The sequence below is a fragment of the Corvus hawaiiensis genome, chromosome 1 (assembly GCF_020740725.1).
Source record: "Corvus hawaiiensis isolate bCorHaw1 chromosome 1, bCorHaw1.pri.cur, whole genome shotgun sequence".
NCBI classification, from domain to species: Eukaryota; Metazoa; Chordata; class Aves; order Passeriformes; family Corvidae; genus Corvus; species Corvus hawaiiensis.
The window spans coordinates 88605353-89102369 of NC_063213.1; the positions used below are offsets into that span (position 1 = coordinate 88605353).

The following is a 497017-nucleotide window of genomic DNA, read 5'->3' on the forward strand; positions in this document are numbered from 1 at the left end:
TGGAGTGGCATCTTCAGTACCAGAATGGACATCTGTAATACAGCTTGAAGTCTGTTTGACACCCTTTTCAAGCTTCGGTCTGCAGCTTACATGTATTAGAAATTACATCACTTTCTAGAGCTGCATGCAAATCAAGCAAGCTATTGAGAAGGACATATCAATCCAAGTGCTGCATACATGGGGAACCCTTCAGTTTGGTGCTGATGATTCAAACTCTAAAAGGCACAAGGAGGAGAAGTGTGCAGGAATGATTTTGAGTTACATTCACAGTCCTTGCCCTCAGGGTTAGGGTTAGGGTTGTGGCATTTCTTCATGTGTTTAAGGATCTAGTCCCCACTTTGGTTCTTGCCTTGAGACTTGAAACTACTGAACTTCTTAGGAAAAAAGATAACAGGATTAAAGATCTATAACAACAGTAGCAAAAACCTGCAGCAGGCCTAAAATCCATTGCATTTCAAATCATTGGAGAGTCCCTATAGAACAGCAGAATTTCTTTCCACTAAGCAAATCAGAATTTGACTGAGGTTGAGATCACAGCAAGTCCACTTCTAGACAACCTACTCAACTGAAAAAATAAAGGGGGAGATGCTAAAGCGTACCACTTGTATATTTACTTGGAGACTTATTCATTGTAAATACATGAGTTTAAAACACAGAATCATAATCATAGGATGGTTTAGGTTGGAAGGGACCTTGAAACAACACCCTTTGCACTAGACCAGGTTGCGCAGAGCCCCTGGCCTTGAACACTTAGAGGGATGGGGCAGCAACAACTTCTCTGTAACTGCATCATAGAAAGCCACCAAATTTGTCAGACACTATTTGCCCTAAGTGAAGCCATGCTAACTGTCACCTATCACCTCCTGATTTTCCATGTGCCTCAGCATAGTTTCCAGGAGGATCTGCTCCATGATCTTGCCAGGCCCCAGGGTGAAACTAACCAGCCTGTAGCTCCCTCTTTTAAAATGAGGGGTTTTTCTCCTTTCCTAGTCAGTGGGAACATCACCAAATTGCCATGACTTCTCAAATATAGTGCGTAGTGCCTTAGCCCCTTCTTTCACCGCTTTCCTCAGGATCCATGAATTTATTTCACCAGGTCCCCTGTGCACCTTCAGGTTCCTTAGATGGTCTTAAACCAATTTTTTTCCTACATCAGGGAGTTAATTCTCCCTGTCCCTGCCTTTGCCTTTGGAAAGTAGGACAGTGTGGCTGGAGCACTTGCCAGTGAAGACCAAGATAAAAAAGTCATGGAGTACTTCAGCCTCCTCCATGTCCTAGGAAACCAAGTCTCCCATTTCCTTCCAGAGAGGGCCCACATCTTCCCTAGTCTTCATTTTATCACGATGGAAGCATGATAGAAGCATTTCTTCTTGCCTTTGATATCCCTGACCAGATTTAATTCTATCAGTGCTTTAGCTTAACTAACCTGATTCCCGACTGCTCAGCCAATTTCTGTGTAAGCAGACCTTGTAGGCTTCCTTTTTGAGGTGGATCAGCTTCAAGAGCTCCTTGTTCCTCCTGGCATTTTTGCCTGACTTTCTTTTCATTGGGATGCATTGCTCAGGAGCTTGGAGAATATTTGATGCCTTTAAGTCACTGAACTATGTCCAATTTAATACAACTTTCTCTCTAAGGGAACCAGTAAACTGTGCAGCTGGTATGTTTCCATAAATATTCATGAATTGCTAAGAAAGCTAATAGGATCAATAAGAGTACAGCCTAAAAGTCTACATCACTCTTGGTAAGTAAGGATCCAATTCTGTTGACAGCCAAGTCAAGACAACAGTTTGTCATTGCCTCCCAAAGAGTCAGGGCAGAGAACGAAATTGCACAGGACTGCTCTGCAGCCTATGTTGTGGTCTGCAAGGAGCAGTCAGCTTGAGAATAACTTAGGAGCTACCAAAAATAAATAGGCCTAGTGAGAAAAAGTATCTTGCCATCTAAAAACTATAACAAAAATAATTTTACTAAACTGCAGAAGGAAAACACAAGTATAGGTTTGAGGAAAAGATTCATGTTCCCCCAATCCTTTTATTGCTGGCTGTTTCCTTTTCACTCCACCAGACCTTTGAACTGAAATGGCTGCATGCACAGTTCTCTACACTGTGCTTTACCTTCTGTGTCTCAGTCTTCACCACTGCTGACCAAGGGCTCCCACTGCTTCCCCTTGTCATTCCCTCTGTTTCTGTCATATCACAGGAATATTCTCTAGACCATGGAAGAAGAGACTCCTCCAGCTGTATTGACCAAGGACACCCCATTGGGCTCACCATCCCTCCAGTGATGAGTGTGCCAGGGTTTGCTGCCAGTAGAACACTGTCCGTATCCAGAGTCCTGATGTGGAACAGCCCATTCCAGGGACCACAGAATACTCTCCAGGCATTTGAGTTTGGCTCTCTCCAGTCCTAATGGGGTACACCAAGGCAGGAGGTGGCCATGTGCTGCCTTGTGCCTCCTGCAGTCAGCTGTAGATGGTTCTTTGGCTGATCAAACCCACTTCAGAGCCTCCACCAGTCAGAGGGGCCAGATAAGGCACGTGGAGAGGAGCATGAGGAGAGAAGGCACCACACACCGGGGCCAGGGCAGCCCTGAGGGGCTACAGCCCACATACAGTGAGTCTAGGGCAGCCCCTTTCCCTAATATTCTGTCTAAACCTTCCCTGGCACAACTCGAGGCCATTTCCTCTTGTCATATCACTTGTTATTTGGGGTAAGATACTTACATTCCCCCTGGACACAACCAAAGTGATGCTGCTGGGATACAGATGATGTCTTTAAGAAAGCATAGATCTGCATAACTTGAGGGCTGTTCCCCTCATAAAAGCTGCCCTGCACAAGCAAGATGATCTCATCATCAGTGATGGCCCAATCCTCCTGCTCCTGCAAAGGAAATACCCCCTTGCAGTGGCAGAGTGCGGAATTTGTAATGCATGTTTAATGAAACTGCTGTAGTGTTCTCAGGACAGAGAAGTCTTGCACAGAGAAGGCCGTAAGTTTGTAATGCAAATTTGTATTATTACATAGTCTAGTGTGTAGAAATAAAAGGTGGAGTTTGTAAAGGATATTTATTCAAACTGTTGTGACCTTACAGGTTCGGTGTTTTTTAAGTAAGGGGCACGGAGTACTGGAGGTGAAATTGCTTTTCTGGACTCGAGCTCCCTAAGAGTAGGGAGCAAGAAGCAGCTGACAGAAACCATTATGCACTGATTCCAGCCTCCAGCACCACTTGTTGCCTCACAGAGGGAATTAAGAGGGAACTGAACATAACACACAGTAAAAACAAGAGGAATTAAGACTAGAAAGGGAGGAGGAAAGGTACTGGACTGAAACTGAGCCTGGGGAAGGAAGAAGAAAGATGTTTCAGTAAATGTTTAATTGTTTATCTTCTTGGTTTATTTCAGTACCCAAATCAGTAAATTGAAGTTTGTTAATTTGCATTAAGTGAAAGTCCTGAAATAAAGACTAGCTCACCCGAATCAGTGGTGCTCATACCTCTGCACAATTCCTGTAGTCCTGGGCTACAGGAAAAAGTGGAGAGATAACTTTCTCCCACTCCAGATTTCAAGGAGTTAGCTCTGTTTCTCTTGTTTTTCTTTCAGCTCACAGGATTGGAAGGGTACATTTCTAACTTCAATTTCAGTTTTGTAGGATTTCATTTTTGGGTTTGAATTGAATGGTCAAAGAGAAAAACAACCACATAAGCCACTTTTCGTGCAGCTCTGGTGTAGAGGGCATGTTTTTCATTCCTGTAGAAACCCAGCTATATTTTGCAGTCTAAAGTTATAACACTAAATTTTCTCTTTGCCCTTTCATTCAGATTGTTTTTGAAGTTGGTTTTAATACAGTTGAAGAAACATTGTTTTACTTCTTATGTCAAAAACTCACAAGAGCAAGAACAATTGGAAGAAAGGCATCCAAACAGATATCATAAGTCTCTCTCAGTGAAGTGTTAAAACAGTGGTGGGGCAAAAATGCTGCTTATATAAAGGAAACGAGACCATAACATTGAGAGAGCACCACAATTAAAAGTCCTGAAGGAACATAAGAACATAATAGGTAAATCAGTTAACAAAAATCTGTTCCGCGTAGAATTTGACTGCTGTAGTTAGAGGATAACAAGTGATATACTGAAAAACATACAGTCTTTGGGTTTAGGGAGATAAGCAAACCTTCTTGTGATAGCAAATAAACTGGTTAAAGTGTAAGAGACTCGCTCTCTTCTGTTGAGTTACTGTGTCAAAAATAAACTAATAAGAGAGAGTCAAACCTCCCTTACTTAGACTAATGAAAAGTTTCTGATCACCATCAGGGGATCAGGCCTGACACATTTCAGCAGGATGTATTAGGAAGCATTTATGCACAACCAAATGAAGAAGCATGACCTCATACTCTGAACTGTTCCTAAGACAGACCTTGAATAGTCTGTTCCAGTACTGGAAAGCTGAGTAAATGGGCTTCCACTGAAAAAACCCCCTGTTTAACTGGGTGAGGGCAGCAGCTTGAGAGGAATTCCTTGAGAAGAAGGAAATCAAAGGCTTGCTTCTTTGCCAAGACCTGCTCGCCAAAACAGATTGACCCTTTGGCCTTGTTTGCCAGTACTGACAGAGATGGTGAAATGTTTTTTCTGTCCTTCCTTAGGCAAGCTCTCGGCAAAACTGGTGAAGATTAATCTCTTTAAAAATCTACTCTTTTCATGTCCTTTCTATGAGGCATATGAATATTATCTTGCTAATGGGTTTTAAATGCATCTCAGTAGGATATTAAACGCGGATTTGCATGGACAATTTTAGTGGTTCTGAAATGACATTTAATCTCAAGTAACCACTCAGAATTCAGTGTCAGGGTCTGTGTGCATGTACATGGATCCCAGCAGCATCTTGGACTAGTCTCATTTAATAGTACTTTTAATTCCTTTGGGCTGTCTTTTTTTTTTTTTTCCTTTTTAATTGTCTTGTTTTGTTCATTGAAACAGATGCATACCATTTTCCTCCTAAATATTTTTGTTTATCGTATGTGCAGTAAAAAGGTCACTTTTCCCATTTCCTCTCCCTGGGCCCAACACCAAAGAGATGTATCTAGACAGGACATGTACCTAATCTTCTAGCTCTAATACCAGTGGGAGGGAGGTCTCGAGACCCTCTGGCCAACATCCACTGATTTTAAGTGACTCCAGAGTGAACAGTCTTCTGACTGACAAGCTGTTCCACTTGTCAAAATACAGTACCTTCATAACATCTTTAGTGGACACAGAGAAAGATAATTTTGTAATAACAGAGGCCAAGAGCTAAAAATTAATTATTATTTCTAGGTGGTCTTGTTGGTAAGAAAACAGCAGGTCTTTGAAGGACTCAGTGCTTTTGTAAAATCCCAGCTAACTCCTCAGAAGCCAACAGCTGCTTCCAGAACTCCAGTCTGTGCCCATTCCCAAGCAGAATAGGTATATCTCTTCTCTTAGGTGGTCCTCTAATTGTGGTAGAACTGGTGACACTCATAACTGAAGTCAATCTGGAAAAATGTATAAATTTCCAGCAATGGGATGCTATGGAGTGACAGCACAAATCTCAACTCTGTGACCTGCCTATGTGTAGCTTGAGAGCAAAGAAAATTATTTTTCTTCCATTGACCTTCACATAAGGCTGTCTTTGGCTCTTTAATCTTTGTGCCCCACTGGTAGTCCATAAAAACACACGTACTGGAATTTGTAATGAAAAAACCCTTCATTTAGAGAGCTTTCACTGCATTTCAAGATTCTGAATTGGATTATGTTTCCCAAGGTCGAGTCCAGAAAATGGGTGGACTGTGGAGCTTTTGTCCTCAGTAATGTCACAAACTTATAAACTTTAAAATTTGGCATACTAAGATGGGCTTCATTTCATTTTTTTGAACAAACACTGAGTGTAGTTGAAATATGGATCTGTATCACAGAAGCTTACCCACTGCAATGCAAGTGTAAGATTTAATGTGGTAGGAACCTAGTTTTGCTGTCTTGGATAAGAACAGGTACAGGGAGGAGAGGAGATACATTCCAAACAAACCTTGCAATGTTTGTTGGAGAGAAGAAATTAAACTGCAAATGGAGCCTACAAAAAGGTTAAACAATAGCAAAAAAAAAAAGGAAAGAAAAGATGAGGAGGGAAAGGTTGAAAATTATGGTAGAGAACTCCAAAACAGAAAACACATGTATCTTTATGTTCTGAAGGCAAGTCCATCACAAAGAATTTCTCAGACTTTCTCCTGATCACAGTAGAGCAGGAGTGACATCTGCCCCAAATTCTGATGGGAAACCACTGTGGGTCATTGTAATAAAATATTATTTAATCCCATTCATAAACTGATTGAAGTCTCTCTGAAGGTCGTTGTTCTTTGTTAATACCACTCCCACTGAAAAACTATTCCAGAACTTAATATCCTTTATAAATTGCTTTCATAGCTAGTTTACACCTATACCTCTTGTGCCAACATCACTTTCCTGACTACATCACAGTTTACTCTTCCTGCTGCTTCCCACTGAATGTATTGAGAGTATCCTCATCTCTTCTCAACCTCCTGTTAGCCAGTGATAACATAATTTTAAGTCTTGTCTGTAAGTAGGAGTGTCCACTCCTCTGACTAGCCTTCTATGTCTTCTCTAGTTTGTTTGGACTATATCTTTCCCAAGTGCAGTAAAAAAATCAACATACACTACTCACAAGGGTCACAGATGTTCTGTATGTGACCAGTGGAAAAACATGTCTGGGTACAACTTAAAATTCTGTCCCAGAATCAGAATGATTTAGTAAGTACAGACGTAGCTTCTATTTAATAAATTCTTACCGTATGGCAGAAATTCTTGTTCATGACCTTGTATTATATCCCCTTTTTATCACTGCAAGTTCTTCTGGGTCATCTTAGCTCTTCTCTGTTTCAATCTCCTCTGTATTGACAGTAACTTACAGCTTCATTTCAATTCATTAAGTATATATATAATGCATATGCTACTTACTGTGAATGGAGATGTGTCCCAGAATTAATCCTTGAAGGTCTTCTTTATGGCTTGGGGATAGATTATATCTTGGAAGTGTAATATGATTATTCGCATAATACAAAGCACGGTCAATAATACTTGGAATGCCCTCACAGGGGGAGGGGGAAGGAGGGAAGACTGACGTTTTGAATATTGTATTTAGTATGTGCCACTTATAGGGAGTTAATACACAACATATTGCCCATAAACCTACCATAAAGGTTGTGTACTCTGATTATTGCAGAGACAAGCTCACATGTCAGAAACTGTCTGGCCCTACGAGCCTCGTACTGCATGCTGACCATTTAGACTTCAGGGAAACAATACACAGACAGCTATACAGCTCCCAGGTGCCTTCTGCTTCCCAGGCATGTGTGGGCTGATTTGCTTTCTACTGTACAAGCCGTGTAGCCATTTTCCCCATCTTGTTGAAACAAATAAGCCTGTAGTACAACCCCACTGAGTTTCTCCATCTTTGCTAAGCTTTGAATTCAGCAACACGCTCATCACGCAGAGGCACACAATAGCTGCACACCTGCAGCTTTATTTAAAGTTTCGACTCCCTGCATGAAATGTTGAACACTTTATTCAGTTTGTTTTGGTAAATTGGTGTAATCTGAATAGACTGAAAAATATATTGACTAAGGTTAAAAGGAAAAAGTAGCATATGTTCCTAACTGTGCCTTTATATTAGTCAAAGATTCTTATTTGTTAGTTGAGAAAATGCCCTTTGTTGTTGAGCTGCTACAGTAGGAAGCAGATGGCTGTTTAAATCCCAGAATTCCCACCAGAAAATGTGAACAGATGTCTGTAAGCAGAAATAGAAAAAAAAAATTCTTTCTGTAAGTCCATACACTGGGAACAGAGCTATTTATGAGATTTTACAAAAATCTGTCTGCTTCCAGAAGCCAATAAAACATTTTGTCTCCTTTTATCTTTTCTCCTTCTTCCCCCTCACTTTAAAAGTACACACCTGTAACATGGATGGGGCTTTGGTAGAGTAGCCCAACTTTTATGAGTATAGATATAGTCCTAGTAACACACCTGGCAACTTTCTGCGTCTGTCTTCCTCAAAAGGATAGCTTTTTTTTCCAGATTTGTTGACATTACAAGTACAAAAGCTGTCATTTACACAAGAGCTGTACTACAGAGCAAGGCTCAATGCAAAATAGACCTAATTTCAGAAAGCCTAGCCATTAAAAAGGAGCAGAGATGAAGGTGGACAGGGTTGAATGTTCAGCAGAGGTTTTGTGAACACAGCCTAAATCCTGTGTCTCTTTCAAATGTTCATTTTCCTTCCTTGTTTTTCAGAGTTTTGTATCTATTATCCTAGAAAGGAAGACTGCTTACTCTTAATGGCACCATTTCACCTCTAACAGTACATAAAATTTAATGCACAAACATGCAGCAAAAGATTGACAGCTGCCCAAAGGCACCATTTAGTGTCCTGGATGTGTAACAGAAGTTCAGAGTTTTGAGAGGGGAAAAAAAACAAATGCAAAGTATATATATGATACCCCTTGGAGATTACAGAATATAAAACCAGCTTAAACTCAGTTCTTGTGCCCTTAAGGATTCCTCTCTGATTTTCTCCTACAGTTGACTTTCAGCCCTTAGAACAAAAGGAACCACATCTGAGGTTTCTCATGAAGTTGCTGAGAAATAAAGTATTTTTAAGACAGTTGAGGCAACACGGGGGAAACAGTCCTATATTCACATATGGAACAAGGAATTTCCAGCCATCAGAATGTGCTCTTGGGGTTACTGTGAACTCACTGGTTAGTAGTGGTCAGAAAAGCAAATCAATGCTAGGAATTACTAAGAAAGGACTAAATAACAAAATGGATACAATCATTCTCAAATTGTGTATGATCGTGGCTGAACACCATATACGACACTGGCCTTCCTTTTCCTTCCAGAGAGGGTTCAGAGAAGGATTTAAAATATGCAATGGCTTCTAAAAGAAAAAACAAACAAGCAAACAAATCCCAACAAAGTAGGACATGGCAGATGTCTTTAAAATCTGTGTATAATGATAGGAATAGATAGACAGGAATTGATTGCTCCCTGCTCTTACCAATGTGAGGGCTGCAGGCCTTCAATAAAGTTACCAGTTGCATAATTTAGGATATTCAGAAGGTAGTGAAGATAGAGAATACACAGCTGGTAGTGAAGACATAGAATGTACTATGATACGTGATAAATTAAAATTTTACACCAAAGGTGAGAAAATGACTGGGTAAGTTCATGGGTAAATCCTCTGAGACAGTGGATTTATACCAGACAGACATTTATACCCATGACTATAAATGCATAGAACCCCTATGGTAAAAATTCTAGACTAGACTAGACTAGACTAGACTGGAATAGACTGTTTCACTTGGAAGGGACCTACAGTGATCATCTAATCCAACTGCCTAACCAGCTGAGGGCTGACCAGAAGTCAAAGCATATTATTAAAGGCATTGTCTGAATGTCTCTTAAACACTGACAGGCTTGAGGCATCAATCACCTTTCTAGGAAGCCTTTTCCAGTGTTAGATCTCCTGGTTGGTAGAGAAATGCTTTATAGTGTCCAGTCTAAGCCTCTCTTGGCACAGCTTTGAATCATTCCCATGCGTCCTCCACTGGGAACCCAGGAAGAAGAGCTCAGCATCTCCCTCTCCTCTGCCCCTCCTCAGATTGCTGCAGAGAGCAAGAGATTGCCCCTCAGACTCCTTTTCTCCAAGCCAAACAAGACCAAAGGTCATAGGTGCTCCACATAGGACATCCCTTCCAGGCCTTTCATCACCTTTTTTACCCTCCTCTGGATGCATTCATGGACTTTCACATCCTTCTTAAATCGTGGGGCCCAGAAAGGGACGAGCATCAGGCTCAGTTTGAGTGAGCAGTGTGTGTGTCCTGGCAGCCCAGAGCCCAAACACCACCCTGGGCTGCATCAAACATAGCATGACCAGCCAGTCAAAAGATGTGATTATCCTGCTGCATTCAGTGTTGCTGTTTGTAAAACCCTTGAAGGCTGAGTTTGTTCTGCTCTTGTTCTCTGACATTTTAGCAGTGTCAGAAACAGGATGCTGGACCAAACAAATCTTTGGTCTAGCTCAGGCTGGCTCTCTGCTATGCTGTGCAGAGGTTCCCACAGCCTAGGCAGATACCTAATGCTACACAGATGGACCGTAGAAAAGGAGTTTCTGTTCTTCCATGCTGTGAGGAACTACAGACATCTCTCTAATGCTAGAGAAAGGAAAAGAGAATCAGAGCGATGGTAAACATAAAAGGTGTATGTAAATCATATAATTTTTGCTAGGGAAATTCTGAAGGTTATTGCGTTCCAAATGTATCCTATTGGGACTCACAAATATGGCTTTTAAATACACACATTCCATGTAGCATGCATGAGAACTTTAGACAGCAACTGCACGATTTCAGAGATAAAAGAAGAAATAGATGTGAAAACGGAGTTATTTCCAAAAGCACAGCTACAAACAGCCACCTGATTAGATGGAGTATCTTGACATTTTTTATTAAAACTGGGGGAAATGTTGCAAAAAGAATATGTATCAAGCAAAATCATGTTTAAAAGTAACTAATGTTTCAAGAAAAGAGCATGCAAAGAAGCATTCTCTTCTTATTAACTACTAAGCTAACGTATCAGCATGTTTGGCAAAGCTGATAGTCTCAGTGGAAACCACTGTCATTGGCAAACCCTCAAAAGATTATTATTATTTCAAGAATTTTAGCTTTGTGCTCTTAGTATCAGTCTTAGTTTGTGATGAAAAGCTGAAGCTGTGAGTTACACAGATTAAGATGTTTTTATCTGTATGATTAAATGAAGATAATGAATTCATAAATCCATGCCAGTGGTAATCACAAATCCATGATTCAGCTTAGAGCTATGAATTTCAGTGGGGTATGCTTTTTAAACAAAGTTTTATCACATATGCCCACAGTTCCAGAGTAGGTCTATTCCTGAAAAAAAAAAAAAAACAAACTAGGAGGCACAGTCAAAACGTCCTGTTAATTCCGATTAACCCATAATCAATTTTCTATGCAACTCATCTGGTCTACTGGGGGTTTTTTCAACTATAAGCACTTCTAGGTTTTGACTTTGATTAAAAAGTACTTATTTACTACTAATTTCTGCAGAAACTATGTTCCTTATTTCTTGCTAGGGAAAAGAAACACTGAAATCCCTAAAATGAAGGGGGTTTTCTGCACCTTTCCATGCCATTTCCCCCCAAGAATCTTTCAGTACTTATAGACAGTTATTGGCAGCAGAGTTAACTTGACATAAACCCATCATTTCTTTTACTCCACAATCAAGAGACGCCAGGGTAATATTTATCAGGATGCACTAATTTCAAGCAGACTTAGCCTTTAACACTTCTTCATGCAATTTCTTTGTTAAGCAAACTAACCATATGGAAAAGTAGATGCTGGATCTGTGAGTGGGAGGGAATTACCCAGGCTTTCTAATACTGAAAAAACCAACAGAATTGTTTACTAAATTGAAACTACTTTCTAAGGAGTTTCTGACAACTACCACATGTTTTTGTCAAAGGATCTATGTGACAGTCACAGGATTATAAGTAGTTCTTTATTACTAATTAGCCATGTGGTTGGCTTTGAGATCTTTCAGCAAGAGCTATTGCTCTCAGAATGTGGGTTACTGTACAGAATGGAAGTCTTCAGGGTTCATTCACACAAGGAAGAGATGTCATAGTAGGAACATATATCAAGTCATGGAAGCCACAAAAGGGAAAGGAAACAGGCAGTAATTTCAGCAAATCTAGCACTCGTAATAAGTAGATGGTCTACAAAGCTTTCAATTTTAATGCTTCTGTAAAACTGAAACCAATAAAATCACAGCTGTGCTGGTCCATAATCTGACCCTTCTTTCCAGGCCACGGGCAGAACTGCTGTTTAGAACCCCAGAATTAAGATTTCTGTCTTTTCCATAAATGGTGGAACAGGTCTTCTGTAGCCACCCAATGAACACTCAGTGAGAAAACAGAAAAAATATTAAGCTGTTCACATTGATGAAATTAATTTCTAAAAAATATCCCAACAAACAAACAAATTAACACCATCATGCTTGAAGGAGCTATCCTGTTTGTTCAACAATGCAGCATTGTTCACCTTTATGCAGAGTGCAAAATGTCTGGGAATTTGCTTTCTGTTGAACCGAAAACAGAAAGTTCAGTTATTCTTAGCCAGATTTTTACAGGATTAGCATAAAGCAGAGAATTTCCATAGAATTTGTGGTCTGAATGTCATTAGAGAAAGCATCCAAGCTAGTTGAAGGCTCATACTTGTTCCAGAGTTATAGATCAGAAAGACAGCTTGAAATCTGAAGCACCAGTCCTTCAAATTTCTATTCCTTCCTCCTGCCCTGACAATCAAGTAAATGCAATATACTCCTCTCCACCCTCCTCCCATTCATTCCTCCCTATCCCCAATCTTTTCTGCCCAGCCTTTATTTTCACTTGGATAAAAACAGGAGTTTTCCTCCAGAGCGTACCTGACAGGAGTCATACAAGTCAGCAGTTTGCTTCACAAACACAGATGCTGGGCATCAACACATGCCAAACACTACTTTGCCCTACATGGAAGAAGGACCTGTACACTGTGTGCACTTGCAGGAATTGAGACAGTAGTTTGACCTTCTTTTCTTTCTGAAGATGCAGAAATGAGGCGAAGAAGATGTTTTTGAGACAGAGAACATACTGAAAAGGGGGTCCTGGCTACTTAGAGAGGCATGAAAGGAGTTTCCTTACCTTCTCCTCCTTCCTGAAAAGAGCTACACAGAAAGTAAAACAGAAGTAGTCAGCTGTTTCTTTCAGGATGTACCTGTGTTACTTTTAGAATGCAGTGTTTGTTGAAAGAGATGCCTTATCTAAGATGTAAAGTCAGGTGAGCTGGAAAACCTGTATGAAACATCTTTTTACTCTTGGCTTATGTCCCAGCTGCATTCACCTCCAGACAGTTTATGCTGATAGGGGCAGTAATTTCTTCATCCATCAAACTGCTTCTCTAACACAGCACGAGGACTTCCTCATTCTAACTTGAGCCTCCCAGAAGTGAGTCCCTGTGGGCTGCACATTCAGTGTTTCCCACAATAGCAAAGTGGCAAGTCAAATTTGTGGAAAAGTTAAAGAATGGGGCAGGCCACAAATTTTTTCAATGAAAACAATTTTCAAAATCTAGACTTGGTTAGGTTTGTTTGGGTATTTTGGGGGTTTTTTTTAACCACTGTGAGAGACTTTGTCATAGGACATTTAGTGCCTAGTGATCAGATTATTTTAAAAGAGCAAGTATAACATGCAGTGTCCAGTCCTTTCTCTCTTTTTTTTTCATAATACAGTGTCCATCACATACAGCAATTCACACCACTTAAGAAACTGGTCCACTGGCACTAAGTGTTTAATTTCTGCCACTGCTGTAATTTCCTGATGCCTTTCTCCCTGAATTGCTAGTTGGTTTACCATCTGCTTCCATGTGTGCAAATCTGCATCTCACTGACAATCTTTTACAGGTTTGTCAAACTGCCTGGAGTTCTGTGGGTATCACCAGAACACAATATTAAAGGGGCTGTCAAAAGAGCATTAAATATGTGACATAAACATAGTATACAAGATAATTTTTAAGCAGGCTTTTTTTTTAGGTCGCTATTGTATAGACCAAGTCAGACTTCAAATAACAGAATTTGAGAGTTCCTTTTGCATCTAAGACTGGAGTGAACAAGAAATACTGTAAGAAAAAAAATAAAAATCACATTTTAATTCTTCTTTAAAAGAAATTACAGGTATGATCCCAGCCTTCAGAAGCATAACGCTTGTATAAACAAAGCTGTTTCATAGAGGCAAAGGAAGACTTTTGTTGTGATGATATAATGCCAGAGCAAGTTTTTTACAACATAACTCTGGAGACCTGGACCAAACAGAACTGAAACATAAAACTGTCCCACAGATGATCATCAGAGGAGTTCTATGGAGCTGTTCCATATGGCTTTAGAGCAGCCACTTGCATGCTCTAGAGTTTGCTTGTGCTCAGTTTGATTTGCGTTTGAATTCAATATTCAAGATAACAGTTTGAAGTAAAAATAGTTCTCTGCATCCTACATGAGTGGAAGTCAGTCACATTCACACCTCTGGGCCGAGGCTGGAGGTGGGTAATAGTGGGTCATGTGCATGGGAAGTAACAGTCTGTCTGGAGATGGAATATAGTTGTTTGTTCTTAGTTCAGACAGTGTCTTATTTAAAGTACATGTGGGGCACACTGGGATTGAGGAAGTAATGTAAAGTGTACATACAGCTGCAGCAAGCAATAAAACAAGGTGAATCAGGGCTATCCTGGGTGGCAGTGTTGCATTTCATAGTGGTTTTCTCACTACTTCACATCCATACATAAAAAAATACTGAGTCATCTAAAAATTAAACTGGATCTTATCTTTCAGGCATAGTAAGTGCTCAGTTTATTCTCTTAGATGATGCTCTGCCAGCTATCTGCCTCTTGCTACATCTTTGCTGCTTTAAAAGTATTTTCCATTTGTGCAATATTGCATATTGGATGAAATGTGTGAATGACAGGAAAAAAATAAGGGATACTGAAAACCTTACGATAAGTTTTGCTCGTGAAGAAATAAAATGTAAAATTAACGAAGGTAGCGGAAAGAGAATATGGAATGATCTGCCCATATATTCTGGCTCATGCATTATTTTCACTTTTTTTTTGCTTTGAAATCACTCCAGTAACCAGAACAGCCTAAGCATTGGATACACAATAAATATTACACTTGGTTCTTCTTTAGCTTTACCATTACTTTTTATCCCAATCCTGCACAGCACTACAGCACACATATCACCACCTCAAACTCCTGTGCCTGAAATCAAGCTATAAACTGGCTATACTTTGCTGCTGTAGTGTGTTAATATTCTGGTTGCTAAGGTGATGCACTTATCGAGTTAACTCTTTACGAGTAGTTTGCCTGCATAACACAACAATATGAGCCAGCGCAGAGCACTGTACAATGACAGCTAGATAACTCCTGATTTTTCAAGCTGAGTCCTTTAAAATTATTATAGACATTCCCAACCTACACTGCATTTTGCAGCACAGCTTATAGATATGCCTGGTGTTCTATAGTACCACCAAAATAAAACAACTAAAAAATTCCCTCATACTCCAGAAAACAGAATTTGTTGCTGCTTCCTTTTCTCTCTCAAAATGACAGCAATATTATAGCATTCTGGACACTGCTTTAAAGGGAGAGAGAAACCAACATGGACACTTTTCTATGTTCACTGGGTGTCTATTCATAGCTGAATGATGTTAAAGCCTCAGTAAAGAACGCACAAATTTTGGATGCCTGAGTCAGAATAAAGATGAAGGGACAGGAGACAGCCTTTTGGGGAAAACATTCTGTTTGCCTTCTCCTGCCCCCGTCTATCTGCACTTGTATCTTTACTCAGCCAGAAACATCTCAGTGAGCACCCATCCTTGCAATTTGGGAAAAGCATTTAGTGACGCTATCATCTTCCTACTTTGTACTTCTAGTCACCTACAAGTGACATTGTGTTTCTCTAATAGGCCATTATGCTGTCTTCTTGAAAGCATTTGTTTGATACAACTCCTTACAAAAGTACTAGAACTCACATTTATTTCTATCTTTCTAAAACGTATTTCAGATGTTTAATGTTTTTTCTCTTTTCTCATTTTTTTTTCTTCTTTTTTCTTTTAATGATGCTACTTTCAAATGAAAGCAACTCTCTCTCTGTAACTTCAGATCTGCTCTCCCATATTATGGTTGATCCTTCATAACAGTCAGGAAGGCTGTGGTTAAGCAATTCGGTGTTAAGACTCTCCACTGTCCCTGCATTACCACGCAAAAAGCTCTGATTTAGGAAAAAAAATCCCCTATCTCTCACTATCCCCAGACATATCTAGTTAATTCCCACTGAATGAAGGGAAAGAAGTGCTAGGGGTCTGCTTTGAGAGCTGACAGCCTTTCAAGAACGGCTGGTAACCAGATTCAAACAACCAGTAAGGACCAGTAACAACCAGAGACAAGCTGGAAGAGAACAGTTCAGTCCCTTCCTTAAATTGTAAGCAATTACAATTTTTAAAAATAATTTTTCTTATTCAATTATTGTCATTAAAAATCAAAAGTGAAATCAAAACTCATCTGTCTTCTGGACACAACAGTTGCACATCCATGTTGAAAGCAGAGAGACCTTTCATTTTATAACTTTATTTCATAGGCATTCTGCTTGGAAATAGCCTGAAGATCAGCCAGAGGAGTTAGGTGATGCAGACTGGAAACTGCAGACCACTCGAAGCATGTGACAGAGAGCAATCATCAAGGTGAACAGTTATAGATGCAAATGAGCTCTAATACTGAAAGATGTGAACAGCCAAAGTTCTGAGCTATCTGCATACACAAAAGTCACTCTGTGCCAGCACTAGGTGATATTGACGAACTAAAAAGTTGAGGGGAAATGGGATTGTTTACTCTTCTGCCCCTCCATTTTAACATTCAACCTACAAGTGATTTTTGAAGGCAGATATATCCAAAGCCTTCTTGTGTGTGTAGTGAGGAGACTATTGAACAAGAAACTACTCCCAGGTCTTCCCTGATGGTCTAAGACCTTACGAATAGCACACAGACAGCATCTGTAGGACATATTTGCATAGCCTTTTAACTCATGTACTTAGATCAAGCAACTCCTGGAAGATATGAATATCCCTTCCCTCCAGCCAGCACACTCCTGCTCTCCTGAAGGAAAAGAGAGAAGCAGAAATGTCAGGCAGATGTTCCTGACCCCTAGAAGAATTCCATGCTGTGAAAACAGACATGAGAAGTAGAATACATTTGTTCCTCCATAAGATCAGGCCTTTCTTGATAGATTTTGATGTTAGGGTCAAGTCAGCATCTTTATGCCCAAGTTGCAGGTTGAGTGATCTTTCTTTGGAAGTTTTCTATTTCTTGGCAATCACCATTTCCAACAGTGAGTCAGTTCCATAATAATATCTCTTTGTGGCAGTCACCCCACACAGCTCCCCAAAATCCAGACAAAGATCAAGCATGGAGCATGTCCATGTGCCTTGCCACTGCTGATAGTCTCCTACCCCAAGCAGAGCTACTTTTCCAATGCTTATGCCAGCCCTGTAATTGTATTTTTTTCTTTCTTTTACTCCTTTGAATACTCTATCCTTTGAATATTTCTTAGGATGGGATTCCTGCGCTCTAAGGCCCCTTGAAAGAAAAGGAAGAAATCCAGGGTCACTTTCCTGGACTACAGTGGTGGATTTCTGTCTCTGCCCAGCACTCTGCAGTATTTATTACATCTTCTGGCTTTCTTATGCTTTGCTCTAAAGTAACGAGAGTTTCTTGATCAGCAAGAGCACTGATCAGATCAGTGAAAGTCTGCTTACATGCTTCATCAGTGAAACAGAGCTAGGCTACAGCAGGCTTGTACTGCACATCGTCACCATATCCACTGAGGATTAAGATGATCATAGCAGTGACCAAGGCCATGGAAAGGATTTTGTCCCAATCATGCTTTTCCTGCTGACACACTATCTATGGCAGCCATTTCCTTAGTTGGGTTAATGAAACCCTCTTTTGTTTGTGTTTTCTCATTTAAGATGACAACTGCTATAAAAAAAGATAACCTCTCTGACCTCAGCCATTATGTCTCGCCGTGGTTTTCCATCGCTGAATCTGTTAATTGAAACTACAGAGTCAGAAGAGCAGCACTCTACATAGTTTAGTTCCTAATCATGTGAAACCTGAATCCCAGTGAGAAATTTATGTGTAACACTAATTATGACTGACATTCCCTGTTAGGGTGGGAGATAAAAATCACATCACAGTGTAGCTGGAATGGTCTTGCAACCTCTCTACAGCTGGCTTAATGTTTCTATACAAATACCTTGACCTTTAGAAAAGAGAGAGGGGAGGAAAAGCAGGAGATGTTTTTAGCGTTAAATGATTCCCATTTGTAACTCTATGAACGGCACATTTGGTCCAATTTCCAGTCTCTGGCATTTCTAAACTGCCATGTTACAAATAGGCAGGAGGCTATAAACTTTCTCCCTAGAGGGAAGGCAGGCAATCAAGTCAGTACTCCAGCCAGCAGGTCTGTGATGCTGCGGTGTCAGAAACCCAGCACCTGCAGACAGTGTGGTAGCAGTTCCATGAGGTTACAGCACAGGGTAAATACAGCAACAAGGAACTAGCGAGGTATCTGCATAGATGATGTCTCTGCAAAGGCATAAAGGTGCTGGAGAATTGGGATTCAGTTCCTTTTACTGACTCTGCATTGCTCTTAATTCACATGGGTACTGGAGAAGGTGGTTCCAAGACTAGTATTTATTTCTCTCATTCTTAAATGCTATAAAGGGTCTGGGAAGAGAGAGGGAAAAAAGGGAAATAATCCATTTGGAAAGAAAATGGAGTCTTTGAATGAAAGTCACACAGAGTTGGTCATCCTACAAGCCTTGCCTTTTTTCCAGCATCACTAGGAGGTATTGTTCATATGCTGAATGTAAGGAGTAGTCACCAGTCACCAGCCAGCAACTTTATAATGTAAATAACTATCTCAAGTGGGAGATTTGTTTAGGAATCTGATCTGACAGTTTTCCACAGGTTTAAATTTACTCCTGTTCCACCATAGCTTCACTATGATCCAAGAAGTGTTGAAAATTGACTAACAAACAGGTCCGCACAAAGTAAAGACATTAGTGTTGTGGGGTGGCAGGGAGAGAAATTCATTCTGGGCCCTTATGTCATCTCCTAAAAAGACCAGGAGACTGTTAACTGGTGTTTTCACACAAGAGAGAAAACAGGAAAGGACAAGGTTGAACAAAATCAAGAAATAAAGACCTCATATTTCAGACAGGAGCTCTTAAGTTCCTTCTGCTTGTTTGCATGTTTTTCTGTAATTGTCAACTCAAATACATTGCTTGTTTTGTTTTCATAATCTTAGCTTCACTGGTTTCCATGTACTAGAACTAGTTGAGGGAACAAATTAAATATATTGAGCAAAAGATATAAATTTCTTGCCTTAAATGCTATTGAAGAAAAAACATTGGGGTTAAATTGGGGTTCTCATCAAGTTCAAATGAAATTTTTTGTTTACATGGGTTTTGCCATATTGTTTCTAATAAGAACAGGAAATAACATATTCAGACTTTTCAGCACCTGATAGTGATGAAAAGAGAGTAGAGAGTTTATTAGAGAGTAGCCTTGATAAAATTTGCACTCTAGCTCCCATTTGGCACCTTACAGTACACAAAACCTACAGCAGTGCCTTTATCATGAATTTTGGGACTAGAACAGGTACAAGACAGTCACACCCAGCAAACAGGGGAGTGTAAAAGAACCATCCTGTGGATGGACAGCTCTGTAACTTTAGTGATGCTCAGCAGGTACGCACTGTATGTGACAAGGTTTGCTTTTTGAAATGTTCACATTTGTTGCTGCTCCTAGCAGCACCCACTGCTTCAAGACAACTGTGGAATCTACCCTTTTATCACCCCCGTCTTCATGCCAGTCATAAGCAGGATCTGAATTGAGTCTCACATTTGTAACAAATTATTTACTGGCAGCAAGAGTGAAAAATGGGAAGTTTGGCAGATTTACAATTCTGTTAGTCACACAAATATTTTCAGATGTTTAACATTTACAGGAGTGGATGGGATTGTGCATTAGGTTTCTCTATCTGTGAACATAGTTTGTAATCTTGAAATTGCAAGCTGTGTGGACATATGCTTTAATTGGATTTCCTGAACATTTAATCTGAGGAATCATGACAGCAGCAGGAGTTTACATTTCTGCATATAACCTAAGGTATGCCCTATGCATCATCACATGTGTCTGTCCCCAGTGCTAAGAACTCATAGCAAAGCAAATGAGTTCAGTCTGGCATATTTGGAAACAGGCAGAGCTACAGAGAACTGGGGCGATGGGGGAATAGACACCACATGAGGGGACCCATACATGACACCTCACCTTAAAAGCCATTGTTAGTACAGGGGTGCCAACAAAAGGAAATATAGGAAATATATCAAGTCTTGCCAGTTCAACTAGCAGGTGAGTTGTAGGAAAATGGGTTGTGTGGTGGAAGGGTGTCCTGGCTTCAGCCACAACAAAGGGGAATACCCACACATGACAAGATGTTTTGCTACAACTCTGGCAGCAGCCTTAAATTTTAGTTCTAGTTCTGTAAGGCAAAACCACAATCTCTCTGCTTTCTGATTTGAAGAACAGGTGGCAAACAGTCATGTCCAAGGGAGCAGTATGAAACTTGTATCCATAGATGATGCTCTGAGGGGAAAAGACTTATTAAATCAAGGGTCAGAGAAACAAAAAGAACTTAGATTAATAGTCTCAATTTAGTGACGTTCCTGGGAAACAGGACATTCACTTACACCCTGAAGAGCAATCAGGAATTTTTTTCAGAAGTTTTTATAATGGCTTCAAAGTAGTTTTAATTGGGAAAACTGATTGCATCACCTCTGCACCACTTCTACCGATTGAAGAGCCCCAGAGGCAGAAAAGTTAGAGTCTCCCTCTCTGGACTGTGTGCATGCCAGCCAGCAGCACAGCACTGCCCCTGGCTAGTGCAAGCTCCTGGAGCACAGTGGGATGGCCATACACCCACTGCTGAGCACACATAGCTGGCTCCAGGCCTGGAGGAGCTCCTACAAGATGCCCAGATCTTAAAGCACATAGCACAGGAGTGCTGGTACAGCTGGTAACTCTCCCAGCCATGGTCGAGAGCCTGGAGTAACGTTTCAGTGGGAAAGTGGTACAGAACCCAAAGGGAAACATGGCATAACTGAGACTGTGTGCAGTGTAGGTGCTCCCAGCCCTTCCTGCAGAAGGAAAGTAGCTTCCATGGTGGCCAGCAAGCCAAGTTCAATGAGAATAACCTACAGAAGTGATTTGTCAGGTGTCAGCAAGAGGCTGATGTCATCATTCTCACAGGAGCTGAAGACCCCAATAACAGCAAGGTGCAGTGGGGCTGCAGATATCTGACTCCCATCTGCTGCCCAGCCAGCCTTCCCAGTGCCTGGGTTGTAGGAAGGGCTTTAGGCAGTCACTTGTCTTCCTTGTTAGATGGAGAATAAATGCCTACAACACACCACCATCCAAATATGGTATGCAGGGTGCACCCTCAAGTGCAACACTCCAGCTGCCATTTTCAAGAGCAACTCTTGTTTCTCTCTTGTGCTGGGAAAGACAGCTCCATTTCTGTACTCCACTGGACTGGCCACTGCAGGCAGGAACAATGAGCTGACAGATACCTGCAAGATGCCTCTTCTGTAAGTATACTACCTCTCTCCAGCACCACACTATGTTCACATCAGTAGCAATTGGAAACTAAGACAAAGTTTGTTTGTTTCCTTCCTGACCTTGCTTTCCTGACTGAAATATGTGAAATCTGCTCCCTGTTCCTTTGAGGCTGCTGGAAGTTTCCAGGAATGAGTGATTTCTCTGACACAGATCTTGCTAGAAGGAGTCCTAGACAAGCATACATAATGTCTAAAGGCTAGCAAACTATTCCCAGTAAAATATCAAGAGGCAACATTTACAGCTTATGAGAAAAATGAATGTTTCAGAGCCTAGGATGAGCATGCTTTCCATGCACAAATTGGCATTAACAACTCTCAGTTGTAATACTAATGTGTTTATTTAAAACATATATTGAAATGCATGAAAAAGTAGTATTTCAAAAAGTAATCATCAAGAAGAGTTGCATCATTTGTCCACTACAGAAAAGGCGGGGAAAGGAAGAAGATGGCTGAAATCAGCTGTAAGCAAAAAAAACCAGCAAAAACTATATAAAACTTTTCTATAGTGCCCATCAGCATAGGGTCTATGGTTCTTTAAGAAAATGGGTCATCCTTCTTTGATTGCTTTAACTCCAAAGTACTCCTTGGCTCCTCAGTTTTTGCTAAGGCAATTAGATTTTCTGAATTCGTTCTTCTTTCTCCATTGTGGGTGAAGTTTAAACACTAAAATTTTGCCTAAAGCTTTTTATATGACAAAGACAGTCTCATAAACCTGCTTGAACTTAGGCCCAGCTGAGAGTTTCAATTCAATATAGAATTATTTGGAATTTGTACTAGAAAAAGGAAAGCAAGGCTTTCAGAGGAAGCCAGTGCAGAAGTTCACTTTTTAAGAAAACCAGAAGCAGTATATCTATACATGTGTAAAATCATTCTCTATCCCCCCTAGACACAGATATGTAGTAGAATTGTTTTAAAAAAGGTTCAGTGTGAACTGTTACTGATGCCTTCATCAAAAAGCAAAATAAAAATGAAGAAGTAATTCCACAGTTATTCCAACGGGGAAGGAAGAGGTGAAGGGAACAGAGGGAATGCTTTGACAAATGACAGTCAGCAGGCATCCATCTATTTGGCTAAAGCAGCACAGTGTGCCAGAAGCACCACTAGTACACTTTGCATTGTAGTGCCTCTTTTTGACTTTTACTTCAGATGATTTTCCTCAAAACTGGTATGAAAGAGTTTCTTTCCTTGTCTAGTGGTCCCAGAAGACTTTAAACCATCTGACTGGCATAAGCTATCTCCACAAAAGAGAAAATAAATACCTGAAAGACTCTGAAAATGCACTCCTTTGGAAATTTGCTTCCTTCAGAATATTGTTAGCCCTGCTCACACCCTCTTCTGTAAGGAAAAGTTGGACATACTGGAATTTATGCCTGCAGGCACCATGCTCAGACCAAAGGTCTTTATGTTAGGATGAAGTACTATGTGTACTTGGGATGCGTTGGGAACAATATCCACAGCAGGTGGCAGAAAAATGCCTCCTTGGAAGACAAGACAGAAGGCACTAATTACTTTCAGTATAAAGATTAAAATACAGACATTTGCATGGTGTTACACATCACTAGTCAACTCCTCCATATCATTAGTCCTTCCACTGACTTCAAAGCAGAACAAATTTCTTTCATGGAGAAGCATACTTTCATTAGTTCCATAGTGAGAAGGACTAATCCCTCCTCCCCCCTCCCATCCTGTCACTGCCATTCCCCACTGAACAGGAAACTAAATCTCAAATCAGCTTTTCCTTTTTCTTGCACAGGTGCTCAAGAAAGCCCTCAAAGAGTAGCTGTTTAGGAAACAGTGGGAAAGAGCAGACTTTGAAAACATGGAAGAACCCAACTGTGAGCATCTTTCTTGATGGAACCTGGGCTGTTATTTACAACAAGGAAATTAAAATAATCCTGCAAAATAAAATGCTCCTTTTCAGTACCTCACCTCTCAGTCACATGGGGAACTTAAATAACTCTGCGTGTGCTACAGTATAATTAACAACTCCATCACACTTAGTACACAACTTCTGCATTTGGCTCAGAGGCTTGTTTCAAGGATAAAGTCTACAGCGTTCCAAACCTGGTGACCCAAAAAGCAAGCACTGAGCAAAACAGTAATTTGGTATCTGCATGCATCCGTACATGAGGCCACTTAAAATGATTTTACTAAGTTTGACAAACAGCAAGATTGGTTCCTGAATCATATTTTCTCTTTTCCTTCTCACTTTAGCCCATTAGGAAATCCATTTTTCTTCTCAGCCAATACAGGGCAGGAGGAGGAAATGAAATATAAAAGCAACAGTCTCGTACTTCCTCAAAAGCATTCGGAAGAATAAGGTCTGGGATGCAGGAAAATAGGTAGCTTGTTAAGGCTGTCCAAAGCAGCAACAAAAACAATCTTCCCCATCTGTACTCTTAAATACAGCATTTAACAATTGAAACAACTTCCTGGTACTTTTGGACTGACCTGGCAATTACAGTATTTCTTTCATTAAAACTTTATCTTTTAGAGGCAGGCTAGCTCAGTTCCAGTGTCACCACCTCTGCTTCTACAAAATGCTGAAGATCATTTCACATTAAATGCTTACTCCATTGAAATGACACCCCCAAGTCATAAGCAAACAGGAGAAACAGGAACTGGAAACAGCATGGAAAGGAAAAAGATTGTATTTGCAGAAGACAGGCAACATAACCCGGCTTGTACACACACTCCAGGTTTGAGAGCAGTTTCTCCTGAAAATGTATTTGGATATATTTTAGACTTGAAATTACAGCTTTAGCTACTTACTTTGTATAGCTATGACAGCCTCTAAGACAGTTCTTAAATATTAATGAAAGAAATAGCTATTTCAGCACTCAGGCTTCCCACCTAAATGCTCACAGCAAGGTCTCCTAGGCAGATTTCTACAGAATTTAGCCAACCTATACCTCTGATCAGTAATCGATTTGATACTGAAAGGACCATTGATAATCAGATGTTAAGCAGAAAGTAATTTGACAGGAAATGCACATTAGATCAGGAACAAAGGGACATGTGGAGATATGAAAGAATCAGTATTTGCACTTGAAATAGGCTAGTTCAGACCAAATATTTAGTTGTGGTTTTGCTTGGACCTAAGATAAAGCTTTAAAAGTCAAGTTCAGAAAAGTTCACTTAGCTTATAATAATATTTCTCTTTTTTCTCTTAACTTCTTGAAATACAGGCACATATAAATGTATTTGACCAAATCTGCCCCAGGTTTTACTCACAGAGAGATCAGTTAAAGGTTCACCATCTGTCGGTATTTTTTGCTGACAATTGCCTCAATACAGTAATTGCACATAGACAGAAGTATACTGAACTTATTTATTTTACTTTTCCCAAGTACAGTAAGTTGTCATGGTATAACTTGGGGCCACAGGGATGTGAGGCCATGTGAGGGATAAGTGAGGGAAGATTACAGTTAAAGGCTTACTGCTTTAAGTACAATACTACTTTTCTTAAGAGTAAAGATTTAGTAGATTTTCAGGCTTTAGCAGCTAGCAGTATGATCTACACAAGGGAATATTTCTATCATTTACCAGTATTTCTAAGTATTAGGGGAAGGAAATATTATGAATACTTTATTTAGCTCTTGCAAGACTAGATTTTAGTAATAAAACAGATACTAACACAGGAATGGTACGGCTTTAATATACATCATAATGTAGTCTGCTATTAAAAGTTTGGTTTTCCTTTTTTCCCCACTCCCCAGCTTAAAAAACCCAAAAGGAACATAGAAGGAAACCAATAATGGTGTTTTTCTCTACTGAGAAAAGTATAATAAAGTTACATTCTCCTTTATATATCAAGACTTTAGACAGGACTGGAAGTGCTCCAGGCCAGCTCTGACAGGTATGGTAAACACAATTTCAGACTTCATATGTAAACAGAAAGCAGAATAATTTGTTCTTAAAGAAATAATGCAAAAGAATGCAGACATGATGGACTGATATGAACATTGAAGGAATAATTCATTTGTTTATTGCTGACTATCAGATAATTTTAATTATTTGGAGTAATATTTTTGAAGGCTGCGAGGTGGGAGGTTTTAGCAAGCTCACCTTTTTGGTGTCTTCCTCCTGTTCTCCTACTGCTAAAATACCCCACAAAATTGTTCATGCAGCAGGAATATGTAGTACACATCCAAGTTCCCATAGCTGGCTCAAGTATCTAACTCATCTCAATAGCTGACAGTATTTTTGTAGAAGGCCCCATGTGGGAGAGCCTTCCCCATCTCCATTTACTTTTGATAGTGCTTTAGAAGAAAACAGTTCAGGAAGACAGCTCATCCTCTGCAAATAGCCACTCCATGGTGAGAAATGCAGCAGCACAAACTAAATAGCAGTGGATGAGGAAATAAGAACCAGAGAATAACTGCTTTCATGGTTTATCTTCTGCTACCTCATTCCTGCTTGGAATAGGGTAAAGACATCTCTTTCTTCTACAGCTATCTAACTTAGTGGAGCTTGGTGCAAATTTAACCATAGATTTCATATTCATTCATACCACACCACATTCATAATTCATATGCAATTATAATAAAAACATGAATTATAGCATACAGATTAATATATTATGTGCTATATATTATAATAATTCAGACAATAACCATATATTTCCTCTTAGTTTCATATTAATTCAAAACTGAATATTTATATCTGGGATTTTTAATAAAAAAATACTATTCTGAGAACCCAGATACCCACATATGTTTAGGTACTTAATTCCTCTTGAAAGTGGTGTGGGATTTAAGCATTTTCGTATTTCAGGGGCTCTTGAAAACAGTCATTATTCAATGAACCCCTACAGACTTCAGGAAGGGCAGATACAAAGAAAGCAAATATTCAGGACTCCTTCCAGTAGGAGATACAGTTTCCATGAGAATCAGGCATGGAGAAAAATTGTTAGTCTGGATAATAATCATACTATATCTAAAATACCACAGCTACCCAAAATTATGAGCTAAGAAGTGATTCTTTCCTTCTAACAGCATTCCACATTTCACTGCTGTTCAGAGTTGCTAGAATAACTCTGTTCTCCATATTTATTCTGGGTTTATTTTCCTAGGTTATCTGTCAGGGACCTAGCACACAGAAATTCCCTCCTTTGCAGCAGTGACCTACTGAGGAGCTATTTTCATAGAATCATAAAGGCATTTACATTCATGCACACCTCTTTTCTACAGAGCACAATTGATAACAAAGGATCCAGAGGATAGAACCTGTGGGTGATACCAGTGTCAGCTCTCTCCACCAAGGCACACCAGTTCCCCAAGCCAAGCATTTCCAAGATCAGTAGTTATCGCAGTAGGAGCCAGTGCACATACTTACAGCCAGAGAAAAGCTCAATTATTTTCCAGAATCCATCTAACTGCATAGCAAATAAGTTTCACAGGGTGGTATTTCACAACTATTATGTCAACAGGGAGACTTAATTCCCACTGCACACCAAGCAGCTTCAAGAGTCTGAGAGGGAAACATATGAGAAGCCTAATTTTTAGCCACATGGATCAGCAGTTCTTCACAACAGGAGCAGAGTGACAGTTTACAACTTTCAGCTCAGTCACTGAAGCAAGACCTCTTTTACCTAAATTCACCATAGGATTCAGAGTCCAAACATGTTCAATGTCTGCAGCTGAGCATCAGCCATCCCCCATCAGCAGCATCGATACCTGGGCTTTCTACACCCTCTGCAGATCTAGTACAAAGAAGGGAATGCAGAACAGGTAGCCCACTGAAAGCAGAGGTTCTCATATACCTGAGGCAATGTTGGAGACTGCACCTTGACTCTAGCCCAAACCCAGGAGGTGCCCAGCAAAAAGATTCCAGTGGTAATATAGAGGGAGAAAAAAAATCCACGCAGAATTTGAATGCCCAAATTCTTCAGGGAAGAAAAAAGGGGGCTTACCCAATATAGCTTTGTGCAGCAAACTAGCAGGGAAAGGCAACCAAGGTCGAGTTTTTTGCCCTGGGAGCGATAACAAAGGGCAGTTTCAACCATGTCTGGGTGTTTTTGCTACCTATCCACAAGCAGCACTCCCTACATCAGCCTGAGCCAGTAAAAACTGTGCTGCAATTCTTATTACTCATCTGAGTGATCTAAGTATGTAAGTATATGATGATTTTCACTCTTTCATGCACAAAATTAATATGTGAAGATTCCAAGCTCGTTTTCCCATAAATAGCCCATTTCCTACAAATCAATGCTCTTTCAGGTAATTTGGAAACTTTAAACATTTTCTGGCAGTGGAGAAAATTTAATCTAGATCTTTCCATATTCTGGGTCAGGCGTCTAGTTGCTGGTTTCCAGTCTGGTCCTGGTCCACTGAAGTACTTTGTATTAGGTGATTTCACCCACATGCTACCTTTACTCTGCTTCTATTGCTCCCCTCAAACCTGGAAACCCTTATACAGATACAGCTAATTTTATTTGTATTACACAACTGAAAGTTTAACTCAATATCAGAACTCCTCTAGCAGAGGACAGCAGAGTGAGAGACAAGCATTACCCCGAAGTCAGGCAAATTAAACTGCTATCTCCATTGTACAGGCTAAGCAGCAGAGGAGAAGATTAGGCAAGTTGCCAGAGGTCAAACGAGAAAACATCTGTGATAGCGTGAGGAGCTGAGATGCCTTGAACCCTATTCAAAGCTGCAGAACATCACTTTCCTTTAGCCTGTAACTAAAAGAACAGGGAAAGCTTTACTTCTGTGAGCCTGGAAGGCAGAGTTGTTCCTCAGGTGTTACCAACTTTGTGAGTAGTTTTGTTCATCTGCCTGGTGACATTTCCCACTGCTGCTGCATGCAAGGTCTCACACTGCAGCGGGGGAGAAGAGATTGCTGCTTGCAAAGCCAGGAAATATGAAACCTTAAGGAATCACCAGAAGAGCTGACAGGCAGGCAGAGCATCCTAAACAACTTCAACTCATCCCTTAATCAATTGAATTTCTTTCCAGCTCATTGAGCCCCGTAGGCTTTCAAATCCCAGAATACAGACCAAGTATTAAAAACTACCTTTTGGTCTGCATTTGTAACTGTACGATTCAAGGTCAATTCCAAATAGGAGATCTTCACACAAATCTTCAAGATGATGACAAAAAAAAAGCTGGGAAGAAAATTAACCTCAGATGAAAGCTAGTAATAATCTTGACTCCTGACTCCTGATGCTCTCCATGGCAAAAGAGGGCTATTATTCCCTCCCTTCCCCTCAAAAGTGGAAATCCAAGCAAAAGCAAAAATATAAGAAATGGGTTTTTCTGAGACAACACTGCCACCTATTGTCACTGCTGTGGTTTCTCACTTTTTAATTAAGCCTTTTACAGTCAAATACAATCAAATATCTGGTCAAAACTAAACCTTTCCCCTTCTTCCTCAATCAAAAACTGTTTGAATCAACCCCAGCTCTCATCTTCTGCTGAAGATACATCCTCAGAAACAACTCAGAATTTTGTTTCTGGCCTTCCTGGCTACCACAAACAAAATAGAGACTAAACTCATTTCCCAGTCCATGTCCTGCAATTTAGACTACTCTTCTTTTTCATTTGGTGACTCCTGTCCTTTCCAATTTCTAGCTTGTACAGTGAACAAATAACAGTTTCCTCTTACAATCCAACTCCAATGTTTTTGCCAATATCCTTATACATACACACATCTTATGTTCAGATCACAAGTTTTAGGATAGGCCCAGAAAATACCCAAGGGCACCAAATGGGCCCATATACAGCCACTCTCAGTAAAACTGTGCATCATTGCACTCCCATAGACTGGCTTCCTTAGCAAAGCTGACAAGAAGGCTCATGCAGCAAATGCCTAGCGTCTTTCTGCTCTGAAAATATTTGTGCGTTTGACACTAACCGTGCTGTAATTACACCTCCCCTGATGAGGGAGAAATTCAGAGTCTTTGCCAGGAGTTTGGGAGGCGAACGGACATTCAGCCTTCACTGCTTTCAGATAGTTGTTTATTAAGTCTTATCAGAGAAATAGAGCCACTTAACATGACCCAGACATAGCACAGAGCAGAGAATGCAGGAGAAAGCCCCCTTATCAAGATTTACACAGTCTTTTAAAGGTAAATCAACCAATGGTCACTAAAAACGTACATTATTTTTACTTTTCTACCAATGTATAAGAATTCATCTAGTCAAGTAGACAGGAACTGTGGAATTCTCTATCCAATCATCCCAAACTACTTCTACTGCAGATTATGGAGTAGTAGAAGAAGAAGAAAGTCTGGAGAACAACAACAATCCTCCATTTTGAAGTTTTTTTGCTTTTATCTATTTACTATATTAACAAACCCAAATCTTCTAAATTTTTCACTCTGTGACAATCTTACATAGTATTCTATCACCTAGTTCACACCAGTGTAGATTCTAATACTTCCCAGAGGGTAGGCAATTTTCTCCAAGGACGAAGGCCAAAACCAGTGTTGTCCAGGGTGGTAGAACCCTTCAAAACAGGCAGAGAAATTGTTGCAGTGGGGATCCTGCAACACGCATATATCAAACCAGGAGTCCCGTGGAAAGGAAATATATACGGACAGACAGATTCTTGCTAGATGTTTCAGAGATGTTTATTTCTCCAGCCGCATGGCCGGAGCTCTGCCCAGGAACTGTTCCAGTCACGGGACCAAGGGTCCTTCTGCCCGCGCAGGGAACACAAACCAACCAATGGGAACGAGGCTGAGCAGGGGCAGGGAAACCCCGTGTCTGTGCCCTCAGGGCCCCTCTCCCAGGGCTACACGGCAGGGGAGGGACCCCAACACCTCACCCGTTTTATTTTAATAAAAGGAGAATGAAAACAACTGGATAAACATAACAAGAACCGTTTCAAGACAAAACAAGCCACCCTCCTGAGTCTTTAAATGTCCAAACAGATTCTCTGGAACATCTTAGGGCTGACAGAAGGGAGACAGAACTCTGAGCATGCTTTGTGGGGAAACTGAGGCAGGAGAGGGTTTAACTTCTTCCCTCCCCCTTTTCATCCCCCACTCGGCATTGGAAAGGGATTTTTGGGGAAACAATTGGCAAAAGCATGGTTTTGTGAGGGAAACCATGGATGAAAAAACGGATTGGGAATACACTGGGAGTAATAGGACATAGGGTAAAAGGGAAAGGTGGGATTAGGAAAGGGAAACTGTAGGGGGGGCTTACAATGGAGATACTGTCTAACATGACTACGATTTTTTGCATATATACTGCCTTTTACAGGAACACCATCAGGCCCAGTGACCTGCGATGCTTGTAACCCTTTTCTCCCTAGTACAATATTAAATTCCACCACCTCTCCATCTCCCAAGCTTGGGATGCATTTTTCAGGATTATTCTTTTTAATAGCAGTTCTATGCACGAATATGTCTTGCTGGTTGTCACACCTTGTTATAAAACCATAATTTTGCTTAACATTATACCATTTTACTATCCCTAAGATCTTAGTTACTATGATCTTTTCCTTTTTCCGACTGGCTGCTGTTTTCTGTCTCGCTGCGTCTTTGCTCTCTCTTTCGGTCGCTCCCGTGTTGGAATTGTCGGGGCTGCTGGTGCCTGCGCGCTCTTCCCGGGGTCGCGTTCGGGGCTGCGCGGGCCGGGCCGGGCCGTGCCGCTCAGTTCTCCGTGCGTCGCCTCCTCTGGTCGCAGCTTCGCTGCCGCTGTCGGGCGCTGCACCCACGTCTCGGCCGGGCCCCCGAGCGACGACTCCCCCGCGCCCCGCTCCAGCGCACGTCTCGGCTGGGCGCGGCTCCGTTCCACCGCCACCGCCGCCAGCCGCCGCCCGCGCGCCGCCCCTCTCGGCCGGGCGTTCACGGGGCTCGCTCCACCACGCGCTGCACAGGGCCGGGCAGGCACCACCGGGTCCCGCCGCTCCCGCCGCGCCTCGCTCCGCCACCGACACTGCGGCTCGCGTGGCTCCGCCCGCGCGCGGGAACTGCCTCGCTGCTGCTCGCAGAGCGCTCGGTGCACGTGGCCTGGGCCGCACGGTCCCTGCGCCAGGCTTCCCTTCGCCAGGACACAGCTGACATTGCTCAACACTCTCGGTAACTAAATAATATTCACGAAAATATTCTTCCATCGGCATATATTTTGACTCCAGTATTAACTGTGTCCAAACGGTTTTCCAAAAGCCCTTCGTAAGAATTAAATCCCAAGAAACATAGAAAAAGTTCTTAAACAACCATGCCAGGAAGTGTTTCAGTTCTTTCTGAGCTTGAATCAAGCTAAAATTCACAAATCGTTGTTCAAGAATCATTTTAAGTTTAAGATAAATGTCCATATGCAGCTCTGAGAGCCAAGAGTCTTCCCACGGTTCCTCCATAGTTTAGATATGGAATAGCAAAGCAAAACCAAGAAGAGGAATCCAAAGTTTCCAGGGTTTACTCACACAAATCAGTCGCTTAGGGATCGGGGATCGTTCTGCTCTCAAATCTCCACCATTTGTTGCAGTGGGGATCCTGCAACACGCATATATCAAACCAGGAGTCCCGTGGAAAAGAAATATATACGGACAGACAGATTCTTGCTAGCTGTTTCAGAGATGTTTATTTCTCCAGCCGCATGGCCGGAGCTCTGCCCAGGAACTGTTCCAGTCACGGGACCAAGGGTCCTTCTGCCCGCGCAGGGAACACAAACCAACCAATGGGAACGAGGCTGAGCAGGGGCAGGGAAACCCCGTGTCTGTGCCCTCAGGGCCCCTCTCCCAGGGCTACACGGCAGGGGAGGGACCCCAACAAGAAATATTCTCTGCACTCTGGGGTCCTACATGCATTAACTTAAATTTATACTTGAGTAATTCCAAATTGAAGGGAAAATATTAATATTTCTATGTGTAAGCAATGAATAGGCAAAAAGCAGTGAAGTGTCAGGTACCTAATATAATTTCTGGAACCATTTCTTGCTTTCTTCTGTTACTTTTGGTGCCACTACATGGAGTGGTGCTTAGAGATGGTAAAATAATCACAAATAAGTTTGGACACAAATGGAAGTATTTCTATATTAAAAGTGAGTTTAATATGATTGCTGCCGCAACTAGAAGAAATAAGTAGCAAATCCCAGCACTCAGCTAGAATTTGCCTTTGCAAAGATAAAATGTTCCTTGCCACAATACTAGAAACCTTGCAGAATCATTTTAATCTTTGCAATGTGTTACATGTGGAAAAATCCCTCTAATACATGAATGAAAAATTTCAGCATTTGATATCACAAAAGATGAACTGAGAGAACATGCATATTTTGAAAGGAAAAAGAGGAAAATTTACTTGATTTTCTTTTTAAATTGTGGATACTTTAGAGATCCGGTGGAGATGGAGGTGCTATGTTTAGCACCAGAAATTGTGCAAGAACAGCAAAAGCAAGCAGAATACATTTGCTTTTTAATGTATTTTCAAGTAGTCCTGGAGAAGGATAGCAGTGATGAGCAGGACTGTAGTCCCTGGCTCGGTGCAGTCCAGTGCGCCCTTGGAGACCTTCTCCAGGTGATCACGAGTTGTGGTCAGAGCTCACCAGATGCTTCAGGTTATCTGGAGGGGGAAGGCCCAGGTGCTTCTGCCTTCTGCTACTCTTCTAGAATTAAAACGATTTAATTTTTTCCTGACCCATTCTTGGTTGCTTACAATCAAGGTGATGATTACTTCTCCAGCTGGATCTAGCCCCATCTTTTCCTTACAGGTGCTGAAAGTATCTCCTCTCCCACTTTCAGTCCTTTAGGAGCACACAGGGTTTCTAAGTGTTATCCTTCCCCTCCCATTAAAAAACAGACCCTGTTTGGTTTATACACTTTAATTCTTTCAGAAGAATATTAACAATATTCCTCACAGCAAATTTGTTAGAAGCATTATTAGAAGAGCAGTTTTGAAGGGTGTGATCATTTCTTGCAAGTTGTTTTTCTAATGTGTTTTATGTAAAAAAAGTTCAGAGCCGAAAGAAGTTGTTCACAACAGGGGATCGTTCAAGCATGAAAACTCATTTGAAAAATAATTACTTCAAGTTCAGTCAGTCCTATATATTCACCAGAAGCCGTTGGATCCTCCAAGTTAACAAAATAATATATAAACAAATAAATCAGGTGGGAGAGGGAGCAATAAAAATGTAAGTATTTTAACAAAGACCCAATAGCAAAGTGTGGTAGGGAGCTGTTTCTGCACAATTGAATATAATGATATTGTAATATGGGATCTGGGGAATATTTTCCTCAGGTTCTGTGAGCGTAAGTGGCTTTAACTGTACTCTAAAGAAGAAAACACCCTATCAACAAGATACACAGCGCAGTGCTGCTCTGTGTATACATACTCTTTGGCAGGGGAAAATAATTTGGCTTCAATTCTTCACTTTTTCTGGATGACTTCTTTCAAGAGAAAAGGATATTGCAATTTAGAAGACTCTTGTGGCAGATCTCAGGCTGAATCTTGGTGGTTATAGGCAACATTTATTGCATGGAAAAAAAGCATTTGGTACAAGCAGAATGCACCGTATGGTTAAATTGTAAAGTCTCTGTAAACACAAGACACTTGGGGCTCTTTTTCTTTATTATAATCACTTCTGTTTATTTCTTCTCTCTTTTAAGTCTGAATTCACACCCTTTGACATGGCTGAGCTTTCAGGGCTAGCAATCAAATGCACAGCCCTGGCAAATAAACAGGAGCATGTGGGATGGAAGGACACAGGGCTGTGAGTGGACTAGAATGACTAGATGGCCTGTGCCCATCACTGAACAGCACCTGGAGCAAGCACAGTCGAGGACATGGTCAATTCTCTGTACCTGGCAATAACTAAAACACCAAGGACACCTATTTTCATTGTATTTTTTCTCTTAAGCTTTCTTCAGTGTTTTTTGTCCCTTTTTGTATTGTTTGTTCAGGATTTGCTACAATTCCCTCCCAGATATCACAACCTATTTTTCCTAATTATTCCTTCCATTTACCTTTTTTTTTCTAGCCTTTCCTACAAGATCAAATTCTCCTGCTGTCCTCTGATTGACTGTGAGTCCAGCAAGCAACCTAACTATATACCTATATTTCTAAGTAAATCCATTCTCTTCTAACAGGGTAACTAATATTAAGCACAGTCTCATGTAATTAACTGGGCAGGGGTTATTTTTAGTGGAGCATTGACCCCCAGGATCTCATTTCATAATCTTTTTTTCCGTCCCATCAGGATGATGGGAACTGGCAATAGTACATGCATATTCTGTGCTACAGATAACATGGAGGACTGATATTTGCTACCTCTTATTGCCTTTATCTCAGTCTTAAGAGTTTTTAATCTCAGAACTCGGGTAGCCCCATGAAAATCTGAGTGAAAATAGATTGCATCTGATGAATCATATTGTCACCAGCATTTCCACACGCAGGCTGCGGAAACTAATGCTATTTTAATATTTAATAATGCCCTCTTGTGGAGATTCTAATACTAGATTTTTTTTATTTTAAGACTCAGTCAAAATCAGCTGTTCTCACAGGGATGTTTTTTTCCCTAGAGACGCAGCCAAAACTCCCTGCAGCAGCTCTGCCTGGCTTTCTCTCACACACTCCAGGGAACACCTTGTACCTCAGGTAATGTAAAAGGGAAGAGATGGGGACACCACTGCTGATGGGTTGTGGGTTTGGCAAGGCCGCGTGGCATAAAGATCAGTTATTTCTCATCTGTGGTGCATGGACCTAAGTGGCTTAAGCTACCCAAGTCTGCCTTGCCAGTCTGTAAACTGTGCATCTTCTGAAAAAAGAAAGAGAAAATTCTGCTGGGATCGCAGCCTACCTCAGACTCATGGCCTTTCCACTGAGTAAACTGGAATTTGGGACAAGTGTACAAACCATACCACAGTCAGACATAAGTGAAATGTCCTTATCACAAATTTAGGTTTTTCTCTCTAAGGTCCCATGGGATAAAAGGGTCCTCCCTTCTTTTCCACCAGCAGTGTAAGAGATAGAGCTGTAACACTACTACGAGCTATTTAGATTTTATTATTGTACCTTAGACTTTCAAAATTTGCAGTTTCAGAATCCTTGAATATTACCCAACACAATGCATGAATGTATATATATAAAAAATCAGCGTTATGCTAAAATTGAAAGTACAGGAAGAGAAAATCTAAGTGTTCCAATCTTCCACTGCAATTCTACCTTTACTGCATAGTGGGAATTTTCACATTTGAAAACCACTAATAATGGGACAGAAATGCAAGCTGCTACACTTTGTATTAGCTGAATATTTTATATTTGCTGAAAATCCACTCTTATGGTTTTAAGGCTTTTTTCAGAATGAGTGACAGAGTTATTTTCCTATTTTTTCTTTGAGAAATATGACATCACCTCTTCAGATCCTTTATTAAGAAACTAAAAGACTTCATTCTGTCCTTTAAGTAATTGAACTTGTAAAATGTGTTTCCACTCTTGATAGCCTTGTTAACCGTGACTGGCTTATTTTGATTAAATTGTCTGTGCCTAATAAAGTTAAGAAATAGATGACATTTTTAGAAGCAAACCATATGTCAGAAATTGGTTATACTTCCATTTTAGTTTTCCATTAGAGTTTTCAACTTTTTTTGCTCAATTTGAAAAAGCAAATCGCTAATCGAAAGAACACTGATGTCTTCAGAGTCCTATTGACTTATTCACAACACCTAGCTCCCAAGGTGATTTTAATGACTGTGTTTTTCTCATCTTGGATTTTGGGGGTTTTTTTGTTTAGCCTAGAAGCCAGCAGACATATTGCCAGGGGAGAGAAGTATTATTTGCTTTTAAAATCCTGCAAAGGGTATTTAATAAAAACGGAAATTAAAAAGTGTCACTCAGGCTAGTAGATCACAACAAGTATTTTTACAAACATCATTGAACCTCAAAGCTGCAATTTGTCCCTGAAACTGAGTACCTCTGAGTGTTTTTGTATCATACCCTGCTTTCCATTTTTTTTGCCTTTGACTACAGCAGCAAAGAAGTTTTTTCTTGCTAAAAAAAACAATATATAATTTAATTCAGCCTTAAAAATAGAGGTCAATGCCTTTGTCCTTCTACCCTGACAATAAAAATTACCACTGGCCTTTAAACAATATTATAACAAACTCAGATTGGTGGTAACTAAAACAAAATTCTTAGAGGAATTACCAAGGCCACCAGGGTTTTTCAGGGTTAGCATGGTAGTTTCCTTGTACTGTTCTGTGTAAATCCTTAGCAATCTGCTGTCAGCGTCTGAGAGCCATGGCTCCAGCCCAGTGCATATTTACTATGTAAGTGCCTTTTCTTGCTTTATTTTTTACATTCAAAGCCAGAGATATGATGGCTACAAGGCATCAGTGAAAAGATGCCAGAGCTACCACCCCCATTTGCCTTTTTCCTTCTCCTTTACAGATTTCTTGTACTTCTGAGTTTTTTAAAGATCACCTTCCATCTGCAGATTACTTTAATGACTGCATGCGCTACTCTGCTAAAGTGTAAAATATGTTTGAGATGTTTCCAAATTAATTTGTAAATATTTTTAAAGCAAGCTTTAAAGCTTGGATCTGTAATAGGCTTCAATTTCTTCAGATTTCAAGTGTATGGAAATATGGGATGGTAGTTTGTCCACATACAGAGACAAACAACTCTGAAATCTGTTTAAAGCTCGGATCCTATCTAACTACTTATGAATTAAGGAGTTTCCATCCATTTCAGTGATGAATACTCACAGTATGCTTTCAAATACACTTTTTAAATTAACAGTAATCAAAGTCTAAGTTTCTGTGTCTTAAGGAATCTTAAAGGACTATTAAGGACTCCTTGAAGTAAATGCAATTGCAATATATATTTGACATTCATTATGTCTTTTCACATGTATTTCTGGATACATCCCACCTAAAAATTAACAATATATTTTCTTATTAAATGATGTATTGATTTTATCAATTCATTTACTTCATTTTGATTATTCATTAATTTCCTTATGTCATTTTAAAGACAGAGTCACCTTGATATGGTTTTTTTTTTCATGTTCTTCAGTTTCAGTCCCATTAATTTGTCCCATACACTACCCAAATAATAATATTACAATCACTTCAGTTATGGATATGGCTTTATTTACCTCATTTTCAGCTTCAAACTTGGTGCTGCAGGTGGCACTCTACACCTAGTAAAGAAATCAGTCACCTCGAACGCAGTAAGGCCTCACTAGTTCCCTTTCTTCCAAGCACAGTAGCTGCATAAAGCCTGTGTTTGATCCGTTAAGTAGAAAACAATGATTCTTATCTAAAAAAGAAGTTATCACAACCATCTTGCATGCACTGCTACTCTGTGCACTTTACTGATCTGAAGTAGCATGAAAATCAGCCCTTGGTGTTGTACACCTGTTTTCTCTAGATTAAGAAAGCTGTAGCTTCCATACTTAGGACTTGAAGCTTTGAGGGCACCTAAATATTCATGTATATCCAGTTCTTTAAAATATTCTTCCATGTGTTTGGAAGGCAGAGGCACATGCCATGTCTTCCCATACTTCCTGAGCTCCAGAAAGAGCATATGCTTCCTTTTTTTTTTCCATTTTGTAAGTATTTTAGCTGTTATATTATAATCACTTCAGTGGAGACATTCTCATACATATCTGGAAAGAGCCTTACATCAGTGGGACCCCATTTCCCACTGATATCTTGGCATTTTTATGAAACCAAGCATGAAAAGCCTATCAAAAACAACAAAATTGGGAAAGAAGGTTTTTCCATAGCTTTGCTTTTTTGCTATTCTCAAAAATTAATATTTGATTCATAATGGAGTCCATCTGAAGCTCCAAGTTACCATTCTATAGGTAAAATGAAATCTGAGAAAATAAAAATCAAGATAAAAGAGCTGTCATTTATATAACCTATGATTCAGAATACAGGTGGATTTTAAAAAGTCACACAGAAAATAAGCAGTAAGTGTCTTTATATGGTTACAAGACCTCCAGGAAGCACAGCTACCTGATGACACAAACTCAGATGCTGAATAAGAACATTGGTTGGGAATTAAGAAGTTTATAAGCTACACCCAAAGGCATGAAGTCCCTTTTCCCTTTCTGAAAGAAGCACTTCTCAATGAAAAACAGCTATACAACTAACAATGCCTAACAGTAAATATGTTCTAGGGACAGGATGTAAAGGCTTTTGCAGCTAGTAATTTGATATGATGAAAACATCATCAAACACATAACCTGATTTGGACAGTACTAAAAAAATGCCAGGGAGATGATCTCTCTGAATTTACAGAAAGAGCAATGGGCTCAAGAGTGTCAGTGTGGAAGAATTTCCCAGATTAAACATGCAGTCTTTGCATGACAACTTTAAAGAATAGCATCAGGTAACACTTTTCTTGTGATTTTCAGAAAAAAGAAAAGCCATCAGCATCATTTAGCTTTCCTTCATAGCCATTATTTTACTCTGGGGAAGCCCAGAATCTTACCAGCACTCCAAAGGTCCTAATAAGCAATAATTGCCCCATCATTAAGGACTGGTAAGGCCCAAGCCAAAGACACGTATTGGAAGAAACTCATGGGTCTTCTCCAAGTGTAAACTCCCGTGCCCTCATTGCACCATCCCCAAACTGTGTTCCTCCTTAGAGATATTCAAAAGCCACCTGGACATGGGCCTATGCTCCTGAGCAAGCGGGTTTGACCAGGTGACTGCCAAAGGTCCCTTTCAATCTCAGCTGTTCTGTGGGTTTGTGAAACCAGCAGGCAGGCAGACTGATTTCTACCCCATTTCTGCTTCACTCACAAAGACAGTGAATGAAATCCTGTAACAAGGTCTCTATCATCACACGAGCTGTCTCCAAGATGGCTGGTTTACCTCCCCTCAACAGTTGGAGTTTTACCTATGACAATAATATCCACATACCCATACCACAGGCTCCATCCTTTGTTCATCCTCTGTTCATTTCTGCGGCCAAAATATTCCAGCCCTTTCCCACATTCCTGTAGCCTGCTTGCCGAATCTCACCATGTTCATACTCTCCTCATAAATAAGGCCAGAAGAATTTGTGAGGGCCAGCAGGAACACATTTCCAGATATTTTCTACCAAAGATAACCAGGTTTAGCTTTCTAGAAAACACATCTGCCAAACCAGGCCATTTTTATATGGAGCCTTTTTCCACTGCTGATCACATCAATCCAATAACAAACTTCCTTGAGCACCCACAGTCCTTGCTATGTAATTTTTTTCTAGGGAAAACTATCTAGCTTTTCCATGTTTCCATACTAAAGTCATATCACCTAAACCTTTTCCATCACCAGGCCAGCTCACGCACTCCAAAATCTTGGGTATAAGCAGCCAGACTATTAACTACAAGAGGGTTTTTTTACTTTAACTTATTTCAGCAGAAGCAGAAGTGTTGCCTCAGCAGCCAGCAGGGCTGATGATTTCACCAGTAACCTCCTTTGACAGCAAGCCCTCTCTCAGCTCCTGGTCCTTAAAATTGCTGCTGGTTTTCCTGAGCTGGTCTTGGACCTGACTTTTTATTTCACCTGCTTGTGCTCAGTGGGGTCCTGGTGAAGCTTGTAGCTCTTCTGTTCTCTGACTGCCCCTGCTCAAGGGCTGTATTTTGTGGGTGAGACTCCTGTTTGTGTTGTGGTCATCCTCAGCTCCCAACTTGTTCTTCCTCATGGAGTGCCCTTGCTCTTACTGCTGGCTGATGCATCCCATTGTATATCACAGTATCCCAGACCAGTTTGGGTTGGAAGGAACCTTCAAGATCATCTAGTCCCAAACCCCCTGTCACATTCCACTAGACCAGGTTGCTCCAAGCCCCGTCAAACATGACCTTGAACATTCCAGAGATAAGGCATCCAGAACATCTCTAGGCAACATGTGCTTGTGCCTCACAATCATATGAATGAAGAATTTATTCCTAACATCTAATTGAAACCTTCTCTCTTTCAGTTTACAACCTTTCTCCCTTGTTCTATCACTATGTGCCCATGTAAAAATTCCCTTTTTTACAAGTCCTCTTTAAGTACTGGAAGGCTGCTGTCATCCTTTTTTCCACATATCTCACTTACATGTGGGATTGTGAGTACAGGGATTTTCTGAGAGAGTTTGCCTCATGTACAGGACAGAGACAGAAAGGAATTATGGAAGCTGGCATCGCAGGTGGGATCTTCAGTGTGTGAGTTAGTCCATGGTAGGTCAACCTCGATGTGAGGCAAGTTCTTTGATAGGCTCTTCACCCAAACTCATCATGACATGTACTCTAAGCATGAGGCTCGTGGTTGGCTCCCATCCTACAAGCACTGTGCGGGACGCACGCTGCGCCCCTTCACTGTGGGTGCTGAGGGGATTCTTTGAGCCCTGTGCTCAAAGAGACTTTCTGAGAGGCCCACTCCCCAGAGAGCAGCATAACGCTAATTACTCTTCCTCTGTGAGACTCTGGGATTTACATGTCTGCAGAAGAGCCAAAGGCCAGACATCTGCCACTGCTTTTTCACATAACACAAGGAAACTAGGAGGTTTGCCTGTGGAAAGGCAGGGGATAAAATGTTAGGTGCAAACTGCAAATACCATGAGATATCCCACTTGGCTGGCAGCAGGGCTGTGGGAGGCTGCAACTAAGAACATAAATGTGCAGTGCATGGGGCAGGAACTGGCTTATCATTTGATCATAACACTTATTTCTGGAAGATGTCAGTCAAAGAAAATATTACAATGTTGTTTTTTATATTACTTTAATTGGAAAAGGTTGAGATGTGGAGCTGCTTGCTCCCACCCATGAAGAACAAAGATTTAAGAAGACAAAGGGGGGAGACTTAAAAGACAGGGAAAGCATAAGAATGTAAAAACTGAGCTTACATCAATATTTTAAAGTATGGAAAAAGGTAGTAAAGCAAATACTAGTTTTCTTCATTACATTCCTGGTGGTTTATGACTGTTAAGCTTAAGTTAATTAACATACCTAAGCAAAGATGTAATGTAAATACATTGTTAGAACTTTAAGTAACACATAGAAATTACAAACAAGAAAGTTGCTAATGTTTTTGTAGCTAAGTTTATTTTACCCAAAACATTTACATATTTATTACAACCTTATACTCTGAGATCAGTGAATTCTCATGCCTACTGACCACCTAGAAATGACATGAAAGAATTAATTTTCTGTCAGTGGCAATCTGGAACACCAAATTTATTAGGTAATGTTAGTGCCTGCATTTTTAGTACCTTCTACCCTACAGTAATTAATTGCAACACTAACTTGACCTAATAGCACAATTGCAAATGCTAGTCTGGATATTCCACACATTTTTTCTTTCAGGATTCAAATACTTGTGGTTTTTCTTCTGAATGTTCTGGAACAAACATTTGTGGCATGTCTAGACCAGCACTTAGTGTTGAATTCAGTTAACTCAAGTTAATTAGTAATCAATTAACTGAAGGTAAAATAGGACCAAAACCTCTATTCTGAGGATATTGCAATCCATCAGACAAGTCCTGCAGCCTGACTCTGCATGATCTTCATAATTTCTATTTAAGTGTAAGGTTCATTGAAAAACATTTGCATATGAAAGTTGGTAATTAGAAGTTATTTGCATAGCAGTCCAGCAGCCATCTGTGAGTGAAAAGTGTCTCTGAGGGGTAACTTTCTGCAGCTATAATGATCTCCAGGGTATAAAACTAGAGCATGACAGAGATGTACGTGGGGCACAGCTGTATGGGAGCACATGGTATGGGATACAGATGCCAGCGGTGATGTTTGGTGTCCTGGCTGGAGGCTGTGCTTCCCCAGCTGCGTGGTATGGGAGCATCCGGCAGGCTCGGCAGACACGGGGGTAACATCGCCCACTGTCAGATGGTTGCTGTTGGAGGCAGCTAGCCATAAACAAGGTTCAAAGATCTCACTGGAAACAGATCTCAGTACTTGTGCTGCCAGTCTTTGTTTAATCAAGACCAGCTGAAATTGTTCTCCAGAATTTGCGGTCTCTGAGCAAGACCCCCAGCAGAGCAGCACATGCATTACCGTAACTGCACTGGCTTTTTTTCCTTTTGTAACGCTGTATTCTTTTCTGGTGTTTTGTCACATGTTCTTCAGTGGGTCCTCTGGCATTCAGGACAGAAAAACAGTATTATTTTTCAACAGAGAAGTGACTGTACTGTGGTGGTATTTTTGTGTGTGATTACCAAGTGTGCTGAGACACCAGCTTCTTGTTTTCTCTCTTACTCTAAAAATGAGGTGAGCTAATCCTATTGACAAGGTCTGCCTGATGATCTCGTGAAAACTGCTAATTCAAGGGCTGTGTTCCCTTTAAGGGTAGTGGCCCTGTTTACATAATATACACAGAAACGTACACGAACATAATAGTTCTGCAGACCTAGCACTATAAAAGGATTTTTTTTTCAAGATTGCCAGTGGTCATTTCAGCAGAAGTGGAATAACTAGGCTGGTGTGAGTCTCCTCAATAACACTACAGCTATATATACAGATCTATCTACTTATGCTGCTGCAATTATCTTGTTTAAAAACCAAATGGTCACATGAAAGCATTCCTGTGCATAAAAATTCCATCTTTAGAGCTTAGAGACAGCCTGATTTATTTTAATCATGAAAATCTGTTCTCCAATCACTTTCACAGCTCCCTAACTAAATCAATGTTTACCAGGAGAGATAGAGAGATGCATCCAGTACTGGAAAAATTCTATGCGTTTCCATGTTTAAGCTACATACCACAGTTAGATTTTTATCCTTTGGTAGCCTAAACATGATACAGCCACTAAAATAAGTATGTACAGCTCATTTTGCATCAGCTCTTTAGTGGCAAGCTTCAGCCGGGCATCAGCTTTAGTGTTAAGTGGTAACACCGTGGTTCCTCACACTTCAGCTATTTGCCAAATCTCATTATATTATTTGCTAATTCATTCAGCTTTGCCTTTCTCTCCACAAGGAGAGAGCTGTGGCTGTCTTCCTGCTTATTTCCTGATCCACAGGATCATTGAACTGCTTTTCAAAATAACTGCTAGAGGTGCAATAGCAGTTTGTAATAGCCAAGGTTGTCAAGCCTGAGGTTAAGCTCAGAGGACTATATTTAGGCACTTCAACAGGTGGCCTGATGCACAGAAGTGCTGAGCCTGCAAGCTCCTGCTCAGCTACTTAAATACTGAAATCCATAGACCAGCTGAGAGAGGTCAGGACTCCTGAACATCCAGACATGCACTAAGTGCCTGAATACGTTCACAGGAACATAGTGCAGAGTGTTTCCTTTTAACTTGGCTTAGTGTATATTTTGAGCTAGTAACAGTTTTATCTGGGTAATCATTATTTTCTTCATTGTTGCAGAAAAGCTGATGCCTGACATTTGCCATCAATTCTCTCATACAAGCGTTGAGTTAGTTCGGTGGCCAGATCTTACTGTTAATACCCAAGGGACACAAGTTTATTTCACTTTTCCTTTAGAAAGTAAACGAATAGTAAAATTCAATGTTGGTTTCTTATCAGGCAGTGTTTCATGGTCAAAAGATAAATGATACCTTAGTTTCCCTTTGTGCAAAATAATTACTGCCCTGTAGGGATGGTTTACAGATCATTGCTCAGTTTCCTGACGGATTATGAAGTGTGAGCATCTTTCTGCTCACAGTGGGCTGAACACAAGTATGTGGAACGTCACAGAACAAAATTGTCTCCAGCCACACTAATTCTGATGATCAAAACCAATAATCTTTACCTTTTCAAAACCTTCCTATAGATGTGATAAAATAGTCCATTTAAACTGCTGTTACCACTGACACTTCCGCGTGAAATATTTCCGTGTAGCCAAAATGGTGTATTTTAATGACATAGGCATTCTTCAAAAAACAATAATCGAGATTCTCACGGAATTCCTGAGTGTTGAATGAATCTGATTTTAGTCTGGTATTGTTTTTCATGTGAATGTTATATATAAAAATGCTTTTTGATACATAATACAGCTGTTGAAAGTTTAGTGATCTTTTGGCATGTGTCAATTTAAGCCATTATACCTTGCAGACAGTTCGTAACTCCTAGACAAAAGCTAAATACTACTTTATCCAAAGTTCTTAGATGTGGCCATTGCTTGGATCAGAAACTCCCTTGTTTGGTCTAGAGGCAGATCTGAATGGGGACCGATCCAGTGCAAAACGGTTCTGCCCAGATTCTGAAATCAAATGAACAACAGACTTTGCCTGTTGTGAATAATTAAACAAATGAGCCTAATGTTCCCGCCTGTGTTGATTTTGGCTTATTAATTGTGTTTGTGATCCCGTGACTCATATTTCACTGCAAAGAGTAACTCCTCACTGGCAGTGTGTAGGGCTGCCTCCTGCTTTGTTCTCCACCACTGAGCAAACACACCATTTCTACTGTATTTAGTTTAACACCCCTATATAAGCAGGCTCAGGATTAGACCTTCTGTTTATAAGGCTAAGTTTAAAACAAGTTTGTTTTCTCTGCTTAATCCAGATTAATAAGAGATTTGCATTCTGTGTCATTCTTCATTAGCAATAAAGCCAATTAGGATATATTGCTTGCTGTATGACTGTACAATACTACAACAATACCCTCTGTTCTTGAGCTCAGCTGTAAGGACATTCTTTATAATTAATTGCCATGGATCTTCTAATTGTTTTAATATGATGCCTCTGCTTTGTCATCCTTCTGAATTCAGTTGACAGATTGGCTCCTGGCTTTCAGAGTTATCAGCTGCATTTAACCTTACTTTACTTTCAGAAACAGCAGATAGAGCAAGTGCAAAAACTCATTAATCATAAATCATAATTGCCAGTTTCAGAGGAAGAAATTATATCCATATGTTGTTATTATTCTTGATGTTGCATCACTTTAACATGAATATTTAAGCTTTTGTTCTTTGCTTTGCTTGCATTTGTAACAAGGTAACTCTCATCAGAATTTTGGAAGGTCCTATTTTTCTGGTGGGGGCTGAACTCTGCTGTCATGGAATATGCCTGCAGATCTCCTCTGAACATGGAGCAGAGATTACGCCCTAAAAAAGGAACACAAATCTATTATCTCCTCAACACGACAAAATCATATTCAAGTTTGTTCTCTTTTGGAAGAAATATGACCACATCAAGGAAAAGTATTCCAAACTGGTTTTGACTATTAACACCCAAAAGATGGACTACCTATTAAATTGAATACCACAGAACAAAACAGTGGTTCATGTTGCAGGTATGAAAGTCAGTCTCACAATCAAGAAGGAAACAAACTGTGTATTATCAGGAGTTTATAATTTTTTACCCCACAGATCTTTTGAAGTACTGTTCTTCATGGGTTTTGACAGTTGTTTTCATTTTTGCTGCATAGCCAGTTCAAGTAAAGATGAGGACAGAAAGGCAGGAAGGATGTCTGTGATAGCTCAACAAATTTTTTAATCAAAGAAAATCAGTATTAAATAAATACCAAGATTCAGTGCCAAGAGCAAAAAAGAATGTCACTGTCCTGAATTCCAGAGTCCATGATCAGTCACTTGGTTGATCCAAAACTTTCCTCTGATGCAACATTCATAATAAATTCATATTAAATCTGTGCATTGGTATGTACTTCTTCATCTGGGTATATCCGAGCATGGCACAACCGGAGCAGCGTGAGGCACTGGGAGTGCAGATATTGGGGTAGTTGTTATAGCTAATGCAGTACTGAAAATGAGTTGCTTCATGTTGACTGATACACTGAGCCCATCAGCCTAATTCCTGTATCCCACTGGGAATCAGGACTCTCATCGCCTTTACTGAAGTCCTGGCTGAACTTCACTGCAGCCTCCGTATCTTTCTCTCCAACAGGGAAGCTGTCTGTGATCCTCCTCAGCCATCTGTGCTCCATCCACAGTCTTACATATGACTTATTCTAGCTGCAGGTTCATTAACTTTCAGTATCCACAGTCTCACACGCACCCCCCTGGGGGCTTGAAGGGAAAGGTAGGACAAGGTCATTTTCTGAATCTTGATTACAGGGGTTTGTAGGAGGTCTCCAAGCTGCTGTGCTTGAACACAGTGGCCTTGAGCAAAAATTCCATTCACTACTCCTTATCTCAGCAGAGATCTACAGGTTATTTGCTCTATTCAGCAGTTAAGGGGACAAAATCCCACAAACTAAAGAAAGTAAATCTAAAAGCTTTTCATACAGATAACATTGAGAAGTACCTTTCTACAGTAGAAAGAATAACAAGAGGAGAGGGCAGCATGCTGACACAAATGAGTTTCGAACCAGAGGACATTTTCAATACTAATACTAAAATATTTTATAAAATTAATGTTTCATGATAAGAAAATGCTCTCTGTCCTCCTAAATCATTGTGTGTCATTTCTGCTCCTTGCCTCAGATGCTGGCAGATGGCAGATATGGGGTGAGGACTAGACTACCAGAATTACACATTGTGGGTTTGGTTTGGGAGTGATTTCCTAAGATGGAAGGGGGGAAACAGTGTCACGTTAAACTACAGGGTGTAGTGCCTTCTGACTTAACAGTTCAAGTGGTAAGCAGGATATGCTGGTACCCAGAGTTTTAGGAATAGCACAAAGTAAACAAAATAAACAGCTCCTTCAGGGAGTTCCTTCTTTTGATTAAAAATGCTGATAAAAACTGAATAATATTTTCAAAAAGTGAAATCTTTGTCTGCATATATGAAGTGCTCACAGGAGATGTTGCTATCACTCTTTCTTTTTAGGGGATGAATTTTGGCATCCTATAAACATTTGGCTGATCCTACTGATGCCTTAAGAGGCCTCCTAGACACAGAGACTAGACAGAAGTAAGGAAATAAAAGTAGGTATGTATTTGAAAGGCCTTCAAAGGTATGCCTGGGGAGCCAGAGGCTTTTGCGAAGATGGGCCCCAAGATGGAGGACAGGTCACGAGTTCTTCACACTTTTATAGGTTTGGTTCATTTGCATATCAGGGTTAATTCTCCAATTAAAGCTTCAGTTTAATGATGCAATTCCCCTCAGCTTACCCCCCTTAGAGGCTCTTTGGTTTACACATTTTGGGCCTAGGACAGTCTGAATGTCCCTGGAGAGCAGGCCTGGAGAGGCTTTGTTATGTCTACCTGGCATGAGAGAGCAGAAGTTAACAGGCTACAAGAAACTTCAGAGTTACACACTAGGCAGTACGGAATTTGAAAAATATAAAAGTTAAAACCTAAGGCATCAACAAACTTTGCTTCTTTGTTTTACTCAGAGCCTGACTAGTCCACCAGGATAAAAATCTTCTCATATGACTAGAATAGTTCCAAGTTTTGGGCTCAGAGCACATCAAGGGCTTTCTAACACATAGTCCCTGTCCAAGGCACGTGCCCAACATGCAGACTGAGGAGTGAAGAGTCTGTTGGAGAAGAGCCTGGTGGTTGTGATTATCTGGTACTGCCAACGCATCTAAGGAAATGGTTAGAGAGGTGTAACTGTTTTCCCTCTTAACCAAATACAGTACTAGGAGACAGACAAGCAACATCTCTGCAGGTTCGTTGGATTTTTTCTTAGAAGTCCAAAAGACTGAACTGAAAAGTAATATCCAGAAAGGCAAACTCCTTAGCTGGCTGGTATCAAGTGGCACGGGTCCAAGGATTAAGCCTGCAGGCTTTAACCAGCAGAACAGGTTTCTATCCGTCTAGAATACCTAGGGATCCCTTCATGTCCCTTCAAGGAAAGGAAAAACAACATTTACCGAGTTGCAAGTCACAACTTCAGGCTACAGCCTGAGGTATAAGATATTTCAGAGTAGCAAAACAGAAAACAGCTCACTGGCCCAGAGGCAACAGGGTTCTTGTGCCATTCAGCCTTCAAGCAGGGTATTTTAAATAAGAGTTCTAGTAGGGAATTATTTTGCAAGTCTTCAAAAAGCTAGTGTTCAAAATGGCCACCTGCAACTCAAGAAAGATGTTTAATTGCTCCCATAAGTATGGGATATGCAGGAGTTCTCTGTTTGCCTATGCATACAAATATTTATAATCAAATTTATAAGCAGATTGATGTACACAAGAGAGATGAGGTAAGACAAGGCATTACAACAAATTATTCAGAAAACTTAAAATACGCAATGTGTTTCTGCTATACATTGGAAGAAGCAGTATGCATCTGCTACAAAGTCTTACTATGTTCTATAGTAACTGTGCCCATTCCAGGAAAATAGCATTACTTTACTCAGAAACTCCTGCTCTATGTACACCAGGGGCTGGAAAGCCAAAAATTTAATAAATAAAACTATTTGGATGCATAAAGAATAGGATAAAAACTAATACAGAAAACATTACAATGGCTTTATAGTTTTTTTTACTCTTACAATTCTCTGTCCAATTTTCAATTTTCCACTCCCCAAAATACAAGCCAAGCATACAGCATGCTCAGGGATAGACTAAAAAATAGCACAGGAATGTAAAATTTTCATTTGAAGAAAGGAATAAAATATTGGACATGTTTATTTTACAAAGGAATTGAATTTTAAAAAAAGGTGAAAAACTATTTAAAACAATGAAAGCTGTAAAAGGAAAAGTATCAGTATCTATGCAGCTGTCTGATAGTGCAAGCTTTAAAGAAAATTGAAAATAGGGGAATTCCAAAATGATGAAGAGGAAGGATTTAAAAAAATCCTGTGGAACTTATTAATGTGAAACCGACATGAGGTCAAGTATATGCCTGCATTCAAGAAAGGAGGGATTGTTTATACTTATAGGAACATATGAACCTAGAAAAGTGTATGAAAGAAGAATATTTGAAACCAAAACTGTTGTGGAATATACAGAATCATCTGCTGAATAGTGTTTATCATTAAAAGGGTATGTACAAATTATCTTGCAGTTTCTTATGATGAAGTCTCCTGCTCTTCCTCCTGGGGGAGGTGACATTGGTCACTAAGATTAATATTCTCCTGTTTTAACTGTCCCCAGAAATTTGTTTATGATCTAGTGTTTACAAAACCAGTCACAAGTAATTTTGCATTGAGGATGTTTATATCAGCATAGGACCCTTTACGTCAAAATAAATAATTCTGGGTTATCTACAGTCACTTCACTTGTTTATAAAAGTTGATATGAACACTCCCCTGTGTTTTCATCAAACCACAAATATTTATTCTTGGTCCAATCCTGGAACACACTTGTTGGATGTGTGCGCATTAACTGGGGAAAATATATTTTAACTAGTATCTTAATTAGCAGCTAACTAACCTAAGGTGTAAATGTCTGACTATGAAGACAAGTTTTAAAGCTACAGAAGCTCATTTTATTGACAAAAGGACTGATAAACTGTCAAGCACACCAAGCATTTGTGGTTTTGTTTTTGTTTTTTTCCATAAACACTTTCCCTGTAAAATCTGTTTCTTTTAACCTTCCCAGTTTCTGGATCAAATTGCATCAAATGAGCATCCCCAATACAAAGTGGAAACCCAAAATGTAAAATTATGACCCTTTTTTTTTCTCTTCCGAAGTTAATTTATACAAGTCAACATGGCAAAACCCAGCATTCTTTTATAAGATATGAAGTAATGTGATAACAATTAATCACTGGGTTAATGCTGATGGTAAAAGACAAATTAAAGCTAATTTCAGATGCTCAGATTTCAAACTGAAATGTACTGTTTTACTCAAGGTGAGGGTATTCTTATCGTAGAGAACACTTTTAAAAGTGAACTGGGTCTTGACAGTTTTTCAGTAGTTCTCAGTTATGGTCATGTGCCAGCAAATGGCCACCACATTCCTGGCTGCTGTCTGTTACATGTCTGCAATGCTTTTGTCTGGCACTTGTTCCTACAGAGCTGAAAATGTAAAAAAGGCCACCACAGCTATAGCATGTCTGTAAGCAGGTTACTTTATCCCCGTTTCCTTCTTCTCCTTAGTTCTCTAATGATAGAGGCTTTCTGTACAAATGTGTGTGAAACACAAGCTTTTCTGCTTTGGAAAAAAAAAAAAAAATTAAAAGAGCAATAACACAAATTACACCTGAAAATATAATTTACTTGCTAAGTAAAGTAATCCATGGCACTGTCTTCTCATTTTCCAAGAAAGACTGATTAGCTGAATTTTATGGTAAGATCTTATACTAGCAAGATAATATTATATTTGATAAAAACAATGTCACCTTATTTCAGAATTCATACATCAAAGAATAAGAAGCACCTTAGCAGCCATTCTCACTGCTTCATGTGGGTTTTTTTCAGTTCGTGTGCTCTTTTCTAATGGAGAAAAATGACTATGCTTTATTCTTTATCCCACTGAAAAGAAACAATCAACATCCATTGCTGAGCCAAAAAAAATTATGTTTTCAGCTAACTACTGGGCAGGAAATTACTGAAATTTTTGGGGATCCTTAAAGAATTTGCCATACTAGGACAGAAAACAATAGGAATTGGTCCCCTGTCAGGCCATCCCCGTTGTAACACCTCTCTTTATAAGTTGTTGCACAGATCTGGTGGGTGCTTGGGCTCCTTGGACTCCGTTTGGGCCATGAACCTGAAACTGTATCCAAAGGCAAGCCTCCCCGCAACTTTCTATCCTCTCCCTCGTCGGGGCTGCTGACAGCCACAGCGCCTGGAGCTTCAGCTCCCCTGGGCAGAGCTGAGCTCCAGAGGAGCAGCTTTAAAGCCTGGAGCCTTCGGCTGCTCCCCACTGCTGCCGCACACTGCAGATGCTGGCTGGGCTGAAGAGAGCGGTCACTGCGACAGTGGATGTTTTCAGTGATCCAGTCATATGACACCCAGTTCAGGTTCCATTGCAATCAGTTAAAACAAACAAAAAAATCATATTAGCGTTGTATCCTTGACCTGTCAGCTCCCCAGTTTCCCCATCTGCAGGGTGGCAATAAGCAGGCTACCTTTAATGGTAGCAGAGCGCTTTGAGATCCTTGGATGACGAAGGCCAAAATCCACAGTATTTTTTTTGGTCTTGCGATAGACTGGATTTCACTTACACACCACTGTTTGAGAAGTGTGTCAGGTTATTTGCCTGTCCATGCTAACAATGAGAATGAATCACTCTCCACATTTCACTAAGAGAACGGAGCGTTGTTTACAGATTATAGTGTGGATAAGGCAGAAATACTGTTCCCATCACTACAGTAAAGGATCCGTCAGCACTTTCATTATCATACTTTAATTCCAGTGGTTTGCAAGCCCATTTTGATTACCATTACCAAATAGACTGCTAGTTTTCAGCTTTATTTATGTTAAGTGAATAAATCGTGGAAGTTAAAATCGCTTTTTTTCTCCCATAAATAAAATTGGCTTGAAGTTCAAACAACAAAATTAGGGGAGCAATTCAATTTGTCCAAAAGAAAGAGATAAAGTCAAAAGACTGGCCACTTCACATACTTAGACTTCAGTCTCACAATCATGCATCTAGATCTGTATTGACATGATGATATACCAGAAAAAATAATATTCCTGTGGAGCTCTTCCAATTTCCCCAATACCTAGTATCATTTTTTAAAAACTGCTTAAATACACATTTACATTGTTTCTGGGTGGTCTTTGGGTTAAAGAATATGCTTTCAATAACTTTCCCTCAAATAGATATTTTTTATTTTTAATAAAAAAGAGGAAATTAAACACAAAAAACCCCATGTTATTTTAACATTGAGGTTTCAGCAATAATGAAATTCAAATTTAAGCTTGACACACCATCTTAACTCATTCAACAATGTATTTCTAAGAAATGCCAATAACAGGATGAGTTAAGATGAATAAAACAGCCCTAAACGAAAACTCCTAAGTTATGTTTCATTCCTGAGAAATAAGTGCACATGAAGGATTTTCCCCTTATGATTTTGTGAAAAAAAAACCCGCCAGAAAACAAAAAACTTGGGAGCTTGAAACTGAACTTTATAGTGTGCAAGCTTTGTTTTCATGGAAAGGGCATGCAAGGTGGAGTCAGGGACCCCAAGGTCAGCAAGTACCACAGCCCTTCTCAGCTGCATCCTCCAGGAATGGGGCTGTCCATGATACCACTGAAGGCACAAGGAACACAGCCTGGACTTCGCTGATGATTCCTCAGAGCTCCTGAGTGCTGATTTTGTTCAGCATGCAAATGCTCTCTCTCTGTCTGAGAAGGCCTTACTTTCCATGATGAGGAATAGCTTGAGGCAACCACTTAGGCTGTTCTTGTCATGTCTCTGTCTTTCCAGGTGCAATGCCCACGGTGCCTCATGTCACAGATACTTCTAACAAGCAGTATCTGTTTGTTTGCATTTGAGGTCTTCATTTGTGTTAAGGTCTTTTAAAAGTCATCTCACATTCATTTGAAAGCTGTAGCAGAACAGTGAGAAGGAAAGTCAGATTGCTTGCCTTGGTTTAGCTGCTGCGTTGAATAAATAAAACCTGCAGAGAGGAGAGAGGAGAGGGCACTTTCCTTCAGTCTGCACAGCAGGCAGTGTGTGAGGAAAGGAGTTTCCAAAGGTACAGCTTTGCAGCAGAAGCATAAACTGGTGACTGGAAGAGGAGGGAGCAAACTGTGTACAGCCCTGGCTCAGGCTGGTGGAAAGAGACTGCAGGTTCAGAAGGCCTCTGAAGAATATGTAGAAAGGTGGGAAACCATTCAAATGTGGAATTTAGGTGTGTATCTCTCCCTCTACATTCACAGACCTTGTAATGTTATTCTGTTTTATCCAGCAGATTTGTTTTCTCTTTCTATCTGTATAAATTGAATTAAAATTCAAGTAAAACCCAGATTTTAAAATTCATAGGTTTATAGTGGTTTGGGAGTGTTTGCAATTAATAAAAAGATGCACCTCAAAGCTCTAGCTAACTCAGGGCCCTTTCATGGTTGTACTGCTCTATTTTTCTTCCTTCCTGGTCATAAAATTTATCTCCACTGGCCACCTTATATTTGGAAATCTAGTTGAAGATCATAATATACAAGGTGTAATTCTTCCTTACGGGATTTAGAGTCTGTGGCTAGATGTTGAGCCTCAGAGTTATCCGATCTCTGTTAGCTCCAAGGATTGCACCCATCCTTTGTTTTCATTTTCCAGTATTGGAGGAAAGATAAGCTGATGCTGTCACATAGATTCTACACAAAATCTTGGCTTCCATGATTAATTTAAAACTGCCCTCTAAGTATTAATGCCTGTGCAATGAAGCAAGTGCCATATATTAATTTAGAAAAAATCAGGATTAATCCAATGAATAGCAAGGATGGCAATCTTATGCCACCTCATATTAACGATTGATTAACAGCAAATGTAGACATTTGCTTTGCAAAAATGGAAGTTGAGTGGCAATTTAGTAAATTATGATTCAGAAAACCAAAATACCCTGTTTAATCTTCGCTTCACATGGCGACAAAAATACAGAACATAAATAAGCAGACATATACAGCAGTACTGTTTTCTCTAGAAACTTCCTTCCTGTTACTAAGGGAGATGTGAAAATAGATTTCTTTGTAAAATAGGAAATTTAATTTAATTAGATGCAAAAATCGCAATGAGGACTTCACCACATACAACTTCTCTTTTCTGAAAATATGTGTAACTGCTGGCAAAGCTGAATCATGACAAGTTAGTCTCACAAATAACAGAAAGAGAAGGACAGAACACATGTGGACAGAAATCCCCTTTCACCTCAGTTCTGACAAATACTCCCGAGCCAGTAATCCTTTTGGGAGGAAACTGTTGCTTCATGAAAACACTATGATCTACAGGTCATACTTTCTTGCCTAAGACACACTTCTGTGGTAAATCCCCCAGTTCTCACAGTGCTACAGATCTTGCCCCACAGCCCAGTCTGTGAAGGATGCAAGGTTATGAACCACGGCTTTAAAGCACGGTGCATCCCCTTGGGCCGATGCTCAGCCTTTTCAAATGCAGCCATTCCCCCAGGACAGCGAGACCCTTCATTCTCTGTATTTCACCTGTGACTTATTTCATGGCTCTTTTCCTGCACCCCAGGCCCCCAAGAGTGAAGACCAGGGTGTGCATCCTGAATGCCCAGCAATGAGGTTGCAGACAGGGTGACAGAGCGCAGATTCACCTCGAGGAGCACAAAGTGCTCTGGGGCTTGGCATTTTGTCCCCACTTTCCCCTGAAAGAAGGAAAGAGCAGCCCTAAGGCAAGAAAGAGCCAAGATGCAAAGACAGGCAGTCTCCTGTGTGGGGTGGGAAGTCTGCCCAGGCCCTATGCTCTAGAGTGCATAACTCTAATGGCAGAAAGGATTTTGTACAAATACTGAAAAACGATCTTGCGTCGAATACCGAGGTTTCAGGTCAATTTCTAAAACTTTTTTTTTTTTTTTTTTTTTGTTAAGCAGGTATTATTTAAAGCTTCTGTTTGGAACGGGGTAAATACTACACTGAAGATTTGGGACATCTGGGATGTTTGTGACAGCGAGACCCAGCTCAGTGCACGCACCCTTTTGCCGGGAGCCAAGGGTGGTGCAGAGGGCGCGGCTGGCGGGCCCGCTCGCCCGCTCTCCCTCACTCCCTCTCCGTGCCTGTGTCTCTCCCCCGGGCCGGGCGGCGGAGGCGGGGGCTATCCCGGCCGTTCCCCGTTCCCGCGCCGGGCGCGGGGAGGTCTCCTCGGGTCGGGGGAGGAGGGGCGGCGCCGCGCGGCCACGCGGGGGCGCTGCCGGTCCTGCGCGCGGCGCTGGCGGGTGCCCGTGCCGGCCGCGGCATTCCCGCTGCCCGCTCGGCGCGCAGCGGCCGGGAATGGGGGAGCTGCTGCTGCTGCCGCCGCTGCTCTGCCCGCGTCCCGCGGCTCCGGCGCCGCCTCCTCCTCTCTCGGCCTGAAGCGCGCTCGCACTCGTGGATCCCGGCGGGGAAGGGGCCATGGGCCGCCTCCCCGAGGCGCGGCGGCTGTGAGGCGGCCGGCGCTCGCTCGGGGAGCCGGGGGGAGAGGCTGCCGGCCAGCCTGCGCCGGGGAAGGGAGTGCCGCTCGCAGCCGGCGGCGGGCGCGCAGGCAGCACCTCGGTGCCGGTGACTTCGGGGTGCCGCTCCCCGCCCGCGCCCGGCCGCGGCGGTGGATGGATGCGCCATGGCCACGCTGGTATGCCGGGTGCAGCTGCTGGATGACACCGACCCCTTCAACAGCACCAACTTCCCCGAGCCCACCCGGCCGCCGCTGTACACCTTCCGGGAGGACATCCCGCTCGCCACCCAGCTGGCCGGGGTGCACCGCCTCCTCTGCGCCCCGCAGAAGGTACCGGGGGAGGGCAGGGGGCTGTGAGGGCGGGGGGGCGCCGGGCGAAGGGCAGAGGCCTCCCCGCAAGAGCCCGGCAGCGGGGAGCAGAGGCCGGCGGGCGGCCCCCGGCCCCTGCGGGGCGGCAGCCCGGGCTCCGCGCCCGGCGGCGGGGCTGCCCCGCCGGCTCCCGTGCCCCCGCCAGCGCTATTCCTCGTCCCGGCAGTATCGGCGTGTCCGTAAGTCCTGGGGAGAGGCCCCGGGAGACGGCGGAGGGGTTTCGTCTGCTGCTCTCCTGTGTTCCCAAACGCCCTCAAGGGCAGCTACAGTCTCTGCTTTAGCTGTAGCTGCCTCACGCTTTCCCCAGGAGAAGAAAATCCTCATCAAACCAAAGCCCAAGTTGGGTATCAAGTACTCGGTGCCTGTCCTTCGCTAGCGTTGTCTGGGTACCTGGGGATACTGCGGGTAAGGTGGTGTGTCGGGCCAGGCGGGCTGCGCCGAGCACGGCCGAGCCGGCAGGACCCGGGCTTTGCCGTGGTGAGGTTTAATGAGCCAGGCACTTCCAGCCGGGGCTTTGGTAAAAATAGCAGTGTCTGCTGCCCTTGAAACAATCGGTGCTGTTAGTCCCTCTTGCGAAGAACTGCGGCATGGCCCTTGTCTTACCTATCTCTTCTTGCATGCTTCTTCTAATACACGTGCTGGCATCTGTAGCTCTGTCCTTGAAGTTAGGCACCCGAGCTTTAGCCTTGAATTTTTAGTTTTCAAAGCAATGCCATTGATTGACATAATAATAATGTCCTTTCATTATTATCTCGTATCTGCACATTAGTTCTGCAGAGTGCACCAAAGAAGAAAGGAAAAAATGCCCACTTTTTTTTTTTTTTTCCTACAAAGTAAAAGTTGTAAAACTTTTATTTGCTCTGTGATGAAGTGGGAGGAAAATACTCTCTTAACATCACTTGTTGTATTATGCTCATGGGAGCCTGCGGGAAGATGACAAAGGGCTGTGTGTCCCCTTAGATTTAAGGATATCCAAAACCCCATAAAAGTATTTCAGAGAAAAGCTCATGTAGCAGACAGAAGTTTTGCATTTGTAGAACGGCTTCCTTGCATAATAGTTTCCAAGGATACAGCATCCAGTGAACAGAGCTCTGCCTAAAGCACAAAAACTTTGGAAGCTCTTGGTGTGCTGGGTCAATTCTGTTTTCATGGGCTCAGTTGTCCCCAATTCAGAGAGTGGTCCCATTGTTTTCAAGGGAGGCTTTTTTTTTGGAGTTAGAGCTAATTAAAAGAAAGGCAGGATGGATTCTGACACCTGATGAAGTAAATAGATAGTTTAAAATCTGGATTTAGCGTTAATTCAACCTCATTTTCACTGCCTTATGTTTTGCTTTGCTTTGAATACTTTCCTGGCAATTTTTTATAACTTTATATACTAACACCACCACCACCTTGGTTTAGTGTTTTAGGAGCCGTCCAAAATCCATGACCACTTTTATATGCTTAACTCCTGCCCAGTCTTTCTGCATGCAGCGTTTCTCAAGTTTAATTAATGTTTGGAAAGTGGACTTGCAAACTTTGGGTGAGAGATGGCCTGTGTTCCTAGAGGTGGTGTAAAGCCGGCTATTGAAAGATAGCTGCTCTGCTAGAGTCAAGTCCTGGCCCAGTGATTTGTTAATCTGAGGTTCTGGCTCTCCCAAATATTTTGTTTCTGTTGTGAGGGTGTAGGCAGGCTCATTGAAATCTGCTTACATGGTTACAGTTACCTTTGTGTTTGCAGAGCCACTGCCTCTTTCTAGAGCTCCTTAACTATGTTTCTTGGCTATCTCTTGGCTTGTACAAGGTAAAAAAAAACCTGAAGTGTTGATTAGACTTGTTTACCTTTATTCATTATAAGGAAAGCATATTTCCTTGTTTGCACTTGCAATTAGGGCAGCATTTCTGTGTTTGGCATTACATCTTTGTGCCCATAATTCTGTAGAATAAACTGATCTGTGTTGCTTTCTTCTGTTTTCTTTTTGGGAGGTGGGCATATTCTTTCTGCAGCTTTTCCTCAAGACTGTATTCACTGGTCAGTAGAAGTACACCACATTAGTTGACTAATGAGAAGAATTTTGCTCCATTTCACCCAGAGATCAGGGCAAACTCTGTGATCCCAGAGGAATGCAGCTGTCAAAGCAGAGCATAGGTTGAAATTCAGGTGTCGGTTCACATTGACACATCAGAGGTTTGATTGATTTATTACTTTGAAAATTAGTGAGCTAATGGATTGATGGCCCATTTAGTATCATCACGGTGACCAGTGCAAAATATCTTGAAGCAGACCTAGGAGTTTCTAGCTCAAATGGCGTCCCTGCCCATGGCAGGAGAGTTCGAACTTTAAGGTCTCTTCCAACCCAAGCATTTCTATGATAGTGATGAAATGCATAGGAACATCAATGTCTAAATAATTTCTGAAGTCTTATAAACTGTTGGCCTTTTTGCTAGCAGGTTTGAATGATCAGTTCTAGGTTTTTATCCAGCAAGTTTTAAGTTGCCATCTCTTGACTTAGATGAACATTCACTTACTCTCTGAACAGAGCTGCCAACTTGTTGCCTTCACATCACTGGATGATTTGCACATCTTGTAGATGATGTGCTGCTGTGGGATGTACTTGAGAGGATGAAGTCAGTAGCAGGAATCCAGCTCACTTCAGTGGGGTCAGATTTCGCCATTGCTGTCTTGAAATTGGTAATGACGACAGTGTGGTGACGGTGGTATTTTTGTAGTTAGTAAAACAGCTTGTATATTGCAAATCATTGTAAGTTAAACATTACAGACAATTATTAAGAAAACCATTTAAAAAGTAAACGAAAAATGCTTTGACATTAAGACCTGTCGTAGTATGTCATTAGTAGCTTTTTTGCAACCAACAGATGTTCTAGCTTGACTCCAAAGGGCAGGATTTCTTCAATCTAGTTCTTTGAAAGTACAGCTCAATTTCACATGTTGTTTTTACTGCTTTTTTTCTTTAAACTTACAATTTTACTTGAGTCTAGATCTACAAATTGTCTTCTGAGCAGCAATGTTTTTAGATCCTTATGGAGGTTCACAAGGAAGTTAAGAAACTGAGTTCCAAGCATAATGTCTGGGATGGTCTTTAACCACCCTGAATAATGTGGAGCACCTAAGCTGGTTGATAGGGAAAACTGCTAAGAAGAGTGTCTGCAATCTTTCTTTCACTTGGAATTGGGTGCCGAATTGTATCCTTCTCCCTCATCTTTTTTTCCCTGCTTCTCTCTGTGCACATACCTTTCTCTACTGCAGCTTGCTGTTCATTGGGTTGTGCTCAGTTCTGTCTGGTGTGCACACTGAGCCTCATGGGGCAGGGCACTGCCATCAGGAATGCTTGTTTCAGCCATCCTCCATGGTTGTGAGTGATTTGGTTCTAGATGATAACACACCATCCTAGTTGACGATGCAATGAAGTACCATAAATTCTGTTACAGTATTTTTAGCCACATCTACAAATTCTTGCTGAGTAACTACGCCACGTTGCAGAGCTTTTGTGGGTTGGCTATGTAGATTTGGCTGCCTAAGGTGCCATTTTGAATTTGGCTTTTATTGTTTATGAGGATTTTAGGTCACTCTTACTGTTTGTTGTATGAAGTAGAACTGGATCTAGTTTGGACTCTGATTTCAGATGTCCCTTTTGCCCATTTCTGTGAACCTTGGGAAAATTAAAACTGGGTCTAAATTTGTGGTTCAGGCCCAGTGCCAATAATGCTCTTTGAATCTAATTTGGTACATTGGGTTTGTTGGTTTTGAATTGCTTTGAGTTACTTGATACTTATGACTTGCTGACATAGGGTCGCTCAGGAGAGCAGCTATATATACATGGCCGATGTCAAGTGGTGTGCTTTTTTTAGAAATCTTCTTCATTATAACTTATTCACATAATTACAGCATGCAAAGTATGTTGCCATAGTCTGTTTTCACATGCCACAGTAGTCTTCAGTGTTGGGGCAGCTCTGTAAGAAATACATCTTTACAATAATATAAGACATCACGCTGCCTAATTTATCAAGAAAACGTAATTTATATACTTTGTGTGACAATGGAAAGCAACGAAAAAAGCCCTTTCCATGCATTTGGTGTACTGGTGGTGATGATGGAGAGTTATAGTGTCATAAGGATAATTGTTTTGACCTCTTGTTCCCTCTGAGAAAACTGGAGACAACTACTGTGTTTAAATCTGTTCAAGAGTTTGTAGTTAGGAACAGTGTAATTCAGAAAACAGTGGTATAAGCAAATAAATCCGGTGAGCACTAGAGGGATTGAAGAGTTTCATTCATAAAGAAGCCATCCACATTTCCGTCTTCAGCTGCTGTGATTTAGCCCTGCATTAAAGTCAGGGCTCACTCTGAGGCATGGTGTGATGTAAACTGATAGCAGGGGTTGTTCCACTGGTTGTGTCCTGGCATGGAGCTCAGCTCTGGCATTGAACTCTGTGCCAGGCTATATCCTGGCAGCGGTGTCAGGTTTTCTGAGAGCAGTAAACCTACCAGCTGGCTCCTCTTCCCTGGGTTTCCTTGGCATTAAGTAATAATGTAGAAGCTAGACATAAAAAGAAGAAAGTATGGTTTGGATCCTGATCCTGATGGAGGTACTGGTAAATAGAGCATCTGTTCTCCGGAGAGAGCATTTTTGGGTTAGTCCATTATGTCATTAATAGGACCTGAAGAATAGAAGATGGAAACTAGGGAAAATGAACCCACACTTAGGGGAAACTGGCTGATATCTTCTGCAAGTGTCGCTGCTGAGGACTGGGAAATATTTTAGTTGAGCGCTGTCAAGACACATAGGTCTTTCGTGTTCTCCCTGAGGCAGGTGGACATCAGCCTTTTTTCATCCTTTGAGAGAAGAGGGAATTTAACACAATGGTTGTTTCCAACAGGTTTCCAAAGTATTCCTACCCTAGTCAAGTATTTCTGGAGCTGACAAATTCCTGTGCTTCAAGAGATTGACCCTGTAGCAGTCACGTGTGCTTGAATTTTATAGGCAATTATTTATGAGGGCAGAGGAGGGTAGGATACTGCTCTGTCTCCTGACTTGACAGCACAAGCTGCATCAGAGTCCTGTGTGAAGCACACTTTTTTGGGGGAGTATAAACACCCGCCCTAAAGCACAACTGTGAAAAGCTTCTCAGTCTCCAGCAGCGTACTGTCTTCTGCCGTGTGGGCCTTCAAAGGAGAAGAAATACCTGTAGAACAGATACAAAGTAATTGTCAAATGCTGGGCTTTACCTCTGGCAGTTTAAGGTAAGATGCCTTTGAAGTTCTTGCAAGGTTCTTCTGACAAGTTACGGTTTGGACAAGTTGTAGTTCAGTTCAGTTGTTTGATCTAGGCTTAAAAGCTGTCTTGTAAAAGCAAGAGCACAGATCTATCCCAGAGATTCCTGACTTTGACACCTCTCTTGCAAGTCACTCAGTTTGGCTGATCACAGCTCAAGTGTCTTCGTGGAGCTCCATGTCAAGAATAATAGTGAGTGTGCTGGTAGTTCTCAGGATTCCACTTAATTTTTAAATCAGTGGTTGGTCAGATGCAGCCTCTGGAAACTCACATCACCCTGTGTTTCCTGGAGGTTCTTAATCAAAGAAAGGTGATAATTAGGAAGAAGTCCAACCTTGGTGTTATCCTATGACAAATCTCGTACTTGCAAGTTTTGCAAATTTTGATGTTTTCTCTCAAAAGCAGTGTATAGATACCTTATTTCATCCAAATTCTTCTTGTGTGAAAATTACTAGTGGATTTACTGAGCAAGAAACTTAAGATGACTGCAGTTCATATCTATGTTGGTGAAGGAATAGTCAGAGATGTGGGACTTGGCATATTGCAATCTCCTCTTCTTCCTGTGTAGTTCTAAATAAGAACAAAAGTTCTCACAATGTTTAAGAAGAGTTTTCCTAGTGTGTCCACAGCCATCCTACCTCTCCAGTATTAGGGTGTAAATGACAGTCCCTTTTCCTTCTGTCTGATCTCACTCACTGGGTTGTGACGATGAGCGTTACAACCTTTGTGCAAATATATGCAAGGCAGCTGTGCTGTAACTCACCCATCCATCACATTATCACTTATGACAACCCTGCTTGGTTTTGCAGTCCACTTCTCTGTCTGGAATTCAGCCAGGACAGGTTGGTACCTCTACTCTTTCAAAAGGTGTTTTGTATTTTTCAGTGACCCCAAGTGGTCTGGGCTGGGGCTATACAGCTCCTTTGGTAAGTGCTGTTTCAGTAGGCTGTACTCATGTGCTAAGATATTACTTCATTACCAGCTCAGAGGAAAGAGTGCCAGCTACTTAAACGTCTGTCATCACTTTCCACACAACCTGGATTGTGTTATATTAACTTTATATTGTATTACAGTTATTAATAAGACAGCAAGGAATGTTGTTACATATTTTTAGCAGTGGAGCAAGTTGGAACAATAGTAAGCAGTGAGCTTTCTAGTAGGCCCAGCTACCTAGAAACATCTGCAACCATCTGGCATATGGAACTGTTGAAGTAAAGGTGAGCAAAATTTGAAAGTTCACTGTCCATGTAATCAGCTTAACACGTATGTACAACAAAAATACATTGCAGTTTCCAATTCCAAACAGTTAAAAGGAAGCAATTCTGTCATTCCCAGCATTTTAAGGATGCTTTAAAATAATAAAAAGAAATGTAAAAAAAAAAGGCTTAGAGACCTTTTCCTTTACTTTCAGTATGACTACTTGACTTTGGAAGTCACACTTCTCAACTGACCCTCTATCTATTTTGTGAGGAGGACATTTATTTATTTTATTCCAGAAAGACCTGCAAAATTGCTAATTTTGGTCCTTCATGCCTAGTTGCTATCGTTAAACATGGGCAATGTATTATTATTAATCTTTTGGTCATATCGGTCATCATTTTACATGGTAGTGATCGTTAGGCTGAACAGAAAGGATGGGGTGACTGAAAAAGCAGCTTTGTCTTCTTTTAGTTGTAGTTCTAGTGGGGCTTTTATGACAAAGCACATATACTTCTAAAAATGAAACTTGGACAGTGTTGTCTTGTGTTTACTAACAGTTAAACTCTTGATATTAGGATGATAAGAAGAAGCTGCGTAAATAAACAAGTTGTAATACAAAGTTAAGTCAGGTATGTGTGATTACATGCTGTAGCGGGGGATTGTGTACAGCTTGAAGCTTTGTGTTCATCAGCTGCAGAAGTAGTAAGCTGTATCTCGTGCAGTTGTATTGCTTTAACTGTAGTGATACAGATAAACCAATACACTTTTCCTCTTGTACACAGCATGCGTGATTATATTGGAATAAAATGCACTTACAGATAGCTTCTATTTCCCTATTTAGGAAAGAAAGAAAGTTTACCTTCATCTTGGTTTCTGTGTTGTCTTTTCTTTTAGAGGCTACAGACTGCGCCAGTTAAAAATACAATTTTAAGTAACTTTGATATTGGTTAAAAAATAAAAATGAGGGCTCTTTCAGTGCTGTTCCTTGAAGCTAGTTGCTTCAGATTTACTAATGAGCCCTTCAGTCTTTGTAAGTGAAATTGAGAAAATAAGTGTTTTCTTTAGACTTGTAAATATACTATTGCAGCCACAAGTAGCAGCATCAGAGGTAAAGCAGCTGCTCCGGCTGCTGGTGAGATGCCTGTTGATTTTGTGTTTAGGCTTTTTTTGATGGTTGTGTTATCGGCAAGGAGAAGATGAAGTCCCTGGACTCTGTCTGGTGGGGTTTCTCTGCATGTTCAGTGTGAACCACCTGGTATTATTTGGGGGCTGGCAAAGAAGGCATTTGCAGCTCTTATAGCTGTGCCAGCCAGGTTGCTTATCTAAGGGGTCATATGCCAGGTAAAGGCATAGTTGAAAAAGCACATTGTGTCTGCTTTCTTACTTCGTTACTGCAAGGCTTGCAAGGAAAGAAAAGTGGAGTATGCAATCAGGAAACCAACAGGAATCTCATCTGTGTTAGTGAAATGCCAAATGGGGACTTGTGCCTGTTTTTTGTCAGTGTGGAATAAAAGTTCTGAGTTTTCTCCAACTGCTGGTGATGAACCCATTCTAGCTATGGGGCAGACATAAATAGACTTCTAGTACTTGGAAAGACTTGGCATTTTATGGGAAGTGAAGAATTTGAAAAAACTACATATCTATGCTCTGTTTATTACCATTCTGCAGCATCTGGCCCTGGAGCGTGACCTTTGACTCCACACACAAAGGGTTGTTATTTTCCCCTTCAGCTCTAGCATTGTGAAGGACTTGGCTTGTGAAAATCTTGAGTCCTTTGCCCTCTTTATAGGAGGCCTTGGTGTCTCTGTTAGGGAAGACCCTTCCAGGTTTGCCAGGCAGAGAATTAAGGATACCTGTTTCAGATTCCTGAAATTGTGAGGTTTGCCTGTGCTGCCCTGCCTCATAGGCAGGAAGGACCCCTTTGTCTGACTATTGTGTATAAATAGTAAGTGAATCTGCAGGATTTTCTTTGTGTTTCGGTTTGGGGTTTTTTATTTTTTTTCAGGTTGGTCACTTTCAAAAGGGTGCAAGGACTGGGAAGCTTGATAGTGATGAGTGCCAAGGAGATGCAGATTCATGTATGTCTGGGTGAAACTGTGCTGGTCCTAAGGCTTTCTGAATTTCTGAAGTCCCCCTCATGAGGCACACTTCATCAAACTCCTTCCTTTAGGCATCTTTATAGGAAATTTTAATGTGATTTGAAAACGGGTGTCTTTAAAAAAAACTTTGTTCCTGAGGAAGAAAAGGTGCTGCTAAATTACAGTTTGTGCTTTTCAGTCTCTACACGTGTTCTTTTAGTGTTTTCATCATTCTTTTTCAAGTACTCTACCATGGTACTAATTGATTCAAACTTCAGTTATAAATGCAAGCGGCCTGTAATGCCAGTGACTACAAGTAAGGCAGGCAGGCTTCATTCACAAGTGGAAAAGCAGTGTATAAGTGAAACATGGTATTTTATTTCAGACAGACATGACTGATTTATCCTGCATTAGCATTCAAAATTATTAATGTATTGCAGTGATCGTTGCTGGTCACAGTTAAAGGACTCTCGTCTTACTGTGAATTTTTTTGTTCTGGTTTGATTATAATACATGAGGTGGTTTTTTCTGTGACTATAGAAGGTAGAAAGAAATGCATCTCCTCCGGGTTTGGTATCCACAGTTTTGTTTGCCTGTGAGCTGATCATTCCTGTAGTGTCTTACATACAGCTTTCATTTTATACTACAATATTCCTCATTATTTTTGCTTGGTTTTGTCCCCTTTATTTTTGCACAGAAGTGAGCTCGAAATACTGGAAGTAATGCACTTAGATTTATTATACTTGCCTTGTAGACAGTAAAGTGTTCTTGTTTAGATGCTGATTTCAATTGTTGTTTTTTTTAGCCTAATTAAAAAGTCAATTGTCTGCAGTAGTGTTTCAGCTACTGTATGGTGGGTTTACTGGATGTTACTCTGCCTTACGTGTGCATTACTGTAGTTACACTTCTTCTGGACTGAGCTTTGGGAAGAAAAAAGTAATTTTTCTGACAAAGCTGAGAGTTGTGGGGGAAAGTGGTGGAAGAAAATCCTCATCTTTCAGAAGTTAAAGAAGTATACTTTCTGAGACTTAAGATGGGTTTCTCAGTTTGGATGCTGCTGAATTATGCCTTTACGTTTTCTGTCTTCTTAATGGATCTTTTTTTTTTTTTTGCTTAGTTTTGAAATGTGGATGAAAAAGCCACCAGTTATGAATGTGAATTTATGTTAAGCCTAGGGTTTGCCCATATCATTGAGTTTCTGAACTTATTATTCAGAGACTCTGAATTTGGTTTTTTTCGTGCCTTCATTTCAGTTTGCTAAAGAGATGTGATCAACACTCAAAAATGTGCCCTTTGGAGAAATGACCACCTTTAGTAAGTTTGAAACCTGGAAGCTTGTTATAATGGAGAGAATTATCTCAATATACAGAATTCTTTCTTTGCTAGTTAGATGTGCCCATAATTTATATGGCATTTAGCTTGAAAATCCTCAGAATAGGCGCATGTTCCTTGTAGTCTTTTTCTCTCTCTCATCAAGGGGTTTGAAGGAAGTATTTCCTAATGGTCGTTTGTATAAAGATGATACTGTTTAGGCTACTTTTCAGAGGCTGTATCAAAAAAGATTAATGGTCCTGGGAAGGTGGTAATGGAACACAGCCGTACTCTTCCTCACATCGTTGATTAGTATTCAGCCACAGTTTTAGTGTATGAAAGCCTTGACTGTTCGATGACTCATTTAACTATATCCTAGAGAATAAGTGATTGCATTGTGGTGTCACCTTTTTTTTGTTGTGATAGCCTCAAAGCATTAGATCCTATAGGTCTGAAGTCTGATGCTGTCTGTTACGCAGCAAGGTTCTTTTTTCAAAAATTTTTTTAAAGTCTGTATAGTTGGATGGGAAGAGCCTGAAAATGTGACTCCTGAAGATTAAAAACCCAGCAAGAGTGTTACATTTTTAAATAATAGTTTGCACTTGAATGTGTGAAAGTATTTTGGCTTGAAAATTTAAAATATTTTTCTTTGGTGTTAGGAAAGACAGATATTTAGAAGCATCCTTGCAAATTTTGTAACTGCCTCCTCAGCACAAGAGTTCAGGAGAGCACAGGATGAGGACAGAGTTGTCTCCTTGTTGACAGCATTCTTAGGCAGGATTGAAAGGGGCTGCTCAGCGTTGGCAAAGCTAAAGGCATCTGAACAGCTGCCAATGAAGGTAGAAGGATATTGATTTTCAAGGTTGCCAGAATGTTGTCTGTCTTTCATAAGCGCTAAATCACATTGCAAGGAATTGGGGTAAAACTGTCATTTGTTTTAATGTTTTGCTTTGTGGTCTATTAACAGCGATGGGCGAGATGGGAGTGTGTGCTTTGCCAGTAAGGGATTGGCTACCATGAAGCAGCTGCCTTTCTGGTGCTGCTTCTCCCAACATTGACTCCAGTTTGCCACCACGTTCTCTCAACATGTTTCAACATGTAATTGCATTGGCCTATATACAGCAACGTGGCTGTCTTGGACTTTAATCCTTGCCATTGTAAGAGTGCTGATTGAATTGCAGGCTAAAAATAGGCTGTACTCAGACATGCTGTGTGCTATCAGTTGCACTCTGCTTTGGCAGTCTGTTGGTAACATGACATAATTAAAAGTTGACAAAGGCCATAGGCAGAATGCTGTCCCATGATTTCTAGGATTTAATGCTTGAAGAAGGTATTTTCTTAACTTGATGAATTTGGCTCGCATGGTTACAGCTCAAATAAATGACCTACTATGCTATTCTTCGATAGTTCTGGTAGGCTGTTGAAAGAATGTCCTTGCTTTAAACCCATTCTTTAGATTGATGTTGCTTCTGTGGGAAAGCCACTGGTGATAGACCATAGCATTTGGAAATCATTACAGCTAGGTGTGATTTGAGTGACAAAAAGGAGATTAGAAATATTTTTCAGTGCAGTGTAAGTTGAGCTATATTTACTTCCTTTATGTTATTACGGTTTGTCATTGATATTCCAACAAATATTTCAGAAAGATATATGCAGCTGACAAGAGGGAAATAGCTTACTATCTTGTGAGTATTCATCAGCTAGTGTTATTTTAAGAAGTTTCAAGGGAGATTGATTAAAATTATGCTTTCATGTTCTTCATCCACCAAATTAGATTTTTTGAAGTAAAAACAGTAATCTAAATGTCTGAGATAATTAAGCACCAATTCATAAAATATGGCTTGAAGAAATACTTAAAAGGAAAAAGAACCCAACCTTTTTTCCTCAATGAATTCCTCTGAAGGAGCTAGCATGGGATGAAGATACTCAGTCTCTGCATTGAGTTGTTAATATCAGGGAAGGGAAAATAAGCTACAAATAATTACTGTAAAAAGATTACTTTCTTGGACATTTGTGTGTCTACGTAGATGCAATCAAAGTAATATTAATCCTGCCTTGTTTTCTCATGTTGATTCTTTGTCCATTTCTTCAAAATAAGTCAAGACTGAAGTGTGTTCTGTAGGTGACTCATAGGAGGTTATTATTGAAGCCATGCCCCGTGGTACTTTTTAACCAGCTGGATGTTTGACAGTTTAAATAAAGTGACTGATTTCATGCTGTATTTCCATGTGGCTACTAATAGGTTGTATGGTTCAAGTTATTTCTGAAGGCAGGTTTCTGAGACAACCAAAGACTGATGGAGTAGGGTGAGGGTGCATGATAAGAAAGACAAGAAAGTCTATAAAGCTTTCCTGGCCCAGAAACAAGACTACAATCATGAGCAAGTTGCTAGCCAAATTTAGTATCTCTTATAGACTGTACTTCGTCACTTGTAACTTTGTGAATGGGTGTTATGTCAAGATACTTTGTAGGAGAATCTGTTCTAGCAAACCAAACCCCTTGTTTATTTTTGGATATCTCTTAAATATTGATGGGATTTGTTGTGAGAAGTTCTAATTAGCTGCTTGAGCAAGTCTGAGTGATTTGGCTTGAATGTTCTTACTGTAGCCTATAACAGCATAGTTGTGTGAATTTGACTCACGTTTGCTGTTGCAGTGGAACCTGTTTTGGCTTGACTGTAAAGCTGGGCAGTGACCTGAGTGGTGCTCATATTAGTGTCTGCCTTTATGAGCTACTAATGGAAACGGAAAACCCTATTTACCTAATCAGATGCTATTGAAGCTAATGACTGTGTTTAGTTTGTTTTTCTTGTGGAGAAGGGAGGTGAGTGCAAATCCCCAACCACAGAATGTTTATACAAACACAGGAGGTGTTTGGGCAATTACAAAGGCCTGTGTAGCAAAGCAGGCTATATGGTTTGTGCCGTGTCCCATTCTTCCTACCCATCCCCTTTCTGCTTTTCAGTATTGCATCCTGTGCTCTATCAGAAGGCACAAGCTCAGCTTAAAACTGATGTGGGTTTGTGAGTCGCTGTGAGTCAGCCTCCTCAAGGAGACAGATTTTGGCTGTTGATTGTAACTACTTTATTACACTTGATGGGTGACACCATGGTGATGGGCATTTTGTGCGTGGGACAACTGTCTTGAGTAACCAGGGACTGCTCCTTTCTTGCGCTATTACTCCTCACAGGTAATAGAGGAAGAAAAGTGTGTTCTTTTTCAAGAAAAGGGCTATTTAAAACCCATAAATAGCATTGTAAATGCTTGATTCTCAGAATCAATTTCTGGACAGCCATCTATGAAAGGGGTGTGGGTGTAACCTCCAGTGCTAACAAAAGGATAATCAAGTAATGAAATTACGTTTAAACCGTGCAGTACAACCTAATATTAAAAGCCTTGTGTATTCCCATCCATATTCCTGAGTTATGGTTGAGAAACACTTACTGTTAGTTGCAGAGGTGCTTGCAGTGTGTCACATAAAGATGATTTGTTAATTTTTTGAGGTCCCTGAGTGAAGAGCTTCTGTTTGAAGTAGAGAAGAGTTGAAGCTTTGAAGCCCATCAGTATAGAAGGGCAGAACTGGTAGAGCTACTGTGCTAGACCAAAAGGCAGAACCAAACAAAACCCTTGTAATACAGACAAAGCCTACCTCACCCTCAGATGTAAATCTGTGTTTGTATAGATGTATAAAATTAATAATGCAAAACACATTTTCTTTCCTGTATCTAGTCTTGGAAAATAGCCATTTCATCTTCCCAGAGACTCAAGAGGTTTTGGAGCATGGACCATTGTCTCTCTGGGTGCAGGAGCAGGTGGGTTGATAGAGGAGAGCAGTGCCTGAGATTCCAGGAGAAGCATTTCAACTGTTTATCTCCTAATGGCAAAATTGGCATGAAGCTTAAATACCAACATTACTGCTGCAGATTCTAGAGTTTATGTTTTGTTTATGTAGTTTTCCTTTGAGTGTTATATTACAACCTTAGCATAGTCTTTTAAAGTCATACAGAACAAAGTACTAAGCTGATGAGCAGTCTTTTATTGGCACCTTGTTTTGTTCTGGTTCAGAATAAAGAAGGTTTGTACTTAATCTATTATTTTATGATTTGGAGGCAGGGGAATAATTTTGCTGTCTTTAAATTCTTCTTTGGAAGTCTATCCAACTTCCCTGAACTAACTTCTTTATTTCAGCCAACTCCCGAGAAAACTTTCACAACTCATTTCACAAATGAGTTGGTATCCAGCTGTTCTATTTGTCTGGAGGAAAAATTATATTTACATCATGGTCTCATCAGTGTCAGAGCAGCAAGTGTCTAAAGTTACTGTGAGGAAAACTGGCTTTTTACTGTATATTAGGTGAAACATATTTAAGCCATGGTTTTAATATACTAGTCCAATGTACTAAAAACTCCCAGTTAGTCCAATAAAACTGTATCTATCTAGATGGACCTTTTTGTCTCAAGTGTAAACCTAATGTGTTTGAAAGGAGTTAGTTGAATGCTTATTGGAAAAGTTTTTGGGATGAAAAGCTTTACAGAATTTGTCAGGGTAGTCATGTCAGTACCTGCTTAAGCAGTTGATTTTTGAACAGGGCTCTCACCAACGTTCAGTTTCCTTTGCCTGAAGGGATCTATATCTCCATTCCTCACCTCTAAGGAGAGGGCTGTCACTGTTAAATGTGGACCATTCCACATCTGTATTAAAAATAGAAATCCAACATACAGGACAATGTTGATGTTTGACAATATGACCCATGCTTCAAGCTGGAGTCGCCCTAGTTTTGGAATATTGAATTCCATCATTCACACAAGGAAGGTGTTAATGAGACTTCTCTTTGGGATGTACTTCTTTTAATGGGCTTAAGAGTCTTCTAACTGTCATGTTTCCTGTGAGGATGTTACTGATATTTGAAATTACATTAATGAGTAAGACCTTGCTTTAAAAAGCAGTATATATTTTTGCTATTCAATTCAAGTCATTTAAATTAAAGAAAGTAAAGAAGGAACATATAAATGGGAACCTAAGTAAAGAGATCATATTAAATTAAACTTTTGATTTGAGATCAAGATTTTTTGACCTACCTTCAGTTTTTGGGAGAGACCGTAGAAAATGAATGATGGGAAGATATTTGTTTGCAAAATACTTGCTGTTGAATGAACCCATCATGTTGGCATATGCAGTGACATATGTAGACTCTCTAGGTACATAAGGTTCTCTCAGTGCAAATATATTTTGGTTAATTTTAGTCTTATTTAACAGATTGTAACAAGACAGTTGTCAAAAGGTGGGGATATTTTTTCCATGCTCTTGATACACAGTGTTGGCTAAAACTTTGACTCCAGATCTTATAATGATTACTTTTGGTATTTTCCTGTGTGTCTCCATAGCACAGTGGTGAATGACTGGTACTTGAAAGCCATTTTCCTACTTGCTTAGCTATCTCCACTGAGGTTTTCTAGATATGGGTCAGAGGAGACATTTTTCTTGCAAGTTTGAATCATCATGAATTGCATGTGGTGGCATAGTGGGCCATGAGTATGGCCTTAATATGCAGCTCAGCTGGATTGTCAAACGGTATTTTTCCGAGAGCTCTTTATAGTGAAATAATGGCCTAAACAGTAAGTTTCTGTGGTAACACTATCCTTGTGTAAATTACAGTAATTGTTTTACTATTCAAACCCAGGGTACCTTTTTCAAATATATTGTAGATATAATTTGAGTGAATGATGAATGAACATTTAGTGCCTGTATGCATGTTTTTTTCTGCTTTTTCTTGTGATTATGTACTTCTGTTGTCTCTTACCTCTTTGTTAGTGGCTTTTGATCATGCTGTCAAATTATTCAGTGTTCATGTTATAAGAATAAGCAGCTTCTGGTTTATGCTTGTCTATTGAACCTGGTAGTTCTGCTTTTTCTTTTTCCTGGAAAAAGTAAATACCCCTATTTGGTATTGCAATGATTGTTTTGTTGCAGGCCATCATTTAGGCTTATAATAACAGTCATCCAACAACTGCTATAGGCTTTACATGAAATTTGTTGCATTTTTTGTATTGTTTTAGGTTTGCAAACAAATGAAATGCTACCAAAGAACACAGAAGTATGTGAAGCTGGACATGTTTAAGGGTAACTCAGCGGAGTGGTTTGTCAACCAAAAACCCTCCCAGCAGAAAATCAGCCATAGCTAGTAATGAATATAGATTCATTTCTCTTCACATCCTGTTGAGATTTCAGCAACCACTATGTCTATTCAGGCCAAAGCAGGGTCAACTTGTCATCATGACACCGTTGTTTAGCAATCAGGGCTGATCTTTCTGGGGTGGAAATTGCTGAATGACTTGATTGCACCCTTTGAAAGATGATCATGGTGTTTCAAAAAGGTCTATGGCTGGGGAGAATAATCTCTTGAATGTTTTATGTGAAATGTACCACTGTTCTCAATTGACTTGTGTCACCTGGAGCTAAATTCCAACCAAGGCTGTAGTGGGAGGGAAGTATGGGTACCTGGGTTAGCCTTTGGCATGTTATGCATTTATATACTGCTGTTCTCTTATATGCATTTCTGCAATAGGACCCTCTGTGCTGTGTAAGCCTTGTTGTTGTTTTATGGAATCAGTTTTCTGGTTTGGTGTCTCACCAGACAGTGTGACTGAGAGCTGTTTCTGTCACACATGCGTGAATGGTTGCCTTTGCTTAGCAGGGAACCCTACTACCCCCACAGCTCACAAGGCCATTAAGGTATACAAATATCTTTGCATTTTAGACCATCTCAGTGCTGAAAAAGTACTGACGAAAAAGTTACTGCATATGCCCAACAGCTGAGATCTTTAATCCACTGTTTGTAAAGCTAATGAGGGGAGCCTAATGCTGGGGCTGAGAGATCCAACATAAGCTTAAATTGCAAAGCTTCACGTGCAGGATTTCTGTCTATCATGTATTTTCAGCATTCTTGGCTTTTGTTTTCAGTGATGGACTTTGAGCTGTGACTCCCCTCCAGCATAAGGACAAAGTTACCACTTATGTAATAATTGCAAAATATAGTAGAAATTGACTGCAGATCTATACCCGAGGCTGTTTACAATCCCCCACCCCAATTATTTAATAAGTGGTTTCTAAAGCAGGACTGTTTATTCACTAGTAATCAATATTTTCATATGGTTCTGAAAGGGCAGTCAGGACAAATGAATTGCGTCTATTAACTTTTCTATTAGTGCATAGGCCTTGCAGTTACTCATCCAGTTACTCATCAGTGCAATTTCTAGTTATAAACATAATGCAATTTCATATCATAAACACTATGTCTAATTGGAAAAGGTGAGAGAAAAAGAGAAATCTCATAGGTTTAATTCTCTTATTAGAAGTGTTTTGTGCTCCAATGAATGTGAAATCAAAAAATTTTTGTTAGTGCAGCTGAAGACACAGCTTTGTACTTTTGGTCTTATAAAAAATATACATCAGTTAAATATTATCTTTTCTCTTTGTGTTCAGGAAAAACAGCTAATTGAGACAAGACTGCCTTCAGAGCTCTAGCTCTGAAGATACTCTAAGCAAATCCTTCTAAATTGTGTTGGCAGAGCTTTCTGCTTTGCTCTGAGATTCAGGAGGTATTGAAGATGATTCCATGGAGATTTATGGAAGATCTGTGCTTATGGTGTAAATGAGAAGTTGGTGTAGAACCATGAGTATGATAGAGACATGACTCCTGTTTCACTGACAACGCTTTTTTGTTTGCTCCTAAAAATCAGAACCTTCATCTCTTCCTGCTTGATATTTCTCAATACATTTTTGTGGCCATCTAAGAAATCTGTGTGCAAAATCTGTGTCTTCCTACAGGTGGCCATGTAGAGTTCCAGTATCTTCTTTGGGAATTGCACTTGTATAACTATGAGAAGTAGGAGGTGCTGCTGCCAGAAAAATCCAACAAGAGTACATTAAATAAACCTGCAAACCTCGTCTTGTATAGTGCTTCCCAAGATGACAGCTGACATATTTCCTGTTTAAAAAAAGCATGCGGTATTAATTTTTCTTCCCAGCATTGCTTGTTTTAGAATTCTTCTGCCCCTGTCTCAGGCAAAAAAGACAAAACTGCAAAGAGAAGTAGGGTTTTTTTCTTAGATGGTGAGCCTTTCCTCAGGTTTGAAATAGAAGTAGGAACTCTGAGGCCTGAATGTCAGAGCACTCTCTGATAGCTTAACTGGGTCATGTTAACATGACAAACAATTTGAGAGGGAAGGTGGCTGATAACTGGGCTACCGAGACAATGTTAGCAAAGGTGGGGAGAAATGGCAGCAGTTACTGCCTGCGAGACATCCAAAAGTTACCTATCAATAAGGAAAAGCAGAGAGAGACATGAATTTTGGCTACTGAAATAAATGATCATCTAGGGTTCTTCATCTTACTACCTAAAAGATAGGTCTGCACATCATTAAAGCTACAAGACTGTCCAAAGTTTACAGAGATGAAAACCAGCCCTCATTTCTACCTACTTCACATAATTACAAATGGAGATTATGTATTTTTTAATTAGATTCTTTCTGTCAAATTTTGCTTGCCATAGTATGCCAAACAAGGATATAGATATGCAAAACACTTCTAAGAGGCAAGGACTAGGAAGATTTAATTGCTGCTCACTCTTTCAAATAATCCCAAATCCATCTGGTGCAGTCTGCACCTATAGCCTATGGATATATTTATAATAATCTCATAAGCAACTTGTTGGAAAGAACATATTCATGCCTGTCATGAAGAAAAAATAAGTTTGGACTATTAAATCTCTGAGACATCTGGAAGGGCCATGAATTTCCTGGTGGAAAACCTTCTCAGTGAAACATCTGGGGCTTATTTCTCTGTCTAAAACCAAATAACCTGAAAACTGTTTGAAGCATGAATTTAAACATAATAACTAGCAGGATGTTTGCTCTACCAGCAAAGAGCAGTGAAATGCTTCAGAAAAAAAGGACACAAAAAGCAAAACCTGGAATGCCTCTGCTGCAGAAATGAAAGTAAAATTTTCAAAATAAAGGAAGAGTAGGAAGGTCTTGTGTGCACAGTTGCTTTTTGCACTGAGCTGACACTTAGTGAAAATGTTTTCTGATTTTTTTTTGGGTTTTTTTGGCTTGTTTTGTTTTTTATGCAGGGGAAAACTGTATATTTAATTTCTTACTTTGAACCTTCTTCATGCATGATAATAAGGTTCATTCCTCTCCTGTTTTAGGATGATTGAGTCAGCTATTCCTGGCCAAGCTGAGCAACCATAGCTGTTGTTTTCTTTTTAGTTGGGCTTCACAATGGCTTTTGGATCATCAAAAACTTCCTGCTACTTAGGTTGTCAGCAGTTTTTCAATCTGTAGATCTTTGTTTGTTGGCTTCTGTTTTGTTTGGGTTTTTTTCCTTTGGACCACTGCCAGAATGGGCTTGAATGCTTGAATGTTGCCTCTTGCCTTTTTTTTTTTTTTTTTTTTTTTTTAATTTATTTTTTGCTCTGGAGGCGAAAGGTCATCCAGAGGCACTTCAAGCAGGAGAAGAGTGAGTATCCATAGCCACAGGAATGCCCCTGGGTGCCCAGGGTTTCCATGGCCATGCACCAACCAACTACAACAGCAAAGCACCTGTGGTGAATTTCAAAACTGTCTCCTCTTTCACGGACTGCCTTTTGAATGCATCCCCAATACTCAGTCCTTGTTTTGCACCTTATAAATAGAGAAAGACTAGTGTTTCAAGAGAGGACAGTGTGTGCACTGAAATAATAATGGGTAAACTGTCTGGGTGGTCAAGTCCAGAGAGTGGTGGTGAATGGAGTTACAAACCAGAAGACAGCCAGTTACAAGTGATGTTCCTTGGGGCTCATTATTTGGGCCAGTCCTGCTTAATATCTTTATTGATGATCTGCATGAGTGGTCAAGTATACCCTAAGTAAGTTTGAAGACAGCACCAAAGTGGGCAGGAGTGTTGATCTGCTGGAGGGTAGGAAGGTTCTGTAGAGGGGTCTGGACAGTCTGAATCGCGGGGCCAAGGCCAACTGCATGTGGTTTAACAAGGCCAAGTGCCAAGTCCTGCCCTTGAGTCACAACAACTCCAGGCAGCACTACAGGCTGGGGACAGAGTGGCTGGAAAACTGTCCAGTGGAAAAGGACCTGTGGGTGCTGGTTGGCAGCAGCTTAGCATGAGCCAGTGTTCCTCCCCAGGGGCCAGGAATGCCGATGGCACCTGGCTTGTATCAGGAATAGTGTGGCCAGCAGGACCAGGGCAGTGATTGTCGCCCTGTACTCGGCTCTGGTGAGGGCACACCTCGAGTGCTGTGTCCAGTTCTGGGCCCCTCACTGCAAGAAAGACATTGAGGGGCTGGAGCGTGTCCAGAGAAGGGCAATGGAGCTGGTGAAGGGTCAGGAGCACAAGTCCTGTGAGGAGCAGCTGAGGGACCTGGGGTTGTTTAGTCTGGAGGAAAGGAGGCTCAGGGGGGACCTATCACTCTCTACAACTACCTGAAAGGAGGCTGTAGTGTGAGGTGGGAATCAGTCTCTTCTCCCAGGTAACAGGACAAGAGAAAATGGCCACAAGTTGCATCAGGGGGGTTTAGATTGGATATTAAGAAAAATTTCTTTATGGAGAGGGTGGTCAGGTACTGGAACAGGCCGCCAAGGGAAGTGGTAGAGTCATGATTCCTGGAGGTATTTAAAAGATGTGTAAATGTGGCACTTGGAGACATGGTTTAGGGGTTCATTTGGCAGTGCTACAGTTAATGGTTAGGCTTGATTATCTTAAAGGTCTTTTCTAACCTTAATGATTTTATGATTCTATGAAAGCCAAACAAAAGGACTGGGCCTTCTTGCTTGTTGAAAGAACCAGTTTCTTATTTCACTTACAAGCTCTTGGAGAAGATGACATCATCCCTGCAGAGCTGATAAAGTTACACCGGTGTATACATTGTGAATGTAGAATGGCACCAAAGGCTTTGATGCTTTGCAAACTGCAGTTGTTTATATGTTATTTTTTTTTAGTTTTATAGGGGTTATGCCTCTGTCCTTTAGCTGTGTAGTCTAAGGGGGCAGCTTAACCAAGCCACACTGCTCTTCCCACTGTAAAAGTTGCGTTCAAATTAACTGGCAAACAAAAGCACCATGAATAAAACAGGGCTTTGTGCTTCGTGTTTCAGAGTTTTTGATTGTAGCTAGCTCCCACTAGAGCATGTGAGCTATGTGAGACATTTGCATGTAGTGAATGAAACTGGAAGGATGAGCAGCAACAGCTCCAAGGTAAGGCTCTGTTATGTTATTACGGTAAAATAGCGGTTAAGCTCACACTGAAAATAAATTAGTTCTTGTTTTAATTTGCAGTAAAATCAATTCCAAAGAGAGAGACTAATGGCTGGGGTTTCTTTTCTTGAATGTGTTATTTACTTGTTTTTGTGTTTTATGGCTGTGCTGTTTTCTTTTAAGTCAGTGAAGAGTGTGGTAATTATAGAGGGAATATATGAAGTGAGTGACAGGTATGCCTTCATACTAGTTGCTCAAAATGAATGCTGTTTTTATCAGAGGGAAGAGTTTTCCATTTTATTCGAGCCAGATACTTTGTAATGAAGTTAAAGCGGCTTTATGGAAGGGAAACCTATTTTATTCATCATCATTACTAGTTAACATGATGCTTTTTTTAGTGTAAGGTAGTATATAATTAATTCTCATGTCAGAAGAAAGCATATACTTTTGTTTTGAGACTTTTGAGTCTCAAAACAAGTACCAAAAGGCCATGTTTGGAAAGAGGGGATGAGCTTGTGATGAATGCCTTGATCTAAGTCTTGGGAGAACATTTGCTCTTTCTGAATGTGCCAGAAGCTTGCTGTGTGACTGTGGGTTAACTACCTTAGGGTTGCCTCTGCTGTGGGAAGTGTGATTCTTCCCACTGTTTCAAATTTGCTCCTAGCTTTGTTCCAAACTTCAAGTATTGGGCATGTTTTTCCATGTGAAAACATTAAAACTCTTTTCAACTTTTAGTATTAAAGGTGTCTACATGCAGCCATGCTCCTTTCATAAACCACATTCACATTCTCATTTAACTCAAAACCATTAATCAGTGTAATCAGTGTGCTTATTGAGGATTATTTTTTTATTTATCCTTTTTTTTCTTTTTTTTTTTTTTTAAGAGAAGTTCTGCATCACAAAGTTGGGAAGTCCCTAGTATTGTAAGGTGCAAGTATGGTGTTCCTGCACCTTCTGGGAAATATTAAACCGGATAATCCATACAGCCTCAAGGCATATTCTGTAATAGGGTATTCCAAGTTACTTTGTTACAGGCAGCTGCAAGGAGCATCTGAACTCAACCACGAGGGTGTGAAGGCTTATCTGTGGTTCAAAATGTTACATTAATTAATTTGGGAATGGAGAGCTGTGTGTAGTCTAGGCCAGCTTGTACGAGCACACCCCTCAGGACCAGATCTGCACAATAGCCCTGGGCTTCTCTAAAATAATTTTGACAGCTTGATCTTCAAAATAGCATCTTCCCCTTCCTCGCCAATTCTCAGCTATCTAAAGGAGAGGTCTTCCATGATGCATGGGTTTGGTGGCAAGTCTGCATCAAACACTTCCAAACAGCTGGTCCTGGGCTGTTTTGACAGCTTGATGCCCAGTTGCATTGCCAGGAAACCCAGCTATTTGTTGTGAGGTAGATTGCCAAAATGATCTATGTTACAATTGCTGAATGGGGGCTGGAGTACACACATGAGACTGCTCTGAAGCTGACAAGTTCCAGCTTGGCTGATGATGACATGTAATTAAAGGTGCCATGTGCATATGTAGGTCTGTAGGTGTCTGTGACCATTTCCAGTACCTTTTTTGCAGGCAGATCCACTTCTAATCAATTAGATAGACTTCTGTAAGTCCAGTCAAGTACTGCAGAAAGCCATGTGCAGTCTTAGTGGGTTTGACCCATTTTGCCTATCAGAACTGCTCTTGATGCTTTATTTTGGTCATTCAGACTTAATTGTTTGGGTTTTTTTTACATGTTGGCAGCAAGCACTGAAAACAAGAGCCCCAAGTGGGTTGGTTCATAGGAACTTTCATGCTTATAGCAAGTACAGGTACTTGGTATTTCTTTTGTGCATAGAAGAAAGTGATAGCTAATGTCATTGATCTACAGTAGCTAATGCCAGGTGGTTTAGAGGGATTACTGAAGTGATGCAGTGCCAAACCGGCACATGCAGGCACGTTCCACAGCAGAGTGGGGTATTACAGCATATGGGGGATGGGTTCTGAGATGAGGAAATCCCAGGGAAGTGCCAAGACCTGCCAGGAGCTGGCCACTTGCGTGAGACATGGTGGGATGTGTCCTATGACTAGAATGGATGGATACAGGCTCCTTATGAAGGACAGTAAGGGACACAAGGAGGGGGTGTTACCCTTCAGTCAATGACCAGCTGGAGTGCATGGAGCTCTGGCTAGGGGTGGGTGAGGACACAACGCAGAGTTTGTGGGTCAGGATTAAAGGGAGGACATTGTGGTGAGGGTCTGCTACAGGCTGCCTAAGCGGGAAGACCAAGTAGGTGAGGCCCCCTATAGACAGACAGGAGAATTCTCACGTTCACAATCCCTGGTCTTCAAGGGGGAATTCAACCATCCCATTACCTGTTGGAGGGACAGCACAGCGTGGCAGAAGCACTCCAGGAGGTTCCTAGAATGTGTTGATGATAACTTCTTTCTCCGAGTGATAGAGGAGCTATTGAGGAGAAGTGCTATGATGAGCTTTGTTCTTGCCAACAAGAAGGGACTGGTGGGGAATGTGAAGCTCAAGGGCAGCCTCGGCTCCAGTGGCCAGGAATTGATGGAGTCCAAGGTCCCTGGGGCAGCCAGAGGGATGTACAGCAAGCTTTCTGCCCTAGACTTCAGGAGAGCAGACTTTGGCCTCTTCAAGGACCTGCTTAGTAGACTACCATGGAATGAAGCCTTGGAGGAAAGAGGGGCCCAGAAATGGTGGTTAATATTCAAGGTTCACTTTCTTCAAGCTCAGGAGTGATGCACCCCAAAAAAAGGATGTCAGGCAAAAACACCAGGAGGTCTTCATGGATGAACAAGGAGCATCTGAACAAATTCAAACTCAAGAAAGAAGCATACAGAAGGTGGAAGCAAGGATGGGTAGCCTGGGAGGAATACAGGGAAATTGTCCAAGCAGCCAGGAATTGGGTTAGGAAAGCTAAAGCCCTGACAGAATTAAATCTGGCTGGGAACATCAAGGACAACGAAAGCTTCAGGAGGTACATCAGTGATGAAAGGAAGATTAGGGAAAATGTTGGCCTTCTACGGCAGGAAACAGGAGACCTGGAGTCCCAAGATATGGAAAAAACTGAGGTATTCAATGACTTTCTTACCTTGGTCTTAAATGGCAAGTGCTCCAGCCATACCACCCAAGGTGCACAAGGCAAAGGCAGGTACGGAGATGTAGTGGTTTGGTCCAAGATACTCATTACTGTTTACCTTCTGTAAGATAAGAATTAGGAGAAACACAAAGCAGGCACCAAACTTGAAAGAATATAGAGAAATTTATTAACAGACCTAAAAGAAGGGAAAAAAAAATCATACCACACCTTCAGAACTCTTCACCTCCCCCCACCTTCCTCTCTTCTCCCACTGACAATGTAAAAAGACAACCCTTGAGATGTTCAGTCTGTTTACCACTTCCATAATAACCTTGTTCAGTCCATTTAGAAAGAGGAGTCTCTCTTGCCCATGCTATGAACACATTATCACAACAAGACAGCCGCCCACTTCCAAATAACTTTGTTCAGTCCATTTAGGAAGAGGAGTCTCTCTGCTCACATGTGAGTCCCTTCCCTCGACTTGCAGCTTTTCCCACAACTGCTTTTGAGGGTCCACTCTTGAAGTTTTTTGGGGTACAATTTTAAGGTTGAGCCATTCAGAAACAAAAGTTCTCTTCACCCATCTCTGGGAGCATTTCATCTCTAAGAATAGAGGCCCTTCTCCTTCCCTGGGAGCAAAGGGTCTTCCTCATCTTCATCTTTAGGACTATCTCTGGGAGCATCTCTAGGAACTGAGGTTTTCTCCTTTCCCATTTGGAGCCAAAGTCCTCATCGCTTCCATCTCTCCCTGTCCAAACTTCTCATGAAATTACAGCTGTGTCAGCATCTGCCTATCTCAGCGCAGGTGCTTTTGCTAACAAGTTGAACTGAACACTCCACCCCCCATATCTTCATGAAATTACAACAGGTACTCTGATACATCATAGCTTTACAACAGACTCAGCTTTAAGCATCTCCTCTTTCTCTTCCCTCAAGTTTTCAGCTCTTCACAGCACTAAAAGGGTTAATCTCACCTAGGCCTTGCAGCTGGAATGAAGCTTATCGCAGTGGAGAGGGGGAGCTGAGCCGCTCCGGCTGCCCACAGCAAGGCTATGGGGGGGTTCCACAGGTGGAACAGGGCCCATTGGCTCCAGGATGGCCGTGGCCCAGCCCGGCCTGGCTGAGCAGGGTCTGGGCCGTGCCCACTGGCCCCCACACGGGCCCGCAGCCACCTGTCCCAGCACCGGAAATGAGAGAGAGCTCTGCTTGGGGTTTGTCTATTCTTAAGTGTGGATCACAGAGGCGGTCACAATTTTAAGTGGCTTAGAGAATTGTCCATATTCAAACTGACCATCTGATAGGTTCTGTCAAGTCACAGAGGAAGCTGGAAGCACTCCTTTGCGAGAACATCACTTCCGAGACTATGCTTGCTAACCCATGACAAGAGAGAATAAAGAACTGCATATTGTAGGAGATCAGGTTTGAGACCATCTAAAGAACCGGAAGGTGCACAAATCCATGGGATCTGATGAGACACATCCATGAGTCCTGATGGAACTGGTGATGAAGTTGCTAAACCACTATCCATTGTATCTGAGAAGCTGTGGCATTCTGGTGAAATTTTCACTGTTTGAAAAACAGGAAACATAACTCAGGGAACTACATACCCGTCAGTCTTACTTTCGTGCCCAGCAAGATCATGGAGCAGATCCTCCTGGAAGTTATGTGGAGGCACATGGAAAATCAGGAGGGCATTGATGACAGCTGATGTGGCTTCACTAGGGGCAAATGGTGCCTGACAAATTCGGTAGCCCTCTGCGATGGGGTTCCAGTGTTGGTGGGTGAGGGAAGAGCAGCAGGTGTCATTGTGCAAAGTATTCAGCAAAGTCACATACTACATCCTATTCTCTAAACTGGAGAGACACGGATTTGATGGACAGGCCACTTAGTGGATAAGGAATCAGCTGGGTGGTCTTGCTCAAAGAGTTGCAGTCAGTGATTCAGTGCCCAAGTTGAGACCAGTGATGAGTGGTATTCCTCAGATATTAGTAATGGGACCAGCACTGTTCAACATCTTTGTCAGTGGCACGGACAGTGGGACCGAGTGCACCCTGAGCAAGTTTGCTGATGATACTCAGCTATGTCATGTGGAGAGAAGGAATGCCATCCAGAGGGACCCTGACAGGCTCTGCTTCTGTGAGATGCCACCTGGAGTACTGTGTCCAGCTCTGGGTCCCCCAGCATAAGAAGGACATGGATGTGTTGGAGAGAGTCCAAAGGTGGGCCACAAAGATGCTCAGAGGGCTGGAGCACCTCTCCTTTGTAGACAGGTTACAAAGTGGGGTTGTTCAGGCTGGGGAAGAGAGGCCTGCAGGGAGACCTTATAGCACCTTCCAGTACCTAAATAGGGTGTAAGAGAACTGGAGAGGGACTTTCTACAAGGTCCTGTAGTGATAGGACAAGGGAGAATGCCTTTAAACTGAAAGAGGGTAAGTTTAGATTGGATATTAGGAAGGAATTCCTTACAGTGAAGGTGGTGAGGCAGTGGGACAGGCTGCCCAGAGAAATTCTGGATATGTTATCCCTGGAAGTGTTCAAGGCCAGGTTGGATGGGGCTTTGGGCAGCCTCGTGCAGTGGAAGTTGACCCTGCCCATGGCAGGGGGATGGAACTAGATGATGTTTAAGGTCCTTTTCAATGCAAACCGTCCTGTGATTCTATAACCTATACTGAGTACCTACTGAGATCCTAATGAACCTATTTATCTAATAGGTATAGCATGGCTGATGTCTTGAAACAGACATGTTTTATTTGTTCTTAAGTACAAAAAATTAGTCTTCCAATTCCTAGAAATATTTAACTGCATTTGATTTCTAAGCTTTGAACTCTAATTATGAGCTTTATTGGTCCTTTATGTACTCTTTTGAATGCTCACTCTTAAACAGTTTTGCATTTCTTTCAGGCTAAAAGCATAATTAACTTGCTTTGTGTTAGTGGTCTTGAGTATCATGATCCTCTCTTGCTATTTCCTCAAAGTATTCCGGTCTTTTTTTTTTCCTATTAGGGCATCACCTAGTCCTCCGTGGTACCATTTAGAGTCTGTCCACTATAAAGGAAAATAGATCAGGAGTTTCTTATTAAAGCCTTTTGTTTCTACTTATTTTCTTGATGAACTTTGAAACAGGGTGATCAGAGTGTAAGAAAGGAGTGAGTTTCGTTGAGATATGGCTCAATGTCGTGTTGCATTCATTCTTTCCCCACAAACTTACTATTTTACTTTAACTGCATTGAAGAGTGTGCAGGTTTTTTTTTTTTAGTGTTATTCAGATTTTATCCTAATGAATTTAGAGGGGGTTTTTTTGTTTGCCTGTTCTAGTCCAGACAACTCTTTTAAAGCTGAGAGTTGAAACTTCTTGGCAGCTAATCAAACAAGGAAGAAATGACAGATTAAAAAAAAAAAAAAAAAGAAGCACAAGTGCCAAATAAATTCTGCTTAAGGGTAGAAAATATGACTTGAGAGCCTTTGTGCTTTTATAAAATCTTGCAGTTAAGAAGAGGGTCTCCAGGGTACATGTATTTTCACCATTTCTTCAGTGTTCTTGTACTGAGTTTCATTCTCATAAACTTTAATCTTGCTCTTTTAATGATATCCCAATTGATGTTTGGTTTAGAAACCACAAAGCTTTTAAGAGGCAGTCTAAGTATTAGGAAGAGTTGATGACTGTACTCATTATAATATTGTTAATAGATCAGATCTTTCATTTAAACCTCCAAGGTTCAGGCTATGTCTGAAAAATGATTCTGTTGACAAATGTATGATGTTCTCTTTGACAGTGCTTCCATACTTTATTTTCTTTTGTATTTCATGCAAACCCGTTGTGTGAATATGTTTAATGTATTTTCTTCTATCTAAACCTATGGGTTTGTGCTAGTTTTTGTTGTTATTGTTTTTGGGTTTTTTAGCTTTTGGACACCTGATCAGAAGCCTCTAGTCAAAGTTTGATTATAACAAGACAGTTTATCCTGGGCTTCTTAAATCTTTTCCTGGCTTAGTCTTTGACTCTCATTAGCTGCCCATCTCTTTTGGCCCTCAAAGGTTTGTGAATTTTACTAGAACTGCTGTTGTTTTGGAACCGTTACCTACTCTTTCTCTGAAGCTGTCTTCTTTTCCCCAGGATCTTCCTGCTCTAGGTTTTCAAATGGCCTGGTATTTTGTCCTTACTTTCTCATTTTTCCTTAGTTTTGATTTTTTTGTAGAGAAGTGCTCATGGATGCAAATAACCTCTTCTATCAAATACTGATTTTAAGTACGTCCTACCATAGGACTGACTTTTCAGCTGCGCTGTTTTTAAACGAGTGCTGATGTGGGTCATGTAGATGGAAATGCCATCTGCACACTATGTTATTGTTTGGTATCTTTCTCTTTGTGGTATATTGTCTAGTAGATGTTCAGCCACTTAGGCAATGAAACCACCACAGCCAAAGATGGGTGATTGCTTACTGTGTGCTTTCCTGCATGTCTGTAAATTGTGTGGGTGGTTCTGACGTAGTCCAGTATTTTAGTTTTGTGATAGTGAGCAACTTGTGGTGTCCCAAATGCAATTAGAATAGCAATGGTGCAATCCTTGGAACAACCTGTTTAATTGCTCAGACAAGGTGGAGGATACCAGTAGAAAGCTTTTTCTCTGAGTTATGAGTTAAGAATAAAAGGCTGCAAGCTATATGTTCATTCTGCTACATGGCTTCAAAAATCCTTTGTGTTGGTGTTCAGTTTTCAGTTTAATAAGAGATGTACAAAAGACAGATGGAGTTGTCGTGAAGTAGTTACCATTTTTACCTTCCTGGACTACTGCTTACCTTTAAAAGAATGACTTCTGAGTTTTTAACTCAGTGCTTCTCCTACACACAGATACACACACTCTGAACAAAAGATTCCTCAGATTATAAACTCCATTGAAGCTAATACTCTCCCTCCTCCTCCTCTCACTTTTCTTGACCTATCTCCTTCCTTGAGATTATTTCCATTTCCTTCGATACCTTCACAGTAATTCCAGCCAAATGTTAATGAGAGCTTGTCAGCTGTAGGCATCCCCTGTGTATCAGCCAAAAAGCTGTATATACTTTCAAATAAAGAATCCTGTTTTTATGGCCTCTCTCCTTTCTGTTCAGCTGAAGATGTCCTTAACCGTGAAGGTGAGGAGAGCTAGCTCTTGGTCTTCTTAGTTAGGAAAAGCTGAATACAGATGGGGAAAGGGATTTGAAAAATCTAGATGCCAAAAAGTTTGAATAGATGCAGAGGTAAAGTTATGCTCATGCTGTAGGTTTGTTATATTTACTATGAGAAAAATGGTTTTTTTGAGTTAAAGAGATGAAGCTTTTTTTGGTCTAAATCTGACTTTGCTGAATTCTGTTGCTTGAATTTGGCTTGCATGTCCTCTCAAATTTAAATAACTTAAAATGATAGAATTAGGTGTGTTAGTTCCCCATCCCACATGCTGTTTTCAGTATTTTTATGCAGAAATGCAATTATTTTTAATTTTTTTTCTGTTTGTTTTTTTTTTAGTTAATATTAAACATTGCAGTAACACTAAATGAATTTGGCTTTCTTGTTTCATGGCTATTGACATTTTGAGCAATCATACGCTTTCTAACAATGGCTGTGTGGCTGCTGTTGGAAGCCATAGTGTCACACTTGGATGCAGATACTGTAATAAATTCTAAATTGCTCCCTGGGGAGCACTGTGTTAAAGGGAATTGCAAAGCAAAAGGTCTGAGAGTCAGTGACAAAACTGCCCAAGATTAGCAACAGGTAGGCATCCACTCATTATGTGTTCCCTGTGGTGTGTTGGCTGTGTTTGAGACCCCTGAAATAGCAGTTTCAGAATTTTGAACTCTGAACTTCCTTTTGTTATTCTTAAGCCAAACCCATAATATTAATATAACAGCTTTTTGTGTTTGTTTTCAATGTCTTTGTTATTTCAGCAGAATATTTTTATTGGCAGTGTATTTTTCCAGTGGCTCTTGAGGATCTAATGTGGCATTTTTGTTTCACTTCACACACTGTATTACCTGACCCCAGGAGTATTTTGTGGCGTCTACCAGACCAGAGATAAAAGCTGCAGTTTCAGACTAGGAGTGCAGACTGTTCAAAATACCACCATTTCCATATCTGAGTAGCAGTTCCTTTCAAAGTGATTGTGCTCCTACATCCCTACGCCCAGTTGTGCAAACCTTTGGATTATCCTTTGTGTGGAGGCATGGCTTGGTCAATGTGAGTGCGCATTAGCTCTGCAAAGCAAATGTAGTTTCTGAAGTAGTTTGACAATGGCAATTACTGTGCTAAAAATAAATCACATGTGCATTAGCATTAATAACTACTCCTACAAGATATGCTAATCACTCCTAAAGGGCTGAAAAATTTGGGAATGCTGTTGTACATGCTGGATTACTTCTTATAATGTAAAGTTTAAGATCTAGGAAGTTATTAGGGGTCTTTCCACCAACCTCTAAATGAGTATGGAAGAGCGAGTTTGCTAGAGTTCGGAAACCTGCTGAGCTGTGAGCATGGATGACTGAAGGTTGCACGGTTGCCATCACCAAAAATGACCTTCTGTATAGCCCCTGTGCCTGACCTTCTTTTAAAACTCTGACCTCATGGAAGTATTGGTTTAATTGCAATTTTAAAGGATAGGTTTTTGGGTTTTTTTAAGAAAATACTTTGATTTACAAAATCAGCTTTATAAAGGAGAAAGGTATGGGGGAAGGAGTATAGCTTTGTTTCAAGTAGTTGCAGTGGAGTTACTTGGCACACAGGGCTTTTAGATCAAGATGTGATGGTGTGTGGGGTTGCTGTAGTACTTGAGTAGTTTTTAGTGTTCACTGCTAATTTTGGGCACTAACATGTGGCTTACATACAGATTATTTGCTTTTCTTTCACCTCATTGATGTCAAGCTTTTCACCCAAGATGAGTTGTGTGCCATCAGTCCTGGCCTAGATGCTTTGTTCTTTCTCCATCATATTGCCCAAAATGATGATGACATGACACAGACCAGGTAGCACCTACTCACATGAGAAGGGAGAGACTGAAGCCCTTATCAAGAGAGCAGTTGGTTGTTACTCTAAAGCCAGATGAATAATTATGCTGGGTTTGCTGTGATCTGTGGGATGCAACTAGACCATTAATATTTTCATTAGTCCATGATAACTAACAGTGACAGTAACACTGTTTCATTTTAAAGGGCCACCAAAGGGCCACTGGCCATGTGCCGGTACAGAAAACCTGTATCTGCTGATCTGCAATAAAATTTGAAAAGCATTAAAATATGGCACATTCTGAAAATAATGTGATCATTCTCAGTGTGAAGCTTGGCCTTGGAAGAAACAGTATTAGATATTAATTTCCACCAATCAGTTTGTACTACTTTGCTTAGAAATAAAAAATACTTTTGGGCTGGTGAGTAGGAAGAGCTGCTTTTTCTTCTTTTTCCTGAGGAATAATTGGTTTTCTTAAAGAAGGATACAACAATGCAAAAGGAAAACTGAGACTTGTTGGCCTTGGTAACAGGATTCCCATTGTGTTGAAAACAGCTGAACCAGAAGGGGGAATGTTTAAGAACTGCATAGCTTAAGTGTGTGAATGTGTCAGACTTGTGATGTGTAAAGCCAAACAAGGCTTTGGATTTAGAAAGGGAAAACTGAGTGTAAAGAAACTTTGCTTTTCATCAACCCTACTCTGCAGAGCATGCTGTAGGTGAATAAGGAGCACACCACCACTAATAAGAACAATTGTAACCCAATCATGTTTAGATGAAAGATGAGCTAAGACATTTGAGTAAGATAAGGGTTTTCAGAGACAGTGCCAAAAGCTAGAGTTGAAGAGGGATTTTTATTTCTTCAGCTTGATACTGGATTACTCTAATCTCTCCCTCTCTCACTCCCTTTCTCTTTGATTCTGGAAACAACCAAATGAACAAAATAATCTGTCCAGTGAGTCTAGCTCAAATTACTGGAAATCTGGTGAGAGCTGGCTGTGGTTCCAGCTAGAGACTGCAAAGTTGAGTGGTTTTGGTGATTTATACTAACACCAGTAAACAAGAGTATCCTCTCATCTCATACTGTAGGGCCCTTTGTCCTGTGAATATAATCCTTGGTTACTGTCTGAACTTCAATTTTGAAGGGTGCTTACTTTTATTTAAATACAAGGTAATATAAAGAGGATACTTGGCTATTCTTGGCACACACTGGCTGCCGACTTGGTAACACTTTCTTTGCATTTATCATAGATTAGTTTGGGTTAGAAGAGATCTTAAAGATCATCTAGTTCCAACCCCTTGCCATAGGCAGCAACACCACCCACTAGATTAGGTTGCTTAAGGCCATCCGACCTGCCTTGAACATTTTGATGGATGGCACATCTACAGCTTCTCTGTCAGAGTGCCTCACTACTCTGAGTGAAGAATTCCTTCCTAATATCTAATTTAAATCTGTCCTCATTTAGTTTAAAACTCTTCCCCCTTGTCCTTTCATGATCCACTCATAAAAAAAGTTGCTCTCCCTTTTATTTACAACCACTCTTTAATACTGGGAGGCCTCAGTGAGGTCTCCCTGAAGCCTTCTCTTCTCCAAGGTGAACAACTCCAGCTCTCTCAGCCTGTCTTCATAGGAGAAGTGCTTCAGCCCTCTGACCATCTTCATGGCCTTCCTCTGGAATCCTGCGATAGGTCCACATCTCTCTTAGGCTGAGTACCCCAGAACTAGATGCAGTACTCCAAGCTGGGGTCTGAGATAGGCACAGGTAGAGAATCACCTCACTTGACCTGCTGGTCATGCCATTTAGAGAGATCTGTTCAAAATATGTTCTTCTGAATGGATTCTCAGGGCAGGGAGTTGGGAGGTGAGAAAAGAGCATTTCTCATGATTGTTTGAAAAAATACAACTCTGTGGTCTTTGAATAAACAGGGAAGAGGAGAATGGCTTGTGGGTCTGCTGTGCCTTTTTGAAAAGACAGGAGGGTGCATCCGCCATTTCCCCCCACTTAACCTCTGCCAACCTACTGCTGCCATGGGACAGAGACATTAAACCCGAGGAAAGCCCACTTTGGATGTATACTAATTTATCAAAGCCTTCTGGAGGAAGAGAAAGCAGATTTGTAGGAGTTTCTCTTGGCACAGTAAAATGTGTGTTGCCTTTGCATTGAATTATGTACCCAGTGGGCTTCTTGAGTGAGGAGACTGGTGTGTGCGTGGAGCCTTGCAAGGGTGCGTGAGGAGGAGCACACTGCAGTCCTCAGTGCGTGGACATGGCAGTTGCTCTGTTCTTCTCTCCTCACATGCCTCACCCTTGGTTTCTTGGTATTTCTCTTGGATTGTAAGAAGCTAAAGGCAGTAGATGAAAACAATGATTGAATGCACTTTTTTTTTTTTTTTTTTTTAAATTTACTGTTATTTCTCTTACTTCAGTTAGTTTCTGGAAGTGGCAGCAGTCATTTATTGGCATCAGCTAACTGGCTGATCATCACCTTTTCATGCTGCTCTTCTTTTTTCCCCTGCTGTTCTTTGCTCCTTTTGGTGATGTACTTCAACTGTGAAATTCAAAGAAAATATGAGCTTTCCTGTTGCACGGCAACAAGGATTTCTTTATGAAGAAAAATGGATGCTACCTCTTTCTGTTGGTCAGTGCTTGAGAAGAAAAATCATCACCGGTGTACTACTATCGATCTATTTGGAGTCTTCTTAAGCTTGATAGTCTTGTAATATGAATTATTTTGGCCCCACAGGTCGAGGGACTAGCCACTACTAGCCAGATTTGGTTACTTGAGACAGAAGATGATAAACTGAGCTTCTGCCCTATGTTGTTAATTTACTGGTAGCTTATAAGGAGCACTTGCATGAGTGGGTTGCTTAGCTTTCTCCAACCTGTATGTATTCACTTTGCAGATGGGTGTGTTGCTGCTGAGGGCTCTCCATGTGCTGGTGAGGTGGGAGTGACCCTTGAGTCAGGGCCAGGATCAAGCTCTGCAGCTCTGACCTGGTTATGCTTGTTCCTGGTTATAATTGAAGCCAGGACACCCGTATCCTTTTGTGTGGTACAGTTTCACTCTGTAATGGGGGAAATGGCAAAAGGTGAAGGAGTAGGAAGCTCTGCTTTTAAATATTCTCATATTTAAACTTTTTATCAAATGTTTGTTTGCTTTTGCATAATGAATTGTGCTCAACTTCTCTAAGTGAAACTTTAACAAGTGTAGATATAAATATATGTCTAAATATTGTTTGTAACCTTATGGTCTTTTAATGTACTTCCTCGTCAGCTGTTTTGGATGTGTCTGAATGTGTCTGTCAAATTCAGGCAATTGTTGCTTTTTTTTAAAACTGCAGGGAAAAATATCTAAAATGCATGCATAATATATATCCATATATATATGGAACTGTTGGGATGGTGGTGTTTAGGTTTGTGTGCATGGTGCTTTCACGGTTTTCCATTTGTGCCAGTTTTGGTTGCAGCATAGGTACTGTAGTAGTGTATGTGTGGTGTGGATCAGTTACCACTGTGTGGATACCAGCTACAATCTGAAAAAGTTAAAACATCCCTCTGTTCTTCTAGAGCTTTTATTACAGAAAGAGTGGTTTAATTTAGTTGCTCTACTTGCATTTCAGGTTGTTGTACACAAGCGTCTGGTTGTCTCACTGTTTCTGGTCAGTTATGGAAAATCCATGAGTAGCTAGTGAGGTCAGTGCTGCTTAAGAAGCTTTTTCCAGGTTCTTATCTTGTCCAAACAGACAGCTATAAATCAGTGAATCAGCACCTAAGCAACTACTACTTCTTGATACTGATCTTGTCATGACAGAGCACAGATCTTAACATTTCAGTATGAAACTGAAGATAACTAGCACATCAGTTACATTTTTAATGAGGAAGACCTGCATGAAGACAGCCTTATTCTCATGGCTTCCTTCATGTAAACCCAGTGGATAGGTCTGACTATGCACAGCTGGTGATTCTGACTAAAGCACTTTTTTTGTTGACTGTTACATATGTTTTTGTTTCTTCTCTTTTGTGAATGAGACTACTCCTAGGTAGTCCCACTCTTTGTAGAGACGAGAGATTTCAAAAATTTCCATAGGGATTCAAAAATATATCATGGATGTTTTCCAAAGAAACTGTTCATTTGAGAAGATAAGAATGTAATTGAAATGAACACATAGGTTTTTTGTATGGCTTTGTGATATCATTTAATGCTTATGCTTTAATCAAAAAACTTAAAATCTTGCAGAAGATTGGTGATGGAGTAACCCTCTGTTTGACTCAGAGAAGTAGCATTGTTTTTGTCCCATTTGATGGTGCGTATTTCTGTTTATGGTTCCATGATACCTGTAGTATTCTTTTAATGTGACTATAGGGAAGTATGGAAAATTGCTGTAAGGCCTACAGGATGAGTTCCATTTGAATGACTTGTATCGACCTTTTGGCTCTTCTTGGCAATACCGTAAAGTGTGATGCAAAAAATGATAAACAATTTGAAGGGATGGGTTAGAGATTTTTAGAACAAACAGCTTTGTAAGATTTTGAAAAGGTGTTGGTGAATCTCACCTTTTGGTAGTAGTGTAAATGAATTATGCAGTTTAATAACAACAAAATGCAAATCAGAATTTTGGGACTAGTAAGGAATACTGAACGGTTAAAGAAAATTATGAAGAAAAAGGTTAAATAAATAAAATAATTTCTAAAAAGCTGAATATCAGTCTCATTCATGATGATGTAAAACAGCTCAGTTAAATGTTTTTTTAAAGATTGTTTGTATGAATTCTGCCTTTTGATTTTCCTAAGAGAAGATGGTTTTTAATAAGGATTTCAATATGAATTATGATCAGTGGGAGAAGCATGTAATGAATGAACTAGATGGGGCTATTTGTGACAGTCTCCAGAGAGGAGAAGTGATGTGTAGCAGATAAACGTTGGGATTAACGTTGAGCAGAGGGGAGGGACCAACATCCTGAATTGTTACTAATAAGCACTAATGAGAGAACATCAGCTGTCCTTTGTGTTGAAAAATGCAGGCAATTTACTAATTAAAAATAATTAATGAAGTGGCTTCTCTTTTTGTATTCTGCCTGTAAAATATGTGTGCAAGTGAAACGTGGAGGCAGAGTAGCAAAGTGATCCTATATAAGGAAGATTTTAAGAGTTGATTGCCTTAATACTTACCTTAACTTTAAAAGTGTTGTTTTGATCGCTTCCATCTTTGTGTGTACACACGAAAGGGAAGAAAAAAACCCCAACTTTTTGGCAAGACTCAGCATTAAGTAGTGGAAATAAAAGATACTACCATTTCTCTCATTACCATAACTCTTATTAACAAATACAGCATGCAATGTACAGTGCCTTAAAGCACAAATGAATACCATGTTCAGCTGAAACTATGAAAATGAGATGAACATCGGTACAATGTACTATTCTTATTTTTTTTGTCCATAAAGGACTTCCTGTTCTCATAGTACTTTTTGTACACTAAAGTCACAAGATATAAGTAAAGCACAACTTCTTTTCCTTAATTATGCAGTATAAATGGAAATTGTGGGCAAATATCCTAATCTCCATAGAGACAGCACAACATTTATCTAATTAGTAGTTTGCCTTTTGGCATTACTTTGAATAAATTAGCATTTCATTACATACCCTGAACTACTTCAAAAAAGTTTCCCAGAGTAGTATTTAGTCCTTCTTCTCTAAAGAGTGTATTTTGAATTAGTATAGGTTAATAATATCCTTTATAACTGGAAAGAGACAGAGTAGCAATACTGTTGTATTTTTAATATTAGAGGGTTGCGCTTGCAGGTTCTTTGCTTTCTTTAATCCCCAGGAATCAGAGTAAAATCTTATGTCACCTTATTTAATGGCTTACTCCTTCACCAGGGAAAAATCCAAAAAAGAAAAGCAAAAAAACCGGAACAAGTTTGAAAAACAGCTTGACCTCCTCTCTCTACCCTTTTTCCAGAGGCTGAACTTTCCTTTCAAGGTGCAAACAGTACAAAGCATAGTGGTGTGGACTAATCCAAAAGTCGCACTCTAGTTATAAACGAGCTTTTCTACATTATTTCCAATGCAGCTAATCCAGAATACACTATTTGTCTTCTTTTATTGTATGTGAATCAGTGGCAGGAAACTGGGTGACTAAGTTTAGGTATTGACTGCCAGATAAGATGAGCAGCTGCTTATTATGCTTATCCTGAGCAGGTCCTGGGAGTCAAAACTTTGATGGGAAATTAAAAGAGGTAATTCATCAAGGATAGATTTTAATTGATTTTCTTTCTAAGTGTTAAAAAGAGCAGAAAGAAAAATCCACGGAAGTGATAAAGAGTGGTAATTTCCTTTCCTTGAGTCACTGGCTGTTTCAGACCCCTGCTTACCCCTTCAGAGAGTCACTGGCTGCCACCTGTGGCAGAAGATTGGCATGAAGTATGGTGTTAGATGCTCGACTCTTCTCAAAGTTGCCTTTGCAGCAGGGATGTTGGTTACACCAACATTGCCATGGTTGCTTTTTGGTAGACAGAGGCATGCAATGAACCTGTCAGTTTGTTTTTGCGAAATCCGGAGAAATGGAATGTCTTCATTTTGGGTTCTTTGATCATGACACTTGGCCTGCCGTCAGGAGACAGGGTACGTGTGTCTTGGAGAGGGAAAGGGACTTCACACAGGAGTTAGCAGGTCTCACTCACTGAGAGAGCTTTAAACAAGATTTGAAGGGGTGAGGGGATAAAATCATGATCACTGAAGACAGACCTGGAGGCACAAGGCCACTGTTTGAGAGACAGTGTGTTAGTGAGGTCCTTTGGTCTGCTGTCTCGTTAGTGGAAGGGGGTGGAGATCCATGCAGCGCCAAGGGTTATTGATGTGCTAGAAACTGCAGAAGCACCTGCGAATGCTCATGCAGGAATTGGAGCTTCTTCCCCTGAAAAGGCAGCAGGATTGATCGCCCAAATGAAATGCATCTACACATATGCATGCAGCATAGGCAGCAAACAGGAGGAACTGGAACCCATAGTGCAGCAGGAAAACTATGACATAGGGGGTTGGAGGTAGGTGATGTTTAAGGTCCCTTCCAACCAAACCATGCTATGATTCTATGACAAGAGGAAATGACCTCAAGTTGATCCTGCAGAGGTTTGGATTGGATGTTAGGAAAAATTTCTTCACTGAAAGGGTGTCCAGGTGTTGGAACAGGCTCCCCAGGGAAGTGGTGGAATCACCATCCCTGCAGTGTTCAAAAGGCATGTGGATGTGGCATGGAGGAACATGCTTTGGTGGTTAACATGGTGGCACTGGGTTAACAGTGAGACTTGATGATCACAGAGGTCTTTTCCAGCCTTAATGATTCTCTGTTCTGTTTGGCTGTCAGACTGGATTTTGTGTCTAGTAGCACAACATGTCTGGATGTTACAACATTTGTGAACTTGGGACCAGTCACAAAAGGACCCCCAGTGCAGTGCTGCACATGAAGGTCCCAGAAGTGTGTTCAACTGGACTCACTGATGTCTTTTTTTATGCTTCTGGGCTGGATTCTCTGAGCAGATGGTCACTTACCTCCCTAGTGGTGAGTCAGGACAACCCTGTACATTCACCTGCCCCTTGGTAAATGTTGTCTTGTTCCCCTGCCCTGGGAAGGCTTTTTTACTCATTCTTTGTTATTTGACACTGAGTTATGTCATGGTGAGAGAAGAGCTCATGTTCCTTTCTAGCTCTTCTCCCAGCTTCTTTAGTTATCCCTCTCGATCCAGTAATTATTTTGTATTCCTGGTCAATGGGTTAGCCAGAGTTTTGGAATGATTCTTCCTAGATCTTCTACTGTGATGAGCACCCTGCAAATAAAACCCCAGAAAATTTCTTTTCTAACTTTCATCAAATCTGGCTCTTTGTAACAACAGCTGGAACAATTATTGGAAAACTTGAAGATGAGAGAATACAGGAGAGAAAAAAAGATAGTTTATTAATTGTTACCTCCCATCCTCTTAAGCATCATTGCAGGCAGGTTTCTGCACTCAGGTCTGGTCCTTGGTTACCTCAGTATCTCTGTAGGAAGCTGGCACAGGTTTCCAGTCCTCCCCCACCCAGTGCCCAGGAATGTTCCCCTGCACCCTCCGGGGCCAGTTAGTGCCTGGTCCTAAAAGCAGAATACCAGAAAAATCTGTGACTTGGTTGACTGTTCTCGCCCTCACTGCAGGACCCCAATGCTTGTCTGCCATGTTTTGCATTGTCCCTTGGCTGTATCTGTCCTCATAGGAGCCATTCAGTAGCTCACAAAACAGCTCCTTCTTCCTTCTATCTTCATCCAGAGGCTCAGAAACTCTACTTAATGACTGTACTGTAAGAATGGAGAGCAGTCATTTATATCCTAGATACACGTTGAAATTAACTTCTCTTTCTGTATTGCATTTTAAAGGCACTGTGCTAAACCCCTCTCATCTTCTTCTGTATGTTCAAATAAATTTCTCTGTTTTTTAGTTGTGTTGATACTCTTGTGAGCAAGTATGGTCTAGGGAACATGGATCTGGGATTGCATAAATTGCCAAACAGTACTCTTTTTTCTTATCTGCTCCCAACATAAAGTTTGTTTTAGGGAGATGTTGTCTGGGGACCTGGAAAATGGGAAGGCAACGTCAGAGGTATGTTAGAGAGAATGACTGCTCTAATCTAACACTCTGAATTTTGTTCTACAGCTTGATGACTGCACCCTGCAATTGTCTCATAATGGTACCTATCTGGATCTAGAATCCACCCTAGCAGAACAAAGAGATGAATTAGAAGGCTTCCAGGAGGATGCTGGGTAAGTAAAGGTTTACTAAACATTTTTAAACAAGCATGTGGTTAACTTCATATGTTCAGGTCAGCATAAGAACAGAAAAGATAAGAATCTTTCCTTTCTATGCCCGTATGTCTGCCCCTTTGTATGATTAAGAGTTTTATGACTTCTCTCTCTACGTTCACTCTTACAGTTTCTTTAAAAGATGACGACATACTGTTAAGAAATCTATGAATATGAATATCTTGATTAGTCTAATAAGATTTTATAGTTCTTTGAAACTTGATAAATGAGGATGGTTTGTTCAGAGAACACTGAGATCTTTCTCATGATAATAGTCATGTAGAGGCTTATATTGGGATGATGTTCCTCAAGTTATAAACTCAATTTATTTTGCCTTGATATTTAAGTTCTCCATTTATATTTTTGAAGTAAAGACCTTTATTGATTTCTTTTTTTACTCCTGGAATTGATTAAGCCAGCCCAAGGGATGGAGGTGCATGTTGTTTTTTGAATATTCTCCTCTCTTGCTTTTTTTCTCTCACTCAGTTCTTGCTGGCACACATGGATTGCTATGACACAGCTTTCCATAGTCACTTCTTAAGAGAACTGAAAGTGAAAGCAGAAGTTAGCATCAGTGTGTGTTTGTGTCAATGCACATAGACAACTTCCTTTTTGAAGAAATTTCCTTTTCTGGACCTTTCAGGCAATTGTCTTAGTTAAGATGTAAAATGAACAGAAAAACTAGATCTATTTTTGTCTTTTTGGTTACTATACTGGCCTGGATAGTTGCGATTATTTTATGGGTGCGTTTTGGCATGGACTTCACATGTGAGAAATGCAGCTGTGTCAGAAGGAAATTCATAGAATCACAGAACATGCTGAGTTAGAAGAGAACACATCAGGATCATCGAGTCCAACTCCTGCCCCTGCGCAGGACACCCCAAAAGTCACACCATGTGCCTGAGAGCAGTGTCCAAACGCTTCTGGAACTCTGTCAGGTTGGTGCTGTGACCACTGCCCTGGGGAACCTGTATCAGTGCCCAAACACCCTCTGGGTGAAGAACTTCTACCTAATAATTAACTGAATTTTGAATTGGTCAGAGTTTGTTAACAGTAGGAGATGCAGCCCTTGTGCTTATACTCCTTCTCCACTTTTTCTGATCGCTGTCTTGCCTTTGATGAATATGTCTTACAAATTTAAACTCTGCCTCTGAAGATGATTTTATGTGGAGAAGAATTTTAAATAATATGTTTGTTCCAGATACTCACGTGTGTGCATTTGTGTATGTCTTATTCACGCATACGGATTTGGGGCATGTTTTGCAACCATTGCAAGATAAAAACTGTTCTATTAGAAGCCACTTAAAAGAGAGATCTTCAATAGACAGAGTAGCCAATACAAGCTGAACTGAGCTTCCTTTCCTATGCAATAGGAGTGTTGAGTGTAGAAGCTGATATGGTCTTCAGTTTTATGCAGAGGTGATAAAAATCACTGCAAAGAACAGCAAGTTCCTATTTCCAGGTAATTTTATGATGAGTTGAAAACAAGTAATATGAAGGAAATTTTTTTTTGTTTTTGTAGCAATATGTTTTGAGTTTGTCACTTTTTTTCCCTTCCATTGGTGTCTCAATGATAATTTTGGTAATTTTAACTTTGCTAGTTTTGATACCCCACAGTAGCAATTTGGTACTGCCAAGCAATTTGGCAAGTGAGAGACCACTTGGTGCTTTTCCTGCCAGACTTTGCTCTTGAAATGGCAATATCCACCTAGTTTTATTTTCATGCTCCTTTTGGGCATGTAAAATCAATGATACGAATTGTTCCTGAAATATGATTCTAATTTTCTCAGTGGTGGCTGTCCTAGGAAAAAAACCAAACCAAAAAACGTGGAACTGCTGCTCCATGGAACTGGAGTTTTGTACTGGCGAGGATTCAGATGGATTTCTGCATCTTATTTTTGTCCATATTTTGTGAGAGAAGAGAATATAAACAAGAACAACCAGAACTTTGGAAGTGTGTGGGATAAGCTCCTCTGTAGGACTTAGCATTGTTACTTCAGGGTAAATGCAACTTACATGATGTTATTCAGAAAAACTGAATATTCTACACATAGGGTATCAAATGAGGTCAGTAATGCTGTCCTCAGTCCTGTCTTTCTAGCAACTTAAACTCCAGTTTTGCATCTTGGAGTTCTGAGACCAAAGCACTGAGCTGGAGCGCTTCTGAGCTGGAGCGCTCCTGAGCTGGAGCGCTCCTGAGCTGGAGCGCTCCTGAGCTGGAGTGCTCCTGAGCTGGAGCGCTCCTGAGCTGGAGCTTCTGGCTGCAGACCTTGGGAGCTTAGCAGCAGCCCGCTGTCTGGGAGGGACTGCCTGCAGAAACCATTTAGTCTCTCTCTTTTTCTGTCTGGGTCATTTCAAGGTCCTGCTCTTAATCTTCAAAGCTTTTAATTTTCTGAGATTAGGCTACCTCAGGACCTGCCTTTCTGCCATGCCAAAGCTGCTGTGCTCATCAGGGTCACTGAAGCTTGCTGAACTCTGAGTGAAAGCTTTAGTAGGTGGATATTTTTAAAATTTTAGAATCTCAGCTGTGGAAACTCCTATTCAAAGTGACTAGAATGTCCTGTAATCTGGCTGTTTTCAGCATCTTTTTGCCAAAAGTTCCTGTTCGTCCCGGGAAAGATGATGAAGATTTTTTTTTTTAACACTGTTGAAAGGAGACTTGTAAATAAAACAAAACAAGCAGAAAGCAAAGTCTTGAAAGTTTTGGTTGTTTTGAGAGGCTGTAGGAATTTGTTTTTTCTCTGAGGGATTGGATGAGCATAGTGGAAAACATGAAGGACTTTTTTCAAGAGGAAAGAAGAGAATGGTGGCAGTTGCTGGAGGTTTATAATGTGTATCTGTAAATAACCTGTATAAGAAACATATGTACTTGTGCAATTTCAAATGAATGCTCTTCTGTTACTGAATGTGGTAGTTGCTGTCCACTCCAGCAGAATCAAAACTTTTGTCTAGGGAAGGAGAAAAGCCAACACGTATCCTCGTACTCTGGAGGGCTAACTGAGCAAAACATGTATGTGGATTGGACTGCTTTCCTGTCTACACAATTTTACCTGCTGCCATTTGCACCCTTGGGAATAGCTGTGGGATTCAGGAGAATCAGATTGCTTTTGTATGGGGGCTGGTTTTGGAAGAGCCAGGATGAACATCTGGCCAAGTAATGAGGCTGGTCCTGCAGAAGGTGTTGCAGCCAGCAAAAGGGTCAGTAGGAGCATGTAGGAAAATGACATTTCTTTTCAAGTCTGGAATGTGTTCATGGCTCACTTGCTTGTTGGGTTGCTTAGCTGTTTTGGTTTTTTTCTCTTGCTTCCAACACAAATTACTTAGTGGATGCTTAATTGTGTAGGGTGGTGATGTGGAGGTTTTTTAGGTGGGCTGGCTGCTTTAAGGTGTCAGTGACAGGTGAAGCTCCTTTCCTTGGCTTCCTTGAGATTTCACAGAGCAAGCAAGAATTGTCAAGCAGCTGATCTGTTTAAATTACCATATAATTGCTCAAGCTCTCTTTATGGATGTATCTTAACAGGCCTTCATGGTAGCCCACAAGGTAACACAATCCTAAAATGCAGAGCATGAGTTTCTTTAGACATTATGCTGTGAGAAATTAAAATTTCTTCAGGGAATATGTTTTCAAGACTTTTGTTCAGCAGGGATTGTTTTAAAGTACTTCTGACAAATGGCTTCAGTGCTAATGTTTCTGCATTCCTTCTAGACACCCTATCTCAAGACATTTTGTCTGGGTGAGCCCCATGACAGACCTTTTCCCTCTTGATGGTGCTGTTCATTCTGGGCTTGATTCAGAATCTGTTGGAGGCAATGGAGTCTGGCAGGGATCTCTGCCATTCTTTTCCTGCTTATGTACTGTATTTTTTCCCACTTAGACTTTGCAAATAGCACAATTGTGAGAATGAAAACTTTCTGTCACTTGTTTACATAAGGAAGTTGGGGATGCATTTGAAAGTTAATTTAGTTTTTGTCTTACAAAAATGTTGTGGGTCATTTCTTACAGCAGTACTGAAAACTAGTAGATTCTATGCTGATTTTGTATGAGTTTAAACAGAATGTATTTGTGTTTGTTCACAGGTGGAAAATGCTCTCAACTTCTGATAGCTTTCTCTCTGTGTTTTGTCTTGATGTCATTTCTGTGTTTCTCTGTTCCAACAACAAGAAAAATAAGGGAAGTGCCAGTGAAAGATTGTCATTGTGTTGCTCCAAACAGGAGATTGTGACTGCTTATTGACATTATTTACTCATGTTGTGAAGAATATATTAGTCCACCCAAATATTTTGCTTTCTGTGACATTTAGCTATTAGGTCTGATGAAATGCTGAATCTGAAAAATGTAATTGATGGTCACAATAAAAAGCATGCAACAAAGCAAGAAAAGACCCCAACAAAAACACAAGAAAAACAGCTCCCTAGAAACATTAAACCAAAAAACCTGGGCTGAGAGATTATGGTAATTTTTGGAAGGTGTAAGAATTTCTACAGGGTAGCAGTATTCCAGTCTAAAATGTATCAGATTGAGATGTTGAACCACATTTTGAAGTGGATGTTTAGCTAAAACCTTACTCTTGCAGAATAAATGGTGATACAGATTAAGATGTCACATTCCTAAAGAAATAATTGGTTTTTATGGATGAGTAAGTTGATGCTGTTCTTAATTACCTCACAAAGATTGAGTGCAATAACTATTACTACCTATATTTTCAAAACTTTATGCGGCTTTTGAGCTTCATAATCCTGTTACAATGTCTTTGTTTCTATGTAAAAAAATAATTAGGTAAAATATTGAAATTAATCTTTAGGTGGAACTGTAGTAATTCATTTTCATAGTTATCATGCAATAACCATTGACAGCAAAATGAAATAAAATTACTGGTCCCATATGGTTTCCCTGTACAGAAAATTGGCAAGTCATCTCTGAGCATTCCTGCTTCCACAGCATGTAATCAAAATAATTACACAAATGTGCATGTATTTTGTAGGCCTGACAAATGAGACATGCGACTCTGAGGGATGTGCTCTGAAGGCAGGATGGAGGCAATTAACAGTTGAAAGTTCCACCATGGAAATTATTCACCAGTTAAGAGAAAAGGATTTCTTGTCAGTGGATCTCCTTGACACAGTATCTGGTGAAGAAATGATTGTCAAATTAAGGTTCCTACTAATAGTAAAATGCTACTACTTTTTTAGTTAAAAAATGAATACTGATTTGTGAACATAAAATGTGTTTAGAAAACAAGCATCTGCAAAATAATAGCAAACTTGAATAAATTTTACTGCAGGCCATGGCTTGTTTTCTTACATAGTTTCAGCTTTAAAGCTGGCTTGATGGTGCAGAAGTAAATCTCTTCTGCATATATTGAGGTCAGAGACTGCAAGCCACTTTGATTGCGCCAAAAGACACAAAATGCAAGGTCGAAGTGAGCTTTTGGAAAGAACCTGTGGTGCCCTGTTTTGGTGTGTGCTGTTTAGGAGGGACCTGGACTGTGACAGTAAGCACAGAAATTACAGCAATCACAACTTATTGTGTGTAGTAGATTTCTGGGGATGTCAGAGGAGGGTGCAGTCTGTGCACCTTACAGCTTCATTCCAGTCTACATGGAGAACCTTCGGCCAAGTAGCCTACAAAAGAAAAGTTGCAATACTGGATAAGACTGACCTTTCACTGATGTGCCAAACATGTCCTTCAAAGGGAAGCAGAGCTGGTTTTGCTCTTCTCCAAATGCCCCAGTCTTGGAAACTGTACTGCACTCCTTTCTACTGAGAAGGAACCAGCATCCAAAGTAGTGGCTCCCTTGGCTTGGACAAGGAGTCTTCATGAGCTCTTTACGCTGTGTGTGGTTTTGGTTTGGGGTGAGCAGGAACCTGGGATTGGTAGACTTGACTGGGGCGGGTTGTGGGCAGCTCTTGGCATTGGCACTTAAGAAATGTGAAGGGGCACAGTGCTCTTAATCCATGTGCCTGAGAGTAGTGTCCAAAGCACATGGCAGCTTTTGGGGTGTAAGACAGCACCTCACATACCAAGTTCTGAAGTGTTCTGTGGTCTGGTTTTGTCCTATGGGGGGTTTTTAGTGGGTGGGCATTTTTTTGGTGATGGCGTTTAAGTGCTGGGGTTTTTTAAGAGCTTGGCTCATGATTTTACAGCTTTTGTTTGTCAATACTACAGCAGCTGTGTCTCTTTCTCTCCCACTTTGCCCCAGAGTTTAGTCAGCTGTAAAGGGAAAAATCTACGTCTGTACCAAGGTACCTGTGGAAACATTTGAAGATCTGCTGTTTTTGAATTTAGTGATTACTGCTGGCAAATGAATGCAATAAGAGTGTTTTTATTCAAAAATAATTTCCATTGTAAAATGTATTGCAAAAATACTCTTGTGCTTAGCTCTCTCCCAGCCCGTTACATACCAAATAAAGTGCCAAACCAAAAAGCGTCTGAATAATTCTTACAGTTTTTCCTAGGACAACGTTTTTTAAAGATAGCCTAATTTGGCATTCAGGTTTACATGTGAAAATAGCTGAGAAGTCCAATATTTTATGGTGGAAACTTAAATAAAAACAGCTTATGGAAACAGCTGATGCCAGATGTTCTATTTAAAACCATTTAATTTTATTAACATTGAAGCTGCTTAATAGCTGTGTTTGCACTCTGCCCTCCTCCTCGATGACGAGGCTGTAAGTTAAGTGAGCGGCTCTCGAGGCTTGGAAATGTGTTTCCCTTCAATTTGTGAGCAGGAAATCCCTTCCTCTCTCCATAAACAGATCATCTGCGGGGCTTCAGGTAGGGCTGCCAGAAAGCGCTGCAGGGCTGCTCTGAACTCAACTCCTGTTGCGAGCAGAACCACTGATTCGAGAATCCAAACCTGGAACAACACCAGCACCGTGGGCACTCACTGCCTGCCGGGGCAAAGCAGTGTAGTATTGCCCAGAGCATGTGGGCAGCCGAGGGAGCTTGTGCAGGGTAATTAATAAAAGCTGTGAATTAGCTACACTTCCTATTCCATGGCAACCATTCCCGTGTGTGCTCCTACCCGGTAGTAAATGCAGAGGTTTGTGTAAGCAAGCTCACACTCTGTTTTATCCCATGGGAATCCATTTGTCTGTGTGCGTGGTGTGTGGTGTGTGTTTGTTTGGTTTACCCCTGACTAAACTAAGGTGGTAATCTGCTTCTGATAAAAATAAGTGTCTCCAATTTAACCTCCAGTTGTGAGCTAACAGCTTAAACTGTTGCAAATCTGTGACTAGCCCAGGATCTCCAGTAATGAAGCCATGAAAATTAGTGAATACTGCCAGGGCTAAGACCACAGAAGTACAGCAAAACACTAGTTGATTTCACATTTACTGCTCAGTAAATGTGCTCAGTAATTGTGCTCGCTAGCAAAAGCATTGATGGCCCAGCAATAAATATAAAGCCCATTTCCGAAGTGGAATTAATATGGAGAAATAAGTGGCCTGAGAGCAGTGTTTTATATTTAAGAATTTGTATGTCAAGTTGGGAAGAAGCCCTTGCCAAATGTGATGCTCATGGAAAACTTCCAAAAGCAGAAAGAGACACAAAGCAGTATGTTGATCAGTGCAAAGTAGACTTTATGTACCTACATACACATAAGCATGTTCTACTGCAAGGTAGGACAGCTTTAAAACAGTTCTTGCTGAGTCTGGTTAAAATGGTCACATTCTGAGAAAGCATAAATGGCCAATTAAGTGAGTAGGACGTTGCTTTGAAATGTGTTGTGCCGTTTCGAATAATCTCATCTTCACTTTGTTATCTTTTTAGTATCATCAATTAAATTGGAAAACCATAAAAGATAGGGGTTTTTCCCTTAAGGTAGTAGAGAATGATTTCTAGTAAAAGAGAAATGTTTATGAAAATTTCTTAAAACTGTTTTTTACAAGCTAAGTCATATTTTGCTTTTTTTAATTATAAAAAAATTTAGCTGCCCCTTATGGAACTGCAAGTCAGAGTAAGGTCAGGTAGAAGGGGCCTTTGTGAGAAAGAAGATTACTATGCAGGTGCAGTTTGTTTCTGCTCTGCAACTATGGAACTTCTAATGAAGTTGGTCACAAAATCAGCGAATGGGTCAGGTTGGAAGGAACCACAGTGGGACTTCTGGTCCAACCTCCCTGCTCCCTGTTCAATCCCAGAGCACATGGCACAGGATTGTGTCCCAATGGTTCTTGAATATCTTCAAGGAAGGAGATACCACAACTTGTCTGGGCAACCTGTTCCAGTGCTCAGTCACCCACACAGTAAAGAAATTCTCTTTTATGTCCAGGTGGAGCTTCCTGTGCATCAGTTTCTGCCCATTGCCTCTTGTCCTTTTGCTCGGCACCACTGAGAAAAGCCTGGATCCATTCTCTTGACACCCTCCCTTCAGATACTCACAGACATTGATGAGATCCCATCTTGGTTGTCTTCTCTTGAGGCTGAACAGGCCCAGCACCCTCAGCCTTTTCCCATGAGAGATGCTCCAGCCCCTTAATCATCTTGGTAGCCCTTTGTTCTACGTGTTCCAGGAGCTGTGTATCTCTTGTCCTGAGGAGCCCAGAACTGGACACAGCACTCCAGATGTGACCTTGCCAGTCCTGAGTAGAGGAGCAGGATCACCTCCCTCGTTATGCTGACAATGCTCTTCCTGATGCACCCAGACCACCTGAAGTGGTCTGGAACCAAAACTGACGGTCCCACAGTGTTTCTGGGAGCACTGGAGGGACCGTTTGCCTGAAGACATGGAAACATCAAATGACCCATCTGCTGGAGATTAATTTATTTTACTTTCCTCCTTGCCCTTGTCCTGTAGGTTTCCAGTTCTTATAACATTTTTTCCCCAAAAATCCAGATATTTCAAGGCATCTGTTTCTCCAAGGGTGAAAAGGTTTTAAATGAAAATGTTCATGTAATGTGGACTTCGAAGTACAGGTGATAGCAAAACCACATGACCAGAAATCACCCGATGTAAAGATTCCTGGGAGGAATGTGCATCCAGAGCTTGAGAGTTACTGACAGCAGTGGGAAATATATAACCTAAGAATTGGAAAGCATTGGTCAAGTGATGTGTCATCTCTGAGGAAGAACATGATGCAGGGTTGACAAGAAGTGTGGAAACAATACTTTTGGTTTTGTGTTTTACCAAGAAACAATATTATTGTTAAAAGAGCTCTTCTAATGCAATTCTCCTCACCATTTTTCAACTCATAAAGTTTGAGTTTTCTTAATACAAAAATATAAGATGGAGATTTAACTGATCATGCTAAATGACAGGATAATCATCCCACTGAAAACAATTACATATGTGTTGAGCTTTTAGGTTGGGAAGGGACATAGTTTTGTTCATGAATGACAACTCTTTAAAAATGGTCTTTTTCTGACTGTGAAGGCAGCAGTCGACCCTCAAATATTCGAGGGGCTGTTGGAAGGTTTTTGTTTTAATGTGTGGAAATGGAGCCATTAACAACTGAGAAAGAGCCAGCATGATGATTCAGAAAGTAGGGAGAGGAAGTGGGGAGGGGATTCTCACTTTCCAGCTTCTGAAGTTTGCTTGCACATACTACTACTATCCAAACTACTAAAAAGGACAAATGGAACCAATGTTTTCTGCATTTTGAACTCATTGCATTTTAGAGAGTGTAAAAGTGATTCGTTATCTTTTGGCAAAAATCATTGCCTTGTGGTGAGGTATGCAGAAGACTCCACCTTTTACCGACATGTACTCGGAATACATTAGTAATAAATAATTTAGTGCTATTCATGTGGCTTATAATGCATACTTGGTAAATATCTTGATTGTTTCACTCGACACTTGTGAATTTCTTATTTTTTTCCCCCTTCTCCTTCTATCTCATATTGTTTCCATTTAAAAAGAGGGGGGGGAAAAAAAAATAAAAATGACAACCCAGCCTAGTGAATATACTTGTGAAGATTTCGGGGGGCATAAAAACCCAGCCCCTCGTAGTGACAGTCTGTGGGTACTTATTTGTGCAATTGTACAGACATTGGTGTGTCAGCCAGGATGCTCTTCCACTCACTGGCATGCAGATGTAACTTTTTTGGGGTGGTTTATAGGGTTTTAGTAGGGAATGAGGCAGTTATTTGTTAAAATCATGTTGACAAACACAGAATGTAATATTGGAATAATCTGCAGAGAAGAAAACATGTACGAATCTCAGCATACTTTATTCTTTTGTATACCGTTGCTTGCGCTAATAATTGGCAAGATTTTGCCTGCCCAGTTTTTGCTTCGGTAATCTGCTGGGATTATTTCTAGTTGGATCAGTAAAGTTTTAATTGTGTTTATAATTAATTTTTTTAATGCAGAGTGAACAGACGTGAATAGTTGCTATCTGTTTACTTATTTTTGTCCACTTCTGTCAAATGATTATTACTTTAGTAAATGTGTCATGATCCAGGAATGCTCTGAATAAAACGCTTCTGCTAAGTAATCAGATGACTTACAAGTGTATTGCAAGAACAGGATGCAGACACATTCTGACTTCACAATAATTTTTTAGATGGAAAGAATGAGGTAAGAAAGAAAAGCCCACTGACTTCCTATGAGGATGAGTGTGTTTGTCTCCAACAGCCTGTCATGTACCAGAATAGGTTGCTAGTGCTGTCGTCCATTTGAAGAGTATTAGCATGTAAAAGACTTCTTTTTAATTATTGATATTATTTCCTGAGTTCCTCTGCTTCCATTATTCAATGGCAATAACATGAGTTTGAACATGACAGTTGGATCTTTGGATAATAATCACCGAAGAACTTCAAAAGGTTATTTGTTTGGATAAGATTTTTTGAGTGACTTTCAGGGAGATTCTTAATTCCTCTCTCCGTGCACATGTGCACTCTCTCACTTCCAAAAGACTTGGCTTTTATACAACGTTTTTTTTAAAGGGTCAGAATTTTTTTTTTCAGTCTCTTGAATCTGCAGTTGAATGGAGAAGCATATCATAGTGAAACAGCAGTCAAACCGTATCTTAACAGCTTTGAAATCAAAGCCTAGAATTATGCTGTCTGATTAATAGCAGGTTAAAAAACACTTTCTTTATTGTGTGTGTGCTGGCTTGCAGATCTTTTTCAGGGAAAACCTGATAGACTCAAGTGCTTGAACTCTGGCAAAAATTTCATCCTTTATGCATTCAACAAGGAACAGTTTGTTTTCCATTGCTGCTGTGGAGCACCTTAAGCTATGAAGCAAATGACTGTGAGGCAATACCCCATTGCAGAAGCATTTTCCACTCCCTAAAATGTATGTGCAATGAAGATGGAAATGCACAGGTTCTGAAATGAAAAAGCAAAAGCCATTTGCAATAGTAATGCACTCTAGAGCAGGTCTGTTGCCATGTGTTTGCTTTTGGTGGCATACTGTAGTCTAGGTATCTTTTGTGGGAGTCAGAGATTCTTTCTTGAGCTCAGGAATTGCTGAATGCTGTTCTCATTAAGCTACTTCTGTTGGAAAACATGGATACGATTATTGGAAATGGTTAGTGGTCCACGAAGAAACCTGAGTGGTATGAGAGGCTGTAACAAAATGTGAAACATGTGTTGTGCATGTGTACTTTGAAAGCAGCATCTGCCTTAGATAGGTTTTCATAATGGTTAGATTGTTACATCAGGCAGAATTAGGAGAGAATTGTTATAGGGTAAGTTGTCAGGTTAGGCTGATGTTAAATGCTGTTCAAGTCTGGAAATAGTTTCAGTGTTACCAGGTTGAGGTTAGTTTTCATCCAACCTTTGCCCTCTTTGGGATAATGGGCTACAGCCCATGGTGTTAATTTAGCTTGATTCAGTAGCTTGTTGTGTTTGCTTTGGTAGTGGTTCTGAAGGATTATGAAAAAAAATGGTTATTCCAAGAGGGGCTTGGTGTCAGGTAAATGTATGCCTGGCTCATCTGATACACACTGGTTCAGAGTTGGCCTTGCTGTGAGTGATTGACTGATACTGCACCTCATAGCAGTGTGAAAAACCAAATATGGGGGGAGCTGGAGGCTGGGGGAGCAGCAAGCCTTCCCATCTAATAACAACTGATTAATAAAAATACAAGGTACCTATACTGTTTGCCAGTATATGATTCTATTTTCCTTTATTTTCTTTGATTTTGTGAAACTTAGGAGGGCAAACCTTATGTAACCTGTAGTATTTTATGTAGTTTCACAAGTTACGTGCAGGCTGCAGCTCTGAACCACTTGCCCTTTACAGCACTCCTCTAAAGCAGGATGAGGAGGGGCATCAGCTGTGCTGTTAGCTTGATGCAGTGGGAAAGGTAAGGTCCATCCTCTAGACCCCCATTCTTACAATCCCTTTGCTGCTGTTGCCAGTTTGAATTGAAACTTCTAGTATTCATTTTCTACCACATCTAGGCCATCTTTCCAGAATCTCAGCTGGGATCTGAGGGAAAGGATACTCATTAGTTTAAATATCCAAACTCCTATGTGCACAAACAAACTATGTAGTTTTCAAAGGTTTTGCATAGTTGTCCTTTCTAGCACAGCAGATTATTTTTCTCTCCAAGTTATCCTCAAGAATTATCCCTGTCTACAGCTGACTGATAACACTAATCCTAATGGATGAAATCCCTGCTTGGGATAGAGTAAAATGAGAGTCATGGGAATATGCTACTTGAAAACTGCTCTGAGGGTAGGATATGATTGCCTAGTATAATCTATTAGTTTATTTAAAAAACCCAAAAAAACAGAGTCACCCTAAGAAGATGTATCACTCTTAGTTGCTGTGTTGCCATGTAAATGTGTGTAGTACTTCATGAAAGATTCAGATCCAAGTTTTCCTTTATCTGGTAATGTTTTTTTATGTCCTTTAAATATTTCAGAAATAGAAGAGTGTACAGACTCTGGCTAAGAGCAGAGCTTAGACACTCATCTACATTGACTGAAAAGATCCAAATTGTTTGTGAGCTAAAATCGTGGCTTCTAACAGCATTCGACTCGGCTTCTGCTTATGATGGCCTTTTGATGATTCAGATGTCTGTTACAGATTTTATTTTTGAGCAATTACAATGACGAATAGTAAGTTTGCTTGTCTGTGCTACTACAGAGAGTTATTAAAACCATTGTAATTTATTTGCTGCTGTGCTGTAAAACTGTAGCTTTTTCCATGATTGTCAAGTATTGTGTAGAAAGCAGAACAGGAGGAAGCCAGAAGGATACAGCATGGCCTTTTGTAGAATTAACACCTTTAGTCTAATGAAGTTTCTTTATTGAATCATTAAGCAATCAGTAAGAAAGTTTGAAAAGGGATTTTCTAGTTTGGTTTTAAATGATAAAATAATGTGTTTTCAGAAGCAGGAGATTGTTTTAAAAAAGGCTAAATTTATTGAATTGAATAATTCAATAATTTATTCAATAGGTTGAATAAGGCATTCGGAAGAATATTAGGAAGTCTGCATAGTTGCTGTCCTGAAAGAAAGAAAACAGTGAAATAGAAAATGTATGTTAATTGATGCATTCTCCTATTTTACAAAGATGAGCTTTGTCAAGGAAATGACTGTGGTCAGTCTTGCCAATGAATCTTAATTGGATATTTACATAAAAATCCCATTTTTGATACCAGCAGGTCTTTAGCATAGGTCTGAGGAAGAAGGATGTCATGTCTTAATAAAACACTCTCTTGAAATTTCCTTTCAAAGTTTCCTTGAAACATGAAGAAGAAAGCTGTCTTTTGGTTTCTTTTAATGTGTGGTTTGTTTGTTTGTTTTGAGCTTAAATTATTATTATTTTATTTATTAATACTTTTTCTCCTCTGTACTCCTAACGACATTCTTGGTATTTTCCTTCTGGTCAAGGGATTGCTTAGCTCAGACAAAAGCTTTACTTCAAAATAAGTAACTGTTTAAGACAGCCAACTGAGGTACTATTTTCAAAATGTCATTTAAATCAAGACTTGGAAATGTATAATTGAGTGAAACGATTTGTAATGTGGTGCATAAACAGTGACAAAATAATGCTTTTATATTCCGTAAGACAGGCACTCAGTGAGCTGTTGGCATGTGTTTACTTACTTTCATTTATTAGAGAAGTTGAATATAGAAGAAGTTTTGTGTCTTGGTAACTCCAAAGACTAGAAGTTAATCTTACAGCAGTAACGATTCTGATCTCAACATAGAACAACTGTGTCAACAGAATATGTGAAATTTGCCTACTCTACTACTGCTAAGTTGTAACTATTAAATTAACTCTATTAACTACTTGGATTTTTTTTTAAATAAATAGTAGCCAGTTGTACTCACTGAAACTTTTTTAAAAAAAGTTGTATCAATAAAAATACAAGCCTTAGTTAAGGGTAGATGACAAACTTTGTTACATGTCCAGGTTTTGTTCTTAATAAATGAATCATGTTTGTTGGAAATACTCTCTTCTGCGGTGTATTTTTGAACCTACTTTGTTTTTAATGCAAATGGCCTGTCTTTCCCATGGCACCCCCCTTCCCTACCCTGGTATCATGACAAGCTTACCTACAGGCATGCTTTTTAATACTATTTGGCCAGTAGTTCATGAGTCTGGGAAATCATGGATGGATTTCAAGTTGCCCTTTTTTTTCAGCATTTATTATTGTAACATACTTTCCAGGAAATTGATATGTGTAGAATCAGGGATGTAGTAATTTTCAGTGGTGATCTTAATTTTGCAAAAGTGCTACTCATATTGCATGATAGGAGTATTCAGCAGGAAATTGCGTAATTTCTAGTATTTTACATGTGACTGGTCTTATTACAATTAGCTGCTGTGTGGTAAATCTAGTTAATATGCCTAAACCCCACAAAATGCCTCTGTAGTGATGATCATGGTGTGGTCTGGGTAGAAAGGGGAGAATGCACCATCATAAGTGAGTCTTCATCTTTGTAAATTCTGGGGCTTGAATCATGTTGATTTTGGTAGACTGGAAAAATTGCCAATGCAACCAGTGGGAGATAAAAATAAAAATTAATGTTTGTATGTGAGACTTTTCTGTGGTATACAGTTGCAACGATGGTGAAGAACAGAACCTGTAGAAGACAGCTTGCTCTAAGTTTTGCTTTAAGTTTTCAGGGGTCTTTGTTAAGGAGGTGAGGTGGAGGAGGAAGTAGCATCACTGTTGAAGCTTGGACAACCACCAAAAATAGGCCCTGTTTATACTGAGAAACATCATGCATTAGATTTTTAGAAAAAGAGGGGAAAACTGTATAAAGTTGTAATGGGCCTGAATCTCTACAGGCCTTAAAATCATTCTCCTTGTGTTCATTTACTCTCTGATGGCTGAGCACTATTTGCTGTCTGTTCTTCCAGCAAATCATCACAGACCTGTAGATTTCAGCAGAGAGCTGGTGAAGCCATTGTACTCCACAGACTGCTGAAACACTAGATACTGCCATGATAATAATGTCCATTATTTGTTACATTAGCAGTTTCTTTTAGTTTAGTTTTTCTTGATGGGAAGAATAGTATGTCTGATTACGTAGACTTACTTTGCTAACTCTGGGTTATTCTTTTACAATTCTGGAAGAAACAACCTTTACTCAATTCTTCAGTTTTCTGATTTTGTTACCTTGGAGGATTTGTATGTCAAGTGTATCAACAAGTCCATCAAGGAAGGGAGATCAAGAGAAACAGTTTCTGTACAGAATCAGATGTTTGGAAGGGTGAGAGGTTAGGTCAAAGATTCCTCACTAATTTGGCAAATTAAATATTCCAGAGGAGTCAGCAGTCCTGTGGGGAGGGGCAGCTGTCAAAAATCTGAGATTTTTGAATATGAGCCCAGGCAAAGACTGTGTCCAGCCAGAACAACAGGAGAAGTTTAGGTGGGCAGAGTCAGTCCTAAACCTGAAGCTGCTCCAGGAAATTTCACAGTCCACACTACAGCCTGCTTTTGTGGGGGCAATAGCATTTGCTGCTTGGCGCTTCAAGTTTTTAAGAGAAGGGAGACACTTTGCCCACTCTGTCCTAATGATGTCCAAGTAGACCTATTAAAGAGAAATTTCAATTAAAGGTTTTTGGCTTTGCTTTTTTTAAAAAAAAAATCTATGTTTAGTGTTTTGGGTTTTTTTGATCTATAGAGAAATGTTGCAGTTCTGAAACTGGAACTAAGTCCTCTATTAGCAGGTACACAGGTGCATGTTAACCACTTCTTTTTCAGGTCCTTACTTTTCTTGGTTTTCCCATATGTTTTCCTTGGGGCAATATTTTTCTGAAAATACCTGTCACTACTTCTGTTACCTTGCTTCCCCTGCAAATCTTTCAGAGAAATAATATAAAACTTTTGGCTTTTTTTTTTTCATGAAAAGAATTAAAAAATATTTTTGTTCTGCAAAATAACTGTGGGCAGGAAAACAATAAGGTAGGGAAGAACTTTTGTTGTTACTAGAAAAATGTTTCAAGTTACAGCCAGTAGAAGATTCTGCTGGATGTCTGTGTGAAGGGTTTAGCCCTGAAGCCTCTCAGCAGAGTTGCAAAGTATATAATTGAGAAAGGTTGTGCTAGTTTGTGCTCTAACTTGCATGTAGAAGTGGGTCTAGGATTCACATGACACAAACTAAGCTGCATTTGATGGTGCTCTAAAAACAGTTTGCCTTCATGCATGTTTTCCCACAATAAATTCACTGAATCACAGAATGGCTGAGGTTGGAAGGGACCTCTGGAGGTCATCTGGGCCACCTAGAGCCACTTGTCCAGGAATTGCATTTTTAGTTTCAGAGAAATGAGGGAGAATATGCTGTTGTACAAGCAGAAAAGACATTTGGCTTTCCTTACCCTCCCACCTTCCATCAGGTGAGCACATTTGGGTGCAGAGGAAAGGTGTTGTCTGCGCCCTCATGTCAGTTTGCAGGTGTAGCACCTAGAAATCAAGAACAGTGCTCTTGTCCAGGTTGAAAAAAATGCAACTAATAGTAACTTGACTGAAAAACAAATGAGGTATGTAGCAGCTAATTAAAATAGGCACTCCATTTAAGACCTATATGGAGCTGAGAGCCAGAGTGAAGAAGGACTCAGTTTTGCCTTTTTGCATGAAAAACACAGCTACCTTTGTGCTTTAAAAACCCATTAGGCTACATGAGCAGATCTGTGAAAGTGTCAACAATCTCTTGTTTAACCTTGGATTTTCTTTTACTGCTTTATTATACATAGCATTAAAGCATTTCTGTGAAAACTAAAATGCGCAGTCATCGCTTGATACTTCTCTAATACAGTTTTCATTGTGGTGGGCTGTCCTGGGCAACTGTCCAGATGCCCACCCAGCTGCCCTCTCACTCTCTCTCCCCAGCAGAAGGGAGGGGAAATAAGGTAAAAAAACTTGTTGATTGAGATAAAGATGGAGAGATCACTTAACCATTACTATCATAGACAAAACAGTCTTGACGAAGAAAATTAATTCATTGCAAATTAAAATGGAAGTGGATTATGAGAAACAAAGACAAAATTTCTAGTATCTTCCCTTCCCTCCTACCCTTTTTTTCTTAGGCTCAATTTGACTTGTTTCTTTCCAGTTCCTCTTCTTCCTCACTACACCTTTACATACTTTTCTTCTCTTTTTAGGAGGGGCAAGAAGCACAGCATAATTCTGAGGACCCAGCTGTCAGTCAGAGTCCATGCCTGCATTGGTAAGTAAAGTTCCACAGGTCTGAAGGAGACCAAATAAAGAGAATTCCAACAAGCAAATCTGGAGTGTATGAATCAGACTTGGCTGTGTTCTAAATTGACGATAATGGCCAATAAATTGATTTTATTATTTTGTTTGTTGCATGCTGAAATTAGGTTGTATTAGCTACACTACCCTTAAAGCATGTTAAACATCCCAAGGAAGTATAGTATTGACAGTGAAGTCAGATGGTTGGGTGATGCTTTGAAGAATCTTCAATTATCTGTCTTGTAACAGCCTTTGTGTGCGCTCAAAAAAGACTGTGTTCTGAATTGGGAATGAGATCTGAAGAATTGTTGGCTGACAGCTAACTACTATATTTTAATAGCATATAAAGTTTATTACTTCACATCTTGCAGATCTTGGTTGCATATTTGTCATTATCACAGTGCCAGTGTCTTAAAAACTCTGGTTAAAACAATGCTGTCACAAGGAAAAGTCTAATGAAAGTCATAAAGTGCGTGTCAGAAGAGCTTTAAGGTTGCATGAATGGAGGCTGATGTTCTGGGATGGCGTTAATATGCTCTCCAGCATTCTACAGAGCAGAACGTTTCACTGAGTGCCAGTGGCAAAGCTAATGCTTATGTCCTGCTGATACTATGAGAGACTTTATGGGAGGCTGGTTTAAAAAAAAAAATTAAATCCTGTGTGTATGTGCCACAGTTGGTTTCAGCTTCTTCATAGTAGATTCAACACTAATAAATTTAACTTGTTGTTGGTCTTGCTTCAGGAGATCATAGCTTGAAATATAGGTATCTTCCTTAAAAGGAGGAGGAGGAAGTCAAAGTTTTGTGTCATTTCTAGTGACATTGCTTTTGGAGGATTCAGCTTTTAAATACAGCTGAATGTTTTCCCCTGCCCCCAGGATATGTTATGAAATGGCATTTCTGAGAATTTCAACTGAGTATAAGCAACCTACAGAATTCCTCAAATACCTCTCATTGAGAACAATCTCTAGGCTGCCTTGTGCAGGAACAGTTTCTCCTCTACTACCATTGACTTGAGGAAGAACAGCAGAGCAAGCCTACGTGTTAAGTGTTACAGAAGGAACAGAGATGATGCAAAGCCTAAACTGATTTTATAAATGTCAGTGAAATTAGGAACAGCTTGGAGAAGATTGTTCTTGTTAGGTCTGGAAGTATATTTGGCAAAACAGACCAGTGCAGGAAGACAAGATTTGATAAGTTTCCCGGATTGAGGTTTTATAAAAAGAATTTTCATGTAATTTTTTTTTCTCCAGAGTGCAGCCATCGAGGAACTGGGGCACATAAGGTTCTGAGCTTCAACGTGTGGTTGCATTGTTGTTATCTGTTTTCATTCAAGCTTACTGTGGGCAATTAGGTGTATTACTGTGCATGTATCTTAATCGTTCCTGTATGAAAGTGTAGTCCCTTGTCAGGTGCTGTTGCTCTCTGGCAGCAGTGATGCATTCAGCAGTGAGTACAGAGGAAGTCAGGCTGCAAAACTTGAGTCCAGATTTCAAACTCCTAGAAAAGAGGTGTGTTTGGATATGGGCTTTTGGCTTGGTTCATTATAGGCAGGAAAGCCAAATGCAAGTTCTGGTTCTAATTTCCATTCCCCCTGCTGAAGTTTAGATTTTTGGGGTAAGTTTTTGTTTCAGCCCATAGCTTGATGTAATGTAGTTTCTTTTCTCTTATTTTCTTTTTTATTTTTGCATATCAGGCTTGTCTTATTTTTTGGTATGGGATAGTTTGAAAGACTCGGGGGATATTCTGTGTTTCTTACTCCTGGTGCTGTTTGTAGAGCTGTGCCTGGCAGTTAAACCTGTCACAGAATAAGAGGGTTATTTCACTGGCACAGTGGGTGTGTGCACATCAGCTGCCTTCTCTTTTGAAATGCAAGCATTAGGTTTAGAGGTTAAAAGATGTGTTACATATTTGGAGTAGAAGTCAGGAGCTAGAGGAATCCGAGATGGTGTTATGTGGAGGAAAACTGTCATGCTTCAGGTATTTTCTTTCAGTCTTCACATTATCCGTGGAAAGCATTGTGGTTAGCAATGTTACTGACTCTGCAAAGTCCCCAACAGGTAGCTAGGGCTGCTTTCTGAGAAGGTGTGGTTTGTTATGTAGTGACCTTTCTGCAGAGCCTCCAGTCATCTTTGTATTCAGCATTCTACTTTGCTCTTAAAAGCTGATAGGTGTAAAGAACTAGCTTTCCTGACATAAACTCTCCCATTTTGAAGTTGCATCAATTCTTTTATCCTTCTTCCTAACTCGCTGTACTTTTAAATTGTGGGAAATAACAAAAGCATTTATGTTCAGATATCCAGATAAAGTTTTCCATCTTTAGTGACTTCAAATCTCTGGAGAATTCATTGGGCTTCAGTGTCAGAGGATGTATTGACTACAGGCCAGTATTTTCTGAGACTTGGGAAGACTTAGCAAGTCCCATGTCAAGTGGGGTAGGGTTTTTTTGGTTTTAAGCAGAGCAGGGAAGGAATATTACTTAATGACTTGAGTGCAGTAGTTGTGGTACTTTCTACCCTGTTAAATACGAGTCCTTCTTAAGTACCTTAATTTAATGCATTAATACTTTCTTTTTTTTTTTTAACTCTTAATGTGAGTTCTTTTCTTATGTTCATTCTAAGGACTTTCAGCATGAGGGAACTATTTTTCTTTTAAATATTACTCTATTTCTTTTCCCATTTTGCTTTCATCCTGATTAAATTATCAGGATTAATTAATAGCTAATACATTTAAGTGGTTTTAATACAAACTTCAATATTTAGAATGTTTCTTTATATCAAAAGAGCATTGCTGAAACCAGTTCTGTTCAGAGAACATAAATAATTGAAAATTATAGATGTATTTTTGTACTTGTTGATGTCCAAAGACCTTAGTGAAGGAATCACAGAATCATAGAATAGTTAAGTTTGGAAGAAACCTTAAAAATCATCTAGTTCTAACCCCCTGCCATGGGCAGTGGTGCCACCCACTAGAACAGGTTGCTCAGGGCCTCATCCAAGCTGGCCTTCAACACTTCAGCAATGAGGCATCTACAGCTTCTCTGGGCAACCTGTTCCAGTGCCTCACCACCCCCACAGTAAAGAATTTCCTCCTAAAATCTAATTTAAATCTGCCCTCTCTCAGTTTAAAACCATTGCCACTTGTCCTATCACTAGCTGCCCATATAAAAAATTGCTCTTCTTCTTTTCTAAAAGCCCCCTTTGATTACTGTAAGGTCTCCTTGAAGCCTTGTCTTCTCCAGGCTGAACAGCCCCAACTCTCTCAGTCTTCACAGAAGAGGTAACCAGAGGGCTGGAGCATCTTCATGCCCTCTAGACCTGTTCTGCCAGGTCCATGTCCTTCCTGTGAGTGCAGCACTCCAGGGTGGGTCTCACAAGGGCAGAGCAGAGGGGCAGAATCCACTCCCTCACCCTTCTGGCCACACATTTGATGCAGCCCAGAACATGGCTGGCCTTCCAGGCTCTGAGTGCTCCTTAAATCAGATAGTGTCTACTGTAGGGTTTTTCCCACAAGCTTTCAAATTTGACCTTTTATTCAAATCACATTTATTATGAGTTACTACCCTTGTGGGAAAAGTCTTTTTAGTATTTTTGGCAGCCATATGATTTTGTATTTAGTTGTGTCTTAACATTATTTTAGTTTGTATATATTTAACAATTACAGGGCTCAGCTGAAGCCATGATAATGTCTAATGTAAATGAGAATGTAACTATAGTGTTGTTCAGAGGGGTAAGAACCCTTAAAAACAGGCAGAGAAATATTCTCGGCACTCTGGGTTCCTAGAAGAGTGAACACCAACTGTCAAAAGTGTCAAGAGTGTCAAAAGTTTTAGCCCCTGAAACTAAAAAGAAGGTTTTAGTCAGAGCAACATTATGACAGTGAAATTTTGAAGATCTTTACCAGCTCCAGTTTTCCTGCAGAAGGACTTGGTTTAACCATTAGGTCCTTGGTTGGCCAGCTCTGTTTGTGGCTCCTGCTTCATTTGTTTGTGCATTGCTTCATAGTTTTTTTCTCAAAATCTGATGTGATCTCTGAAAAAAAAAGAAAAGGCACCATTTGCTCTTACATATCTGGGTGCTGTATTTAGCCTAAGTGAGCCCCATGTCCTCTTCTAAAATGCTTATGCCTGTGATGTTAAATCAGGAGTGTTGCAATCAATGCTGAGAATGATGTTTGGACAGAGATCCATGACAATGACTTAGAAAGATTCTGCCAAAAGAAGTTTGATATAAGCTTCAGTTGTTAATAGAGTGTAATACAAGAAGAATGCAAATAACAAAAGTTGATGTGATTCTGAGTGCATGTATTGACCTGGGATTACTTGGAGTACTGTGGCTTGTAAGGCCAGCAAATCTTGCAAGGAGTATTTTAAATTTTACTACCTTTTTATGTCAGCTTATTATTAAAAAAACCCCAAAATCCCCAAACCAAATAAACCAACAAAACCAACCAAAGCACACCCCCAGGACCCCCAGTTGGTTATTTAAAATGCTTTTGCGCTATAAAATTACTTTTTTTTGTATGGTTATATCTCTCTCCTATATTTGTGCAGTCTTTCTTTCATCTGTCAGTAGATTAAAAATAATTTGCATAGATGTTTGTGTATATTACATTTCATAGCTTGATCCAGTGAGGGCCCTAAACAGAGTGCAAGTGTATTATTGCAAGAGTCTTGCTAAATGTATAATATAGCTTCAGTATTAGTTGTTATAACCATTTTATAATCTAGTTCTGTTGGCTCTTGCACATGAGCAGATGCAAAGTTACCTCTGCAGTGGATTATTCCCAACTCTGGGACACAAGGGCTGCCGTGCCGCACAGCGGCTCTTTCTAGCCCCTATTATCAGGGCATCTGTGTTAGCCAGCAGTGTTAGCACCAATAACCCAGCCTTTCCACAGAGCTCTTGGGATTATCTTTTTGATATCCCCTTGTCTTGATATCATTTACGAAATGTAGCCATAAATATCTTCTTGAGCCTGTATTGTTCTGGGATACCTGAGGGAAGCTGTAAGCTGGTTGTAACCATGGGGCTAGTAGAAGCCAGCTGTTTTTATTTGTCCTGTAATAGCTGAACTATGCAGCTAGTCCTTTTTTCCATGTATGGTTTTCCCTTCTGTTATCCATTATGTGGACTTGTTGCATGTGTTAGAGCAGATATGATTAGATTCTGCAACTATTTCTGCATCTATTGAACCTTCTGGTAGGACTTGCACCTCAAGCATGTGGAGGGACAAGTTCCTCCCAAGTGGAATCACAGTGCTTTCACAAAGACAAAACCCTGTGTTGAGTCTGTTACTGTACCTGGCCCTTTGTTGCAGAGAACTTGAGATACATGGACTGAAGGGGGGAAAAACGTGGTTTTTCTTCTTAAGAGTGTAGCATCGAGGTGTTGAAAAGTCAGTGCTGTTATGGTTAAAGAAATGTGAAACCATGTTGCATTTCATTCTTCGAGAGTAAAGTTAAACTTGTGCCTACAGCCCATGTTCTTGGTACTGTCTCACTTGAGATGCTTCTCCCTGCAAGTATCATTACCCCATTTCATTCTGGCACGTGTGCATTTGCTGTGTGCTGAGTGCTTGAGTTGGTTTTTCATGGCCGTGGACAATGTGAAGTTCCTCTAGTTCATGCTGTAGAACCTTGTAGCTTTGTTTTGTTCTTTTAAAGGAAATAACTGATGGATTTTAAAATAAACAGCTTTCTTTTGATAAGAGAGTTTCTGAACACACTAAGAAAAGGAGTCTTATTAAAAATCTTCCCTAAAGGAAGCTTAACTGTGGGACTGTGAGCTCTTCATTTGGGCAAGTAGTGATACATTCCAGAGAAAGAGAGGAACTTCGGGTTGTTTGAAGGACATTTTACAGTTTTATGTTCAGTGCTAGGCATTCCTAATAGAAAACATTTTCAGTTTGAGAGAGGGAACATGTGGAGAGCATTAGCAGTTTAGTAAAACGTGCAACCAATTTGGATTTAATTTAAAGGGAACAAAAGAGGTGCCTTGAGAATTTGTCGGAAGCGCTGTGGTTTTGCCTTCTTTGCACTGATGGTAAAAGGAGAGAGAGAGAGGTGAGTTGAAATTGCTTTATCGAATATCTTCTTAGCATAATTGGGACCAAAAAGACTGTGATTAATGGATTTAACGGTGCTACACAGGGATCTTGCATGCATTATGGATTTGTAATCGTGATATGCTTCCTATGACTCTTGCTGTAACTTCGTAAAAGTCCTGACTTAAATGAAGATAATAAACAACGTGCTTATTAGATGTAAACTGACATCACACAAATTGAAGAAACCTGAGAAGGAATGCCAGAACTCGGGGGGAGTTTTTTAAGGGTTAGGCTTTTTTTAATAGAATAATTTAAGTTCTAGTTAAGACAGTGCACACAGTACTTACTAGGGCCTGCATCCAGATGTGATTGGAAATATCTGGTTCAGCTCTCTTTGAGTGAAATGTGAAATAGCTGCAAAGGCTGTGATAAAAATACCTTTTTCAGCTTTTAAGATTATTTAAATTTTCTTTCCTGAGAATGTGGAACACAGATGCTCTTAAGTAAAATCCCCTGGTTCCCAGATCAGATTACTTTGTGAAAAATCTATCCATATAAATAACTTGTGGTTTTGCTTTAAAAATGTACACCTCTTTAAATTGAAATGTTAGATTTCTGTTGTACTCCTTGTGCATGTGTTTAGTCAGCCTCCTTTGTGGGGATGAACCACGGTACTTTCCCATAACCTGTGATTTACCTTCTGTTATCTCACTGAGAAAGAAATGGCCAGTCCTGTAGGATCTCAGAAGTTGTTTGAGACAAAGGTAGATTTCCAAGGCTTGTCCCTGAATTTTTAATTTAAAGTGTGGTACTTAAAGTAGACTTTGTAGCAAGAGGAACCAAGAGTCTGTAGAGCAGGTAAAGCCTCCATTAGCAGTGGCATTTTCACATTAAAGTGGTAGATTCTTGCATTAGATGGGCATGTTCCAGATTTGGAAGGACATCTGTGGGGCATATTAGTGGGATGCTTTTCTTGTCTTGGGAAGCATTGTTTTCAAATGTGAAAGCTTGGCTGACTCAACTCACACTGGGAAGAGCTGCAGAAATCAAGTGAAATGTATTTGAATTGGGTATCCTCTTTCTGACCTTTTTTTTTCCTTACAACTTTCCTCTTTTTTTTTTTTTTTTTTTTTGCCACATGTAAAAATCTGCAAGGAAGATGGAATCTACTTTTGACTCTGAATACACAGCGAGATTTAAAACAAGTCTTATTTCTAAACAAAACAGAAACAACAACAAAAATTCCTCAATCATCTTCAATGGCACCATAAAGGAAACCATCTCCTCATAAAGCCAGGGAGGAAAATTAGTATGATACTTTGCTTCCCATGCCCCAACAGAAGTCCATTTATATGTTTCTTTCAGGCTTTTTTTCCTGAAGTAATTATAAAGTACCATATTATTGATTCATGGATTTTTTTTAAGTGCATTTTTTTCCTGCAATCTAAAAACATCTTTTTGAAGATTAAAAAAAAATCTGTTAAAAAAATGAAACAGTTTATAGATGCTTCTAATGGACTCCTCAGAAAATAACTGATAACAACAGTTGTATCTACATCAATGAGGTCAGTGCTGTTGATAGCACATCAGTAGTTGTTGACAGTTTTCATATAGTTTCCCTTTTTAGCCATTTGCACTTCGCACATATTTTATAGATATTAGTATTGACAGACAAAGCAGTTCTTCCTCTTATGATCAGTGTTCAGAGTGTTGAACTCATTTTGCTGTAGACTGAAGTACAGCATGTTCAAGTCCTTAATTAGGGGAAAAAAAGTTAAGTTCATATTAAGTATCTTCAAATAAATTAGCATTACACTTGGAAAAGAACAGAATAATTTGTTTCCTGCCTCCATGTAAACCTGCTTTATACAGAAGATACAAACCACACAAGTGAATTGGATTTGAATTAGTTCTCTTGAAGCAGTCCAACACTCTGTCATGTTTTAAGCTTTACCCTTCAGAACTTAAAACACTAAAACAAAGTTAAGGACCTAAACTGTGGAAGAGAAATTAGAAGCTGTTACTTAAAAGCTGTGGGTTTGGAGTAAGAAGTGTGGAGGAAGGTATTTCTACATGATGTTGTTCTCAGCCCAGCCTCTGATTTAGCTTTGTTTGTAAGGAAGGCAGAGGGTTGCCAATTTTGCAGAAGTGGAATTAGGCTAAATATAGTCCTGTCCCCTCTGAGATGTTCTAAGATGCATGGCCTGTACATGTAGTGTAATAAAAGGGAAGAAGGGGTGTTAGTTCATAAGACAGGGAATCATGCTAGTATGGAAAGGAAGCTTCCCTTCTCTTCAAAATTAATCATTACATGTAAGCTTTTGATACCTTATGATGGTTTATTTCGTATTAGCTTAAAAAAGAAAATGTGTGTCATTGAAAAGCAAGGTCAGGAGATGCATGTTTGAACATTGTCAGACTGATTATCTTTAAAAATGGTGTAAGCAAAATGTGCAAACTCGTGGTAGTGATGCTTCAAACAAATGCCACTTGCCATCTTTTTGTGAACTTGCTGCTAGTCCGGCTATATGGGTATCATATTTCAGGCCAGGGCTATGTTGTTTCAGTCCTTGTACTTACTGAAGGCAAGGTTTTGTTACCATTGGAAGATCTCACTGTGGAAGATCATATAAAATACATGTGGTTTCATAATGCTGTTTGACTGATTTTTCATATGACTTAATAACTTTTTTCCCCACAATGATATGTAATGATAAATGCACTATCTCATAATTCAGCAGTAAAGAAATAGTTGCTCTCTGTTGCTGATTTTCATTATGGCATTCAAATAGTGTGTACTGTTCTTTCCTTGCCTTCAGCTATTCTATTCCTCTTTCATTTATATTCTTTTCATCTTTTTCATGTGCAGCTGCTTTTATTTCTGTAGAAATTACGATGATTTAATTTGTAAATTGTGTACTTCTCAATTTATTTCTTTCATGAAAGAAATACTTCAAAGACTGAAGAGCTTTATTTAAATAGGTGGCAGAGCACCCTGATGTAATATATGTTGCTTTCTCTAAGACTGTCAAGTGAGATATACACAAAATGGACCCAGTTTCAAGAACAAAGTGTTTACTATCATGCAAAATATTGTGACAGTACCTCTGGAAGCATTTAGATGAAATTCTCATCTTGGGCTCAGAACATGCCATGGTCAGATGTGGTCATGAGTGGTGGAAGAACCACCACTCATTTTCATTATGCTTTTGTACTTATCTGAGCTTGATGAAATTGAGGAAATCATGATATCTCTGTCTGAAAAGGTGAAGAGATGGCAATATTTAATTGGAAATATTATGTAATGCGAAAAACTTGCTTTATTTCACAACTCTTTGTGTCTTCAAGTGTTTTTAATTATGAGCTGTCCTTTTCTGGGTGTGGGGGTTTTGTTTGGAGGGGAGGGGAAGAGTTTGTTTGGTTTTGGTGTTATTTTTTGGTTGGCTGGTTGGTTGGTTTTCTTGTGGTTTTTATGTGCAGCATCTGTGTTTTAGTCATGATAACAGCTTCTTTAAGGTTTTCTTTTCTTGCTTATGACTCAACAAGGCACATAAAAATTTAGGCTACGAAGAGGTAAAGTTACAGCCTCTTTATTTAGAACCCCAGCAGTTACTGTGGCTGAGCAGCGTGCTATTGTAAGATGTAGGATGTCATAAGCTATGTCAATTCATATTTAGCAGTTTGAGATAAGTCTGGTATGTATGAAGTTATGTATCAGGTTTCTTTTAACCTTTCAGGCATTAAATATTTAGATCTGGTCTTACTATTAAAACATGAAGAGGAGTATGTTGGTAAACTCTTTGCTTAAAAAAAGGCCCTGCTTCTGCAGGTTTATTTCTCCCTGTGGCTGTCCACAAGGTTTACACGTCAGCTTTAAGGGCCAGTTATAACTTCGGAATGCCTAAAACTGGCGTATCAAGTGAACTTGTTTCTGTGCTGGGGAATGAAATATAAATGTTGGTTGTCTTTCCTTACTTCTTCCCATAATCCTAAATTTAGGTTCAGAGGACACTTAAAAGCCTATTAAGAATCCAATGCCTCTGGAGACATTTGCTTTCTTTTTGACTTTGTGTGACATAGGGACAGCTGAGAGCGTGGAAAGTTTCCCATCAGGTTGGGCACAGGAGGAGGCCTGGTACTGATCTCACCTGTGCCCAGGGGTTGGGGTTTTCCTCAGCCCTTGTAGCAGGAGAGCTTATTCTGCAGTGTATGGGGGCTGCATGAGCTGTTGTGGGCGGGGAGGATGGTGATGATGCCGGCAAGATGGCAGCCAGCTGTGACTGCCTTTCTGCTTCTTGCTGCTCAGAGCATGCATGAGTGGTTCCTTGTAACTGCAGCAGAAATACATCAGGAGGCTTCCTTACCTTTTTTTCCCCCATGCTGTTATGCTGAAATGCTTGGTGCTGTGCTTAGGAAAAACTTGCTGTAGGAAACGTGGGTGTGTTTGCATGAAAGGTCTAGCACCATAAGTAACTAACCAGAAAACCTTTATTAAAACCCTCACAAGGGAGTTCTGCCATGTTATTCTCTTCAACAACAGTGTATTACAACTTACTAATTTTTATTAATACCAATATGTTAAAATTCACAGTATATTAAAAGTACTTGAGAACCAGAAAGAGTGGGTGAGCAAATAAAATCCATCCTATATATTTGCTGGGATAGCCAGGTACTACTGCAGTATTCTCAGGGGTGGTGTAACCTGGGAAAAGGAAGCTACAAGGATACTCTGAACAGCTTCTTAAAGCCCTGGGTGTGAGCATGTGCTGTGCTTTTGACACAAGGTGAGAAAAAGTAATGAGTAACAAGCAGCTATAGCTACCCGAGACAACACACTCTGGGGCACTCTGGTAGCAGTGATGGGGCCTCCTGGATTTTCATCCTGAGATTAGCGGTCTGCACATTGCTGTCACCGTGGTCTTCCTGTTTTATATTGTGTGTGGTCTTCTCTTCTGTACAGTGCGTGTTTCAGGCTGACATTCAGTCATTTGCAGATCTCTACTAGGACTTTGGGAGGAGTTTTTCTAACCCAACAGCTGTGAGATTGGTTCTTTTTGTTTTAAAGCCACTAAAATGCATATAATTTGGTACCAACTAGCAGGACCTAAAGGACCATCTGTGAGTTGACAGTACCTGTTTGACTAGCTGCCTGTTACCTTGGGATGCTGGGTACTGTTTCCAGCTGGCCCCTGGGGATGCTTGTTGGGAAGGCAGGAAGTGGGAGCAATTCAAATACAGAAATGCCCAAACAGTTTCTAAATTTCTCAGTAGGAAAAGACAAGACAAAAAGCTAAACAGAAAAACAGCAGGTGCTATGCAGAAAAAGTATTTTTGCAATTGTATCTGTTTTGTGAAGACTGAGAACCCCTAGTCTTACTCTGAAAAAAAAAAAACAAAAACCCACAAAAAATGATCACCCAGGCCTCAAGAGAGCCCTCCAATGCAAAAAAACTCTCCAAATGCAACAAGAAAACAGAATGGATTTAGTTCTTCCCTCATTTCTTTGTGGCAGGAAAGCAGTAGGACCCTTGCAAGCCTTTTTTCAGCTGCCAGGTTGCTTCAAGTCATTGGGTAGAGTTATTCTTTCACATATTGCTTGAATTGCTTTTAACTATGTAGGAAACAAGTGTTTCTAGGGGAAGGTTTACTGCTGTACCACTGCCAGGGGTGCTCTTGTTGTCAGCCTCCCGGTGACACCCAGCACGCTGCTGCTCGGCCACTGCAGCAGCCACTGGGCCTCCTCTGTCCTGGGGAGCAGAGCCAGCCTAGAGGGCACATTGGAGCACCTCAGTTATGTTCCTGCCCTAAATTGCTCTTGCTCCATTGACCGTAAAGGGAACAGATTAGGGAGAGGAGTTGCCTGATTGAGAGGTACGCATACAGTGCATTGTCCATTTCTGGTTTCTGTCTTCAGAGTCCTGGTACTCATTATCAAATAACAGCAGCTTTTTATTGAAGTTTGGTTCCTTGCCAAGCTCTGAACATAGTTGCACTGATTTCTTTTTCCTAGTTCCTGTCAGGATCTAATACATAATTTGTATATGTAAATTTACTTGCTGGAATAACTCCTGAAGTTTTGCTGTAAAGAAGTTTGTTAAGAACAAGTAAGGTTCAGGGGTTCAGGCTGTGAGTTACTTCCATTGGCTCTAAGGCCCATCCTATGGAAGCAAATGGAGATGGAGTCTGCTCTGCACATGTACTGAAGGCTTTGCTAAGACTGAGACAGAAACTATCAGCATTGGAGCACAAGACTTTCTGGGCAAACCCTTGCCCCAAAAGGTGGTTTGGGGTGAGAGTTGGTCCATTCTGCCCTTATGAAACACCAGTCTTTCACTCAAATGAGATGGTGCTTTTTGGTAACTTGTACCAGCCAGTTTCCTGGGGATCAGAAGTGTAGGTACATGCCTTCCCAGGAGAACAAGAAAGTTAAAGAGTTTTGCTTTGGTCTTCCTGACATGACTGCCCTCAGAGGAAGCAAAGAGCTTCCCGTGTTGCAGAGCCTGCCACGTTATGTGCCAAGCTGCGAACACAGAAGAGGAGGGTTTCTTTTCACTTTGTGTCTCTCCCATTGCTGCCAAAGAGTTTCTTTCTGGCATTGCCTGCTCCTCTTCTGAGCCTGATGCCTTGCAGCTGGCAGCTTCCGGAGGCGGCTGCCGCGTCCCTGTGCCACCCGCTGACGGACGGGTCGGTGTCAGGCGGTCAGGCAGCCCTGGTGCCGTGCACACAGCCTGCTGCCTGTCCCTGCCTTTGAGGGTCGAGTCAGCTGGACTTTGGCATCCAGCACCCAGCTGGAAAGATCTTTCCTGCTTTTTGTAAGAATAATAAGGAAAAGGAGGAGAGAGTCACTTTGTGGGCTGTAGCTGTTCCTGCCTTTTCCCCACCAAGAAAACAAGGGATCTGTTTTCAGGGCAGCTGAATGTCCTGGCCATCTAAATAAGATACCTTATCAGAGGTGGCTGTGGCACATGTCAGCATTCACCCCTTTTACCCTGTCTTGTTGGTAGATAGTGAAATTGTGACTTACACCTGTCAATTCTGCCTTCTTGATACGACAGCCAGCATTACAGAGACCCAACTATGTCTCGGTGACCTCTTCATATCTGTCTGTATTGCTGCTGTTTACGTGCTTGCATATGCACAACAACATTGCTTTTAATTTTTCTTTTTTTCTTACCTCATTGATAGCACATGAAATGTATTACAACCTTAGTACTTCTTATCGGAGTTAGCTTGTTTTCTTCAGGAAGAAAAACAGTAGCACAGTTTGGACGAAGAACCAAAATTCCTATCTGCCCACCCTTTCTTTTCATGAATACTTTAAGGTTAAGTAACATCAGAATTATGCAGGGCACCTCTTGTATTTACTTTTATCAACCTGTCATTTCAGAATAAAAGTAGCTGTTGTGGGTGGCACATTTGCTTGCAGATGTGTGTTTGTCATTTTGAGCACCATACCCGATTTGGAAGTTGAGTGTTTTAGTGTTAACAAGGAAGTTTCTTGGCCAATTTAAATTGGTGTGGATCCTCACCTTCAGCATTCACCCCTGCCTTTGTCTGTCCAAAGCAGTGGCCTGAGCAGCCATGTCCATCTCCTTCTGTTGGTCTAGTGCTTTTTCAGTAATCCCATGATGCTCCTGGGGCAGTGGGAAGTGTGTGTGCAACTGAGAACTTGGTATCTTCTCCTGAACCTGAGGCTCCCAAAGCGCTGCCTCATGCCTGACAAAGCAGGCAGCTTGCTTGTGGCTTTCAGGCGTTTTAATGAGCCTGAACAAAACACACGCTGGGGAGCAAGGTGATGTTCATGTTCTGTGGGTTTCTCACGTGTGCCTCAAGTGACTGGATTCGTTTTTTCCCTTATGAGGTAATTAGGATTATGTTTCTCAGGCTCACTTCTTTGACAGTCTTGGTCAAATATAAGGAGATTAAATTTCTTGGAAAAATGGGTTTTTCCGAGAATGGGTATTTCTTTTCCATTTTGACTCGTAAGACTTTCATTAAAGACCTGTTAGTGAATAGCCCAGTTTTCTCAATCTTATGTTTATTGTTCCATGTTCTCTTGATTTTCGTAGCTGCCTGGTACTTTGGTTGCTCTGAGCAGCATGGTTAGGAAGGCCATATTGTGCTGCTTACGTTCACAGAAAATGAACGAACACCTCTGGACAGCTGCAAAACAAATGCTGGTTAGAGAACACTTGGTTCTCTGCTTTCAGCTCTGGAAAATTCCAGCCTGGATTTTTTTTTTTTAAGGTGTTGCCTTTCTTAAAGTGTACTTTCTTTCTGATCATCTCCTGAAACCTGAATACTGTTCCCTTTTGCAGCTGAATCACATGTGCAGTAGGAAAAATTTTAGTGTCTCTTGCCTGGGGGCAACTGTGCAGGTAGAAAACAGAGAATCTAGCGGAAGGATCTGTGGGAGTGTTCCTTGCTAGCAAGTGAGTAAAAGCATAAAAATTAATTCTGTTTTCTAAAAGGAAACCACTTTCTAATCCTCAGGAACCAAGTAGAAAGAATAATACTATACCCACCCCTTGCAGCGTGGGTTTACGCATTTGGAAAACTAAGCAGGTAATAATGTAGTGGTAAATAACTCCAGCATCCTCAGGAAGAAGTTATTTGTTAGAAAGTTGTGAATACATGGTCTTGCTGTTGTGCTTTGATGAAATAAAATAGACTTGCAAGCACATGCAGTGTACAGGTATAGTGCAAGTAAGTGCAGAACTGATTTATGTTATCCTGAATGATCGAAAGGAACTATAAAGGTGATTGCTTTATTTTGTACAGGATAATTTTTCAGAAATTAATTAGGTTATTCCCAACGGATAACTTCTGTTTGATTTTCATCTTCCCTCTTAAAAAGAGTGGGTAAGTGTAAAGTGATTCACAAATGGGCTGTGGAACAAAATGGCCTTTGCTGGATCAGATCAAAGGTTCATCTAGTCTAGTTCCCCAATCCTTCTGCTTCTCTTTGCAACAGCTAGTTTGAGTTGCTGAAGTGAAGAATATATGGAAGAGTGGCACTTGGTTACCAGTGTGTTCTCCATCCTCTGGAAGTTTTGTGCTTCAGGGACTCAAAGGTGGTGTCTTCAAGGTGGTGTCTTCACAGTTTGTCATCCACTGTAGCTTTGCCTTCTGGGAACCTGCCCAGCTATGTTTGAGACATCCTTCAAACTTTCAGTGTATAGAAAGTATCACAAGCATGAGTTCAAACAGTTCAACTGCATCTGGGTGAGGGAGAGGCTCTTTTTTTTGTTTGTGTTTTTTTGGACTTGAAACTTTAATTCTATTCCATGTCGCTGCATTAGAAAAGGAATTCCCTGTTCGCCTTCAGCCTTCTTCTGAAAGCTCAGTAGCCATCTCTTTTAGTTACCCTCCCACACTCTCATCACATCACCTCTTTAAGGGGTGGAAATCCCCATAAAGGATGCAAAATGCCTATAAAGTATTTAGGAATGGCCTAGGTGGCCAGTGCAATGGCCTCCAGTGCAAACTGGACTGTCTTCGCTGTGTTATGCTTCCTTAAAATATTTCAACAGTTATCTGCTGTCACAAGGTTGATCAATGGGAAAAGTGAAAGAGCTAGAGCATTATTTATAGTGTTCAAGACTCAGGGTCTCACATGTACGTACTATTGAAAATGTGCGTACACAGTTTCTTTATACAGTATTTTAATGATGCTTTCTTCTTTGTGTTGTATTCCTTTTAAAATAATTGCAAGGGTCATTTTTCTCTGAAGCAGCTAAAAAGCAGCTTTGCTACAGAACTGTATCATCTGAGCAGTTTCTCAAAAAATTCAATCCAAGGCCATCATTATATGGAGGGTTTGTGGAATTTTAAAATCCCACTGAAATACCCACAAAACCCCCAACCAAACAACCCAAAACCGAAAAAACCCACACCAAATATGTAACACTGCTCCTGCATGGAATTTCATCTGTCTCTTCTATTACCCAGTAACTGCTAGGTGTTCCTTTGTCATTTCTTCACAGCTGAAACTCTTACCTCCTTTGTTCATTCCACTCAAACATTTCTCCCTTTCCATGTAATGTTTTTGTTTACATTCTTTATGATTGTGATGATCAGCACTGGGCCTGTTCATCAGATCAGTTCGCTAGACCCTGAATTAAATTTTTTTCAGTATAAATTGGATATAATTTTAACGCTGGACTTTCTGAGGAGTTAATGAAGGTCTGAGTTTGCCCTAGTACATCTCTTCTGGTGTGAAAATGAAATCAGTGTACCCTGATGCGTGTTCAGGTGTATTGAAGGAGCCAGAACTAACCCTTGTGTTCATTGTTCCAGGATGGGCTTGTCCTAACTTGAATGTGATTAGTCACCACACATCTGTTTTTCATTCTAATCAAAATGTAACTAATACCTCTTTTTGCTTGCTCATCACTGATTTTTCATGAATCCATAATAGACACAAGAAAAAAGTTTGCTGTGTTTGGCTGAAATTTGAGATAATTTGAGTAAAATTACTTGAATATCACCAGTAAATTTCAATTAATGTTATTTAGTAAGAATAATGACTATAATTTGACAGAAAACAGGACTTTGCTTTATGAGCTCATTACCTTATCAGAAATAACACCACTCCTCTATCACAGCAGTTTCCCCTCTACTTGTTGAACTGCCAAAGATACAGTGCTCGTAGGGGTGTTTTTCTCTTCTCCCCCGTGATGGTATTTCATAAGGCTTGAATGTAAGAATTTTCTGCAGACGTTTGCTGAGGAAGTTTTCCTGTTTGGAAAGGTCCAGCAATTAATTGAGGCTGTTGTTAACTTTTAGTAATTAGGGTTTAAGAAGGGTCAGTGTGGTGTCCCAACCACTAATGCCAAGCCTTGTGTGCACGTGGGAAGCAAAATGAAATACAGTAATAGCTTTCTACCTCCTGGTCAGTTTGGTGATTTGTGGGAGCTGGAGGACCCTGTGTGTGTTGAGGATCAGCTAAGTTCAGGCTGTGGTTTCCAAGGGGGACTTGCTGAGTGCTGCATCCTGCCCCTCCACCACATTTTGCCATCCTCTCAGTCACATAGGTGCTTCTGCTAGACTCCTTGCTGGATCACCAGAATTTAGTGGGATTACTGGGAGTAATCACAGTCTGTGTCCTGGCACAGGAGAGGGATGCACTCCAAGCACAGAGTGCTAAAAGATGTTTTATACATTCCTCAATTTTAAACACAAAAGATGAGCATCCTGTTAAAAAAAAAAAAAAAGTTTTTCAGATAGGTGCTAAATTTCAGAGGATTAAGAAAAAGCAATCTTCATCACCTTTGGAAACTGGGAATGTATCATCCAAACCAGTAAAAATGTTCTGTTGAGGAAACTTGTTCCTTGTCCTGCTTTATATCTAACATGTTTTAAATCTCCTGATCTCCTTGTCCTCCTGTTAGATCTACTCTCTGAACAGATTTTTCCCATTTTCAGCCAGAAACAGTTGCATTAATTTCTGCTGAAGCTCTGGGAGCTTAGCTTGTCTTGAAATCAGTCCCTTTATTTGTCAAAATTCATACTTAAAAGATTTGCTTTTTTTTCCCCCCTTTCTGCTTTGCAGTGTCTTAGAGCTGTGCACTTCAGTTACTGGTGTAACTTGTTCACCAATGACTTCAGTTTATTACTTGGTTGCCCAGTGATTGTGAATTCCCATTTGATATGGGTTGAAAATCCTAAAGCTGCACAGTCTGTTTGCATGTGTAAAGCTTGCCTGCAGTGGCAAAGAATGAGGGTGCTGAGGGCCACTCCTGGTGAGCTGGGAGGGCAGCCTGAGACACCCCATGTACAGAGGAGATCAGTTTACCATGGCAACTCCCAAAAAGTCTCTGCAAATCTGCTACTTAGATCAGAAATATAGAGTGACTCGTGAGGTATAAGCATTGATTTCCACGAGGAAAAAAAGAATCCTCTGCAGCTTTAGTTTTTATGCACAAGGGTGTTTATGGATGTTAATTTGAAAATTTGTGCATGCTTTCAAAACCGTATGCTATAAAGAATGTGCTCTGGGAAATCAGTGCTGTTTTGCACTGTTCTGTATTAAAGTTGGTTTACTACATCACATCTAGTAAAAATCACTTTAGACAAGTATTTATTTTCTGCTAGTCTCTATGAAAGGATTTAAGACTGGCAAGGGCATCCTCTGAGAGCAGTCCTCTGCTATCCTGCATTACATAATCTCCTCTATAAAATTCCTACTTAATATACATGAACATTGCAACGACCACTCCTTTTGCTTTCAGTTGCATCTACAAATTTCTAAGTTCACCCTGTAAATCCTGGATAAAATTAAATTTCTGCTAGGCCTGCAGCCCAAGATTTAATTACTGCTGACCTGACTTGGCATCCTAAGTTAGGGAACAGCTGAGTGTGCTGAATCAGATCTTCAGCCTGTGCAAACTAATTCTTTTGTAAGTCAGCTGAGAAGCTGGTACAGCCTGTATGTCATTTCTGTCATGTATAGATGTGAAATACTTATGCTGACCTTTGTTGTTGCTCTGTAGATTTTGGGTTCAAAGCAGCAAGGAGCTTCCAAGGTGGAATCTGAGAGTGGAATAAAATGAAGGTAAACACAGTTGGGGTAGAGATCAACAGTCAAAGATTAATTAAAGGCTCATGCTCAAATATCAGATTGAATATTTCTGTTCAGCAGCAGTTCTCCTTTAGGGATTCTGCAGAATTAGTTTTATGCTGAGTATATTTTCATTGCGTTGATTCTAATCAACAGAGTGTTGTATGTGGCATGTGTTCATTGAATATTGACAGCTTAGAAGCACTGGACAAACGTCTAGAGTGGTGGGAAGGAAGAGACTATGAGTTTGTCTATGAGTCTTGAATTTCTGAATCCAAGTAATTTATCTTGAGCTAATTATGACTCAGATTGGTGCTGGATGCTGCTGTGTTGCATACCCTGCAGATTTCCAAAGGAGCGGCTGTGAAGGCAGTTAAATTCACTGAAGACTTTTCCTGGTATTACAGTAGGGTATTTGGCACCAGAAATGAAATCTGAGGATATAGAAATACTGTCAAGGCTACTAAGCTAACTCAAGGGGGAAAAATCCAGCCAGCAAACCCTTCCCTCCCTTCCTGAGGGAATGCCTGCTTCTGAGGATGAGGAATGTCTAACTGGTGTATATATACGTTACAGTGGTCTTGGTCACCTTCATATCCAAATGGAACACTTGGATTTCCTCATTGCTTTAGGAAAAAAGGGATGGTGTTCCTGTGGAAGCCTTCAGTGCTGCTGTAAACAGATACCTGGGCTGAAATGAAGATGAGTTAATTCAATACAGGCTCACTCCTAGAGGACAGGTCAGTTGAGCAGAGGTAAAACACTGCTGCAACAGACAGACAACTGCTTGGGAAAATGACTGAAACAGAGTAAAGTAGTTAGGGCAAGAGACAAACGTATGGCATGACACTATGTACATGACAAGGGCTAGAATTAACAGCAACCTTCCTGGAGGTCTTTGGCTGTAACACCAAAAGGAAAGAGTATGAAAGTGGAAACAAAGCATTATTTCTATTATGATTTCTTTTATATGCTTACATGCAAGGTACTTTCCAAATACTTGAAAAGAATAATCTCTGCTTCAAAGCATTCATTTTTTGACTACATAAATGTAGAAAGGTATATGTAGTTTAAATGCCTAATTGCCCATCCAGAAAATATTTAAAGCAGTTAAGGTTAAGAGTTAAACTTTCAAAAGTTAAGAACAGTGGAATTATAGTAGACTTCAAAGCTTTTATTATGGTATATTTCAGAACTTCTTCTCTGTATGTCTTTTCTTGGCAATGCATACTGTAGAAGAAGAAAAGGCTGAATGGGGATAATTGCTTATGGAGTTTAGCTCCTGCTACTTCAGACATCTGTGTGCATTGGATGCTGGGTGAGAAGGACCTATGCAGCAAATACTATGGGTCATGGCACACTTCTCACCAGCCTGCAGGCAATTAAAGGGCAGAAGAAAGTACTGACTGATGTAATCACAGCCTAGAAGTGATGGTGGGCAGTGCAATTCCCAGATGTGATATGTTCCTTAATTAAGCATGTCTTAGAAGTCTCAGAGCTGTGTTCAGCTTGCAGAAAGGCTCTTGTCAAATCCTGCAGTGTGGCCTCCAGGGCTGAGTGCAGGGTCGTGAATCTGTGTTGTGGACTTCTTGGCATAGCTGGGACTGCCCTAATGCATGGCATGGGAAGGTTGAGGTTGGCTGTGGGAACTCATATTTTGCCAGTGGTTTTCTTGGTTGTTTGAAGGCATCACAAGTATGTTGACATTGCCAAACTCAGATTTAACTTCAGGTGCTGGAGGGAATATGTGTTAGAAACCACAAGTTTTTCTGTTCTGGTAGCTAGATTTTCTATCTACTGGTAGAAGAGAAAAGGAAAAAAGCAAAGTTTCTTCCATGATTGAACCATTTTTCCCTTTCTTATCTTTCCCTGACTGCCTCTTTGCCTCCCAGGAGGGAGAGAAGAGGGGACAGACAGCTGACCAGATGGCTAAAGTTGGGCTAAAAAAAAAGAATAAACAGTGAAGAGTAGGGTCTTACAATAACAAGCATTAGGTGACACTAACAAGAGGCAAAGCAACCAGCCTGACTTTTAGCTAACCTACTGATGATGTTCTGGGACAGAAGTGTCACTCAAAGGACGCTAAGGATGACTGATAAAACAGCTGCTTCTTCCATCAACATGTAGAGCTAGGGAGAAAATTCTCATCAAATAACAATTAAACAAATGTAATTTTAACTTTCTTTCATTTCTGTAACTGAAAAGAAGATGGTTGGCACAGTGCACTGTTGAACCTTTCCCCTCCTCTCCTTTTTTTTTAGGACAGTAGTTACCAAAAGCTGTAAGTTATCCCACTGAGTATAAAGACTGTGCAAGGAAAGCTTTAGCATTTGAGTTTTTTCTGAGTCAACTTCCAAGACCATATCCAACTGTTTGAATATCTTTCCAAAAAGAGGTTATTGCCAAGGACTTCTTGTGGAGATAAACCATGTGTGACTGCCAGTACCTCCAGCAGGCAGTTTATTGCGGGAAAAGTGCCATGTCAAAACATAAGTACCTCAGTTGCCAAGCACTGGATTGTGGACTTTATTGTTCTATTTGCCGTTCTAGGTGGCCACTGTATAGGCTATGTGTTAGCTCAGAGGTTCAGTTCAGGTTAACCTCATTTCTTTTCTTTTCCTTCTCCATTCCTCGTCACTTTCCCACTGTTAGATGCACAATCTAAAGGAGTATAGAAATCTGTTTCTTCTTTGTACTGATACACAAAAAAAATTGCAGTCAAAATACAGAAAATGAATAAATAAATAAATAATCTCTTGTATAGCAAATCAGCCAGGAGTGGAGATACAGTACATTTAAAATATAATTTGTGTGTTTCTTCATGCACTTTTCTAGACATGGCTGCAACACTGGGAAGGTGAGAGGCTTTATTATTACTTGAAATTAAAAGGAGTGAAATTGTGTATGTGATCCTAGAATTAAATGTAAATTAAATGTAAATGTAATATTGCTAAGGCTTTTGCAATCTAAATTTTATCTACTTGTATTGCTTTAATTTTTTTGTCACATGATGACTTTATGTATTCAGGTATCAGCAGCTCACTGAATCATTGTATCTCATTGTATCTCTTCAGCTATTACCCTTTTTCAGGAGATGTACACAGTCGTGTGTATTCTATTTCAGTTGAAATGCCTCGTAGAGCCTTTCAAACAACTGGTTTCCAAGGAAGTCTTAAATAAGAGGTCGAGAGAAATGCAAAACAGTGCATTGTAAGCTGATGGTTACAGGCATTACAAGGACCATTTACTCCTCCAAAGCTTGATTTTCTCTGTTAAGGCCAACTTGTTATAGCTGTCCTGCCATCCCCATGTTCTGCAGCCCCCTTTAGGCTGGCTCCTTGCTTCTGCCATGGGCTGCATTTCTGTGGAAAATGCTCTGGAAGAGCAGTCATCCTCCAGGGGCTGGGGTGAGTAAAGATTTTTTAAAGAGCTGGACTGGAGCTCTGAAACATTTCTGTGACCTGACCTGTCTGAGATTGCTTTTGTGTGTGGCACGTGGTGTGTGTCCTGCTGTGTGCAGAGCTAGCAGTCACTCCTCTTTGGATGAGTCCATAGCCCAGAGTGTGTTACAGCACATTACTAAGTGTCCTCTTGGCCCACCTTGACATCACAAGTACAGTCAATCTGGCTGGCATGCAAGTTCCTGCTGCTGTCTCCAAGCAGCTATGTTTCCCTGCCCGTATTATTTCTGTCTTAACAGCTTAAAGAAAAACAAATAAAAAAATAAGCTCCACAGGACAGGGGATCCCCAAGCTCTATTTATAAAAGTTTCTTACTCAACTTCACATTACACTGAGGCAACTGCACAGTGAAGCTGCTACGCTAAACACACTTTGACTACAGTATTACAAATTCAGTTCCTTTGGCTGTAGGATACAATGGTGTTGGATCATGTTTTGGGGATCAGACAGAAAATACAAAGTCATTGAAGTAGCATTTTTGTTTGTCTTCCTCCAGGAAGGATTGTGACATTTAAAAAGAGATCACCTTTTGAAAAGAGAGACCTGTAGGTGTGTGTACATACACAGTTATGTGTTCAGCATTATGAGAAGTACTGCGCTCCTGTTTGCAGAAGGGGATAGCAATGAAAGAAGTCAGTAAGTGAGGACATCAATTAAATCTCAGTATTTGAAGGAGAAATGGTCCTTGCCTCCTTTTTTTGTTGTTGTTCTCTAGTAGGGCACACTTGAGGTTTTTCTCTTGAGCTGAGCAGGTTCAGCGCCTTGAGAGGTTCTTCTAGAACAAACAGAAAGGCAGTGACATTACTGTTTGATATTACCACTCTGTTTGTTTAGGTTGTTTTTTTTTAAAAATCTTAAAGCATAGAAATTTAAAATAACCATTTTTTTACTGTAAGAGAATTTGATAGCTAAAACCAAGGAATAAGTAACACCTATGTTCTAAAATTGGTGTTGATACTTTTCAACTCTGATTACCTTGTACATTATATTTTATAAAATCTGTTGATTGATTTGTCTCATAACTTTGACCAACTTTATAATAGATCATTAGACCCTTATGCCAGGTGAAGATTTTTCTTCATTTTCTGAAATAGTTTGTTCTTTTTCAAAGAGACCAAAGAGCTTGCTGCTCATTCAAAATCAGCAAGCGTCTGAATTTGCAGTGCTATATACTGGTGTGCCACAGCAATGCAACAAACTCTGTAAATATTCAACAGGTAAATTCTCTAAAGCTTTGTGGAAATACTTCTTTTTGTTGATCCACACATCAGGCACCCTAATTATCTGCTAATTATATTACTGAAGTTCAAGAGAGTCCTGTTACAGCTAAATTGCTTCTCCCCTTACTAGCTTTTCAGACTGGTGAAATACATCCTGGATTAGAGTGAGCAGAAATAAATAGTTAAATTAATATGATGGTTTTTCCTTTGAACCCTTTTTACTTTCTCAGAATTTGGATAGCAAATGTAGATAATCAGATTTTGTTCCTTGCTGAAGCAATTATCTGGGTACTAGTGGGCTGATGTGTCTGTCAAAGGAAATCAGCTCTCTTGTGTAAATAGAGCCAAGTTAAGATGGAGGAAAGTTCAATTACAGTTAAAGTTGGAGGCAGCACTGATGTTGTCTTATATCTTCTTTTGTAATAGGCTTGTTCTTTGTGACCACTCACAAGCTTATACATAGAACAGCTGCCATGAGGGTTAACAGATTGTACAGGTGGTCAGCATACAGAAGGGAATTGTTTTCTTCCTTGGTATTAACAGTCCCTGAAACCTGCCAGGTACGACTTCTCTCAAAGCTCAAAAGGATATGGAATATCCGATAAGAGAGCTTGTACTTAGCAGCCGCATCTAAAGGAATTGAGTAAAGTTGGAACAAGATTTAAAACCCAGCATCAAGATCTGTCCTTGCCTTCCTGAGCTGAAGTCAAGACAGCCCTGTAGAGTCCCAGTGATCCAGTTTCAGGAGCAGAGCTCTGCCCAAACTTCAGTTTTGAATGTCATGTCATCCTTTGGGGCAAAGAGACCTTCGGGTGTTGCCAGTGATGGTCAAAAACAGACTGCGTGGTGGCTGAGACTGTGCACAGGCTATTGGGAGCTCTGGGGACAGTCTGCATCCCTAAATCTCCCTCTGCCCTGTGGCTCAGGCCATGTGCAGGAGGTGTGAAGGCTGAAATCTCTCTGTGGGGATGAAGCAGGGTCAGAAAGTCTGAAAGGCTTTTTTCAGGTAGGAAGCAGGGATGATTCTTTTTTTCTGATGCACAGTGGGGTAATGACAGGGAAAGGTCCCACTCCTGGTGGGCTGACAAGCACTTGCCTACCAGCACATTCTGGCTGAGCACAGGAGGGATGCATGGGCAGCCCTCAGAAACTGGAGGGGTCTTTATGTAGTTTTTAAGTAGTTCTTTCTTTAAGTCAATGTGTTGGACCATGTCCTTCAGTTGTTAATTTGTGTATTGAAACATTGAGAATTTTTAATTCCTGTAGTGTCAGCATTGCACTTAGCTACATTGCTTATTCCATAATACATATTTTGGTTTTTGTCTTTACATTGGTAAGTCAGTAAGAAAGTGTAGCTTAAATTTTAAGCTATTGCTGAATGCTAGAGTTTTGTCAGAGGGGTGGCACTGGCATTACAGCTCTCGGTAGTACGTAGTACAAAATTTGCCTTGCTGAGATGTGTTCTCTCTGTTGCAGAGACTGATCTCTCTTGGATTGGGTCTCCTCTGGTTGCACTGCTGAAAATGAGAACAGGCATAGCATTCTGTGGTATAGGGAAGCACATAGTCCATGCTGCTTTACTTCTGAGTCTTAGAGAGGTTGGGCAAAAAAGACAGCTATAGGCTTTCTGTAGCACAACTTTGTAATCCTCTGTTGTTTAGAGATTAATGAGGTTGTGCACATTATTGAAACACTTATATTTAAACACTAGTTCTATCCCTGATCCTTGTTTTTAATGATTGTTTCTTCAGTTGCTAATTTTGTCCTATCAGAAACATACTCATAAAATGAGTTTGGACAGTGGATTTTTTTTTCTGCACGTTGCAGTAGAATTAGTTTTGATTTGTCATGTAACTAGTGTGAAAGTAGGTTCTTTTATTGTTTCTGATGGTACTAGTAGTTTGTTTGATTTATTTAAAATGTAAGATCATGATACTGTAAACTTCGAGGCAAAGTTTGGCTCACTGCATTTTGAGATCTGTCAATAATTCTGGAGAGTGTCTAGGCAGGAGTTTTTGTTTATAGTATGTATAAGACATACCTTAAGATGTCCTTTTAAAAGGGAGGATTTTTTTGTTCTGACTCCTACTTGAGCATAAATGGATCTGTAGAATCAAGATTCTATTTATGTGCAAATCAATGAGTAATTTGGTGAGATATGATCAAATGTGGTCACTATATGATTGGTGTTGGAGGCCTCTAATTCTATACTATATATACAACTCAGAGTCTTCAAATTGTATTTAGTTGGTCCCCTGGACTGTCTCATCCTGGTGTGTGTCACTCACAGCTGTATAAAAGACCAGTCATTGATTTGGACTTTCACTTTGTCCTTAGGAGTTAGAACATATTTGTTGTGGGTCTGGATCATGACTTCTGGTTTAATTTATCTCCAAAAGAAGGACTATGTTAGCATACACCAAAACTGCTCTGTAAACCAAAGCAATGAATGATTAGTGGGAGCAACCTGCGGATTTTTTCTTTCAAAATAACTCCAGCTGCTATCAAAGGCAAATTTAGCTGTCAAGAGGGGTTCCAGAAATTCAATTGGTGGAAATACTTTGCTGTAGTTTTCCATCTAGCCTGTCACATCTAGCAGTGTCGCTTATGCAACAAATTAAAAAGAAATGCTGTTCAACAAAGTACTGCCATTGATGTCTTTCCTTCTGGGGGTATGGTAATGATTTGCCATTGGCCAGAAAATGTTATATTTCTGTTTTCAAGGTGGTACCTGTGGTTCAGTGAAACAGAGAAGTCCTGCTCATTTACATTTCTGGCTACGGCTGTTGTCAGACTCCGGGCCAAAGGGAGATCCTGCACCTTTCCATGCCAGACTTTTATTTCTAGTGATTGTGGCAGTGGTTTTATGATTGTGTTTGCTGGTTAGGCAGCATGACTGGAAATGCAAGTACATGAACTGGAGTGTTGTTTCAGACCTGGTGTTTCCCAAATGCGTAATGCTCTGTGTAAAAGCAACCTGGGTGTGTTTAAGCACCCACCCTCTACAAGCAGCTTTTCATCCCCTTTTTTGTGTTAAATTTTCATGTATCCAACAGAGTATATGTATATAACTATGTATATCTTTCTGTATTAACATGAGTGTTGCAGCAAAAATCTCTCAAAATAGCACACTAAATTTATTTTGTATGTTTCTATTTCCCCATCAACTTCATTATTAAAGCATTAAAAAATTGGAGCAAGATGTGAGATAATTGTTTTCAGTTTAACGTCAGAAGACAGAAGTGGATGTTGGTTAATTATAGTGAACATGCCCAAACGTTTCTATGTTCCAAGTGAACTAGCTGTCATCATTTCACTATATAATTACCCAGAGAGATTGCAAGTGATCTTTGTTGTGAGTCTAATCCCCAGGGTGCTGGTGCATATAAATAACCCTAAGCATATGAACGGAGTTCTGCAGTTGTGCTTGCTGCACTCTTGTGCCGCAATTGCTGTTCTTTGGACCAGGGTCTCAGTGGAGTTGACATGCCACCAAACTGCCATCATTTTCCACCTTGCAAGAGAGAAGTGTTGCTTTGTAGGATTGAAAAATGCCTGAACCTGAATGGTGTGTAGCATACTTCTTCATAATGAAGAATGCAGTCTTCATAGTTCTCAGTTTTCTTCCTTCTTTTGGTAGTAACTTGTATTTATTAAATATTTCCAATATGTGCGTTAGAACACTTACTGTACTACCCATTCAACTCTTAATTATGCTGTGGCTTTTCGTCTTCAGAAATTTGAGAGAATAAAGGATTTGTACTTGACTCTGTGGAATTTCTCTTTATGCAGTTTGGTTTGGGGCTTTATCGAATTAAGCACTCCTGTAATTTCAAATGAGTATGTATCATGTGGAGTGGAAGTCTGTCATGTGGGAAAAACATGTACCAGCTATTTCTCAACTACTGTGTCTTTTATTCTGAAAAATAGCACTACTGCATCTCTTCAGTGTCTTAATTTTTAGGTTGTGTGGTTTGCACTGTCTATAAATGTGCAACTGTGAATTGTATCAACATGAGTTAGAAGTTGTAACTAAGAGGACTACGCCCTAAATTCTCGACGTGCTTTGTTCTTGCAGACGTCAATTTTAATTTTGCTGGGATGGGGTGGGTGGCTTGCTGTTTGTTTTTTTCTGGATTGTGTTTGGGCTTTTTTGGTGACTGAAAATATAGAGTGAATTCAGAGTCACATCGAGTATTCCTTCCAGGAATATACACAAACTGTCATGCCTAAGCAGAATGTAAGGGTCCTTGAATGTCTCATTTTTAGTAAGTTTACTTGTAGCTTAAAATACTATTTTAAATACTATTTTTAAGCATTTCCTTGACAGTGCTAATATGATGACCAAATCCAGCAATCTAGAATCTTGTGGAAAGCTGGAAGCTGAAATGTGATGCAAAAAAAGATAAACAGAAAACCCTTAGCCAACCTACATTTGCTTCATTCAAGGTGAATAAATTATACAAGTTCCATAGTGGTCTTTTCAAAGTCTTGGCAGAGGAAACTGTATATGACCATGCCAAATTCAGGGTGAGGGGAAAAGAAATTTAAGTTTTTGACTAACTTCTGAACTTTAGATGGGAATCCTTTGTGCATTCGTGTCACAACAATGCCTCCAGTTACTGTTCATAACTATCATCTGGATTGTGAAAATGACTTTGGGAAGATATCAAGCCATTCACCAAATCAGTACAGATCTTTTCTTGATGTTGCAATAAGTATTTAGAAATGCAGACATGGAGTGTGGTTTGTAAGGAGGTAAGATTAGCTGGTAAGGGAGACTCCAGGCGAGCCACTTGTTAGCCCTTTTCATGAGTGTTGTAAAGTGAAAATACCAGACTTATTTCTTTGACTAATGTATGTTTTACAAGGAGATCAGACACCACTGGATCAATTGGTGAGGTTTTATCAATCACTTTTTATCTAGTTCTATATGTGTCTCTAATGTGTTCATATTCTCCTTAGCCCTCTACATGTCTTTATTCTTACCAATACCACTGAGATGAAGATAGCACTTTTTCTCTCAAGATGTGCAGGGACCAAGGAAGAAATGTGTTCTTTGAAAGCTGTTTAGTCTTTAATCCCAAGAAATTAGTAGCATGTCATGTTCTGTTCAGTGACTGAAAAACAATGAACAGGATATGAAAGTAATACATGAATTTACAAATAAGGCACATCTAAAAAAAAATAGATTTACTTTAAAGTGTGGAAAATGAGAATAGCTGAAAGCTCTTTTTCCATTAGATGCATGGTAGGTAGGGTCTGTTCATGCACTCTATTTCTGCTCCTGCACCATTCTTTCTCTTTCATACTCATATTTTCCACAGGTTTTTCCAACTTTCAGAGTTTACTTAACTTAGATTCTCTCCTGTGTATTCCTGTATTTCTGAAGATAGTAATAATTAAAGTACTTAATAATTATTTAACATACTGATATCATTATTTAGCAACCTAAACAGAAGAGCTTTACTTTACAAACAAGGATCAGCTGGTGCTCTTCTGCTTAAAGTCATGGGAACACATTTGTGTATTTTGAGGGTGCCTGAAAATTACTCAACTATTATTTCAGTAATGGTTGAATTTTCAGCCTCCAGTTTGAAAAAGTTGGGTGTAGATGGTCATATTCAACTGGAGGGAAAAAAAATGCATTTTGATTTTGAATGTGTTTGTAATAAAAGGGATATGATAATTGCTTTGGTTCAAGATGAGAGTAGAAACTCTAAAACCCTTGTAAGCTACCTGTGGGATGACCTGGGGATCTGTGAAGTTGCACAGCTTACAGAGCTTGATTTCCACTGAAACTGGTTGGAAAATACTGGCACATGAAGCTGGACTGATACTAGAAGGAATTGGAGCCAGTAATTCAGACATGAATTTTACCATTTGTGTTGGGTCTCTAAATAAAATGGAAACGCTGGAATTATTGAATATGTGCTTATATATAAGAAGATAAAAGTGAAGTTTTTAAGATACTCTGTTGTTATGCTTGAGGAGAGGAATTGTAGCCTGAAGTACCTTTCTCTAATTCCCCTCACTTGCTTTCTTTAAGTCCTTCACATAACCTCAAGGATGATTTCTTTATGAACAGCAGTGCCAGCATCCTGAAGAGACGAAGGGCTGCTGTTCTCGGAGCAGAGCTCCTCTGGGAACTGCTGCCTTTATCTTCCCTCCTTGAGGTGGGATTGAAAGATCTTTGTTGCCATTTGCATGTCAAACGGCAGCTGGGAGTCCCAGGGCACCCCCTGAAAGGCCTTTGCCACCCCTGGCACAGGGGGCTGTGGGAAAGCAGCAAGAGCAGTGGAGGCTTTGTGCTGCTGGCTTTGTTCAAGCCCAAACCCCACGAGCAGTCACCTAACTGTACTAGGGACAAAAGGCAGCAACCTGAGAAATACTGCACTTGGATCAACATGCAGGCTGCATTTCTTTGTGCAAAAGTTACGCCATCACTGAAAACACTTGAACATAAAATTGGTTGAAAGTAGAATAGTATAAATGTTTCCTTGAAGTTCATATGATTTATTAATGGTGGGTTTTATAGCAATTTCTGTTTGCAAATGGACTATTGCGCTTTTGTGAGCCTAACTGTAGATGTTGTAGAGACAAGCCCATTGATACTTCAGTTATTTTGAAATGGAGGCAGAAAAACAACGGGCAATGACATAATTTCATAGGTCTTCCTTGTTCATTGCTTTGGTGTTAGCACTGAACAAAAATGAATAAAGAGGAACAAGTGCTCATAACTCTCTCTGATAAAAGATGTAGTAAGGAGGTGTTTCTTGGGACTACAGTTCCTGCTGGTGGTCTCTTGGATTATTTTTGTGTAAAATTTCTGCATGAAGGAAGGGGATCAGTGGTGTCATATTTACAGCTGTGTGTGGTGGGATAAAGTCTAAGTGTTACACCTCTTGATTTCTTTGGATGGAGGCAAAGACCAGTTAAGCCCATGCTTTTTTAAAAAGAGTATTTTTCTTAGCTGCAGGTGGAAAAGTCCTTAAGAGGAATATTTCTATAGCAACTTAAATGAGGTTTTGGCAATACTGCAGTTTTGTAATAATATATTTCTGACAGGTTGCTTTTGACCATTTGATGCCTAAGAGCATAGTTTATAATTCTCCAGAAAAGGTGGAAGAAATTTAACTTTGTCAGTGGTTTCAAATACTGCCCTCTCTATGTTTTAAGACCTTACCTTGCCTTCAATTAATATGAGTTTTGGAAAGTACGGTATTGACTTCTTCATAAAGCTTAAGGTCATTTAAATTTATACTTTTTTGTGGAGGGGTGGGTGGTATTTTTTTAAAGAAGTAGTAGTAGGAGGAAATGTTTGCCAAGGAAGAAAAGGAAAGGAGTGAAGGAAGAAAGGATATATTTTATTTTTTTGGATGCTTTAAAAGTCGAAGGAAGGATATAACTGAGTAGCAGTTTTGTCTTAAGGTCTTCTTAGATTGTGTCATTTTGATTAGTAACATTTTACGTGCTTCTTATGACATGTGTTGTATTTAATGAAAAACCTAATGAAGAATAGTTCTTCCAACTTCAGAACCCAATCCAGAGAGTACTGAAGTTAGTTGCAGTCTTTCCGCTTGCTTCCCTGAGCGTTGGATCAGACCCTTGAAAATAAGGTTTCAGAAAGGCTAAACCTGAGAAAGCTTTGAAATTCAAGAAGTAGCATTTCTGAGTCCTTTAAGAAATTGTCAAGGAAACCATGCTGTCAGAGGAGAAAGCCATTTCTGAACCCTTTGTCAGCAGTGGGTCGAATTCATCCCTGAGATGAGCTCTCACGTGGGACTGGAGTCCCCCTTGCATGTCCAGTTTAAGGCTTCACAGTAAATTGTGTATAAAAGGTACATAAGCCTGCTCAGGCATTCGTCACAGGAGCTGGATGAGTGGTATTTTGCACATAATCAGAAGTAGGTAACACATTGGTTCAGTCTCTGAGCTTCAGGGATTGAGGTGATTTTATTTATTTATTTTATTTCATTTTATTTAATTTATAAAGCTAAAATTCATATGCAGTGTCTGAGATTTCCAGAACTGGAACTTCAAGTAAATAATAGTCTCTCAAAAGTGCAGTAATGTTCCAGTGGGTTGTAATGTTTTACTGTTAGTTTTAGCTCTGTTGCAATCTTGCTTAAGGCTGCAGTTGTTTGCATGGAAAAGCTTATCTATTTTTGATTCCAAATTTTTGTTTGTAGTAAACCTGGCCCCATATTTGTTTTATGCTTCTATGTTATCTTTTGCTAAATTCATACCTTTATTTTATTTCAGTTAGTATATATATATACACACACACACACACACATATATATATATATATATGTATCTAGTCTAAGCTTAGCAGGATTGTCTGCAAAGCACAGTACATCACTTCTAATGAGGAATCGGCCTTGCCACAAGCGTGTGCCTCTGTGGATGCTGCGGAGCCCAGAGCAGCCATCTGCACAATGAGCTAAAGCCTGTCAGTAACCTTGCTTTTCTTAACTGTTGTTTGTACACCATTTTCAAGTGCTCCGTGGACCAAGGCTTGAAAATTGCCAGTGAAATGTAGAAAAGACATCGAAGAGCCTATATAGATATATCCACCTCAGAGCTCTTGCAGCAGGCTGTAGATACAAGGGAGTGTAGCAGAGCTGTGCCGGCCCCAGCGAGCGCTGGCCGGAGCTGGGTGAGGTAGAGCCGGCATCGTGCAGCGTAACACGGAGACGCGCTTCGGATGCTGGCGGTGACGAAGTTTGGTTTCTATTTATGGCTGCCTATTGTATAGTCTGCATTCCTGCCCAAATCCCTCCGTTTCGCTGGAGTGCTGCTCTTGGGTTGAAGTCATTAGAGAACTGCTTGAAGAGTTCACTTGTACATTCTCTATATAATTTTAGCAGCCTGCTCACAGGCTTAGTTATGCCAGGCATGATACTGAAGAGCATTTATTATCTTTGGAAACCGTTGACATGACAAAAACACATAGGCTGGAAATTGTTCTGTAAGCTCATATTGTAACCAGTTGAAGTCAGCTTTAGATAAAAACGTTCTCTCTGTTTTCTTAGTAGTCTTATTTCATTGACAAGTATCATGACACCATAGTACATTCAGAGGGGAAAAAGGGAAGAAAATTAAATCACACATTTCACTTTATTTCCATTATATGATTAACTGGTAATTAAAAAGAAAAAAAAAAAAAATTGCAACAGTTTGTAGATGTCAGCCCTGGAATATTACTTGCTGCTTTTAATTCGTAGTTCTCTGTTGAGCCTCACTTCGCAAAGATTCTCCCATTTGCCCCAAAGTTCGGGAACGATAAAAAGCATTATTTGTGCTGAATGTTCTTTGAGTGCTGACCAGTAATGGTCATTTAAGTTGACTGTGGAGCTGAAGTCATAGTGATTTTAAAGGTAGGAATGTTTCAAATTGTATGTATTAGTCAGAAAGGAGTTAAATGTGTTTAGTTCCCAGAAAAAATAAAATCTCCTTAGGTGATTTCCAGCTGAAATCATGACCTTTTTGGATGCCAGTGTAAAATTAGTATCAGTCAGATAAGGGTGGGGATTGAAATGTTAGGTCATGAGCGTTATTTGATTGAGTAGCAGCAGGTTTGATTTCACAGTTTAAGAGTTCTTTGAATTCCCAGATCAGTCTGTTACTTAGTTCAGTTCCTTTCTTTGACAAACTTAAGTAGGATGTACAAAAAAAGGGAGGGATATGTGTATGGATGGATGTACTCATGTTTAATACGTGTATAAATCTGCTAATGAAAAAGCCAGTCTTGGAAGGATTAAACATGTACTTCAGTCTAGTGTTGAAAGAAGAAGCTATTAGAATTACAGCACCAAGTGGGATTTAAAAATGCCTTTCTTGCCAGAAACAAGAATGAATTCCATTTTATTTTTCTGCTCTTATTTCAATAAGAAGGATTTCTTCTCATTCCTGTGGGAATGGTCACGCTTTTGAGCGGATTGGTCTCTCTTTAATTAAGGTCTTGGATATATCACCAACCAAGGATTCCATGTAATAAATTCTTCTTAGAAAAATGCAGATGTTGTTTATGTGTTTTTATTTTAGTGTGAGCTTGTAAGAGAAGGTTTCAGTGAAGACACAAGGTCAGTGATGAAGCGTAGGATGTTGTTTGTGTTCATAGGATGGGAAAGGTATTGAAATAAGTAATTTTAGATCTGTTTATATATCCTGATTTGCTTTATGTTTTCCCTTTCATAAATGCATGATGAAGTCTGTGTCTTCAGAGCTTCTAGTCTTGCAAGTGGTTTTATACAAAGAGGTTCTGAAGTTACATGGATGCTTCATGAAAAAAGCATCTCTTTTCACAGTTCCATTAGCTGGTGGAATACAGACTGCATTTTGCAGTCATTTTTCTTGTAGCATGAGTATCGCTCAAGTCTCTGGTCTGTATGTATAACCTTCACAGTATTTTCACATAGGTCTTTTTATCTTCCTCTTATCATTTTTGCTTTAAAAAATCCAACAACAACAAAAAACCAGCCCAAACTTGAGTTTTTGTATAATAATGAACAATAAACATTAGTGGTAGGTGTATTGCTCAAGCCTTGTGCACAAGGATGGGGCTTTGTTGCTGCTGACTTGTTCCAGTAAGCCATGCAGCAGTGCTTGTGTTGATAATAAAGAAAGTGTCTTTGCCCTACTTGTCTCCATGACAGGCATGGGGTGGGAGTTTCAGGTTGTCTGTAAGTAGCTTGTGGATATCTCATTTCATTTATTCCTGCTTTGCATAGATTGAGCACGTTACAGAGCACGTTTGGCTTTTGGGTCAGCATCGTGTGTGCATGTTCTTGCAAAATGATGACTGGAGTGATTCCAAGCAGACTTTCTCAGACATTAATCATCCTCGGTGGTACTGCATGTGTAAGGGGCTTCCACAGTAGAATCCTGTTTCAGAGGCTGTTGTACCTCCACAATATACAGTGCTTGCCAGGGTGAAACTTAATATTTAAAATCTCAGTCTGACACATGACAAACCTTTTCAAACAAACTGAAAAAAATCCATCTCCCCATTTTTCTTAGTGTTGGGTGAAGTCAGATGCTGACAGAGGCCGATGGTTATATGTTTGTTACATTCTAGTAAATACATGGCTCATCTGTATTTTCCTTTAGCTTTAAAAATTACACATCCAGTATAATCTTCTCTGTGTCCATGCCTTTAACATTTTTTAAGGTAAATTTTAAGTGAGTAATAAGCATTTTGGTCACACAACTTCTATTCATGTTATTTACAGACCTTTGGAGTCCAGCCAGCCTAATCAGTAGGGTGTCCTTGTAGTGTGCTCCAGAGGTGTTAGATGATGCCAGGGATAGGTTCCTGCAATGCGCCATGAACTTCTATGAAGGGAAGTTCACGAGCAAAGACTGTCTTGACTTGCAGGAAGCTGCATTGTGATGGCATCCTCTGGCATGTGCCATTTCCCAAGTGAGAATTGTTGCTGAGGTTTTGCACTGAACAGTGAATGTAGCTCATCTTTCTTCACCTTGGAGCTGGTTAAAAGCTCTAACCCTTTTTTTAATTCAAGCATCACAGTGTTGCTTCAGAGAGCATCTCTTGCCCATTCCTTTTTACACATGTGCCTGACTTCACTGGGTCACCTTGAGAGCTGGAGCCATAACCAGATTGTGAATGAAAAACCTCCCTCTGTGTGATGGGTGATTATTCTATGAATACAACCCAACCTTGATCTAGTTTTCTGTAGTCTGGGCTTTTATGTTATTAGGATGTTATGATAAAATGTTAATAATACTTTTGTATTGGTTTGCATTTGGATTCCGCCTCTTTTGGTGGTCATAAAATACTAAGAACATTAAGAATATTTGAATATAATAGAATATTTCAGTTGGTAGAGACTAGCCCTTTGTGAACCCTTGCTGACTATGCCTGATAATTGCATTATTCTCTAAATGCCTTTCAAAGATTTTCAGAATATATTTCAGAACATTTGCATAAAGAAGCAGAAGTTGTGCTGTCTTGAATGTCCAGGAGAGAATGTGACAATCTGGGTAAACATTTTTGTCTCTTTGAGACACTCTTAGATGCAAACTATCTCTCTTCCCAGTTACGTTAATTGCAATTAATGCAAGGTGTTTATTTTAACAGGACCTGTGCTTTGATGTTCCTCGGGTCCCTTCCAACTATCCACAGAGGATATTCTATGATTCTATGAACACTTAAAAACTCTTCTCCAAAATGCAGTTTAAAATGTTCTGCAAGCTGGCAGTCTGTTGTTCACTCTGTGTGTGTGTGTGTGTGTGTGATTACACTATCTGCAGGATAAAAAAAAAGGTGGGGAAGTGGTTGTCAGGTTGTCAAGCCTTTGAATGGGCTGTGTAACCTTTTAGTAAGATAGCACGTGGAACATTTAAGTGGCCATTTCTTTTCTTGGTCTGTTTACAGATAGCAAAGGGTTGCTTAAAGGACTTCTGAAATGTGGCGCTTAGGCTCACTTGTGCAGAGTATTTTAGTGGAGTCTTTTGTTTGCTTGTTTGTTTTCAGAGTTAATTATATTTTTATTTATTTATTTAGTCTGAATGCCAGGAATAGTTATTCTTTGGTTTACAAGAAGACTGCTTGGAAGATAATTAGAAGTTGCTGCTTCAGGTGTCCTTTTAGTTCTCTTGCTTTAGCTGAGAGAGAAATAACCTTGACCAATTTGTATTTTCTTTTGAATGTGTTGTTAGCTGCTAGAAATTATGTGGAAAGTACTGAAACTTCATATTCCCAGGGAAAAATATCTTCTGTTCTCAGTTGTTTGGTTTTATCCTCTATTCTTATTGTACCCACATTTTGCTGCCTCCTATTTATCAGGAGGTCCCTTAAGTTAGGCAAAATTCCAAGGGTGGTTAGAGGCAGAGACTTGTCAGTAATGATCCTGCAGTGATTGTCGTGAACCTTCAATGGGCCTCAAGTGGAGTTTTATCCACTTGGCTTCTCACATTTTGTAAGTGTGTTTTTGAAAAGAGGAAGGGGTTTAAGTTTTAATAGTAAAAACGCAAGTCAGGTTGTTCACATGCAGTGACTTAGTGAAAGCTTGGAAGTCTTTCCTCCCTTGATTTCTGTGGTGCCAGAAACTTAGAATACCCACTTTGTTAGCTGATCGTGGCATCTTCCTGCCTGCAGTAATTCCGTGTGGGAACGGGAACAGTTTTAAGTGTGCTCATCCAACTGGACTTGCAGAAACTGCAGTGTCTGCTTGTCATGCAGAAAGATGCAAATCCTAACTAAGATAAAACAATAGGAACAATAGGGGTGTTTTACAGTTTCAAGCAGTTCTGGAAAATAAAGTATTATGTGCCAAGATTTGACACATCATAACTCTGCCACTATTGTTCTCCTCCCTGGCAAGGAGAGGAATAAAATGGGGTAATGTGATTAACCTGCCGTATAGCTGATGAGAAATACTGTGAAAGCAGAGAAAAGAGAGGGAATTCAGGAAGAGAATTCAGCAGCATTTCTGGTGTGTCCTTTCCCCTCTGCATGGCTGTGTATCAAGGAGGCTGATGAGTGTTTGCACCTCTCTTTTAACTATGAAGACAGGTGTATTGAGCTTATGTTGTATCTGCTACTGCTTAAGGAGAACTAATCGGAAAAAAACTTTTTCTCTGGAAAACCTGATGCTTAGTTGGTTGTTTATAATCTATTACAGATGAACAACTCCTGAAATTACGTTTTTCAAAGAGCAGCTCTGCTATACTGTAGTGCTCTAACATCATTCTAGAGACTAAAGGACAAAATAAAAGCACATACTCATCCACAGATTTTTAGTGAGTTACTCGTGTTACTCGCTAAAACGAGTATGAGAGAGAGAGAGAATGAGCTCTTGACTGGGTTTAGCATCTGTTGCAGTGTACTTAAGAAATTGGGTAATATTTTGTGCTTCTTCCTATTATTTCTCTAACAGCACATATTTCAAAGGAGAAGGAAGGAGCTGCTGTACACAACTGGACATTCACCCATCCCGGTTACTGATGTGCTGGTGTGGAAGTGTTTACATGGGGTGGCACAGCTCAGGTCTGAACTTTCTGGGCAGGCTGACTTGTTGCCATGAGAAGTGTTTTGAGACTCATAGGCTGACATCTATTCGACAGTAGCTTGAAGACAATAATTTACTGAGCAACTCATAATGCTTTCAAGACTTTGCCTTTGGACAAGCTCACCTTTCTTGCTGATGCATTTGAAGCCATAGGGAAGCACATGAATTTTGCAAGATTCATTCTCTATGGAATTTCTTTTCCAGGATCCTTTTCGTATTTCTCAGAAAAGTCTTTAACAATTCCATATCAGCCAATTTTGCTTCAACTTTCTGTGGATTTAGGATGCTCCCAATGCAGCTAGCTTTCCAGTGGTCTGCAGAAATGTCCTTGCCATCTGCTACAAATCCTTTTATCTTTCATATGTCTCCCTTTTGCTGGGAAGACAAATAATCATGTTAATTTTTCATGAGTCTGCCTGAGGTTGATAAAAGAGCCCTTAACATTGATATCAGAGTGTCAAAGTGGGTCTACCAGGAAGTTCCCACTTGTGCCAGGTCCACACACCCCTGCTGGACAGCCTGTCTGTACCTCTCATTCCAAACGTTTGTGTAGGGTCCTAAAGAAACATATATGCCATCCTTAGGCTCTGCTTGTGCTTATGGAAAGGGCTTGGGGCCTAACCATGTATTTTGCTCTTGTTCTTTGTTATTTGAAACACATGACTATAATTCAGTTAAAGACTTTGTGGTAGCACTTTCCATGCCTCTTATGCTAACATAAATGTGCTGGTTTGAAACATGACTTTTGGATCTGTATAAAACCAGGAAAGACAAGGGGCAAGAGGGATGGGCTTGAAGGGGAGGCAGTCAGGCACAAAGAGAGCAGGTGGGATATGTTTTTGTCTGCTTTGTTAGATAACCTTGAAAAATAACAAGGAGTTTAGGGGGTTTATTGGCTGAGTGCCTGCTGTGAATAGAGATGTATTTCTATAACCTGAAGGTGAGTTATGTGCCTTGCCACAAAGCTGTTCATATTCCTAGGATAAGACTAGTATTTCTTTTCTCCTGATTGTTTCCTCCTCTCCCCTGATGCTTGCTTGAATTGAGGGAGTCCTTCAGAGCCAGAATTTGCTTTCGTGAGATGTTTTGTGCTTTACTATTGCTGCGATATACTGAGCCCTTTTTATTTTTTCTTTTTTGTTTCTTTTTTTTTCTTCTTTTTTCTTCTTTTTTTTTTTTTTATACTGGTGGGAGAGAGATTTGGTTTGTTGATTTATGTTGTTTTGCTATTTTTTTTTCCCTTGGGGACATTTATTTCTTCTGTCTGATTTCTCCCTCATACAAGTGCCAAGACATTATGGGTTAAACATGAAAAAGCAGTTCTGCTTAAATAAAACAGTAATACATTGTGGTAAAATTTGAGCATTTGTGAAATGTCTTTTAATATCATGTGTTTATAGCTTTGTCCTATTCACTGGTGATTTTTCAAGGGCATTAAAATGACAAAACTGTGCTATGGAATTAAAAAGAGAAAAACAAAAACCAGAAAAACAAAAACAGGCCACAACTTTTTAAATTTTCTTATTCACGTTATGGAATATGTCCAGAGCTACTTGGTTGCAATAGCATCTTGAAAGACAAATGGGAAGGTGGTGGAATTGTTTACTGAGATTAGTCTTTCTGCTTGGATCTTGCTTTAACATAATGTCCTGTGTTAGAATTCTGAATGAATTCTGCCTTGGTCTTCCTTACTTTGATGGGTACTGGACTCTATCACCATTTTAATATCTTTAATTTTCTCTTTTGCCAAAAAATCCCATGATTTTGCAAAAGAGTTTAGCTACTCCAAAGTAAGGGTGAGGCTTGCACTGCTGGTGCTTAGTTCTTGCCTGCAGAACAGAGCAAAAAAATTCTAAACCAAATCCAAGGTCACTGATACATGTTTCGTGATTGTATTCATGGTGTTAACTCACAACAAAAAGAAAAGGCATGTTGGTCCATAATAAAAATTTTAAAATAAAAGAATTTATTTTTTTCTGTTTATCCTCCCTCTTTCAAAAAGATAACAGATTTTAAGAAACTAGCACACAAGTGTCTTTTTCTCTTTTTAACTTCACCCAGCAAAACCAGGACAGTGTGTGTCCCTGAGTGACATTTTTTTCCTGTGCAGCTGGAACCTGACAGGGTAAAGCTTTTAGCACGGGACAGCAGCGTAAATCAGGTGCCCGCTGTATTAACTGCCCTTGGTAATGCTGCTTCTGGGTAAAGGCTGCAAGAGAAACTTCTGTGATGGGTTAGTTTCAAAGTGATAAATTCTCTCAAATCATACTTGTTGAAATTTGTCCTTTCATGGAATGTTTTTATGAAGTCTTTGTGAGTTTTCATTGGGAGTCAGTGCAGTATTGATGGATCATGCAGCCACTTTGAGAAAAGCTGAAAAATAAATTCTAATCTCTTTACCACTATAAAACTTTAGTAATATTTCCTAAAGAAATCTTTTTTTTGTAAGTAGTTAAGCCAAATTTCTGAAAATAATTGCAGAATGGACATCTAGACCATGCAGTGACGTTGCTAAACACATCTATTAGCTCATTTCTTTTGCGTACAAAGAGAAAAGGGAGTACTTTGTGTGGCTGGTTCCTGAGTTTTCCCTGAGCTCAGCCTAGAAAGCAAACAGGCAGTCCGTGATGTATCTTCATCTGTGAGAATGATTTAACACCAAGAAATGTCAGTATTAGCAGAGGAGCAAGTGAGAATAGAGCAAATGTATTCTAAATGCCTCCAGTGAAACTATTTGTGAAAATTCAATGGAATGTTCAGAACATTTAAATAAAGAAAAAATAAAGGAAGCCAGTTGTGTCAGCACTGTGATTTTGTCTGTTTTCTACCATGCCCCCCCCTCAAATTTTAAGGAATCCACTTTCTTGACTTCCCAAGTGAGATAATGTTCTGCTATGTGTTTAAGAAAACTGGGTTTGGGTGTAAACCAGTAGCCTCTGGGCAGCCCTGGCATGTGCAGCAAATGGTGTGAGCAAGTGTTAAAAGGACTTTTGTTCGCTGCTTCCTGTGTGCTATTGTATTTGTTTGCTGCTCAGTGAATAGTAGTAAGGCATAAAGAAGAATAAGCTGAAGTAATGAACAGCAGAGAAGTCCCAAAGAAATTGATTAACGTCTTAAGTTGCTGAATGGCTCAAAAAATGCAGACTTGCTATTGTCAGTTTTAATTTTCTCTGGGTGTATTTCACATGTTACTGCATCAGTCATCATACAGAATAGGGTACTGGGTGTGCCTTAATTCTTTGTGACAGTGCTATTTCTACTTCTGATTATTCTTTGTACTTTCACTTATTTGTCTTCTGAGGTCCAGGCAATAAAGAAAGATGCCCATCCTTATCACAGTTTAAGAAAAGTCATTATTCAGATCCCCTCTTTGTACTTTGTCAAAATTACCATGAACCTTTTTGCATGATCCAGATGATGATATATTTTGGCTCTTTTCTGGTAAAATTTGCTGTGAGGAGTTTGGGGTGTTCAGTAATAAATACAAGAGACGGAAGTCTGAAGACACAAAATTTTTAAGTGATATTTAAAAAAAACTGCCCATACTCTCGCACTCCTAAACAGTACCCAAATCCTAATGCAGCTTTGTGCCAGCCTCTTTGGGCTGGGCTATAGTTATTTTCATAACTAATGGTGAGCTTATCTCTATATAATGAAACTTTGTGCTCCTCTGTCTTGTGTCTGAGGTCTGTTTTTGGCTGAGGCTGCCAAAAACCTGATGGTACATCTTGAATCTGTGTACTTGAGATAGTTTCAGATAGTCACAAACTCCAGAAAACCATGGTATTTTGAGAAACACAGAAGACCCAGTGTAAATGTTCACTCTCAATGTCAGTGCTGTCAGTGGTACTGGTATTGATCTGGAACGGGAAAGGGGCTTTCCCAAGTCAGTTCTGTTGTAGGAGTTACTAGCAGGCAGCTAGTTTGAGTTGAACCATGGCTGAGCTGTTCACCTTGTAATGTTTTCTTTTTCATTTGCTGAACATATGTCAAGTTTTTGTCTAGTTCAGGTCTGAAGGAGATACAGATTCTGTAATTTATAGTCAATAGTTTAACAGTATCAACAGAACTCACCTGGGGTTAACTGAGTTTTGATGTATTGAGAAAAACATACTGTAGAATAATGGGATTTTATAAAGTAGGGATGCAAGTTTAAGAAATAAAACACGTGACAGAAGATAACTTTTTAACTTATCAGTAAAACCCTGAGTGATTAATTAGGTTAAGTACCATTATGCTGGAGATGACATACAGGCTGCAGGCTGCACTAACTTCATCTGGAGAAAAGGCAGGTTGACTTCATGAGTCTGCAGCAGTGGATACACAAAGCTTGAGTCTCAAAAATCCACTGTGTACAACAATGCAGAGAGTTTTATTGCTACATATGGCATTTAATGCAGTTCAGTATCTCTGTGAAGTCATTGCCACATATTCTACTGACCACATTTTGCTAATTACTGCTCAAGTGACATAGGGGATCTAAGAGAGAATGTAGAGTGTAGAGTCTTGCCTTGTTTTTACTTCATCATTTAAAATGTTAAACGGCAGGAAGGTTTCTCATGAGAGGCTCAGATTTTCCTTGTTTCCAGATATCTCCAGTGCCATCAAACTGCTGAGCATTATAAAGTAATTTTGTAATGTTTATCAAATTAAACTTGAAGCAATTACTCTCAAGCTGTTTCTCTTGGAAGTTTGTTACTTCTATTTTAGGCCTGAAAAAACATTTGAATTTCCTTTGTGTTTCCTTCCATCTCCTAATTGAGTCCACTGCTGTGCTATCATTCTCTATAAACCTTGGTTTGAACAATATACTCCATTTAAAGGAAAAGTTATAGAAAAATCACTAATAATTTAGTGCATCAGAAATTTCTTGAAATAGTAAATATTTAATTTTAAGAAAGTTTAAATATTTTGCTTTTGAAAGCTAGATTCCAGTGAGATTTATCCCTAAAACTGAGGTGCTTAAAATTTAGCTTACATTCCAACTCTGTCAGGTCTAGGCCAGTTGAAACAAGTTTTAAAACATGAAGTAAAATTTGTGCAACATGAACACCAGTCTAGCTTCAGACTTCTAAGGTGATTGTTCTCAATTACCTTCTGGATGTACCTGCCTTGCCCAATATGTGTGTAGGATCCATATATAAGGACAAATATTTGAGTCGTTCTCTAGCACCAGTGCCCTCTTTTCTGTCAGGAATTTAAAGATCCCCACAGCATGCCTATGTTAGTGCCTACGTGTGGTAAAACCTTGCCAAATGTAGCCACAGTTTTATTGCAATAAGGTCATCCTGGAGCAGGAATCACTCCTTACTGAAACAGAATGAAGCTGACCAGCCTCAGTCTCTGTGGCACTAATGTGACCGCGCCCATGGTGTGAGGGCTGTACCAAAAGAGCCTTTTACTGATATAAGACAAAAACTGAAACAAACAAGCAAACAGTCTAGGTACACCACCCTTTCAAAAATAAAGTCTTAAGGAATACATTGGATATAAGAATTTGAATTTCAGACAAAAGCTTTCCATCATCATTGTAATCCTCTGAATAATGGTTGAGCTTTAAGTTTTAAGGAACAAATTTTTGCAAAGAGACCTGAAGAATTCCTATGTGATAGCTTATAGCTAGGATACAAATTACTGTCTTCATTGTCATCTAGGAGTTCATTCATCTAGCAGTTTCATTTCTCTGTGCTAACGAGTCCTCAACTCAGTTTTGATCTAATTTTATCTTTTATTGGTGCTGAACATGGTTTTTTGCCAGTGTTCTATTAATACACTAATAGATCTTCTCCCAAGAATTTATTTAATAAGAAAACAGTTCACTCTGCAAGAAATCTGCAATTTTTAAAATTGTATTAATCTTCAGGTATTTACTGAAGGGTAAAACGAGAACGGTCTGCATAATGCTTGCGGGTAGTGCTTGTTCTCCAGCTTGTTTGTGAGAAATCTATTGTGAGGAGCAGTATTTCAAATCCCAAGCTGTGTTGTTGACCTCTATTATAAAGCCCATGGATTAGGTGGTACTCTGATCCGTTCCCCAAAGTAAGAGCCACAAGATTAAAGTGCATTTATAGTGTAAATATTTGTATTTGCTCGCAAAACTCTTCCTGCAGAAGCTCTCAAAATAATACTTAATGTGCATTTTTTCAGAAAATCTCACCAAAATCGTCACTTATCAACTCTATGCAACACAACCGATGAAAGCTTATCTTTCTTAAAATTATCTCAATAAACCTCCTCCACCGTAAACACTTAGGATTTTAAACTCAGCATACCTGTTTTCAGTATTATTTTAAATGTTTGATGCTTCAAAAATTGTTGGTGCTGGGTTTAATCATCATGTGAAGAACAGCTCATTTGGGAAAATTTTCAGGTATTTTTACTTGATGAAATCAAATTGCAGACTTCGAAAGATGGCTGAAACATGGAGAATTTTCCAGTGTGGTGTTCATGGAACAGTTCAACAGAAGCAGTAGGAAGCATTCAGTACTGCTGCCCGGTCAATGACATCACCACTGTTATTTTAACTTAAGGCTCACCAAGATTTTGTCAAAGATAGCTTCGTTTACACAGGATTTACAAATGTTGCTAGAACAAGGAAATAATTCATTCAGTTTCCCTTCAACCACCTCCAGGCTAAAGATCAGGAGGAAAATAGTAGTTGGCCTGCAGTCGTCCTCCACTGTAGATGCTGTTGGCATCCAAATGCTCTCTCCTAAGAATACCTTGAACTGTGCTTTTCTTCCCCAAACAGATGATTCCTCATTGTTGTGATAGATGAAAGCCTGAACATCAAAGAGAAGCAGATACTTAAGGAAGAATAAGGAAACACAGCTATCTGAGGAGCCCTGTGTGGATAAGCAGCAGCAAGCAGAGATGTTTGGCTGAGAGCGAGTGGGCTTTTGGTTTTGAGGGAGTGAAAGGGCGGTGTTGGAGCTGACGCTCCGATGCGGAGCATCGCTGCCATTCTCGTGTTAAGTGGAGATCGTGGCAGCAGGATGTGCTGCAAGGCCAGCCCAAGACCAAGGGTGTGCAGTTTCTCTGGACATCTGTGTATGAGCACACATGTGCTTGCGCTCAGCCCGGAGGAGCGTTCGAAACCTGATGGAAGGTCTGGGTAATGTTCACATCACCTCATAGCATTTCACATGTGGCTTCTTCAAAGCAGGCAATAGTAGCAGTGCAGCGCAGGCAAAGATCTTAGCTCAGCCACAGCCATAGCTTTGATTGTTACCTGAACTGGATGGTGCAGATGCCTTCTGTCAGTACATACGTGACAGTGACACGCTGTGTAGGATTTGCTGTATTGGCCACAGCAGTGCCACAAATCATTTACATCCAGCAAGTTTAAAAGACAAAGCAATATGGTGTCTATTTCTGCATGTTCAAACAGGAGTAATTTTACTTGCTACTGGAAATAAGGCTTAGTTAAGATGATTTTGGGGAGGGACAGCAGGGAAAAGGGGGGAACTAGTTCAAGTACCTTTCAGAGCACCTTGATACAGAGCCTTTTGTGCCTACATCAGCAGTTTAAAAGGAGCCTAGCTTAGCTGGTTGGCATACATAGCTATACTTAAATCTGAATGAACATCTTTTCTTCCCTGCAAGCTGCTGAGACCTGAGGAACCCAAGAATAACTGTTTCATTCCCACAGTCTGGTTCCTTTGTTGTGTGAAAATTCCTAGCATGGACTCAGCATCAGCTGCAAGAGCCTGGCACAGAGTCTGAAAGTTGACTTTTCCTACTCTATGGAATGTACATTTAGTGGTGTCTAGGAATTTGTTTTAAAATGGAGATTCCAGAAATCCCACCTGTTTTGAACCCACTGACTTCATGCACACGCGCACAGACACATGTAACTGAAAATGCACATCTGGAAGACGGCTGGAAATGCCATTGGCTTTTCTGAGTGGTAAAAAGGTCGGATAATGTTTTATGTGAGCTTCTGATAATATCACTTCTAAGGAATATTATTCACATCTGAATCATCCGTTTGTTTTCATGCTGTTCTCTGTCACTACAGCTACTTCAGGACTTTCTCACATGATCTGCCAAAGATTAGTCACTGTCCCAGTGACATTGTGTACAACCTTGTCTTCTCCCAAGGGCCAAGGGTTTTTTTATTCCAGTTGTATTGTGGTGGTAGTTTGGGTCAGTGCTTTTGTTGTGGCTCTTTGGAGATGGGTCTCTGATTTTGTTTGTTTTAGGAATTGTGAGGGTATAAAAAGATCCCGTTGTGGTAAAACAGCAGAAACATCTGCTGAAGAGTGGGAGGAGTAGGAGGCTGCTAACCAAATGCAGCAGCAGGGAGCTTGCAGTTCCTCCTCCTCTGCTCCCACTGCTAGATGTGAACCTGCTGTAATAAAAAGTCTGGCACCACAACACAGGCTCCAGGGGGAAACAGGTCTCAGGTCAGCCAGCTAGAGAAACCTCAAAAGAAAACATTAAAACTGAATAAACATTGGAAATAGTTTTGGTAGATTAATTCACTCCATTCTATCCCTAATGCAGTTCAGAAGTTGTGTGTAAACTCCAGGGAAAGAGAAAGCAAGGCAAACTTGTGCAGTCTGCTGCTTCTGAAAGTAATGTCAGCCTTTGCACATCAAACTTTTGATTCCGTTATTGAAAAATGAGAGAAATAGGTGGAAATCACATCACTAGAGGTAGGTTTCAAATCATACTCTGCAGTAACCACCTGAAGCATGTGTACTTCTTGTTTGCTGCAAATGAGTGTGTGCAGCCTGCCCTCTGTTTGGCTGGCTTGAGCAGTGAGAACAGGTTGCAATTATTTTATGTGCAGCATGAAGAACATCGTCCTCTCAAAAGCAAGCTGCTGATAAAATTACTGATGATTTCTTGCTTTTATTAGGATCAGAAGGCAGAAAGTTCTGGGAAGCAGTAAAGAAGATAGGGAGGTAGGTTTCTTATGAAATAGAGACAGTATCATAATCTCAGGAATGGTGGTTGTAAGCTTCCTACGAGAACAAAACAAATACACACTAGAAATTTTGTAGGCAAATATCAGATCATCTTACTGAGAAGATGTAAAAAATTAGGTGAAAGCTTTATGATACTACTATCTAACCTAGAGGTCAAACTGTTGGCTTTCATTGCTTTACCACATCCTTTCACCTTACTGATTTAATCAGTGTTCACACTGTCAGGACAAGGTGTGGAGAGCTAGCACAGAAATGAAATAGCAGTCTGTGTGTTTGATCTCTGCTCTGAAAACCATGTTTGCCCCTAGATCTGGAGAGCTCTCTGCTTCAAATTCTTTCATATGGGTTCTAAAGATGAGATGGGTGGGATTGAAACACAGCAGTTCTTCTACCCATCTCACCTGGTACTGCTCTGTGTTAGGAGCAGGGGAGCTGGGAGGAGTGGAGCAGTGTCAGGGCACTGAGTGTCATGTGCCTTGGCTGAGAGCAGTCTCGGTCCTATGGGATGTCTGATTTAGAGATGGCAGGAGCTGCCCTTGCCCCATTATCCCCAGACTGCAGAGGAAAGGTCAGGACTTTCAGATGGGTTTTGAAGCCATTTTTTATCTCTGCTTTTTAACTGCTGCTGCTTCTGTCCAGAGGTTGAGGATGATGGTGTTTGGCTCTGACACTCTGCTAAGCTTGGATGTACTCAAGAGAGACTGCTTGCAGTGTCTGTACACCAGCAGTTACAGTGAAGCATCCACCAAATATGTGTTTGTATTCTAAATACATACGGATAACGCTCGAGATTGCAAATGCTGGTATTCTGTAGAGGGCTCCTCAGAATAAACCTTGGAGTGACTGATTTCTGCCTTTATTCAGAAAACACAGTGCTTCCGTGTAGTCTTGTGTAGATGCTGTCAAGCAAAGATGTGGTTGTGTCTTATGGGAAAAGCTCTTGTGAGGATCAGTGTCTTAAGTCTATGATTTGTAATAAGATAAACATTTGCAGTAGTGGGTAGTTACACTTTATTCTGGTCTTGTAAGTTTTTATACAGTTTGGGTAGTAATACATTTTGGATCAAAAATGGTTTACAGTCTTTCATGTTGCCTGTCAAAATAGCACACCAGATTGCTACCAGATATGGATTTGATGAGTTTTATCTTTAAGTGATGCTGATAGGGAGCTTATAATTGAGTGATACTGTGCTTCTTGGTAGAATCTCAGTAACTGGGCCCATGTTTGGACTGAAGCAGAAAGCTGTAAGGGCTAAAAAGCATCATGCCTGTCATGCCTGGAGTTTTGGTGAACATTGCTGTGCCTCAACTTTGATGGACAGGAAGGAGAAAGGTCGTCCTTTGTCTGTGGTGATGATTCATTTGTGTGCCAGAGGAGGTCAATGGCAATGGGCATCTCAGCATTGCAGTCTTTTGAGTTTTTAGCATATTAAAGGTAATGGGAAGAGGGTTTGTGTGTGGAACTTCTTTTACTGTCACTCTGTATATTTCTTTGTAAAAGGTCCTTGCTTTTTAGAGTAGAGGTGTATCCAGTCTGGATGGCAAAGGAGCTCAGAAGTCATGTATTTCATCTTATGTATCTGTTGGCTTTCTTTCTCTTTGTTTTAAAAAAAACCCCATGAAACATGTCATTTAACTTCTCTTTTAAACCAGTTGAAATTACAGGTTATCTTTTGTTTATGAAGGCATTGTTTAGTTTGAAAAGGAAAGAATAGGAACAGCAATTTGTGACCCAGGTCAATGAAGAACTCTTGCATTTTGAAAACTCAGTTCCTCTACTTCCCTGTCAAGTTTGGTTGCAATTTTCCTTTAGGTTTTCTGGTTTGTTTTATTTATTTATTTTTTTAAAAACTTTAAAAACTTCTCTCCTCCTTTTTCTTGTCATTCAGTCAGGAATGTTGAGGAACTGAAGTTTCTAAAACCCCAGCTCATGGAATTGTGGGTTCCTATCGGAGATCTCAGCTTTGGGTGGGAGCGTAAGTTCATATATTGCTTTTTGTTTGCTTTTTTAAATAAGCAACTTCAACTTTTGATCTGCCTAAACTAAGCAAATACCTCAAAAAACCCTGAAATAATCCACAGTGCTGCTTATATAGTGTGAAACTTGTTAGCAATTTAGCTTGAGTTTTAATATGACTTTTTTTTTTTTTAACATACACCTTACTGATTTTTTGTTTTGGGTTTGAATCTTTGTACGCAGACATAGGTGCTGACCCATGATATTTCCCCCAATAATTATGAAATACTGTTCGATACTTTCTGGAGCATCAGTCCTTCCTTTCCTCATCTTACGTCATGAGGTAAAAGTCCATTTCCTTTTCTAGACTTCTGGCGCTTGTACCCAAATTATCAGTGATGAATGTTCATCCATGATGAATATTCTCCTCAAAGCTTTCTAGCAACAGAAACTAAACTTCTTCAGATGACTGACTAAAAATTCCATCTGAAGTCCAGCTGGCTCAGAAAATGTTGTACTTGTGAGCTAATGCTACGGGATGTTTTCACTTGGTTTGCCTTCATTTTTGGTTATGTTTTATACTGTGTTGGCACTGCAGTGCAAGACGCTCTGTGCGGACTAGTGTGACATGGATAATTTTTGCTGGTGACTCAAAAAGGCACTGGTTCCTGGTCACTCAAACAGGAGATAATATCAAGCGTGAGAGAACACATTGGTAAAACACTGAGCTTTTTATTTTGTTGTTTTCGTGGTTATTCTTCTGTGATAGCATATAAAGTAGAAGAACAAACTAATTCTCTGGAACTGAGCAACATTGGGAAAACTGGTTGTATTTGATCATTGCAAATGTACCTGGTATTAAATAATGTTTTATTTTGGTAGCTGATGGTCTTCTATGAACACACGGTGCTTTCAAAGTCCCAGCACCCAGCACCCGCCGCCAGGCCTGTCAGCACTTTCATCTGAGCTGTCCTTACTCTTTCCTGCTGTGAGAAAGGATGACAGCTCATTTTATCTGCCTTGCAAGCAAACACAAAGGCTGGATTTCCTGCATGTTTTTTAATTCTCCTCCATGAGGATGAAGGCTTGTGTATGAAGAGACACTGATTAATGCCAGCTGTTTGATTTGCAGCTGAGGACGGGTCCCAGCTGAAACACTAGAGACATTTGTCGCCAGGAGAACCAGTGCCCAGTTCTGAGACCTGAAACTGTTACCCTTCAATAGACTTTTCCAAGTGCCTTAGACATAGAGATGGTAAATCTGGACCTTAATCTTGAGAATTTGTCTTCTGAATCTGTGTTACCTAATCTGTGTTGTGTACCTAATCTTTGTAAGGGTTATTAAGCCATTGTAACACTCGGTAGTAAACTGTTTGCTGCAGGTTTTGAAAAAAGGAAGGGCTATGTAGCTGGAGATCTAAAAATATAGATGGCTGCTGAACAAGTGGGGATATCAGACTTTTGATACAAGAGTTGAAGATTTTACTGGGAGTTTTGTGCCAGGGCCATTCTCCCCTCGTGCTCTCTTTTATTTCTCCCCCTTCTAATTTTAGTCCATCTCATCCCACTACTTCCTAAAAGAAGCTGTGACCAGTTTGTAAAAAAGGAACAAAATCTTAGCAGTAGAACTGATTTTTAAGAAACTATTATGAGACGGGCATCTTTCTAGGCAAGCCTGACATATTTTACACATCCTTTCCCGGAAAGGGAATGGGCTTTGAGGAGTGCACTAAAGTTGGTTTGTAAACTTGTTACTATGGGAAGGTCAGGATAGAGGAGACAGATTAGGGGCAGGAGAAAGAGGATTAAATGTCCAACAAATATTTATATAATAGTAAAGCCTATCAAATCTATATTGAACCTACTGGGATGTATCTATTTATGTGCTTTTCTTTGGGTGTTTTTCATAATTTATATTCTAGAAATTTTCGTGGCATATATATGTTGCTAGGAGCATGAAATTCTTCCTCCAGCTTTGCTGAGAGGTAGTTGTTGGTATTTACATGGGTTACTGCCATGTGCTGTAGGCCAGGAGCAGGGAAATGGCTCCTTTGCAAGGGGCCAGTGAAGTCTTTGGGACACCCTTCTGCAGGCCATGTATTAACACATATCTTTGTAGTATTTGGTAATAGCATACAGAAAATCAGCCATCGGTCAAATGAAATTAAGCTGTAGACTGTATATATCCTAAGAAGTGCTGGCTTCTGACTCCTGCCTGTTTAATTTCTATTCTGTCTTAATTTGGTTCAAAAAGTTTAACTCAGTGCTGTATGACTCTTACGGTACACAGCTAAGATATACAGTGCAATGTTTGTGCTTTCAGCCTGGTTCTGCACCGTAAACTGCTTTCTAAAAGGAAAGAAAACTTCATGTTTGTATTGATTTCTGTGTTTCTGATGTAATTGAGGATGCTAGACTGGAAGTAGCAGGAGAGGGAACTGTAGAGTTAATTTGTACCATATGGGTTTGGTTCTCCACCTCCAGGTGACTGCGCTTGGGGCTTTCTGAAGCCCTGTCCATGCTGAAAGCAAATGGATCATGTTCAGGTTGGCATATTGTCATTTAATATTATCATCGTTTTTGCTGTAACGTTGAAATTTGACTTAAGGCATTTTTATATGTTTCTAGCATTGAAAGAAAGTTAAGTCCTCTTTCATTTTTTTGCTGTAAAATTTAACATTCATGTGGCATATATGTTGAATTCCACAAGATAATACTTCTTTTTACAATGATACTTCTAACTTATTTTCATGAGAATCCCATGCTGTTCTTTCTGCTTTCCAATAGTTACTTGGCAAACTTCACAAAGAAGTTGAGTATCGTTAAGAAAAATGTATTTTGCAATGTGGCAATTACAGCTGGCATGGAAGTTGCTCAGAATTATTGGTTGTATGGATAGCTTGTTTGGTCTGACTTTTTCTCCTTTTAAGAGGGGCTCTGATTACTCTTTATTTTTACACATGATGTTTACTGTGATCTATAATTTTCTTTCATTCAGATGCTAAGCCAGCTGGATTCATGTTTCAAAACAAATTGCCGCCTCTTCTTATTTTAAAACTTTTTTTAATCCTGCTCTTTTTAGAAATCTTATAACTTGGCAGGCACTTCTGATTTAATAAAACTCTTTGTTCTTTTCGGGGTTTTGTAGCCAAAATCTTTTTTTTTTCTTTTCTCCATGTGAATAGAATACCTTTTTCAAATTTTATTTTTCACTGTGTGCCTTATTAAACTGTAGATGAATTTTGCAGAGTTTGTTTCCTGGAGAAATTTCTCAAAGGTGATCCTGTTTTCCATGCAGCTGCATAGTTTGTCTAGCTACCTGTTTCTGTGATGCTCTTGCACATTATTTGACTTTCTCTTGCATCTTCCTCTGTGAATCTGCTCTTATTTGCCCCTTTATGTATAAGTCCCTGCAGCCAGTTCCATTGCAGATGAAGATTTTTCAGCGATGTTTTCTGCTGTCTGATATAACGTAGAGCATTGCAGTTGAGGTGGTCTGTTTCTGTTGCATACTGAACTTGTTCATGGAAGCCTCTGCAGAATGAGGACAGAGACTGGAGCAGAGGAATGTAGATATAGTTATCAAGAGCTGTGGAAGGTGCAGTGTAAATGAGTATACAGTGGGTTTAGAGTGATTTATAGAACTTGCAAATATGTTCCTCTTCAAAAGCATAGCTGAGCCTCTAAATCACTGATACCAGTGTGTGCTGGTTAGGGACTCAAGGAACCTTTAAATCAGAGTGTAAGGGAAGGGTGGCAGGAGAGCGCTGAAGGTTTTATGGATGAGGATGAGGTGAAACAAGGAACAACACAACAGCAGTAAGAGGAACCGTGTGGTGATGGGACTGCCCGTGGCAGGAAGCTGAAGCTCTTTTGCCAGCTGGCTGCACACCTTGGCATGGCCTGTCCATCGGTGCCTCTCAGGCACTTCCCTCAGTGCCTGGGCAGTGCCAGTGCAGCAGACTGCACAGCCAGGAGAGGATCAGGAACAGAGAAGGCAAGGGAGAGCAAATACTGCATAGGAAAAGACAAAGCATTAGTAAATGCTGAAGCAGTGCATTGTGCTGATGCTGCTGACTTGTCATGCATTTACACATGTTGATGTTGGCTTTCTTGGTTTGTTAGAAGGATCTGGTACTGTTTGTGAAAGCATTTGAAGATGAAAAATGAATTTCCTGAGATGTATTGATGCGATCATTTCAGGCAAAGCTCAAGGCAGGAGCAAATGAGGTGACTGCAATCAAGTTGCTGCTTATGTTTGTACAACCAGCATCTCTGACATATTCATAACTAAGAGGTCTTAAAATCATTTCACTCAAAGACCATTTTATGTGATCTTTTTTCTTTCAGTCATACTCCGTTGAAATAACGTGCTTGTGTAAGTAACCTTCCCCAATAAGAGGCCAAAGAGAAACATCTGTTACATTCAATTTTTGTCTAACCTTTGGCAAAATATAAAGTTAAGGTTGAAAATAAAAGGTATTAATGGAGATTGCATCCAGAACTGCATGCAATGGCAGGCTTTCTGAATTGCTTATAAACTTGTAGCAATAAATAACTTTTAAGGTGTTGTAGCATCCAAAATTACTTTTTGCTTAGTTTGGGGGAGTCATATGCTCCTTTGAGACAAGAAACCGCCATCTGGGATGTGGTGTCAACCTGAAAAGTACAGGTAGTTCTTCATTCCCTAAAGGAAAATAAGGTATCCAGCAAAATACCTGAAAAAGAAAATAGCTAGATATTTGGATGAAGCTATTCCAATGACTATTATGTGTTATTGATAATTGTTTTGTTCTATGAAGCAAAAATAAGTATTGCTGTGTTTACAAGGTAAGACTGAGAATGAAATTTGGTGCCCCCTCCCATCTGATTTTAGTTTGAGGGAAAGTTTTATAAAATATCTGTTTCAAGATTCTTTTCAGTTTCCATGACAGATGACTGAGTGCTTGAAAAAATATGTATCATGGCATAGATGTTGTTTTGGGTCCCCGTCTCTGCTCTGATCTTTGGTATCAGCTTTGGCAGTCCCTCATGGGTAGTAGCACAGCCAGCTCGCTGGGACCTTTCCAGTCTGCCTTACAGCAGATTTACTTTGGAGAACGTATTTTAGGGCAATTGCCTCCAAAAGAAACTGATAGTCTTTAGTCTCCTCTGGTGAGTGTAAATGTTGGCCTGACTTAGGTTCCTTGAGGAAGAAGAAAGTTGAGTTCTGATTGGCATTGTAAAGTAGCATCTTTTGTGTGGGAGGCCCTTGGCGCCTCTGCAAGCGTCTTGTCTTTGGAGAAGATCTGCCCAGTCAGTCAGAGGTTGCTGCCAGCCCAAATAGCTCCGACAAGGAGTCAATGAGTGCTCTGTTGCCTTCCCTTTGTCTGGCCACATTTTAACAAAGCGCTTGTGTTTGCGGGGTGGTGGAAATGCCATGCCTTGCCGCAATAACCTGAGTGGGGGCTACATGAAAAGTTTCCATTTTTAGCTTTTCTTAAAATAATGAAAGGGGTTGTCTGGGGCAGTGTTGATATGAAATGAAACTTTGAACTACTGAGTAAATAAAACCACTGAACGTATGTGATTTGAAATTTTGAAGAAGCCACTGTGAAATGGTCGACTTTTTCTTGTGTCTAAGTGGAGCGAGAGGTGAAGTTGACCAAAAAAATAAAAAATAATTAAAAAAAAATCAGAATCTTTTTTATTCTTGTCTTTAAGATAACAAAAGTAACATTGCATCTGACATTTAAGAACCAAAGCTTGTATAAGGGGGAGATGAAAAGCTGTGGAGTAAGTACTTGGGAAGCTTGGCCTTCCAGGTGAGCAAGAGGCTTCAGGCTGCCGGGGCTCACAAGCTGCTGGCCTCCAACCCTGCCTGGATGGAGGCTCCAGTCAGCTCCTGGGGCTCTCACCCTGCTCCATCCTACAGGTGCTGCTTGGGCCACCTCCTCACAGCTCTCCTGGGGTGACGGGCAGGAGGTGGTGAGCTCTCTGCAGCCCCTGGCTGCACTTGTGTCAAGGCAGCACCTGTGGTCAGTGTGTCCCTGAGGCAGGAACCTCCCAAGGGATGGGGAATGAGGGATGAGAAACCTTTAGTTGGCCCCAGTTACATTAATTTTTTGGCAGATTTAGGCTGTTTATAGTAGCAATTTCCTGACATTACAAAATGTGGGAGCTTGGGAAACTTGCAACCTGGAGAAGGCTAATAAATATTTTACTTGATATTTCCTTGCAAAAGCTTTTTCTCTTCCTGGAATGAGCCAAGTATGTGTGTCAGAATGCCATTTAATGAAAATCCTCAGGGTTTGGTGGTTGTTTGGGGGTTTTTTTGAGGTTATGGTTTTGTTTGTTTATTTTTGTGGAGGTTTTTGATATATAAATAGAGCTATGATAATGTATGAGAAGTTGTTTTCCTAGCAGACTTTACTTTTCATTTAAATACTATAAAGCAGATATTTCTTTGACTTTTTTTAGTTGTCTTTTAGTAGAGCTAATGTACATTAAATTAGTATAGATTGTGGAGAATTAACTGTGTTTGTGTCAGGTTGACTTTTGGTGGAATACATTGATGTCTCAGCCGAAGCAGATCGATCAGTGGTCATCGCTGGCCTGTTGCCCACTGTGGCATGGGGGTCAGCAAGAAAGGATGGGAACAAAAGAAGCAATGAGAACACAGTATGTTTAAACCTGGGGAAAACTGCTTTTTCACTAACGTCAGATGAAGTTGGAATACTTTTTCCTTGAAAACAGAACTGGTGGTATTCATAGTGCAGTTTTTGATAGAGCTTGCTTCTTTATGCCTTCCTGAATATTTACTTGCAAGCAGGTGATATGGTATTTATGGGCTTATTATTTTTTGATATTTATGAGCTCCATGTCATGCAGCTCAGTGTTAATTTCCATATTCTTCTCCTTTTAGTTGTAAACATCGTCCCTGTCCTTTAACCTCCACTGTCTGCTGCTGTCTGAGAGCCTTCTTGTCATACTCCTGTTTCATTTGAGCATATATGTTGTTTTCTTGTTATATGGAAAGATGTTTGAAGGTGAGCTAAACTGCTACTTTTGAGCAGTGGCTGATAGAGCCAGAGCCCAGTGGCAGCTGTCAATCAGGCTGTTAATCCACTGGGAAGGTTTTCCTTACGTACAGCAATTTTGCGACTGCTGTGCATCAATATATTGTGGTTTCAGTTCCACATTGTCGGCTTGGTTTTCTTTGTTTTCTTTGTGTTGGGCATTTATATTCTTCACATACCTTGATTTGTTTTGGGATGTGTTGAAGCTTATTTTTTCTGAGCAGTATCTGGTTTTCACTCTCACTGTTCACTGTAGTGGGTGGTCGTTGCCTCTCAACCAGCTGCTAAAGATGGATATTTTTTTGGTATTGTTTAAGACTCAGTTTTGCATTCAGAAGTCTCTTATGTCATTGGCTAAGTAGTCAAACACCTAGAGCAAGATTTGCTGCCATTTCTTCTGGGTAATTAATCAGAATTTGCACTGGCTGTATTCACACCAGACTTTCAAGTGAGTGAGTGAAATGTGAATCTATCTCGTCTTTTTCAACTTTCTGACTTTTCTGGAAATCCCAGTAAACAGAATGAGTAACTTCACAGAGCATATTGATTTAAACTCTGCAAACTGATGTCATGATTAATTGACTCAGTTTTAGGAACTGTTCCTGGGTTGAAGTAGTATTAATGGAAACAAACCAGGATAGAGTCCTTGTCTTGGCCCAGGAGCATTTGTGTGCAGCTGGGATTGCTCCCGTTCATATGCAGTGGTCCAGGAACAGGTGATAGAAGTCTTCTGCTTTGGGGAAGACAGGGAGCTGTGGTTGCACCACCACGCTGAGTAGGGAATTGCCTTTGACTCCCTGGAATGCAAGTAGCTTTATATAATATAGACTATGTAACGCCGATAGAAAGTGCTTTCTACGACAGATGATTCCTCTCTATCTCAGCAGCTTGGAAATGTTCTGAATAATACTTAGCATAATACTTGGAAAATAAGACATTTATCTGGGGAACCAACTCACTTTTGGCACTTTTTGCTCTTCTTCTGTTTTGCTTTTTTTTTTTTTTAATTACTTTCTCCCCTCAGGCTGTGCTCTGTGGGGGAAGCTTATTTCTAAGGAACAAAAATGCTGCTACAGTATTGAAGAGCAAAACTCAACACTAAAGTTGCTCAACTAGTTGTGAAGTCTCAGGAGCATTCAGTACTTTCTGTTAAATAAGCTCTTTAACACTTGGTTGCAATTTCCTAAGACTTGTTGCCATTTCACTAGGGGAAGTATTTTTAATGATCAATAAAGTTGTTAAACTCCGTACTTGAGACCCTAAATCAACCTGTTGTTCGTTCAAACCAAGAGGAGAAGGTGATGGGTAGAACCCCAAGTGTTGCACACGTGCCACAGACCTTGTACCTTGCCCTCTATGAGCTGCTGCTGCTCCCAACCTGAGGGAGGGTGCGCAAGACCAGGCATGCCTGGGATCTGGCTGACACCCAAATTCTTTTATTATTTTATAAAATCAGTCTCACAAGCAAATTGGTTGGGTGAAAATTCAGGGTAAATTTTTATTGAAAGAAAGTTTTTGACTCTCAGAGTCTTGGAAGGTCATGTGAAAATACTTGTGCATGTCTCCTAAAACTTGAAATAAAATGGGAATTAAAGTAATCTCAAATTTAATAATTTTAAGATGATTCAGTCTTTTAAAAAAACAGTCTTAAGATTTCTGAGTACCAGAAATCACTGGTACTTGACATCATTGGGCACTGGCAAGATTTGAAAATGGCAAATACTTTCACTGTCATGTATTTGTAACCAAAACAATAGTAAGAGGCTGCAGCCCATGGTGAGTCTCAGAGTGCACAACCAGAGAGAAAGCAGGGTCTTTTTATGTGGGAATATTCTGACGACTTGGTGTTGTGTGGATGAGCTACAGCAATGCCAGATCTAGCAGCAGCTTTATTAATCTATGATAAATCTTATGATCCCTGGAGTCTAGACAGGGAGAAAGCTCTAAACTGTACAGTGTAGGTTTGAGGCAGCATCATTCTTCTGCTGAAGTTAATCACTCACTGGTGCAGCTGTTGGTGTTGCTCTGCATTTGATGCTCATGAAGACAAAGATGGGAAAGAGAGGAGTGTTGTTTGTCACTCAGATTTATGTCATGATTTTGTCAGATGCTTTTGGACAAGCATAATTTTCTTCTGTTGTTGCAATCAGGACAGACTTAAAGTGAATCTGTTCTTCCTCATATTTCAAAGCAGAAAATTTGATTCAGCTTCCAGGCATCAAACCATTCCCTGCTATTTCTTTCTAACTATATTTCAGAGTTGTCTTTTTTTACCCCTCCATGACTGAGATCCAGCCAACACAGTCTCTTCTTCATTCCTGCCATTCAGCATCTCATTGAATTTTGACTGCAATAAAACTAAAATTTATCTCTGAGTTTGCCTTCAAGCCTGTTTCTTAGTTCAGTTTCATTTGTGTCCACATATTGCCTTCTGAAACTAGTATACTTAAATTGCTTAAGTAGCAGAAATACTGTTCAATGATGCATGTTTTCTCTTAGACTTCCTGCCTATCAGGATTTAATGTAGTCTTAGAAAACGAGGAAGGCAACCATATCAAAGGCTCGTATAGATGCCAGAAAGTATAAAAAAATCCCATATCTCTTTAGTATTGAAAATGTTTCCAAAGCTCTGAGGGCATTTTCTGTTGATTTGTGTGGGATGCTTAACATTTCCACCAAGTCTTCAGAGGCAGGAGCAAGTGAAGGAGTGCTGGGACTGGTGTTGCCACTTGGCTATCCAAAACCAACTGATTTTGCAACCCAACTGCATATAAAGGAAAATGCAGCTAAGAAATTTTTAAAAAATGAACAAATAAAGCTGTGTAAAATTGGTGAATTATAAGGATCTGGTGAAGGTATAAAGTAACTGCCAGTTCTCCTCAGAAATTCCATGCAACTCCACTTCTGAGTCAGAGGGATTAAAAAAAAATCCAGTTCCTTTTAGGCATGGAGGGAGAAATAGCTGGCTGGAATAGAAAATGGAAGGAAAAAGAGATTTTAAATGAAGGTTTAGTCTTTGAGAAGTGCACAGGCAGACCAGGTGAGCAGTCCAGGAGAGTCTGAGGTTGTTGGTGGTGTGCCAGAAGGCTGCCAGGCATTTTGGAGGGGGCCAGGAGAGTGACAGAAGACAGAAGAAAATATTGAAGGTTTGGGGAGACCTTAGAGGGGTCTCAGATTAGTTTTCATTTTTAATTTTTTTAAAATCAGCCCAGGACTGAATCCAAGTTTCTAGTCAAGTGTCAAACCTGCAGATAAAGACCTACACAGAAACCTGGCTTGTAGCTGCTCTTTCCATTTAAGCATGTGTAGGTGACATGTTTCAGCCATTTCATTGACCTTTTCTGGTCTAGACTTGAAAAAGGAGCACTGCATATCTCCTAAATGTTGCTCGTAGCTTAAAAGAGGAAAAATAAAGCCAAATACAGGTGTTGGGCTGAGTGGGAAGCACTGATCCTCCAACTCTCCAGTGGCAGCCATAGGGGCTGTGAAGGATGACCTTTATCTCACGCATCACCAGTTAATTTTTGTCTTAGTTAATGTAAGTGAAAAGAAGTTTAGGTTGTTGTAACATCACTGCGTGTCAAATCTAGACTAACTTTTTGTTAGTGGTATTCCAGCAGCCAAAACCATGTTGATTCTCCCTCATCTGTTGGGTTTGCAGGGTAGGAAAACATTATGGGGCTACCCAGACTTACCCAGGAGTCACCGCTGTCACTTATATCACAAGATTGACCTTGACCATTGATTTTTTGTCAGGCCAAGAGTCCTTTACAGCTGCAGTGTCAAACAGAGATGCCAGAGAAATTTTTTTTTTCTTCACCATGTGAGGGGTGAGGTGAATGAGATATTTGTCCACTACCATTAACAAAAGTTCACTTAATGCAGAGTGGAATTCTGATCTGCAGTTGCCTTAATCCGCATTCCTCATTTTCTCCTGACCACAACCAACCACATACCCCTGCCACAATGATACACTCTGATTGTGGTAGTGCACCTGTGCTGGGTAGTTTTCCTGGCCAATTTTTTGTTAAGATTTTCCACTGATTTTATCCTTAGACTGTAATGATTTTATTCCTTGCGAAGATTTTCAATCAAGTTAACAAATTTCTTCTGGAAAATTACCTTATCTAGATACATTCAAAACTAATCTCTTTTAAAAATAACTTGCTGTTGGTCAGTTTAAGTCACTCCTAAGAAGTTTGGTTAGGTAGAGAAAAGTGTCTGGAAATAACAATACTTTCAATTTTCATGGTTGTAGTATTCTCATTAAGAAATAGTAAAAGAAACAGAATTGCCAAACAAACTAACAAGTTATCAAAATGTATGCTGGTGTTCTGACCACAAACCACCAGTTCTGCTGTTTGAATGCATTTTATGTCTTGAGGACTTTGAAATACGAGTGGTAAAAGAAAACACATTTTATTGAAGAATATATGTAAGGTCTGCTAAAAATAAAGCCAAATCCTTGCTGCTAGAATTGCAGCGGAGCTGGATGTAATATCTTGTGTCTTAATAAAGGAATAACATCTATGTTGGCAAATAATGAATGTGAAATGAACTCTTTTTGTTCACCTTTTTTTTATGCTTTATATCAATGTCTGTATTTTAAATCATAAGTATGCTTGCAGAAACTGGTGTAGTTTTCATTCATTTGTTAATCATTACAACTTTCCACTTCAGCTCCTTCTGAGTGAACTCAGTTCTTGAGTGTAGTCATTGATTTTTAATATATGGGGGCCTAAGTGTCCAGTAGCAGATGAATAAGCTTTTTAGGAGTAGTTGGAGTAAATGGTCTTACACTACACAAGAGCTTTTACTATTTTATTTGACTTTCATTTGGTAAACAGATGTTATTTAATTTTGCTGCTACTCTGTAAATAATTATACTACAACACAAAGCCAAACGTAGGAATTGTTCAGCAACAAAAAAGAATCCATGAATTCCCATGTCTGTTTGAGTCCTTCTGAAGTGGAGCACACACCTGGTTTTAGGCTGCAGTAGACGCTGCTTGCACAGGTCTTTCTGCAGTACACATACCTGCTGTGTTTGGCACACAAAGGCTGCTTTCTGACTTGTAATGTTACCTGCCTTGTAGAAGGTCAAGCAAACACCATCCTTTTCTATACATGGTACAGTAGTTAAGTGAAAAAATGCAGGGGTTTCTTACATCTGTCACTTATGGGCAGCCTGGTGGTGTTGGTTCACTTGGTTTTGGTCAAGTTTTCTGTTTTGAATTTTGTGAGAAGGATCTTAGACTTACACTCTATGGATTCATGTTGTTTCATTTTTGTTGTTCTGGAGTCTTGCCATGTTTGACCTTTCTTTACCCTTTCCCTACACACTTAAAAATCATGGATATTAATTTTTGTAACTAATAAATTTCTATGTATAGATCAAACCTGAAGTACCACTCAAATCAGAAATTCGGACTGAAAATAAAAGAACTGGCATGTGTTGTACCACCACAAGCCCCAAAAAGCATCTCTACATTGAATGAGAGACACTGAATTTTACTGCGTGTGGAAATCCCCCAAAGCACAATTAGCCTGGCTAATTATCTATGTATTGATATTTAAGTGTTGTAAGCAAGTGTAGTCACATGCTCGATCATTACCAAAATCCGAATCGTGCTTACTACCCTAGGCATAAAAAACAAAATCAAGACGTGATGCATCAACTCCAGTATATGGAAAAAGAGATTTTGTGAATAAAGGGCTAGAGAATAAGAGGCAGCTTAGACATAGACCACCAACTGCACAGCAAAGATTTCTTTTGCAGAAATATCAAAATTATATGTATTGTTTTCCCCTGTAAGAAGGCATCAAAATGTGCTTTAAAGCTATATAGATGTACAGGTTGGAGTGAAAAAGATAAGTAACATCAATTATGTTTTTAGGACATCAGAAATTTTACTAAATGGAATGCATTTCTCAGAAAGAGATACTGAAATTGGTACCATAATGAGATATATTACAAGACCTGCAAAATAAGGACTTTGTTAAAGAGAGTATTTGAAATATTGTGACCTATTTTCATCTTTCATTCCATGTTTGACCAGGTGATACAGTTCCTAGAAATTCAGGAATTTTTTCCCTTTTTGGTTTAAGCTTGTAAGATCATATTCATCCTTCTTGTTCAGAGATTTACGTAGATGTACACAGATTTACATAGAATATAAAGTATTCTTACATCACCATTGTGCTGCTTAAACATCATGCTTACAGTTAAGGAAAAAAAAAAAGCAGTAAAATAATGAGTAGCTGGCAAATTCCAGTAGAAACAATATTTGCATTAAAGCTCTTCAGCTGAGAAGCTGGGAGAGTTTATGTCCCAATAGGGAAACTCATTTTGTTTGCATGGTTAAGTTCAGCATATATTACACAGACTTTTTAGAGATTACTTTTTTTATTGCAAAAGCATTCCCTGGCGTTTTATGTGGTTCATTCTGTATGAGGTATTTCATTCCTGGGTATTCCTGTCATGCCTGTGTGCAATATACCGCTATCTCGTTCAAAAATCAGAAGCAACCAACGAACTGCCTTTAAAAACACCAAACCAGCATCCCCACAGACACACACACTTAAATTTCTTTTACTGTAAAATACATATGATTTGTATATGATCCTAACGAATTGTGTGTGCATGCACATCTATGCATGAGTAGACCACACCCTACATAATTGCATGTACGTGTGCACAGAAGCACATGCATTCATAGCACATGAAGCAATTGCACTCAGGTAAATCCTGTATATGAATTAGGTTTCAATAGCAGCCACTCTGCTTTTGTCTGAGTTCTGGAACTGTTTGTTAGGTATCACTGAAGAACCTATCACTTGGTCAGTGAAACTATCATTGTTTATAACACAAACATACACCCTTACCTTTGTAGTCTTTTGACATACGTTACTTGAAAAATTGAGCTCATGGATAAGAGATTCCTCAAATAAAAGTGTTTCCATAACACCCTCTAAATCTTAACCTTATGGTGTTCTCAGAGCTTGGTATAATGTTGAATCTATTGTCTTTTATTAATGAGAAGGAACCCAAAAATGAGCATTCATGTAGTTTAGAGCACTGTTGTGTATTTTGCAATGTAAAAATCTAATGCGCCTCTGGAAAGTTAATATTAGTAAAACTTTCCAGAGTGGAGGACCATTTTGCTGGAAGAAAAATGTATTTGTAAATCATATGGGATATAAGATATATGTAATTTATCTCTCTTCCTCCAGTCAGTCTCTCACTTCTGAGTCTCCTACTTTTGTGTCACTGAATTCTTAACTTTCAATTTTTTGTATTCAGTGCTCTCATGGTCCTGGTGAGTAACTTCAGTGGAAGTAACTAATAAAACTTGCCTGTCAAATGCTTATTAATGCCATGTTTACGTGCAGTTAATGAGTTCATAAAGGGAGCTATATTTGATCATCTGACTCTTTTGAGAGCTGACAGATGATTTCTAGCAGTGTAAATGCTACGAGCTGAAACATCAACATGTAGCACTGCAGAATAGAGATGCAAAACTGAGACACTGGCCTTAATGGTGTTATGGAGAAGACCTTGGTAGGAATGCAGCCCTTAATTACTAATTCAAGGAACCATTAAGTTCTTTCATTGTTGTCTTATGAACAGAGGGGAGGGGGTTGATAATGATTAAGATACAATGAATAGTCTCTAGAACTAATGTCTTTTCTAAACATATGAAAATATCTAGGATGATAATCATGACATGCTCAGGAAAGGGATTAATTTTTTATCTCTTCGGATTGCTATATGTAACTCGTAGATAGCATTTCAGACTTGGGGAAAGAATTACATAGTGCTTGTCTCCAGGAGGACCAGATACATAAAAGACAAGTAGCACACTCTTGAGACTTGCATTTTGTGCATCATTTGGATTGCCTTCCTGCAGTCTGGTACTGGGGCCAACAGTGGGATGTTTCATTTTTGTATTTAGGGTGGCTGAAGATATCCTGCAAATCCTTTCAGGTAGAGAAAAAGAAGATTCATTTTGCAGCAGGCTTTATTTCAGTGTCTTGAGTACAAGAATTCCCTTGATTTCATCCATTTATTTACTAGACTGAATAAAATACTCTGTATATGAGAATTAATTTTTGCTCTGGTGCTTGGTCCCAGACTGGGGGAACAAGGGGACAGGGTTTGGCTCATCCCTATCCTAAGAGTTCCCAAAATAAATTTAACTAAATATTATTTAACTAAAAAGTTAAAATTCAGATCAGTAACATGCTGAATCACTGGAACTTTTTTCACAGATGAATGGCACACCTGGCTTATTCAGATTTCTTTACCAGCAACAGTTCCCTTAGCTGACCTGAGAGAGGCCTTGCAGCTCTATTTTGGAGGAGAGGGTTAGTAGTAAAACGTTTATGTGCAAAACCACAAACCAACAACCAACAAAAAAATGCGACCAACCAAAACAACTTTTGTGATTTAGTCCCATTCAGTGAATTTCCTGGGATGTTTGAAGGCAGAGTTACAGCTGTCAAGTTTTATTTTGTCAAACCAAACTTTGCTTTTTCCCCTAGGACCCCTTAAAGAAGATAGCGAATTTGCAGTGAAACAGCTCTGAATAGCTCTGATTTAGGAATTTCAGAAGGTTAAGCTAGTTAAATTGAAGAACTCGGTCTGCATATCATATAAAAATTCCTATTTATTTTACAGTATTATGGTTTACTTTGATAGTATATTTGTTAATTTTGGACGCTAGAAAAGACTCTAATGCACTTCAGTGTTTTGAAATGCGTCACTGTACATTTTGTTTGCTAAGACGGTGAATGATTAGATACCTAGCTGAAAAGAGAAGCCTCAGCTTTCTCCAGGAATTAATAAACTTTGGAAAGTCTTTTTTTTTTGTCACTCTATTTTCTAAATATCTTCTGCTAAAAGTCCTAAAGAAGAGCCACAAATCTCTTAGAGATTTACTGATAGTTATCACAAAATGGTAAAGGTCTGCTTGTATCATGACTGCCCTTTTATTTGATGTTGAGTGCTTATTGGCATAGACCCCAGATACTGACTGAAACTCTGCATGTGAAACCAAATAATTGCTCCTGATAGGGATAATATATCAGCATTAGGACACTGATAGTGGTAATTTTCCATGTCATTTAGATAGCAGATAACAGCACTACAGCGACTGATAAATGATTAGCTTAAGTCATGAAATGAGGCACATGTGTGTTTTCCTAGTTAGGTATGAGAGAATTGCAGTTAATTTTTATTTATGCAGGCATGTAGTGTAGACAATAATTTCAGATAATGGATTTAGCAAGACAGGAAGGGAAGAATGGTTTTTTCAGCTTAGTGCTCAGATACCTTTTATTTTCCTTCAGTATTTCAGAGCATGTGGAGAGAAGAGGAAAACTCTACAGGTCCTACAGATATGTCCCTGAGTTAGATAGCAGTACGTACTCTCTCCTTAACTGTAGTGAGTTTCCAGACATCCTCATATTCCAAGGATGCTTTCTCTTCTTATGCTCCATCTAAATCTGAATTGGAGGGGAGGGGGAAGGAAATGCCTGACTTTTCTTCATGCTTTTGCTAAGCTTTAGGACATACAAAAATACCAAAGGGATGGGATTAGAGCTCTCCCCTTTCTGTGAATCCTCCTCATTTGCCTGTAAATCTGTGTCTGGTTACTGTTCTTGAAGATATAGTAAACCATTATCTTTCATAATCCAATTTCTTATCTATTAGAGATCAAGATGTGCCTCAGGATGCTGGCTGACTATCCCACATCTGTCTGTGATGGAGGTCTTGCAGCTGCCTCTCAAGCAGCTGGGCTGTACAGCTGTCAAGCGCTAGTGCCTCCACTCTGATTTAATATGGCAATTCCTGTCTTCCTCAGTTTCAGTTCTGACTTCCACTGTGAATCGATTTTCACTTATTTATGAAATGATGAGCAAAATCGTGTATTAAATATTCGTCATGCTTTCCTTAATGCAGCCAGATGTACTTAATGAAAGCAATGAGCCAGATGTAATGAATTTGTTAACAAAATAGAAAATAGGTCTTTTGCCACACAAACTACCTACTTGCCATACATTTCAAGCATGGAAGCTGAGTATTTTGTATGCCTTTTGCACCCTGTTACTTGTTCTGCTGATAGTCACTGATTTTTGCTGTGAATTTGAATGAGTTTATATGAAGAGAGTGGTAAAAGGCACATGATAAAAGTTGGAATTGAGCCATGCATGGATGTTGTTAACAGGGGTTTTACCTTCATACCACTTTTTTATATATATTTTCTTCCAAAGTTTGGCTGGTCAGGCTTTAGCAGTGCAGACTGAAAGTCTGTCCTTGTTTGATGAAAAACAGAATATCCTGTAAGATGTACAAAAATAGCAATGAAAGAAGCAATGTGGAAGAAAAAGCAGATTCAAACAATTCTTTCAGCCACCCACACCGTCACAACAAAGCTTCTGAAGGGAAAGAGATGTTCTGGATTGAATGTAGTTTTGCTCAGACCGTGAAAAAATCCACATAGGTCATATTGTTAGGGCTGTATAGATGCCTGTGGGCCCAACAGTGATGCCCTTACCTGTGCTGAGTAGTTCCTTTCTCCCCCCTTGAGTTACTGGTACTGCTTCAACAGTGCAGCACACTTGAATGAATTTACGAGTATTAAAGTTGTAATTTGGCTGCAGAGGTGGTTTTTGGCAGATATGCTGCTTTTGGAACAATTAGGAGAGAGACGTGTACAAATGGTGCGCTTAGTCCAAGCCACCCGCAAGTGTAGTTAGAGCTGAAGCAGAGACGAGCAGTCAGAACAGACTGTATAATCCCTCCTTACACATCTTTTGGCTGCTGGAAATGTGATCTGTCACCATAAATCCTGTTTTATATAAAGATGGTAAGTAGGACTCATTACAGCTTTTTGGCTGTTTATGTTTCGCTGCTGGCTATCGATACGTGACAAGGCAATATTAATCTTGTCTCTCTGGGAGCCAGAAGAAGCAGACAGCACATGGGCATCCAGAGGCTGCAGAGGAAGCACAGAAATACACACACTGGAAAAGGCGGAGAGGTCAAGTTTAACATTCAATCCCTGCTCATGACTAACTTAAAATATTACCCTTCAGCTGCAAAAAGACTGGATTTCAGCAGCAAATTTGACCAGACAGACCACACAATGAAGTCATCAGTGCTGAGACCCACCAGCTTGAAAAAACAACAACCCCTGGTGTTAAGACAAATGCTTTGAAGAGTGGTTGATATTAATCAGGTGGCGCTGGTGCTACTGGTTTGGAGTTTGTTAGTCATTCTGTATGAATAAAAATGCTGATAAAGGACACAGTAACCATGCAGAGCCAAGGCAGTTTTGTAACACAAGAAGCCACAGATCTGAAATCTACTTAGGGAGAATTGGTTAGGGTCCATTTCAAAATTCCTTAAGCCAAACTCATCTCTGAGCTAACTCCTTTGAAGTCACTGGGGTTACACAAGGAATTAATTTGGCCCTTCGGCTCTGTACATTAGCAGTGATCCTGCTCACCGTGTTGGAGGTTTACTGTTTCAGTGTGGTTTCCTCAGAGCAACTTCTAAGACAACCTATTGTGTTCTCACTGTGGGCAGCCCTCATCTTCCCCACCCTTTCTTCCCATCGTTTTCTTAATTGCTGTAGCCGTTGAACAATAATTTATTAGCTATCACATACTATGAAAATAACTCTTTTTTTTGTATCGAATATTTGCCTACAGCTGTCTTTGGTAACGTGAAACAAATTTCTACTATCCCAGCACGGGATATGGCCTTGGTTCACTGAGAGAAGTTAAAAGTTGGCATGCCTGGCAGCACTTGAACTGCAGGCACAGCTGAATCCTGGTAACATGGGGTTGGATCCAGAATTGCTTCAGTCTGATAGAAATGCAGTGTCTGCCTCTGTCCTCCTCCTCTTCCCAGCAAGCAATATTTGTCCAGCTACATGATAAGCTGGATCAGGGAACCAAATTGATTGAAAATTATTCCAGAAAATACATGTTCAGCTAAATCTGTTACCTGTCCCTTAGCAGAAGAGGATGTGATAGCAGAAGTGGACAGCTCAGAATTGGCTGGAGGTGACTGACTGTGCTAAGTCCCACTTGGGGGGGGTCTATATCCTTTAAGCAGTACTCTCTTGACCTGCTGGTTGTCCAGAGTACATGTCCGTGCCCACAGATTTGTGCACAGCACTGGCCCCTGCCAAGGCTCTCCAGCTGCACAAACATACCTGAGCTCATGTGCCCTCTGAAGTGTTAGGAGAGCTCGAGTCTAGCACCCTTCTCCCTGGGAGATGGGTAGGATGGCTGTGATGAGCAAGTGTCTTTAATCATCTACAGTACTTTTCTGTGTGTGTGAGGATGAGAGATGTGAACTGGAAAGAGTATAGTTACAGTATCTAGCATTTCTATTCAAATCCTCCTAGAGATTCAAAACATGCAAAATATGTAACAGCATAATTTTTTTCTCTGCTGAATGTTGCATACAACCACAGGGGAAAAATAAAAAAGTTTTATGTAGGTATGTTTTGAAAATGAGGACTAACATTTATGAATACTGGATTACATAATTTTTCACCTTTTTCTCTCTAGGTCTCTCCCTTTCCCTTCTCCTCTTGTTTTGTGGAGAAGGCTGTCACTCAGTGCCCAGGTCAATGAGTCTGACATCCCTCTGCTGAGGGACTGCTTTTGTAGAACTAGACCTAAAGTCTGGCCTGTAAATTACTCCCATGTTTATCATGACAGGCTGAGTAGTTAGGTTGTCTGAGAGTAAGATCATATGATACTTTGAGGAGCTGAAATATCCACTGCATTGCAAGGTAAAAGTTGGAGGTTTGTTGTTTTGTTGTGGTTTTTTTCCCTGTAGCAGAACATTTTAAAATATAACAGACTGCTACATAAATATTATTTCTCAAAATATGCTTTGTCGTGTTACACTTGCTCCTGAAAAAGGATACTTTGCATTAGAGTCTTGGTGCTATGTGAGGCTGCCCCTGAGAATTCCGTGTGTTTTCCCTTCAAGGAAATATGCACAGGTTTTCCAGGATGGCAAGCAATGATGCTTGAAAATGTAACTTCTCTTCTTAACAAACAAGCAGACAACAACTGCGCACAGCATCATAGGGAATTATGAGATGAAGTCCCACTGTTCAATCAAAAATTCATAGTAAAAATACTATCATCTTATTTCAGTTACAAATTTGATTTCAATCTCGTTTTCACCAGACTATGGCAAGTGGATACCTGTTTTGAATTCTTTTTTTTTAAGATGTATTAATGTGTATCATTCAAATAAAATGGGTGAAAGGAATATGAAGCTGAAAAAGTGAAGTCCCTCAGGTATTTCTGGAACAAATAACATAACCGGTTCCAATTATTGAATCAGCAGATCCCTTTTTTCCATTTCTTTTCTTCCATCAGAAGAAATTGGTTGGGCTCAATCACTCGTTGATGTGGCTATATCGATGGCAATAAGGCATGCTTTCACTTGCATCCTGAAGTGCCATGGAAGTAAAAAAGACAACCTGTTTTGTGAGTGTTGAAGGGACAAAGCAGTGTGATTAGGAGATGGTTAGCTTTAAGTTGCTTTCTGGGTTGGTGGCTTTCACAGTGGCAGTCTGAATTTTCTCACAGTGAACCTGCTCCTCAGCCCTTGAGGCCTCTCATAGAAGAAGATGCTTGCTGCCCTGCCTGACAGCAGCTGGCACACTGCAGGCTGTCCCCTCTGCAGGACAGCCCTGGTCCCACACCTGGAAATGGTGACCTTCTGGCTTGGTGTCCTAAAGCTACGGTTTAATTCATACATCTGCATCCTAGATTTTCATGTTCTAATCTTCCAACTTCATAGCATATGCGATAATCTTGACACAGAGCTGAAGAAAAGTTTCAACCACACTGCTGCCCAGTTATTACTGCTCAGTCATTTCTTTCAGCATTTCTACCCATGTTGCAGAGGATAACAGGTAGTTGACTCCTCCAAGTTTTAGAATTCAGATAATGTGTTTTTTTTAAAGCAGAGCACTTCTAGGATGTCTAAATACTACAGCAGATGTTACTGGAGTATTTTGAAAGTAAAGGACAACCACTAAAAGATGAGATAAAATGCCTGCTGACCAGAGTATCTCAAGATAACAGCTCAGTTATCATGGTTGACAGGCACTGGCTCTTGGAGCTCATTCTTCCGGTACTGCTCAGAGCCCGGAGCAAATGGATGCCTTCTCAAAGAGAACCAGAGCTGAGCTGGCTCTGGTTCAGTGACTGCTGCCCGCTGGATTCGGAGCACTTGAAACCACCGCCACTGTTGACTGCACCAGTACTTGCTGAGGTTTCAGTGTGTCTCGGGGTCAAGCATTTAGATACATGCCAAGGCATGGGCTCTGCAGATTTTGCTTTCCAGGTAGAAACTGGTGTCCCCCCATTCATACATGAACTATGCAGACAGCAGCATTCCTCACATTGTATGAGGCATTAGTGCACTCTGTCTTACAGCTCCGGGATAAATACATACCCCACATTCAAGTTGCAGCAGGTATTAAAAAAATTAAATAAGGTGTCTGAAATCATATTTATTAAGCCCATTTGCACATGGTCTTTAGAAGAGTGCCGGAAAGTTAAGTTAAAGGCTCATGTCCTCAGGTTTTTTTAATAAGAAAAAACAAAGGGGAGTGAAAATTAGCCTTGCCTTGGCATCTCTGATTTTAGTATTCCTAGTGTGGTTTGTCAAGCTTTGTGTGGAAGTTACACTAAGTTGTTCTTTTAGTTTGCAGGCATGTCTTGCAGAATATTTTTAATTTGTATTTTGTTAGACAAATGATAGAAGTAACTTGCATGTAAAATAAACATACATAAATTAGTATCACTTTCACCAGAGCAGAGTAATGGTGAAGAGAAAATCATTGTTATTACCTCAGATAGACAGGCATAGAAGTGTAATTTAGTGGAACTGATGTATGCAAACCTGTGGGATTGGACTGAGACTCGGTGGACCTGGATTAACATTCATGAAATACTTCCCTCACTGGGTCTCATTTCAGACCGTACAGGAACAATGTCATTCCCTGAGAAGTGTTTTAATATATTCTGCTTTCCTTCCTGGATAACAACTATTTTTATTTTTAGCCAGTCAAAATTTGTACTTGAGAAAACAAAAGCAATCAAAGCAATAACTGCTGAATTAATTGAGTACTCAATTAAATGAGTACTTACTTTTCCATAGAAGCCAAAGTTGGAGATGCCCAGGGGAATGCAGCCTGCGTGCATTCCCTGCCAGTGCACCTTGTCAGTGTGTGAAACTCCATTAGCAGAATTTCAAGGTTAAATCCAGTTTTCAAAATCTTATTTATACATGGTGTCTTGATGCAAAAGCCTCTTGAAATGTGGAGTGTTCGGTTTTTCTGAAATCCCTCTTTGTTCATGAAACATTTAGAAATTCATTTAGCGAAGCATTTTGCCCATATCCTGCCCTCGCCTTCGATGGCTCTTTTGCAACTATGTGCTAGATTGAAATCTTAGACTAAGCTTTGCTTGTAACCAAAAAGCAATAGCTTCTTATCTTTTCTGGAACTGACATTCTGTTGTGTAGCTTATTATGGGTTTTTTTTTTGGAGAAGTTGTTAATCTTCTTTCTGTGCTCTCTTTATTTTTTCTCCACACTTGAACAGTGGCTTTTCCTGGACCCGGTCTCAAGTTCAGCTGCTGACGCACAATCCCTGCCTCCTTCAGTGAGAGTTTTTCAAGCCCAAACAGGGTGTTAAACATTAAAAGCTCTTTGTTTCCTTGCTGTTGTTTTTTATACGGTTTTTGCAGTCATTTTCTTACTGTAGAACTGAGAAACATTTTCTTATGATTTATTTTTATGCTTTAATAAAAATTTTAACTGTCTGACATAAACCAAGACTTGAAGGAGGATGGTAAAGAATGTCTTTCGAGAGCGTACTAGTTTCAAAACTATACTATAGCATAGTATGCTCTATAATATACTAATGCATTATAGCATGCTATAGCACAGTGTATTTCCTTCAGTTGTGAAAACCTAATGATAGTACAGAGTCAATGGCATAGTAACCCTTGTAACAATTAAAACAGGAGAAAACATGTTGAAGTAATCAGCTGATTTTGCAACACTGTACACTAGAATGACCAGTTTATGTATTCAGTATGAAAATTTGATTGAATTATCATTTCTAAATAATTCTAGCTGGGTGGTTCCGGTCTTACTTTGGTGATTTAAGCATGTACTCTAAATGAGGATGACATTTAAAATGCAGCTAAATCTTGTGACATGTTTTAATAATTTTTTCCAAGTTCCTGTTATCATTAGGTTTATCTACTGAAAGATAAAATCTCAGAAGATTTAATTTTCTGCTAGTATGAGATAAAATCTTGTGCAACTTTAGCTTACATGAATAGAAGACACTTCCACCCCACCTTGGGTCCTAAAAAAATAAAGTTTATTTTTGCAAGTTCTGAGTGCAACTTGCCTCTCCTAAGTAAGATTTTTTTCCCCCTTTTATTTTCTTCCCCTCCCCATTAGAAATTGTAATTCCTCCTGAGGGTTGTTGTCACAGTAATTTTGAAGTAATTTGATTCAAGGTGGCTTTTGCCCCTGCCCAAATCCTCTAACAAAACTCAGTGTCCCAATTTATGTGCCTTCTGAGGCCCTTAGACATATTGTCAGTAGGTATCTACCATCTTCCAAGTTCTTTTTGTAGCCTGCTTCAGAACCAGCCCAAATCGGCCAAATTTGTCCTTGTACTGAAAAAAAAAACCAAACAACAAGAAAACTAACAAAAACATACCTCCTTTGATGTAAAGACAAATGTTAGAAAGACAGAACTAATTCTGATGTTCTGAGGTGTTCCCATCTCAGTTGCCTTCTTTCCTTCCCATACAGCAACAGATGCATGGAATGCAGCCACATGAAGCATGAGAACTGGGTGCCAAGGAGATGCTCCAGTGCTGCCATCTGCTTCTCAATTTCTTTGGTGATTTTAGAAATCACCAAAGCACTGGTGCTGTTGCTCTTTCCTCACCCTTTGTTGGTTACATGCATTCGTGTTGTCAGCTGGTTGAGGATCCCTGCTGGAAACTGTATGGTGCCCATCACCACAGGGAAGGAGGGAAGTAGGAAAGGAGTTTGTAGGAAGCTAGGCTTGGTGGCTCGGGTTCATCCCCAGTCAGCCCCACAGTGCCATGATCCATCAGATGGATGCTGGTGTGGGGTCAGCGCCTGAGGACATGCTAGCTTCCCCTGCCCCTTTGTCGATGCATCAGCTGTGGCTGTTTTCATCTCGTGCTGGTTTTGTCTCAAGAGGAAAGGAGATGCTTACAAGAAAGGCTTTCTAGAACTAGGACAGGAAACCACTCAGTTTGTTTCACTCAGGCTGAAAAAAGATTTTGGCCATAGCAGCTTGAAGTATCTTGGAGATTTCTGAAAATGAATGTGTTTCACAGGTGTTACAGACCGCCTTCATCCAGCAAATACTCATGCTGAGAGTTTGCAGAAGCCAGCGTCTTGGCCCCAGTTAACTGGACCCAGTCCATAGTCTTCACGTCACTTGGCCTTATTAAGTGTTTATATGCATCTGTGAAAATTCCCCATATTAATTCCTCATTCTATCCAGTGTCTAAGTATTTCAGACAGAACAAATAATAAATGAAGCTGAGGAACCAGTACTGACTAACGAGATAAAGATTAGATTGCCTTTGCTTGGTGATGAGTGAATTACAATTCACAGGATGGTGGGGCTGGCTTGATGGTGAAAAATGAAATTACTGCTAAGTGAAGAAAAGAACTTTAAAAAGAATTTTGTAATCAGTGACCAAACAACTTTCATACATAAAGACTTTCTCTTATTATTGTGCTGCAAAACAAGAACCTATGTAAATATCTGTATTTGTCCAGAATGAGTTTATAGAAGAAAAACTCACTCAGCAAAGCAGAAAATAAGTTCAATTAACTTTCAGATGATAAGTTTTTCTTTTCCATTACCTCCCAGTGCTAGCAGCTAGTCCTCTCAAAACTGAATCCCACCCCTGCCTTGGTGGCTCTCACACCCAAATGTGTGCATTTTGAGCATTCACCTCAAATTGGTTAATTACCTATGTTTTTCTCTAATCCTTTTAAATTTAAGTGGTAATCTATTACATTTAAGACATATCAGTGTTACACAAGCCCTAGAGCTGCATGCATTTTCCTCACTTGGCTGCATTCATACAAGGTTCTGTATTTTTTTGTTGCCAGAGTTTTGAAGGTTTTTGAAGACTGAGATAAGGGCTGAAGTTGAGTGCTTTCAGTTTCACAGAAGGTGGAGGTTTCTCTTCATTTGAAAAAAAAAAAAAGAAGATATTTTTAGTGGCCACTAACAGATATTTTGCTTTTTTTACATTTTACTTGCAAGGCCACAGGAAGTTATAGGTTGTGTTCCCACTCTGCCTCAGAGGAAAGAGCGAGCAACTCACACTTTAAAAATGTTTACACTTTTCTGTCTTACGTACCTAAATGCCCCTTAGCTGTGTCTTACCCATGACTATGCCAGACATCCCAAAGCATTCTTTTTTTTTTAAACTTTTTTTTTTCCCCTGTGGAAGAGGATCGGGAGGAAGTACTCAATGCAAGGATTTCTGTTTTCAAAAATGGGACTAAGGTGAATATGGAAAGAACTTTAAAAAAAAAAAAAATCAATATAAGGGTCTGTCTGTGCTCATTGCTTTCTATATAACTTTAGCTTAGAAGGTCTTTTGTATCTAAATGCTTTCTTGAAAATTTCTGTATGTCGTGGTGGAGGTCAGAAAGAAATAAAACTGTTCTCTGGAGAAAGACTTGTTAAATCCTGAGCAAAATGAGCGTATAATTTTGTGGTGCCTCTGTTTACACTTTCACATCTCTAGCTGTGAAATGATGGCTCCAGTATGGGTCTGAGTGCAGCCTTCTCCATGGTGCAGCCTGGGTGAGTCAGGTCCAGAGCCCAGTGTCAGGCACCATGACATTTCCTGTCTCTCTCTGTGTCTTTTAAAAATTTCTTCTCTGTAGCAAGCACTCGGAAACTTCTTGCAAGATAAATGAACTGCGATGGTGAAGGGAAGCTGAATGCTTTCCAGGATTTAAGAAGAGCTGTGGTATTTCAGATTTAAACACTTTCTGAGAGAGAAAAAACTGTGTGGTTTGAAAGGTTGTTGACTAAAAAAACTTCATGTGTATTGTTGCTGTATTGCCTAAAGTGCAGTTAGAAGGTTTTTGTTTAATTTACAGAGGAAACCTGCAGTGTTTTAATGTGGAACTCCGCAGAGGCACAAAGTTTGCAGTGTACAGCCTAGAGTGATAGGTCAACAGAGGTTATTTGAAGGATGGGAACAACCAGATAGATCAATTAAAAATGTTTGCTAACTCTATAATATTGAGTGACAGGGTGGAAAAATCCCATTGGCCCTCAATTAGAAAGCAGCATTTAAAAAGTCTGCTCACTATCTGGTTGTGGTGGTAAAACCCATGCCCTTGGAAATGCATCCCTCAATGTCCTCAGGGTTTTCTCTGTGATCTGTAACTGCTGCACTCCTGACTATGGTGATGTCCTACTGATGCTTTGCCAACTTGCAAAATTCTTTGCTTCCTGTGATTTGCAAAGGAACCTGAGTTCTGAAATTGTGCTGATGTAGTGTTTTTTTCTTAAAATTTACTGCAAGAGCACAGCAGGCCAAACAGGACAGCATCCAGGTTACCTTGTGCTGCTTCCAAAAGCAATGCTATTAGAAAAGCTGAGGGAAGCAATCTCTGTGAACTGGAAAAGGACAGGGGGAATGTGTAAAACTTGATTAAACCGAAAAATGAGAATATATTGCAAAAAAAAAAATTGTTTTGTTTACTTTTAGCACAAATGGTAGTACAAGTTCTTTATGCTCAAAGCAGTAGTAGCAGAACAGGCAGTGACCATTAAGCTGAAGGATTTATTTCTGGCTTTCTTTGCCCCCCTCAAGGGCAAAGCATCTGACAGAACAGGGAAGCAAAACAGAGGGTCGACACCTGTTCTATCTAAATCACCATCTCCCTTTGCTCAAATCTGCTCACTGCCCCATCCCACCCTCCTGATACCTACTTGCTTGCAGTCAAGTAGATGGTGCTGCATCTCATCTCTTTGTGTGAGCTGCTGATGGACTCTGTGGCTGTTGCATGGGTACTGATTTAGGCAAATTAAGTATTTTTCATTGTTTTAACAGAAGCAGCTTTAATCATCTGGTTGGCTTTCATTTAGAAGTTCTTAATTCAATCATCAGGGATTTTGCTGTGAGAAAAATCAGGTGTGGCTGACCATGGCAAAACAGAAGTCTGATTCTGCCAGATCTCTCTGGGAAAACAGAAAAGAGGACAGTAAGCACTGTTTGCCTCAGTGAATTGCCGATTCATTAGAAGGATGAAAAGGGATGTATTGGATTCATTAAACTGGTGCTGAGTTAATTATTTCTCCTTTTCCTAGAATTTTAAAAAATACTGTTTAAAATTATCCTGTTTATTGAAAAAACAAGAAAAAGTATTCGTGTGTGCAGATAAAAATACGAGACTTGTAACAAACTATTTTCTGGAATATCAGGGACCTGAGAGCATAAAAGTTGAGACCAGAACTGTTAGATGATGTTTATTTGAAGTTTCACAATAGCATAGTTTTGTTTCTACGTATCATTTTATGTCTTTGAATGTTTGAGGGTTTTATTATTTGTAAACTTCAAAAAATTGGAAGAAACAAGCTAACAAAGACAAGACAAAAAAAAAAACAAACCTAAAACCACTGATGGGAATATGCACTGTGTGACAGAGGTTCACTGATAAACCAGAATAAGAGACTGTGAATGCAAACAGATTGTTACCACAAATAGTAATATGTAACATATGCCTGTGGTTAACAGGATGGCTTAGATGCCATGGGAGGTTGTGGTAAATATTTACTGTAAAGAAGGCAGTCATTACTAGTATGAACATGAAATTTCTGACCATATCAGAAGCTTTCTAAAGGCTGAACTTCAAAACTCAAGAATCCTTGGGAGAATTCACTTTTAAATCTGGTCTTAAATGGATGAGGATGATCTTTCATTTCCCACACAACATCCTTATCTCCAGACTGGAGAGACATAGATTTAAAGGGTGGATTATTTAGTGCATAAGGATTTGGCTGGATGGACACAGCTGGACAGTTGTGGTCAATGGCTCTATGTCCAGGCTGAACCCAGTGCTGGTGATCAGTTTTGTCCCTCAGGGCTCTGTCTTGAGACCATTGCTCTTCAGTATCTTCATCAATGACACAGAGGGATTGAGTGCACCCTCAGCAAGGAAGCTGAGCGGGGCAGCTGGCACAACACAAGGCTGGGATGCCACCCAGAGGGACCAGGACAAACATGTGAAGTGGGCCCACAGGAACCTCATGAGGTTCAACAAGTCCGAGGGCAAGGTGCTGCACCTGCATCAGGGTAGTCCCAGACATGAGCACAGACTGGGGGAAGAACTCATTGACAGTCCTTCCCTGTGAGGAAAGACTTGGGGGTTCTCGTGGATGAAGAGCTGGACATGACCCAGCAATGGGCACTGGCAGCCCAGAGAGCCAAACGTGTCCTGGGCTGCATCCAAAGCAGTGTGGGCAGCAGGGAGAGGGAGGGGATTCTGCCCCTCTGCTCTGCTCTGGTGAGACCCCACTGGAGCTCTGCATCCAGCTCTGGGGTCCCAGCACAGGAAGGACAGGGACCTGTTGGAGCCAGGCCAGAGGAGGGACGCCAAGACAGTCAGAGGGCTGGAGCACCTCTCCTGTGAAGACAGGCTGAGAGCTGGGGTTGTTCAGCCTGGGGAAGAGAAGGCTTCAGGGAGACCTCATTGAAGCCTTCCAGTACCTAAAGGGAGCTTATAAAAAGGAAGCAGAGTGACTTTTTACACAGGCAGATAGTGATAGAGCAGAAGGGAATGGTTTTAAACTAAAAGAGGTGAGATTTAGATTACGTGTTAGGAAGAAATTCTTTAGTGGGAGGGTGGTGAGGCAGTAGAACAGGCTGCTCAGAGAAGTTGTAGATGCCCCATCCCTGGAAGTGTTGAAGGGCAGGCTGGATGGCATTCTGAGCAATCTGGTCTGGTGGAAAGTGCCCCTGCCCATTGTGGGGGGGATTGGAACTGGATAATCTTTAAGGTCCCATTGTATGATTCCATTATTCCACTATATATGTAGCTGGAAATCTTCTAACATGATGAGCCATCTCATGAAACCAGTGATTGCTTCATGATTTGACCTCCTAAGTTTAGCCATCCTTTGTAAGGTTTTACTGCATATTTTTCAGGCAAAAGATGGTGGCACATTCTAGAACATGATGAACTTTCTGTGTTCATGGTCATGAAAAACCATCTGTAACTCCATTCTTGACTATTTCCTGCTCCTATTATAGAGATAATGGAAGCTGAATCTGTTTAAGATGTATTCTCCATTCATTCCTTGGAAATATGAAATTATTTTAATCATTAGAAGGTTTTGAGACTTTTTTTTTCAAGTAGCTACTGAACAGATGATAGAATATTAATATATTTTAGCATACAGTTATCTTCTCTGGGTTTTTGTTGTTCAGCACTTTTGAAGTACTTTTGTTTAAAGAATATTTATTGACTTCCAGTCTGACAACTTCCATCACAATAGTGTTTGTTAAATGATGCACTAGTTGTTTTCTTATAAGCTTTTTGTTCATGTGACTTAACCTGTTTTTTTAAGAGAAAATATGCTGGGTTTAGTGCTTTAGATGTAGCAAGCAGGAAGCCTCAAAAACATCTTACCAGATCAGGATTTTGCACTGTAGTATCCTAGAAAAAAAAATTTTAATTGTTCTTATTATTCAATTCATTGGAAGATACAATCCTATGTTCAGAAAGATGGGTGCCTCATGTCCTGCTGACAAAGGGCAGGCAGAGAAATTTGATGATGTGGTTTTGGGTGTTTTGTGAGCAGCTCTGTCACTGTTGCATATGACAACATTCTGACAGCATTCTTACTGTGTAGCAACTTTCTTAAACTAAGTGGAAAACTTCAAAGCTATTGCATCTCCAGTAGAATAACATCTGCATTTAACTGTGCTTCTCTGCGTAAGCCCAGTCTTGGACGATGATGTCTGTGCATGGCTCAGAAAAGCTGTGTTTTGGGATCTCCATTACTGTCTGAACTGCATCTGGCTCCAAATAGTTTGATGTTTTTGCTGGAGCATGGAGAAATCATGGTAGAAACCACAGAGCTGGTTGGGATACAAGAAGTAGGATGTGTCAAGTTTTGGAATTTAGTTTCCTCTGAGTCAGTCTTTTGAGGTTAATAAGCATTCATGCTGCTTTCTGTGGGATAGCTTTCTAATCCTTCCTTCTGCACTGTTTGTTGACCGCAGGGAAACATTGCCTGGAAATAAAGGGAAAAAAGAATTTTATTATTAGCTAATTGTAGACTTAGAATACAGCTAAGGATGCAGTAAGTGGTTATGTTGATACTATTTTCATAATTGATAGGTTATTTCTTCATTATTAATTTATTTATCTAAGAATGATGCTAAGTAGTCTGGGTTTTTTATTACTAGACTGTGGTGTAATTTTTACAAATGTTTCAAATTTAGAGATTTGCACTTATATGGGCATAAGATGTATAAATTCATAAAGATGAGTACTGGATGGAAGATTTAACCATTTAAAAAAAAAAGCATTCTTTATGCTCCTCAGAAGGGACTGTTCAAGCATTTTTCTGAGTGGCAGTTTGGGAATTGGAGAGACCTATCTCTTTTAACAAAAAATGCCTTTAAAAGGCCAAAATTGCATAAAAAAATTAAAATCAAGGACAATTTTAACATCAAAACCAATTTTCATCTTTTGGTAATTTGACACTACAGAATACAAGAGCTTTCAGAAGGGATGATGGCCTTTTTTGTCTCTGAAATTGCTCTCACTGAACTTCTCTGGGTTTGGCTTTGTGATAAATTTGCTGATCATTAGAATCCATCACAGAACAGCTGCCACACCACTTCTTTGGTTTGATTTATGTTAATGTATTACCTTAGGAAAAGGAGAAAACTGAAAGTCATTGCAAGGTCTTTCAAAGACATAAATTCAGGAAGCAAGGTGCAGTTTTGCACCTTAAATTCACATGAAGAAGAAAAGCTAATACAGATTAAGACTTCCTAAAAGAGAGGACACTTGAGAAGTTGCAGAAGGCATGGCTAAGTCTGACGTATGGGCAGTAGGATTAGATTTATAGACCACAAGGAAACGGTAATAGATGTTCATGTTTAAGTTGCAACTTGAGATTTTTCTGCTTATTTTCTTTAGGGTGCTGGCAAAATAAGTATTTTACACAAATACTTGGCTCAAATTGTTTTACTTATTCTCCTGTGGGTCTCAGAGTAGATACTTGAATTGAGCAAACTATTCAGCCCCTCAAGCTATTGTATGACAGACTGCTAACATATCTGCTAATCTGAAATACAGTAAGCATATAACTAAAGTGTTTATTGCCATTACAAATATGGTCTTGAATCTTTTTTTGGAAAGAATAACCCTTGAGTGATTGCAGTCTTTGTTTCTTTAAGGTTTTTGCTTTCCTTTCCCCTTCCGTTCCCCCTCCCCTCAAGATACCTTACAGCAAGGCTATACATGAATTCTTGCTTTGGTAGTGACTTGCCAGTGGTTCATCTTCACAGAATTGTATACACACAGCAAAAATCATTCAGCTCCTACCGAGAAGGTTTGCAAGAAAACTTTTGTTCCTGGGTTGGTCTTTAACCCCCTTAGAGGAGAGGGCAGCATGTCTTGCCCAGGGCCAGGAGTTGGACTCGATGATCCTGATGGGTTCCTTCCAACTCACCATATTCTATGATTCTGTTATTCTGTAATCTTCTGTGCTGTGTGTCATGGGTGGGAGCCTCGCTGCGCTGAAGCCACAGCCCCATTGCTGCATACTGCCTTTGAGGAATTTACCTGATACAGCGTGTGCAACAGGGTTTGCAATGGAGAGAGTGTTATCCTTCAAGTTCCTAAGGTAACTGCTGTGTTGGCTGGTTGGGACATTGTTTTTATGTTTTGGTCACCTTAGGGGATGGATCCTTCAGCTTTTCATTAATGGACCGTGGCTGTTCAGCTGCAGAGCCCTGCAGGTCTGTGTAATTGCTTCAACAAACTGGGCTTTGGCCCAGTGATTCCTCTCCTGTATTTCTTGGTGGTTGAAATAGAATTGCCCAACAAGCATCTTTTACAGCACAAGAGGATAGTTTGTGCACCAGGTTTTTGCAGTAAGTGTACATTTATACAAGTTTTGTGGTGTGCTTTTAGCAAGCCTTGTAAACGCAAACTTTCAGAATTTCTCATTACTCTGCTCGTGTCTCCCCCCCCCCCCTTACCGCTTGGTCGCGTCAGCCAGTTCTTAGCTGGAGTTCCCTTAGTCTGAATCACAGTATTAATTTCGCTACATTTTAGGTCCTCTTTTTTTTTTCTGTTTCACAAAGTCTGCCTTATATCCTCTTTCACATGAACACAACTGTGGTCTATTACATTAATTTTTACATTGTGAGGGAATTATATTAACTCTTGCACTTTGGCTTGGGCCCCAGTCCAAGCTTGAGAAACGAAGCCTTGTACCAAAGTATCAGTGCTTGCTTCTGTTTTCATCCATGTATTCACAGTCTAGGTTTTAGATTGGAATTATACTCAGTAACTGCATTTCTAGTGCTCAGTCTTCATCTACCATTGTCTGAATTTTGGCAGGAAGCTAACCATCAATGTGTCTGGAAGGATATACATAGAATACACAGGGAAATGCAAGTGACAGAATTACAGAATGGTTGAGGTTGGAAGGGACCACTGCAGGCAACCTGGTCTCACCCCCTGCTTAAGCAGGGATGCCTAGAGCCTGTTTTCCAGGATTCTGTCCAAATGGCCTTTGAACATCTCCAGGGATGGGGATTCCACAGCCTCCCTGGGCAATCTGTGCCAGTGCTTGGTCACAGTCAGAGCTTCCTGATGTTCAGATGGAGCCTCCTTTGTTTCCATTTGTGCCCCTTGCCTCTTATCCTGTCACTGAAAATAGCCTGGCTAATGGAGACTAATTATTCTTCATGTATTCCATGACTCTCTTCAATTGCTTTCCATCATTCCTCCAAATGCTATGCAGTTATCAGCCTCTTCCTGTTACAACTCAAAAGGCTGGTTTCTGTCTTTGCAGTCCTGGGCCACACAAGGGTTTGGGTTTGTTTAGTTCTCCTGTGTAGTATCAGTGCTGAAGCCACCCTTAAATATGAGTATTCAGATGCGTATCTGATGTCAGCATAGACATCAGCATCACCCTGAGCAACCTAGCCATGAGATGTAATGCAAAGTGTGGCATACAAGGGGCTTCGTGCCCCACGTCTCCTTTTGGTGGCTGAAATAGATTTTAGAGGGTGTAATTGCCAAGTGTGGCCTGGCCAAGTGCCATCATGAGCTCTGCTGCTGTAAGTCAGGTTAGTCTTGATTAAAATTTCACATAACTTTCATCTGAGGCATTTAATCAGCTGTTGAAATATAAAAGAAACACTGATGTTATGCTTTTGTCCCACAGTAAGGTCTGTGAGTCTGTGTCTCAAAGCAAATGACAACACTGTGCAGAAGTGAAAAGAGATTTTTAGCATGCTCATCTCTAAAGAGAAGTATTATTAAATGATAATATTTCTGTTAATGTGTGGCAACAGCGGAGAAAGGAGGTGAGGAAATAAACTCCCTGTACTTAGTAGAAGATTTTATTGGATACTGTGGAAAGAAAAAAATCTGAAGGTGCAGAGCATACCAAAATAAGACTATCCACCTAGGCTTAATTTTCTTTGCAAGTGAGAATTTCCCACTCTGTAAGGTGAAGACCTGAGTTGAGATCAAGATGTCACCCTGTTCTGTTTGCAAGTCAGTGGGTATGCTAGCAGTACAAACTAAAATCTGGTTTGTAAGATGAGCAGCATTCCTTGAGTAAGTTCAGTTCTCCACAATTTTCTGTAAATATTGTTTTTCTTTAAACATTCAAGTGCCAGAAAATTAGTTTAACAATAGCTGAAACCCAATTAGAAAATACACAGACGTGTTCTTCACCTCTTTTCTTCCTTGTATGGTCCTTTTGCAGAACATCTGTGCTCATCTTACTTGACATGGAAGTAAAATGATTTTTTTTTTTTTTAACACTAGCTGTAAGTCAGTAGGTTGAGTCTTTCTAAGGAATATTGGAAACCAGTGGTTTGTGAGTTCCAGAGGTAGAAATTACAGATATGTCCCATACTCTCTGTTTTTTCATTGTTATAATTGATATTTGTTTGGCAAAATACTGGGGTTTTATGCAGCTTAGGTTCTCTTCTTATTCTCAATCTCAAAATCTTCAGGTTCTTGTATTTACATGCATTGCAGCCTTGTCTGATTTTTTTTCAGAGTAAGAGTTTTTTTGAAGTGTTAATGTTGTTAGAAAATAATTTGCTAACTGGAATTAACTGCATGTGCAATCTCCTCAAGTTGGCGTTTCCTGTGGGAATGGAGCAGCCCAGTTCTCTGCATCAAGCTAAGGTCTGGGAAGTCTCTCTTAGCTGCTGCTCCAGCAATCCAGTGTATGAGTGTGTGTTTGTGTGTAGAGTGAAAAGGATGAGATGTACCAACTATTTTTAAGGATCATTATTCATATCTTGACTTTGGAAGGACGTATTTTCTTGAATTTTGAAGTGCAAAAGTTTCAGACACATTCCTTGCTTTCTTCAGTGTTTGTTTGAAAACTACCTTGACTTAATTCTCTAGAGACAAACAAGAAAAAGAGAATACCTATAAACCTTGTTATTAAGAATATTTGTATATTACTCAATAGTCTTTGAGGCTATATGTTCACATCATTTTAGTGAAACTGAATCATAAGGGCAAAGCATAACTGAAACTATTTATGATTATGTTAGTTAAAATAATTAACACGCCCCCCAAATTAGAATGTTGGGTATTGTATTTTGCGAGGCTTTTGGTTTGTCATTTCCACTTTTCACATAGTAGTAACCTGTATAAACTGCTTTTTTTTTCTGTGTGGTATCTTCTTTTTTTCATCCCTGATTGCATTGTGACTTTCTATCTCCACCCTGAATCTTGTATCGTGGCCTATATAGCTTCTGGGTAGGGCAGTGGGTACCATGTCTCCTTCCTTACTAATCTGGCATAAAAAACTTTGTTGATTGTTTTATCTTCATCTGTGCTGCATAATGCCCTGTAGAATGTAATGCAAATATGTTTCAGATAAACTCCTTGAAAAACCTGTTATTGTTTGTTTCAACTGTGTAGTGTCACTGAAGAAGCACTTTCTAAACCGGGAATGCACAAGAGTGTGAGTTTGGAAAGTGTACAGTCAAATCATGGGGCCTGATAATATCTCTGGAGCACAGCATGATTGTACTGGAGATCTCATGTCCAGCAGGAGGAAGTGTGGGAGCTTATTCCAGGGGCTGGCTCCAAATTCAGGGATGCCTACTATGAGCAAAGGAGGTGTTGAATGTACATGCCTTTCTCTTGCCTCTGACAACTCAATCAAAGCATCGATGAATTTGTGACAGATTTCTGTCTGAAAGCAGTACAGTTCCATGAATGCAAGAGTCTCCATTTCCCCTTGCAGACGTGCCCAAAGCTGGTGTCCACAAGCTGGGCCCGGGCAATGGTGTGTGGGTAGATGTTGTGTGGCTCAGCAGGTGCAGCGCTGCCCTGGGAGCAGGGGTGCGTAGCACCTGGAGAGAGGTGTCAGCTCCAGGGACTGACTCAGCTGCTGCTGAGTTCCTATCAGCACGCTCTGCCACTGGCTTGGAAAAGAAAAATTACCTCTTTCATACTGCCACTTAAGCATTTATGATCCGTATCCTAAATCACTTTTTCAGGATTTGACCCTGGCTGTTAAGTCACTTCTTGGCTCTTGAAAGCAGTCCTGAAGACTACAGCCAGTTTTTATTATACCACTTGACTTTGGTAAATCCTGGAAACTGCAGGTCGACTGTCAATTCTGCTTTTATTATGTAAGAGAAACAAGCAGAAGTTTGATAAGTACATGGTTAAGATGTTTATACCTGTTTGAGCTTTTTACTCATTTGTTGCCAAAATGTAGTCAGCATATAGGAAATTTATAAACGAAGATCTGTTTGAAAATTAGAGTAGCTTGTAATATTCCTGGACTTGTTGGCTCAGGGAATGAAGTGCTTGTCCCCAGGATATTGAATGCTGTGTGTCAGGGGGAATCAGGATTCCCCAGGACATCCTGGCAGCAGGGTTCAGTGGCCAGCTTTCAGCTCAAGAGGTGACTGCTGGCCCTTGGTGTATGCATCTCATGCTCCATGGGCACTGCGACTTCCTTGACCTATGCTCTGAGAGCACTAACCAGGTGGGTACTTCTTGTCACTTGCACTGGTTATTTGGTTGGTACGTGTTTGATCTGTTAAATAGCCTGTTCCCCTCGGTCCCTCACGGTCTGTGCTGGAGTTGGCACAGGTAACTCTTTTACCCTGTGGCCTTCTGGATAACACAACACCTTGTTCTTTTCTATTAAGTTTAGCTCAGTGTACTGTTAATCTCAGAGCTGAAAAAGATGTGGGAATGTTGAGTTGAAAATACTTGTATTTTTCTAAATCCCCCCACCCTCAGACCTTGCCTTGGCTGTGTTCACGTTTTCACAACACTGGAGGAAGCACTGCCAGTTTGAAGTCCTTTCCCAGGCTGTGCAAAATCTCTTTTCATAATTTATAGCCTTGAGGTAAAACTTTTCAGTGTATTCTCATATTTTCCTAAATAAGACAGATGCCTGTTTTTTATTTCCATACCTGGAGAACACAGGAATATGATCGCATAGATAATATCTTGAGATACCTAGCCACTTTACTGGGACATGTATTTCCCTGAATGTTTCAGGCTGATGCTTTTTGCCCTTTTTCAGATGTTATGTTTTAATGGTGGCCAGAAGACAGATTTCTCCCAACAGTGAGCCAATTGTTGGAGCAGCTTTCCCCAGGCCCTCTTCTAGGGAAGGCAGCTAAACTGTGCATGGGTTTTGTTCTGCTACGGGCAATAGAGAAGACAAAAGGTTGTGTGTAACTGAGGGCTGAAAGGAACAAGTCAGGAGTAAGGGGAAGAATGATTACCTTCCAGTACAGTTTTGTGCCTGGGTAGTTTCCCAGTATTTTTTCAGTCAGTCCCTTGCATCTGAGTGGGATTTCAGACCGTATTTCAAACCTAAGGCCACTAACAGATACGAGGTGATTGTAGAGAGGACTATAAGTAAAAACTGGATCTGATGCAACAGATAACTCTTGGAGCTTAAAAGGTGATGAGAACAATTGTTATGCTTAGCCCTGCTGCTGTGGAATTTCTCTAAACAATATAGAATAAGCCAAGATTAAAAAAGTAACACAAAAATGTTTGCTGCAATTTCATATTGAGTCTTCAGGCTGCAATTCTAGATCAAACTATTAAAAAATAAAAACAAAAGTTAAATTCTGTCTAGGATATTTGCCCAAAAAGATAGCATTACACCCACAATATATTTTGCCTGTTTGGACAGAGTAGTACGTTTAGAAAAGCCTGGTCTGTGATCAGAAGTAACTTTTTGAGTTTAGAGAGACATAGAAAATGAGACATAGAAAGCACTGCCAACTGCTAAGCTATTTGTGGTACCATGTTATGGCTAGCAGAGGAGAGCAGGGGTGCACTAAGGCTCTCAACAGTCCTAAAAATATGTCATTAGGGGTGTGTGCCGAATGCTGGCCGGCATTAGCAGAGCTTCAGGCGTGAAAACTGCACTCAGCCTTGCTCGTGTACACACAGGCACTCAAATACCAGCAGAAATGCAAGGGCAGCTGCGATGGGTGCCCCGGCATTGTTGACAAGAGCTGAACCACCTGAAGTTTCTGTGTGGTGTTCACAGCTTGCTAAGGAGGTGAAGTTTAGCTCCCCAACTATACGATGCCCACACTGCAGCAGGGTCTCTCTGGCTTCCACGGGAAGAATTGGGGCAGAGAGGAAGTTTAAACATTTGTGAAAACTTGGGTTTTGGGAGCTACACCTTTTAATCTGAATTGTTGCTCTAATTGCTGAGGCTTTGGAAGACATTTTTCAAAATCGATTCTAATGTCTCTGTATTAACTGCATATTTATGCATCATTGCTGTAGAAGCTGAAGGGATTCGGGACAGGGTGGGAGAAGTTGAAATAATTCAGTTGTACTGGATAGAGAGTTCAACTACAGGAAAAGGCTTCTGTAGTTATAGGATTTTATGCAGGATTAGAAACTGTATTAAATGGCTTCAACAGTTGAGTGTGCACAAGAAATTTCCAAGTTGAGAAAGCTGTAATCCCAAATTGTGTTGCATTTATGGCAGTAATATGGCAATAATTATTACTTTACGTTAAGTACTGGAATCAAAGTGTTGTCATGGTAAGCCATTGTACGTTAATCTTGATTACTCATTTACCAGAATATTTTATTTATCTGTCTGAATAAAAAAAAATTCCTTTGAAGGATTTCAGATTCTCAGAAAACATGAGAATTTCAGAGACAAATCTTCATCAATGGAGTTTAAATAGTGGTTTGATCTGAAAGTGGTACATAACAGGTACATATCAGTTTGTAAGAGCTTGATTATGGATAAGTTCTGATGTGAGATACTTATTTGATGACGTTAAGTCTTAACTGCTTACATAGAAAAGATGTCATAGATGTAAGAGGTCATGATATTTGCAAGTTTCTAAACTCCAATGTTTTACTTCAGCATGACTTCAGAGTATTTTTTTAACCTTTAACATGGATCCAGACATGCCTACCCAGAGAGTTTCTCAGAGGAATCAGAAATTTTCTTTGTAGGTTACTCTCAGTTAAATGAACTCCTTCCTCACTGAGAAGGGGAAGTATCAGCTGCATGATGTGACTCATGGTTATGTATAAAAATCCAACTTCAGTCACATTTCTTCTTTAGTCTGTCCTAACTGCAGCCTCATTGTGAGACACTTGATCTCCTCGTATGCCCCTAGGAGACCTTTCAAAAGTGGGCGTTTTAAATGCATGACATTTTAAACAATACCTAAATAGCAGCATTCTGTTTCAGTGCTTAATTATGGCTGAAGGTATGCTTTCACCAAAGGTGTTGCTGAAGTATTTGTGGTTTCTCTTCATCTGATGGTGCTGAGGTTCCAATGTGATGTGATAACATTCACTGTTTCATGCTCTGCAGGAGCACTGGGTTATTTTTGCTGCACTGGCAGCTGTTTGATGGGGCTAAATCTGAGTGGCCAGAGGCTTATTTTCTGTAAGGAATTGCACAATTGGCATTTTGGGTTTATGTGTGAAGTATCCTGCCCTTATGGCTGGAGACCACAGGGTCCATAAGCAGAACAGATAGACGTGGGCATTTTTGTTTTGGTTCCAACCCATGTCACCCCTGGCTGGAAGTGACCCCCAGCCCTTCATGCCAGGATATATTCCCTGTGGCAAAGCAGACGTTGGCTGAAGGTCTGCTGCTGTCAGTAGAACAAACACTTGAAGGGTGAGAAAGACATCAGCAAATAAGGCTAGGTTGTGGGAGAGTACAGAATTAGTGTAATTACCCAGTTTAACTGAGGGATACCTTAGGAAAGCAGCTGTAATGGGAAATCACAAAGTCTGGTTAGTGTAATAAGCAAGGGATATAGATTCACTTCTGTAAAGATCCAAAAATCTGTATGCTTAATGCAGTAATTGGCAGTACAGTAATGAAATAACTACCAAGGCTCAGGCAGAACTCAAATACTCTTAGAGGACACAGAGAGGAAAACTTTAAAGCAAAAAAAAAAGCATTTTAAACAGATCAGGATAGGCAGAGCAGTAAAGCAACCAAATATTCATGGCGACATACAACCTCTTGGAACAAACGGGAGCTATCCATTGTTTCTTGGTAAAAGTAGGCTTATATCACTTGTTCTGCCATTTGCTCACACATTGCGTGCTTTCAGAAGGCCTGCATGGAGAACTTCAAATGTGAATTGAATAAACTTTGCAAACTGCTGGAGATACTCACTTGACATAGCAATGTGAGCAAGTCCCTCAAGTCCCTACCTTTTATACATAGTACTAAGAAGCACTGCCATTTTAAACTCATGCAGTGAGAGAGACAGAGAGATGGGATAAAAGTCATTTATCTCTAAAGCACCCTTGTCTTTTAGTATTTATTTAATTGCTTTCAAAGCCTGGAAACAAGAAAAGTACTATCATTAATGATATTTTGCTCTTTTTCTTCTTTTTTTTTTCACCCATAATTTGATCACTGTCTACATTAATTATCTAATTTGCAAAAATTTATTTCTAATTCCTTTCTGGTCAGCTCTCTCTTTCAGCCCAAGTGTATGTATTTTTTTATGTCTCATGTTTAAATTTGGGCTCCCTTTAACCACCCTGTAAAGTCTCACCCTTTGCTTCTGAGTAGCCAGACAGCTATTTCAGTGTAGGAGCCTAAGCAATTTTAACAGCTGCAGATTCTTGGGTGTAATGGATGTCTTTGGTTAGAAAAAACAGCCATTCAAATGATATGTGCCTTGCATTTGAGAACCAATCAGTGGAAGAAAGTGGATCTGATAGTTCTCTTTAGGACAATGGAAATTTCACAACTAGATGTAGCCAACTATGGTCCCACTAAAGGGAATGCTGGAATTGGATGTCTTGACGTTTTCTAGTTTTATTGCATGCAGTGCAGCAGCTAGCTCATACCTAGGTTTTCAAAGCCTTTCTTTGAGTGGGTGGTTGGAGTAGATGTCCTTGACTTCTGTTTTGCAGCCTAAATTATTTTTGATTCTGTAACTTCATACTTTTTTTTGCTGAGTTGGGTGTAGAAGCATGTTGCACCTTGATTACTCTTAGCAGGTATGGCAAACTGAAAACATGGCACTTTGTAATTAATGTAGTTCCAGATTTCCACCAGGGACAGATGATGCCACGGTGATGATGAGAGGAGCTCTTGGTTGGCGCAGCTGATCTGTTGTTATGAGAATCCACTCCTCTCTGCTTAGCAGAAATGGAGATCTGCTGCTCCCATGTTTTCCTTTGCCCTTCAGCCGGATCTGTTGCTTTTGCATCTGCAGCAGCACGGGAACAAATGCAAGAGAGACTTCTGTGAAGGACTGAGCTCTGGTTTCTTGTCTCTCAGTGCAGGTAGCCATCTTAAAGTCATCTTGTAATTTATATAAACCCAGGCTTATGTTGGAGTTGTTTTAATCCAATGTTCTTTGTGTTGCTTATTCATGGACTAACATGAGAGTAGGTTCTCCAAACTCATACCTGTGAGCATCCTGCACAGCAGTGTAGCCAGTGTTGCTCTTAATTTAGTTTGCAACAGGGTTCGATCAAGGATCAGGAATCTTCTTTTTACATACCAAGTACAGTGTTTTGCACATCTGAGTTCTGCACCTCTTGCCTAGATACTGTAAGTTTGGGGGCTGTTAGAAGCTGTTTGGGGGACATGCTGCAGCACTGCAGCCTTGGTAAAGAGGGGTGGGGGTATATATCTCAAGTAATTTAAGAAATTGGGAAATCTGAATTGGTTTTATTAATTGATGGAAAAATTAATTCCTTTACACTTTTTCTTTTCCAGTGATTGTACCTTGTAGATACACACAGCACCTCATTTGAGGACTTGCTTATTCTTTTTCATATGTTAGGCTTCATCTATTTTTATATGGTTGTAGAGCAGAACACTGTTTATTTTTAAGTGTGTTTTACACAAACATAAGTTTACTGCTGTCAAGAGTTGTAAGGTTAGTAATAAATAAAAACTGTCTTGTGGTAGGATTGACTCCCATCACTACCAAAGCAAGAAAAATAAGCTAGTAATGAATTTAAGCAGAGGAAAAAAATCAACAGTGAACAAGTGAATGAGTGGCGCAGCGGATGCTCTCCAGAACTGATCTAGAAAGCTCTCACTTCATTTAAAAGCAGTCTGCTTCAATCATCTCCTACGAGTCAAGACTGTTGCTTTTTGTGAAGCTTAATCATCTGTTTCCACAACACTAGCACAGTAGCCAGTTGTGGCTATAGCAAGCTCTGGTGCTGCTTTTTGTTCGCAGTACCTTTGTGTTGAGCTACCTGCCCCTTTCAGTTGTCAAGGAGGTAGGTCCCTCAGAATTTGCAGGTTGCCTGGAGATGCTTTGAACTTATTTAGGTATCTGAATAAGTCTAAAAAGCTGACTACTGCCTATAAATATTTATTGCAAAACCCAGTAAAATCACCTTGGGTTTATTATAAGGAAACTAACCGGATTGTGTTACCAGCTTGGAGATCCCTGTGTTGCCCTGCGCAGGCTGGCTTCAGTCAAGTGGGATGCAGTAGCTTAGGCATCAGGTATTGCTGTCTTTTCTTGTTACCTTGACACTGAATGCAGTGGTGACTGCAACTCAAAGCTGTCTGAGCTTTACTCCCTGAGATAGAACTTGGAAAGCAGTAACGTTATCCGTACTTGTTCTTTAACAAGAAAATCAGCATCTCCCTCATTTCACACTAGGACAACTAAAGGAGAGTTGGCTCCAGAAAAATGTGTTAATTACACCCAAACTTCCAACTTCTGAGGTCTAAAATCCCCCCAAAACCTACATACTAATAATGTTCGTTTAGTGCATGTGATTTGCATGTGATTCATACTTTTTTATTTTTAACGGTGTCTGAAATTTCGCAATTTCCCAATTTGGAAGGGGGGTGTTTCAGGTTTAAGTTTGGGGAAAGAAACACCTCAGAATCACTGTGAACATGTCTGGTTTTGATGAAGGACAGGGCTTGATAAAGAAGGGTAGTTGATCAGTCTTCAGTAATTTTATTATGCATTATGGGAGACATTTATCCAAGAGTTAATGAGACATTCCAAGGTATATGATACCCTGAAGACCAGACAAAAGACTTGTGATATCCTCTTGAACATCTCTTCCTCTCTTAATGGTGTTCTGGTAGTGCCCACAGGAGAGCAGTGTTCTCTTCACTGATATTTGTAACCAGTCCAGGCTCAGAGTGCTTATGCTCCAAGAAGGTAAATGATGGGAGAAAACTGAAAAGATTATTAAAAAATCCTTATTCAGTCAAAATGTTGTTCAGAATGTAACCTCCAAACCTGGACAGTATTAGTGAGCTAACTATTTTAGGCACCATAGCACAGTAGGGTTTTGGTGAGAGCATCATTCCTTAGCTAGAAATACAATATAAGTCTTTAAAGAATTTCTAGTCTGAGTAATAAAATGAAATACATTTTCGTCACAGAGGGACACAAGGTGAAAAGTTCAGGTCTGGATCCACTTTGGGTTTGGTCTATTTATATGGATAAATCTGATAAAATGCAGCTGCGAGCTTCAGATTCGTGTTTTTCTAATGTTTTGGAGAACTTAGAGTCAGTTGGGTTTTGCACCTTCTGCCGTTTCCAAGTGTCTGCTGCTAGGGAAGGAGTGGTGCCACTGAACAACAGAGCTCGACTTCTCATGCTGGACTTGTGTGGGAATCATGCTGTTTCAAAAGGAGATTGAAATCCTAGATCATAGCCATCGGAGCTAAAGCGTCTTGACAACTCCCCCTGCACCCCCCTTGCTACTCTAAAATTATTTTAAAGTCTAAAATCTGCTGAGTAATAAAGCAAGATGCCATTCAGGTCTCTGATGAGGGTCTGAACAGCAAGCAAATTGCTGGCCATGCAGCTAAGTAAAGTTCCAAGTGCAACAAAATTTGTGAAGACATTTGGCTCCACTACCCAACTATTTGAAAACCCAGGTGTAAGAGGTGCACAGCAGCAAGTTTCATGCCCCTTGGGCTGGAGATTGGCATTTTATGTAGTTGTGTGTGATGTGTTGGCTTTGCCTCTGCTCCTTTTAAAGTAAAACTAATCTGTTCTGAATGTAACAAATGTTTGGTGCCACCCTGCATGCATTAGGAAATCTATTTATGTTTGACTCGTGCTGCCAGATAAATCTATCATGAAACAACTTAAAGTAGCCTTCTCCAAAGCCATATCTGAATTTCTTTTAAGTATGAAAATCCTATTCTGCCCATTTAAAATATGAGAAAATAATCAAAAAATAGCTAGGCAAAGACTAATACTTAATCTTTGCACAGAAATGGTATTTTTTGCTTTGGGGGTTCACTAACAATTGCAGGTGCTGAGGAATTTAGTAGTCAAGGCATAAGCCTGCTTGCAAGGAGTATCATTGTGTTGGGGTTGTCCAAGTGTACGTCAGTTCTTCACCTCCCAGATCACTTTCTTTGTAATTAACTCTGGTCGAGGAGAAAGGACTGTGAGGATGCTTATGGTATAGATCTAAGAGCTAGTGAAGCAGTAGCTGATAGGAGAAATGTGTGCATGCAGCCAGATGCATCTTCTATCACTCGAGAGCTGCAGCAAGGGCCTACCTCGATGGGATTAGTTTGCAGCTGGCAGAATCTATCAGTTGGAATACTTAATAGGAAGGTCCCAATGAGACTTAACAAGCTCTTTAGTGTGAAATTAAAACTTATCCAGAGTTCACAGGCATGCTTGAGAGTTGGCACAGCCACAGCTGCTGTCTTTCATGCAGTGTTGTTTTGTCATGCGAAGCACAACTTGCGCCAGAATGGAGAAAAACACTCCCGAATGTAAATGCTCTATTCTCCCATCTTTCCAGCACAAGGAGTGCTGTCTAGGGAGTTGAGCTTAAATTTACTACCCGTAAGATGATAAGAAACACAATATTGAGTTTGTAGCCCCAACAGTTCTTTGCATGACATGAAGAGAAGGAGGTGCTGGAGGAGACAGACCTTTGATGCTGCTTGTCAGTTTAAGGGCACTCAGTGCCTGTGAATCAGCCTACCAAAAAGCTTGAGTTGCTCCTAAGATCGTTCACCATTATCCTTAAAAAGAGCTCACTTCTTCTGAGGAAGCCTGCCAAGAAAAAGTTATCCCTATACATAGTTATTTGCAAAGTTGCCTTTTCTTATCCATTTGGGCTGGGGAGGGCAGGGGAGGGCAGGCAAAGAAGGTGGAGAGATGCCCCTGCGTGTTATCTGTTATCCTGTGCCAGGGGCATTTTGAGATATAACATGTGTTTGTTCTTACCAGATCCCCAGTGTGCTGCAGAGCATCCTGGAGCCCTGCCAACACACAGATCCCAAACACCCCAATCTATAGGGGTGGCTGAGCTGGAACTGTCCTGTTTCTCTCTCACAGTAGAGCTTGGATCCCAAGGCAGACGGGCAGGAGACCCAGCAGGCTGTGCATTCTGCAGTACAGCAAAAAGGGACCAGGCTGTCTAGTCTGTTACCTAGTGTTTCATTAAAAAAAATGCTTTTTTATCTGATTTTGTAACACCTTAGTTATTTGTATGAAAGATCAGGGATTTTATCTGATAATTTTACCTACTTTTATTGTTCCTCATGAATATACTATGGTAGGCCATGCTGAGCATGAAATCAGCCTTGTAAAGAAAGCAGCTTGTTCCCATTATGACAGTAAATGAACGCTAAAAATGGGCTTCGTTAGTTACAACAGCTGAATCCCAGCATCCCCTGAAGTTATATTCAGATAATAATACAAGATTTCACATTTCTGCTTGGCATAGGAAATGAATGTGCAATTGGAATTCAGCACCACAGAGCTTGCAGTAATAGGTGATGTTTATAAAATGTATTTTCTTGGAAGTCATCTCCTCGAGATTTTGTTGTAACAATGCCAGATCCCAGACAACATCATACACCAAGTCTTCTTTGTAAATTACATCACCAGAAAAGTTTCACGTGTTATATCCATCCTCATCTGACGGATGAAATCTGTGCCTCCATCAGCATAGGATAATCAGATTCTGCTGTGCATGGATGTCTAATACAAGTTTATTGAGGATGTCTTGGTCTCAGCTAATGAGTAATTCCGTTCCATTTAATGCACTGATGTTTGTGTGAGTTACTAATTTACAGCTGTACTTGCAATTTCAGGGAAATGCTTAGTCTGTAAATTGTACCCATAATTTTCCAATGACCTAACATTTATACTGGCACTAGCAGGTCTTAGTTGTAATAATGATTAGGGATGGAGCTGATAGAAGATCAGATGCTCCAGCACTGGTTTCAGCAGAGATGAAAGCAAAACTGATGGTCGGAATGGAGAGGTTTGGTGTCAGATGAAAGGCAGTCAGTGAATCAGACCAATAATCTGTACTGAACCAGAGGAAAACAAACAAAACTAAGTGGATGGCAGGAAGCAATTCACAGGTCGAGTTTCCCCAGCCAGGGCCAGGTAGCAATGATCTGAACATATCAGTGAGTCATTTTAAGGATATTTGTTTCTTCTTTCAGAACCTTTTCTAGATATATCAGTAGAGAAATCTACCAAGGTTGTCAGTGGTGTTGAATGACAGATATAGTTGCACTGTCTCCAAAAATATGCAAAATAGAAGGAAAATTCTGCTTTCTAAAATCTATAAAAAATACATAAAAGACAGTGTGAAGGCTTCATCATAGATCTTGCAATTGCATTAAGTGCTAAGAAAACCTAATTTTTGTTTCTCAGCAAGATATATAAACATCCACACGCTTCTCATATGGGGAAATGAGGATCTTGAAAAAAAACAGTGTTTTAGAGAATCATTTTTATGATCACCATATGGGGAAGGAGTCTACATTTTAATATTTGCGCACGTCTAATCCCACCACTGTCAATGGGATTTAAAATGCCTACTAATCAATGTGATACATATGGTAGATGTCATGGAGTGATTAATGCAGTGTAATGCAGTAGCCACCGTATACAGGGAAGCCTCCCATGTGGCTGTAAACATCTGCTTTTGTTATCAGTGACTATGGAGTCATCATAGTTGGCAAGGGGGAAAAACAAAAAAAAGAGAGGTTTGCAAGAAAGACTTGCAGCTTTCATCTGTGTGGGGGCCCCTGAAGTGAAGTGCCCTTTTGGGAGCAAATGGAGCTATGGATGTCCTTTCTCTCTAGGTATCAAGGAGATCCCTCTGTCCCCCAGTAAATTGTTATTCTTAGTTGAAGGGTCCCAGCTTCTACACAGAAATAATTTTGTTGAACAGCTGGTGAATAGCAGGTTTCTGTCCATGTGTTTGTGAGAGAAAGAAGAGATTTACAATACAAAGGTATACTGATTTGCTTTAAACTAATGCTTCTGCCCCTGATGATGATATTCTTTATTGCTGGCCCAAAAAACCACAGCTCTGTTAGGCCGTTAGGTTGAGAGTGGTGGGTATGTGTGGTGTGGGTCATCAGGACTCCAGGGAGAGGCTCCTAATGTTGTTTGACATATTGCAGCGTAACCCAGAGCGCTGTCTTTTCCAAGGAGGAGGTGTCAGGGTACTGATTTCAGCATTACACGGGTGTGTGTTGTTACAGTTCTCAAATCTGCAATGCATGTGTCTCAAAGGTGAATCAGCTTACCTCTGAGATTTGATGAAATGCCATTTTCAAGCACAGTGTGTGTACTGTGACACCGTGGTGGCCTTTCCAAAACAGCAGGTGACATTTTCATCAGTTTTCATTAGCAAAGTGGATCTTTCAGAGGTGAGGTGGCTGTGTCCAGCTGTGTTGTATTGTTACATGCAGTCCCAGGAGGGAGGGACACAAATGAGCCCACGTTGATTTACTTCCTGATAGCCTTTTTGTTGGGACAGGCATAGGAAGACACTGCTGCTGTGTGTGAACACACTGGCTTCAGCAGCTGGAACAGTAAAAGGAGAAAATCTAGGCTCTCAGAACTTACAGCTCCCAGTGCCTGGAAGCCTGTCAAATGTTCTAAACGGATGCTGCAATCAAAATATTCACCTGTCATAAACTCCATTGGCAAACTCAGGCACAGGCACAATTGTGGCAATGATTTGCCCCTGTAACCTTCATCTGTTTCACTTCTGTTTAAAATTAGGCTTTCTATTATTTTGGTAATACATGCCAACAAGAATTTTGTGGGTGTGATATTTTAATGTTTGCTGCTTCCTATTGCTTAAACAGCAAAATCACTCCCAATCCATTGCAATGGACTATAGAGATGAAAAGAATGATCTAGAGTTTAACTACCTCATCAACATTTTTATTCACTTACCCTATGGATCTTGTTTTTCCAAGTCAGTATATAGATGCATGGGATGTCTCATTTGAATACAAATGCTTTTTTGAGTGTTTTGCCCCATTACTAGCTCTAGAACTCTTCTCATTTTATGATACTGCACTGATAGTGTAATGCAGTCAGAAAGCTCTTTAAAAAATACTTCCAATTGAAATGGTTACACCTGCAAGTGGATACAACATTCTTCAGTATCTTTTTGTTGTTTGTTTTTAGTTTTTTTAACTGCACCATTACCCTTCCCCCCTGCTTTCCCTGAACATATGTTGCATGCATGTCCTCTTCCTCATCTTCATTTGTGTTGGATGTAATTTTTTCCGGGTAAATCCTGTCTCTTGTGAACTTTTTTTGATATATAGGCTCTTTGTTTTAAGACAGCTCTAGTGTCAGGCCCACCCACACTGTGCTGTCCCCGTTGCTTTGAAGCCAATATTTCAAACACAAAATAGCTGTCAAGTCTTTGCTTTGGTTCCACTTGCTGGGGATGGCATGAAAACAAAAGTTTTTGTGTTTTGGGCTTTCATCTAAGTGAGCCAAATGAGTAAAAGTTTCAAGGATTTCAACCAAGGACTTGTCATGAAGGCTACTTTTGACTAAAACTAAGAAGTTTATCAAAAGGGAGGAAAGCACAAACCAAATGTGTGCATTCCATATCTGTAGCTTTTTGGTGATTTTTTTTTTTGTGCTTGTCTTGTAGGTGAAAAAAAGAAGTTCATTTTTGCCATCACTTAATCTCTTCAGATTTAGGCAGAACTGTATCTGTGGATTCTGCAGGTTTGGTCTATAGGGAGGGGGAGCAGTTTGTCTCCAGACAGAACAAACTGGTGTGACATCAGTTTGTGCTGCTGGACCAGCACTGTCCTGCTGGTGGTATGGAAATGCTGCTGTGTGAAGTCATTCCCATGCCAAAGCACTTACACAAATCTGTTCACAGTCTTTTGCTATGTCCTTCAGAAACCAGTCTGAGAGAAAACAAAAGCGTGAGAAGGCACAACAAAAGAAACAAACATGTTTCTCTTGTGGCAGAAGCCTTTGGTGGGTAGGTAGTGCAGTGACGTTCTGAAGGCTGTAGCCTGGGAAGTAATTCCCATCCACCAGCAAAAGATTTCTTTTAGTTAGGATTTTCATAGGACAATATCTCAAAAAGAGAAGGAAAAGGAAATATGCTTGGCAGTGTACTGATTCACTGTAGTTTAGTGCTAAGGAAGTAACTGCTAGGGAAAATTGAAGGCACTTAGGATTCCCAGCTGATTTAACCTACCTCTGACAGCACGTGTTGCATGGCTAGAGTGCTCCAGCTTCAGAAATGTTGATTTCTTTACGCAAATTCTGATGTAATGACAGAAAAACGGTGCTTGATTTTAATTACATAATAAAGTCTCATTTGTTTTGACAGTCTTTAGAGAGAGCCCGTTTGCCACATTCAGGCTCATCTACGAATCCAGGGCTTAGGGAGTAATTGAATCTGAAGTTCAGATCCTGGGTTGCTTCTCACAGTAACTTTGATTTTTTTTCATTTTTTTTCCCATTTTGTTTTCTAGTGTCAGAGATTTTGAAGTGAGGTGATTTTCTGATTGCTTATAGCTAATGGTCTTGTTTATCCTGGGTGCTTTACTTACAATCTATAAACTATAATCTGTCTGTTGTCACAGTTCATGAGGGGGGGAAGCCCAGCATGCCAAAGCAAAAGCAGGTGTGGTCAGTATTGCTTTACATCTTTCAGGGCGTGTAATTTTTCAGTGAAATGTCTCTTTTGGTATTCAGGTATTTGATAAATTACCAGTCATATTATTGGTAGAGGTAAACAACAGTGTATTATGATCGAAAGTGTGACTAAAACAAGGTGCAAATGGGACAATATTCTTTGATTATATGTATGTGTTTGTATGTGTGTGTATGTTTCTTGCAAATTCATCTTACATGACTGTGTAGTATTGACGATGGAGGTGATATAACACAAAGGATAAACCTGGGTAGTTTCTGGCTATCCATAGCATTTGATGTCTTGAGGACTTCTGTAAGGTATGTTAATGTCCTTGAAAGAAATGGGATGAATGGAATCATTTAAAAATCTGACTTTGTCAGTGTGAGCACTGTAACTAATCCAGCCCCACAGCAGCTCAAAGATCTGTATGAAAACACACTGCTGTGCTGTGGAAGTGACCTTGTACGAATGTCATCTGTAATTCCATTTCTTGTCCTTCATTAATTTCTAGGTTCAATCTGCTCTACTATCATCAGAGCAGGGTTTGGTTCTGTTCTTGCTTTGTTGCATGTCTTGTCATGAGCAAGCTTTGCTGAGGATTGATGAAGCACCCCAGAATGATTAGTAGCTACCAAATTCAGTAGTAGACATTTTTATGGACAGCACCTCACAATCTAGTCCTTTTTCCTCTGAATCTCTGCCTGGATCAGTAGCAAGTCAGATGTGATTCTCACTGGAAGAAATGTGTGTTTTGTAATTAAGGTATTACAGATTAAATTCAGTGTTTCAATAGTGATCTGCTTTTTTACTTCTTTCTAATGTGGTCATTTCTGCAAGCCATGCCAGGAGAAAAGACAAGGAGTGCTGAAGGGTTAATTTCTAGGCTCCCCTGTGCTCCACTGGCCTGGGCTATCAGGCTGTGTCTGCAGGAGAACCCGTGGATGGCAGGAGCCAGCGATGGGTGCTAGCAGCAAGCCGTGCGTTACATCTCTGCTCCGTCAATGCCAGCTGGTGTGGGCACCTCGAGGCAAGGCTTGTGGAGCTGGGGTCTCATGGAGTGGCGAGGGCTGCTCAGGGCAGACACTGAATGCAGCGTACTGGGTAGGGGCAGAGTTGCCTGAGTGTGAGCTCCTTTTTCACTGTCACAGCCCCAGTGGACACTTGGCTTCCCCTCCTCCCTTGGGAGCACAAGATGAGCGGGTCCCTGCAGCCCCCCGCAGGCAGCGGGGCACACGAAGGGCAAAGACAGGGAGAGGGCAGGCGTTTCACACAAGGTTGTGGAAATATCTGCCTTTGTGTGGAGGGTGCTGAAGTGTCTGCTCGTGGCTGATGTCCATGTTTGCAAACAGAGCCAGAAAAACAAGCGACTTTTGCAGGCCTTCATCCACCCAAACTGTTGGGGGATTGTTCCAACCAAAGTTAAAACGGCTTTATCTTTGCTTGTAAGATGGAGAGAGACCTGCCAATGCCTGTCTCAGTTGTTTCTCCTATAAAAATTTCCTGGATGTTGTTATGCCACAGGAAAAGGACAGTTTTCTCTGTATGATTTATTTAATTTGATTAGCTGTTATCTCTGTTAATTAGCTGTAAAATACTACAAGACCAGTGCTATCTGACCCTCCAAGACATGTATGATGAAGTGAAAGGAAAAAGAGCTGTCCTGTACTGACTCGTGGTCTCTGAAAGAATAGAGGACAAAGATGTAAGTAACAGTTATGCTTTATAAAGACAGCAGTCAGAGAAAGCCAAAGTTGCCTCCCATATTTTTATGTAACTGTGTTATAGGAAATGGTTTTGAATTGTTTTATTTCCTAATAGTCACATCCTTATTAGCCTTATGTTTTTCCTTCCCTTACCCCTCCTTTGGGGTGGGATGTACGTGGGAATTTCTAGCCTGTAAAACTTAAAAACTCGTGATAGAAAAATAGTTTATAATTTACAGAATCTTTAGTCTGTGTTCTTGCCTGCTCGTCTACGTGCACATGCTGGAGTATCCCATGTTTTACTGTTGATGTGGACAACATTAGGATTATGCAGACTTTTTAACTGGCTATTTATGATTTTATTGGTCTTCATAAATTAAATGTCGGCCTTATTTTAGGAAGGACATGTCAAAATGCCAGAATGAAGGGATTGAGGGGGAAATTCCATTGTTCCCTTCAAATGCAAATTCTTTTCTTCCTCTTTCTCCTCTGCACTTCATGGGGTGATTGGCATAGCACAGCTTGCCTAAAGTTTGAGCTCCCTGTTGCAGGGAACCCTGTGACGTTAACTCTGTACTTAAATGTGCAAATTCCTTCTTTTTCTTTTTGCTGTTTTCAGAAACTAATGCAATCATAGCTGATTTTTCTCACTTGAACCCTGGTTTAAGTTTTGGAAAAAAGACCTCTACTGGTTTTGTTGTTTTTGTTGTTTTGTTTTTTGTTTTGTTTTTTTTTTCTCCACAACTGTATACATTTTCAGTTAAAAGCTATCATCTGTGTGCATTCAGAGGTTATTTGTATTCAGTTTGTTCTCCCATTTTATTGGTTTGATTCCTAAATGTTATCAGTGAGTTAGAGCTGAGCTCTTTTAATTCAAATGGCATGATGCCCAATCCTCTGAGATTAGCTGGCAAGCGATTCTGGGCATGGTGCCACCTGGCATTTCTCAGAAAGGGGCTGCTAATGAAACACCGGAAAAAAATAAGATTGTTCCAGACATGCAAAACCCTGAAGTTGCAGGGAGTGAGGAGTGACAGAGCTTTCACAAACACACCCAATATTCTGTGGCACGACTCGGAAACTACCCAGGAAATACCATCCTAATACCTCTGCAGAAAATTGATGTTGAAGTGAACATCTGAGTACAAATGAATTTTTCTTTTCTGAAATTTGTGACTGATTTTTGGCACTTGCACTCAGGATTGGGCTCTCTGGGTTGTCTGCAGTGCATTTTGGGCTCTGAGAGCTCTCAGCTTTTTAGGATCTGTGGTTTTGTTCTCTGATTTGCCTCACCATGGTGCAGCCCCACAGCTTCCCACAGAGTCAGTCTTAGGGCTGAAGACCATATACTTCCTGAGTCCTCCGTTACAATGGATGTAGGTAAACTTCTTTGGGATCCTGTCTTGGATCTAAAGAAAGTTTGTTGGCTGCAAGAGATTTTGAATGCAGTGTTTCCAATTTAGTGACTGAAATTTTCTGATTATAACTTTTGTTTCATCAGAAAACCTCCAGAAAAGCTCAATGCCTGGATAAACAGGTCCCAAGACATTTAGGGCTTTATAGGTCTAGACTAACATCTTAAAACTAGCAGGCTGCCCAAGCAGATTATGCATCATGGATTTAATATGCTCATGAACTAAAGTGCCACTTAACAAGCAAGTTGCCAAATCCTACATCAGCTGAAGTTTTCTGTACACACTTGAGAGGTTGTCTCATATACAGCATATGACAGTAGGCTGTAGGGCACTTACTTGCATAAAAAGCCTTGCCAAGAGCAATAAAAAAGAAATATACAGTAAGAAAGGGTTCCTCAGTCAAAAGAATAAGGATATTGTTGGGTTTTTTTCTTAAAGTCTTTTGTCCCTTCAGCTTCATTGCCTGCTTTCTGTATGAAAGATTAGTAGTGATTGCAGACCAGGAACACCACTGAGGCAACCTTGAGCAACTGGTCATTTCTTCATGGTTTTCCTTCTGTAGATGACAGTAATAATATATTCTGCATTTCTTCTAAAAAGCCACATTTTCCTGTTTTCTGAGTGTAATAGAATATAATCAGATGTGCAAACCCTATTGTTTTCTTGCTGGAGCTGTCTTCTGTACTCATCCCTTGTCATCATCCTTGTTTTCCAGTGTCTCTGTATAGGCTTTAGAAATAATAATAGGGTGGGAAGTGAGGGAGAAAAGGGGTCAGATCCATACTAGCCCTTGGAACACAGAGATTCTCAAAGGCAATGGCACAACACCATTGACTTAAGAGAAGCAGAGTATTTTCATTCTCTGTTTACTGCCCCAGCTTTTACCTTGGCCTCTTACTCCTAGGACACTTCTGATTCCTGAAGTGAGAAAGGACAGGGACTTATTTATTTACTCCTGAGGTCTGCACTAACCAGCCTGTGCTGCCAAGTCAAAGTGTGATGATGTAGTTCATAATGGTTTTTATACCAAAGGGGAAAAAAAGTAGCATATGAGACAGCCAAACCATACAGCAATCAGTTGTGTGTTTGTCGGGAACAGTGACCAGATCTTGAATTCCTGCAGCACATATGACACCTTTGGAACTGTATTTTTTTGACTCTAGGAAGCCTAGATAGAAGATAGGATTTGATTCTTTTAATGTTCTTGCAGATCTTAGCTGTTAATTTGTTTCTAGTTTCATACTTACAGACTTGCGTCGGTGTGATTAATGAGCAATGGCAAGTATGCAAAAAAAAAAAAAAAAAAGAGGAATAGTGAAAACCTTTCTTCTGCAAAAGACAAGAAGTAAAAAGGCAGTAAATACAGTGCTTATGCTCGGTAATCACAGAAAGAACAGTTTTTACTTTCCAGTTTCAGGATCTGAGTCAAAACTCCATTGACTTGGTGTGCTTATACAAAGTGAATTTTTGAATTCATGGATTTTATGCTACTATGTTTTTCCTATGGCTGAGAATTTAAAAATTTCACATTAAGTAGCTGAATGTGTGTAATGTGTGTTGTAAGGTGTGCATTTTGCACAGGGAAGAACTTTGCATAGCAGCTGGCTGTGTTTATAGTACAAATGACAATTCAATCCATGTAGCAATTAAACTTTTCTTATTCCATGGAGCTTCCTAAAAAGAAACTATTTCATTTATATGTGTAGAATATGTATATCATATATATAAAAATATATAATTTATATAACTAACGTGTGTATACAATTTGTGTGTTAATATGTATCATATACATGTGCATATAGATATTCTTCTGATTAATTAGATAAGTAGAGAGAGAGATAGAGCTCTTTACAGCCAGTGACTGAGTTAATAACAAACAGAGAAAGATTTAGTATAGCTGAATGCTTTCGTGTGGCTTTGGTCAAATTACTTAGAATTGGAAATAATCAGTGGTTGAATGAAGCGAGAGGCCTGATACACACTGGAAAACCTCCATGGTCTGTCAGATGTTTTACAACTGTGATGAATGAGTTTGGATAAATAACACAAACATGTGTTAAACAAGTTCAGGCTGAGTTCCACATGGTATGGTAAACAGAAATTGTGCTTGAGGAGTGTTTGAAAATGTAAATGTCTGGTAGGGTGGTATGGTTGGAGCTCTGTGAGGATAGCCTTTCCTTTTACCTTGGAAACTTGCAAACCTGCCTGGAAGCTGCCCTGGCCCAGCAGAGAGTGGGCCCATATGGAAAGGAATCCCATAGTCTGAGTGACTTTTCATTTAAATTATTTGTTGTAAAAACTATTGATCTGGATAGATTGAGAGGGCAGGAAATCATTCCAAGTGAGTCTAGGAATGCTCCAAGGTCTCTTTCACCTCTGTCTTTGCAGACAGCGAGAAAGGTAAAGAGCTGGTGCCCCAATGGGCATCACACCATTGCTTGGAGAAGCATCAGCCAGCTTTTGTTTCAAAAGGGAAGATGTGTTGCCAGAGCAGTAGGTGGATTTATATACCAGCTTCTCTCCAGCTGCTAATGCACTTAACCAAACTCACTGATGTCCAAATAGAACTCAGAGAAGCATCTAGCACAGAGGTGTATAGTTGTTGTGTTTGTTAATGGGGGTGAAATGATTGTTCCGATATTTGTTTTGTATTCCCTCTCAAAGATCCAACCATAGTGTTCTGGAGCGTACAAGCATCATACATCTTGTTTCTGGAATATCTAGGATATTTTTCACCTGTGAAAATGAGGGACAATTTCCAAAAGTGAAATTTCTACCTGATTAACATGGTCTTTCATCAGTAATTTCCTGATTTTAATACATGTAGCTTTGGACACCTCCTTTCACCCTAATCATGGTACTTGGAAAGTGGAGACATACCCTACTTTTACATCATTTTTATATGGATGTGAAACACCTAAGTACTTCCGCTGTTGAATCTTTGCAGTCTGGTGTGCAGGTCCTTAAGAGAGTACAAAGGTGTCTGCACGTGTGAAAAAAAGCCTTTGTATTCCCAACAGTCTGAGTGGCAATAAAAGATAGTAACTGAAGGACAAGGAGATTGCTCTGGAGTACAGGCCAGCAGCGCTCTCTTGCAGGGCTGCTGTGTGCACCGTGTGAAGCTCGAGGCTGTTGGCTGCCCCAGGGTGTCACCTTCCTTCCTCCTGTGTTCAGCGGTCAGGGTGCCTGTGCCACGTCCCTGGGATGCCTGTTCTTGTCCCTCCTGCTGTAAGACATGGGACAGCAGATGGAGCAGCGATGTACCCCCGTGTGCCAGTGTGGCCCAGGAGATGGCGAGGCACAGGGTGCAGCAGCCGTAGGAATGCTGGGAAGTGAGTTGTCCAGCAGATAGCTGGGTTCGCCGAGCCTCCCCAGCCTTCTGCAGGAGGACTGGCCATGTGCTTCATCTGGCGTCTGCATCAGATGAGAGTCATGCATTGGCATGGACTTAGCCTGAGATCTTAGTGGTTCTGTTCCAGTTTATTTGTGGGGTTTGCTTTTCAGTTGCCAAAATAGTGTGTTTTTCATGTGTCCCAGCAATTTCAGAGTGATGGGAAACTTGCTGACCCTGAATTACTTTGACATCTGCTAAAAGTATTTATGCTGCAGTCTTTCCTTCTGCACATCTGATATTTCTTCATTCTCCCTCTGTTTCTGTTAATTTAATTTCTGTTAATTTAACTATATCCTTCAAGTATTCTAAAGAAGCATCCCTCCAGAAACCCTAAAATGCATCAAGACACATGGGAAAAGGCAGTTTAAATTATTAGAACAAATCTGGTTAACGAGCTTATTGTTTTTGACTGAGATCACGTCTGCTAGGAGCTATGAGACTATTACTTAAGGGATTGTTCTTTGTTGTGTGACTGTAATACTGAAGCAAAACCTAATCTTTGTCTATTGAAATGCTCTTTCTCCTCTTTACTCAAAATCAATAAAGCCTTAGTTGAATTGCTGTGTCTGGATTTACACATTTAAGGATGTGAATTGATTAGAGGATGTACATAAGAACAGGAAGGTGTAGAAAAAATGAGCTACAAGTAAAGTTCCTAACATAAGGAAGAGGCTGTTATATGGAGATATGGCAAGAGTTTCAGACTGAGGAGGTCTGTATATTGAATTTAAATTATTAAAAATTCTTTTAGAAATCAGTATTATCATCACCAAATGTAATGAAAAATTGAAATAAATATCCTGAAGATGCTATGGCATTTACATTGGAACACTTTGCTTATTCTCTTTTTAAATTAATTTTGGGATAAAAAATCCTAAAGATGAAGCTCCACTGGATTCAGGTGCCAGCTCTAGAAGCTCTCCAGAAGGGATCTTTGTGATTGTGTGGCTGATGTTTCTGGGGGATGCTGAAGTACAAGTAAATACTAATCCTTAATATGGATAGTGTGTCTCAGTCACAGGAACATCTACTGGTTTTTGTGTGTGAGGATTTTGTGGTGGATTCTTGGTCTTAGCCACTTCAAATGGTCAAAAAACCCCCTAAAACTGAGTTGGAACCAGTTGCCTCCAGCAGCATGGCTGTGAGACTGGGAAGTCTCACATATACATAGGCAATGAAGGCTCAGCTATTTGAAAATGCACACAGCATTGTAATTGCTAGCAGCAATCTGAAGAGAAGCAGCTTTATCAGGTTTTCAGCATGAACTGCTGCTGCTGCTCTTTTGCCTGTTGCCTTGCTATCAGATGAATGGTTTCATCCTCGCTTTCCAAATTTTTGAACAAACTGGTGCTTCAATGCATGCAGTTAATTAGGAGGCGGCATCCTCTGAAGGGAAAGGACTGGTTAAGTTGTGATGCACTTCCTGAGGCTGGACTTAGGATCATTGCAACAATTTGGTCTTGGAGGTAGCATCTGACATGTTTTGTTATGTATTATGCAACAGAAAAACTTGATATGAGCTTTAAGCTCAGGAGCTCATTCAGGTTCTTGGCACAAAGCTCTGATGTCTTTGCTCTCAGACGGTTTGCCTTTTGCCAAGCTGTCAGCACAGATAAGGCATCCATAATTCAAGGAATAGTGAGGGTGTGCCTAAATTTTTTGTCTTTTTTTGGTGATGGGTTGCTATAATTTTCTTGTTGCTCTTTGTTTACTGAGTGAACATGCAGAGCAACATGTTGGCACTGTGTTTAAAAGAGAATAAAAGCAGAAAACTCAAATCATGACTATCATGTTCTTATTAAATATTTCTAATCCAGGAGGCACTGGCTGATGCGCTTGTTCAAGCACAAGCACACAGGTCAGCAACTCAGAGACCAAGTTGTAAACTGAAACAAACATTAAAGATTGGTCTCCACATACTTTTTTAAAATTATGGTTTAGCCTCAGTTTTGCTACAGTAATCTCTAAAGAAGCAGTAAGTTCTTCTATATTATTTTCTTTTCTAGCAATTTTCGCCAGCCCCATTCTCTTGAATTATGTAACCTATATTTTAGTATAACAACTACCTTCCTGCTGTATTACTCTCTAGGGAACAATTTTGCATTAGCAGGGGGATGAACAAGATGACCTCTCAAGTCTTTTCCGTCACCACTTGCTCTAATACGGTGCTGTAATATTTGACCTTGTTACGCAGCCTTTTCACTTTTGTAACCCTTTGACTTTTACAGAAGAGCAGTCATAGCATTTTTTGGACATGCAGAAGTGCCCTCCTTTGAAGCTGTCAACCCAAAGTACTGTTTCCTGCACTTCAGAACTAAAGAGCATATTAGTGCCTTTTGCATTCAAGGACCAATATAAATAGATCATTGTAGGGAAGTATGGTGCCTGTTCCATAGCTGAAATAAGTAGGCTGAAGAGGTAGAGGCTCTTCATTTTGTTAATATGTTGGAAAGGCTGTAACTTTTGAATATGGCTTTTTATTTCAAGGAAGGAAGACTGAGCTGATTGAGCAGTTTGTTCTGTGTGCATAGACCTACATAGTGTCTCCATGGGTTCAAAGTTATCAGTAGGCATCAGACTCACTGGGAAATGTAACTGTAAAGGGGAATTCTGTATTCTAGCTTACAAAATCAAAAAGGATACATGAGAGAAGTAATTTGGAACTGGAAATAAAAGCTGTGGTGATAACCAGATGGGAAGTGGATTCAGAGCTGCCTTGCTGTTCCAGTCACAGTCTTTGGCTCATAGAGGGCAGGAAAAGCTTTTTGTACCACTGGCCTGCAGTATTTTCCCCAGCCAGACCCTGAAAGCCAGTTCTAAAAAATGTCTTTTGGCAATGAACACCCAATGCATTTTCTTTATCTCTCCAGATATAACTAATTTTAAAAGCCTGGGAGTTTTAATAATGGAAATTCACGAGCTATTCAAGTTTCTTGGGATTGTTGCTGTTGCTTTCTGTGGAGTTAAGTGATTCCTTGTTGACACTGAGTTTTAATGTCCCAGTCTGATTTTTACTTTATAAGTTAGGTGAAACCTGCTGTTGTGGTCTCCTGCTCTTGGGCTTTCTCATTGCTTATGTCCTTTTTTCCACAGCAGCAACTGACACAGGTTTCTGCAGTAGAGAACTGGGAAACCAGTAGTGAGCAGAGAGATCTAAAACTAAGAGGAAAAGTGGTAGCCCTTTTTGTCAGGCAGTTTCACCCTGCTCTCAGCCCGCATCACCTTATATATCCTTTCTTTCGTTTATGAACAAGCAGGACCTTAATACGCTAAGTAATTTAGGAATGGAAACAGTAAGAGGAAGTTTTGACCCCATCAGTTTTTAAGATCTTAACATAATGCACTGCAACATACAGAGAAAGCACCATCTTCCACAGCTGCAAATGCCTGGATCCAGCAGATGAAGACTAAGGTTTCCTTTTGCACTTAACTATGTATATAAACACGTGCTGTGTTGTAACATCTCCCTTTAGTGTAAACCATTGGCATTTGTTTGCCATAATGTGTGCAGATAGCACGACAAATGTTCTTCCTAGTTCCATGTGGATGGATCTACAGGAGCAAAAGGATAGTAATTTAGAGCTCTGTAAAGGGGAAATTCTGGCTAATGGTTTATCCATGTCAGGTGATTTTCTTGAAACCAAGCAGAATATGCAGAAGTTTGGTAGAAATGGTTGAGAGGAGACCTATATAGTCCTGTTATGCAGCCAGAGGGGATGTGCTGGTTTTGGCTGGGGTAGAGTTAGTTTTCTTCATAGTACCTAGTTTGGGACAGACTATCCAGGGATGTGTTCGTTACTGCTGAGCAGCACTTACACAGAGTCAAGGCCTTTTCTGCTTCTCATCCCACCTCACCAGCGAGGGGGCTGGGCTTGCACAAGAACTGACCCCAACGTACCTAAAAGGGACATTCCCTGTCATATGGTGTCATGCTCAGCATATAAAGCTGAAGGGAAAGAAGGAGGAAGGGGGCAGTGTTGGGAATGAAGGTATTTGTCTTCCCAAGTCACTGTTAGGTGTGATGGAGCCCTGCTTTCCTGGAGATGACTGAGCACCTGCCTGCCCATGGGAAGTGGTGAATGAATTCTTTGTTTGGCTCTGCTTGTGTGAGTGGATTTTTCTTTTACTATTGAACTGTCTTTATCTCAACCCACAGGTTTTCTCACTTTTACACTTTCCATTCTCTTCCTCATCCCGCTCATGGGGGAGTGAGTGAGTGGCTGCGTGGGGCTTGGCTACCAGCTGGGGTTAAACCATGACAGTGCAGTATGATAAAGACTGGAAAGTCCCTTCTACCAGATAGCTGCATAAAAACCTCCTTCTTTTAAATCTCATGGAATGATTTAGATGTTACTGTAGTTTATGCTGAACCTCCAGCACTGACTAATACCTAGAACCAAGGGTAGGGGAGTCACCAGGATATTCAGGAATGATGTGTTCAGAATGAAAAGGACCTGTTGTTACATGTCTCTGATTCCTCATCCTCAGGGTCATCGTCTTTCTTCTTGATCCTCTGGACTTTTCTTATATACTACTCATTTCCCACAATTGATTGAATGTCATTTCATATCTCTTGGAAACACAGGAGCAAGAAGTAAGGGAGGACACTTACACCTGGAGGAGCGGATACTTTTTTCAGTAGATTTAAACATATCATCATTCTTGTGCTGACAGTTTTATGTTAATTCCCTTGTGATAGAAGTTAAGACATTTGGCATTTCAGAGAAATATTCAAAAAAGGTTAGCTGCAACCCATCTTCCCGGAGTGGGGGTTTTGCCCTGTGTACTCTCCCTGTGGAAATCCGGGGACTGTTGCTGCTGGGTACTTTTTGCAGTGTCAGGAAAGCAGACTTCTCCTCTCAAAGAGGCAGGAAAATCCCTAAGCGTGAGCGTATAGAATTGCTCTGAAGTGCTGGCTGAATTGGGTATTTTTCATTCCCAGGGGAGACCCTGCCCTGGAGTTCTCCCTGCTTGTCTGTCCAAACCCACAGGCTCCCTGGGGTTTGCAGGTGGCTCTTTGCACTCTTTGAGCCTCTGCCAGCATGGCTTTAGGGTATGGGATAGGAAAGGGTGTCCAAGGCTATTTTGTCTTTCCCTCCTCCCACTCCCCACCTGTGAGTCCTTTACAGAGAAAGGGAATAAGGATGCAGGCTTGAAGCTGAGCTCTTCTCATATGCAGGCGTAATAGGATCCTTTCCCGACAAAGGATCCCCCTCTCCCACTGGGGGCAAAGGACCCTGCTCGCTGAGGGGACCCACTGTCCCAGATAATTAGCTAAGCAGCTGCTGTGTGTCTAAATGAAAAGGAGAGTAGGGAGGTTTTTTCTCTGCCAGGGAGCTGGGGCGGCATTCCTTGGAGGCAGCCTGCGCATTCCTCCAAAGCAGTCAGTGCTGACAGTGATGTGGGCTCAGCTTCCCGAAATTTGTACACAGCCACTTGCTCGGCCTAAGGTCCTTTACTGTGAGAAAGCGCTTTCCTGCACTAATCATTTATCCCTGGATCAGTGGGAGAATATGCAGCTTGAGTTCACATGTTCCACTAATTAATGCATAACCATTTATCCAGACAAAATAAGATCAGATTCAGAGGGAAAAAAGGAAATGTGTAACATGCAAAACGCAGTAATCTCAGCAGAAGCAGCAGTTGTGTTAATGCAGTAGCGGGCAATATGCCTGTGAATGAATCCCTTCTTCATGCATTTTCTCGGGGGTCTGGGTAGAAAAGGAGAGTGCCTTGTCTGGCCAAGACATTTATGACTAACTTCTGTGGACAAAAGCAAAACTAAGAAAAGAGCCTATTCTTGGCACAGGACCAGGTCTTTTCTTAGAGAACTGCTTTAATTTGTTTGACATACAGTGAAAGACTGGCACACTACGCTAATTAGTTTTATATACAGTTGTTTTATAGATCTGCAGCACTATATGTACCCATGGGCCTACTCCAGTGAAGTCTACCAGGCTCCTTCCTGATGCCTGTTCACAGGAGTAGACCTGTATGCCTGACTTCTCGCTGTATTGCTCAAATTCTTCCCTAGTTTTACAATTGTATACATTCATTCAGATAAAATAACATGCATTTAAAATTGGAATAGTGCAGTAATAAATTTAGAAGTGTGGCATTGGCATTCACAGAAAGGGTGAATGCCAAAATTTCTTACCATTATAAACACTTTTCTTTGTTCTTTCAAGTTTTTTTTCCCATCCGTTCTGCTGAAAAGGTAGGCAGTTCATTTAAATTCTGAAAGCCTTTTAATTTTATCACTAATACTTCTTCCTAGTGAGCATTTAAAATAATGTTTTATTCCTTGTTGCGGGGAGAGGAATTAAATTTTTTAGTTTCTAAATACTGCCTAATTTCCAAGTGGCTACTGGAAGACAGACAGTATTGCTACTTCTGTCCCATGCAAGGTAAAAATGAATGGCAGGAAATGTTTCAAATGTCATTTAAGTGGATCTGCACCAGGTATCCTGCTAATGTAATCAAATGTGGAGTTAATCTCCCTTTTATGTTTTTGTAAGGAAAGGAGCTTCATCTTGAAATTATAGCTTAAAGAAAAGAGGCATGGATGGGAGACATGGAGGTCATTCAGGCAGCAGCAAGTGAAGCAGAGCAACTCCCATTTGTGCTCAGCCAGATGTTCACAAGCCTTTGCCAACAGCTCAAAAGGCTGATGCTGTATAAATTACTATATCCCAGGGACTAATTCAATGGGTGTGATGGAAGAGGAAGGGAGGAGGATGGTACCCTGTCGGTCAGAGGTCAGGTGTAACACGTGGGACTGAACCAAGCAATGTTCAGCCAGCTCCACTTTTTCTTTTATTACTGTGGATTGAAAACACTTATTTTTCCCATAGAAGGCAGTCAGTACTTTTATTGAGAATATAAGGACAAATTATTACTTTCTTTAAAAAGTTCCTTTTCCCACATAGTCAAAAGAGGTGAATTCCCAATGAAATTTGAGCCTCTGACAATTACCTTTGAAAATATAAAATCCCTTTGAAAGCTGCAAGTTGTCTGATAAAATATCTTTAAAGACTTCTCTTCCTTTCTGAAAAGATGTTGATTGCAAACGAAACTGCCTTCCCTCCACTGCTACATTTGTACCAAATTCACCTATAGTAATCTCTTTTCACTTAGCCTGAATTGTTTTTCACTAAATTAAAAGCATTCAAAAATACAGAGTAATAAATAGTTTTCTTTTAGAGCGTAAAGGCTTCTCTTAACCAAAGTTCTGCTGTTGCAGGAAAATCGCCAGTTGCAGGTTGCTACCTGTCACACATGTCTGTCTCTACCACAAGCCTGGTTATCTATGATTCTCTGCATCTAGAAACAAGTGCTGAGCTAAGAGAATCTCTCTGTCTTTCAAGGATATACACTTCCCTGCTATGATGTGAAGGATAACTTAATAAATGTGACTCTTGCTGCTTGCAGAAAGGTAAATAAAACTCAGGCCCTTACCAGTGCCTGGTTTTTTATCATTTTCAAAAGAGTTGACTCTGATTTTGAATGTTTGAGATTGGCAGTGCTGATGCTTTTTAATTTCCTAGGATATCCTACATTTTACAGATTAAAAACAGGTTTTCAAGGTTAATGAAGTACCAACTCTTCATCCCAAACAGTATTGCTCTATCAGTGGGAAGCCCATGGAGGGACAGAGTGCCTTTCTCTCATAAAATAAGGAAATAAGCAGTGCCCTCTAGTGTTAGTTAACGTCAGAGGGAAACACAAGGAGAATTTTCTGTCATCTGTGTATATGAAATTAAAGCTATTTCACAGCCGCAGATGCAGTTCTTTATTTCATGAAGAAATGAAGTAAAAGTGACTACAATAGTGTTCCTTATCAGGACTCAGCTGTCAGAAACACCATCATTAATAGGTAGATGAAGTCAGATCTCACAAACTCCCTGACCTATGAACTCACTGACCTGTTTTATCTTCTCGTATCTTGAAGTATATGAATATAGAATGTCTCCAGCCTGCACCTGGCCTGAGGAAGGACAGGAAATGTGTTTTACCAAAGGGCCAGAGAAGTTTCAGGGAGAGGTTTAGTAGTGCATGTTCCTGCTTGAAGTTCAGAGCTTTGTTTTCTGGTGTAAAGCAGTCCTGGTGTACATATTCAACCTTATCTGACACTTTGTAACAAAGCAATGAACATGTGAGTCTTTGGACTGTCCTTGGAGCACCTCAGAATTTTCTGGGTTTGGTGACAGTAGCAGGCTAGACTCCTGTTTCAATGCTGTAGGCATCATTTATTTCAGTTACAGACAACTCTGCCAGGGATGTACCATGGGCATTAGTCACCTCTGTGCTTTAACATGGAAAGTTATTTCTCAGTCTGATTCAGAGGGCAACACTTTAAACTGCTTATGTAAAACAAGTATTCATCTGCTATCGAGTTTCTGAATTGTCTGCAGTATGAAAACATTGTAAGCAAATGTGGCTTTTCCTCTCTCTTGCTCTTTCCTTTTTTTTTAATTTTGTTTTTCTACCATAGGAAAACAGCTCAGAAGTGATTTTTGCCCTTCAGTTTCTGCTGATGCATTTTCATAGCCTCAGTTGCAGTCTAGGGCTTTTGGAATGAGCCTGAGGTCCCTGGGGTGTTAAAGTTACTGTTAACAAATGGGAATTCTCTAAGACCTCGAGAGCATCTTAGCAAGCGTACCCCAGCTGTAATCTGGAGAACAGCACACACCATAAAAGTACAGATGTTTTTAAGGGTCCATGCAGTACCTTGGCTTACACAGGCTTTCCTGCCCTGGGTGAGGTTCATCCTGGACTGAGGTTTTCTGAAGCAGAACGTCTTCTGATGTAGCATGGCCATCTCACTTTCCTCCTTGGGCTATGCTCAGAGAATGGTTCTGATGGCTGCCAGCACTGTAAGAAATGGGTGTCAAGACTTAGAGAGTGTGTTGCCCACGTGTAAGAGTAACAGGTGAAGGCGCTGGGGGCCTGTATCTTTGAGCTGACTCAACAAGATTAGCTCTGCATGAGGAGGTACCTGTGAGTGGACGTTGTCTCTGGTAGAAGATGTCAGAAATGAGATGAGATGAGATGAGATGAGATGAGATGAGATGAGATGAGATGAGATGAGATGACTTACCTGGACTGTCACTCCTCAGATGGGTTTTTAACCCATCTCAAGCATTTGTGATACCTGCCACAACTGTTGTCAAACTTGATACTTGCAGTAGTTGTTGGTCCTTAGCTCTAACGATGGACGCCTTTTTGAGCTGCAGTCGGTAACTTCTGTCCTCTTTGCTGCAGACAAGCAGGGAGAGCATTGTTTGCGCTGATTGCCAAGGATGAGGTTATGCTCGGTGAAAAGACCAAGGAGAAAAAATGTTCAGCATTGTTCCTCTGAGATGTACCAAAAACCTTCATGCATCAATGAAACAACCAGTGTTATGGTATCATAACAATGGTTTGTTAGGACTTCACCCCGGGCTGGGATGATGATTTCTGTTTAAGACCGAGACCAACAGATGGCATTTGTTAGAACATTGATATTTATGTACAAAGTTGCCAGGACTTTAAGAAGTGGTGCCTCTCTTAATTAAGATGATAATGCACTGCCTTGTTTGGAGACATTCTGCTCATAATGATGCTGGTGAATTATGAATAGAGGGAAATTAGTAATAACAAATGCCAGATGGAGGTAACTTTCAAAAAGGAATATTTTGTGTAATGTGGCATGTAAAGTTGACAGACTGGGTCTTAGAAGATCTTTATTATTCTTTAGGCTTTCCTGACAAAATTACTCTTTATCCTGCCAAGAAACGTAGTCCTACATGCCAGTGTGTTTTTAAGTGAGAGTAATTAAAGTGTGCCTCTAAGTTTATGGCTTGAAGTGAAATCCGTTCCTCCAATGTTTTGTCAAGAATCTATAAAAAGTGCAAGAAAGGAGACAACTTATAACAACAATAGTTTTGCCAGTTCTGTACATTCTGCCTTTGAAATCAGAGGCAATTAGGGATGAACAAAACTACTTTCAAAGTTAAAAAAAAAGTGTTAGTTTTGCTGACATTTTACTTCATACTTTTTCTTTGGTTGAAGATGGCTGTTGGGAATAAGAAATGTTTTTCTAAAATTAAACCCTACCTTCCTTGATTAAAGTAAAAAATGATTACTGAGTTATAAATGCATTGAATCCTCAAATGCTAGGCCCTTTTTGCAACTTCCTGACAGAGGGAAATAAAATTTAATTTGGCTTTGTAGTATAAAGTGGTAATTGAAAGATAAATAGACAAGAGAAAGTAAGAAATGAAATGCTGGGATTTGATATTTAATTTTCTCATAAGAATATTGTCACTCCGTGGGCATTCCAGATATCTGGACCTGCTGGCCACTGTCCATTGAAGAGAGGGTTCTTCCATGATAATCTGTGGATGAGGCAAAGTGTATCATCTGAGGTGACCATGAAGATTTGATTTTCCTTTGTGATTGCCCTTAGATTGGAGTAATGTAATAAAATTAAATTAGGGACTTAAATTAAATTTAGGACTGTAGAAGTATTTAATAAAGTCTCTATCAGGTAATAGTAATACTAAATGTAGTAGACCAGGAAGATTTGAAGAGCTCACCTTCTGCTCTATCCCTGCATAATCACAAATCATTTCCAAATTTGCAACAACAGGCTTGAGATGCACAGTCTCAGACTTACTTCCAAAGGCACTAACATTGTTGCAGGGTTCAGAAAGGCAGCAGAGGAGTTGCTTTTGTCTTCTTTAAATTATTTCTGTGAGGATGCATTAGTAGGGGAATAAATGAAGTAATACATTTCAATATTGGATGATGAAAAGAAGGCTTCTGCTTCATTTAGAAAAAGGTCAAGATCAGTTTTCATGAGAATAAAACACTGTTTTGAATTATACTTAGAACAGACTGTCCGACTATTTCTGGTATTAACGTTCATTGCTATTGGAGAAAGGATTTAACAATAGAAAGATGAGAACACAAGAAAAGAATGTCTAGAGGGAAGGCAGTCAAGGATGGGATTCAGTGGCTCTAGCTTTGATAACAGAGGCAAAGAGTGGTCTCAGCTGAGTCTTTTGAGATTAATCTGGTACTTTCAGTAAACCCTAAATTTACCTTAATGCAGAAAGAACAGTATTTCTAAGCATTTTCAAAAACTCCACAGAGAATTGTTTCTCACTGATCTTGTTGAAGCTATTGTGAATTTACTTCAGATGCCATCTGAAGTTATAGACAACTAAATCCTGGTTTACATGCACATTTAATGAATAAGTCCTATATCTATATTTTTAAAAGCTAATTTTTTTGAGAGCAGTCTGCCTAATGGGAAGTGGGTGCTAGGACTCTTTAAAAAGCTGTACTACATTCTTGCTGTGTTGTCAGTTTTGTTTATGCTGAAGTTTTTTCTGTTTTCTTATTTTGTTTTCCCAGAAAAACTTTACAATTCCAATGGACGGGAGCTGAGACGGGCACTTTTTTCCTTGAAACAAATATTTCAGGTGAGCAGATAATAGCTGTCTATTCTGTGAGTTGAACATGAATTTAATTTTTTTTTTTTTTTTTTTTTTTTAGTATAGAGAATAACAGTTTCTGGGGAAAGAGACTTTTAAGACTTCATTTGTAATTTGGAATTAGACTATTGCTTCTTAGGGTCTTTTATTTTTATGATCTGCAAACCTTCCCATGTTCCTTCAGTCTGTCAGAAGGCAGGACCAGACGTGGTGTAATGGCAGAATGAGTAGTGTAAATCTGCCAGGAGAGGAGACAAGAAAATTGAAACTCTTAGGTGGAAATTTAGACAGCTCTTTAGACAGTGGCATGGCTTGGTATTGGGAAGACTTGGAGGGGAATTTGAAAAGGTGATCCAGGGAACCATGAGGTAGGGTGATGGCCCAGTGTGGCCTGATTATGGACAAATAGTCTGGGTTTAAGCCACATCAAAAACTGAAAAGACCTGTGGGAGACACGCGACAGTTCTGATGAGGGACCAAAATGTACTGGGAGATCTCTGAAGGTGTTTGAACTTAGACTGAGTTCAGAGGAAAAGATTTACTGATAAGCCAAAAAGATGCTTCATAGAGCTGAGGAGGATATGGTAGTGACTGATCATTTTAAGGAAAGGCATGGTTTTGAGTGTAAATATTCATTATGGAGGAGATCTGAAATCTGGAGGATTTTGGGTTTTGTGGGGAAGTAGACAATGTGATAGACAAGTGGTGTGGTTGATAAGAAATTTGCTTGAATTAAAAGCTTGGATTTCAGATTGGTTTACTGGATAAAGAGAAGGACTTGGAAAAACTGCAGGACTGCAAGGAAACTTGTTGGAGAGAACGGGTCAGGAAAAGTAAAAATACATCCCCACTGTGAGAATTAGAGCATACTATCACTGTGATTCTCAAATGGAATTCATTTGAGACATTCCATTTTCAGTAAATATAAGTGTAATCAATAAGAGGAGCACTTTTCCTCCTCTACCAAGTGATCCAAATGGAGGATGACAACCTATAAACCTTTCTTTAGCTATAATAGGTAGGTGGAAAGATTTCAAACTCCTAGTTTAACATTTTTGCTTTGTTTTAAATAGACATTTATTTTAAGAAGAATAAAAACATTTAAGAAATCTTCAAGACTGCAAATTTTCTAAACACATAATCCTTTTTATAGGTTTCAAAGTTAAGCATTTAGAATTTAGAAAATGCCAGAATTAAACTTTTCTGAACAGTAGGAGTGAGTGGTGAAGGGTGGACCATATAATGTTAAATCTTGGTAGCTGAAGATGTGTTCTGGGTCAGAAAGATGTCCCTGAATTTTGAAATTTTTGGGCAAGGAATGAGTTCCAGTTCAAAACAGTCTGGTCATCTCATGACTGCAGATTGGGAAAACCATTGTCTCTTCAGGAGACATTGTCCCTCACTCCCAGAGGGAGACTGCTTCAGAGTCACAAGGATGCAAGTTGGGTTTCCCTGTGAGCTTGCCAAGCATGTGGACTGTGTGCTCAGAGGAAATCAGGCAGGTTTCCAAGAGTCTTCTCTGGTTTCTTCTCTTTTTGTGCACTTCAGCTGTTTCTGGGAAATATTTGTGTTTTGCTGCATTTATGTATTCCACAGATAATCTGGGCACTCACTCATATTTAACAGTGAGCACTAAGCCTCTCTTCCCACCCATCCTGCACCTCCCATGCCCTTCCATCATGAATTCTCCCAGTTTGGATATTCATAAATATCCTCTTCCCTATAGGTTATTTGAAGTCTAGTAGGTATTTCTGAGCACAAGTGCTCAGTGCTTTCAGAGGACACACCAGTAAGATCTCTCCCTTCCAGCTGATCAGCTGTTCTACTGAAAATGTTGTTTAAATATTTATCCTAGTTAATTTAAGGAGTTGACTGTGTTGAAGAGTAACGAGAGAGAAGGGAGAAGCGATGCACACAACCCATATCTGTGTATGAATTTAGTCTTAAGTGAAATGCATCTGACTGTTTCAGGACATAATTTTCCTTGAAGAATTCAACTTTCTTGTTTTCTAATGTACATGGTATGGAAAGGGATTTTGGAATTACCAGATACCACAGAACTGGTAGAACTGTGGCTAATTGCTGAGCAAACATGCCCTTAAAAAAGTCTGCATATACTCTCGAAATACAGGTTCTCTTAGGGGGTGATTGAAAAGTGTTCCTCAAGATGGAGACTGTTCATATAATATGCTCAAGTATTTGAGGTAGTACACTTTCAACTGGAAAACAAGCCCCTGTCAACCCCGGTTTGCTTGCCAGCTTTGCTGTCCTTAACAACAGCATTACTAAGGGCATCCTTTGAGTTTGATTTTAGTTTATCTCATAATGAACCATGAGACAGAATGTAAGGTAATTTTTGTATCAGTTTTAGAAAGAAAATCTGTTCCAGTTCTTTACCGAAGGAAAATGCAAGTAAATATAATAAGGTTATATTATAAACGAAACATTATTGTCCAAAATGTCATGCCTCCTTTTTTTTTTTTATATGACATGAAAGTACGTCAGCATTAGAAATTTATTATTATGGTAAATGTTTTTTTAAAGTGTGTTTTTCAACATAAATATATTTTTTGATTTTGTATGCCAGTATAGATAGTATTTTAAATTCCTTGAGAGTGTAATATTTTGGAAATAAAATGTTGACTTGAAAAAGAGTGTTTTCACAACAAGAAGTTTTCAGAGTGTTATGGAGACTTCATCATGTCTTTAAGTGCCAGGACAGTTCATAACACCATTTTTTTATAATTTCATCATTGCTGACTTAATTTGGCAGAGTTCTGTGTCAGGATCATTTTCAATTTAAAGACCTCCAAGGTAACGTGGAGTCTCTCATTTGCATTAATTGGGAATAAGCCCAAGTTTTACATTGAATTTGAATTCCAAATAGTCGGAGCTCTTGATTTTTCATGTAAAGCCTCAACAAAGCTTAGCAATGTTTGGCAAGAGCAATGTCTTTGTTTCAAAATTTAGATGAAAGAGTCATTTGGCATGTCCAAACTTGGAATTTCTCTTTGATTTCTTCTGGTGGGCTGGTTTTGGCAAAATGATGAAGGTTATGTGGAGCCTTTTTCTTTGACAGTACTGCCATTCTGTTCCAGTCATTCATTCTGAAGGGGTGAGAGAGCCACAGTCATCATCTTTTTCTGGATTGTAGTGCAGTTTCCTTCCTCTGTTTGCCAGTATGCTTTTTGACAAACAAACTTACAGAGTAAGATGAAATTGATAACCAGTACAGTTTCCTTACCTTTGAATGGATTTTCTGACAGACTTCTGAATTGCCTGGTTCTTGTATTTATCAAAGAGTCATGGTTTTTGTGCAAAGTGCTAAAAATTCCAAAGGCATTGAGCAGAATCCAACCGAACATGGCACTTAGAAAATCAGGCTCAAAAATCATTCCTCATTTCGTAAGAGGGTTAAAAATACATCTGCTTAAAACATTTAATTCAGTATCAATCTTAAAAGCAAAAACTTGAGCAAAAGCACAACAATAAATGTAAATAGTGCTGTGAGATTTAAGTGGTAGTAAAAACGTTTATTTAACACAGCCTGTGATACAATTGGATGTAATATAAAGCATGCATGTTTTACAACCTATAAGCAAGTGTGTTTTGTAGTTACAAAGCATAGTTTCAAATCATGTTGATTGCATAATTTCAAAATAGGAAATAACTGGGTAAGAATGTGGTGTTGTAAGAAAAGTAAGAAAGCCATAAAGCATGTCTCAAGTCTGTTGAAATCTATAACCTTGTGTAAATCTGCTTATTAAAGTTTTGGAAAATATTTTTAATCAATAACCATCAATCATTAGGTTTCCTGGAAAGGAGACCTAAAGTGTATATTTTAAAAAGCCAGCTCTCTTTTAGGACTGTTTTGCCTACAAGTGTGGTTTGACAGGTGCAGGAGATCTCCCATTAGGTTTCCTTGAGGAGTCTAGATTCCTGTTTTGTGTTGTGATCAGCGTATCAAGGGACACAGTTACAAAATTCTCTTTCAGAATTTTCTTCTATTGTTGAGAAATTCATTAATCATTGAACAATTGAGCTTTGTGTAAAAAATGTCACAAAGAACAGCTATGTGGGAGCCCTGGAAACATTAACTAGAAGGTGTTTGGATAGACACAGTCTTATCAGTGAGTGAAATCAAATGTCACACACTTCAGCTGCTAAGGAGTCATCAATCATCCTTAGGAGTGAAGAAGGAGTATTCTGTGTTTGCCTCATTGATCTCAAGGAAGGAGGCTGCTCCTTCCCCTCCTGCAGGCATGACTGATGAGTCCTTAGGGCTTGAAGCTGTGTGACACTTGATTTAGGGGCTGCTGTCATCACTTGTGAGGCAGGCTGCCTGCCACCTCTCCCCTACAAGAGCCTCTTGGAAGGGTTCTTGGTTAAGTCATGAAAAAGAGAAACCTTAATTTCCTTCCCAAATTGATTTCACCAGAGTTCTACATAGCAGTTTACAGATCTATTTAATCCTATTTTACAAAGGAGATGTCTCATCTCATAGATATTTAGAGATTATAAACAAAATAGATATGACACATTAAATGTCAAAATGAGTGTCTCAGTTTCATTAGCAAGTAGAGTGCCTTCTTCATGTCTAGACAATGTTATGGGCTGAGATCTAAACAGTGCTTAATGAGAGTAAAAACTGTGAACTGCTTACACCGTAAAGATAGCCTAAAACTTGGGAAGCCACCAGTATTCCTTCTCTAAGCACTACGAATGTTTGACTTGAAACAGGAAATGTTGTTTAGTATGATGCCCCTGTCTACTTTAGCTTCCTCAGGTATGTAATACAATGTCTGAATGTTGTTTGATCTGTTGCTTATCTGCCATGAAGAATATTCCTGGTAGGGTCTGCCCTAGGTGACTTTTCTAGGAATTTTTAATTCTGCTATTAACTGGGAGGACAAACACACAGTATGTTGATGTATCTGCTCTCTACAAAAGGTGCAGAAAATGAAATTCTGTCCCTATCAAGCCAGTGGCATAAAATGTCTTTAGTTTCAGTATTATTTTTAGCTGGTGGTTGAGTGTATACAGGGAGATAGACTGTGGTAAACAGAGATGATTACAGCAGGACTTTTTTTGTTCATTCCTGCTAAATGCCATTATTGGGGGGAGGCAACCAAAGATTTTCTGCCCAGTAATTTGATAGGTTAATGTGAGACTGAGGTGTAACTTATTTTTGCTTGCTTGCTTCTTACATTCACAGGGGGGAAAAAAAGTTATCTGGGGAAAAAAGATCCTCTAATTATCTGGGCCTTCATTAACTGAATAAAATGAAATATTGGATGAAGAAAGATGCTTACAAATTGTTCAACATGCTTAAATAGGAGCACAGTTTCTTTTCTGTGTTCTTTCTTTCAGCCTGTTTTGAGAATTGTAGCACAGTTCAGTTCCCTCTCAGTTTATTGTTCTGTACAACCCAGAAAGGCAGCCCAACATTTTCAGTGGTAGAACTTGATGATAACTCTGCAATTTTTCTCAGGTGAACACGGCATCATCCCAGCTACAAAGTTAAGTGCAGTGGGAACACTAGAAGTAGCATTATATCATAACAGTAAGATGGCTTTCTACCTGCAGCTCCCTCATCAGATGCAGGAATCAGGCAGATTATGTAAAAGTAGTGAAGTTAATGGCCAAAGTCACAGAAGAAGCAAAGTGCCATGTTCAGAGTAAAGGGCAAACAGGACCTTCTTGAGGAAGATAGTGATGAAGATTAGGCAGAATCACAGTAATTCAATCTTGGTAATTGAAGAAAGCAAACTTAAAGTAAGAACATAAGTGTGCCATGGGAGCAACTTTGCTGTGCAGGCTAAGGACCCTTTCCTCTCTAAATTTTGTCCTTCATTAACTTAAGACAACAGTAATTCTTTAGGGTTGTCAGTTACATCCACTGAAGGTATCTTTGTTTTTGTCTTAGTGGTGCAAATTTCTATTTCCTTCCCTATGTGTTAGGTGCCAATATGTGTGTTTTAGTGACTTGTTAAATGTCAGAAAAATTTAAACATGAAAGACTGTAGGCTGATTTTTCTCCTTGGTTTAACCTAAATTTCCCCTCTTTCGGTTTGTACCCATTACTCCTTGTCCTATCACTGCAGCTCCTGATGAGGAGTCCCTCTCTGACTTCCCTGTAGGCTCCCTTCAGATGGTTACGATGGGATCTCCATGCAACCTTCTCTTCTCCAGGCTGACCAGCCCCAACTCTCTTGGCCTGGTTTTGTAGGAAGGGTGCTCCAGTCCTCTAATCCACTTCATGGCCCTCCTCTGGACTCACTCCAACAGTTCCATGTTCTTCTTATATTGGGGACACCAGGACTGTGCACAGCACTCCAGGCGGGGTCTCGCAGAGCAGAGGGGCAGAATCCCTTCCCTCATCCTGCTGGCTATGCTGCTTTGGATGCAGCCCAGGACACGTCTGGCTTTCTGGGCTCCCAGTGCACATTGCTGGGTCATGTTGAGTTTTTCATCAACCCAGGTTTCCCCTGCAGTTTTTCCCCCAAGTTTTCTCTACAGGGCTGCTCTCAATCACTTCTCTGCCCCACCTGTAGGTGTGTCTGCAATGGCCATGACCCAGGTCACTTGAACTTCATGAGGTTTGCATTGGCCTTCCTCTCAAGGTCCCTCTGATCAGCATCCCTTCCCTCCAGCAACAAAATTGAGGATGAATTTTCATTGTTGTCATCACCAGAAGCCTACATTGCAGGCTGCCTAAGTATATTGCCTCACTGAAAGTAAAGGGGGATGGTAATTTCCATGCATGCTGTTGTAAAATGCTGCTCCATGTAAACAGATGAAAGAAAAGGAAAAAAGGGAGCAATGTAAAAATACTGATGTCTCTGTGTCATGTTATGGCCATGCTTCTACACAGATGTACATGAAATGAGTTTGGAAGATGTAAAGACTGGTGGACAGAAGAAAATGAGGAGTGAAGCCACAGCATGGAGGAGTGTAGGGAAAAGTTTGGAGGGAAGAGGAATGGAAGCTTGGCACAGCTGGTGAGGGCAGTAAAGTGGCTGAAGTGCATTTGCAATCAACAAGAAGAGCAAGGGGAAGGAGCTTCCATTGAGATACAAACCAGCTGCTTGATCCTTGCAGACCCTTCACCTCTAAAATGCTTCTGCCTCAGTTATTTCTAGCAGCTTACTGCAATTTTGAGACATCCCAGTCCAGGGCAATCTTGTTCTCAAGGAGTTGTTCTTCTAGGTGCTGGTGGGAATTTGACAGAAGGAAGACAGCAGGTGAACCTGCCTAGCACCTATCTTGGGGTAGTTTCTGGCTTACCAAGTATCAGGGAGTGGAAATACATGTCCTAGAGAAATGGTCTCTCTGCAGCAGAGGACTCTCAGATCTGTGTTTGGTTCATCTTCTAAAAGTAGTGCCTTGACACAATGTAGAGCTGAGGTTTCATGTTTAGTACAAGACTTGCCTAGTTAACCACTGGCTTACCTGGTCCGTACATAAAATTGTTTTGTAGCTTCATAAATAATTGAGGTTGAAATGGCAACACAGTCTTGAGAGACTCGTAGGACCTCACTTTATGTATGGATGTGTGTATATATGTGCGTGTGTGTATGTTTTTGGAATGATTTCTTTCCAGATTTGTTTGCAATAGATGACTTGGCTTTTAAAATGGACTGAAATAAACAGTGACAATTGAATTAGATAATATCAGGCACTTCTGGATTGGCAACCTAGGATTTTAATTATATCAATAATTTTGGAGTCCAAAGGACAGAACTATAGCTTGAAGTGTGGGAAAGTAACTATAAATTATATCTTGGCGATCTGTGCTCCTTCAATCACTTCCTGACTATGTTTACTCAGTTTTCAAGCCAGAGCAAGCTTTTCTAATGGCAAACATTGCAAGCCAATCTTGATCTGTAAAATGCGACCTGTCGCTTAGCCAATAAAAAAGCTAGACTATGGAAATGCTTTGGGATTTCTGTTTCTAATAGAGCACAACATAGCTTTTATTACTACATCATTTTAGTCTTGTCAATGGGAGTAATTATTTTGCTGGTAACTTCAGCAGATGTGATGCATACTGAAGGCAGGTAGCTATAGTTAAAAATACTATTGTGGAGGCTTAGTTGTGATATATTTCTAATGTAGTCACTGGGGTTGCAGAGGTAGGCAGCCAAAAGGGCGGCTGGGAGGAATTGCATGTTAATTTTCCATTGCTCCTGGGATGGTGAATCGTATAAGCATTTGAAATTATACAGGGAGCCTGTGGATATGAAGACTCTCGGGTCATGGAAATGTGTTATGGTCATAGCCCTGTGCTGCCACATTGCTACTGCTGCCCAGGGCAGTCAAATTAGGGGCAAAGTATGGGGTTGATTTGGGTTTTGTTTGTCTATGTGAGGGTCCGCCAGAGCCAAAGGAATGCTTTGGAAAAAAGATCTATGTCTATTCTCTTTGCACTATTAAGTATAGGAAGAGTGGAACAAGGGCCTACTCATCATTGATGCTATTGCTAATAGAAACCTGGATTTTATCATTCTGCCTTTAGGCACTTAGTAACAGAGAAAGATTTTGAAGTATATTGGGCAATATTCCTTTATTTTACTTTGTTGTGGTGGAGTGCCTGATACATTGTCATCTGAGATTTATGCCGGCAAAAGCCTGCAGTCGTGCATGGTTTGCTCTTTGACCTGCCTCCTCCTTCCTCCCTTTCCTCACCAGTCAGCTGCTGTCCCTCTGCCGCTAATTTACATCCCCAAATGAATGAAGCTTAATCCCTAAACCTTAATCCTCCTAAAACCAGCTGAACTTTGTGATCCTATCTTGACTTTGCAGGAGATTAAAAAAAAAAAAGGGGGGGGGGGGGGGGGGCGTGTTAGAAAAAATGTGCTCTAACTTCTAAAGAGTGCAGCCATCTTTTATGTTTTTCGGAGGGCTAAAATGCACTGGCATTGTATTGATCTATGTATTTTTCCTTTTTATTTTAATTTTTCACGTTGAACATAATCATTTGGGGTTTCTGTTTCAGTTCTGCTTCCTTGCTGAGCAGTGTGTACTCTTGGCAGGGGAATCTGAGGAAGAGGGCTTTCCAAGGAGACCTTGCTCTGACATAATAATGTGGACTGGGGACAGTGCACTCTGCCAGCATACTATTTCATAGATGAACATAGCAATGAGTCAAAATTTCACTAGCTCTCTCTCTTGAAAAGTAGGGATGTTTATTTCAGGAGCCAGGTAGTGTCTGAATGAGCTGCACCCTTTCTGCTTGTAGGATTCTGTATCCCAAAAGATTTCAGGCTGCAGAAGAGAATGCTCCTCCACTTTAAACTGGGTATATATTTCTCCTCATAGTCATGGTGCCCGGTGAATTGGCAATATTCATCATACCTTTTGCCTAGGTGAATTATCACAGTGTTGAAATGTGAATGCAGTATATCTTTGTACAATTTTTGGTTTACAGACAAAACCAGAGCTGACCTGATAATCAGAGTTTAAATCTCTCTTAATAGGGATGTTGTAGAGTGACAGAGCAGAGAGGGAAGCTCTTCCTCAAGTAGACAGTGAAGTGCATCAACCTCTGGAGCTCAGTTTGAATGCAATCCCTCTTATAAACCCACAGGCAAAGCTTAGCAAGGAGATTCTCCTCTCTGCCTGTGCTGCTCTCACTTTTAGGCTGGATCATAGCAACTTGTGCATTTTGGAAGGTTTGGTCAGTATGGAATGTGATTGCTGGCTCACTTAGTAATGTGTCATGTGGAGAGCACAGGTTGGGGAACCCAATGGTTTTCCTTATTTAAAGAAATGAATATTATAAAATGTGCAGTCTTTAACTTTGTAACAGATACAGGAGAGAATTGTACAAGATGGAATTAAATATGGGAATGCTTAAGCACCCAGAAACAATGGGATAGCTTATTAAAGGAAAGCAGGGAGAGAAAAACCCAAAACATAAAAATGAGATTCTTCTTGGTGGAAATCTTATAGACAAGCATCTTGTTTTGTGTTATGATTCCTTGGAAAGACAGTACTTTGCACAGCTGTTAGCCACGTAAGAAAGAAATACATATGTGCATATCTAAGTGTGAATATTCACTTAGTATTCCAGTTTCCCCAAATACTTGGAATGAAGCTTTCAGCAGTGCTTGTTAGATTAAAAAAAAAAAAATCCTCTTGAGAAACTATGTTCCAAAACCTCAATTCTTATTAGGAAATGAAGCAACTTTCTTGTGGCATAAAAATAATCATGCTTTGGGTAGAAGCTTTCAAACATATGGCCCACAGAAATAGCAGACTTCAGAAAGATTTATCTTAAACAGTCTATAAACAATTTATCTTTGCATGTGGAAGCTGCACATCAGATAAAACATGTCCTTGCAAAGTGCCGTTCCTTAGGAAAACATCTTCAGTCTCCATCTTCAGGTAAGACCCCGCAAAACTACCTTAGAAAATATGTCAAATGGTACAGAAGTGTAGGAAAGAAGACAGTAACTCCCCCACTGCTTTGCCAATGACACAGGAACCAATGGTACAGGGTTTGTAGGGTCTTTTTAGTTGCTAGTCTGAGTTACGGAGGTGAAAAAGTATGGTTTGTGCATTTTGTCAACCACACAAGCAAGTTTTAATATACCAGTTTGAGTATAGTGTCTTTTTCATTATATTGGACAAAAATAGCCATCTATTGCACAGACATATATTATCTCGTTTTTTCTTCCTCTGGGATGCGTAAAAAAAGGAAGAGACATGATCTAATTCAAGTCTGTGAATAAACGAGCAAAATATAGTTATCTGACGAGGCCAATGGTATCTTTTCATGAAGACTTTAAGTAGCCAGCCTTTGTGTCACTGCACAATCTTTATGGTTGGCAGGAGCTTAGCAGGAAGCTTAGAGAGCTTTGCCTGTTTTGCTGTTTTTCTCATCAGTGCCTTAATGCCTGCTGATTAAGGGCTCATAAATCTTTGCAATATTAGCAGAGGAGTCCATTTCCATAGCAAATGGCAACATTTCCCTGCCTCCTTCTAGCTGTTATCACACACGTGTGGCATATACTTGTAGGTATCATTGTCACACTCATGCCATATATTCTATGCAATGAATGCTCTCTTCCTGGAAACCTGAACCTCTTAACCACTGCTAGAGAGTAGCCTTTACTCTTGAGGTCACCTAACTTGGCAAGTCAGTGAGTTAATGGGTCTGAAAAAATTATCCTAGGCCAAAATTGATGTAAACATTCTCCTTTCAATGTAGACCGTATGGGCTTGCATGCCTTTCATCTTTTGCTGCACATTCCAGATGTTTGCTTCTTTCCTCTCATCGTATATACAGGATGGGATAGATAATGTACTGAGTTGAGATTTATGTCCAAGGCATGATGTGTTTGTATTCTGCTTGATTACACCTTCTTTTTCCCCTTTTATTTGGGAGAGGAGAAGTACCTTAAAAGCCTTTTTTAAATTCAGGTTTGATTTGTTTATTCAGTGCTTTCCAAAAGCAGTCTGGTTGGAGTTCCTCATCCCCTCTATTTCCTCTGCTGTTCCCCTGCAATATATCTCCTTTCAGTTTAGGGTGACTCTGTGACTTGGTTGCTTTGAAAAAATTCCTGGAGAACTTCAACTCAAAATTTGCTTTGGAAAGGTCCGTGTTAAAAAATAAATAATTAAATAACTAACTACACAAATAAATCAACATAAAACCATATTTTTAGCTTGATTTATTTTGACAATCAAATGCTAATTTCTAATTTTTCCCCAGCTGATGCACTAATATGCATTCACTATTTAAGGTTATGGGGAACACCTTAAAGTTACAATGGCTGTTTCAGTTTTTATCTTTCACTGAATTTCAGCAGCCCTTAATGGCTAAATGCTATCAAAAAATTTATTTTGTTTTTTTGGGTTCAACCTGAAGGACTCTGAAACTGAACTACTGTTAACTTCTCTTCTATATGGACGATTCTTAAATTTATTTTTCATCATCCAAATGTCATTTATTTTTCCCAAAAAGGCATGGTAGGTCTATTAATACATGTCTGAATCCACAGACCACAGTTATTCCTACTTTTTTCTGTTTTTCCAGTATTCTTTATTTCACTGTGTGTCCATACAGAATAGATTCCTTTTTTCCTCAATTCAAGGAGGATTCAAACACACTTGATGCAAAATCAAAATGTATACTCAAGTATCAAGAAAATTTATTTAAAGAAAAAGGAAATGTTTTTGAAAGAGGATAACATTACCATCTGGAAAAAATTGTGATTATTTCACTCAAGAATTTGATTTGTTATATGTGTTATTTCTCTTAAATTAGACAACTGTGTTGTCTAACTATGCATCTGTTTCTCAACTGATTTTTTGAAAAACTATTTTGGAGGGTGTTTTCCCCACAGCTTTCTTGATTCTGTACAATTCCACCAGTTTCTGTTAGTTTCCTAAATTCTATGTACTCCTGTCTTCAGTCCCTTGCCTTTACTGCCACTACTGCCCCACTCTGGGTTTGGCATCTTTTCTCTTTAGTAGCAGGGAATTTTTAATCACTGATCTTGGCACACAGAGTAACTTCCTAGACATGCAAAGTCCTTGTGAAAAGCCTTGTTACCCTGACACATAGCCTTAGTTTACCTGAACCCTTAATATACTTTACATTAAGCTTCGCTGAGAGATTCCATGGGTATGTTTCCTCTCTTGAGTTTTAGGAAAAACAAAATGCAAAATTCTTGAAGAACAAGAAATTATTCAGGTATCCTTGAGTTAAAAACACATGTAACAAAGGGATGCATGGGAAGGAGCACTCACCTGGTGGTGAAAATACACAGAGGAAATTTGTCTTCAAAAAGTTGTGTGCTTGCATCTGTAGTGCCTTGGTCTGACATATGAGTTTGTAAACTTCTTGGCTTTTCAGAAAACACTATTTAAGGCTTTTATCTATCTACTGAAAAAAACCCAGCACTCTTAAAAATAAAACATTGAGATTAAGAAATAAAAATTATTTTTAGCTCAAGGGTGCATATGCAGAGGTGAATTTTATCTTATGTATTTTGGGCTTTTATGATATGCTTTCACCAAGATGTGGGGTATGATTGCATGCTTCCACTTTGTATACTTTCATACTTTATTTAAAGGATAAATCACTTTTATCATGTGATAAATATTTTTCAAATTGTTTTAACAACTTAGACCAGCTAAAACATGAAACTGATTTTTTTTTTTTTTCTCATAATTTCTAAACTTCTCACAAACTGCTAGGTTACCTTCCAATTATTAGTATCCCATTTGGTCAGACCGTAGGAATTATTGTAAATTATCTCTGGCGAAAGAAGGAAATTCATAATAAATAAACTGTCCAGTGGAAAAAAACTCTAAGTAAGTGAAATGTCACACTAAAAGGAGCTTGATTATTTTATTTCTCTTGGCAGTTTTCTAAGTGTTTGCCATGAATTCAAAAATCACTCTCAACAAATCTACTGTATGGATCTTGGGTTCTTGGGGCTGCACTATTGGAAAGCTGGAATTTATGTCTGTTACACTGTTGTGTATGAAAGCATAAATTAAGATTGTTTAAAAGAAGGCACTCAGCAACTGTGATTGTCTGCAGAGTAATTCTCTCCCATTAAGATCTTAAATTGGTCTTGTGCCTAATTTGCATGGCTAATTCATTAGGGGCTGTTTAATCCAGTTATTAGTAGCTTCTTTGTCTGCATGAGCCTTCTGTAAGGGTAGACAAGCTTTAGATGTGGTGCTCTATAGTCCCTTGGCATCGCAGTTAGGTATGTAAGGCCCAGGAAACCCCTCCTCTCCCTGGTGTCACTTCCACCTGTGATATGGGATTATTCTCCTGCCCTGAGGGAAGGACTGATGGTGAAAAAAGAGTGAGTCACTTTAGCAAGTATCAACTCCTGTGACACTTTCTCTTGTATTTGCTGTGTTTTCCATCACAGTGTGGGCATATTATCTACCAGTGCTCTTATTCTTAACACTTTAAATATTCTAAATATAATGAGTTAATATTATGTTAATAAATATAATATTACATTGCAATAAAACCAGTTTTAAAGTTTTGGTGTACACACTTAAAATACTGAATCATGCTGAGGAATAGAGATGATGTTCTCTTGTAGATCCTGACACTTCAGGGATGTAAGGATATTTGTTTATGTGATATGATGAGATTATAGTATTGTGGAGGATGTCTGCAAGCCTTCAATGAAAAAAAAAAGAAAAGTCAGGCAGATTTTAATTTTCTGTAGTTGACTGAAAGGTTAAAGCTTGTTTTTCTTGCTTTGCATTGATGCATTTCATTCTGATTTTAAAGCTCAGAATTCTGCTTGTGTTCTTCTGTATAATAATTTTGCTTATCAACTTGCTTGCACCACATGAAACATAGAATCAATGTTTCAGGCATGCATTTGTTTTTACTTTATGATATAATCTATTTCTTTGTCGTTAAAAATTCTAATTCAGCTTTTCCTTTCTCCTGTGACAGGATGACAAGGACTTGGTTCATGAGTTTGTTGTTGCTGAAGGTCTGACTTGCTTAATCAAAGTGGGAGCAGAAGCCGACCAGAATTATCAGAACTACATCCTGAGAGGTAAAGGAAATGCATCCAGAAGTTGTTTTTATTGCTTGGAAGCCCTCACAGGTCTGCAGCAACTTGCTGTGTAAAGTGTCTTTGAACTTGCTTCTCAGTTTGGTCCTGATTCTTTCATGTTATGCAAGAAAATTAAGGGCAGATTAATACCAGTGAGCAGAATGAATTGGAATATTTGGAATCTTGATAGTCTCCCCATTGCCCACCTTTTCTTGTAGATTATACTGCAAACCTCTAATTCTAAGAAAGGAAAGGCCTTCTAAAGCCTCTACTGGATAACTGTGTCAGAGGGCACAGAACAAAACAACTGCCTGGAGTGCGGTCATCTTTTACAGAGGAGCTGCTGTGAGCAGGTTGGACACAGCAGGACTAGTTTTGTGAGCTGTGTGTCTCTCCTTTCTTGCAGTGATGTGTGGCTCTTGACCTCCCAGGTTATGAGGGTTTTCTCCATGCTGCTTAGACAGTTCAAAAGTACCCGGGAAACAGAGAGGGGCAACACCCAGCCCGCTCCATCACCCTGTTGGGAAATGTGTTTTTGTATCACCTCTTTCTGTTGTGGTGCAGCAGAATGCAGCATCATCAGTATCTGTGGATATCATGCAGTATCCATGGACTAAACAGGGAGAAAGTCATACCTTAGGGGTCAGTTGGCTGGAAACAATGTTTGGCTGTCTGACATTTTGGAGCTAAGCAGGTAACGAGAGGTTTAGGTTCTGTTCTTTGCACTACAAGGATAACTGGCAGAGATAGGGTTTGGAGAGTGATTTGGAAAAGGTGTGCTATGTGATTAGAAAGTGATTTCCTCTGTTGTGGCCCAAATGGATGTGTGTGTTTTTCATCTAGCCAGGCTAGGCTGTAAATTGGAGGAAATCTAGGCTGTAAATTTGGAGAGTTTCTTCAGTATTTTGAGGGGAGAACAGTCACTCCAAGGGATCTCTGCTGCTGGATGATCTCATAGTAAATACAGACTGCTTACGAATGCATAGTTGTGGTAGATTGCTCATTCGAGTTTTCTTAGACTGACATATATGGCTGTATTTGAAAATGTTGCTTTGATGTATTTAACTGCTAAAACTCAAACTACACATTGAGGAGCAAAAAAAAATATACAAAAACAAGTAGAAGGATTTTGTAAGAACCAGAAATGCTGAATTATGGAAAGCAAGGATTCAAATAGTAAGTGGGGCTTCATGTGGAGACGTTGAAGATAAGATCAGCTTTTGGAGGTGTAAAAGAAACAAGCCAGTGGTACAGAAATTACGTTCTATGTCAGTAGCTGTGCAGTCACATAAAAGTACTTGAATAATAGACAAGGACACAGAAACATGTGCAATAAAAAGTTTCTGGGAGAAAACTGGCCATAGATGCTCTCAGGAAATTCAGACTAGAAGCAAAATAAAAGTGCTGTATGGGACAGTCTGGCCTTCATTCAAGGAGCCTTTCCCTTCTCCTTCCCCTCCCATATTCTAATGCATCCATCATTCAAGGAGATATAATGGTCTCTTTCTTGTTGTGGCTCTCAAGAGCTTGGTTCTATAATCTAAAATGAGAAATTTTCAAGTGAATTCAATGAATGATAAAACAGAGCCTTAGTGCCAATGTCCACAGCATCATACAAATGAAACTCATCTCATTGCATTGTTATTAACAAGATTACAGCTTGTTCAAAATGAATCTAACAAATAAACAAACAAAACAACAATACAAAAAACTAACTGGAAGTATGCCATAAAGCTAAAAACATTATTTCAGGAAGATGCCTTTCGGGATGGGTAGCTTCTGAAATCAGGTCTTTTTTTTCCCCACATTGCTGCTGTGTGAAGCTGAAGTTTCTCTCTGGGTAGTGTATCCTAGCATCTTGTACAATAATACAACTTTTCTGTGTGATGTGGGCTTCATTTCAGAACCAAAATTGGTCTTGATTGTCTTTGAGGAAGTTCAAGGCTTGTTACAACTCCAAAATTATATCAGGTGGTTTGCAGTTCCAGGAGCCAGCATGTACTTTCTGAATAGGTCTGCGTATGCAATGAGATAAAGATAGGTTTGGAAGTACAGTATAGCCAAACAATCTTATCCGAATGCATTGAGGAGGGTGCTGAAAAGAAGCATTAAATACGTCATGTAACAGTGTTTCTGGTTATTACTTTTGGAAGATCATAGTGGTTAGTTAGGAGTTTTATTGTGGCAGTTGTGTGTACTTATTGTAGTGCTGCATTTTACTAAACCGGGAGTACTGGTAAATAGGTGAGTAAATTTTACTGAAGGTAGATCACAGTTAGCACAGAGGTGGTCCCGTATGCTCTAAGCTTAGTGTTAAGTAGTGAAGATTTGAGAAGTAAAATGTAGTCTTCTTTTAGAAATGTTGTGCCTTCTTGCTGTGGTGTCCTTGTTCTGCTGATCCTTTTGGAGTGGAATATATTCTCCTTATTTTCATTGCATTTAACCTAAATCCTAAATAGACGAGATTTCTCCTAAGTTCCATATTCTGGCTGCATTCCTCCAGCACCTTTGGTGTTATTCACTCTTTTCCTCTGGCAATACTAACTCAGCTTGCAGGGCTTGTGACAGTAAGTGGCAGCCTTAGGCATGGCATTGCCTCCTTTGCTTCAAGGACTCACCCACATGAGGCTGTCCCTCATCTTGACTGAGCAATTTCCCAGTGTTTCACATCAACTTGTTTGCCTGCACTCATCAAGAAATAGCTTTGTACCTTGGAGGGAAAACAGGCTGGAAATACACATATACTTAACAGCTGTAGGTGCTTCAGTGAGTTCCAGGGACAAGTTATCTCTTGAGGACATTTCTTTCCTTTTTCTGAAGTCCATGTTGTTTCACTCTAATGTTTCCTGGTCACAAATTTCTGCTTTGGGATTTTGATTTGGTTCAAGCCAGCCTGAACTGCCAAAAAATGATTAAATATGAGTCATGAAAATTTTAGTTACTTTAATGGGTGAGTGAAGAGAAGGTAAGCGTGGCTTTTACATACAACACGGAGAAATCCAGACAGTTTATTGTTGAGTGCTAAGGAATGACTGTTTATTTCTGCTCAGGTCCCCTGAACTAGACGGTACCTTTCCCAAAGTGTTCCCTGCTGTAAGCATATAGCCTATAGACTGGAAACCAACATTAGCCAGGGCTTCTCTCGAGGGTTACTTTTTTAGAACACTAGCTTAGGAAACAGCTTTTGATCCTCCCTATGTAACAGTTCTTAAGCCTAAATTTATTCTCCAATGTTCCTTTTAATTATTATGGACATCTAAAAAAATCATGGTTTGAGGGACTTTTTTCCCCCCATGAAAACAGGATTGTTTTCCTTTTGTTATTTCCTCCCTCTTCCTTTTTTTCCATAAGGATCCATAAGGATGAAGAACTTCACTGGTAGCACAGAAGTTAAAATTTTCTGTCCCAGTTACAAGATTGCCATATGGTGGATGTTGCCTTAATATTCAAAAATAAATGGGAATGGGTTAAAAGTAATAACTATGTCCATAACTGGTGAAAATTAATGTAAATCTTATTGTAATTTTGAAGATTCTTTGGATATAATTTTGAAATTGTCTGTTCCTTGCACAGAATGAGAAAGCAACACATGAAATGCCATGGTAGCCTTCACCTTTTCTGATAATTTAGCCAGTGCTGTTGGCAAGGTGAGGAAAAAAAAGCAGCTTGTGTAGACCAAGGCTTAATTATTTTAAAAATATATTGAAAAAGTAAGCTATGAGGGTTCAGGGATGACTTTGCTGACACTCTGATGTGAGGAGTTCTGCTGGTGGGGGATCCTGTGCTGTCTGCCCCTCAGATCAAACGAGAAGGTTGTCAAAAGGTCATCCAGCCTCATTTGCAGTGTAATTGTGTACTTGGGTCCCTATTTGCCTGCTTGTGGATTCAGATCAGTATGTAGAAGTGTCCATAATTAGATGAAAGCTAGAGATTGTTCTTGTGGTCTGAAAGTACAAGCCATGTGTCCAGTCCGAGCAGGCAAAGGCCTTGACCTTGCTGCAAGGTCTGAGGAACGAAGGCTGAGGGAAAAACAGGACAGCAGTCAGTGCTCATACTAGACTATGCTTGAGTCAAATTCAGCTTTTGGAGGCAGCTCTGATTTAGTGAGAGATGTGTGCTTATATGGAGAATAAGAATTTGAGTGTCAAGTCTGGATGAGAGATGGTTTCAATTTTATTTGGTGGTTTTGAATTTCTAGTGTTGGGGTTTTTTTTTAAAGAAGAAATAAAGAAAAACAAGTGCTTGGAGGAGCCTAGGAGTTATGATTTGAGGTAGTATTTGTACTTTAAGTTAACCCCTCTTCTGTAAAATGACAAACCATTAATATAATCTAAGATTAAAGATAAGTAGAATCATAGGAACATTTATGTTGGAAAAGGCCCTTAATATCATTGAGTTCAACCATTAACCTAACACTGCCAAATCCACCATGAAACCATGGCCCTAAGCACCATGTCTACACATCCTTTAAATATCTCCAAGGACAGTATAGGCAAAACTTCAATAATTTGTACTTAATAATCTGGGCAGAACATCTACATGCAGTAGAACCAGTAGACCATTGTCCTGTCACAGACACTCTGCACTTCTGATAAAGTGTTGAAGTCCTGTGTATATCTACAGATACTGGTGCAAGCACAGAAGATTATGGTAATGGTCCTGGTTGAGGGATCTGACATACTCTGAGGGACAATGATATACCACTTAAGAGGATTAAAGGTTGTTAAGTTTGTACACAAAGTCAACAGCATTGTCAGTCTGATAGAACAGCATCTTTATTATTATGCCATACAATTTTTTCCTTATAAATAGTAAATGTTGTTTGTTTTGGAATTGCATTTGTACAAGCATGCTTTTATCTTCATGCAGATAGAATGAGTATATAATAATGCTCTTATTTTATTTTTTGCCTGGTTTTGCAAGACCTTTCAAGGACTTTATTTAAGTAATTTTATGGGAAACTTTTACCAGAAAAGTCCTACATGAGTTCTAAAATGTAAATAAGAAAGAACTGAGTGTCTTAAAACACTGAAATCACATGTGAAACATAACTCCAAGGCACATTCTGATCTTTTTTAAATGCCTAAATTATGAGGGATCCATTAAAACAGTTTCCTTCAAGCCTGATACCTGCAATTTGCACAGATGTGAACTGCCAGTGATGGAGAAGTTCCCAAGAGGAGCAGTGACTTCCCAAGGTAGAGCAGTGAGAACTGAGGAGCCTGAAAGTTTCCAGTCCCCCACTGAGGCATAAGAATGGGGCAATATTTTGATTCCTCACCTGTCTAGCTGGTAAATGGAAGCCAACCTTTGCAAAGGAGTGGATGAAGAGAAAGAATGTAGCTGTATCTGGGTAGTTACCCTTTTAGTAACCTCAGCTTCCTATTGCAGCAAGGTAATTCTAAATCTGTATTTTGCACGTGCTTTTAATTATACAGTACAGTGTAGCTGACAACAATAAAAAATGGAAAGAAATTACCATAAGAGCTACTAGTTATAAAGCAGAAAGTGACTGTGATGTTTGAATTAGGAGGCACTGAGCTGTTTGACAGGGTTGTTGGACATGCACAGGAGCCACCAGAGTCAGTCAGACCTACAGATGAATGCCCAGGCAGGGGGTCAGGTTTTCCAAACTAACAGGCAAACAGCTCAAACACTGACATGTGCCAAAGCCACCAACAGTTACGCCTATTTATAAAGCCAGAGGCACGCGATCCCACCTGCGTGCCAAGTTTGGAACCAAGGGCTGTGCTGAGTATTCTGGGAAATCAGATTAAATTCTTGAAACGACTCAGTGCTGGATGGTAAAAGACCATCTGGTTACTGTCTGTCACCAGGACACCGTGTGTGCCCGAAGATGTCAAGGAGCTAGAGGAAGTCGAAGGTGAGGGTGAGGTTTTGCAAGCAGGCAGTGGAAGCTGCTGCTGATAACCCTTTCGTTCTGAAAGCCAGGCATGAAGTTATCAGCAAGCTGGTGGCATTTCTGCACTGAGCCAACTGCTACTAGGAATGCTTGGGACTTCTAAGTGTGCTCTCTGTAACGGGGGGATGATCTGCTTCCAGGAATTGGCTGGCTCTTTTAATCAAAAAGATCCCTTGTTATTTACAAGGATATGAATGTTTCCAGTGCTCTTGAACTTTCCTCCCTCAACCTGATAAATTATGTGCTTTGGCTTTTTGCATTAAAGGTTAGGTATTACAAAGCATTTAGCATAGAGAAGCACGTTCTTCTGCAGTAAATGTATATATGGGAAGCAGGGGTTGTGTAAATAACAAAAAAAATAGAAATAAAGTCTGTGAGAGGCTATTTCTATCCTAAATAGACATGTCTTGCTGGTTGGTACTGCAGCAGTAAAACAGATGGTAGTAATGTAAGTTTAGTAGTGAAAAGGGAACTAATACTGAATACTGTGCATACCTTTGCAATATTCCTGTTTTAGTGTGAACTGGAGAACTGTTTAAACTATTCCAGCTGTAGAAAAGTATCCCAGCCCCAAGTAAATAGGAATAGACAACACTTTATTAGGCTTACCTTTGTATTTCTTTATTTTCTTGGAGTCAAGTATGAAAACTTCCCTGACTTTCTTAACCTTCAGTTTGCAGGTATCAGTATGCAGCTGTGAAGTTCCTGTATACGTCTCCACATATTCAAGTTGTCTTCTTATGTGCAGTACTTTAAAATGATGTAAACTTATCACTTGATCTCAAAGTAGCTGCAGTAACAGCCTGAGCTTTAAAAAGAAATCGGGTGCCTGTACCTTGATTACTTGGGAGTGTTGCTTCTGAGAGAGACTTGCTGGCACAGTCTCCCAGTAAATTCAGTTCTTTGACCTTTCTCTCGAGTCTTTCAGAAAGCTTATCAGAGTTCGACATTTGTCCTGTGGGCATTTCAAAATTCATGTCCTTCATTTTTGTGCTGGACATCAGACCACAGTTCCCATGGAACCGTACCAACAGATGGCAACTCCACCTGGAAGCTGCTATGCCCACAGTGTACAGGGCAGCTCCACATGGAGATACAACCTAGGTTTTCTACCACCACTAGAAAAAAACCTACAAATAAAACACACCAAACCAAGCCACAGTTGTGTGAGCCAGTTTGTAGCATGTTGGGGTCCCTCCCCCTGCCATGTGGTCCTGGGAGAGGGGCCCTGGGGGGGAGGCACGGGGTTTCCCTGCCCCTGGTCAGCCTCATTCCCCATTGGTTGTTCTGTGTTCCCCTGCCCAGGCAAGGACCCTCGGGTCCTGTGATTGCAGCAGTTCCTCAGCAGAGCCCCGGCCATGCGGCTGGGGAAATAAACATCTCTGAAAATATCTACCAAAATCGGTCTATATATATTCTTTCCACGGGCCTCATTGTCGGATACACGTGTTGCAGCATCCCTGCTGTAACAGTAGCAGATCAGTGTAGCTGTTAACGAGTAGCACTGCTGAGCTGAGGTACAGCCTGGCAGAGATGCAGCCATGCCATCTCCCTTTGTGGAATGGACTACACTGCCAGTTTTCCATCAGTGAGCATTATAGGTACCAGTTCTTGTAGTTCAGATCAAAAGTAACAGTCCCAGAAAAATCAGACCTATATATCTGATGGCTCAGTACTTCTTTCTGCTACATGTGCAAAAACCTCAAGATGTGCCTCTTCTTGAAAAGCCATGAAATGAAAAAATACAAATGGATTTAGGATCCTGATTCATGAACCCTTTAGATTAGAAACAATGAGGTTACAATGCTCTTTGTTATACCAGAAGAAAAGGGCACATTATACTATCTCCATAATTAATAATATAAGCACTAAACCTCCTTGTCTCAGTAGGTGAATCCTCTTCCACTTCTGCAAATATCTCTTTAAGACTAAATGCTTTTGTTTACATGTACAGGGGTAGTTGGGAGAGCTTGACACTGGAAGCATGCAGCGTAAAAAGAGGGAAAACATCCTCTTTGCCTTCCACTCTACACTTCTAGCATTTCCTTTCTCCATTTCTCATCTGCATATTTTAAAACTATATTTATTAAGCTTGTTCTATGCACGCATTACACTGAGTTCCCTACTGAATACAACCTTAGGCTTTCCCTTAGTTGTTGGAGCAAGCACTGCCCTCTCCTTTGTCCTCCTCCTCCCTCCCTTAACCCTGGATGTGATTGTGATGTGTGATCCATCTGGAAGCAGAGCCAGATGGTCCTTACACAGAGTGTACAGTACAAGTCCTCCCAGTCTGGGATGGGAATTGGCATCGAAGCAAATTTGAGTTCAAAAGTTTAACCACCCTATAGTAATTTACACATCTACAAAAAAACGGAGCTGTTCCTTGCTCCGCGCATGATATGAAATGGCCTTTCATGTTGGGACTGCTCATGAGGAGGATATAGGGTCTACATGGAATTCAGTAATGACATCACCATAAAATTATGGATTTCCCTTGTTTTTAAAGCCGACAGAGGCTGGGAGCCTTTGAGTTGCTTTCTGTCTCTATGAAAATGAATCTTCGGGTTCTGAGTAATTTTTTTTTTATGCTTTGTGAAATTCCCATGAAATGTGACACCTCAGGCTATGCAGACTCCATGTAAAATGAGGAACTGAGCATGAAAAATGCACGTCCTTAACTACTGAGCAAAGAGTAAGTACTTGGGAAGTACTCCCAGGGGCCTTAAAAGCCACTGTGGATGTTTTGTGCTTTAACTACTCAAACTTCATGAGCAAGCCTTGAAAACAATGTACCGATTCCAACTCATTACGAGTGTATTACAGAGTATTTCTACCTTTTTGTAGTAATCTTGTAGCCTGAGAGTATCTCATTAGAGAAGGCGAAAATATGTAGAAAAGACATTCATAAGCCTGCACAGACATGAATAATTGCACAGAGTATACAGCTGCTGGTAATTTCACTATAAATTATTTGCATTGAATATATGCACATAAAACATGTTAAAATATGGTTGGTAAATAGAGCTTGATTATTCTCATTTCGAGGTTACAGGCTTCCACAGTTATTTGTGATGGTAGTTGCTAGGGTGCCACACAGAGTGCTCCATCCTGATACAGAATCAGGGAAAATTAAAGTCTTTAAAGGACAATTGGGAGAGGTAGAGTCAAATATGTAATACAATTGAGAGGTGCTGGCTGCTATTCCATGAAGGTGATTATTGTGTGATATAAGGACATGACAAAAATGAGATTCTTCAAACATCTTCAGGTTATTTCCATATCCCGATACATTATTTGAAGTCACATATTAGCTCTGTCTGTCTGGAATCCTTGCAAAGGTGCATGCATATGGATTTCTCTCAGTCTCGTTCTCATAGGTGCAGTCAGAAAACTGGACCAGTGAACTGTAAACTCTTAAAATACTTATTTTCGTTACCATAAGGCAGTGACCTGCTTTTGAGTCTCTGATCACTACTCCATCAAATAAGAAATTGTAGATGATTGAAGAACTTAAAAGCTAAGCCATAGGACTTGCACGTACTAGCACAGTATTAATTATTAACTGATCATAAATGCTGTGTTCATACATACGTGTCTAAGAAAAACCGCAGAGTACTCGTAGGCTGATGACAGTGAGGGATAATCTTTATGAACACATGGGAATATTAATGTTTCTGTTCCTGCTGTGGAGGGTTTCTGCTTGCTTGTTCTTCTATGCAGCCCTAAGGAGCACCAATGGAGCAGCACGTGCCCCTCAGGAAAGCAGAACTAGAAAATAGGTGCCTGTGTACATGGGTTGAATGAGAAAAGAGGGAAACTCTTTTGGCTGCTTTGTGATGGAGTGTAAGGACCAGTTTACCTTCTGCCAGCACTGCTTCCTACCTTCTTCCTCTGCCCTGTCCACCTCCCTCCATACACAGGACTGGAGACACTGATGGTGGTGTTGGAGTGACAAGAGGAGAATGGGAGCTGGTGACCCCCCATTCCCCACATGTGTGTGAAGGTTGTCAGTGGATGCACAGGCAGGGGCTGAGCAGACTGGGTGAGGCAGCAAATTCAAGGTGCCATGTAAAGGCAGACAGGATATTGTGTCTTCCCTTTGCAAGCCAGAGGGAGAAGAGTTGTACTTGGGGCTCCCTGCCTGCAGTGGGGGGAAGCAGAGGTTTATCCCATTCCTACAGTTTTACAAAAAGTGGGGTTTGATACACAATTTATTAATTGTAACATGATTTCTTTCTCTCCATATTGTCAGACAATAAGGATTTTTTTTTTTCTGTTTTCACTGTGTGAGGCATTTCCAGCTTTTTCCATGTAAATTCTTGGCACTAAAGCTTGTGCTATCAGCCAGGAGAGGAGACTATGCCTACCTCCTGCACTCAGGCAATACAGGATCACTGGCCTGCACTAGCTGCTGAAAATACAGTACCTCTGTTGTTTAGGGTGTGTCTTTCAATAATTTATCACTTTGACGTTTCTTCCCAGACAATTTAGTGGAGACTTTACTGATGTAGGTGCTATGCAAAATAAGCCTTTTTTTTTTTCCTTTGCCTCTTTAATTTGTTTACAGTTCGAAAACAAATATTCTTCTGTCCTATGACCTTATAAGTGCTTTGGGTTCCCTGAAGTGAAGAAACACTAAAAATACTGTTGTGTGCTGTGAGGAGTGCCATCGGATGGCTCTGGTGTTACAGCACATTGACTTGAGTCACTGAAGTGCTACTCAGGATATGCTGTATCTGTTGTGTGTTTTAAGTAGGTTTATTTAAATGACAGGTGGGGTCTTAAAGGACTTCTGCCAATACTGGGCAATATCCTGCTTCCTCTTACTTCACCTTCCTCCTTCTATGTGTTATCACCAGCCTAAACAAGGCTCTCAACTTCCTCTTACCTTCTCTGTCCCTCCCCCTGCCCTCCCAATTCCCTTCTTCAGAGACACCTCTGTGATTTTTAGACTTATGCCCCAAACTGGCTTGGGGTACAGCAGGGTTGCACAGCACGTACTCCTGATGAGGATCAAATATCTGTAGTGACAAGGGTCCCTGTCTGCAGACTTTTGCCCCCGGTGTTCCCAATCTCAGTACCCTACCCCAGCATGCACGGAGCAGTCTTGGGAGCAGACACTGTTTTTCACTCAGGCAAAATCCACTCACTGAGCAAAAATTCTGCTTTTAAAGCTGCAACTTCTAAACATGGTTTCCACATTCCTGAAATTCAGTAGTGGGTCACCATAAGCTTGCTTTAGTATTTAGGTCAATATCAATGATGGAAACATTGACTGTATTGTGTATGAACTATATATATTGATTGCTAATATATATTCTTTTTTATGTGCTTGTGATAAATGTTTGGGGTTTGTTTCTTTTTTTCTAAGATGATTATGGACAAATGCACTGAGAATACTGTTAAGGTTGATAAAGAACACTCTTGAAAACTAAGCATAACTGTCTGATCTTACTTTGCAGACATGCTTGCCCCCTTTGTGTGGCAGCTGAACCAGCCTTTGATGGCAAAGTGGTACAGCTTCTTCCTCAGCTGCTCTGCTTCAGCCAATGAGCACCATCGCACCTGCGCACTTACTGAACACCTTTTAAATAGCTGCTCTTATCAGCAGTCCTTCCCCAGGCTTTGCAATTTATTTCATGCTGTGCAAGCTCTGTTACAAAACGTTTGTTTTCCTCATGGATTTTTCTGTGGTTTGTCACTAGATGTTATCCAAGAGCTCAAAGGGCAGCATTATCTTTGTGTAGCAGATAAGAAAATGAGGCACTTGAAAACACATTCTGCATTCAGAGAGATTCAGTAACTCTTAAGTTCTGGTTTGAAGATTGTCCTTGGGCTGTTTTTTCAAACTTGATATGGTATTCCTATTTATTCATTTTTAATCTTTACTCTTAGGGATCTTTTTCTATTCAGACTCTTGCCCAGTCTCTCCTAGTTTTCTTTCTCTGATCTTTCTCTATTTCATGCTTTTCACATCAATTTCCTTTAACTTACATCAGTCTATCAGTTTATTTACATCATCAATCCATTCAACAACATTCATAATTTCTTTTACATTAATTTCTTCACCAGTTTAAGCTGTCTTAAATGCCTTTTCCTTCCATCACATCTTCCCACCTCTGCACTGTCTGTCCTGGGTTCTGACACCACTGATCATGTAATGAACTTGACAGAGGAATGTGTTCATCTGAAAAATGGGTATGAGAAGGTTGATATTTTGCTATTGTTTTGGATTAATTTTTTTCTACTACTGTTGAATTACTTGTTCCAGTTCTTAGTGGTGGGACACAAACTCCTGTGTCAGTAAAACCCTGATTTTGATCTGAGACAAACAAATAAGGGAGAGTGTTGCAGTGCCACTATCAAGCGTGTAGTCAAGCTTTGATAAGATACCAAGCTTTGGTATCTTATCTTCTCTACAGTTCTTTCCTCAACATCACTCACATCAGCCCTAATCTGTGCATTTCCCCCAGCCAAATAGCTGTTAGTCTTTCTCATTATTTCCCTCATTCATCCTAGTCACTTCATCTCTTTTCATAACTCTCAGACACTCATCAGGTGTCAGAGTTCCTCCCTCTGTCATTTCCGTGAACATCTCTGGGTTTAAATTTTATTTCCTTCTGCGTTCAGATTAGAATTCTTCTCACCATCTGAGTAACAAGATAGTTCTTCAAAACAAAACCAAAAACCCTCACAAGCTGCTGCTCTTACTTTGAATGCCTTGGCCTTCCTTGGAGGGCAGCAGCTGGGAGCATTATGGGGATATTTTGAGCTTCAAGAATGGCGTATACAGAGGTTTCAGCTGATTGCATATGTTCAGTAGAGTCTGTTACAAGTGTCAAACAACAGCTATTTCAAAACCTTATGATCACACAAAGTTTGGGCACATTTCAATGTTGTCTGTATGAACTTCTTCACTGACATGAGGTTATAACTTTTCTGAGTATTCCAAAGAGCTCAAATTCCCAAAATATTCATCTTTCCAAAAATATTTTCAATTCCAGTGAAAAGTTCTCTTCCTTCTTTTTCCTCCTGCCTTTCAGAAACCCACCGCAAATATAATAAGTGTTGGAAATTTTCCATGAAGAAAAGAAGGTGTTGTCTTTCAAACACCACTGACAAAGTTTCAGTTCAAACTTAACACTTGAGGAAATTATGGACAACTAAACCCTGGAGTGCTTTCATGGGAACTAACAGGCCATTTTAGAAACAAGCAGACTGTCCCATATGAAGGGAGCCTTCAGTTTCTGTGTCATGAGGCTGATGATGGCTCACTTTAAATGCTGAAGATACCTAGGAAACGAGTGTTTTGTTGGCTGGAAGCATGAAATCGCTTGTGTTGCTTTACTCTGGTCTTTAGCTGTAGTAATGTGATTTGATGGGGTAACTACTAAACCAGTTACACTGAGAGTGTAATTGTTTGGGTTTTGCATACAAAGAACTGACCTATTTTTAATTTATTTTAAATACAGTGTTTTAATGTTGAGTTATTGTGTAGTATCTTCATCATGAATTAGTAGAGCAAGACCTGATGGAGAAGTAAATGTTTGTCAGAAATGTCTGTTGGAATCTTGCCTTTATATCAATCCTTTGGAATATATAATGAAAGATAAAGATGTAGGAAGTATCAACTAATCCCTTTTAGGGGAGAATTTGTCTCACCTATTTCCAGTTACCTTGTCTCAGGTAGTTAGGTGGACTCCTTGAGCAGGAGAGAACCCAATACACCCTTGTGACTGAACTGGATTTGCTCCCTGATTAGTAGTTTGTTTGATATGTCCTGTTATCTTTTGCTTCTCATGTTTTTTCATTGAGGTCATGAGTGTGTGTCTGAACTTACAGCTTAACATGGAGGGGCTTGAGTATTTGATGTAATTTATTTCATTTTAATTGGAATTCTTCCTCAAGGCCAGTTGAGGGAACTTGGCAGAAACCACTTCGGACCTGTATGCTTCCTCAGTTCAGACAAGAAACCCATTGATGATGGAGAGTCTTGGTCTGAATATTGGTGGTCATTTCCCTCAATGACCTCATCTGTCTCTCCTTGAAGAGGTTGAATAAGCTGGTTTATATTTAGCTTTAAGGAAAGTATTTGTCCTTCAGTGACTTCCATTGCATTTGGTATGTATTTGGAGGTGGGATGAGATGAAGAAAGAGACATAAACCCCCATCATTCTGCTTCCGAGCTCAAAAGTCAGAGAGCATAAACACCTGAACTTCACGTTTTCAGGCTTTAGAAATTCTGATGATGCGACATGTTTATTGTTGTATTTGATGGGCATAGTCAGTGCTTATAGTCAAAAACCATGGCACCATTATGTGTTTAGTGGGTGTAATGGTTCCCTGAATCACCTGGTAAAAGGGCAAGACTATCCCTTTGATTTTAAGGGCTCATGAAGACTGAGCTCCTGTATTTGGTGTCAAAGTTATGTCCTGTGAATGTCACCTTTCCCTAGGTCTCTAAGGACAAGTAGGAAATGGAATGCATGAAAGAACATAAGATTAGGAGCCAGTTTGTAATGTTTTATGCTAACTGGACACACACTATAGAAACAACCACCCTTGTGTGATACATACCTTTAGCCATGCTGATTCTGAAAAAGCAAGTTGGGAAGGATCTAAAAGAACAAGTTGGGAAAGACCTCTGGACCACCTGCAAAATCAGAGCTCTCCTCAATCTCTGATGAGGACGTGCAACTGTCCTTGCGTACTTGGGACTATCATACTGGTCAGGACAGGGGTCTGCCTGCCCCACAGGACTTGTTAAAAAAAAGTCCTGTGTTCTCTACTGCGTTCCACTGGAACTGAATCATACCCAAAGCCATGCATTGCCAAAGGCTGAGCTTGGTCACTTTCCATGACCGGCATTCAAAGATGACAGAAGTGTTTTTTCAAAGGGGTTTTAGCCTCACTGCCTCACTGAAGGAAGACCTGAGTAGGTCTTTCAGGAGAGCAAGCATGAATCCTATTCACTAAACTACGCCAGCAAAGCCAGCTTTTTGCCAACAAAACCATAGTGTGTGTCTTCCAAACCTGGCAACCAGAGTGGTTGAATGTGCCACCAAAAGCCAAATTCTCTGCACACAGCGACCTATGTTGGCCCAGGGCAGGTTGGTTGAGTACCATGGACAGGGGCAGCTCAACCACAACCTGGTCAGGACTTTGGGCTTAACAGCCTTGTTGGAAAACACCTTGTATGCCTGCACAGTTGGTGCCAAATCAGTTATTATGGAGTGCATGTAAACCCTCCTGAGCTTTTTTTCACAGGCATTCCCTATTTAGTCCTCCTATGCAACTGTGCTTGGTCCAGAGCTATGCAAGGCTCTTAAAATGCTGTCTAATAGATTTTAAAAAAACCTACCCCGCCTATATTTTTGAGAAAGTACTACAGGTGTTCGTGGAGTCCTCTCTGGGAGTGTTTTCCAGAGGGTGCTGAGAAAACCCTTTTTGAATGCCTATTTGAATGCATTTCAGGAAGTCATGGCCTGCACTCTTTATATGATATTTCATTTACCACAGAGATCAACCATTGATCTTTAATGACCTCTGTCCCCAGTGTATTAGAACTTCATGTGAGGTAACTTGTAGTGGAAGTATTGACAGGCTTCTTCCAGATGTGTATCAGAATATATTGCTTGGTTACAATCAGACAGATGTTTGCCTGTGGTTACCCAGAAAGGGCTGTTCTAAGATGCATGCCCTTGCAAAGGTTGTGGCAGAAAAAAAAGATATGTTGGGGCTTCTGTTTGAGCTTTTCTCTATCCTAAAATATTTCACTACTGGCATTTGACATCATGTGCTTGTTTCAGACAAGACCGAGTACAACACGGATAGATAGATAGATAAATAGATAGATAGATAGATAGATAGATAGATGTATATGATATATTTGGGCCAGGAAAGCAGTGTGAACTTGAGAGACTGAAGCTCCTTATTCCTCATAAACTGTAAGGATACTGAAATGTGAAATGCTCAAGTACCCCATGAGTACTTGAAGAATAACTCATGGTTACTCTCAAGAATCTGAAATTTCTTGCTATGGTCAATATGAATAAGGCAACACATATTCTCTCTTTGATTTATGGGTTCTTCCCCCATTCTGCACTTGCAATTGTCAGGGAAGCAGAGGAGTGTTACGCCTTTGTACATGGGACTGTGAAGAGCCATGCACCAAATCATAGTGAATCCAGGGGGAATGATCCATACTTGAGCACAGCTTCAGCACTGTAACCACTACATGGGTTCTGACACAGTGCCTTAAAATTTTATTTCTCCTGAAGCCTATGGAGGGGCATGGCAGTGATGATGTTGGCTTTTGAATTAAACATACCTATGAATTAGGGTGAAAGTAAGCTGCTGGGATACTTATTTATAGCTAGGTTGCTGGTTTTCTCAGCATGTGTTTTCAGTAGCAGTTTTTGCCTGCATAAGTGAGGGAGAGCATGGTGGACACCAATGCTTTAAGTTGTAAGATAAGCTTACATAACCTTGAATTATTAGAAATAAAATGTGCTGGATTGTCTGCATTTTCAGAACGATTTCTGCATGGAAGAGGTATAATATTTCTAAGTTTTACTCTGTAGTCAAAAGACCAAGAAGCATGAAGGAGATTGTCTGCTAATGACATCACTCCAAACCTGAGCTTGTAGTTAAAACAGGTTGCTGTGGAGTTAAAACATAAACAGGTTGCTGTGGAGTTATAACATTAACAGGTTGTTGCTCCTTGTAAGGTGATGGTGCAAGAAAAACTGTTTCTTCTGATTGCAAATTACCTTTAAAAGAGCTGGTTCTGCATAAGGCATGAGGTGTGTGCATCACGACCAAGTCCCACAGTTCTGCCTTTAAATGTTGTAAACCAGGATGGTTCTTACCAGCAGTAATTTACAAAGTTTTATTTCAAACTAGATTAGGATCTGATGGGCTTGATTGTGCTTTTGTTTATTGTACTGACGTGAATAGGAGTTAAGTTTTAACATGTGTGTAAAACACAACTTTGGTCCAGAATTTTAAATAATTAAAAATAAGAGTCTTCCAAGTCTTCCATATTTATTTGCTTGTCTCTTGTAATGTTCAAGCAAACAAAAACACAGCAGTCTTGATAAATATGTTCATATTGAAAAAGTAATCTTTATTTTTCCTCCATGTTGCATTGACGTTTACTGGCCACTTTTCTTTTCAAAAGAAACCGTGAAACACAAGAGCTTTTTTTATGTAAATGCTCTGAAGTTTGTTAAAAATAATCAGGATAATGCAGTGCTGCTTTAGCTGAAGAGCTCATTTCTCAATTGTGTTCTTTCATGTTTATTTATAAGTTTTAAAAAAAAGTCTTTAGATTAAAACAGCAGATTTCTTGGTTATCCTGTGAGAACAGAAACACATGACTCTACATAATGAAATGCCAGTAGATGTCTTATTATATATTTTATATACAGTACATAGGACTGTGATTTCTCTAAATAGAGTGATCGATTATTTTGGTTTGGTATTTCTGGTTTTTCCCCCAACACTTGTGTTCACGATGAGAACCACATTGTGTTTGAGGCCTTTTTCATATGCGCTAATAACTTTAAAGAATTTTAAATCTATATTCTTCTTGCTGCTAATGAAGAACATTGCATGCTGTATTTTTGGAAATTCTTTTTTTTGTCTTATTTTTCCAGTCAAATGAAATTCAGAGAGCTTTTAGTCAAAGAAAAGAAAATTTAAGTTTTTAATTTCCTCTTCTTGATGATTCACACGTTCTTTACATCACCATTACTGCCAGCAGATAAGATCCAGCAAATCAAAATCATAGAGACAGCTTTGCTTTTACAAAGCAATATTCCCACAGTAACAGGCACTAAGATTTCATTTGGCGTGTCTTTGCAATAGTGCAGGCTATTATATATGTCTGTCAGTGAAAAGACAGCCTCAGCTGCCTCTACTCCAGCTGGAAGAGCATAGGGAAAACATTAGTTTGCTATTCCAAAAGAGCAGAACAAAATGTCATTCCCTCCCTGTCCTTCTGTGCTATTGCTGTCTGTTCCCATATTCCACACCGTCCACTCCACTGGTCTAGAATGTGTTAAATTCACTGCTTTCTTATTAATTTGTTGGGTCTGAAATTCTTTCAGTTCTTGATCCATTTATTCATGGGCATGCATAAACAGCTGCAGCAGTACAAAGTTAAGTGGCTCCATTGAGTGGGAGAGGGAAATCATCTTCCAGTGACGGCACTGGCTATTTCAGAGTGCCAAGTGGAATTCTTGCTCCAGTGACATGACCTAGACGACTTTGGTTTCTTCCTGCTGTTACTGGCCCAGGGGGTTGATTTCAAGTAAGGCACTTTTGACTCCAGCTGTTTCAATCTGACCATCTGTAAAATCTTGTGCTATTATATTTCCTTTTTCTATATATTTTTTTTTTAAGTTTGTAGGCAAAATTATATATTCACAGTATTCTCTCAAACATGCATAGAGAACACACTCAACATGACCTGGCAATGTGCACTCACAGCCCAGAAAGCCAACCATGTCCTGGTCTTCATCAAAAGGAGTGTGGCCAAAAGGTCAATAGAGATGATTCTGCCTTTCTGCTCATGAGACCTCGCCTGGAGTGCTGCATCCAGCTCTGGGGCCCCAAACGCCAGAAAGATGTTGACCTGATGAAGTGAGTTTAAAGTAGGGCCATGAAGATAGTCAGGGCTGGAACACCTCTCCTATGCAAACAGGCTGAGAGAGCTGGGATTGTTCAGTCTGGAGAAGGGAAGGCTTTGAGGAGACCTTAGAGCACCTTCCAGTATCTAGACAGGGCCTACAGGAGAGCTGGAGAGGGATTTTTTATGGGAGCATGTAGTGATAGGACAAGGGGGAAATGGCTTCAAACTGAAAGAGTGTCAATTTAGATTAGATAGTAGGAAGATATTCTTTACTGAGGGTGCTGAGGCACTGGAACAGGTTTTCCAGTGAAATTGTGGATGCCCCATCCCTGGAACTGTTGATGGGCAGGTTGGATGGGGCTTTGAGTAACCTTGTGGAAGGTATCCCTGCCCATGCCGGTGGTAGTGGAAGATGATCTTTAAATTCCTTTTGAAGCCAAACCATTCAGTATTTCTAACACTTCAGACTTCTCTTCATTGTGATTGGGGTTGGTTTATGCTGCTTGAGGACCAGGGCCCTTTCTGCTGCTGGATGAGGAGGAGACTGCAGTGGTGGAAATGGGAAGGACTGCTGGGAAGTGATCTGGAGAACTCTCTTTGCAGCTGCTCCAAAAGAGATGGAGCAGAGCAGCGGTTGGTTGCCGCAGCTTGAACACATCTCCAGTAATAACTACCACCCTTTTGACCTTGTCTCTTCATTTTGTTGCCACAGTCTGACCCAACCTGTGTTTTTCAGCACAGGGAAGCAGCACTGTGGCTGTTTGACTCCTCTACTAGTCTGCTGCCTTAGGGAGGTGCTCGAATTATGGGCATGTGGGCTGTCACTGTGTTTCTGGAGTTATTTCTCAGAAGGTGCCACATTAGAGACTGGGTAGAGAAAGGGAAGAATGTCTCAGTTAATATTTTTCTTCTCTTCTTTGGAAAAAGGAATAGAGATGAAGTAGTTATGCTTTTCAACACTGTACACCTAACACAGCTAAATGAAGAAGGTAAGTTCCCTAGGGCCACTGGGCAACTGACAGAGACAGACTGCTAAAGAAAACCGTGAAGAGAAAAGCCCAGTTTTTATTCATATGTTTCAGGAGAGTAGCCAGAGAATCACTTTAGGTACCTAAAGCCAGCTGATACTTTGAGAGATGACTGCTGGGAAGAAAGTGTTGAATTCATCTAAAGCAAGCCAATGAACTTGTAAATGTTTTCAAAATAATGGCACAATGCATAATAGGCGTAATATTTGTATTAGAGTGCATCAGAGAGAAGGGGGTGGTAGATACACACAGGAATTCATATACCTTTTTCTAAGTACTCATATGTGAAGCAGGATTAAGATTGTTACAGTTTTGCTTTTCTTTATCAGATTAAGTTATTAGTATGTGTTGTGAGATACAGATTGCAGCTAGGTTCCATTTTATTTGACATCGAACTCTTTTCAGGAGCAATGTATCAAATAGAATCTCGTTGCTCAAGGCAAAGGAAAATTGACACCCATTCTTTGAATCCAGTTCTATTCAAGTTTTTGAGATGCAAAATCCAAAGTGATTGAAGTTCTCTAGTGCATTACAGATGTTGACTGGGAAAGAAGGCAAAATGCCCTTCCTGCCATCCTTATTGCCATGGCTAACCCATTCTGCCCCTTCAGGTTTGAACTGTTTCAAGTTTGCCTCCTAAGAATCAGAGGTGGTGTTGTCCTGTGGGTATTCCTAATACAGTGGCAAGTCCATTGGTTCCTACCATTTTTCAGTGTGGTTTTCTTTCATAGGATAGTGCAGCTAGCACTGTACTGGCTGTAGAGTTGTGGACTACTTCTCCAGGGTTATATGTATGATTGGTGTTCTCTGTGTCAGAATTACTAAATTTTTGGTCTCAAAATAAAGCTCTTATCTAGCAGTCTTGGATCCCCCTTAAGCAAAAAGTGACTTGTAAAAATGACAGCTGACTTTCTACCTCAGACCTTTCTATTGTACTTAAAAAAAAGTCCCAGAATAAATCATCATGAAATTAAATTTGTGTTATTAGTGCTGTGTTCATGTTACCCTCTGTTCTGACAGGCTTCCTACTTTGAATGAGACAGGTCCCATAACACAAAATCCTGCTTTCCAGCACTGAGTGCTGATAAGTCATGCAGACTGCAACAAGCAACCATTACTTGATATCTCATGTTGTCTCATTTAAGCCTCTTTAAAGTGAGAAATTACAGGTGTTGCTCACATGTTTTCATATGCCTTCATTCGGTTTTAGAAACTTCTTGTGGCAGTTCACTCTCTTTTGTTTACTTTCTAAGAGTCACATTAGTTATGACTTTGATTGGATTGACTTTTTGCTGTTCAAAATTCAGGCTATAAAGATACCTTGCATGGAAACTCTGAAAATGAAAGCAGTAGAGGCACTGTTCTTTCACTACATACTGTGAAATAGTTGTAAGGAGTGAGTGATCTCAAATTGAACTTTGATAAACTTCTTTGAAGTGGGAAAAAAAAAGAGGAAAGTATTTCTACTTCAGTGAGGAGAGGCTAGATTTAGGAATTTTCTTAAGTTTTTTGGGTTCTCCCTCTGCAGGCACTGAAATGATATTCTAGTAGGAACTGGTGGTAAAACTGGTGTGAAACATCTCCTTTCCATGTATATCATTATCTTGGACCTTAAACAAGGCAATGTCATCTGTTGTTTGTAGCATGCATTTTGTTGTAAAAATAGAATTCTAAAACCACTGCAAAGGTCTTGGCTTTTTAAACATTATTTGAAAGATTTTGTACAAATAAACAGCAATCCTTTTAAAAACTGATTATACACATATGAAAGCATTTATCATGAAGTGGCCAATTTTTTATGGTAATGTAAAAACTTTGAGAGAGGGATGTGTAAATTCAGATATATACAGTTAAATATTTTTATCTGTGGATATGCATCTGTAAACATGCTGTATATTTAAAAGCAAGGATATGTGCGCAAAAATAGACAAACGTGTTACTGAACAATGCAGGAACAAAAAAAAAAGCATTGCTGGACTGCAGAAGTGACCTGGAAGAAGTAGTTTACACTGCAGTAATGCATTTAATCTGCATTTGAATACTTCCTAACCTTCCAGATCTCTGAAATTTATTTGCTTAATCATAACTGTAGGTGCTAATGTAGGTGAGTTTGGGAAACTAAAAGGAAAATGTTACCCTGTTTGGAAGGCACAATTCTTTACATGGGTCCTGACTGGTCTTGCTTGATCTGGAGTGCTTGTGACTGGTTGTGCAAGGAAGCACACAGTACAAAAGCTACAGCAGGAGAGCACCATGGCAGCTCTACACACAGAGAATATAATACATAGCTAGTGTTGAGTTCTTCCTTCTGTAAGCTCCATACTCTTCATGTCAATTAGATGAGGAATGTGTATGGTGTGTGATGCGTATAGAAGGCTTGTTAAAGTTGGCAGTCTAGATTTAAGAAAAAAAGGTGGTGAAAGAAGACAGGAGGTAAATGGAGCAGTATCTGATTTCAGCTTTATAGCTCTCGAGGGCTCTGAGGGCAGGCAAGCTCAGTATGACCTTGGAAATCCACCTGGGACTCTGGTGCCTCACTCTGTCTCTGGTTTACATTTTACTCTCCAGCTTTATGAAATGTCATGTAATTAAACCCTCAGAGAAATGAAAGGAGACCGTTGAATCTCATGAGTTTAGAATATTTTTTTCCTTTTCCTTGGATTTCACTTGTTAGTGAAAAACGATAGACAGACAGAAAGATGGATGAAGAGGATCTTGAAGAGGATCTACAGGTTTTCTACGTGCATTTATGAATGAGGATTGTTAAGGAGACAGTAGACACACCTCAGCTTGAACAGTTAGCTCTACCAGTGCTGATTCCACAAAGTGGCCACTTTTCATGGAGCATGTGAAGTGCAGGGAAAGGTTTTACTTATTTTGTTAGTTGGATCATTTCCTTCAAGTGTGTTCTTAAAGCCCTATGACTAATGAGAAAACTAAACAGTGTTTCTTTTGGCAACAGTTAAATAAAATATTGTGTTGGAAATCATCCCAAGAAAAGAAGGCTTTCTCAATGTTCAAGAAAATCCCATCTCTCACCTTTTGAAAATTTCTGTTCAGATGAGTGAAAATTCCTCCTTATGTTTCCTTCTAGAAAGTGAGGGAAGGAAGGGAGGAGAGTAAAGTGAGAGGGAAGTATGCATGTGGTCAACCCCAAAATTAATTGCTTTGCTAATGCTACCATTCCTGTGATTGACCTTTCCAAGGTGGTACCATGTTTACATTGTAAGCTGGACCAGCTGCCTGAAATAGGTTGTGTGGTGGTAAATGGTGTTGCCTCCCTTTGACCCCACTCAGAATTCAGGAAGGGAATAAGGGAATTAATTGGGTCTTTCTCAGAGACAGCCTCAGCAGCAGTGTGGGGTACCCAGTTTCTGTAGGGTTCACTTTGGGTTTGGGGGCTTCTTTCCATTTCCATTTCATTTAATAAACATATTGCAAGGAAGAAATTCATTCTTCTAAGAAAAGATGTGGTAGGAAAAGATTGATTGAAGATTTGGCGGGAAAAGATGGCTCTCTACTAGTATTTCCTGCTGAAAAGCACCATTAGGAAGAATTGCAAGGTTTTATGGGGACAGGACCCTATAGTCTGCAGAGTTTGTCTAGAGATTTATGTCGTTTGGATAAGCATTCTGGCTCTGAGCCTTTCTGTATGTTAAACTTGAAATGAGATTAAGGGAGCCAGGGTAGAATAGACTTTATTTTTTTAGTTCTTGTACCAGAAATGTTGATTCTTTCTCTCACCACTTCGTATTTTATTTCTTTTTGTAAGGTCACTTGGATTGGATGCATTATAGGCAACCTATTTATGTAACCAAGTTAGAAGCATTTTCCCAAGTTGATATGCAAAAATGGAGCTCTCAGAGGTTCACGCAGAACAGTATTTTGGAGCCTGAACCCTTTATTGTGAAGATGTGAAACAGTTTAGTGCCATTAATTATGTAGTGGTTGTGAAAATTTTTTTTACAGGTTTATATCAGCTATAATACTGCAGTGTTGATTTTGTAAAGCTCTGAGATTTTCCTATACAGTAGGAAGCAGCTGTCCTCATTGAGCAGATAGCTATGGTTTACATTTTTGTTTCTTCTATTTGACTACAAAATGTGAATTACTGGCTTTCAAGCTTTTCTGTTGCTTTTACACTTTGTGCTAACATAAATTTCTGTAGATCGAGCAGTGAATCAAAATGACTATGTTTTAGTTTATTTATTCTTTCATTTATTATTATTTATTAGTTTATTTAGTTTAGTACTTTATTTTCTACACCAATAAAGCAACTCAGATGTTTTATTTATTTTTTAACTTTTCCATTATTTGTACTATATGAAAAGTGAAAGATTACCCTTTGGCCTTGTGCAGTCAGAAGGGATGAGATTAATAAAAATTAATTCCTAGTTGCAACTATGAAATGAAAGTAACAATTCTAGAGATAGTAGGGATCATTTTATGAAGAGCAGGAAGCCAGCATACACCCATTTCATTTCACAAGCAAGGTAATTTACCCAATTTTGTTTAACAACCTTTTGTTTTATAAACAGAGGTTGTTCTGGATGGTAACAATGATCAAATTGTTAGCAGCATTCTCCCAGACATAAGGATACCAGCCCCAAAACAAGGTGAGATATCTTTTGAATAGATGCTTGGAGCTAAAGATGCCCGTCCAGGACAGGTGGGAGGCCATAGGAGCAGCAGCCTGGAGGAACAGTGCCCTATAGCAGATCAGACGCCTGCTGTCTCTTCTGTCTCATAATCTGCACTTGCCAGAATTTGTTGTGTAGAGCAGCAGGATGCTCATCATTCTCTTAGAGTTCAATAGGGCAATGAGAAATTTTTGGCATTTTGTGACATTTTATCAGTGTTGCTATTGAGACACATGGATAAAGAGTGAAGGTATCCCAAATCCAGATAATAGATTGGAGGATGACAAAGCTATGCATGATGGATGGTGGGTGGTGTTTTGTGGAAGCTCAAGGATAGCAAAGCTGATCTGCAAAGTACCTCTAGGTATGTCACCTGAGTTACTGCCCATCTGAAATAACTCTTGCTTCTTCAAGCTGCAAGTATTGTTGCAATGATGTCCTGAACTTTTTAAATCATGTCTGGTGAAGCAACTTCTGCCAATGTGACTTCTATCATAAACCAAAGATAACTTAAAGATTTGTTTGTTGCTTTAGGGTGTGTAAACAGTTAATGGGAGAAGTATTTATTCTATTAAATTAAATGGCAAAACCCTGTGTGATGATTTTCATTCCACTTATGCATCATGAGCATAATGAGGGATTCTTTTACACACACCTTTTTTTTTTTTTTAATGAAACAAGGATACCAGCTCAAAACCAAAACAAAGCAATCTAATAAAAAAGGTTATCACAGATCACACAGAATATTCTGAGTTGGAAGGGACCCACAAGGATCATTGAGTCCAACTCTTAAAGGATTAGAATGTTTATAAAGCCAAGTTTTCCAGACTTTGGAAATAAGGCTGCTAGTCCTCAAAGTTCAAGAAGAGAAAAGGGATGGTGGTGCTACACATTTTAAGGTTCCTGACACAGGGGGAGAGAGGTTTTAACTGAACCTCTGCCATAGTATTAGCATGTATTGTACTTGCTAGGGAAGTAATTTCGGTTCAGCTTGTCAGAAAGTATCATTATGTTCCCTGTCGAGGTGTGTTTGTTGTTTTCTGGGGGCCAATCTGAGACCGTGCTGCACAGAGCTGAACCTAAACTCGAAGTACTATTATATCAAAAGGTATTCTCAAATACAAATCAGATTATCAAGATTGTCAAGTGTCTCAGGTGTGACATCCAGAGCTAGTAGAAGCCCCAACTACCCTGCAGAACAGAATAGTTTCTTCACCTCATCAAGGTGCTATGCAGAAAAAGCATTCAGACCCATGAAGCACTCACTGTATTGATGAACATCATCCTGCAGGAAATGAAATATTCTGTCTTCACAGGAGGCTTGCACTAAAAAATTCCTAGGACCACACACTGAGAGAGTGCTTTCTAGACAGTACTTTCCAGCACTTGCTTTGAATGAGGAATTACTCTAAAGTCCAGGAATAACGTTTCTTGCAATTGATTTTGACATAGTTAAGTTTGTGCACAGAGTAGGCTGAACAAAGTTTTCTACTGGAATCTTAATTCTGGCATTTCTTGGCATTTCAAGTGCGTAAATTTTGTGTACCTAATGTTCTTTTAACTTCTTTCTAAGTACCCAGAAAGAGCTAATTGCCCATGACGGATTTGTCTTTTTTGTGGACTAATTATTCCATAGATGCATAGCCTTCTACACCAGTTGTGCACAGATGGTTTGGGTTCAGTCCACATCACTTACTGGAGAAGTGCTGTGCAGAAGTGTCCGTGATACTTCCAGGACTGGTTTGGGTCTGGAAGTAATTTAGCTGCTTCCATGTGGAGCCTGATGTTATTGCTCATAGAGCTCAGCAACCTTGCTCCAAACTAACACAAGGAGCTGTAAAACTCCTGTCTCCAAATTGTCTCTGCACCATCTTCTTAAATGTTAAGTGTTATCCTGGGATCCTATAACCATACAGTCCTATGTAACTCCTGCTAAGAGGGTGCTGACCAACAGTACAGTCATAGAAACATGCTTGGTTCATATGAGGATTACCAATAATGCTGTGGTCACTGAATTGTAGAATAATCAGCAAAAGGAATTAAATCACCCAAAAATATTCTTTGTAAATAAAAGTGATTGTTCAACTGCATTTCTCATTTACATGGTTACTGATAAATAAGAAATGTAGATGTTCAAACCTGAATAAATCCACCACTTTCATCTTCATATTCAGCCATTACATGATTGTCTCTCCCTGCCACCACATAGATGATAACTGGTTACCAATGACAGACCTTACATTCTTAGGTCAAATGAAGCTTATGCCCCAAATATTTTCCTTTTGTTCTTGAATCTATTTTATTCACGTTTGTATATGGTAAGGAAATAAAGTTGTATATGGTAAGGAAAAAAAGTGGAGATCCTCTTTTCTGTCTTTCTGTCAATCAGAAGTTAGTATTCAAACAATTTTTGTAAATGTCAACTGCAAATTTTGAGAAGGGGAAAAAATAGTACTGGTGTGCATTCTGCTTGGCTGTCCACCTATTGCGTCAGAGAGCAGAAAAGTCTGAGCATGCTACTGATGATTTCATTATGTTTCTCTTTAAGAATTGCTGTAATAAGGTGGGATTCAGAATTCAAAGGAGTTCCACTATCACCATACTGAAGGGGGGAAAAAAAAGAATAGAGGGATTAGAAGAGAATTACAGTTAATTTGGAAGGAATCTTGGCTCATTATCTGAGATGAATGAGCAGAGACACAAAACAGCATTTTCGGTCAATATTTTGGAAGCGTGTGAGCTCTGTTCTTAAAGGGATTTGTAATTATGTCTCTCGCCTGCACCTTTCTCATGGGAAGTCCACTTCAAATGGGAGATATGAACTTGTGACTTGAGCACATTCTTTACTGTGAGATTTGAAAGGAGACTGTATAACCCTAAATTTCACATAGCAGCAGACATACTTGAAACAAAAAGAAATAAAAAGCACATTTAATGAAGTGTTGTGCTGGTTTGCTTTCTAGTGCTGACTTTGACTTTGTTTAGCCAGTACTTAAAGAATAGAGCGTTTCATTAATTTGCCCTAACAAGCATAAATTCAAGAGATGAAAGTGAATTCTTTAATGGCATGCACATTACTGCAGGGTGGAGTCTATCTGAAACATTAGAGACAGGCTGAGCATGCTGAAGAGCAATAAATATCTGAAAAGTATATCAGGAATTTAGTTTCAGCATCTGTCATGGTGTAATTACAGTGAAGGAAATTAGAAAGACACACTCGCTGTTGGTTTTAAGACAGGTAAATGAATAAAAAGTGACAGATGCATTCTTTTTCGTAAAATCATTGAGTGTTGGGATCCATCCCTCAGTAGATAAAAGACAGAGATCTTGATTCAAACAGCATTTATTTTCAGGCCATTTGGTTTGATTCATTTTTAGCCAACACACTATGGTGAGGAGGCTGGGACACTGTGAGAAAGCCTTACTTCCAGGCCTGTCTTTGCTTTGAACAGACATTTTCCTCTCCCACTTTGCTTAGGAACTATTTTAATTTAGTTGCTGGATTTAAAGCATAGGGAGTTCTTATTTATGCTACTGATTTCTGCCCTTGAGTCAGTCCTTCTTGGGCACGGGAGGAATCTTTTATTCAAGGATTTTGGATGGTTTGGAATACAGTTAAGAAAAATATGACTTTCTGTGCTGCTCTACAGTGCTCTTTAAATCAGTTGGTTTCAAGATAATAAAAGCATTGAAAAAATCTCAAATTTATATTAAAAAGCATAATTTTAAAAAGCAGAGCTTCTTTACCCGTTTTTGACACTTATATTTCAAACACTACTCAAGTATGGAATGATCTAAATACATCTGTGCTGTGCATTTACTTGTTGCATTCCTGTCTGCTGAGATGATGAAAGCCAATGCATCCCTTTAGAGGAACTTTTGGACTTGTCTAAAATCATGTAGCTATTGTCACTTATGCAACAAGAAATTTAAAAAGTGATATATACTTGAAGTGTTTTGTAGTGCTTCTTAAAATAATCTTTCTTTTACTGTGCTTTTCACACATGGTACCTCACGTTGGAAGAAGAGGGAACAGTGTTTGGAATACATCACCAGGTGAAGGAACTATGTGAGAATTAAGAAAACAGCTTTATATTGAAGTAGAATAGCTGGAGAAGTTAAATTTTATTTTTGTTTTCAGTGCATCTCTTCCCTGGTATTCCCCAAACATGCCTTATGCTAATGGCTAGAATAAACACTGTTTGAACTCAGTATCAGATGGCTTCCTGAGGGTCACTTTTGGCAGCATGCTTTGTTTCCTGCAAAACCCTCTGTGAGAAGTGATGTAAAATACCAGTGGTAGGATTACCATTTTCAGTGGTTTTCATTCACCTTTCTTTCACTGCTTTTCTGGTCTTCAGGAATATAGTGTGTATCATTTCTTAGAGGTCCAGGCTTATTGAGTGAATGCCACAATACATGAATTTTGGAGACCGGCTGTTGGCGTGGGAGCAGCAGAAGTAAATTTCCATGCCCCTGGAAATCATTGCAACTCTCTGTAAGCCTCTCTGCCGAACACTGGTTTAATTGTATTTAGCTACCATACTAATTGCAACACTGTTATCCCAGGCTGAGCCCATGTTTACCTGCCCAGGGTTGGACCTTGAAGAATGAAATTGAGCTTAGCAAATAAGGAACTGCTATCTAGGGAAATACTAGCTCTCATGATAGCAACAACTTGTTGCTACATGACAGCAAGAAATCATTGATCAATGTAATGCTTTACAAAGAATGTGCTGATGGAGCTGTGCAATGTTTGAAATTTCAACTGGCACAGTTGTTTATATTTTTTTCTTCTATGCCTCTAATACAAATAATACAATACAATAGTATATTCCTATAAGAGGAATACAATAATGCTTGGAATTGTTGGTTTTCCTCTTTTTGCTTCCCTGAGAATCTTCTTTATTTTTAGGAATAACTTAAATATTAGGAAATGTTGCTTTCCCCCCAAGAGAAACAGGGGGAAAAAGCTGTCAGTGAGAATATATCACTTGCTCACTTCAAAACCACAAGTTTCATTTTGGAAGGTTTACAGTTGTACTAAGAAGAAGCACTGTTGATGACTAAAAATGTTCGGTATGTGAACGCTTTTACCCTACCGTATGTCCTTTTTCTGCTTTAGCTTTAGTCCATTTGTTAAACAGCCCAGCTGTGCCACACTTTTTACTTGCCAGAGAGGGCAGGAAGCCCAAGACAGTGTGCTTTTTTCCATAGTCACTGGCAAAAGAGCCTGCTTGCAGTCAGCAATGTATAATAGAAAAAAAATTTCATGTATTCCCTCATACTTTCTTTGCCCCAGGTCCAAAGACACACAGGAGTCCAACAATCAGAATAAGCTGGGTTTTTTTCTGAGACTGAGTCCTGGTTGCGTTTCCTTTCGAACCCACTACTGACTCTACGGTGTTTCCCAGTCCAAAAGCTGAGTTCATTCTCAAATCTTAGCATTTCAGCATGTAAAGCAGATGCTGGAATTCCAAACTCATGTGCTGTATGTAATTGATAATGATTGATAAAAGCTTGCACCTGCAGGACCTTTCTTTGTGCAGGGTAAATAGGTGTCTGAGGAGCTCAAGAAAGGGAGCTGCAGAAATTATCTTTTCCATTCTGCAAAGGTTGGTTTGTGTTTCCCTCTTTGTACCTTCAAAGTCAGGATTAGTATTGTTTACACAGACAGAAGGCTTATGTTCATGATGATTAATGGAGAGGGAAAGGCCTTGAAATCCATCACATCTAGCACATTGCCAGACTAAATTACTCAATCAGCTCCCAAATAGAAGGGCTAAGGAATCACTTCTTAACTTGGGAGACTCACTAAATCCCTCGAGTTTAATCCTAAATTGAAGTTACTTTTCTTTTTTTTTGGGACTTCTAGCTTAACGTGTAGTTTTTGTTTCTTGACTGTGTGTTAATCTTCACTTTAAATTCAGTTGAATTAAATTTAAATATTATGAAAGGGACTAAATATATGATTGGGAGAGTAAAAACAGAGCCATACTTCAGGGGTGCACAATAAAAGGACAAGAGGCCTGCCATGGGCACTAGCTGAAATACAGGAAATTTGATTTAAACTTAAAAAATGAATAAAAAAATCCTGTGAGTGTGTCTGAGCACTGGCACAAGTTGCCCAAAGAGGTTGAGCAGCTACCTGGAGCTATATTCAACACCCAAATGGACAGAGTCATGAGCAACCTGCTCTGGATTCCCCTAGTTTGAGCAAGGGGTTGGAGTAGACAGCCTCTAGGATGATAAACCCAGTATAAAAAATTTAAAATACATTTAAAGATAAGAGACACCTAATCCTGAAACAGATCCTGATTTCTGCCCTAAAACCAAACCACTTCTCACTGGCTGCAGCATCAGTACTCAGTGCAAGAATTCATAGCTGGGAGCTGAGGTAAGTCCATTGGAGATAAGTCTTCAGTATTTCCATGGGCAATGTCCTGCTCTGTTGTGATGCTTTTGCAGCATAGCTCACCTTCACAAGAAAATCTGGCAATCTTGTCATCATGTCCTGCTCCCTCAGAATTGAAGTTCTGAGGGCCAAGTCTCCTCCAAAAATCCTTTAAAACTCCAAAAATCTCAATTCTTAAGAAAAATACGTAACTCCATATATATACTGGAAGAACATTATTCAGTGTTACAGCCAGTACTGACTCCATTAAGAAGCAGCTGCCTTAATTCAGCTCTATATATGCAAATATGTCATGTTAATTACAGGCTACAACACAGCTCTTTTTCCAAATGCATTTTGCTTCATGAGTCAGCATCTTTTAAAACCATCTAGTTAACCTTTCATTTTCTTCTTTTCTTTTGTCTTTTTTTCCCTTCTCCCATCTTCTTCTGTCCTTAATTCTTTCTTTTGTCCTGTTTCTTTCTTTCCTTTTTTTTTTTCATTCTTCCATGCTTTTAGTCAGCTTGCAAAATAGCAGGCAATCCGCAGCTATATTTGCTCGCTTACTAATAAGGTATTTTAATTACATATTTCTCCTTCATGAGGAAATGTTTTTACCTATTGATATATAAGCTGTACCCTGTTGATTTTACATTGCTGTGTTATGAATTTTGTAAAACATGCTAGAACATAGTGCATTTAAAGCGTGAGTGCTGCTGCAACATACAATAGTGATTAAAACAATTATGACTAACCATGCAAATCTTTTACTATGCATATATGTAAGCCAGGTTTCAGTTCATATGAACAGGCTTTCAGTAGTTTAGCTACTGACAGAGTCAAGTGAGAGTCCATCCTTTCTTTGCACCCAAGTAAATTTTTTAAAATAGCACAAAGGAAATACTGGAAGAGGAGCTGCTTTGGTGGGGCTTGTGCACCACCACAGGAGTATCATGGTGTGTATAAAGGACCAGCTTTTGATGAAATGTGTCAGCTGATTAAGGGTGCTGTATCCCCTTTGGCTTTGCTGTGTCCTGTTTTAAAGTCATAAACGCCAGAGGAAAAGGGTGGCAGAGGAAACACGGAGAGGAGAAAATTCCTCTATAGAATGTTTCTGTGGTGTGGGACTTGTGGTGTCTTTATGTATTTTCTGTTAAAGTAGATGTAGGGAAAAATGAAGATTAGGTTTGATCTGGAAACCCGCTGTCTCTGCAAGAGATTTGAACTTTGAATAATACTTTAGATGTAAAATGAGACCAGAAGTTTCCAAAATGCGTAAGACTAAAAATTAGACTTTAAAGTAGTGTTGGCCCCCTTAAGAACTTCTGAAGTGTATCAGCATTGACATCTGTACAGAAATGGTTTTGTTGCTTTGGATCATAGCATTATTTCTGCAATGTGTTTTTCTGTGAGATAGTTCAGTTCTTGTTTAATAGAAGTTCAGCCCATGGTTAAAGTGAGAGTTCTGAAAATCAATTCATTAGCATGTTTCAACCATGATGTGTGTTATAATAGATAGAACAAATGAACACAGGGTGAAAAGGCAAGATTAAGAAAAGATTTGGGGTTTAAAAAAATCTTGGATAAGAAACAAAATATTTATGCATTTGTGGCCAGGAACAAGATTGTTTTCATCTTCTAGATGACATTACATATATCTTCAACAGGAGTAAAGAAATGGGAATACCTGTATAAATAGCAGATTTTACACTGCAGCTAAAACCAACCCATACAAATAGAGGAAAAAAAACAAAACCAACACCCAAATGTACAAATTTTAGCTGGTTCTAGCCCTGCGAAGTGAGTGTGAGTCACAAGGTTTGTCACAGTGTTGCTTTGTAAGATCATTTTCAGAAGCAGTGGAGAGTCCAGCTCATCTGTTTAATCTGATGTTACCTCTTAGAAGAAGGAGCTCTGCTGTGATTTTGCCAATTTTCAAGTAGCTGGATGGTACAGACGTTGTATTTAATAATGATTTCTCATCAGGGAAATTCAATATCCTTGGATATTGAATTATGGAGACAATAAGCTCTGCTCTGAGGGTGTGCATGAAAGCATGGTGGGAATGTGCTACAAGCAAAAGTAGAAGCTGCTGACTTCCAGCATGTCGGGGCTGAGCTGAGTTGGAGATTTTGTGTTCAAGATGGTCCCACTTGGTAACTGGGATCTTGCCTCTCTCTAATGAGGACAGACCAAGAAAGAAGTTTGAAGTATGGTTGTTTTCTTCAGAATTGCCACCTAGTGCTTTGTAGTAGTATATTAGGTATCATCACCTCCTTCCTGGGATCACTCACTAGCTATATACGGAGTTTTTCTTGATCAGGATGCTTACTTTGATGGAGTATGCCTTTTTGGTGCCCGGGATAGCATACCCAAACTAGCAGTCAGTTTTCAAATGGAATGAATGCAATCACACAGACCCTTGATTTCTCATTGATGATAAGATTTTAGCTAGCAATGAAAAGATGCATTTTAGTAGCTGGTTCTTCCCCATTAGTTTCATCACTGTTCTGTCTGTTGTGCACACCCACCTGTAGTTGTATGCAGCACATGATGTGCACCACAGATGCTGGGTATGAACTGCTTGATGAACTTGGGCCAGAAGCTTCTTTGGGAGCTGAAACCTGCAGTGACAAGGTCTGTCTTTGGCCTGCTTCACCCTGTAGGTTTGCTTCTTCTGATGGAAACAAATGCAATCACAAGACGCATCCCTGCTGTAATTCTTGACATGATGAGTATGGGTTTGACTCATTGGAAGTTGTAAGAAAATAGTTTTTCTGCTCATTCAGTGATGTTGTTTTCTCTAAGTCAGTCTTGTCATAAAATGGAAGCAGAGCAGACTACAGAAGCAGGTGCGTGTGTGGGCAAGGAACAGCTTTGAAACTTTTTCCAGTCTGGGTGGGAAAACAGACTTTGACTTAAAATGATGTCCATTGTGATTATGTTCTGTTCTAAACCTTTTCCTCTTTGGTCCTGTTAACTTTATATCCCAGGATAGCATCAGTGCCAATACTGGCAAGTTTTTTAGAGGCTTTCTTAAACCTCTTATTTCACAGAAATCTCTGAACTTTCTGGCTGGTCTGTCCTTTTCTAGCCTAAGCCTTTCCTAAGAAATCCAGCAATTTTCCACTTGAAAATAGCTATAGGTAAAGTCTCACACTATCTTCACATAAGATTAAGGGTTTGACAAGGGTAGTGGGAACAAAGAAATTCCAAATTAGGCCTGTTTCATATTTAAACCCCCCTCTCCCAGCCCCTTGTTGCACAATAGTAAACTTTGCTAATGCAAGTAGGTTGTTGATACACTTCCAAAAAGAATTCCAGTAATCTGAGGGATGGGATTAAATGGATTAAATAGCTTCCTCATTTGTTGGTAAAGAAAAAAAAGTTTGGTTAAAGGTGCATACAAATTTGAATTTAAGTTATTTTAGACTAGACTGGCCTTCTGAACTGCCTTGCAAATGAGGCTGCACTCCCTTGGTGAGGCCATGCATGTTGGTGGTGGCTGTGTGGGCATGCTGGGTGCGTGGAGCTCGCACTTCAGCCACAGCCATTTCAGCAGAGCACAGTCATAGTCTGAGAGGTAAGATAGCAGCTGGGTAGAAAAGCTTCAAAGAATGTAAAACGTCCTCTGTCAGTCTCCACTTAGTGCCAAACTGCTGTGTCTTGCTCAGCCAGACCTGAGCCCTGGGAGGGCCCAAGGACCTCCAGTCCAGCAGCCTGCTCCTACACTGGTGTTTTTGGTGGCATCTTCCATTTTGGCTGTGTGGTGTGGCTGTGGTGAGGGAATTACCTTTTCTTCCTCAGCACAGACACTTGATGTGGTATGAAAGCCAGCATTCTCCTTTTAGGTCTACTTGTGCCCTTCTTTTCCTAAAAATTTATGAGGCATCAGCTTTGTACAAAGTGTACGGATTCTCCTTATCTTACTCTACCTCTTAATGAATTCTCCTCAACCCTGCCCATCTTGTCTTGTTTTTCTGACCCCTGAAGACAGGAAAGAGCACTATGAAGGTCCACACCAAGGTCTTGGCAGCATCTAAGAGCTTCATGTGTGGCAGGCAACTACTGGAGATGCAACTTGGATATGCACTCATACCTGTTTTCATCCTGGTCGTTTCCTGGCATCGTTTGTAATTCCTTGCCCTGTGAAAGTTATTGGCCACTAGTTCAAGCAGCAATAGTAGTGGGTTTTTTCTTGCTTTTTCAAGAGTCCCTAAAACGTTTTTTGGCTTCTTTCTAAGATCTACTAATTTGCCTTAACATATTGCTGTTATGAAGAGTCACATCTAAGAGGCTGAAAACAAATGCCTTCCAGATCTCACTTAGGCATCCTGTCTAATTAGTCTTAAGTATAAGCTGCGGCGTCGTTTTGTATTGTGTACATGTCCTTAAAAGCAAACTTCTTGCTGTCTTTGATTTCTGTATTAATTTGGAAAGCATGTGCCAAGAGTAAAATTTGTTTCACATTTGTTTCAAATTCAAATTAAACCCCCAACCAAAGAATTTGCTGGGGAAAAAATTGATTTGTTGACCTTATCATGACTGGATCTCACCCTGATCCAGTGCCAAATCTTTTTAGCATTGAAAGGAAGTAAAAACAAGAATTAAGAACTTTCTCTGATTACTGCTGGGATAGTAGCATTTCCTCTACCTGCAATGAAATGCTTCAAAGCAACCATTTATTCAGGCTGTGTAATTCGTATCTCTTCTTACTGGCTGACTTACATCTTTTATTTTACCATAACACTTGGGCCTGTGTCCCTCCCACCTGATTTTATTCACCTGAGAGACATGTCTTCAGAGGGTGGTGACTGATTGCTTCCTGGAGAGGAGGAGCAGAGAGTGCCTGACGTACTCCAGTGGTAATGCCTGCCTAAGAGACGTGTTATCTCTGTGCCAGAGATCTCTTGCTTGCTTTTTCTCAGTCTTCATTGATTGTGTGGCATTTGTTGAGTGTGGCTTTCCTTCTAACTTGGTATGACAGATGAGATAAAGAATATAAGTATGTAAAATTAGTACCTCAGGTTTTTAAATTGACCAACTGGACCAAAGGAAAAAGGGGGAGACAATGTAAAAATGACTGTTAGCTACTTAGCTATAGGGGTACTTAAGTGTTTGCCTAGCATTCATGTCTTCGAAAATCTTCCCTTAAGGTAAACAATGCTGCACTGTGCACAACTGTGCAAAAGTTAGCAGACATTCAGAATGTGTTTGGAAGATTTATAGTGTCATAATTTTCCTCACCCTGTGGGTTGGTTTTTTTCCTTTTTTCCCCCATAAAATGGTGTGCTAGGGGCTCACCAGGCTGTGCATTAGATAATTGAGTTGTTATGCCAACAGGCGTTACATCAGTGATTTCTTTTTCATCCCACTGTGCTTTGATCTCCTGCTATAAAGCAGAAAATGTAACAGTGGAAACTTTTGAAGATGATAGATGAATTGTACTAATTCACTTTTCATAATCCTTACAAAAAAATGTCTGTCCTTATCAGTCAGAGAAGATTTCATAGCTGTTGCCTCTTGAAAGTCTCATATGATCAGGATTGCAAACTATGGAATTACTGTTACAAAATATTTTACTAGCATGTTTTGAAATGCTGCTTTAAATACTTTAGGACAAATTAATAAAGATGCTTCTTTATTATAATGCTTTGTTTTTTGTATTTTCTCAGTAAAGTGTAAAACTTCTTAGCAAGAGAGCACTGTGCAGTGGTGAATAGTTGATGTCCTTATTGGTGTTAATTGACCAGCTTTAATTTCAGATCATTGGAATTCACTGAAACTGTCAATCCAAATATACTAATTCCAAACATTATATGGTGCTGAAACAAATGGTAAAAGTCTTGGCTCGCAATATATAAAGCATTGTAGCTGATGGAACCATTTTGACAGTAAGCAGTGTGTAGAGTACTGTTTGCAGATTTTGGGACCATAAAATGTGGCATCTTCTAGCAAGGAACAGGTGTTTGGGGTTGTCTCTGGATGAAATTCACTCATCTTGTCCAGACTAAGTCAATGAAGTTTGTGCAGTTTCCCCGGATTTCATCCAGCCCAATCTTGCCCAATATATCTTTCATTAGTTGAGCTCCCTACATCTCTGGTAAACCCTGCTTAGGGAAAATTGTCAGCTATGCTTAGAAATATAAAAAGTGTTCACAAGATCTGATTGTATTTTTTCTCTTTTCTTTGGAATAGCTTTGGGCCAGATAATGCTGTATGTCGATGGCATGAATGGAGTGATAAATCATAATGAAACCATCCAATGGCTGTACACGCTTATTGGCTCAAAGGTAAGACTCTCAAAAATTCTCATTTTATATGGTTTTGGTGTTCTTTGAATGCATTTTATTTGTTTTATGCTTTTAGGGTATAAATAGACTGTGTGTTAGGTTCTAAAATATTCCATAATATTCTGCGTGGAAATCAGATCACACTGAGCTGTTACTTCTTTTCTACTGTTTTTATACTCTTTTGTTGGCACACACTCTGCTGTTAAAAGCAAAGATGCCCTCATTACTGTCTGTGCTGCCATTGCACTTGACCATGGAGAAAATTTTCTGGTCTTGCATTTGCAGTTCCTAAGGCATTCATTGGAACCACTTTTTGGCATGTTTTTTCTCCCTCTTTCCACACTGAATGCTCACCACTCTACACTGCTCAGCTCTGCTGAGCACTGGGGGAGGACAATTCAGGGTGACTTCCTTCTTAGACTAGAACACACAAGTTCAACTGGAAGTTACCTACAACGATCATCCAGACCAAATGCCCGACAGGTTCACTTTATGAAGGTCATTGTCCAAATGCCTCTGAAACACTGACAGGTTTGGGACACTGCCCACCTCTCCAGTAAGCCTCTTCCTGTGTTTGTCCACCCTCTCAGCAAATAAATACTTCCTAATGTCAAGTCTTCTCTTGCCTGGAGAGCCCTAGAAGGCAAAGTCTGGTACCTGCCTGCAGGGTACTCTTTGTTGGTCCCTGCTTATTGAGACAAAAGCTGAAAGCTGGAATATATGCTGCTTGGGTAGGTCTTCTCCAGTGGAAGAGTGATTTATATAGTGCACAAACCACCTTTAAGGCCATCTTTGCTGGAATTTGGAAAGCAAGCAGAACACAGATATTACTGACATACCATCCTGAGGGGCCTTAGGAGAGGTAAACCCACAAATACACCCTTCTCCAGCCTGTTGGCTCTCTTAATAAGCTTTAGGAAGCTTATTAAGGGCTGCCGGGGGCTGCTGCTGCTCTTGCTACACAGACCTGTACATAGATAGATGTGTATGATGCAATATCTGGAACAGGGTATGGTAGTTATTGTTAACAACCCAAAAGTTGCTGTAATTGGTGGAGTTGAATCCATAGTTATAGTTACTAAGAAATTTCCAGGAAAGCTTCAAGTGTCTGAGTCACTGAAAGTTGCTGTTGGGTACTGTAGCGACATAGAGAGGCTGCTGCTCTCCCCTTTTCCAATGATAGCTCTCATAACACAAGGAGAAAGAACTTGATGTCCCAGGGGTCTTTTTTAACTAGAATTTTTTCTACAATGTGCAAACTTCACTGCTGCAGCTGATTTTTCATGTCAAAGAACAGATGCTTCAGTATTGAAAGAACTGATTTATCTTGGGTTGACATACCTATATTGGTAGATAAGTAAAAGTAAGTTGATTATGGTTATCAAATCTCAGGCTTAAAGGGCAGGCTTCATGATTGGGAAAAGATAAGGAGAAACTTTTCCACAGTGTAAAATGTTCCACTGTTGTCTAGGCATTACGCTGGGCCATTTGTCCTTCTGAAACAGGGGATATTTGCCACGGTCGGAAGAGCAGTGCAAGATGAGAGAGAAACCCATTTGCTTCATATAGATCCTCATTTTCTATGGAACAGATTAAAAAGCAAAAAAGGAATAAAAATTCTGCCATGTCCGTGACTGTTTTAATTCTCTAATGCACATAACAGGAGTGGAATGGGAGAGAAACATGACTGTATTGCTACCTTGCAGATTAAATTCTGTCTAGATTTCCTTGCTCTGAGTACTTCAGCTCTTGGGTCCTTAAGCTCCTTTCTCCCTCCCCCATCGCCAGCCTGAATGATTATCTCCATGTCCTGGCTCAGTGCCTGCAGCTGAGGAATGCAGGCAATGTGCTTTGAATAGTTTGGTTTCAGGTAGCATCAAAGTTGCTTTTTCATTATTCTTCGACTGTCTTGGAGGAGATCTAAGTCCCTGTCTGTGTGCCAGAAGTTAACCGAGGGTATGGCAGGCTTACTGTCAGTGTGGTGGGACAGCTGCTTTATTCACTTAAAGGTGGTTTTGACTTTCTGTGAAAAATGAAGCCCTGGAATTTGCAATGCACCTACAGTCTGATTTTCAACCCTGCTGTGCTGGTGCCTTCTCCACAGCAAAGACGATGAAAAATACGTTAACATTGCTGAACAAAAAAGGAACAGTGAAACTGCCAATTAAGTCTTGGGACAAATCCCTCTAATAGGATGCAGGAGGAATATAGTTATTCAGCTGCCACAGCTGTGACACATGGTTTCTTGCCTTCTCAAAAGCTCTGACTGGGTTTAACATACTTAGCAGTGGAGGTTGTTGAATCTGTTCCACAGATTTTTTTTGTTGTTTTTATCAAATTCTTTAGTGGTTTTGACCCTTCACTGCCACTTGCTCTGCTCTGTTTGCAAGGGGCTGCTGGCTCTGCTGGCTCACTTTGAGCAGTGGATTGCTGCATGTGCTGCTGCACTGCAGCACACGGGTTCAGCAGAGCACCTTGGGGGCTGGCATGCTCAGCACTGCAACAGCTGTGATTTTGGTACCCAGCTCCAAGATCACTTTATGCACCCAGCAATACTTCTGTGTAGGGATAGGGGGAAGAGGTGGGAAATAAAAGTTTGAATTAGTGTAAAAGTGCTTTCACTAAATTGCTTATAGCCCTTATAAGCAATTTACTGAAAGCCTCTCTAGATTGTTGCCATTGTATTCCTTACTGTTGCCAATTCTGCCACAGTCTTACCCCTCTGAGCATCAATGGATGCTTATATTGTTTGATTATCAGAAGTTGTTGATAATTTATTGCTGTTATCTAAGTTTGCTCTGAATAAAGTTTTTAGGGAGGTGGTTAGAATTCCAGTGGTGTGACTGCACTGGCACTGTTGCCATTGTACCAGTTCAGGTGCACCAGCTGTGTCAGGGTGAAGAACTAAAAAGCAAGAAGGAACGTAATCTTAGATGACTTGTTTGCTATGGCACAGAAAGAACCTTATGTTGTTGATTGGTATTATATAGGCTCTAGACTGGAAGTCTGATGGCAGCAGTACTATTCTTTAGTGATATTAGGTGGAGATAAGACCATTATTGGCACATCCCAGACTCTTAGGACCACTGCTGGTCGTTCCCGAGATGCATCTAACCATAAGTGATCACACCAGTGTGTGGCAGTGGGCTTTCAAAGGCTGGCTGTAGACTGCTTTCCAATCATCAGTGGCTGATACATCCCTGGCATAAAACATTGGCAGCATAATCCCAACATAAATGTACATTATTGCTATTTCATCATTAGTTAATGGGCAGCAATTCATCAGTGGTTCCCTGTTTGACGAAGCATTCAAGTATGTACTCAGTTATGGGCATATGGTTACATGCTCTTGGCTTCCAGATAGCTTTAAGACATAGCTGAGGTCAGCAGTGAGCTGCTGCAGGCATGCAAATGAGAGCTATAGTAGGGCTAAGGCTCTAACCATCTTATATAAGCTACGAGTTATGTAAATAGGAAATATCGGTGCCAACCAAGTTTTCTCTTAGCATTTGGTGCTAGCATAGGACATTTGTGCAAGAGAGTTTGGTTCTTAGAAGATAAAACTAGGAGTCAATTGAATGTTAGTTAACAGTGCTTTCAGAATTGCTTCCTAATTTTTATCTTTTTTTTTTTAAACTAACTCGTCAAGGATGATGCCCTAACTGGTCATGTGCTGTAGCACTCATGTTTCAACTTCACGGTGTCTGGGAGATGATATTTCACCACGTTCACAGAGTTTCTGTCACCTATGTGTTACTACTGCTGCAGCTGGAGTTAAGGTTTTGTGTTGTGTTGCAAATATATTTAGACTAGTTGTAAATATACACTTGAGGCGTTTGTTTATGCTGGTAGCTGGCACTGGAGTTCTGTGGTGGATCACCAGCAGAAAAATGGTGATGGCTCTTGGAAAATTTCTCTTACCCAAAAGAAGGGACACCAGGTTAAAGACATGCATGTATTAAGCCTTATTAAGTCCGTATAATGTATTTCTCATCTGTAGGCATGTATGAGGTTATATATAAAAACATTCGTATGTGTTGGTAATTCCTCTGACCTGGTAAGAGAAAGTGTACAACACTTTTAGTGTATCAGTGCTTTCAGTTCTCCAGGACTAGCTATTGACTGTTCACAAAAAGTACATTCCTGGACTAAACATCTTGGAAAAAACACAGGACTTTATATCTAGAGAGGCAAATGTTTCTTTGCATCACAAGCCCACAGGCTTTTGCCAATCCACCTTGGTTTTCAAAGCCACTTCTAAGGCATAAAGTCTTCCAAAACCTGAGTCTAGTTTCACCTTCTCTTTCCTCCTGTTTCTGACTGCTACTGATAATGATTATTTTTTCCCATTTGATGATCCAGGCTGTTCTAATTTCCCCCAGGGGAGCTAAAGCCCCTTTTTGGCATTGTTTTCAGTGGAAAATAATCCATTTTCAAAGTTGTGCTGGGTAACCTCAGAAGACAGGGTGGAATGCTGGGTCCAGTCTGATACAACGAGGTTGATTACAGATTCCTATCTCACATCTTGTTTTAATTTTTTTTTTCTACTTTGCTTCTGTCTGGGTCCTAGCTTGCAAAGTTAACTGCAAACTTTAACTCTCAAGTTGTGCCTTGTGTGAACCTTTTACTTCCTTTGGTATTGAAGAAATTACTTTTTGAGTGTTTCATAATGTAATTCTATCAGAAAGAAGCAAAAAAAGCTATTTCAAAGCAAAAGGAGAAACCAACCCCAGCAAATTCAGATAAAACAACATAGTTTTAGTGAATTTGTTGATTGAAAAAGGAAAGTCGTAGCATCATAGGACCATAGAATTGGTGTGCATTGGGTGTGTTCTTAAAGATCATCTAGTTCCAGGCCCCCTCTGCCACATGCAGGGACACCTTCCCCTAGACCAGGTTTCTCAGGGCCCCATCGACCTGGCTCCAAACAAGTCCATTAGGGGCTGATTTTTCTGCATGGTGCTGGTGGTGGGTTAAAACATGCACATGGTTGGTAGTCATTTCATGAGAATTTTGAGAGAAATAATATTCTTATTCACAAAAAACTCTGATTTTTTTTTTTTTTTTTTTAACAAATGAATCATTTAAGGTTATATGGAGGTAATACCCAGTTGAAAAGCTTGACAAAATTACTGTTTCACAAGTAGTTTATGCCTGTGCTACACTGAAGTCATGAGCAAAGTTGAGAATACCATAACTTGATATTTTCCTCAAGAAATTTCTCACCCAGTCTTATGCAACTGGATTTTAAAGTGGGTCTCCAAATAAATATCAAAAACTGGTTTGTAGTAATGGAGAAGGTTACAAATCTAAGGGGCTTAAACAGATACGAATAAGATTAAAATAGTAGTATTAGTAGTACTAAATCCCAAAGCGTGTTGAATGAAATCACTGCCAACCTGGATGGTATATGCTATTCTTGAGAGTCTTGGAAATTCCAATTATTTGTATCTCATTCAATTTTCTAGCCATATATTTTGAAAAATAATTGTGTGTATAGGTGGTCTCTTCATATGCCAGGTTTTTGTGAGCAGGAGATTGTGCTGTAGAACTGTCCTATGCTTTATTTTCAACGTGTTTGGAAGGTGATCTAGGAACGCTGGCTAGCTAAAAGAATTAGGAATCCAGGAAAAATCACACAGCTTAGGGACCTACTGTGATTAATTTTACGTGTTTTCTTCCCAATCTGCTGCCTTGATGGTTAACAAACCTTCCTGCAGCTTCTGACAAATGAGATGCCACATACAACTTAAGCACAGGCTATTTAGATTGCATCATTTCTCTTACCGCCAGCCACAACTCTGACAAGCCTCTAGTTTTGTTCTGTTCTCAGGCCTAGACCAGGTAAAAATGTTAGCTGGGTGTCAGTCTTATAGGCTTTCTGGCTCCTTTGCTTCCTGGAATGGCTCAGAGCAAAACTCAGATCTCCCCTCAAAGCCTAAAATTATTGCAATGTCACCCATGGGCTGCCATGCACTCAAGATCTTGGGCTGTGGTGAACAGGTACAGCTGCTTTGAATTCACTGAAACTTGAACATTCATCTCAGCTTAGCAGCTGACCCTTATAATTAATCTACTGTGCATTTGGCCATTGAACTGTTGTTATGAAAGTGGCTGTGTGAGGGAGAAATGAAATCCTGGCTTTACAGGAACTTTCTTATTTCCTACCTCCTGAAGATTTGAGCCTATGCTCACCCAGGCCGCCAGAGAGCTTTCTTCCTCTTTCACTCAGGAACTGGATCAGTACTGTTGCATGAACTGAGTTTATTTTGAACTGTATTTAATTAGTGCTTTGAAGATAAGGATCAGGATGTTGCAATAAACTTGGAATAGGATACACTAGCCAGCACAGACTGTGTTAAGCACTTGCTTTGGTCTCTCCAACTCAGCAGACAGACTGCTGTGAGTGCTGCTGCTCTTTACCAAACATATTTGTAGGTAGATTTTGAAGTCCTTCCATCAAACATAAAAGTAGTTGAGTCCTGCAGCACTAACTATTCCTGTAACTCCATCTGTTGCATTCACTTCTGAGTGTTTGGGAGGGATGAATACACATTTTTCTGTGTTCAAAATGAACTCTTGTAGATTAAGGAGATACTAGAAAACACACAGTTCCCTCACAAGACATCAGAGATCTGATTTCAACTCGTTTGAAGTGGGGAATGAGAAAATGTAATGATTAACTGCCAACAATGTGGCAAATGTTCAGACCCAACTTTTCACTCAGTCTCATCTGTTCAAAACTGTATAAGAAAGTGTGAGGTTAGAGATGAGTGAAATATGTCCAGCCATTCCCAGAAAGTACCATGCATCTATGCAGATGTACAAATTTCTCACTGTGAAGGAAAGGCGCAAAGAAGGAAAAAAGCAAGAGTTATACTAGAATTAGGTGGGGGGAAAACTGAAAAACAACCCTAAAGCCAGTGCTAGCTTTTAAAATTGCCTTGGTCTCTCTCACTACAGCGGTTCAGTGTCAGGCCTGTTACCATTCACGTTTGTGAGCAAAGGGCTGTGCTTCATGCCCTGGCTGTTAATATCTGCTCTTAGCTCCTGGTGTTTTCTGATGGGCATTATGTCCAGCATTGCTGTGAAAGGAGAAGGAGCAGTCAGACAGTTTGTCTGTTTTGAGGGCTGAGACTAAAGAAAATGAAGCCTACTTTTTCCAGCATGCTTGAAGCCACCAGTGGGAAATGTCTTTGACAATAAAATCAATTGCCTGACCAAAAAAACATAGAAAATTTTCAAACATAAGTTGTCAGGTGAAACAGAATGAAGAAATATAAGAGGGCTGCTCTAAGGATAAAAAGAAGCTAGTTATAATCCAGGCTTATGGTATGGTATACACATGAGATTTTTATGCATATCTAAATGCAGAAATCAACTTGACCAGTATAAAGCACATTGTGGTCATTATGCAAAACCTTTTGGGACAGCAATGTTATCATTTTGCAGGGTAGAAACATCAATAGTCCTAACTCAGGAGTTTAATAAGCTTCATTTTCAGGAGTGTATTAAAATTAAAATAAGCAGTTGTGTCTGCACAATTTCTGGGAACACTTTCATGAACTCTGATGTGTAATTCTTCAGTTTGCAGGGTTGCCTACTTTCTGGTCTTGTTGCTCTTAGGTGTTAAAGTGATGTATCTTTTCTGACAGTGGCTGTGGTGCTTGGCAGAGGGCATGTGGGCTGTTAGAAAGTTTAACTGGAGAGCAGGGAAACATCTTCTGGTGCATAGTCATTGAAATGTCACCAATCTCAAATTTGTTAGCTCAAACATTTAGTGAAGGTCAAGTGATACAGTTTTCTCAATCTATTTAATGGTTAAAATAAGCATTTGCAAAAAGTCCAGTAATGCTGACAAACACCCTCTGTGCTCAGTCATTCTTTCTTGCCTACACTCACAGGACCATGTCAGTGGCATGTGTGGTACAGGAGATAGATCACAATGACACCTAAGAAACTGCCCTGAGATTGGCTCAGTTGGTTACAGCACAGTTCTAATACCACCAAGGTTGTGGGGTCAATCCCTGTACAGGCCATTCATTTAAGAGTTGGACTTCATGATCCTTGTGGGTCCCTTCCATTTCAGAGTATTCTGTGATTCTGTGAAAATGCACCCTAGTGAATGGGTATGTTTCCACAAAGTACCAGTACCTCATCTCAACTGCATGGTGAGACCAGTATAGGAAACAAACCTGGCATCCAGATCTCTTGAGACTTAATTAAGTGTCTTGAATTTTGGTTATTCTACCAGCAGAACGTAGCATATGGGGGTGGAGCGTTGCAGTCGTGGTGCTGAGAAGACTCTTGCACTTGTATAGGAGAAAGGAGGTGGCCAACCTTTTGCATTCTTGAGTAGGTGTTAACATTTTGGGATTTTATGACTTTTAAAGAAAGGGCATTATGGTTAATTTTTACTAACTCTATCAGGCTTGAAGAATATAGGTATTCCGTCCTTATTTTAACAGAGCTTTGAGCTCAGTTTACATATTTATCTCAATACAGTATGATATTTATTCTGTGAGAAGCAGAGTTCAATTAATTCATAGGATGTGGGTAGGATGTTTTTGTTAATCACTTATTTTTTCTCACTGTTTGTAGTAAACTTCATTACCAAGTTACTTCTTCCTCTCACCTCTATTTTGATGACTATTAAATTGTTATTAAAGATTTCTGAGAACCACACAATTGGTGTGGATCCTTTTTACAGGATTTTGCAGAAATGCAAGGAGAGTTTGCATGGAAGTAGCAGAAATTCCACACGAAGTCTCTTCAAATGTTTGTCCGTGCAAGGTCTTACTCCTCTAAAATTATGACTTGAATCTGCTGTGTACTGCTGTGTACTCTGTGGCTGCTGCTGTGAGGTCTATGGGATCTGTCTTTTTCTGCAGACTTGTGCTACTTAATCTTCTCTCAGTTATTTTCCTGAATGTCCTCTTTTTTGAACAGAAACTAAGTTAGTATATACTTCATTGCCTTTATTTTTCCTCTTAAATTCATCCTAATTTTCTTCTTAAATCAGTATCTGTCCTCATTCCCATATATATAGTACAGGAGTGGAATTCTGCCTGCAGGAAAGAAGGTGGTATCCAACATTTTTTGCAGCGTCATGTAAACCAGATCCGAGACAGTTCAGCCAACGCAGCAGTTAATATACCAGTGTTTTGCTTGTAGCTTAGCCTGGAAGAATGGCCCAGCTAGAGAGAGTTTCTACATTGGGAAACCCAGGCTGAATCCAGCTTCCAGGCACATTCTTGAACCAGTTTTCAAATCCTTTTTTGCCGTGGTCCCTCATCTGGAAAATTGGTATTTGGATTTTAGAGCCCTGGAGTAAGAACATAAGGGCGTAGAAGAACAGATTATACGTAAAGAGAGATACGTAGGTGAAAGTTGAACCCGATACTAATTGTTACCATATCTGTTCTTTTGGCATCACTCAAAAATGTTTGTCATTCTTGTATTTAGATACAGTTGTTCTTTAAAGCAAGGGCTACTAGGTGAATATACTTGGATAACAGAAAAAATATTTTGTATCAAAAATGGAAGCTACCCAAACACACATGATGGCTCTATATTCAGCATGTAGTGCACCCCAAGGAACCTCTGAGTTGCAGCCAGCTCAGGTCTCTCACCAGGTTATTGCCCAGGACTCATTGTGGTTACCTCAAAGATTTTATGTTGGTCTCCTCAGCTACAGGACTTGTCCTTAGGAAGAAAGAGGTCTGGTAAGATGTGTGGACCTCAATTACTTTTCATAAGATCAAGATCAAAAGGAAGGTTCTTTTATAGGTTTTCTTTCTTCCTTTTTTTTTTTTTTTTTTTCCCTTCACAGTCCTCTAGTAGTAGTTTATACCATATAAAGACTTTTCAGAATAATTTCCAGCATACCAGCAGGTTCTCTAGCTGCCTCCCATGATACACTGAAATGAGTCTCATCTGGGCATGCTGTGTACTCTCTTCCCATATTCTGACCCTCTTTGATCACAGCAATTGAACAAGGAGTTCAGATGCTTCCTGGTTTGCCCCCCTCTATCTCTCCACTATTTTCCTTTTTGAAGACCACATTAATAAAAAACAAGAATGTGATGTTCAATATATAAAATGCTGTTAATACCTCAGCCAGCATGGAATTTTTGTAGATTGGCCCCTTTTATTTTGAATTTCCTCTTCTTAGTAGAAGACACAGAACTGTAGTAAATGTATGCTTTGTCTTTTTCATTTCCAACAGTGTGTAACAGCTTCCTTCTTTAGCTCAGTAATAAAATTAAAGCAACCTCTCAGAAAGCATTTCTTCTCCACTGCTCTTTAAATGTCACTGTGTGATTGTCTAAGCATCTTATTGTTATGATTTTGGAGGGAAATGTAACACTTCTCTAACTTGCAGTTTGAACACTTCCACTTCCCAAATTAAGCTTTGCATGTGACAAAGCTGTCTTGTCAAAAAGAGGGTAAAGTGGGACAAATTACTCCCACAGGTATTAATGTATGGAGTTGCCTCAAAACTGTTAATCCCTGGGGACTGTGTTTTAGTTCACTGTGTTTTCCTGAAGATACATTATATATTAAAAATATATAATGTATAATGTACATTAAATTTATTAAAATGTTTTACTGTATTTATTGAATAGAGAAGATAGAATTCCTAAATTCCAAAAATTCATAATTTTTGCTCCTCTGTGTCACTACCAGTCTCTGTGGTTTGCAGTGCTTTCTGTTCAGGTAATGTCTCTTTTTTTGCCTTTCTCACCTGCAGTCTAGCTTCCACAAATACAAATTCCTGTCATGTTTGGTGCCTCTTGAGCCACTCTTCCAGGCACACGGGGACTGTAGAGCCTTTTGCAGTAAGGGTTGTGCATGGCTGTAGGGGGAAAGACATGACAGACCACCTGAAAGTAGGTTTGCTTCCAGATCTGCACTGCTCAGATGGATGTCTGTAATAGCTGTGGATCCAATAGAGAGATTTGAGGCAAACTTCTTCAGAGTCATGATATATACTTCAGCTTCCGTCGCTGGCCTGCAAAATTTTCCCTTCTTGTTTCCTTGTCATCCCCTTCTGATGAAAGGATATAATGTGAATGCCCAAGTACAGTTTCTGGCAATGGAAGATCATTCCTAGCAGAGCATCAGACAGAAAATGTCAATTCACTACACAGAATTTGAAGGCTGTGTTAAAGACACATTGACATTTACTAGGGTGGCTTTTCTATAGGAACAGCAAGGGCTCCGAGGGTGTCCTGAGGCATTGGGCCATGGGCTGAGGTGTTGGGGTCCCTCCCCTGCCGTGTAGCCCTGGGAGAGGGGCCCTGAGGGCACAGACACGGGGCTTCCCTGTGTCTGCTCAGCCTCGTTCCCATTGGTTGGTTTGTGTTCCCTGCGCGGGCAGAAGGACCCTTGGTCCCGTGACTGGAACAGTTCCTCGGCAGAGCCCCGGCCGTGCGGCTGGAGAAATAAACATCTCTCTGAAACAGCTATCAAGAATCTGTCTGTCCATATATATTTCCTTTCCACGGGACTCCTGGTTTGATATATGCGTGTTGCAGGATCCCCACTGCAACAAGACAGGATCTGAAAACCAAGCACAAAGTTTTCTTGATGTCATCATATGATGTAGTACTGCAGTTACTCATTTTGGAGGTTGTTTTGTTTTATTTCCCTTCTGCTCAGAAGGGTGGGTTAGGATTATTTGTCATCTTTGGCTAAACCGACTTGAAGTTATGTGGAACAGATGGACATCACCAGACTTACTTCACCTACCGGTCTGAATAGTTCAGTCCCAGTCTGCACCATTTATGATACTGTGGATGTTATAGCACTGATAGCATCCTGCCACTTGAGTTATTGGTTAGTTACAGAAAAAAAATGAAGCCTAAACCAGCATCCTTCTGATTACCACCCTTTTCAAAGGGCTGTCTTCTGAAATTTTTGCAGTAGGTTGCCTTTCATCAACCTACCTGCAGCCTTAGTTGCAGTCTGAGAGGGAAAAAGGGAGACGTTTCACTCATTGGACCTCCAGAAGTTTGTCTTTCTCTTTCCTGGGAAACCATGCTTTTGATTTGTGTGTCTGATTTAATTTTAAATCCTTCTTTGTCAAGGAAAAGAGTTTGTTTAAATGTCTTGTATCTTTAGAACCAAAGGGAAATTAAAATTTGGAAAATTTTAGACTAATACCTTGTGCCTCCATCTGAGGTTCCAGCTTTCCTGTATAGTATGGACACATGCAGATGAAAGCTGATACACTCATTTTCTCTGACTACTCTGGAGAAGCAGCATCCCCGGTGGTGGCCACTGCATGCTTGACAGAAGTCCTGACAGGACACATCCTGTACAGCCAAGATACAGAAAACACTGCAGCTGTTCTCACGCAGAAGGAAAAAAATATCAGTGAGGAGAATGAAACAAGCAAGCTTGCCTTTTCTGCCTTAGAAAAGCCATCCCACAGCACCACCTAGCAGGCACAGATGGATATGAATAAACAGTCTGAGGACAGGACTGGAGCAAAATGCTCCTAGAGAATACAATGTTGAGGAGGACTACGTGCATTAAAACACCCATTCCATTTAGTATCTAGCACAGGTTGTTGATATAAACTGAGTTGTGCTATCCTTTCAGGCAGCTGGTATCCTTTAGTATTGGGTATTTGTAGCTTCATACAACTAATGAATCTCTCTGCGTGTCTGAGGAAATACATCATCACTTTTGGGGTATTTTTTGTAATCTAGAGTTGTTCTCTTTAACTCCATGTATTTCTAACACACCTAGCTTCATCAAGGTGATGGCATTACTTATCATGGAATTTTATGGTTTTGTCTGCAAAGTGCTGGGGAGGAACTACCTGGCTGCCTGCTGAGGAATACTGCCAGGGCACAGATTTTGAAGAGGCTGGCAAGCACATCCTCGTCCCACTCCCATGGCTGGGAAAGATGTATTGTAAAATAGTTAAGCTGCAGCTGCTGGCTGTCTCTGTTTTTAAAAGTAGTTGTTTTACGTGTTTGTTTTTCTAGGGGGCTCAGAACACAGAGCTTTCTTCTGAGCTGCAAATGTGAAATATTTATTTGTGAATCTGTAGCAGCCTATTGCCTCTACTTTGTTATTTGGTTAATTTTACTCATCTCCATAGCTTACACAGCTTTTTAGCCTTCATCCTGCCATCCTGAACAGACAATACCCATTTGTGGGAAGCTGTCTAGGAGCTCAAAGGAAAAAGTCAGGGCTGCAGTTAAAGACATGATTTCAGAGCATGAGTTGTAGCTGGTTATGCTGAGCAGCACTGATTCTCCTGTGAATTGTGCTGTGGATATATGGGTTCAAAAAAAACATGACTCAGTAATTAGGGAGGAGCAGTAGGACTTCCAGCTTGCAAAGATTTTTAGTTTGGCATTATGCATTTAGGCTGATCTGCTGTACTACTCAGAGGCAGTACAGAGAGATCTCTGGCAGCAAGACTGAAATGCAGTCCCTTCCAGGTTCTGAGATCTTATTTTCCTGGTTAAAGCAGGCAACTGTCTATCAAGACTCTTAATTTGCTCTGTAGCATTGGCAAAACTGTTGTGGTTATTATTTTTATTATTAATAAGAATAATATTCAAGAACTGTTCAACTAAATCCCTATGTAGAAGCCTAAAATAATTCTTTCAAATATTGTGAGACATTTTGCTCTTATAAAAGGAAATGTGCTCATGTAGTAACTTGGGGGGGATGGGGGGTGGAAACACCACCAGAAAAACCCTTTTTTTCTGGTGTTTCCATGGTCACTGTGGTAGTATCTTTCATGCTATTCACATGGTCTCTCCATAATACTTCTCATCTCTTTTATGGACTCTTTAGAGGCTTAAGTAAGTGTTCCTTGTTAAGTGCTGTGAGAGCCTACCATGAAAATCTTTCTAAAAACAAGCAAAATAACACCAAAAGTAAGAGTTCAGTGGGATTTTAGTACTCTCAATAAAGTCACCTCTTCAAAACTTGTGCTCTACTGCACTGAAAGGGTCAAATCTCAATTACATTTGCTCTTGGCTAAATCTATAGGAACTATTCCCATCAGACATTACACAGCTACCACAGTGTGTTTCAGTTGAGCTTTCTTGGATACAAAGGATCATGTTCTGGAGCAGTTTATTTTATTGCTTTTGTGAACTGCTGCCCCTCATTAGGGCATCACTGTATCTACAGATTTTGTCTGCAGTTACTCTTGACTTCAGAAGAAAGTGGAAGTAATCTGTGGTGGTTAGTTCAGGAAAAAGAAAGGGTTGGGGTTTTTTTGTTGGTGGGGTTTTTTGCCCCCTGTCTCCTCTCTATCCCTCTTTCTGTACTGGTCCCAAAGAACTGAAAAAACAGCTCAAAATTGATCTATGATGCAAGTCAAATCACTGCTGATTATGATCTCATGCTTCTGTGGGTTCAGCTCTTTGAATGACTGTGGCAATTACTTGGCTAAAAACTACACTAGTCCCAGATGCTGAATAATTCTTAAATACTGCATCTGAAATATGTTTCATTCTGACAAAACAAAACTGAAATATGCGTTAAATAATGCCACAATAGAGGCACATCTCACTGTGCAGTGGCTTGGTCAAATTGTGCTTAGCGTTTAGGTCCAGAACAGTGCACTAAGGGTCAAATGAAGAGAAATACAGACTCTGGAATCTGATCCTTGTCCTGGTCACCACTGCTGCAAACCTACCTATAGCTTGGTAGCCACAGCCTCCTAGGAATATACAGGCACATATTTGACTTCAGTTATCATATTGCTGTTTGGTATTTTTAGTCTTGTGGTCACATCTCGAGTGATTTCAGAGGATGTTCTGTTGCACTTCTGAGACTCTTTTAATCTCGCTTGAGAGGTAGGAACCTAGTCCAGGCTTGTTTTTGAGCTGCACGTCCAGATTTCCAGAAAAGTACGTTGTAGGGAGACTACACATGCAGATGGGTTAGTTCAGAAGCTCTGCTGGACCTGTCAGTTTTGAACATGAGTTTCCAAGCCTTGAATACTTGTCATAGCCATGTTCCAATTCTTCTGTATAGAAAACATGTTTCTATCCCTTTCTGTCTGCTGTCAGACTAGACCCAAAGCGAGCATTGTTATTACTGTGGTACTGCTGGGGAGCTGAAACACAAATCCTGTGAGTCATTGGAGGTTCCTCAGCCAACCACTCAGTATTGTCTTAAGTGCTTGACAAAATGTAATTCATTTAAGCTACAATATTACAGATTTTTACTGTAATCCCAGACCACACCTGGTGTCCAGAGAACTACTTGAATCTCATTGCATAAAAGGTCTTGTCTTCACATGATTTGTGAACTGAAAAGTACATTTTGGGTATATGTATGGGCATTTGAATCTTAACAGATGTGGAACTGCTTTGGTACACTGAAATTAGGCAATCACTGTGATCTGATGAAAATAAGCATTATGGATTTTTTTGCCCCTTTCAGTATATGTGTGTTTGGGGGCTCGTAGGGTATGTGAGAGAGAAGCAGAAAATAAGTTGCAGGTGTCATGCTTTGAAAAATAAACGGTGGTTTAAAATATGTATCTAAGAATCACCTTTTTTTTTAATTCATATTTTTTATATATCTGTTAATTTTTAGCCACATTTAATAAATTAGACACAGTACTGGACAACTAAGTGTAGGTGGCTTTCCGGAGAGATCCCTTCCAACCTCAATCCTTAAGTGATTAACCCTGAACTTCCTCCTCCTTTTCCTGCTGTAGTGGTACCCACAGAAGTTTGCTTTATACTTTGAGGAAAACTCTAAAAGCCAGATCCTTTTTATGAGTTTTAACAAAGGAATTTGCTTTTAATCAAACTACAGTTGGGATCTGGACATGGAAGTTAATGAAGCTGAAGTTAACTTCATCTAATCTGTAGACTTTTGGAACACAAGTGAATGTGAGTGTGGTTAGAGTTAAGCCCATATTGGGAAGCCTTGGCCACATCACCAGAAGTGCTGTATGGAAACAATTCAATTTCTCTTATCCAAGCAGGAGTCTGAAGAGTCTTTTTCCAACTCTTTCACATTTCTGTGATTCAAAACCAAGCATACGTATTTTTAGTTTGTATGTTTGTTTGATTTGCTGTAAAATTGGGGAAGAATGTGATGATGAGTTTGGTTGATACAAGGTAGGTAGCTTGAGATAGCAGAACTACATTTTCTCTTTGAACACTGAACTTTGTAACTCTTAAAAAATAGTTATCACTGTAATGTGAGAGTACCTACAATAGTATCATATATTCTTGCAGTTGTCCAGCTGTATGCAGAAGTTGCATACCTGCTAGCATTTATGAAAATCAAAATTGAGAATATCTCCATCCCTGTCATCTTTCAGCAAAGGAGGGAGTTAGAATAAGGTGACACTGCTAGGACTGTGTAGTTAAGCTGATATGCAGTGACTTGTGTCCCCATGGCTTCCGAATGGCTCCATGAAGTATTCTGCCACTTGCTTCAGAAACCCACCACATGGGAAGCTGGAAATGTGTCTGGTCTCTTACATTTTTGTTTTCATCTTGAAGTTCTTTTGATTTAAATAAAAAAGCATCTGGACTAGACTGATGATGGGAACTGGATTTGGGGATAGCGACCTCTTCCAGACTTGAGACGGAAAAACAGATGATTGCTGGAGAAATGTGACTGCTCCTATTATGTTCAGATGTCCCCCAAAAGTATCTTTATTCGTTAACTTTATTTGGCAAATTGTCCAAAGGTAAATAAGTGTGTGGTTTTGCAGTCAAACCTCTGCTTCTGAGTAACTTTTTGTGCCTGATAATATTCAGAAGTTTGAGAATAGAGAAAAATCTTCAGTCGATACATAGAGCGAAATACTAGTACTCTTATCATTCTACTAATAAGTAGAATATATACATATATGTGTGTGTGTGTGTATATATATATGTCCTTTCTCTAGTTTTATTTTATTAGGTATTCTTCCAAGAAGAGTTTGTGGTGGGTTTGTTCCATGGTTTAACATGTGATATTTGTTCTTTCAACAGTTTTATCATTTTAGTAGTTCAAACCGCTTTGTCACTTTTTAGGATGCTTAAAAAGAATAACCTATTAACAATGAATTGCTTAAGAAAGATGTTGCAATAGGTAATATTTTATAATTTGGAGTCTTAATTGACGTACTGTCTTCAACCATTTCCACACATTTTATTCATAGGTTGTTGTGATTTTGTGTTTTTGCTGTTGAAATGTTGTCTATGAGATTGGACAGTGTCAGGAAAGGACTGCTAACCATATCCTTAAACTTACAGGGTGAAGTTATTTAAACACAGCCATAGTTTGGGTATTTAATATGAGTACATTTTAATGAAACTGTTGAAAGAACAAATTTCACGCGCAGAAAACCACAGAATAATAATAGAGTACTTTTCCACTGTACTTGCAAACTCAAATAGTTTTTTCCCCTAGGGTCCTTGAACTCTACCTTGATATTATTTAAACAGGACATTGCCAAGGCCACTAACTCTAGCAAGTTGTTTCATAAGCAGTGGAACTAATGAAGCAATTTGTTATCTTTGTTTTCCTTCTTCCTTGCTTTTTCCTTGCCATCCCAGATGTTCTTGGTGGCTCAGTCCTGCTTTATGTCCCGTGTCTGTTGTCTTTGGTGCAAATGGCAGCCTGCAGCATGGCTGGTGGAAAGCTGCCTGAGAAATAATTTTCTAGCTGGGTCCCTTTCAAAATGACTGGAAACTTCCTTTTCTCTTATGAGAATGCTGATGTGGAGTCGTTTGTAATGCCATTTTCAACTTGAATAGGAACATAGTTCCATTACTGTCAAGAATGACAATGCAGTGGGCAGATAGATACCATAGTTACAGGAAAGAGTCCAGAAGTAGGCAGGGGGAGGAACAGCACAGCTGCCTAAGGAAACAAGGATGAAAATGCTGTGCTCCTCATGACTGTCGTGTATTTGAGTGGGTTTAATTTTGTAAAGAGGCTCCAAGAGAAGGTACTCTAATAGTTTTGTTATTTCTCTGTTTTCCTCTGGCTTTGACCATAATTCATTCATTTTATTAGTGATGGCTTTCACAATCAGGGACAGGGTGACCTCTGAGCTCCACTTGAGCCACTCTGTGTATTGGTCAGGAGGAAAATTAATGTCCTGAAAACACTGAAGTTTTGATATGCTGCTTTGTACACAGTTCCTATATCAAACATACTGCAGGTCTGAAGCTTGTGAAGCACTCTCTGCTGCTGTCATGAGGAAATTTCTGGTCAACAGCCTATATTAAATCAGAGATCTGACTATGATAGGGAGTAGGTCTTGGAAGAAAGTAGTTTGGTATGGAAAATTGATGTGGAGCAAGTGAGTTTCCTTCTACATAATTTCTAATCTCTCAAGAAAATGATACAGTAGTAATTTGATCTTAAATCTGAAGACCGCATTTGGAATTTAAAATATTTCTGAAAACACACGTTAGTCAAATATTGACTTGGAGGCTTAAAAAAAAGGAAATAAAATGCTATGTTACATCTTCTGTTTTGCCTTTTAAATGTACAGTACTTCAGCTTTTCTGTACATAAAATGTGATCAATCACAGGGTGCATCATAGAACTGTTGCATGACTTGATTAATTAGAGATGACTTTTTCAGATCCTTAAATGCTTTGCATGAGATACCTCAGTAATAGGTTATTGAACGCCTTCTCTCTTCAAAATTAATTGCTTTTTTTCTTGAGTAAGGTGACTTTGTATTACATTAGATGTTTTCACAAGCCAAGATGTCATTCAGCAGTATAACAAAAGCTAAAAGAGTGTGATATGAAAGGGATTTTGGAGCAGGGAGTGAAGATAAATTCCTATCGGCAATTAAGTTCATAAAAAATCTTTTCCTCTCCCATTTTTTTTGTAACACAGCTAAGGAAGTATCAACTTGGCCCTGCCCAAGGAAAAGAAGTTGCTGAAACTGCCAATCTCTCAAATCTTTCCTGTTGCCAGAGGTTCAGCCCAATGACCATCTGTTGAGGACAGTGCAGTTCAAGGCTAACATCATACATCAAATTAGGGGGCTGGTTGGAAAGCTCAGCATGTAACTTCCCAGTCATAAGAAAAAAAAAGAGGTGCCAAATGGCCTTAATCATATTTCCCCTATGTAGGCACACAAACCCCATTCTTGTGATCAATTTTCATTTGCAAACTCATTTCTAATACAGAATTCTGATTCTGCATAGTTTCAAATCTTGTTGCTTATTATCTACTTACCTTACTATTCACCAAAACATGAAATCTCACTGTTGCATCCATTGCTGAACAGATCATCAGGGTAGTGTTCAAGAGAAACAAGGTTCTTTTTCATTTATTCTGCTGCTCAGAAACATACATTGTATTTAATAGATATATGACTAATTCCGAAAGACCTGTCATGTTTAAACTGGTTTGACTGTGACTTGCAGACTTTAGGGTCATGCATTTGCAGGAACTACCAAAAAATTGCCTAGTCAGGCAGTATGTTTCCATACTCTAAGCTGTATTAGAATGACATTATACATATCATAATATTTTGTTGGTGGTGGTTTTGCATAAAGCTAGTTTAGTATGTACCCATCCAAGATTTTGCCATCTCATCAAAGGAGCAGACTTTACTAGACAATTTTACTCTGTGATCCATAACAGGAAAATGCTAGAAAACTGGTGCTATATATAAATAAGGTGCATGTTTGTAGAAGACAGAAAGAGAATAAAGAGGTCTGTTCCTTATCATGTTTGATAGCACATTACACACAAGCATGAGTTTAACCAGAAATTGGTTCTCATGTTACTGTGGTTTCTCTCAAGCTAAGTGTTTTATACTTATTTAAGATAAATCGATCACAATCTTTATCTGGACAGAGAAGACAGTTTTAGAGGTACTGATGGTGTTTATTTGCCTGGAGTACTAAAAGATACCAGTGTTTGGGACTGGTTAATAAAAGAATCAACAGATTGAAAACAATGAAACTGCACAGTCCGAAGACAGAAAGAAAATAAAATCAAGAGTGTAAATCTTTACAAGTGAAGCATAATTCCCGGTCTGGACACAGGCTGATGGCAAATTTCCAATGAAATATTTTTGGTTTGTGTTTTGCAATGGAAAGAATTAAAACTTTAATTGAAACCAAACCCTTCTGTTTCAGCAATATCTGAAAAAGCAAAATAGAAAGGTGCTCAAAACTGTTTAATACCTAATAGGCCTGTGTTTGGGCCCCTGACAAAGGTGCAAAGGATACTAGCTCAGGAGTCACCTGAGAGTAAAGAAGTTTAATCCTTTTATGTCCTGTAATCTCCAAGTCCTACCCTGTCCTCCAATAATTACATGCAATTTTTACACAATGAACTGTTCTTATGGGAGACACTGAGGGGATTGGTCTGCTTGTAGGGGAGAAAAGCAGAGCAAGATTTCTTTCACTTTGTGGGCTGTCCTGGAGAGCTGTGAATGGTCTTTCATTCATCCTGTCATAAGACAAAGAAAAATGTCATTTTAGACTACTTCACAGGAGGAGAAAATCACTTCCCCACCTCTTCAATATTGTCACTGGTATTCCAATAGGAGGAGAGGTGAATGCTCAAAAAAATCCCATAGCATCTCCTGTCTTGTTCCAACCACTGCAGCCTCAGGTTTATTCAAACAATGTCTGTATGATGTGGCAATTGCTGCAAGAGAAATGAAGCTACATCAGTAGTTCATTAGAGAGGACTTAATACAGGGCTGATTTCCACCCCAAACATATTCTTTCAAAGCTCCCATCAGAACTGCATGTATTCATCTGAGAGCCACTTTGACCTGCAGTATGCTTTGATTTGTTGTATGAATTGCCCACTTCTGTGTACAGATTTTTTTTCATATTTTCCCCTTCTTGTGGACCATGATTGATGGTGTAAATAATAATTTCTAGGCATGAGCCTTTTTTTTTTTCCTGTTGACCATTCACTAATCGCTATTTGCTTATCCCTGTGTTTTGTTGGTAGGCCAGATGAATTTCTTTTTAATGGCCTTCCTTCTCTTCATGTCAGAAGTCTCACCACAGATAAATGACAGATGCACACCACATATGTAGCAGTGCACAGAACTTATAATCATTACCCAAACCATTTGCAAAGTTCTGAGAAACTTCATTTTCAGAATAGTAAATGCATGTATTTTTCTGCCATTCCTAGCCTTACACATTCTGTGGAGGAAAAAACTTAAAGGAACATTCAGAATAAAAAGACTGTTGTTTAACTGATGATTTTGGAGCATCTTGCATCTAAGCTTATAGGGGTTTTCATCTCAATCTAACTCCTCTCACACCTTCAGTCCAGAGCTTGAAAAGCACTTAGCAACAGGTTATTTGCCTTATTTAAGCATCCCTCTTTGAAGATTTGAGCAAAAATGGCTGAATATTAAAATGGTACCTAGCATTATTTTTATATACTCCAACTTATAAAAATCTCATTGCTTGAAACATAGATATGGCATCACATGGAGTCTTATTTGCTCTACTGGTACAGCAGCCCACAGAAACACAGATTGTTTAATAGTTACATCCCTAATGATGTAAAATGCCCAGGTGTACACAATATTCAGTACCTAGGATGGGATTATTCACATATTTTATGCATACTGTATTTGAGTGTTGCTTCCCAGCTTTGTGATCCTCCCTGTGCCATGCACACCCTGTGACTTGGCCAGATGCTGCCTCTCTGAAAAGAAAGTGGAGGAAGTGGCCTGTGTTCACTGTGGTCCATAAAGCAGCTTTTAGGGCCCCAGCATGTATGAATTCTTTCTCCCTTCTGGTAAAGGAAGGTTACACTCATTTACAAGGTTTTGTTTGGTATTCTGTAGGTTATTTGAATTTCTAGATTTTTCATCCTTAAAAGATGCTGCTTTAAAATTCTGATGGAAAATAAGGCTGATTAGAAACGCTTGGTTTAGGTGACACAGAAGGATCTCATTCTTGTGATCATTCCTGCCTTCAGGAACTATGAATAAAAAGGAACTGAATTACTAAATAGACTTGTCACCTGTTTTTGGAGTGATGTAACTGACCTCAAATGGAGAAGAGAGAGTCTAGAAAGAACTTGGATTGTTTCTATGTTCTGTAAGGCACTTGCAAATCCTAGTATTAGGGAGTTTCAAATGTTTTACCCCCTAATGTCTTTCCCCTTGCTTGTTTGGCACCCCAAGACCCAGTTCTGTCTGGGTTATGTAAGCACTCTGTGCAACACATTTCCAAAGCTCTTGCTGTAGGTTAAGGCTCTTTCTGATGTTTAGCCAGCCCTGCATGCTTCTGAGACAGCTGAGCTCCAGTCACCACACCAGAGGTGGCTCTTCCTGCTTGTGCACTCAGTGCTGGAGCTCTTGGCTGGCTTTCTGCAGGCCACATGTGGGAAAGGTTCATTAAGATGCTGGATGCAGTGGAGACATCATTTTACATAAATACAGGTGAACAGCTTGTGAAACACTGAAATGACGTTGTTCCAGAGATTACAGAAAATTTCATATTAATTAAAAAGTAGTGGGATGACATAGAATCACATGATAGAATGGTTTGGGTTGGAAGGAGCCTTAAAGATCACCTAGTTCCAACCCTTCTGCCACTGGGTTTACTTCCACTAGATCAGTTTATCAAATCTTCATCAAACCTGGCCCTGAAAACTTCCAGGAATGGAGCATCCACTACCAGAGCATCACCACCCTCACAGTGAAGAATTTCTTCTTAACATATAAGTCTACTCTCTTTGCATTTAAAGCCATTATCCCTTCTGTTCTTAAAATCAGGGGAAATTACAGGTGTTTCTTTTAGCATCACATCATTTGATTCTATCTACTCATTCTGAATAAGAGAATATGAATTGGAGCAGGAGTTAGTAGTGTGCCCTTGTGTGAATGAAGGTCAACTGCATCCCGGGCTGGGCTGATGGGAGTGTAGCCACCAAGTTGAAGGAAATGCCTCTCCCTGTTTGGTGCTGATAAGACTGCATCAGGAGTTCAGGAGTCCAGTGCTGGGCTCCTCAGTATGAGATAGATATTTATCTACTGGTGCAAGTCCAGCAGGGGCTCACCATGATGGTGTGATGGGGTAGAACACATGGTATATGAGGAAGGGAACTGGATTTTTTCATCTAAGCTAAGAAGGAAAATCATATTAGGGCCATTCCAACTTAAATTATTACTCTGAGATTCTCTCAAGCTCAATATTTGTTTCTTTTTTTTGATTATTACAAAGGAAAACAATGTATTATGATAATATTATATATTATACTATTACCATATAGTATTTATATTTATTTTATATGTTTGTTGTTTATTATAATAAATAGTGGATTTATATATATACACTATATATATATTTTATATATATATATTTTTTTTTTTTTTTTTTTTTAATTTAAATATGTATACAAAACCTTCCATTCCAGGAAGATCTTTCCTCCTTTTGTGACCAGAAGGTGATTTTATCCCTTTGTGAAACATGAAATTGAGCTGCATTGCAGGTGCCAGTGGGTTGCCAATGGGCTCTTCCTGCTGCACTAGATCTGAAGTTGGGGGCATCTTTGCACCTCACAGGAAAGGGTTCCAGCTTCCCTGTGCACCTCTCCCTGGCAGGCTGAACAGTGGTTGCACTGAGTATCTCTTCAGCTGCAGCTTTGCCTGGCTGTATCCTGCCAAGAGGACAAGTACGTGACCTACAGTAAGCCCATGTCTGCACCTGGATTAGGTTTCAGAGGATTTGGCTATAGTAAATCTTTATTTAAAAATCCAGTGCCCATTTCTCCTTCAAATTTGAATAGTGTAAATCCTCAGTAGCTACATCTCCCAAAGTAAAATATTTTTATTCTATTCTCTTTTTACTTTCTTCTTTTTTAAAAAGAAAAATAATTGAATCCTGAATGCTTTAATCTGAACTCTACAAATATTGCTTTGGTCTCTAAGTCAATGAACTTTGTGACAACATTCCTTGTAAAGGTTAAAGCCTTTCCAGACAAGTGATTAACAACTGGGATAAGCCCTTCCATGAGACATGAGTTTTGTAGCCTGTTGTATGGTATCCTTGGCTGAGTCTGTAATTGTCTAAATATAAAGAGATAAAAAGGGAAGGGATTGCCAAACTGCACTGTATAAGGTAAAGCGAGTCAGAGGGAAAAGGTTTATAATTTTTCTTCTTCCTTTTGCATTGCTGGCTTGTTCTTATCTTTAGCCAGACATGCTAACATCATTTCCTCTCTATAAATTGGCTTGCACATGATACAAAAACACAACATGAACTTTCTTTTCTAGCTTAATAGAGGTTTTGATGCTTCACTGTTTGGATATTCAAGAATCCTGATTTAATCTCAGAACTGTTAAAATAGGGCTTTACCAAGCCAGTGAGTATGCATATTGCCTCAATGAGCCTTCTTTTTTAACTAAGCAGCAATATTTAGGATGGAAATTTGGATTTAATTAGAACAACTAATGTTTGCAAATTGACAATAACAGGATTTTTTTTGAGCTAGCATGCCTACCTCTTTGTTGCCTTTCTAGTCCTGTTTGAAATAGAAGTGTGTACGGCCCATGGATTTAAAAAAAACTGTAACTAGTGAAGCTGATTCAGAAAGCAGTTGTTCCCCTCTTCAATAGCATGTAAGTACCAGAAAAAAAATCCCAAAAACAGTCTTAAAAGCTCTCATGAAGTTTTTAACAGTGATTCAAATTATTAATGATTCACTTCCTTATGAATGAAATATGAAACATGCAACTTCCTATTGCTCTCATTGCTGTGCCATTTGGGTAAATCATGTGAAATAAAGTGATAGTCACGAGCAAAAAGTCCCATGACTTCACAAAGGAAAGCAAGAACATCAGTGAATTGCTGCTGTTTTTTCCTGTTAAGAAATCTCCCAATTTTGAGATTCAGTTATTTTATTTGCAATGTAGCTATCTAATGAATTGAAACAGTATGTCTTACAAACACATTTTAGAACTCACTCAGGAAGCTCTGAGGCACTCCCACTTTGACAGTCAAATAGTTAATCACAAATGGGAACTTCAGGCCGACAGGTGGTCACAAAGTGAACATTTAACAGATAGGACATCATATGGGAGGCCACATAAAAAAAATTGGCTGTGCTTCACATGGGTTCTGGCACCAGACATCCCTGAACAGACCTTTCAGAGACTTCTTGGTGCCACGGTGGATAATTAGAGCTGATTTTAGTGTGAGCATGTCAGGCTCTGGACTGCTTTTTCATCTGGATGTGACAGGCTATCAGATGTCTTGGAGGGGCTTTGGCTGGCTGAAGATTTCAGTTTCCTAGGGGCAGTGCACCTGCTCAGTGATTGCTTGCTCCTGTTAAGAAGCACTGTTACTGCAGTTTTGAAAAGCACTGCAGGATGAGCACAAAGGTTGTGTGGGTCATGGGTAGCTAGGTAAGTCCCCAGTATAGGCATTGTGCAGCTTGGTCTAGGACTGCAGTGTTTTGGTTTTGTCCTTGCCCAAAATGTCCAAAGCAGCAGGCAGGCTTAAAAGTGCCCACAGGAGTCCCAAATGCCATTTTCTATTAAGCAGGAAACAGCGTTGTTTTAAATGCAGGTTTTCTCAAAGCTAGTGTTTGTTACTGCAAGCAGAAAGCACCCATGGTGTACACCCTCAGGGGAAAGCACCTCCACTTCCAGGGCACATTGAACTTACAGTGAACTGAACTTACAGCATCCTTCTGGTACCAAAATGGGGAGCAAAGCAGCAAAACAGAGCTTTTCTAGTCACTCCTTTTCTCTGGTACTGCGAGTGGCATTTATTCCTTACAAAACTATCTGTTAGAAGATGCTGTTAAGCACAGGAAGCTGATACCTGCAAACAGCACCCGAAATCAGCCAGCTTGAGCCTTGGTCTGGTGCAAGTGCAGTGGGCTGCCCTGAGGCTTCACAGGATTTGCAGGATCTGCAGGGTGCAGAGGGACTTGCCCTTTATTGCAGCAGCTGCCATGGACAGCAGGCAACAATTTGAGCAAAGGTACTGCCAAAGGTTCTTCTTTTTGGAAGAAAAAGAGATTTTCAAAAATAGTGTTAAGCCCGGTGTGTCCCTCACTGATTGCTGTCAAATGGAGATGTATGGGAACTTTGCCATGCAGCACTTAGTGTATGTGCACCCCCTTGTCACCATGTGGCCAAGACTTGAGGTTTTAAGAACCATCAAAAGTAATATCTAAGCTTTCCTTTCTAAGTAAAAAACCCTGATCAGATTAGAAGACAGTACGTAAATGGTTATCAGGGAAGTACGTTAATGGTAGAATAGTTCATAGTAACCTGATAAAACTCCTATTTACAAAATAACAAAAAAAAGTGGACACTTTTTGGAAATTCTTTCAATATTTTTATTAAACAATTGAACTTGATTCCTAAGAGACATGTCACTGCAGACCAGAAACACCATGGTATTGGCCTGGCAGCTGAATACACAGATGTACAGTGCAATTGTGGGGAAGTGATTTGTTCAGTTATCGGGTTTCAATTTCCTTTAATTTGTCTACCCCATGTATCTATGAAGTATCACTGCAGCAGTACAACTGCAAATTAGACTAACCAAGAGTTTTAAGGGACCTTGTCAGGTTTGTCACTGGCGCTTCCTGGCTGTAAGCCCTAAAATTCAACAATTTGATAACATATCAAGCCTGAAAAAGTCTAGATTCAAACAGCAGAATATTCTGCATTGCCAGTAGTGCCATTGCATGCATTAAGCTCAATTCTGCATGAGTGGGTAAACCCCAAGAAACTAGGAAAGTAGCTGGATCACTGTGGACACTAAACTGTGTGTTAATAGCGGCAAGCTGCGTTTTAGCTCATTACCTCCAAGTGAGCTCCAGTGCATGTCTGTGGGTGGCTGTGTGGGCACAGTAGCTTGAATCTATGCTGGTTGCACTTGCAGTCTTGTTTAGAATATAGACACAGTCACTGTCTTGCGACCATGTGTGTGTATCTATGAAATTATTAATAATGATTTTTTGCTTCTTAGGAGAGTTGTGTTGAGAGAACTTGAAAAAAAAATTGGGAATGGGAATTAGCCAATATTGACAGAAACTGTTTAATAATCCATTATTTAGATTGAGAGTACAGCAAATTTGACCTGGAATCAATTCTCCCAGTAAAAGTCCTCTCAGCATGTAGGGCCCTGCCTATTAAAAAATCCTTCCCTCAAGTAGAGAGTTGGTTTTTCACATACCTATCATGCCAAGTAATCATATACTTGATTATCCCTAAAAATTCTTACTCGGCTCTTTTAGTCAAATGATCCTCTCAGGAAATGGGAGCTCTGTGGTGAAATGGATAGAATTTGGCTATGGATATCCAGTAGATCCATTTTAGTAATGCTGAGTCTTTGATGAACGCTCACTCTTAAGAATGTAAAAAAACCTGAGTTTGAAAACTTGAAGGCTGAGTGCTCAGTTCCAGTAGATCACACATTTTGTGACAGGGTGGGAGAGTTGGAGATTAAACACACTTCATCCCAGGTGGTGTTTAATAGTGAAGACCAATCTATTTAATAAATTAGGCATTGAACAGTAGCGTTATAAGAAGAGAAGAAAGCATAAGGAGGAAATGATCCCATCATACAGCATTTAGACGGGATTAAAGGCTCAGAGTGAAAGGAGGAAATAAAGAAATGTGTTGAGAAATAAAGAAATATATGCTTTGTTAGCTCAGTAGGTTCTGTGTACATCAAGCTTTGGGCAGCAATGTTGGGGATATGCAGAGCTAGGATGTTCACCCTTTTGTTACATGTGGCAGTATTAAGCTTTCCTTTGGATTCATTGACTACTGGGACTTCTCTAGGAGAGCACTGTCCAGTGAATGAAACTCTCAGCCAGCTGACTACCTTTCATTTTTTCCGTGCTGTCACAGATTAATCTCTTCCGTTTGTGTGCTATTACCAGATGTGGACTGCTGTCCTCTTGCCCAGTGTCATTTCACACATCTGGGAATGCTGTGGTTTGGAGAATGACAAGTCACACTCTTTTCTTCCAGTTTCGCCTGGTGGTAAAGACAGCACTGAAGCTGCTGCTGGTGTTTGTGGAGTACACAGAATCCAACGCACCGCTTTTGATCCAGGCGGTATCTACCGTGGATGAAAAGAGAGGTGAGTAGCCTTACCAGGGGATTGCAAAATCCCAGCACTGCTGAGATCAAGGTGGCATTTCATCACTGCTTTCAGTGGTTTTAGAGTTGCTGTCATTGATGCCCGCTTTGTGCAACACACCCTTCGTTTCTTAAAAGCATATTCTAAGTATTCATGTAATCTAAGGTTGTTTGAAGAATTAATTATAATGGGAAAGTGAAGAGTGAAAACTGAGGCACTTGACTGCCTCCTGGGGCACCAGAGTCATTGCTCTTTCCCTGCACCCACATGCAAAGTAAGCCCCCCTGTATCTTCTGACCTCAGAGGCTCCTTTGGGCAAGACTGTCTTTCCACTTCCTTCTGGGAAGCAGCAGTCTGATTTAGAAGAGACAATGATATCTAATCAGTGTAATCCCTTTGAAGAGAGAGACGAGGTCAGTAATAGTACAGGCTTTATAGTAAAAGCAAAACCATATGTTGTTACATTAAAATAAAGCCCTGGAGCAGATATTATACTATGAAATCTGTTACCCTTCAGGCTCATGAGAAATACTTGAATATGTATACTGTATTTTTTACAAATAAATAGAACAAAAATGGTTCTTTCTTGTTCTTCTCACAAAGCCATCGCTAAGCTCCTGGGGCATTCTCTCTTGATGCAAAACATTCCTTTGCCTCAAGGAGAGTTTTTGAGGTTAGGAGATCTATTGTTGTGGTCTCCAACATGGAGGTTGAAAGCAAGGTTCCCTCTGTGGAGCAACTGCCTCCATACTGAACTTGTCTGGGAGACCTGATACGGTAAAAGTGAAACAAGAAAATATTGGGGGCTGGGGAGAAAGCTTGTGCCAGAAATAGGAAAAAGGAGCCAGATTTTGCTTTCAGTTATCAGAATGGGTTGAAAAGAAAAAACCCAAATTATCTCTTATAGCAGGGAAGCAGGCAGGGGCAATTCAAAACAGTGAATTCTGCAAGTTGGCTTTCTGTTTTGAATTAAAACCAGTAAACCTTACAATGCCATAAGCATAAATATAATTACAATATTTGTGTACTTGTGAGCACCGTGACTCATTTTTTCAGTCATTCTTAGTATTTCATCAGCTTTCTGAACTCACTGGTATTCTCAATATGTTCAAACTGCCATATATCTACTAACATGCTAGTAAAATCATTAAAGAAAAAGGAGAACGGAGGACCCTAAACAAAGTATTGCCTTCTCTATCTATAGAACAGCCTTAGGCAATCATTTACATTCCCCAAAGTAATAAAACAACTTAAGTAACAACATAAGACTTGAAAAACTGATGCATGTAGTTAGATGAGCATATGTTAAGAGCATAATGAGAGATTTTACAGGAATTCTCATACCTGTACTTTGGTGGATTATTTCATGGACTCTTGCAAATACCTTAGCCCAAATACCCAGTTTTTTCCTTCTTCCTATTTTTTAAATTATTTGCATTAAGCAGTTGTACTTAGCTACTTAAGAGATTTTTTTTTTCTGGTTTTATATTTAGTTTCCTTTTTAGGTCATCAGTGTAATATAGTCACAGAGTCATTTTGGTTGGAAAAGACTTTTAAGACCATCAAATCATTAACGCAGCATTGCCAAGTTCATCACTAAGCCATGTCCCTCAGTGCTACATCTACATATCTTTTAAATACCTCTGGAGATGGTGACTCCACCACTTCCCTGGACAGCTGGTTCAAAAACCTGACAATGCTTTTGGTGAAAAAAAATCTTCCTAATATCCAGTCTAAAACTCCCTTGATGCAACTTAGGGTTATTTCCTCTCATCCTGTCACTTGTTAACTGGGAGAAGAGACCGACCCCTACCTGGCTACACCCTCCTTTCAGGAGTTGCAGAGAGAAATAAGGTCCACCCTGAGCCTCCTTTTCTCCAGGCTAAACAACCCCAGCTCCATCAGCTGCTCCTCATAAGATGTGTGCTCCAGACCCTTCACCAGCTCTGTTATCCTTCTCTGGACATGCTCCAGCATCTCAATATTCTTCTTGTAGAGAGGAGCCCAAAACCAAACACAGGATTCAAGATGAGGCCTCACCAGTGCCAAGTACAAAGGGACAAGCACTGCCCTGGTCCTGCTGGCCACACTATTGCTGATACAGACCAGGATGCCATTGACCTTCTTGGCCATGTGGGCACACGCTGGCTCATGTTCAGCTGCTGTTGACCAGCACTCCCAGGTCCTTTTCTGCCAGGCAGCTTTCCAGTCAAGCTCCCTCCAGCCTGTAGTGCTGCACGGGGCTGCTGTGACCCAAGTACCAGGACCTTGCTGATCCTCATACAATTGCCCTCGTCCCATTGATCCACCCTGTCCAGATCCCTCCCTAGAGATTTCCTGCCCTCCAGCAGATCAACACTCCCATCTAACTTGGTGTCACCTGTGAACTGACTGAGAGGGCCCTCAATCCCCTCATTATCGTTGATAATGATTTTAAACAGGAGTGGCCCCAACATTGAGCCCTGGAGAACCCTGTGAGGGATCATCTGCCAGCTGAACTTAACTCCAGGCACTACCACTCTCTAGGCCAATCACCCAGTCAGTTTTCTACCCAGTGAACAGTGCACCTGCCCGAGCCATGAACAGCCACTTTCTCCAGAGGAATGCTGTGGGAGACAGTGTCGAAGCCCTTCACTTTTAGCTGTGGATGTGCTACGTTTTAATTTATAATTTTAAATTAGTGGCTTATAACTGAGAAGTACCTGCCTTTAAGGACTGATGAAACAAAACAGAAAAGCAGGAAAAAGCAATATGCCTTTTTTTGAACCATTGTCATAAATCTTGCAGGTATGTAATTAAGTTCAGCACTGCTTTGATAAAAGTTCTGTGTTTCATGTACATACAAAGTGATGAGATATGACATAATTCTTCAACATGTACCACACATGATTAACTTATAGAACCCCATATTAACTCAGCCTGGTTTCAAAGCGATCCCATCTGTGGTTTCTGTGTGCAAATACATCCATATGCAAACTGAAGTACAGAGATCCACAGAAGTACTGGCTTTACACTGAGATACAAGCAGACCATAAGTGAATAACTGCATGGTCCTCATCATGTTGGGATTAGCTTCTACTTGCACTTCCATTTAGCTCCTCCCTTCTCCCACGCTTTCTTGTTTCAGAACTGCAGAGAAATTCAGTCTCTTCTCAGTTTAAGCATACCAGACTGCACAGGCTCTGGAAAGTGGAGCTGGCATTGCAGTTTTCTGTCCAGGGCTTCTTTATCACAAGCATATTTTAGGACAGAGATTAAAGCCAAATGGCCCTCATTATCAGTTCTCTGCTTTCCCTGCCATTTCATTCATAGTTAGATTCCACTAAATTATTGCATATACTGTAGGTACGATGGAAGGATGTAAGTTCATTCACATATAAATAGCCAGGAGTACAAGATGTCAAGGTCTTTCCAAAAGTATTACTACCTTTCCATCCTATAGTTGCTGGAGACAAGTGCTCTCTAAGTTGGTGGCAGTTCTCATGCAAGGTTCTGCAAGATATTTCATGCTTTATACAAACTGCAGATCCTTTGTAGTTGTGATGTCAAGATTTTGTTCACAACATGAACAACAGCATTAAAATAAATACGTAAAAACACTTCAAGAGGAAACTGAGAACAGAATGGAACTTCAAACAATGGGCAATGTTATTCAGAAAATAGACTGTATTAATTTAATATTGGTTTAATTGTTGCAACCTCTGTGTTCTTTGTCATACACCATGCATGGTTACTCGTAACACTACAGGTAGCATCAGATTTGAGGCTTCAGCCTTTCTGTCAGAGTAGCTGTGATGAAGAGCTCTTCCCAGTGACAAGCCTCTAAAGGGCAGTCAAGCAGTTCTCATTTTACCCATTAGAAGGCAGGAGAACACACAAAACTTGATCTCTGCTGTTTCACTTCACTGAGCCTGTTTCATCACTCCCATCGATTTTGCCACAAGTCCCGTGTAAAAGTCATAACCTTATGGAAACATCCCCATCTGCTCCCAGAAAAATCACTGGGATGCTACATCATCATTCTCCTACATCATCATTCTCCTACATCATCATTTTTCTACATCAGGATCTGGTGAAGAAGGAAATTCACCTATTCCCTAACTAGAATCAACAGGAGGTAGTACTCTCAATGCCTTTGGCAATCCTGCTCCAATATGTACTAGATGAAACCTTTCTCTTCAAATGCTATTTTCCTCATTATGATCACAATCTGAACAGGTCTCTTTTCACTTTAAGCATACTGGACTGCACAGGCTCTGAAAGGGGGAGCTGTGAGAGGGGGAGCTGAGCTGGATCTGCATATGTCCCATGCTGTATGGATCATAGGTTGGAAACTATAGGTTCTCATTATATATGTGCAAGGAATATTAACCCAAGGACAGCAAAGCAGTAAGTTCATGGTGCAACTTCCACAGCAGAACTGCCTTATCCCAGGTGGGTAGTAGATGGCCTTACAGCTGTTTCCATGTTCACTTCTTGGCTGTTCAGATTGAGATCATAATGGAGGAAAAGCATTTGAAACAAAGATTTAACCTGGTACAAATTGGAGTAGCTCTGTCAAAGTCATTCATAGTACTGCCTCCTCCTGACTGTAGTTAGAGAACAGATGAAGAATTTGGAATTTAAGCCTAGATTTTGGAAGTTTAGTAGCAGCAGTGTAAAAGTTTTTGAAAGATAGATGAGTTATTACAGGGCTGCCTTACTAGTAAGTGTGACTGATCAACAATTTTTTTTAAATTGTATTCTGAAATAAAATAGCAGCGTTGCTAGAAGAAAATTATATATCAGCATTGCAAGAAAACGGCAAGGTGACCGTGAAATTATTCTTTTATGATAATGAAGAAGTTTTGGGATATTCAGGGAAAAAAACAAACCACATGGATGCTGCCTAAAAATCAAATGAGGATTGTTCCAATAAGAGTAGAACCTGCCTTCAAAAATAAAGGACTCTCACTGAATAATGCAGTGGATAAAATAATTATTTTTTTATATATGAGTTGATATCAACTCACTGTTTTTCTAAATGGCACTGTTGTAAGTCAGGCTTGCATAGTTTCCCCATTTTGTTTCTCTTTCCTATTTCCTTCCATTTTTCATTTTTTCACTGGAAACCAAAGGAAAACATTTTTGTAGTGAGAATATCATTCCTGCTGATCATATATAATTTGCAAACTGAGTGAATTTGTTCCACGTGACTTTTGAGCTTACACTGTACAAAATTCCTAACAATATAGAGAATCTGGTAAAGATGTGTCTAGTGGGTTTTCATTACAGACATGTATTTGAATTAGCACTTAATTAGTAATGCATATAAATACATCTAACGAGCTGAGAGTGAATCCACTCCTCCTTTAATTTTGCTTAAGATAAAAAAGCCCTGATTCGGTAATAAAGATCGGAGACTGTCTGAGAGGGGAATAAAAACGAGAAATATTGCTGTCTGCACATTCACTTTCAGACAGGTTTTTCCACACAGTGCACTGCCATTGCCTTGAAAATGCAGATCCTTGGTTAGCACAGATTTGATGTCTGTGTAGCAGGATACATGTATGATACCATCTTTAATAAGCAAGAGCTGTTAGAGGGTAATGCAGAGTTTAGACCTCGGCGTGACTGATCAGCCAGTGACAGGCGGCTGTGGTGGCACATTTGCATTTTGCTGCCTGATTATACCTGAAGTCTCATCATCTGTACAGTGTTCAGGGGATGGGGACTGTAGGAATACTCTGCATGTTTCCCTCTGAAACTGAAAGACAGTACCAGTTATGTTTGTGTAGTTGAATTGAGTATATCTCTAGGCTAAGCTCTCTGCTTAGTGCTCCTCACCTTTAACTTTACACCAAAAAAAAAAACCACTGAATGGCAGTCTTTCATTATTTATTTCAGTTTTCCTAGATAAAATTTGGTAAATGCAACCATCTTGCCATTCAGTCAAATGAAATAGGATGGTTTTACAAGGTACCTTCCACAAGAGGCTGAGTCTGGGTGGCGTGTTGCTTGCCTGATGTTCTTAGCACGATAATTCACTAAACCATTAGGGTTTTGGTGTCAGATAAATATGCAAATTCAAATCAACATGCAAATCAAGCAAATAACTAAAAGCACAAATTTTGACCTTTCTTAGTGGAAAATGAGAGAATCATATCTGAAAGTTCTGTAGGTAGGTTTCCTATTAAAATAATTTGAGAAAGAACCACAGCAAAAATCTTTTCCCCTCATTGATCATTTCTTTTATCCAAGGCACATAGCCTGTAATTTGAGAAAACTGTTTCTCTGCCACAATATTTTGTTAACCTGACTTACCTTAATGCAGCACAACTCAGCAATAGCCCCAGAAACAGGAGCATCAGGCACACTGAAAGCACAGCATGTAGGTCTCTGCTGAAGATTTATCGAAGCCTGTGTGAACCTATGATAGGCTGGGTAAAATTCCTGTCACCTGATTTTTAGAATTTTGGTGTTAATCACACTGTGCTAACAAAGCTTCCTTCGTCATCGAGGGAGAGAAGTTGGTGCCTTCAGAAGGAGTCCACCTGCCATATTTTATATCCCTGCAATAGGTTGGACTGTAATTTTCACTGTCTGCATTAACCTTACTCTCAGGGGAGCAGGAGAGACTGCAGACAAAGCTGGATTTTTCCACTTGAAGTTCCACCTGGCCATGTACTCCAACTTGTGCTACTTCTTGGATGAGTGTTGTTGCAGTAGCTTTTCATTTTGATCACTGTAACCAACAGTTTCTGCTTTTCTTCTAGGAGCCAAGCCATGGTCCAACATCATGGAGATACTGGAGGAGAAGGATGGGGTTGATACGGAACTACTGGTTTATGCAATGACCTTGGTTAACAAGGTTTGTTTATGTTGTTAGCATGACTACTGCAGATAATATTAGTGTTTTCAATTGTATAGTGAACTTCCCTGTTGAGAGTATATGGCAGAGGAGACCTGTCATGGAGAATTTGCAGGACAAACTATAATCGGTCAGCACACTCCTGTTACTTGTGCTGCAGCCACCCAGAGGCAGCAGCTGGGAACAGAACTGTTATTTTGGTAGAAGTTGTGTGGAATTGTGGTCTGACATGGCTCCTCTCCCAGCGCTGACAACGCAGTGCTGAAGGAAAACGCAACAAGCTAACTCAACAGATTATCCAAGGGGAGAAGGAAGGCAAGTGCTGGTGGAAAGATCACATGCTCACAAATGCTTGCGTTGTGCACAGTTTTCTAGTTCAGATAGGTCAAGTATTTTTTTTTTGCTGCAAACTAAATATGATGAATTTAACAGGTCTGAGTGCTAATAGGAGTGCTTCTGCTTAAAAAAGTAAGGTTAAATTTTTTCTTATTTCTTTATATCTTCTGGTGATGGGATTTACAAGTCATAGTTTTGCAGTCAAGTCAAATGTTTTCTGAAATACTGACTTATGCTATTGGGAGGGAGAAAATGGAAAGTCCTTTAAAGTTAGAAATTTATTAGTGTAAATTCCTTAAAAATCAGCATCCAGTCATAGTCAAATCATGGGGGGGGTACTAAAATTAAAGATTCATTTTTTTTAAAGAGCACAGAAAGCCAGCATACTCTTGGCAAATAAAATAACTGTGTAGTCTATGGTTATACTTAATAGGGCAGAGTATTAGGAAATATTATTACTACTCATTTTATTCACTTGAAGATCCTGAGTTAGTTCATGGAGGTCATACACCAAGCTGCCAGCTTATTGGGCTCTTGGCTACATAATTGGAATTGTGGGTTGCTTCTTTGTTGTTGAGCTTTGGGGTTTTTTTGGTTTTTTTATAAATTTATTTCTTAATGGCAGATATTTCCCAGCAAACATGCCTGAGAGAGACCAACCTCTCCTGGTGACATTACTGATCTTATGTACTTATGCTTAGAGTCACCCTTGCTCCTGCTTCCATGGTAGTAAGGTTCCTCTTGAGTTTAAAAGACCACCTTACCTTGCTGCTGTAGTCTTTATGAAAAGCATCACCAGTTATGTTTGCTTCTGTCTGTAGCTGCTATTAAAGCCAAGGTCACTAGTCATTAATGTCTCTGCTTTACACCTTGTTGTTTTGTGTACTGATTCCTCTTTCTGAAATAGTTCTCTTCATCATTTGCACAGTTGTAACCTACCTGGTGTTTGGCTTCCTTGAAGATTTTGTTCCCTGTGGACTCTTTTATTATCCTGTAGTTGATTCCTTTAGTCTGAGTTCTTCAGTACATTTAAAGCTATTTTTAGGAAGAGGTAGCTCTTTAAAAACATACATAAAGAAAAAGTCAGAGGCAAGGCAGTTATGAAGATCAAGGAAGAGAGGGATCCCACAAATCCACACTTATAATTATGATCTGGCTTATGGGCAGCTTTATGATGTTTTTAATGGGATATTTTTCATGATTATAGAGAAAACAGTAAGTAGGATGTAACAGTTGTAATTTTTTCCCCCACAGAGAATACGAAGAAGGCTCAGATGGTTTCAGCTTCTCTAGGCAAGGAAATGTCAAAATTTTCAGTGCAGGCAGAGTCCTCATGAAGGATTTGTCTTAAGGAAGCATGCTTGTACTCCTTTTTCTTTCTCCATGTATCCATTTACAGACTGTTTTTCTTCCTGCTCCAGAGCAGAAAATGCATCTACCCAGACATAAGAATTGCTCCTGTCCTTTTATCCTCTCCCTCTCTTTTGTTTATGCTTAACCAATTTACTTATGCTAATATTTTATTAACCCTCTCTTAATTTGTGAGGATTTAGGCATTCATGAATCTCTTACATGAGAGTGATCCCAGTGCAGATTCTTCTGGTTATGTATAGTTCCAGTATAACCTTTGTTATCATCCTTGCATTAGTTAGAAATTGAATCTGATATGCTTTAGGCTCTGAAAGTGGATCTGTGAGTTTATGACAAATGGTGCAAAGGAAAAATATTTTAGTTCTATATTTTGGAGTTCAATTGCCCAGTTCTGGTCAACAACATGCAGTGAAAATTGGATTTACACTGCTGTGTGATTTAAAATTATAATAACCAAATAAAAGACTGCCGACAAAACCAGTTGCTAGTAAATACTACCTTATGCTGCTGTTTTTCCAGTCTACAGTTTGCCTTACCTTGGATTTAAAAAAGCTATACTTGAAGGTGGGTAATCTGCATATCAACATTAAGATGATTTCCTGTTATTTTTAGAAGATCTGACTGTTCCTCCACCCTTTTGCAGATAAAACATCACATCTTACTGTGCTTGAAGGCACTCAGGTTAGAATACTGGCTGTCTGTGTCTTTCATTTGGAGCTGAAAGCCTCATAGTTGAACACTTTTCTATTATAATATTTCCAAGTTAAACATCCAAGTTAAAGCTCCATTGAATGTGCAGTGTGATAACGCCATTTGCTGAATCCTCAGATTTTTACTCAGTGCTAGGTGTCAGTTTAGGAAGGAACAAAATAAATGCGGTATCTGTTTTCAGCACTGTTCAGGGTGTTTTAGTTTCATAGTCTTCAGTGGGTTCTAAACAGAGCCTTAAATACTGTCTTGGAAAGAGACAAATTCTTAATTAAAGCCTGAACATATAACCTTAACACTTAATTGATGTTTGTGCTAAGAATTCCTGTTGTAGTGGATTTCACCAGTCAATAGACCTGTAATGACTGAAGAAGAAAATGTTGCTGTGCTGTGTTTAGTTAGAAAAAAATTAAATTTAAAAGTACCTTGTTGATGCACATACTTCAGTGCCTCACATCACAGGAAAGAGGTGCTTTAACAGGACAGCTATGACAGCTGCCTGTTTCGCTCTCATTAGTCATGTAATCCAGACCTATTTTTCTGAATGTAAAGGTTCTTGGTGTAGGGAGGCAGCCCAGAGTGGCTGCTCTTATCTGCACTCTGTTGCTCAGAGCCACTTTGGAAAAGATGGGCTGTAGAAAAACAGCATTCACAGGGGGCAGTTCATCCCATCGCAGGCATGCCAAGATGTCACTCTCTTTGGAGAGGGCCTGTGTTTTGCATCTCTTTCCTTTGCTCTTTCTCTTCTCTACTGGGAATACAGAAAAATTATTTTGTTAATTGAATGGGAGAGAGGAAACTATTTCAGAGTAAACCTCTCTGGTGAGCTAATCCAGAAAAACTGTGTTGCTTCCAGCCTGCGCTCTCAGGTATTTTGCAGAAACAGCTCTGCATAGACTGGTTCCTGTGGCGAGGTATGTGGTGCCCTGCAAGTAGGTTGCACAGTGTGTTCAGTAGTTTCTGCTCAACATGTGCAGGATTAAACTAATTGTTCTGCATCCTGCATAAGGAGCAGTAAAAAATCTGCACACACTGACTAGAAATGTGTAGCAAGCCGGAATCGGAGTTAAGGAGTCAGTGTACCTTTAATAAGACTTCTTAAGTTGAAAGGGAGGAGGAGAAGATTCACTATCTCTGTAATACAAAACAATTTGTGCTCAGGGAAGATGACTGCTGCTGCAGGTGAGGAGGACAGTAGGCACATGGTGCAGGATATTTCCTGCTATCCTGATGTCACACAGCTGTGCAATGGACTTTTTCTTCTTAAGGCTAAACTTACAGGAATCAGTAGGAACTGAGCTTTACTCTTTTTAGCTAAACGGGGTTTTTTTTCCTCCCTCTTTGTTTTTATCCCTGTGTTTGATGGTTTAACATTCTCTGTTCTTTAAGTCTGTACTTGAATGATGCCAGAAAGAATCCAGCTGTGTATTTTAAAGACCTACATTTTCCATACTTTTTTGTATGAAATAACAACATTGATTTGTTTTGCCAATTATTCATTTTTCTACACAGTGCACAGAGTTGTTTGCTAAAAGCTGTGCCACTTGTTTTTTATTTTCTATCAGTGTCTCTAATCCCACATCATGGGTTTTACTTGATTGAAATCATACATAGCACCACTTGCCACCCGCTTTTAAAATCCTTTGTTTAATTCTTTTCAAAACAAACAGATTTAAATGTTTTTCCTTTGATTCTTAGACGCTGTCAGGATTGCCAGATCAAGACTCTTTCTACGATGTGGTGGACTGTCTGGAAGAGCTAGGCATTGAAGCTATTTCACAGAGACACTTGAACAAGAAAGGAACAGACTTGGACTTAGTTGAGCAATTTAACATTTATGAGGTAACATAACATGCCCTGTTTTATGCATCTTGCAGCTTGTGCAAACTTCAAAGCTGAGAGGAGGGGGGAATGTAACCTAGGTGAAATTTGGTTATCTCTTCTATTTTAAAAGAAAAACATCTGGTTGCTGGAAGTATTATGCCCATTTGTATATGTGACCTGCTACGGTACATAGCTGCGTTTTATCAAAGGCATTTCATGTTAAAGCTGGGGCATAGTCCAAGGCAAACCAGCACATTTACTAGCCTCCTTTCTGCAACTGCTAGTTACAGATTCTGAAGCAAGTAGAAGTTCTTTCCATGTGCAAAAGTATTCAGCTCATGAAAAAGGTTCGGCTGGGCTCAACTTCACAGTTGTTCTGCAACTGAATATCCAGCAAGTCCATGTTTATGAGTTTACACTGGACCAGCTCCTATGCAGTTTGCAGCAATGGAGTAATGGGTGACTCCACATTTACCACCTAGGTATAAAATAACTACTTCTGAAGCATTTATGTAAGGGTAGGATATCCAGTTTCTTAATAATTAGCCTCTTTTCAGAGTTTGGAAGTGTTGGAGCTAGGAGGTTTAGGCTGAAGTTGTAATGTAAATGGGAATTAGCGTTCTAATGTGACAAAATTAAATTACTTCATCTGTGCCTAAGTCCAGTGAAGGATTTGATAGATTTGATTCTCCATTTTCTCCATCCATGACTCTACACCATGCCACTTCACTAACTGTAGCAGACTTAAGCTTTATATACAGCAATTTTCAGGAAGAACCAAAATAGGAACAAGAGAACAAGAGGGCTCAATATGCTTTCTTTCTCTATCATCAGAGGCTTCCGTTTATAAAGCCCTTTTTAAAATATGCTGATTAAACTTAAAAGCAGGGATTCTTTTTTGTTAATGCTGTGTCTACTGAAAGACTTAATTGCAGAATTGGCAGTTGACTTAGTTGGGCACCAGCTTTTTTTTTGGTGACCAAACTAAATTTAAACATGTCTATGCAAGTTCTTCCTTTTTTCTGCCAATCTTGTTTTTTACCTGAAAAATCTCTTTTTCCTCACAGAAACAGATTTTACACCCTAAGCAGAGACATCTCACTTCCCCCTTTGGTTTTTTTACATCACTTCTGGAAAGAATTACCAGAGTAACAAGACTAATAGTAACAAGAAGATGGGCATTCTTCTGATCACATGCATTGCCTTTTCTGTGCCTCTGCCTGTTTGAGTGGATCTTGCTCATATAATGATTATTTAAATGTTAGGCTGCATTTCAGATGAGATCCATTAGTTACTATGTTGTTTCTGCCAGGGATAGCTCTCCTTATGTACCATATGCTAACACTTTGTTTCTATTAGAGGTACCTCACATTGGCACATCAAGAGCGTGCCGCAGCTCAAGATACTTGGCGTTGCATCCATGCTTTAGTCCTCTGATATTTCCAACACACTCTAGATGCTAAGTTCCACTTAATCACTACAAGTGTCATGTCTGAACATGAGGAAATGTTGAATCAGTCAATGCATGGAGTTTTTTCCTGTTGACTTCACTAAAGCCAAGTCTTCACCTAAGTATTCTGGAAGGAAATAAAGAGAACTGGTTGTCCAAGACTGCTCAGCTTCCTTGAAAATTCAGTCCCACATTAAAAAGAAAACAAACAGATTTGCAGATACATAAATGTGTTGTTACGGGTCCTACAGTGTTGTATGCAAGGCATTGTTATATAATTCCACTTTTAGAGCTGCCACACTTCACTAATGGATAGACAGCAACTTTCAGGGATAACTGTAGAAATAATGATACTAATTGGAGTTAATCTTGTTGAGACCAGGAAATTTTTAAGCCTGGGGTGTGAACACCTGTGGTAGCTGAAGCGACTGTGTCAGCAACCTCAGCCGACTTCCCTTTCTTTCTCAGGTGACACTGAGGCATGAAGATGGAGATGAGAGTGCTGAGCCCCCTCCCAGTGGGCGCAAGGATCGGCGGAGGGCCAGCCTTGGTGCTGGGGAGCGCAGGGGGCTGGAGCGCCGGCGGAGCCGCAGGCACTCGGCACAGAACGTCAAGAGCACTTTATCGGCCCCCGCCAGCCCCTGCGGGCCCTCGAGCTTCGTGCTGAGCCACGGGCAGCGCGTGGAGGAGCTCAGCGAGAGGTAAGGGCAGGAGCTGAGGGATACTCCCTTCATCTCCCGTTACTTTCTGTGCATTGCACTTTATTAATATGACAGCCTTTTCTTTGTTTTCCTCTTTTCATTGAAATCAAAGTTAAAAAAGCAAAAGCGTATTCAGAGTTAAAACACTGGCATAAAAAGGAAGTGGATTTGTAAGTGACTTACCTACATAGCTAAGTTCTTTGGCACCATCCATCCTAAGTAAGGGGACCCAAGCCACATAAGGTAGAGAATTTGGTATGGGAACTAACTCAGCTTAATTTCATCTGTTGACAGATTTTATGTTCACTATGTCCACATAACAGAAGATTGTAACAAGAGCATGGTAACTTTAATTCAGAGCTATTTGTCCTGTGTATGTTACAGTTCATTCTTATTTTTTTTCCTCCTTTTCATTCCAGCATAAATATTTGCCTTTGAGGCTACAGCATAGTAGTGAATATATCTAATGTTTTATAATTAGCAAAAGAGAAGCAGTAATGGGTAGCTGAGCAGCAGTCTGCAACACTGGAGTCAGTGGAAGTTGGTGTCTTTGCCAGTCCTATAATGGTTGGCTTAGGCTGTGTGCTGAGGAAAAAAAGGAGCTGCAGATCCTCAGCGTGTCTGACTGCTGCACAAGAGGGCTGGAATTAATTTCACCAAAGTTAGATGTCTGATCAGCTCTCATCTCTTTGATGTCAGTGGAGTGCAGCAAGCACTGGTGGGCCTTCAGTTATCTAATGTGTTCTACACGCCTGAAATTTCAATCAGATGAATCATGCTCTGAGACTGGCTGTTTGTTGACTCTAAAGGGGAATCTGGCTGATTAGCTCAGGTGGAGATACATAAGATGCAGACAGAAAAAGCTGGACACTGTCATGTCACTGCTGAAGATGCAGTTTGAAAAACTGAAGTGTGGTCTATACAAGAGCGATATATCTTGTATTAATTATAACACTTGGGAAGTTCATTGAAGGTTTCTGTTGGTTAGCACGGGACAGGATGTAAACTTAGAGCCTTAAAATCCTGTTACATGTAAAGCAGTCTTTCTTGCAAAGAGAGATGGGTTGACTAAAGTTTAATGGATTCTGGCAATATGAAAATATAAGACTCCAGATAACTGAAACAGTAGTTGCATGTTGTATACCACATAACAGCACTTTATTTTCTTTCTTTTTTTTTTTTCTGTTTTGCATTCGACAACACATTCATGTTTGTTTTCCATCACCTGTGGCCTGGTCTTTAGTGGGCTAAAGACAGCTGAGTGCCCCATGGCCTTACAGGCTGATAACAAGGATGACAGTTCATTTGAAGATGAGTTTAAAGCATCTTCAGTGTGAGTACAACTGGGGGCTTCAGCTGCTCTGCATGGGATGCCTTGTGCATGACCTTGGGCCCTGCTTCAGAACTTAACAATGTGACTGGGAATCTGTATACATGGATGTGGAGCAGATATCAATGATTTTTTTTGTTAAGCTGATGAATTTGGATTGGAAATGAGGAGATGCTTCAACTCTACAGAAATTGTTCATTCTCTTACTGCTAATTAATTAAACAAATAGAAGCCATCCAGGACAACAACTTCTATCAATATATTTTCTCACTATTAATGTTTGCTTGCTAGCTTTATTTTGCAGTCTTCAGTAGCTTCTAATAAATTTGTGTTTGAGCTAACTTTTAGTAGGAATAGAACAGAGGGAATAAAAACACAACAGATTAGTTTCAGAAGCTCTTTGAAATAATTTTTCACCAACATAATAACATAATTTCAATAATCATGCTACATTTTTGAAAAAAAATTTTCCAGTTCTGCTCCACACACTCTTTGACAGTGATGTATTTTAAAGCATAACTTCAGTTTAAATACAAGAAAGAAGTCTTTATCTAAGCAGTCAAATTAATTTCATGTTGCAGTTATCTTCTGTAGGAAAATAATTAAATTCTTTTCAATTCCATTTGGAATGTCCAACTTGCTCACCTGGCTCTGTAAGGAAAGAGGCATTCAATTATGAATGTGTGTAACTCTGATCTTTATTTTGCATATTAGTTAAATAAAAATCCTTCCTCAGTCCCTGTACCCATTCTCCAGTCCTCTCAGCAGGTAAAGACAGGGAGTATTTCTTGTAGCTGGCAAATCAGATTTTTTCCCATCGGACATTATAGACCACAAAGTATGTTCAGGTTCTGAAGATGCATGTTCTATGCTCAGTAAAAATTTTTAAGTTACCATAAAAAGAAGTTAGTCAACTGTTGGATCTTCTATAATTCCCAATTTTCCAGTAAAGTGTTTCTGGTAAACAAGCATTTCAGATAAGCAAATTTTGTCCTTCGCATTCTTAGTTTCATTATCTGCCCAAATCTGTAGTTGTGGTAGGAAGAGGAAAAACAGCCTTCCTGCTTTATCCTATTCCAGAAAGTCTCAACTTTCAGTGAAATAGTCCAGATGTTTGCAACAGTATCTCTACACCTGATAGCTAAACTGAGACAAAAAAAAAAAAAAAAGCCTTATGGCTTCTATTCATTAATGTTTAGACAGGAAAAAAAGTGAAGCTGAATGAGTCCTATAAGGTTTTTTACACTTTTAGAGAATTTGAATTAAATTTAAATGGAAAGAGGTTTTTTGGAATCAAATTTTCAAATTTGAACACATGGTCTTCAATGCAAGATATTTATTGGTTTAAAGGACTTAAATAGAGCATCCTAAGTTTAGATCTTGCTGCAATTTGTATTGAAATTTTAAAATCCTATGTTAAAATGTGATGCAGGCATCACCTGATTTTGTCAAAAGAAATGCACATTATGACCCTGCTGCTTCCATTGTTAATGAGAGGAATCTACACAAATGGATAAAAATTACTTACTACCTCTGTAAACTGAAAGTGACTTCTGTTCAGCTGTGAAAGAACTGTCTCCTGCTAATGACCTTTTGGTTCATAACCCTGGTCCCTCTTGAGAAAGGAAACAAATTTGGCAGTAAGTTTTGCAGTGGTATATTTTCCAAAAAATAGTCTACAAAATGGATTCCAGTCTTTATTCCTTCGCTACATTTTCTTTCCCAATAGGAATTGTAACAATACTAATGATAATCTTATTGTGTTGTTCCTGCTGAAAGTTCTAAACTTTGTGGCTGCAGATGTCTTATGGCTGGTTTTATAGTAGATTAGATCCAGCAAAATTGCTTCTGATGGACATGGTTAGAGATTGAAATCACACTCTTACACTGTACTAAATTTTATTTTGGGCAATATTCTAGGTTATTTTTGGACTTCTGTACCAAAATCAGTCGAAGGTTCAAGTTCTTTCCCACCATTCTCCTTCCCACAATGTTTGTGTTTCTTTTCTTTCTAGCTCATCAGCTGTTTTGGCAATTGCTTTGCTTTTGTTTACCACATCAAACAGGTTCTCCACAGTCATCTGCTCTGTGTCAACCGATAAGTCTTCCAAAAAGAGAATAATCCATCGTGCCGGTAAAACAACAAAAAAAAAGACAATATTGGCCAAATTCTGTTCTGTCTCACAATGCTCTATATCCAGAAAAATTGTCTGAAGTCAATGGAGTTGCTCTGATCTATGCCAGGCTAATTGAGAGCAGACTTTGGGTTCTGAGCTGGGAAAAGTTGACCGTAAATGCTAAGGGCGACCAAAAGGAAAACTTGCAGGCCTTTTTCATCCACTTGGCAGCCTTTTTCCAAACTAAATGTATTGCTCTTTCTCCTGTGGTTCAAAACAAATAAGGATCCAAATCTGCTTTGTGTTAAAATAGTTTTCATGGAGAGTTAAGCCCAGATTGATGTGCCTGTTACTAAGTAAGTAAGTAAGTAAAGAAGTTGATAACAGCTACTAACTAAGAAAGGCTGAAGGTTCATTTAAAGGTCTGTACCTTCTGCAGCATACTTTAAGATGCCTGTCCTGACCACTAGCAGGTCTGATTTGCTAAAATGTTTTTCTGTTACCATGATGGCATAGAGCACCCCTAAGACTGGCGGGAATTTCAGTCCTGTTAACATGATGTTTTAAATGCCGTGCTGGAGGTGCCTCCTAAAGTTTTCTGCCCTGGTCCAAATTGAGTGCTCTCAGTCTGTGGTCTAGCATGCTGTTTCTTATGCAGTAGACTTTTAAACACATTCTTCCATGGGTTGTGTTGTTTGTTTGTTTTTTTTCTTTTTAAAATAAAGCTAGCTTCTTCCAGCCACACAATGGAGAGAGTCAAGGAAAAATGTAAGGAGTGGCATGGAATTAGCACTAGATTTATGTTGTTATTGTATGCAGTGATTTCTGGATAAATAAGCATTAAAAGGCAACTTTCTCTCTGTCTTTCAGTCTCATCCTGACTGTCTTTGAGAGAGTAAAAGGCAGGTCATTCAGAAGTTCTCAGTGCTGTCTTGAGCACTGGACAGTTTCTCTGAGTTGTATTCATACAAATCAGAAACAAGTGCTTCTCCCAGTTTTCCAGATTAATGTTTCACATTTTGCTGTGCATTTCCTTTTCTTCTGTGCTGCACAGAGACCACACTCATCCCTCACCCTGGGTGTCCCATCAGAGCTGTGTCCGCCAGACCTCAGCAAACATATGCAAGCAAGCTTCTAGGAGATTTACACTGACACCTCTTACCAGCAGTCAGGTGAATGGCTCCACCGCTGTGGAATTGGTTACAGTCAGAACTGAGGTTTATAAAGCTCTGAATAGCTAGGATTAGGTATTTACCTCTGTTTACTAGATTCACTGCTTTTTATTTCCATAGCTTTGATTTATTTTTTATCATCAAAAATCACCAAAGAATTGCTAAGATCCATCTTATAACACTAAATATGTTCATCTAGAGATAACCTGGCCATGGTTAGAACTTTCTTGTCAGTATTCCTGTGTTTGACACCTAACAAAAGAGAGAACTGACTGGCATCTTAGGAACTTACCAGAGTGGAGCCTGCATTCTGAATCAGTGACCAAAGCTGGCTTTAGCAAGCTATCACTTTTTTGGCCTTGAAGCTAAGAAGATATGAGGAACTCCAACTCTTCATGTCCACCTGAGGTTCCAGATTTTTCAATCTGAAAAAATCTGACCTTTAGGAGAGTTATATTGATAAAGTAAAAACAACAGAGAAGCAAACAGGGAATTATGTATCTATGGACTTTGCATTTGTTAGGGTCCTGCCTGGAAGCCTGTTAGAACTCTTCCTCTGAGTAAAAAGTAGCACAGGGAATTCCAAAGTTTCCCACAAATTTCTAGGCTAGCTGGACACAGCTCCATTGTACAGTGCACCCTGGGCTCAAGGTCTTTCATGCCCTTTATGGTCCTAGAAGAAAACAGGGAAATAGTTGTCTAAATAAAGGAAAGCTGTGCTGAGAAGTCATAAGGATCTGTTTGTTAGTAAATGCGTGTTTGTGATGTTTGAGGATTGCCAAGATGCAGGCAGAGATCGTGACGCTATTTTGGTTTTACCAGAAAACAATGAATATAGCTGAGCCTCTGATGCTAAGCATTTTTTCTGCTCAACTTCAGATTCCTGTCAAGTTTCTTAACAACAGTACAGACCTCAGTTTGCTTATTAGGCCCCATTAACTGATTGTTCAAATTGCTTCATGTAGAGCCAGGACTGCAGGGTTGGTTTGTTCATGATACAGCTGAGACTTCTTTTTTTATTATCATGATTTTCCATGTTTTCAGACATCCCAAACCATAACTAATCTTTTATTTTTCTCTGGCATTTACTACCGAAAAATTCTAGTTTTTGTCATGATGTTTCAAGTTCTGGTGACTTTGCACAACACTATAAGAAAAGATTTGATTGTATAAATTCTTAATGGCTATAGATCAAAGATACAGTGGTGAGTGACGTTTATGTTATGTTATTTTATGTTATTTTATTTAGGATGGTTTGTTCCACATCTCTTAGAGTTGTTGTCTGTGTCAAATATGATAAGTGGTATGATAGGTATGAACCAGCAAAGTGGGGAGACTCAACATCATCATTTGATGTAAGACTCAGGCTGTGGTATGGATTACTAAAGGCCCAGATGAGAGAAGAAGTTAATTTCTCTTTTATTGCTGTCATAGAAAGAAACACATGTTGGGGTTTTTTTTCTTGATGTTTATCTCTGGTTCCTAGTTTTGAGTATTTAAAACAACTGAGGCATGAAATTAGACTAAGAACACATCTCCGGGATAAACATGCAGTCACATATCTGTGGATGTGAATCTCTTTAATACACGTATATACACATAGACATACACTCATACATATGAGCTGAGCTACCTAGCATTTGGGTGTGCTTTGACACTGAAGGGTATATGATCATTTATGAGAGTTAATAACCCTTTTCACAGTTTGGTTGGTATGGGTGAAAATGGAAATGGGATATAAAAAAGAAGAGGTTTTGGAACGATTTATCTATGAAATGAAATGGCTTGATAAGGTAGCCAAGGTAGTGTCTGTTCATAGTATCAAATCATTGTTAGTCTTTAACAACAATACCATACAAAATCTGACCTGCTATTTTAGGTTTGGAGCAGGAGAACATGTTTATTTCTCCTATGCAGGCAGAATTTGAAGCATGAAGTCAAGCAGATTCAAAAGAAGAACCCTACAAGTGTGAAATTTTTAATCTTACTCTTTGTAAGAATATCTTGGAAGGTCCTGTAAGGAATGCAGTAGAGGAAGAGACATGAGATAGGCTAAGAAAAATTTTCTTTTGAAGCCATACCATAAAAAAGGACTGCATTGATGTATAGGTAGGGATTGACCCACTATGCATAAGTAATAATAACACAAAAATTTAAAATTTACAGTTTGATGAGTATCTCAGGTCCAGGTCCTATTACTGTTTCAAGATGGTATCAGCCCTTTTTATAGGAATTTAAATATCTCTGTAGGCGTGTCAGGTTTTCTAGTAGGGATACTCTTTGCTGACTGCAGGTCTTGCTGAAAGGAAATGTTTTCTGCCTGGCCTACATGCAGAGTCCAGTTGACAGCACTGCACTTTCCTGTAAAGGCAATGGTAGATTTTCCTATATGAACTTCAGGAGGAGTGAAGAAAGCACCACAGTTTAAATAGATTATAGCTGCATGGCAAATGAAATCACAGCATGACTTAGCCTAGTTATTTTACTTTGTTTTTTTCCACTATGTGTTTATCTTTCGTGAGCTACCTGAGGAAATGTGATGCCAAACCAGAGTGGGAATGCATTTCCCTGGATCTGTATGGTCGTGTTTTATGCACTGGAGTACACATGCCTTAGAGATTTCACCTCTCCGGTGTGTTCCCAGTGTTTGTAAACATGATCCTCTGAGGACAGGAAAGGTTTTTTACACATGAGATGCAATGTGGGGGGAAAAAAACCTGCAGTTTGGCAGGATGCCATTCCCTTTGAAGTAAGGGTCAACAACAGTGACCTTCAAGTGTTAACGAATATGCACTTCCAAGCTCTGAAAATAACATTTCTTCTCTCTTTCTGTATATATTTCAGTACATATTGCTCCAAAAGTCTATCTGTCTTTATTCTGTTTCTTTACCTCTCTGCTCTTAGAAATGTAAAAACAGCAATGCTGTTCAATGATCAGAGAGTTGTGACTCTTGAAGTCTTTGCAAAGCCCTGCCAGTCTCTTAAGCAATGCTGCTGTCTTGCTACGCTTTGATGTGTCCTATATAAACCAACTGCAGCAATTAAACAAGTGTGGAGGCATTGCCTAGGTTTAGTTGTGAAAAGCTGTTGCTGATCATATTTTAGGCATAACAAAGTAACAGGAACCTAAAGATAAAGAACAGATATGAAGGCATAGTGAGTGCATGTACTTCACATCATTTGTCATTTCCTCAACTTTTTGCCTGAACTGTTTTTTTTTATTTAGGAAAAAATACCAGGATCATTTTCCTTTTGACCTTTGTAATTATTCACCTTAGTTTTCCTGTGTGCAGAAGGTGAGATTTTGAGGCTTTGTAAGTACATTGTTATCCATATAATTTCATGTATTTTCATCTTCACATAGTTGCACCAACTGCAGTGGAATGGAAATGGGCAGTGGGATTAATAGGTGGTTTCTTTAGTTTTATTTTTAATGGAGGAGGAAAGTGTATTGCCATATCTTTATACAGACTTATAAATGTTGAATTTAAATTATTACCACTTCTAGCTTTCACATAAAGGACTAGTTGAATCTGTTTTGGCAGCTAGGATAGAAGAAAGGAAGAAGCAACAGAAGTGTACCAAAGCATTTGTCTATTTTACAGGGATTTAGGAATTTGGCTATGAATTGTGCCATCTAAGCTATGAAAGTGGAATTGAACTCATAAATTGAAGAAAATGACGAGCAATGGCAAGAGAAAATAAAATTACATCCACTGTGACTTAAAAATATCTTTCCTTGAGGTAACATGTTTCACTTTCTTTGTTCACTTGGAGTTCAGGGATGCAGCTGTGCAAGAGGTAAAACAGGTCAGAGGTTTGCAGGAGGGAGGGTGGAAAACAACCTTGAAAGGAAAATTTGTGAGATCAGCTGTAGTATTCAATTTAAAATGATGTTGTGAAATGGCTAATGGTGGTCTTATTTCACTGAATGTGGCTTGTAGTCCTGGTCACAGAATCATAGAATGGTTTGGGTTGGAAGAGACCTAAAGATCATCTACTAGATCTCATGAGTTAACTTTTATGTGCATTGTATATGCAGACCAAAGCCTTGGTAGCCTAATTCTGGCAAGATCATAATGTTTTCTATTGTTCTGTATTCTGGTTCATTACTGGTTAAATTCATCCTGAATTAAAATGATTTGAAGCATATCTTACCTTTTCAAAATTTCCTTTGATACCAAGCAAAGCAGAATGTGTTTCTGTGCTCGTGCTTACTTTGTTGGTGTGGGTTGTTTGTTTGTTGGGGAATTTTTTTATTCCTTCAGCACAGCCTTTGATTTTTCTTTTAGCTCTGCCTTTGGTATTTTTTTTTGAGGTGGGGAGTGAGAAATTTGTGTTTCTGGGCTACAGGCTAGAACAAAGAAATCCTAAGTTCTTTCAAGCTGCCTTCATCAAAACTGTGCAGACAAAGAGGTTGGGGAGGGCCTGGAGAAGACAGAGACTACATAGAACCTTGTACACATTGCTCAGCTCTAGGGTCCAGTGGGACAGAGAGCAAGTTTTGGTGCTTTGAGTTCTTGTGGACTAGGAGCCACAAGAACATTGTCTTTAGAGTGGTGTCTTAGTTTTAAAATCATCCAACTGTGACTAGGTTAGGGGTGTGTGAGGTGCAGTGCCTGGCACCTCAAGGACTCTGGCCCTGCCTTTAGCTAAACTTGTAGAAGAGTCCCTTTATTATAATTTCCCTTCATCAGTCTGTATTTATTAGTGCTTTTCTCTTTGCAGCTTTGAATAGCTATTTAATATCAGCAGGGTAAGTTTGACTGGCACTCTTTTTTTTTTCTTTTTTTTAAATTTATTTATTGTGAAAAGGAGAAAAGCTAATCCTTTAGTCTAAACCTTTGTCTAGATTTTGTTTTGCTGCCCTAGTGGTTCTCACTCCATAAACTGCACTTTCATAGTCTTTTTTAACATGCACATTATTTTAAATGGCTATAAATACTTTTGTGTCACATTTTAGTCGAAACAACTGAGCAAAACCTGTGCCCTAGAAGATGTTTGTTAGTTGCTATGACCGATGATATACTTTATAAAGATTTGTGGGGGTTTGGGGTTTTGTTTATTTGTTTAGTGGGAGTGTTAGCTGGTAGCAGTAATCCATTCTAAATATGAAAATAAACATAATGGTTGTTTTGAAATTTGTTTTCAGTGCTATAAAGCTTTTGTTTAAATATTTCTAATCTAATACTTTCACCATGAAACTGAAGTAACCCATGAATAGCCTTAAGGTTAGCTGAATATATCTGATCCTTCAGCATTAGCTGAAGGCCTTCCTCCCTGCCACTGGAGAAATATTTGCCTTTTGTTAAACAGGATGGATTCCTCTGCACTACTGAAAAACATGCTGGCTTCTGCGACCTCATTTAATTGGAAACCTCCCTATAAGTCCTTTTTCTTAATTTAATTCTACTATTGCATTGACTCCAAGTTTGCCTCTGTATGTGAGAGGAACAATGAGCTTTTCCACATTATCCTTTCTTCACTGCACACAAAAATGAACACATAACTCTGAACAGTTCAGATGAATTCACAAATCTGTCTACTGCTGTGTTTGTGCATCTGACTCTAGTTAGTGTTTTCCCATTTTAATAAATATTCACACAGAAATTTTCCTTTTCTACCTCTTAGGAAAGCTTTAGTTAGCAGGTACTACCTGTTTTTATGGACAGAATAGCTGTCCTCTAACAAGACTGAAATGACTGCCACTGTTGCTTTCGTTAAAAGAAGGGCACACATCATTCCTGCCTGTGAGCTTATCCCTCTCCACTGATCTGTATCTGATCGCCTTTCTGAGGATACTCAAGGGCTCTGAAACTGTGAGTTTAGTTGCTGAAAGATGATGTTCAGAATGTTGAGCCTCTCTCCTATGCACACACTTCCTTTTTGCAAGTTTCCCTTGAGCACATTGGCTCCCCCAGACTGGAGAGCGTGCCTGCCTCTGTGCACACCAATCATCTCTGCTACCAAGTCACACAGCCAGATCCTTCCTCTGGCTTTTCCAACCACTTGCCATGTAGTTGCTGCCCTCCTGCACCTAATATTAGTAAAGGAAAAGAGTTTTCCAGTCCAAGATTCTTCTAAGGTTTTGACCTAGAACTCAAGGACCCTTGAGGAAGGAGTCATTGGCCTGACAGAAGAATGATTTCTTTCCAATCCCTAAAATTTTTTTTCTGCTTCTTTCTCCATGCTGTGTAAACTCCTGTTGTTTCAGCCATGCCCTCGTAAGGAGGAATACATTCTCAAAGAACTTTTTCAAATCTGTGAGATACACCATATCAGATGAGTATTTCAGTTAAGATTTTTGTCATTTGAGACAACTGAGGAGAGGAGACATTTTGATATCACCAATGTGCAATCCTGGTGGGAGCTTTAAACAGCAATAATGGGGACACTCTTGTTCATATAAGCAACAGCTGTGCTGCCAGCATTATAGGATGAATTGTGCTCTAATCAGAGAACCATGAGCCCACAGAGCTTCACGGGTTATTTCCCAAATGTGAGTGCTGTAGGACTAGCAGATACAGAAGTTTCCCTTCACAGGAGATAATAGCAAAGCTAGTCTTGAGCTAGTAAGGAGAAGGGATTTTATGAATGCTCCCTGGTCAACTCTTTCTTTTCTTTCTTCCAGTAAATGAGTAAATGTGTGGAAGTTGAGAGGTGTCTGTGTAAGAGAGGTATATATTTGTGGAGAGGACAGGGAGATGAAGAGGTGACAACTGAGATGGTTATGTCACTAAGCCACCTTAGGAATGGTTGAAAATGTTTACTTTGTAAATGTTTGCCAGAGTATTGGCAAAGTTCCAGGCCCTGCCATTTCCTGGTTATTCTGTAACTATATAAATGCAACAAATTTTGGAGGGACCCTTTGCACTGCACTCAATGAGTTCATGATCTCACACTGTAAATATTCATTATTCTTATAACATGAAAACTAATTCTAAATGGAAAAAAATCCACAGAGCATCCCTTCAGAATCAGAGGAAAGAAAAGCTTTCAGGAAAATGCAAGGAATTTGAATGTCTTACAAACTTCATTACTGATTGTATGTTTTCCTTTTTGCATGGAGCATAACCTAGTGGTATATACATCATTAAATCAAGTGGAGAACTGTATCAACTGCAAATATATCTTCCATGAGTCTCGTAGTTTGGGGAGATTAAAAGCACAGATAGGAGGGACAGGAGGCAGACAATGTAGCCTTTTTCATTATGTTTAATATAGGTTTCCTATTTTACTTATGTGGTTTGTAGGTTATGGAGGCTGTATGCAAGTCTTACACTTCTGCCAGAATTACTGATGAACTGAAGCCTGCTCTGACTGTACTAATGACTCTACTGAAATTTCATGTACTGGCATCTGATAACTTAAATATTGCTATTTGCAAATAGTCCTGAACTGATTTGGTCTCTCTGTTATTTCTAGCTCAGTGGTTCACCCTGTTCTGTTTTCCAGTTGAGCTATTGGTTACTTAGCAGGAATATTTTATTTGTGTTAATTTAGAAAGCATGATGTCCAGTGCCAGCTGTCCATGCCAGCACAGTGTGTACTGTCCTTTAAGCCAAAAAGACACAACTTAATGACTAATGAGTTGAACATTGGTATTGTCATGAATGTTTTCCATTAATGCCTCTGCAGGTAGGGCAGCCGCAAATGGGAAGCCAAGCTCAAGAAAAAGCAATGGCAGCTTTGAATCTTAAAAATTAATAGGAAAAATGTAAATGGGGAGAGGATAGAAGTTTTATATTGGTAGCTACCCTTGTGCAAGCACATACTTAGCAGGAAGTTTATAGGTGGCTTTTTGTCTAACATAGGAGGGCCATAACTCCCTCTTCATCAGTCTTTTCCTTTCATTTCTAACTTCATTGCATTTCTTTTTCTGGGGACTCATATTGTTTTCTCTTCCACCTTCTTTCTTTCCATCCCACTGCATGCTTCTTTTCCTTGGTCTGACCTCAGAGAGGACGAATATGAAGAGGAGGAAGAAGAACAGCCAGTCACAGAGCCCAATACTGAGGATGAGGGGGAGGAAGAGGCCAATAGGCAGGTCAAAGCCAGGTACCAGGATTCAGCATTGTCCCTCCACCTTTTCTTCAGGCTCTGGCATGAGCTCACCAGCACAGTGTGCAACAGCATCCACCTTTTCACTCACATTCCTTGATCACCTGTTAAAGCCACCCCCCAAGGAAATTCTTTTGCATTTAAAAACCTTGGGGAGGGGGCTGGTGGGTGGCAATGCTGATGGAAACATGTTTAATTCTGTAGGTTCAGTGCACTACGAACTCTCTGCACTCACTCCCTTTATGTAATGCTCACAAATCTTAAAAGCTGTAGTGGAAAGCATAACTTCCAAGCATGGTTTGGTTTAACTTCTTAGTTAAGACAATGATGAAAAACTACAATGCTGAGGATATTGCTTGGTTTCTTAGGTTTTCATCCCTATCTTCATCCTGCAACCTTATTTGGAATACCTGTTGCTATGCAGTAAATTGACATTTTTTGAATGCTGCCTATGGTTTCTTATAAGTTTTGTTCATGTTTCAATAGCAAAGAACTACTTTGAGGCAAAACTGATATATATGTGTATAAATATAAAATTTTATAAATGTCTGCCCACCTGTATATATATAGATATCAGCAAATCACCCATCAATACTCATGTGTAAAATTTTCCACTTATTTCTGAGATATATATATGTTTGGCATTTGGCAACTTGATCGTAATAAATTGGAAGCAAGAAAATACATCTTTGTTCGAGACAGCCATTTGATTTAGATTAAATTATTTGGCTTTGCAACTCAGCAAATGAGATTGGGTTTTTTTGGGTTTTTTTTACATAAACCACATTCATGCAGACACTATACAGCACAGAAGGAAGAAAGGAAACTGTTTAATGTGTGAGTTCCAAAGAAAATACTGTACTGTTGTTATTATTATCTTCCAGTCTGCAAATCTTGCCAATGGCTGCCTGAAATTTCAAAATTAAGTGATAATTTCCTCAAATCTGATTCTTGAAATTCAAAACTAGGACACAAGTTCTTGGTAAATCTCATGAATATACTAAAATACTGCTAAAAAAAGTGAGGAAGAGCCATGTGAAGAGCGTGATGCGTTTGTAGGTCATTGGTCTTTTACAATAATAATTACTGTAAGATAACTGGGTGATATTCCCATGACTTTACTAAGTACCTTCTTTCACTCTCACTGTAGCATAACAAAAATTATCTGTAACCTGGCTATTCATGTTAGATGCTGTCAAGTGGGACTGGCCTGGCTTCAGTGTCTCCTGTCAAACACAGCAGGTGCAATAGATGAAGGTTTCCAGATTTTCCATTGTGAAAACAATTACCTGGTATACACCTGATGATTAACTTCATAGGATCCCAACATATGTGACATGTATTGTGTTTTTGTTGCATATGCTGTGCCAAGCCCACAGTCCTCAGATGAGGGCCGTGCCTTCCATGCCTGTTGGGAGATTACAGAAGTGGTCCTGGGAGAATGAAATCAGCCACTTCCTAAGTGATCCAGCCCAAAGCCCATGCACAGTGTTTATGCTGGAGTTACTAGTGAAAACAGACACCTTGGAGTGCAGATCCCATGGCTTTTCACCTGCCTTGTGCTTTCTGTCACTCACCAACATCTGCCTTCAGCAGAGCAAAGCAGATGTGTTTTCTGTTTCCTTTGATGCGAACTCTGCAGGTCTCTGTGTAACACCAACATGGAATGCTGACACTCAGAGAAACCAGAAACTAGTGTCTTTATACCTAGACAAATACCTGGTTAGGTGTTGCTTTTGAGATCATTCTAAACCTGAATTTGGACAGAACAGTGCTAATTGAGTACTTTTTTTTATTTTCATCTTTGTTGGATGAACATTTTTAGTAAAAAGATTAGATTCCCAGGGCGGATGAGAGTCAGATATCTGGACTGGGAGAAGCAGTCCTAGTCCTGCAGACTGTATCTTGAAGCATTTGTGCTCCATGGAACATTTTCCAGTGTGCTGAGTCTGCTTTGTACTGCTCTGATGATGTTTACAACTTAACTTGAATTACACAAAAATTATTCCGAAAATAGTTGTGAAAAGGCTCATGAAAATTAGTTCTGAAGCCTGTAGGCTAAATCCCCTCTTTTGCTTTAGAATGAGTTGCTTCCTTTCACCAGTATTTCCAACCCCAAGAAGAATCCCACTGGGATACAAAGATGTGAGTTCTCTTTATTTAAAAATACGTGATGGTTGTCTAAATTTTGGAAGTTTTTGTTTGTCTGACTCTACTTAGGTTTTTTTCCCTGCAAGTGTTACTATCTATTATGTCCCTTTGTCCCATTTTTCTCTCCTCTTCCCTTTCTAATGATTTTTTCCCCCTGCAGTGAGGTTCCAGGTGTGCGTGAGGCTGTGAAGGAAAACTTTTCACAGTGTTCTGACTCTTCAGCTGTCTCCAGTGCCATTTCTCCAGCTGAGAGGCCTCTCACCTGCTCTAGAGCGAAGAACTTTTCTAGCAACTCCTCTTCTGTGCCTGACTCATCTGTCTCTCATCATAATTCTGTCCTTTCATCACCATCTTCACCTGCAACAGCATTGCTGAGCTCTCCCCAAAATTCCTCAGCATCCATTACTCCAAAGGCATCTCCAACAGTGGAGAAATTACCTTACGTACCACATACTCCTTTTCACCTCTTCTCATATGACTTTGAAGAGTCTCCAGCATCTGTGAAAGAGAAGGAAGCAGAAATGATGAGGGAAAACAGGTAGATTTTATATAGCTGACATTAATTTTTAGATAAATTAATAACACCTTTCAAGAATTTTACAGTGGTAATAATGTTACTCTATGTGTTGTATTATTTCCAGAACATACTGTACTAGTTTTAGGCCTGTAAGGCTGTATTTTGATTTGATGTTTCCCCCTTGCCTTTGTTGACCTCATTTGATCTTACTCTTCTTCCATGTCTGTAGTTAATAAATATCCTGGCCTCATTTATAGAGCAGTGGATAAATAACCCATGATTTGGGAGATCACAGAAAGGAGCGCTGTTTTGCTCTCATTTACAACAATGTAATTTGCAGATGTGATTTCATGAAAATTAATGGAGCTCTTCTGCTATAAGGCCAAGAGAGGTCAGATCAGCGCTTGAAATTCAGGGGTGAAGTCCTGGCTTCAAGGCTGAACTGCCAAATCCTAAATTTGTTGTTTGATTACAGTGCGTGTCTGCCTCATGTACAATTTCAGCTCATGCCTGTAATAAGAGATCTATAAAGATAACATAGCACTCAGAATAGACAGTTTTATCTCCACAACATCTGTTGAGTTCACTTGTTCCTCATGCATTTTGCTTAGTTTTTAACTTTAATTTCTCCCACCCACTTAAAAAAAAATATTGTTTTGTGTCTGTCTGTTTCCAGCTAAAAGAGATTGACTGTAAGTAGCACTAAAAACAGTGATAGAGAATCACCTTGAAAAGAGGTTGATTTTTTTTCTGTCTCTCACAGCTGTCAGTGTTCTTTGAATTAGGTGCTGAAAATGTACATTTATATTGTATGCATGTTTATTTCTTCCTCTCTCCAGGAGTCCTTCTGAATTTCTGCATGTAACCAAATGTTTTGATTCCTTTGATCCTCTTAATTTTCAGTCTCTCTCCTAATAGGTGGGTGTGTTTTGTCCCTTTTTCATTTTGCTGAAAAGCCTGTAAATCCAAGCAGTTGTTGACAAGTGACTTAGTTCACATATTTGTCCTTTACCTGCAACTTGAACACTGGAATTCCTGTAAATTTACATTTTCCTTGATAGGTGCATTTTTCCCTTAGACCTCTCACACTCATTTATTGGTCTCCCATTGCTGCTGCTGTTACACTTTAGAGAGTAGATTCCTAAATACCTTCTGTTCCTGCAACATTTAGTATTTCCGCAGTGATTTTTTTTTCCTCTGACCATCTTTTCTGCTTCTAGTTACTACACAGGTTTGAGAGTGTGGTGTGGGGGTGGGGATTCTTCTGGGTTTATTTGGAGGAGGAGGAGGGCAAAGCTTGCACAATTTAGTCAGTAATGTGCCCATAAAAGAGGCAAATGTCTTGAGGGTGAATGCTCCTGGATAAGACTATTGCATCTACACTGGTACATGAGACAAGAAGGGAAAATGGAAGCAATAGCCAGTACCAGAGGAAGGTTAGAAAGATAAACTTTGTGTACAGGCTACAGACTTACCCTGGTGTTCTGGTCTTGCCTTGCTCCTATTCCAGCATCTCAGTGTTCCTCTAAATTAGATACGTAGGGATGTTGTGTCCAGACTAGTCCCTCTGAATTTGATTTTATTTTTTAATAGTTGTAGGTCTGAGTACATAGGAGGTGCATTCCCTCCATTTTCATGATGGTTATCTTTGGACTAATTGAAATTCCTTGGTCTGAAAAAGGGTTCTGTGCTATGTCAGCTTTTTCATGGGGCAGAGGAGAAGGAAAGCACGTGTAATGGTTGATAAGAAGGTCTCCTTGCAGTTGATCAAAATGGAAATGGAGGTTTCTGTGTCAGGAACATACCAGATGAGCTCTGAGTTCTTATCAGGACAATGGAGTTTTCTCATTGCTCACTCAGTACAGGCGCAGTCAGAACATTTTCTGGGCTGAGGCTGTTGGAGAGAAGACCCAAGCTAGTGCTGGGTCTGTGCTACCAGGGAAGCTCCACACTGTCCCGTTACACAGCCTCCAGCGGGCTACTGTCTACAGTTTCTAGTTACTTTTCTTCTAGAGCAAGAAGGCATGCACAGCAATTATTTCCTGCAAAATTCCTTTTGTAGCTCAGAAACATGCATGTTAGAATTTTCTTCCAAAATTATTCCCCTGTTGCTGGACAGTCAGTATGGTGTCTCAAAAATAGATGAGGGAAGAGGGGTGTTTTCTAAAGCATAAACCTGGAATTGTTGTCCAAGGGGACATGTTCTCTAAAGCACGATCCCTTCCATTGTAAAAGCACCCAGCTGAAATCTATTCTGATTTTAGCATGGGCCTTGGCAGGCAGCAAGGCTGTTGAACCCTAGGGAGTGAAGCTTGAAACTTTGACTGACATTTTGCATGACTAGATGAGTGTGCTAAATGGAGCTGAAGGAAACCAACCAGCCTTTTCAAATAAAATTGCTGAGTGAAATTACTGAGTGCCGATGTGTGCAAGGGAAGAAGCAGCGGAGAAAAGATACGGTGAAGGAGGATATATTCTATCTTAAGAATTACAATAAGGAAAACGATATTGCTCTGTTTCCTGAAATGAATTTTGTCGTTTGGATGAGTTGGCCTCGCAGAGTACTGATTTTCAGAGCGCCATATGCTTTCCATGTGGGAAAATGGCATTGTCTGTGAACAATATTAGAGAAATATTAACATTTTCCCAAATCAGGAATCTTTTCTTGACATGCTGTTTAAGTACTATGGTTAAAAGGTACAGTAAAGCCACACAACTGCCTTTTCTATTCAGCACAGGAGCCAGGATGAAAACATTGATAGAAGGGACTCTGGGGATGTGGCCGTTCCAGGAGTCCTGGAAACAATTTCTCTTTGATCAGCAAGCTCACATTGAAGCGAAGCAAGTTTATGGGGTTTTTAATGGAGAGAAGGGCTGATAGAAATTTCTAAAGCCGTGCTTCCGGAGACATGTCTTTTTAACCATGGTGATGATTTTTTACAGACATTGTAAGAAATGGCACATAAGCTATTACTTATGTTGGGGGAGGGGAAAGAAAATACTGCCAGCTTTAATTGAAAAGAATGTGGTTGCTTTCCATTTAAAATGCAAGCATTTGCAAGTCATGGATGTCCATGTTCAGATCATGTCTCAGGAGCGCTGCCACTTTCCTTAATTTTACTAGGTACGAATATTGCTGTCTTGGGCTGCTTTGATCCCTTTCCTAATGGCTGGATATCAGCTCCCAAAACAGCTAATAATTTTGAGTAACTGATGAGTAATTCAAGTATTCCTGTTCTGAGTTGTCATTTGAGAGGACCATTCAAATCTCTTATAATTTTCCTTACCCATAGCTCACTGTTTTCATCATGTATGTTCATGCCATGGCTGATCTTAAGAGTAGATGCTTGGTTGCATATTTGGAAATAGAGCAACATTTTCAGAAGGTGAACGTTTGAGAAGTTCTGGGGCATGGGATCACTACCACCCCGTAAACAAGAGGATTTACTGTTGCATGCCTGTTTGCTGACGAATTCTTCCTGTCTCTCCCTTTCTCCTACTTTTCTTCCCATTTCTTCAGATACAATAGCTATGGCAGCAGCTCTTACTCTTCTCCACGACCTTACGCTGGTGTGAGTGCCCCTACAACACCCACTACTCGTTATGGGACAACTCTGTCACCGCCTCAGGAGACCAAATCTGACAGGTTTGTAAATTAATCAGTGTTTTGACAACAGTTCCTTTGCAGACAGGATGAAGGAGATAAATGTAAGCTGTTCTGAATGAGTACTGGAAATAGCTTCTAGCCAGATATTTTCTAATGTTGGGGAAAAAATGGACAAAAATCTAAGTGTGTCCATTTCCCACTCATTCTCAAGCCTTTCTGTCTGACTTGGTGTTAAAGGCTGGGTGTATTTCCATCCCACTTCTGTTTCTTCCACTTAAATGGATAAAGCAGAGTTGCTTTGCACATATGCTGTTCTAAGTATTAAAAGGTGAATTAAAACACATTGTTTTTCTCTCCGTTTTTAAAAATAAATTCAGATAGATCTATTTTCACATCTATCATCTTAAATCAACTGCAAAATCTTGGAAACATGCTTAGCTCAGAATTTCCTAGGCCATAATCTTGTGCTTTCTTGAAAATACATGATATATCTCATTGTATTTCATCAAAAGCAAAACATTTTTTGCTATAGCTAAAACAAGCTCTTAAACCTACCAGTTATCAGCTTGCTTTAAAAAAAATTAAAAGGGAATAAAAACCCAAACGAGCAAAAAAAAAAAAAAATATTTTGAACAATCAAAATACTCTTGAATTATGTGTAGTACTAGGGGAAGAAAAAAGATAGGAAAATGTTATGGATACATGAAAGAAGTTCTTGGCAAGAGATTTTTCACCACTAGAAATTAAATATCTGTTACAACCTGAGAGTACTGAGAGCTTTAAAGGATGTCATGCTGACTTTAAGAAGGAAAGATAAAAGTTTATAATTAATTTAATTCAATAATTTAATATCATAACTTAATTAAATAATACTCAATTAGGCCAGATGGGGTTTGGATTGTTTGTTTCCAAACTGGCCTCTAATTCATAAAAATTGCATCTCCCACCCTGTTTTCTGAACTTAGGGTTTTTTACAGGATCCTTTTTCTGTATTCCAGTTAATTTTTGTTAATGACTCTTTGGCATATTTCTATATATGTATGAGTTTTTGTTTGTATATGTATGTATGTTTGAACCTTCCTCATGCCTCGCATCCTTTCCAGGCTGCTACTCAGAATGGTTCAAGTTAGGTTCTTCCAGCATACATGTATTTCTAGCCATGAGGTATTGATTTAACCCATTTTTTCAAGTGAGTAATTACATTAAGTTTCTCTTTGGAGAAAGGCATTGTTTTTCATTTGCTCATCTTCCTGGAGTACCTTGCCTTGGTTTGTCTTTCCTGATCTCAATTAGATTACTGCCGAGTACAACCATAATAATAAACTCTACACCAGCATTTTCACCCCCTTTTACCTCAGCAAAATAGATGCAGGACAAGCAAGAGTTAACAGTATCCTGCTGCTTGGGAAGTTTAAGATTTCCAAGCCCCTGCTCTTGTGAGCTTCTGATTGCTACTTCAGCAAAGAAACCCCAAAGTGGTCAAACGCTGAGATGGCTAAAGATGGTTGGGCTTGTCCTGCAAGAGGCTGATGGCGCTGGCCCTGCTCCAGCAAAGAAAGCCAGCTTTCATTTCAGCGTGTGCGTAAGTGCCTTGCTGGTTTGGAGCCAAAATGCCTTGGCCCCACAGGATGAAGCTGTAAAATTTGCAGATTCATGGAGAGTCAGGCCAGAGGGGAGCTCTGCAATCATCTGTTGTGACCTATAATGGGTCTCACAGAAGCTAAATGAAAGACCCCTTACTCTCACGTGTTTTCAAGTGGCAGCGCATGATTTCTCCTGAAAACATTCCAATATTTATCATCACTGCTAGGAAAATATTTTATATTTTGAGGCCAGTTTTTCTAGCAGCATCTTCCAGCCATCACACCTCATCTTTCTTTTTTCTGTGAAACTGTAAAGTGCTCTACCTTCACCTGTCAGATCTCTCTTACGTGTTCTAAGTGACTGAACACCGTGCTCAGAGTCACATCTCTGTCTTTCCTTCAGGTTATGTGTGCTGCTTTACACCTCACATGATAAAAATCTCTGTACTCCTGTTTAAATTTGCAGTTTTCTGTTCATGGTAGTTCATGAACTCACCAGGGCTTCTGCATTTTTACATTTGAGGGATGTTACAGCCTGATGCTTCTTGTATATGAGAAGTGTGAAAAATGTGTATACACCACAGCTGCATGTTGTCTGCAGAATAGATGCAGTTATATCTTGAGAGATAATTAACAGGTTCAGATGCCATTTTGCATTGTCCTGTTCTTTTTGAGAGTGCTGCCACTGCAGATGTATAGTTCTGCAAGCTCTAAAGAACTAACTGCTTTGAAGAAGAGCAGAAGCCTTCTTTTCTTTCATTGTCCTGAAAGAGATGCATTGCAGAAATGCCCATGTAGAGATTGACGGATGGAATTTGCTTATTGGAGAGCAGGCTGTGTAGTGCATGACGCAATGCTTGGCACTAATTAGTAAATGGAACATACTGTGGAAGTTTTCACAGTCTTCTATGAATGGTGTTTGCCTTAGATTATGTAAACATTATTTCCTACCTCCTGATGGTAAAAATTTACACGGATTCAAACACCTAAAAAAAGTTAAAGGATGGGGGGGGTGGAGAGGAAGACACTTGATAAGAAGCAGATGCATATCTATGGTTAGCTCCAAGGTGTGTTTTCTGGTTTCAGCTTATGCTGCAGACATGCAAAGCCTTCACAGAAGATTCCTGTCTTTTATCATGCAGGGAAGAGCTTCAGATGCAGTTCCTGGTACCATTTATCTGACCTTGGAGAATGAGGAGGAAGGAAGAAGCAGCACTTAGAGCAGTGCCCAGCACAATGATTCATGCTCCATTCAGTTGCCCTGACAGGCCTTTCAAACCGTTGGCTGCATATTGCATATGTAAACAAGAGCTACAACTTAGGTGGAAAGAAGCAGTGTGGTTGACATTTTGACATTCATACTTTTTAAACCCTCTTTGCCTGAGATCAGTAGGGAATCATAAGAGCAGTATAAGTCAGTGCAAAAGTAGCTGGATTTTGTTCTTTGAAATACACATCTTCTATATATTTCTGATTGTACAGCAGAAGAAAAGGCTTACTTTACTGTTTCTAAATACAGCTGCAGCCTTTTGGCAAGTTCTTGCAATGCTGTTGTTCTCTCTCATTTCCCTCGGTCCCCTGTGGAGAGCCATGCTTCTGAAGTACATATTGCAGCCACGGGAATCCTGCTGAAGAAGGGCAAATTGCAGGGGACTTTCTGTTCAGCCCTTCGCTGGGAGAGAAGGGGTGTGTCAGTCCTCTTTTATCTCTCTGCTTGTGAAAGTTGCTCCTCATCCATAGGAAGTATAACCAAGTCTGCCTATTTTCTAATGCCAGAGAGTCCATTGCTCCATAAATACACTGCTCCCACTCTTCACAACTTCACCTATTAACACTTTCTATCCAGTTAATAAAAAAACCAAAATCACTCTCATAACCTCATAAATTTTAGTAACAAAGGGGAAAAGCAGTGCATGACTGAAACACATCAGGGAGAAAAGCATTTTTCTGTCCCTCTGAGCTGGCCCCTTGCCTGGGGGCAGAAGGTGTTGTATTTCCATGCCTTGTGCTCACACCTAGGATAGTTCTGTCTAACCAGACTGCCTTGTCAGACTATTAATCTAAGACAGTCACTCAAATTGAAACTGCAGCCTGGAGTCTGCTGCTGGGCATCAGACTTGTTACTGGCAAAGCTTCACACCCCTTCATAGTGTCCTTTTGGTGGTGAAGTGTTTGCATTGTTGATCATGGCTATCCTTAGAGGAGATCGTGAAGGAGTGTAACTTTAGGCAAGAGCTCCTAAATTCAGCACCAGCTTTAATTCACTCCACTACCAGAAAAATATCCTGCTGGTGTGTTTGCAGGGTGGGTTTCTCCTGATGCATTTGCCAGGAGATGGTTCCCCCTGGGCCTGACAGTCAAACAGTAGTACAGTTAGCCTAGCTCAGAAATCCTTCTCGGGGCACTGCTTGCCAAAGGAGCAAGAGTTCATGGTCTCGCCTCTATCTGTTAAATCAAATGCCAGAAAGTTCAGCTTGCAAACCTCCACTTCTTGAGGCTCTTGGCCTGTCACTGTGAACTTAGTCTCCACCTCTGGCTGGTCCCTCAGAAGTTCTTCCAACTCTCCAAGCGTGGTAAAGGCCTGCTATGGTGTCGCAGATTATTCCTATTTGAAGCATCTCCAGCTTTTCCAGAGCATTAGAAAATAGGCTTAAGAAATATGAAATATATTTCACATTCTTTAATATGTTTTCCATCTTACTTAGTTTGTGATCTACAGCAATACGTTACCTTGGGCTCCCATGATGCAGGGCCTTGACTGTTGAGTGTTCATTTCCATGTTCTTCTATATCTTTCAAAGGAAGTGTACCTTCACACATTTGTTTCTAAAATAGTCACAGGCAGTGAGATTATCATGCCTAGATGAATAGATGTTTTTTTCTCCTTTGACAGTTAAACACCATGCCTGAAGCATAAGCATAAAGTGCAGCAAAAATCTGCAAATACTCTTCGTTTGAGTTTCATTCCCTTTCCAGGTGCCTGAAATGGTTATTTGCTGGAAATCTGGTACTTTCTTTCAAATTTCTGTTTCTTTAAAGCAAAACAAAACAAAACAAACAAAAAAAAAACCTGCTTGAGAATGCTGAACAGCTTTTCCAGTTAGATTTTCTACTAGAATTAAAGGTCTCAGTAATTGACAACACCAGGGAGATGCTGCTGGAGGAAACTTCTTGGCAGGTTCGTTTTGTTTTGTTTTGTTTTGTTTTGTTTTGTTTGCCATTTATCACTAATTTGTGCTCTGCAGTTCCCTTACTCCAGTTATTAAGCACTAAGGTAAAACAGAAACCTATGAAACAGAACCTGCTATACAGCCTAAAAAGCTGCTGCTCTCCCAAGAACAGCTCCTCTTTCCTTGGCTTTCTATTCTTTCTGTGTGTACTTCTGGGCTCTCAGACTAGAGATCATCACGATTTTTTCCTTGTGGTAAATGCCAAGCACATCTCTCACTCTGACTAACATAATGAGGAAGGGATAGCTTGGTAGATGATAATAGTGGCCCAGGGCAAAAGCCTCAACTTTATTGCTGAGATTTTAAGAGGAAAAATGACCTTAGGAATTACTTGATGATTTACAGTTTGGGAAGCAGTGGTGGCTTGCTCTGGCCTAGCTGCCTGTTGAACTACTCTGTAAGCAATATTCTTGATTGCAGCTTTGTGGACTTCATCTTAAGGCATATGTTTAAACAGAAGCATGAACTGGTTATGGTTTCAGACTGCAGTGTTGCAGGCTGAACACGCCATGTGCAGTGCTGATCCTTGGGGCACACCCACCTTAGCCTGGATCTACATGTGGGCTCTGCAAGTCACTTCCAGGCAAGTTGTAACTCACGTGAGGATGAGAAGTTGCAGGTTGGAGGAAGACAGCAGCACAGTGTAACACCCTCTCAGGTCAGCTGGAAGAGGAGAATGTATGTTGAAAGTCCTTGTGCATTGCCCAGGCTCTGTGCAGCTCCGTCCTGCTGTAGCTTTAATTTGGGTAGTCCCCCATGCCACTTAAAAGGCTAACATTAATCAGTTCTTCTCTTGGCCATTCTCAAGTTTCTTTCTTAAAGGAAGCATTAGTCAGTAGTTTTATCTCTCATTTTTCTGTTTATTTTTGAGAGAAGTTTTCTAAAGATTCCTTAAGTAATGTTTAGTCTGTTTGCAAAGCCTTGTATCAACATGCTTTTGAATTTGCCGTGTCATGCAGGGAGACATAACACACGGGGAGTTTCTTTAACTGTGAAAAGCAATATGGCTCTTGGCAGCTTTGTCTCCCCTTTTGTCTCTTTCTAAGCTGGAAAGAGGATTTATTTTGTTAAAGCCAAGAGACATTGGCTTTAACATAAGGCCTGAGTAGGAGCTGCCGACTGTTGTACCCTCCCTGTAGCATTCCCATGACTGCTGGAACAGGAGCACTTTGCGATATTAAATAATTACTGCTTCCTTATTAAAGTTATTAATGACTTTGACCCATGTTGTACTAAAGACAATCCTGAATATTAACCTTATGACCTAAAGGGATTTCCTCTCATAAGTCATCTGTTAATTTTTTTTAGCTCCTAAAAATAGACATTGGAATTTTGTGTTCTTCCTATAGATAACCATTTCTATTTAGCAAATTTTAAAGTCAACTAAACAGAGGGAAAGGCAGTCACAAAAGAGTATTTCAGAGCTTATGTGAATGAAGAACATTTGAAGTTCAGAATTTCAGTTTTGCTGCAACAAAGCGCTTAGAGTAAGACAGAAATATTTTCTTCAGTTTGCAACAAGATTAGAGTAATTCAGGGCACATATTCCTCTTCACAGTATATAGTCCGTGATGGAGTATTTTCAGAAAACTTCAAGAACTTACAAAAAAGTGTGAGAGATCTTGTGTCTGCCTGAGTTTGTGTTTATAATAATGATTACTAATTCTTTGCTTTGTTAAATGCTGCAGGTCAGGCTAGCTGAATTTTTATTCAGGAGAGCTTTGGCCTTCAGTCAACATTTTAGCTTCATATCCTATGCTCTGTGTATATTTTTTGCCTTCTTTCCCCCTCCCCCCCCCCCATTCTTTCCTTTTCCCATCTCTTCTTCCAGTAAGATAAGTAACTAATGACCTCTTTGGCCCCGTGTCCTGATGCTGTGGTGAGGAGCTCTATTCACAAATCCGTAGACCTAGATGCTTTCTTGTTGTGTGTTTTCTTTCTGGAATGAGAATGTAATAACATAGCTTGTTTAGCTTTTATTGGTTTTAACAGCAGGCATAAGAAAGCTTTTCTTAACATTTTTTTATATTAACAGTCCATTCTTAATAGCCTTGCATTCTCTACAAGACTAAAAGCAGTAAGAGTAAGCATCCTTCTGGATTGTATTTGTGGAACTGCACAAATGGTTGATATTACCAGCTGGTAACATATGACACCAGTGCTAAAATGCTGGCATGTATTAGTTATAACCCCATTTTGCGAGTGATCACTCTGTTATGCTTTCATTGAGTATTCACATTCTCTTTTCTGTTAAAACCTCTTATCACCTTTGATTCAATGCCAGAAGTTTTTTAGCCTTTTCATGCTTATCCATTTTTAAAATGCAGCCTTCAGCAATAAGACCTAAAAATTCCTGAGGTCTGAAGGCACTGTCACCCTTCAAACAGCATCAAAGCAACAAAGTTATCCAAAAGCTCAGCCCAAGCCTTCCCACCAGCTGGTTTGGCCAGCCATGCTGCCATTTGCAATTCAAGTATGTGTTCACTGAAAGGGAACATTTACTTTAAGTGTTATTGCCAGGGAAATATAGAAACAAAAATCAGATTTTGTAGACAAACTGTACATAGACAAATCCCTTTTCAAATTGTTTAGAATTTTTGAGGAATACCTCTTAATGCTTGCTTTTCCTCTGGCTGCTTTACAGGTTTGTATACCCGGAAAGTAACCTGCTTACCCCAGGTTTAGTTCATGCACATGTAGAAAATTACCAACAGAAAATTGCCAGTACTAAATACTAAAATCTGCACATTTTCAGTTGCAGTTCACATTAAAAAGAGTATTGGTGCACCCAAACACCAGTTGAGCTAAAGTGTTTGATAGCAGCAGTGAAGCTGTGAGTTTATGAGGCTTCATAAGGCAGCTGGTGTTGGCATTTGGTGTGAGGTGTGGTCCCCACCAAGGGCAGATGTGTGTGGTTGAGCGGGCCAGCCTCCACGGGGTGTAACCACTAAGCGAGCACTAACTCAGCCATAGCAGTGCTGGTTCTCTGCCTGCTGTTTTCTAAATGTGACTGAAGACCCAAACCTTGGCTATTTGTGCTTTAAGAAGTCAGTGTCACACAAGGAGTCAGCTGATCGTGTTCCTGTCTGTTTAATTATGACCTCTATGTACAGAACCTTCTGGCAGCTTGGACTGTTAGATTTGACCATTTCATGCAACAAACTGTTGAAGGCAATGTGGCTGTGTTTGGGACAAAGGAATTGAATCGGGGGTGTGTATGTGTGCAGCTTGTAGTTCAGCTGAAGTATGCACTCATAACCAGTGAGAAACACAGAAGTGCCAAGTTTTGACTAATTGTTGTTGATTTGATTAGTTTTGAAGAGATGGCAAGCTAACATTTTTAGTTCTTTGAACACTGGCTTTTCGTCTGGACATATGGCTGTGGATCTTCTATTTAGATTGTGAGGCTGCTGTTCATACATCTGCAAATTTTAGGCCAGTGAGCAATGCTAGCCAAACTATGCTAGATCAAACCTCCAAACAAGGTGTTTTATGTGGAGGTATTTTACTACCAGGGTTAGCTTAGAATCCTGTCTGCAGGACTAAGCTGTACATCTCCACGTGATTTCCTTGTAATCCCTTGCATTAAAATGTACATTTATTGTAGGGCCTCAAAAAGCTCAGTCAGAGCTGAAGGTTTCCAACCTGCTAGATGATGTGCAGAGCTACAATCACTCTTTTGGTCTCTCAGCATCACCCCATCCTTCCCCTTAATTTTCCTTCAGTCTTTTTTAAGCCATACCTTCCTTTGACTCTAAATGGAGTTTGCAGACTTCATGGCAGCTGGGCAGGATGGGACATCAAGCTGAATACACAAAACAGATAAAAACACAGACTTGATAGGTACCGTCTTTTGCCATCTCTCCCAGTTAATTTCCATATATCTTCACATGGAGGCACTGTTCATTTTTCCCCTTCCAAGAGTAATTTCTGATGTTACATCCAACCATATAGCCATGGTTTTTCATGCTACCACAGGGATGGAGCTCTAGCTTTTGAATTTTAGTACAGTGGTGCTACTGTTTCTGCTAAGAGCTTTCTCTTGCAACAGGCACTAAGAGGTCAAAAGTTAAAATAAATTTAAAATATGCTTGAGGGAAAATTCACCACACGTACTTGACTGTCAGGGTTTGAGGATTTTTTTCCCCCTTTCCTTAGTGCTGAAGCATAATAGAGATTTTTATGGTTTTGAGTGTGATCCAGCATTGATACTGTAGCTTTGGAGGAGTGCCAGCAGGGATGCTTACAGAATATCAAGTTTTATACCATCTTATGTAATGTTTATGTGGGTGGGATATGACATATTGAAATTCAATTTATCAAAATTATTGACATTATATTCATGCTGCCCTGCTGCCAGTGGGGCTGAAATGGCTATGTTTTGTGGTGTTCCTTCTTGTACAGACATAGACACTCGGGAAGATAGGTTTGCATTAATATTTTTGTCTTCTTCTGCACCTATTTTCACTAGTGAACTGGTGCCATTATGCTAAATGCCTACACCGTGCAGCCATAGGCAAGTAAATAAATAAGGGAAAGGGTCTGAGTTCTTAAAAATAAGGGAAATTTATTCAGGTTTGCATTACTGGTTAAGGAACCTTCCTCTAGGCAGGCAGGGTTTCGTCTCTTTTCACAAAAGGCAGTATCTATTTCTCTCATTAATCCTTTCATTGCAAAACTCATGTTACAACAATGCACAGAAACCGCTCGACATGAGTTATGTCTTTCTGATTTTATCAGTCTAATTTAATTAGCGTGCATCTGTATAAAGCTACCCTGTACAATATGGATTTTTCCTGTCTAAGAGACAGAAAGAAAGACATGTTTACTCTGAGGTCACTCTGTTGCCATGTGAGAGGTTGGTGGTACCAATACCACCATGTTGGGGGAAGGTTATGTAAGAGGACCGCTCTCCTGGACAAAATACTCCTTACAGCAAAGCCAATAAAAAAATCTACGTCAGCAATAAACTATAAGTGAATATAAATGTAGCTTTATGTATTTGAAAAGTCTTTACTGTAGAGGCCGTAATTTCTCATAGTTTTCAAGAATGGTTTAAGGAGCCTGTCCCTGTGTGTTTTACTGATATGTTCTAGTATGTGATTCATCTTGTTCTTATAGCGCATGCAGCAGGGAAATCATGGTAACCTAACTTATTAATGTATAAAAGAAAAATATGCCCAATACTTAAGAGAGCATCTGAATTCTGTAGGGCACTTCTGACATCTTTCTTTATTTTTGTGTTTCTGTATAGAGGATTCTCAGGTGTTTGTGACACATCTGTTTTTAACATCATTGCGTAACAGTTTTTTTCTTTAAAATTTCAAAAATCCTTTACAGGCTTCAGCTTTTCCATTAACAGGATTATAAAGTTAAAAAAAATATTTAGATAATATTGCAGCTGAAATAGACTGAAGAATTTTTACACATACTTTATTTGTGCTTCAGAAATCTGGCAATTTAAGAAGCCTACCCTGATTGTTTTTCTTCAGCTCATCACAGAATCTATAATCAATTTAGCAGGAAGACACTTCGCCAATGCTTTGAAAGATCCATACATAAATATTGCCGTGTCATTCTGCTGGTTGGGATTATGTTACTTGCTGAATGATTGCTACTCATTTTTTGCCAGTATAATCAATAAAACTGACACTGAGAAATCTGATCTTCCTTTTCTGCAGGCCAGCTTTGGGTGGTCTCCTTACATCATCTTTTCGGCAGCACCAGGAGTCTTTGGCAGCAGAAAGAGAAAGACGGCGTCAGGAGAGAGAAGAAAGGTTGCAAAGGATAGAACGCGAAGAAAGAAACAAATTCAAGTAGGACCCAAATTTGCTCTCGGTCTCTTGCTTTAATGAGTGATAGATTGGTCAATCATTGATACATTCAGCTGCAAAATAATTGAATTGATGAATAGTTTGTCTCTTTAAATACTTTTCTTGATCTAAGTATCTTAAAAACTGATAGATTAAACACATCACGAATTTTGGCATTTAAAAAAAAGCAATTTCTTTTAAAGACAGTCACTTATAGTGCCTGGGTATGTACAGAGGCTCGGTTTTATTAGCTAATATACTCACCAAATTATAATCAGTGAGGCACAGGGATTGAAGGTGAAACAGTGGGACAAAGGTATCAAGAAGGGAGGGAAGGGACAGCACTGAAACATCATTTTGCTTTTAAGTTGTGCAAAGTAAAAATGTCTTGCTGTATGGTAGTGGTTTTTAACTACTTTTTCCTGCTGTTCTGAACACGTGTCTCTTGCTCCTGGAATCAACTGACAGAAAGTAATGACCAAAATTACTGTTCAAACCTTGGTCAGACAAACATCATAGCTGAATGTAGGACTTTGCATTTTCACATCTGAGAAAATGTTGTATGATGTGGGATCCCAGGGTGTGCTGCCTGAGGGTAGTAAGAGCCAAGCCCCCTCATCCCCTTCAATCCATGCCTAGAAATCCCAGCAGAGACATTAACAAAGACAGCAGTGGGCCAAGGATAGAAATGGAATCTATGCCTGAAATTGTTTGCCTACAGTCTGAAGAGTGTACACTAAGAAATCAATTGGTTTCCTCATAAACAAGAGTGAGAAGTAAGCATATATTTAGCAGTTAGAACACATAATGTAATAACTTAAAGAATGGTAACATAAATGTTTTGTAGCCTTAGAATTGGTAGTTATGGAAAAGATGGCACAGGGTTTCATGTTAGCTTGTTTATTAGTATGCAGGATTGTTTTCACTGTAATCATCCCTTTAGTAAGAAGTGGAAACAGGCTGTGATTCTGTGAATTTGGAAAGAGGAGTAACTTACGAGTGGTCGATTGATATTCTCCTGGCTCCAGAAGATAGCTAGTTTAGAAGGAAATGAGAGGCAGAGGGAAGGTGGAAGAGCACCATAATAGGATCTTTGGCAGCCAACAGCTGCCCAAGTTCTCCTGAAACAGAAACAATAAGGTCGCAGTCTTCCAGCCTCTTCCAAAAACTCTCCCTCTAAGTAGTATCATCCAGCTGCAGCAGGCTGCCATGGACAGCCAACATGATCTTTCAGAAAGGAAACTCCCAGACCAAAAAAGCCAACAGGGCATTTGGCAGATTGACCTGTTTGAATAACAGATCTCCCCATTTCAGTAGAGGTTGGCTACAGTAGTTGTTCTGTCACTAAAAGAGGTTTTTTAAAATCAGAAAAAAAAAATCAAAATACACGTTTTCATCCCTTTATTTCAGAGTCAGAAACTGATTAACTAAACGCCATGATTGTGTTATATATTTAAGATTATTTTTCAATGCCCAGTGTTTTCATCTTTTGGATTTGAGTTTTGTGATCACCCAAAAGTTATAACTTTTGTTTGAGCAGAGGGTCTCCAAAGCCACCAGACTTCACAGACAGACAACATCCCACAGTTGATTAAACAGTCTGGCAGGAGGAGGCCAAAAGTCACAGCAAGCAGTCATGGACAGTTTCATAAGAGTTCCTGGGATTTCATTATCATATCATCAGTCTGGCTAGAAACCCAGTCTCTGAAGATGTAGTTTTGATTAAAAATAGCACTTGCAATTCAGTCTTTAAACTCGTGAGCTGTACTGGATTTACCATCATGACTCATTTGTTATCTCATTCTTTCCAACTCTGCCTCAAGAACATTGCACTAGGTTCTGGCACCATTATTGACAAATTGAGGATAATTTAAAGGAGACCGTCACTAGTTGTGAAAGAGCTGGAGGATAGGAGAGCTGGAAGATTAGGAGAGGAGCTACAAAGCTCCACAGGCTATTGCTAACTAAAGGAATGCTTTACAGAATGAACATTTTTCTCAGTAGAAGGACTGTTGTATCCATTGCATAGCTAGAACAATATGTCCTAAAATAAAGTGGTTATTCTTCAGATGTAGGGAAGAGTGAAAGTTGTCAGAGGGGACAGAGTAATGTTAAAATTTGCCTGCTGAAGATTTCCTAGAATACTTTTAAAATATTGTAAAAGTCTAACCAGTTCAGAATTTAAAGCTTGTGGAGATGGCCTGAAACAGTAATGTGTGTTCCCTGTTAAAGGACTTTTGAAGAGCACTTGCAAGCAGAGGTTTGATAGATATTGTTATAATAGATGATAATTAATTCATTTAATGACACAATATAAAGAGAAAAAATAGGGGTTATTAACAAAAGGAGTAGTTCTGAAAATCTTTCTGGTGCTCACAGGTTACTCTGAAGGAATCTAGCAGATAAAGATCTCATCAGTTTTGTCTACCAGGTTCAACTAAATATTAAAAATACATCATAAGGAACCATCTTGCTGTGATACTGAGACAGGCTGGGCATTCACTAGGTTCTGCTGTGCTCGGAGTTAAATTTGCATCCATGTTTGTGGATGTGGCAGGCCTGTCCAAAATCATAGTACTCAAGCATCCAGCAAACTTGACTTGGCAAAAGTTAAATGTACAGCTTACTTGAGGAGCTGTGGGAGTGGCACCTGAGATGAAAGGAGTTTTCTGTCTAAAACTTGGGGTGAAAAATAAGGAAGTAAAAGCTTGTTAATGATGCTGCACACACCCTCTTGGAATGCAGAATTGTCCTTCTCAGTAAAGCTAGTCTGCTGTCCTGTTTCCAGCTGTGGCAACCAAAACTCACTAAGGAAAGGTTCCTTGGAAAGAAGGCCAATAGGTTTGCTCACTGCCTCAGTCTGTCCTGCCTGGGGCTGCAGTCACTGTCTTGGGGCATTCTGAGATGGAGGAAATGAGGGATGGTTTAACATCCACTCGTGTGCCTGCTCTCTATGGATAAGTGCAGTTCACTGAAACTTGTTTCAGATACCAGGTTTCATAGCATGTTTCAGGTTTTTCAGTTTTTGCAGGCTTTTATTTGGTGGTGTATGCATGGATAAGTGTACATTTGTAAGCAACTTTTGCAAAAACAAACAATTTTTGTCAACAGCAGCTTTCATTGTCTCTGATCAGTTTGTTTATACCACTCTTGGTTTCTCCTACTGTTCTTACACTTCTACTGCTTACCTTTTCCTTCTGGTTTCTGCTTCAATTTACTGTAATTCTCTTTTTAGCCGTGATTACTTAGACAAAAGAGAAGAACTAAGACAAGCAAGAGAAGAGAGGTTTGTATATTATGCATCCATCCTTCCTGCTGGTTGTTTGCACTTCATATATTCTTTACTGTGGAGCTGCCGTGTGTTCACATTTTTAACTCTGCTTACACAAAACACTTTTATTCCAAAAGACTTCTATAAGAAAGAAGTTGTTAAAGAGCAGAATGAAGTCCAGCTGTAAGCACAGCAATAAATGAAGAGCAGTGAGAATACTTAAGAATGATTGATGATCTTTTATCTATTTGTGTGGGAAATAAGCCCATTTGCCTCAGAAATTTACCCAAATTTAGTAGAGTTATAAATTGAATAAGCCTGTGTTTTTCACCCACTGGGTCCCAAGTTTTCTGTAGAAAAGGCAACTGAGGATAAAGGAAATTAGGGTCACAAGCATTGCAAAACTGCAGTGACAGGCTGATGGAAATGGTTCTGACCCACTCTCAGCATATTTTTATCTTTCAGAGCCAAGTTTTCTTTGCCGATCTCTCCAAACATCAGCAAGTAAATTACAAAGCTTAGCAGTGTTTATCATTGGGGCATTGTTTTATTTTTACTTAAATAGCATATTTAAAGTGACTGAGGGTTTGGGGGGTTTCTTTTCCTTTTTTTTTTTTTTTAATTCAATGAAATAGTTTAGAAACTCTGGGCTAGGCTGGGAGGTATGTGCTTATGAAAGCATATTTTTCAAGGAATACTCAACTAAAGACTTTTGCCTTTCTGTAGCTTCATCTCTACCTCCTCTAGTAATTGCATCCTGGAGGAAGCATTTGTTTTTACCTGGAAAATATGCAAGTTACTGTACAAATAGATGAAAAATCATCCAGAGTGCTTCAGTTCTGCTTTTATGGTCCTCTAGAGATTACTCTCTGGAGATACTTTTGGATTGTCAAGAATTAGAATTACATTATCATAATAAGAGAGCAGCCATCTCAGAAATCATTGTGTTGCTGTGTTTTTACTTGGGGTTTTTTTTTGGTTGCTTTTGTGGGGTTTTTTTACAAAATCATCATACAGGAGACAGTTTGTTTCTGCAGACTGAAGTTTTATCTATTGTGGCTGAAGTAGCTAATATTAAAAAATTATTTTAACATCTCTAGGAGTAAGAAAAGGTGGATGGGCTTTCCATTGTGCTTCCAGTCAAAACAATTACAAATAGTTTAAAGCATTTTCTAAAATGAAATGCATCTGAGCACATAAGCATCCTATACTGATCTGAGCTGAGTAAAACCTTTTTCAGGGAGCATGCTCATCTGCAAGTTTTGAAACAAATTAGAAATGAGTTCTTCAGAACTTTCAAGTTGTAAGGGAAAATGCCAACTGCAGTATTTTTGGAGAAACATTCACCATCACTGCTGTGCAATCTGAGACTATTTCACTGTTCTTAGGAATGTTTTTTTATCCTTAGGGCTCTTTTGAGCTGAGATGTTAAACTATCAGTTCCTACTCATAAAGAGGAAAGACATGTTTGCTTTGACAGCACATAAATACTGGAGAAAACTTCTGCAAATGAAGTCTTGCACCAGTAGTCCATTACATTGGAATTCTGTAACTACTTTTTTAACAAACACCTTTGCACAAATGAAGTTTTATTTCCTATAGGATGTTGCATGTTAACTTGTTTTAGGAGAATGCATAGACTGTAAGAAAATCCTATACTCAAGATCCCTAAAATCCTAGCTAAAACCAGATTTGTATGTTTCCTCCATGTCAGTTCTTGCTGTTCTATGGTTTGAGGCCTTTTCCCTTTGCTTGATTGGGTGTTTTCCAGTGGTAATTAAAGAATAAACCCAGGAAAGGGGAGCTCCCAAGCCCTCTCTGGTGTGAGCTACAGCTCAAATGGTCTCCACCCCATGACTTTGTTGATACGTTAACATTTTAAGTTGCCGTCAGGGCTTTGCTCAGATACCTAGAGAACTCATCATGGTACTTTCATCTACTTGAAGATGATAAGTCCAGTGTTATGTTCATGAGAAATACCAAATGGATAGCCTCAGACTTTTGGCTCATTGTCTGTAGAGAAGACTCAACCTAGGTGTGATAGTGTCTGCAGGTTTCCATGATTTAAAAGCATATACAGTGTCAATCCTGTAGTGGAGGTATGGTAACTCATCCTTTCAACTCCTTCAGATTTTGGTCTTCACGAGACCTTGCTTATCTACTGCTGGCATTCATTCATTATGAAGATATTTGTCAGAAACAAAAAATAACTTAAATAATGTCATTTATCAAGTGTGAAGCGTTAGTAACTGATTCTTGAATGGTTTTTTGTTTCTCAGTTATACCTATTTATTAAGCTTCCCATTTCATAACTAGTTCTGCTGATGTGTTGCCATTGGAGTTGCTGTTCTGGTTCCTTTTTTTGTTTCAGTATAATAATCAGATACATTTTGAAAAGTCACCTCGCGATGTTAATCTCTGCTTTGCTGGTTGGCGGTGCAGCACACAGCTACCGAAAATGTTAAAGCACCTGAAAAAGAACTGAGGACAATAAAACAATGTAGCTCTCCCCATTATAGAAGGATCCATCCAGATCTTTGTTGTAGTCTGTTGGCAAACTGCAAAACCCCCTTGGCAGCAGCCAGCTGGGTTGTACCTGTTTGTGCCAAATAATCAGTTTGAATGGCTCTTTATGAGTCTGGAGTCCCATCTGCTCTGCTTGTGAGGAGGTGGAAGGCACTGTACATAAGTGACCAATGTTCAAAGAAAGAGTGGCTTCATGAACTGTACCAAACATCATGCTGATGCCAGAGAAAGGCTTTCCCCTCTATTGAAAAGGCAAGATTCAGTCCCGAGAATTGGCTTCATGTTAGAACTGTAAACAGTTCCTATTTTATAACCATGCAAGTATGCAGCTTGTTATATTTTCATCCAGAGTCTGTAGGGGTTCTTTCTCTTGCAGAATTTGTTCAAAGCCTATGCATACCTCTGGAGGAATAAAAGAAAACGAATTTGTTCTTCATTATTGCTGTCTGCAATAAGGCAAATTGCCTCTGAAAACACAAGGACTGCTCTTCAAAGACACATTTCTGTGCTCTATATGGATGTTTGCAAATGTGCATGCGTGTGGCTACCATATGTACTAAGCATGTTTGTTACCACATATGGCTGACTTCTTTACCCTGCCTGCTTATAGTGCACCATCGTACACTAATTTTGGCTGTCAGTGATGCAGAAGGGGGGAGGAGAGGTGTTCACTGTTATGAAGTGTTTACAGCAGTGTGTTATAGGGAATGACCAGAGTGTTTCAGGGACATAAGCAGTAGTCTTGATTAACCTGTCTAATAGCTCACTTGTGGATAAGGCAAACAGTCTAAAGCCTGATCCAGCTGTACTCATGAATTTATTCCTTAGCAAATAATGGTGGATAAAATTAGCAGGCATCTGGAACAAGCACATATTTAAAAGTTATTTTGGTCGAAATGTATAAAGCATACTATGAAGAATATGATTGGTAGCTGGTCTTAATAAACAGTTAGTGAGTTCTGCCTGCCTAGAATGCAAAACAGATGTATCTTTGTTCTTTTAAAGTGACTTTGATGAATAAACTACATGTGACGTCAGGTACAAGCTATTGGATGTCTGAGTCCGGCAGAGAAATTTTTCAGAATAAAAAAAAGAAACTTTCCATTGTAGGCTCTGGAGAGAACAAAGTGAATTCCAGTGCATTGCTCTCAGAGCAAATAGAAGCAGGTTCAGAGTCTTTAGATAGTCAATCCAAACGTTTATTATTGGTATTATTTTCAGGGATATCTGGTTTTGTCTGCTGCATTTTCCTCTCCTTACAGCAAGTCTCAGATTTTGGCAATTTGCATCAGTATTGAGGGGCTCTGGGTTTGGAGGGGGTTTTTTTCTTCTTTTTAGTTTTTTTTTTTTCTCTCCCGTTTTAGTTTTGGGAGAGGGAGGGCTGAGAGGAGGAGGAAGAGGAGGAGGAGGGTGAAAAGGAGGACAGACAAATGCTTCCAAAAGGAGAAGGACTGTGCAGACAAAATACTCCATCTAAAGGTTCTTTAACTCTGCTGGTTTTTGCTTTTGTATTGTAATGCGCAATTTAACATTTTTCGGGGCAGTAGTCTTTGCTTTGGTGTGCACTTTTTGGCAGATTGGGCAAGCAGGCAGTTCAGTGCTGTACCTCTTGTGTCAGGAAATCAGCTCATTCTCTGCAGGTGTTTCATCCATAAACAAGCATCAGCCACAGGCTTCTTCTTCTTTACGGAAACCCTCTGGAATTTAACTTTCAGATACAAATACTTGGAGAAGTTGGCAGCAGAGGAGTATGAGAAGGAGCTGAAAAGTCGGAGTGTGAGCCAAGGCAGAAGTGAGCTGTCCTTGAACCTGAGATCTCCTTCAGCTCCATCCTCACCTGTACCCAAGTGTGTCAGCCCAGCATCCATAGAGTCCCAGGAAGAGCCGAAGACCCCTTCCATCCCTTCTGGAACTCCTCAGCCCTCAGAAGGTAAGTGAAAAGGAGGGCAGGGGAAACAATGCTGGTTTCTCACAGCATTGTTTATTTCTCTTGGGATAGTGGTGATTTTTGATGCGTGACTGCAAGAATATAATCTATGAGATGCCGAAGTAAAGGGTCTTGCATTGTTCCATCCTGTCTTCCTGAATTTCCTATTCTTTTGCATTGATTTGGATATCATGTAATCTGTTCAATAATAGGATACACTGCTAATTGCTGCTGATTTATCCTATCAGTCTGTTGCTCTTCAAATGGCATAATTAGAAAATAGAGAATATAGAGGGTCTTAATTTTAGTGTCATGTTCCTTATATATGAGAAGTAGACAAACTGTTCCTGCCAACAGATTTTGCGTATGTGGATTCTCAAAAGAAATGCAACAGATGAATGCCAAGATTATAATAACCTTCCAGTAGAGCACAGGCTGAATGTGACAAACAGAAAAGGTCTTGAACTGAAGGCAGGGGGAGTGTGTTGATTATTTTTAATACCAAGAAAAACTCTTAAAATTGTAGCACAAGTCATAAAGGACTTAAAAGAGACCACAGACAATTAGTAAAAAGGAAAGTATAACCAGTGTTTGCACGGTTGGTTTGCTGTCATATAATTTATTGGTGTGTACAGAGCAATGCTTTTTCTGTGTGTGTGTGTGTGATTCTGCCACTTGCATCATGTACCTCTCCTTCAGTCCACAAAACAACACACGCCATACAGATTTATATTTGCACCACATGATGTTGCATTAACACTGGGAGCTAGAATGCATGTTGAGGGCAAATTATCGCCATCACTCATTTTTATTTTATTTGATTTCCTGCTACATGCTATTGGTGATTAATGCATTTGTAACTTGCACTGCTTGGTTTTATGGAGTGTTATGGCTGGTAGCATGCTATAAAGCAAGGCAATTTGAGAAAAACATTACAAATACTGAATGTTGCATACGTTTGTCCTCACTGTACTAAGTAGGTGAAGTTTATTTTATTTAGTTTTATATATTTTCCCAATTATATTCCCCAGTTTTCTTGTTTGGAACCTTAAGAGTCTCAGTAGAATCATTTGAACTTAGAAACCACAGATATTTTCCTCCAATATTGATAGTCAGAAACATCCAAACGCCCATTTTATTTGATGCTATATTGCTTTTAGAGCAAATAAGCTGGATGTTTCCACCATTAGGATTTCAGAGCTGGGTAGGGAGCAAGTATCTCTTGTGATGATTATTTTAACATATTTCTCCTGGAAGCATTAAAAAAAATTGCAGCATGAAATGGAGCAGCACAATCCATTTGGAGAATACATTTAGAGCAGGTGTACAGGGCAGCTTCAGACAGCCAGAATATGGCAAAGCTATCAACATGTGGATAGACAGGACATCTCTACTAAAACTCCTGGCAATATAGTAGGTATTGGAGGGCAGCACCTGGAAGCCTGGCAGATGGACCACAAGGAGAGAATATATGGATGGGGTAGGGTAGGCTTCCAGCCAAAGGCAGCTGCAGGCAGATGGCCAGGACAGAACCTGAGCAGGGACCTGAAATCTGCATACTTCAGTGGGATCTGTGCATGGGGAATGGCTGCTTTTTCAGACCTACCAAAAGCATTGGAAAGGTCATAGGAAGTCATGAGCATGTGGGTAGGACACACCATCTGGAAGCCCATATCATTCGATATCTGCCAACAGGGGACAGGCTTAATATAGACACTGTGCCATGGTCTCTGTACTATTACCTTACTTCCTTATGCTCCATAACGAATTAAAATCTCAATTTTACTGTTCTTAGGAAGGGTTATGAATCCCACTTAATAGGTAGAGAAAATGAAGCATTAACTTGCTTAAGTGAGTTGTAGAAAAGCTGAAGGAGATACATGGGCAGAACTCAGATTACTTGCACCCCAAGCAGTTGCTTTTAACGTGGAGTTCACCATCTTCCCAAGCAGGAATGAAACAGCAGAAGGAAAACAGTTCCTTGGTTCTGTGCATAGGATGCTCTAAAGACTCTGCAAGAATGGTGTTAACACATGTGTGATATTCATCCGCAGAATTCAGAACCTGAGGTCAAGGGTAAAGAGTGTTCATCTACTAGCAAAACAATAAGGGATTTTTGAAGCCAGATTTATTTTATTTCTTTTGTGCTGAAATATCCTGTGGCCATCCAGTATCTACTGGTATTAAGAAGGAAACAGATTCTGTCTGTGGAACTTTGTTTTACACTGTGAAGTGTGCCAGTATCATTGCCCAATATAAAAATCTGGACTTATTGAGCTGAAGTGTTTTCTCATATAAAACAATTGGTTCCACTGAAGTAATCAAGTCTTGTAGGACTTACTCTTGTAAAACTTGTGTTATGGCATTCAGAGGAAATGAAGGCAGTCCCATAACTGCAAAAAGGAACTTAATTTCTTTTTTCAGAGCAGCTACTTACTCTTTTGTAATTTCATTGGAGAATATTTTGTGAAGTGCAAGTATGCAGTAAAGGAGGAGCAACAATAACTGAGACATCTCTGAAGTCAATCTACAAAGGAATTGCAGGTGAACCCTTCTCTGAAAGAAGCAGCTTTTTTAGCACGTGAGGAAGCAAGCAGGCCAACCCAGGTGCACACTGTGGATAGTAGGAGACCTTCTGAACATACTGGTAGTTGAGCAGGGTTCAAATACTGCCCAGAGTATGACTGATGACAGCATCTCAGCAGATGGGGAAGCACCAGAGCCTGAGCGTGCAATGAGCCCAGTGCAGCCTCAGTTGTAAATCCAAAGGAACCATGACACAGAAAGTCAGAGGAGGAACTGGGGTGGGGGGACAAAAAAGGGTTGTTTCTGACTGCATGAAGAAAGAGCCAGTTCACTTTGCACCTGTTCTTACCATCACAAGGAGTGGGAGGAAAAGACTGGAGTGAGAGTGGGGAGAGATAGGGAGTCCCTGCAGAATTCAGAGGAAGAGGGATCCTGTGCTGGAGGAGCTGAAGGGAGATAACAGCCAAGACTTAAGGCGATGCCTGAGCAATTGAAACAAGAGGTCTTGGGCAGACATAGACATTTTCAGACTTACTGTATGCATCCACAAGAGATACTCAGCATGTGTATCTCACACCTCCAAGTGGAAAGCAGAGAAAATATATGAGGATGTGGTTGGCTAATCTGTTAGCCTGACAGGGGATTAGATGTGGGCCCAGAGGGATGTTTGTTCTCTCTGAGGGCTTATAGGACTGGAGGGTTGAGTTCTTATCAACAGGATACAACATCTTGTGTCTGCTTCAAAGTTCATTTATAGTTGAGTATTAAAGGAAATGTCCAAATCCTTCTACTGTATTATAAGTTCTTAGCCTTGCTTTTCAGAAGGGATCAGCTTAAAAAGGTGTCATGCTCCTTAACATCTCAGGCACGCCTTCTTAGTTGCTGATGCTTTTTGATACGAACAGGCTTGCTTTCCTGAGCCTTTGCACTCTCCACCAGTAGAAGTCTGAAGACAGGGGACAGAGCCTGGTCTGTTATTTATTTCTCTTGCCGCCGGTAGGGTTGCCACTTAGAGTAGTGTTTTGTTGGGTATGAAAATGGACCCAGTAGATGTGGGGCTGAAAGTTTGAGCTCATTTCAAATAGGCCACTATTAATTCACTGAGAATCATAATTTTTACATCTTCAGAAGTTCTCATTAATATCACCACAGTGGATTACATGATGGAAATGCAAGTGATGGACACATGTCTAGCTTGCTGACTTTGTTCTCTTGATAGTGTTTCCTGGCATATTTGATTTTTGTACTGCTTCCTAAGGGAAGTGCTGCTGGACTTAGCTCACTATTTTTAAGTGATTTGGGTTATAGGTGGATTGTTTGATATGATATCGAGAGAGAGAGAGAGGCTGTCAAAATGAGTGTCAACATATCCTTGTTTTTTTCTAGTACTTAGATTTTGTTATTCCTTGAACTCAAAAGAGCAGCCTATGTCAGTATATTGCTCTTTACTCTTTGTTATGTATTAGATTCTGCTAATTTGCTGCATATTTCTGGTGTGTGTGGAATATTTCTTGTTAGAAGAGTATCTGGAATTCTTTTGAACTTTCCATTTTCTCAAGCATTTCTTACATCTCCCTGTAATCTCCCCTGACTTTTTCCTATTGAATCTTCAATGTAGCTTCATAAGGACAAAGGTACAATAAGCATTAGGAGTCCTGGCCATGTTTTAATCAGCTTCTTTCTCCCTCTGATCTGTTGGAGTTGACCTTTTTGGTTAATTCGTGATAGCTTTTTTTTTAGAGAGAAGTATCTAAAATTCATATGCCATTATGATTATTCATGGATGAATTAGTGACATCTGTATATATGGACCATTGCACCATGGCAAGCTGAGAATCTTTCATGCTAAAGTACCACATTAGTTCCAGGAACTCCTGAAGAATTCCTAAGCTTCCATCTCAGTTATATTCAAATCTTGGCTTGACTTTAAAATGTTCCCATGCTATACCCTACACACTGACAGCTGTGGTGAGAAACACATCACTGGGATTTGTAGTATCTGCTAACTTCTTGACAGTCCTCTGTAATTTTGATTCTCTCCTAGGCAGTGTCCAGGATACAGTCATAGGTAAGGTACATTTAGAGAAATGAGGCACGTGCAGAGGTGCCTGCATATCTAGTATTAGACTTTCAGGTGCTCTCAATGGAGAAGAATATGATCTTTGTTATTTTGGCTTATATTTACTTAGGATAAATCTACTTACCTGCTCAGTAGAGGACTGAAGTATTTGGATTGCATTCCAGTATTTCAGTGTGATACTTTTTTTTTTTCCTTCAAAGGTTCATGTAGTTCCTGAAGAAAATCCCATTGTATTTCATGTAATCCAAAGACAATGTGAAGTCCAGAAGACTCTTTTGCAATATTGTAGTGAAAAATAGTTAACAGAGGGACAAAACAAACATGACTTGGTCATTACAGTTCAGCCACCCAACACAAGATTTAGTACAGAGGGAATTTGGGAAGTATGCAGAGCTAACATGCATGCCCATTTTTGCCACTCTTTGCATGGCCATTTCAGGTTTCAGAGAATTGTGAGCTGCTTGATGTGAACATGTGTGGATGCTCTTCAGTTTCTTTGCAGCATGCAGAGAGTATTTGCATGTGAAAGTCTGCTGTTACAGCTAAAAACCCTAAAGGTGAATGAATTCATTTCACTGGGAAAGCAGGGAAGAAGAAACAAAGTGTACTATCAACAGTATTTGCTGTGTGCCAACTGATAAAAAAGCTCATCGTATGCCATATGCCAACCAATTGGAAACAAATATGTGCCATAGGCCAAGCAGTTGGAAACTTTGCTCAGTTTTGATGTGGCTATTCTGAAGTAAATGTGCATGAAACAACATATGGTTTTTGTCAGCCAAATGTGTGACAGTGCCATTTCCAGACTGTGCCATTCAACTGTGTTATTAAAACTAATACTTGTATTTTTTTCGTTGAAGTGTTCATCATCAGGTGAAAAAAGAATTCTTCCAGAACCCAAAGAAAATTCAACCAAAAGCCACAATCACCCTCCTTTTGGTTTTGTTTTTTTTTTCTTTAAATCTCTTCTTTCCTGGCTCTGTCTAGGCACTGAGTTGTCAATGCTCAGGTGAGATGCCCATTTTCTGCTGGTTTGTTCAAATCCTTGTGCGAGTCCAACACTGCAGCTGTGGAAGTATGTATAAAAATAGTGGGCTGGCTCCAGACAGCGAGTGAGGGGGCTTGCCAGGCCATTCTCATGTGCAATGCTGTCGTCGCACAACATCCATCAGTCTGTTGCTCCCGATGTTCCTAAGCATGCCGTGGACTTGCGTTTTATTTTCTTTCCATAAGGCACTTGTACAACGCTCACATCGCTCTCGTTTAGAGAGGTGAACCTGAGATGGCTCCGTTGTTAAGTGAATCTCTTTCTCCCATTGTTCTCTCCACCAGTGAGTGCCAGTGAACCCGAACCAGAGACAGAGACAGAACCAGAACCAGAGCAGGAGGCTGAGGCTGAGGCCAAGCAGGGAACGGAGACACCCAAGGAAATAGAGGCTACAGAGGTGGGACCAGAGAGTGAGGTGGAACAAGGACCAGAGAGAGAGCCAGAAGAAAGTGCAATACTCAGTGAAAAAGAGAGGCAGAATGAGGAAGTGAATGAAAAAGACAACTGTTCTGCATCCAGTATATCCTCAGCAAGCAGCACTTTAGAGAGGGAAGAGAGAGAGGACAAGTTAACCAGTGACAATGAAACTGGTAAAGTGAAGCTTTTTCAATAATGAAGGGTTTCTGGTGGAAAAAGAATGTTCAATTAGCAGCTCTGATATTGTGTTAATTAGCTAACAAACCCTTTGCACCTATCTAAGACTTTCTTCACCATGGCCAAGTCTTGTCTACTCTCTGCTTGGACATCCAGACTTTATTGGGGTTTCTATGTTTGAGGGACAGTAGGGCCTTGATGAAATGAAGTTTCATTTGATTTGAGATTATTTTCTTCCCCTAAGATTAATATATTAACTATTGAATTACCATGTTGCAGAGACTTGCATCTCTAACTCCTGGAGCATTTATTTGGGTTTTCTGTACATAAGTCAGTGAGACAAGGGGCTGTGCTGACATGATTTGTCATGAAGTTCCAGATACCTTTTCTGGAAGTGGAAAAGGAAGAGCAGTGAGGGCTGAGATGTTTGTTCCTTCCCTTCAGTTCTTCTGTCTTGGTCAGGCTTCAGACAGCAGAGAGAGATACATAGGAGCTACTGAAGATAGGTCTGGGCTGTGGCCATCTTTAGCTCATGTGGAGGAGGCACATGAAGTACACCTTGTCTGGAAAAGACCAGTTTTGTGGTGCTGAGGGATTCTGGTCAAATACGCCACCAGGCACCAGCCTGCAAAGGCCCGGCCTGGGAAACACGTTAAGTACCAAGTTTCTGCCCAGAGAGATAATGATAACCAGACTTCATCATGCCACCCAGTCAGGGAGGGAATAAAAGGCAGACTTCGACTTTGTTGATTACTCTTTTCCCTTTTTTATAGTGAGGTAAAGGAATGTAATGTAATTAGGGCATTGGATTCCCACGTTTTCTTTGCTCTGAGCCATGGAATGCATTGTCCTACATTTTCTAAATTCTAGGTAAGAAAACAAGATGTGCTTCACAGCGTGAAATAGTCCTGCTCTGTCCTGAAAGAAGAGGGGTGGCTCTGAATCCCAGCGATTACCTCAGACACAGACTGTCAGATTGAACTGTTCAAGTTTAAATCTGTCACTTCTTTTTCTGGGAAGCATTACATGAATTATATCCTAAATTTAAGAGCTAATTTCTGTTCAGTCAGCACCAAGATTGAGTTACTTAGAATGCTGTTGTACTCATAAAGAATGTAGATGGATATATGTGTAGGAAAGGCAGGGGAGGTATCACAGATGAAGGATGTTGTTACACTGTGGCATAGTCCAAGATAGTCCAAATGCAAATAAAGGAGACCAGTTGCAGGTTTTTTCTCCTTATCTTGTCTGTTACCGACCTGTTACCACTCCAATTTAAAGTCCCCATGTACTTTTGTTAAAAGCTAAGAAATGTACTCTTATTAAAATCAACATCTTAAAATTGTCCTACACTACCAGTAGACCAAAGATTTATTCAGTAGTGCTGTGTAGGAGGTCTCATGTAGTGAATTGTTTGCTCTCTAGTAGCTGAGGAGTTTTGGAAAGCAAACAAGAGCACTTTCTCCAGCAGTTCTGAGATTCTCAACGTGCATTCTGCCATTTATGAGGTTCTGCCCAGGTGCATTGAGGACAAAGCCCTTGGTGCAGGCTTCTTCATTAGCCATCCTGCCAAATTTGGCTTCCAACAAGTCTTGTTTCTCCAATGGTATTTCAAAGCTTTACCTGTGGAGAGGAGGGCAGAATCGGCCACCAAGGTAGCAAGAGTCTTCATAGCAGTGATCTTTGATCAGCTTGGACAATTGGAGGCAGACTTGGGGAACCCAAATTAGGGACTGTGTCTAAGGAAATTCCGATGAGCAGTTTTGCAAAGGGATTAAACACTGGAGGATTCCATCTGGTGAAACTGAGAGCGGGTACATAATGTGGGGTTTGTGGGATGGATCTTGGGAGCCATCTTGAACATCTTTGAAAGAAAGGCTTGGAATAGGGGGAAATCCTCTGTGAGGGCACAGCTGGGTAAAATAGATGGTGTGGGGAAGGAGTTGTCTAGTGACATTGTCTAGTGAAACTACCTCTGAGAGAAATCTAAGAGACTGCCTCAGGTGACAAGTATTGGTAAGAAAGCAATCCCATGGATTAAGTCTGAGGAAAAATGAGCAGATCATGGAAGAAGTCAAGCTGCCTGCAGGAAAGTAGGTTGTATCCATTGCTGAAAAAAATCTTTCTTTTGTCTGGGGTTAAACCTCTGGACTGATTTTAAAACATGGTTTAGGGCTTGATCTAAATAGAGGCAGGAGTCACTGCTGTCCATATGCTTTGTGCTTCAGGGCCCTACATTTTAATGCACTGTTGTTTTAAGGGAGGGGAGGCAGGGAGTTCTGGGGCTCTGAATGTAGATCTCACCAAGAGGATACCTTCTCAGAGCACGGGACTAGATGTTGTGGTAAGAAAGCAGCTCCATTGACAAAGGAAGCCGTAAAAGATATTTAAAACTATAAAGTACTGAAAAAGGTGGGAGCGTAAGTGAAGAAACAAAGATAAAATGGGAGTTTAAGAAAAAGGGCAACCAACAGGTATAAAAGAAAATCTTTAACCACAAGGACCTCCCAAAAAAGGCAGGCTAGCGATCAAAGTAAAATGATGAAATAAAAGAAGCAGAGTTTATGAAAAATGTATTAATAAAATGTGTAAGGACTATGGGGAACAGAAGGAATTCCATACAGGAAATACAGTAAGTGTGAAGAATTATCATTGTTGCATGTTTAATCACTTTATTTGATGCCCACTGGAAAAAGGAGCACCATAATTTTTAGACACATTATCCACATTGGTTAGCAGTATTAAATTCAGGGAAATGGAGTCACAGAGACGCTTACATCATATATTTTTACAGTTTGACCACTATAATTTGTTATTTATGGTGCTGTCTCAAACATGGTATTTTGCATATTATTGGTGAGAAAAGCAGTAGTCAGAAAGATGAAGCTTCATTACAGTGACTTGTTAAATGACTGTGATGTGGGAAGGCCAATAGTCTTTCAACACTGTCATATAACAGGGAGGGTAATAGTGGTTATTGAGCAGCATGTTCAAAAATATTTTATAAAGGTTCTCATATTATAAACAACTTTAAAAATCTTCCTTATACTTACACTCACTGAGTTGCCCTGAGAGCTGTACCCTGGGTATGCAGCCTGCTTTGGAATTCCAATAGTCTGTGTTGTGAAGATGGTCCAAGTACCCCACCAGGGGGTTCTGAGGAATGGCCGGGTCTGAAAACTGCCCTTCCCTAGCCAGCAGGGTGGTAGGAGGAGAAGTAAACAGCTGCATGTTGACCTTGACATCAGGCAAGAAAGATCTCTTTCATATGGAAATTTTCCTGAGGTTATTCCAGTATGTGGCCAGGTGAAGAGTATGATAACCTATTTTGTGTCATTATCATGATATTTAAGCCCCATTCTGGAATACTAAAGGTTATGAGAATTTGTGCACTGTATAAAATGAGCTGAGGTAGTAAGCACAAAGTGAAACTTGACAGATTTCAGGAGAAACCTGAACATTCAAATCCTGAAAGTTACATAGTCCCTCCCAAGCTACCTATTATTCTTTACTCCCCTTCCATTTTTGAGAATTACTCCCAACCCATCAAGATCAGGCCATGTATCAGTGCTGTATCTTATTTCAGAATTTTGACAGTAACTGCTTACCCAGTTTCAGACTAGTTGTACATGCATCCCCCAAATGGTTATTTTGGGGGGATTGAAGAGTGTTCTTGGTGCTCTGACTTCCTTCCCTTGACTTCCCATCTCTGTGTGTGTGATTGCAGGTCCATGGTCACAGACCATTCAGGATGCTGGTGTGAATGAGCAGTGCAGCAACATCCTCAACAACAAGCGGTTTATGCTGGACATGTTGTATGCGCATAACAAAAAGCCCAAAGATGAAGAGGAGAAGGAGCTGGAGGCGAAGGAGGAAAAGAAGGAGACGGAGGAAAGCGAGGAGTCACTCACTAGCCTAGCCAGCAGGATCTCTATTCTTCAGGCCACAAAGCAGGGCAAAGATGAAAGTGTCAAAAAGATGGAGATTGGAAATCTGGACAACCAAGGCAGTGTGAAAGCCTTTGCAGAAAAATTTAACAGTGGTGATCTGGCTAAGGGGACAGCAGTGCCTGAAGATGAAATCAGTGAACAGGTCCCCGAGAAAACACCAGCACAGACAAAGAAGGAATCTGATTACATCTGGGATCAGCTCATGGCTAATCCTCGAGAACTTAAAATCAAAGACATGGATTTTACAGACTTGGGGGAGGAGGATGATGTAGATGTGTTGGACATGGATATGGGTCCTGGGGACTCCCTTGTTCCCCCTCCTCCACCTCCACCTTCTTTTCTGGGTTTGCCTCCTCCACCGCCTCCCCCCTTGTTTGGATGTCCGCCTCCACCTCCACCCTCTGCTAATTTATTGGCTCCTCCTCCACTGTTCAGCACTCCTCAGGGTTTAGGGTCACCCCAGGTTTCTAGGGGTCAGCCAGCATTTATAAAGAAGAAGAAAACCATCCGTCTGTTTTGGAATGAGGTACGGCCATTTGAGTGGCAGTGTAAAAACAACAAACGCTGCAGAGAATTCCTGTGGTCGAAACTGGAACCCATTAAGGTGGACACTTCCAAACTGGAGCATCTCTTTGAGTCTAAATCCAAGGAACTGCCTGTCACAAAGGTACAGCTTGTATTCAGTTTGCTGTTTTTCTGCTATTGTATTGGTATTCATTCTGAATTAGATCTAGGTGATTTATGTTGTTTATATCAAACCAGTGGAAATTACTGGATGTGTTTCTAGCTTGGCCTATGACGGAAGATATTCCATGACCTGACACTAGAGATGAGCCTAGGGTGTTGTACGTGCCAAGTTGCCCTCCTGTCTCAGGTCTACCAGTTGTGGGATATCACTGCAAGTGGCAAATACCAACAAGTTTTACATTAGATTGTCCATAGCTGAGTGCCAAAGTAGGTATTGGAATGTGAAATACTTTCTGTCACATTCATAAAAAGGTCACAGTGTGGTGACTCATATCTGTGTATTTGACAGTTCTTCACTTGGTAATATTTTCCTAATCATTATGTGGAAAGGTTAGAATATCGGACTGGATCTGCTGTGTGCTTTGTTCTGAAGGATCAAATTATCAGCTAGACCAAGTTTACAGCTGAACTCTGCAGGGGTGTTGGGTTTTTGTTTTATACCGGTGAACAGGCCTATTTTAAAACTTTAATTTATGCAGTGTGGCAATTTTAGGATGGAAGCTGGCACAGGAAATACCTCTGTAGCTAGGATTCCCTCTTCCTCAGTATTGTTATAAAATAAACTCCCAAAGGCTCCTGACATGGCTGTTTAACATTAGAATCAACAACAAAAGGAAGCTTTTTATAGTTACATTTAGTAGGAATTTGAAGTAGCATTAAAAAAGTTATTAGCCTGAACATTTGTTTTTCATGGCTACATAAACTCTTTTTCTTCTAAGCAGCATAATTGGTATCAGGGAAACAATGTTTTTTTCCAGTTAAAATCATAGTAAAAAGTGTCCATCTCTCTTAAAATAAATGAATTGCTTGTGTGTTTTCTCTGTATGCTATATATCTTATAGTAACATAAAATGCAGTCTGCACCTTGAATATTTTACTTCTCTTTTTCTAGAGAAAGTGGTTATATCTACTATGTATTATAGATATTATTGTTTGTTCCTCCTCTGGGGAGTCTGGATGTCTCTCAGTAAAGGGTGTCTGTGTCACTTGTCCAGTTTATTAACTCAAAATTTTCTAATAGTCATTCTTGATCTTCTCAGCCAAGTGGAAACATTGCAATTTCTATAATCAAGCCCCCAAGTACCTAGCAAGCAACAGGTATATACAGAGATGGCTCATGTACATCCTGCCATCACTGTTTTTAGCTGAATTTTTTTGTGACACAGATGCACATAAACCTGAAATGTATGGTGTAGCACCTTTAAAAACATATTCAGCTGATTGTTCATCTGGCCAATGCTGAGATTAATTTCTCTCTCTAATTCCTCTTCTGCTGAGGAAGGAATGCTGGTGACGTCATGGCGTGCTACTCCTCATCTCTCTCCCCGTAAATACAAATCTGCCACAGATGGTTCATAGATGGAAGGAATGAGAGCATTTTCTTAGATCCATAAAATATTTAATTCCTCGAATTGAATGTGGAATGATGACATATTTGCCATTTCCAAAATTTAGCTTTGTGCTAAGTGCCAGCATTGTAATGGAGCACTCTGGCTGATTCTTAATCTTTTATTCTCACATGAAATTTTGATAAAATGTAAATTGTTGGAATTATGACTTGTTTACTTTTCCAGTCAATCATTGTGCATGTTCCCAAACTAGCCTTGGCCATTTTCCCTCCCTCACACTTGCTTCTCAAACCTGCCTGATGCTTTGGCACAGCTTTTGGCTTATGGCTGGAAGATGAGTGAGCAGGTTTCTTTGAAATTAGTGCAAGTCTGAGAAATGATTTAGGTGACTGCTTTCCCCTTGGCGTCTAATAACGGCTCTCTGCATGAGACACTGTACTTTTGGCTCTCTTTCCACCCTGTCCCATAACACAGACATAGAAGTCTCATTGTCTCATTACAGAGAAGACAATGGGGACCGAGGAGTACGGTAGTAGAACTCTATGCAGGCTTTGGAAACTCCTGCCTGGTTTTCATGAACACCAGCAAATCTTCCAGAGGAGGAGATGGTCCTTAGATCAAGTCAGAGTGGGAATAATTAAGCAGACCACTGAATCCGTAAAAGACTTGAGGTTTGGTACAAAGATTGCACTCAAATTAGGATAGCTCTCGCTTTTTCCAGACTGCTTGGTTTATTTCCAGAGAGCACATTCCCCGTTGTGTCTAGTTTCTCCTGTCCAATGGCTGCAATCCAAAACAGGTTTATTCTATAATATCGTAAAGTCTGACTCACAGCTCAGTTGGTTCAGCTGAAAAAAGAGGGCAGAGCAACAAATCAAAAGTCAAACCTCCAAATTTCATAGCAAGAGATGGAAGTAGGTGCATGGAAAAGGAATAGTCCAGAAGGATGAGAGGAAAAGCAAAGTCAGGGTGTATAAGGGGGGGGTTGGCTCTATCTTGTGCTTATGCTCTCTCATATAGCTGTAACCAATTTTACTCCGGTTTCTAATCCTTCACTGTGATTTCCACAACACACAGCTATAAACAGCTACTTCCTGGCTCATGAGAAGTTTTTCATTAAACACAATAGACTGTAATAAAATAAAGTGGATTTTAAATTGTAGGATATAATACAGGATTTTGGGGGCTGGGACTGGGAGAGAAGATTCCTGATTTTAGGAAAACTTGTGCCACACTGAGAAACTTGCACATTGATTTTAGTTAGTGAAGCACCTTTAGTTGCAGATGGTTTATTTTTTAGAATAGAGCACCACTGCATTATATAGAAAGAGTGATCAGGTATCTCCTCCAAGCCATTCTAGTATTTCCTTCCTTCTCACTCCACCAAACAAAGCAGGTATTTTGGCAAAGTACTTCTAAATGTTTACTTTTCTGTGAAGAGAACATGCAGACACTCCTGAATCAAATGCTGTTGTTTCAGCCCTTTTGCCATCCACTTGGTTTTGCATGAATGTATTATTTTTCTGATTCATGTATACCCTGTGGGATATAGTGATTCATCATGGGCCCACAGACATAAAAATTAGTAGGAGAGAAAAATGAAGGAATCTGTTTTCATGTACACATGTGTATACATGCGTAGACACATATTCCTTTTGAAAGAATTTGTTGCAATTTCAATAAATGCCAAGACAAGTCATAAATGTGGATCAGAATTTCTGAAAAAGATTACATACATATATCCTGGAAAAAGTCAGTGGCAGCTGAGTGATTCCATTTTAAATCTCCTTTATTAAATCCTTGCTAATTGAGATAGAAGTTAAAAAAAAAATAAAAGAAAGCCATCTCACTATTAAGGGAGATTTTTTTGTACTACTGATGTAGACTTCTGCAACTTTAAAGGCAGGACATACATCTGAGCTGATGCTCATATATAATTATTTATTGATAAGACCACTTGAAAAGTTTTTTAAATTTTTCTGCTTCCCATATTAATTAAAGCAAAGAGGCATTTTTAAGACTACATTCTCATCAGACTACAAATCACATTCTGTGGGATGGTAATAGTTTTTAAATAATCCATCTGGACTACCTAGTCTTCAACAGAGGCAAGGGAATGTGGCCAGTTAGGTCTTCTAAAGGTCTAAATTCACTGTAATTGTTAATAGATTGCAGAAGTGTTTGTTTTCCACAGATTATACTACCTGGTATGTTTGTATTTTATAATTACTTTTGTAATTACATTTAATAATATAGTATATGTAGTATTCAGAAGTTCAGGGATTACACTTCATACAGATACTTTAAAATATAAAATCAGGTGCACTAGTTCACTGTTCCCTCAAGCATTTTAAGTCATTTTCTGAATGAATTTATGAAGCATAGATTAAAGTCACCAAATATTGTAATAGAAATTAGTAGTTGTAGCTTATTTTAAGTCGGACACTTCCATATGTGCAATTTCATTGCAGACAAAAAGCAATTCTTTTCCTAGCAGTAAGGTAGTAAAGTTCATAGTAGTAAAATCTTTCTCTTTTCTTCATCCTTTTATTTATTTGGAAATGATTTCTTTGGAACTCAGATGTCGTCCCCAGAAGGGATTTAAAATCGCTTCAGCCCCTGTTTTTGAAAAGGGTTACTCACCCCAACATTTTATATCCCACATGCAGTTATAGCTCTGGAAAATACCTCCATGCACACATGCCTTGTGCAGCTCATCTGTCTTTCATAACTCATTGTTAGGGAGCGTGTGCACTGTTGGGATTGCAATGAGCGCGGCCGTGAGCGTCCTGTGCCCCCCAAATGAATATGTCTCTCTTGTCAGACTTGGGAGCCTAAAAACAGAGCTGCACATTTGAGGCTTACTTACCCATACCACATGTGGGAAGCCTAAATTTAACTCCTTTCCCCTGGCCTTTTCCTTTCTGCATAAATTCTTTGGAGCTGTGTAATTCGGTGTTCCAAAGGACAAGGTAAAAAGTGGTGGTTTAAAAAAGGCTTAGTGCAATACAAGCTCAAGAGGAAGCAGTCTCTGGTGAACCCTGTTTGGTTTTAATGTTGTCTTGGCCACTAACTGTGGTCCTGAAAATGTGATTAGTGGTTCCAGAAGTAAAAGTTACTGCTTTAAAGGAGAAACTGCATCTCACATCCTTCAGGTAGCTCCCCAAAAACAAGAGGAGTCCCTTGCTCAAAGAAGGGAAAGTTCAGGAAGGCTTTGGGGATACTTCTAAGGTGTTAAGAGATCCGTTCTGACAGAACTGATAAAAAAACATTGAAAACAGATGTTATCTTTGCTCTCCTAAAATTTATCCTGTTTACTGCAAAATTGTTGTTTCTTTCTAAGTTTAAAAAAAACAACCCTCTTATTACTTTCTCAGATCATACACATGTGGTATTCCCTAACTCCTGTAAACAGCACTTGCCTTCAGTCCCGTGCACCCACAGAAGTTGCATCATACCACATTAGTCATGCTGGTATGATGAAAGGACTGTGGTACCACACAGGTGCTGGGCAGGCTGCAGGAACGGGTGGGCAAACCTCTTTCTGTGCAAGCAAGGTTCTGAGCTATGCCAGAAAAAAGTATCTTTGTAATGATACAGCTGTGTTCCCCATTATGGGCTGTCCACAGCTGGAGGTGCTTTGATGAAATCACATTTACTAACTTCCAGTTCAGAAACATGTAGGCCTGGCAGAGGGGTGCTTTTGTGTCGGTGGCTGTGGTGCAGACCCAAAGAGAGTGAAGAACAAAGCTCCATAGTCTAAAAAACAATCCTGAACACAGATTGAGACTCGGGCAGTAAGTCTCCTCCTGGGCTTTCCCCAAATCCACAAGAGATGCAAGACTGATACATCAGTGTGCAGGACTTCTCCTTACACTCCTGTGCTTGACGGCATTCCTCAGCCTGTCTCTGATAGGGCAAAGGAAGAAGAACCACAGAAAACATGCTTACAGTGTTCACATATATGCAGAGGAAGGAAAAAACCCAGAGTATGAGGAGCAGAGTCCTCTCACCTTTCAGCTACCCAGCACGACATCTGTAGTTACCAAAGAGACACCTTCTAGCAGGGGATGATGAGAGAGAGAGAGGCATGCTGAGGTGTAAAAGCAAAGACCACATTCAAGACTACATTATGCCATAAAAGTGGGTTTCGAGTCCCCTTGCATAGTTGGTTCACATTTTGCCACTATAAGGATGGGGAGAAAGAGAAAGAAGTTCCTTGGGTCTACTCTAGAATGGAATTTAAAGCATATGTTGCCAGTTCTTTGTGATTTTATTATTATTTATACTGGAGGTAAGATCCAAGAACATGGATAGTCTCAAATAAAACTTTGGAAAAAGCATGAGAGTTGAAATTTTTCTGCATCTATGAAGAACTTGACAGACATATCATGAGCAGCGAGGTAGAATAATTTTCCCCTGGCAGCTGGTGGTCAGAAAACCATGCCAGTGCCTCCAGAAAGGCACCTATGGCTCCTCTGCCAGTGCCAGAGGTGGATTTATAACACGGGAGAATGCTGGCAGGCAGATGGGAATTTCCCAGCCAGCCACACAAGTGAGAGAGGGTCCATATTAATGCATCCAACAGGGAATTGAACCCTGGAGCCCTTGGCTGCCCAGCTGCTGCCCCACCAGTCCTGTGCAGGCCAGTGCTGCTGCACAGAAGAGCTCTGAGCTGGCAGAGACAGTTTCAGGTGTTTTTCAGACTGGCTCCTGCCCCAGACTGCCCCATGTGAGGACTGCTGTGTCAGACTGGCTCTGCTTTGCACAGCAGCATTCAGATCTCTGATTGAATCCTGGCAGCTCATGTTGATAGGATAAGGATGTGCTACAAGAATTCAGCTTGTTTTGATGCCTACAAATAAATCAGATTTACATTCAGTGTCAGCTTTCTTGAGTGGAGGAAGTCATTAGTGAAAGGAGTGAGTTTTCCTTTATAAAACAGATCAGAGGAATAATGACCTTGTTCTCTGTTTTACCAAGAAAACTGCTGCAGATGGGAAGCGACAGGAGATCATTGTGCTGGACTCAAAGCGAAGCAACGCCATTAACATTGGCTTGACTGTGCTGCCCCCTCCCCGCACCATCAAGACTGCTATTTTGAACTTTGACGAATATGCCTTAAACAAGGAAGGAATAGAGGTAAGAAAGAATAGTCAATGTCTTCAAGTCTGCATTTTCAATACTACTTTTTCCCATGTTGCCTATGGTACAGGCCAGACTGGTCATGGAAGAGGGAGAAGGGGTGTATTATGTCATGTCTGAGTGTCGAAATTTGTGAAATTGGTGCAGCGGGCTCAGAAGCATGAAGTATCATGAGGCTGGGCATGCTCAGTGATCATAGATTATCTGCTTTGTTTGAGTAGCAGTGGTGTTAATTCCTGTCAGGTTTTTCAGAGTATTATCTGAAGCTTGACTGAAATATTGTGAGCAGCAAAAATAGGCAGTGAGTTACTAAGGCTGATGCAACTGGTACAGGGTTTAATAAATTTCATGCCCAGATAGCTGTTGGAGTCATTCTAGATTGTATATCTAATGGAAAACAAATACAGTGACTAGTTTTGCCCAGAATAGCATTTCTGTGTTACTGTTGTTTGAAGAAAAGCAGTTGGTATAAAGATTACAGATGATGTAATTTTTACCACTACACGTTTGACTTTGCAGATATTCTTACCAAGGACCAAGATGAGCTCTGTATATTATTTTTTTTATCAAAACATTTTTCTTCTATGAAGTGTAAAAGAAGCCTGTGGCTCCACTGTTTTTTTCATTATGGTTGTATTCATTTCAATTTTTTTTTTTTTTTCAATAAACCCGTATCATCTAGTAAAAGTAATCTGCACAACTACAAATCTCATCCAGTGGCTATCAGAGGTCACATATTAACTCACAGTCACCTTTCAGTGGTTTGGCACTGTGTTTCATTATTCCCCCCTTTCCACCTTCACCTTGCTGACTACAAAAGAAAATGAGGAAAGCTTCCTGGAATGGAGTTGCCAACAGTTACATGCAAAAGAAATGCTTAAGGCAAAAGATCCTTCTAGCTGGAAGGCAAGGCCTGATTTATCCCTGCTAGAATATAGTTTCTTCCCAAAGCTGTATTACTTATTTTCTATATGCATACATCACTTGTTTTATGAAGGTGACAGATCACTCTAAAAAAGTAATTTTTCATGACCCAGCCCATGTACCCACCACTGCAGTCTGCACTACTAAGCTTTAAAGTGTTGGAGAGAAGTACCCCTCCAGCCAAGCCCAACTCACAGACAGCCAGTTAGATCTCAGTGCTGTAGGCAGTGTTTCCATACATCCAACATAAAATGGCTGACAAAGAAGAACTTCACTAACTTCTCTGTATCGTCTCCTATGAATTGTGTCCTTCTGTGGCTTCAGGTACTCTGCACAGCTCAACTTTTCCACTGCCAGCATTTGTCTCTGGGCTGCCCATCTGTCAAACACCTGCTGTGGTGTCCACAGCTGTGCTTTGTACCACCATACCTTCCTTTGGGTGGCCTTTCCATTAGCTGCCAGGAACCCATAATTTCATTTAAAATATATATGAAGGTGGATTTCAGTTTGAAGAATTCAAGAAACCAGGAAATTGTACACTGCTAATATACTTGCCCAGTGCTAAAGAAAAGGTTTCTGAGGTCTGTCCACACAGCTTGAAGCTAAGGATGTGAGTAATCCTAACGTGATCATTCAGGTATTTGAAATCAAAAGAAAGGATAAGTGCAGCAGAGCCCAAGTACTTTGCACTTTGAGGAATGAAGTCTTGATTGGCTGGAAAGGATGATGTCCATGGAGGAAAGAGCTTTTTTTCCTCAATTATATATATTTATTTACTTCTTATCAGGTAAAACCCTACACTGAATTCAGATTCCCTTTCTCAATCCCAAATTACAGATTTTTCTTATAGCATGTTACAGAGCCAGACCTTTATAGTGATAGAGAGGGCTGGATTGAGCTGTGCAGAATTGGCCAGGTAGCACATAGGTTGACACAAAAAGGCATTGTTGTGAGTCCCACTGTTTGCAGCAGATCCCTGCCTCAGTTTTCCATACTGCTCCTTTGGTCTACAGTGTAGACAAGCTTTGCATCCTGTCTCTCTTTTCTCTGTTCATTGGCTTTAGCCCTAAAGTTAGCATAGAGAGACGAGAGGTTGTCATTTCAGTCTAGATTTTTAGAAAGTTTTCTAAATGTAAGGAAATAATTGGTAGCCACTTTGAATGAATCAGTAATAATGTAAGAATCAGCTTCATTTATTAAAAATCCACCAATAATACAGCAATTTTTTATATAATGTAATTGATAGGTTATCTATGGGTTGATTGAGGCAGGATTGGTATGGAAAAAAATTATGCAATTTGCTGAAGTAAAAGAATTGTATCACAGTAGGTACTCAAAAGCCTTTCTGCACAGTAATTGTCTAGAAGAGATGTCACATCCAGTAAGCAGAAGAGAGGTATGTGAAGAGAGCAGGAAAAGAGATGTGTGCAGTGACAACATAACATTCACTGCTAAAATTTCAGAGAAGCTATAATTTAGGATTGTCTTCAGCTTTTGTCAGATCCAACACAGAGCAGAGCACCCATAGTGTGAAAAGTCACCTGAGCCATCCTTTGCCTTGGCAGTGAGCTCTGTGCTTTGCTGAGGAGCATTGCCACTGTCACGAGACTGTGTGTGTGGCTTTAGTTCTGCACCTTGGTGGATTAAATGGTACCTTAAAACTGACTTTAGTGATTCCTTTAAGGACAGTAGACTGAAGCAGTGCTGGCAGTAGTGCTAGCAGCAAGGCAGGGGTGCAGTGGGCTGCAGGCTACAAGTTTGTGATAGCCCAATTCATCATCAAGTCCATAGATAGAGCAGTAGGTCCAGTAGAGCCTCCACTGCTGCCCTATATCCTGCTGAATGCTGCTTTGCTTTTGACATTGAACTCTTGTTAGTAATCCATACTTTATTTTTTAACTTCAAAGATATAACTAAGTGGAAAAAATCCTCCAGATGTTTTAAAACCCACTCTTCCTAAGTTTTGTATTTTTAGGTTTTAAAGTGGTTAGGTACCCCTGAGATGTGAGAAAAGGCAGAAAGTGGGGCCATGACACTAAAAAGGCAGATATAGTCCACTTAGTATGCAAAGCAGGCACTGTTTAAGACGTATTTTCAGAGGAATGCATGTTGTGTGTTTGCAAGCATGAGCCAGTCCAGCTAAAAAAAAAATTTTGCCACCTGACATTTGCCAAAGTGTTTGTGTATTCCTTTCTTTGAAAGCTTGGCATTCATTGTGTTCAAACAGCTTGGAGCTCACTGCAGAATAAAGAACTGCCTCCTTAGCATGGACGAGGTCTTGCTCTGAGTTAAGCAAAAGAGGCAAGCTTAAAATCCTGGCACGTAATTCTTATTTATCAGAGGCAACTGCAGGAAAGGAGTCCAACAAACCAGTCCTTGGTGCTTGTCTGTAGAGAAGGAAATGAGTGGATCCCTCTATAAAGGGCTGCTCAGTAAGGAAACGTGGATCAAAACCAAATTATACCGAAGATCATGATTAATTTAGCAGAGAAAAATTAGGGTAGGAAATTAGCATGGGTTGTTTTCTGCTTTACAGTATAGCTTTGTGATGCTATGCAGTGTTGATTGCATTAGTAGGTATGGTTTTTAGTAAAACTTTGAAATGAAAAAACCTCTACAGGCGTGCTACACCTTCCATACTCGTAATAAGTAATTTGAAGTCTAGGTGTCTGGAGTGGCTAGGTAGCCCTGAGATGTCAAAAGGGGTAAGAAATGAGAGCTTGGTGTTAAAAAGCCAGATGGTGACATGTATAAACAAAAATCAGAATTTGATTTTTGGAAACAAGTAAGGTATTTACACTTTTATTCTGATTGTTGACATGGTACATCAACATTTGCAGTTTTCAATTTGTTCAGCTAGTGCTTTGTAAGACTGTGATGGGATGTTTCAAATGAGGCTAGCTCGTGTGACCTGAAAGAACACCTTTTTTCACAAGTCTAGACAGAAGAGAGAAAGACCTCAGTGGTACCTTTCTGGCCAGACACCTACAGTCAGCATATCACAACCCTAATCTTTTAAAGAAAAAATGCCACACTTTCTCTTCTTGCAGGAAACCAAAACATCATCTGGACTTTCTGTGACCAGCAATGACATGTTCATGTATTTCTGTAGAGAGTTGAGGAAGCAGAGTGGTCTGACTGAGGCAATGGTGTCAATTCCTGATTTACAGGGATGGCCATCAGTGTTTTAGATGCAGCTCCTTCTCAGAATTGAACCATTTTTGGAAGAGTTGTAATAAAATTAGTGCAGGCAGCCTCCCTTACTGTAAAGTTCTGACCTTCATAGGCTGTTATATTTTCTTAGAGTTTCTACAGGTAATGCAAACCAGCAATGGGTCTTGTTAACAGCTGCCTGGGAAGCTGAAATGTGAGAGACCCTTTTAGGGGTTGGATTGTCTCCTGAGGCCTGTCAAATACCTGGTGAAATACCCACTAACGTGTATTTGGTTATGCAGCTTATGTATTTGTGGTCCTCAAGCCACAGAAAGCTTTGGACACAACAATAACAAACAGGTATTTGAGTTACTAATTTTTTCAGTCTGTTATTCACCTAGTAAGATCAGTTGAAGCTTAACACAAAAGACAAGACATCCCTGCAACCTCGTCATCACTGAGAAGTCCCAGTATGTTGTGAAAGAGAAAATTTAAGCACCTAATTTTCTCAGAGGTTCTGGGCTATTTGCTGTCACTGGTTAGGTGCTTCCTTGCATCCCACACTGAGGCCCATGAACCTCAGCCATATGTTTCTTTTGTAGGTCTTCCCTCTTTGGAACTTTTGGAGATTATACCTCAGGATGGCAGAGTCCAGGAAATAAGTAGTTTAATCCCTTTGCTGAAAGGACAAGCAGGTGGCTGGGTCAAGCAGTTTAGCAGCAGAATAATTAGGATCCATTATCTAATGCAAAATTTACTTATTTTCCTCCATTATTTGTGCACTGGTTTTCCTCAAAAAATAAGACTCTGGCCCAAACAGTTGTGTGAGAATGCATGAAGGTGAAATACATGTGTCACACATACTAGAGAATATGAGCATAGGGTTTGTTAATAATCAATTCTTCTTTAATTCACCTGAAGGCTGCTGACACCACCTCAGTTACAAAAGACCGAGGGAGCTGGGCCTGTTCAGCCTGGAGAATAGCCATCTGAGAGTATCAATGTATTTAAGTATGTGGAGGGAGGGTGCCAAGAGGGTGGATCCAGGCTCTGCTCAGTGGTGCTGAGCAATGGGACAAGAGGCAACAGGCAGAAACTGATGCACAGGAAGTTCCACCTGGATGTGAGGAAAAACTTCTTCACTGTGCAGGTGACCGAGCACTGGAACAGGTTGCTCAGAAAGGCTGTGGAGTCTCCCTCACTGAAGGTATTCAAAAACCATCTGGGCACAATCCTGTGCCATTTGCTCTGCAATGACCCTGCTTGAGCAGGGAGGTTGGACCAGAAATCCCACTGTGGTCCCTTCCAACGTAACCCACTCTGGGATTCTGTGTACTGGGGAGAGCAATATGAACTAATGATTGGACTCGAAGCTATTTGTGTTTTAATGGTCACATCAGGTGCCAATAACCTCCTGCCCTGCTGTGATCTTATGCTACTTTTACTGTTAGTGTAGTTTCAAAAAATAATAGTAATAAAAATTAAAATAATAATAAAGTGGCAGATGGTGTACTCATCAGTTTCCAGCACGGAAGAAATGGTTCAATTAAGTCATAGAGTGGAAATCAAGAAGAGGAGCATTTCACCACTTGCTCAGGGGGGCACCAAGGATGATGACCATCAAGATGAGACTTATTTGCCCAAGCAGATGAGAAGTGCTGAGGTCATTGTTATGGGGTCACTTGCACCCTGGATGGTGTGAGACCTGCCAGCAGCTCTGGCCCCACCAAGGCATGGCTTTCAGCAGCAGGGCTGATCCTCAGCAGCTGGCACCACAAGCACAGGCTCTTTTGCTTGGCATCCTCTGTTTCACATAGTATGGTACTCAGCTCAGCAGCCTTGCAGAACTTGGACTTGAATGCTTTTGTCAGCTCCATCTATCTTGTGATGTTTATATAAAGCTCAGGGAGGAGGAGAGTCCCTTTGGAAATAAAGGTTACTGTTTCTTTGCTCTCTTTAAAATGCCCCAAAGCAGTACAAAATCTCTGGAGTGAAGGCACTGCCCCACCACAAAATACTTGCAGGATCCCTGGGTAGGTGCCAAAAGTCCTGGTTATTTGTAGGAGGCAATTGAGAATACTGCTGCAGTGTTAGCCCTCAAAAATGCACCAGAGGCATTTATACATCCATCACATGGCTACTGCTAAACTCTCCATGTATGGATGTTCAGTATGATCCTATTTGCAAGCTGCCCTGTCTCAGCTGAAGGCGTTTGCTTTCTCGTTGTGGAGGAGAGGAGTAGGCACTCAGGTGCATGACTCCTTCAGGGACACTGCAAAACACCTTTCTTTATGAGTATCAGGCTTGGTCTGGTTTTTTTAAGAGAATTTTTAGATGAGTATTGGCTCAGCACTGAGAAATGCCATGAAGCAGCTACTTATAAATCTAGTTTTATGTTAGGTATGACCCAAGTAACAGATTTCAGCATGTATGGGTGGAGGGATGAATGGATGGATGGATGGATGGATGGATGGATGGATGGATGGCACATCTCAAAATCAATACGCAAATGCTGTCAACTGGAACAGGTGTACATCAGAATATTTTCCAAGCAGTCCTTTTCAGGCTAAGGAAAAGCACCAGAGTGCATTGAGGGATTTTCCTCCTCTTCTTTTTTCTTTACTTCAGATATTAATTTATTAAGGTAGAATCTTGCAGTGTCCAAGCAAGGGGGCTTTTTCTGTTGTTGTTGTTGTTGTTTATACAAAAAATAGCAAGAGAGAGAGAGAACATTAACAGAAAAAAATGCTTCTTTATTTATGTTTATGGAAGTCAACAGAAGAAAATAGACAGCAATGCAAATGCTGTGGCTGCAATTAAGTAAGTCCCAATTCAACAAACTGAACATTATTTGCCTGCCTAACTCTTGTTCTTCGCCTGATTGACCAGGAAAAGTCCCTTGCTCTCCATCCACACTTAGCTCCAGTGCTGTACAAACAGCCAGGGGAACTATTGGTGCTGGGAGGGGGCAGTTGTGCTGCTTTGATGAATTGGCTATGTCCAGTGTTGGAACAAGGCTGTAGTTTGGATTGGCAGGTCTGATAGCTCTTTGGCTGTATTTTTATTATTCTCTCCTCCCCTTCAAAACAGCCTCTATCATTATAGATGGCTACAGCAAAAACATGTCATTCCTCAGATGAATAAACATTAGTTGTGTTAAAAATCTGCTTTGCTTTAAGCAGGCATTTATCAGTAGGATAGAGACCTCAACTTATCTGATGCCTTTATGTTGTTTTGCTTTTCTTTTTTATTTTGAAGTGCATTTATTGTGTTAAAAACTGATTAAGACACAATACCTTAGAGAGCAATACTTTGGGAAGGAAAGCTGCCACATTTAAACAAGCCTGTAAAATGCATGAATTAAAGGCAAAATTTAAATATTTTGAGCCACGCTGTCAGCAGAAACGGAAAATATTGAGATCCTTTTTCAGATAAAAAGAAAAAAAGGCCATATGTTATGCAGTGCATAATTCAGCTTTAAATTCAATGTGTGTTCCTTGGGAAGTTGTCATTTAGGGTGAAATCTTTAGGAATGACCTAGTAAGCTGCAGTAGTTTCCATGTTCCATAAGAAAAACAAAACAGACTGAATAAAAAGCCAGAAATTATGGGAACAGCGAGGGACAGGAGTCCTCAAGTTATCCTTGTATACTTACAAGTGTGCTAGAAGATTTGTAGATATTGGGGCTAAAAGGGACCTTAAAATCTGGTCTGACTTGCCGTAAATCACAGGCCACAAAACTGTTCTCCTTCTACCCTTACTTCCATACATAATTTGCGAAAAGATGTTAAGTTCTGACTTAAACGTGAAAGTTGATGAGATCAGACCTGACCAATCTCCTTTTGTCTCCTTTGGTGTTTCATCCCATGATTAGCCATATCTACTGAATACAGATTTTAAAAGAATGAAATGGCATTTTAATCCAGGTACGTTTTTAAACAAACTGCAGGTGTGTGAGACATCAGTCCTCATTTTGCTTCCTTGTGCAGTGGGTTAGTTCTTGGTTACTACCGTGCTGTCCTAATTTAACAGCCAGGGACTTGAGGACTTCTACTGTGGCTGCTGTGGGGTCACCCAGCAACCAGCCCTCACACTCCTCTCAGCTCCACTGCTGATGCCTGCCTTTTGTCTCCCTGTCCAGAAAATCCTGACCATGATCCCAACCGAGGAGGAAAAGCAGAAGATCCAGGAGGCACAGCTGGCGAATCCTGATGTCCCCCTGGGCAGTGCTGAGCAGTTCCTTCTCACCCTCTCCTCAATCAGTGAACTCTCTGCCAGGCTCCAGCTCTGGGCTTTCAAGATGGACTATGAGATAGTGGAAAAGGTGAGGGAAAGGAGGGAGTCGGGTGGAGACTCTTCCAAGGCTTTGCTTCATCTTTCTGTGACCTTGGTATTATATGGACATTTTGAGGAAATGGTAAATGGGGCACTTTTGTTTCAGTGGCCAGCCAGGAAACAGCTAAAATGATCCTTTATAATCTCTTCCTTCTATAAAAGACAATTAAGAGATTATGTCTTCCTTCCTTTAATTAGTCAGTAATGATATTGAAACAAAGAAGAGGGCTAAATCTTTGCCACGTCTTCTCCAGATATTGTTATTCAGGAAATTCTTACTTCAGAGCCGCCAGAATTTTTTTTCAGTAAAGATTGAGTGAGGACTACTATATTCAGTTTTATATCATGAGATATTGATCTTACATCCATTTGAGCTAAGGAAAACACCGTCCATTGAGGTTTTTTTGTTTATAGCTCTCAAAACTCTAAACAAAAATAAGTCAGTTCAGCTTAGTCACAGACAATTATTGACACCTTCTCTACAGATGGCATTCATTCAAAGAACACTCTAATAATATAATTGAGGTGTCTGTCAAGAATGATGAATCACAGGCAAAAGTTTTTTAAAAAGAGGGTAAAATTTTAGTGCACAGATGAAGCAGAATGAAACTGTGTAGGGTTTCAGGTACTTGCTGCCTTTCACAAGGTCTTTCAGGCATCTCTGCACAGGGGTTTCCTTCTGGCTGCACTTCTGGTGCATACCACAGGCATTGCCCTTAAAGCAGCTCTCTCCTCTACATATTAGTTTTGTATATCTATCTCTGCACACAAGTGTGTATTGAAAAATCAGTGTAAGTTTGTGTGATATGGATTCTAAAAAGTGGGACGTGCTTGTGAAAATGCCATATGTTTACTAGCAATGGTTATTTAATGAGTTGTTACAACTGTGGATTGATTTGCAGATGATACTGTCAAGATTACTCAACCTCTACTTAATTTTCTTAGATGTTAGGAAATGCAATCACACTAATCAGAGTCAGGATTTTTAATTGGAATGTTTTAGTTTCTGACTTGTATAGCAAAATACTTGTATCTGGCATGAATACTTTTTTGCCTGTTTTTTTTCACTCTGGTACAGCTATTTATTCTGCTTTGAAGTTACCACAAGGCTAAATTGTACCTTTCACATAAACTAAGTTAGCTGTAGCTGTTAATCTCCACATATACCTAGAATTTCTAGTGTCATCTCAGTCAAAAAGCAACATTTGAAGCACTGCTAAAAGCTAAAGAAATTCTGATAGTTTTCCTGATGCTTTGCCACAAAGTTAGTTAATTTATTGCCAGCTGAAATCCATATAGAATGGATGCTAGTACAAAATACCTCAAATACTTACATTACTTAAAGCAATAGCTGTAGTGAAGATAAAACCAACATTTTTATCCCTGTTTGAAGACAGACAGGACTAAGCACAGTACTTAGCAGAAAATGGTAGAGGAAGTAACATGTGATAACTGTGATAAAGTAAGAGGAGCATGTGATAAGCCTAGCAGACAAGCATAGCCAGGACAGACAGCTTGGGTCTTAGTTGGGTGAGGAGGAAGAAACAGATCAGACATCAGGGGTACATGGGAGAGCAAGCACCTGTGTGTCTGCAGTAACAAAAGGTTAAGGTCAGAGTTTAAGTTCCAGGTAACCAGTAAACATACATATTTTGTAGACTGAAGTGAAATACTGTGAGCATATTCAGTTTTTTTAAAATGAAGTAGTTTGCATTAGTGATTATGGTAATAAAAGAGACCCATGAGGTGCTAACATTCTTCTGTTTGTGAAACTATGTTTCTGCACAAAATCCATCTGCAAAAGGGCAAACCCTTCTTGAAACTTAGGTCCCAAAATCACTTAGCTCCACGGTTTCTGCCATTTTTTTTTTTAGTCTGGCATTTGCTGGATTTTTTCTTTTTAAATCTTATTTCGTAATAAGGAAAATTCATAGCAGTTCAGAATGCACTCATATTATCTACCAAGTCACACATATATTTTATGTAAGATATGAATACTGTTATTTCCATGAGGCTGGAAGTTTTAGATGGTTCCTGATATCAACAGTGTGAAATACCTGAGTTATTGGTAAGACCAGGGTTCTCATACATGAGACTCTTCTGCTAACCTGCCAAGAAGAGTGTTCAGCCTAAGTAGGTCTTAGCTTCATCTCTGACAACCTGAAAGAAAAGAACATGAATTTTTCAAGAAATGGATTGATATATTTTTTATGTTCATGAAAAGCTTTCCAGGCATAATGATAGAAATCATCTTTCTTAGCTTGAATTTAATTAACTAAAGCAAGTCAGGGTACATTTGTAGGGAGCATTTGCAGACTGTGAGGGGCTGAACTGGATACTCCACTCTTTGCTGTCTATAGAAAATAAAAAAAAAGAAAAAACCCTTTCCAAATTATTTGCTTGATAATGTGTATGCTGCTTTGAAATGTTAATTAAATGCCTACCAATGGTCATTAGCAGAACAATAATTTTTCTCACCTTTCTTTTGGTATCCTAGTTTAAATGCACAGACAAAAGAGGTAAAAAAAATTACAGTGTGTTGCTACTCATTCCTCATATGGAACTACTTATGATGCAGATATTGTCAAATTTTATTATCTCAAAGGGTCTTAGAAAAAGAAATAGAAACTTTGGTTGTCCTAAATAAGATTTTTTTTTTAAATTAAGATCACTGCAGACAAATATATCCTTTTTTCTGACAACTTAAAAGATCACAAAATTAATATAAGCAGGTGTAGAAATGAGAAAAGTATGATTAGTTGAGTTCATTTGTACATGTGCATCAAACGTTTATCAGGCATTATGAGATGTCTTTCAGACAGAAGTTGTGGACCAATCCTCAAATTTCATTCAATCCTAATTTTTAGCTGAAAAATAAAAATGTGGTATCCAAGGATATGAGGTAGCTCTGCCTTACCTATCTGCCCTCTTTAGGTAGAAAGTGAGTTTTATAGGAAGCAAGAGTGGGTAAATTTGAAAAAAACAGAAATTTGTCTGATTGTTTAGTATCTTGCATACTCTTTTTTATTGTTTTTTAATCCTACAATAAAATAAGAAATAAAGAGTAATTATAAATGTGTACTATATGCAATAAAGTCTAAGCTCAAATAACTTGTCTAAATAGCTAAATGAAGGGCTCAGTATTGGCCTGCTTTGGAAGCCTCTTATGCCACCTTTTTATTCACATGGAAAATGTTCTAAATTAATCTTTTAGGAATGTTTTTTTGACAGGTTGAAAATTGATCCAAGTACAATAGTTCAGAAGCCCATGTTTACCACAGATGCAGAGCAGTTTGATTCATCCCGTAATGCAACAAAAAAAACCTAAATCAACCCTGACTTTAAAGCAACTCAAAGAATACTGTGCAGCAGTTTCATGATTTTAGTTCACCTTGATAAAATCTTGGATTATTTATCACCTCTCCTCTGATGTATCAACTACTTAGCTCACTATCTCATCTCTTAATTTGTCTTGAATTTGCCATATTCTTTTCAAAAGACAGATTGCTCTGTAGTGACTAGAAAGGTGTTTCATTCAGCTTTTATGGTAAAATATCACTACAGTTGTTGAAGGAACCATTGTGTGTCTCCAAGAAAGTGAAGTTCTCAGTTACTTTGCCTCTTGGTCTAAAATAGCAGCTTAATTTTGGCTTCTTGGCTCATAAAGAGTATAATAATTGGGGAAATTGGGAAAAAAAGTCTCCCTGCCCATGGCAGAGAGGTTGGAACTGGATGATCTTCGGGTCTTTTCCAACACAAACCGTTCTATGATTCTGTGAAAAGAATACTGCTCACGGATGCTTAGAATGGCATTTGAAGATAGAAACAATGTCAACTGTTACTGTGCATACAAAATAAATAACCCTGGGCCTCACACAGACATAGAAATAAGCTCTGACAACTCAATTACCCTCACTCTCTTCCTTTGAACTCTGGTGTAGTTCACTTCCTGAGGTGATGGAACAGAATTTATGATTTCAAGCCTTATCAGCATGCATATCTGTACTCAGATAACATGTGTGGATGGAAGATGCATTAAATTAAAAGATTAAAATGAGGCTATTTGTAAAGCTTGATGTTTACAGCAGACTTCTTTTTCAGTTTTAAATTCTCACAAGCACAAAACCATATCTAAAACACAGAAGTGGCCATCATTTAAAGAAAGCTGTAGGGTCAAGCTACAAATGTCAAGTCAGTAGGGTTTCTAACTTTTTTCATTTCTTGTTCAAAGATTAGAAAAAATAGTTTTAAGAAGCTTTTTTATCAGTTGGGGCTTGGGTGTGTTCATGCATTTAACTGAAGTGCAGCAGCATCCTCCTGTTTGGAATCACTGGATAGTCCCAGGACAAGTAAGGCAATTGCATACATAAAGGAACAACAGTAGGAAAATATCTTATGTATTTTTTTGCTGTCCTTGCATATGATTTATTAGCTGGAACGTGGAAGAAAGCCAGCACACATGGCCAGTTTACACTCTGCAAGACGCCAGTTCAGGAACTTTTTGCAGCAATTAATCTAAACCATAGAATTAAAAACTAACCTTCACTGTCTTGTTTCTGTTCTTATGGTAGGAAGTTGCAGAGCCACTGCTAGACCTGAAGGAGGGAATGGACCAACTGGAGCACAATAAAACTTTAGGATTTATCCTTTCTACTCTACTAGCCATTGGGAACTTCCTGAATGGAACCAACGTAAGCCTGATGTCCCAGCATTTCCCCTGCAGCTTTTTCCTTCCAAAAAACAGAAGTCAAAATCATTATGAAAATTGCAACCCACTACTTATTTTGTACCAGAAGAGTAATTTAGGGAATAGAACGTGCTTTTTATTGTGTGTTAAGGTGCTCTTTGCCTCTTTCAGCATAATCTGAAGGAAATGTGGAGCTAAGCACTCTTCTTGTGTAACTCCCTTAAGTGCTTAAGTGTCGTGTTGATGCTTCCCATTCAAATTGTGAGAACTGTGTCGTGGGTCATTTCGCTGCAGATGGACTCATTTTAGGCCTAGTCTTCAGCAAGCTAAAAATGAATAAAACCAATAAGTTTCCTCTCCTGTAGGATTCTTCATCTTTCCCCTCTGCCCCTCATTGGTCATCGTTTTTGTCTACTAATCTGCATGGGAAGGAGTAAGCATTTTTATTTTTAATTTCTTCCTTTTTTTTCCTTTACAGGCCAAAGCTTTTGAGTTGAGCTACCTCGAGAAGGTTCCAGAAGTCAAGGACACAGTGCACAAACAGTCCCTCCTGCACCACGTCTGCACTATGGTGGTAGAAAAGTTCCCTGACAGCACTGATCTTTATTCAGAGATCGGGGCCATCACTAGGTCAGCCAAGGTATGTCCAGTAGGTAAATACATCTATATGTACATTTTTATAACACCTCTTTGAAGTGAAATATTTAAGATTTTATTCTATTCTTTGGTCCTCCCTGGTTGCTGCACTATTTATGTGTGTTCATTGTGTCATTTGCACTGAATTTCAAAGATGCCAGTACTCTCTCTTCTGAACTTTATTTCTGTCTGTCACATGGTTCCCTCATCAGTGCACTCTTAGGCAGCCATTAGTTATGACAGCCATTTTAATGTTAATGTACATTATTAATGTGTATAACTATTAGTAACTATTTTCAGGTTAAAACTTTATTTGACCAGTATCTTCAAATATATTTATTCCATGGTTTGGGGGAATCTCTTTTTTTAAGGCAGATGCCTGATTGTATTTTAAATCCAATGGAAGGAATGAATTTTTTACTAATAAAATTGTTTCCAGAATTAAAGTGTCCTTGAAATACTTGGTTTAACTCACAGAATCACAGAATGGTTGGGGTTGGACAGGACCACAGCATGTCACTTAGTCCAACACCTTGCTAAAGGAGGTTCACCTAGAGCAGCTTGCAGAAGAACAAGTCCAGAGAGCTTTTGAGTATCTCCAGAGGAGGGAACTCCACAGCCTCTCTGGGCAGTCTGTTCCAGTGCTCTGTCACCCCCAAAGTAAAGTTTTCTGCATTTTAGTACTCCTTTTCAGTCCTCCTCTTGAAAATAATGTTCGTGTTAGGAGTTAGGGAACATAAATAGAAATAAAGGAAACTTGTGGCAGAACCTCTTGTCAAAAAATTTTAATTCCCTGGTTAATGCATAGACCTGGTACGTGGCTCAATGTGGCATGGAGATTATTTATTACTGCTGCCAGTAGGCATGATAGAAACACTGTAAAATCACTCTAGAATCTCTTGGAGTGTGAGATTTCATGAATAACCCTTAAGAACAGTACATTACTTGATCATTGGAGTAAACATGGGAGACAGCAAAAATAAAAATTCTGTTCAAGAGTCATGTCTCATGTGGAACTGGTCATAATTACAGCAGATAATTATAGTATCCATCTAGTCCAGTGTCCTGATTAGACAGTGGCCAGTATCAGCTGCTTGACAGAAGAGCACAAGAAGTTTCTAAGGGGATGAAAGAGTTTTCCTAGAAAAATGTTATTTCATGGGCCATTCTCATTATGGGCATCAAATAGAGGAATAATTTCTTTTCCAAAGGCCACCTTATTTGGATGTTGGGAGAGGAGGTGGGGGAGAACAACCCTGTATAATACAATTTTTTTTAAACTGCAAAAATGAAATCTTATTTTGGCTCCTGCTGCAGTTCTTGCAACAATGAGCTCATAATCTAATTTTTTCTGCTGTTCAATTTGCCAATTTCAGGATTTACTATCTGAATATACTGAACAGTCAAAATATTTTTTTTCTCTTTATGCAGCAGAATAACTTAGGTTGGAAAGGATCTCTGAAGGTCATATGATCCATCACCCTTTTCAGTGGAAGACCAAATTAAACTAGGCTGCTCAGATCCCTAAGTCTTAAATGATCCTCCTACATCTTTTTTTTTTATGAGACCATTTCCACACTTTTCCTCCATCTTACTTTTTTGGAATGTGTTAAACAATAGTAAGCACAGTAGTCCAGCCTCTCCTAATCAATGTTACATCTTACTGCATTTGTCCATTCTGCTTCTGCTACCTTTTGTTAGGTGTCCTGAGGTTTTCGTTGTGTTCTTTGCCTGCTGCTACCCTTCGGACACCTGTTGTCCCAGGGCAGTTCACAAGGACATCCAGGCAGCCTCCTGAGCTGATGGAGCATTCAGAGCTCTCAGAGGAGTCAGATGATGCAGTGCACTGTGCACTTCATTGCAGTGACCATGATCTGCTGAAGAAGATTTACTGCTTATCTCTCAAATCCCTAATAATCTTCAGTCAGGACTAATCTGAGTAATTTCCTGCCATCTGTAGATTTTACCCTCTGGATGTGCTTCCTTGTTTCCAGATAATTTTGAAATACAAAGGACAAACCATGAGACACCTGCTGTTAACCCTGTTAACAAATGAGAATCAATGTGTATCCCTTCTTTTCTTTTGCCCTCTTAACCTCACACTTCATAGGTGGCCTCCCATGAGGCTCTTGAAAAAATGTTGAAATGTAATTTTCTTTACTTACTCTTATCTATTCACTATTTTATAAACATTCAGAATATAGTGGGGTTTTTGATGTATTAAGTTTCCTGTCACTCATCCTTTCAGCCAAGTTACCAGATACAGTAATAAAACCTGGACCTCTGCATTAACTTTGCTGCTTTTCTAGGGATAGGGGAAATTTTTGCTATCCTCTGATTCTCCATGTTACCAAGTACAGTTTCATACATATTCATACTCATTTTAGCCAGCAGCTCAATTTATTTTAATTGATGTCAGAATTACTGTATTCTACTTGTTTACTGTTTTGTAAGATATCATCTCTCTCCAACATGTGTTTCTGCTAGTAAGGTTTCAAACCTTGCTATTAGTTCACATCTATTAAAGATATAATACAGAAAAATGAAAGGAGGACCAGCGTAGGTTTTTCCCCAACATCCTCTGTGGTGAAGTTGGATGAGAAGAAGTCATCTTGATTCCCTTCTCTAATTTTTATCTTCCTCAGTTTCTTTCATCCCCAGTGATCCAGGACCTCCTACGTATTTTCTTTTTTTTTTTGATACCATAAAGGAATTTGTGGCTTTTGTTTTATATCCTTAAATATTTTCTCTTTAGATTCCATCTCTTTTCCCCTAGTTTTCCTCTTGTACAGCCTATGTTTAAGCTCTGGTTTATTGCCTCCAGTGAGTTTGGTTTCTCATGTTTGGAAGATTCTAACTTTCTCTTATGTTTTTTTTTTTTTTGTTTTTAATTTGAGTGATTCTTACTTTCTTAGCATTTAGGTATATTGGTTTCTCATTTCCTGCTTCTTCTCTTTGTTAAGAAGTTATTTCACTTTTTTCTTAGATTGGGATCAAGTTAATCGCTAAAAAGAAAAATTACCACAGAAGAGATGAGCCTTTGTTGTCCAAAATCCTTACCACCATGTATGGTGTAATCTCAAGCGGATCTTCTATTTTTCAGTCATAGAAAGTGGAAGAAAGCTTAACCTACTGCTGTCACTTAAAAAAAGAATTTCGGTCTAAGAGCGTGCAAAATTGAGCAGAGTCGTTCAGTCTGTGGTTTGCTGCTCCAGTGGCCCTGCCCAAAGCGGACAAAAATCTAAAAAGGCCAGACAAAATCACATTAAGAGAAATTACAGCCTTAACCTTCCCCATGTCGCCCAAGGTCTCCCTCCTTGGGATGTTCCTGCATGTGTTAAACCGCTGATGGATTACTGTAACAAGCTCTATTCCCACTTGATCGTAGCTGCCACAAATCAAAGAGTTAGGATGTGGAAGCCATCCAAGCTGCCTTCTTCAAGGGAATGTTCACAGACAAGGGGAAATCTTGGTTTAGGAAAGCTGACAGGAAAGGAGAACTAATATTTCACTGTGGATTAGGCTGTATTTTGAGCTCCGTTTTGCCTACAAACATCTTTCAGAAACCACAAAGGCTAAACAATTTCCATCCTATAGATAAACAGAGATGCCCCTTCCCCTGAAATGCACATCATATAAGAATTTCCTGAGCCTTAGTTCATTAAAAAAAACCAAAAACATAAAGAAAACAAGCTGCCTCACCAAAAAGGAGTTAGAAAGACCAGAAACAAAATGGTATCATTATTCCAAAACTTCTGGCTTTTTACTGAAGGACTGAAGTCATAAATGGCACCAAAAAAAACAGACACAAGTGAAAAAATTAAAGAAAAAATAGAATTCTAAATAAATAAAAGCATTTATAAAATCATGGACAGCACTGATTATTTAGTAACCCATGATTAAAATCACTTGTCCTTTTTATTTTCTAACGTATTTTAATTTGTTTTTTTCACTGAAGTTGTACCAGAACTGATGTACTTCTGATGTAATTCTGAAGTGGATCCTCAGATTTCTGCAATTAAACTCAGTTTTGTTCCTAGAAATTTCCTTAAGGAGTGGTTGCCTCAGCCCCAGTGTCTTCTCTGTTAGTGAATAAAAAATATGTCCTTATTAAAAATGTTCATCTTCTCTCTCTAACCCATAAATATTTCCTCTGTGCATATGAAAGCTGGTCAGCTCCATAGAGAAAACTATAATTGTCATTTTCTTCCCCTGATTTTAATCTTCTTACAAGATGTTAAACTTCTGTCTGGTTTTTAACCCCTGCAGCAAGACACTTGGGCACAGGACCCTTGCAGCTACTAGGCAGTGGAGAAGCAGGCAGCTTGTAAAAGTAAGAATTAGGAAATGTTAGCAACACGGCAGGGGGCAAGGATTGCTGATAGGAAAGAACTTAGGATGATACTAAGGTGTACGCAGGGGAGAAGGAAGCCTGCAGCTGCCTGCCCTCCGAGGAACTTGGCAGGGAGGCATGAGGAGAAAGGAGCTGGCTGGAACAGAATTGCCATTTGACATGCTGTAGCTTCTGCCTGATACACTGGAAAGCAGAGAAAGGATAAAGAAAAAAGAAAAAAAAAAAGGTAGGGAAGATCATGCTGCCTCCTGTACTCTTTCAGTGGGGTTTCTCATGTCCTGCTTGACAGAAAGTATTTGTGTGCAGTTATCATTCAAGTATGTTTCCCCTACATTATTTCAAACAAAAATAAATGCCAAAAGTCAAATTATTTTCCATGGAAAAAAAAGAAGTCCAGGAATGCAAGGTTTCTTGCAGTCATTCCATGTGATCCCAGCAGCTGCCCCAGATCCTGGCATGGGCTTGCAAGAGCAGAGGTGAAAGCAGAGCAGGGAAGGGCAGGTCCTGTTGGCTGCAGGGCATACTGGAGCAAGGGGGAAGGAGCTTCCATGGCAAATGAGGCTCTGAGGTTCTGTCTCAAAGAGAGCAGATGAAGTTCAGCACATGTGCCTGATGGTAACATTCCAGGTGAAAAGACTGCAGGAATTGTTGCAGGTGACATAACACCACCTGAAGGGACCTACGTCACCACTGTGTGGTGTTGCTGCCCTTTGTCCCAGATTGTGGGAACTACCATACAGCATCTGCAAAAAGATCCCATGTAGTTAGGATATTGTTTAATGAAGTAAAATGCAATAGAGGTGTGTATATAATTGGGCAGACTCATCTGGTCATACCTCACTAAGCACCTCTGCCACCTCTGTCCTGTAATTTTTCATTGGTGGGTTGATTCAGGTGTTCTCATTTCTAAAATTATTTTTGCAGGATACCACCTCTTACCCCAGAATTTGAAATAACTGGGCAGAACCTTCTTTATATATTGCTTGCTTTTGAGAGCTGGCACCTATCTTGCTTAAAATGCATGCCCACAGTGTGCAAGTCGGACTAACGGTGGTCTTGGGATAATTCTTGTGACACTTGGTGAAGGAAGCCAGTCTGGAAATATTAGAGGAGACAGAGTTTTGAACATATGCCACAGAAGGTTGCTGCTCCCAGATGACAGTGTGTTTGCAAGGAGCAATTCTCAGAATTTCCTTTGGCACTGAACCAACTCAGGAAAAGAGGAAGATTTCATGTTCCCTGCCAGAACGCATCCCTGTAATAATGTGAGAATGAACGGTCTGACCCTACATTATAAACAGCTCAGACTAGACTGTGGTCTGCTGCAGAAACTGTCTTGAACTTTGAAAAGAGAAAACTTGTGTGTGGTTATCTTTCTATGAGGTACAATAAAATAGTTGTCATTTTATTGTGAATTTGAGGCAACATTTGTCACTGTGAAAGCAACAATCTTTTTTTTTAATGCACCTTGTGACTAAGATAAAAATGCAGTGATCCAGGTCTTCCTTAGAATATAACTGGATTTTATATGTTCACCACTAAAAGAAACAAGCTATAGCAATAAGCAATAGTGTGTCAAGCAATAGAAATCTTACACAAGCATGCTGAGGCCATGTAATAAGTTATTCAGTGGCCTTCAGAAGAAAACTTTGGATACAGTGATTTTGAAAAGAAGTGTTTCATCAGTTTCCATTCATTTACTTGTTTTGGGGTTTTTTGCTTCAATCCAGTTGTGACATCTTTGACCCTGTTAAGGAGCTGAATGTTAACACAGGAGGCAGGAAACGTGAGTGTATTTAGGTGCAGCATCTTTGACTTTAGGATGGTTTTGTATTTGCAGTAGTGGGGGAGCTTAGCTCAAAGACTAGAGGAGACTTAGCTGGAAGAGGAAACGTGTTTGTAAAGCACATTCCAGCTAAGCGAATGCTGAAGAAAAATGACCTCTTATCTCACAGTGGCTGCAGTTGTTTGCGGTGCATGGCAGTGCATACCTGGAGTGGTATATGCTGCCCTAGGGAATATGTAGTGGAAGGCATTTTAGGTTTGAGCTACTGCATTTAATTCCCAATGTTTCCTCAAAGCAGCCATTCCTCTCTCCCAACAAATAATAAAGTGTGCAATTCCTGTGTTGCCATGAGGTATTTGTGGCCACACAGACAGATAACATCCCAGCCCAAAGACCAGAAATGCTCCCTGATCCATGTCCTGCCTGAATGATTGGAGCATGGTCTAGTATTTCATGAATGAGAAAGTTTTAAACTTTAATATATGGCATCTGATATTGGACGGAGTTGAACTTGAAAAAAATAGGCCTTGTAAGGACCAGTGTTCAGGAAACCTGAATGAGCAGGGAAGTAAACACTGAGCTGTTTGATGGTGGTGGCAGTTTTTGAGTCCGGTGAAAACCAGTGAGAACAGAAGCTGTTTGGGCAGTAGGTGTGTCATGAGGTACTGAATTCTCAGCCCAGTGGAATGAGAAACTTGGTAGAATTCTTTTTATTTTTGTTGCTTATGGCAAAGTCATCTGCTTCTATGGTAGCAAGCAGTAAATAGCAATATAAAGTGATTAAAGTGAATGCTGTTGTTTCTGGCACGTGGTTGGAAGGTTTTATTCTTTGGTCTGAGTCATTTGTGCAAAATATGGTGGTGTGTTAAATTGAAAAATAGATTTTTAATTCTAAAGTTGTCCATTAGTGAGTCAGGGCAGTCATTTGCTGAGGCTGACGCTGCAGGGCTTTTGTCACATAAATTAGTCTTTACATCCTGTTTGCATATACTGTCTCTGGCTACTCCACTCTGATGCAACAGATGCAAAGACACTTCTCAGAAGACTGAACAGTGGGCCTAGCAAGAGATTTTACAGATACAGATAATTCTGACTATTTTTTAACTAGTGTGATTGTGAATGGAGAGGAACCTGGCAGGAGAAAGGAGGAACATACCAAATATATCCCAGAACCATTTAGAAAGTTGCTTTTTCTAAATTGGTTTACAAATTAAAATAAACATTTCATAATGCTTGAAAGAAAGGACATTCTTATTTTTCATAACAGTCTAAGACCACTCATTCTTTTTGCTGCAGAAAAAAACAAGTATTCATTTTAAAAATTTTAGCAGAAGGTAACAGTAAGCAGGACCAGCAAGCTGCATGTGTTTTGCACATATGGAGGAAGAAGAGGAGGAGGAAGAGGAAGAAGAATAATATATGTTTCCAAATCCGTGGGCCAGATACAACATCTGTATGCTACTGTCCAGCAAGAAAGCTGTAGTGACTATTTCAGATTACTGCTTCCTTTTATTCAGTGGAACACAGTTATAAAATAATGCCACAGCAGTTCTTGTCTGAGTACCTCCTATGCTGAGCTCTCCTGGAGCCACAACTCATCTGAATTCTTTCTCAGTCCTGGTACGACTGTCCAGCTGCAGGCAAGAATTGGTGCATCTTTCCTTTCAAGAAAGAAAGAACAAAAAAGAGGAAGCATGTTTCTCTACTGTTACATATCATTAATTCTTGTAGTAAAGTGCTGGAAATAAGCACATAAATCAGAAGGTGCAATCCATGCTCCTTTGGCAATGCTGCATGAACTGGCAAAGAAGTAGTATGATATTATATATGCCTTTTAATGTTTTCTTTATGCATAATATATTTATTAATTGTCATTATTACTCCACACAAGTTTTTGTTCACCTTATCTTATGAACATGTAGTTGGTGATCTCTTGTAGTTGGGATTTCTCATCACTCTTAGGGTGTTATATCTGTATATAACACCCTAAGCAGAGCCACAGACCTGGAGCAGACTGAAATGTAATGTATTCTGTGTCTACACACAAAATTGGCACTGGTGAAATAGCATTTCACAGAGTATCAGGTGGGGTACCTTACTGTCCCTGAGGAAAATTGAAACCTTAATATTTCACAGGAGGGTATTTTTATGCAAGTATACGCCTTTCTGTCCACAAGCAAACACTAGAGGGCTGACAGAAAGAGATTTCATGAAGGTTTGACACAGTCTTTCAGGCACTGCACAGTTTGCCTGTGGGAATACACAGGTACATTATCCTATACTGGAGTTCCTGCTTTACTCCTTCCAGGAGTTTACAGCTTCTGCTTGAGCACATCTGTGCTCCACAGAGGTTCATTCCAGGAGAGTTCAGATGGCATTCACCTTATTGCAGTCTCCTTAGGACTTCTCTAGAGGCCTGAATTTTTGTTTGTGCTCAAAAAACTCATGAGTGTCCCTTAGCCCAACCTGCTATCCCCCGTCCCTGCTGGAACTTCCCACTCTTGTGAATGTGCTGACTTTTGGCACATTTCAAGGGGCCAGGAATTCACCACATTCCCCACAGATTTGTTGTTCTATAAAGATGTTTCTTGAACTCCTACAGGTCTGAACCTCAGAGCTTTTTGATAGATTAAAACTCATTCTGTCATAAAATGTCATGAATTTAAATTTCTCAGCTGCAGAGGCGGAGAGGCTTCCTCAACCAAGTTGGATAAGTCTTACTAAGAAGACCTACATCTTGAATTTTCCTTAACAGGAATGCTAGTATTTTTCCCCACGTGTGTTTTAGATATACCATCTGTGGAGAGCAGCAATGTGTTTATCATCAACAGTGAAAATACTGACCTGGAAAGGACGGGGGGTTTTTTAAACATATGCATTGATATGGATATAAGGAAAGCAAATACCCCACAGCTGCTCCGCCTGCAGGGCTTTTCTGAATAGCAGAGTGGATCAAAGGATGTTTTTATTTCCTTGTGAAGAGGAAAAATTCATCACTTTATAAATCACAGCAAAAACAAATCAAACCAATACCAGGAGCTTTTTAATAATAATGCATTTCTTATGGCTATCCTCAATATAGGTCTCAGCAGCGGATGCTGCACACAGCTAAGAAGAATGAAATAAAACCTGCCCCTGACACTGGTTTTCATTTAGCATTAAGGAATTAACTGGAGTAGGAGACTGTAACATCCCAAGCACGGATGTGTTTAGAATCTGAGAGCTAAGTCTGTATTTTATAGCTTGCGTTCATCTGAACTGTGAAGTGGTATTATAAAATAATTTTTTCCTTTCTTCAGAATTCCAGAATATGTTGGGAAGTTTTATTTTTCTCATCTGTTGTGTGCTGTGGGGTCACTGATGCACTTTGTTGAGTTGTTAGCAACACATCCTGGGTGTCTTCTGTAGAGTATCACGATTTGAACACCTTTTTTGGTTTATGAATAAAGGAGAAGCTCTCACTCGCCTTCTGTGGAATGCGTTGGCTTCTATCCTGATGAATGTTACTGTAAGGTGCAATCATTTATTTTAACTGTGTTGAGAGACTTTCAGAGTCGTTACATGATCTTGTTACAAGCCAGTAAATTCGTATTGTATATCAAGGGATGAAAGTTAGTGCTGAGATCACTAAATAACACATACTTTCAATACAGCTTTAAAAAATTCTGGCCCATGAATTTTGTGATTAGAACTAGATCATCTATTAACAAGTCAGTGCATGACTAGGGAATAGATCCAAGTGCTTCCTAAAATGGAGAATTGTTGGCGGGGTACAACAGTGAGCAGTAAACAGGGTATAAAAAGCTTTGAGTAGTAGAGAAAAGGATTAAGAAAAAGAGAAAGTTTTGTATTACCTCAGAAAGAACTGAGTCATGAAGTTGCTTGGTGCAGACTTGAAGTTATTAGCAAAGGAAAAAACACATAACAATATTTTATTGTCCCTTCTTTAGTTGTTAGGCCTCCAAGAATAAAACCAAAAGTATGTATATGGGTATTTCTTTGTTTTCGGTTTTCTTTACTAACATTACATGCCTAGATGTGGTGTGATAAAGATATTTCTATTGTTTTACTAATAACTAATAATGTGAATTGGTGTTGTGCTGCCACTACCTTGACCCTTTCATACACAGGGATTGCATTATTCGGATATCCAAGTACACAACTGCAGTGTTTTCACTTCAAGTGTTACCTTTTCTTTTCCTTTCTCTTTTTTCAGGTTGACTTTGAACAACTCCAGGAAAACTTGTGTCAGATGGAAAGACGGTGCAAAGCATCATGGGATCACCTTAAGGCTATAGCAAAGCATGAAATGAAGCCAAGTCTAAAGCAAAAAATGTCTGAGTTTCTTAAAGATTGTGCAGAAAGAATCATAATCCTAAAGATTGTTCATAGAAGAATAATTAACAGGTACAGAATTATGTTGGCGACAGCAATACCTTGATAGTAAATTACTTGATAAAATTATAAGTTATGACATCATAAATATGTGTTTTATAAGCATTTAATGCCCATTCCTGCAAGGAATGTTGCCAGGTTGTATGTGGTGCATACTTTGTTATAGTCTCCATTGAAGAAAGGTCCCCAATCCAGAAATGTCTGTATTTTTGACTAGAAAACGCAATCATCCAGGCTATCATTTATTCCCAAGGTGCAATAACTGGGTCTTTTGCCTCCTAGTCCCCAAAAGCTAGCAGCTTTATAGTTAAGTTGAGAGATTTTCTATTTGTCCCTGGATTTTTTTTAAGGGGGCTTGGCTTACTGTCTGATAAACAAGAACAGACTGTAGCAAAAAGATGAAGTTTTATTGACAGATTTGTCATAGGCAGAAGCTGAAACCAGTCTTGTACAATGAGTTCTTATGTAGGCAGCACCACTCCTATTTGCAAGATCTACAACTATGTGTTTTATGCTTATACAGCTGAAGGCAGAAATTAAGATTCCTCTCCTTAGGATTTGCAGTTGTGTTTAATGAGATTGTGAGAGATTTTCCAGCTTCTGGATAATTTCCAAATTGCTGTGGTCAAAATTAAGAACTGGATTTCAAATGATCCCAAATTTGTGGGTATACACTTGAGGAGTTGATTCAGCTCTTCTTTTGTTTTTGTAATGACTTAGGGTTTGTGCCATAAGTAAGCAGAAATCCCAACTGCAGTGGAAGGGAAGTGAATTCATTAGTTTCCTGTTGTGTTTATCATATGCATTGTACAAGTAAGAAAAATATCAACTTTCTCCTCTGATATCTTGCAACTGCTACTATAGTTCTTAAAAATGTTTTGATATACTTGCGTCTTTCTAGGATTGAGAAGACTGTTTGTCCTCAGGGATGGAAATGCAGTTAAAAGGAATTCCCATACATTTTTACACATTCAGTGTGCTGCTGTAAATCATGCAGTATAGAAGCAACAGTAAAAATTGCAAATAGTGCAAAAGCTCTGAATGCCACAGAAGCAGTAAAACTCTGAATTGAGTGTCCCAAACTAACGTACTTGGTAGATAATATAATTTTATGGTCAGTTTTGTGAACCAGAAATTCTTTCCTTCTTGTGTTTGCTAGCCTGTAAATCTGCATTCTTCTTGTCTAGACTTTGCCCAACATCCTAACAGCCTCTTTGAAGTTGCTTAATATAAATAAATAGAATTGAAACTTAATAAATATTTTTTCTATAACTGAAATGAAATTGGTCATTCATGTGCCAAATTACTCATATAAAGTGATGGAGTTCCATAAACATCTTATCTCCTACATCAGCCTGGGAAAGTAGACTGGGATGAAGTTATCATAGGCTAGACTTTCATGGTTTTAATAATAAAACATACCAATGTTATGCAAAGCATCCATGAAAATTCTGTAGCACAAAGGAAATGATGGGCGCTAATATATAGTAATAATAAGAGTAATAAATGGATTCAGTGAAATATAGGGTTGTTGGTTTTTTTCCCAGAGACCATCAATAAAGATTTTTTTCCCTTTACATTTATAAACTCATTGTTTTCCAGGTTTCACTCATTTTTGTTATTTATGGGCCATCCTCCCTACGCAATACGTGAAGTCAACATCAATAAGTTCTGCAAAATAATTAGTGAATTTGCTCTGGAATACCGCACCACCAGGGAACGAGTTTTGCAGCAAAAACAGAAACGAGCTAACCACAGGGAAAGAAACAAGACCAGAGGGAAAATGATAACAGATGTAAGTGGCAAATTGTATCTCCCATAGCATGGATTTTTAAAACTTTCTTTCTTTGAATGTGGTATATGAAGTGTTGTTACTCTGGTTTTATTCTTAGAGGTCCTTCTACTGTAAGAAACAAACTCTCTTCTATTAGAAGACAAAGCTTGCAAGTCCTTGATTGTGTATATTTTCTGCTTCATACAAATGTGTAGGATGAGAACAAACTGAAATTAATCATCCAAAAATAGTTTCTCTGTGTGTTGCACAGACAGTGTCCAGAATATCTAGAAGACATCAGGAGCCATGGGTACTTGACCAGCCAAGAATATGAAAAAGAAAAAAACCTAGAAATTAGACTCCTAATTGAGAACATAATTTAGATGATGAATCATTGTAGCCATTTAAGTGATTGCAACCAAATTTTAATGGATTTTTTCCTCCATCTTTGAATATTCTAATGTAGTCTTGAGCCTTGATATTTTATCTGTTTTTATGTCTGTGTATATATTACAGACATAAATATATTGCATGTGCATGTACAGCAATTTTCTTCTTAACTTTAAAGCACAGACCAGCCTATTTTATGGCAACAGACTGCTTTGGGATTCTGAAAGGATGGACAAATTTATGTCCACAGTAGATGTTACTCTGCAAACTTTTTGACTGTAAGACTGCATACTCATAGAATAAATTAAATAATATTAGTTTTCTCAGCATAGTAAGTTTTAAAATCCCCTTGATTTTTTTCTATCTTTTTTTTAAGTTGATGTAGTTTGACTCAATCCAAATAAAGTTTTAAGAAGTGCCAGTACTTAACAAAAGTTTCCAGCTGTCTCAAAATCCAAATCTGGAGTCTCGATTAGGTGCAAGTGTTTCACTGCACATGAAGCTACCCCTGCCTTTGGCATGAAAAGCCGTAAGCTGATTACAGTTTTATGGCTCAGGCAACATGGATCAATAGAAATATATATATATATATATAAGTATTGAGACTGACATGAATTGAGATTGTATTTAAGTCATTGACTCATGGTCATTTGTAGATCTTTCTTGGCAATATCCTCTTTACATTTGGAAACCTGCCCCTTCTAGAGAAAATGTTAAACCTGTATTATTATCAAAGGATTATTTCTTTTGGTCTAGTCTCAGGTTCAGGAAGAGACTCTGATTTTATACAAAGGGTATAATGCAGTCATACAAATTTTCAAAACTACCACTGGAGAAGTTTTACCACTTTCTGCAATTGCTTCTTGGTTTTCCTGATGTATTCTAAAGGAGCTAAAAGACAGCGTTAACCAAAGAGTTCCATAAATTAAAATTTTCATTCCCTCACATAGCTTTGACACTTTTTACTAGTTTAAGCAAGACTGAGATGTAAAGGAGTTACTGTTTTCCTACTGTGTTCCTACCATATAATGTACTGTTACTGTATTATCTGTCCAGAATAACTGCTATGGCAGGACAGAAAGCTTCTCTATATCCTGTTCCTGCAGAAAATACAAGAGGGAAAAGAGTTCTGGTCACTGGCAGCTGGGTTCAGGAAGCAGAAAAATGGGACCCTTTCAAACCAGAAAAAGGCTTTAGGCTTGACAGTGAATCAGCAAGGGACAGGGACAATGGCCATTTCCTGAAAATGGAGGAAAGGAGGCATCAAGGCCTTTCCCAGAACAAAAGTATTATTGGAAGAAGATCTCTTGTTAAGCTCAAGATGGTGTTGAGATTTGGCAAGAATTAAATGCCATCTGACAGCTAGTGTTACACCAAAAAATATCTTGCAGGTCTTAAGAAAGGGAGCATATTTTGCCTATCACTAATTTGTAATTATAGAACAGTCCTATTAGCTTGAAACCAAAAAGCCTGCAGGAGTAAAAACAAACAGTCTTTAAAACTGCCCTTACAGGAATGTTCTTTAAGGGAGTTATTAATGTGGCCACATAGTTATTTCAGAACTTGCTAAATCTCTTTAACCATAGCCCAGTAATATGCCCTCATTTACCTTCTATTTGAACTGCAGTATATGGTAAAACAGAATTGAAGTTGCATCGGACTATTTGTCACGGCTTCCTCTGACAACTTCAAAGTTATATCTACCTCAAAACAAGTTTCCAAATCAGCAGGATGGAAGATATTTATGTGTGAAGAATGATGAAAACGTGGAATTTTATTGTAGTTTTGTTTTGGCTGTGGTTTGTATCTGGTCTTGATTTTCTTACTGTTTTATATTTGAAGGCTTGGAAAGGGGAGATAGATCAGTAATGCACTGACAGTGATTCACTAGTTAGAAAATACTGATAGAAGAAAGTTGGGATCTTGACATTGGAAAGAAATTTTTATGTAGAAAGTGGTTATAATATGCAGTAGTCATATGGAATTTTACTTTCTGCTTTTGGTGACCTAGAAGTATTGTGCAGTTATTTGAAATTTACCTCCCTATCTTTTTGAAAGTTTCCTCCGGATCTCATTTTTATCCCATCACAGTATACTGCTTTTAGGCAGATAAAGAGGGATTTTAGCAAAAGTGGGAAAGGAATAAGCCAGAACCAACCCTGTTCTTAAGGAGAAGGCCTGTGTCTCTTAAACCTTGTCCCCCCTGCAGACTTGGAAGGCAGAGAGGTGCTGGCTCGTTGCATGGAGAGTCTGCTGGCTCTTTGCATGGAGAACTTGCATCAGATTCAACAACTACTCACATGGAGTAGGGCTGAGGAGCACAGTGGGGAATATTTCCAGTCTTTCTTTTAGCTTTTTACCACAGCTATCTTTGTGTTTATATGTTCTTTAATAGCTGAAGTGGACGGGGCACTGTCAGTTTAAATCTTGGTGAATGTTGTCTGGAGGAGAGGGTAAGGAAAAAAAAGAACAGTGAGATGCCACAGTTTCACAGGGAAAATTGCCTAGTCTCTGTAACCCTGTATCTGGCTTTAGCCAATGATAGCACTCATTTCAGGCACTCTAAAAATAACAAGCAAGCAAAACAGGGAAGAAATGCAGTTATAGATACAAGTCAGCTTTTAAATGATTTTTAATAATAGTAGGTAATATAATCATCTGTCTCACAGATTTATGAAGCTCTGCTTTTCATGATACTTAAGAGTTTCAATTCCAGAATTGCTATGTAATAGACATAATATTTTGAAACAGCAAATCCACTGCACAGAAATGCTAGTCTAAAGGAAAAATGTGAGGGCAGGAGGAAGGGAAGGAAGGAAATCTCAAACTGTCCTGCAATATCCAATATAGAATGACAGAAGAATCAAGTGGCCTTTTTTCCTTAAAATTGACATCTTGTGTCTGAAAGTGGTATTCAGTATGGCAATATTCTTTCACTGCTTTTTGGTAATATTACATGTTTAAAAACTCCTACTTTATGGCCATGTCTCAGTGGTTTTATAATGATGAAATAAAGAAGGAAATACAAGGCAGAATGTACACACCAGGGTGAGAGCAGATTCTCTTGTGAAACATAAGGTTGATTTATTTATTTATTTTGCTGCTTTTACTCCTGTTGTCAGTATTTGCTGGAGGCAAATGGCTTTTCAGACATGGAAATATGAAGGGGGTGGTGAACTATTCCTCCTGTGCACTGGAGTAGCTTTGGGTGTAGGACAGTGGTTCTACAAGTGAGTGTTCTCCATGTGGAGCAGGAAGGAGAGAAATGGTAATGCCCAGGCACTGGAGATGAGCAAAGTCAAGCAGAGAAGTGTACATTGCCCTTAAAGTGAGTCCACAGCAGATCACTTCTAGCTAGATTAAATGGGCAGGAAGGCCAGCAGCTGGGACTTCACCCTGTAAAAATCTAGCTTGATGTAAGGTAATAATATAATAGACATTTGTTTGGAGCACATAATTATTTATTATAATTATTATAATGTGTGTTCTCTGATATTTGACCTTGCCCTGACTGCCTTTTGGTATTGTTTAGCTTAATTTGCTCTCCTGCTGCCCTTTTTTTACTAGCTGGATGTACAGAATGATGTATTAGATTAGATAGATAGATAGATGGAATTAGAATACAAGAATGTTCATACTTCCTGTTCTTGTTTCTGTTTCTTACTCACAACAAAAAGTGAGGGGTCCTTTTCAGAAAAATTGCATTATAGAGTGACTCCCTGCCCCCAGGGGACAGAAAAAAGACAAACAATATTAATGCAAAGGGAACATACCTGCCACAGTCCCTCTGCAAAACACACTGCCTGTGTTTCTGTCAGTACCACTGTGTCCAAATTAAAATAAGCATCTCACTCTTTGAATAAAACATACCCTTAAAAAGTAATGTTAATGTGCTGCTCAGCAGTCACAGCTAATCTTCTTATGGAGATTGCGCTGAAACTAAGCTGAGGGCCAAAGTAAATCAGGCTTTGATTTTTAATGATGGATGTTTCTGGAACAGAATGTATCAATCCCAGACAGAAATCAGAGCTGAGGTGGAGATAAGGTCAAAAATATGTATTTGTAACACTAGGGAGGGGAATAGTATTGGTGGAATGCTTCTTCTAAAAAAACAAAACAAAACCCACAAATAAAAAAAATGCATAGAATTTCTGGCCTATGTTTGCACTTTATAAACAATCAAACTGAAAATTATGGAAAAAAGGAGCCCAGATACTTGAGAAGCCATGTTTGACTTTGGGAAACTTCCATGTGGGGCATCTTCTAACCCAATGAAGAATTCCCCAGGCATTTGGGAACACAGATCTAAATAGTTTGCTAGTTCCCTGTAAATCCCCAAACTGAAGAATACTCCATATTCCACAATATTTTTGTATGTCTGTGCATTTAATGTAATACAACTGTCAAGATACTTTTACATGCCTGTCACAGAGGGTGAAAGCCCTGAATGACAGTGGATAATTGCATCTCTCTGATTTCCAGGATCAGGTATCAGGCAAATACTGAAGAACTTTAAGCATTTCTTGAAAGACTACCCAGCATTTTATTTGAGTGCTCTGTTGAATTGGAAGTTGAAAAGCCCCAGTTCAAAAAAGGAATTAAAACAAACACTTAAGTGTAGAGAAAAGGAATTGCCAAGAAGTTGACCTCTGCACTGAGAGAAACAACAGCCAGGACCTCCCTGTGCTGCCCAGACCTGGAAAAAGGAGAGGGAGTCCTTCCTAGTGTTGTCGGTTTCCATGGGGTGAAAAGTGGGCAAACAACTGCATGACTCAAGGGAGAGAAACAGGATGGGTTAGGGGTAGTTGCAGTTCATCATTTCCCTAAGAAAAATAAGAAAATTTCTATATACACTACTGACAGTGACAGTCTGCTCTACGTACTGTCAGCTAAAAAAAAAAAAACAAAACTAAAAGAGCAAGCTGATTGTCTAAGGAATGAATTCCTTATATGTCTTCTATTTTTACATCTTCCTATTGCATAAACAGTACCATGGTTACCTCTTACTCTGTCATGGTTTGATGGTGCTGTCTTTCCTAAATCTTGCTGTTTGTCCTTCTCCACCTTGTCCTTTGTTTCCAGTGGCAGACGGATGAAGAAGAGGATGTTGAGGTATGGTTCTCTGAAAAAGCATGTCATCCTGTGTCTCCTGTGTGCTGTGGCATCTAATTTCTAACTCAGATAGTATGGACTGCTCAACTCCATCTGCTCAACTGAAACTATGAACCAAACATTTTTCTCATACCTTTTTGTCTCATTCATAAGAATGCATTTTTACAGTCAGCTTTAACCATATGCATACCTGTCCTCTTGAATAAGGATATCCCTATCCGAGGCCTTAATAATTTTAAGTTTCCTCATTTCTTTTCCTTTCTGTCTGTAATGTACTGCAAAGTATCCCCATTACCCAAAACATCAGTGATCTAAATGTTATGGGGATCATAAGTTACCTTGGGCTATGGATTACCAGGATAATTTCATACTCATTAAGTAATGGTATTATTTTATAAAGTGTTCAAAAGCATCAGGATATAGGGATGTTAAGCAAATCATAATTGTTTGCCTTGCTGTATAAACTGAGAATGAGACACTTCAGTCATCATAGAGGTGAGCCATGGAGTAGTTCATGTATCTATCATAAAGTGCTCCTGAAGGTGGTGTTCTAGCTATATTCATAATAAAATGGTTTATTGACTTGAGGAGCATCTTTTTTGCAATGCATTTTTTGTTCAGCATTAGAGCTTTCTTCAATTTGCTGAACATAAACAATGTGGTTTAATGCTCACTGTTTCATAGTGGTGGTCATTTGCTCAACAGGCTGGGGTTTGGGCAGCAGTTTATGGCAACATGTGAAAATTAAGGAAATTAAATAAAACCTTCGGCTCTAGAGCTTCGCCCCTAGTGATGGTTTGTGCTGTAGAGCTTGGGGCACAGAAAGAAAATTACATGAATTTGCCTCTTTATGCCAACATGTAACTAACCTATGTGAATAGGAACTAACAGTTATGTGAAGGCTTTATCCTTTGGGATTTTTTTGAGATTGTATTGATTAGCTGAACAACCCACTTTGTATAAGAGAGTAGTCTTAATGCAAAAACGGCATGCATTTTCATAGGAGTTTTTCTCTAATATTTTTCTGTCTCTTAATTTCACATGTGAAACTCTAGCACTTGCATACTTTTCACATCAAAATGTTGCGAGCTAATATTTTAACAAGAAAACAAACTTCTCACCGTCAAAAATAGGTCTCGTACTGGTATATTTAGCTCAGTGCCTTGCATGGATTATTGTTTTGCTACTCAGTTAACTTGCTATCTTACCCCAAAAAGTCACTATGTTAAAATAGAATCATCTTATCATTGGTTTCCAGATTAAACATTTTCAATTTTCAGTCTTGACATGGGGACTTGGTCAAAGCTCTGAAAGTAGGGCCCAGTCTTTTCTTTCAATTTACCATTCTCTGACAGAAGGGCTTTGCAGGTTTGCATCCCTTTGACTGACTGGCTTGATATCACCAAGTGAAAAATTAATGTTGTTTATTATGCAAAGGAAGAAGAGAATGCAGCACTTGTCCTTTCATCTGTGCTGAATTAGTCAGAGTAAGAAAGATTAAAAGGAAAAACATAACATATTTCGGTGTCTGATGCTGGGCTGATATGACTGAGAGTACCGAGGTTTATTATTATCTGTTGATGCCTGTTTGCTGTCAACAGGGTTGGTATTTCCTGCAGCCAGGGCTGTATTTTCAATGTGCTTTGACCTTTCTGTAGATAAGAGTGTAGTGGCGAACACCAGCACCCAAGCCCTTTGCAAGCAGAGTCTGGGAAGGGAGAGCAGCCCAGCAATGCAAGACCTTCTCCTCAGAAAGTACCCATTTCTGTTGCTCCCACCCGCTCCTAGATGGTTGTTTTGGTAATTGGTGGGGCTGCTGCAGCACCACACTGTGTGTGCCCAGCTAGTGTAGCTGCTGTTGTTCATGCAGTCGTGGTGACAGGGAACCAGAGGGCAGATTCCTCAATCTCTTGTAAGGTTTTGTTTGTTCTTCTAACTTCTGACTGCAATTTTTGTGTTTTGGCCATGAAATAATTGGGCTGCGTGTTTTGGGACCAGGGATTTTTTAAGTGTTAGTGGTAATGTGTTGTTACTTGTAGAGAATTGTGTTTTAGAGCAGTTTGGGAGCTTTCTGTGCAGCAAGGCAGAGAGGCAAGAGGGAAAGGTGTCTCTTCCTAGACCACTCTCCCCATTTTGCCTTGCTACTGAAAGTTGATTGTAGAGAGAAAAAAAAAGCAATTTCTTTCTTCTGTTGGGTCTCATGCTGTTCCTCTCAGCATTATGCCTGACCCCAGATCAGGCCCAGTCTGGATCGAAGGTTTCAAAGCAAGTCTTTGCTTTGTACCTTTTACTCTCAGACATAAGGTCAAAATTACAAAGCTCGAGCTAATGCATCTGTTTTTCCTCTGACTTCTGTCACCCTGGTTCAGGTTTATTTCTGGTCAGGGTGAATACTCTGGGAGAGGAGCAACTGTTGCTGGGCTCTTTTGGAAAGAGCTGCACTCCAAACCAAGCCTGGGAGGACACTTTTTTCCTTGCGATTTGCAGTCGAGACTCTGGCCTATTGTCCATGCTGTTCTCAGTTGAAACAACAAATCCTTTTCCTCCTGCAGTCTGGAAAGTTCTCCAGCAGCTCTCCGCCCTGCCAGAGCCAGCCACAGGGCCTGCAGTATGCTGAGGATGCTGCCGAGCACGAGAACATGAAGGCTGTGCTGAAGACCTCCTCCGTGGGCGGGGAAAGCACCATGGCGCTCGGCGTGCGCACTCGGAGCCGGGCCAGCCGAGGTAAGCGCCAAGGTTCCCTCTGGGCCACATTTCTTGTGCTGTGGTAGCCATGCAGGGGCCCAAACGTGGGTCATGTCCCTCTTGGGTAGCACTCACAGCTGAAAAGGTGGAAGGGGAAGGAGAACATCCCAGTGGTAGAAGTGATTTGGGGCATGGGGATGAAGAAGAATTTACCTGAAGTTTGAATACAGCCAGAGTAGGGGCGTCAGGAGTCCAAGCCTGCAGAAATTCTCAATTCTCCCTGCACGATGATGGTAACTGCCCATTAACACCCCAATCCTTGTTCTCATCATGAAAGCAAAATGGGCCATCTGGAGAATTCAGGATGTGGTTTTCCCTTTATTTTCAATAGAACCGAGTAGAAAGTAGCAATTCAAATTCAAGTGAAAAGACCTTGCAGAATTTTATGAATGACTGGGGAGAGGAAAATGGGTAGGAAAAAGATGATGTCTCTTTTAACCACCTCCCTGCTAAACTGCAAAGGTAATGGATACTTGCTTTTGTCTTCCCCTCACCACTCCCATACATGTAATACATGGAAGATGGTTTTGAAGTAAAGGTGATGCACCAAAATTCAAGGCTTCATTTTCCTGCTCTGGTATTTCTTCTCATTCATATCTGGATATCTTATACTTTCTTGATACTTTTTGATACAACTGATAGCACATCCACAGCATCCACCTCTCTGTGTGTGTGTAGTTTATTAAGGCTTGAAATCATGACCCTGTCTAATTCAGAGGTTTCACAGCCCCAATGTAAGAAGCCACTCAGCTAACTAAAGTACGAAGATTAAATAATTCAAGCTGCAGTGCAACAAGCCGAACAGCTGAAGTAATCCACTGAATGCTAACAAGGAGATTGTCCTGATTGTGAGAGTCAGCTTGTGTTCCCCAGAAGAACAGCAGAGGCAGGAGATGGGTGAGCCAGACAGGAGCTTGTCAGGAGCACTGTTGTAATACAACTCCTCCTGACAAGAGCTAGGAGACAAGGCAGCAGAGTAAAGGCCTACTCAAAGCTATTGTTTATGGACTTCAGGGATGTTACATAGCGTGGCCTTGTTGGTGATTTCTTAGCTGCTTGCAATTGTACCACACCCACTGTTCTGCAAAGTTCACTGTCAGTGTTCGCACTGCACACTAGCCTTCAAATTATTTAAAAACAAAATGCACACAGAACAGTAGTCAGTAGTGGAGGAACCCAAAGATGTGTTACACAATGCTCTGTGGAGTAAGGAGCTCCAGAGCCTTGGATTCGGAAACATGGGTCACTTGTTTGTTTGTGGTTTTAACCAAAATTGCTTTCAGCTTTTCAGCTTGCTGACAACTCTTCCACTCGTAACAGAGCACAGTCATGCCAGGACACATACAACTCTGTAATAAGAAGGTGAATTCTTCATTGTGATGGGGATGAGACATGTCAAACCAGACCTTGTGCCCTTTTCTTGTCTCCTTTGCACTAGGTTATTATACAGATGCTCAGAAATTGTTCTTTGTTCCTTTCTTTCAGTACAAAGGACCTGTATTTCTGATTTCCATCAATCTCTCAGATGTGCCATGTCTTCTAGTGTCTTTTTAATAGGAGCAGAAACATGGTCACACAACACTATCCATCCTTGGCTTATAGGCAGCCTCTAGCAGGCATTTGCCAGTTGTGTGGTCAAGAGCAAGACACCGAGGCTGAAAGGAATAGAGAGTGTGTGTGTGTGTATGTGTGTGTGTGTATACTATATATATATGTAGTAATTGCTTTTGAGCTCTCGGCTCTCTGCTGGTGCAGCAAAGAGTCTGGGGTATTATTTAGAAATATTCTCCATTAGGCAGAGTCTTCTCCTTTGATTGAATTGAGGTTGGGATGACTGAGCTGCCTGCTGTAATTTCCCAAAAAACCCAATTGCAAAACCAAAGTGACGCAAGAGGTTTTTCCTGTCTTTTTTCCCCTGAATTCACTTGCTGGGCTTTTCCAGGCCGTATCGGTTCGTGGAATGCTGGCAACGACGATTCACCAAACGCAACGGATGACGCGGCGGATGAGATCATGGACCGCATTGTCAAGTCCGCCACCCAAGTGCCAAGCCAGCGAGCGGTGCCTAGAGAGAGGAAGCGGTCACGAGCAAATAGGAAGTCGTGTGAGTATTAATAAGAAAACATGCAAATATTTATGTATACTGGTGTATGATCCAGGCCTTTGGTAGGCAGACATGCATTGGAAGTGGCTTGAGTGTGTGATGGTGATTGGCTTATGTTCCTCTTGCTATAGTTTAAACAATGTTGTATGCAGTGGGTGACTCTGTCTTCTACAGAACTTGAAATGTCCTTAGCAGACAGACAAGAATGGTTTATGGTGCTTTATGACAGTACCTATGCATAACTAGAGAAGTCAGATCAGGACCTCAGATGGAGACTGCTTAAAATGCTGTAACCTACTGTGAACTGGCATAAAGATTAATAGTTGTGTCTGTAGCTGAATTTATTCATAAAGCAAAAAGTAGTTTGAGATATTTCGCCTTTTAAAATCTTTCTCTCTCGTGCTGTGTGCTATCTTTCCGCAGCCCTGAAAACAAAATGTCTACTGCTGCTTGGCTGCAAAGTGGTTATAGAGGAGTTTAACTTCCACTGGGAAGAAAAGGTAGCACATTTATAAGGTGGTCTTTCAATGGTGTAGTGTGGCCTTGGGGCTGAGCTGCGGCACCCAAGTTTGAGGAGTTTGGTTTCATGCTTTAGTAAACCCAATGTTTAAGAGGTGATGAATTTTCTGGGTTTGTTGGTTTTTTTTCTCATGTGCAGAAACTTGTACAAATACTATGAGAAGGATAACTACTGAAAGAACGTAAGATTTTAGTGTTTAACATCATTAACCATATGTGGCTTTTTGACTACCTTTCCATCCATTTTTTTAGCATTTCTGGGAAGTTAGGACAAAGAGGAGACAACAACAGTGAGTGAAAAATGACACAGATTTCCTTTTTTGTGGAGTTGTTCTAGCATAATGGGTGATCAAAGACATTTGGTATTTGCTATAAACTAGCTTGTGCTGAAAGCATATTCACTTTCCCCAATATGCTAAGAAAAGAACTTCTGCATGTAGCAAGAGCAGAAGAAAAGTGGACACTCTGGTCAGATGAGCCACTCTCTAAAAAAGAAAATGAGCTGACACTGGATTGTCTGTCTTACTTTCTGTCATACACAGTGCCTTACCTCTTTGTGGCATCACCTGCTCCTACCCACTTCCCCACACAGTTCTGGTGTTCTGCACGTGCTGACTGCTGCAGTTGGCTTGTGCATAGCAAATAAATCTCCTGTATGTTTGCCTATTTCCATGGTTTATCCCTATTTCCATGGTTTATCCCATGCTGAAATATTTCCTCTGTTAGCAACACTGTCTGCATACACACATATACCAAAACCTCTTATTCCTAATTTTTGCCAGATACCTTTTTCCCGAGGAAGCACTTGCTGCAGAAACAACAGAACAGGATAATAATGATAATAAAAATACTATATATTTTTCAACTGAACTTTTATACTCAGTAAAAACATTAACAGGGATTAAACAGTCAGTAAATGTTTAGGCTGGGACTGATTTCCATTGTAATTAATCATGATAGAATTCAGCTCTTGTGCTTGTTTGTTCTTTGAGATCTGGATGAGACTCTTAAGTGGGCTAAAAGACAGTTTCAAAACAAACATAAAGTTCAGTAGTTTAGTGTCCCTTTTAGCTGACATGTGCAGAAGTGTGGAAGGAGAACATCCTAACTGAGCTGTTTCACTCTGATAGGTAGTCAATATACCTGGATGATGAATTAATGAAGTAGTATATCTTTAAAATACACTCAGCTGGACTGATAATATGACATCTCCAAGAAATGAAGAGACATCAGCCCTTGCTAATGCATGATGTGAGTTAAATGAGAAGAAGACATTCCAGTTAGAAACACATAAACATACAAGAAAGTAGATTTTTAGGCATATCTCAATGATTTAGATTAGTAGGCACTATAATATTTATTACCTGTAGAACAAAAAGACCCTATTATCTAATAGGTTTGATTCACCACCTTCAATCTTCAGACTCCCATACACGTCTTTTGGCTTTTGCCATGAGCTTGGTATTCAATCTATTCACAGACATCAAAGAGAAACTCACTTGAAAGGAATGATTTTTTTTTCCCTGTGCATCATGTTGCATACATCTCATTGCTTTCAGTACACAACTGGAAACCTTGTCAGGCTCACTTAGCATTCAGCTAAGATTTTAGTGAGCATGAAATGAGATGCATGTTTTTAGCAAAATCAGAAACCCAAAAGATTTATATGCAGTTGCACTATAAACATTTGCTGTGGTTCCAGCAGAAGGTTCTCATGGGCAAGAGATTTTTTCCCATAAAAAAAGACAGTGAAATGTGAAGTAAAAAAAAGAAATTAATCATTCAAGTCATTTATAGCTAGGGGAAAGCAGAAATAGGTTTATGGAAAAGGTTATGTTAAATTCAGGAAGCAGTTGCAATGGGAAAATGAGACATCTTGACATGTTCATTTGAAGCATTTTACCTTTTGTGGGTGTTGAGCAGCGTGACCATATCTGGTATGTAGAGAGCTTGGTTAGGGGATAATGATGTAGAAGAGTTTGAAAGCTTGGGCTAATCATCAGAACTATAAAATGGGAGGAGGAATAAGGCAGGGAGTCATCCCACAAAAGACAGATGGAAATGTCTGTATCTGTTGGTTGAAGATAGGAAGGGTCACTGATAAATCAAGATATGACTAGTAGGAAGGAATTTGTTCAGTGGGAGCTGAAGTGAATTACAGAAATCTAAGGTACATGGTAAGTGCATAACAACTGATGATCTGAAGAGAGAGATTCTGTGCTAGACCTTTACACTGTGGAAGATCTTCAGGATAAAATTTGTCATTTAGAGTTACAGTAACCAACTGGAAGTCACTGCCTTATGACAGTCGTTCAGTGACCTGCCTACCAGATATCCTAGAGTGGCATTATATCTGAGACAATAACATTGCAGTTGTATTTGTTCATCAGAAAGCCACAGGATTGAATGAGCCACAGAAACTGAAATGCTCTGTCACCCCCTCGAGGTAATTGTTCAGAGACAGCTTCAAAGCAAGTTCCCATGGGAAGATTTTTCTGACTTTTTTCCTCTTATGTTTATATTCTGTGTGTAAAAAACAGACCCCAGATACTAGAGATGTCAGTTCAGCATGTTTTAAAAGCATAAAAATTAAGCATTAAATTAAGTTGAAAATACACTGTTTCTGTTCTTGAAGTATGAGGGCAGCTTTCTGCAAGAAGGTTTTCTATAACATTATAGGGAGCTGTTCAACTTAGCAATGAAATAAAGATAATGTAATTAGGATTGTCTGGTTCTCCTATAAGTTTAGGAAAGCCTTCCCAAAGGGTGCTATAACAAACAATGAGTGCAAGGGAAAGTTGGGATAAGGAAGTTTTAAGAATCACTCTACTTGATAATCCAAATTTCATAAAGACTAGCAGTATCATCCATAAGATACAATTTTTACTTAAGTATATTTATTTGAAGAGCTCCCCCACAACTCCATAATAGAAAATAGGAATACTGTTTTCTTTCTTGTCCTGGCTGTCTATTTAAATATTGATCCCTTAACAGAAAACCAGTCTGCTCAGAATTAGACTCTTGCTGAGGTGCCATCTCTGTGTCGGTCTCATTGAACTGGATGGAACTGTCTCAGGAGAATGATACAATTCCTATGAGTCAGCATCAGGAAAAATCATACTCCAGTTTATTATTAAACATGAATAAGCATATGGAAGATATTTGCACTAATTCCGACATACATAAGGCAGCACTTGTGAATGCTGAGCTAAACAGGGTTATATATTTGAAAGGAAATAGCTCTTTAAAGATTGCTTGACTACTCAGCAGTTTTTGCATCTAGATCTTCATCTGACCCTGGGTGATGAACTATAATGTAGGGCCGGGTGTGACTGGGATTTCATGATGAGTAGCACAGTGGTGGTTTTATCAGATGCTGCTGGAGACACTGCATGGGGATGGCACAGAGTGAGAGGCTTGTTTTCCCACACAGTGTTTTATCTCTGAGTGTCTCTGTGTGTGTGCACACTCCTGTTATTCTTAGATTTTATTAAAATTGAAAATCTGCTTTAGATTTGAGTTAGTGAAGAGGGTTTGGAACACATAATAATTGAATCACAATTTAATCTAATATTCGAGTGATATAACTTAATCAAACTGATTTGTGATGTTTAAAAAAGAGACAGACATGATAATGCCTTGCTCTTCTATCAGGCTTTGAAATCATGTGCTAGCCTACTAATACAGACCCTTGAGGTATGGAAACATCTCATAAGGATTTATTGATTTATTTGTATAATGGCTTGCAGGGAGTAAAAAATTCTTGCAATCATGATGCAGAAATGGGTCTAAGGCACCACCCAAGTAGGTGGAGATAGGAACTGAGTCAAGTTTACCTGAATCTGAGACAAATAAACTCAGGGCTGGTGGATTAAATTTAACTGCAGAACATGCTAGGTCAGGTATTTCATACTGAAAAAGTGAAATAGAAATCAGCCTGCTGTCATCAGGTGATTAAATGTGGGAAAGAGCTCTGCCAAAGGACCAGGCATGGAGACCAGCTTTAGACAAGTTTTAGTACCACATGCAGTGCTGCTTTGGAATAAACATGTTTGTAATCAAACAAAATACTACATGGGACACTACTTGAATCCAAAGGCGCATGGATTTTGTTGAGCATTCATAGGGTGCATTATGTAACTTTTTCTTCATATTTTCTTTGTTATTTTCATTATTTTTCAGTTTCATGTCTCTCCACTTACTTTTTCTGGCTTTGAAAATGTACAGAAGTGCCAAAATACCAGGAGGGAGACTGTTCTTCTGGTATTTATAGCCTGACTAAGAGCAGGATTTAATGGAAATTATACTTTTAAAAAAATGAAAACCTTGCAAGAAGAAAGACTATATAAAATGCTTTAAAGGAAAACAACTTCACTTTGAATTTGCAATTAATTATTTAGGATTTGAGTAGCTGGATCCTATCAGGAGTTAGAGTATGGGGCAGAGTAATCTAGTTAGTGATGCATATTTAGGAACCATTCTTTGCATTTAGAAAAAGTAAATGTATGACTGATGGTATTCAGTATCAAAGTCTGTTTGTTCCTACACAAAGTACTGAGCCTTCAAAAGGTCAATACCCGGTTAATAAAAATGTAATTATTGAATGAAAATAGAATGCGAGATAAAGCACTTAGAGCTCTGGCAGCTGGAAGGTTATCCCCATTAGATGCCAAGATAGCTTGTGTCTTGAGTGCCTTTTAAGTAATACATTCTTCCATCCCTAGGATGGCAAGGTCTTTGCAAAAATAGGAGAACTAAACTCCGTGATCTACAATAAATAAAAACAAAACCAATAAATTTAAATTACTAAATAGTTAATGAATTACTAATAAGTACAGTTGACCACAATAAGCTGTAGAAATTGATGTATCTGATCAGGGTGAGATCTCTGTAGTCCTATATCTCATCTGTGCCAGAGGCTATACATCAAAAGCTGTAGGAGAGCAAACAGGAGAGGTAGAATCATAGAAACACAGACTCATCCAGGTTGGAAAAGACCTCTAAGTTAATCAAGTCCAACCTTTGACTAAGTAACACCATACCTGCCATCATGTTGCATAACCATTAGCCATTAGCTGCATAACCCATAGAACTTACCATGAGTTTTGATAGTTATAAAATTATTTAAATCTTGAGGCTGAATAGCTGGTTCCGTATTTTCTGTTTTGTCCATTGTAATTGAAACATATGTAATTGTGATTGTTGATAGTAATACCATTTCTAAGTTGGCACACATTTATTTATGAGTGTTCAGTTTCTGCTTTACAGTGTGTGTTACAGAGTTTTTTAATAGCTTTCTTTTAAGATATCTGATCTTGACAGACAGGGGTAGACATTCTACTTTTTGCATGTTCGAATGTATAGTACCTATATATTTTGCTGGCAGTCTCCATGAGTTTCAAACTGTATCTCTCATACCTCAGCATGTCTTCAAGAGTGTTTGCCTGGTCCTAGCACTGTAGAGGAAACCTGAAATCATCCTGTACAGTTCTACATCATGTAGCCTTCAAAACAAAACGGTTTTTGAAAGGCTGGTTTAAATATCTAGTTTAAAAATTGCTTGTAAAAGAGGCTTAAATTCATTTTCCACTCACTATTTTAGAGGAATCTGTGAGTCATTTCTAGAATGAGTTTTATTCTGATAGAAATTATTTCTTTTGGGGCTCCTAGCCTCAAACTTTCTGCTTGAAACAGCTTTTTTTTTTTAGAAGTCAGATGTCAAATTAACCCAACCTGCACCAATATGTTTATTCCTTAACTTTATGTTGGATTCCTGTACCACTATTAGAGATACTGTGGATTGTATTTGCTCAGAATGGGGCAGCATTGTTGTAATACAGCAACTGAGGAAGGGGTGAGAAGTCGCTGCATTGATGTGTTAAGTCAGAATTAAATATTCAATGTTTACAAAAACTATAAAATGTCTTTTATCCCTGTTTATTTCACTTCACAGGGGGAATAGGGATATGAACACTACACAGACATTCATAAGTACATGTACATTACAACACCCAAGCACAAAGGGGGTGGTGTAGGAACACGGAGAAAACTGCTGCTATGCTGGGTAGTCCCAGGTGGTTTTAGAGTGGCTGTCACCTCATGGGACTAAATGCCCATCCAGGTGAAGCTGGTGTCCCCCCCAGATCTGACAGCATAGACAGACCATCCTTGTGCTGTGTTTCCAACACTGGGAGAACCAAATGCAACTTCTCATGGGCTTCTAGACGAGGATTTACAAGTGCTGGAATCTCTCTTGCCATCTCTTCCTGGCCAAGTGGCACTTCCTTAATTTCAGGAGAGAGCAGACTGCAGGTAATGTGGAGGAAACTGGCAGGAGATGAGCAGCTGATACAGAGCAAGTGATGTCAGTATTATATGTAGGAAATCAAGCTGTTCCTGTTCCCTGCCCACTGCATATTGGCATTGACATTTTCTGTATAAATATTTTCATTACAGTACACAGTTTTGCTACTTTTTCAACTGTAGTTCTGTAGGGAAAAAAAATAACTTTACTCCATTTGTTTGCATCTTACAGGAGATACAAATTGTTGTTTTCACTTTTGCCAGTTTGCTATTCACTGCATCAGTGAATTCATCTACGTTCCCCTCTGATTTTATTTTAATTGATGTATTTTAAAGGTAAAGGCTTTTGAATTCTTGTCACAGGATTAATTCCCAAAAGTAGGATACCTAATTTTTAAGTATTTAAAAAATATGGATAGTTGAGTGGCACACCATTGATCCAAAGTTGATAAGTATTTTGTTTGCTCTCTTCTGTATTAAAGTAACTTGCAAATTTATCTCCAGTCAGTAATTTATTCCTTATTTGCATCATCCTTCCTTCCTGAAAGATGATGACTTTCAGCATCCTAGTAAGAACTCTGCGGCAGTGAGTTGCTGGCTGACAAAATCACCGAGTTATTCTGGAAAGCACTTCATCTGAGAACGGGAGAATGCAGAGCGGTACCGGGCAGCTTTTCACACTGCCTTACAAAAGAAGGGCGGCCACAAGCCCGATCTCCTGTGTGGCTTTCCGGAGCGTGGCGCTGCCACAGCTGCCAAAGGGAGCCCTCTGCTGCCACCAAGGAGATTAGCAGGAGGAGCTGGGAAGGCAGGGGTTTGCTTGGACACGAGTGTCAGAAGTGTTTGCAGGGAAGTCTCTCCTAGAAGAAGAACGAAAACGTTTCACAAAAAGCTATTTTGGATTTATCTTGCCCCAGCACTATGGCCAAGAAATAATTTATATAAGTATATTTATGGCTTTCTCTTTCTCTAGGCAGAATAACACCACCTGATTAGTGTAATTACAACATTGTTTTCATCACAATTATTTTTCACCTGATATGATGCTTTTTATGGTTTTATTCCCCAGAGTGGATTCCTAATGGGGAAAATTAATTTGCATTCCGCAGAGCCCAGGTGCTCAAACTTCGCCACAGTCCTCTGCCAAGTCACTCCCCAAGAGACATCTCTGTGTTCAGAGCCTGATAAACCCCCTTAGTGGGTCATTTTTAAATTCCAAATGAAATGTAAAGGCTGCAGGCCTTAAACACTTACATTAGATGGTTTACTTTTTGTATCCCATCTCCTGTCTTTTTCCAACCTGTGCATTGTTAATGTATGGTCTGGTCTTGAACATAGTGTATAGTGACTCAGTCATGACTCACTATATACTCAGTCATGCAGACGTGGTTGTTGGTGAGCTTTATGCACTTGATGCTTTACCTGTTATTTGTGGAATCACTTCTGACTGGTGAAGTCAAGTGAGAGAAATTATGAAAGGGGTGGCAGCAGGATTGCTTTTATTAGTAACTCTTTATAGTGGAATTCACGTAAGTCCTGAATATCAAGGGGATTGTCATAGAAGGCATTCGAAGAAGGAGTTAAATCTTCTTTTCTGCTCTACTGTTGGGACTGTGGAAATGATGATCTGTGAAATACATAAAGTTGGAAACTTCAACAGTTTCAACTACATGTTAAATATTACTTTGAAAGCCCGTATGCTCTTCATGCAGCCCAGGTTCTCTAAGGCAATGTTACTTTTTGTTCCCTATAACATAAGCCACGTGGAGATGAAAAACAAGTTTAGCTTTCCTTATGAAGTGCCAGTTTGCCCTTTCCCACTGCTAGACTCCTCTTTATGTCACAGCCACCACAAGTCATACCCAGAGGTGGTTGTGAACTACAAAATTTCTTGTTAGGAAAGACTTCTGCCATCTATGAAGTGTTGACAGGACTCAAAGCAAAGCTGCAGAATAATACATAATAATGTGTTGGTTCCAGGAGCTTTCTGTGTGGCTGACCCAGACAAAGACCACATTTCAGTTGTCTCTACTTCTTCAGAGAAGTGTGTGATATAGTCCAAAAATTCACCCACAAATCTCCATAAGAAAATCTCTACACATACTGTTATAGTATTTCTATTAAGCATTTAGGCCTACCGGTATTAAGCAATGATATGTGCATAATGAACCTATATAACCTATATACGGTGGCATAAAAATATGACAAGTATTAAAACAAGAAAATATGAGCAAGAGTGTCTGGGTTGAACTTTGGAGTTGCAAATTGCCATTGCTGGACTTGCTGTAGTAAAGCCCAAGACAATGTGTTAAATGTAAATGTATGAGAACATAGACCAAGTGTGCAAGCTGGATATGGATAGGTAACAGAAAAAAACCCCCTAAGATACATTAAATGAAAGGAGATGATGGAGCTGGCCTGCATTGTCTCTTCTAATTTGCCCTTCCTGCTGTCCTCACTGTGTAATTTACAGCCACATGGGAATTTTCGTTGTTCCAAATCAGCAACTTGCAGCTGCATTACCTTTGTAGCTGGGACCGAGGGAAAGTTCTGTGGCTGCCACGTCTTTGTAGCAGGAATGGCACTCATTCTGTGACTGCCTGAGCAGGGGAATGGTCATATCTGTTCTGCCTTACAAGTGACTCACATAAATGTAGATACACATGCCAAATGCTATTGCAAATGTAGGAATAAATGGAGCCAGTCTGGCTGATCTTTACTGTTTGTTGAATCTTTAAAAAAAAAAAAAGGCAGGGAGCAAGGAAATTAGAAGTGTAATTTGCTCTTTAAGAAAACAACCAAAGCCTAGATAATTATATTCTCTGACAAAGCTATGCTTAGGGAATTACTCTTTTTTAAAACTTTTCCAGTGTAGTGTGAGGGCTATGTGTATCTGTAGATTTTGACCCAACAGGCAGAGTCAAATTCATTGAGTTCATCATAAGCACACTGCATTTTGCCAGGATACAAAATAGAGTTCTAGATTTCATGATTAACAAAGAATATCACACCCTCTAACCCCAGAAAAACAACATTTAGTTTCTTGGTTATGGGATCTCAGCGGGCTTTGCTTGTGACAAGAGTAAAAGTTATTTTCTCTCTATGTTATGTTTCTTTAGCAAATGTTTTAAAAATTGCTTGAAGAACCTAAAAGGTTGTTTGAAAGTCTTATTTTTATTGTCACTGCCTCCAAAATACATTCCATAACTCAGTTTAATGTGATCTGCAGCAGGCCAAGAGTTTTACAAGCCAAGATATTATGTCTAGTCCAGTTAGAGACACGACAAAGTTCAGTGAAGCAGGGAGAGTGAAAATCTAGGTTGAGAAATGTAATTTTGCATTGTCTATAAAACATGGAAGGAAAATCTCTCCCTGCATTCAGTTTTGATGATGAAATGTGTTCATGACCTAAGGTAGAGGAACCCTACCAAGCACTTTATGAGGAAATAGACAAATGACTGAGGACATCTATATAACAGAATGCCAAGACAAGGTTCACCCACCTCCCACAGCAGTTATTGCTCCTGTAGATAACTCAGCTTTCTTGTGGTTTCATCACCCACAAGCCTCCATATTCAACAAGTCAGTGCAGAGAATAGTGGGGCTGGAACTTGTGTTACTCTGGATGCTGCACCCATCCACTCTATCTTCAGATGAGGAAATGTACTGTAATTTGTGTGTATTAGATACAATTTTTATATAAAGACACCCTTTATCAGACTACTTCCATCTCCCTAAGTACATAATACTTCAAACACTAAGTGGCTTTGTGCCAGACTGTCCTGTTGCATTGTAGGGTTAAAAGTTCCCTCATTTGAGTGTGGACCATGGTTCTGTCAGCTGTTATCCTTGCAGTTGCCTATTGATGGCAGACAGCTTTAATCTTGCCAGTAGCCACAGTACTTTGCAGTAATCGGCCCCACACGCTTAGTTTATACAAGTCAACAGCTGTCAGTTTTCATGGGAATCATTCTGTCACTGAAAAGATTCTTCACATCTTTGCTTTTTATTATTTTCTTGACTATCTCATTATGACCACCAAAGTTCTGCATTGTTTGGAGCTCTTTTTTTCCCAACTGCTGGCCTTAATACCCGAAGTCACTGGAATATCTTAAACCCAAGTTGTCATTCTCTGTATTAAAGGAGAGATGAGTTAGAGCAGAGGGATGTTTTGTTTAATTACAGCTGTGTATGTCCCAGCAATTCATTGAGTATTGTCATTCCTACTTGTTTTGCAGTGGCACAAAAAATACAAGTCTGGGGTTGGTCTCCAGACTTCTGGCGCGAATCACACAGCAAACCCAGAACAGGGCACTTTGCCACCTGATACAAACAGGATTTCTTTTCTTCATAAAAGTCATAAAAGGGTTAATAGAAAAGGATCTCAGTCTAATACTTTAGTATGTTTGATAGGTAGGCATCTGGAGATTCAGAGACTTACCTTATTTAATGTAAAGAAGACAACTTACTTTTCCATGAAGATGGTTTCTACCATGATATTTTAACTCTTAATTATGGTTTCTGAATATAAACTCCAGTAGTTTTCTTCAAAGAGACCTATATGTTATTGTAAATCCATTTGGCTTTTCCTAGTAAACTAGTAATTCTCTTACTCAAGCTGATGGAGGAATTGAAACAACTGTGTTCTGCTTGGTGGAAGTTACAGAGGCACACATTTCCCTTTCAGTTGTTAGAGTCTCAGCTCAGTTATTTGTGCAGTAGCAATTGCACTGACCTACAGGAGGTTGTTCTAGATTTATCTTGTCATAAATAAGAGCAGAATTTAGCTTAGTCCAGTACCTAACCAGTGTTAGCAGAGTACATCAGTTCCTGTGAAATATTTCCGAACAGGAATAATTATTTGTTCTCTTCCTGTCTGACAAGAAAAAAGAGATTTGTTTTACAGTAGTTACTGGGCTCAGTTTGCAAATGTGATTGAGTGTGGTCTGAGAGAATTGGAGATATGTGTGAGAGCATAAATGAACACGTTTGATTTGACACTTCTGCGGAAGTGTCTAAAACGTGGAAATTCATTCCACATTTGGTTTTCCAGTTCACTTTTGCATCAGTGGGAAGATGTAATGTCATCTGGACAGTCACCCTGGGAAAGTTTGGTCCCCTGTATTTTTTAGCATGATACTGCTGTCTGGTGGGCAAGCAAGCTACAGTCCATGTTTGGCTGTTGATTTTCCAGAGGATAAAGAAAAAAAGCATTCAGGGGAGAGGAGTGCAGGCAGCTAAGCAGGTGAAATACACAGGGAAATCTTTGGGTTTAATATGACAGAAATGTTTCTACTGCAGCTTTCTTGGATTTGTTCTTCCACTCTTGATATAGTTCATTTTGATACAGAAATAAGCATTGGGTGATTCACTGAGACCTTAAGAGCCTAAAGTATTCCACAGCATATGTCTAGAAATTTAACATTTGTCACCTTGGACATTTTGGATGTCAAATTTGTGAAGCCAAAAAGAGTGCCAGTGATGAGAATGGACTCAAAAAGTCCCCTTGGGTATCCTTTACCAAGGAGACCAGAGCGTTTTCTGAAGTTTATTTCTCTTCTGGTAGTACTTTTTTAGTCTTTCTTAAACTTAGCTTTATCAGTTTCATTTAACCTTGTAGTGGTTTAAGCTAAATATTGTTAAACATGGGAGATGTTGCTAATCAGTATTGTAGGGAAAATGGGGTATCCTAAAAGGCTGTCATGCAGACCCCTGGTGGTGTTTAATAGTACAAATAATCTAGGAGAAAGGAGTGAGCCTTGAAAAAAAAGTTTTCAAGTAAGGGTTTGATAAGGGAGCAACTACACACGTGGCATTCCCAGCTCATTTGATTAACCTCAGTAACTGGTGAAAGTGGTTGGACTATCAGACATAGATCCCATTCGACCTGCATGGTATTGAGTGTTCAGATATACCATATTCTTCCTTTATCTTATCCCCTTGTTTCTGTGCCAGTCTATTCCCTCCTCTCATTCCTGCTCAACCCTTGAGTGTGACCACCCAGTTTCAGTTACATGGACTGAATATCTCAGTAAATTAGGATCTTAATTGTGCTAAATGAGGCAAGAACGCCTTGACCACTATTTGCAATTGGTTTCTCCAAGATTAGTTTCCTCTAGAGTTGACTATTTCGGGGCTCCAAATATATTCTGTTCAACATTAAGTCACTGTTTATGCTTTGCATGCAGCTTGAACTTCTCAATGTGCATTTTGTACTTGAGGAACATCAACGTGTGAACACACCACTTGTGTCTTCAATTAAAGCCCATCCACCTGAGAATCATAGCACCAGTAAAACTAGGAGGACACTGATGCTCGGTGTGTGCAGTCACACTGTCACTTGTTTCTGAATAAAAAAGGCAATCACAAATTTTAAAAGTCGTGTCAGGGCTAGTGTTCAGAACACTCTATGGAAAATTAAGAAACAAGATTTTGGCTTAGATTTATCAGTTAAATTCAGCTAAAATGCTGCAGACTGCCAATGGCAAAGATGACACAGCGGTGCTAGGATGGGGGAACGTTACAAAAGAAAGGGGAGCATGTATGAAAACAGTAGTTTTAATGATTTGAAACAACTATAAAGTAGTCATGTTTATAGTGTTTTAACTTTGGGGGGGAGGGTTTGACACATTTAAAGGGGCTCAAAGAATTTAATAGTGATAAATTCAAAGGATCCCTATAAAGATCCCAAAGCTCTTTTAAAAAATTCTTATTAAATTATAAAATAATAGGGCAGATGATACTTTCTATGGACTGAAAATCAACTGATACAATTTCAGAGAAAAAAAAAGTCTTAAAAAGCTGGGGTATTTTTCCTTAAAACTTTTTATTGACTAAATGTCAAAAGACAAATGTCTTTTTGCCTGACTATTTGGAGTTGCTGAGTACTTGACACTCCTATGAATTTGCCCCAGGTCATTACTCAGTGTTTCTGAACATGAGGCCCTGAGTAGGTAGCAACTTTTGATTTGATTGAGCTTGCATCTTAACAGGGTTTTTGTAGCTGAGAGTCTTGTGTAATTATTGATTCTAATTGTTTGCATTTTCTTTGTTGTTTTTTGTTTTATTTTGTTTTGGTTTGGGTTTTTTTTTTTTTGTTTTTTGGTTTTGCCTGCTTTTGGAATTCATGACTGTGCAGTGAGAAGGACACTAAAGAGTGGGCTAACACCAGAAGAAGCCAAAGCACTGGGCCTCATCAGCAGTTCTGAGATGCAGGTTTGACATCCCAGAGGTGGCGATCAGAAGAGCCGTTCATCTGAAGCACACAGGCTGGCAACCCTTCAGTGTGGCATTGGACTGCCAGCCTCCTCTGCTGCTCCCAACATCCTGTCCTCTGTGAGTTCAATTTTAATAAGCAACACAAAGCAAAACCCCACATCCAGGGCAGAAGAAGGATGTGCCACAGCTCAGCATGACATCCAGACGGTAACTGAGGAAGCGTTTGCGTGTTCCTAGGTGAAAGCACATGGCTTCTTCTTCTCATGGTGTGTTGATATGGGTAGGAGGGGGCTCTGAGTTATCTGTCATTATGTGAGCTGTGTTTATGTTGGCTTTCCTTGTGCCCTGTTTTAGTCATTGTAAATGTATGGCATTTTGTCATTGCAAGGAACAGTCCTTAAAGAGGCAAAATAAGTCCTGTTACAGCAACCCAAATTTTCCTCAAGCAGATTCATTAAGCAAAGATGCACAGTCTGTGGTTTGTTGGGTTTTTTAATTATTTTGCCACCAAAGAATGCAAAAATGTATGTGTACCTTTGTATATGTACAGAATGAATGTGTGGACATGTGTGCATGTATCTGTACATATACAGTCATGGTGTGAAATCATGCTTTTGCTGAAGCCAGCTGGACCATGATTTTCACTGTGGGGCCTTACTGTTCCATCTGGACAGGAGGAAGAGAATGTCTTTTTTGCAGGAACTCAGTGTTGTTCAGTGTGATTGACCCTGTGGGGCAGGCCATGGCCTGCAGTACAAGTGGAGAGTTTAGGATCCTGAATTCATGTGCATCAATGCACACTCATACTGTACACAGCAGCATGCACACAGAGGAGAGAACACAACTCCTCCCTCTTGCTGAGCTATGGTTGTACTCTGCATTTGTACAGTTTCAGAGAGATCTATGTCAACAATTATACATACTTGATAAATGCATTTGGATGCTAAGATCAAGAAGTTTTGTTCACTTGCCTGTGCCCTTCATGCTGCTTTTCTCTGCTGCAAGATAATGTGGTGGTGATTTTACTTCAATTTTATGAATCCAAATATGAAATAGCCCTGCTAAAAAGCCTGCTGTGTTTTTGCTGTTCTTCACCGGTTTTTTGTGATTATCCTTGATACAAGTGGAGTGGGCACCACAGTAAACAACTCCAATATATTTGCTCTTATCTCACTGTTTTATAACTGACTTTTATAACTGCCCTCAGCATGTTCGAAGAACCTTTAGTCAACTCATCTGCCTTTAAGTTGAGGACATATACAGCAGTGAAGATGAACTGAACACAGTCACCTCAGCCAGTGCTGAAGTATTTTGAAGAGAACTGCAAACAACAATAACATAAAAGGGAACTTTTTAAGCCAAAGTCTGTATATGGCCAGTTGATCCTCAAGGATGCACAAGATTGTCTCTTTCCATTGCCTTAGCCTCTAAGATTAAGGGTATGTCTGCACAGCAGTAGCAGCTGGCACTTTCTTCAAGCTGGTTAACTGAGGAACTGCAGCAGTTTAGTCATGGTAACAGGGTTTGATTGTGGCTGCAAAGCATAGCTGGAAAATAGAGTTTAATAATAGTCTATGCTGGGGTCCTAATGCCATAGCTATGTTGCTGCTGGCACCCAGGCTAGGTCAGGTACTTCAAGTTGTTCTACTCTGCTCTCTTTAAGGACAGGATAATTGCTGAAGATAGTTCAGGAGAGTTGAACCAAACACAATAAACCTTTGAAACCTTGGTCATCCATCACATCACATTGAGCACAGCATCCAAGTGATGACAGAGCCCGGTAGCTGACAACGCTGCAGTGAGACCTGTGGCTGAACATCCTATCTATGCTGTCCACCCTATTGATTGTAACATTTCATTCTTTATCTGCCGATGCCTTGGATCTCCCGTGGAATAAGAAGTCACTAATGAGCAATGGTTCTTAAGAATAGCCTTGAGTTTGATGTGGTTTTCCCCTCAATTTGTTAAAAAGCCTATTTTACAAGTAGACAGAAGGCAGTGTTTGGGTGATCAATACAATACGTTGCGTATTTGAAGGCTGTGGAAAGGAAGAAGCTGGTTAGGAAACAGAAGTGACATATAACTAACTTCACTGCAAAATATGCAAGACCTACGAGCATCTGGATTTTGAAGTGGATCTTTATGTGCTGCTCACCATTATGGACTTCTAAAATCTCGCTTAAGGATGCTTAGAACAAAGAACTGAAGGTAATGGGGGTTCGTGGAGGTGTTTGAAGTCTGAAACAAGAGGAAGACACCCTGAATGTAATGGTCATGTCTAATTGTGCTACTTGCTAAGTGATAAAAAAAGCAAAAATGCAACAAAGTGCATTTATGCTGACAGACACCCTATATTTAACTGGAGGGAGAAAAATCAAACAAGTCTTTAAATACTAATATTTCAATTAAAATATGCTGAATGTGCAAAATTTGTGACCACTTGGCTGTTGGTGGCCACTTGCTGACAGGGAACAAATTTGTGTTTCATTTAAACATAGTACAGCATCTGTCTCTGAAACACAACATAGTTGATGAATTACTAATAGTTGGGCATATGTATTTTCCAAGTTGTGCAAAACTTTATATGTTCCTTACCAAGGAGAACATTAAATGTGAGGAATAATATAGGTTAGAGTCAGTTCAGTGGAAAAACAAGGTGGTTTCTTTCAGATTCTCTGGATGCAAGTGTTTTACATGTGAAGCATATTCTTCCTTTTTCATTTTTCTGTGTCGTTTGTTTTTCTGTTTGTGCTCTCTATCTGTAAAACTGATACCAACTTCTCTGAAGAGTAACTTGGTCTTGTTTGTGCAGTAGTGTACAGTCAGATAAATTCAGTGCTCATTGCAACAAGATCATCAGACACAGTGTAGTGCAGTAACTATGGGAGAGATTTCCACTTTGGTTCCTGATAAAAATGACTGACTAATCTGTAAGGTGGCAGTATTTCCTCCAGAGTCTGCCAGCGTGTCCTGACTGTGGCAATAACTTTTGTTCCCCTTCATCTAACTAGTGGATTCCAGATGAAATGGAGGAATTCATTATATCTGTATGCCTCTCTCTGTCTGTCTTGTGAGGCTGTAACCTTCAGGTTTTGAGCTGCTGCCTGCCCTTTCATCATCAGAAGAGCCCACCATAAAGATGTAACACTTGTTTTGAGTGAAATATGGATTGGTTTCTGACAAATATAAAAATCTTGGATACACAATGTAGTAACACATGTTCCCATTTCTCACTTAGAGATCCATGAAGGCTGCTTTTAAATACTTGCAGCCAGAATAAATACCTCTCTTCCCTTTCCCATAAAACCAGTCAGCTGCAAATGCAGTGCCCAGAGCACTGTATCTGTTTGTTTGCCATGATAATGCTGAGGTAAACTTTAGCACATAAAATAGCCTCCAGAGGGAAGCTATCCAAATTTTCTTTCATCTCACTTATGTTTAAAAGCAGACTGCATGCAAATCCTTTCTATAATCCCATTCCCAAGTGGAGATAATGCTCTGTAGCAGTTGTGTGGCTGCAGTGAAGAAACCCCCAGGGAATGCTTGTGTGCCACACTCGAGACTAAAAGATACCTCACAAAAGTTAAATTCATCACTCTTCACTTGTCAGTCAGGCCAGACACCAGGCTCATGGATTCCAGATGTTTTATAGCCCCTTGGCTGCTATGTGTGACCCTTCTGTTTGATAGATAGCTCCTTGTCCATAGTCCAAAATCAACCAAAAAAATGGTGGTTTAATGAGGGTCTTTCTTTCTCCCTCAAATACTGGAAGAAGCGTCAAACTTGGTTTTAAAAATACATTTCTTTTTCTCTTTTGACACCCTTTTTTGGTAAATCTCTGCAGTGGTTGATTCTGTCAGTTTTGTAGATAGACAAGACGTTGGCTTTAGCGTAATAGATAAGCACATGTGAATATCAAGATAAGAGTTAATGTCCTAATTTAACAGAAATTTGGAGTCAGAGTCTTGATGTGAGTGAACAGCAAGGACCTCCTGTAAGGTTCAGCAGGCCAGCACCTTAAATCACTGGTGTTCTGTGCTCTAAATGTACCCTGGCCAACACTAAAAGCTATTGAGATGTTAACATTTGAGGACTTCAACAACCACTGCAACCCCAAGGGGCACGATGCCACTGTAGGTGCAGTAAATGGTTCCTTTTCTCAGGCACCTGCCCTGCAGCAGCCTCTCTGGGGATGTAACAACAGCAGAGGCTGTCTGAAATGCTTTGGAAACCATGTGGCTGATGGCAGTGGTCTGGGTTCAACTTCACTGTGCAGCTGTGGTTATTGCAATGCTTTGATTTCACAGAGGTGAAATGGGAACAAGGTGGCAGCCACCAGTTTCACATCCTTCATCCTTCATCCTTCCACTGCAGCTCAGGCACATGCACTGCCTGCCTCTATCCAAAGGATGCACAGGGATGTGGTGTTAGGGAGAAGCAGGAACATATTCCTCTCTCCTTTTCACTCTGTAGCTCACTGCACATATCCCAGTCCTCCCATTACCTTCAAGGCAGGCTGTGTGTGCACTGGTGGGGAGCCTGACCCTGGGACACAGTCGGATGGCAGCTCTGTGCTTCCAGCAGCAGGACGCAAGAAACACTTGTCTAAGCTGGGAGGGGTACCACTGTTGATGTTCCTGTGGAGGAAAAACTGCCAGGTACTTAGGGGCTTTGAAAGAAAATAAACTGGTTTTGACAGAGAAAATGTTTGGTTGTAGGCAACCACTGAAAATCATTCACAAACACTTGAACAGCATGTAAGGGCCTACATTCCTTTGCTTCAACTGGAGCAGCAACTGGCTCAAGTGGCAGTTCAGATGTGACCCCAAGAAGTCTTTGGCAAGCAGTTTAATAGTTACATAGCAAGTAATGCAAGGAGTTTCAGAGATGCATAGTTTGATGCTTATGCCAAAAAAAAAGAAAAATATTTCTAATTAGTCCATTTCACATTGAGTGGCAGATAGAGATATATTTTGTTTAATCACTATCTAATACAGAGGCTTCTGTGAAAGAAAAGGTTTATTTGTAGCATTGGATGCATTTCTCCTTTTTAAAGACTGTCTTTGCGCATATAGTGTCCTTTTTTTGTGAGCTGGGAATTGTAAAAAAATGTAAAGTAGAAAAGCACGTGTTTCTTAGACGAAGGAGAAATACTGTAAAATTGTGTAAATGTCACTACTCATGTTTTTCCATGTTCTGTGTAGCATAGTGTAAAATAGGCCCTCCAGCAGTGTTATTCTGTGAATTGTAATTTAAAAAACAAGCCATGCATGGTCAGAGATATTATCTACAGGTCCTTTTGATTGAGTTTTTGGTTTTGTTTGTTGTTTTCTCATTTTAGGTGAATTCATTCTATGTTAAATTTAATTGTCCATGAAAATGCATTTTTGTTTCTGTTTTATTTCATAAAGAACTTAAATTACTCTTTTAAGATTTTATTACACACAAAGCTCACCTGCCGTTTGTATTGATCCTTCAGAAGTTGTGTCACTTTTAGTATGAACTAGGGGGGGATTTTGTTTTTATCTGCCTCTTCTTCCCCCTCCCTTCCCACTTTACTGTCTGGAAAGATCCCATCTCACATCCTATTGTTTGTTTTTTTTTCTGTGCCATGCAGGGTCAATATGGAAAACTGACCGCAGACCAGTGTCCAAAATTTCTTTATATAAGTAGTTAAAAAGCTCACCTCTACAGCGTTATGTAAACACATCTTGCAATAAAGCTTTATAAAGCACTGACTGGGCTGGTTCTGGTTTTGTTGATGAAGCCAATCATGGGAGCCTGGGTGGAAGACAGATGGGAAAGGGGATCATGAATTGTTTTTCTCATATCCTCTATGTACCTGCAATGCCATCATGTGGACATCGAAACAGCTGCCATTAAGCCATCTGGGTGGCCTGATCATAAAAAGCTGATCTTTAACACCTAGTTCCACAGTTTGAGCCTAATTCCTAATCTTGAGTGAAGAAAGTGAAAATGGGCCTCTGGTTCTTCAGGCTTTCAGTAATCCAGCCCTACAAATCCTCACTAAACATACGTGGCACTTATTGCTGCTGTCGGCTTGTGGAGCTGGTGCTCCAAAATACTTTGTGCCCAGAGCACATAGCGTAAAGGTATGAGATTTATAGAAGCAAACATCAGTAAGATGAAAGACAACCTGTATGTGGGGAAGCTTTTCACAGTGCCTCTGCATCAAGACATGAAACACTGTCCTTGCCAGAGCTTCAGAGCTGTAAAGGTGGCCTGTAAACAAAGCTTGCCTTTCAGTTGGCTGAAATACATTTCATGCATCACCACGGAAGGTAATTTTCTGGTGGCTGCCTATAAGCATGCCTGGACAGGCAGTGGTCTTGCAGTTTTCTCTCTTTGCTGGTCTCTGATTCTTTCTTTTACTATTTCCCAGCACTTGAGAGAGGCTGAGTTGACAAACAGGGCATTCCTGCCCCTACAGAAGGTGAGCTGCACCACATGGGCTCTGGCACCTGCTCTGCCCACGGGTTCGATGGCTACGGTGACAAGAGAGGTCAAAGTGACATGTAGGAACTCAAAATGCTCAGACTTCCCCTGCTAGTCCTGAAAAAAAGCTTCTCACAATTGCTCTTTTGAGTTGCACACATAATGAGATCAAAATACATTATTCAAAGACAGCTGCACATGTTCATAGCAGCACCCTGCAAAATAAAAGTAGGTTGACAGAGAGTCTGAGAGAGAATTTTCACCTTTGGTTTCTGAGATTGTAGAAGCTGATACACAAGGCTAGGTATGTAAGCCTTCCTCCTTTTTAATTAGTTTTCAAAGTTCTTTCAAATAAAAAGAGTGCCTTTTGGGATATGGCTGCATCCCTGAAAGAGCTGCTTAGCATTCCAGATGCACTGGTGTAAAGTCTAGAGGATGAAAGGCTACTAGCCAGAAATGTGGTAATGCTTTTTAAAATAAATATATAAACCAAGTTTATTGGCCAGACACTTTTCTTTTCTATCACAGCATATCCATTAGCAGTTCTAAATTCCAGATGTGCAATGACAATGCGTACATATATTTTTCAAACCTGGTGCCCAGTCAGAACTCATATGTTGTCACAGAGAAGCCTCTGGCCTGTAGTCAGGGAACAAGTAAGTATGCAGATTATCCATTGCACAGCTGCATGCCCTGGTTTATAAACCCTTCAGAACAGTTCAAGAACACACAACTAAAGAAAAAAAAAAAGAAAAAATTTTTCCTATTATAACTTCTCCAAGTTTTCTGATGGGAATGCAGTTTGGAAAAGGGAGAGGGCTATTCTCAAAGGTTCACCTCTTGCGAGTTTCTTTGTAGGAAATGAAGAATGATGCCTGTACTGGTATCTGTCTGATGAGACAGGCCTCTGCTGGGAAATCCCAAAAGGAGCACAGCCTGTGTGAAGTGTCATGCCAGTGGGGGCCTCCCCACAGCTTCTCCTGAGTGAATTTTGAGTAGGAGCAGGACTCACCCATCTAAGGAGGTATTCTGCTCAAAAATACTGATTCTCAGTTTCCAGGATTGAGAGTCCAGTTCTCTCCAGCACCAACCTCTTTCCCACTGTCTTGCTTGAGCCAGTTCCAGAGCCTGTAATTTGCTATGTGGCTGGAAAACACCATGGCGCATGTCAATGTACAGAAGATGTGTACCAGCACTGGGGAGGGTGAGACTCTTTCAGTATCCCAGGGCATATCCCTGGGCATATTCTGTTCTGTTATTGGTGTTATATGAGCAGAAATGATTTAAGCATATGCCAAAATCTTGCAAATAAGTTTGTAGCCCTCTCTTGGTGAGATCTTTCTGCCTAGACAACAGACAAAATGACTGGTCTTGACTTTCGCGTGTCTTTTCCTTTCTTTGTTCCGTACTTAATACAAGAAGAACAGCAGGTGACCAGCAACAAAGCAAATCAACTGTCAGTGAAATCCACAGCACTTAAAACTGGACTACCTTGAAGGCAAAGGTGAGTCAAAGCCATGTCATAGCCTCCAGTAAACATTCTACTTGTTCCATCTGAAGGCAGCATTAGCCAAGCCTGTCTTGGAAGAGATCTGCATTTGCTTAACAGCAGTGGTTTGAAATCTTATCCCTGGTACCAGGAGCACAAAGCTCCTCCAGAGCCTGGCAGGGCTCAGGTGAGGGGCCAACAGGTGGCAAAAGGTCTGGAGTGTATCCACCACTGCAAAGGTGTGTGCCATGACTGCCTGTTGGATGTAAATATGAGTACTATGGACCTTGGAGGAACCTGTGAAAACAGATTTCTCACAGGAATCCAAAAGCTGCAGCAGGGTAAAAATTCTCCTTTTTAATAAAGCAGTGAAATACTGAGACTCTTGAACGAGATCTCAAAAAAATGAATCCTCTTTCCATCATTGTCCAGGCTTCCCATAAATATGCACTGGGAGGCTTAAATAATCTTGGCAAGATATAGCAAAGGAAAATTATTGTTAAAAAGAGGCCCTGGATATCGTTTCAACAACTTTTTCCTCACATAAACTTACGGAAAATTATCGACCTCATAGCAAAGTCAAGAAAGAAAGAAACCTCTTCTTGTAAAACGGCAAGATACCTCTTTGTACATGGACTAGACTGCCTTCACATAGGTCTGTCTGGAACACCTCCCAGATGTACTGCATTAATTATGGGGAGCAATGGCTGTGCAGGTTAATAAAAAAAAAAATCTAAATAATCCCAGTATCAACAGTTCTGATCTAAATAAAACTAGCTGTGAGTATAATGATAAAGAAAATATATTGAAAATCAGGCAGTAGTGACCAAAGCCAAATGAAAATTTGATGCTATTGGCTCTGTGAGCAGTGGAAAGAGCCTGATGGACTTCAGCAAGTTTGAATCAAGCCCCCAAAGATAACTATTAGAATGTTAAACTAGATGGAAAGTAGAATTTCTTCTCTTGCAAAAAAGGCTCTAAATTATTTTAACCTCACCAGTCACCCTGGGGAATTCTCTTTCAAGAATGGACAGCACACCATAGCCTGAAAACCAAGAGTGAATCCTTATGTCCAGAGAAATTATCTCAAATGTGTTCAGATTACAAGCATGTGGGACAAAGCACATTTAGCATCCAAAATAATATAGTCTGGAAATTCTACATCTTTTTAGAAGCCAAAACACTGCAAAGTGTGAAAACAAAACAACATGAAGCAGTCAATTGCAATTTTTAATTTTTTTTTTTTTTACTATGGGATGTGACAACCATTTAATTTCCTCAGAGGAAAATAAAATTTCAGTAGAAACTCTATTACTGTTAGAAAATTTTTATCATTTCTTTACAGAAAGACACTGGTAGACAGGTTAATAGAAACTAGTAAGTGTAAGTTTAAGACTGGTCTTAAGAACTCTAAGAAGTTTCTTGCCAACCAATTTTGCTTAATGTAAATAGTTACTTCTCCAAATCCATATCCTCCATGCAAAGCTAACTTGCACCATCTTTAGGTATTTTACTTTCCTATGATGGGAGTGACTTAGTTGGCACACATAATGATGTGTGAATTGCTTATTATTTGATAACGTCCTATAAATCTTTCCAGATGTAATCAGGGTATTCAGAAAATTGTGATTACTTGATATTAGTTAATCTGAGAGTGGACCTTACATCATGGGATGTAAAGGATTAATATTCATATTTTCAAATACCTCTCAGCAGCATTATATAATTTATGCTTATGTCACACCACAAGTGGATATTTGAATATGCAAGTGGATTCTGTAAGCTCGTAACTTCTTGCTTTGACTTCCGAACATATTTTTTCAAGGTGGGAAGGAAATGAGATGTTTATATGAGTGGTTTAACTTTGAAAAGTATTTACTGGTAAAGGAGATTAACACTATTAGAAAGTAGCAGGGTTTACTGCTCTTTGTACCTTTCAGAGTATGACTCTCCAAACAATGATGAGGCTGAAGATCTAGTACACTGGGATATGGACTTCCTGAAGAATGATCAGCACTTTGTTACCTATTGCTTACACATTCTTAGTGTTCTCTTCTACAGTCACAACTTCTTATATGTTTGGACATCATAAGCTATCTATGTTTAGACTCACAAGGTCCCAGTAAAGGGGAGCACTAAGGCAGATGTGAAAATTCAGATTCCATCAAAGAGCGCTCCCCGCTGCAGAAGGACACTGGGAGAGAAGGTAATCTGGGTAACAAAAAGGAAAATAACATCCACACCCAAATCAGAAATGTAGGGTAAAAATAAACAAAGGAAAGCCTTAATGACAACAACAAGATCCCTTTTTGATATACAGGCAAACCCAGCAAAGAAAAGTGCAGAGATTGTATTAGCAGCAACACTTCAAGCACTGGACTAAATGAAGCCCAAATGCAGCAGTGAGTGAAGGCTGGGAAGGGAACATTTAGCTGAGTGTGCAAGCTAGAAAGGCTTACTTTTAGAGAAGTTGTGTATTAAACTACATGAAAAGAAGAAGGGGATTGATTATGACCTGTGTCACTATAAGGAGGGAAGGACAGTGTGTATGTACAAAGAGAGAAGATAAGAAAGAACACTGACTGCTCAGTGGATTTGCCTTAAGCATATTATCCAGCCTGTTTTAAGAGTTTGATTAATTTCCAAGACTCCTTTTTTGAAGTGAGCAAAAATGTAAGTGCAACATAAATGAGGCATGGCTCATGAAAAGGAGCTATTCTGGGCCTTGCTGCCTTCAGACAATCACAAATTCCGTGTGTGGCAGTGAGGGCATCACCTCTTGTTGGGCTCTAATGAAATCCTGACTGGAGTATATGGGGTAATCCGTGGTTCTGCTGGTATTGCACCTCTATCTGTGTCAAAAGGAGTTTGTGTTCCTCAGGCTTTGAGGGGCTGGACTCTTACTGGGGTGAGCATCACCAGCTTTTGTGGCCTGTGACTCCTGTTGTCATTATCTATATTGAAGCAGCAGTGGACATAGAAATAACCAGCAATTCTCCTTGGTAACACATGCTCTTCTCTTTTCCTTACATCAAGTAGCCTTAGGGCTCCTTCAGGTAGCATTTGGTACCCTTAGGATGGGTAAAAAAGGATACAGTGGTACTGGAATCAGTGAGAACAAATTGAAGGCTACAGACAAGATGCCAGAGTCTTCTGGCCTCAGCAAGAGGGCACAGAGAGCCCTCACATCTCAGGGGCTGAATATTGTGGAGATGGTTGCAGTGTGCTTTTCATTGGACCAGACCTTGGTAAGAAGTATTTCAGTCAACATCTAGGAGGATTTAGCAAATGTAGCAAATTTATCTCCCCTAAGCAAGCAGAAGTTAGAGTGGGTTTGTGTTGGTGGTTCTGAATGCCCAATGAAATGAGCTGTTGATCATTCCCCTTCTAGCCAGGGATCCCACAAATATCACTGACAGAACCTTTGGTCAGACCTGGGGATGTTGTCTATGTCAGTCGCTCTTTATACAGCCTGATGAAGTTATTCTCTCTTAGTAAACCATTTGGGTCAGCAGATGCAGGCAAAGTTTAATGCAATTCATCCCCAGCTGCCAAATCTGATCAGAAGAAATAGGAAGATGAGAGTCAAAAAGCTCTGTGGTCTCCCCAGTCAGACTGTTAGCAGCTTAATTTTCTCCTTGGCAGTGAAAAGGGTGTAATTGTGGAGAGAAAGCTGGCTTGCTTGTAGAAAATATATATGTTTTCTGCAAATAAGGACCACAACTTGCAGGCAACTTTAAAAAAATCTTTACTGAAGGTATACTGTTTCTGACAACATTGCCATCTCTGGGGTACTTAGGGGTAGTTTTCTTGCAAAGAGTAGAAAGAGAATAAAAGTCCTTAAGAAGTGTTTCTAACTCCAAGTAGGAAATTGTTGTCTTTCTCTTTTATCAGCTTAAAGGTTCCAGTTACTCATTGTTGTATGCTACTGTTTATGTCAATTTTTTAATACTTTTTGGCTCTAGGTTCCAGGAATTCATTGCACATGATCTATAAATTTCCTTGTGTGGTCCCTGACACCAGAGTGCTGACCCAGGAGTACGAAGAGGCTCCTCAGAGCACAACCCTGACAACACCCCATTTTCCAGCTAAATGTCACTGTGCTCCTTTTCTGTGTTTCCTTCCTGGGGTCTAGAAACAAGTTATCATAGGGTGAAGTACTCGTTTTCTAATGTCATCTTCATATCTAATAGAGAAGCAAGTGAGGGAGGCAAATAAGCTCATGCTCTTCTCTACTTCATGCCAAAAAAATTTCTGACTTTATTCTATGATTACTGGCACAGACAAATGTAGAGACTTTGAAAAGGAGAAGTTCAATGTGAAAGTTATAAGAAAACTCAGAATGTTAAAGGGAAGAAGATAAAATTTGGAGTGGTGGACAGGACATGAGAACACACACATGATGACACGTTATAGAATCCAGTCTCCAAAATCAAAGTAACTAGAACGGAGTTGGAATTTCTTGATGAGGAAAATAAAACCAGCGGTGTTTGTAAAGGTGATTAGTCTTGGTGAACCTCCTGGGAAAAAGAAAAAAAGAAAGAAAATTAACTTTTTTCAAGTTATAGAGGTGATAGATTGGAAAGCTAAGCCAATCTTGATATAAGGAATAGAATTTGCTCATGTAAAGGAATAATTACTTATTATGTACAGTTTTCTAATTGTAATATCTTCACTTGGAATTTGAGACCTAGAAAACTGAAGCTGAAATAATAAAGGTCAAATTTATAAGTCTGTCCATTTGAATGAGGCTGTTGAAATCCAGTAGAAAAAAGTCAAGACAATATGGAAAGTTGTAGGAAACACCTGTACTTCAAAAAGACTGTAAGGTGCTACTTCTAATATCAATACTCATGGTAAGAATTCAAAAACTCTCAGTAAAAGGGAGTTTAAAACAGATGGCTCAGACATGCTGCTTTTGGACTACGTAAATGGATGTATAATTTTTGAATAGGTGATGGATTTAATTTTGTAGGCAATTATATCTACTCATCTCTGGGGACTTGGCAGATAAGCAGAAAACAGAATTTGAGTTTCAACTGGTACCTCTTTATTCTGATGTAGTAATATTGTCTTACTTCTCTGAGCTACAGGTGTAACTTGAAATTTGACCTCCCTGCACAAACTGAAGAGACTTTCTTCCTTCTACTTTGAACATTAGACATCTTTGCAACTTGAAGCTGTAAATGCATTTCAGAGTAGACCATAGTACCCTTAGATACAGACTTGTTTCTATAATACTTAGTCAGAGTTGCTTACCAAGAGTTTGATGTTGAATCAGACCAAAGGATGCTTGCATTCAGTATGGCTGCAGGATAAAATGGCACTTTGCCACAGCCACGAGGAAAAGAGGCAATTTTTCCTTGTTCCAATTATAAAATGTGAATGCAATCTTGAGTGCACCAATGTCAGAACGTTTCTGGCTGCCAGTAAAGCCTGTGTTATTCTTAAGTGGGTTTTCAACTACAGATACTTTTTCTGAGATGCTTTGACTTTGTAGCACATGATAGCAAATGACTTCTTAAAAACTACATGAGCCTTAAGAGCAGCCCTGTCAACATTTTAAATGCTGCAACCAACCAGTTCAGGCCTCTTAACTGAGAGGACTGTGGTTGCAGGATAACTGCCTTGTAGCAGTTTGTATTTTCAAAGTCTTTACTTATACTTGGCAGAAATTGCTTTATCCACAGTTTTGGAAAGGATTTTTGGCTGAAGTTTCCGGCTGTGATAAACCTTGTGCATATAGTTAAGCCCAGAGGGTAATTGGAGTTGACACAGACCACGAGTTCCTGGAGAGATTTTTTTTTAAATGATGATAGTATTCTCTCGGTGTCACCTCTGAAGTTTTAAACTTGGTGTATGAGGCCACAAAATATCACTGCCATCTAAAATGTGTGTCTTTTACATTATAATGGACTGATTCGTGCTGACCTGTCAGGTGGGGTAGTGTCAACTCCCACAATTTCATTGTGTCTGTAAACAAGGGGTTAGTATTTATTTATAGTCCAGTTGCATCTCAGTACACTGTGACAATGACTTTTTGCCCAGATGTTCATACAGTGGAGCAGAAATGGAAAAAGGAAACAAAAAACAAAACAAAGAACCAAACCCAACCCAGCCTGAGCAAACCCAGCAATTCTAGAAGGTGGTCCTGAGAACTTCCTCAGGGACTTTGTGTGGGGGATTTCACACGGCAATATACTGCACATTTGATTAGCTTCTCATCCAGGAGGCTTCTGAAATGCAGAGCTGATGCCACCCCTCACACAGGTGGCAGGACATCTCAAATCACCCAGACCTCACCCAGAGCAGCCCCCGGTAGAGACGTGCACGAGCACTCAGACGAGGCTTTATGAAGCTGAAAAGCATCTGTCACTGAGTGCGTGGTGCTCTCTCTGTCTATGCTGCAGACCATATCTTGGCCAGGACAAGCAGGGAAACAAATTTTGCTGTCCTTTTACATGAGTAGCTCCAAGAAATCTGTGGAAAGCAGAGAACACGTGTCTGAAGGAAGTGCTTAACTAGTGCATGAAAAGCCCAGCTCAGAACAGGTAATCATCACTTAGCATAAGTGAATATTGTTCTTTTCACCTCCTCGACCTCTAACATATGCCAGCAGATGATCTGCATGCATAAAAACACCCTTGTAAACAGGCATCAGCCATGTGGGGCTTGTTTAAATGAACTGATTTCCTACAAATGAACTTAATTCCTGCAGCACACAATAATTATATCACTGACCTTGAATACCTACAGTTGAGGCAATACCATATTAATTTTTCCATTTAGTTTGGGGAGTATTAACAGAAGCTTGCTGTAGTCCAGTGGGCTATCCCCCCTACCCTCCTTGAATCCTGCACACCGTTTGGATTCCTGCTGGTATTCAAAGTATTATTAAAAGTTTATTCCTCTGGACTAAAGATCCCCAGCAAAAAAATGCAGAACTTTAGCATTCAAGATGTTCAGGACTAATGACTTTTTTCTAGTTTCTCTCTCACTGAATACTGCTTAGCAAAGTGGTTACAAGCTTACTTTTCTCATATGACCATCTTGTTCTGTTTCTTTTCAAATGTAGAACAGAAATATTAATGTCATACTTCTGTCTTTTCCCCATAAACATTCCTGCATTAACCACCTCCCTATTACAAGAATTAATGACTAATATATTCAAATTTCTTCTTAACATTCATTGCTCTGCCAGTCATAATTTCTGTTTCTACTATCATCTTATTTTTCATTTGACATTTGTCACCTTACAGATTTCACTTTACCACTAAAAATATTATGAGCTTTTATCTTAGTTATCTTCTTTCCTCGTTGGATAATCAGGAAACTCAATTATCTAATCAGCAGCTCTCACAGAACTCTTTTTCATTCACAGGTTTTTCTCTAAATTTTCCATTTCCCTTTATTTCTCTTTCACATTTTTTAGACTTAAATACCAAAAATACTCCTACATGGAGTGCTCTCCCTGCATATATAAGCTTGTAACGATCACAGTAATTTCATATATTTTTATCTGCCATTAAAAGCTTCAAAAGGTAGGAACAAAAATTAGAAAATTAGAGAGTTACAGAGGCAAGCAGGGATTCAGTCACAATGAACATTCAAAAAAATCGCAGTTGTAAATAATGAACATGGCAATGTTCTTGAATAAATTCCCTTACTTATCCTCTATGATATTTATTGGGCAAAATTTAAATTGTAAAAATGACAGTAATCACAGTGCACTTTTTCTGGATATGGCTCCACATACATACTTTGTATCATAAACTCTGTAAATACCCTTTTTTAAGTCAGTCAATTTGCAATCCTGCCAGTTACATTACTGTATTTTGTTACCCTATTGACTTGGGGAGAAGGTGAATTACAGAAATAAAAGCTTAAAAGGTGCATGGAGTATCAGCGTGTCCTCACAGAACAGTAGAATTGTCTTTATTGGTCCTTACTTGCTCACAGAAGAAGGCATGGTTAAAATCATGCCAAAAGCAAGTTTCTATTTCTGTGTGTACCAGAGCTGCACGTGCTGATGCAGCCAGTGGAAGCTTGATGCTCTTGCCTTCACTTGAAAATGCCACTGCAGAGCTCATCACCAAGGTAAGACTTTTGCTGCTGTGCACGGAATGAGAGAGCTCCTTCTTGGACCCAACCTGCTGGGTGTGGCCCAGGTTTGCCCATGCAGAAATTCATGTGTACCAGGGAAAGCAATTCTCCTTCCTCTGCCCGGGGACCTCCAGACAAGATAAAGGACTCATGTTGGAGCTCTACATCTACCTGATGCAAATCCTGGAGTTTAGCTTTGAATTCTTCACATTTAAGCCAAAATGCTATTATTTTTATCACTTGTTCTTAATAGTAACTTCAATACGACTTCTTGTTAGTATTCCTGTTGATAATCCCTTTAATTGTAAATTACAAAAACGGATGAAAAAGCCTTTTGGAAGTTTTCTTCTCATGATGTGGAGATCTGGCAATTTTAGATAGGTTAGGCATCTCAGGAGATAGATGCTCCAGAAGGCTGAATAAAGAGTATTTCCTATCTGTGACAGACTTCTGAGAACTTCTTTGGCTGTTGCATGAATATTACCTTAATTTTACTGAAATATTAACTAGCTCTGCCACTTAGTACATTTAGCCATGCCTGAGGGTGGATTCTCATTCATTCCTTTACTCTGGATGAAGGTGGCAAGTGAAGCAGAAGGTTGCTGTGGTTTGCCTTCCTCCCTCTCTTTTTACTTTTGTTATCTTGGAGACCTGTATTGCAGGAACAACAGACTGTGACCTAAACCAAAGTGTCATTATAAGCAGTGTCATCCTGCCTCTTCTCATTTTAGCACTTCCCAGTGCACTGTGCACTGATGGTTGTATTCCGAGGGGGTCCTTGGCGAAGGATCTTCCAGTCTAGTATATGGAATGAAGCTTCAACCTTCTGTATCTATAAGCCTTGAGTATTTGAGGAAACAGCCTTTCATCCTGAAAACTAGAGAGACTAAATAAACTTCTTTAAACCACCAAATCAGCAGAGAGGGGATGTGGGGGATTAATGGGGCTACAAAGAGCTGTGTCTTATTTGGAAGGGGCAGTTTTAGGACAGGAGTGAGCAATATTAGTGCACTCAAGAATTGATGTTGAAACCAGATTCAGTGAATATGATCTCCAGGGTATTCTTCCTGATCCTTTTTATTACTTTGTTGTTGAAATTGTTTTCTAATATTATTTATTGTCTCAAATATCACATTCCCATCTCTTGAAGAAGAAAAGTTGCCCAGTCTTTCATCTTCTGGTTATATTTCTTTGCCTCATTACACATTTGTTTTTATGAAGTATTTGATCATATTTTCCAGAAATTATTTAAGCTTTGGGTGTCTTCCTAAAAGATATTTTTTAGTTCAGCCAAGAATCTATGGGCCTAAGGCCCATCTCTACAATGACAGAAATCTCTCAAGTTAACTATTGTGAAGGATGTTGACTGGACCATAAAAATGTATAAAAACACTGATGACCTTATTACAGGGTAGTCACTGTATGAGTACATTGATTAAGTCTAAAAAGAGGCTGTAAGGAAACAATGACTCAAGATAAGCCATTCCACAGGAATAGGATAATAGGAGACCAACTGGCTCCAACAGCACTGGCTGTGATTTCCTGCTGAGACTATTGGACTGGTTTTGTCTAGAAGGGCAGCAGCCCAAGAACTGACAAAAACAAAAGGAGTCCCTCTGGCTGGCTATTGGAAAGAAGGGCTGGCTATTGGAAAGAAAATCATGCTGATTTCAAGACCCACAAGACCCCATATGTAGAATGAAGCAGATGGCAAGGTCAACATAAAAATGTTTAAAATAAATGCACATGCACGTGTTGCTGGTTTCAAAACAATTTGTGGGATTTCTTTTTATTCTGTCATAGCTAAGGGAGCATTATGCAGGTCTCTAATTTTCCATGACCTATAAGCACATTCTTTGGGTTTATATAATTTTTTATCCCCACCTTTAACAAATCTTGCATGTAATGAATTTTCTGGGGATATTATATGCAGTCCACCAGCAAATGGAAGGAGTTTCTGGAACAGCAGAGCTATGATGTGACCCCCGTGTGGTGATTTGTGGATCCACTCCCTCTCCTGTCACTGAAGAAGGTATTTCCCGGGAAATTTTTCACCTCTCTTCCATGACTACGTAGATATGCAAACTTAAAATTGTTTACATACACCACTTGCAAACTCATGTTTATCAAGTATTAGGGAACTTAACCCCCAAGGACCATGTGTTTCTGAGCTGCTGTTGTCTCTTGTGTATGTTTGCAACAACATTCAGTGGCATAACAATTTTGAGTTTGGAGAAAGCTCGTTGTTGCAATTCATTTTTAGCTGTGCAGCCTGGAAGCTGTCACCTCAACCTCCTGCTAAACTCCACATGAAAGACAATCTATTTCTACATATAAGATAAAAATTTGGAAGTTCAAATATTTTAACTGGTTCCTCTTTTTGTAAGATAATTCTTCTGTCAGGTTGCTCTAGTTACCACCAAAAGTTACCCAAGTAACAGAAGTATTTAAATATACCTTTGCTGTCAGTTATATATGGTATAATGACATTTTGGGCTTATGTTGCATTACTGCTTCTTGCACTAGTACTTGACCCTGATAATCTCCCCTACACATGTGTGCATGGTTGGTGGTTACCTCATTACAAGCTGTGGGGGAGGCATTATCGTGCTCCTGGGGATGTCTGAGGGGTCCTGAAGGTAAAACTACAGGCTGCATCTGCTTCTTTGATCAGGGTCAAAATCTGGATGCTTCTTTTGCCCAGTTGCCAGGAGAAAGCCCAGCTGCTCATCCCTGATCTACACCATGCTCATATTCTAGACTTATCTCAATTTTCACATCTGCAATCTACCCTGCAATACATTGCACTCACTCCTGTAGACCCAGCCAGCATGGATTAAGGAAAGGCAGGTCCTCCCTGACCAACTTGGTCTCCTTTTATGACCAGGTGACATGCAAGGTAGACTGAGGGAAAGGCTGTGGGTGTGTCTACCTGGACTTCAGCAAAGCCTTTGACACCATCTCCCACAGCACCCTCCTGGAAAAGCTGTCAGCCCACAGCTTGGACAGGTGGGACCTTTGGTGGCTTAGGAACCAGCTGGATTGCTGGGCCCAGAGAGTGGTGGGGAATGGTGCTGCCTCCAGTGGGTGGCTGGTTGCTATTGGTGTCCTCCAGGGATCTGTGTTGGGCCCAGTGCTGTTTAATATCTTTACTGATGATCTGGATGGGGGGATCAAATCTACCATTTGGAAATTTGCAGATGACACCAAGTAGTGGGGAGTGTTGATCTGCTGGAGGGTAGAAGGGCTCTTCAGAGGAACCTGGACAGGCTGGACTGACGGGCCGAATCCAACAACATGAGGTTCAACAAGACCCAGTGGTTCTGCACTTTGGTCACAACAACCCCCTGCAGCACTACAGGCTGGGGACAGAGTGGCTGGAAAGCAGCTCAGCAGAAAGGAGCCTGGGGGTACTGACTGAGGACAGACTGAGCATAGCCTATGTGTGTGCCCTGGTGGCCAAGAAGGCCAATAGCATCCTGGACTGTATCAGGAATAGTGTGGCCAGTAGGACCAGGGAAGGTATTCTTCCCCTGTACTCGGCACTGGTGAAGCCACACCTTGAGTGCTGCGCCCAGGTCTGGGCCTCCTAATTTAGGAAGGATGTTGAGATGCTGGAACGTGCCCAGAGAAGGGTAACAAAGCTGATGAGGGGTCTAGAACACAAGCCCTATGAGGAGCCACTGAGGGAGCTGGGGTTGTTTAGCTTGGAGAAGAGGAGGCTCAGGGAAACCTTATCACTCTCTACAGCTGCCTGGAAGGAGGGTGTAGCCAGGTGGTCTGTTAGTCAGACAGCTCCAGAATTCTGAGTAGAGAACAGGCTTTTGTTTAGAGCAGGTGCTCAAGTACATGTGCAGACACAAATGTACACACACACACATCAGCATTATCAGCCTGCAGTATCGTTCCAGGGAGATAAATATTATAGGATTTTTACTGCCAGAATTCTTTCCCATTTCTGCTATGACCAAATCCAACCTAAAAGACATTCTGTAAGACAGACATTACGCTGTGCCTGTTATTAAAATGAAGGTTAGTCTGCTGCATTTTTAGGATGTCCCAAGGAAAACCATAACCCCATGCTTCTGCATAGCTGATGCCATGTGCTGTCCTCTAATTCTTCTACAAGGCCCCCACCTGAAGCCAAATTTTTGCCTTTCCGTATTTTTGTTTTATTCTAAAGCCTTCTTGCATGCAAAGGGGCCTTGCTATAGTTTTCCTTCATGATAAGGTAGAAATGAGTGTCTCATGTCATCATACACATTTGCCGAATACGTTTCCAGAATATGACATTTTCACTTTTAATCAGTTCCTGGGTCTTGCAGAGATCTAGGAAAAACTGATCACACACACACATACAGAGTCTGATTATGGTGCTCACAGACTGCCATCTACACATCTGCAGAATGGAGAAACAGGCTCTGTAGTCACCCCTTTCAGCCTATGCCAGGGTGTGACAGGTAGGTAGCCAAGAATTCCTTGAGGCAAAAGCTTTTTGAAGTCTGCATAGACCAAAGCTTTTCTGAGCTCTTCTTGAATTCCTACACTAAGATTTCCTAGTGCAATGTGGTTTTCCCCTTAGGTTCACCTGCAAGTTCATCTTGGCTGGCAAAGTTGTGTTTCATCAGGTATTTGGTTTTCATGGTTGCCTTGTAAATTTGTGAACAAGAAACTTCAGCCAGGCTGATTTTGCCAGCTGGTGTCAGTCCCTTTATCCCCACTTCTAAAATGTAGATATAGTAGAAACTTGTTATCAAACTTACTGAACTGGGACACGTTGTCGTTCATCATCCCACCACAAGGATAGTATCTTTCTCTGGATGGTTTCTACATACTGTTGCGGGAATGTCCCTAATGTGACCCTGAACATTCTGAGTTCATCACCATCCTTTGGGCCTTTCTCTTAAAAGTATCTTCTTCAGCTCACTGACAGCTTCATTCATTTATAGGAGATACCTCTGTCCAGTTGACTTAATTATCCTGTGCAGATTTCTCAATTTCATTTTCTGTCATTTGCTCAACATTTTCTGTCTTTTTTAGAAGCTATGGATCTTTCTTTTTTTTACAGATGTACTTTGAATTTTCAAACTTACAACAAAAAATTTAAGAAAGATAAATTAAAATAAGAACAAAAACAGAATTGCAGCAAACAAATATGTTTTCCTAACACACCGTGATACACATGAATTGTCAGGCTTCGGTATCCTTGGCTTAGTCTGGTGAATAATTTTTATTTCTGAAAAATTATCTCTCTCTTTGACCACTTCTGTCAGACTTTCATCTTCTACAAAACCCTTCTCAATTTTATATGATGCCTCATTGCTCTGAATTTTTTTGGAATTACTGATAAAACATTAATTTACTTTAAACAAGCCCATATAACAGTGTCCAGGTAACTTGCATGTCTTCAGTATTTTGATCAAAAATATGTTGTACTGCATGGTAAAAAATGTATATATCAAAGTTGTTTCTTGCAGAATTAAGAGAATCATAAAATTGTAGAAACATAGAAAGACTTGGGTAGGAAGATACCTTATAAACCATCTAGTTCCAACCCTCTGCCATGGGCAGAGACACCTCCCACTAAACCAGGTTGTTCTAAGCTCTATCCAGCCTGGCCTTGAACACTCCAAGGAATGGAGCATCCACAACTTCTCTGGGCAAACCTTTCCAGTGTCTTCCCCCCCTCCCAGTGAAGAATTTCTTCAGTTTAAAACCATCCTCCTTATCTTGTCACTATCTGCCTGTGTAAAAAGTCACTCCTTCTTTTCTATATGCCCCCTTCAGGCACTGAAGGTGCTACAAAGTCTCCCTGAAGCCTTCTCTTCCCCAGGCTGAACAACCCCAGCTCTCAGCCTGTCTTCACAGGAGAGGTGCTCCAGCCCTCTGACTGTCTTGGCGTCCCTCCTCTGGCCTGGCCCCAACAGGTCCCTGTCCTTCCTGTGCTGGGACCCCAGAGCTGGATGCAGAGCTCCAGTGGGGTCTCACCAGAGCAGAGCAGAGGGGCAGAATCCCCTCCCTCTCCCTGCTGCCCACACTGCTTTGGATGCAGCCCAGGACACGTTTGGCTCTCTGGGCTGCCAGTGCCCATTGCTGGGTCATGTCCAGCTCTTCATCCATGAGAACCCCCAAGTCTTTCCTCACAGGGAAGGACTGTCAATGAGTTCTTCCCCCAGTCTGTGCTCATGTCTGGGACTACCCTGATGCAGGTGCAGCACCTTGCCCTCGGACTTGTTGAACCTCATGAGGTTCCTGTGGGCCCACTTCACATGTTTGTCCTGGTCCCTCTGGGTGGCATCCCATCCTTGTGTTGTGCCAGCTGCCCTGCTCAGCTTCCTTGCTGAGGGTGCACTCGATCCCTTTTTCTGTGTTGTTGATGAAAATATTGAAGAGCACTGAGGGCAAGACAGAGCCCAGAGGGACAACATTGATCACCAGCCTCAGCCTGGACATAGAGCCATTGACCACAACTCTCTGGCTTTGTCCGTTCAGCTAATTCCTTATCCACAAAATAGCCCACCCTTTGAACCCATGTCTCTCCTATTTGGAGTTAAGGATGTCCTGTGGGACACTGTTGAAGGCCTTATAGAAGTCTATGTAGATGACATTGTTTGGTCTTCCCATGTTGACAGTTGTAGAATGAATGTTGCAGGCAGATATTTCTGGTATCACAGGAGAGTTTTCATGGGTTAATCAGTTCCCTATTCACAGTGGCCAGCACATTATGAAAGGAATCTTCATAACATATTTAAAGTAATTAGTATGCATACATGGTTTTATGCGACTGCTAATGGATACTTATGGTGTAAATGTTATTTTTTCTATTTCTCTATAAAAGGCAATATTAAGAGGATAGTTCAAGCCAGATTTCAAACCTATCAATACTTTTTTTGTGGCTTAAAAAGAAAGTAATATAACTACCTGTAATTTTACTGTATGGGTTGCAGCACATCTGGTGAACAGCTGCTTTCTAAGGACAAAGTTATTCAGATAATCTCACTGAATAGTTTTAGGTTCTGTCTAGCAACAAATGGCAGAAACAACCTTATTATGGCTTATACCTAACAAGAGCCAACATGTCTCTTCTTTTTGTTGGTTTTTTTTTTAAGTACTTAACACCCAAAACTATGTAGTGGGTATGTTTCTTGGGCATCCTCACAGCATCAGCACTTGCAGTCCTGCTGCCTCTTAAAGCTACTCCGAGGTCCATTTGCAAAATGGATTGTTTCTTATTAAGGACCTACATTCCCTTTGGTTGCTTGCCATGAAGGGAAACAGCAGGTCACAAGTTATGTGCAAAATTGGTAATAAGCCCATGCAAAGGAAATAAATTCACTGCAGCATGCTGCCAGCAGTTTCTGGAATGTTGCACAGCACTTGCATATCATGTCTTCAGAGCTCTGAGGAGAAAACATTGGGTGAGGGATGCTCAAGAACACTTTGGCACACTTGTTCTGTCATTTGCACCATTTCTTTAAAGTAAGGGAAAATCTGAAGAATACTCTCAAAAGATCTCTCCCCCATTTAAACCTCCTATGTCCTTTATCCTGACGTTGAGGACAGACAAGAGTTCTCTTTTCTAGAAAACTTTGGTATAGGAGACATGAGCACTTGGCAAACTCTCACCTCATTGATGCTTTCATCACAGATATGAGAGCAGCAGTATTTGCATGGAACTGATAGTTGAAGTGGAGAGAAAAAGAGATGGAGGTGTAGTTTAAATTGCACCTGAAGCACTGTATTGTAGAAATAAGACACCGGATGAGCAGTCAATTAGCAAAACAAATCTGTCAAGTTTCATCTCAGTATTTTCTGCATGTGTACCCTGTTCCAGGCTGGTGGCATGAAGTAAATGAGGACACAGCAGAAGTAACTCAGATATTTTTATGTTGCCTTACAGAAAATTGATTAAGTTTATGGAAACATGAGACAAAGTCTTACAAAATAGGAAAAAACCTCCAGAGCCATCCTGTCTAGCACTCTACCCCACAGCAGGACCAGTCTTTCCTGAGCCATGGCAGAACTGTATCTAGCCTGTTGTCATGTCTCCCAGAGATGTTGCAGCCTCCCAAACGAGTCTTTATGAAGCTTTGTTAGTCTCACATGTGGAGCTGTACAATGACCACCAGACACATATTTTTATTTACTGTAGAGATGCAGACAGTGCACGCCCATAAGTATTTGAAGACTACTCTCCTTAGACTAAGAAACCCCAATTATTGTGTCTTAGGCCACACCATCAAGGAAAAACACACAAGAAACTGGGTTGGTGGAAGCTCTGGAAAGCTACACTTCACCAAATGAGACCTGCTATTTTGTGCTGTAAATCAGCCATATGCTGCACTTGATGAGCTGAAGACTTGCTTGAAGTCTGTTTTACATACAATCTGGCATTTATTGTCTCTGAATGTAAACATCTCTTTAAACAGGTTCATATCCTAATATACAGATGATCTGTAGGTCTATTGTAGTTTTTGTTAGGATATGTTAAAAAAATGAGCAGAGTTTGTCTTATAAAGTAGAAAATAAAAAACGTACATATCATTCTGTATGAGTGTCAGACCTCCAAAGGTAGGGAAGTGCTGTAAATACTTCATTGACTCTGTGCCAGATTGAATCTGTTGAATCTGCCCTGTGTAGCAATGTGATGACCAGGCCAAAAGAACTTCAGATTCAGTTGTTTTAAAACTTTCTTCTTTTGAATGCTGTCCTGGGTTGCAGTGTATTCTATTACCATCCCCATCAGCTGTTGAAATCAGGTGGGGCAGTGTTTCCTTGCCTCCTCCCCCCAGACTATCTTGCTGTTAATTGCCCATCATTGTCCTGCCGCCTGACTCAGAGATAACTCCCTCTGGACTATCTTCTGTTAATGAGCCTAATCAACACTTGGCCTCATGACTCGTTACCCCATTGTGAGATGCTCCACCCAGAGGGAGGAACCAAGCATCCCATCGTGGATATAAGCTGAGGCTGAACACCAGAGACACTGGCTTCCCACTGGATTTCCAGAGGACGGGAGCTACACAGCTACCATTGGACTTCCTGAGGAAGAGCAGACTGTTTTACTACAGGATCACTGCTTCAGAGGACTGCAGCCACCATTCTACCAGACTGCTACCACCACCCTGCCTAACAGGGTGTCAGGTTGTACCTTGACTCTGTCAGTTTGACAGTGTTTTCTTTTACTTTTTTTTCCCCCCTTTTCTTTAATTTCCATTAAATTGTTATTCTGACTTGGTGCCTCCCACTGGTTTGTTTTCAAACTAGTACAAATGCTACCTTAAGAAATTAAGGCAATTAGACATCAGAAGAAACAATCAATTAACAGACTACAAAATGCACACAAGAAAATCACAGTCCATTTTGATTGACTTCTAGACAGTACTTCAGTCAAGGGGGTATTGTAAGCTTCTTCATCCTAAAGTATGAATTGCATGAGGAATAATGATGATTGCTTCCACAGAAGGCTATTAAGGCCAAATGACAGTCAAAAATTTCCCTATTTCCTTTGATATACTTACAGCTGAAGAACTGATGTAAAGTATCACTTCCAATTTTTCTCATTTCTCTTAGGAATCAGACTCTATAGTTACCATAAAAATGTTTTTGTTTTTTTCCAGTGGTTTAAATTCCCTTTTACCACCCTGGTGAAAGATTATTGAGAATTAAGAGATGTCAAGGTATATGAGTGATATAGATAAATAAGTGTTCACTTGTGTAGTAGAGGCTGCAGCTGAAGATGTTTGATGAAAAATGGCATTAGATGTTATGGGAGAAATATTTCCTTCTTTACTGTAATTCTGAGTGGATGTAACATTAAAAATATTTTCAGAGATGGACTACATTTTTCTTTTTATTTTACTTTTGTCTAAAGTAAATAGGGGATGTAGATCAGAACTGGGAACAACCTTAGTAGGCTACCAGACTAAAAAGAAGAAAGGTCCTACTGACTTTCAGCTTGGCCTTGGAGAATCATATTTAATTTAGTATTAAATATGATTGCACAGAAGAGGAATATTTTCACTCTAGTGAAGGGAATTTTTTCAAGCACATTAGCCTGCTTGAGGGCTCAGCTATTTGTTTGCACTATCTCCTCTGCTGTCCCACTAACAGCAGAGCTAGAATGACAACATGTGGAGTTCATAGCTACATATTTTTATTGCTACGACAAGCCCTATCTGGAAAGTCAGTTGCACAGCAAAACATAATGAAGGAAGTATTTGCAAGAATTGTTTATCTAGAAGACAACTCTTTTCAGAGCTGCTTTGATCAAATTTTGGGCCATAGGGCTGCTCCACTTCCTTTGCTGTATTTGGCAAAGGCCATAATGGGCTGTTCTCCCTTACCAGGTAAAGAGTCTCATTTCAAAAGTGCCAAAAAATATCCATCTGCAAATCCTGATTTTTATGTGTTAAGAATAACAGGAAGAGAAAAAGAGTATCTGTTGAGTCTCACAAGCAGTTAAATTAACATCAGTAATGACTCATGCTCCTCAAGTGGCCCTGGTCACTTCTGTCCCCATATAGAAGATGGCCCAGATGCTCCCCAGCACTCCATTTCATGGTGTTATGTTTAATAAAAACATGCCATGATGGAAACAATCCTACTTCTATTTTGTTGAAATTGTCATTCCTGCAGGAGTAAAACAACAAATCTTCTTTAAGATCATATTTTCTTTGGAAAAATATATGTTTTCTTCTGTCATTATTTAGTGTATTTTAAAAGACTTTATAGTCTTCCTTTGTGTGTGTGAAAAAGGGGTGAAAACCAGAAGCAGCCGCCACCAAAACCTGACAGATAATCCCTGTGTATTTCCATTCATTCAGAATATATGAGGAGCTCAAGTATGCTCTATCATTGGAGAGAGATGTCCAAAGTCATCATTTAGCAGGTGTCACATTCATCAGATTCTATCACGGACTTGATATTTTTTTCAATCATGATTTTAAAAAAAGCCTTTTGAATAGCAAAGCTTAAATTACCCTTGCATTATCGCTTCCTTCCTGGAAATGAAAAGACTAGCATGACATAAAGAGCAAGTCTCCATACTTAGATGAGTTAGGTGTAGGGTATGCCCAGCCACTGCCCTGGAGGGATGTCTGCTGAGATAAGAGATTGCACAATCCCCAGCAGGACTCCCTGGGAAGGCAGCTAGCCTTTTACTCACGCCAAGAAAAGACAGACCCAGAATCCTCTGGGAGACCCCATGCAGATCCTTTGTAACCCATTGGCCTTTACCCTCTGGCACCCACCCCCTGTATCCCTATAAAAGCTAAGCCCTCTGCCCCTGCGAGAGAGAGAGAGAGTTCTTGTCCCTGGCCTTCCCTTCACCAGAGTACGGATCCTCGTGCGGAACAGCCACATGAGCCTCTCCTCTCTCTCTGGTCTGGCTTGGCCTGGAGGCTGCCCTGCAGAGCTGAGCTGGAATCACGAGCTGATAATCCCTAAAGAGCTGACAGCCTCTGCACAGGCCCTCCTGCCAGCAGCTGAGGGAAGACACTGGGCCTCGGGAAGGCGATTCCCTTCGGGACCATCTTCCCGGACTGGTCACCTCTTCCTCGGTCAGAGCCACTGACCCCTCACCAGCTGTAATAGTTAGGGATGTTTTAATAGTTTTAAAAGTCTTCAAGTTTGGTATGTAAGCCCCCACTCTACCGAAGGAGAAGAAAGGCTTGCATGATGCCAGTGGTTGGGCTTTCATTTTCACCTCCCTGCCTCCCTTCCCTGGGTAAGTTTCAAAGGGGCTGCTTTAACCCGATGCCAACAGTATATTGTAGCTGTATCACCTTTCCTGGCAGTCTCCTCCCCGTGGCCTCTCGGTTCTTTACGTGGAGGAGAAGGCACATCTGAAGAGCAGATCAAGAGCATGATATTCTTTCACATGATTTATATGACCAGCTTCACTGCAACAGAGATGCAGACAGATGTCTGCAGGAGGAAAATGTCTACTCAGGTGCAATACAGATTTGGATACCAGAAAGCTTGGGCCGAGGAAAGAGATAGATAGGCTTCATTTTGAAATGTGTTGAGGAGTGCATATGTCACATATTGTAAGTTGCCCATCCCAAGGACATTCGTGTGGGGAGGATAAATTTTCAACTGAAGTATTCAAGAGAAGTGCTGAATTAGAAAATGTTTAACATACTAAATGTATTATTCAGTTTTTTGAAAAATCCTTATTTTTTTTTCCTTGCTACATCTTCAAGCTGGCTTTAGGCTGAGGGAAATGAAAGAGCATTGTTATACTTAATAATGTGGGAGGTTTTTTTCAGGTGGCCTTTTTTTCAGGTGACCTTTTCTAGACACCCTGATCTTGTCTGAGTGTTAGCAAAGCCTAAAACTGGGATTCAAAAGAGCGCAGCAAAACAGACTTTATAATCACACCGTGTAGTCCCTGTACTGAACACGGCATCTCTCATGAAATGGGTGTTTTCTGGGGTACCTCAACTTTATTGCCTTAAATGATATGCAGCTGAATCCATACTCTTGCTAGGAGGAGAAAATAAATGTTTCATCAGGTCTGTTTAGACCCATAGTTTTTGTCCAGAGCAGACAAAATTCTGGCATCTTACCCATAGTTAAAACATAAAACTTTTCCTGTTACGACTTTGATAACATATCAAGAAAACACTTCTTGTTACAAGGAATTCCAACTTGTGGCTTATACAAAATAAATGAAACCCCCAAAAGTCCAAAACTGAAAGTTATAAAACCACAGAGAACTAAGCAAAAATTCTGTGAAACATAAATTTTCCCTAGGGACAGACAACCAGGGGGATAGAAATTACTCATATAGAGTGTGCATATGTATATTAAAAGATGTTTATACCATAACACAAGGAAGAAAGTGAAATTTATAGTTGTTAGGTTGTTGGCATTTTTTTACTTTTAGCATTGATCTGCCTCACTCATTTTCACCATAGTAAAACTTCTGGATCAATCAGCTTTATTTTGCATTGCTGTTTTCAGCATTTTTGAGCCTACCATATTTCTCTCTCTGTAGACTTCAGGGGAAAAAATGGATCTGGAAAGCTGTTGTCTTTCCTTTATTTCAAACATGGTTTTGTTCCTCCCTGGAGGAAACAGATTCAAAATACAGGAGATGCCTGCGTTCCCTGAATCCACTGAGCAGACGTATCTTTAGCAATTCTTCTTTCTCATCTGAAAGAGATGCATTTGCAGGTTGGTGGTAGGCCAGGTCTAATGTGATGCTCTGGCCTTCAGGCTCTACAACTTTTGTCCTACATCAGCATAGGAGAGGACCCTCAGACCTACCCTATGCCAAGGGATCTGCTTCAGCACTGCAGCTGACAGGAAGGCTGCAGCTTATCAGTGTTTGCAATCATCTAAAGATAAGAATAACCTTTGGGTTCAGTTGAAGTTCAGTTACACTTTTTCTGTCTGTTTCTCTGTTCTTCATTTGCTCAACAGGTGATTTTTTTTTCTTTTTTATCCCACCATCATGGTACAGAGAAATATTTATCCTATTTTTCCAGCTCACAGTAAGAAAGTATGGAGTGTATCTGCTCCCTGTAACACATCACACTGGTGATAGAGCCAAGCTCTGAATGCAGAAATCAGGAATCCCAGGACTGCCTTTAATCTACATTTCTTTGTTGTGCTTGGAAGGAGACCACAGAGTTGATACTGTCTCTGCTGCATTATCACTGGGAATTACAGGTAGCCAAAACCTTTATCATTCACCCTGAGTGCATGTGAAATGTGGCATAGAATGAGAAATGTCACATCAACAGTTGTTTTTTCTGCCATAATTCTGATCTATATTGCTTCATTGAAGTAGAAATAGATGAAAGTTAGTATTAATAATTCATGTTTCTAATATACAGGCTTATTATTGCTGTGATGATAAGATGTTCCCACTCTTTACTAGAAGGTATGACTTTAACAGCTGAAAGTCAAGAATTCCAGGAGTTTGTTCCTTAAAATAATTTTTTTTATTGCAGTAACCCTCTAACTATTCAATATTACATCATGCTCATTTCATTGCTAAAGCTGAGAACAATACTCTAATATGACTTTCTATTTCTCTCCCCCCCCCCCTTTGAGGCATTTCAGGATGATTTGAGACATACACATATATATTTCTCCTCCCCAGGCATTTTATATAGTCTTTGCAATAAAAGCCATAAGACTTTCAAGATATTACACCAAAAGACATTTTTGGAAAAAGAAGTTGACTTATGTCCTGTATTATATACTTCCACAATATTCAGCAAATCTTTGATCATACTTCCAGATGAAATATTTTTGTTACTCTTTTTTTTTAACCATATAAAGTATTAATTGAACAATGATGCTGTAAAAATGTGCATATGGAGACAGTTAGATCCACCCATGTTATTGTAAAGTGACTTGTTTGATGTTTCATATTGTTCAGCAGAAGAACATCATTAGAATATCCTGTCTGGCAAGAAGGGCTATCATGTTGAAAAGGAACCTTGGCCTCAGATTTTTTTTTTTTTTTTTTTCTCTTTATTTTCAGGCTAAATCTGAAATTCCCCAAATGTGCTGCTGACCTGTGTATCAGGCTGGATTCCGAAATCTCTGCAGCTTCATACAGACCAGACTGTCTGTGCCCAGAGGGCACTGCAGGCTCTACTGCCCCTTTTCCCGAAGGCTGCCCCCATGGCCCCAGCTCTTGCCCCAGTGATACTGGAGCAGGGCTGGCCTTCAGCATCCCACAGCCCTGCTACTCTTCCTCAGAGCAGATCACTATAAAGTGCTTTGAATGCCTTTCTGACAGCAAGAAAATACTATTCTGTTGACTTCTTAGCTGATTTGCCTCACACTGGAAAGAGCGATAAAATTTTATGCTGTAAAGTTTTAATTGTTCTGTTGAGGTTTTTTTCCTGATTATTCAATGTAATTTAGAATAGATGTTTTATATCATGTAAACCATATATTTATTAACCATTTTTACCTGCAATGAACAGTTTGCTGGGTGAGTGTGTTATGCCAGTATTTCGGCAGAAGATAAGTCTCGTGGAAACATCCAGAGGAGGCATTAATGAACACAGCACTATATTCCATTTGCAAATGAGCTCTCATGTCTTGGCATTAGCTTGCTGGGAACTGCACCCTGAATATGGAGAATACACCATGACTTGTTATTCAAATATGGAATCTCAAACTGAATTTTTTTAAAAGATAATTGCTATTTTAATGTCATATTATAATCTTTTTCATAAAGCAGGTTTCAAAAAAGGAAGAGGAGGGGGTAGAGGCATGGGAGGTTGACGTGCACATTGCAGTTTTTTCAAAGATATTTATAGGTTTTGGTGGTTATCTACTATTATAATTACTGCACTTGGGAAGGCTATTATGGCCATTACTTACATAAATCAAATAATTCAATTTAATAAACTGAGGATAATTACTGAGATGGCTCTACATCATACTCACCAATGGTGTTTGACAGAGATCTTAATATTTATCCAGTTCCCTTAAAAGCCTCTTAACTTGGAGAAAGCAACACAGGCTTGGTATGCTGAACTAGAATGTATCCAGTTTTGCCTGTCAGCAGCAGAAATACCAACAATTGACAGTTAGTAACAGCGCACAGAATTTTTATTGTTGGTGATGAATAGAGATGCTTGAATGTCATCTCCAACACTGGGCTTGTGTGTTTGGGTCCCTCCCCCTGCCATGTGGTCCTGGGAGAGGGGCCCTGGGGGGGAGACATGGGGTTTCCCTGCCCGTGGTCAACCTCATTCCCCATTGGTTGTTTTGTGTTCCCCTGCCCAGGCAAGGACCCTCGGGTCCCGTGATTGAGCAGTTCCTCAGCAGAGCCCCGGCCATGCGGCTGGAGAAATAAACATCTTTCTGAAACATCTATCAAGAATCGGTCCATATATGTTTCTTTTCCAAGGGCCTCACTGTCTGATACACGTGTCGCAGTATCCCCACTGCAACAAATAAATGGTGGGTAATGCAGGGAGAACAATCCCCGATCCCTAAGGACAGCAACTGATTTGTGAGTAAACTCCGGATTTCTCTTCTTGGTTTTGTTTTGCTGTTCCATCTCTAAACTATGGAGGAACTGTGGAAAGACTCTTGGCTCTCAGAGCCACATATGGACATTTATCTTAAACTTGAAAAGATTCTTGAACAATGATTTGTAAATTTCAGCTTAATTCAAGCTCAAGAGGAACTGAAACATTTCCTTTCATGGTTGTTTAAGAACTTTTTCTACGTTTCTTGGGATTTGATTCTTACCAAAGACTTTTGGAAGACTGTTTGGACACGGTTAATTTCTGAGTCAAAATATATGCCAATGGAAGAATATTTTCGTGAATATTATTTAATTACCAAGACTGTTGAGCAATGTCAGTTGTGTCCTTGTGAAGGGAAGCCTGGCTCAGGGACTGTGCGGCCTCGGCCATGTGCACCGAGCCCTCTGCGAGCAGCAGCGAGGCAGTTCCTGTGCGCGGGCGGAGCGACGCGAGCTGCAGTGTCGGTGGCAGAGCGAGGCGCAGCGGGAGCAGCGCAACCCAGTGGTGCCCGCCTGGCCCCGCGCAGTGTGTGGTGAAGCGAGCCCCGTGAACGCCCGACCGAGAGGAGTGGCGCATGGGCAGCGGCTGGCGGTGGTTGCGGTGGAGCGGAGCCGCGCCCAGCCAAAATGCACGCTGGAGCAGGGCGCGGGGGGATCATCGCTCGGGGGCCTGGCCGAGACGTGGGCACGGCCCCAGGCAGCAGCAGCGCAGCTGCAACCAGAGGAGGCGGCGGTGCACAGGGACCTGAGCGGCGTGGCCCGGCCCGGCCCGCGCAGCCCCGAATGCGACCCTGGGAAGAGCGCGCAGGCACCAGCAGCCCTGATGGCCCTGGCAGCCCTGGCAGTTCCGACACGGGAGTGAGCGAAAGCAAAAGAGAAAGCAGAAACACAGCGAGACAGAAAACAGCAGCCACTCGGAAAAAGGAAAAAATCATCATAGTCAAGGTTTTAGGAACAGTAAAATGGTATAATGTTAAACAAAATTATGGATTTATAACAAGATGTGACAACCAAGAAGACATATTCATTCATAGAACTGCTATTAAAAAGAATAACCCTGAAAAATACATCCCAAGTTTAGGAGATGGAGAAGTAGTAGAGTTCAAAATTGTGCAAGGTAGAAAAGGGTAACAAGCAGCAGAGGTCACTGGGCCTGATGGTGTTTTTGTGAAAGGCAGTATATATGCTAAAAATCGTAGTCATGTTAGACAATATCCACATTATAAACAGTCCCTACAGTCTCCCTTTCCTAATCCCACCTTTCCCTTTTACCCTATATCCTATTATCCCCAGTGTATTCCCAATCCATTTTTTCACCCATGGTTTCCCACACAAAACCATGCCTTTGGCAATTGTTTCCCCAAAAATCCCTTTCCAATGCCGAGTGGGGGATGAAGAGGGGGAGGGAAGAAATTAACTATTGTTGTTTAGAGTTCCAACAGGTACAAATAGAAGAAACCCTCTCCTGCCTCAGTTTCCCCACAAAGCATGCCCGGAGAGTCCTGCCTCCCTTCTGTCAGCCTTAGGATGTTCCAGAGAATCTCTTTGGACATTTAAAGACTCAGGAGGGTGGCTTGTTTTGTTTTGAAACTGTTTTTGTTATCTCATGTTTATCCAATTGTTTTCAATGTTAAGTTTTAAATCTCTTTTTGTTAAAAATAAATGGGTGAAATGTTGGGGTCTCCCCCCCTGCCACATAGCCCTGGGAGAGGGGCCCTGGGCAGGAGGCACGGGGTTTCCCTGCCCCTGGTCAGCCTCGTTCCCCATTGGTTGTTCTGTGTTCCCCTGCGTGGGCAAGGACCCTCGGGTCCCATGATTGAGCAGTTCCTCGGCAGAGCCCCGGCCATGCGGCTGGAGAAATAAACATCTCTGAAACATCTATCAAGAATCTGTCCATAGATATTTCTTTTCCACGGACCTCATTGTCTGATACGCGTGTTACAGTATCCGCACTGTAACACCTGCACAGCTCTGTGTCTGTACCATCTTGATGGCCACTGTGAGGCTGTTTTAGCTCTCAGCTTGAGGCAAGGCTGTGTGACAAAACAAGCGAAATGCCTGTTTCTCAGGGGAAAAGGATGGTAACTGGCGCTGACCACAGAAATAGTTCTCCTATTACTGGGTTTATGACAGACCTATTTCCTCTTTAAGTGGGGGGCGTTGACTGGGAAGCTATATTTCATGGTTGATGGTTAGAGGGTTGGTTAGGGCTTTGAGTAAGCAAATGGAAAATATTTGAATCAGAAGGAAATGAAGGGCAATAAAAAATGAAATCCCACCACACCTTTCATTTGGGTAGCTGCTCACAGTACAACCGTACATGAAGGAGACTCTCTTCCAAGTGAAAAATCCAGTGTATTTCTTTCATAAAACCACCAATCCTTAATAAGGCCTTACCCTGGCCTCGTTCAGTGCAGGAATAGATACGGGGGTATAAACAGCGGCTAAAGCAAACCATCTGGTGAAAAGGAGGTGCACTGCCTTGAAAGACAGCAGCAGCACTGTCTTTTGAAGGAAAACAAGGTTGCCAGTTTGCCAGAAAGATCACATGCCCTTGACTTAAGCAGTAGCTTTTGTCCCACTCAGCCACACATGAAAGGCTGAAAGTCCTTATGTTTTTTAAGATATAAGCAATGCTTTATAGCCTAGAAACACATTATTTTGCCCTGCAAATCACTTAGATTCCTAAGTCATCATTATTACAATGGCACTGCTACTACAGCAGGGTATCAAACATAAAACTCCTGCTGTTTTTAAACAGGAAATTAGCATCCAGCTCCTCTCTCATCAGTTTAATAATTTACTGGGGTTTTTTATGATTTTCAATATAACTTTAGAATTGAGGAGAACACTTTCTAATAAGTTGGTCGGTGACTGCACCACTTGAGAGAGATCGGTGTTAACGTGAATTATATGCCTAAATGTTTTACCTACCATTTTGTAAACTTATCCCAGATCTTGGAACATTTCCTCGCTGCTGCCTCGATAATGCAATGAAGATGGACTTTTTCCTTTGTAAAGACAGATTTCCCAATAAAAGTGGTGTTTTCTCCTCTTTTATAGTGGTCTTTAAAAACATGCTTTGATGCAAAATCTGGTAGACACTACATATCATCTCTGTAAATGTTTTTTGTTCTGAGACTTCTTTGAAGACTCTCAGTGGCCTCTTCTGATATTAAAGTATGCCACTAGGAATATTAAATTACTGTCCCACCTGTTTCTTATACTGTGTTATGTACTCTAAAAGCTCTGCCAGAAACATGAACAGAGCTATTGTACTATCAATAAAAGGCCTTGAAATTATACTGCATTGTATACACAGATGCATGTTTTGATATGTTAACAAATGCCTTTTCCTAGGCTATTGTTAGAGATTTTTTGTTTGCTAAAGCAGAAAGGTAATATATCTGTGTGTCACAAACAGTGAAAATACACAGGGGTAAAAGTTACAGCATTTCTCTGTAGCCCATTCTCTGTTCTAGGTGAATGCCAAGCCTTCGCAGCTTGTTACAGTCACCATGGCCAAATTGTTTTCATCAACATAATTTCTGCGGCAAATGGTTACTCCCTGGGTTAATCACCAAGTTCTGACAAGTATTATCTGCTGTTCCCCAGTTTGCTTAGTTAGACTCCTGAACATCCGTGAGTTCTAAGCCACAAAGCAGTGAACATGATAACATCTAATCATGATACCAAAAGGTATTTTCAATCAATATTCATAAACTACCTTCTATTCTGCAAAGAAGAGAGAGACAGTACAAGCTTTACTTTTACTGAGACAAACCTATTTTCTGGAAAAGCAAAAGAACTTTTTCTTGTTAGCTCTCTGATGCTGCTCATTTCACAAAGCTTGCAAGGTAAGGGCTCATCTTCGCCAGAGATTTTCCCAATATATTTTAGACAGGCCAAGTTTTGCTACTGATCACATTATGCAATTCTTCAGCTGAGAACAAGCTTGCACCTCTCTAAACATGAACAGAATCTGTCCCAATATTTAATTTTCATTGCTATTAACAAGGCAAAATGGAGGGAAAAAAACCCCAAATAACCCATCCAAAATGCTGCCAGATATTAAAGTCTGAATGTCAAAAGGAACCAGAGTAAGTACAGCTGTTGCTATAGTAACACATTAACTGTAAAAAAAGTCTATCCCTCTAAAAGCTTAAATACATCCATATGCAACAGCTTAGACATACATATGTGATTTAAAGGATTCTTGGTCTTTTCCCTGGTAAAATTATATGTCTCCAATTGGAGGTCTTTTAGTATCTCTTAGTTTCACTAATGAAAAGCAAACATGCTAGGAAATCGCAAATAAATTGCCTTCACCACGTTATACCACTAAGAAGAGTATAACTAAGTACTAATTTAGGTCATGTAAGGTAAAAGGGAGACAGAAGTGATGTCTAGTCATCTTTCCTGCAAATATTTTGACTGGAGCAAAGAGAGCCTGGGAAAATCTGTGTGGTAAGCATGCAAGATATTGTGGCAGACAAAGCTTGCCAGGCTCAAGAGCTTGAAGGATGAACAGTTATCCCCAGAGAAGGCAGGAGAGTGGGTAGCTCTTAATCAGAAGCCAAGGATAGGAGATAGAGCAAGAAGAAAAAAAAAAGCACACAATACTCTCTGATCTAACATACCAGCTGGTCCCTCCAAGAGTCATCTTCCAGACAATCCAGCAAAGGAGTTAATCTACCTGGGACCTTTTTCAAAGGCAGAGTGGCAGTGGCTCATATACAAACATGCATGTTTGTTATGAGGGTATCTAACTGTCGAGTAACTGAAAAAGGAGGTTACCAAGAGAATAAAACTTTTTCTTCCTACAAAGTAAATAGAGGCTGAAAAAGCCCTACTCTACAGGAAGCTCTATTCTTGGTCCAAAACAACTATTTTCTATACTTAGTCTTCTCTGGATCAGGAGCAGATTCTCTGAACTTTTCTATAGCTGAAAATAAATGGGAGTAGATGCTACTTTCATTTTCCCATAAATTTTCAAAATGCCTGATGCTCTGTAGCTCTCATTACTCAGCTCAGGTCCTTTCCACTCAGTTCAGGACGGTCTGTCTGTGAGCCTGGATTCACTAGATGGTAATTACACAAGTGGTCAGGGTGCTCAGTCAGGACAAATAGGCAGCAGGCTCGTGGCAACTCGGAGGCATGTGGCATATGGAAATGCAGACGTGGCAAACAGCGCCATAGCAGGCGCTCCAATGTTGTGTAGATGGATAAAAAGTGGTTTGTGTTCCATGCCTACAATAGGATGTGATTGTATTCCACCTGCCCACATTACCATCATATGCTCTATTTGCTGTGCTCTGCAGCATATTGACCTCTCATCTCTGTCCCCTCGGTTACTCTCTCCTTTGTCACCAAAGTTCTGCTCAGTAGGTTTCTTCTTTCTGTCACACTATTTTTACAAATGCTTCTTCTTCTTCCTCCATCTTTCTTCCGTTCATTCCTCATCTGCTCCCTTCTGCATCATTTCCCCACTTCTCAGCCTTGTACACACCCTCTGTGGAGGGGACAAGCCCAAAGCAAGGTGCACACAACTCAGCTGGCACCAAACCTGGGCCCAAAACACTATAGCTGTTCCCCAGGCCCTGTGCTTCTGCAAACACCTCCCTTGCAAACAGCACTTCCTAAGAGTATTGTTTTCCAAAGTTGCCCATAGATATAGATTTCAAAGTCTGTATCTTATATTACTATAAACTAGATGTATTGAACTTGGGAAAAACCCAAATGTTTATTAACTAGTTCTTCATTTGCAGGAGAGCTTTAAAAGGTACACAACACAGTATCACACAAAATGTCACGTATATCTTCCAAAGAGTATTTTGGCATGCTCGGTTCTCCTGCCTAAAAGATGCCCACACCTACAGGTAATAATCAGAGCTTCTCCTCTCTCCCTGCCAGGCAGCAATGGCACTGCTGGGAGAGACTGAACTAAAGAGATTAGTCAAAAGGGAAGAATAACACACTTAAATCTATGAGAATTCAGGTGGGGTGTTGCAATTGGTAGCAGCACAGTGCCTGGAATCCTCTGTAGAGAAAGGCTCTCTTTCTTACTTACTATCATAATAAAGTTCCTCCTAATAGAAGGCTGATGGATCATAACTACTCAGCAAGGGTTTGAAGCTGGTGGTGAACAATCAAAGCGCCTGTAGACTCTGACATCCCACCCAAACCCCTCCTCTTGTAGGACAACAAAGCAGTGAGGGTAGCACAGTCCCCAGACCTGTAAAGACAAAAAAATACAAACACATGAGCCTGTTTTATTCAGGCTGTTCCTGTGCAACTCACTCACTTGGCATGGGGAGGGAGGGAGGATGCAATGCAGGCTGCTCCCAGCCTTTCCCTACCAGCACCCTCAACCTGATTCTGCAGTACCTGCTGCTTGTCCAAGAAAGCACTGCTACAGCAGTCCTCTAGCTACTTTGAACTGAATAGGCTTGAAATGACAATATTTGAGATGAGAAAAGGTAGTCCAAGATTAGAACAGTTTTGTTCTCATGTAAGTTGTCACCAGGCCTATGTGTAAGAGGAAAAGAATTTACAGTCATGAAATACCCTTGAGCTTTCACTTTGGAAGCAAACCACTCTGTCTTGAGTCACCTTGTCCTTGCCTGATTTCATGCTTTTCTTCAAGCTCCTTGGCCCCAAAAATGAGAGATATCACAATGGAAAAGGGTATTTGTAGAGGGGTGGTGTGTTTTAAATAGCTGCTTTAGAGGAAAAAAGAAAAGCCAGCCTGGAGATGGTGTGATTATATTTAATCTTTTCAGAATAGTTTTAAGACTCTTTGGTCTAGGGATTTTTTATTCTTTTCTTTTTTTTTTTTTCTTTCTAGCTGTGCAAGTGTCTTATGATTTTTGGCAGGTGTTCTGGGCTTGTTCTTTAGCACAAGCTCTGGACAATGAGCTCGTGAGTTCAGAAGCATTTGCTTGTCGTAGCTGGGATCTCTGGCTTGCACCTCATTCCAGCACTAGTTTTGGTGCCATACAGAACTTGCTGGCTGGTTCAAAATTATGACACAGAAAACACTGTGTGCTTAGAGGAGAGTCATTCCAAGTGTCCAAGCAGGAAAATTAGGCTGAAAAACTGACAAAACCAGATCTAACCTGCGGCTAAATGCTCAGGGCCAGGTCCTCGGGTAGATTATATCATCATTAGGTCATTCATGTTAATGGAAGGATGTGCTGATTGGCCTCCACTGAAGATTTTAGCTGGCCTGTGTATGTGCCTCTTGAAATTAAGAGGGCTTTCCAATGAGTGATGTGATTTTGAGTCACTTGTTTGGTACATTTTTTCTTTTATTCCATTTTACGGTCTTTTACTTACCAGGGCACAGTTGCCTTCATTACTGGCTCACTCAAGGATTATAACTTTCCCCTTTCCAAGTCTTGGATAACCAATTATTAAACAGTCACTGATACCAGGGAAGTATATAGATTATTTCATATCAAAAAGTAACCCTTTCTGGTGCAGCTCTTAGCACTGTTCTGTAAACAATGTGAAGTTTAGGTCCCTTTGCCCCAGCCACTGAGTGTCTGGGCAGTTTAAGATCTTAAATTACACGAGGTTTCAGCTACAGAAGACAACCAAATATGTTACTGTTATTCAGGATATTTGTTTTGGCTTCTCTTTGCAAAACAAGTACGCAGGTAAAAGAGCTCCAGTAGGTAATTCTTACAAACCATTTAGAAAATAATGAACACTCTCTGTGCATTGGAGGCCCCCAGCTTTCTGCTTTGTCATAGTGGGAAGGTAAAGGAAGGCACCAAATGGGAAAGCAACCTTGACAAAAACCACATCTTCTTCACAATGCCTGATTAACCTCTCAAAGTTACTGCCATAAGATACCACTGAGTCTTCAAGAAATAGTATGGCTTTGGTATTATAACCAGACAGAATGAAAATACTCTTTAGTACTCTGTACTTCAGTGGAGCATTAAGCAGGCTTTTCTGCCTGCTGCACTTGAAATTTATTTCTGTCTAAAGCATTTGGTAGGGGCCTTCTCAAGAAATTAGTTTCATGGTATGATTCAGCCTGCCATAGAAATTTTTATATTTCTATATTTTGATACACTTATATAATGCGTCTTTGCCAACTAAGTAGCAGAACAGTATTCAGTCTTTATGTAAGGCTTTTTATTCATATATCAAAATACTTTCCACATAAAATTTATGGATATAGAAACTAAGACTGAAAAGAACAAGTCACTTTTTTGGTGTTACAGATCACAAATAAAATACAGGTTTCTTAAACTAACCTAATTATTTTTTTTTAAATTTGTCATGCTTGAAGATTGCATAATTCACGTGTATTCTTAATTAACTTTGCTTTGAAAAATCAAACTCAATTTAAGACAGAAGAAGTCTAACTAATATTCTTACATACTGCTAATGGTAATTAATACATTATTACTTAACTGGAATGTCTTTTGGAAACATGAATAGTTCCAGTGTAAAGGTCTGGTGGTGTAATAGCAGGTCTCTTTGAGAAAAATTTATGGTAGACTAACAGCTTTTTTCTAAGATAGGTCATAGGGACATTAGAGAGTAAAACCAGGGGTTAGCAGGCTACTGGGAGTCCACAGACTATTGGTAATGAACCCCCAAGCTGTAACTAAGAACAGTAAGTCAATCAGCAGTAGGATTGTTTTTGCTATACAACAAATGTGTAAGGACCTGGAAATCAAACAGGACTGAAAGGTACTGCTCTAACCAGATAGCATGTTCCTGCTCCACAGCAGGCACAGAACCTGAGAGAACCCTGACTTCAAAATCCAAATCCTGGTTGCCAAAGGCTCTTTGAGTTCAAAAACATAAGTGAAGAAATTTGTGCCAGAAGATCCCTTGAAAGGTATAGAGTAGAAAGGAAGAGGCAGTCAGCTGTAAACCAGTGGAGGCAGAGAAGGTCTGCTGGCAAAGAGCATTGCAAGGTTTTCTCATCCTTGTGCTCCTTCCTCTAGGCACCCCCTGGATGCCAATGCCAGGGATGGGTTACTGGAAAAGAAAGATTTCTGATGTGCCCTGATAGAGCTGTTCTTACATTACCTGCCTTCACAGATGGGTACCATCACGGTAGAGTCTCATGGCACAAGGAAGTCACATCACCAGTTGTAGGCTCTGTCTTCTGTGCTGGGCTCTGGTTTGCTTTTTTGAGACATTGTGTCCTGCCCCATTTATCTCAAAGAGTGGAGAAACAATCAGTGCTGTCTGTTCGTGGGTCAGTAGCATCTTTTTGACTCTGTTAACAATTTCAGAGTACTGAAATCCTGAAAAGTGGATTAGAAGCAACATTTCTGGTAAAGAGTTTTCAAAAGATTCTCCAAGCAGTGGTCACCAAATTGGGAAAACTGGCTGCAGTCCCTCAGAGAAATTTACTTGACATTACAGTACATGCATGGCCTCTGAGAAAAAAAGTCTCATAGTGATGACCACTGACTTTCTCATCTGAGGTAACCCCTTTTGTCACTGAGGCTGTTCTCGAGATTGGGCAATAAGTCAGAAAGTCACTGTCTCTGGACTATTTGCTGAGCTTTAGTCGAGATTCAGAACCAAAAGTCTTTAGTTTCTGTGCAGCTCTCATAAAAGTCATTTCCTAGAACAATAAATAATTAGACCAGGGTCTCAGATACTTTAAAAGCTACATTTATAGTTACAGTCCAACAAACACTGCACATTTTTAATGTAAATAATCCTATAAAGTTTTAAATGGTGCACGGGTCAATCTCACACTCCTTTTACATTTGTTTCTTTGGAAACATAAAAGTGATGGAGTTCTAGCAGCACTTACATTTGTGGGAACTAATTTTTTGAGGTCATATATACTAACATATTATTTAGCATGCATGAAAACTAGACTCCATATGTAAATACTCAGATCAGAAGGGCCTTTGGTTCACATCCCTACTCTAACTCCACATTTGTTTGTACATCCCAACTGTACCCAGAGTTGCAAAAGTCTCGTGTTACCCCAAGGTCTACATAACCACCCATAAAGAACATCAAAGACTTAGGAAACTTTAAAAAATACCACTTAGGTTCAGGTCATTAAAGGACTTAGACATACTAAGATTGGCTAAGACACTTAAGTCTAAAATGTGGATTCTAAAAATCCTCAGTAGGCGTATATGTGTTAAAAGTCTGTCTGTGCTCAGGCTTCTGATATAAAGCATCACAGCTGCCCACCTGCTGAACTAATAACTTGTCTCTGAAAAAACAGAGTGATTCTCCTCTGTTTCTCTGAAGTGTAGCCTCACACAATAGTCTTCAAGAGACTACAGTTCATTACAGAGTCAAAACCAGAAAAGATCAGCCCATCAAAGGAAGGACTTAAGGCTTGCTGCTGCCTGACTGCCTTTTAATTGATGTTTCGTTATTTTCCTCACCTGAAGCTCCCAACTCTGTGCAATATGTGAAGAGTCCCAGCATCTAGCTTGAGCTACAGGTTCTGCTTGAGGATACTCCTGTATCACAAGCCAGAGCCCCCATGTTCTTTCTGGGCTCGAATCTCTGTACTCTGTGCATCTTGGGAAGCCAAGTGCCTATCTGCATCTGACAATTCTGCAAAGTGTCTTTCTGAATCTTTAAGCACCTCATTATCTTGGAAAATATGATTTGCAATCTTGCTTGTATTTGATACTCACAACTATATCTAAGGGGTTGTCTTCCTACCTCACAGAGTTCTTTCATTTCTTCATTATTTTTACAAAGCACTAAATTACATTTCTGATGAGAAGCTGACAAATACTGAACTAATATATAGTGTGCTGCAGCAAAAAAATAAAATTATATTATGCTGAACAGATACACTCGTTATAAACTATTCCTCAATTATTCCTTGTTGATAAATGCACAAGTGCATGGTCCCTCTGTAATCCCCATCTTGCCTATTGAGTGCTTTAGCACAATAATAACAGAAGCAAAGAATGATAAGATTAATAGCCAGTGATGAAATATCTCAAGTAATGTCATGCATCAGCAATAATTGAGCTGTTATTTTCCCTTCCAGACTTAAAGCTTGATTTTTTGGGGTCTTGACTTAAATACAGGATCCAAAATTTTCTGACTGAAAGGACATCCAAATGGTAAGAAACAATGGCTATGCTCTCTGCAGGGTCCTATGGAGACATTTAAAGAGTAAAGTGAATTGGGCATACACATGAACAGCAATGGGAGTAAGAATCAAACTGCAGTTTTTGTAAGGTTTTCAAAATGTGCTGCAGACATTCTTGGCTGCCTGCAAACATCAGATAAGGGTCTACGTAAGGATGGTGAAAAGAAGAATAATTGCCACCCTTAGTGGATTTGCATGCCCAGATTAATAACTTGTGGCTAGGAGTCGATCTGTAAGTGAGCAAAATTTAGTAGGTGTGAGAAAGAAATTCCAATCATGTCTTGAACTGGAACATAGCTCAAATCCATGAAAAGAAATCAATGACTCAGTACCATCAGATTAGAAATGAAATGTAATGAAGAACTGAAGTTCAAAGAAATGTTCAGGCCATATTGAAGAGATCAGACAGAGCCAGAAGTAGGAAATACAGCCTTGAGGGAACGTCATTGTGAACAGGTGAGGAACAGCTATCATCTGACATTCTGAACATAGGACAGTAAGGTAGCAGACATTCTCTCCAAAGTAAGAATAAATGTATGTTTTTGTTCAATTTGAGGTTGCACTTGGTTCCATAAACAAATAACATCAAACTCAAATGGATGCTAAAAGTACCTACAGCCAGATTTACCATATATAACTTTTCAGAATATCTACAGCAAAGTGACAGCTGACAGGAACGAAAATAATCATTAAAGCTGAGGAAATTATCAGATGTGCCACAATAATAGAAAGACTGTACAGTTCTTGTTATTTAACCATGTAGGGACATCTACCACTTAAATTTGCAAAAGACTTGTAAAAGAAATAAATAACCAATATTATTTCCATTCAACTGATGTATAAACTCAGGCACAGATGGGTTTGTCTAGTTCCTCTCATCAGTAATGCTGTCTCCTGATGCCCATGGCTTATCACAGCCTCAATGAAACAGGTTTTTTGTGGGAGCTTGTTAGCAAATTACTAGCAGGAAGACACTGATTTGATGCTGATTATTCAATGGTTATCATAAACCATGAACTGCTCTGGAATATGCAAGCTAATATTATCTTCCCTAATCTTATTTGGCCTCAGCATTAGGCACCTCAGCCAACAGGTATTCTTTTCTGTCAGAAGAGATTGATCGAGATGACAAATTGCAAATAAAATTTACAGATTTCTCCTTTTAAACAGGACCAAACCAAGTGCTGGGGGGAGATTTTCCCTTTGATCTATTGAAATAGTCACAATAGAAACAAAATGCACAATACTCCAAACTGAACATGTTGTTTCAAATCTCCATAACAATGTGAGAGAGATATTGCCAAAACCTGTTTTGCTCCTGTGAAACCGCATTCAAAGAGTAAAGTCCTGACAATATTTGTTTACATTTGTCAGTAGAAATTTGATTTGCCAAAAATTGCACTGCAGAAGAAAAGGCCTCAGTAACCAAAAATTTAGGCTTGGATTCATTTAATGACTTCTCCTGTTGTCCAAATGCCATTTTAAATGACCTCCTTTCCTTATATATTTAAGTAATTTCTAGGAACATTTTACAATCCTTTTCATTTAACTGGTTAGGGTAAGGAAAAAAGAAAGCCACACAGGGCAATGAAGCTAAGTTTGGTAAATGATTTTCTGCAAATGCATCCGTTTCCAAGGTCTTTTGCCCACAATGAAGTTGGAAGTTGGATGAAAGCTTGATCAAAACCAGACTGGAAGACAACTGGCAAGAAGCAGGAGAGGGACAGATGAGCAAAAAAGAGAACGGAGGTGGTAAGGTAGATGGCTTACATTTGTACAAAATGCAGCCTGGATTAAAAGCAGCCTCACCTGGAAATACCCACAGAGTATAGGAGGAGATGCCTTCATACTCACAGGGACACACCCCGCTACAAATGGACAAAAGTAGGTTTTCATAGTGCAGCACACTGGCATTCAGCTCTGACAGCAACTGTGCAAAGCAAACTTCAGACTTCTCCTCACAGGGCTTGCAAATCATTTGCAGGACCTCATTAAAGAGAACTTTGTTAAGCACAGAACACTAAGCATTGCCACTAGATGAGAACATGATAGAGCTACAGCGAGCCATTAGAATCAGGTATCACTTTTTCCATGTGCAATGCAAGATTTTCCAAGTCAACGTCTGGAATTCAAACCCAAATACGTCTGAATCTCAGATGAGGCTTTTATCTGGAAGAAAAATACTCCCAAGAAGAAAGTTTTCAAACTAAGAAGGGGGCAGACATAAAAATCAGGAATGATTTACCTTCAGTCTCATGTCTATAGCGTCTTGTTTGCCAGGATGGCAGAGCATGCAGTGTATCAGTGCAAGCTCTCCCCAACAACGACAAAAATGCCATGAAAATATTGAACACACAAGATATTTTTAGCACCTGTGCCTGTTCGTTTGCAGCTTTCTGTGGTTGAATTCCATAGAGAACTGTTGGCCCTAATCATTGTAAGCCCCAAAGCCTGACAGCTGACTGGTATTGTTACAGTACCTCAGTGTTTGGAAGGTGATCAGCACAGAATGCACGCTAGAATTCAACCCACTAAAACAGCCTTTAAGGGTTCAAGAGACTTTCCCAGAGAGCGACTGAAGCAGGGAAAACTCCTGCACAGTGACCTCAGGCAACTGTTCAGGAGATATTAGCATTAAGAAAGCACTGGATTCCTCAGTCTCCCCATAAGTTTGCTGCAAGACTTTTAACAAAACAACCCAGACTATAAATGCTCTGCTGAGTGCGGCAGTGCCAGTGGCTCCAGCTATTCTGGCCCCTGAGAAGAACTCAGCCAACCAGCTGTGGCAGCCAGCAACCCAAGTTTAGCAGGTAAGTTCAGTCATGGTGAGAACCCATGATTCCTTTGTTCTGCTGTTTGCATGTTTTCCCCTGATTGGTTAATATTTTCTCCTTCCTGTTTTATGTATGAAGTTATGTATATTAATTTCCCCTCCTTAATATGTATCAGTTCTAGAAAGTTCTTTGTTCCTCGACGCCCCCATTGGATCCTTCCCTAAGTCCCTCCTATGTGCTGTTCCCATTGGTTCCCTTGCTGTCAACCCCGCCTACTTGCCCCTATCTGTCTTCTCTCCTATCTTGTACCCAGTATAAGACCCCTGGACCCTCCTAGCAATTTGGCTCTTTGTCCCTATCATTTCACTGGAATAAACCTGCGTGGAACACATACAGAGAGTCCCCTCTCTTTACTTCTTTGCCTTTGCCTGTGTTGTAAACAAGGCTGAGACTTTTTGAAAGGAAAACCCAACTCATTTATTTATTAACGACTGAGAGCGGGAACCCAGGGTAAGCCCAGGCTCTGTGCGACAAGCCAGAGTAAACCAACACACAGAAAGGACACTGCGACCCACTGGGTGCTCCCTTGGACCCCAAGTTCCGCAGGAGGACCCTGGATAAAGTTCCAGGTCTGTTCCTATGCCTTCTGCCCGTTCACAATTGGTGGATTTTGGATCCTTCTTCTGATTGGCTCGCTTCCAGGGGTTCTATTGGTCTTTATCAAGATGCATTTTTGTCCAATCATTTCCCGAGGGCGTCGAATGATTAGATAATCCTTTATCCAGTAGCGGTCCAAGATGTTGACATCACCTGCATGAGGTAATTTTCTAGTCCATCACATCATCACATCCCCAGCTGCGTCTTCACCTGGTGCTCACACTCTGATACTACACCCGGACAGTCTCGCAATATCTTCAGTTAACATGCCCATTTATCCAACTATCAACTCCCCTCTTTTATATCTCATCCAAACAGTAACAATCAACACCCCAAACCCAATTCATTTATTACAGTCTGTGTTCCTGCTTAACAGTGACAGGAAGATACAGCCCCTTTTGGGCGAGGAGCTCTACCTGTTTTCATTGTGTGCTGGGCACTGAGTGCCGCCTTCCAGAGGGGTTTCAGTGTTGACCTCTGGGCTTCTTTGTGTCAGCACATGAGGGGTAAACCCTGTTCTGCCAGCTCCCAGTGGCTGCAAACCCCTCAGCTGAGCCGTTCCCAGCATTTCTCCTTTTCCACAATAAATTGGAAAGACACTCTACAAAATGAAAAGTGATTTTTTACTCCCCTACAAAGCTGTAGGAAGACTACATAGACAATGGAAAAGTCCAAAGTTGTTAGAAGCCCTTGATAGAATGAAATGAGAATTAGCTGAAAAGTGATTCCCAAATTCCAGCTGCAATGTGAAACTGTAAAACACCTTAAGCTCCTGCTTTCTTGATGTTTGAGGTCTTGTAGATAAGAGCTAGGATAAGAGCTTAGGTCAGCGGGATAAAGTGCCTTCTTGTTCTCCAGTGTATGAGGGAAATGGGGAGAGACACCTTCTTGGAGCCAGTTCCTGGTGCCAGACAGCAGGATTCATCCTCTGGCACCCATTCAGACTGTGTCAACCAATCAATTCAAAAAAGGGAAAAATTCAATGCTGTCTTCCAGAGGACAAAAAGCTGTTCTTAGAAACACAGCAAGGAAGAGGCCACCTGGGGCACCACAAACAGACCCAGTCTCAATAATGTTCCCCAGTCTCCAAGGGATAAATCATTCTTGGCTATAATCTCACCTCCCTGCTTCAGGGATCTGAGAAGCCAAAATTGGGCCTCTAAGTCTTGGGAGTTCTGGGTGCCTCCAGTTGATGAAAAGAGAGGTTCCCAGAGGGCATAAAATGAGCTTCGCCTCTGCTGCCTTTCTCTGGAAGACTTTCACCTTTCTCTGTTCACTACAGAAGGATCATAGATGATGAGTGGATTGACTTCTTTTGAGCTTGGATTTGCTCCTCTTCTCCTGCTGCTCTGTGCAATGAAGACTGAAAGAAATTCCAACAGAGAGAGTGAAATGAATATGCAGTTTCATAAACATTTCCACACACTTAACACCTTCTTCCTTCCCCACCCTCAATTTCTCAAGGGAAATCTTTTTTTTTTCTTTTTTTAAGGAAAGCATATAAATTTTCTCTTCCATCAGACTGTCCTGACTTAACACCTTCTTTTGCAGGCCTTGGGGTGGAAAATGCAGAGATTTCTCAAAATGTCACTTTTTCTGACTGAAGAGCTTTTGCTCACAGCTGAGCACAGCTGTTGCCCATGGAACTGCTGTTTGTGAGATTCTATAAACAATTCCACGTTGCAGTAGACTGTGAGGCTTATTATTTGATAAATCACTTTAAAACACATAATGCATAGCTCTACTTGAATGCATAAATACAAGGGTTGGAATTAAACCATAATTTTCAAACTTTATTCTGCATTTTCTGCCTGCTTAACAGTTTTTTCTTTGCTTTAGTGTTCACTTTGTTTAGAACAGAAAGTGCTGTACCCTGCTTTTCAGCCTCAAATTCATGGCTAACATCTCTTTCTCTTCCAGATCTCTTAAAAACTCCATCTGATTACTTTAAAATCAAAAGACCTTAAAAAAATCCCAAACCGTCACATTATCCTTTTATCTGCCTTCTTAGTTTCCAAGCACTTAATGAGCCTTTCTCAGCTGGACAGGTGGCAAATTCCCAAGCATGTTCTATGCTGGCTGTACTCTCAGGTGTCTGGGGTGTTGGGATTCAGAAAGACCCAGCAAGCACAGGCTGATGGGTAGGAATGCAGTGAGATAAAGAAAAAAGGTTTCTAGGATGCTGTGGACTAAATGTTGGCTAGAAACACATTCTACATGTTTCACATGTCAAAATATAAAACTGAATTTCTGAAAGCTTAGGACGACATCAGACTTTATATGGTCACTATCTGTTGGTCTTGAAAAAGATGGTGCATAAAGGGGAAAACAAATTTCAAAACCAAAGGGCTGCTGTGGGAATTTGATTGCAAATCTATCTGAAGGTTGATTTTTTTCAGGGTTCCCTGCTTGGTGAGATGAATAAGGGCTAATAACATTACTGTCACCTCTTGTTATGTCATTTAGGCATCAAAGAATGTTCTCTAAAACATCCTAGAAAGAGTTGAAGAGTGTAGATGATCATTTGGCACCCTTTTTGTGCACTGTGTGTCTCATTTGTGAAGATGAAACTGTTGGATGCTTCACCCAAATTCACTGGCTGATCTTCAGCAATCTGGTGCAGAGCATACACGGGTAGAGCCTCAGAGAAGGCCCTGGTAGACAAGAATAGCTGCAAGGGTAAGTGAACTTCATCTCTAGATTTTAAAGACTTCTATTAATCTCTTAATTACTCAGTGTACTTGAGAACTCAGCCTCTTTGATAAGTATCATGGCAAGTTGGTAGCAGCTTGTGTGTAGAGTTGAAAAGCCGTCAGACATTTGGCAGTGAAATGCTCAGACCCCCAGGATATGGGCCTTATAAACCTTTACCATGAGAATGCTTTTTAGGGAGAAACTGGATGGGAAGAATACAGCCCATTCTCTCCAATCTTGCAACAGATGTCTGCAAGTCATTCCCAAGATTTAGAAAGACAGTCTACAATGATATGAAAGTAAGTGAAAATGGGTTATTTTAAGAAAGTTAGCATCCTCTTTTTTTCATCTTTCAACAACTGGTACTTTCAAACTCTCAGTAGTTTTACTGTCATGGATCTGACCATGTCTCCTTCCTCCTGGGGGTTTGGCACCTTGGGCTCAGGGTCAATTTTGATAACAAGAGATGTTCAGCCTTAAACCAGTGCTGTGAGAAACTGCAGTGGGGGCCTTCCTGTCCTTCACCTGGTACTTGTAAAATGTCTCAGGCTCTTGCTCTCTGAGCTACATTGCTGGTGCACCAGTGCTTGTACTTCCCTGATTGTGGCCCTGATCCTCACCCACAAGCTTGGTTTTCTGGCTTGACCTTGAAGCTGGCGCATCCTTACAGACTTTCCTGGCAATATGGACTGTTAGCTGAGGCTGGTTGTCATTGCAGACCTACTATGGGAGATGAGAGAAGATGAGCTGGGAGCCAAGCCTCACACCAAGGCAGTGACTGTACCCACACAGGTGCAGATCCACAGCAGCCAAGCAGGAGGGACAGAGCAGGTCCAATGCTGGCAAGATTGCTATTATAATAGATTACAAAAATAGATCACATCTATTTTTATTTCAAATATGACCATCATTGCCTTCTGGCTTCCTCTATGGCTAATGAAATACAACATCTAATGGATGATGCTGATGAAAAGAGGGACTTGTCTCATGTAAAATCTCACCTATATCCAGCGCTGGTCCTTAGATAAGGTCATTGTACAGACTTTTGACCTGCTGGACTCCTTTAACTATCATATGAGAACATGTCTTGTGGAGAGGCAAAAATAATGGTGATAACTTACAAAAGAGCCAGACATTGCATCATTTCCTACTGGGGTCAGAACTAGCCATAATGATTCATGGTTACATGAAGCTATAGAAGCTCAGGAAGACCTATATGCTATATGACATATGGCAGCCAACTTGGTAGCAGGACAGATCGCTTGGAAAATCTCATATTACTGCTTTCTCCCACATGAAGCCCCCAGACATTTAAGATGTCTGTCCTAAACACATACAACTTTCTATCAATTGAGATGTAGATGCTTCAGGTGTTATCCCTCTTGGTATGACTACCAGTTTGCAAGGGAGTTGTGTTCCGCTGGAATTATAAAGGCATTTTTCTTGTGACATAGAGCAGAAAGTGCATGCTGAAGCTACTTTCCGCAGTTTATTCCCATAAAGAAAAGACATCCTCACTCTAGTCATTTGACATCACTTGGGACACTGGGGAAGTGTCCTGGAAAACACTGGAGCACTCTTTTTGCACTCTCTGTTAGGATTGGGCCCAATAACGGACACTGTTTCACTGGTATGGAGCAATTCTTCCTTCTCCCAGCACTAGACTTTGTACTGAATGGCCAAAATTACCCTCTGTCTTTAGAAGAATATGATGGGAATGTTCTGCAGTACCCTATTGTGCTCCTTCTGGGCCTCAACATAATATTAGAAAATATCTTTGAGTTGATCTTTAGAAGAACTTTATAAAAAATAAATCATGAGGGCAGCATTTCTCTACTACATTTCTTTTTAAACTGAATGTTTATGATCCACCCGGGACAAAGAACTGCATTTCCATGCTACATACAAACATTTTTTTTGGCACTCTCTGGCTTCCATACACCTTTCAGTCTACAGAGCATGTTTTTCTTTTGCAGGATGAAAAGAACAACCTAAAATGTCAATTTGATGAGCACAGTGAAAGAGATTGTTACCTGTGTTATTTTGACATATCTATGTCTGTGCTATGTTGGCCCTGGTAGACCAAAATAAGATTTTGCTATTGTTATATCACTGTTTTCCTGTCTGCAGCATGTGCAGGACTGAGTCTTTTTCTAAAAAACAGAAGGGGTCAAAAAAGCTGGAAGAGTCTTTGACCATTGATGTTATTTCATTATTAACTTGGCCCTGTCTGATCTTTACAGCCGTGGTGTTGAGCTTGATTCATTTGTCATCCTTTATTTACTTCTCCAACAGTAGTTACTCATTGCCAGAAATTACATATGCTGGGCAGATGTAGAATCCAGATATTATTGTGAGTTTTATTTCTCCAGGACTGATATCTGATTTTACCTTTTGCTCCTCTCCTTGTACTTTTTGAAAGTCCTTTTAATACTCTTTTTTGCTGGTATTGTGGCTTTGCAACAGCAGTTTCACATGCAGTGCCAGCTTCTGGGGGCAGCTGAAAAGAATCTGAATGCTGTGTCACAAGCCCATCTCTGAAAAAATAGCTGAACTCTCTGGTTAGACACTTCAGGAACAGCCATTGTTGGACCTGCTCTTGTTCAGACTATACTTAAGAGAGAATTTTGCAGCTGATTTTTGGGAAGCAAGATGATCCCTGTACAGTCTTGTTTCAAAACCTGGGGAAAGAGTTTACTTTCTGATTTAAAGAAAATTCAGAGAAGCCTAATTTTGAAGGATGGGCATAGAGGAACTTCGTCAACAATCTTAGTAATTTCTAATTCTGTTCTTTCTTTTATGGGCTCTGAAACAGCATGACACATCAATATTCTGTCACATAGCATTCATGCATGTATTGCAAGTCTATCATTACTGTAAAACAAATTAACACCTCATATTACATTCTGGAGGGCATCTGAGACAATAAATCATCTTACTTGGATTTGTATGTGCTTGCAAACAGCTTACCTGCTGTTTACTAAGCAGTACTGATTACTTATTAATCAATAATCCTTCCTCCCAAGCAGTGAGTACTGGTACAGCAGGCTTATACTTCGATATTTTTGTTTCATCCCTCCTCCTTTTTGAGTTCTGATGACATCGCTGCAAGATGCATCCATGCTTTTCCAGAGTAAGAGCAATCCTTCAATGATCCTTAAGTTCCAAATGTTCTGACAGAGCTATTTATACTTACACTGTGCACATGCCTGAGTATCTTGCTAAATTAATACTTTAAGTCACTACATTAATCTGCTGCTTCCTCTTATTCTTGCATAAAAATATAAACCCTCTTAGATCTGATGTTTGAGCATAATTTTTAAAACACAAACATCTGGGACAGCTTCTGTTATGATTGTAATGTGAAGTAATTCAGTGACTGGAGTATTATGCAATTATCCTACACAGCTGATGGGTTTGCTCAGTGGGTACGGCAACCTGAGCATCACTCTGTACTAACTTCACTGCTGCTGAGTGACTGTCATAAATCATTCATCTCTACCATTGTCTGAATGATAAACAATCTCCATCTCATCTCCAAGATCATGTTGTGAAGCACGAGTGAGAAGCTGCAATTCCTCATTACATTCCAGGTGTATCTGGCAAAAGTTACATAGCAAGGCACACCTGGAAAGAGGTTCTGCTGGAAAGAGAGGTGTGAGGAATGACTAATGTAACTATTACATTGCCTAATCCTTCTAATGCAATCTGAGAAGAATGCATAAACTATTTGAACAATAATGCCTTGAAAATTGTTATTATTAATGGCATGTACCTTATGTAGACAGAACAATAAGAATGTGGTTTTGAACGTTACAGATTTGCTTTAGCACAGTAACGGGTGTAACCACAGGTAAGCGCTATCGAACTTGTCGTACGATGAGTGAATCCAATATACAGAGAGGTCAGTTTGTACCCAAAAGTGATGTTAGTTTTCTTGATTCCCAGTACAATCTCTAAATATTGAAACAGATCCTCTGTATTCCCAAGTGGGGATCAAAGATGAATAATGAGCGCCTAGAGGAGCACCTGGCTCTCTTCCAAAACAACAAGGAATCCTGGAGAGATGGTGTGGTTAGAAGTCTTCTGATTCCTAACAGGACAATCATTTCTGGATTTTTTACCTTTCAGTAGGTGTCAAATTTTGCCTTGTTATAGTGGAAAATACCTTATCCCAAAATTAAACTCTTACAATTTGTTTTAGTTTATGTAAATTAGCTAAGATAGTTAGCTGAGGTACAGCTTTGGTTTGGGTTCTGGTAGCTCTCTCTAGTGAGACTGAATCATCACAAGCAGAACCAAGGCTATCAAACTTTTCATTACAAAATCTTTTTTTAATCAAAAATTTGCTTCATTATTTTCCCATTTTCTCTTAATTTTCAGAGAACTAAACTTGATTTTAATTTATCTTCTTTTTCCCTCATTTTTCCCTCTTTTTGCTCATGTAAGAAATTGCTATCTACCATCTTCCCTCTATTCCTTTATTTTTAGATAATCTTCTTTGTGCCAGGAATTTTTCAGCAGTTCCATACCTTTGAAAAAATATGTGAGTGCAGATCTGATAACTGCTTCAGAATTGGAGCAATTTTGAATAGTTGTAGAATAGCAAAGAAGAAAACTAGTTGGGGAAAAAAAAAGCAACCCAAAATAAACCTTGAACTTTGTTCATGTTTCATACTCAAAGGAAAAAAGTAGGAACAGGAAAAAATAACTATTTGAATAGTCTCTTCTCAAAGGTCACAAACATGTGGGTGGAAAAAAAATCTCTACTTTTAAGCCTTCAGAATCAAAGAAACTTCAGAATGACAATACATTTCACAAAATTATTTTTCCATTATTTGAGCCAGGTCAGGACTAAATGTTGAATTCTGGACAAAACTCATGTCAACCACTGTAGCAGTGTTTAATGGTTAGGGAACTGGTATGAGTCACAGTATGATTTATACCTCATTATGTGTAGAGAAGATAATAGGATGGTGAGGCAACTGTCAGGGAACTGGTACAGTATCTTTTGTATCAGGATGTTAGAGTTTGGGTGATGTGTTAAAACACTCTAAATCACAGAGGTACAGCAGTTATCTGGATAGCACCTATAAAACAAAAAAACCTACCCAAACAAACACTAATGAAAAACCAGTATTGTTTGTATTCAGTCCCAAAACGTCCTTTTTGTTCTTTTAATGAATACAGGTTCATGCAAGATGGGCAATCTTTAAATCTGGGATTTAGATCTTCTTAAATTTTGCAGAGTTTGAGATCCAGAACCAGATCTGAATTGCACAGTTCAAGCCTAGTAAAATAAACACAGGTGAAGTCTGTGAAACTTACAGGAATCAGTGGAAGTTTTATTATGTGCTCGAGAGGAGAAAGGATTTCACTCCAAGATGCACTTGGAATCAGAGAACTTCATTATATTAAAGTTATGCAAAAATATAACTGTGCATGACTGTGAATTAGTCCACAGCCAGAGAAATGGATGAAGCATGAAAAGTCCTATTAACATTGTCATTAAAATCCAAAGAGTATGTGCGTAGACTACAGTTCTTACACCCAGGCTTTTCTAGATGAATGAACACCAGGATTAAATCAAACTAAATTTCAGAAAGTTACAAATATATGCAATGGCAGGAATGCCTCTAATCATGTATTTTCATTGCCAAAAGGATTTTGGAGTTCTGCCATTTCAGAAGGGTCACCAGGTAGTAGCAATCTGTAAGGATGGAACAAATAGGACAAACTCAGAACTCATATAAATAAATTATAATAATACATTAGCAGTTATCTATCATTATTTCTGTTAGAAATTCACAGCAAAAAAATACTTTTGATTACAATGTATAACACAAAAAAAAGTCCATTGAAAGTATGAACAAAACAGTTTAGAAATCAAAACAAGCCGAGTCTGGCTTTTGGTGCAAATAACTTTGTCTGAAATCTTCTTTCTGTCTTGTAAATAATAAACATATTTCTATCACTTGCAGGGTTTGGATTCCTGTTGATACAGAGCTATAACAGCAAGCCATGTGTGACTCCAATAAGACTTGATAATATTCTGTCAGATCATCGGTTGGACCTTTACACTGGAAATACCTGGCTCTGTCACTATGTGAGAAATCATGCCAAGGCATGAAAATAATGTGATTCTTTTAAAGAGAACAGTTGTTTAAAATATCCTATCCTGGTTTAAAGGCCAACCATCCAAAAATAATTATAATTCTTTGGAGCTATTGGAAGACAGTTAAGCTGAAAGCATGTTTATTTTTAAATGGTATACTATATAAAAAACATAACATGTATCAGTGACTTTGACACATTCCTGTTTATTTTGAGTAATGCCTTCTGCAAATTGCTTTGTAAATGCTAATCCATGTGATGTTTTGAAATCAGTCAGAGCCAGTGAACCTTGCAGACAGCTTCAAACTGTCTGGGTGTCCATTTAACAACATTTCATGACAAGACATCTTGTGCCAGAGCATTTTTTGGGAACACAATGATTCATCCCGTTTACCTAGCTCAGTGTAATAGCTAACAACCCATAGTACCACTGTGCAGAACCACAGCTGTTGTAAGCAGCATGTGACAGAACCCTGACTGACAGAGTGGAGCTGCGTCACTGCGCCATCCCGGCTCTAACCCATTAGACAATTCTGGTTTGCACAGGAAAAACAAGGTGTGAGAGACTGAAACGTTAAAGGTTAATGACTCAAACAATTGGCCATTTGCACAAGCAGAGGGTGCTTTCCTGAGGTAGTTTTGCACCTCCAAACAGAAGGGGAGGAGGAGAGTTTTTGGGTGTGTGGTGGCAGAACCTCTGATCTGCGTAAGAACAGCCCAGGTGCAGAGGGGATGTGCACCCTCCACCGGAGGGTGACAACAACAAACTGACTTTTGTTTACCAACACGTTGGTTTTTGAGCCAGACAAAGGAAAAGGCAGATCCTTCGAAGTGGGACAATGCTTTTTATCATGCCCTTGTCCTTCGTCCTGGTAAGGCTCAAGCATAAAACTTCCTCCCGGGAGAGGTACAGGGGCATTCACACGTAGGTCTGAAGGTGTTCAGCCCTTCTGATGGGGAATGACTGCTACACTGTGCTGGCATGACAGGCAGCTGTTGTGTCATTGAAATGTGTCATTAATCACCAAAGACCCCCAAAGTGCCACCAGACTCATTTCTGGGCCCTTCCACCAGAGGACTGTGTATGATCCACAGTGTTGCATAAGACAGTGTTAAACTCCCCCTCTAGGGGAGGTACCTGGATATTCCCACTTAGACCTGAGCATTTATTAACCCACTGAACTTTGTGTTTCATGGGCTTTGCCCCACCCCCAATGGATCAAGTCTGCGACCTCAATTCAACCATCAGACATCGAAATTGCAGCAATCAAGTCTTGTCGCTGGATACACGTGTGGTGGTATCTTTCCTCTCCATTATCTACTTTTACCCTTTCTTTCTCTTTCTTTTCCTTATATATTTTCTTAAGTGATATTCTTATACTTTAAACAGTTATATTTCTGTAGATAATACCCAAAAGTGCTACATACCTCCTTTCCATTGTAACCAAATTCTTCTAAAATAAATCTGCCATACATTACATATATATATATGTATATATATATATATCTAAACAAACACTGGTCATTCAGTGTAGTTTCACTCTAATCAGGCCCAAGGGATTAACAAGAATCTCAGTTACCCTGCCTCAAGGGTGGGTCATAACACAGGGAGATCCGACCTGAAATATCCTAAATGTGCTGGGAGAATGAGGCAGTGCAGAATTTTCCTTTCTTCCTATCATGAAAGAGACACTGTCTGCAAAACATAGCTCTAAAAGCTCTCTGCTCTTTCACACTCATGGAAATTAATTCCTTTTTGGTTGTGGTTTCTTACATTGAAATGAACCAGTAGGAAGTGGAGAAATAAGTATTCCTTTGTGTACTAAAACCACAGTGGGCTAAATCCAGCTTTCCTTGTACAGTAAGGCATGAAATAAATAAGACAATTCACATAAGCAACCTTAGCAGGATCTGGCACTCAGTCTTCTAATGCATGTAAAACCAAATTCATATGTGGATAATTTGGTTCAGCAATATACATTCTGTAACTATCTTGTGCACATGTCTGCTTTTGACAAAGATGAGATTTATTCCCTGAAACTAGAGCATATAATAGAAATGTTCCTCCATGAAAGGTAGTTTTTTCACTTCCATGTAGTCTCACTGAAACGAATGAAGATTGCACATAAGCAAATTATAGAGTATTTTGATGACACCATCATCACAAGGAGGAGTATCTTGTGATTGAGAGAGAAAGAGGATTAACTCTCACAGTCAAAATACAGTAATTTAAAGTACAATTTTTAAAGTATGTTAAAATGTTGTGGTTTTTTCCCCTTGACATTTCTCCTTGCTGATTTTCTAGACAAAAAAGCAGCTAAGGATATTTACAAGAATGATTACTCAACATCATTATCCAATTACAGATTTTCGGCTGAGAGCTAATGCAGAATTTGTTTACCGAGAATAAGAAGGTACTCCTGCAAAAGGTCTTTGTGTCACACTTTGATCCATTCAGGTCTGTAAAGTCTTAGGGTAGAGGACAGGATATGTCTCTCAAATTGGCAAGTCTGGAATAGCAGTAGTGTATAATCTATCCCTTCACGTTTCAAGATGACAGATATATCTTGTAGTGTCCCCCACACCCATCTTGAGTACTCTAGTAGCAATAGAGGAGCAAGTGTGGGCATCTAAAATGATGCTGTTATTCTGAAATGAACTACGCGCCTCGGTAATGTTGGCATAGGTAATTTTTTAACAGAAGAGGTCATATTCTGAGGGGTTAAATAACTGCAGTTGTTAAGGGAGTGACTTAGTTAAAATTACTTAATGTCTCAAGTGTAAATGAGTGGGAATTAGTCTTCCAGGCATTTTTTGCAATGTGAGTTATTTATGTTACAGAGGTTTTGTATCGTTTTAGTTTTTATGACAAAAACTGCTGTACCAGATGCATTTAGGCCAGGATTTGCCAGCCTTGAAAAGTGATGACAGAGTGGTGATAGCAGAATTCAGTGACTCGCAGGAGAAGGAGACAGAATGAGTAGGAAGTCTTTACTTATGGTTCATCATAATACAAAAAAGCAGGAGGGATTAACTAAAGTTATCAGCAACTCAAAAAGGAAGTAAGTGTTAACAGAGTAAAATTAAACTCTGGAATTCATTGTTACGGGATCATTGTGGGCATCAAAGTAAAATTGGATATAGAAGGGAATTAGAAAAATTCAAGGAGAAAATCCATCGAACACAATGATATAACTTCAGACAAGAAATATTTTGTTAATGAAATGGTATTTGCATATAGTCTTCTAACAAAGAAAATATATTTTCTATTTGTGACAAGATTATAGCTATTCCTAAATTTGTTTTACACCAGATACAGCCATTTTTGTATCACACATTTATGTAGATAACTATTTTTTTAATATCTAAGAGAAAATATTTCTTAAAATTAACTTTTGGGGACAGCTTTTTTTCCTTTCTTCTTTTTTTTTCATGTTTGCTACTGAATGCCAAGAGAAAAATATTTCTGCACCTTGGTTTTTTTTCCTTTTTATTCCCTGCTGTTTTGGTTTGGTTTAAAGTTTTTAAGGGTGTCTTTTTGGCAGTCTGGTTTTTCTTTCTAAAAAATTCCAGCTGGCTAAGAGCTACCACAACCAAGGAAACAGGGGAGGGTTGGTTCTTTTTTTAGAACTGATGTCAAGGGAAAACCCTAGAGGACCACTCCTAACTTCAGTTGGAAGAGAGGTGCCCAAATTATAACTCAGTCAGTTGTTGACAGAGGAGAGGAGAGACAGACACCGTCAAAAAAGAATGCCCAGAGAAGATGATAAAAGCCTGTGACTTGTCAGGGTCCTGATCTCAGCCTCTCAGCCTTTAAACCTCTCACACTGAAGCTCTCATTAATAAACAGATTGCTCAGAAGAGGCAGAGGAGGAACAGGACAAGAACGGGGCTGTGGGAGCCAGAAACACCATGATGAATGATGTTCTGCAGACATGCAAAAGCAAACGCACTCTGTGTTCACGGTGTCAAACTCGGCTACAGTCTAACAGTGATTCCTTAATTGTTCTCTTGGCATGCAGCACATGGCTCTTCTTCTGAAAATCATTTTGTATTAAAATTCCTGGTAAACCTTTTATCCAGACCAGAGTGAACTAAGCAGTGAAGCTTGTGCTGGGGAAAGAAAGAAATAGCCTTGAACAAAATGGTTGGAGAAGTGCTGGAGGAGAAGGGTCTCTCTGTAACAAAGAGCAGATACCACTCTGTAGCCAACTGCACCACGTGAATCGTTTGGGTAGAGAAGTGAAAGAAAAGCAAACTTCACCCATGCTCTGTCTAAGGAGGCCATCTTCCTGCCAGGGAGAATTTGCCTCTGGCAAGTGCAAAGTGGTCTCCTGAGGCAAGTGTGAAGGGTAAGGCTGGAAGTGACAGGGAAAGAAAAGAGGCACTCTCCTGATGCCCAGCCTGTAGACGTACCCCTTTGATCCCGAACCAAAACATGCTGCACTGCTAGGCAGAAGGAAGGTCTGCTTTGTTGCCCCATGACTGGTGGAAAGAATAAAAAAAGTTTAGCTTTATATTCACACTTAGCCCAAAATAGAAACATTAAAAAAAAATACAAACACATTTTTGTTGTCCTTTTGGCCATCACTTGCCACCAAGTCTGCTGACAAGTGGTGTTCATGGCAGAAAAAGAACTTTGCTATTTACTGGTCATGACCTTTGCTGACACAGCTATTTCACTGCAGTTTTATGGTATCTGGGTGGTTCCTTTTGGAGGAATAAACTGATAGCCTTATCACACAGCCTTCAAATTAGGAGCCACTTTTCCTTTCATCAGCCTAGCTCTTGGAGGCAAATTGCAAGCAAAAATTAGTGTATAAACCAGTGTTTGCAGAACAAAGTGAGACACCAACCAGTCCTGCTATAGCTATCAACTTTCCATCCAGCACTCCTTAATGAAAATAAAATCCAGTGGCTACATCTAACTTATCAAATGATAAATGGGAGCTGCAATCAGAAGTTCTATCTGGATAACACTTGGTGGCACACAAAGCATTTAGCTGAGATGTATCATGAGAACATCTCATTTACCACACACACACACACACACACACAGAGTAAAAAGCATTTGTTAAAAAAATAAGAGTAGAAATATGAAAATTTTTTCCGGAGACCACTGAAAGCCTAACAGGAAAGCAGAATTTATTCTTATCAGCTGGGAAAACAATTGCAAAATAATAATCATGTTTTGCCTGGCTTGCATTTTGCTCTCTTTCTTTTCATTGTTAAGATGATACCACCTCTGACTTCTGTGCAACTTTTTTCATTTGTTTCACATTCTATTTTTTTCCCCAGAAATTCTTTTACTGGCAGCTACCTTTATGTCAGTTTTAGTTTCAAAGTTGACATTTAAAATCTGTTCTGTGGCAGTGATACAGTTAGTGGCATGTTGACTGTTGTTTCTTCTGTTGTTTTGTACTGTATCAGATAAATTTTAGAGTCCAAACAGAAAATATGGAACTAAGTGGACCTTTGTGCAGCAGACTGGAAGAAATACAGTGCTAGCAATGCTACTGTCACAATATATATACTGTAATATTATGGCTGTATTTTAAACTGGGACTTGTTTGCCATCAAGACCAAAGGTAAGTGTAAAAAATCAGTGGATGTTACTTGTTTGCAATTTGAACCTCTGGAAAGTATTTCTTAGATTATCCATGATGCAATTGCAAAATAGAAAATACAGCCACTCAAATCAATAAGGACCAATTTGAAAAGATGGGTCCTATTCCCTTGGCAAGTACTGCCATAAAAAAAGCCAAAGACGGACCCAGAGTGCCTGAATGTGCAGTTCATTGCACTACAGTGTTCACAGCATCACTTGTCTATCCACATCCAGATCAGAACAATAACCTTGAGTGTGGGGTAAGCTCCAGCAATATTGGCTGAATTCCATTTTACCTTAAAACTTGTGGATGAGGATGTGCATTTAAGCTCATCAGTGACTGCACGCTGATATCAGTGAGAGAGACCTGGGCCATGCAAACTGGAGCTGAACTCCAGGCACGGCTGTAGGACTGCTTTACACCGATGGCGTTCTGCTGACATCACCGATGGTATACTGGTACCAGTGTAAAAAAAAGATGAGAATCACCTTTGCTTCAGACAAGAAACTCATATCATGAATTTACAAGTTTAAAAAAGGGAGGAAAAAGGACTGGAGACCTCAGTGTGGCCTTGCCATGCTGGGAATTGATTAAAATTTTACTTACAGTGCAGGTGTTCCACATTCTGACACAAGCTGTTTGTGGCAAAACACACTTTTCATTTTTTTACCAAACCTCAGAGAACACTAAGGCTGAAATCATTTGGCTATGCATCTGAACATCACAAAAACCTACAGAGTTTCCAGACTTTTTCAACTCTTATCTAATTCCTATGTGTTAGGATGAAAATAGATCTTCAAGTCATGTTTCAGTACTTGAGTGATTCCCAGTCCAAGCAGCAAATTGGTCTTTGTCTGGTAACTTTCTGCTCTATAAGGTCAAAGTTTGAGGAGAGGGCAGGATTGATTTTCTGCTATTTTTCATGCTGAATGGGAGATGACCCTTAGGAATTTTTAGCTGGCCCTTTTAAGTCTTGAGATTTAAGACAGGTGGAGAATGGCGAGGAGTAAATGCCATGATGGCTGAAGCAGACAGAGACATCCAAATAAGCACATTTGGCAGCCATGCATTGAATGCTGGGAGGAATTCCTGCAGTGGAATGAGGTTCTTGCCATACAGGTATAGCAAAGGTTAACTCAGGACAGTTGTCTACAGTGTGTGGTTAGCCTCAGTGCACACAGTAAACTTCAGATTAAAAACAAACAAAACACAAGTTTGCAGTCATTGGGAGGGTGGGATTTTGGGCAATTTTCGGTATAAATCATATACTAATAGGAAGCAAGCATTGACTGCTTGGGGTGAGCAAAATTTCCTGATGATATCATATGAAGTCTGTTGGCATAGTCCTGGTACCTTACGAGACCAATGGAACTGACAGAACAGCTCCTTCCTTATAAAAGCAGCACTACAGGCAGTTCTGGCAACCAGCATCTCCCTGTCCTGCCAAGTTGTTCTGACTCCTTTTCATATTCCTGATGCCCAGATTACTTTCTTGAGCATTTTGGAATATACAGGATGGGAAGAGATGCTGAAAAGACAGTCTGTTGAGTACAAGCAAAACAATATCTGTATCAACATGGAGAAATTACTTGGTTTATGTGATTAATTTTTGTGTTTTGAAAACAATATCACTCTAAAATTGTGTTTCGTGTTATTAGGATATGTATTTATTTGCAGGAAATCTCATCCACCTGTGCCATGAGGACTGTGTTCAAACATACAACTGATCATCCTTCTTTCTTAAAATGCTTTGAGCAATTCCTAGGTCAGACAATTGAGTTATTTCATTCATTTATGCATGAAACAAGAATGACTTTGATCACAACTAAATAGGTCTGATTCAACATACCAGGCATTATCCAAGAACTATACAATGAGGAATTGCTTCTACATAATTTGTATATGCTTTTTTTACTCTTCTTTTTTTTTTTTTTATCTCATCCCCAAACAGACATGGAAGGACGATTAGTTCTGAATTGTTGATGATCAATACCATCATTGTATGAAAGCTGAAAATGTCAGGAACTGATAAATTTACATTACTGATATAAAGTTTCTCTAGGGGACATCCTTCTGCCATTTTCTGCCTGGGCCACAGTGTATTACTATGGCCGGGTGACAGCAGAAGTTTTTGTGAGGTACAGAAGTTTACTTCAGGTATTTCAGAGCAGTGGAGCTCCTTTCTGCAAAGAAAAACAGCTTGTATGTATCTGAACAGTGTGAATCATACATGTGCACCCATCCCATGATCCTACAGAAGAATTTTCCAGACCACAGCATTGCTATGAACACTTTATTGAATCTGTACATTTTCTTTGAAGAGTGTTAAAGAAATTAATTTCTACCTATACTGTGAAACTTAGTGAAGGAATTCTAGTACATAAGGGTCACATAACAACTTCCTTACTTAAAAGGACTATGCAGGTCTTGGATTTCTTCTACTCTGATTTTCAAGCAATCTTTGATAACCCACTTTGAAAATAAGAATGTACTATACAACACATTTTATTTTCAGCACCGTATAGTACTGTTATTGTTGGGTATCCACTGCAAGGTCAACACAATAGGGTGCAAGAATTCAGGAAATTTATGGAGTTTAGATGCAATTCTTTAACACGGCTTGTGGATGTATCAAGCACTGGAGGTGCTTCTCCTGGATTCCTTACTCATGGATAAGGAAATAGTGGTTCAACATGTGATACTCGATGACAATCTTAGCTGTGATTACCATGAGAGGATAGGGATTAGGACCCCTTCATGATTGGTAAGAAGGAGTAAACCATGGACTGCCTGCTAGTCAGCCTAACCTCAGTCTCCAGGAATTTTATGGAGCAAATTCTCTTGGAAAACGCATCCAGGAACACAAAGACCTAGCACAGAGTATCCCACAGTCTTTCTAGGGAGTCAGTGAGATATAGGATTAGAGAAGCTGGCTGCTGGGTGGTAAAAATGGCTGGATCACCAGGCTCCCAAGTTTGTGATCAATGGTACAAAATTCAACTGATGTTCAGTCATTGGCTGTGCCCCACTGGAGGTACCTGCGGTCGATAAGGTTAATGCCTGTGAATGACCTGGGCAAGGAGACAGCAGCACATAACCTCAGCAAGTTTGCAGTTAGCAGCACACTGGTGGCTGGATGGCGAGGTGGGGGAAAGCACTCCATGCACTGGTGGGTAGGGCAGCCATTTGGAAGCCAGAAATGTCATGAAGATCTAGAAAGAAAAGTGCAGAGTCCTGGGACTCTGCAATGCAGGTGCTGTGGACTGCTGGGGCTGCAGAGCACTGGCTGAGGAGAAGCTCTGCAGGAAAGGACTTTCAAGTGCTAGAGGCAGACAGTGGAACAGGCATAAGTAGTGAGGATGGAAGATCATCCCATACTGGGCAGTATTACTGCACCATGGCCAGACCAAGCGAAGTGCCCTCTGCTTGGCACTTGTGAGACCGTGCCTGGAGAACTGTCTATCTTTGGGTCCCACAGTAGAAAGAGAAAAGGAAAAAAACTGGGTGAGTTTCACAAAGGTACACCAGGATGATTAAGATGACGTACAGAGACAAGGGACCTGTCTTTCTTTGGCTTGATGAGAAGAAATCTACAGAAGAATCTAATTTCAGTCTTCAGTTACAGAGAAAGCAGCTCCATGCTCTTTTGGAGGTGCACAGGGAGAGGCTGAGAGATTATAAATGAGTTGCAGGAAAAATAAGCACATAGGAATGAAACTGTATCTGCTATTTCTAAACCACTAGTGACACCTAGTTTCCAAGAAAAATACCAGTAGCTACAATAACGCTGCAACTTAGAAAAATGCATTGGATTGCATTTACAACACTGTAGGGCTTGGTAATTCCAAAGCTCTGCGTAGTATAACCCCAAACAAATAGACTTTGACAATAAAGATATGTGCATTAAATCTGTGCTTCAATAAGGGATATAGACCTTGCAGGTGTGGACTCTCAGTGAAAGGCACAAACGCTATAATGTATCAGACATTTTGCCATGCCTGTGTCTGTGCTGTCTGGCTACATCATGGGCTTTGCATTGGCTTTTCATTGAGGACCGACTCCCTGATTGTCCACACACTGTAAATATTGATATGCACTTGAAAAGCTCTGGGGTGATACCATCTGGCTTCTCAGGTGGGAAACCTTGGACTTGTGGAAGCAGCTTACTCACATGCAAGTCCTATTCTCACAGGCAGTAGAGATGCAGTTGAGTCGGGTCTGGTGTGACCTGCCCTGCTTACTGTACTCTGAAGACACTGGAGTACTGGGAAGGCCATGAGCCTCCTTTCCCTCACACTGTCCCCAGTTCAAGTTAAAACAAAAGCAAAGCAAATGGCCACTCTGAGTGCTGGAGGACTACACAGGAAAAGATCAGATTCTCCTTCCTGGGACAACAGCAAACACCTGGCAAATATGTTTGTTTGAAAATTATGTTTCTTGGGGACATAAGATTGTAGGTATGTGACAGAGCTCACAGGTTGTGACAGCCAGAAGAGGGGAAACATCAGACAGTGACTGTGAGCAGCCACATTTTCCCAGCATTGCTACAGTACTCTCAGCTACAGCATCCGTATCCATTTTCCAAACTTTCCTGTCCCCTGCTCCCCATTTGCCAAAAGAAATAAGAATCCCACTTGAAGTGAGGGGCTTTTACTCTAATTAGGCAGCAGTGCCAGATGTGACAGGGTAGGAGAGTCACCCAACAAAAAAGCATATGGTGGCCTTGCACCACTACCAGACAATGACAGCGCGTCTGGTCACCACTTCATAAACCACAGATGTCTGAAGAAACATGGACAGCTGACTCCTGCACACAGCTGCTTATCCGTCACCAGCTCTGACTTGGTTTTGAGTCAGATATGGCAAGACAATGGCACAGAGACTAAGTACCATGTCATTAACAATGACTGGCAAAATTACTGTGCTTGAGTCATGTTCCTGAACGTGTTGCAAGAGCAAACTAAGAGCTACTACTGCCTGCACAATCTTTCTTCATAAACTCTCTTCATTTATTGTTCTTTCCTCAAAAACTGGCTCAAAAATATAGTTTTAGGGTGAACAAATAAACATCCATTGGGAACAGCCACAAGCATTCTGGCAATGCTCAGGTGTCTTTTCAGTTTAAGGAAGAGAAAAGAGTAAGTATGCATTAAAAACTACATGGATTTTATTTATGGATCACTGTGCACTTGAGAAAACTATGTCTACTAAAGTAATTGATGTTTTTGACAACATAAGTGATGGCTAGCACGTAGATGATGGCTGTGTAGTAACAATTCTAATAGCAGACCTTTCCATCCTTCTCTGCCTGCCCACCAAGCAGTAGGAGGGTAAGCACATTCTGGAAGACATGAAGTACCCTCTGTACTGAAGGATCACACTGACATGCAAGTTAACCTGTGGTTAGGCTTTGCATAATAGGACAGTAATGTTGTGCAGCTGCACAGCCCTATTGCACTGTGTGGATCCAACTGATGGAAGCCCAGCAAGCTTGGACTTGAACTGGTACAAGTACAAACCAAGCCATACAAGTATGTCACAAATGTGAATAGTGTGGTATAGAGACAAAGTCTGGAGAATTACTCCACCATCCACCTGCTCAGAGCAGGTACCACCATGAGATCAGACCACAGTGGCAAGAATTTTATCCAGTCTAGTTTTGAAAATACTCAGGGATGCAAAACTTTTCCAGGCAACCTGTTCCATTGTCTGACTGTCCCTGTGGTGAAAGAACTTTTTTGTTCTATCTAGTTGGAACTTCCATTTCAGTTTCTCACCATTGTTTATCAGCCACTCATCACGCACGTCCATGAATCACTCCATTTTCTCAGTATACCTCCTTGTAGGTACTGCAAAGCTGCCATTAGGTTGCAGCTTTTGCTTCTCCAGGTTAAAACAACCCAAATTTCCTCTGTCTCCCCATCTGGTTTCTGTGTTCCAACCATCTGACCATCTTGGTGGCCTTTGGCTGGACTTACTCAAGCTTACAAATATTTTTCCAATACTAGGGAAGGCCAAAACGGAACACACTATCCCAGATGTGGTTGAATGAGTATGGAGTAAAGGTGAGTAAGTGCTTTCCTCAGCCCTCTGGCTGTGCTTGTGGTAGTACAGCACAGTACACTGGTATCAACCACCTCCACAACCATGAGCTGAGTACACAGTAACAAAAATGCAGTGTCTGCTTCCTACAGTTAAATAGCTTCTGGAACATTGTGTCCTCTACTGGATCACAAAGGTGAATCAGCCCATCTCCTAAGATTTAAAGTCAAATTTAAATTTGCATTTTTTGCAATTTCGAGTTGGTTCTTCAAAAAGTATGTCAGTATATTGCAGTGTTTTCCTTTTCCTTGAAAGATAACATTATTTATTGTCAAGGATGTGCTTTTTTACTTTTATGTTGTGACTAAGAGCTATATGCACTCTAGGGCACATATTAATGATTCATTAATGTATTGCACAGATATTTAATGTTTTGTGCCTTTCTGCACACCTGAGTGAATACATACCCTGAAGTGCTTTCCTGCTTAGTTACAGCACTCTCTACTACAAAAAACTGGGACTTGATTGCATCCATATATTAATCACAGTGGATGTTTACATAGTATGACTTCACTTAATAGCGTAATGATGAAGAAGCCGGATGTACATAACTGTCTGGCTGAATGCCTGACTTAGGGAAAAGGAAGGTTTTCCACAAACATTTTTACATCTCCACAGAGAGCCAAAGTAACCACAGAAATACTGGACATATTTTTTTAGATTGTTCAATCTATCTTTCCTCACAATATGTGTGAATGCTTTGCTGGATCATATGTACATATCTCAGAGAGTGGGTTTTGTTAATCTCCTAAGTAGCAAATAATTTCTGTCTTTAATGAATTACATTAAAAGGTGAAGTGCTTAGTGGCAGGAACTCATGTAAAAGCACGATTAATCACCCTGAGGTTTTTGGCTCCAGTAGTCAGCTCTTTAAGTTACTTCAGAGAGCTTCTTCCATTTAAGCTTTCTTTTGTTCTCCTCCTGCAGGACTTCACAATGTATGTTTTTGAGTGTGGTTTTTTTTTTTTTTAATAAACGGATTTATTTATTTATAATTTCTGTCAGGGATATGCCCTCTTGTTATTAAGATAAAAAATGGGGTATAGTGTTTCTGAATAAATTACCCAGATTAATTGCCATTGCTCAGTCAAGAAGCACTTTACAGCTGTACTTCAGGGTCTTGTTTCTGCATATCTCCATTTTTTGTGTTCTTATTGGGGTAAGGAAATAGGATCATTTACATAGAATTGGGTTGTGAGATGCACAAACATATGGAAAGATGGAAAAATATTTTTAAGTATGAAACTTCAGAAACTGTTACATTTGATGGACCAGACACTTGGAAGAATAAAAAAGAAATGCTCTGCCAGCGTTGTATTTTTGAGATCCAGGTAGTGATTGGTGCGCTGACTAACACAAATTCTCAGACAGGAAACACAGCTAGAGAAGTCTCTTTTTTCCTTTAATATTATTGCATCTCCTGGGTGAGACTATTTGAGAAAGAGATACAAAACAAAATTTAAAATGAGAAAAGGCTAGACTCATACAGAGAAAGATCTGTTCTGGTGCAAGAGCTGGCTTTAACTAAAATCCCACATAGCTGATGAGCAATGTTTAGTAAACCAGTATATACACAGATTGTTTTACTGCTCTATGTAGTAGCATAAAATGAGAGTTCCTAGAAAATTCCAGTGAAGCATAGAATGTTACTAAGGATAAGAAACAAAAAACCTGCAACCTACACATAAAGTAAGAGTGCTGTACAGACACTTGGTAACTGTAATTACATCTTTGAACTACCTAGAGCATCCCATGTTCTGCAAAAACCTCAAACGAGTAATTTATTCACAGTCATTGTCTTAGACTTGCCTGTGGCTCCTTTCTCCCGGAACAGGAGAACACAGCAGACTACTCAGACAGAAGGGAAGCAACACAGAACTTTGTTCTTAGGAATTCAGAGGGAAGATGCTATTACGGTTTGAACATAGGAATGGGCGGAAGAAAACTCGCCATCTGTTGACAGCTCCGCCCCTGTGGGTGTGGGTGAATTTCTTAAAGGCAGGTGAATAATGTAGGACTTGTTTCTGAATGAAAGCTGAAGTTTTCCAAGCTCTTCAACGAATGAACCCTCCATTGTGTATGCTTCCTGCCTGAGAGTCACTTTGCTTTGATGAAGTCTTGTGGCAAATTTCTATTCACTGACTGGATAAAGCATCGCTCTTAAATTAGATTGCTGATGTTAACACTTATTACAGATTTAAAATGTGTTCTAAAGATTTATGGGAAAAGTGAAATCTCTATTTTGCTGTGTAGTCTATTATACAGTATGAAACACAGAAAAGAAATCTATTGGTATTCAAATATCTTTATTTACGAAAAACATACCAATCTCAGAGGATTTATTCTTTTTTTTAAAATGTTCTGATAATCTGGGATGGAAGATGCCGAGGAAGGAGTAGTAAACATTTTTACAAACATTACTAAAATTCTCCACCAATTTCTTTCTTTTCTTCCCTTTATTAATTGGATTTGTCATGTAAATTTTACTGTTTGTTGCTGTATACTTTATAGTCTAGTCTTGGGTGTGAGAGAAATAGTTCTTTTCCCATAGTTACTCAAAAGTTTCTCCTAACATAATGTTCTGCTTACATCAGAATATATATGACTCCAAGAAATTCTGTTTGGGTGTTGTTTACTAGGTTACCATATTTCATTTTTCTAATGGCTGCATCCATGTTTGCTAGTTCTGTCTTAATTTTACTTCACTGGTCAGTTCTATTTAATGCCAGAGTGTCCTCTGCTGTACATAGGAAAAATAGCAGTATGTTACAGGTTCTTTCATTCGTGGTGATCAAAAGGCAGTGAA

General features: G+C 39.9%; 1 protein-coding gene across 14 annotated transcripts; it reads left to right on the forward strand.

Moving 5' to 3' along the window:
• Positions 1–54888: 54888 nt before the first annotated feature.
• FHOD3 (formin homology 2 domain containing 3) lies at positions 54889–432817 on the forward strand. Of its 14 annotated transcripts, XM_048312850.1 has the most exons (31): positions 54889–55421; positions 95306–95412; positions 112966–113030; positions 229045–229112; positions 243571–243676; positions 280497–280591; positions 308550–308661; positions 315417–315511; positions 319625–319768; positions 321669–321901; positions 323145–323234; positions 334480–334578; positions 336893–337270; positions 340770–340895; positions 351350–351484; positions 354717–354767; positions 358994–359208; positions 365144–365449; positions 369181–370070; positions 376483–376641; positions 384863–385045; positions 389628–389747; positions 390222–390383; positions 400736–400926; positions 402517–402709; positions 408161–408190; positions 410743–410914; positions 412878–413039; positions 413463–413539; positions 413811–413848; positions 427000–432817. In XM_048312850.1, exons 1-31 carry the CDS (start codon positions 55257–55259, stop codon positions 427067–427069), a joined length of 5037 nt encoding a protein of 1678 aa, XP_048168807.1. In that variant the 5' UTR covers positions 54889–55256; the 3' UTR covers positions 427070–432817. The 14 variants fall into 14 exon arrangements, with proteins under 14 accessions (XP_048168807.1, XP_048168814.1, XP_048168880.1 ...); XM_048312857.1 differs by lacking the exon at positions 408161–408190; XM_048312923.1 differs by lacking the exon at positions 365144–365449.
• Positions 432818–497017: the final 64200 nt, after the last annotated feature.

Coding starts and splice junctions, on each gene's coding strand:
- FHOD3 (XM_048312850.1), top strand. CDS start 55,257: ATGGCCACGCTGGTATGCCGGGTGCAGCTGCTGGATGACACCGACCCC. Junction 113,031..229,044: donor CAGAGTCCATGCCTGCATTG/GTAAGTAAAGTT, acceptor TTGTTTTCCCAG/AAAAACTTTACAATTCCAAT. Junction 376,642..384,862: donor TAAACAAGGAAGGAATAGAG/GTAAGAAAGAAT, acceptor CTCCCTGTCCAG/AAAATCCTGACCATGATCCC.